General features: G+C 58.3%; 25 protein-coding genes and 2 long non-coding RNA genes across 84 annotated transcripts; 16 read left to right on the top strand and 11 right to left on the bottom strand.

Moving 5' to 3' along the window:
* On the top strand, positions 5,360-13,974 carry LOC110261079. The gene is made up of 3 exons (XM_021095200.1): positions 5,360-10,378; positions 13,164-13,564; positions 13,678-13,974. The coding sequence occupies exon 1, from the start codon at positions 8,317-8,319 to the stop codon at positions 9,568-9,570; it is 1,254 nt and encodes a 417-aa protein (XP_020950859.1). The 5' UTR covers positions 5,360-8,316; the 3' UTR covers positions 9,571-10,378; positions 13,164-13,564; positions 13,678-13,974.
* FAAP20 (Fanconi anemia core complex associated protein 20) lies at positions 15,840-24,743 on the top strand. Its single transcript, XM_021097589.1, is given in 10 exon segments — positions 15,840-15,992; positions 16,618-16,738; positions 17,061-17,373; positions 17,375-17,427; positions 17,430-17,638; positions 18,357-18,512; positions 20,119-20,495; positions 20,799-20,934; positions 21,025-21,341; positions 23,643-24,743. Coding segments are annotated over 10 exon segments (1,905 nt in total). The 3' UTR covers positions 23,713-24,743.
* PRKCZ (protein kinase C zeta) lies at positions 26,316-112,160 on the bottom strand (the record flags this gene model as incomplete). Its single annotated transcript, NM_001204374.1, is given in 18 exon segments — positions 26,316-27,076; positions 27,449-27,564; positions 33,798-33,887; positions 34,237-34,316; positions 35,123-35,242; positions 36,133-36,220; positions 36,332-36,467; positions 37,681-37,767; positions 45,503-45,600; positions 47,855-48,043; positions 50,399-50,451; positions 51,470-51,551; positions 52,354-52,485; positions 56,192-56,277; positions 105,732-105,782; positions 107,127-107,216; positions 107,960-108,081; positions 111,926-112,160. Coding segments are annotated over 18 exon segments (1,779 nt in total). The 3' UTR covers positions 26,316-26,988.
* On the bottom strand, positions 125,859-135,838 carry GABRD (gamma-aminobutyric acid type A receptor delta subunit). The gene is made up of 9 exons (XM_021095199.1): positions 135,648-135,838; positions 130,301-130,413; positions 129,955-130,022; positions 129,647-129,867; positions 128,481-128,563; positions 127,925-128,062; positions 127,225-127,380; positions 126,791-127,002; positions 125,859-126,543 (listed from the first exon to the last, which is right to left on the bottom strand). Exons 1-9 carry the CDS (start codon positions 135,713-135,715, stop codon positions 126,256-126,258), a joined length of 1,347 nt encoding a protein of 448 aa, XP_020950858.1. The 5' UTR covers positions 135,716-135,838; the 3' UTR covers positions 125,859-126,255.
* Positions 146,604-209,492, top strand: CFAP74 (cilia and flagella associated protein 74). 4 transcript variants are annotated; one of them, XR_002344845.1, is made up of 40 exons: positions 146,604-146,714; positions 148,541-148,638; positions 158,821-158,906; positions 160,918-161,002; positions 161,108-161,248; positions 161,594-161,692; positions 162,359-162,463; positions 165,719-165,892; positions 166,120-166,233; positions 166,551-166,653; positions 167,106-167,263; positions 168,380-168,578; positions 169,756-169,911; positions 170,210-170,383; positions 170,738-170,856; positions 172,158-172,224; positions 172,570-172,659; positions 180,700-180,864; positions 181,934-182,096; positions 183,645-183,703; positions 184,039-184,161; positions 189,383-189,504; positions 191,143-191,271; positions 191,749-191,836; positions 192,346-192,519; positions 193,267-193,400; positions 203,099-203,375; positions 204,373-204,567; positions 205,123-205,262; positions 205,835-205,969; positions 206,127-206,236; positions 206,346-206,401; positions 206,506-206,625; positions 206,881-207,036; positions 207,447-207,523; positions 207,636-207,790; positions 208,001-208,133; positions 208,381-208,511; positions 208,724-208,858; positions 209,056-209,492. XR_002344845.1 is itself a non-coding variant. In XM_021095193.1 (40 exons), exons 3-40 carry the CDS (start codon positions 158,840-158,842, stop codon positions 209,155-209,157), a joined length of 4,977 nt encoding a protein of 1,658 aa, XP_020950852.1. In that variant the 5' UTR covers positions 146,604-146,714; positions 148,541-148,638; positions 158,821-158,839; the 3' UTR covers positions 209,158-209,492. The 4 variants fall into 4 exon arrangements, 3 of the variants coding, with proteins under 3 accessions (XP_020950852.1, XP_020950853.1, XP_020950851.1); XM_021095193.1 differs by having other exon boundaries at positions 166,123-166,233; positions 207,397-207,523; XM_021095194.1 differs by having other exon boundaries at positions 204,373-204,474; positions 207,397-207,523.
* TMEM52 (transmembrane protein 52) lies at positions 211,191-216,065 on the top strand. Of its 3 annotated transcripts, none has more exons than XM_021095198.1 (5): positions 211,191-211,298; positions 211,385-211,428; positions 211,558-211,599; positions 212,295-212,422; positions 212,525-216,065. In XM_021095198.1, exons 1-5 carry the CDS (start codon positions 211,233-211,235, stop codon positions 212,713-212,715), a joined length of 471 nt encoding a protein of 156 aa, XP_020950857.1. In that variant the 5' UTR covers positions 211,191-211,232; the 3' UTR covers positions 212,716-216,065. The 3 variants fall into 3 exon arrangements, with proteins under 3 accessions (XP_020950857.1, XP_020950855.1, XP_020950856.1); XM_021095196.1 differs by having other exon boundaries at positions 211,192-211,298; positions 212,244-212,422; XM_021095197.1 differs by lacking the exon at positions 211,558-211,599 and having other exon boundaries at positions 211,192-211,298; positions 212,244-212,422.
* On the bottom strand, positions 213,530-215,144 carry CALML6 (calmodulin like 6). Its single transcript, XM_021097588.1, is given in 5 exon segments — positions 213,530-213,638; positions 213,712-213,740; positions 213,742-214,416; positions 214,560-214,687; positions 215,063-215,144. Coding segments are annotated over 5 exon segments (1,023 nt in total).
* Positions 227,989-318,348, top strand: GNB1 (G protein subunit beta 1). Of its 6 annotated transcripts, none has more exons than XM_021097493.1 (11): positions 227,989-228,010; positions 292,039-292,139; positions 298,233-298,271; positions 299,628-299,734; positions 304,828-304,891; positions 305,708-305,870; positions 312,533-312,599; positions 314,263-314,464; positions 315,104-315,320; positions 316,315-316,430; positions 316,635-318,348. In XM_021097493.1, exons 2-10 carry the CDS (start codon positions 292,083-292,085, stop codon positions 316,419-316,421), a joined length of 1,023 nt encoding a protein of 340 aa, XP_020953152.1. In that variant the 5' UTR covers positions 227,989-228,010; positions 292,039-292,082; the 3' UTR covers positions 316,422-316,430; positions 316,635-318,348. The 6 variants fall into 6 exon arrangements, with proteins under 6 accessions (XP_020953152.1, XP_020953150.1, XP_020953154.1 ...); XM_021097491.1 differs by lacking the exon at positions 227,989-228,010 and adding an exon at positions 228,052-228,073; XM_021097495.1 differs by lacking the exon at positions 227,989-228,010 and adding an exon at positions 232,907-233,167 and having other exon boundaries at positions 316,632-318,348.
* Positions 317,400-322,305, bottom strand: LOC110261347. 3 transcript variants are annotated; one of them, XR_002345412.1, is made up of 3 exons: positions 322,109-322,305; positions 321,402-321,600; positions 317,400-318,673 (listed from the first exon to the last, which is right to left on the bottom strand). XR_002345412.1 is itself a non-coding variant. In XM_021097496.1 (3 exons), exons 1-3 carry the CDS (start codon positions 321,996-321,998, stop codon positions 318,316-318,318), a joined length of 732 nt encoding a protein of 243 aa, XP_020953155.1. In that variant the 5' UTR covers positions 321,999-322,305; the 3' UTR covers positions 317,400-318,315. The 3 variants fall into 3 exon arrangements, 2 of the variants coding, with proteins under 2 accessions (XP_020953155.1, XP_020953156.1); XM_021097496.1 differs by having other exon boundaries at positions 321,824-322,305; XM_021097497.1 differs by lacking the exon at positions 317,400-318,673 and having other exon boundaries at positions 321,366-321,600; positions 321,824-322,305.
* Positions 321,366-338,853, top strand: NADK (NAD kinase). 10 transcript variants are annotated; one of them, XM_021097484.1, is made up of 12 exons: positions 321,366-321,507; positions 321,700-321,755; positions 328,717-328,938; positions 330,533-330,616; positions 333,700-333,829; positions 334,114-334,219; positions 334,323-334,408; positions 335,166-335,268; positions 335,629-335,783; positions 335,904-336,242; positions 336,745-336,827; positions 337,127-338,853. In XM_021097484.1, the coding sequence occupies exons 3-12, from the start codon at positions 328,766-328,768 to the stop codon at positions 337,311-337,313; spliced, it is 1,446 nt and encodes a 481-aa protein (XP_020953143.1). In that variant the 5' UTR covers positions 321,366-321,507; positions 321,700-321,755; positions 328,717-328,765; the 3' UTR covers positions 337,314-338,853. The 10 variants fall into 10 exon arrangements, with proteins under 10 accessions (XP_020953143.1, XP_020953142.1, XP_020953141.1 ...); XM_021097483.1 differs by having other exon boundaries at positions 334,111-334,219; XM_021097487.1 differs by lacking the exon at positions 321,700-321,755 and having other exon boundaries at positions 321,373-321,507; positions 335,904-336,003; positions 336,085-336,242.
* SLC35E2B (solute carrier family 35 member E2B) lies at positions 343,103-364,699 on the top strand. 6 transcript variants are annotated; one of them, XM_021097476.1, is made up of 11 exons: positions 349,942-350,675; positions 350,810-350,948; positions 351,745-351,903; positions 353,693-354,108; positions 354,179-354,314; positions 354,506-354,633; positions 356,416-356,536; positions 357,502-357,555; positions 357,757-357,829; positions 359,669-359,814; positions 360,766-364,694. In XM_021097476.1, exons 4-11 carry the CDS (start codon positions 353,790-353,792, stop codon positions 361,001-361,003), a joined length of 1,215 nt encoding a protein of 404 aa, XP_020953135.1. In that variant the 5' UTR covers positions 349,942-350,675; positions 350,810-350,948; positions 351,745-351,903; positions 353,693-353,789; the 3' UTR covers positions 361,004-364,694. The 6 variants fall into 6 exon arrangements, with proteins under 6 accessions (XP_020953133.1, XP_020953132.1, XP_020953137.1 ...); XM_021097474.1 differs by lacking the exons at positions 349,942-350,675; positions 350,810-350,948 and adding an exon at positions 343,103-343,953 and having other exon boundaries at positions 360,766-364,699; XM_021097475.1 differs by having other exon boundaries at positions 348,767-350,948; positions 360,766-364,692.
* On the top strand, positions 365,543-380,589 carry CDK11B (cyclin-dependent kinase 11B). 3 transcript variants are annotated; one of them, XM_021097472.1, is made up of 20 exons: positions 365,543-365,662; positions 367,350-367,473; positions 368,547-368,662; positions 370,145-370,272; positions 371,439-371,577; positions 375,617-375,753; positions 375,932-376,054; positions 376,469-376,564; positions 376,645-376,797; positions 376,974-377,039; positions 377,443-377,618; positions 378,199-378,289; positions 378,712-378,833; positions 378,905-379,010; positions 379,102-379,223; positions 379,303-379,410; positions 379,487-379,603; positions 379,707-379,855; positions 379,935-380,124; positions 380,216-380,500. In XM_021097472.1, the coding sequence occupies exons 2-20, from the start codon at positions 367,363-367,365 to the stop codon at positions 380,306-380,308; spliced, it is 2,343 nt and encodes a 780-aa protein (XP_020953131.1). In that variant the 5' UTR covers positions 365,543-365,662; positions 367,350-367,362; the 3' UTR covers positions 380,309-380,500. The 3 variants fall into 3 exon arrangements, with proteins under 3 accessions (XP_020953131.1, XP_020953129.1, XP_020953130.1); XM_021097470.1 differs by having other exon boundaries at positions 379,707-380,124; positions 380,216-380,589; XM_021097471.1 differs by lacking the exon at positions 365,543-365,662 and having other exon boundaries at positions 367,452-367,590; positions 379,707-380,124; positions 380,216-380,589.
* Positions 373,276-375,610, bottom strand: LOC110261344. Its single transcript, XR_002345411.1, has 2 exons — positions 375,056-375,610; positions 373,276-373,967 (listed from the first exon to the last, which is right to left on the bottom strand). It is a non-coding gene; the product is annotated as an uncharacterized LOC110261344 (long non-coding RNA).
* Positions 381,228-383,835, bottom strand: MMP23B (matrix metallopeptidase 23B). Of its 2 annotated transcripts, none has more exons than XM_021097479.1 (8): positions 383,380-383,835; positions 382,907-383,043; positions 382,688-382,827; positions 382,403-382,610; positions 381,911-382,075; positions 381,723-381,739; positions 381,518-381,644; positions 381,228-381,439 (listed from the first exon to the last, which is right to left on the bottom strand). In XM_021097479.1, exons 1-8 carry the CDS (start codon positions 383,566-383,568, stop codon positions 381,265-381,267), a joined length of 1,158 nt encoding a protein of 385 aa, XP_020953138.1. In that variant the 5' UTR covers positions 383,569-383,835; the 3' UTR covers positions 381,228-381,264. The 2 variants fall into 2 exon arrangements, with proteins under 2 accessions (XP_020953138.1, XP_003127551.2); XM_003127503.4 differs by having other exon boundaries at positions 381,723-381,833; positions 382,443-382,610; positions 383,380-383,736.
* On the bottom strand, positions 385,078-398,303 carry MIB2 (mindbomb E3 ubiquitin protein ligase 2). 14 transcript variants are annotated; one of them, XM_021097467.1, is made up of 20 exons: positions 397,700-398,303; positions 395,692-395,847; positions 391,183-391,456; positions 390,932-391,103; positions 390,033-390,139; positions 389,736-389,930; positions 389,450-389,592; positions 389,236-389,331; positions 388,252-388,356; positions 388,018-388,180; positions 387,806-387,939; positions 387,571-387,719; positions 387,327-387,483; positions 387,066-387,226; positions 386,836-386,962; positions 386,515-386,748; positions 385,982-386,160; positions 385,727-385,908; positions 385,582-385,647; positions 385,078-385,430 (listed from the first exon to the last, which is right to left on the bottom strand). In XM_021097467.1, exons 3-20 carry the CDS (start codon positions 391,427-391,429, stop codon positions 385,192-385,194), a joined length of 2,856 nt encoding a protein of 951 aa, XP_020953126.1. In that variant the 5' UTR covers positions 391,430-391,456; positions 395,692-395,847; positions 397,700-398,303; the 3' UTR covers positions 385,078-385,191. The 14 variants fall into 14 exon arrangements, with proteins under 14 accessions (XP_020953126.1, XP_013851032.1, XP_013851030.1 ...); XM_013995578.2 differs by having other exon boundaries at positions 389,236-389,343; positions 397,700-398,302; XM_013995576.2 differs by having other exon boundaries at positions 389,236-389,343; positions 391,183-391,474; positions 397,700-397,951.
* LOC102160306 (translation initiation factor IF-2-like) lies at positions 392,824-403,105 on the top strand. Its single transcript, XM_021097587.1, has 5 exons — positions 392,824-392,927; positions 395,174-395,308; positions 397,683-398,408; positions 399,302-399,479; positions 402,191-403,105. The coding sequence occupies exons 1-4, from the start codon at positions 392,824-392,826 to the stop codon at positions 399,477-399,479; spliced, it is 1,143 nt and encodes a 380-aa protein (XP_020953246.1). The 3' UTR covers positions 402,191-403,105.
* Positions 420,020-423,444, top strand: FNDC10 (fibronectin type III domain containing 10). Of its 2 annotated transcripts, none has more exons than XM_021097460.1 (2): positions 420,020-421,393; positions 421,713-423,444. In XM_021097460.1, the coding sequence occupies exon 1, from the start codon at positions 420,020-420,022 to the stop codon at positions 420,686-420,688; it is 669 nt and encodes a 222-aa protein (XP_020953119.1). In that variant the 3' UTR covers positions 420,689-421,393; positions 421,713-423,444. The 2 variants fall into 2 exon arrangements, with proteins under 2 accessions (XP_020953119.1, XP_020953118.1); XM_021097459.1 differs by having other exon boundaries at positions 421,529-423,444.
* On the top strand, positions 428,043-457,185 carry SSU72 (SSU72 homolog, RNA polymerase II CTD phosphatase). Its single transcript, XM_003127502.5, has 5 exons — positions 428,043-430,757; positions 441,195-441,338; positions 455,009-455,148; positions 455,529-455,647; positions 456,718-457,185. Exons 1-5 carry the CDS (start codon positions 430,579-430,581, stop codon positions 456,817-456,819), a joined length of 684 nt encoding a protein of 227 aa, XP_003127550.1. The 5' UTR covers positions 428,043-430,578; the 3' UTR covers positions 456,820-457,185.
* TMEM240 (transmembrane protein 240) lies at positions 458,046-463,848 on the top strand. 2 transcript variants are annotated; one of them, XM_021097457.1, is made up of 4 exons: positions 458,046-458,298; positions 458,514-458,620; positions 462,749-462,957; positions 463,142-463,813. In XM_021097457.1, exons 1-4 carry the CDS (start codon positions 458,242-458,244, stop codon positions 463,288-463,290), a joined length of 522 nt encoding a protein of 173 aa, XP_020953116.1. In that variant the 5' UTR covers positions 458,046-458,241; the 3' UTR covers positions 463,291-463,813. The 2 variants fall into 2 exon arrangements, with proteins under 2 accessions (XP_020953116.1, XP_020953115.1); XM_021097456.1 differs by lacking the exons at positions 458,046-458,298; positions 458,514-458,620 and adding an exon at positions 458,629-458,842 and having other exon boundaries at positions 463,142-463,848.
* LOC100525876 (ATPase family AAA domain-containing protein 3) lies at positions 463,929-479,348 on the bottom strand. The gene is given in 17 exon segments (XM_003127504.5): positions 463,929-464,708; positions 470,195-470,303; positions 471,344-471,511; positions 472,071-472,141; positions 472,376-472,427; positions 472,678-472,802; positions 472,936-473,061; positions 473,161-473,217; positions 473,707-473,862; positions 474,386-474,455; positions 474,565-474,730; positions 474,913-474,982; positions 475,502-475,561; positions 475,791-475,892; positions 476,324-476,400; positions 479,038-479,148; positions 479,151-479,348. Coding segments are annotated over 17 exon segments (1,755 nt in total). The 5' UTR covers positions 479,239-479,348; the 3' UTR covers positions 463,929-464,561.
* VWA1 (von Willebrand factor A domain containing 1) lies at positions 485,207-490,308 on the bottom strand. 3 transcript variants are annotated; one of them, XM_005653353.3, is made up of 4 exons: positions 490,142-490,306; positions 488,525-489,082; positions 486,651-486,929; positions 485,207-486,566 (listed from the first exon to the last, which is right to left on the bottom strand). In XM_005653353.3, exons 1-4 carry the CDS (start codon positions 490,206-490,208, stop codon positions 486,229-486,231), a joined length of 1,242 nt encoding a protein of 413 aa, XP_005653410.1. In that variant the 5' UTR covers positions 490,209-490,306; the 3' UTR covers positions 485,207-486,228. The 3 variants fall into 3 exon arrangements, with proteins under 3 accessions (XP_005653410.1, XP_003127549.1, XP_013851065.1); XM_003127501.4 differs by having other exon boundaries at positions 485,207-486,929; positions 490,142-490,308; XM_013995611.2 differs by lacking the exon at positions 485,207-486,566 and having other exon boundaries at positions 486,795-486,929; positions 488,525-488,687; positions 490,142-490,302.
* TMEM88B (transmembrane protein 88B) lies at positions 496,205-498,961 on the bottom strand. Its single transcript, XM_003127505.3, has 2 exons — positions 498,384-498,961; positions 496,205-497,307 (listed from the first exon to the last, which is right to left on the bottom strand). The coding sequence occupies exons 1-2, from the start codon at positions 498,648-498,650 to the stop codon at positions 497,047-497,049; spliced, it is 528 nt and encodes a 175-aa protein (XP_003127553.1). The 5' UTR covers positions 498,651-498,961; the 3' UTR covers positions 496,205-497,046.
* On the top strand, positions 499,094-506,746 carry ANKRD65 (ankyrin repeat domain 65). The gene is made up of 6 exons (XM_005653352.3): positions 499,094-499,309; positions 499,385-499,530; positions 499,878-502,627; positions 502,769-502,962; positions 503,175-503,709; positions 504,103-506,746. Exons 3-6 carry the CDS (start codon positions 502,574-502,576, stop codon positions 504,508-504,510), a joined length of 1,191 nt encoding a protein of 396 aa, XP_005653409.1. The 5' UTR covers positions 499,094-499,309; positions 499,385-499,530; positions 499,878-502,573; the 3' UTR covers positions 504,511-506,746.
* Positions 509,669-514,753, top strand: MRPL20 (mitochondrial ribosomal protein L20). Its single transcript, XM_003127507.6, has 4 exons — positions 509,669-509,877; positions 509,963-510,073; positions 511,650-511,727; positions 514,389-514,753. Exons 1-4 carry the CDS (start codon positions 509,791-509,793, stop codon positions 514,560-514,562), a joined length of 450 nt encoding a protein of 149 aa, XP_003127555.3. The 5' UTR covers positions 509,669-509,790; the 3' UTR covers positions 514,563-514,753.
* CCNL2 (cyclin L2) lies at positions 517,426-526,450 on the top strand. Of its 8 annotated transcripts, none has more exons than XR_002345409.1 (12): positions 517,450-517,796; positions 518,095-518,169; positions 518,431-518,540; positions 519,718-519,838; positions 521,155-521,219; positions 521,784-523,716; positions 523,831-523,969; positions 524,110-524,214; positions 524,298-524,454; positions 524,914-525,025; positions 525,137-525,229; positions 525,341-526,450. XR_002345409.1 is itself a non-coding variant. In XM_021097449.1 (12 exons), the coding sequence occupies exons 7-12, from the start codon at positions 523,624-523,626 to the stop codon at positions 525,693-525,695; spliced, it is 915 nt and encodes a 304-aa protein (XP_020953108.1). In that variant the 5' UTR covers positions 517,481-517,796; positions 518,095-518,169; positions 518,431-518,540; positions 519,718-519,838; positions 521,155-521,219; positions 521,784-521,797; positions 522,973-523,623; the 3' UTR covers positions 525,696-526,450. The 8 variants fall into 7 exon arrangements, 5 of the variants coding, with proteins under 5 accessions (XP_020953107.1, XP_020953104.1, XP_020953103.1 ...); XM_021097449.1 differs by lacking the exon at positions 523,831-523,969 and having other exon boundaries at positions 517,481-517,796; positions 521,784-521,797; positions 522,973-523,716; XR_002345407.1 differs by lacking the exon at positions 523,831-523,969 and having other exon boundaries at positions 517,426-517,796.
* Positions 524,621-527,828, bottom strand: LOC110261342. Its single transcript, XR_002345410.1, has 2 exons — positions 527,319-527,828; positions 524,621-525,570 (listed from the first exon to the last, which is right to left on the bottom strand). It is a non-coding gene; the product is annotated as an uncharacterized LOC110261342 (long non-coding RNA).
* AURKAIP1 (aurora kinase A interacting protein 1) lies at positions 527,935-529,383 on the top strand. 5 transcript variants are annotated; one of them, XM_021097450.1, is made up of 3 exons: positions 527,935-528,125; positions 528,379-528,468; positions 528,736-529,383. In XM_021097450.1, exons 2-3 carry the CDS (start codon positions 528,417-528,419, stop codon positions 529,281-529,283), a joined length of 600 nt encoding a protein of 199 aa, XP_020953109.1. In that variant the 5' UTR covers positions 527,935-528,125; positions 528,379-528,416; the 3' UTR covers positions 529,284-529,383. The 5 variants fall into 5 exon arrangements, with proteins under 5 accessions (XP_020953109.1, XP_020953112.1, XP_020953113.1 ...); XM_021097453.1 differs by having other exon boundaries at positions 527,974-528,170; XM_021097454.1 differs by having other exon boundaries at positions 527,974-528,184.

Genomic DNA, 546,979 nt, shown 5'->3' with positions numbered 1-546,979 from the left:
GGGTGAAGGGCCTTGAGAAGCAGGGAGCACCCAAACTCATCTCTACGACTTCTCTGTCTCCGTAGACTCTGAGGTCTTCTTCCCCCAAAGATGCTGGAGTTTCCAGAGCAACAGAGCCCACCCCTTCCAGCAAGGGCCAGCCGTGCACAGAGTCAGCCAGGCCCTGTCTTCCCCGTGAGCGCAGCTGGAGGGGCTCCCACCTGCTCGCCCTCCTCCCTCCCATCCATCCCAGCAGCTGTCCTACCCCTCCCTCTGTCTCCTGCCACACCGGCAGGTTGGGGGTCCAGGCCACAGGTACAGCCGGTTGGGTGCCAGAGGCAGGAACCCGTGGCACCAGGCCCTCCCTCTCCAGCACTTGCCACGCTGATGGGTGTGGGCAGCTGGTCATGTCTGGGTTTGCTCGCAAGATAAGCACATGCTGTGGAGCTCGTCCCCTGCAGGCACAAGCCAGGTGCTGGGACCAGAGGGGAAAGAGACCAGGCTCTGCCCCACATGGCTTCCGTCTCCTACAGCAAAGGAGCCCAAGGGTTGCCCACCCAGCTGCAAGGGAGTGAGGTCATCCAGGTCCTGCAGAGGCCGCCAAGGGCTGGGCGCTGGCTTTGGAGCCAGCAGCACTCCAGGACCAGAGTGATGGGTGCCCCTTGCCTTGGGGGCAGCTCAGAGACCCAGCTGGAGAAATGGGCTGGGAAGCTCGGATCAGCGGGCCCTACTCAAGACCCCCAACAGACGGCTTCCCGGAGAAACAGCCCTGCCCTCCCTGGCTCCCACCTGCCCCCTGCGCCTACTTCTTGGGAAGAAAACCCCTGCTCTCAGACAAGCACAAACTGCCATTGTCAGGAAAGTGCCAGGATTCTGTTCTAAAACTTTAAATTTGAAAATAAAATTATTCGAGTAACATGAGCTTGATAAAATGCTAGAGAAGACTTTTGTCTTAGTTTGGGTTCTGCCAAAAGCAGACCTGAGACAAAGGCTTGAGGGCAAAGAGTTCGTTGGAGGGGTGTTTCCAGGACACAAAGTTGGGGTTGGAGGGAGGAAGGAAGGGGGGGCAGGACGCCCGGGTGTGTTACGACCCTGACATCCCGGGCTCCTGGGACTGGGTCCTGGGGCTTAGAGCCAACCCAGGGGGTGGGCCTGACGGAGGTCAGAGCCCAAGGAGGAGAGGAGAGGAGAAGAGACGTCCCGTCCTTGGGGCAGGAGATGGATCACGAGTGGGATGGCGCCGATAAGGAATCACTCTGCTGGTGGCAGTTCACGTCTCTTGCTGTTAGAGGTGGAAATTCAAAATATGAGGAGGGGTGAAAAAGCGATTAGAGTTGGCAATACCCGTGCGAACCCGGGAATTTTAAAGTTTATAAGCAAATAGCAAAACTACAGAAGTAGGTGCGGGTTTGTACAGACAGCCGTGTACTCCCTGGCTTTGCCCACTGAGACAGTGGGGGAGCGACACCCCAACAGCAGCAAGCACCCTGAGAACTTGCGTCTTGGCTTCTAAGTTCCACCTTCTACTGAAAGGAGCCAGAGTGCCCTGGAGAAGTGGCTGGTCGCGGGGCTGGGGAAAAGGGTGCAGGATGAGTTTCAAACATCTTACTGCGTCGGGACGTATGGAGAGCAGGGAAGGGATATGCAGGCGGCTTAAGGCAGAAGGGCCCCCAGCAAGTCAGAGATCATAATAGGTGCTGTGGGTTATAGCCACGGAATAAAGTAGAAAACTGCAGGCCCACGTGCATTTAACCATTTATTAAAATAAGCCTATCTGTGGAGTTCCTGCTGTGGTGCCATGGGTTAATGGTGCGAATGTAGCAGCTTGGGTCACTGTGGAGATGGGAGTTCAGTCCCCAGCCTGACACACTGGGTTTAGGATCCAGTGTTGCACAGCTGTGCAGTAGGTCATAGCTGCGGCTCAGGTTTGATCCCCGGCCTGGGAACTTACTGCAGGTGCGGCCGAAAAGAAAAAAAGTATTTGTAAGATGAAAGTTTGATGGGAAATGGGCTCTTTGCACAGTTCTACTGTTCCCCACGAGGCTTCTGTCAGCTGCTCAGGGAAAAGGAGTCCCCAGGGGAGACGCTGGCTGGTGCCACCAAAACCAGACCATCAAAGTGGACAACCCTGGAGTTCCCTGGTGGCTCGGTGGCATAAGGGTCTGCTGTCACTGCTATGGCTCACGTCACTGCTGTGGCCTGGGTTCAGTCCCTGGCCCAAGAACTTCTGTATGCCACGGACACTGCCAAAAAAGAAAAGTGGACCCCGTGGGGCATGGAACCTGCACAACGCTGCACCACCTGACAGGTGGGCTGGGCACTTCTGTGAGCCTCCTGCCACAGAGGACAACTGGCATCTGTCCCTGATGGCACCTCTGACAGCCACACAGAAGGACAGGCCGGGAGACTCCCAAGGCATCAGGGAAGGAATATTCCAGAACAATGGAGAGAAAGAGGCGCCAGCTCAGTGCAATGTGTGGTCCCGGCTGCATCTCGTGACTGCAAAGGATGTCATCAGAGCAACCGGAAAGCCTCGACGTGGTCTGGGGGCCAAGCAGCCGCCCTGCCCGGGTCGGGGTGTCATGGGCGTGTTAGGGCACCAGGTTACCAAGTCGCCATCGAGGGGTTTGCAGGGCATGTGTGGGGTGGCTCCTGCGCTATTCTTGCAACTTCTAAATTCTCTGTAGGCTTGAGATTGTTAGAAAACATGCAAAATTATTTGTGAGAAAGCTATGGGGAGGAGGTGGGAGTTCTCCAAGCTGCCCAGCAGAGTGGGCTCCAGCTGGAAGGCCTACCACAGGGCACGGCAGGGTGAGGCCTCGGGGCAGGGGCAGCAGCACGAACTGGGCTGGCAGAGGAGCTGGACCCCATCTCCAGCACAAACACCTGCCGCAGAATATAGGCCTGTGCTTTAAATGTTCTGTGGAAATGCAGAAGGAAGGGAGCTCCACAGAGCTGGAAACGAGGCCAGAAGGCAAGCCACTGTGGAGGGCAGGGTGGAGGTCGAGCAGCCTCTGTGGGGCTCGGAGCTGGCCTCACGCCCACTGAAGACCAGGAGTTAGGGCCAGAGTGGGACAGAGTGGAGGCCACAGGCCACTGTTAAATTGGAGCGTCCACCATAACACAAGCTGAGAAGGGGCTGGCCAGCCCAAGAAGGGGACTTCGGGATTCTGCCCAGCGGCCTGAGGGAGGAGCCCCGAGACCAGGCAGCCCAGAGCAGGCCAGGTGGGCAGAGGGTGCCCATGGAACATGGGAAGCCCTGGATGAGATCAGAGTCTGCCGGATGATGGGGGAGGTGTCAGCTACAGGCAGTGAGAAAACACCACACATGAAAAATAAAGCAAGGCAAACATAAACTCCAGGAAAAACAAAGAGGAGCTCCAAGCAGAGCTCACTGCTCGGCTCAGTGGTGGGCGGTTTTCACAGAGTTTTAGCAGCGTAACAGCAACCTGGCTCAACTGGGAAGAAGTGAGAGGAGAGAGTCTAAGGGGGAAGGGGGTGTGGGGCAGAGCCACCCCTGCGATGTCTCGCAACGTCTGAAATTTGTAAATGAAGAAAGAAGCAAGAGCACATAATTTAGAAAAGTGGAAGCGCTCCTGTTGTTGCTCAGTGGCCTAGAAACCCAACTAGTATCCACGAGGATGCGGGTTTTCTTTTTTTTTCTAACATTTTTGGGGTTGTACCCGCTGGCACGCAGAGGTCCCCAGGCTAGGGGTCGAATTGGAGCTGCGGCTGCCACCCTACGCCACAGCCACAGCAACACCGGATCCCAGCCGCGTCTGCGATCTACGCCACAGCTCATGGCAACGCCGGATCCTTAACCCACTGAGCGAGGCCAACTTCACGGGTGCTAGTCAGATGCTTTTCTGCTGGGCCACGACGGGAACTCCAAGGATGCAGGTTCGATCCCCAGCCTCACTCAGTGGGTTAAGGATCCTGTGTTGCCATGAGCTGTGGTGTAGGTCAGCAGATGAGGCTCGGATCTGGCGTTGCTGTGGCTGTGGTGTAGGCCGGTGGCTGCAGCTCCAATTCTACCCCTAGCCTGGGGACCTCCGTGTGCCACCAGTGTGGCTGTAAAAAGAAACAAAGAAAAAGAAAAAGAAGCAGCCAGAGCACATAATTTAGAAAAATGGAGAAAAACCAGACAAGAAAGAGCTCAGAGCATCAAGAGCGTGGGAGACCAGGCCCCGGGGCCCAGGCTCTGGTGCGGCACCGGCTCACTGCAGACCCGTCAAAAGAGTCCCAACCTTTTGGGTTCTCTTTGTTCTTTTCACCTACATATCTGACGTTCTCTGGTAAGAATTAAATCAAACACAACTCTAAACTAAAAATAAATACCAACAAAAAGATGAACTCACATTCCCACAAAAAAATGCCACTGATTGGGACCCTGAAGAACACACGTGGAGTTCCCATCGTGGCGCAGTGGTTAACGCATCGGACTGGGAACCATGAGGTTGCAGGTTTGGTCCCTGGCCTCGCTCAGTGGGTTAAGGATCCAGTGTTGCCGTGAGCTATGGTGTAGGTTGCAGACAAGGCTTGGATCCCACGTGGCTGTGGCTGTGGCTGTGGTGTCGGCCGGACGCTACAGCTCTGATTAGACCCCTAGCCTGGGAAACTCCATGCGCTGTGGGTGCGGCCCTAAAAGGGACAAAAAGACAAAAAAGAAAAAAAAAAGAACACACTTTGGGCGTTCCCATGTGACTCGGTGGTTAATGAATCTGACTAGCGTCCATGAGGACGGAGGCCCAATCCCTGGCCTCCCTCAGTGGGTTAAGGAGTAAGTGTTGCCATGAGCTGGGGTGTAGGTCACAGATGCAGCTTGGCTCTTACATGGCTGTGGCTGTGGCGTAGGCCAGCGGCTGCAGCTCCAATTCAACCCCTAGCCTGGGAACTTCTGTATGACACAGATGTGGCCCTAAAAAGGAAAACAAAAACAAAAACAAAAACAAAAAAACCCAAAAAAACACACTTTGAGGAGATTCTTCTGCGGTGCAGCAGATTAAGGATCTGGTGTTGTCACGGTAGTGGCTTGGGTTGTTCCAGGTTCAATCCCTAGCCCAGGAACTTCCAACCCCCCCCACCCCCGAAAACAATAAGAACACCCTTTGAAAAAGTCATCAATGAGGGGAGGAATCAAGATAGGAATCACAAGAAGTTGGGTTTTTTGCTTTTTTTTCAGGGCTGCACCCATGGCATATGGAGGTTCTCAGGCTAGGGGTCGAATCGGAGCTGCAGCCACCAGCCTACACCACAGTCACAGCAACGCAGGATCCGAGCCACGTCTGCGACCTACACCACAGCTCAGGGCAACGCTGGATCCTTAAGCCACTGAGCGAGGCCAGGGATCGAACCCGCAACCCCATGGTTCCTAGGCAGATGTGTTTCCGCTGCGCCACGACGGGAACTCCTGTTTTCAACTGAATGATGATGCACCCCTGCCGAGGTTTCGGGACACACCTATGTGGTACTTCGGTGTTTCTGGTCTTCAGTTTCTACGTCAGAGACGAGAAAGTGGCTTTTGCAAAGCGAGGGAGCTACGTGGCTTTCCAGAGAAGCTGCTTCACTCGGGCTGCCGACCTTCCCTGGGGCTTCTCCTGGGCCTCTGTCTCGCAGGGAGCCACCTTCCCCCACAGAACCTTCTGTGGGGCCAGCCTCGTGGTCCATGTGTAAGGACAGCTCATCGGGGGCCAAGGGTGTGTGCGCCTCACACTCAGGACGGGCCTGCAGGGGCGGGGGGGCTGGCAGTGCCTCGGGCCCTGGGCTGGGCTTTGGGTGGCCCTGCCTGGCACGGGAAAGGGGCCCACCCCTCACCTCCAGGGGGAGAGGGCCGCTCCTGCATGGCAGCAGGGCCTGGGCCGGAGCACACGTGGGTCCAGCATCCAGCACTCAGCCAGGACCTGCCTCACCAGTCAGCTGCGCAGAGGGGTGCTCCAGGGCCTGGGAGTCGCCATCGGCAGTGAGGGTGTGTCAGGCCCACCACTGCCAAGGGGGCTGCTCAGGTGGTGGCCTCACCCGGTGCCCCCAAGCTCTGCCCACCTCCCCCCACAGGTGGCACCTCCAAAGCCCTTGCCCCTGCCCAGAAGGCCTCTTGGACGTGAGGGGAGGGAAGAGTGGGCCCCTTTCCCGTCGTGCCAAGCAGATACACCCAAATGCCCACCTCGGAGCCCTAGGCACTGCCAGCCTCCTGCCTCCACAGCAGGCCTGGCCTCAGCTGCTGGACCAAAACAGATGTGGCGACCTCGAGGCCGCCCGGCCTCCGGGGGCCTGGCAGGGCGGGTGGGCAGTCAGGGAGCCAGATGGCTGCTCAGCCCCACGTCAAGGCCACACCCAGGGTGAGAGTGAGCCCAGCCCTGGCCCCAGGCCTTGGGCTGGGGAGGCCAGGCGGCTCTGGAAGCCTGTCCACTGGGGGAGGCCATACCGGCCTTGGGGGAATGGGCAGGAGTGAGGCGAGGAGCCCCAGGTCCGCCTGCCCAGGGGCCCGCGTACTGGGCTGGCTCTGGGGACGCGTCCTCAGCCTGGAGGGCACTCTGCGGAGAAGGCCCCGTCCCCACCCGCAGGACCCTGTCCCCTGAAGCGTCCTGTGCTGCTGCGGAGCAGGACGTGGCCAGGACACGCCCGGCCGATCACAGGGTTGCCGCCTCGCTCCCATGCCCTGCAGCCCTGAGGAGAGAGGGGAGCTGGGCCCTTTGAGGATCCCTGTGCTGTCCATTTGCCCCACAGACATGAGAGAGCCACTGGGTGGCATGAGGGACCCGATGGGGCGCAAAGGCTGGTCCTTGCCCGCAGGAAGTTTCCCACCAACACCTTCCAGAGGCCGCCCTCCGTGGGACTGCTGCTCACTGCAGGTGACGAGAGCAGGGCCTGGGCCCATGCTTGCGGTCACGTGTGGCACTGGGGGGCGGTGTCACCATCCCAGGTCTCAGCAAGGCACACCAAGCCTCGGGTGGCACAGGACCTGCCCAGGGCACCTAGTGGTCGGAGGGTGGGAGCTCAAATGAGACCCAACTACTAAAGGCAGGGTGTGGACAGGTGGCTTTGATGAGGCCGGGGTGCTCTGTGGGTCAGACCACAGGGGACCCCCCTGGGGGCGGGGCAACAAGGAGCGCCGCCTCCCGGACACACCCGCCTAGCCTCCCAGCCATCAGGGGAAGCCTGAGGTCCAGACACCCAGCCGGAGGGAGCCCCTCTTCCAGTCCCGTCCAGGGATGTCCGTCTCTCCCCACAGCCCGAGGACACGGCCCGGCCGGCCTCCCTTGGGTTCCCGGCCCCTCCAGCTGCCACACTCCCTGGGAGCAGAGTCTGGGCCCCTCCATGCCCCAACCTGGGCCCTGGGGCCAGCCTTCTGACCGTGACCTGCCCCTCCCTGGCAGGGCCCCGTGGCATCGGGCGGTGAGTGGACTCAGTAACTCTTGGTGATGGGCTGGTCTGATGAGGCCCAGCTGCCTGGGGGTCGTCCCTGGGCTGGCACTTTGGGAGATGGCCCCACCGGCTGGGGGCTCCGTGCGGCCGCTTCCTGAGCCCCTTCCTCTCTCTGGGACTGAGGCTGCTTCTTCAGGAAACAGAGGGGGGCTGGATGGCTCAGGGAGTTGGGCCTGTTGCACTGGGGTGGGGGGACTGACACCCAGAGGGAGGGTGCAAAGGCAGGAACCAGGGCCTGGGCAGGGAGAAGGAAGGGGAGGCAACCCTCAGAGCAGTGTCCCCCTGGCTGCTCGTCCCGCGGTGGGGGGAGGGGCAGGAGGCCAGAGGGCAGCTGGTGCCCGCCCTGCAGGTCTCCCAAAGCGCTCCCCACGTTCTCTTAGGCGGCCCTTGCGCTGACCGTGCTCCTGCAGGCACCTGGCGGGGAAGCAGGGCAGACCCTGGTCCAAAGCCTGCTGGCCCTGCCAGGCACCGGGCCCACCCCCGCCCCCGCCCCGGCCCTGCAGCGCCGAGGACCCAGGCCTCTGTCACCCCGCACCGAGGGCGGCAGTAGCCCCTCCTGCTGCACAGGCCCGGGCCCCCTCTCCTCGTAAATCGGAGCCACACTTGGTTCCCCGCGCGGCCCCTCCCGGCCCCCTCCCACCTCCTGCCGTCATTCCTGGCAGAGGCCGCAGTGAGCTCACTCATTACATAAGGCATCCGAGCTATTTCTTGGGGGAACGAGCTCCCCCACACGGGGCCCATTTCCCCTCTCCTCCTCCAACCAGCAACCACCACGCACCCAGGGCGTCTGGGCACGAGGGGCGAGCCTCCTTGCTGCAGGGGGCCCCAGAACGAGGGTGAAGAGAAGGGCTGCAGCTCTTTGCAGCTTCCCTGGGGCTGTGGGCAGAGCCCCCACCCGCCCCCGCCCCAGGCACCATGGGAGGGAAGGAGGCCCTCCCAGGGCACCATCCTGTCCCCAGGGGGGCGGGGGGGAGATGGACTTTCTCCCCAGGACCCGTGGGCTACCCCCCCCACCAGTGCTCTTGTGCTCCGAGCGCAAGAATGGTCCGGCCAGGACTCTTGTTCTTGGGGGAGTGGCAATCAGACTTCACTTTGGTCAGGACAGAGGAGTCTGGCAAAGCCTCCGATGGGAGGTGGATGCCAGCCCGGAAGCCCATCGAGGCGGCAGGCGTCCTCCCAGGACTCGGTCTGGCCTCAGCTGTCGGGGGAGAAGGGCCCGGGGGACCTTGGCCATGCTGCCTCATTTCTGCGGCCTGGGACCAAAGGCCGTCTGAACGGACACGGGGGCCCCGGCGGGACGCAGCTGGGGGGTGGGCTGGGCTTTTTGGGGGCCAAGTGCGCTCCCTGGCCTGGAGAGGAGCAAAGCAGGTCCCCTTGTCACCTGCACGGACACTCCCGGAGGGGCAGTCGCGGGCCGGGAAGGGCTGGGCCCAGCCGCGACGCCCCCAGGCCTGGGCCGCCAAGCCCGAGAGGGGCCGCCTTCCTCTGAGCTCCGTGTTCGGGAGGAAGAGGGGAGGAAAGCGGCCCCAGCGCTGCCGCCCGCCCCGCCCGGACTCCCAGACGCTCCCGCCGGGAGCCTGGCGCGCCACACCCTGCCTGGGGACAAAGCTCCCGGGCGGGCGGGCGGCAGGGACCCCGGGGACCGCGTGCCAGCGGGTGGCACGGAGCCGGAAGCCCCGCGGCCCCTCCCGCCGGCTCCCAGCCCGGGGCCTCCGTCCTCCTGGAGACACGCGGAATGAGACCGTGTTTTCCTTTCTTTGCAGAGACTCGCGGTCTTGGAACTTGCAGCCTCTTGGGTTTGCTATTTTTACCCACCCTGAGCCTTCCGGTCTCCATGGCGACGCCTCCAAACAGCAGATTCCAGGCGGCAATGACGTCACCTTTCCCTTTCCTGCCGCCCAGGCCTCCAGTCACCGCCGCGGGGCCAGGGCTGCAGCCGCTCTGGACACCTCCCGCCTCCCCGGCCCCTCAGCAGCGGGGCCAGGAGCAGCCGTGCCTCTGCCCGGGCTCCCTGCCACGCGGCCGAGCTCCCTGCGGGGGCTGCTGGGTCCTGGCGGCTGGACCTCGCATCAGAAGCAGGGGACCGCCGGGGCCACGCAGGCCGGCGCACCAGGAGGCCCTGTGGCCCGTTGTGTGACAGCGGCCCGGGACGTCTGGTCCCCTCCGTGAGGCTGCCTCACTCCAGGCCAGGGGCCGCTGCCCGGCTGAGGGTCCCGAGGCCTCAGGCCCCACACCCTGGACCTGGTCTGGCAGCAGCACTGGGGGTGGCGGCCCCTCCTCCTGGGCCAGGTTGCCTGCAGTGGGTCACCCGGCTACGTGTCACCCAGCTGTCCTGTCAACGCCCAGCCTGGGGGCCGCCCTCTGCCCAGGCCAAGGATGGGGACCCTTGGGCCAGAGGGCCACCTTGGGCCAGGACTGGGTGGGAGGGTGGGTCCCCTTCGTGGAGAAGCACCCTCGTCCTGGGTACACGCTCTGCCGTGGACTCAGATGTTTGCCAAGATGGCCTCAGTGATGCCTCGCAGGATGACAAGTGCAGCTGGGAGAGCCTCGTCCCCTCATCCCCTCATCCTTTCACCCCCTCGTTCCTGCCATGGTCAGTTTTTCCTTCCGTGTGGGAGCCTACAGAGCCAGCGCACCCAGACACCGAGCCTGCAGAGGCCACTTGCTTGGTGGGCTGCTGGGGCTGCATCTCTAAGCAGGCCCTGCTCCTTCTGTCACCCAGTCACCCACAGGGCCCAGGACACCAACCTCCAGCCCACCCCCACCAGCCTCAACTGGACCTCATACGCTGGGCCTGGGGCGGGGAGCAGGCGGGGCCAGGCCAGGCCGAGAGGCAGGGCCACACGGGGTCCTGGCAGCCCCTAGAAGGACAAAGAAGGCACTTAGCAGATCCCGTAGCCAACACCTCTGCTCCCAGAGAGATACCGAAGGGAGTTGCTTTCAAGGCCCACATTCCTGCTCTCCTGCTGGATTCCAGGTACGAAGTCTCGACTCGTCTCCTTCTGACTCAGGCAGGCGGCTCACAGGTCTGGGCAGGAGGCAGACAGGTGGGCGGCCTGTCTCCGGAGCCCCACACAGACACGTTCACAGAAAGGTGTGCAGAGAGCCATAGGGGGAGTGGTGCCTTTCAACCGGCCACACTCCAAGAGCCCCCTGTCCTAGGGCCGCGTCCCTGGGCTCAGGCCGGGAGGAGCCCATGCCGGCTGGGATGCTGCTCCCTGAAGGGAAGTGGCTCCAGCAGGGAGGGACACGTGGCCTGCGCCATTAAGTACCCACCAACCCTCTCTACCTGGACAGGAGACACGGGGTCTGGGGGCTGTGGGACCAAGCGGGGAAGCCCTCATCCTGCAGCTGTGAAGTCGAGGGCAAACGGCCTCTGGCCCTGGAACGTTCAGGTGGCGGCACCCGCCGTCACTGCAGGACTCTGTGCCTCTGCCTCCTGCCTCCTCCCCCAGGGCTTTTATGTAACGGCTTGGACTCCTGGGATGGTCCCTGTGCTCTGGTTGGCCAGGCACGTCCCACCCAGGTTGGGGTCCAGGCGGGGCCAGGGGTCTCTGGCCCTGAGGGCAGGGAGCACCAATGAGTGAGCCCCACGCCAGGTGCAAATGTGGGACTGGTTTCTTCCACTGGGTTTATTGAGGGCCTACCTGGGACGAACAGGAAGGAATTCCCCCTCTCGAGTGTCCCTTAAAAATTACATGTCCAGGGAGTTCCTGCTGTGACACAGCGGAAACAAATCTGACTAGTCTCCATGAGGATGCGGGTTCGATCCCTGGCCTCACTCAGTGGGTCGGGGATCCAGCGTTGCTGTGAGCTGCGGTGTAGGTCACAGACTCGGCTCGGACCAGGAGCTGCTGTGGCTGTAGTGTAGGCCAGTGGCTACAGCTTGGATTTGACCCCTCGCCTGGGAACTTCCATATGCTGCGGGTGCGGCCCTAGAAAAGCAAAAAAAAAAAAAAAAATTAGATTTCCGTAGGTTCTAATTAGACGGGAGTGTGTACAGTGAGGTGGGTGGGGCGCTGGTGGAGGGGCTGCCCTCGCGGGGCTCCAGCGGCCTGACAGGTAAGAGGGAGCATTGTAGGCACAGTAGGGGCAAAGGCCCCGAGGCCAAGGCGCTCAGGCCCAGAGGGTCCATGCAGAGTGCGGGGCTGGTAGCCAGAGGGCGTGGGTCTGCAGGACACCCCCAGCTTTGCTGCCCTGGGGGACGGGGCTCCGGGGGCGCTGCTCCCAGCCAGGGTGGTCCCCAGAGCTGAGAGGTGGCTGGAGCAGCGGCCGGGTGAGCTTCCCTGGGGAGGTTCAGCAGCCAGCACCCCGTGCCTCCACCGTGCTGCCAGAAACCTGAGGGCGAGGCAAAGGGGAATCGATTCAAAGCAGATGGGTGTTTTTCTGAACATCGTGTCCCCGTGCCGTCCCCAGCCTGGCACAGGGCAGGAGAGCCCGCTGAAGGCAGGCACAGGGCAGGAGAGCCCGCTGAGGGCAGGGCCCTCACCCACCCGCCTCAGCCCCATTTCTGCCCCAGGCAGCCCGTCCCCACCCGGCCCAGGGGCATTGCCCGCTCCCCCCCCCCCCGCCCCATCCTGCTGCTGCGTGGGCCTTAAGGCAATTTCCAAGGACAGGGCAGAGCTGGTGGCCTCGGCCTGCCACCCCCAGCCCCACACCCGGGGCCCACAGACGCCACAGGGAGGGTCCCAGAGGCCACAGGCCTGGCATTGGCCTCCACCCAGCACCTTCCCCAGGCCAGTCCACCTTCGGGCCAGCGCTGCCCAGCGGGCTCCCCTCTCCATGAGTAATATTTAACTTGGACGGGCGGGCGGACAACTGCAGGGAGACTTAACAACAAGTCTGGTTGCGATCTGCTCGCCAGGAAGCAGGGGGAGGGGGCAGCGGCGGGAGGAGGGGCGGGGGCGGGAGGGGAGGGGAGGGGGCGGCGGCGGGAGGGGAGGGGAGGGGGCGGCGGCGGCGGGCGGGCAAAGCTGAGGGGGAAAAAGGAGGCCGGAGGCGGGCGGGAGCCCAACGCCTGGCCGGCAGGGCAGCGGGAGGCCTGCCGCCCGAGGCAGAGCCTGAGCCCCCGCCGCGGTCCCCGTCCCCGCGGGACACTCCCTGGGCCGGAGGCGCCTGGGCTTCCGCCGGGCGGCAGGAGCACAGACACGTGCACACGCGCACACACGGACCCCCGCACAGACCGCGAGCACAGGGACGCGCGCGGAACTGGTGGCTCCGTCTCCGGCCGAGGATGGAAAACGCCTGAGGGCAGGAGCGGGCCAAGGCCCCGCGTGGGGGCGGGAGGGCGACCGCGGGCACGCGGGGCGCTTCCCGGGGCTCTGTGCCTGCCGGGGTGACCACCCAGTACCCGGCCAGGGCGCCCTCGTCCTCCGGGAGAAGCAGGGCCATTTCCGGGCGGCGATCGCTCCAGAGCGCTTGGCAGCACCAGGCCTTCTTGCCGCGGCCCCGGCGCCCCCGGCCGCAGGCTTCCCTGGCCCCCGGCTTCTCCCAGATCCGGGCGTCCACCAGCCCACACCTAGGGTCGGGGGTGGGGGGGCCCGGGCAGACCCCTCTCCGCAGGCCGGAGAGGAAGGGCCTCGGCTCCCCCTGTGTCCGGGACAGGGCGTCCTGGGTCTCCGTGGCAGGTGGGCCGCCCCCCTCTACCAGGACCCGGCCCTGCCGGCTGCCCCCGAGCCTGGGGCCCAGCTCCCTGGAGTCCGGTAGACTTGCCTCTATTCTGGAATGTGGAGTCTAAGTGGGCAAACCATCTCTCCCACCAGCCCACGTCTTCCCAGGGAGACACACCCCTCTTCACCTGGCCGCTGGTCCCGATGTGCTCTCTGGCAAAACATCTACCCGGAGCAGGGGGGCCTGTATTGCCCACTGCGAGGAAGGGCCACCAAAGCTGGTGGGAACCCCGCACCAGCCGAGCAGGGCGCCTCACCGGGGAGAGGACCGTCCCCCGGTCACATGGCCTGGTGTGGGACAATCTGAGCGAACCCCTTCCCGCCTCTGGTGTCAAAGCTTCGCTTGGCAGCTGTTCTTCCACCAGAGAAACTGTCTCCTGTGAGGCTTCTTAAGCATCAGCATCCCCGCCCTGATGGCGGCCTGGACAGCGACGTCTGTCAGAGCCTCTGCATTCACAGCCCCTCTCGTGGGCTCGGCAAAGAGCCTGGACAGAGTAAGGACTCTCTCTCCAAAGTGTGCTCTTGGCTGTGCTGGGAGGGGTGGCAGGGGGACCCCATCTCCAGGAGGAGGCCTCCCACCGTACTGTGCTTCTCTCCCACCTTACAGACAGGCCGGCGAGCAGGGTCAGGGACGTGACGCCATGGGGGCCTCCATTCCTCCCCCACCTGGAGAGAGGGGGCCAGCGATGAAGGTACCTGGACCGGGGGGTGGCCCCCACCCGGAGCAGAGGCTGCAGAGCCCCTGGGAGCCGATGCCCCTGGGATCTCCAGATGGTGTGTTGAGACCTCATCCCAGTTAAGGGGGGGGCCTTTGGGGAGTGATGGGTTATATGGGTGATGGATCATTTATTAGTGACCTCATAAAAGGGACAGTGTCCTTGGCGCGTGGGGACAGAGAGGGAAACCCTCCGTGGTATTTTGTCATAGCAACCGGAACAGACTGGGGCACAGCCAGCCTCCACCCTCAGGCTGGGCTGAGAAGAAACGGGGCCACCAAGGCCGGTGGTACCCGCAGGAGGGGGGTCTCCAGGGCTGGGGCCCCGGGTGGGAAGGGGCAGCACCCCCGCACGCACACTGATGCGGCATTTGGTGGAGGGTGAGGGGGGCCTCCTGGGAGCCCACAGCCTCCAGGGGGCAGAAGGTGCCCAGAGCATCATCACGCGCTCCAGCGGGCATGTGGCAGGACCTTCGGAGCTTCCAGGCCCTTCCCCTGCCCAGGGTCGCTCACCGCCCACGGCGGCCCAGAGCTCCTGGCACATGGCCGCCGGGCGCGTCCTCTGCGTGCAAAGCGCAGCGAGCAGAGAATGACCCGAGAGGAGGGGCAGGCGGAGGGACCAAGGCCAGGAGGGCGAGGCAGGTCGGAGGTGGGCAAGTCGGGGACCACTGGCCGTGGACGAGGGCAGCACCTGAGGGCGAGAGCGGGGGGGCCGGTGAGGGCCGAGTGCTGCAGGGTGACCTTGGGCAGCTGTGGGCAAGGCCATGGCCCTGGAGACATCAGAGGGACAGTGGCCACACCAGCCACGTGGGCAGACCCTGGGCAGGTAGGGTGGCTGGCCGTGGGTGCAGGGTTGGGGGATGGTCCTCTCTCTGAGTCCCCTGGCGCCTCCACAGCTCAGGAGCAGCCCTGTGGTGAGGGGGCACGTGGGCACCCAGGGTGGGAGGGCTCCCCTTGCACCCCCCTCCCCATGGTGCTCAGAGCGGCAGCACTCCCGTCACTGCCTGACCTCCTCTCAAGGCCACTCAGTGGCAGACATCAGCAAAGCCACCCCTGCAGCAGCACAGGAGACCCAGGTTCAGGTCCCAGCTCAGAGCTCACTGTCCTGCGGCAAAGGACAGAGGGCTGGTTGGCCCGTCTGTACTTGGGGCGGGGCCAGAGCCCCTCCGTCCTGGGGTGGGTGGTGAAGGCGCCTGTGTCCCAGAAGTGACCTGCCCCCACTGCTGTCTCCGGAGCCACCACCTGCCCCTCCCTGATCGGGTGGGCAGAGGGGAGGACCACGCTGGGCTCGGCTGTCCCCAGCGAGGGTGAGCCATGTGCACGGGGTGGCCGGGGCGGGGCCTGACCCACAGTGTATGTTAGGAGGGTTTGGCCACCGAGGAGCCCGTGGTGTCCCCGAGGGAGAAAGGAGGAAGCAGGGGAGGGGTGATGAGCCGCCGAGGGGGGACCAGCTGGTAGGCCCCCCCCACCTCCATCTGCAGGGGTGGGGCTGCTGTCTCAGCGGGTGGGCTTCGCCAGCTCGGAAGGTGCCCACTGCCCATGGTGGGCTGTGCTCCTGAGAAGGACCCCCAAACGAGTCACGTGTCCCTAACTCCCCTTCCCCCCGAGCTCTGTGGGTTTTCTTAAATTCCTGCACACTCTCCAGACCCTTCCTGAGCGGCCAGATGGGCCCGAAGCTGCCTCAGGAGCTGGGAGAGGCCAGCTCCCTCCCTGGACGGCTCCCTCCCTCCTGCCAGGATTGCAGCCCAGGCCTGGCCTGCAGAGTGGCTGAGGAGGGGGTGGGAGGAGGGCAGCCAGGCTCAGAGGCCCGAGGGGGTTCGGCTGCCCGTGGACATCTCCAGCCTGATTCCAACTCGTCCCGGCCCCACCTTGGGCTCAGGCAGGAAGAAGGCCAGTTCAGAGAAGCGGTTCCACAGGGCCGCCAGCCACAGCTCCCGCTGGCCAAGTCCCCTGCAGGCCTCCAAGGGGACACTCAGGGGCTGGGCTGGCCTCTGGCCTGGGGAGGCTCCCGTGGCAGGAGGCTCAGCGCCCAGGGCAACGGGAGTGGGCGGAGCATGCGGGGTCTGGCTGTCCCCGACTCCTGGACAGTGAGGCCCGGGGTCTCGGGCAGAGAGCTGGCCTGGCCCCTTTCGGCCCCCCCGGGCCAGACAACCAACAGCCAGTTATGCCCAGACCAACTGCTGCCCTCAACCTGGCAGCGGAGAAAGGTGACACGGGCCCTTCCGTTGGAGGGGCTGGTGTCCCCGTGGGGTCTCAGGCAGATGACCCGTGTCCTGTGGCTGCCGCTGGCACCTCTGGGCAGCCAAAGACTCAGAGGGCGCGTTAAACACCTCCGGGACTGGCCCCTGGGGGCGGGGTAAGGAGGCAGTTTTCTGCCTGTGCCCGCAAGCCCGTCCCACAAACCCCTACCCTTTACTGCCAGGGAGGTCGAATAGCTGTCTGCTGACCCCTGACCTGGCCTCCGTGTCCACACTGGGACAGGCTAAAGCCTTTGTGCCCTTGTGACGGGAGGAGGAGGGGAGCGGGGGGAGGGGGGGACACGGCTGACGCCAGCAGCTCCTCAGATGGGGACCCCTGCCTCCTGAGGATGGCCCCGCCCGAGGGGACCCCCAGGAAGGGGATCAGAACACTCAGACTCCCTCAGAGCAGGAGGTCGGAAGTCAGGGTGACAGGTGGGCATCTTGGGAAGCTGAGGTTCCGGCCAGGAGATCTGCAGTAAGGAGGTGAGAAGCCTCTAGAGTCCACGGACAGGCTCTCTGGGAGGGGAGGGCGGGGGAGGGCAGAGAGGGAGGGGCCTGCCAGTGTCGCCCATCCCGGTTCTTCCCCGGACAGTGGGAGCTGGGCCACCGTCTCAGCCATGGTGGCAGCAGCGTCCCTGCTCTGGAGGATGGTGACAGGACCCAGGGCAAGAAGCGGGGCCTGAAGATGCCTGGGGGTCTCCCAGCAGCACTTGGTGCCAGGTGACGACCTAGAGAGGCCTGAGTCCCAGGGCCGGCCGGGTCCGTGGCTGCTGCACAAAGGCCCCCCAGGGGGCTTTAAACGTCGGGACCCACTAGCTCCCACTCCGGGTGTCTCTGCCCCGCCCCCCTGCAGCAGGGACGGGTGCGGGTGGGGCGGGGAGCATCCTCCGGCCTCGGGGCTCCAGGTGTCCCTGGGGTTTCGCCGCCTCCCTCCACCCTCCGCCCACACAGCCCTCTCCTTGCAGGGACACAGGCCACACCGGATCAGGGAGCCTGAACCCAGAATGGCTTCATCTTAACATGACTCCAAATAAGCTCACGTTCACAGATTCCCAAGGGACACAAACTTGGGGGGACACTGTTTGGCCACCCAATATCCTCAAAGCTTGGTCTCTGCCTTGCATTGCCACTCATCCTCAGGCTCCCCGTGGCTCCAGGTCCTTGGTGACACAGGCGCCGGCCATGGCCGTGAGGAGGGGCCTCGAGAAGGGGACCGAGGGCACCCTGGCCCTCACCCCGGTGGGCAGCCCGCACCCTGCTCTGCTGCCCAACGGATCGCCCGATGTTTCCTGGGTAACTGTTTCAACCCAGCCTGTCTGCCTGGCACTCTGCACACCCATGAATGCCACTGCCTGGCTCCAGGCGGGCTTGCCTGTTTGGCCCCCACAGGCCAGCAGGTGAGGCCGGCACAGCCCGCTGCATGGCTGCGTCTGAAGGCCGGGGTCCGGAGAGGGGGTGCCCAGCCCTCGAGGCCGTCCTCACGGCTGGCGGGCACTGCCAGTGGGGCAGTTGCACAGAGCATGTGCCCCAACCCACGGTTTCACTTGGAAATTGGAGGCTGTGCGGCCAGTGGGCTGGGCGTGCCTGCAGGCCTTTGCCCACCTGTGCTGTCTTGACGGCACTTGCCCAGTGCCCTGATAGCAGAACCAGCCCCCTCAAAATCAAAGGATGGGGTGGGGAAGCCGATGGGGGTGGGGCTCAGACCCTGAGCCTGCCAGTGGCTCTCGGCCGAGACCACTGACGTGTAGTCGGGCGGGCCTTGGAGTCGAGGCCTCAGTGCCATCAGCGGCAAACTTCGCTCCCAGGAGGGAGGGCTCGAGGATGCCAGGGGCCTGGACACCTGTCACCCTGGGGACTGGAAGGTGTCGGGGAGGGTCAGGCCCCTGAGCAACTGGCTGCGGATGTCCCCCTGAGTCTGGGGCAGGTGCCTTGGACGGGAGGGGTACCCGCTTCCCCAGCCAGGGAGAGCGTGAGGGAGGGGACCTCACAGCTGGGTCTTGCCCGCGGCTGCAGGGTGGGGCCTGACACCCCCGCCCACTGGAGCCCTTTCTGCTTCGCTGCTGCAGGGGCGCCTCCTCCAAAACGCTGAAATCTTCTCTGTAAACACGAATTCGGCTTGTGAAAAATTCGTTTCCTCGTCGCCAGCATCCGTCCCCATCAGAAATTATTTTCCAGTAAAGCCCGCTGCCTGTACTGGAGCAGATGGCTCAGAAAACGGGAGCCTTTCAATCAAGTTCAACTTTTAAACTTCCTCCAGCCCCACCACCCACATGGCGTCTTGCTGGTGATGCCGGGACAGCTGGTACAAGGTGGGTCCCTGTTCATCTCCAGAAGGACCCCGTGCAGGCCCGGCAGGCGGGTGGGCAGCTGTCGGGAGAGCGGCGGCCCAGGGGACCAGGAGCAGGGCTCCTGACAGGCGCCGGCACCTGCCACGGGCTTGGCACAGGGGTCACCCCAGGCCTGTTTTCTGTGGAAGCGCCCCGGGCTGTAGGTCCAGTGGTGATGGGGAGTTAATCCCCAGCAGCTGGATGAAACCAGAGAGGAGAAGCCCCAGGAGACAGCTTTACATGTGGCTCTGCCTCCCCCCACCCCCACCCCCACCAAGCATGGCTCTGAGGCCTGGCACTTAGCACAGGCCTGGCCTGAGTCCTGGCCCCCCCACCCTGGCCCACAGCGGGTGGCTGAGACCAAAAGAGAGTGGGTGCTGAAGGCCAGAGCCAGGCACAGCCCCGCCCAAGAGCCCCTGGGGCCTGCACCTCTGAGGCACAAGCGCTCTCCCGGCCCCTGTCTTGGGTCCACCAGGACCCTCCCTGCTCCCACTTCGCCGCCTGTCTAGGGCCGGGGAAACAGCTGTGTGGTCTGTAGTGGAGGCTGGGATGCTGAAGCCCCCAGGGCTGGGTTCCTGGGGCCCTGTGGGGAGAAGCAGTAGCTTCCTAGCACTGCCCAAGGCCAGGCACACACGCTGGCCATCCGAGGCAGGGTATCACTCCTGGACGTCCCCACGGCTGGTGCTCAGAAGTACGGTGACATTGCCAGGAAGCGCTGAAGCAGCAGAAGCCAAAGCCAGGGCAGGTGGGGCTGTGTCTGGGAACTGCAGACACAAGCCTTTTGGCGTCCTCGGTCTGCTGGCACCCGTGAGCCCTCACACCTGGGAGCCGACAGGTTACCCCCTCCGGGCCCTGAGCCCACCCGTGACAGCAGCTCCCTTTGTTCGTGCACGTGCACCTGGCAGACTCCAGGAACGAGACCCCCAGGGCTCGCTGGCACTGGGAACCGTCCTGGCTAGGATTTGGCAGCCCCAGGGGACACGACTGGTCTCCTGGGTGGTCTCGACGTGGGGACATGTGCCCCAGATGGGGCACCCCGACACGGGGTTGGAGAAGGGGCTGTGCCTTGAGGAGGGCGGCATTGTGGGAGCCCCTGCAGGAGGGGGCGCAGAGCAGAGCCCCAAAGCTGTGGGGTTGGGGGAGCCGGGAGTCCCCGTGGCATCTGCTTGCGGTCTGGAGAGGAGCTGCCTGCCCTTCCGTCCCCTCGCATCCCAACCCCGTGATCGCGGGGCGCAGGCCACCAGCTCGGCACCAGCGGGAACACTGAGGGTGCCTGGGCGTCTGCTGCCACCAAGCGGCGCGTTGCAAGGTGGCTCGGTGAGAGTGCTGGCGGGCACCAGGAAGCCCCCTCCAGGCCCCGCCCGCTGCCGAGGACCCCAGCCCGGACTTGGTCCTTGCACTCTATTTCTTAATTAAGGAAACTCAGCTCCTGCTCTTGTAAGGAAACGACCTGGTCTGAGCTGCAAACGGAGGCTCAGAGCTGCCATGTGCAGGAAGGCGGCAGCACCAGGACACGCCTGGAAGCCGGCGGTGGGGACGCCGGGCCCCAGCTGTCTTCCTGCCCGGTTTCTCCTCCTCGGAGGCCTCTGCAGACCTAGGCCTGAGGGGTGACGGGGGGAGTGCCCGGCTCAGCTGGAAAACGGCTCCCCCAAGGCCAGGCCGCCTCCCCACCTCAGTGCCACCTCCGCGGTGGAGGGACGAAGCCTGGCCTCCGTCACCCCAAAGTTTGCGGTCGGGACACGTTCTGATACTGTCACAAAGGGTAGGGCATCGCATGGCCTGAGGAGCAGATCGTGGGGGCCCCCCGCGGACGCCCTCAGCGCCCAGGCGGGCAGGGGTCCGAAGCAGGCGGGGTAGGAGCCACGGCGCAGGGCGCACGTCGGGAGTGGGGAGGGGCCCGGTGCTTCCTGGGCGGGGTCGCGTGCGGGCGGGGGGTGGGGAGGCGGTGGGGAAGTTCCGGGCGGGGTGCGTCGGGGCCTCGGGGCGGGGCCTGTGCCGGGGGCCGGACCTGCCGGGGGCGGGGCCTGCCGGGGGTGCGGTCGCGCGCTCACTTCCGCAAGGCGCGCGGGCTGCGGGCGCATATGGAGGCGGCGCGGAGGACGAGGCTGAGCCTGAGCCGCCGGAGGCCGCCCTCGAGGGTCGGGTGAGGCTGGGGAGGCTGGAGGCTGGGGCGGCGGGACCGGGGAGCGACCTGGGTGGGGCCTCGTGTTCCCCGGCAGAGCAGTGGCCGGGTGTCGAGCCCCCCCACGTGCTTCCTGGGACCCGCCTCGGTCCCGCCCGCCCTGCTCTTCCCTACCGATCCCTCCCGCGGGTGCATCCCCAACCCGGGCCAAGCCGCTCTGTCCGCGTTCCTCCCCCGCTGAGCGCGCCCTCCAGGGCCGCCCCCAGCCCCGCTCCCGGGTCCTCTGGGTTCCCTCGCCGAGTTCTCCGCCTCTCGCCGCCCCAGGCCCCGCAGCGACCCCCCCGGGTCTCCCCCGGACGGCGGCGAGTGTGCGCGGCTGTGGGCTGAGCTGCTGCGCGTGGCGAGCGCGGATCTGAGCGTGGACGGCGAGCTGCCGCCGCTGCCTGCGTTTCCCGGCCAGGTGCGTGTGCGGTGACCCCCGCGTGGCCCCGGGTCTCCGGCTGGGGAGGGGCGGCCGCGGCCGGCGCGGTCCGACGACCCGGTCTTGCAGGAGCCGAGGCGCAGCCCCGAGCGCGCGCCCATGGAAAGCTTCACCGTGGGAACGGAGACCTTCTCCTGGACGCCCTTCCCGCCGCCCCCAGCGCGAGGCAGGGACCCAGGCCGCTCGTACCGGGTGTTCCGCGGGGCCGGGGGGCGCCCTGGGTCCCCCGCGCGGTCCCCCCGACGACCCCTCGTGCCCGAGCCCCTCAGGACCCCCAGGGCCGAGGAGCAGCTGCCGGACGAGCTGCCCTCCGAGGGGAAGAGGTCCGTGGAGGGGCCGTCCAGCCTGCAGAGCTGTCCCATGTGCCAGGCTGACTTCACCCGCGGGTGAGTGGCCGTCCTGGGCCTCCCCTCCCCTCTGCTGCCCCGTTTGGAAGCCACGGCCAGTTTTGGAAGGCCGGGGTCCCCCAGCTCCAGTTTGGCATTTCAAACAAAGTGCAGAGACCTTGCAGATCAGTGGGAGGTCACAGGACTCAGGGGCGGAGGCCCACCTGCTGGTCCCCTGACAACCCCTGGGCCAGCAGCGCAGGAAGGCAGGGAGGCCCCTAATTGGCTCTGCCTGGGTCCACCTGACATCTGGGAACTTGGTGGCAATGGTGTCCCCTGGCTGCAGCTGCGTTCAGGGCCCAGCCAGGCCAGAGGGTGGGTTACTGAGTGGTTCTGTTATACGCCCACGGCACCTTCCTGGGGTGGGGTGTCTCAGTGTCCAGAGATGCTTTTTTCTTTTTAAAAACCCGGCATAGGACGTTCCCGTCGTGGCGCAGTGGTTAACGAATCCGACTAGGAACCATGAGGTTGTGGGTTCGGTCCCTGCCCTTGCTCAGTGGGTTAACGATCCAGCGTTGCCCTGAGCTGTGGTATAGGTCGCAGACGCGGCTCGGATCCCGCGTTGCTGTGGCTCTGGCATAGGCCAATGGCTACAGCTCCGATTTAACCCCTAGCCTGAGAACCTCCATGTGCCGCGGGAGCGGCCCAAAGAAATAGCAAAAAGACGAAAACAACAACAACAAAAAAAACTCGGCATATATTTTTATACCTTTTGAAAGTAAGGGTGACATGGGAGTTCCCACGGTGGCGCGGCAGAATCGAATTCAACGAGTATCCATGAGGATGTGGGTTCAGTCCCTGGCCTTGCTCAGTGGGTTGGGGAGGGGACATTGCCATGAGCTGTGGTGTAGGTCGAAGATGTGGCTTGGATCCCACATTGCTGTGGCTGTGGTGTAGACCGGCAGTTGTAGCTTTGATTGGACCCCTCACCTGAGAACTTCCACATGCTGCGGTTGCAGCCCTAAAAAACAAACAAACAAACAAGTTAAGTTCCAACTGTCCAGCATCTGGGCCACGTGTCCCATAGCTGAAGACACAGCTATAGGATTACAGGGGTGAGGATGGCAGCAAGAAGCTCGGTCACGTGAAGCAGGTGGATGGCAGGTTTCGTCTGTATCCCGTGGCCTGGAGACTGTTGAGTTACACCCCTCGTCTTCCAGAAGCAAAACCAGCCCTGGAGGGTGAAGGGAGTGGCCTCTAGAACTAGCTGCTGATGACAGACAAAAAGTCATCAAACCAGGTATCAAAACATGTAGCACAAAACCACGCAGGAGAGAAGAAACCGGCTGGAGTCAAACATCCAGGCTCCTCCAGGGGTGACGTCTCCCTGCACCCAGCCCTTGGGAGTCTGGTGTGGTGGGTGAGGCGGAAGGGCACCCCTTCCACACAGCCCCCTGACGGCTCAGGGTGGGGGCAAGGGGAGCAGCAGGCTGTGGGCGTGGGCGAAGCACCGCCTCCCCCGGCCCGCACGCAGGGTCAGGCTTGGCCGGAGGGGCAAGATGCCTGCACAGCTAGTAGCACCGAGAATTTGCAAACCATTTCCAGACGCAGCATCTCACCGCACACGCCTCTCGCCTGCACCGGTGCTTCGGCTGGTTGTGGGCTGCAAACACCAGCCCCCTGGCCCTCCCCAGGAAGCGGCGAATGCTCTTTAAAACTCCAAGTCCTCTTGATTCACAGCCTCAGAAGAAACCCGGGGATGGAGATACTGCTGGGAGTGCTGAGGGTCGTTGGTTTTCTTGGCAGAGGAAGCCCTTAGGCTTCCTGATGCTGTCAGGGCGCCCCAGCCCCTCCTCCCCCTCGTAGGGGCGGCTTCGTTCTTGGGCCGCCTGCTTTCCTCCGTGGCCTGGAAGAGCCCCCTGGGGATGGGGGTTCCAGCCGGACGCCTAGGATCTCAGTAGTCAGTGCGGGGGGGGGGGGGGGGGGGGCTGGATCTCCATGTGTCTGGAATGCTTCTAGCAGCTTCTTCCCTTTGATTAAAAAGGAGGGCGTGTGCCCTTGTCAGGCCACGGCCTAAGACTGCAGGTGACAGGGAGACACTGTTGAGGGACCAGGTCTGGGGCGGGGGGGCAGGGAGACACACAGAGCCACGGGAGGGTCCCAGTTAGGGCTGGATGCAGAAACAGGACTGTCCCTAGAAAACTGTGCTTCCAATGATTCTGGGGGATGCTTTTGAGCAGAGATGGAGGCCGGGGCCCCTGGGCCCAGGGAGCAGGATCTGGAAAGGCCTTTTCTGGTTTGGTGGCTCCTCCCCGCGGTTTCTCTGAGAGCGTGGCCAGCGTGTCCCTCTCTCCTCCGCAGGCTGGCCCCACTGGACATCGACGGCCACCTGGCCCGGTGCCTGGCGGAGAACGCGGGAGACGGGTGGTAGCGGCACCCCAGCTGCTAGGCCTCCGCTCCGCGTGCTGAAGTCCTGCTGCAAAAGCGTGTCGGTGCGGGAGCCACGTCTTTTCTCTGGGTCCAGAGCGAAACAGCGGGTCCTTTTTTCTCTTTGGCTGATGCTGCGCAGGGCGCTGGCTGAGGTGGACAGGCCACTCGGCAGACGACCAGCCCCAGGCAGGCGGCAGGGATCCTGTCCCGAGCAGTGTGGGTATCTGTGCCGGAGCTGGCGCAAGGGCACACGTCCTGCTGGCTGCATGGGCTCAGCTCACATCTCATGACCGTGTTCTGATCCCCTGGGTGAATCTGTTCCTTTTGCAGCCGCAGGTGCCTGTCAGTGCCTGCAGCAGCTTCCCCGTGAGTTGGGACCTTAAGGGTGGGACCTGGCCAGCCGGTGACACCTCCTGCTTGGCCGTGTTTTGTGCAGACTCTGTGCGGCTGGGAAATGGGGCCAGAGCGGGTGGAGGTGGTTTTCCTTCGCGGGCTGTCAGCCCACGGGTTCTGGAAGTGCCTTGTCTCCACCTCCGCCACGTGGCCGCGGCCCTGGCAGCAGGACGGGCAGGAAGGGAAGGCCAGGCTTCTTCCAGAAGCTGTATTTTCCTTTCAAAGACACCTTCTGAGGGGCCGCGAGAAGACATGGGGGAAGCGGAAGGGCAGTTACTCAGCCAGAGACGTGGCCTAAAGAGGCTGCCTGCTGTGTGAGTCCCAGTGCAGGACGTTCTAGAAAAGGCAAAACTGCGGAGATGCTACCAAGCTCAGTCGCTGCCAGGGCTTAGGGAGGAGTGGGCGGTCTGCAGGCAGAGCGCAGGGTTTGGGGGCAGTGAAAATACCCTGGGTTACAGGGGTGTTTCCACGACACGCGTGTCAAACATGGGTCCAAACCACAGACCCTGTGACCCAGATGTCAGTGCCCCTTCTGCGGGCTGGGGACGAGGACAGGGGCCCCGAGGACTCTGTACCCTCCCCTCACTTTTGCTGTGAACCTAAAACTGCTCTAAAGAATAAAATCTTTCTTAAAAAACAGCTTCAGGAGTTCCCGTCGTGGCACAGTGGTTAACGAATCCGACTAGGAACCATGAGATTGTGGGTTCGGTCCCTGCCCTTGCTCAGTGGGTTAACGATCCGGTGTTGCCCTGAGCTGTGGTGTAGGTTGCAGACGCGGCTCGGATCCCATGTTGCTGTGGCTCTGGCGTAGGCCGGTGGCTACAGCTCGGATTCGACCCCTCGCCTGGGAACCTCCATATGCCGCAGGAGCGGCCCAAGAAATAGCTAAAAAGACAAAAAAAAAAAAAAAAACAGCTTCAAAACCCTTTGCTTCCTGGAGACACAACTTTTCATGGAAATAACAGTGAGTCTGTTGCCGAGGTCTTCAGGGCCATGCGTGACATGAGTGGCCGTGGCCTTGGTGGGAATTTCCACCTCGCTGCTGGTCACGGTACAAGACTATAAAACCGCGGGGAGTGTCCCTGCCTTGCGGTGCTGCTGTCACCACTTTGCAGGAACTGCAGAAAGGACACCTTTGTGGAGACGGAGCCGCTCGAAAACACGAGGATTTGTGTCCAGGCCCCACCCCGACACCTCCTTCATCTTTAACTTATAAAAACAAGGGACAGCACAGTCTCCTCCTCGGGAGCACAGGTTACGCATGCGTTTTGCACACGAGCAACCACAGTGGGAACCGGGAAGCTACTTGGTGACACCTTGACACTGAAAGAAATGCCTTCGATCAGAACAAACTCAGAGCCCCCCGCTGGGAGAAAGGGGAGCTCCCGAGGCCATTTGTGGCCCCTTCCTGGGCGCAGCAGGATCTCTGCCCACTGCAGGCGATGTCAGCAGGTCCCACGCTCACTGGTCTTAAGTGACCGTGTAGCCCTCATGGCGGGTCTGTGACCGGATGGCCTCACCAGGCTGCACACCTGCGAGGCCCACGGCGGCTCTGGCTCTGCTCCCTGGTCCATGTGTCAGTCTCTGCAGGCAGGTCCTCTGGGTCCCCACTGGGGGATGGTTGCCACACATCTCCACGCTCCACAGATGCTGCTCTGCAGCTGGGACCCCACTCAGGGCCGGAGGGTCCAGTGACCTTGGGTGGCCAGGGGCCCAGGGTCTAGGGGCCCTGACCCCAAGGAGACCGAGGGAGAGCCCAGGCAGCAGAGGGTCACAGCCGGGCAGCAGTTTCTCTCTTGTCACTTTTCTCACCATGATCTGCCCGGAGCCGCCAGCCGCACGGGGGCCACGTGGTGCAGGGAGATGGACCGGCAGGTGGGGGGAGCCCTGCTCACACTCTGTCCATCCCCGCACCACATGCGATGGCCCAGGGACTTAAAAAACCCACATGATTTAGCTCTTTCTAGAAAATCTTGGGTTGGGCTTTTCCCCTAAGAAAGAGGGTGACTGGGTGCTCTTTGCAGGTGATCAGAGTGAGAGGTGAGCTGGGCCAGGAGGGTGCAGCCCGTGGGCGTATTCTGACTGTTTAACTGTAAGGCTAGGGCCCTTCATACATACATCTTTCTAAAATTTCTAATTCTGAGCATTGTTCCTCATAAAAATATTTTCCAAAAATCTGATACATAACACAAGACATCAGGTAGGCACTGCTTAGTGTTTTCAGAAATATATTTTGTGCAGATTTAGTTTCCAATTTTCTTTTTTTCTCTTTTGGTCTCCGGGGCTTTGGCGAGCAGTGTTTTAGAGCCTCCAGACTCCAAGTTTCCTCCTGAGTCTAAGGCTCTGGTGGGGACCAGCAGTGCCCACGTGGGTGAGCTGGGCGTTAGACCACAGCGGCTCCTGCCAGGATCGGCGGGAAAACATGTGTTCAGTGTTAACAACAGGAACTTACCGGCATTTAGAAAATGTTCTGGATGTGTAAAAACTCTTCGCGGCAGCGCGTCCCTGCAGGCACTTCGCTCCCGTCCCCAGCCCACACCGCTGGGCCGGTGCCACCCGCGGAAAAAAGGCATCAAAGGGAAGCCTCGTCAGCATCGGGACACTTTATTCCTCAGGACATTACAGGCTACCTCTCCCGGCGGAGCAGGTCCGTTCTGGTTCTGCGGAAAGTGTGCACCTTCGAAATCGGGGGACAGTTTCTCCCTGGACACGGTCACCGCGGGGTCTCCGCGGCGCAGGCACGAGAAGCAAATTCCTCCAGCGCGCGGCGGCCGCGCAGCCGGACGAGAGGGCGACCGGCTCGGGCCCAGCCTGGCATGCATGCGCTGTGGTCACGGGCAGAGTCAGGGGCGCCGGCGGCGGTGCCCCGGGGCCCAGGGCCGCCTCACACGGACTCCTCAGTGGACAGCAGCAGCGGGTTGATGTACTCAAACCCTTCGAACTCTGACTGGTCGATCCTCTTGATGACGTCCCTGCAGGCGCGGAGAGCGCAGGCGCGCTGGGACCCTGCGCCCCGGGGGGAGGGGCCCACCTCCGGCCCCCACACGAGACTCCGCCTCCCGGCAGCTCAGGATCCGCAGCCCCGCCCCAGACCCCATGGGAGGCTCCGCCCCCGCCCCCGCAGCTCATCCCCACCCCCGCCTTCATGGGAGGCTCCGCCCCCGCCCCGCCCCGCAGCTCAGGACCCCATCCCCAACTCCTCCCCCCCAACCCCGCGAGAGACTCCACCCCCACAGCTCAGGATCCCCCCCCCCCAGATCCCGCAGGAGCCCCGCCGACGCCGTGCCCTCTGCGGCTCAGGGTCGGTCCCCGCGGCTCCGGACCACCCCCCGGGCGGGTCTTACTCGTCATCCGGGGTCAGCTGCACCGGCTCGCTGGTGAACTGCGTGTCGAAGTTGTCCAGGCCGTAGTCGTCGGTGATCTGCGGCTGGAAGGGCGGGAGGGCCTGCTTCTTCCCCAGCTGGAAGGACAGCGGCCAGTCAGACCAGCGGCGCCCAGCTCTATTTTGGGCACAATACCCTTTTTCTCATGGCTTTTGACAGCGACTCTGAGGCATAATGAAGTTCCTGGCCCAGAAGTTGAATCAGAGCTGCCCCTGAGGCCAGCACCACAGGCACCGCACCACCAGATCCAAGCCGCATCGCGACCTGTAGCAACGCCAGATCCTTCACCTGCTGAGGAAGCCAGAACCCACATCCCACAGACGGACACTGTCTGCTTCTTAACCCCCTGAGCCACTGCAGGAACTCCACATAGGCCTCATGTTTGATGCCAATTGTTTTTTCTTAAAGTCAAAGAGAAATTTTTCTCAAGTCAGAAAAAGCCTCCTTGTGCTGAAAGGTGCCGGCAGCAGGCCCCACGGTCCCTGGATGGGGCCGTGGCAGGAAGCCCTGGTCATCAGGGCCTGTGCCCCCAGCAGCCTCTCCACTTAAACCATAGGAGGTGGGAGTGTTTTCCTTTCTTAATCTTGGAACCCTCAGAAAGGAGCCGGGATGAGGCAGGGATGTCCCTCTGCCCACCCTGGTGCTTCAGGAGGGACCCTTCCTCCCGGCCAAGCCATCAGCAGTCATTTCTGCCCACACGTTTCTCTTCCCAAAGGAATGCAAACCCCCAAAACGCTCTGTCCGCAGGAGACGGGGCTTCTCAGGATCTAGACTCTGGCTGCCCAGCAGCCACTCAGGAGGCTGAGATGCGGTGCTGCCTTGCAGAGGGCGGGGTGGCTGCTGGGGCAGAGCCGCTCAGTGCCATGCCGCCCACAAGGAAGCACCACACCCTCTCTCCCGACCCCACCTGGCATGTGCTGTGCTCCCAAGAACTCAGATAGAGCCATAAGTGACAGACATGGTCCATGCCTTGTGCGGCCGTCCTGTCAGATCTGTTCCCACCAACAGCAGCCACTGTGAGGCTGGGAGCAAGACAAAACACCAGAGCCAGCTCCCCGGACCCCCAGACCCCTCAGCTCTCAGGGCTCGGAGCAGCTCGATGCAGGAGACGCGACCCAGGCCTCTTGGGGCTGGCTGCCGCCTTCCCCCGGAAGGTCTGAGTGAGCTCAGAGCCTGGAACCCAAGTGGGACCTCCCTGTGTCTCCATCCAAGACAGAACTGTCCCAGATCCAACAACACATAAAAAAGATCACACACCACAGCCAAGTGGGATTCATCCCAAGTTCACAAGGATGGTTCAACACACGCAAGTCAATCAACGTCATGCACCACATTAACAAAAGGCAAAAACCACATGCTCATCTCAATAGATGCAGAAAATGCATCTGACAAAATCCAACATCCATTCGTGATTAAATACCGTTACCAAAGTGGGTATAAAGGGAACATGACATAATAAAAGCCACGTATCACAAACCGACAGCCAAGACAACACTCAATGGAGAAAGGCTGAGCAGCTCCTTCCCGCTCAAACCTGGAACAAGACAAGGATACCCACTCTCATCACTTTTACTCAACATGGTACTGGAAGGCCCAGCCACAGCAATCAGACAAGAAAAAGAAAGCTATCCACATGGGAAGAGAAGACGTAAAATCGTCACTGTATGCAGACGACATGATGTAGAAAACTCCAAGACTCCACATAAAACTACTCAAACTCAGGAGTTCCCACTGTGGCTCAGCAGTAACAAACCCGACTAGTCTCCATGAAGACATGGGTACAATCCCTGGCCTCACTCAGTGGGTGAAGGATCTGGCTTTGCTGTGAGCTGCAGTGTAGGTCACGGATGTGGCTTGGATCCCAAGTTGCCGTGGCTGTGGTGTAGGCTGGCAGCTACGGCTCCCAATTGACCCCTAGCCTGGGAACTTCCACACGCCATGAGTACCACCCTAAAAAGACAAACAAAAAACCGCAAGCTACTCAAATGGATCAACGAACTCAGCAAACTAGCAGGATCCAAGATTAACGTTCAGGAATCAGCTGAATTTCTATATACTAACAATGAGATATTAGAAAAGGAATATAAAAAGAACAATACCTTTTAAAATAGCACCCCAAAATATTAAGTACCTAGGAATATACCGGATCAAGGAGGCGAAAGACGTACACACTGTGAACTATAAAACGTTAGTCAAGGACATTAAAGAGGGTTCAAGGAAACGGAAAGCTATCCTGTGCTTCTGGACTGGAAGAATTAATATCGTGAAAATGACCATGCTTCTCAAAGCAATCTACAGACTTATTGTGATCCTACCAACTTAGCCAGGACATTTGTTTCTTTTTTTGCTTTTTAGGGCTGGACCCTTGCATATGGAGGTTCCCAGGCTAGGGTCGAATGAGAGCTGCAGCTGCCAGCCTACACCACAGCTCACAGCAACACTGCATCCTTAACCCACTGAGTGAGGCCGGGGATCGAACCTGCATCCTCATGGATGGTAGTCAGATACATTTCTGCTGCGCCACAACGGGAACTCCCACCCAGGACATTTTTCACAGAACTAGAACAAATAATCCAAAAAGTTATATGGACCCATGAAAGACCCAGAACTGCCAAAGCAATCCTGAGGAAAAAAATAAAGCAGGAGGCATCACTCTCCCAGACTTCAGACAAAATTACAAAGCTATAGTAATCAAGACAGTGTGGTACTAGTACAAAAACAGACACACAGACCAACGGAGCAGAAGAGAGGGCCCAGAAATAAACCCAGACACCTACAGTCAATTGATCTCGGACAAAGGAGGCAAGACCATGAGACGGTAAAAAGACAGTCTCTTCGGCAAGCGGTGCTTGGGAAACGGGACAGCTGCGTGTAAATGAGTGAAACTAGAACACACCCTCACACCACGCACAGAACAGACACAAAACACCACCTCCAAATGGCTTAAAGACAAACATGAGACAAGACGCCATAAAAGGCCTGGAAGAGAACACAGGCCAAACTCGGTCTGATGTCAACGGTACTAATCGTTTCTCCCGTTGGTCTCCCAGGCAACAGAAATAAAACCAGAAATAAACAAACAGGGAGTTCCTGCTGCAGCACAATGGGACTGGCAGCATCTTGGGAGCACTCGGAAGCAGGTTCGATTCCCTGCCTGGCTAAGGATCTGGCATTGCCACAGCTGCGGCTTCTGTTGCAACTGCAGCTCGGATCTGATCCTGGACCAGGAACGCCGTAAGGGGGGGCCGAAAAAGGAAAAAGAAAACGACCTTAATCAAACTCGTAAGCTTTTGCACAGACAAGGAAACTGGGGGCGGGGGGGGGGTTAAACAATGAAAAGACAGCCTACGGACTGGGAGAAAATAGTTGCAAACAATGCGACTGACAAGGGCTTAGTCCCCAAAATATACAAACAACCTGTACATCTCAACAGCAACAAAACAGATGACCCAATGGAAAAATGGGCAGAAGACCTAAACAGACATTTCTCCAAAGAGGACATACGGATGGCCAACAGGCACGTGAAAAAAGCCTCAATATTGCTAATCACTAGAGAAATGCAAATAAAACCACAATGAGGTGCCACCTCACACTAGTCAAGTGGCCATCACTAACATGTCTACGAATAATACATGCTTCCCTCTTGGTGGGAACATGAACTGGTACAACCAGTATAGAAGACTGCTATGGAGGTTCCTCAGAAAACTAAATATAAAACTACCATACGATCCTGGAGTTCCCTTCATGGATCAGTGGTTAACGAACCTGACTACGATCCATGAGGTTGCGGGTTTGATTCCTGGCCTCGCTCAGGGGGTTAAGGATCTGGTGTTGCTGTGAGCTGTGGTGTAGATCAAAGACATGGCTTGGATCCCGTGTGGCTGTGGCTATGGTGTAGGCCGGCAGCTGTAGCTATGATTCAACCCCTAGCCTGGGAACCTCCATATGCTGCGGGTGTGGCCCTAAAAAGCAAAAAATAAATAAATAAAAAAATTTAAAAAACCGCAAAGTACCACGTGATCCAGCAATCCCACTCCTGGGCATATATCTGGACAAAACTACAATTCAAAAAAATATATACACACGCCTGTATGTTTACAGCCACACTATTCACAGCAGTCAAGACCTGGCAACAACCTAACTGTCCATCGACAGATGAATGAATGAAGAAGCCATGGTACATATACACAATGGAATGCTACTCAGCCATCAAAAGAACAAAATCATGCCATTTGCAGCAACATGGATGCATTAGAGAATCTCACCCTAAGTGATGTGAGTCAGAGAAAGACAAAGACCACACAGAATCATTTACATGTGGAATCTAAAACACGGCACACGTGAACCTAGGCACAAAATAGAAATACAGACACAGAGAACAGACTTGGGGTTACCCAGGGGGAGGGGCGAGGGGGTGGGAGGAACGGGGAGTTTGGGGTTAGCAGATGGAAACTATCGCATTTAGAAGGGTTAGCAGCGAGGCCCTGCTTGCCATACAGCCCATCTCCTGGCATGGACCATGAGGGAAGACAACGGAAGGAAGAGAATGTAGGCGCGGCTGAGTCACTTTGCTGTGCAGCAGAAGATGGCACAACTCCGTAAACCAACTAGACTCTAATTACAAGAAGAAATACCTGTCCCAAGGCCCCGGATGCACGGGGAGCAACAGCCAGGGGCCAAGGCGTGGGGGCCCGGGCTGCCTCCACCCACAGCGGGAGGAGGGACCCCAGCCCCATTTTGTCAAAGTGCTTCTTCCCCTCCCTGCCCCCATGTCCCCCCACGTGCCCCCACCCCCGACACTGTGCCCTGGCCCCGTGTGCTCCTCACAAAAGCTCGCGCTTCCAGGCCACTGGGCAGGTCTACATCTGCGAACACCCACGGCGCCCATGGCCAAGAGCACCCGAGCCGCCGCCGACCCCTCGGGACCCACCCGCGTTCCCTCCGCCATTTGGGGTCTGGATGTGGCCTCATTGTAAACCCTGTTTATGACACGAAGAACCACGTAGGAATAAGCCCGCCGTTTCATGCCCAGGCCGTGGATCTGCTCATGGGAAAATGTTTAGAGACAGCTAAGGGGGCAAGGCAGCACCCAGGTCACACCTGAGAACCGGCTTTACTACAAGCGACCAAGTACCAGCTTCAATGGACACAGCACCACAGGCCACCAAGGTCTCTCACTGAGGCCCAAGATCTGTTGGGAGCCCCGCGGCCACAGGCGAGCTTCCTGGGCAGGCCCTTCCCGGCTTAGTGGGGTACACCTGCCTGGCCAGTGCCGGAGCTGAACTGGGCAGAGCCGTCAACCTGCGGGGGCGGGGCTCTGCCTTGGGCTCCCCCAGGTCCGGGGTTGGACCCCTGGGAGTCAGTGTGGACCTTGAGGAGTCCCATGGGCGCCAGGCAGGGGACACCAAGTGTGCCAAGCTGCATAATTAACCATTCGAAAGCAATCAGTATTCCAATTTCTCCTTTGTGCTAGTGGAACAATAAAATTAAATGAAAAAAAAGTCAAGCTGGTCTCTTTAAAAATGCCAATGCGCTGAAAGTTGTTTCTGTGTATTTGCACCTGATCAGATTCTGTTTCAAAATAACCCCGTTGGGCTGGGGACAGGGCGGGGGCTGGGCTGGGGATGGGGGGGTGGGCATGGGGTGGCGGCAGGGGGACAGGAGCACATTCTAGCCCTGTCCCTCAGCGGCCACCAGGTCCTAGGAACCAGGGGGTTGCTGGGCCTGGCTTCCCCCCACCCAGGACCCCCAGACACACACAGGAAAGTCCTGTGGCTGGAAAGCGACAGTAACAGGTGCGGCCAGGTGCCTGGGGGCCTGGAGGGAGGGCTGCGGGAGGGAGGCGCCCAGGGGTCCCAGAGCTTCTGATTCGGTTCCAGCCAGAGCTCAACACTTCCGTAATTAGCTACCTAACTTTGTTTCTCAAGAAAACATATTTTAAAGGTTTTATTTCAGTAACTGCAACGATTTATATATTTTGAAACAAATCAGGTTCCATTTTCCTTAAACGCCAGGAGCCTCGGCCCTAAGACTGGAGGGCCCGCGCGCCGACCGTGGCCCGAGCCAGGGTCCGGGACCGAGCACGGCGGATTTCGGGAAACTGAGCTTGAAACCAGAGCGAACACACTTGTCTGGGCGCTGGTTCTGCACAGGGCCACAGGCCACGCTCGCTCCCCGGGGCCCCTCTCAGGACCTCCCCCCAGGGGCCTGTCACAGCCTCGCCCTCCCTGTTCTGAATGCGGATGAGGATGCCCCCCCCCGCCCCGCGCCCCCAGGCCCTGCCCCCCGCGCGGCCGGGGATGCGCTTTACCAGGTCCCAGTCTATGCTGCGGAAGAAGGCGTGAGACTTGATGTCGGAAAACCCGGTCTGTGGCCGGCAGCCCAGCCTCTCCTTGGGGTCCTGGGGTCAGAGTTCAAGCGGTCAAGTCAGCACCAAGCCAAGCAGCCCCGCCCCCCTGCGACAGCGCGCCCCCCCTCCCCCCACCGCGTGACTTGAAGCGGAAGCTTCATGAAAAGCCTTCCTCCCAACACATGAAGCTTCCTCAGTAAATCCCTCATTGGCGTAACTTCTCATTTATTTTGTCAAGTAGAAATAAGTACCCACAGGCCACTGGAGGAAGGGAGCAGGTCCCACCCACCACCGCGTGTCCCGGAGCCCACCCTGAGAGGGGCCCGCCAGGTGGGGAGCCTCGGCCCCAGGGACGCTGAGAAAGGGACGCCGCCCGGCCGCCACGGGGGCCACGGAGTACCTTGTTTAAGAACCCTTTCAGGACGTGGGAGGCCTTGACCGAGAGGAACCGGGGGATCCGGATGGGCTTCTCCAGGATGACTGCGGGTGGGTCAGGGCGTGAGAGCCAGCTCCTTGCCCGAGACCCCCCAACACCAATCACGGGGCGACGTGAGAGGCCAGCTGTGACCCCCCCACAACCCCCGCCACGGGGCGACGTGAGAGGCAGCTCCTTCCCTGAGACCCCCACCCTGCCCCCCACGGGGTGACGTGAGAGGCCAGCTTCTTCCCTGGGACAGCCCCCTACACCCCTCTTCCTGCAGGGAGCTGGAGCCTCTCTGAGCAGGAGGGTGGGGGCTTGGTGGTCCAGGCCCCCTCCCCCCAGCAGATCTCTAGGCCTCAGAGGCCCCGGTGCACATGGTCACATGAGCTTATGACACGGATGAACCAACAGAGGCTTGGCTGGCACCACGACCCCAAGTCCCCACGTCCACAGAGCCAGAGGGCACTGTGGGGACAGCCTCGCCCCCAGCCCCAGCATCCCAGGGGCAGTCAATTCCAGCCCTACAGCTTAGACGGCAAGGCGTGCGGCTGGAAAGGGCAGTGGCCTGGCCGAGCCCAGCCCCAACCCGGACTCAGGGATCGAACTTGCATCCTCATGGACACTAGTCGGGTTCTTAATGCACTGAGCCACGGTGGGGACTCCAGGTTCTTTTCTGTGGACGTGAGGGAGCAGTAGCCTCTATCCACGGCTGCTCCCACGGCCCGGTCTTTGCTTCTGGAGAGCTGGCCTCGGATGGGGCCCCTCGGGGCGGGCGGCAAGGGGACCAGCCTGAGGGCCTGAGCGGGGCGCCCTGCGGGGCTCGGAGGGCCCGCAGCACGGCCTGAGCCGCGACCCGGGCGTGCACCTTGGAAAAGGTAGTCCTCGGTGTTCATGTCCGGGTTGTCAGTGATGATGTCGAAGGGGGAGCGGCCGGCCATCATCTCAAACATCAGGACGCCCAGCGCCCACCAGTCCACGCTGAACCCTGGAGGAGCAAGCGGGCCCGTCAGGCTGGCGGCCACAGCGGCCGCAGGAGGAGCCCCCCGGCGGTGCCGTCCAGTCCTGGGGAGGCCTGGCCTCCCCTCTGTGCACTGTCCTGGGGTGCCTTCCCTCATTAGCTGCAAAGCGGTTCCCACACCAAGAGCAGCACGGTGGCCCGCGGCCCCCTGAAAGCCTGGAGCTGTCCGCCTCCACCACACACGCCATCCCTGGCCCAGGCGGGGCTCTAGACTCCGCTCTGGCCCACGGGCTGTCGAGCGGCCACCAAGCGACCTCAATCGTATCCGCCTCCCTGGAGGCCTAGTTATCTGAGGGGCAGGATACCTGTCACCCTGCCCCCCCATTTTAATGGCCAAGAAAATGTTTGCAAGTATCTGCCAGTGTATATGTTACGTGTGTCATTGAAAACAGCAACACCTAAAAGAGCATGGGGGGTGTGCGCACATACACACCCACACCCGCACACGCATGTGCGCACACACGGCCTTGTCCCACCCGGGCCCCTGGGCAGCACCCATGACGCGGGACTTCCTCTTTCCGAGCCCTTGGGCTGGTGGATCGGAGAGGCCAGGCCCAGGGCTCTCAGTCGGGGACACTCAGGCCAACACAGGGACCACAGGGGGGGACTGTGGCAGATGGTGATGGGGGGCTGGGAGCCAAGTCAGGGTGTGTGTTTAGCGCCATCTGGTCAATAACCTCCCCAGCTCTGGACCAGCCCCAGGGCCCCTGGCTAGACCATAGGCAGGGTCACCCAGGCAGGTCCACCGCTCCCCTCTGCTGGGGGTCGAGCCCCCCCCAGGGGAGGCAGCTTCCAAGCTCCGGAGTCATCCCTGGGCATCCCCGCCCGGGCCCTGCTGCCCGCAGCCCCGCGCTCACCGTACTCCTCCCCGCGCAGGATCTCGGGGGCGATGTAGTTCGGGGTCCCGCAGAACGTGCTGGTCGTGTCACCGGGGCCCAGGCCCTCCTGTGGGGACAGAGCGTTACCAGGAGGGAGGCCCGCAGACACCCCAGGCGGCGGCGGCGGCGGGCGGGGGCGCGGGGCGGGGCAACGCGGGGCGGCGGGGCAGGCGCTCGCCTTGCACATGCCGTAGTCCGTCAGCTTGATGTGGCCGTCGGCGTCCAGGAGCACGTTGTCCAGCTTCAGGTCGCGGTAGATGATCCCTCTCTCGTGCAAGAAGTTGAGTGCGATGCAAATCTCAGCAGCGTAGAATCTGGGGGGAGGAGACGACGACACGCGGTCATCAGCAGAGACCCCCAGCGAGGACCTGGGCAGCCGGGCGTGAATGGGGAGGGTGTGGCGGGCGCTGAGCCCGCGGGCCAGCAAGACCCGCGTCTGGTGGTTGGGACAACGCGAACCCCAACCACAAGGAGACCCCACCTTAGGCCACCAGCCAACTCCCCCCAAACTGAAAACAAGCGCCGGCGAGGAGGCGGAAGGGCTGGGCCCCTCCAGCGCCGCTCCTGCGGAAACAGTTTGGAATTTTGGAAGGTCCTCAAAAAATTCAACATCCAATTATCATGTGACCCAGCAATCCTACTTCTGCATAAACACCCCAGAGAACTGAATCCGGCCTGGAGTGGGCATGGGTAGAGCCACGCCAGAGCAGCACGGCTCCCGGCAGCTAAAATGGGGAAAGAGGCCAAGGGTCCATCCCAAGCCGAGGATGAGAACACGCGGTCTGTCCCCGGGCAGCGACACTCAGCCTTGGGAAGAGAGGACACGGACGCCCGCGGCCGCGGGGACGAGCCCTGAGGATGTCACGCCGAGTGGCATCAGCGACACAGAGGCCCGAGGCCTGTGTAATGCACTCCCGACGCCCCTGGAGGAGCCGGAGTCCAGATGGAACGTCGGAGGGTGGGGCCGGGCCGGGGAGGGGACGGGACATCCGTTTGGGAAGAAGAGAACGGTCTGGAGATGGCGGGGGTGACGGTTGCAGGACAGGAACGCGCCTTCATGCCACTGAGCTAGGCGCTCAGAAGTGGGTGAGATGGTGAATTTCAGGTTGTGTGTGTTTCACACGATTTTGGGAAAGGGAATGGGGTGTGGGGGCGCCTTCCCTGGTTAGGACGCGCCTCCCCCCCCGCCCCGGGAGGGTCTAGGGCAACTCTCAGGCCACATGGAAGGCTCTCTAAGGATGAGGCAAGGAAGGGGAAAGCCTGGACGGCAGGAAAGAGCTACACGGGGCGTGGAGATGAGCGCCCGCCCACCTTGAGGCCAGAAGGCCCGGGCTGCGCTGCTGCTGTGTCCCTGTGTCCCTGGCGGTGATCACCGCAGTGCAGCCCACGAACAGTCACTCCCCCAGGGCAACTTTACCGTCGGGCCCCCCACCCCCAGTCCCACTTTGGAAGCAGAGAAAGGGCCGAGGTGAGGTCAGCGCTGCTCCCAGGCCCCCGCCCGGCCTGCACTCCCGGTCCCGTGCCCACCTGGCATGCTCCTCCGGCAGCTTCCTCTGCCTCTGCATGTGGAACATGAGGTCGCCCCCGTTGACGTACTCAATGACCAGGAACAACCTGCCGGGAGAGGCGCGCAGAGGCCGGATTGCACGCGGCCGGCACTGCCCCCTCGCTGGCCGTGGGGACGGGCGCCCGCCCATGCGGGCTCAGTCCTGCCCCCAACGCAGCAAAACTCCAGAGAGAGACGTCACTCCCCCTCGTCCCAGGAGCACAGTTACTGCTTCCCCCAAGGGGGCCAGGCTGCCTCCCGGGGAAAAAGGCAGAAACAGGGTGGGGAGGGCTGTGTGGCCCAGCAGCCCTGGAAGGCCTCCCGGGGAGCAGGGCCCGCACGGTGGGTGGGGGCCAAAGTGCTCAGGACCACCCTGGGGGCCAAGGGGACTGGCTCTTGGAAAAGCCAGAAGGTGACCACCTCCCAGAGGACTTCCCTGGCCCCTGTCTGGGGGGCCCAGGGCAGGGGGCCCAGGTGAGAGCACAGGGCGGCCCGAGGGCCGGAGGCAGAGCACGCAGGCCTCCAGCGGCCTGCACCGGTTGGGGTGGGGGTCTGCGTGGCCAGCAGACCTTTGGGGGCGGGGAGGGGCAGAGGAGTGCGGTCCTCCAGGTCTCCAGACAATTGGCCACATGGTTTCTTTCCTGAGAAGATCCTTCTCGCATTTAATAAGGTTCCATTTTCAAAACCAGACTCACACACATTTTCCAAAAATACATGGCTGAGGGCGGCTGCTGGATTTGGGGGTCGGTGGCTCACCTGGGGCACTTCTGGAGTGGGGAGCACGGGGGAGGGGGTGAGCCTGCCGGCACCCAGCCCCGGAGGAGAAGGAGCCGCCCACCTGCCAAGCTCTGACCACACGCTGAGCACCTGCCAAGCTCTGATCACACGCTGCGGCCAGAACAGGACGTGCCAGGGGCAGAGATGGAGGTGGCGGCCTGCGTCCCGGACAGAGCCGGAGCCTTCCCTGGGCCCTGGGGCGGGGTGGCCTGCAGGGGCCAGGAACCCTGACCTTGACACCGGGCCGCCTGCTTCTGCTCGTTCGCTTATCAAATATTTATTAGCACTGACATGGCGCCAGCAGCAGGCCAGCTGCACGAGGACGGCGGACGTGTCCGTGGCAACGCACGCGTCTCGCCCACCGGGCTGTGAGGGCCACGGAGCAGGGACCCGGCTGATCTTGGCCGCCCGGCGGGGTCCTGCCGGTGCCCAGCATGGGGTAGCTCAGTCGGTCCCTCCCAAGTGGATGCGTAAAAGGCGGAAGCGTTTCTGCTGCCGATGGGGGAAGCCTGGGACCTGGGCTGGACCCGACTCTGAGCGGCAGCCTGCCAGTGTCTTAGAAAACCGGCCCTGCCTGCTTCGCTGGCAAACTCCACGCGCTCGGGTTGTGCCTGTGGCTCCTCTTGAGCCCCGACGGAGGGAGGATGCAAGGGTTTGCCGCCGGGTGTGAGGAGTGAGGGCGGGGCCCCTGCCCAGCCCCCGCCGACCGTCAGCACTGCTGTGACACACGGTGACACACGCACGCGGCCCATCCCAGCCGCCCTGTGAGAGTCCTTGACCCCCGGGAAGTGGCCTCGGGTCCCACAGTTTAAACCCCCCCACCGGTACCAAACCCTGTGACTCCAAAGCACAGGGGGGCATCTCCCACAGTTTCCAGGGATCGCGCCGCCCCAGGAGGAGACATGCCGACCCCGACGCGGTCTCCGCGGGGGACGGACGGGGACAGAAAGCAGCACTGCCCCAGGGAGAACACGGTGCAGCCCCGCGAGAGAAAAACGCCAGCACGAACGAAGCCCTGGGAAGCAGGGACATGGAAACCCCCTGCCACTTCCTCTCCGCACCCGGCCTGGCCGGAAACACGCAGCTGCCTGGGGCCCTGGGACGCGGCAGCTCGCCGAGCAGGGCCTTTCTCCGCGGGGCAGCTGTGTCCCCGAGGGTCTCCCCTCCTTCCGCAGGTAAAGCTCGACCCTGCTTTAGACACTCCTTAGGGCAAGAGCCCACCGGGGCCATCGGGTGTCACTCTGAGGATGACGTGTTGTGACTCAGACGAGCTGAGTCCAGCCGAAGGCCACGTCCCTGCACCCGAGCCCCTGGGCTGCAGCACGGTCGGCAGGCGTGTGACACCAGGGAGGGAAAGGAGCCGACGTGGCAGGTGACGCTTCCTCAGTAATGTACCAAGTCCACTCACAGGGCCGGGAACCGGCGAAGGCGGCCCACCCCACCTGCCTGCCCCCGAGCAGAGGCGTCAACTGGGCAGGACGGGTGGCGGCCTCCTCTGCAGGTATGTGGCTGCTCATCCGGAACCCAAGAGGCCACTGAGAATTCGGGAGGAAGAACCCTGGGCACGGAATCCACAGGCAGAAACCACGTCACGCTGCTGTCCCGACAGCGGAAGAGAAGACCTCACTTAGAGCGGAAACCAAAGAACCGGGATGGGCTCCCTGGTGGCCCAGTGGTTAAGGATCTGGCACTGTCACTGCTGTGGTGCGGGTTCGATCCCTGGCCTGGGAACTTCCATGTGCTGCAGGTGCAGCCAAAAAAATAAAAATGATACACACACACAAAGAGAGAAACACCTAGAGCAAAAATTAAGCAAGAAAAAAAAAAAGAAACCCTTTTTTTTTTTGGTTTTTTAGGGCCGCACCCATGGCACATGGAGGTTCCCAGGCCAGGGGTCGAATCAGAGTTGTAGTCGCCAGTCTATACCACAGTCTCAGCAACACTAGTCCAAGCCGCATCTGCGACCTACGCCACAGCTCAAGGCAATGCCAGATCCTTAATTCACTGAGCGAGGCCAGGGATTGAACCTGCAGCCTCATGGTTCCTAATCGGATTCGTTTCTGCTGCGCCATGACGGGAACGCCAAGAAACTTTTTTTTGTCACCCCACGGCATATGGAGCTCCCAGGCCAGGGATCAGATCTGAGCCACAGTCGAGACCTAGGCCACAGCTGCAATGCCAGATCCTTAAGCCACTGTGCCGGACTGGGGATCGAACCTGCATCCCAGCGCTCCCAAGACGCCGCTCATCCTATTCTGCCACAGAGGGAATTCCTGCATGCAGAAAACTTTAAATCTCCTGATAGAGCAGATGAAAAGGGAAACTGGGGGACCGCGTACGGGGTATCCATGTCACAAGGGTGCCCCATTTTCCTTTCTGGAGCGAGGTGGGTTGACTCTAAAGTCCACATGGAGACAGAACCAGCAAAGAAGAAAGACACTCAGCAAAACTCGCAAGGAGTGTGCACAAGAGTTACTTCCTTCTTTCACTTTCAAGCTGTTTTAAAATTGTGTCAAAAAGAGTTCCCTGGTGAATTTGGTTGTGAGGATCGTGGTACAACTATAGATGTAATAAAATTCACCGAGGAATTAAAAAAAGTTATACAGAAATAACCCGATATTGAACTCTCACAGAGAATTTGGCGCACACACAAAAAACCAAAAAGAAGAAGAAGAAAAAAAAGAGTTCCCTGGTGGCCTAGTGGTTAAGGGTCCGGTGTTGTCACTGCAGCAGTTTGGGTGGCTGCTATGACGTGGATTCGACCCCTGGCCTGGGAACTTGTGCATGCCACACGTGCAGCCAAAAAATAAGTAAAATAAAATTGTGTCAAGTTTTCAAAAAGAAGCGATCCTTCTGATGTCGGTTCACAGGCACTCAGCGGCACAACTTCAGGTCTGGTCCTGACACTTGTGGAGCAGCAGCCCCACATCCGGCCTGAGCCAGGCCCTGTCCTGGGGAGTCTCAGGCGGCGGATGTGGGGGGCAGTGAGGTCACCGCGTCCCAACGGGATGGCCCAAGGACGCCGGCTGCGGATGGCTCGTGCCGCTCCCGGGCCTCCGTCCCCAGCGCAAGGCGATGACACCCCGCCACCCACCCGCCCTGGCCCAGAGCCGGCAGCTGCCCTCAGATCAGGAGGAAACAAGGGGCTGCCCCCACTGAGGGCTGCGTGGTGACGGCAGGGGGACGTGGCTCCAGGGGCTGGGTGGACCGAGGCCGCATCCCGAGGGGCCCTCCCTGTCCGGAGCTCTGGGGGGAGCCTGGCCGTCCAGGGTTGGCAGACAGTGCAGTCCACCCACATGACGTAAAAATAAAGCGAAGCCTGGAAACCTCGTACGGGCTCCCGAGTCTGGACTCTGGTCCCCGGAAGGGTCCCTTCTCCATGCGTGCCCTCGCACCAGGGGGCCCCAGCCAGGCCCAAGGGCAGAGGCCACCTCTGACTATTTTAGGTGGTCCGGGTGGGGTGCGAGCTCGAGGCCTCTGCGTCACATCAGCAGAGGTGACGTGGCCCCACCCATGCCCGCTGTCACTTAGCGTCGCTCCTTCTATTCTGGGTTAAACCATGGCTGGCACAGATTCTCTGCATTGTGAGAGCACAGTGACTCATGGTCCCCGGGGAGGGGCACCTGCCCGCTCAAGGTCACAATGATCCTGCCAAGTGCACAGCCCTTTGTGCCCACGCCTGCACGCCCAGGTCACAGGGGTATCCTGTCCGTGCCCCCTCCACTGCCAAGGCCCCCGGGAACCGGTTCTCCCCCCACCCCACCTCCCACCCACATCAGGCAGACCATCCAGGGTCAGACCCGGGCCCTGGCTCTGCCCGCCCCACACACCCACCTGCTTCTCACCACGTCCACCCCCCTGCTCGAGGCCTGACCCGTCCCTGGGCTCCTGCGCCCGTCCCCACACCCTCTGACCCCAGCGTCCCCATTCTCCAGGTCCAGACCTTCCCTTCTGCCCCAGCAGCTCCTGTTTTGCTCAGTCCGTCCACGCTCCCCTGGCGTCAGAGGACACGCGCGTCCCCATCTTCCCCAGGCTCCCCCGCCCCTGGGGGGGAGGGTGGCATTTGAACCCCGGTCACTGGCGCTGAGCCTCTGCTGGTGCCCCTGCCAGGAAACCATGAAAGGCTTTGCAGAAACAGAACTGAGGACGGGGGTCTCGGGGGCAGTGGGCTCTGCTTCCGAGTCGTCCATGTGGTGACTTTGATGCGAATGCTGCCATCCACAGATGCGCAAAGGAAGTCTGCCTGGCGGCCCCTCCCCACCCAGTGGCTCTGCCCTGTGTGTTAGCCTGTCCCAGTGTCCTTGTTGCCCACCCGCATGCAGGATTTTGAACTGGCCTTTGAGCTGGTTGTAACCGCTTCCTGGCCCCTTAAACAGCACGAACTCTGCCATGTGCCCACTTGGTGCCTGTACCAAACCCCTGACTGTCCCTAAACAGCTACCCGTCCACGGCGCGATGGCCCGCGAGGCGCCAGGTACCAACCACATGCTCCAGCACGGACCCTGCCTGCCCGCCGAGCCCCTGGGGTCCTATCCATGGGGCAGACGGGCGTGGGCGCAAACTCCAGGTGAAAGTGGCATCTGGAAACCTGGGAAAAACACGCATCTCCACCAACCAGGTTTCAGGGGCTCCTGGAGGAGGTGGCTGATGGAGTCCAGGGGTAAGAGCCAGAGGAACGAGGAGTTCCCGTTGTGGCACAGCGGAAACGAATCCGACTGGGAACCGTGAGGCTGTGGGTTCAATCCCTGGCCTCGCACAGTGGGTTAAGGATCTGGCATTGCCGTGAACTGTGGTGTAGGTGGCAGACATGGCTCGGATCCCGCGTTGCTGGGGCTGTGGTATAGGCTGGCGGCTACAGCTCTGATTGGACCCCTAGCCTGGGAACCCCCATATGCCGCGGGTGCAGCCCTAAAAAGACAAAAAGACCAAAAAAAAAAAAAAAAAAAAAAAGAGCCAGAGGGAGGAGACGTGGGTGTGCCGTGGCCACCTCCGCGCTGTGATGCTGAACGTGCTGCAAACACATCTTCTCAGCAGCAGAGGGGGCGGCTGCCTGGGCGCCACACACACTGAGGGACCCTTTTCCCCGGTTCTAATTTGATCACACCCGGGACCCTGGGACCCTGTGACGGGAGATGCCCGGGCCTGGGTGCCAAAGAGGCTGGGCTCCCGCAGCAGAGGTGGAAGTGAGGCCAAACAGCTGAGCTTGTGCCCACGTCCTGTTCGTTCCCACAGCAGAGCGAACCCACCCATAGCGGAGCTGCTTCGGCATTCGCCTGGGAAGGTGGGGTTGGGGAGGCCTCTGTAGGCGCGGCTGTGGTCCCAGGAGACCGGGTAGTGCCTCTGACCGCTGGGCCCTCGGCGGCTCCGGGCCGGGGGGAGCCAGCGAGGAAAGGAGGCAACGGGGGTGGAGTCAGGCCGGAGCCTGGGGCAGGGGCCTCGTCCACACGCCTCAGCCGGGACTGGACCTCAGCATGACTGGGGCAGCGTCCCAGGGGCTCTGAGGCAGGAGATGGACACTTCAGATCTGCGTTGGCTTCGCTCTGACGTGGGGGTCCCGGGGGCCTGGGGAGCCCGGGACCAGCCCCCTGAGGAGGCTGTGTCTGTGGCTCAGGTGGGGGGTGGCGGTAGGAGGGGGAGGAGCCTAAGACCCCCCGGGGAGAATCACTGAGAGCCAGGACGGGCAAAGGCGCAGACCATGGGGGTGGGGGCGGCCTGACGATGGATGGACCGGGGGAGAGGCGAGCTGAGAAGCTCTGAGCACAGGAGCGTGGACGCAGTCGCCCCCTCTGGGTCCCCGGCTCAGTCTGTTCCCATGTAAAGGGTTCACGCCGACACCTGCAGCGTGCTGAGTCCCGGCTTCTGGGGCGTTAGTAAGGTGCCCACGTGACCCGCCCGCATCAAACCATTCCCCATTCCTTCCGGAGGGGCTCAGGGTATCCTGTGTGACACAGGGGAGGGGACTTGGGTGGCTCAGGATCCCCGAATCCACCCCATGCCTCCTGCCCTTTGCCTGTTTTGCTCCCCAGCCTCTCACAGCAGGAAGTCTGAGCCTGGAGTGGGTCAGTAGCAGAGCCCCGTGAGCTCTCCTCAGTGCTCAGGGCCTGGGGGTGGCCTTGAGGACCCGACCCACAACACAGTGGATAATTTTCCAAGTAACCAAACTGCATGAGCACAGCTCTTTGGCAAAAAAAAAAAAAAAAAAAATCCAAGCCGCATATAAATTCAATATCCTAGACTAGCAGTTCTCAAACCTTTTTAAAGCAGAATTCTATTAAGTATAAAGCTCATAAGTCAAACAGTGAGTATTTTTTGTTTTTTTTTCTTTTTGGCCACAGGTGTGATATACGGAAGTTCCTAGGCCAGGGATGGAACCTGTGCCACAGAGTGACAACCCCAGATCCTTAACCTGCTGAGCCACCAGGGAACTCCAAGCTGTGAGTACTTATTAGTCGGTATGCTCCATAAGCACCAAGACCCACCTCCTGTTCACAGGGGCACCCCCCCACCTCGCCCCATGCCTGTGTCAGTGGGACACCTTTAATAAATATTTTTTTTTTTTGTCTTTTTGCTATTTCTTTGGGCCGCTCCTGTGGCATATGGAGGTTCCCAGGCTAGGGGTCCAATCGGAGCTGTAGCCACTGGCCAACGCCAGAGCCACAGCAACACGGGATCTGAGCCGTGTCTGCAACTTACACCACAGCTCACGGCAACGCCGGATCATTAACTCACTGAGCAAGGGCAGGGACCGAACCCGCAACCTCATGGTTCCTAGTCGGATTCGTTAACCACTGCACCACGACGGGAACTCCCTAATAAATATTTTGTAAACAGAATAAAAGAATTTAGCTTCAGATGTATGAAATTTACTTAATATGACACCAGCGAATGAGAACAAAGCTAGTGTGATGAACCAAAAAACCCCCATACTTGCAAAGGGGGAGCCTTACAGACGCCTCAGCCAACTCAGCTTCCACACGGTTCCGATCCAAAATCAGCAGAACCCCAGAAACACCGCTTTGCTCTTACCGACTCGTCGTCTGGAAGCAGGAGTGTAAGCCGACCAGGAAAGGGTTGCTGGACGCCTGCTCAAACACGTGCTTCTCTGTCTGTACCCAGTCAATATCCTGCAAGAGAAGCCAGGAGTGTGAACCCCTCACAGGTGTCCTGGAGAAGGGGCGCCGAGAGAGGAATGCCTCTCAACTCTGCCTGAGGCGACAGTGCAGAGAGGAGAAGGTGACGCCACCAAAAAATCCGGCTCCGCCACCGTCATTGCCCCACCCCCACCCCCCAGCAGCCTCGCCGACACCCTCGCACATCATCCCCACACCACCTTCACCTCCATCACCTCCACCACCAGTTCCACCAGCATCGCCAGCTGCGTGCTGGCCTCCGGGCCGCAGGCGCTCAGGCCCGCGGCCCAGCCTCATGTGTTGCCACGGCAGCCTTGCAAGGTGTGTGTCGTCGCCTCCAGGGAAGACGGGAGGCAGTGACTGCAGCGGGCTCCCCAGCCTCCCGTGTACCAGCTCCCACGACAGGCTGTCCCCACACAGCCCGAGCCGGACTGGGGAGAAGTCAGCTTGAGTCACAGTGAGGCCACGGCTTTGGTTCCCTTTCAACTCGAGAAAGCAGAGCTGGACGAGAGGTTAAACCTCTTATCTTAGGGCTGGGAAAGGGAGAGGGAACCGGGCCCAGAGCAGCCTGCCTCCCCTAAGGTTTTCCAAAGCGTGGCCAACTCCCAAGGGGCCTCCTCCCGGGCTGGTCCTGAGCCCCTCCCGCCCCCCAGAGTGGCCTCGGGCAGGGTGGTTCCACCTGCTCCTGCAGTGGCCGCCGGGCCTCTGCACTCGGGTGTCCCCTGGGCGAGGCCGGCCTTAAGCCGATCTCTTGACCGGTCCCTGCCTCTGTCCTCCAAAGCCACGGGTCGGTCAGGTGCTCAGGAAGAAAGCCCTCCCCCAGGTGATCCTCAAGCCCCCGGGGCTCCTGCTGGATGGCAGCTGCCTCTGTCCTGCCTGCTGGACCCCGAGGGAGGCTGTTTTAAGAAAGCACCGCAGCCCCAAGGCTGACACCACCAAACACAGCGCTCAGGCGGAGGCCTGGGCTCAAGGCGCGGGCAGAGCACCCCCAAGGCCCAGGAGGGTCCTTCCTGCTCCTCAGGTCTGATCTGCTCACCTGTCTGCCTCCCGCTTCGCACCAGCTTTTCTGTGTGTCTGTGTTTTCTTCTTCCTTCTCAAATCTTTCCCTGACTTTTCCTGAAAGGACGCTTGTCCCCGGGTTTCGGGCCCCCAGATAGTCCAGGATGACCTCCCGAAATCCTTAATTACATCCCCCCATCAGTCCTTATTCTCAGGTCCCAGGGGCCAGGACGTGGGGGCCACCCTCCAGGCCACTGGCCCCGCCCAGCTGGGGTGGCAGTCTCCCGCTCTTCCGAGACCACCTCCAGGTCCGGCCTAGTCACCGCCAGACGCATGCAGTCCCCCCCCCCCCCCCCCCCGCTCTCAGCCTTCCACAAGCTGCCCACGCCCACTAAGCCTCCAGCCAGCGGCTGCGGCGGGGTCTGGAACCATCTGGCAGCGCTGCCACCGTCAGTGAAGACGCAGGCGGGCACCACACTTCTTGGAGCCTCAGCTTTCTGAGTCGTCCAGCCTGGACACCCACACCCACCCGTGAGTGCCACGCAGGGCGGAGGGGCCGCTGGGTGGCACAGATGCACCAGGACGGCCAGGGAAGATTTGGTTCAGCGCCGCCCTGTGTGCCAAACCACAAGCCTGGCCCACGGAGCCCTGGCACAAGTGGCCTCGTATAAGCAGTGGCCTAGGGTGACAGCCCTTGGCCTCTGAGAGAGGGAGCCCCTGCTCAGGTGTCATCAAAGCACAGGCCACGACGGCACGACAAGTGCACAGCTGTCAGCACAGGAACGGCAATCCCGCCACACCATGCCCCCCGGGTCCGTGGTCGCCAAAACCCAGGGAAGCGCAGGTAGCGGCCAGAAAGCACAGCCCTGGGGCCCTGCGCGCTGCTGGCGGGGATGTGTCCACGACGCGGGGCGTGACCGCGGCAGGAAAGCGGCCGAGGCAGTGCGGGCGCTCACTGCAACGAGGACGGATGGCAGGACATGCTGCTCCGGGCGCCAAGCAGACGCCGTCGCGCGATGCACGGTCCCTGGTCCCTGGTCCCTGTGCGGGCACCCAGAACAGGAAGCCCAGGCAGGGAGCCAGTGGCGGCGGGGCGGGGAGGACGCGCCCGGGCCAGGGAGCAAACCCGCGCCAGACCCTCAACCCGCTGAGCCACCGGGGAGCCCCTGGGCCGTCCCCCCCACGTGGCAAAGCGGCAGTTCCGTGGCGGGCGCCTGCCACGGCGGGAGCGAGCGGGCGCGGCGCTGACCTCGTCGTCGTGGACCAGCTCCTTCTTCACCACCTTCATGGCGTACACCTGGTCGCTCTTCTTCAGCCGCACCAGCAGAACCTTGGCGTAGCTGCCGCGCCCGATGACCCTGATCAGGTCGAAGTCCTGCAGCCCGAGCCCCTGCGAGATCTTGATTCCGTCCATCCCGTCGATGACCGGCTTGAGGTCCTGCGGGAGGACAAGACCGGGGCGGGGACGGGACACGCGTGGGACAGGGGGACTCGTAGTGTCCGTGTCCCAGAGTCCTGGGCCCTGGGCCCCCTGAGACCCCCGGCGTGGACCCCAGGCCTGCGGCCTCTGACGACCAGGCTAGAGACCGGAAAACCGTCACAGCCTCAGCGAGGGGCCAGCGCCCCCTGGACGGCCAAGGAGGTGACCACAGGCTCACACCCCCAGGGCCACCTGGCCCTCCCGGGGAGGTCTGCAGAGGGTCGCTGGCTAACGTCTGGAAAGGCCAGCCAAAGCAACTGTCCTAGAAACAGCACGCAGTGAACAGAAGGCTGCGTGACCAGGAACACAAGCTTCTGCCCTGAATGGCTTCCTGTGGTGCAGGGAGGCGTTCGAGACTCACTCCAGACGCAGTGGCCAGACAGGAAGGACCTAGGCGTCCAGGGGGGACATGACTTTGGGAAAGGGGTAGCCTGCCCTGCCTCTCTCCAAGGTTCCGCGGATGGAGGCTGAGCGCTGGCTGGGAAGCAGAACCCCCTGGGCCTCAGTTATTATCCTGAGTCCAGCTGTGATGCTGTGATTTATAACACGAAATTCAAATTTGTTCTGGGGCCCCTTCCCTGCACCCGGGGGAGAACCAGCAAGGTGTCTTTTGTTATGTTAATGAGGCGACTTTAGGGGAGCCTCTAGGTCACCGGGGGATGCAGCTGGTTGCCAGGGAAACAACCCAGTGATTCCGGGGGAGGGGGAGGGGCTGGCTGGAGGTTGACTCCCTCGCGGCTGTGGTCGTGCCTGTGCAATGAAGCTCCCTGAACCCCCACAGGACAGCGTGCAGAGCTTGTGGGCCGGAGGGCACATGGACCGGGGAGGGCGCGGAAGCCCCCCATCCTGCCCCTTCCCCACACCCTGGGCTTCTCTTCCAGCTGCTCCTGAGTCACATCCTTTTATCAGGAACTGATGATCTGGTAAGTGAACCGTTCTGAGTCCTGTGAGCGTTAACGGAAGCCGGAGGCGGGGCTGTGGGACCCTCTGAGCTATAGCCTGTCAGTCAGAGGTGACAGCCTGGACCCACGATGGGCCATCTCAAGCGGGAGGAGGGGTCGGTCGGGTGGGATGCAGTCTTGCAGGTGCAGGCTCGGGTGCCCCCCCCCCGGGGGGGGGTGGACGGTGTCAGACCTAGGTTGATGCAGGAGACTTGGTGCAGGGCCCGACTGCGTCGTGCTGCAAAGGCACCCACGGAAATGTACCGAAGGCTTGAATGAAAGAATTGCTGCTCAGGAGCCAGCCCTGGGCCTGCCCTGCCGCTGGGGTGGAGGGGGAGCTGGGAGCTGGGGGCCAGGATCTGGGCCCCAAAGAGCCCTTGGCACAGAAGCCTCGGGGGGATTCATAAAGGGTGTGTCCCAAGTGAGACCCTGCCTCGAAGGAGGCAGGCCTGGGTCCAGAGCACTTCCCCCCCCCCCCGCCCCCGCGTTTCCCCCTCCTTACCGCCCCCTCACCTCTCCCTCCCCACCCCATCTCCCCTCCTCATCCCCCCTCCCTTCTTCATCCCCCCCCCCGTCCCCCCTCCTCACTCCCCTTGCCTCCCCCTCCTCACCCTGTCTCTCCCTCCTCACTCCCCCCCATCTCCCCCCCAACAGACTGACTTGGGCACACTGGACACTCATCCCCCCAAACCAGAGGGCCCAGCCCCGAGAGAGGTGCCAACATCTCTGCCACAAGAGGCATGGACGCCCCAGGGACAGGAACATCTGTCACAGGGGACGGGAGGCGACTGCGGGGCGGGTGAGCGCAGGTGTTTGCTTTGTGGAGGTTGCGGGCGCCCGGTGAGCCAGCCGCTCGGAGGCGGTGGCCCCGCCAGCGGTCAGTGCGTGCACAGCTCCCCGTGCGGGCGGGCGGGTGCTAAGAGCTCATGCGACAGCTCTCAGTTCACCCTCGCGGAAGGTGCAAAGGTCATCCCAACTTGACGGAAGAGGATCCTGAGGGCAGAGAGGCCCCCTGACCCGGGCTCAGGCCAGGCCGCTCGGGCTCACAGATGCGGCCAAGGAAGGACACTGGCCCCCGGTTTGCATCAGTGAAGGAGTCGCGTCTAAGAAGCGCCAGGTCCTCACCTCTGAGGCACAGCACTGGCTCTCTGCCCATTCAGCTGTCCCGGTGACCTCTGAGCTAAATGTCTGGACGACCTCAGAGCCCTCCGCCCTGCACGGGACTGCCGTGTGCCGGAGGCCATGGCCCCGCTCAGCAGGAGCAGCCCTGCCCAAAGGTGCCCAGCTCACCTTGGAGTTTCCATAACTGCCCAGCAAAGAGGCAACAAACTTCTAAAAACCCCTGGAGAGAGAAGCCATTTCCCACACTCACCTCGGAATCATCTTTGATGCCGTCGTGTTTCCGGGTTGAAGAAATATAAGCAACTATTGGAGAGAGAGGAAGGCCAGGTGTCAGGAGCACTGCTGGGACCGCGGCCCGAGACTCGGGGCCCCCGCCCCGGCCCTGCCGACGCATGGCGGCCCAGGCCAAGCCAGCGGCGCTCAGGGCGAAGGCCAGGAGCAGCCACCTCTGACTCAGCTAGAGTCTTAAGAAAATGCAGCTTCCTGGGCCCACCTGGACCTGCTGACTTGGAACTCTGGGGAGGGCCCCAAACCGGCACGGTGGCAAGTTTGCCGCGTGCCTAGGACTGAGGTTGTGGGGCCTAACCTTTCAGTCTGTTCTTACAGGATGCAGATGGAAAGCTGGATGCATGGCTGGTTGAATGGGTCCTGGGTGGCAGGTGGGGGAGGGGGTGGATGGCACGAGGGTCGGGTGGGTGGTGGGTGGGTGGTGGATGGTGAGCAGGTGGGTGGGCAGGTGTCAGGAGTGTCCTTTTCAGGAGGTGCTGGGCTATGGGCTTTATGTTCCGAGGCATCATTTCACCTGGGGGCGGGGCCCATATGTATCAAGGGAGGGGCCAGGCCTTTCACACCCATGTAACAGTGCACAGAATTGCAGGAGCTCAGAGCTGGGCCGTCAGTCCAGCTGGTGTTCAAAACCACTCTCTGGACACCTTTTAGCCTTAGAAAGTCTCCCCAACCAAAAAAACCCCCCAAAACCCCACGAAACCCTGAGAGGTACACAAGAGCGTGTGGTGTGAACAGCAGGCCTTTCCACGGCGATGGGCACCCAGTGTGTGGGAGGGGCCATGGTGGCTGCTGCACTCCTGCCTTCTAGAACCTCCACAGTCAGCAGAGGGAAGACCCTCCCCCTGCCACCGGGCCCCTAGGGCAGCCGCTCACAGACAGCTGGGCGCCCAGGAAGGCCACCCCCCATCTCCGCCTGGAGAGCCCACCCCAAGCCCCCAGGAGCCGCTGAGCTCACGGACACTGGCCCTCGGGGAGAATGGGATGTGGGGGAACCGGCTGGAGGCAGAGGCGGGCGGGCATCCTGGGGCCCTACTTCCATCGGTGTCCTCGGACGGAAGGTCCACGCGGTCACTGCTGTCGTCTACTGCAGGCTCCTGGGAAGGCATGACAGAATCCTGCAGAGAGACGGCGTGAAGAGTGACCCGCATGCTGCCACGTCACGGTTCTCACCACTCAAGCGTCCGTTCCCGCACTGGCCTGGAGGAAACCCTGCGAGTCGCAGGCAGAGGGGACCGCCCGGTGCCTCGGGCCGTGGCCTTTGCAGTGGGCGCGCTCTGATACGCGTGCATCCACGCAGAGTCCCCTCCCAGCCCGCGTCGTGTGCCGCCAGCCATCAGACACCACCTGGCTCCGGGTTTCAGGGCGGATGTCACAATGGAGGCAGGTCCCTCCTGGTGAATACCGCAGCCCCGGGCATCCCTCAGCCTCTGGCCGTGGCCTCGGGGCTGGTCTCATTTCTCAGGCTAATGTGGACCTAGAGGATCGAAGGGCGCGGGCACCTTTCTAGGTTTTGGCAGCTGCGGCTGAGCCAGCGCCTCCCGCATCTGCGGGACCCGTGTCCCAGCACTCCGGCAACACCGTGTGACACCTCTGCCCTTGCTCCAACCCCAGACGTGCCTTTCCGGCTCACTCTGTGATGGGACCTGTGCTCGCGGAGCCCGGGGGGCTGATGGTCACTCCAGCTCCGCTCCCGGGCCATCGCACGTGGCCGGCCAGGTGGAGCGCCAGCAGAGGCTGGACACCTAAGTGGGCCTTCCCTGCGGGGTGGGGCACTGGGGCTGGGCCCGGGGCCTTGAGGGTCAGGGCAGCCGGCTTCGCCCCCAGCTCCTAAGCGCTGCTTCCTGCCTGGGCACAGACCCGGACCACCAGCCGGGCTGTGGCCCTGCAGTCCCAGGCCCCGGGCCTGGCTCCACTCACCATATGCCTCTTGCAGGTCAGCGGGACGAGGCCGTGGCAGCGCTTATGGACCAGCAGTCTGCAGCTGATGCACCTGTAGCCTTGCCTCGCGAGGCCCCATATCCTTTCGCTGCACTGGCCGCAGTACGCTCCCTGTGCGGGCGACAACAGCGCCGTCAAGCGGGGCCGGTGCCCCCGCAGCCCCAGTGGCCCGAGGGGACGTGCTGCGCGGCCACATGGAGCTGGGGCACCAGGCCCAGCCGCCCCCACCTGGGTCCTTCCCCGGGGAGGGGGGAAGCAGGGGCCCCAAGGAGGGGGCTGGGCTGCTCGTGAGGAGACAGGCGAGGCCCAGGGTGGGGGTGATGGGACCCCTCCCCGCAAGGCCCCCGGCTCACAGGGCCTGGAGGTGGGAACAGCCAAGGGCCCCGGGTGGGCAGAGCGTGGGCCGCCTGGCCACCCAGGAGTCGCGGCCGCGGGCATCCAGCCGCAGCGGGACTGCGAGCTGACTGGGGCTCTGTGCAGTGGTCTGGGGCTTTTTTCCAGCTTTTAAAAGACTTTAAACGGCCAATTTTTGTTCTTCTCAGCTCTGAGCACGTGAATTTCATGACTACTATGTGCTGGCTCGGGGCAGCTTTCCCACTTTGGAATGTCACAACACGCAGGGACGTGAGCGTGTCCAGAAGTCTGGCCGCACGCCCGCCACCCAGAGCCCAAGCTGTCCTCACAGGCGCATGGCGTTTGCACACCTACGGGCTCCCTGTTGAGTTTTTCCACATTCTAGCCTCTTCAGAGAGTCTCAAGTCTCTCCTGGAGACCAGAACAGAACCCCCCCGCCCGCCAGCCGTGGACTGAGCTGAGCTAGGAAATGGAGCCACCCCTCCGCAGGTGTGGACCTGGGGTGCCACCCAGCCCCACGGGACGGCTGCTCACGGCCAACGGCCACCAAGAGCCCAGGCCCCTCCCCACATGCAGGGCTCGTGTCTGTTAGTCACAGCCACACAGCCGCACCCAGTGGGCGCCCACTACGTGCTGAAGACACACACATGCCCACAGCTTTCAACTTCCATAACAGGAAAAGGGAGAGTGTCTTCCAAAGTCCCCGTGTGGCTGAATCCACCCCCCAATTGTGGGGCGCCCCCGGGACCCACCGGAAATGCAGTGGACGGCAGTGAGGGCCAACGGGGGCCACAGGGCCAACCCTCTTGAGACCTCAGCCCTGGCCAATCACCTGAATGACGGCACCTCCACCCCAGGAGGGCAACTGCTGGGGAGAATTCAGGATCCGAGGAAGGAGCATCCGAGAGCCAAGGCAAAGGCCTTTTTTTTGGCTTCTGCTTTTAAGGGCCACACCCATGGCATGTGCAGGTTCCCAGGCGAAGGGGTTGAACTGGAGCTGCAGATGCCGGCCTGCACCACAGCCACAGCAATGCCAGATCTGAGTTGCATCTGTGACCTACACCATAGTTCACGGCAACACGGGATCCTGAACCCACCGAGAGGCCAGGGCTCAAACTCACATCCTCATGGATACTAGCTGGGTTCTTAACCTGCCTGAGCCATGACAGGAACCCCTCAAAGTTCGTTCTTTTAGTATAACGTGCTGTGTGCTCAGCTCTCTCCAAGTCACCACTTAACAATCGGCTCTGCAATGTTTGCATCTTATTTACGGGCAAAGGCACAACCACCTGGTGTCTCTGCAGACGAACAAAGATCCCTTTTCCTACAAAGCCACTCTTACCAGGGGCTGGGACAACGGGTGACAAAGGGCGGCGTGGCTCTGACAGGTGCCAGTGCCCACGACATCGAGGCCTCGCACCCGTGGGAGAGGCTACCACAACATTGCCCAAGACTCCTTGCTTCAAATCTAGATTCAAATTATTGACGTTTTAAGAAATGTGCTCCTAGAAGACAAAATCCAGCTTCAAACCCGAGCCTCTCGTCTCAGAGAGGAACAAGAGTAGCTCAATGGGAGGAAAATATTTTTCCGTCTGTCTCACACGCTGCCAAAGCGGTTCCCTGCTCGTGCTTTCAGTCATGGATGCCAGTTTTTTAATCCCCAGGGAACACTCTCCTCTTCCGTCGGGGTGAGAGTTCAGTCTGGCCTCCTGCTCCTTCTTGCTCAGGACCCCGGTTCCCACTGAGCTGTGTGGTGCTGGGCTGTGAGCTCGGGGTTCTGTGCATTGATCTGTGGGGATTCTGAGGCTCGGCTGCAGAGACGCTGGCCCTCTGCCAGCCACCTGGGGGCGCTGCTGGGCCGCGTGGACGGTGGGGCAGAGGGGGCAGTGGTGTGGGGTCCAGCTTGAGGCTGCAAATTCTCAGGGAGCACGTCCTTCCTGCTCACACAGGAGCGGGGTTCTTCTGTCCGGGGAGGGGGAGGGCACCTCCATTCTCCTCTGTCCTGAGCCCTCGGGGGATGGGGAGCGGGTCTCAGCCCAGGCCCCAGACTTGCTCCTCCCACGGTCTTGATCATTTGGCAAGTGGCCACTCCAGGCTCCTAGAGCAGCCTGGGCCATGGACGGCCACCTCCTGCTTTGATAAATAAAGCTTTATTGGGACGTGGCTGTGCTCACTCCCCGACCTCTTGTCCGGGGGTGGGTCACACTCCGACGGCAGAGCGGCGCCGTGGTGACCGACGCCTCGTGGCCCCCAAACACTTAGAGACTTAAATCCTGGCTCTTTATGGGGAAGATGCCTGTTCATCCCTGTTCCCGCTGCTCTGACCAGCACTGCCACCTCTGGTGGCGCCTTCAGAGCTGGTCTCCCCACCCCAGCCTGCCCCCTTCCTCCCAGGGACCCTCTGCTTCCCGACCACCCAGCCGCACGCAGCCAGCCCTGCAGCAGGAGGGGGCGGGGCATATAAAGTGCTGAGGTTCAAGCCCCCGTGGGGGGTCAGGTGTCACACAGCACAGGGAGCTCAGGTCCTACCCCACATGCCAAGGGGACACATGCAAACCTCGGCGAGGCGGCTGCTCCTCCTGAGTGGAGGCGCTGCTGGGGACAGCCACTCAGAGCCACCAGGCATCTCCCCAACCGCTTTCCAGAGGAGGGGTCCGGGTGTGCCCCCGGGCGTGCGGGCACCCGGTCACTGTGCACAGCAGCCTGAGTGCTGGTGACTTTGATCGTCCTGCGTGTCCCTGACTGGCTACCGATGAGGACAATCACGGCTCTTGTTTTAACTGGCCGTTCGGATCCCGGCTGGGCATTTACCAAAGAGCCAGTGCCCTCAGTGCAGCCCGCACCCAGGCTGGGCCTCCAGGTGCCAGAGCTGCTAGAGGGTGCGCTTCTGGTTGAAGCACCCAGTCTGTCTGTGGCGCTTGGTTCTGGCAGCCCCGGGGCACACAGTTCTGGGCGCCGGGCGCCTGCGGGCACCTCCTCTTCCGCTGGGACATGGAGTGACTACAGAGCCACACGAAGCACGTCATTTCACGGAAGAGAAGGGTGGCACGAGGAGGGCCAGCCCAGCCAAAGCACCCTGGGAGGTGGCTGGCAGTGGGCAGGCGGGCAGGGGACAGGGGGCTGTCTCGGGCCTCTGGGCCCCACGGGAGACCCTCGTGACCATCAGCGTTGCAGCAAGTGTATCCCGGTTGTGGGTCAAAGTCACAGGCCCTCCCGCACACGGGCAGGCAGGTCCCCGAGTCGTGGCCCCTACGAAGGGCTCAGGTGACAGAGACACAGACCACAGCCAGCAAGCAGCCACCCACTCAAGATCCGAGCGGGCTCAGGAAGAGGAAGAGGCTGGCCATCATCTGGGGCAAGTGGCCGGGAAAGCGGCCGGGGCCTGGCGCTGGGCAGAGCGCAGGGCTGGAGGCCGGGAGCCAGGCCCGGGGCCCGCGGGCGGGCGGGGGGGGCCGCCACTCACCCTGTTAAAGCGCTTGGCCTGGAAGAGGTGGCCGTTGGCGCGGTACAGCTTCCTCCATCTTCTGGCCCCACGGCGGTAGATGGATTCTGGGGAGAACGGGAGGAAGGGGTGAAGACAGCGCAGTGGCCACGAGCCTCCCCCCCCCACAGGGCACAGCGGGCACAGGCGCCCGGCCGGGGAGCCAGACACCCGCCACACCCTCCACCTCGTCTCACAGGCTCCGGGGTCCCTGTGGCGGCTGAGACAGCCACCCAGGGGGACAGACGACGGGAACGCCCCCAGGATCCCCCATGGGGACAGCTGCTGGTGGGGGCCAGGCGGTGGCGTCCTCTGGCTGGGTGCCCTCCCACGCTCTCCTTCCCGCCCTCCTGCCCAGCCCTTCTCCACACAGGGACAGGCTCGGGGGTGAGGGGGGCCGGGAGCTCCTGGACGCGGAGAGGCCCTGGCTGGCTGCGAATCCGCAGACAGTCCAGGAGGCACTTGGGCAGCACTGGCCCAGTGCCCCCCGGTGCCCCTCATCCAGCAAATCTGAGGGCAGAAGAAAAGCAAAACCAACAGAACCCTCATGCTGAGCTGCAAGTTCCACAAAGCATCACGTTCACAGCCTGGATTCAGTCATTCAAACTCTGTGCAAGGACACTGCTAACAAACAAAGCGGAGCTAAACCTACAGCCAGGACCGCTGGTTTTATTCTTCCTCAAAACGTCTCCAACTTTGCTCCTTCCAAACCCTTTGGAAATACGTGAAAACAAAATACTCAGGGTACAACGGGAAGCTTTGTGCTCTTACAAAGTTCTGGAGTAAAGGCGCGTTTCAGGAGAGTCAGAGACGTGCCAGGAACATACGCACGTGGAAACAGCACGGAATGTTTTTAAAACAAGCAAAGGACCAGGTCTGGCTGGAACCCACTGAAATCAGGTCACGGGGATGGCAAGGCGGCTTCTCTCCTTTCAAACGGGAGATTAAGGGGGACCGAGGCGCAGACGCCCGGACAGAACTGGGCGGGGCTGGAGGCAGGGCCCTGGGCCCCTGCGCCCCGGGCACTGAGTCCCCAGGGCCCCTGCCCGCCTGGCTCCGTGTGGGGAAGGCTGGCCCTCGCAGGTCCCCACTGAGGAGGGAGAAGGCGCCAACGTCGGGCAGACCCGGAGACCCAGACGGCCCCGAGCTGCAGATCGGGACACGTGCCCCAGGAAGGTCCCCTTTGAATTAGACTGAGGCTGCCCGAAATGAGAAACTCAAAGACAGTGCGCAGAGGCCAAGAGGTGTTAGGGACCCACGGAGGCTGGAAAGCTCGCGGAGGGGACAGACTCTGCATGACCCCCGGGCATGGGGCATGAGCGGGGAGACCGCTGATGCCCCTCCCGTGACATGTCCCCCTCACCCCCATGCGGCTGCATTTGGAGGTGGGGTCCCTAAGGAAGGAGTTAGAATTAGACCCCAAACACCGCCAAGGGCCAGAGCCGCCGGAAGTCACCTGTTCTCCCAGACAGGCTGCACTGGGGCCCAAACTAGCCACGGCGAGGAAGGCGCCTCCCCGACCCAGCAATCGCACTGCTCCCAGACCAGGGTCTGAGAGAGGGTCACAGTGGGCTTGGGGCAGCACAGCGTCCGCGGACGCCCAGGCCGATGGGCAGAAGGCAGTGTGTGCGTGGCTGCCCAGCAGGAGCCATCAGCTGCAACCCGTCACCCACACTCGGCAGCACAGATGCTTTGAAAATCAAGTCAAATAAAAAGTCGACCTAAGACGATCTGGTGACGCCCAGAAGAGGGTCTCTGACACGAGGCCCTGTGGCCAAACAGACGACGTGCTGCTCAGGACACAGAGTCATGAGATGAAACTGCTCTGGGAAGCGGGAGGCCAGCGACCGTGGGGACAGGGCTGGGCAGGCGGGGGCTGAGCTCTACCCCCGGCTCAGCCGCTAAGGGCACGGGTGTCCACCAGCCGTGCGGCTAGTCCTGGGGTTCAACGGTCCCGGAGGCCCCCTGGGTGGGCTGCCCGGGCCTCCACGGGAGTGAGCGCCCCAGCGGGCGGCTCTGGCTGAGCCCAGGCTGCTCCGCCTGGCGGCCTTCACCCGGCGGTTCCATCTCAGGCCCTGAGTCAGGGCCAAGCTCAGAGTTGGAGCTGCTGGGGCCTGGAGCGCAGCTGGTCGCCTTCCTGCGCCCGAGCTCTGGTCGCGGTGCGGGAAGGACCGCGGGTCCTCGTGGCTGTGTGCTCAGCGCCCCCGCACCTCCGCTCAGCCTCCGTGAACAAGCTCCCTGCTTGTCTCTGGAATTCTATAATTAGGCGGCTGCAGGGCACGGGAACGGGCTGTTTCTATGGCAATCGAGCATCTTGAAGGCGCTGGCAGGCGAAGAAACACTTTCAAAAGGGAGCTTAGAGCAACGGCCGTGAGGCAAACCAGGCCCCTCCAGAGATGGGGACAAGAGTGGGGTGCAGGGCAGGTCATGGTGGTGCAGGGGGCCTCTCTGGCTGTTTGCTGGACATGGACCCACGGCCAAGGTGACCAGCTCGGCCCAGCACAACCGCAGGACAGCCCTGTGGCGCCTGGGAACAGTAGCGGGAGTGCTCCTGGGATGGGTGCCAGGGCCAGCCAAGTGCTCCTGTGGGGGTTCCAGGCTGTGACCCACAGGGTTGTGGCGGGTCCTTGGCAGAGCGGGCATGGCTGCCCCCAGGCACAGCTTCCTCCAGGGACAGTGCGTCCACTCGGGCCCGTGCCCAGGACAGCAGGGCCTGTGTCTGGATCCTTGGTGTTCTTGCCTCGGTGGCCCTGTTCTCACCAAACACACGTTCCACCAAGAGGCTCCTGCAAGAGCAGCAAGTGACCATCCAGACACAGGTCTTTGGGTCTCGAGGGGGTGCTGGCCTGGGTATCTCCTGCTGGTGGCCTCAGGGACAGTGAGGCGTGTGGACACACACAGTTCCAGGAAGCCCAGGAGCCACACACTCATCTGCATTTTCCCCGTGACTGGTGTCACTGTGGGCACGCGGGGCTGGCCACCCATTTCTGGACAACACCAGGCATCTCTGTGTCTCAGGAGGGGCTGGGCGCTGCCCCCAGGGCTGTGCAGCAGGACCCACATCGTCCTGGAGCTCTGCAGGTCACGTGGGGGGTGAGGGTGGCTGCAGGCAGGACGCAGCTGGGCCAGGGCAGCAGGGTGCCCTCCCATGGCCCGCAGGCCCCCTCACCCAAGGTCCTTAACCATGCTGCTGCCTGCTCCTCACCCCTCTGCTGCCCTGTGTCACCAAACACCACCGGTTAAGAAACCCAACCCTCGGAGGTAGGTGTTTTCAGGGGGAGCAGGTAGGACAGTTCGCCTTTCTACTAATTTTTATCACAAAGATACAAATTGGTCACGATATGAATTGAGTTTCGATGAACAGCTGACCAATGTTTTCAGAAAGAGTCCATGGAAAAATGTACAGCGGATTCCAGGCACCAGGTCGCGAGTCAGTTCACGCTGAGCCGGCTGCTCTCCACGCAGAGGTTCTCCTGCACAATTCCCGTCCCGGAGCCGTGCACGCCCCCTGCACCACAAGGGACCCACGTCCCCGGCCGCAGGCCCAGCTGCACCTGTGGCTCGAGCGCCGGGGCCAGGAATGCACACCCCGAAAGTGAGAGGGGGCCGGGAACGCGGGAGGGGATGGTGCGGCCGCCCCCCAAGGAGCGCGAGGACTGGAGCAAGCGTGGCCCAGGCGCCACGGGCTCCAAGGGAGACGACGCTGCTTCCCGGGAGCAGAAAGCGAGGCCCGGGGCTCGGGCTCCCGTGGCGGACGAAACTGAGCTCTGCGCAGAGCAGCCAGCCCGAGGGACTGCCCGGTCCCCGTGGTCACCGCGACACACCCACAGGTGGGCTCCGACGGAGTCAGGGGGCTGGCGCCCGGGACAGGCAGCTCCGATGGCCTCACCGTGGCACAGGGGCAGCGGGATGCGCTCCCTGAGTCTCCTCTCCATCTACCTCCTCCTCTTGTGAGGACTTCCACACAAGAACTGGGGAGACACATTCACCCCATCCCGTAGCCCCAAAGTCTCACTCCGACGTCCAAAGTCTCATCGAAACATCCCCAAGGCAGGGAGGGGTCACACCCAGGGGGCGATTTGTCCTACAGAAAACGCCCCCCAGCTTGGACCCGGGAAACCAGGTCAGCTGTGTGTCTCCAAAACACAGTGTTGGGACAGGCAAAACTGGCCAGTCCCACGCCGAAGGGGAAAGAGGAAAGTGGGGCGTGACAGGCTCCCCGAGCCCCAAGCTTGGCCAGGTGAATCCGTGAGACCTTCTAGGCTGGAGAATAATCCACGTGCGGTGATGCTCTGCCCTCTGGCCCCACTGGTGGGTGCTCGCCTGCCTCTACCTGTCTCAGGATCCCGGAGGAAACGGGCCTTAGAAGAATGAACCTACAATCCAGCTTCCGTGGGAGGCATTTCTAAGGTCCCGTGCTGCACAGGCTCGGGGCAACAGGGCAAGAAAAGGCGCAGACGGCAGCTACTAAAAGGTTAAAGCAGACACCAAGCCAGCCGGTGGAGACTTCTGGCTGACTCATGGTGCCGGGGAGGCAAAGGCTGGACACCAGGGTCCCGGGGACCCCCAGCCAGTTCCAGCCGCAGTTACTGAAAGACAGTCCAGGATCAACCTCCACGGAATCAGTGATTCACCCAGGCTCCACCTGCCGGGATAAAGGCGCATCCTTTCATGGGGAAAACGCCGTCTCTGAGAGTGCTTTGACAGTTTCCCAAACACAGTGTCTGACAGTCAGGAACAAACGACCAGACAGGCCATGAAAGAGCAGCATTTGACCAAAGAGTCAAGAGGGGAGTTCCCGTTGTGGCGCAGTGGTTAACGAATCCGACTAGGAACCATGAGGTTGCGGGTTCGGTCCCTGCCCTTGCTCAGTGGGTTAAGGATCCGGCGTTGCCGTGAGCTGTGGTGTAGGTTGCAGACGCGGCTCGGATCCCGCGTTGCTGTGGCTCTGGTCTAGGCCGGTGGCTACAGCTCCGATTCGACCCCTGGCCTGGGAACCTCCATATGCCACGGGAGCGGCCCAAGAAATAGCAAAAATACAAAAAAAAAAAAAAAAAAAAAAAGAGTCAACAGAAACGGACTTACAGGGAATTCAGAGATTCAAAATCTCCTGAGCAAGACAGGTGAAATGAGGGCATTTCTCCAGTGACCTGGGTCCATTAAAAAAGGCATCGAATTCTTTTTTTTTTTTTTTTTTTTTGTCTTTTGCCATTTCTTGGGCCGCTCCAGAGGCATATGGAGGCTCCCAGGCCAGGGGTCGAATCGGAGCTGTAGCCGCCAGCCTACGCCAGAGCCACAGCAACACGGGATCCGAGCCGCGTCTGCGACCTACACCACAGCTCACGGCAATGCCGGATCCTTAACCCACTGAGCAAGGGCAGGGATCGAACCCGAAACCTCATGGTTCCTAGTTGGATTTGTTAACCACTGTGCCACAACGGGAACTCTGGAATTGAATTCTAAAAACCCTGGGATTTTAGAAATCCTAAAAGCGGACATGCAGTAACTGAAAGCAATAATAAAGAGATTGAAGAGCAGGTTAGACAAAACGAGAGACAGCAGAGGACAGGAGCCAGGCTGAAACACGGAGGGGGGGCCAGGATGGCAGGAAGCACGGAAAAGAGCAGGGGGACAGACTGGACATGGCCGAAGGACACGGACCCGAGCCCAGGGGACGAAGGCAGAGGCGACCCTGGACTCCACGCCCAGAGAGAACGGCCTCAAAAGCACAGGCAAGAGACAGATGTGGACCCGGAAACAAAAGCCAGGTGGGCCTCAGCAAAGCGGTGCTAGAAGAGCTGCTGGAGGGAGTGTTTCGGGAAGGACCGCGGCCTCGGACCCCACAGGGAGTAACGGGCATGTGTCAGGAAGGAGGTCGAGTGAGCTCCAGGCGAAGCATTACCTCTCCCGGGTCGCAACGGCCACCACGCACACGCCACCAAACGACAGATGCCGGGGAGGGTGCAGAGGGAGAGGGCATGCTCCTCCACTGTCGGTGGCAAGTAAACTGGCACAACCGCTGCGGAGGAGAGTCCGGAGGTTCCGCAGAACAGTAACTACAGAACAAGAACACGACGCGGCAATCCCACTCCTGGGCATCGACCCGGACAAACCTGTCCCCCGACACTCACTGCAGCACCGTTCACCACAGCCAGACGTGGAAACAACCTACACGTCCGTCGACGGACGGAGGGGCTAAGGAGACGTGGTGCGTGCATACAATGGAAGACTCCTCGGCATAAAAAGACAAACTAATGCCCTTTGCAGCAACACGGAGGCAACGAGAGTCTCACACTAAGGGATGTAAGTCGGAAAGAGGAAGACAAGTGCCACACGACAGCCCTTATTTGCAGAATCTGAAATATGAAACATGACCCTATGTAAAAAACCAGAAACAGATCATGGCCAAGGAGCGCAGACTTGGGGTTCCCAGGAGGGAAGGGGGAGGGAGTGGGCACTTGGGGGATTTTTTGGATGCAAACTGCTATACTTGGAATGGATGGGCAATGGGGCCCTACTGTACGGTGCAGGGAAATGCGTGTGATCAGGTCACTCTGCTGTCAACAGAGCTTGAAGAAGCATCGTCAACCAACGATACCTTAATAAAAACTCAATAATGATGAATTGTGGGGTTTAAAACATAAGGAGAATTGGAGTTCCCATCGTGGCGCAGTGGTAAACGAATCCGACTAGGAACCCTGAGGTTGCAGGTTCGGTCCCCGGCCTTGCTCAGTGGGTTAAGGATCCGGCGTTGCCGTGAGCTGTGGTGTGGGTGGCAGACACGGCTCAGATGCCACGTGGCTGTGGCTGTGGTGTAGGCCGGCGGGTACGGCTCCGATTGGACCCCTAGCCTGGGAACCTCCATATGCCGCGGGAGCGGCCCAAGAAATGGCAAAAAAGACAAAAAAAACAAAAAATAAAAATTAAAATTAAAAAATAAATAAAATAAACTCTAAGTAGAATTCACGCACACGCTAACAAGAGCGTGAGAGATACCAGAATGAGAGGATAAAGAGGACTGAAGTGCTGTAAGGGTCTTACTTTCCCGGAAAAGAGTAAAAGTAGTAACTTGTGCTATGATTTCTAAGGTAGCCAGCATATTAAAAATAAAAAAATAAACCTTTAAAAAATGTAACTTAAGAAAGCTAATGGGGGGGTGGTGGAAAACTAACACTTGATTAAACCAAAAGAAGGCAAGAAAATAAGGCCAAAGAAAGAACAGGTGGGTCAATTATAAAACAAACAACGGAGGAAGTTCCCATTTGACGCAGTGGGTTAAGGACCCAGGGCTGTCACTGCTGTGGTATGGATCTGATCCCTGGCCTGGGCACTTCCACATGCCATCGGTGTGGCCAGTAAATGAACAAATAGTAAGAGCACAGATGGAAACTGTAACTTATCAGCATTATATTAAATGCAAATGAACTAAATACTTCAATTAAGAAAGGGGTTGCTGGAGTTCCCACTGTGGCTCAGCAGTAATGAACCCAACCAATATCTATGAGGATGTTGGTTCAATCCTTGGCTCCCGCTCAATGGGTTAAGCATCCGACATTGCCTTGAGCTGTGGTATAGGATGCAGACGCAGCTTGGGTCTGGTGTTGCTGTGGCTGTGAGGTGGGCCAGCAGCGTCACCCCGATTAGACCCTTAGCCTAGGAACCTCCATGTGCCGCAGGTGTAGGCAGCCCTAAGAAGAAGAAGAAAAAAAAAAGACAGGGATTGTCAGACTAGGTCCAAAACAACAACTAACTTCTGCTGGTAAGAGCCCTTCCCAAAATATGATACAGAAAAGTTGAAAGTAAAAGGATGAAAATATAGAAGTTAACTAAGTCCCCTGCCCCCTGCCTGCCACACACACACACACACACACACACACACACACACACACACACACACACACACACACACACACACACACACAGAGGCATAGTTATACTGAGGCCAGACCAAGGAGACTTAAATGCTGATAAATTTTTCGTCTTAAAGAAAAACATTTCATGAAGATAAAAGTGTCCATTCAAAAGGAAGATATGATTGATGACCCTGAATTTCTATGCACCACATATAGCACAAAAAACATGAAGGAAAACAAAATTAAAAGAAAAGAGACAAATCTCCAAATATTTAATAGCCATTGAAGAGATTTTGTTTATTTTATCTTTTTTTGGGGGGGGAGGCCTGCACAGGCAGCATATGGAAGTTCCTGGGCTAGGGGTTAAACTGCAGCTGCAGCTGCCAGCCTACACCAGAGTCACGGCAACACCAGCTCTGAGCCGTGTCTGTGACCTACACAACAGCTCACAGCAACACTGGATCCTTGACCCACTGAGTGAGGCCAGAGATCGAACCTACAGCCTCATGGATACTAGTCAGGTTCTTAACCTGCTGAGCCACAATAGGAACTCCCCAAAATATTTTAAAACACAATAAAGATCTATACTATGTCGATAATTTAGACTTAAAATGACCTTAAAAACACAGCTTACTAAATAAAGGTGACAGAAAAAAAAGAACACGAAGTTTGAACAGCTGACCGTCCTTTGCACATTAAGCCCAGGAGTTCCCGTTGTAGCGCGGTGGGTCTGTCACCTGCCTTGTTTCTGTGGTCAGATCCCCAGCCCCGTGCAGTGGTTTAGGGATCCGCAGCTGCCACAGGGAGGTGGCAGCTGGGGCTCAGAATCAATCCCTGGCCTGGGAACATCCACCTGCTGTGGGTGCGGCTGAAAAAGGAAAAATAAAAAATGAAAATGAAAATGAAACCTAGAATCTAAAGTAGTCCCACAAAGAAATTAACTGGTGAATTCTTCCAAATAATTAATTTAGAAATAATATCAGTCTTACGCAAATCTTCCCAAGAATTTTAAAAAGCTCCATTAATTTTATAGAGGCCACCAGACCTCCAGGTTTAACTCTGAAAACTTTAAAAAAAAAAGAAAATGACAGGCCACAATCTCTCTCATAAGCATAGCTGCAAAAGTACCAGACAAATATGAGCAACCTGGATCCAGCAAAATAGAGAAAGAATAGCCCGTTGCAGCCCAAAAAGGTGAACTTAGGGAGTGCAGGGCCCGTTTAACATGCAAAGTCAATCAGCGCCATTCAACTTATTAATAGAACAAAAGAGAAGAAGCAGGTGAAAAGGTGGGGGGAAGAAAGTGACAAAATTCTATGATGTTCAGAACAAAAGTCTCTCACCAGGAATAAGACACAGCCTCCTCAACTTGATGGCGGGGATTACAAACCAAAGAAAAATCAGTCACAAACAACATGCTTGATGGTGAAAGTCTGGAAACTTTCCTCCGACACGGAGAGAACGAGAGGACGCCTGCTGTCAGGACCTCTGTCCCGCAATCTCCTGGCAAGAGAACTGGCGCCAGGGCCACGCGGCGCCAGCTAAGGGTTTGGAAAGGGAGAGGTGACACTGGTGTGTTGGTGAGACGGCTCCGTCTACAGGGAGAAACCCGAAGGGCTGTGCGGGTCCAGCACTAGGGTCCATACGATGCGATTCGCAGCATTACCAGGGTTGCTGGACCAGAGTGCAGGACCCACATTAGCTGCATTTCTCCAAACAGTTCTACAAGCGAACAGACAGCAAAAACGTGAGAGCAGCCTGGCCACGTAAATACCAGCAAAGTGCGCTACAAACCCCACACAGAACCGCTACGAAGCCCGCAGATGTTACGGAAAGAATGTGAAGAAGGAAAGGCGTGTGCTGGATGGGAAGCTTCAACACCAGGCACATCTCAGGTTCCCCGTCGAGCTGCGCTCTCAAGTGTCATCCAGGGAAAACCCTCACTGGCTTGGTTCTGGGAAGCCGAGAGCCAATCATGAAAAATGTGCCTCGAAATGGAAGAGGGAAAAGCACCAAGCTGCTCGGAGAAGACAACGGGAGATGCTGTGACACACGGCGCTAACCGTCAGCACACAGCCGGTGAAGACAGGGCAACGCTGGTGCCAAAGGCCAACGGGACCCAAGTTCAGAAAGAGGCCCCCCCCATCCAGGACAAAGATGTCACTGGCCAGACAAGGATGGATTTCCCAGTACGGGGCCCTGGATCCACCGGCCTCTAACACGGGGGGGCAGGCGGGGGGCAGGTGACCTCAGCCCCAACCTCACACCTGACACAAAACTCACCCGGCTGTGGCAGCCTGAGGCGAGCCTGGGTGTGGGCAGAGAGAAAATCCCCAGGACCTGGGGCTAAGGGGAAACCTCCCCAACGGGATGCAAAAAGCATTCCTGCAAAGCAAAGGTGGTATTCTGTCTGGCAGGACGCAAAGGTGAGCTGCCGAGTGAGGGCAGACGCTGGCAGTGCCCACCCACAGCACAGGAAGAGCGCCTGCCACCCAGTAAAACAGATGAGCAGCCTGTTAGGCTGCTTTAAAAAAATTTTTTTTCTTTGCTTTTTAGGGCCGCACCCACAGCACATGGAGGTTCCCAGGCTAGGGGTCGAATCCGAGCTGTGTCTGTAACCTACACCACAGCCACAGCAACACCAGATCCTTAACCCCCGAAGCAAGGCCAGGGATCGAACCTGCAACCTCATGGATACTAGTTGGGTTTGTTACCGCTGAGCCACAACAGGGGCTCCAAAGGTTTTATTTTTATTTATTTACTTATTTAGTCTAAGCTGCTTTTAAACAACTTGGTTTTGAAACCGGGCAAACGACACGGACAGGCACCCAGCACAGGCAGGGCCTAAGCAGCCTGCAAGAGAGAGGACTCCCACCCCAGGGCTAATGAGGAATCACAGACCAAGGTCACAGCGTGCGGCCCGCTGACTCCTGCTCCATGTGCTGGGAGGGTGAGAGCGCCCCCAGCCCGGGGACGGGTGCGGAAGCTCACATTTATCCCAGGTGTGTCCCTGGCACACCCCCGCCCTGCCAACCCTTGGAGTCTGAGGGGCTTTTGTAAGCTGCTGAGGTTGGCTTCGGGCGGGGGGCTGGTCGTCAGAACGTCCAGGGCCCTGGACGATTTGAGGGTTGGAACCATGGCAACATGCCTGCTCCTAGGGAGGCCGGAGGGGCTGGAAATTGCGTTCGTCACCGTGGATCAGTGACTTCATCAATCACTCCATGAAACCGCCTGGAAAACCCAGGGCCTGCAAGTTCTGGGGCTGCAAGTTCTGCCCCCCTCGCCCTCTGCATCGCTTCCTTCAGGCTGTTCTGGGGGTGGGGGGGGATTCGCTTCCTTTGGGCTATTCTGGGGGGCTCTTTATAATGTGACGGCGCAGGTAAGCAAACTGCGTCTGAGTTTTGTGAGCGGTTTTAGCCAATGACTGAACCTGAGGGGACTGGGAACCAGTTACCGCTGGTGGTCGCTACGTGGGACTCCAGACGGGAAGCTGCTTGTGGCCGCACCTGCAGCATGAGGCAGTTCCTGGGCCAGTGGTGGAACCAGACCCACGGCAGGGAACTCCCAGAACCCTTGACCCCCGGGGTCTGCGCTGACCCCGGGCAGGAGGTGTCAAAACCTCATTACACTGCAGGACAGCCCGCTGGTGTCCAGACTGTTTCTGGCACAGAAAACCCCACATGACTGGTGTCAAAAAACTGCAAAGTAAAAAACTGATGAAGCCGCTTGGGGAAACATTTGGCGGAATCAAATAGAGCCGGAGTTCCCACTGTGGCGCAACGGGATCGGGGGCATCTTGGGAGCACTGGGACACAGGCTCGATGCCCGGCCCAGCACAGGGGGTTAAGGATCCGGCGGTGCCGCAGCTGTGGCGTAGGTCGAAATTGCAGCTGAGATCTGATCCCTGGCCCAGAAGCTCCGGATGTCACAGGGTGGCCAAAAAAGGAAAGAAAGGAAAAAAGAACCAAATAAAGCTGAGCGGACACCCCCCCACCAGCAGGGGCCCCACCCCGCCCGCCTGCACCCCCTGCCAAGCCACTTAGGCGACAGGGCGACCACCCTCTTGGCCCAAAGTGGGACCCCCGTCTGACAGCGCCCCACTTCCGGGGTTGCAGGTGGTCAATGGGCACCTCCAGCCCCTTCCCCTCCCTCCTCTCCACCCTCCAACGCTGTCTCCCTCCACCTCAGAGTCACGGGCACCAGGTCCCACCTCTCTGCCCAACACCAGTGACTTGGCCTTCCTGGGCCTGGTCTACACAGCCCTCCATCCTCAGAACCACCCGACCCTCAAAGACAGGGCCCCAGCCACACCCGTGCCATGCCCGCGCCTTCCCTATGCCCGGACGCCAGTGACCTCGGCACGAGCTTCCCCCAGCGCCACAGCCCCCTGGGGGGCCGCCGAGAAAGGAACCAACGTTGCCAACTAAACTGGGACACCCGGGGTAGAGGGCTGCTCCTGGCTCTTCCAAGAGGAAAGCGTGCAGTCCTTGGCCCCACGCTGATTCTTCCACTTGGGTGGAAACCTGGGGACCTCGATGGGCAGATGGCTGGACAGAAGGCTGGACACACACATGCCAAATTTTTGTAAATCCTGAGTTTGAGGGTCAAATCATGAGAAGCGAGATCTGGGGAAAGGATCCGGACCCCCTGGTGCCGGTGCGAGCAGGTCCGACAAGGGTGGCTTTGCCCCAGGCAGGGAGGGGTGGGGGCAGGGCTGAAGGGGGAGTGTTCCCCAGACCCCCTGCCCCCCGTTGCCACCCCTCCCTGTCCTTGCTCCCTGGCTCTCCTCCCCGGCCCCAGCTTCTTGACTGATATGGGTCCTTTCATGCCACCCCCGGGGGTCCCCAAACACCTTCCTGATCTTCCTTTCCCACCCTGCCCCCTGTGGGACTGCCTGTGTGTCTCCCACACTCCTGTGCTGAGGGCCTGACGCCCCAGCAGGATAGCGACAGGAGGTGACAGGTTTAGATGAGATCGGGAGGGTGGGGCCTGCGCTCCCCTCAACGCCGAGTCAGTGACCAAGTCCGCTGGTCCTGCCTCTGGATGTCTCTGGGCTCACGCCTTCCTCCTCCCGCCCCCGGCCCAGGCCCCGGGCTGGCGGCACTGTCCCCGTGCTGCTTCAACAGCATGAAAGCCCGGTGACACACAGGACCTCCAGGGCCATGACCCAGGCCCCCCGCCTCCCCTCTGGGATCCTGCCCCCCTGCCGGGGCAGGTCTGGGCTGCTGGGGGGCAGACCCGGGCCCGGCACTGAGTGGGTGCCCGCAGTGGCCCCTCTCCTCATCCCACCCCCAGCCCTACCGTCCTTAGGAAGCTCAGCCTGGCCGGGGGCCGTAATCAGCGCGTGTAACGCCTGTCAGGACCCAGTGGAGAGAAAGGCCAGGTGCCGTGGACTCCAGTTTACAGACGGGCAAACTGCGGCCATCCAAGGCCAGGTCCCCAGAGACACACGAGGTGGCTCCCAGCCTCTGTCCCCAGAGCCCCGGCCAGGGTCCCGGCTGGGTCCTGCTCTCACTCTGCGGGGCCTGGAGGCACCTGGGGCTGAATGTCCCCCCCGAGATGTCCTGTCCTAATCCCGGAGCCCATGTGGTGTCACCTGTGTGATTAAGGTAGGGACCCTGTGAGAGGATCGTCCTGGATTATCTGGGTGGCCTGATGTCACCACAAGGTCCTTGTTAGGGGGCAGGAGGGTCAGCGTCCAGGGACGACGTGGCGACAGAAGCTCACAGGTTGGCCCCTCAGGCACCATGGCGCCCATATCCAGTCAGCCGGGGGCCTGATCTGTGGACACCCCCAGTCACCATGGTTGGCAAAGCCACAGCCATTTCCTCACTTCCTCCCGCCTCCTCCCAGGAAGAGTGTCCGCTGGTCAAGCTGTCACACCGCCAGCAGGTGCCCGGCCAGGACCAGGGCCCAGAGGCGACGTGAAGACGAGGCAGAGCGGCAGGGAGGGCCGAGGAGCTGCACAGTGGAGCGTCTCGGGAACCTCTGCGGGGTGGGGGGTGGGGGGACACCCGCCCCCAGGGTCGCACAGCCAGCGGCGCTTGGGCCCGAGGGCGTCCTGGTCCCCACACGCCGTGGCTGAGCCTCCAGGCGCTTGCTGTGCTGGGGGGAGCGGCAGAGACTCCCCCCCCAAGATTCCACTCATAGGAGAGGGAGGGGGCGTGGCGGTGGGCGGGGTCGAAATGCAGGTACGTCCTAGACCTCGTGGGTTCGTCCACACGACACAGCCAGTGTCACAACGAAGCGAATCACACAGACATACACTTTGGTTTCTCCATGCGTATAAAAGTTACGATTACACTCCACGCAGTCTGTCACGTGTGTAATAGCTTCACGTCCAAGAAAATGCGCTTACCTTAATTAAAAAGTACTTGATTGCTAAAAATGCTGTGACCATCGTCTGACAACGCACGGTTGCCGCAAACCTTCAGTGTGTCAGTAGCAGAGCCGCTGCAGACCGCACACAGCAAGCGGTGCCTGTGACACAGCGACATGCTGCTCTGATGTGGCACCACAGCTACACAGAGGTCACCGCTGCTCCCGCCAGTCCCCACAGCACAGTACAGGCCTCATTCTAATCGACTGAAAAACAAACCTTTAACAAAATTTGAGGCCATTGAGGAAACAGACACGCACCCGTGTTTGGAGATGTTACAAATGACTGGAGTTCCCGTCATGGTTCTGTGGGGTAAGGGTCTGGCGATGCCGTGAGCTGTGGTGTAGGTCGCAGATGCAGCTCGGATCGGGCGCGGCTGTGGCTGTGGTGTAGGCGGCCCGGCAGCTGAAGCTCCGATTGGACCCCCGGCCTGGGAACTTCCCTATGCCGCAGGTGCAGCCCTAAAAAGAAAAAACAAAAAAGCAACCAAAAAAAGGGGAACAGTACATGCGTTCTTTTGTGTTCCGATGGGACAGTGCCGCTGTGGGGTGCTTGTTCTTCGGAGATCTTTGCTAAAGTGTCCGTGGACCTTATGCAGCCTGGGGCTCGGGGCTGGGGAAGTGGGTGCAGGCTGGGTGAGGCCTATCACATCATTCTTTGTAAATATTTCATAGTAAAATTTCTTTAAAAACCCCACAAGACAGGAGTTCCTGCTGTGGCGCAATGGTGGCACCAAGGCGCAGGTTCGATCCCCGGCCCCACAGAGTGGGTTACAGGATCCGGCGTTGCCACAGCTTCGGCTTGGGTCACCCCTGTGGCTCGGATCGGATCCCTGGCCCAGGAACTCCACATGCCGCTTGGCGGCCAAAACAAACCAACCACACAAAAAACAAACAAACAAAACCCACAAGAGACCCATCTCCTCCTTCTGGCCTTCACCTCCTCCCCCGGTTGGAGCCCGGTCTCCGCAAGGCAGCTCTGCCCACGTGAGCCAGGCAGTCGGGGGAGGGGGTGCTCAGTCAGCTGGGGGCACCACCCATTTCTGCCCATGGTCGGGGCCCCACCTCCTCACAGACCTGCACACGGGGAGGGACAGGCCAGGCCTCCCCCCCCACCGGCAAGCCAAATGCAGAGGAGACCAAGGAGGAACAAGAGGGAGACAGACAGACTCAGAGAGACAAGAGGGAGACATACAGACTCAGAGAGACAGAGAGCCGGAGGGAGGGAGAGACGGAGGGAAGGGAGAGAGGGAGAGAGACGGGGGAGGGAGACAGAGAGGGAGAGGGAGAGAGGGAGAGCTCGATGACTGGGGCGGGGCCTCCCTTCCCTCCTCCGAGGTCGTCCTGGGACTGGGACTCACCCCAGTCCTCGAGGACAGCCCTGTCCACCGCCCCCACTTGGCGTTTCAAAGCGGCTCTCAGCCCCGCGACTAGCTCGCCCCAAACCCATTTTCCTCAGACGGCTGTCTATCCAGAGCCCCGTCCACCAGGACGGCGGACTGCGGCACGCAGCTCCCCCGAGGCCACCAGCCCCGAAGAGAGGCACGAGCCAGGGAGTTCAGGGCTGCCCCCTCCACAGCCAGCCTGCAGATCGCCTATGGGCCCTGCCCCCCTGCCAGGGATAAGCCAGCCCCACTCAGTGGCTCAGTGGCTGTCTGGGGGCACGGGAGCAGAGCGCAGCCTCCTTTCCGATGTAAAGGCAGCACCAGGCCAGGCAGGAGGGCCTGTGTGGCCACAACACACAACTGTAAGCGTCTCTGAGGTCGGTGACAGGAAACCGCCTTGGTGCTTGAGAGGCTGGCACCGTGTCTCAGTGTCCTTTGCTGAGACGCTGCTGCGAGGCCCAAAGGCACACAGAGGCTGCCATCGGTGGACAGGCCTAACCAGGGCCCAGCAGGTGGCCAGGGGCCAAGGTGGGTCACCCTGGCTGAAGAGGTAACCGGACACGCCTGACCTGGAATGGGGACCGCGTGTGGCGATTAAACTCTTCCAGTCCCCGAGGCTGCCCCTCACCCGGGAGGCGGTGTCTGTGCACCTGTCCTTGCCCACCTGCCTGGCTGACCTCTTCACTGGGGACCCGTCCTCTGCTTCTCCCTTTTCTGGTCCCGCCAGTCGTCTCCCAGAGCTGGGCCCCTGCCCCCTCTTCTCCCTGACCCTCCGCTGCCCTTGTCTTTGGCCCCACGGGGCCCAAAGGCCGCTGGCCCCGACCCACCCACCCGCGTGCTCCCCAATCCAGCCACATGGTTCCACCTCACGAGGGTTCCAGGACAGGCTCCAGCCACACCAGGTCCTCCACATCGGCATCCCAACCACACCTCACCCCCCAGTGGGGACGGCCCCCCAGGCAGAGCAGCTCCCTCCCCTCTTATCTGGGCTCAAACCTCCTGGTGGAGGGAGCAGCCCGGGCTCACCTGGCCACCCCTCTCTTCACCTAGAGCGCAAACTCCACGCAGACAGGTGGCACCACCCCGTCCCTGAACCAGACACGGTCACCGCAGGGCCTTGCGCACAGAAGGCCCCGAGGGGCGGGCACCTTGGGTCAATGAAGCCCAGCATCCTCTCCCTGCTCCGGGGTAAGCGCCCAGCAGCCACCTGGTCACCGGGGCCCCCTTGCAGCTCCACCAGCCCCAGGTCTAGGTTTTAGCCAAAGAGAACATAGCCATGTGACTCCAGTTTCGAGGTTCAGGGGCTGGCAGCCTTCGAGCCCCCCTTTCCCTGATGGAAAGGCTCCAGGAAGCTCACACTTCAAAGGCCCGGCCCTGCTCACCCCCCAAACCCAAGCTTCTCCCTGGAGTCACTGGGACCCCCTCGGGAGCACAGCCGGCTCCTGGGAGCCTCATGACATGGACAAGAAAGGGACCCCACACGGCCCCCCGCCTCCTGCTGCAGCCCAAACGCAGACTCTAGGCAGCACTGTCACGCCCACCAGGAGCGGGCAGTGTCACCACGTCCATGCCCCCCACGGCCCTGCCACACACTCTCCTCCTGGGCCGTGGCCTCCTCCAGGGCAGGGCTGGCCTCGGTCCCCGCTCGGCAGCTGACCAAGCTGCATGGCCCGCGTGCTGAGGGGACCTTCCCGGAGAAAACGACTGACTCAACTGCCACCCATAAAGGCCTGTCCCTTGTGTGGGTCACTGTGCAAGGCAGTTAGGAGGCGCCAGGCCCCGTGTCCGCAAAGCCCTGGCACGTGTGTGTGGGCCCCCTGGGGCCGAGGAGCACAAAGGCCAGGGCCATACCTGCTTCTCTCCGCATCTCAGCAGCGCTCCCCTGCCCCAGGGGAGCAGGGAAAAACTGTCAAAGAAATGGGGGGGGGGGGCGCTGTTTCTGCCACTCATCCCAGAGCTGGCTGCCTTGGGACGCTTTGGTGAAGTGGGGAGGGGCTGGATTTTTAGACATCGTTTCTGAAAAGTTATAATAAAGAAGAGAAAAAAGACATGAAGCTTCTAGGAATCTAAAAATACACCAGCAAAAACCTGTAAGCAGATCTTAAAAAGCCCACACCAGACTCTAAAGAAAAAATGTAAGTTCAAAACATCCTGGGGCAGAGCAAAGTTGGGGGGGGCGGCTGGCTCCAGGACCAGCCCCAGCCCCGCTGGCCCTTCGCCCTCCCAATCTGGTGGACGCCCAACCAGAGGGGCCCTCCCCCCGCCAGAGCGGAAAGTGGCTCCGGCTGGGCTGTGCCTGGGAAGGGGCGGGAGAGCAAACGACGCTGTCTCCCCAAACCCCCGTCACAGTGCAGGGTCCCACAGATGCAGGGAAGCAGGATCCCCGTCAGCACGTGCGGGTCCTAGGGCAGCCGGTGTCTGTTCCGGGCCCTCCGCACCTCCTCCGTTCCACTCTGTATCCTCGACTCCATTCCACTCCGTATCGGTTCTGAATTACTCTGTATCTCCTGTATCCATTCCCGAAGGGCGATGGGTCTATTTGTATCTGTTACACACGCCTTCTGTCTCCCAGCGGCACCCAACCCACCGTCTGCCCAGCATCCACTCTACCTGCCGTGGGCCGACGCGGGGCCCAGCTGAGGCGTCGCTGAACCCTCTCCCCTCCAGGGCCTCCTGGGAGTCAGGCCTGTGGCACCGTCTGGGCTCCAGGTCCGCTCAGTGTTTCCAAAGCCTGTCGGATCCTTTGCCTCCAAGTAACAGAGCAACAGACGAGAGCACAACACCGCAGGCATGAAAACAGGCTCACAGGAGGTGTCCCGCGAGCCAAGGGGCCTGTGTTCCTTCGCAACCACCAGGGATTGGGGGGAGGCGCAGGGGAGGGAAGGGGGCTCATGACCTGCCCCAGCCCCGCAAGGCAGGCGCCCCCACCATCTGTTTGAGGGAAACCGAAGCGCGGGGAGCCTGGTCCTGGTCCTGCAGCCAGTGATGACACAGGCCAGGCCCAGCCCGAGTCGCCTGGCTCGGGCTCTCAACAGCTGAGCCCAAAAGAATGAATGATGAATGAGCGAATGAAACACTAACTGGACAGAGAACAGGAATTCAGCCTCAGAAACCCCACACACTGGACGTTGTCCCTGGGATTTCGTGACCAGGTCAAAGGAAAGAACGCGGGACACAGAGCCGGAAGGGCTCCGAGGGTCCAGGGCCACCAGGGAAGGTGGGGGAGGGAGGTGCCCCAGGTCCCCTCCAGTTAGAGGTCGTCTACATTTCTTAAATCATGTTTGAGATTCAAAACAGCTTTGGTAACTGAACACACAAAAGGGCCTGCTTCTCCCTGAGATTAAGCCCTTTGAAAGGCTTTAAGGATTTGAGTTCCCTGGTGGCTCAGCAGGTTCGGACCCAATGTTGTCACTGCAGCAGCTCTGGTCACTGCTGTGGTCTGGGTTCCATCCCTGGCCTGGGAACTTCTGCAGGCGGCGGGCGTAGCCAAAAAAAAATTAAAAATAATTTTTAAAGAAAGAATTTATTGGAGGGAAAGCCCCAAGCTGCCACAAGTAAATTCTGACACAGGGTTTCCATATCGCTAGAGGGACCCCAAAGTCAGGAAAGAGGGGCCAGGGCCAGAGGAGCCCGCTCGGGGTCCTCCAACAACACAGAATCTTTTATTCTTGTTAATTTCCATTTTTTTCTTTTTAGGGCTGCACCTGCAGCACAAGAAATTCCCAGGCCATGGGCAGAATCAGAGCTGCAGCCCCTGGCCTACAGCACAGCCACGGCCACACTGAATCCGAGTCACATCTGTGACCTACACCCCAGATCACAGCAACGCCTGATCCTTAACCCATTGAACGAGGCCAGGGATCGAACCCGCATCCTCATGGATACCAGTCGTGTTTTTAACCTGCTGAGCCGCAATGGAACTCCTACAATGGAGAATCTTTTAATATCTTTTAATAAATGAAGTTATTTCCTCATTGACCTGCTCAGTTTAGAAAGTCAGACATAAGGGAGACAGGCGAATTGCCAGGAGCCCTCAGCATCCCGGAGGCAGGACAGGGTCCCGGGGACAGCCTCTCACATCCCGGGGAAGCGTGTAGTAGAGTGTGCATCAACACAGGCACACCTCGGGGATACGGTGGGTTTCCCAGGGCGCATGAGAGTTTTGTTTACACTACACTGTAGACCGTAAGCTGTGCAGCAACATCATGTCTGAAAAACCAATGTACATGCCTTAAGCGAAAAACACTTCCTTGCTAAGAACTGCTAGAACCATCACCAGGGTCTTCGGTGAGCTGTAGCCTTCCTGCAGGTGGAGGGTCCTGCCTTGGCGTCGATGCTGCCGACTGATCAGGGGGCGGCTGCTGACGGGGCGGCTGGGGCTGGCTCTAAAATAATCAGCAAGAAAGTTTTCTGCCTCAACGGACCCTTCCTTTCGTGGATGATTTCTCTGCAGCCATCCTATTTCACAGCCTTTACCCAGCGCAGAACTTCTTTCGAAATTGGAGTCGGTCCGCTCAGATGCTGCTGCTGCTTCATCAGCTACGTCTGTACGATATTCTAAATCCTTCACGGTCACGTCAGCAATCTTCACGGTGTCTCCGCCAGGAGATTCCATCTCGATCGAGAAGCCACTCTCTTTGCTCAGCCCCGAGCAGCCGCTCGCCGCTCGGGTTGTATTGTGAGACTGCAGCTATGCAGCCGATCCTAGTTCCCTTGCATTTCCTCCACATGCGCAGTTACCGCCTTCGCTGAGGTCCCAAAACCGCAGTCTTCCAGGAGGGGTGGAATCAACTTCTCCCCATCTCTCGTAACCCTGATATTTTGACCTCTTTCCATGAGTTATGAATGGTCTGAATGGCATCTATAGGAACAAACCCTTTCCAGAATGTTTTCTTCTTCTTACAGCCACACCTGTGGCATATGGAGGTTCCCAGCCTAAGGGTCGAATCGGAGCTGCAGCTACAGCCTACACCACAGCCACAGCCACACACGATCCGAGCTGCACCTGAGACCTATGCCACAGCCTGCAGCAATGCCAGATCTTTAACTCACTGAGTGAGGCCAGGGATCGAACCCGCATCCTCACAGAGACAACATCGGGTCCTTGACCCACTGAACCACAACGGGAACTCCCAGGAGGTTTTGGTTGACTTTGCCCAGATCCATCAGAGAAACCATTATCTATGGCAGCTAGAGCCTTACACAGTGTGTTTCTTAAAGAATAAGACCTGAAAGTCACAACGACCCCTCCATCCCTGGGCTTGCAGAGTGGACGTCGTGTTGGCATGAAAACGACTTTGGCATCGTGTCCCTCTCCAGCAGAGCCCTTGGGTGACCAGGTGCCTTGCCAAGGAGCAGTGATGTTTCGAAAGGAATATTTATTTTTTTTCTGAGCACCAGGTCTACACAGAGAGCTTCAAAGGGTCAGTAGAGCGTGTTGTAGACACATGCCGTCACCCAGGCTTCGTTGTTGGTTTACAGAGCACGAGTGGAGAGTTAGCATCTTTCTTCAGGGCCCTAGGATTTCCAGGCGGTAGCTGAGCACTGGCTTCAGCTTCAAGTCCCCGGCCGCACCAGCCCCTAACAGGAGAGGCAGCCTGTCCGTTGCCGCCTCGAAGGCAGGCGCTGACTCCTCTCTCGCTGCCAAAGTCCTAGACCGTCTCGCAGATGAGCTGTTGTTCCGTGCAGGCCCTTCATGAGCGACCCGAGCCGGATCTTCTGGGAGCTGTGGTTCTCCATCAGCACCTGCCCCTCCCCCTGCCGTAGGACGTTACGGAGACAGCGTCTTCCCTTAAACCTCAGGAACCCCTCTGCCCACTTCTAATCCTTCTTGTGCAGCTTCCTCACCCCTGGGCCTCCTTCAGGATTCAAGAGAGTGAAGGGCTTGCTCTGGGTGAGGCTTTGGCTCAAAGGATGCTCTGGCCGCTGCGGGCCTCCACCCAGACCGTGCAGTCTCTGCGTACCCGCAATAAGGCTGTTTCAGCTTCTTACTAGTTACGTGTTCACCAGAGCAGCACTTTCATTCCCTTCAAGAGCTTTCCCTCTGCAACCACGGCTTGGCTGCTGGGCACAAGAGGCCTAGCCTCCATCCAGCCTGTCTCAGCCTCTGACGCGCCTGGCCCTCGGAGCTTAACTACATCCAGCTTTGGATGAAAGTGACAGATACACGGCTTTTCCCTTCACCTGAACACCAGGGGCTACTGCAGGGTTATTCATTGGCTGGATTTCAGTATTTCCGTCTGGCGTGGAGAGGTGGGGGGGGCGGGGGGGGCAGTCAGAACAGGTTTACCGATCAAGTTCACTGTCTTCTTATGTGGGTGTGCTTCAGGGCTCCCCAAAAACTGCAACGATAACATCACAGATACCACAGCTCCTCCAAAAAAGACGAAGCCTGAAAGACGGTGAGAATCACCAAAACGTGCCGGAGACACCCTCGTCTCTGGAGCAGACCCGTGCCGGTGTCCAGACGACACTGTCCACAGAGGGACGGCAGGGAGGGTGGCAGCATGTCCAGCTCCACAGGCCGAGCCCCTGGGATGGAGCCCCACGCAGGAGGCGCCCAGCAGCAAAGGGCGGCTCGTGGCGCGGGGGCGGAGCGGAGTCCCGGCCCGCAGCTGGTGACCTGCGGCGACCAGGGTGACAAGGCGAGATGCCAGCGCACAGGCTGCTGCCTCCGGGGGCTCCTCGTACCGCAGATGGTCTCCCGACACACATGTTTTTCCGTGTGGCAGATTTTGAAATAATTTTGGCAAAACAGCCTCTAATCACTGCAGAATAAAACCAAGCCAAGGGAAAGGCGGCAGCCTGCAGGTGTGAGACTGTGACTTTGCCCTTGGGCCGCAGTCACTGTGTGAGGAAGGCCTGGGGACACTGGGGGACCAGAGGCGCTCAGAGGCGGCTTTTAAAGGCTTTTAATCTGTGGGTGTAGCGCAGGGCGCAGGGCGCAAGCAGCTCACGGCCCCCAGGGTGCAGGATCCAGGGCTGTTTTTTCCAAAGAAAGCATCCTTATCTCACTGCGTTACTTTGAAAATGCATTTCCCGGCTCCTTGCGTGTAATCCGATTTAGCCGGATGGCTGGAACAGCAAACAGGTCACACCCCGGATTTACGCTCACAAAGGCACAGCTCATGGGTGACCTGGCACATGGCCCCACCCCAGGAACCCCGCCCCTCCTTCCAGAGCAGGTCCAGGACCAGGCCGTGGGTTCTCTGGGCTTCGCTTCCCATCCCCCGTATTTCTGTCCTGGCACCACTTCCACTAATCATAGCTCAGAACTTTAGATGATCTGTTTCTGCTCCTCTGCTCATTAACGAGCCCAGATTGGGAGGCTCCAGGTCAAGGGTTCTTCCAGCAACTGCCCAGCGGGGCATCCAGGTCCAGGATGGAGGGCGAGGGAGGGAGAGAAGGAGGGGGAGGGGGGAGGGATAACGGAGGGGGGAGGGGAGGAGGAGGGAGAAGGGGGAGGGAAGGGGGAGGGGGGGAGACTCTGGAGGCCACACAGAGGACCTTCTCGGAGGAACAACAGCCCCTTCCCGGCTGCCCTGAGCTACGGCTTCACACCATTTCCTGCCAGGACCCCAGCTCCTGGGGCGGGGGTGTCACACGGAGCTTTGTGGCTCCAGGAAGGGCCAACCCGACGAACCCCAACCCACAGCACAGACAGGAGGCACAGAATTGGGCTCAAAGCCTATGACTTGGTAAGTGAGGGAGGCCACGCGGCCAGTGGGCACAGCGGTGGCTCCGTCACCAGCTCAGTGCAGGCTGCCCAGGGTTTGCGCTGATGGTTTGCGCTGATGCTGCGGGGTAAAACAAACGGACTCAGCAGGAAGTAAGCAGCTCCAAGGGTAAGCGTGGGGGGTCCTTCCGAAGCTTCTGGGGGAACCAGCTTCTGACAGCCCCTCCACTCCCCACAGCAAACGGACCCAAACCCACCCTGCTCCTCCTAGGGAAGCGGGGACCAGTGCACTGGCCGGGCCACAGGGCCCCTTGTTTCTGCCAATGCTGCACCCAGGGAGCAGGTGGGGTGCCCCCTATGTGGTTGGACTTACCAGTGGGTCCAAGGGCACCAGGTTCCACCTGCCAGGAGGGAGGCTGGGGCTAAACAAGTGCCTGGGGTGCCAAGGAGGGCGGGGGAGGCCAGGAGGCACTGTCATCACACTGTCCACGCCATCCACATCTGTCTGCCCCATCCACATGGCGTCCACACCTGCCCACCGCTGTCTACACAGCATGCACGCCGACCACACCATGTTCACATGCACACACACACACACACACACACACACACAGGAGATAAGTGCATCTGCAGCCTGTTTGGTTTAAGATATTGGAGCTGAGTTTTAACATTATGGTTGACACCCAGAGTCACCCCCAAACTCCCACCCACCCAGCCCAGCTTCCGGCCCTTCAGCGCACAGGTGCCTGCGCCTCGCCGGTCCTCCCACAGCTCTCACCTCCTCTCACCTTGAAAACCGCCTCCGGCTTCCTTGGCTAAACCATCCTTTAATGCTCAAATATAATTCAATTTAAAGGCTCCCTTTGTACGAAAACAGATCAGCTAAACCCATGAATGATTTATGTTTGGTTCACTTCCAAGAGCATCACCATGAGACTCAGGGAACTTTCGGTCTTAAATGAACCCACAGCCTTCAGGTCCACCAGACCCCAGCATTTCTTCAAAGCCCCGAAGCTAAGAAAGGGAAGGCGGTTTTCACTGACCAGCAGGTGTTCCCAGGAGGGGCTGTTCAGAGCCCGCCCTCTGTGCTCTGCCCCTGTGGGGCGGCCCCGAGGAGGGGACCCCGCCACCCCACTTCTCCAAGCTGAGCGGGTCTCCCTGTGGCTGGGTTTCTGGGGCCTGTCACCTTCCGATGGGCCTGAGTCCCCAGCTTTTGCCACCTCACTGTATTCTCCTGGGGTCACCTCGCGCACACTGCGGGGGGGGGCGGTGTTGCTGAACCGACCAAGCATCTGGGGAGGGGCAGAGCGGAAGTCCCCAGGCAACCGTTCCCACCAGGTCCTGCAGGAAGATGAGCTTTGGGAGAAGCAGGAAAAGTCCCACTTTCTCTGCAGCCCCACTTCCTCGCCTCAGAGCAGGCGCCTCTGAGACAGGAGTGCCTGCTCCGCTCTTCTCCTTCCTTCTTTCTGTCTTTTTAGGGCCATGCCCTCGGCATATGGGGCTCCCAGGCTTGGGGTCAAATCAGAGCTACAGCCACTGGCCCATGCCACAGCCACAGCCACGGGGGATCCGTAACCCACTGAGCGAGGCCAGGGATCGAACCTTTGTCCTCATGGATGCTTAACCCGCTGAGCCACGACGGGAATGCTGCCTTCTTCCATCTTAATGAATGTTTATAGTATAAAAAAGACCTGACAAAAGGCTTGGAAAATATCAAAAGAAGGAAAAGAAGGCAAAGGACGGTCGGCCTGTCGTGCTGATGTCGCAGACGCTCGTCTGCTCTCCACCCCGAAGCCGGCGCTTTTGACGGCCCTGCTCTGAGGTGGCAACAGTGGGTCCAGGGGAGTCGCTGTGCTCAGCGCGCGGGCTGTCACTGAAAACCCCCCAGGACAAGCCAACAGCACAGCAGCCAACCACCAGATTCTAAAACTAGCCAAGGACCTGAACAGACGTTTCTCCAGCAAAGACAGATGGCCGGCCGATGACTGTCAATATCACTGGGGGGACGCACGGAACCAACGAGACACCCCGGCACCCCCAAAAGGGTGGCCACGACCCGGCAACCAGAGGACAACACGCATGGGAGCGGTCGGGAGGGAAGTGGCCCTGTGCGCTGCGGGCGGGGATGCGAAACACACAGCTCCTGCGGAAGACAGTCTGGTGGTTCCTCAAACAATGAAAAACAGGATCTCCGCACCCCAGAAAGCCCGCCCGACGTGCACTCCCAGGAGGCGGGGCAGGGCCCGCGCAGCCACGTCGGATGAGCGGCAGTGGAGACGGCCCAGCGTGATGCGGCCCGGCCACACGGGACAGTGATCCAGCCTCAGGCCAGGAGGACTGGCACCTGCCGCCACGTGGCTGAACCTGAGGACACCGGGCATGGCCCCTGCTCTCTGGGGACCCAGGACTCAGACTCCTGGGGCGGCTGCAGGAGGGCAGGGGTGGGGTAGGGGACAGGTGGAGAGTGAGCACACCCCGGGGACAGAGCTCCAATCTAGGAAGACGAGAAGTTTCTGGAGCGGACAGAGGTGGTGGTCACATGACCGCGTGACTGGGCCTTAACCACTGGGCTGTGCACACACTGGGACTGGTTGAGAGGGAAGTTCTAGATGAAGCGTGTTTCACCGCACCGTTCAAAACAACAGAAGCAACGGTGGGCTGGCTTCGGCCCACGGCCCCCGCTCCCCGAACCTTTTATCCAAGTGTCTCCCTGTGACGGTACACTTGGCAGCCTTCAAAGACGGCTTTTGCGAGGCGTGTTCAATAATCCGCTGGGATCATAACATCAAGAAAGACAAGCTTCAGGGCTCCCATGGCGGCTCAGTGGGTCACGAACCCGGCTAGGAACCACGAGGATGCGGGTTCGATCCCCGGCCTCGCTCGGTGGGCTAGGGGATCCAGCATTGCCGTGAGCTGCAGTGCAGGTCGCAGACGTGGTTCGGTTCCCCAGCACCCCGGAACGTGCCCTCACTTGAAAACAGGGTGGCCGCTGATGTCTTATGATGGGCGAGGCCGGTGAGGCAGCACCCCCGAACCCGTGCCCGGGTGCCACCGGTTCACAGATGTTGATGAGAAACTGCGTCTCCTCCTGCGTCTCCACTCCTGGAGGAGAGTCGCTCTCCTGCGATTCTGCACCGGGACACGAGCCGTGGACCAGAACTGCAGGCAGGGGGGCAGGGCGGCCGCTCGGGGTCCTGGGCTGGCAGCTACAATGGGAGGGGCTTCCTAGCTTGGGGCCCCCGGACGTCCTTCGCCCCGCCCGACCGGCACAGACGGCCAGGAGAAAGTTTACAGGCATGCTCACCAGGGAGCACCCGAAGGGGCGATTTAGACTTTCCCTTACATTTTATTGCACGGTTCAAATTTTCCGTAGTCAACATGTGTTGCTTTTTAGCCAGAAACACTTTTATTTTTTATTTTATTTTTTGCCATTTCTAGGGCCACTGCCCAGGCACATGGAGGTTCCCAGGCCAGGGGTCAAATCGGAGCTGTAGCCACTGGTCTACGCCAGAGCCCTAGCATCTCGGGAACCGAGCCGTGTCTGCGACCCACACTGCAGCTCACGGCAACACCAGATCCTTAACCCATCAAGCAAGGCCAGGGATCGAACCTGTGTCCTTATGCGTATTCATCGGGTTCTTAACCTGCAGAGCCACGACAGGAATGCACAGAAACACTGTCTTTCATGCAAAGTAGAAAGTCCTTCCTTTGCGGTGTCCTTCATGGCCCCTCACGGTCACCACTTTCCTCCCGAGATGCTGCAGATGCTGCAGCCCTGAGGCCTCAGGGTGCGAGTGGCCCACGTGACAGGCCCTGGGCACCCGCAGCCGGACCCGCAGCAGAGTGACGTCACACCCAGGCAGCAGGCAGAGCTGCGGTGGCCCTTCGCTGACTGGTCCCTGGGTCCAGGGCCCTTGGGTGTCCGGAGGGGACTCTCCAGGGAAGCAGGCCAGCAGGCACTTGCGTGTGTCCAGGGAGGACACACCTGAGATGAAGCCGGCGCCCCTCCCCCTCCACAGAGGCCACACAGGGGAGGGGGGCACAAAAGCCAAAGAGGACGAACTGGGGGGGGGCTTTTAAACAGAGCACAGTGTGGGCGCAGCTGGGGAGGGACACGTGGGGTTGGCCTCGGCCTGGCAGAGGGAGGCAGGCCTTGGGCAGAGAGGGGCCAGGTAGGTGGGGAAAGGCCAAGTGACCTTCCCGACGTCACTCAGGAGGGAAGTGACAGGATCACGTTTGAACCACAGCACCTAAGGCCCCCTTCCCGCCCCCGGGCCGGCAGAGAAAGCCGCTATTGAGTGCTGGCTCTGCACCCCGAGAACAAAGGCTCCTTCAGCCATGAGTCCAGGGCCAACACGTGCCAGTCACCAGGCAGCTGTCGCGGCAGCCCCACCTCGAAGCCAGACCTCCCGCCGCTGCGGGCGCCCAGACGCTGCTCCTGCTGCCTCACCGTGGCAGCAGCTCCTCGGAGGCTGGACAGGATGGGGTCCCCCAAGTTTTTGAGTTGGATATGCTCTCCTTTAGTTGGTCACTTCCTGCAACCACGTCCTCGCCACACACAGGAGAATGGAGAGGCCCCCTGGCCCCTGCCCCAAATGCTGGCTTCAGACGGAAACCACCTTGGGGTTATTCACTTGTTCTTTCCACACTGACTTCTCCTTCTTTTTCTTTTTGGCTGCGCTTGAGGCATGCAAAATTCCTGGGCCAGGGATCAAACCCGCACCACGGCAGCAACCCAAGCCCCTACGGTGACAATGCTGGATCCTTAACCTGCTGAGCCGCCAGAGAACTCCCCGCAATATATCGTCTTGGTGACATAATTCACATACTGCTCACGTATCTCACTATAGTCCTTTGGGAACGACACCAAAATTTTCTAGATGATGAGGTAAGACCGAAAAAAAGAAAAAAAAACTACAAAAATAAGAGAATTATCAAGGCAATAGAAATAAAAGCAAAGATCAACAAACAGGACCTAATCACACTCACAAGCGCTTGCACAGCAAAGAGACCATCAACAAAATGAAAAGACAACCGAGAGACTGGGAGAAAGTCTTTGCAGACGAGGGGCAACCGGGGCTCAGTCGCCCAGACACACACATGGCTCATTCAGCCCAAGAGCAGCAGCAACGACCAGAATGACGCAACTGAAAAGTGGGCAGGAGACCCAAAAAGACGTTTCTCCGAAGAAGACACACAGGTGGGCGGCGGGCACGTGACTGTGATGGAAAGGCAAAGCCCAACGACAGTGAGGCCCCACTTCACGCCAGACAGAACGGCCACCCACAGGCCCACAAAGAGCAAATGCTGGGGCGGGGGTGGGGGGGGCACGGAGAAAAGACAACCTCCCCACGCTGCTGCCGGGGGCATAAACTGCTGCAGCCACTGCGGAAAACAGCACGGACATTCTGCAGAAGACTAGAAATAGAGCCCCCACGTGACCCAGCACTAACGCTCCTGGGCGTGTGTCTGGAGAAAAGGCGTATCCACTTCAATGCACCCCGATGGTCGCAGCAGCACTACTCACAACAGCCAAGACACGGCAACAACCTAAATGTCCGGTGACAGATGACTGGATTAAGAAGATGTGGCACAGGAACTCCCACTGTGGCTCGGTGGTAACCAACCCAACCAGGAACCACGAGGTTGCAGGTTCGATCCGTGGCCTTGCACAGGGGGTTAAGGATCCGGCGTTGCCGTGAGCTGTGGTGTAGGTCGCAGACGCGGCTCGGACCCTGCGTGGTTGTGGCTGTGGTGGAGGCCAGCAGCTGTAGCTCTGATTCGACCCCTAGCCTGGGCTCCTCCATACGCTGCCCGTACAGCCCCGAAAAGAAAAAAAAAAAAAAAAATGCAAGGAGGTTCCTGTTGTGGCTCAGCAGTAATGAGCCTGACTAGTATCCAAGAGCATATGGATTTGATCCCTGGCCCCACTCAGTGGGTTAAGGATCCGACGATGCCGTGAGCTGTGGTGTAGATCGCAGGTGCAGCTCGGATCCTGTGTGGCTGTGGCCGTGGTCTAGGCCGGCGGCTGTAGCTCTGATTTGACCCCCAGCCTGGGAACCTCCATATGCTGCAGGTGCAGCCCTAGAAAAGACAGAATAAACGAATAAATAAAATAGAAAAATAAGGGACTTGTTAACATAACTTCGAGCAAAGGTCTCATCAGTGGCACGTCGCTGCGTACACCACCCCGTGTCTCAGGCCACCGTCCAAACGGAGTGACATCATGGCTATCGGTGTGACGGGGCCCCTTCCCAGCCAGGAACACAGTCAGCCCACAGCAGAGCCTTAAACTCTATCCGCTCCACACTTAAAACTTTATTTCCAGATTCTCAGACCTCTCCTTTGTTTAAAAGTAGGTGAGAAGATGAAAGCGTTCTCGAGGTCTGGTGCCTGACATGGGAACACCATTAACCCTTCTGAGCTGCTAAAGACAGTTCAGCTACACCTGTTAGAACGACCCCACTCCAGAGCCTGGGCGGCACCCAGTGCTGGCGAGGACTAGGGCAATGGGGAAGCTCGCTGCGGGGGATGGGACCTGGTGCAGCCGCGCGGGAAGACCCTTGAGAGTCTTCCCACAAATCAAACGCAGTCTTACCAGACAGTCCAGCAGCCGCAAGCAAGCCTTTACACACAGGGCCGGAAAGCTCTCGTCCACACAAGAGCCTCCGGGAAGACGTTTCCGACGGCCTGGTTCACAACTGCCAAAACTTGGGTGCAGCCAAGCTCCCCGTGGGTAGGTGATCGGATTGGCTGCGGTTCGTCCAGACAACAGCGAAGCAGCTCTCAGGCCACAGGAACGTGCAGAGGAGCCGTAACCGCGCATTGCCACGCTAAGGGAGACGGCTGGGAAGGCCTCTTACTGCCTGGCCCCAGCGATATTCGTTCATTTAATTTTATTCTTGGGGCACATCCATGGCAGGAGTAAGTTCCCAGGTCAGGGATGGACCCCGCGCTGAAGCAGCAGCCTGAGCCACAGCAGTGACAATGGGAGAGCCTCAACCCCCTGCGCCACCGGGGAACTCCTCCACGGCGTTCTGAAAGAGGCAAAACCACGGAGACAGCAAAAAGACCAGCATCTCGCCAGGGGCTGGAGGGCGGAGGGTGCGGGGCTCTCGGAGGGCTGTAGGGCAGTGGGCCTGTCCTGACGACTCTGAGACGGTGGAACCATCACTCCACATCTGTCCAGACACACAGAACGCAGCCCACCGAGTGTGAAGCCGAGGTCGAGGGGCTTCCACAGGCTCAGGGCGGAAACGACGTGTTGCTGCAGGCTCAGGAACCGCAATGGGTGTTCCCTCCCTCCGGGGGGGGGGGGGGGGCGGCGCTGAGCACGGGCGCGCTGCCTGGGGCGCGCAGAGGGGACCTCTCGGGGCCATCTTCTCAGGGCGGCTGTGAATTAAAACGGCTCTAGGAGAGACGATTTTAATAAAGAGAAGCACAAGGAGGCTGAGAGGGCAGTTTCTACAGTGTGTGTTCCTTGGCCGCAGGTGGACGTGGGATGTGACACATGTTCCGCAGGACGGCCGGTGGCCAGCGCCCCCTCCCAGCTGTAAAGCAGCACCAGTCGGGGGCACAGACGCTTAGCGGGACGAGGGGCTGCAGGCGCTCCCACGTGCTGTGTTGTGTTCCACGCATTTGCCAGAATACTAAGTCACATGCTTCAAGCATCTCTCAAAAACTACAACATGAATGACGATAACACAAAATTCACACAGCGAGGACCTCGACAGCAAAACCATCGCTGCGTGATTATCGCACGAAGAATATTCAAGATGAGTCAGTGCACGAGAAAAGGTGAAACGTCCTGGGGTCTTACCGATCTTAAACGAAAGACACGCAGATATTCCCAAATCGGAAAACAATTCTAAAGACTGACGTGGTATTACCGATAATCATTTGTGAGGCTGAAAAAAAAAAAAAGATTTCCCAAAAGATCAACGAGTGAAATTTTGTCAACCACATTACAGCAAAGACTGTAATACAGTTGACAAAATTATAATTATGTTTGAGGGTTCTCTGTAGAAAATACTCCATATTGTCATTTGAGAAGGCAATCAAAATGTTTGCAGCCAGAAAATACTGGGGGAGACACGTGCTAAGCGGCTATTTAACAATGAAGCTAATAAACGTGATTTTTTCCTGGGTTTTGTGATGCTGTCAGTATTTTAACCTTTACCACTATTTCCATCTCCATTCTCCTTCGAAACACACACACACACACACACACACACACACACACAAGCAGACAAGTGCGTGAAAGCAACACGGAGAAAGCAACCGATACCAGGCTACGCTTGTGGTTAAAAAAAGAATAAATACACACCTATTTTTACAAAAAAGAAACGCAGGAAAAATAAGCCGAAAAAATGAATGAAATTGGGTGTACACGGGTCACGGAAGGGGTCTTTGCAGACAGTTTTTATTTCTGAATCTTGTCAATGTGCCACAGCCCGTCCAGAAGCAGGCAAGGGAAACACCCTACAACCGGGAGCAGACAGATGTCGACCCCGCCTGCTGCACGCTGACGACACAGCCAGGCGCACGGGGACATCGTTGTCCCAGAGGCCCCCTGGGGAGCTGCCTCGAATGACCCAGTGTGTCGGGGGGAGATGGACAGAGTCCAGAGGCCAAGGGTCCAGGAGCATGGGTCCCTGTCCTCCCAGCAGAGCCGGCCAGGCGCACCCAGAAACAGGCTTGCAGCCGCCTGCGGGCGGGAGGCGTCTATGCCAGCGCAAGGGTAGAAGACACTCTGCCAGGAGCCTCAGGAGGGGTAACAGGTAGGAAGTATAACAAACTCAAGTTCTAGAAAATCCCAGTCCACGTTGATATGACATCGTTTTTATTTTTATTTTTTATTTTTGTTCTTTTTAGGGCTGCACCTGCGGCATCTGAAGTTCCCGGGCTAGGATTTGAACCGGAGCTGCAGTGGACGGCCGACACCACAGCCACGGCAACACCGGATCCTTAGCCCCCTGAGCGAGACCAGGGGTCAAATGCGCATCCTCATGGATTCCAGTCTGATTCTCAGCCAGCTGAGCCACAACAGGACCTCCAGACACGACATCGTTTTTAAACGGGGTGGGGGGGGGGAGGCAGCTCTTCCTCACAACAAAAAACGCCCACTCGCGTTGGCAAAGGAGATGACGGAGCGAAAACCGCCAGGTGGGCGCCACCGAGGTTACGAAACCCTCCCCGGAGGCCGACACCACGTGGGGGGACGCGCGGTCGCCGCCCCCGAGGGCCTCCCCGGGGCCGTGGATCTGCAAGGCGCCGTGACTGCGACCCCGGGGCGGCACTGGCTGGGAGGCGTCTTCAGCTAACAGGGACCTGGAAAGACAGGATCAACAGAGCCTGGTTTGGCGAGAGGGGCGGGTGCGCGCCGAGGACCCGCGCCAGGGTTCTGGCGGCCGCTGGCCGCCTGGGGCCACAGGGAAGACCCACTCGGCCGCCCCAAGGCCCCGGCTCTGAAGTCTGAGCACACGCCCTGCAACATGCAGGCCTCCAGTCCTGCCACTGGCTCCTCTTGTGTGACCAGCCCTGCCCGAGTCTCGTCCTCCCAGCAGATATGCAGACAGGTTACTGAAAATGCTACTGACACGTCTTTGCGAGAACAAAGCCCCATCCAGGGAAGTGTAAGCATGACCCAGAGGCGAGGGGTGAGGTGGACCAGCCGCAGACCCCTGGGGCCTCTCCTACTCCTCCCCGCTTTGTGCTTCTCCAATGACTCTGAGCTCACTGCTCCCTGAGTCTGTTCCTGCCCTTCTGCCACACTGTTCCCCTCAGTGGCCACCCTGAGCTGGTCCAGACTCACCAAGAGGAAGCGCTGCACACTTGGCTCCCTCCCTGCACCCCCTGCCCAGCAACAGAGGACCCTTCCCCTCCCTCGGGATCAGCCAGCAGCCCACTCATGTGGGCATGAACGGCCCCCCTGAAATCCATCCACCCCACATCCGACCTCCACCTGGTCGGAGTCCTGGAGACGCTCCCTGGGGAACCACGAGTGTAAACCGGCTCCACAGCAGTGAGAGCACGTGCCGTCTCGACCCTCACGGCACTTCGGAAGGTCCGGTAACTCGGGGACCTGGCACTTCCTCGAGGACCAGAGTGTCACACACAACAGCATCGTGCGTGGGTCATGGACCTGCCCACTCGCGAGACAAACCAAGGCATTTCCACCAAAAAGGAAGAAGACCTCACCGACGTGGTTTCAAATCCGCACGGTATCTAACCTTTTTTTTTTTTGCTTTCTAGGGCTGCACTCATGCCCTATGGAGGGTCCCAGGCTAGGGGTCCAATCGGAGCCATACCCGCCGGCCTACACCACAGCCACAGCCACGCAGGATCCGAGCCGTGTCTGCGACCTGCACCACAGCTCACGGCAACGCCGGATCCTTAACCCATGGAGCAAGGCCAGGGATCGAAACCGCCACCTCATGGTTCCTGGTCAGATTCGTCTCCGCTGCGCCGCGACAGGCACGCCCTGTAACTAACCTTTGCGAAACAACCAGTTTCGAGGCTTTAGAGAAACGGCAGAGCAAAGCATTCACGCCGGCCTGAGAAGGCTCCCGAGAGGACACGTCGACCGAGCACACCTGGTTCGACAGGCTGACGCGGAGGCGGGGAGCCGGGCTGTCGTCCCCGCGCTGGACACGGAAGGGCCCCGCCACTCCCTCACGCCAGGTATTTTGTTTTGTTCTGGAGGAGAGCCATTTTCGCTAAAAGGCGTTGTTTACATTAACGTGAAGGGGTTTGAATTTTTAAATGATGAACACATACGTCTCTTGTCAAATGTCAACTACAGGAAGGGTGGGTCACGTCTTCGAAGCTCTGTGGTTCTTCAGGAGCTGCCGCGAGCCTAGGACGCGGCCTAAGCCACCCCCCGGGGCCAGAACCAGAGGTCGGAGGGATGCGGGTCTGCAGGTGGAGATGGGCATCCCGCACCTGGGTCTGCACCGTCCACGCAGCTGCCCCCTGTGCCAACACCGTCTCCCGACGCCTCGACGTCCCAGCAGCCCAGCGGGTCTGTTCCAGGACCCACATGCTGGATGCCAGCCCGGGGAAGGAGGTATTTAAAACCCATCTCTGTAGCGTGACCCCTTGGTGCACGTCACAGTCACCCCACACCACGGTGGGCACACCACCCTCCCCACCGGCTCCCGGAAGCTGCCTGCTGCCTGGCTCACCCGCTGACCGCCAAGCGCCCAAGTGCCTCTGGAGGGGCGGCCCGGAGCCCATGGGGCGGGAGGCACTTCCTGAGCTGCGGCAAGCAACCAAACAGGGCCCCGTGGGGCGTCACCTCCAGCCGTCGCTGGCAAGGAGACCGGGGGAGGGCATGCCAGCCAAGTGCGTGGCCTCTCCAGGTGCCACCTGGAGATGGGTGATGGGGACAGCAGGGGGGGAGCACTGAGAAACAGGCACAACTTATATCACAAATGGCCACGCAGATGCCAAGCCATGAACCCCACACTCACGGACGGTCAGTTTCCACACGACTCATCTTACTCGCCGACCAAGGCAGAGGAAGCCCCAGCAGACTCACTCCTGGAAGATGCAGCCGGTCCGTCCAAGCCCCTTACTGCTCAGCCTCTCCCCAGATGCCGCCCGGGACAGAGAACGGACCAAGGCTGGATAGACTGAGGCCACCAGAGTGGACAGAGCCACTTCCAGAGCTCTGGGGTCAGGCCGCCTGCCCTGCAGCCAGAAGCACCATCACCACTGCACAGACGAGGTTCTGAGCGGAGCTGACCCCTCAGCTGAGAGCCTGGACATGGGCCCAGCCACGGCGAATGGGCCCCACCTCCGAGCTGTGTGATGTGGGCAAATGACCCAACCTCTCTGTGCCCGGGGTGCCGTTCTCTCCACAGGACAGAGATGTCGAGAGTGGGCTCCCACGCGGCATCGTGACGATGAAAGCGCCAAAGCCGTAAGCGTGCTCAGGAACCCGCGTAACCACGGCATGTGACGGGCCGTCATTAACCCCGTCAAAGAAATGGTGTGATTTCCCCGGGACACGGGGGCAGGACACTCCTCTCTGAAAAGGCAGCTTCCGAGAACAACATCAAAAGAGAGCTCTTGGAAGTTAAAAAGTAATAATAAGGCCAAGACAACACACCTGGTAATGGTTTGTACAAGAAAATAGCACCTGTTTAACAAAATAAAAGAAGCGGAAGCGAGGAAAGCAGAGGACCAGCTCAGGGGCCCCAGCAAGTCATCACTGGGCTCCAGAAAAAGGCAACGGGAGGGAGCGGAGCCGGCAAAGAAGTGACTGAACCAAACCCCCACCACGAACGCCTGCCGCGTCCGTGCTGAAAGCTCCGGCACAGAAGCCAACAGCCCCATGTCAAGCCCATCATCATGAAACTTGAGAACACAGAAGACGAAAGATCCTAAAATCTTTTTTTTTTTTTTTCCTTTCCTTTTTTGGCTGCCCTACGGCATATGAAGTTCCCGGGCCTGCGATCAGATCCAAGCTGCAGGTGTGACCTACGCCACAGCTACAGCAATGCCAGATCCCTACCCCGCTGCACCGGGCTGGGGACCGAACCCACGTTCCTGCCACGGCAGAGACACCATCGATCCCGCTGTTCCACTTCAGGAACTCCTAAGACCCTAAAAATCTTTTAGGAGAAAACCTACACAAACGCAAAACCACCTCTGACGTTGCAATCACATCGGAAATTAGGAGGCTGCGGTCAGGGCCATCAAAGTGCGGAGGAGGAGGTGAGACCAGCAAAGGGTTCCGTACCCAGCTCAGCTCTCACCAGCAGTCCCCAGAGGAAAAGCACTTTCACCCCAGCTCTCGAAAAACGCGCCCCCTCTCTCGACCCGCCTCTGGAGATTAAGCCAGAAAAGGGGGGAGGCAAGTACAGAGGAAGCAAGCAGGCAGGGTGGTGGGGGGTCCCGGGATGATGGGGCATGTCGTGTGGAGCCTGGGGCACCGGGAGGACAGCCCCCGAGCTGGGATGATGAGGGCAAACGAGACAGGGCTTCTAGCAAAATCTAAGGAAGGAAAAAATCAAGAGAAACGAAAAGCTGTATAAGACAGGGAAGGGAACGCCAGTGACTCGTGCGCACTGGTGTGGGGGCCACAAGATATGGTCAGTGCGTAAACAACCCTCCCGGAAAAGGCATGCCCCAGACAGCAAGGAGTGCCAGGAAGAACCCACCAGGAGGTGAAGACAAGCCCCTCGGGCGGCGGCACCTGCTCTCTCTCTAAAACACGTGGACCAGTCAACGCTTTAAAACAAATTAAATTCAAGATGTGAAAATAATTAACATAAATGCAAACTTTACCCCAAGCATTTCCTGGCCGGGATGCCGCCCAGCCCCCGGTTCCCGCAACCTTGCTCGGTCCATCCTACAACCTCGGTTCCCGCAACCTTGCTCGGTCCATCCTACAACCTCGTTTCAAAGGTACGCAAACGGAGACCCCCGGCGGGGGCCGGGGGGGGCGCGTGACCGGGGTAGCTGGGCACCTGGCCCCCAGCTCCCGCTCCCGCTCTTCACACCCACATACAGAGATGCTCCATTTTGCTGCATATCAAATCTTTCCAAAACTCCCCAGAGAAGAGACATTAGAGGAAAGCAAACTTTAAAAAGACTGGACACATTCACATCAGCGCATCAAACAATAAAACACCAATTCGGGTTCCTCCTGCCCCCACCCGCCGTCACGCATGCGAGCTGTTGTTCACCCAATAAATTATCACTAAAATGAAGCTGAAACAGGCTCCACAGCTGTCAGACCACAGCTCAGCACCTTGAAAATAACCACCGACCAAGGATCGCAGGCGTCGGCTGGCGCCCTTACCGCTCTGACCTGGAACCTCCCTTGGTGGACACGGGGACCCACGGGCTCCGCTTCAGCCCCCCAGGGAGGAGGGGGGAGGGATTGGCATCCAGCGGGGTCCTTAGAGCCCCGAGGAGGAGAGGCCAGCAGTGACGCCGAGGCCTGCTCCACGTTTTAGGATGAGCCTAAAAATAAACCGCCACCTCCAAATACACCGGCCGGGATTTTTCCAGGCCGCCTCCTGCATGAATGACAACTGCTGTAATGCCACCACCCAGACCACGGGAACGCTGGGCGAGCGCCCGGTCCAGGGGGCTGATCTGGGACAAAGCTTCTCCTGCCCCCCCAAAGCAACAAGCTTCTGCGACAGGGAGCCTGCCCGGTGCCCACCCTGGGCTGGGGGCCCACAGGAGCATGAGATGCCCGTCCAACCCTCATGGAGCAGAGCCCCGAGTGCCACTCACCGACTGGCAGGAGCGGCGGGGACGGCACGAGCAAAGGGCCAGTGGCGGCAGGGAGTAACCACGACGCGACCGGACCCAGGCCCCCCTGAATCCCGAGGGAGGCCGGCAAACAGAAACGTCTCTGCTCTGCAGTCGTAAACAGACACGAAGCCTGGAGAGGGTCTGTTCTCAGAGGGACTGGGTGTCCCCGGCCTAGGGTGTCCTGACGACACCCTGGGTGGCAAAGAAATGGCAGCTCCTCATGCCTCTGGGTCCCCAGCGGGGTCTGGAGCCTGACCCCAGGCACCGGCCGACTAGAGCTCCGAGAACAGGCCTCTCGCCAGTTAAATAGCGGGGCTCGGCTCGTCCTGGGTGGTAGACGGGACGCGGCCCCCTCCCCAACATCAAAGGAACAAGACAGGAACACGAGGATCAAGGGAGGGTCCCCGAGGGAACCAGACGCCCCGACGGGGGCCGGCAGCACCCAAGCAAAGGGAGGCCGAGGCTCCAGCCTCTCCGTGTGACCAGCTGGTGCCAGGGAGCCCTGGAGGTAGTGTCTGGAAGGTGCAGCACACACACTCCTTACATAACTGCCAGCGGCCCTGAACTTTGTGACGGGGTCCCGCCGGTGGCTGACGCAGTAAGACAGGCAAGTGGTGAAGCCACCAGATGTGACCCGGATGCAGGTACAGGTGGACACACCTCAGCGGCCCCCCCGCCCCGGCGGCATCGACACAGGATGGATGTGGTTCTGGGGTTCACTCCTCCCCCAGCCATGGCTTCAACCAAGCCCAGCAGAGGCCCCGGGGCCCGGAGCTGTGTCCTGGGTCTGCAGGCAGCGTGTCTGCACTGAGGGTCCCACCAGCCCTGCACCAGCAGCGCGTGATCTCGGGGAAGGAAACAGGCCAAGACGTCCCGAAGAAACTATGACACAGCTAATTCCTGCTCCTTGGCCACACGTGGGAGCCGACTGTGCGTCTCCCTTCCCGCGGGCGCTTCAGTGCTCCCCAATTTTTCCATTCTGGATCCCAAACCAACAAGTCACCCCCAGCACGGGCCAGCTGCAGAACACGGTATTTCAAGGGTCCCTCTGCTCCTGGGGGAGGGGCACACTCCTCATCCCCCACCATCCGCGAGAGGGGACCTGCGCCCAGCAGCCCACCTGCCCAGGCCACCCTGCCCCCCTAGCCTGCGGGGGGTGGGGGGGGCTGCACGCTGTTGTTTTGTTTTTTGCAAAAGCACCTTTTGCAAAATGGACGTCAGAGGAGCTCCCACATGCCCACCTCCCGCCAGACGTGCAGCCGCCGCACGGGGTCTACCTCCGACCATCTCAGTGGGAACAGCCGGCCGCGACCTCCGAGGCCCTGCGGGAGGGGCCGGCACGCTGATGCTGGCCGTGCCAGCCAGGCTCCCACAGACCCGCTGTCCACACAGGGATGCAGCCAGGACCGCCGGGCCGCGGGGCTCAGGCAGGGCAGGCAGGTGCCAGTCGCCAGCCAGGGTGGGGGGCGCAGGGCTGCCCCATCACGGTGCTGCCCACGCACGCGGCAGCAGCGCAGAGGCACGTCCGCCCGGCCGTGGGCTCAGACCCTCCACTGCGGAGTCACCAGCGAGCCGACTCCCCAGGAGCCGGCAGGGCCCGAGCCTGGGGGTCGGAGGAAAAGGAGGCTACTTCCCGGGCCGACCGGTCGCGAGGCCCGGCCCCGGTCACACACTGACCGACCTCCCGCCCCGCCAGCCACGTCCCACGCTGGGCGCTCCCCTGGGGCTTGTTTTTCTGAAACCTGTCACCCCTCGGCGCTGCTCCCCCCATGGCTCGGAGCTGCGGCAGCCGCATCCCTGCCGGCGGCGCCCCGCGCCTGTGTTCCGAGCATCCGTGCCGCAGGGGGGCTGCGGGCCAGGCCTGCCCCCACGCCCGGGCCCAGCACGTTACTCACCCGCTTTCTTCTCCTGCCTCCTCGGCTCCGGCTCTTTATGCACTGCGAGCGGTGGGCGTGAAAGGGGGCATCCTCCTCCCCCAGCGCCGCCCCGCCCCCCTGGACCCCGACAATAGGCAGGGTGGGCTCAGGCTCCAGGGGCAGAGATTTAAAGGGAGGCTGGCCGGCCGGTCCCCCGCCTCTCACATCCCTGCCTCCTCATGTCTCCAGGCCCGGGTGGTACCCGCTCCCCTGGGAAGCTGCAGCCGGCGGCCGAGGCACCAGCTAAAACACGGCCTGGATATCAAGGAGCTGACGTCACAGGACAACGAGCATCCCTGCGCAGAGGCTGGCGGCAGGGGCAGCGCGGGGCAGCCGCTCAGCCTTGCCAGCATCTCAAACACAGCGTCCTGGGGACAGAGCCCGGAGGGGCCCACTCAGGCTCGTGGCCGGGACGTGGGGACGCAGCAGCCACGGAGTGCGGGTGACCTCTGACCTGCGTCTGCAGGGGCCAAGATGGGTCCGAGGCAGATGCTCAAGGGTCCCTGGCCGGAGGGGAGGGAAGGAGCAGCCGTGTGGCTCTGGCCAACAAGGTGGCCGAACCGGGTCGGGGGCGTCTGGGTGTTGCTGTGGCTCTGGGGGCAGGGGGGCAGTGGGAAGGGCAGAAACCAGGGAACCGAGCTCCGGGGGTGGGGCCTCGGGGCGACTGGTCTGGTATCACACCCGCTTCAGCCTAAGGCTCGTGTGCCACCTGCGCTGTTCCCAGCTGTGGCTAAAGCAGGCCCTTGACCACCGACACCCACCCTGGACCCCACCTGGCATCCAGCCCTGCCAGCTGAAGGGCGACCCTAAGCCTGTTTCCCTCCAATCCCAAAATCACGAGGGCAAAGACGGTACCAGCCTCAGCCAAACTCCCCAGAACCCTGGTGTTGTGCGGAGCCTACGTGGCCAGATCCACGCTGGGGCCCCAGGAAGGTTCAAGAAACTTCTATGGGCCACATTCTGGACGGCGCACAGGCCAGGGGAGGCACGTGTCTTGGCTCCAACCTCCCCCCCAGTCGCTCAGAGCAGGTGTCAGGCTGAGGCACCTGCTTATTTGTGTTCACGGCAGAGAATCCGGGCCAAAGCTGTGGGTGCGAATTTTGGTTCCTTCCCTCGCTCTGGGCTGAAGTCACTTTGGAGCTTCTCTGACCCGGTGGTTGACCGGCCGTTGCAAGGGCATTTGAAACTCCAAGATACAACACCAGACACACCCCTGGGGTAGAAGGTCCCCAGGAGACCCGGGAGCGAGTCTGTCAAGAAAGCTTCACGGTAGCACAGCGCTGCTCCTCCGTGTCCGAGCTGCAGCCACTTGCGCACCGCAGCGGCAGAGACCAGACGGCCCAGCGAGCCCCAGGTACTGTTTGCCCTTCTGGGGAAAAGCCTGCATGACCCCAAGAGCGTGAGATCACGAAGCGACGGGACCCCCAATCTGCCAGCAGCCTCAGTGGGACGCGCAAACGCACTCCGAGCCCCCTGGAAACGTCGCATACAATTAGCTCTGTCACAGCCCCCAGGCCGGGTCTCTGTGTCGCCGAGATGTCCAGCTGTGGGGAACTCTAGGACAGCCGGGCTGAGCTGAGAGCTTATTAATTTTACAGGAAGCCTATTTTAGGTGGAAAAGCCACTTCTCCAGGTTGTTGCAAGTAATTTGAGACAAAGCGGAATCAAACTGGACTTTTATGAAACAACACGCATACCTACAAAAACGAGGGGATACCAGGCGCTGGTAATTTCAGAAGGATTCCATGGTAACTGGTTACCAGATAACCACTGGTAACTGGCCCTCCTGCCCCCCCCGACAGGTGAGCCTGGTTTGTTCCCTCTGACCTGAGGACACAGGGTGGCCTCAGGCACATGATGGGGACAACTGCCCCCATCAGCCAGCTGGGGCGCCGGGTGGGGGAGACGGCGCGCTGGCCTCGCCGGGCACTCAGCTCCCTCATGGAGACCTTCTAAGCCGCTGGTACTCACACGACCCTCAGAACAGGGGGAACCGAGGCAGACACACGCCCCCCGCCCCCACCCCGGGACCAGGGCTCGGACCCAGCAGCACAGCGGCACCGCCTCAGAGACACACACTTCCCAGGGCTGCCACTCCCCGGGGTTCGGGGCCACCCAGACACACCCCATCCAAGGCCCCTCCCTGCCCGGCTCTGCTTCTGGGCCATCGAGCAGCCTGTGTCCAGGAAGCTTCAGGCCAGAGAGAAGGCCGGACAGCAGCTTCAGGCCCAGCAGGTGGGGGTGTCAGCGAGACAGGCGGGCGAGGGGGCCCAACGGGCCTGGGGATCCTGCTACAGCCCAGCGAGGGCGCCCTCCCCTCGCAGCCCCTCCCCTCAGCCCACTGTGGCCCCCACCAGGCCCAACGTGGCCCCACTCCGTGGTACCAGCTCTCTGAGCTTCTGGACGTACGAGCCAGGGGAGCCCAGGGGAGCCCAGGCTCCCTGCAGCAGTGCCCTCTGCCCCCCGTAGGTTGCCGGGCACCTGCCCTTAACATCTCAGACTGCGAAAACTCTTTCCCCAGAAGGGGAAACGGCCTGGGAACAGGGCCGTTGGGGGAGCTGTAACCCCCTCCACTGCCACCTACAAGAGGGCTTGATAGCCCTCAGAGGCCGGGGCTCCCGACAGGCGAGGAAGCCCACCCGGGCCCGTGGGGGGCTGTGCCGGGGACTCGGCCGCCAGGGGTCAAGCCCCTCCAGAGCGGAGCGGTGAGGCTGGAGAGGGGCCCAGCTTCCCAGAGTCCCGACCCAGACACAGTCTCCCCAACACTGAGCATCCTGCCCCGAGCACCGGGCTTGGCCCCAGAGCCACACGCGCGCCGCCCAGGGGACAAGCAGGGTGCTCGGCGGTGCCGCCTGTGGTGGGACACTTCCCCCAGGGAAGAGGCAGGAGGGGGACATCCACCCAACAGCCCGGGGACGGCTGAGCCTGTGGACAGGCCGGGACAAATGACACGAAGCACACAGGCTGCCAGCGCCAGTCCCGTGGCCTTGCAGGACACCACTGGCTTTGAGGTAGGATCCGCTGGCCCCAAACTCCCGGCTGTACTTTCTCTGTGGCCTTTGAGACCCGAGGGTCCCGGCTGAGTCAGGACCATCGGCCCTGCTCCCACTGGGTCCTGGTGCAGACACCGCAGCCCCCTTCCCGGGAGGTCACCCAAGGCCTGCAGCATCCATGTCTAACTCCAGGCCACAGGGCCTCCAGTGAGACTCCTCCTCCAGGGAGCCCCCTGGGATCCACACTCACCGCCCACTGGAACACCCCCCCCATGGGTGACAGAAAGGACTTTGTTTATGCTGCCCTATAAGTGCCCCCGGCAGTCCTTCAAGACACAGTGAAAGAGCACTTGCTCCACGGGGCTCTCAGCACTGCTACAAACAAGCCCTCTGTCCCCTACTTTGCAGGTGAGGAAGGGGGTCGAAGAGCCGGCCCAGGCCCATACGCCGTGCACCCCCCGCATCCTGCCGCCACACGTGTGACACCCGTGGCATCTCCCAGGCCAGACAGAGGACAGATCCTCTCAGGGGACCTGCCGGCACAGGACGGACAATGCACAGAGGGGGCGACACGGGTGGCCACGAGGCCACAAAGCCCCTCTGCGCTGCTGCTGCCCGCACCCCTGCCCCGCAGGTGGGCCTCCCTCAGACCCCTCGCTCACTCCTGTGCTCCAACAAGTCACCCAGAGCCACTGCCGGCCACCACCTGGAGGTCCTCCCTGGCCAGCCCCCGTCTCCCCACAGCACCCTGCAGCCAGGCTACCAGGATTCCTCATGGTGCCAGGTGCCCAGCCCCAGAGGAGCCTGGAAACGTGTGCCCAGCTGGTGGGAGGGAGCCTCCCAGGCCCTCAGCCTGGCCCTTGGCGCCAGGCCCTTGGTGCCAATGGACCGTGGGGAGCGTGGCCCCCGGCTGAGCCGCCAGGCTGTCACCCCGAGCCACCATGGGCGACGGAGCACTGCTGGCGCAGGAGCCGGACTCGCACAGACGCCAGACCCTTCAGGGAGGGCGCCTGGGGTCCTGGCACCTGCCGTGACTGCTCGCGGACGTGAGTCAGAAGGCAGAAACCACCCCTGCGCCCGCCCGCGGGCCAGTGGGCACGGCTCAGCCAGGAGATGCGGTGAGGGAGCAGCCAGATGGAGGAAGCAGCACACGCGTCCTTCTCAGCTGTGCTCGGGACATTTTCAGGAAGAGACCACGGTCAGGCCACACGTCAGGCTCAGAGATTTTAAAGGACAGACAGCAGACAAAGCATCTTCTTGACCGCAGCAGGATCAGGGTGGGAATTAACAAGGAAAACTGGAAGATGCACAGATTGTGTGGAAATTAACTCCTTTTCCTTCTCTTCTTAAATGGCCGTACAGCTCGACATGGAAGTTCCTGGGCCAGAGACTGAATCTGAGCAGCAGCCGCAGCAATGCCAAGCTCTTTAACCCACTGAGCCAGGTCAGGGATTAAACCCGTGCCTCCACAGCAACCCTGAACCACTGCAGTTGGATTCCTAACCCACTGAGCCATAGCAGGAACTCCTAAACAATACACTTTTTTTTTTTTTTTTTTCTTAAGGGCCACATCCACAGTATATGGAGGTTCCCAGGCTAGGGATCAAACCTGTGTCCTCAAGGATACTAGTCAGATTAGTTTCCGCTGAGCCATGATGGGAACTCCTAAACAACATACTTTGGATAACTAATGGATCAGAGAAATCATGGGAAATTAGAAAATACTTAGAGACGTGGAGTCCCCTTGTGGGACAGCAGGTTAAGAATCCACCATTGTCACTACAGTGGCTCAGGTGGCTGCAAAAGCTCAGGTTCGATCCCTGGCCTGGGAACTTCCACATGCTGCAGACATGGCCAAAAAAGTGAAAAGAAAATACTTAGAGGAGTTCACACTGTGGCTCAGTGGAATAAGAACCTGACAAGTATATCCATGAGGACACAGGTTCAATCCCGGCCCTTGCTCAGTGGGTTAAGGATCTGATGTTGCCGTGAGCTGTGGTGTGGGTCGCAGACGCGGCTGGGATCTGACTTTGCTGTGGCTGGCGTAGGCCGGTGGCTACAGCTCCAATTCGACCCCTAGCCTGGGAACCTCCATATGCCGTGGGAGCGGCCCTAGAAAAGACAAAGGGATGAAAAAAAAAAGAGGAGAACAAGGGACAACACATGGGCATGTCGACGGATGCAGAAAAGGCATCTGACAAAACTGAAAAGTCCTTCCATGATTAAAAAAACAAAAAAGGGAGTTCCCGTCGTGGCGCAGTGGTTAACGAATCCGACTAGGAACCATGAGGTTGCGGGTTCGGTCCCTGCCCTTGCTCGGTGGGTTAACGATCCGGCGTTGCCGTGAGCTGTGGTGTAGGTTGCAGATGCGGCTCGGATCCCACGTTGCTGTGGCTCTGGTGTAGGCCGGAGACTACAGCTCTGATTAGACCCCTAGCCTGGGAACCTCCATATGCCGCGGGAGCGGCCCAAGAAATAGCAAAAAGACAAAAAATAAAAAAATAAAAAAATAAAAAAACAAAAAAGCCGAACACTCCACCACCGAGTCTGTTTCCTGCCCCTGCTACCGACCAGTCAACTCATCTCTGACCCCGTCTCCCCGGAGGTGGCGTCAGACCCCGCAGGTTGAGGCTCAGCCGGCAGGGCTGACCGCCCGCCCCCGCCCCCCAGACGCCAAGGCCAGTCCAGGGCCCCCGCGTGGCCGATGAACCCGCCTCAAGGGCATGAACTTGCCCGAGCAGCTCTCAGAGCTCAGAGAAACGCTTCGCCCGCTGCGTGAATTCAGGGGTCTCTGCAGACCCCCACCAGCAGCTCTCGGCAGCCTCCCAGGCCCGCGGCCCAGGGGGCCTTCCCCAGGCGCGGGTTGCTGGAATCGCCGCCCACTGGGGACTGGCCATCAGGCCTGGGAGCCAGAGGTGCTGCCCTCGCGTCACTAGATCATCCCCTGACCCGCCTGCTCCCGATGCTGGGGGGGGACCCTGATAGCAAAAGCTCGGGTGTGCCAGGACAAGACACTCCTCCCACGCAGGAAACTCCGGGGGCTTCCTAACCAGGGACAAGGACCGCCACAGAAGGGAACCACAGAAAACGAAGGTGGAAAACCCACCGCAAGCGTCACCGAGACGGTGAAAGACCCACCGCAAAGACCAAAGGCTTTTCCTCCCCCCTCAGGAGCAAGACGAGGTTCCACTCTCACCACCTCTACTTAACCAAGGCTGGAAGTTCTAACCAGAGCAATTAGGCAAGAAAAAGAAACGAAAAGCACATAAATCGAAAAGGAGTCAGAAAAGGCATCTCTGTTCACAGACGATACACGGGACACTAAAGATTCCACAAAGAAGGTGTTGGAATAAACAAATTCCGCCAAATGGCAGGTACAAAGTCAGCACAGAAAAATCAGTCACATTTCTAGACACGCCCAGGGACCAAGAAGGGATGCAGGAGAACAGTTGCGCTCGCACCAGCGTCAGGAATGAAATTCTTAAGCAGTTCCCGGTGGCATAGCAGGGTAAGGACCCGTCGTGACCACTGCAGTAGAGGTCGCAGCTGCAGTGCAGGTTCGATCCCTCGCCCGAGAACGTCTACAGGCCACAGGTGCAGCCGAGAACAACAGCAAAAGAACAATAAGATACTTATGAATACAGCTAACAAGGAGATGATGACTTTGACCGTGACGACTACAGCCCAGCCATGAAAGGAATTAAACAAGACATAAATTAGCAAGAAGGCATCCCGTGTCTACAGATTAGAAGACTCACTAAGATATCATTAAAACCTCAATCCTTCCCAGAATGATCTAAAGAGTCAGTGCAACCCCTACCAAAATCCCGATGATGTGCTTTGCAGAAATTTTTTTTAAAACCCATTCTAGGAGTTCCCTTGTGGTCTAGTGGTTAGGGTTCAGTGCTTTCACCACTGTGGCTGGGGTTCGATCCCGGGTCTGGGAACTGAGATCTCACATCAAGCCACTGAATGCCATGGCGCAGACAAAAAACAAAAAACCCACCCTAAAATCATACGGTATCTCCAGGGACACACAACAGCCAGAACAGTATTGAAAAAGAACAAAACTGGAGGACTGATATTGAAACTTGCTGCAAAGCTACAGTGGTCTGTAACGTGCTAGCACAGAGACGTGCAGAGCAATGGGCCAGAACAGAGAGCCCGTGATTTCCAACACGGGAGCCACAACCCTCAACGGGGCAGGGACAGGTCTTGTCCACAAAGGGTGCTGGGAAACTGCGCATCCACAAGCCTTGAACAAAGCTGGACCCTTTCCTAACATCACATGCAAAAGCTACCTCACCATGCAAAGTCCCTAAATGTAAGATCTGAAGCTGTACACCTCTTAGAAGAAAACAGAGGACAAAAACTTCCCCACGTGGCATCTGGAGTGACCTCTTGGCTACGACACCACAACAGGCAACAGGACGAAATAAACAAACTGGACTTCATGAAAATTTTACAATTTTGTGCATCAAGACGCACCGTAAACAAATAAAAAGAAACTCCCGGAATAGGAGAAAATACGTGCAAATCATCTATCTGATGGGAGTTCACATCCAGAAGATGCAGAGAACACCTAAGCTCAGCAACAAAATCAACAACCCAATGCAAAACAGGCAAAGAGCTTGAAGAGACCTTGCTCCAAAGAAGACAGAGCCGGGCCAGCGAGCACGACATCGCTAATCATCAGGGAAGCGCAGATCCAAACGGCGAGGAGGCACCTCCTCACGCACAGAAGGGCAACCGCCAAAACCACAGAAAAGAACATGCGTGGCGAGGCTGCGGGAAACGAGACCCGCTGGGCATGGCACCACCGCCGGAGGAAAGAGAACCGAGGCTCCTCCGAAGAGTAAAGCTGGACTGCCACAGCCCCCACCCGGGCGTACAGGCCCAGAGCTGCAAGGAGGGACCCAGTGAGCCTGCTCTGCACCCAGGGTCACGCTGCACCCCGCACCGGGGCTAAAACACGGAAGCAGCCCAAGCCTCCATCTCCGGCTGAACAGATAAACGGATGTGGTCCATCCCCGCGCTGGAATGTCACTCAGACGTAAAAGGAAGGCTGTTCTGACGCCTGCTGCGACAGGGATAGACCCTGAGACCCGACGTGGAGGGAAGTGGGCTGGTCATAGAGGACAGATCCTGCGTGACCCCTCCTGGGAGGTCCCCGGAGGAGTCAAAACCGGGAACGGAAAGCGCAGCGGGGGCGGGGGCTGGGGGAGGGCAGGGAGCCAGGGCTTCGGGGACCGAGTTTCGGTGGGGCAGGGGACGAGCGTCCTGGGAGGACGGGGCAGCAGCAGCAGCACCACAAGCGCAGCTAACACGACCGCCTGCACCCGCACGGCTGAGACGCTGCGCTGGTTTTACGTGATTCGCCGCAGTGAAAAATAGGCAGAAAATCTGCGACGTGCCACACGGATGATCATGACGGCATCACGCGAAGTGAGCGAGGCAGACACATGAGGCCACACGTCGCATATCCCATGTATGCAAAGCAGACGCACGGCCCAGCCTGGGGCGGTCGCCGTCAGGTGCTGAGCGGCCAGCGGGTGCGAAGCTTCCTCCTGAACACGGTTCAGAAGCGGGTGGAGGCAGGGCTTGAACAAGGCGACCGCAGCACATGACATCAAACCCTCAAGGCGTTGAAACAGGCCACTTCATGTGACACGCGTGTCCCACAATTTCTTAAAAAACCCTTTAGAGCCCATTAGATTCAGATGAAACCTGCACAGGAGGTTCTGGAAGGGGCTTTGCTGCCATGAAATCGGGCCCAGGCGCCACGGTGCGGCCACACCCGCCAGCCCTGCCAGCCCTGAGCACAGGCCCTGACCTGGGTCACGGGGGCCGTTTACCCTGCCGGGTGCAGACAGTGCTTCTGGAGACCAAGAGACATGGGGGCCAGCATCACCTGGGCATCGGGTGACCAGAGGGGCATCGGGTGACCGTCCTAGCTGTCCACGAGCAGCGTCACCATTGAGCAGGAACACTCACCCTCTGCCACCCCCTCCCCTGGTACTGCCAAGACGCTACTGGAATGTTCCCACAAAACCAAGTGGCCCAGAGCCTCGGGGCCGCCCCGGTGAGCACCTCAAGGACCTGCCCTTGTGCAGAGACGGCCACATTCTCTGCATTCCCCGAGGTGTCGTGGCCCCTGAGCCTCAGCCTCGGGCAGAGCCCCAGAGCCCCACACTGCAGCCCTGGTCACCAGCCCCTACACGAGGCCCACACGGGACAGCGTCCACATGGGCACAGAGCAGGGGCACCGGGCGTGGGCAGAAAGGCACGAAGACATGTACATTGTCACGGAAACACTGCCCCTCAGGGTGTGTGCCCTTTCCAAGAGAGGTGGGCACCCAGGGGCAGCTCCTGGGCAGGGACGCCCCGGGGGCAAGGACCCCAAAACCCCTGTGCAGCCCGCCCACCTCCCAGCCCCACCACGGCTGCTCTCTGGGCACCGGGGGCTCCCGCTCCCACCAGCCCCACCCCTCTTCCCCAGGCGCCCACTGCATGCCCACCTCCTAACACCTGCCCTCAGCCACATCCTCCCAGGTCCCAAGTGCCACTCAAGTGCCTGCCGTCCTGGGCCAGGCGGGCCAGCCTCCCCCCGCCGCCCCAGCTGACCATCAGTGTGGGTCCCCAGGGTCCCCCCTCCACTCCCACCTCTAGCTTTACTTATTACCGACAGCCACCAGCTTGTCACCTGCCCCCAGACATACTGGGCTCCACACACGCCCCCCTGCTTCCCAGAGCTGCCCCCCTCATCCATGCCGCCCTGCCCACCGGGCAGCACCTCCAGCCGGCCCCGGACTTTTCCTTACGGCACCACCCGACCGAGCCAGTGCTCTCTCTGGGCGGGACTCCCTGGCCCGAGCATGCCCGCTCAGCCACGCGCAGTGAGAGGGCCGCACGAGGCCACAGCAGCTGCCCACCGGCCTTCCAACCCTCTGCCAGGAGCATCCAAGCCACACAAAGCAGCCTCCCTGCCCTCGGCACACCGGCCGCCTGAGCTGCACTGGCGCGGGTGAGAAGAGCTGGTACTCACTGTCTTCTCCGGGGCAGGGCAGGCCGGGCTCCTCAGGGATGCTGGGGAACACTGCGGAGAGGAGGAAGCCGTTAGCGCCCCGCGCCGCCCCCGCAGGAGCCCGCCCTGGGGAGATGCTCATTCAGGCAAAGCCCTGGGGACCTGGCACATGGATGGGAGCCCAGCTCCCCGGGGGGACTGGGAGATGCAGGGAAAAATCGGGGAGGAGCAGCCAGAGGGACCGCGACAGCAGAGCCGTCCAAGGAGGCCCTCTACGTCAGCGTGGAAATGGGAAAGAACGGAAACGCCCAGAAAAGTGGCCTCCAAAGGTCCGGCTCGGCCCGTTTCCTTCCACTCAAGACAGAGCTCAAAATTATGCTAAAACCTACGCTGGGCTTCCACAAGAAATCACTAAAACGCAAGCTCCACCATCGTTACAACTTACCTAAAACAACCCTTCTCTTATTCTAAAAAATAAAGTGAAATTTTAAAGGGCCAGACTCTCCCCTTTAAACAGGGCCTTGTTACCCTGCAGCGCAGCAGGCCGGGGCATCCATCACAGCTCAGCCACACTCAGATAAAGGGCTACAAAATGGGCATTTTAACCACAAGCCCAGCGCTAGGGAGGACAATGCCCAACTGTGGGCAGAAAACCGCGGCTGGTGCCAGCGCTGGTCCTTCTCCTTGGGCACAGCTGTCCCTGGGCAGCCCCCCTCCCGCCTCTGCACCAGCAATGGATCCAGGGAGCTCCCCTATGTGGTGGGTTCAGGATCTGGCGTCACTGTGTGGTTCGGGTGGCTGCTGTGGCATGGGTTTGATTCCTGGCCTGAGATTTTTCATGTGCCACGGGTGCAGCCAAAAAAAAAAACAAACCAAAACAGAAGAAGAAAAGAAAGAAGTGGATGCAGACGTGGCGGGGTGCAGGCCCTGGGAACCCCAAGTGCTGGGGCACACACTCTGCAAACCCACATTTAAAGTCCACATGGACAGGACATCTTACACCCCAGCGCCGAGCCTGCTGAGCTGAGGGCTGTGAGCCTGGGGGGTCCTGTCCGCCTCGGAGCAAGGCTGCGCACCGGGCCTGCTCTGCCCCCGGGTACGTGGGCCCCGGACCCTCTGAGCTCCGGGAAAGGCGGCGGCAAGGGAGTGACTGTGCCCCCACCAGGAAACGGGTAGCACGGGCTGGCGGCCGGAACCCGGGCGTCTGTGTCCAGGGAAGGACACGTCGGCCTCTCACAAGAAGAGCCATTTCCATCCGGGTCGGGGACCCACGGAGCTGCGTCACATTCCACATCCTTAATGTGCCGGCACCGCCCCGTCTTAAACCGAGGCCCATCCTCTCCGTGCGGCTGCCAGTCTGACGGCAGCACCCCCACCTCCTCCCCACCCCTGCTGGTCCCCGTGGCTGGTACTGACCGTGAATGATGAGCCCTTCGTCCCTGCGCTGACTGGACAGCCGGAAGGCCTCCTCCAGCTCCATCTGGGAGGACACGGTGCAGGGGTCACCTGGGCAGGCAAGGGACACCGCTGAGGCCGCCGCGGGCCCAAGGCAAGGGCTGGCAGAGGCAGGCCCTCGCCATCAGACGGGTGTGCCAGGGCGACAGCTCGCTGCCTGTAACCAGGCCCTGCGCAGGCGGCCCCCAGACCAGCGGGGCCCCGCATCACAACCAACCACCCCAGGAGGGGAATAACTTCGCCCCCTGCCGGAGGAGGCCTGAAGCCGGGTGGCCTTCCTGGCCCGGGCAGGAGCGAGCAGACGCTTCATGGTCCGTGCTGCAGATGGAGCCCGGCAGGAGCGGACACGCAGGGAGCTGGCGCCCAGGGCCAGCGGGACGGGGCCCGGCTAGAGGGCCCGCCGTGGCCCCTGTGCCCAGGCTGACCACTGCCTGGCACAGCTGCGGGGGAACAAGGCTGCCTGTGTCTGGCTGGGGGGGCGGGGGATGGTGGGGGGGGGGGACACCAGCCCCGCCGCCCCTCCCTCCCCACTTTCCTGAGGAAGTGAAGAACCACTGGAAGACCCAGGACCCAAGGAAGGAAGGTCGTGTGAGCAGGGAGCTGGGGAGACCCTGCAGCCTCCGCTGGAGCCCAGGGCCAGAGCCGGCCTCGCAGCTGGGGCCCTCCTCCCAAGGGGCCGCTGGCCCGCCGCCCCTGCCCGGGAGACGGTTCCAAGGCCCCACTGGGGAAGCCAGTCCAGGTGAAGCCGCTGAACACAGGGAAGGGCCTGGAGAGTCACATCCCCCCGGAGCTACCTTCGCTGTCCACCCACTTGAGGGTGAGCGGGTGGTCCCGGCTGAGACAGCACATTTCCCGCACCTCCTCGCAGAGCTCCTCGAAGGTGGTGGCGGAGTCCAGGCTGGTGATCAGGATGTCCCTGGGGCAGAGAGATGGACAGGTCACCACAGGGTACATCGGAGTCCCGTGAAGCCCTGCTGACTGATGCACCGAGCCAGCGCCTCGATAAATGGAGCGGTGTTTTCCCCAAAGAAAAGGTTATGACGCCCCCGCACGCCGCCAACCACTGACTGCAGCGGGTAAATCACCCCCGCAAGGGCCCTACCCGGGCACCCGTGGGAGTGGCAGAAAGCGCCTCCCTGAGCCCTGCAGGGAGGGGCGCCCCGAGCGGTGGCCGGTGGACACAGCCCGTTTGGTCAGGCTCAGGGGCCTCATTACCCAGTCCCCCAACCTGGATGGGGCCAACGGGGGCAGGACCCACCCACAGACTGGGACGTGGGGGTGGGGAGGGGCCCCTGGGCTGAGCCTCCGGTGCAGCCCCACCAAGCCAGGCAAGGGGGTTTTGAAAAGCAAGTCCCCGCCTCTTCTCTCTCCGTCCAAACTGGGCTGTAGAAGCTGGACTGGTGGCGGCTCAGGGACTCGTGGTCAGCCTCTGAGGGCTGGCCCTTCGGGGGAGAGCGCTCCCCCCAGCCGCAGGCGGGGGGAGACGCCCCCCACAAAGAAGGGGTGGCACTCTCTCAGGTGGACGGCGGGGCAGCAACCACACAGAAGACACTGGATTTGGGGGGAAATCTATCCACCCACGTTTGCCACCACAAGCGCGAGCAGCCAGAGAAGGTCTGAAACACGCCAACAGCAGACGTCTAGGGTTGGCTTGGTGAGAACACCTCTAGCTTCTAAACTCCGACAAGTGTGTTTATAAAGAGTCTCTGCCCACCAGGTAACAAATCCAGGGCCACCAGGATCCAGCATCTGTCAGCCCAGCACCCACTGCAGCCCAGGCCCGGCCCACGGCCCATACTCCCCGAAGGGGTGGGGGACGTAGCCCCAGTTGCTCGCATCTGCTCAAAAACCTCAGCACCTGCCCGGTGCCCCGAGCGCGCTTCGGGGAACAGCACGGCCGTCTTCACCACAGCTGGCAGCATGGCAGCATCGGGGCAAACGGAAACCGTGGCACAGAGGGGGACACAGCTCACCTGGGGTGGCCCCAGAGACCAAGGTCCCGCCGCAGCCACCCCATGCCCTGGAGTACCCGGCTTGGTACCCACACGGATCAGCAGACTCACCACCAAGAACTCTGGAGGTCAGAGTTCACCATCCCTTCACCTTTGACCCCTCCCTGTCCCGTGACCCTCTCCCGCACCTCCTCCCCCAAGGGGCAGCTAGTTTCCCCCTCCCCCAGTGCTTCAGGGCCTAGAGGCCAGGTGGGGGCTCCCCAGCAGTTTGGAAGCACCGGACACCAGGCTGGACCCCCCGGACGCCAAGCTCATGACCCAGTCATAGCAGTTCGGCTCTTCTCCAAGGCACGACCTCAGCAGGCACCGGGAGAGGCCACCCCCCCCCAAGGCCGGACTCCTGACCACCACCTCTAGGGTCACCCCAAACCTGAATCAGGCAGCCTCTCTGAGCCACCAGGTGCTCCAAAACAGAGCCCCATCCGCACCCAACAGCCTGCTGAGAGGCCCTCCCCGGACTCCTGGGTGTGCCCAGGCCGCAGTACCCAGCCCTGGGCTTTGCACAGAGCAGGTGCCTGGCAAGGGTTCTGGAAGGCAAGCTAGAGCAGGAGAGAGGGAAGATCCAGCCGAGCTGTTCATGTGCTCTTAGAAAAGCAGCACTTGGACTCAGGCTGGCACAGCAGGGTCTCCAAACGCTGCACACATCACCTGGAAACCCCGGAGACCCTCCAAAGGCCCCGCTGGCAGAGGAGACTGATCTCAAGCTTTCGGAGGGCCTGGGGCATGGAGGGGACAGACAGGGAGACCGGGAGGAGCCACCACCAGTGGGAGCAGCTGAAGGCCCTTTATCCTTAAAAACAGTGTCTTGAATGTTCCTGACCCTCGGCTCCGAGCCCTGCTGCTTAGAAATAACCTCCTTTCTGGTGGCGGCAGCAGCAGAGACAAAATGTCACTTGGACCTGCAGGGTTTGGCTGTGTGAGCCGGAGCCAGGGGGCACTTTTCTGCCGCACCGGGGACTAGGCCTCCCTCCGCAGGGAGAGGCACCCTCGAGAGCACTTTAGGAAAAGCACCGCCCGAGGAGCCGGGTCAGGAGGGGAGTGAGAGGGCGGAGGGAAGGAGGGGAGGGGACTGGAGGGGGGCGGAGAGGAGAGGGGGCAGAAGGCCAGCAGGGAGAGGAAGGGAGGAGGGGCAGAGAAGAGGGAAAGAGGGCGGAGGGGAAGGAAGAGGAGTGCTGGGTGTGGCCGCATCAGCCCAGGACTGGACTCAACAGGTCACGTTTCTCCGGTAACCACAGCACTCTCCAGGGGCCCAAGGGGGGGGGGGTTGTGCATGCAGCCAGAACTCCCAAGGGCTCAGTGCCAGGGAGGGGCCTCCCGGGAGGCTGGGGGTCTGCTTCCCACTTCTGGCCTCTTCCTCTCACTAAGGACCATCTCTGATTTTCACCAAGTCACCTGTTGCTCAGTGCCACGGTTCCAGGTAGGCAGAGGACTGTCTGATGAGTTGACAGCCACTCCTGTTCCTCACCGCTGGCAAGCCAGGATGCTCTGGCCCTTGGACCAGTCCCGGCCACGACCTAGCCGATGTCTCACCGGTGTTAGTTTGCAGCCCACCCTTCCAGGCCAGAAGACAAGCCTCCGCAGCCTCTAAGGGTGGGCTGGCCAGTCCTCCTCCAGAAATCCTTCCTTCTCCCCTAGGGCTCTGCCACCATCCCCCACCCCCTGCGCTCCCAGGTGGTCAGGCTGAGGACAGCAGAGAGGGCAGGAGATGCCCACCGGACACCCCAAACAAGGTGCGCTCACCAGGTCAGAGCCTGAATCCCCTCCTCCGGTGCTACTACAGCGGAGACCACCAAGTTCAACCTCGGGCGTTCAGCCCCCCTTCCCCCTCCTCCCTGCCCGGCAGAGGCGGCCCTGGGAGCAGACCGGGGCTCCTGGAGACCAAGTGGGAAACGGCAGCAGCAAAGGCGCCCAGGGTTCCCTCCATCGCTGCCTGCTCTGCGCAGGAAGCTGCGGCGCGGTCCCTCTGAGGGCAGTTCCCTCCCCCACCAGGGCTGTCCCGCGGCGGCCAAGAATCCAGTGATTGCTCCCAGGCCAGGCGCTCGGTCACTGACTCCCATCTCACCGCTGGAATCGAATCCAGGGCGCGGGGCGCGGACGCAGGGCCCGAGGCTGTCGGAAAGGCCGGGCGCCCGAAGGAAGGGCTCCCGAGCCTTTCCAGGCGCGCTCCACTCGCGCAGCCACCGCGGCGCACCTTCAGCCGGGACTGCAACGCTCTCAGACTGGGAAAAGCTGAGGACGCCACGACTTTTAAACCTCTGCCAGCAGGCTTCACAATGTGACAAAAACTTTCGTCCTTTCACGTTGTGATCTTAAGCTTTCGGCCAGCTTTCCGGGCCGATGTCAACACAAGGATGTGGAGGGTTCCCGACGCCCGCTCCCCGCACCGCCCAGTGCCCCGGGCAAGTCCGAGCCCAGGAAAATGTCGTCGGGGCTGGGAGGGACCCGTGTGGCCGCCGCGCTCGGAGCTGGGCCTGCGACCCCGAGCTAGGGCGCCGGGGGCCAGGCCCACCGCGCCCTGGCCGCGAGCTTTCCCGCCCGTGACGTTCAAGAGCGCCCGCCTCGCCTGGGCCACCGCAGGACCTCCGGGGACGCCCCAGCGCCCGGAGGGGCCTCGCTGTCCCCTCCCTCCCACGCCTCGTCCGGCTGCCCCCAGCTCTCGGTCTCCCCAGGCTGCGGCGACACGGTCCCCGACGGCGGTGCTTGGCCCTCCGCCCCGGCCGGGCCCTCCCGTCGGGCGCTGGCGCTCACCCGCTGTAGTGCGCCTTCAGGCGGACGCGGTCGCCGTTCCCGTCCATCTTGGGGCCCGTCCTGCTGGGCATGGCGCGCTCCGCTGGCCGCCGTCAGCGCCGCGCCCCGGACGCTCGGGCCATGGCGCTGGCCCCAGTTGCCGGGCCGGGGCGCAGGTGGGGTCGACGGCGGAACGCGGAAGGGAGCGTGCGGCGCGGGGACCGAGGGGCGCCGGTCGGGTCAACTCCGTGGAACTTGGGAGCGGGCGGGGCGGGGCGGGGCGGGGGCGCGGCCGGCGGGAGCGCGCAGGGGAGCGGGGGGGGCGCGCACGGAGTCCGGCGTCAGGACCGGAGGGGGCGGGGCGGGGGGGGTCCGAACATGGCCGACCCGAGGCCCAGCCGGCGGCCAATCGGCGGGGCGGGCGGTCCCGGGGCGGGGGGGGCGGTGGCACCTGCGGCCAATGAGGGTGAGGCGGGGCCTCCACCTGGGCCAATCCCTGGGGGACTCCGCGGCCGCGACCCAATGGCGCGGCGCGGGGCGGACTACCTGTCGGGCGGGGCGCGGCCGCACCTGGGGCCAATGGGCGCGCGCGCGGCCCGGCTCTGCCCGGCAACGGGCGCCCCAAACCAGCCCTGCGCGCTGGCCCCTTGGCGAAGTGGGCTCCAGGGGCCGCGGCTCCCAGGTGCGGCCCCTGCGCTGCGCGCCCTGGGATCTTGTTTGAAATTCAGGCCTTCGGCCCAGCCCAGACTCGCGGAATGGAAACTCCAGCAATCTGTGCTAAGAAGACCTGGTAATTCGAGGTGAGCGCGAGTCTGAGAGCCGCTAGAGCGGGGAGGAGTCGCCCGTGACGCGTGCGATCAGCCGCTCAGACCCTCGATTCCGAGCAGCACTCGGACCGTGTGACCCGCGTCCGTACAGCTTGCAGATGCGGAGACTGAGGGCGAGGAGCGAGAACCCGGAGAAATGCAGGGCCCGCAGGTCTGGGCTCCGCGGGTTCTCCTGGCCCCAGCCGCCTTCCTCCCCCTGCGGAAGGTTTGTCTGTGCTCCCAGCCCGCTCCCTCTCCTCCAGTCCACTCCCCGGTCCAGGACAAGGAAACTGAGTGTGTCCGGTTCGCCCGTGGCCTTCATTTTTGAACAACCTCCTTGGGGTCTTCCCAGCATTGTGCGTTTGTTCCGCACTGCCGCGTCGGAACTTTCACGGCCCCACCCCCCAGGTGCCTGTGTCCTGGGCCCATCTGTTCCCCTTACACTTGGGTTCGCTTCCCTGAAGAACCCATCTCTCAGTGGTTGCATCCACAGGGGGCCCACATCTGCAGTTTTTGGGACCTCAGCTACTTGTCAGGTCTGCAGACCCCGCATCTCTGCCGCCCCTGCGAAGACCCATCCATGCTCGCCGACTCCCCTCCTGCCGCCCTCCCACTCCCTACCCCAAATGTTGGCAGCCTCTGACCCCAGTCCTGGCTTAGCATTCACCATGCCTCACTTGAACAATTGTAAGCATTCTTCCTTTGGTCTCTCATTCCACAGAGTTACCAGGTGCTGGGGTCCCTGGACGTAGTGCCTGTGGTCATAGGACCAACATTCTCCCTGAAGGTGGACACAGAGAAACCTGTTGACAGCCCACTTGTCACCTACTTAGGGTGCTGTAAACTCTCTCTCTCTTTTTTTTTAAATAAGTCCTCTGCTCCCCACACCCCTCCACCCCCTGGCCATTTCTCTCTCTGCTTTACAACAAAACTTCTGCTGCGAGCTGTCTGCAGCCCTTCTCTGAGCCCCTCCATCCCCCACTGTCACCACCAGCTCCTGGGTTTTAAACACTGCGTCCAGTTTGCAGGTGTTTTCTTAGCTGAGCCTTGGCCTCTCTCCCACCTCTCCTTCATCTCCCTCTGCCACCCCCACCTCAGTCTTCAGTGCTTCTCAGGCCCTCGAGCTGCGGAGCTGCTCGCATCCACATTGGGCTCCTGGTACCCTCCCAACCCCAGACCGCTCTGCTGGGCTGATGCCCCTCCCATCCACCAACCTCCCCCAGATGCCCCTCCCCATCTCCTGGAGTTTGCTCGGCCACCTCCCCCTCATGCACCCCACGCTAGGCTACCTGCAGACCCTGGCGGCTCCAGATGGGCCCCTCTGCTGCCAGCTTCCTTAAAACAGAAGTCCGTCAGTGTCCATCTCTGGCATTCAAAACCTGCAGCGTGTCCACTGTCCTCTGGGACCCCACGCCTTCCCTGCCCTGTCTCCCTCCACCCTCCTGGCTCACTCCACATGGGCCCCTGGTTGCCTCCTGCCTCAGAGCCTTTGCACATGCTGTCCCATCTCCAGGGAGCACCTGTGCCCAGACCCACACTTCCTTTGAGTCTCCTCAACATCCTCAGCACCGTATTGTCTGCTCCCGACCCCCGTGGGATGGCTCCTCCATGCCCAGCACTGCTGTCAGGTGCCCATGAAGGGGAATGGGGTCCGATGGTTTGCCCTGTGAGGCGAGCAGCGTGGCACAGGAATGAGCAGAACCTGCTGTCCAGAGGCCAGAGAGTGGACTGCAGCCCCCAGATCCGGCCCCTCAGCTGGCCCCATGGCCAGCGCTGTGGCTGTGTCCGCTGGGCCATTAGGAGCCCAGCCTGGCACACAGCCTTGGGCACATCCCGAGAAGAACGAGAATGCCCCAGAGCACCCCCTCGCCCCAAGTTCTGGTTCCTCAGAGCGGGGCAGGGTGGGACGGAGGAGGAGGGGTCAGTGAGTTCAGTTCTTGATGCCCACTTCCCACTGTGGGCAGGATTCCACTGGGCACCGTTTCCTGCACATGCCCCATGCAAGGCACCACTGACGCAACAGCCCAAAGGCTTGCAGAAATGCCCAGGCCAGGGATCGAGTGGCAGTAACCAGAGCCACAGCAATGACCACGCCAGATCTTTGACCTGCGGAGCCACCAGGGAGCTCCCCCAAATCCCTTGCTAACCAGGGAAGCCCTTGCTGGAGTAGGAGCCCCTGGCAGTCCGGTGTCCCTGCGGGCACTGGCCCCTAACCGCAGACCTGAGTGCCATGTGGGAAGTGGAGGGGGCTAGAGCTGCCTGCTTGGGGTCAGGCGGCTTTGGAGGGCGGGACCTCTGTTCTCCCCAGGGGCGGGGGTGGGGAGGCCTGTTCCAGGAGGGGGTCTCCCGACCACACCCAGCCCCAGACCCCGGGTGAGGCACATGGGTTGCCTGATTTTCTTGAAGCCCACAGAAGGTGGAGCCCCCCCCCCTTTGGGTTCTCCCACTAACAAGCTCTGCAGAACAACCCCCCGGCCTGGGTGGAGCCACTGAGCCACCCTTCTTAGGGCCTCATGGGCAGAGGGCTTGGCCCTGAGCAACAGGTAGGTGTGCCCGGCCAGTGTCCACCTCTCGCCCAGAGCCCTGGAGACAGGCAAAGGGTGTTGGTGTGCTTGGCATGGGTTGGGACCCGGTCAGCCTGAGTCACCGCTTTTTCCCCGGCGTGTCACGCACAAAGCACACCTGGCATGAATGAACGAGTGAGTGAAAATCCCTCAGAAATGCTGGGACCAGGGGGTCCTCCTAGGACCCTGGGCCTGCTCTGGGGGCACCTTGTTGGCCGTCTGCAGCCTAATGACGCCATTCAACGCTTCACGGGCACCGGGGGGCGGAGCCTTGGATGGCCGCACAGGCCCGAAGTCCCCTTCCCTCCCCACCCCCCCAGCTGAGGGCTGGTCTTTTTCACCTCTGGGCAGGTTCTGTATTTCCCATTTTTCCACAAAGACCTCATATAGTTTGAGATCACAAACACCTATGGAAAGTACAGAGGTGTGTTGTTTTTAGCTGATTGTAAACATGCAAGAGGCTTGTTGTAGAACTCGGACGGCTCGGCAGGTGCCGAGAGGGGCCCTCCCCCTGTTCTGCCTCCCCAAGCGCAGCAGGGCCCCCGCCCCTCTCCTGTCACCTGTCACCGGGACCCAGGGTGGGGCTGCAGGGTGCTTCCACCCTCTGGGCTCTGGGGTGGAGAGGGCCAGGACCGCCGAGGGAGGACCAAGTGGAGCCCTGGTCCTCTCCTGGGGCCCAGGTCCCTCCCCCAGGTGGCGAGACGTGCCCCCTGCTTTTCTTTGATTAATGTTCTGTAAGCGAGACCCACAACAACGCAGGGAGCCTTTGGGGAGAGAAAAGTCAGGTGGAGCTATGCCAGAGGAGACTGATCAGGGCCTCCCGTGGGGGTCAGTGGCCCCTCCTGAGGGGACCCTTCCTCGCCAATGTCCGCAGGCTGCATTTGTGCCAACCCAGTACTTGGGACCGCCCCGGAAGGTGTGGCCTGCAGGAAGGAGCACTCACTGAGCAGCAGGGCACGTGGGGGGGGGAGGGGGACAGGGCCTCAGGCCAGGTGTGACACTGACTCACCCAGGAGCGGCCTGGCGAGGACCACACAGGTCACAGGAGTCTGGGATGCTGGCTGACAGGTGGGTCAAGTGACAATATTCATTTCCCTGCTTCCTCATTCAAGGGATGTTGCCCACGGGGGACTGGGAACCTGAACGGTGGCAGGGGACGGGTCACACACCTGGCAGCTTTATCAAAAGTGGGGCTTGGGGCTGTGGGGCGGGGGAGGCTGGCTGTGGACCGGAGGCTGTGAAGAGAGGGTTGGGGAGCAGGTAAGAGGGAGGGGAGCTGGAGAGCAGAGCGGCGGGTGCGCTGGGAGAGGCCTCGGACTCCAGACGCCCGGGAGCAGGGGGTTGGGGGCACAGAGCAGCCCGAGGGGCCTCTGTCCGCATGCGTCTGTGCAGACGTGTGCCTCCCAGCCCCAGAGGCACCATTTCCTACCTCTGATTGTGGACGGACTTCCCTCGAGGTGAGGGTTTGGCTTTCTCCCCCGGGAGAGCCTTGCGGGCTGTGCGGAGGCGCATCCCCGCAGCCCTGCCCACGCCTTCCCATGGGCGCAGTGCTGCGCGTTCCCGGTAGAGGGCGCCTCGGGGACGAAGGAACTGCCCCGGGGTTCGGCGCATCCGTAGGGCGCTCCTCCCAACCACACGCCCGGAAGGAGGGCCCGGAGGCCAGCCCCGCTTCCAGGTTCATCGCTCCGTGGGCGACGGGCAGTGGCACATTTACAGCTTAACCGCCAGTTACAGAAATCGTCCCTCTTAAGCGCCCTGAGGCTTGTCTGCACGTTGGACCCAGACACAGCCTGCGTGCTGTGTGTGCATTTGTGTACCTGTGTGTGTGTTTCCGTGTGCATGCCCTGAAGGAGGTGCAGGACAGCCGGGGGTGGGGGCATTGGCGTGTCCAGGGACTGGAGAGAGGCTGGCAGGACACTGCTGCTTGGCTGGGAAGGGCTGGACCCTGCAGTGGCACTTCCTAGACGTGGCTGAGTCTTGGCATGGTGCCATTGCACAGGTGAGGACCGTTTGGTAAGGTGCCCCAGGCTCACCCCCATGTGAGCATCACCCTCAGCCCCTCTCAGGGATGTGGGTGACAAGGTCCCATTCTCTCTGTCCTCTGAATGAGGACACCGAGGGTCAGGGTGGCCCAGGGCTTTGTCCCAGGGTCACAGGGCTGCCAAGGTCAGTGGGGACACACTGCACATCTCTCTCTTCAGGCTAGACGAGCCTGCAGAATGGGACCTAAGACAGGGGGTGGGGGCACTGTGGAGGAAGGGGGCACTTCCTGTCCGGTGGCTGCTGGGAAACAGAGTCTGTCCTGCTCTCCCATTCCGGGGCTGCCTGGGATTGTATTTAAAACCCAAAATAAGCCTGGAGAGGCAGCACCCAGAGCACGGTCGCCATGGTGACGCTGTGCCAGTGCTATTTTAGCTGCAAGGAGCATCCCAGGGAGCCTCGGTGGCAGAGACGGGACAGGTCTCCAACGCTCTGCCCCAAGACCCACCTTGTCTGTCCACACCCGCCACATGCATCAGGATCCACTACCCTGGGTGCCAGCACCTCACCGAGCCTGCCCATCGGAGCCTGGCTGGGGCCCCAGGCGGGCATGGCCCAAAGCATGGCACTGGATCTAAACTGCTCATTCCAAGCCCATCCTGGGGAAGGGATGCAGAAGGCCCCCTCCACCTCACAAGGGGGCCCCCAGGCAGGCATTCAGGACCTGAGCTGGTGCCTACCCAGAGCAGGCAGGAGAGGCTCTGCCAGGGACCCCTGCAGAGTGGCCCCAGCAAACCAGCAGATGGACCAAACCGCAGGGCCTGTCCAGAAGGAGGCACTGGGCCGCCAGCCGCACTGTGTGCAGGCCTCTCTGTCTAAGGCGAGGTCCGTGCTTCGGCCGCAAGGAGCAGACCCCTGAGGCAGCCCCCAGCCCTCGTGGACCATCCTGGCAGAGTGGCTGCTTGACAACTGCAGCTGCCTGGGGCATGGGGCAGGCTCTGTGGCTTTGAGAGGTGGGCACCTTCTGGGGCCCAGTGCAGGTACCCAGGCAGGCCTCTCAGTGCCCTGCTGCCTCCCTGCCTGGTGCGTCGGGGGCATCCCAAGGGCTGTGCCTTCAGTGTCCACTTGAGGGGGAATCGGTTCCTGGGGCCTCGGTTGTGGCTACAGCTGCCCAAAGGCTGTACCTAGGGTGTGGGGCCCTTGGTCCCCGGGGGAAGGGGGCTGCGGGCATCCCAGACTGAGGACACGGAACCCACGGCCACACTATCCAGGTGCTTGTGCCCCGGGCCCACCTGGGCGGGGCCCATCCCGAGGGAGGCAGCCCAGGGGGGCTGCTGCACACACACATTCCCTTACAAGAGACGAGCCTGAGCTCAGGGCCCCCAGTGCTTTTTACCAGGAAGAAAAGACTCCACCCCTTCTGGGGGGCGCTCCCAGGCTGTGCACCCCCAGTCCTCCTCAGCCAGACCGTGCAGAGCAGCAGGCAGTCAGCATCCTGCTCACGAGATTTGCAGAAACAAACCTGAGGGGACCGGTCTCAGCGCTGCTTCCTGATGCGGCCCAGCAGCCAACCCAGGAGGGGTGTCCTCCCTCAGTGTCCCGGTTGGTGATGCGCCAGCCTCTGAGTGGCGACCTCCGGCTCTCTGGCCCCAGTGGAGCCCCAGCCTCTCTCAAGCGTCCTCTCGCTCGGCCTCAGTGGACCAGGGTGGCACCCTAGAAGCTCGGGAGGCAGGCTGGGCCACCCGCCCCACCTCTGAATCATGTCCAGAATGGGAGCAGCGTGCCCTGGCTGTGACCTGGGTGGCAGGTCACCCGCCACCTGCTGTGCCACTAAACCAGCCCTCCAGGTGCAGCGTTTGCTGAACCCCCATGGCATGTCATCGCTGAACTTGGAGTCGGGGAGACATCTCTCTCGGGCCTGTTGGAGCCCCTTCCTCTCCCCCTTTGCTCGCCCTTCCTGCAGCCCCTGGGCTGGGAGAGGTGGGCTGTCCCGTTTCTCGAGACCAGGCCTCCTCCTGGGCCGCAGCCAAGGAGCTAAGCCAGCGTTTCCTAGAAAGTGCCCTGGCCCTGCCGGGCGGGGCTGGAAGACCGCAAGCCTACCTTCCTGCTGCACATGCTACTTCCAGCACCGGAACCCGAACGCCAACCAAGCTCTGCTTTCACGTGCCTCCTCCACCAGGCTGATCGCCTTCCCCGAGGCAGTTGGGTGCCCTGGGCACCTCCTGAATGGCACAAGGTACCAGGCACTGCAGTAGATGCTTTTTATTAACTGTATCCATTAAAGCTCATGACAACCAAGGGCCATCCTTACCCCATTAGCAGGCGAAGAGCCCCAGGGAGGTTGAGTCACTCACCCAGGGTTACAAGGCTGGCATCCAGCTCCGAGCCCAACTCCCGGCCACCACATCACAGGACTTCATTTTCTTTGGTCCCACCCATAGCATGTGGGAGTTTCCGAGCCAGGGATTGAACCTGCACCACCGGCGACAATGGCGGATCCCTAACCTACTGAGCCATGAGGGAACTCTGTCATGGGACTTCCTAACCCAGACGTCACGCTCCGGAGGTAAAAGGGAAAAACACGTTGATTTCCTCCAAATGGCCGCCCCACCACGCAGGAAATCCAGGACCTCTGGTTGGAGGGTCCCTTGACCCCCTGTGTCCGTCCCCTCGGCTCCCCTCCAATTTCAGGGCAGCAGGTGCACAGTCCCCAAGCACAGGCAGGCCCCCGTCTCTACCTGTCCCACCCCAGGACTTTCTCTGACCTGCCCGGCCCAGGGTGGGAGGGCAGCCTGCAAGGGGGACGTCAGCATCCCAGGGCAGCCCTCAGCCAGTGGGCCCTGGACCCAGCTGGCCATCCTCAGAACACTGCTGGGGGCTGTAGGTATGGCTCCCCAGAGGGTCTCTGGGCTGGAGACCACACCCCCACAGCAACAGCCCAGGGACGGGCTCCGTGGGCTTCTCCTCCCCTCCCCATTGCTCATTCCTGCCTCCCAGGGTCACCTGCCAAGTTCGCTCTGTGCCCTGAAGTCCTTGCGGTGGATGCTACTCTGGGGGCCTGGAAGCACCGTGGAGCTGGGTCACTCTGCCTGATGACGACCAGGGCCCAGCCCCCTGGCAGAAAACGTGGGGTGGTGCCCACGGGCCCGCAGACCCTGCCACTACTGGGTCGGGAGCGCCTTGGCCTCAGGGCGTCGGGGAGCAGGGGGAGCCGGAAAGGTCACCTCCAGGTCACCTCGTCTCCTTCAGCCAGAAGGCAGGGGTGCTGAGAGTCAGGCCCAAGGTCTAACCTTCATGAGGCAACAGGGCCCAGGAGGACTGACCGCAGCCTCGGCAGGCCTCTCGGGCTAAGAGCAGGACCCTATCAGGGGCGTGGGCCTGAGCCTGGCCTGGGGTCATTATGAGTGAACACAGGATCTGGTGCCCAGATCCCATCCCACACAACAGTGGAAAGAGGAGGCCCTGGAGATACATCTGTAATGGCACACTTGCCAAAGAGTGCTCCTCGCACGCTTCCTGTGGCTTCTGTGACAAAGGGCCACAACTGGGAGCCTTGCAACAACCAAAATCTATGCCCAGGGCCTGGAGGCCAGGAGCCCAGGTGTGGGCAGCCCGGTCCCTCCTGGAGGCTCTCCCTAGATTCTGGGCTTTCCTGGCATCCCTTGGGGTCCTTGCAAATACACGCATCTCTGCCGTCTCTGCCTCTGTTGTCACACAGCTGTCTGCCCTGACTCACTGTCTGTCCTCTCCTCAAAGGGGGCAGCGGGGGTTAGACCTAGAGCCCACCTCACCCCAACAGGACTTCATCCTAACCTACATCTTTTTTTTTTTTTTTTTTTTGCATTTTAGGACCACACCCGCAGCATATGGAGGTTTCCAGGCCAGGGGTCGAATCAGAGCTGCAGCTGCCAGCTACACCACAGCCACAGCAATGCAGGGTCCAAGCTGTGTCTGTGACCTACACCACAGCTCGTGGCAATGCCGGATCCCTAACCCGCTGAGTGAGGCCAGGGATCGAACCCGTGACCTCATGGTTCCTAGTCGGGTTCTTTAACCACTCAGTCACGACGGGAACTCCCATCTTAACCTACGTCTTAATTACATCTTCCAAGACCCGATTTCCAATGTCACAGTCACAGGCACCAGGAATGAGGACCTTACCTTCTTGGGGATGCAATTCAACCCTCACTCTTGTCCCTTCAGAATCCACCCCTCCCCTCACTGGGTCCAGACCACAGCAGGGCCGGTTCAGCCCGGCCCAAGCAGGATACCAAGCACCTGCTTCAGGAGAGCCTGGCTCGCTCCCAAGGGAGCCACAAGGCCGGCTCAGGAGCGCTCCATCATGTGTGGGGTGGGCGGGGGGGTTGGATCAGGGGCTGGGCTGGGATCTAGGACTGACTGTTGACTGTCCTAGCAGGGGGGCACCAGCCCTGGCCCAGCTGGGGTGGCTCCCTGAGGCCGGGGCACAGCGGTGGAGACACAGGAACAGCGTTGGAAGAGTTTGAAGAGGGGCTTGGAGGCTGGGGGGTGGGGGAGCACCGTCAGGGAGAAGGCACAGGTGCCACCCCCCGCCAGGTCCCCAGAACTAGAAGGCAGGCCTGTCACCAAAACAATGAGAAAGGCGCAGGTGAGGGGCTCCGGTGTTACCAGGAAGCTCAAGGCTGGCTGACCCGCGTGGCCACGTGAACTGGAGGCACGGCCGCCGCGGGTCCTGAAACAGCAGGACCCCTTTCCGCAAGGGCTCCAGGGGCGGGAGGCACGGTGGGGCCACAGCAGAGGTGGGGGCGCCGGCTCGTGTGGACTAGTGGGCCAAGTGGTTTGTCTCCCGATCCACTTGGAGGAGGATGGTGAATGCACTGGGCCCGGCGGACGGGAAGTGAGTCCCAGTGAGAGCCACTGGCCGGGGACGCAGATCCCACGGGGTCAGGGTCCAGCCTCGGGGAGGGTCACCACGCTGCAGCACCGCAACCTGCCCAGCTCGGGCCGGGCTTCTCCACGCGGTGGAGGCCGCCGACCCACACTTGGTGCAGGTTTGCAGCAGCACCCAGAGCAGAGCGCCTGCTGCAGGTCTGGAGGCCCCTGGGGACTGCAGAAGCCCCAGCTAGAGGCATGGAGGGAGACCCCCTAGGCCCCTGGGGCGAGGCAGAGAGGCCTGCGTGGGGAGCTACTCGCTGTGTGACAGCAGTGCCCTAAACATGTCTGGGGGCCCGACCTTGGCACGGGGAACACAGGGCACCAGGCCCCATGTGGCCAGAGCTGCCCGCCAGCTGGGATTTCTAAGCAGGTGTGCAGCTGTCTGGCGACAGTGGAAATGGTCCCTTCGGCTTAGGACCCAGTGAGTCTCCAGGGTACAGAATTACCTAAAAGGGGCCCAGAGACCAGGCCGCCTATCCCAGAGATCCATGCGTCCCCTCAGCTCAAACCTGTGGCTTCATGTCCGGCTGGGGCCCCTAAAACCAAGTGACAGAGAAGCCACTCCAGCCTGGTTCCCGGAAGTGCCAGCTTGGCATCAGTCCAAGATAACAATGGGCTGAGCTGACGTACAGCAGCAATGGTGACAGTGGCAGAGGGGAGGGTCCCCAAGGCTCTGAGCAGCACACTTGACTTTCAACTTTGTAGGATTCCCGGGAGTTCCTGTTGTGGTTCAGCAGGTTAAGAATCCGATTAGTTTCCATGAGGACACAGGTTCAATCCCTGGCCTCACTGAGTGGGTTAAGGATCTGGCATTGCCGTGAGCTGTGGGGTAGCTCACAGATGTGGCTCAGATCCCTCGTTGCTGTGGCTGTGGTGCAGGACAGCAGCTATAGCTCCGATGCGACCCCTAGCCCGGGAACTTCCCTATGCCACGAATGTGGCCCTAAAAAGAAAAAAAAAAAAAAATCGTAGGCGTCCCTTCTCGGGCTCCCACACGCCATGGGCACAGAGTGGTCACAGAGCCGCAGGCACCCGTAAGGGCAAGGTGACTGAGGGTTGCCCCTTGGGACCAGGGTCTGGTCACTGTACCAGGAGGTGGCCTAAGTGAGCAGAAGTGCTGGCCAGGGGCTCTGGGAGAGGGGGGTTCCCGACGACAGCTTGGACTGGCTGCCGCGTGGCTCCAAGTGGCTTGTTCCACGGAACCTCCGTGTCTTTTGTTACTGCTGCTATGACAGCCAGCACCTTAAAGAACCAGGGCCGCCCTGAGCCATCGCAGCTGCCACCTCCAGGCCCTCCGGAGTGAAGCAGGGGTGCCGCTCATCTTGAAGGTGGGCAGCCTGGGGGAAGGAGCTTGTGGTAAAGCCTCGGCTCCCATTCTTCTGAAGGACGACTCAGGCCCCCCTCCCCAGGGCTCCCCCGTGGGCTGGGGACCTGGTTACCCCAGGCCAGTCAAGGCCCTTGCAGGTCCCCTCCCTCTGTTCTCCCCACCCCGCCCTCCTGAGTCTGGGGAGTCACCCTCTGTCCTGGGCTGCATTTTGTCCACCCAGAACATCAGAATGTGACCCGTTTGCAGCTGTAATGAGTTAAGATGAAGTCGCACTGGATAATGGGGTCCCCGACCCAACAGTAGGTGCCTCTGCAAGAAGAGGGGGACACAGCCATGTGGTGATGGGGACAGAGACCGGGTGACATGTCTGCAAGCCGAGGGACACCAGGGATCGCCAGAAGCGCCAGGAGTGGGGAGAGGCCTGGAGCAGACCCATTCACACCTGACCTCGGACCCTGGCCTCCAGAACTGGGACCATAACCCCCCCAGTCCGTGGCACCAGGTCCTTGTCTCAGGCTCTGCTTTTGAGGGAACTCAAGGCCCCCGGTGTGGGCTCCGTGTGCGGTGGGCTGACCGCCTCATAGTGGGGTGATCAGTGCCCACCCTGCCCCGCAGACGAGGGAGGGCAGCTGGGCTTTGTGCCCTGCCACTCCGGCCCCTCCAGCCTTGGGGACGGGCTGTCCCAGCTCTCAGGGAGGCACTTTGGGACCCAGAGATCAGCGCACCCATCCCAGTCTCCGCAGGAGACAGCAAACAGGGAAGCCACCAGGCTCCACTCTGTCCCTGCCAGGGTAAGATGTGTACAGAGCCCAGGCCACCTCCCACCCATCGACCCGCCTGGATGCCCCTGCAGGAAGCGCTGACACCCCTGTCCGCACCGCTCCTCTCAGCTGCAAACCTCTGCCCGGCCCTGGCCTTCCATCCGCTCCTGTCACCACCCCGGACCAGAGAGAACCAGCCCTGCCCCTGCGCGGGCAGAAATAGCAGCCTGCGGGCGAGAGGGCGGGACTGCTGGTTGCAGAATCAGGAGAAGGCTCCTGCCCGGCGGGCCGCGCTGCGTGGGTGCCCGAGGCGGTCACAAAGCCCGGCTTTAAATAGCTCCTGTGGGTTCGCGCAGTGGGAGGAGGGCGGGAAGAGGCGGGCGATGGGTGCTGGGGTCCTGGCAGAAGAGGGGAGTGGCTCACTGGCTTCTGGACCCAGGTGAGCACAGCAGTTCTGTGAGCGTCCTCCAGGTGGGTGGGAGGCAAGCCTTTGGGTGGGACCCTGGGTGCCCGGGCAGGAGTACCGGGGTGGGGGTGGGGGCTTCAGAGCACCAGCTGGGGCCTGGACACACTTCAGGTACCTGAGGTGGGGGTGGGGGTGGGGGGGAAAGCAGTGATCCTGCTGGGGACACACAGGCCAGAGGGTGCCGATCTGGGACAAAGAGGTATCACTGCCCTCATTCTTGGAGCTGGCGTGCATGGCCAGCCGAGCCCTGCTGCCCCGAGCTGCCCCGGGCCCTGGCCGACCCAGATCCAGGCTCTGCTGCTGCCCAGCTGCCCGCTCTCCTGCATGGTTTGCGGTGCTCCCAGGGCAGTCATGCTGGGGCCCCGTGGCCCTGCCCCCTGGCCCGTCCCAGTCCCCGAGATGACCGTGTCCAGACCTGCAGCCTGGCCTTTCAGAGCAAGAGTCTCTTTGGCGGGGGGGTGAGGGGCCTCCGAGCTGGAGGCATGGGCCTGAGTGAGGTGCACCTCCGCCCTCGGCCATGGCCGGTCTTGTGGGAGGGAGTGGGTTCTGCATCCCTGGCTGGACCGCCTGGCCTCAGGGGCCACTCTGCCAGCACCTGCCCTCATGGCCTGGGGACACTGCAGACCCTGGACAGGTGTGCTGGCTGAGGGCAGGGCGCAGCGGGGCCGCCTTTCTGATTCACACACTCCCCTCAAGGTGGTTTGGCTGTGGTCCTGGAGGGACCCCGCAGGGCCAGCGGGGTCATTGCCTGGCTGCCGCCTGACCGTCAGGACACTGAGTGGGGCGTTCCCCGCGCTGCGCAGACAGCTGGGTGACAAGGCCGCCCCTCGGTCTCGGCTTCTGTTCCTTCCGAGCGTGGCGACCTCCCTTCTCTCTGTGGGGCTGCCTGTCAACTCCCAAGGCCGAGGGTCGTCCAGGGTGACTTTGTCACCCTGGGCCCGTGGTGGCGGCAGAGGTGGGGAGGGGCTGGGGTGTCTGTGAGGACCCAGAGTGCTCTGTTCTCGGCCAAGGGACCGGGGGTGGGGGTGACTCCTCACGCCGCCTCGGCCTCCCGCACCCCCAGCTCCCGCTGGAAGAGACGGCTCCAAGCTCTGGGGGCTGGAAGAGGAGGCCGCAGCAGCAGCAGCAGCAGCGAATGTGAGCAGCGGCCAAAGGCCTCATTTTATTTCATGCTGGGACCGAAGGCCCACAAGCGCCTTTGCCACCGTCTCCCCACAACGTCGAGCGCCATCCACTCCCGGCCCCCGCCCCTCCTGGTCCACACCCCAGAGCCCAGGCTCGGGACCACGTTCTTAGTCAAACGCGCAGCTCCCCAGGCACAGCGCCTGCCTGGCTGGGCCCAGGTCAGGCGGCTCTACTGCGGGAAAGGAGGCCATGGGCCGGTGTCCGCAGCGCCCGCGTCCCTGTGAGGGCGGGGACGGAGCCGGGGCCTTCCTCTTGCCATCTGTGGCCTGCAGGCTCCGAAACACGCAGCGTGCGTCCCTCCCCCAGGAGGTTCTGGGCAGCAGGAGGTGCGAAGGCCCACCCGCGGTCTCACATGGTGTAGGCTGCCCAGTAGATGACATTGACAGCGGCAAAGGCGGCTGGGAACACGGCGCGGGCGTAGACGTCGATGGTGTCTGCGTCGATGGGCTTGAAAAGGGCCCGGAGGCCCCCCCGGCCACCCCCCTGCTTCTTTGTCTCCCCCGTCTCCACCTCCATGGACCTGTAGGAGCCCATGAGGTTCCCGGGCACGCGGCATTGCCGGCGGGACACAGCCAGCTCCTGGGTGACGCCGGCGGCCGAGAGGGAGAAGAGCACGATGGCGCTCCTCACGTCCATCTGCACGGGGGCGGGGGGGGGGGATGAGCAGCCCCTCTGTGGGACCCCCAGCCTGGCCAGTGGCTCCACCCCCCAGCAGGCACCGCGGCAGGTCCAGGAGTCCCGGCCTGTCCCCCCGACCCAGGAGCGGCAATGGCAGAGGGTCCCAGGCCGAGCGCAGGAAAAGGTGCACCTGCCGGCCCGTACTGGGTGGGCAGGGGGGAGCCTCGGTCCTGAACACTGGAGACCTGGCCCGGCCCAGCCTCACCTCAGCCCTCTGCTCCTTGACCTTGGCCTTGGCCTTTTGCTTCTTCCGGTAGTCGGCATTGAAGTGGGCGAAGGCGTACTCTACCAGGGCAGCAAACACGAAGACATAGCAGATCCAGAAGTACACGTCCAGCGCCTTGATGGCGGATGCCCGTGGGAGGGAGGAGCGGGCACTGACCATCAGGGTGGTCATGGTCAGCACAGTGGTGATGCCTGGCGGGAACAGGTGGTGCCGTCCCTGGGCCGCTGCCACCCCCACCCCAACCTGGGAGCCGGTCATCCTCTTATCGGGCCCGGCCTGGCCGGCCAGTGCCCAGGACAGTGCCTGAGGGGCCACCAGGCCAGGCCTGTGCTCGTGACCGGTGCACTCAGGGCCCGGCCCCAGGCTCCCACCCTTGCACCAGCTCCCTGGGGGCGGAGGCCAGGGCCCCGTACCTAGAGAAACCCTGGCGGGCACCGCGGCCTGGCTAATCCAGAAGGAGACCCAGGACATGGCGACCAGCAGGATGGAGGGCATGTAGGACTGGATGATGTGGACGCCGCGGTTCCTCCGCAGGTGGAAGGCCAGGCTGAGCCGGGGGAACTGGCCGGCTGCCGGAGGGCCACCCGTCAGGGCCAGACCTGCCACACGGCTGGCAGTGCGCAGGAGGGGAGGGCTGGGGCGGGCAGGCGGGCCACGGCCAGCCTCAGGGAGACACCCTACCCTCACCGCGTGAGGGCCAGGAGCCGCCCGTGCCCCAGGCCTGGGCTCAGCGGAGGGGCCAGCCCTGTGGTGGGGCCTCCACGGGAAGGAGGGACCGTCCCCCCCAACCCCCTCCCCTGAGCGCCACGCTCCCTCCCTCCTGCCCTCCTCGGGCACAGCCAAGCTCCCACGATGGACACCAGGATCAGGAGGGGCCCCACCCCTCAGGGGCCCCACCCCTCAGGGACCCCCCCCCCGCCCCCGCCAAGCCCTGGACGCCATGAGGGACCGAGGAGTGAGCCCGAGGAAACCCGACCCGGCCACTCGGCTGGCACCGCTCATGCGGAGCGGCAGTTTGCCAGCCGCAGCCTCGGGCCCTCGAAGCCGGCCAGGGGCTCTGTTAGCAGCACTCGAAAGCCCCAGGCCAGGCTCGCGGGCGAGAGGCCCCGTTACCTGACTTGAAGTTCATCAGCTCCGTGCTGAAGCGGTAGCTGGTAATGGTGAACTGCGCCAGCTGCAGCTGGTCCAGCCCGTGGATCTGCTCCTGGTTTTCCGACCAGTAGTAGACAATGTCCTCGGACGAGTAGCCGTCTGCAGGGAGCCCACAGACAGGCAGCAGAGCCCGGCGCCCCCCAGCCCCGCGGCCCCGCACACAGGCGGGGACAGCACGGGAAGACCCGGCCAGGAGCGAGGGGGCCTGGGGCCACGCTGGCACTTTGGCAGGTGCAAAGGCCAGAAAAGCTGGAAGAAGCGCAAGCCACCCTTGCTGGTGGCCCCCGGGAGCTGCCTTGCGGGCCCAGTGACGCAGATGGGTGTCTTGTGGGATCCGGGGCCAGCCGGCCGGGCGGTGACCGCGGGAGGAGGGCTGGCCTGCTCAGGGTCGCAGCCCCCTCTGCCTTCAGTTTCAGCCCCTGCGGCTCGCACCCACCCCAGGTGCCGCCCTGACCCCGGGCCGGGCTGGCTGCAGGGGCCCCGCCGCCCTCCCTCCCCACGCTGGCTGGGCACTCACAGCTTTCCAGATGCAGCATGCACTCCTGCTCGTCCAGGGGGTACTTGGCCAGGTCCATGTCGCAGGCCACCGTGGAGGTGATTCTGTCCAGACAACAGGCCGCTGAGCACCCCAGGGTGAGGCCTGGCCCCGGAAGCCAGCAGCCCCCCTGCCGCCCCGCAGACAGAGACACCCTAACCCCAGCCAATGGGGCCTCTTCAGTGGGGGGTTGGGATGCGGGGTGGAGGCCAAGCTGCCTCTCTGGGTGGAAACTGGAAACCGTGGCCATGTCCCAGATATACGTGCGTTTTCATTCTGGGATCAAGAACTGGATTTCATTCACTTTCCTCACCCTTGAAAACACCTGACTATCTAAGCCGGGGGCCAGGGCGGCAGGTTCAGCCTGAGCACCCCGCCCGCCCCCGGGCATGGCCTCTGGGCACCCCTGCTGACCAGGCAGCCTGCTAAAGGCTCGGGTTGCCAAGAGTTCTGGGTTTCCAAGAGAATTTCGATTCTTATGTAAACCTTCTGAATTTTAGAATGTTGGCAATGAGGTCCACAAAGCCTGTGTCAGAAAACACACATTCAAACGAACACACGTACACGTCTGTTCACGACAGTCACAACACGGCTCACGACCGTCAGCGTGGAACCAGCACAGTGTCCAGCGAGCGAGGAGCTGACACACAAGCTGATGCGTTCGTGCAATGGAGTGTTTGTCCCTCAGAAGGCAGGAGCTTCTGATGAGTGTCACAACACAACGAACCTCGAACACACCGAATGAAGTGAGACCAGTCGGACACACTGACTCACAGAGGGCATGAGGACTTGTGCATGAAATGGGCAGAGCAGACACATCCATGGAGACAGAAGGCAGACGGGCCGCTGCCGGAGCCAACGGGCACTGGGCCTCCTTCCGGGGGTGAAGCGTATGGGAACCGAGACGAGGGGACGTTTGCACAACGTTCGGAGGGCACCAGGCATCACGGAACTGTTCGCTTTTAAATGATTGATGTCACGTTACGTGAACTTCCCCCCGGTTTAAAAGCAGGAGGACACGTGTGTGTCCCAAAGCAGCCTTGGCTGGCTGTCCGCCAGCAGCCTCTGCGGTCCCCTTCCTGAGCAGCTGCTGGCAGCGGGGGATATAAATACCGCCGGCCGCCGCCAAGCTCCGCGGGCCGGCTCACCGGATGCTGTACAGGATCACGCCGTCGGGCTGCAGCCTGATGAGCTTGTTCTCCACGGTCACGTCGTGGAACCAAGCGGACTTGGCGTTCACGATGAAGGTGTCTGGGAGCCACAGCTTGTCCACGAAGCGGCTGTCCAGGCCCAGGGTCTCGTTGGTGTGGTTGTAGGAGAGCCGGCTGTCCCGCCAGCTCTGGTGCAGGAACACGGTCATGGTGTATTCCTGGGGGGCAGGGTCTGGCCATCAGCCCCGCTGCTCCGGGGCGCGCTGGCCCGGGGGCGGCAGCGGGCAGAGCTGGCCGGGACCTACCATGTTCACCTCTGAGATGTGGTCGATGCTGGCCACCTCGATGGCGAGTGCCACGTTCACAGGGGGCCCTGCGAGGAAGGAGCCGGCCCGAGGTGGCGGGGGGCTGAGGCTAGGCCCCGGCACCCCACGCCCCCCACCACAGGCAGGCAGGACAGGGAGCAGCCAGGGTTTTTGCAGGGGCGGCAGTCTTGGTGCCTGAAGCCTGAGAAGATCCACCTGGCAGCCGTCTCGCTGGGGGGCTGACACACCCCTCGGGGGAGCCAACTTCCACCAGCCCAGAGCCAGGCGGGGCTCACCCCACAGCTGGCCCCAGTGGCCTGCCCGCGCCCTGGACGGCCACCCTCACCTCCGATGCCGGGCCGGAAGTTGCGGGCGTAGCCCTCCATCAGGCCGTCCAGGTTGGGTAGCCAGGATATCTCCAGGTTGGAGCCGACGTAGTCGCCAATGTCATTCATTGCCCTGGAGATGCAAGGCCCGCTGGTCACGGGCAGGGTGCCAGGGGCCGAGCCTGTCCTGGGCACCCAGGCCAGGTGGGCAGGAAGGACCCAGCAGGCCCTGGGAACTCACACCAGACACAGGGAGCCCCCAGGAGGGGCAGGGCCAGGATGCTCGATGTCTCCCCTGGCCTCTGCGCTCGGTTTGCACCCCGCCCACCCGGCCAAGCCCCCACGCCCCCTCTAAACCAGCCAGCACACCCACCCCTGGGGTCCTCAACAAATAGGCCCTGGGGGACCCCAACAAGAGCACATGGCCTCCTCTCAGCTTCTGAGAACCGGGGGCCCTATAAAAGGCGACTTGGGAGCAAAGACCCGTGACCAGGAGGCTGAGGGCAGGGACAGGAGGAGCAGGGGACGTCCAAACCTGGGACTCTGGGCCAGGCTGAGGGCCCCTGGGGAGCCTGCAGTCAGCCTCCTGCTCTCTGTCCCTTCCCAGGCAGGCCCCATAGGTCCTCTAGTTGCCCTGTGCTTCTAGGGCTCAGCCTGACCCTGGAGCAGCTGGGGGCAGTGCCCCTGGTTCCAGCCTAGGCTGGTCCTGTTTGTCCATGGCAAGGACACACAGGGTGACCGGCACAGGCCAGCTGCCAGAAGCTCCCCAATAGCCGCCCCTGCCCACCATCATCTGGTGAACAGTGACCCCCAAACGCGTGTCCACCTGGAGCCCAGAATGGGACCTCATTAGGAAGAAGGGGCTTTGCAGATGCAGTTGGCTAAGATGAGGCCATATGCTAGAGTAGGTTGGGCCCTAAACCACGGCTGCGACCAGTGTCCTTACAGGAAGAGACAGTGGACAGACAAGGCGAAGCCACGTGACCACAGAGGCAGAGTCGGAGCAATGGGGTCACAGGCCGAGGAAGCCGAACTCCGGCAGCCCGGAGGCCAGGGAGAGGCCTAGACATGTCCCCGCCCTGCCCGCACCCCCGGCTTCAGACCTCTGGCCTCCAGAATCTCGAGAGAACTATTCCCATGGTCTCAGGCCCTCCAGGTTGCGGTCCCTTGTGACAGTGGCCCGGGACCCACACACTTCCTCCTCTGGCCCCCTGTCGGGGAGGGGCCTTCCTCCTCCACCGCCCCCCGGGGACAAGGGGACTTTTCAGGAGGAACCCGCTTGTTTCTCCCTGAATCACGGCTGTTCCCAGTGGGAAAAGGCCACCAGGTCACCCTGGGCCCAAGCCCCTGGGGGATTCATGACAGGCCCGGGTCTGGACAAAGGGGCTGCTGGGAACCCTGAGACAGAGCAACCTGAAGTCAGGTGTGGCTGCACCCAGGCACCCCCTCCCAGCTTTCACCGCGCTGCTGGCCCGCCCTCCCCTCTGGGGTTCCTGCTGTGCAGCTTCCAGCCCCCTCCTGGGCCACTGCAGCCCCCCTCCCCCGACTCTCAGTCTCCATCCTCCTCTTAGGCGTCGGCCACGCCTCCGCCTCCGGACCCTCTGCCGTCAGGCCCCACTTCTTTCTCCAGCGCTACCTGACACCCACGTCCGTCGTCGAGCTGATCCCCCCCCACCCAGCCTGGGGCAGGATGCTGTCCCATCATTATTCACCCACCCATTGAGGGCAAATGGGACCCCCCAGGGATGTGACTGAGCGGGGACAGGATGGTTGCAGCCTAGGCCCAAATGGCGTCTGTGAGTGGTGCCAAAGCAAGTAGCTTTAAGGGTGACGAGGGTGACAGGAAAGGGAGGTCAGGAGCTCCCGGCTGGGATGGGAGAGCCTCCCCCAGAAAGTGACATCAGAGCCCAAGGAGAGAGAACCGGCGCCTGTCTGGGGGCAGGCAGAAGTGGCTGCAGCGACAGCTCCACGAGGTGGGGCCCAGGGAGGGGCCTGGAGGGTGGCAGCGGGGGGCACCGGGGCCACGAGTGGAGAGGGGTGGACAACAGAGCTCATCCGGGGTTGGGGGGAGGGGGGAGGCGTGTCTTGGGGGACAGAAGACTGTGCTCTAAGGGCACCGTGGAGGCTGGGGTGATGCCAGGCTGGGCCGTGAGGGGAGGGAGGCAGAAACACAGAGACAGGAGGGGGCCTGGTCCAGACCCGGGGTTGGGGAGGGGGCAGTGTGAGGCGGGGGCTGGGCATCCAGCTGGACTCGGCCCTGGACCCTGCCCTCTCAGGTGGCGTAGAGAAGCACCAGCAAGGCGCCCAGGCCCCTCATCTGCTTCTCCTGCGGGCTTTGAGGAGGGCTGAACTGGACGCCGGAGATGCTCAGCTAGTGCCACCCACAAAGGCTGCTGTATCCCGCAGACCCCCGGGGCCCCTCCAGGCCAAGGCTAGGCGGGGGGGTGTGGCCAGGGAGAGGCTTTGGTAACCAAGGAAAAGGAGGAATTAAAGGAGGCCCCAGCCCCAAGAAGGCGCCATTCCAAACGCAGATGGAGGTCACGCTCAAGGTCAATGGGAAGGGATTCCGTGAGGCTTTATTTTTGGACCGGCCCAGCTGCCACCTTGCAGCAGCGGCCAGCCAGCCTGGAGCGAGGCCGTCGGGAGACACTGTCCTTCTGGCCTTAGGCTGGAGGCACAGGCGAGCACACCCGCCCTCGGCCAAAGCCCCGTGCTAGCTCAGGGCACAAAGGCAAGGCCAAGGGCAGCCCTCACTGAGAAGCCGGCCCCAAACGGTCAGGGCCCCAGCAGACTCTAAGCCTCTGCCCTCTGTGGGGTGAGAAGGAACAGGACCCTCACCCCCGCCCTGCGTCCCTGCTCCACTAGGACGAGGCTGGTGGTTGATGCAGCTCTGAAGGGGCACGGGGGCCCAAGCGCCCAGGAAGCTGTGCTCCATGCAGCTCTGGGTCCTGGAGGGCCCTGCCCTCCTCTACTGCTGCAGGCGGAGTCCGGGTGGGGGTCGGGCAGGGTACCTGGTGGGGGGAGCTCGGCACGGGGTAAGAATGTGGGGACTCTGATCAGTCTTGGGATAGAGCATCTGACTCATCCGACGGCCCAGGAAGTCGGCGGTGGCTGAGGGCTGGGGTTTCCTTAGAGGATCAGAGGCTCAGAGACACCGGCTCCAGGCTCCGGCCAGGGGGACGCCACAGGCTCGGTGAAATCTCCTGCCCGGGCTGCTCCTGGTGTCCTCTGGCCTCCCCCCACCCCCGCCTCCCGGCCCCACCGGAGACACCCACTCCTGTCACTTGCCTGTGGCCCTGGGGACAGAAAAGGGAAGGTGGGTGTAGCTGAAGGTGCCCCCTCCCCGATCCTCGCCCACAGATCCCTGCCAGCTCTGCTTTTAGAGCAGCCACCACACTGGCACCTCAGTTACCAAGGCGAAGAGAAACACCACGATCGGAGGTGAGCGCGAGGCAGGAGCGGCGAGGCACCTTCTCCAGGGAGACGGAGGGCCACCCGCTTGGGTAGGCAGCTGGCAGATGGGGTGGTTGCTGCGTGAGTGGGTCTTCCAACTCAGGGAAGTGTGGCCGTGACCCAGTCCCTCTTAACCCACGAGGACCCCTGGGATCCGGGCTGAGCAGTGGCAGCCGGATATCCACCTCCCATTAGCCCCGCTGTCCCCTCACACCACCCCAGGGGGAGAGGGGCGGGAGGGCGCATCCTCCTGGCTTCCGAGGGGAGGGGTATAGGAGCAGATGGGCAAAGAGGCCCCAAATGGATGAAGGCCCCCACAGCTCAGAGGCCCTTGTCCCGACCGGGCCCTCAGCCCTGCAGCCTTCCTGCACAGGCAGACAGGCTCACCCCTCCCCCGGTACCCCAGGAGCCGGATGCGGGTCGGAGTTCAGACACTTCAGAGTTTAGAAAAGCCATATGATGTGCTTATGGACTCGAGGGGGAGTCTGGAGAATTCTCCAGCAGAAAGTGTTATCATGAACAAAGACGAAAGCAGGGCAGGCTTTGCCGCCAAGACTTTTGGCATCAAACTTGGACTAAGATTTTGGGGTTCAGAGAGACTTGGATTTCAAAACTGAGGCTACATGGCTGTGGGACTGAGCTAGTAACCGACGCCAGGCCTCTGTCCGCGGCCAGACCTCAGTGCTTTGCCCTTCCTGGTACCGTGAGGCAGGAAAAGGAGAAAGGAGATGGGCCCGTCGGGCTCCATACAGGACAAGCCCTGGGACAGGGGCCACACGCGCCACCTGCGACCTTGGCGTAAACGGTGGCCTTCCTGACTCTGCCCCCGGCCCCACCAAGGAAACTGTGACTGCACATACACAGACATGTTCCACGTTGCCTGAGTGCCCACAGCCAAAGTAAGGGCTAGTGTTCAACCATTTCTGGCTTTGAAAGTCCTGGACGTCAGCTGGTTGGCCACGAAGACCATAATGCTTGGGGGGGGGGGCAGGGAGCCGCTTTTGCTCTGTCTGTTTGTTTGTTTGTTTGTTTGTTTCTGCAGCCCTTGTACCAAGACAGTTTTCAAAAAGACCCCTCACACCTCTATGGTAGGTGGCCAGGCTCAGTGCTCAGCGTGCTGGGGGATCCAAGGCCCACATCAGGTCCACAGAGAGACCTGGACGGTGCCAGGGAGGGAGGTTGTGCCAGGGAGGGAGCCTCAGCCCAGGGGCTGTTCCTTCTTAGCCCCTTCCTCTGCAGGCAAGAAAGGGCATCTTCTCTCGGCTCCTGCCTGGGGCTCCTGGCTCCCTCCGTTGCATACTCTGGAGTCAGAGGGCACGGAAACGGCCCTGTGGGGTCCCCTTAACAAGCACACACTGCCATGAGGTGGTGCCCACCGCAGACCTGCCAGCTTCGGCGGAAGCAGGTCCTGGTAGCTCTGTTCTGGTGGGAAGGGGAGAAGCCTCTTCCCGGGTCCCCAGGTCCCTCCTTTCTTCCTGCCTGAAGCTCGGGCCATCTGAGCGCTCTGTCAGCGCCTGCAAGGACACCAGCCGGCCGGGGACCGGCCAAGGGACAGCTGGGGCCGAGGGACGCGAGCTCAGCAGCCGAGCCCAGCCCGGGCACAGGGAGCCCTGAGAGCGGCTCCGACGCCCTCCCCAAGCCCCGCGCCGCCGGTTCAGCACCGGGAGGCGGACAGCACCGAGGCGGCCAGAACCAGGAACAGCGCCGCTGCCGGCGCCCCAAGCGCATGGTCCCCAGAGGGGGCCCGCGGGGGCGAGCGGGTCCGGGGAGTCACGGGGGCGAGGTGGGGCACCGACGCGGTGGGACCCGGCGGCGCGGGAGGCAGACGCGAGGACCCGAAGACCAGGGGTTCCTGCCGGGCGCTACCCCAGCAGCCGGGGCTCCCCATCGAGGGCGACCCCGGCGCTCGCTCACCTGGTGCCGCGGTGCTGCTGCGCGCAGAGCAGCAGGAGCGGGGGCAGCAGCCACGCCAGCGCGCCCATGGCCTCGGCCGGCTCGGCGCCGGACCGGGGGCGGCGTCGGGGTCCGGCCGGTCGCAGGCGCTCGCGAAGTTGCTTCGCCCGCGGCCGCGGCGGCGGCGCAGGCGGGCGGGAGCGGGAGGCGCGCGGCGCGAGCGCGAGGGCGGACGGAGCGCGGAGCCGGAGCCGGAGCCTGAGCCGGAGCCGCCCCGCCCCAATCCGGGCCGCTCCCCCGCTGGCCGCCCCGCCCCGTGCCGCGCCGTCCCAGCGCCTCTGCCCTTGCCGGCCGCGAACGCTCCTTCGCGCCTCTGCCCGGTGGCCACCCAGGCGCACGACCCGCGCGGACGCGGCCTCCGGCTGCCGGCCCGGCGCCTGGACACCGACGGGGGCGGCAGAGCCTCGTCCCTGAAGCAGAGTGTGCCATGGGCCGTAGGCGGGGGTCACGGATCCCGGGAACTGGTGGGGCCGCGGAGGGTGCCAGCATCCCTGCGGCAGGCACCTTTAACTGGGAGAGACACCTCCCCCAACACCGGCAGGCGCTTCCAGAACCCTCACGCTTGGGCCCCCGCGGTGAGAGGAGCGGGGCCCACACTGGCCGCAGTTCTGTGGTCAGAATCCCTCTCCGGGCCGGGGATGCGGTGACCCTCTGCCTACCGGGTCGGGCCCCATCTCCTGTTCACACGCCCTCAGAGGGCATGGGCGACTCTGGGCTCTGACAGGATGGCACCCACCGTGCCCGCCCAACTGCTGAGAAAGTCAAGGCCCCTTGTGTTCCTTCTCTGTTGTGACTCGAACATAAAAGCTCTGTGCAGTTTCCCCCCAAAAGCTGACCACGAACTTGAATCGTTTGGTCTCACTCACTGACTTGGAGACGCCACATCAGCTGATGACCCAACGTGAACATCTTAGGAAAACACCTGAACAGGAGAGCCGGTCCTGGAGTGGGGGTGGGTCCCGGCTGACCACGGACCCTGGAGGAGCAGGTGCAGGAGGAACGGCTGGAAAGGGCTTTGCTCCTGTGACTTTCTAGCCCAGTCCTGGGGCCCAAATATCAGGGCACTGCTTCCCAGCTGCCTCCTGAAGCCAGGTACGAGCTCTAGGAAAGTCAGGCAGGTCCCAGCATGCGTGTCTCCCAGGAGGGGCCTCTGGGTACGTGGAGGCACTGCCTGCAGAGGTCCATGGGCTGCGTGTGTGCGTGTGTGCTCTGGGCCTCGAGGCCACATCCCGCATTTGCCCTCCCACACAGGACTCGAGAGTTAAAGAGTTAACCCTCAAGAAGGGCAGAGAGCACGGCCTGGTAGGGGTACGTGCCCTGGGTGGCCTCGAGGGTCATTTTTATTGTTTCTCGGCTAGAACAGAACCTTGACTGTCGGCTTCTTCATAGGGTCCCTCGTGTCTAACGGGTTCTGGCCTATGGTGGGTGTTTCATAAACGTAGGCAAATACAGGGGCTCAGAGCCAGCAAAAGCCAGCCAACAGGCAGAGTCAGAACCCCTCCCCCGCCCCAGCCCCGCACTGCCTCTCCTGCCCTTCAGGCCTGAGCTTCGGTCTCTGCGCTGGTCCAAGTGCTGGCTCTTTGGCTGAGTTCACTGTCACGCTCTGTCCTTGGATCTGGGAAGATCAGGTGCTGATAGCCTCCGAGAAATGCTGCTGACCTTGAATCACTTGATGCAATCAGCTCAGGATGAACCAGATTATTGCTATGTTCTTCCCTCTCCTCTATTGTCTGAGGCATAAAATTAGCACCGAGCTTTCACCGGAGAGCCGAGCTGTGCGGGCGGCTCAGCCGTGGCTGTGGTTGCTGGGTGGCACTGAATCGCCTCTTCCTCCTCGAATCCTGCAGGCAAGCATGGCTTGACACCAGGAACAGGACAAGGTAGAGCAGCGACCTGCACCCTCATGCCCAGGATGCCGGGATATTCGATGACCTTAAATCCAAAGGCTGACGTTCTTCCCCAGAGTCTGCCAGCTTTATTTCAGGTCTGTACTGTCTCTAATCGGCTGCAGGTTGGATCCCAGGAGTGGAACTTTTCATCCGTCCAAGTTTGCTGAGAATGAGTTTGTCACACTCCTGAGCCTCGGTCACATCCCACTGTACCCACTGGGTCTCTGTGCTCATCTTCCGCTCCACCCGGAAGCTCCAGCTGCCCCAGGATGGGGCAGGCCTGCTCGGGGCAGGGCCACCAGGGCTCAGGGGACCAGGACTTGTGGGGTTGTTCGGCCTCGGGCTGGGGCAGGCCCCCAGAAGCGGCAGCGTCACAGCGGGCAGGTGCCCGCAGTCCTTGCCCCCTCCCCCGCGTTGATAATTCAGGAAATGGGAGGTCTGGGTGCTGGGTCCAGCCCTGCTCCTGACTGGCTCTGTGGCCTCAGGGAAGTCATTTCTCCTGGCTTTGTTCTGCTCTGTTTACAAAAGGAGGGGCTGCGCGTACACACACTTTCCCAGGCACCAGAAGTCCTGGATGATGCCGAGCTCACTGGTGATAATGGGCTGTTTTCCTTGAAAACTTTCTCACTTGCAGGTGCTCAGGAAAACAGTGTGGGTTGCTCCCCACGTTTATTCCCGTCCTGCTATTGTCTCGTTGTTGTTGCTGTTGTTCGAGAAGGGGGCAGAACCTCATCCTCCAAGGGTCACTCTGGTGACACTTTCCAAATCAGTCAGACGAAGAATCTCTATTTCAGGCGAGGTCTGTGCTATTCACCTCCTTGTCCCCTACTGAAAGCCCAGGACAGGGGACCCGCTGCCAGAGCATTGGGACAGGGATGCCCGATCCTCCCCCCTGAGGCGTCTGGTCCCCATATGTCCACGCGCTCGCCGTTCTCTTACTGCACGTGTGACCTGCGGCTGCTTCATCAGGGTGCCCCCGCCGAGCCCTGGGGTTAGGGGCTCGGGGCAGTGGCTGCTGCATCTTCCTCCTGTTTGGTGCGGGGAGGCAGCATGCCCTCTCCATATGGCGCTTGGCAGAACCGTCACCATGTGGCCCTGGGAGCTATGGAAACCCTGCGTCTACAGCCGCCCTGGGAGTCACCAAGCCAACCCGCCCCTGGAGAGCCAGGCCCTCGGTGCACCTGGGAGCTGCAAAGTGTGGTCTGTGGGTCCACCTGACCCTTTTCCACCGTCTTTCCTCGGGCGACGCCTTCGCTATGCGCTCGCAGCGGATGGGGAGAGATGTGCCAAGTGCAAAGCCTGGGCGGAGAGCTGGCCTGAAGCCAGGGCAGCAGCAGGATGGCCCCAGGAGGCTGAGGTGAGTCACCGGGATCCGGGAGGACTGCACCGGCCACGCTGAAAATCCCTGCCTGGTACATTTGTGAGGTTTCATTGTTTTCCTGGGAAAACACACCAAAGAGAGAAAATGGCAGCGGCACAGAGAGAAATTTTCTTGAGCTTAGAGTGTAATTATTAATCCTCTGAGTTCCAGATGGAATCCACTCATTTGGGGAAGTGGAGGACGCTTGGCAGAAAGGATTGAATGCCAAGTACTTAGAGCAGCCTGAGGTCACCCGTCCGCTTAAACAAAGGATGCAGGATGTGAGGAAACGGGGCGGTTCTGGGGCTGTTTTTAGTCACCAAGCCCCCGAGAGCCAATAAGTGATCGGCCTGGGCCACTTAGAGAATTTTTTCCACGTGAGAGAAAGAGGCATCCACATACAATAGCTCATGTGTGACACGGAGAAGTCAGAACCCTGTTTGCAGATTTTCTGTGGTTTAAAGTGGCAATTCGAATTCTTTCAAGCGATGGAAAATGCGAAACAGAGGTGAACATTCCTGACAAGAGGGCTGCCTATCGAGTGAGAAAGACTCGGCTTTAGCCGCCAGCGTGGCCCAACTGACGCAAGGCCTGGAGAGGCGGCCGGCTGGAGGGCCCGGCTGGCGTTGGCTCCACGCCCCGGACACCGCGAGGATGCCTCTGCTCCCCAGGCCTCTCTCTGGTCCTAGACCCTGGTCCCCTGGGCAGGATGGTGCAGAAATTAAAGCAGGAAATTTGCTATAATCTTTGGATAGTTTGATTAAACTTCCTCAAGAAAGGCCCCCACACAGGCGATATTCATGCAACCCGATGAATTGTTCATCCTCCTCTGTGCCCAGGCCTGGGCCGGGCGCGGGGTGTGAATACATGTACAAGGTCCCCTTGGAGCCCCCCTGTGGCTTCGTGGGTTAAGAACCCAACATAGTGTTCATGACGACGCAGGTTCGATCCCTGGCCTCGCTCAGTGGGTTAAGGATCCGGCATTGCCATGAGCTGTGGTGTAGGTGGCAGACACGGCTCGGATCTGGCGTTGCTGTGGCTGTGGTGTCAGCCGGCAGCTGCAGCTCCGATTCGACCCCTGGCCCAGGAACTTCGTATGCTGCAGGTGCAGCCTGAAAAAGACCAAAAGACAAAAAAACAAAGCCCACCCCCCACCCCCACCCCTCGCCTTCTGGGAAGAACATGGACCATCAGTGAGTAAACAAAAAAGATCACCTGAAATGCAAAGTGTCTTGTGAAGGACCCCCAGCAAGATAAGAAGATGGGGGGGCCCGTGGGACAGGTGACCAGCAAGACCTGCCTGGGAGCCTGCATCCGGGCTGAGATTTGGATTCTCGTCTATCCTTTCTGGAGGAAGAGCCAGCCCCACGGAGAGCAGGACAGCGTTCCCAGCAGAGGAAAGGGTGCAGAGACCCTGAGGCAGGAGTGAGCTGGCAGGTCCCGACAGGAGCAAGGCCAGTCCACGCGGTGCCGAGGGAGGGAGGCGGGCCGTTAAGCTGTGGGCTCACGTCCAGGCTTACTTTATTTTTAATCAGCTTTACTGAAATACTTACAATAAAATTCCCTGATTTTAAGAGAAAAGCTTGATGGCTTCGATGTATACGTAGGCTTTGTTATATACGAGGGGCCTGACGCACACGCGGGGTTGTGTCACCTCCGCCCTAATCACAACGCTGTGCGTTTCCACCGCCTGAAAAACCCCCTCCTCCCCCGCCCAGGTTCCAAGTCCCAGGGGTGTCTCCTCTCCGTCAGCACAGTTTTGCCTTTTGCAGAGTGTCCTGCACACGGAGTCCCGCGATGTGACCCCGGGGCTGACCCTCCCCCCGCTCTCATCCACCCCCCAACCCCACCCCCGCCGTGACTTGTTCCAACAAGTTCAGGTCCACGGCGTTTGGTTTGGGTGCGTTTTCTCTTTTCTCCCTTATTTTCAGGTTCCTTTGTCTCTGGTCCACGTGGTTTCTCACAACGCGTTTGTCGACCCTCTTCGTGGCTCTGTGTGGGATGTGTCCTCTCCCAGCGGCTGAGTTTCTGTTCCTCATTTTCATCGATTTGCTTATCAGGTGTCTCAGTGCCATTTTCTTACCTTTTCTCTGCTGGAGGTTTGCTGAGCATCTAGCATCTGTGGGCTTCTGGTCAAGTTTGGAAGATCCGCAGCCACGTTGGCGACTTTCACTGTCCTGGGGGGTCCTTAGGGATCGCTCAAGAGAAAGCCCCTTGGGAAGGGCTCTCCCTTTCAGAGCGGTCACCCTCCACCCCCCGTCCCCTCCCCATGGCCTGCCTCGGTGGGGGCAGGTCTGCCTTGCTGGGAGACCTCGGTGTCTTCCAGATGAGGGGAGGGCCAGCTCTGCTGGGGGGTGGGGGGCAGGGGGGCGGAGAGCCACCTCATCAGGCTCCGGAGGTTCAGACCGGTCTGGGGGGGCCAAAACCTCTGGGGGAGTCCACCCAGATATTCCCATCCTGTGGGTCAGGGTCTTCCCAACCAGGACCCTGACCTTGGCCTCAGGACCCTGACCTTGGCTCTGGCAAAGCTACCTGGACTGGGACTCCGCCGCCTCTGAAGCTCAGCGTCTCCAATCAGTCCTCGTCCGGCCTCCGTGGCTCTTCCTTTTTGCCAGGGGACAGGTGCCCAGGAAGCCGAGTCCTTGTAAACTACCAAGCAGTGCTGGCCTTCACGCTTACTTTCTTTTTTCTTTCCTTTTTTTTTTTAAATTATTCTTAGTTTGAGAAGTTCCCTTCTGTCCAATAGTACTATTATGTAATATGATCCTTATGGCTTAGATACGGTTTTGCTTTTTCACTTTTAAACCTTTTTTAATTGAGGAATAATTGTGAGACATACAAGAAGTGGACTTACTGGATCATACAGCAGTTCTATTTTTAATATTTTTTTTCTTTTGGCTTTTTTAGGGCCACACCCACGACATATGGAAGTTCCCAGGCTAGGGGTCAAATCAGAGCTGTAGCCGCCGGCCTATGCCACAGCCACAGCAATGCGTTAGCCGAGCGGGGTCTGTGACCTGCACTGTTGCTCACAGCAACTCCAGATCCTTAGCCCACTGAGCGAGGCCAGGGATCAAACATGCATCCTCACGGATGCTAGCCAGGTTCCTAATCTGCTGAGCCACAGTGGGAACTCTTTGACCTGCACAGACTGAAGCTCTGTCCCCACTAAACACTCCCCATTTTGCCACCCCAAGCTCAGCCCCTCGCAGCCTCCGTGGTCCCCTTGCTCTCTCAATTCGACTGCTCTCTTTTCATCCGTGTCGAAGTACCTGTCAGCCTTTCATTTCTTTCAAAGCCTGAATAATTGTCCAGTTTACGTATCTGTCCTATTTCGTTTATCTGTTCACCCATTGATGGGCATGTGGGTTTTTCCACCTTTTGGCTCTTATGAATAACGCTGCTGTGAACACAGATGTACAAATATTTGTTCAAGTGTTCAATTTTAATCGCTGCATGTCCAGGGGCTACCATGTAGGACAGTTCTAGACCTTTTCAGTGAGCAGGGCTAAGACATACATTTTCAAAGGAAAAAAATGGGGCGTTCCCTAGGGGCCTAGTAGTTAAAGGACCCAGCGCTGTCATGGCCATGGCTCAGGTCACTGTTGTGGCAAGGGTTCCATCCCTGGCCCAGGCACTTCCTCATGCCATGGGCATGGGCATAAAAAAAGAAAAAAAAAATTGGAGTTCCCCCTGTGGCCCAGTGGGTTAAGAATCCAACGGCAGTGGCTCAGATTGCAGCTGTGGCATGGGTTTGAGCCAGCCAAGGAGCCTCCATATGCCACAGGCATGGCCGTAAAAACAATTATATTAACTCCTCCTAAAGTTTCCGGGTCAAATCCAGCAGTGCAGGTTTTTCCATTTCTTCTTTTCTTTCTATCTTGTCCCTCAAGCCGCAAAGATGGGCTCCTGATACTAGTGTCTGAACTTACTCGCTTCAGCCCCTTTATCTAATCCCGCAGTAGCTGATCCATCTCCTCACAAAGACCAGAATCACTGCAAATACCTAGGATTCCTTTTCAACTCCTTTGGCCCTGAGGATACTCTCTTGTAGGGACGTGCCATCCGCTCAGAGAGTTTTAACATCCCTGAAATTATCCTGTTTCATTTGATTAGGCTGCCAACCTGCCCTACAGTTAGGGGCTTTTTCCTTTCCTTTTTTTTTTTTTTTTTTTTTTTCCATTTTGTTTCCAATTTTAGGACATTTTTTTTCTGTGCTGGTTTATTTTTGGTTTTATAAAGACGCAGTTCCATAGCCAAATGTACAAGCACATTTAGAGAAATCTAGTTTCTACTTCTGACCCTCCTGCCGTGGCTAGTAACCATTTTTTTGTTTGTTTGGTTGGGTTTTTTTTTTGTCTTTTGGTCTTTTTAGGGCCGCACCCCTGGCATATGGAGGTTCTCAGGCTAGGGGTTGAATCGGAGCTATTGCTGCTGGCCTACATCACAACCACAGCAATGCAGGATCCGAGCCTTGTCTGCAACCTACACCACAGCTACGGCAACACTGAATCCTCAACCCACTGAGCGAGGCCAGGGATCGAACCCACAACTTCATGGTTCCTAGTCGGATTCGTTAACCTCTGCGCCCTGACGGGTATTCCAGCCCACATAGTCTTATTGCCACTGCCCCTTCCTAGATAAAACACCACACCCACTGTTCTGCATCTTTCTTTTTATTTCCCTTAACAATATGTTCCAGAGATGAGGCCAGGGAAGAACACAGACACGGTCCTTGTGCCTGTCACAGCTGTCCCGTTGACCTCAGCTGGTTCCTATTGGTGGACAGCGGGCTGTTTTCAGTCTTTGGCTGCCCTTCGTTTGTGGCCATGCATGCGGCATGCAGAAGTTCCCGGGCCAGCGATCTAACCCGAGCCGTGGCAGTGACAACGCTGAATCCCCAGCCCACTGCACCGCAAGGGAACTCATGCCCTTCTTTTCTTTAGAGAAAGTGCATTAGTCATTAGTATGGAAGCGTCCAGGAGTTCCCGTCATGGCTCAAGGGTCAACGAACCTGACCAGTATCCATGAGGACATGGGTTTGATCCCTGGCCTCACGCAGTGGGTTAAGGATCCAGCGTTGCCGGGAGCTGTGGTGTGGGTCGCAGACACAGCTCCAATCCCATATCGCTGTGGCTGTGGTGTAGGTCAGCAGCTACAGCTCCGGTTTAACCCCTAGCCTGGGGATTTTCACACGCCGCAGGTGCAGTCCTAAAAAAGCAAAAAATAAATAAAAAATAGAAAGTAAATAAAACTGCCACTTACTTATCCTCCTCCGGAATAGACCCTATTAAAAAAAGAAGAAGAAGAAGAGAGAGAGCACCACGAGCTTGGGGGTGGCTTAAATGACTTGTATGGGGCAGGCCTTCCAGGCTTCCTCTGGCCAATCATCTTGCTTCGCCTAGCCTTGAGTCGTATTTGGCCTGACCCGGGCCCTCCCCTGTGTGTGTGAGCATCTTTCAGCCAAGGTGGAGTCCAGCTGGGGCCCTCTGGGAAGCTGGTGGGATGGACTGCGCTCTGGGGCCCATTCCTTCTCCGACCCCTGAGGAAACTTTCTGCACGTGGGTAGTTCCAGAGGTCTCCTTGACCCAAGAATGAGAAATATGTGGTCTCTTTATCTTTTACCCAAGCAGGAAGCAGCTCCTCCTTGCTCCTGCCGTCATCTTTATCTTGAAGTATCTGTCCAGAGGGGACAGATTCCAGCTGCTCAGCCTGGGGCCCATTTATCTCCTGCCTCAGAAGAAGGCCCATAATTTGGGGGGGGCAGGGCAGAGATGAATAACCTCTCTTGGAGAACCTGTCACAGCTGATGTGATGACTCACTTCTGTCCAAGTCCAGAAGGGAAGAGGCCCGGGCGTCACTGCAGGGCTGCAGGTAGAGGTGATATGCCGTTACTTGGATAAAGCCCACAGTTCTCACAGATGCTGTGCTTTTTGCAAGCTCGATGGCTCTGATGGATTGCCATCCCAGGACAAAACCGAAGGGCTTCCTGGGTTTCACCTTGGCATCAGCAGCCACTGGTGAAAGCCAATGAGTGGCCAGCAGGGCCAGGGGCCTTGCAAGGCTCCTGCAGGCGTTGGGCTCTGTGAGGGCAGTGGATGAGCCGATCCACCTGTGTTCTGGGCCCAGCATTGAGTGCACTTGTGCAACTGACACTTATGACCCGAACCCAGCCAAGGCCCGGATTGGGACCTGAACCCAAGTTTTTTCATTAGAATCACTCACCTGGTTCTGGACTTACTGAAGTCCAGGTTCTTTGTGTCTCAGTGCAGAAGGAATTCAACAAGAGACAAAGAAATAGGCAAGACATAGATTTATTAAGATAGGACGCTTGTGAGAGATACACACGGATAGGCAAAGAGGCACTGCCCTGAGGATTTGGTGGACTACATTTTTTTCATGTGCACATTCTTTATTTTTTTTAAATTGTTATTTCCCTGATACAATTTTTTTTTCTGCTGTACAGCATGGTGACCCAGTCACACATACATGTACACATTCTATTTTCTCACATGATCAGGCTCCACAGTAAGTGACTAGACATAGTTCCCAGGGCTACACAGCAGGATCTCATTGCTCATCCATTCCAAAGGCAATAGTTTGCATCTATTAACCCCAAGCTCCCCATCCAACCCACTCCCATTTTTATACTCCAAGGATAGTGAGGAAGGGGTTACGTCACTGGCTCCTCCTTCGAGTCCAGTAAGGGAGTATTGGACCCTAAAAGATCCAACCAGAACTGTCATGATGCTTATTCAAGTCAGCGGAAGGTGGTAACGGATGCTAATGTGTTGAATCGCCTCAGGTTTCGGTCTAATGAAGGACTCCTACTCTGCAATGTCATCTTTCCTTTCAATTCTGTTCTTACTCCTAGGGATCATTATCCTGCTGAACTTGAATGCGGGCCTCATCTCGTCTTTCACTTAGAGCCCTGAGGCATAGCTCACGTTTTTATTTATGGTTTTATAAAGCAAGCCTGCTGCCTTCTTGAGTGATTATTAACCACCAGCGACCTCCCAAAGTTCCCTAGGTTTTCCTCTCTGTCTGTGGTCCCCTACTGGGACTTCTACAGCCACCTGTGTAACTCTCCCACTCCATCCCTCTCACTTGCAGGGGGACCTTTCCTCCCACCCCTGCATCTCCATCTCTGCTGCAAACTCGCGCACCCGCGGAGCCAGGCGGGTCACAGCGAGAACGGGCCCTGCCGGGCTTTGGGCAGGATGCTGGGGACTGGAGAACGCGTGGGGAAAGCTCAGTTCAGCTCCAGCCCAGCTGAATACTGTGTCCGGTCTCCATCTTAAAGAGAAGCGAGAAGCCCCTATCTCCTGTGAACGCTCCTGTATTTAAAACTGGCAGCTAATCTTAACTTCAGCCTGCCTGGGCCAAACCAGGGCAGGCTGCCGGGCGCGGCGGCGGGGCTGCGGAGCAGCGCTGGGGTCCTCCTCCACTGCCTGGCGACCGTCGGCTCATAGCCTTGGCCTCGGTCAGCGCGAAGGTCCGCAGCGCGGACCCCGCGGCGCTGGGGTCGCAGGTGGCCGCCTCGGTCGCACGGCCACACTGCGCCTGCGCAGGGCCGCGCCGCAGGACCGAGCCATCGGCCGAGCGGGGAAGCGCGCAGCGCGCGGCACCCCCACCCCGCGATGGAGCCGCCCGTTGCCATGGAGCTGGCGGCTCCCAACCTCGCGGCGGGCAGCCGCGGAGTGGCTCCCCGCCCAGAGAGCGGCCTCTCCGCCCGGAGCCTGACTGCGACGCTGGGGCCCAGGTGGGCCCGCTGACAGGTGGGTCGGTTGGCCTCGGAGCCTGAGGCTGGCATGGGGGCTTTGGCCGCCCCCCAGGCACCTACCCTCGCCTTCCCCACGCAAGTTCTGTCCGAGAAATAACCGCTAGGGCCGGGGTCGCCGGCTGGTTTCAGGGACCCCTCCCTGGCTGGGGTGCAGCTTCCGGGCTCTGCGCGGACCTTGTGGGGTTGTCTTAGCACCTTTAGGAAAGCACAGCTCAAGAGTGAGCCCGGCTGGTGAGAAGAGGAGACCCCAGAGGGAAAAGGGCGCTGGTCCTAATCCCGAGGCCCTCTGAGCTTGGGTTTTAATGGTCACCTTGTTTCTGGAAGCCTCTATAATTGTGTTTCCGTAAACAAATCCTCCTTTATGTGCTCATGTTTATGTATCTAGCAAACAGTGCTTGAACAAGCCGAGTGCGCAACTGGGAGATAAGCGGGCCTGCTGGGGTCCCCAGAGTTCAAAGCATTGCCTAGTAGGTAGCCTGTGCAGACAGATGGTGCATAATTCACAGGTACGCTTTAAGGACTGGTTAGGAAGCCCGCACCAGTAATCTCTTCAGAAATAGAACCTTGTCGGCACCCCAGAATTCAACCCACCCCTGCCTTGCTCCATGCAGATCCCTCCCCCATGACCACAGGCTGACTTTTTAATTCTAATTTTCTTGATTTTCTTTAGCTTTTACCTTTTTTGTTTGTTTGTTTGTTTAGGGCCACACCTGAGGCATATGGAGGTTCCCAGGCTAGGGGTCCAATCGGAGCCATAGTCACTGGCCTGTACCAGAGCCATAGCAACACGGGATCCAAGCCGTGTCTGCGACCTACACCACAGCTCAGGGACCGCCTGATCCTTAACCCACTGAGAGAGATCAGGGATGGAACCTGTGTCCTCATGGATGCTAGTCGGGTTCGTTAACCACTGAGCCACGATGGGAACTCCAGCTTTTACCATTTATAAACAATATAATTGTTCACCTGCTTTTTAAACCTTACATAAGTGGAATAATACTGTATAGATTCTTTTTTAACGTTTGCAACAATCCCAAATTTACATAAAAATTGCAAGTTCAGGAGTTCCCGTTGTGGTGCAGTGGTTAAGGAATCCAACTAGGAACCATGAGGTTGCGGGTTCGATCCCTGGCCTGGCTCAGTGGGTTAAGGATCCGGTGTTGCCGTGAGCTGTGGTGTAGGTCACAGATGCAGCGCAGATCCCGAATTGCTGTGGCTTTGGTGTAGGCCGGTTGCAACCGCTCCGATTCAACCCCTAGCCTGGGAACCTCCATATGCCACGGGAGCAGCCCTAGAAAAGGCAAAAAGACCAAAAAAAAAAAAAAAAAAAAAAAAAAATTTCACGTTCAGCATGAACAACTTCTTTTCCTGGAGCATTTGAGAACGAGTTGCCTCCGTAATGCTCTGCCAGCTCCAGACACCTCGGAGTGTGTTTCCCACACGCGGGGACCCTCCCCGGCATCACCACGGCCGGATCCTCACAGTCGGCAGCGTGACATGGACGGGTCACGCCGTGGCGTCCTCAGTCCCAGGCAAGCGTGTTTTTCCAGTTGATCCCATAAAGTCACAAAACCAGAAGGATCTGGTCTGGGACCTTCCGTTGTACTGACTTGTCATCACGTTTCTTTCGTCCCCTTCCGTCCAGAACCTTCCTTGGGCTTTCCCTGACGTCATGACCTGGACACCTTTGAAGGTTACAGGCAGTTACCTTAGGTTTCTCAGCTGTTTCCTCCCGATCAGATACCCATTCTGCGTCTCTGGCAGGAAAGTCCCAGAATCGGCGCCATGTGTCACCCGCCTGCCTTCCTTCCTTCCTCTCAGGTGGCTCGCTGTGGCCCGTTGGTCAGAGTTCTGACGTTTGCTCTGACCGCTTGGTTGAGGTGGCATCTGCCAGGATCTTCACTGGGACGTCGCTTTTGGTGAGTGACGCGTCTTCTGTTGGGAGGTGCTTTGAGTTCACCCCTCCCAGGCTTGAGCTGTGTCCCCCTGGCCCCGACCCCCACAGGGGCTCTCGTAGCTGACGCTGGACTGCCTTGAACTCAGGCTCTGACACCAGCCGGGGCCACTTTGGAGCCTGCTCCGCCGCTCGCCCGGGGCGGACCGGGGCGGAAGGACAAGTTGCTGTTTCCTCTGTCATCCACGCCGTTGCCCAGAGCTGCAGGCCTCCATCCGCATCCCTGCACGGCCCCCCACAGCCCCAGTCCTGCTGATCCGCTGCTGACCGTTCCCAGGCTCACTGCGGTGGGAGCTCTGCTCCGCGAGGCCTTATGGTGGCTCCTGATTTGTGTGTGTTAAGAACTGAGTTGTGTCTCCTCAAAAAAAAAAAAAAAAAAAAAAAAAAAAAAAAAAAGATACATTGAAGTCCTCACCCCCAATATGTCAGAATATGACCTCATTTGGGAGTTGGGTCCCCGGGGATGGAATTAGTTGGGATGACGTCCTGCTGGAGGAAGGTGGCCCTGCTCCTGCGACAGGGGCCTTTATCAAAGGGCATTGGAGGTAGACACGCAGAGAACATCAGAGGGGCTGGGCTGGTGCTGCTACAAAGCCCAGGGACCAGAAGCTTGGAGGGAGGCCCAGAATAGCCGCTTCCCTAGCACTTCAGACGAGCTGGCACCTGGACCGCAGGCCTCCGGCCTCCAGAACCTCGAGAGGAACTTTGGTTGTGTCCTCAGACACCCTGTTTGTGAGACTTTGCAGCCCCAGTTGCTATGCGGGGTGAACGCCTAGGGTAGGAATTGCTGAGTCTGAGGCGCGGGAGACGCCATGTCCTGATCCTCGGAGCCCAGGCGGGGGTTCAGGCTGCTCTCTGATCGTGAGCGGGGGAGGTCCTGCTCGGTCACCCAGGCGGGCCCCATGCAACCCCAAGGGTCCTTCTCCGGGGAGAGGGGCGGAGGAGGGAGCCAGAGAGTGCCTGAGCTGACATCATGACTTTGAAGCCGGTCAGATGGGGCCTTGGCCAGGGCATGTGGGCGCCTCCAGAAACTGGAAAAGGCAAGAAAGTGGACCATCCTGTCCCGGAGCCCCTGGGAAGGGAGGGAGGCCGCCCACCGGGCCGGCCTGGACCGGAGCCCGTGCACTCAGCTCGGGCTTTGGACCTCCTGTGAGACAGACATTGAGCGAAGTCCCAGCGTCTGGGGCTGTGTCTTCCCGCAGCCCGGGAATGTACTGGCTCAGAGGGCATGTGTTGAGCCTTCCCAGATGACGCCAGACTCTGCCGAGCACGGGTCCCAGCGCCGGAACCTTCCCGCTGCTTCACACCCAGCCGTGCTGGCTCCTGGGGTCAGGCTGTGTGTCAGCCTGTCTGATGCCGACGTAATAATAGCTCAGTGCGGCTCGAATTCGCCTTTCCCTCGTGACAAGTGAGGCTGAGTGACATTTTTGGTTTAGTATCCAAGACAGATCTTCATCCAACCAGGAGCGTTAAGAGTTAGAGGGAGCGCTGTCAGTCGAGCCGGGAGGACAGACTGGACCAGGACACGCCGATAGGCCGGGTGCCCGGCTGCCCGAGCTGTCAGCCGTGCGTTTGTCCCGCATCGTGAGGTGCCCATCAGAGTCACGCCGTTTTGCTGTTGGGCCGCCTTCTCATTTTTCGTCCTGAGGAACACAGTTGATTGGTGAAGCCGTGTTCCTTTCTGCCGCACAGCTGCGATTCGGCCACACGCGTGTGCCTTCTTCTTCGCGGACTTTCCCGTTTTGGTTTATCACAGGGTGGGGAAGGGAGTTCCCTGTGCCGCACAGCAGGACTTGTTGCTGACCTGCCGGGTATCTGGTGGTTTGTATCTGCTCGTCCCAGACTCCTGCTGTGTCTCACCCTCCCCCACCCTTCCCATCAGCTGGTTTTCTGCGTCTGGGAGGCTGTTTCTGTTCCGTCATAAAGCAGCTTGTTTGCATCACGTTTTCAGTTACACCTGTAAGTGATACCGTGTGATATTTGTCTTCCTCTTTCTGACTTAGCTGCTCAGTGTGGGCATCCTAGTTGCATCATGTTACTGCGAATGGCAGTCTGTCTGTCTTACTGCTGAGTACTGTTCCGCTGTATCTGTGGGCCCCCTCTTCGTCCTCCATGCATCTGCTGATGGACACTTAGGTTGCTTCCATGTCTTGGCTGTTGTGAGTGGTGCTGCAGGGAACACTGGGGCACATGGGTCTTTTGGAGTTAGGCGTCTCCGGATATATGCCAAGGAGTGGGATTGCTGCGTCATATGGAAACTCTGGTTTTAGTTTTTTAAAGAACCTCCCTACTGTTTTCCATAGTGGCTGCACCAATTTACATTCCCATCAACAGTGGAGGAGAGTTCGCGTCTCTCCTCACCCTCTCCAGCGTTTGTCATTTGGAGACTTGTTAGCGATGGCCACTCTGACTGGTGAGAGATGGTACCTCATCGTGGTTTAGATTTGCGTTTCTCTAATAATTAATGATGTTGAGCATCTTTTCATGTGCCTCCTGCCATCTTTATATCTTCTTTGGAGAAGTGTCTATTTAGGTCTTTTGCCTGGTTTTTTTATTACTATTTCTTCATTGATTTCTCTCTTTTAAAATGTTTGTCTTTCGTTTTTTTAGGGCCGCACCCACAGAATATGGAGGTTCCTGGTCTAGGGGTCAAATTGGAGCTACAGCTGCCAGCCTATGCCAGAGCCATAGCAACACGGGATCCAAGCTGTGTCTGCGACCTACACCACAGCTCACAGCAACGCCAGATCCTGAACCCACTGAGGGAGGCCAGGGATCGAACCCACATCCTCATGGATACTCATCAGGTTCGTTACTCAGTGAGCCATGACAGGAACTCCCTGGATCAATGATTTCTTCAGGGATCCATTGGTTGTTTAGTAGCATATTATTAAGCCTCCATGTATTTGTTTCTTGCAGGGTTTTTTTCCGTATAGATTTCTAGTCCCATAACATGGTCAGAACAGATGCCAGATATGATTTCAGTTTCCTTAAATCTGTCGAGACTTGTCATCACTATTCGCAACAGCCAAGACACGGAAGCAGCCTAAATGTCCATCAATAGATGAATGGATAAAGATGTGTGTGTGTGTGTGTGTGTGTGTGTGTGTGTACAATACTACTCAGCTGTACAAATAAAATAATGCCATTTGCAGCAACATGGATGGACCTGGAGATTATTTTTTAAGTGAAGTGAGTCAGAAAGAGAAAGGTAAATACCATATGATATCCCTTATGTGTGGAATCTAAAATATGTCACAAATGAACTTATCTACAAAACAGAAACAGATTCACGGACATAAAGAACAGACCTGTGGTTGACAAGGGGGGGATTGGAGAGGGATGGACTGGGAGACTGGGATTAACGCATGCAGACTAGTGTCTACAGGATGGAGAAACAACAAGGTCCTACCATGCAGCACAGGGGACTCTCTTCACTGTCCTGTGATGAACCATCATGGGAAGGAAATATGTGAAAGAATGTATGTGTGTGTAACTGAATCACTTTGCTTCATAGCAGAAATTCACACAACATTGTCAATCAACTCCAACAAAATAAAGAGTAGTTCATTATTTTAAAAAATCGAAATTTGTTTTGTGGCCTAGCACATGATCTATCCTGGAGACTGTTCCATGCACAGTTGAAAAGAATGTGTATTTTGCTCTTTTGGGGATGGAGTGTTCTACATAGATCTGTTCAGTTCATCAGGTCAAATTGTCATGTAGGGCCAGTGTTTCCTCACAGATTTTCTGTCTTGATGACCTGGATGTCTGAACGATCTGACACTGATGTGTGGTTTTGAAGTCCCTACTATTACTGTGTTGCTGTCAGTCTCTCCTTTAGTAATTCGTTAACACTTGCCTTATGGATTTAGGTGCGCCGTGCTCCTATGCAGAGTACATATGTAATTGCAATGGGTATATCTTTTTCTTGGATCAATCCCTTGATCAGCATGTAAAGTCCTTCTTTGTCTCTTATAATAGTCTCTGTTTTAAAGTCTATCTTGTCTGATAGAAATATTGCTAACTCAGCTTTTTTTCATTTCCATTTTTTTGTTTGTTTGTTTTTGCTACACCCTATGGCATGCGGAAGTTCCTGGATCAGGGATCAAACCCAAGCCACAGCAGTGACAATGCCAGCTCCTTACCTGCTGAGCCAGGGAACCCCTTCATTTTCATTTGTGTGGAATGCCTTTTTCCATCCCCTTTCAGTCAGCGTGTGTCTCTAGATCCGAAATAAATCTCTTATGGGTATCATAGGTATGGGTCATGTTTTTTGTCCATTTGGCCACTCCGTGTCTTTTGATTGGAGCATTTACTGCATTTACATTTAAAGTAACTATTGATAGCTATGTACCTTTTGTCATTTTTAATGTTTTGGGGCTGTTATTTTAGTTTCTTTTTGTTCTGCTCTTCTTTTGCTCTCTTCCCTTGTGATTTGATGACTAGGTTATGTTTGGATTCCTTTCTCTCTCTCTCTCTTTTTTTTTTTTAATCTTTTTGCTTTTTAGGGCTGCACCCACAGCATGTGGAGGTTCCCAGGCTAGGGGTCGAATCAGAGCTGTAGCCGCCAGCCTACACCACAGCCACAGCAACGCAGGATCTGAGCCATGTCTGTGACCTACACCAGAGCTCACGGCAACGCCAGATCCTTAACCCACTGAGTGAGGCCAGGGATCGAACCCGCAACCTCATGGTTCCTCGTCGGATTCACTTCTACTGAGCCGCAACGGGAACTCCTCCATATTCCCTCTTTACGTTTGTTTGATCCTTACTGTTTAATTACACCGTGCTGGGGCCTGGTTCTCTTTGGGTTGATTCTGTTTGGGACTCTGTGCTTCATGGACCTGGACGTCTATTTCCTTTCCCAGGTTAGGGAAGTTTTCAGCTCTTATGTCTTCAAATTTGTTCTCTGTCCCTTTCTCTCTCTCTCTCTTCTCCTTCTCAACCCCTATAATGTGAATGTTAGTTCACTTGATGCTGTCCCAGAGGTCTCTTAAATTGTTCTCATTTCCTTCTTTTTTTTTTTTTTTTTTTTTTAGGGCCACACCCATGGCGTATAGAGGTTCTCAGGCTAGGGGTCAAATTGGAGCTACAGCTGCCAGCCTACACCACAGCCATAGCAATGCAGGATCTGAGCTGTGTCTGCAACCTGCACCATAGCTCACGGCACCAGATCCTTAACCCACTGAGCAAGGCCAGGGATCGAACCTGCAACCTCATGGTTCCTAGTCGGATTCGTTAACCACTGCGCCACGATGGGAACTCCTCATTTCTTTTTATTCTTGTTTCTGTTCAGCTTCAGTGATTTCCACTGTCATCTATTTTTCCACTCTGTTCTTCTGTGTCACCTAACCTGCCGAGTCCTTCCCGTGTACTTTGTATTTCAGTTATTTAGTCTCCATCTCTGGGTCTTTGTTTTTCTAACTCTTGGTTAACAGCGTCTCGCCTCTCCCTCGGCCCCTTTTTCTCCCAGCTTCTCTGAGCACCCTCACAGCCATTCCCTGGACTCTCTCCTGGGTTGCTTACCCCACTCACTTCGCTCTTCCTCTGAGGTGTGATCCTTTGTTTGGAGCGTGTCCCTCTGTCGCCTCATTTCACCTCATTTCCTGCTTTTATTGGTATGTATCTGGCAGGCTGGTTGCACTTCCAAACCTTGAAGACATGGCCTTTTTAGAGGCGTCCCACATGCCCACACGGGCCCCACGTGGGCCTTGTGCTTCTTCCGCTGTGGTGGGCTGACTCCTGTGCGTGGGTCTCGCACGTGTGGTTGGCTGCTGGTCTGCTCGCTTGCCAGGCCTGCCTTGTGAGGAGGTTGCTGGGCACTGGTTGGCTGGCGGGGTCACTGGGTGGCTGGCTGCAGAGCCCCAGGTGGTCCCAGGGCTAGTGCTGGCCCACCGGTGAGTGGGGCCAGGTTCCAGGGTGGATGGCTGCAGGGCTCTGGGGGTCCTAGAGCTGGCATAAGCTCACTGGTGAGTGGCACTGCTTCCTGACATGGCTGGCTCTGGGGCCTGGGGTGTCCCAAAACAGGGCTGACCTCTTGGTAAGTGAAGCCAGATGCCAGGGCAGGTGGCTGAGGGGCCCCACGTGTCTTGGAACTGATGTTGGCCTGCTGGCGGGTGGGCTGGGTCCTGACATGGCAGGGGCTCTGGTGGTCCTGGGCTGGTGTCAGCCCACTGGTGAGTGGAGTCGAGGCCCAGGCAGTCCTAGGACTAGTGCCAGCCCACTGGCGGGTGAAGCCAGATCCCTGGCATGGGTGTGCCGGCCCACTGGTGGGCAGGGCTGGTGCCAGGGAGTCTGGTGGCTGATGCCTGCCCACCGGTGGGTGAAGCTGGTCCTGGCCCTGGTGTGGGACGCTGGGTCCGGCGCTAACGGGCTCCAGGGAAGATTCCACGGTGGCCCTGCCAGCACCAGTGTCCAGGTGGTGGAACGAGCTCCCAGAACGAGTGTCCCCAGGGTACGCGCCCCGGGAGGCTGTTCGAGGTCAGCAGGTGCATCTGGCCCAGCCCCTGCCGGATGCCCGCTGCTGCCCTGGGTCCTGGAGTGTGAGAGTCCGTGTGCCTAACAGTGGCGTCTCCACTTGCCCCAGCCCGCTGGCCCGCCCAAGTGAGCCCTGCTGGCCTCAAAGCTGTGTGTTCTAGGGGCTCGTCTAGGGGCGAGCTGGACCCCAGGCTGGAGCCTGATGTGGGCTTCGGACCCCTCGCTCCCTGGGGAGACCCTCTGCCGCTGTGACGACCCTCCCAGGGCGAGTCGCCCACTTGGGGCTGGGGTCTTGGCTACACCCCTCCCTCCCTCCCCTGCCTCATCGTGGGCATTCTTTACATCGTCTGCTGGTCTTTTCTGCCAGGCTCTGTCTCGCTCATCAGTTGCTCTGTACTTGGTAGTGATTCTGGCGGGGGGAGGGGGCCCGGGTCATCCTGCCCCGCTGTCTTGGCCACATTGTCACTGTTTGTTACTGATTTGGGCTGATCCGTTTGGTCAGAGAACAAGCTTTGCAAGATTTTAGTTCTTTGAAATGTATCAGGAGTTCCTCTCATGGATCAGCAGAAACGAATCTGAGTAGCATCCACGAGGAGGCAGATTCGATCCCTGGCCTCACTCCGTGGGTTAAGGATCCAGTGTTGCCATGAGCTGCGGAGTAGGTCGCAGAGGAAGCTCGGATTTGGCGTGGCTGTGGCTGTGGTGCAGGCCGGCATCTGTCGCTCCGATTTGACTCCTCGTCTGGGAACCTCCATATGCCACAGATGCAGCCCTAAAAAGACAAAAGACAGAAGGAAAAAGAAAGAAATGAAATGTGTTGAGTCCTGCTTTGGGGCCAGTAGATGGGTTTTGTAAATATTCTGCGAGGGGTTTAAAGGTTTACAGCTGCTGTTTATGTTCCAGGTACAGACGGGTTTTCGGGGTTCCGTCTGTGCTGGGCTGCTTACACGAATGTGGCACCAGGGTCTGACTCTGTCTGCTTCGCCCTCAGTCCCCGAGGGGCGTGCGCAAGACTTTCCCACCAGGCGCTGTGCTTTCAGCTCCTCCTCCCCACTCTGTTCATCTTCGCTTTGTCTGTTCCGTGGATTTAATCCTGGTGGACCTTCCTGGGGAGCTGAACCTCTGGTTGTGACACGACCCGCTTCCTGCTGGTACTGCTGTTTGCCCGGAGAACTTTCATCGTTTCTAGATACCTCCAGCGGCTTCCTATCTAGGGTTTCTCTACAGTGCATCCTTTTCTGACTTTTAAAATGCAAGGCTTCTGTACGATGTTGTTTCAGAATTCGTTTTTAAATGTATACGGTTAGATGTTCGTTGTTATTGGTGGTGGTATTTTGATCTACTTTGATCAGATTCTTTATCACCTAGACCGTGACCTGATTCTTTCTTCCTGTCAATTCTCTAAGGTGCTGAAGACAATGAAAATCCAGTTTTTCTAACTTTTTTGGATAGCCGATTGATTCCCAGCACAGGACTGCCGCCTGCTTCTTGACCAAGTGTCAGCACATCTCTCACCCTGCCTCGCACGCATGTTGGAGGGGGCTCCTGACCGCAGGCCGTGCGGTGCGTGCGGGGCCGGGGCCAGTCACCACTCCCCCTCCTCCCCGCCCGCTTCTGTCCCCTTCACACTGTCGCTTGTCCTACGTGCCTCGTCCTTGCAGACTCCTGTATTTAAAAACCTGAACCCGGAGCTCCTGTCATGGCTCCATGGTAACAAACCCGACCAGGATCCATGAGGACGTGGGTTTGATCCCTGGCCTCGCTCAGTGGGTTAAGGATCCGGTGTTGCGGTGAGCTGTGGGGTTGGTCACAGACACGGCTTGGATCCCAAGTTGCTGTGGCTGTGGTGTAGGCCGGCAGTTGCAGCCCGGATGAGACTCCTAACCTTCGAACCTCCATATTCCAAGGGTGTGGCCCCAAAAAGACAAAACAAAACAGAAACCCTGAACCCTTGCGATGTCGTTTGAGGATTTGATTTAAAGGGGGTCAGGGGCCACCTGTCTGGAACTGCCAGCTTTCACTGAACAGTCAAAGCGTCTGTGGTTTGATGGAATTGTCTTAGGTGGAGCTGCGTCTGTGATGTTGGGCCTCTTACCAGTGTCACCCCCAGGGCATCAATTAAACGTTTGATATGTGATGTGATGAGCACGGGGCAGAACAGCCTGGACCACTTTGCAGGTGTCTTCTGAAGGCCTTTTGCGGGCCGGGGGACAAGTAGCTGTTCTGAAGGGGGAGGAATGCCGTCGGTATTTTAAAAGATGCCTTCGAAGCCAGCCTCTCGGGACTCGAGTGCACAGCTCCTTGCAGCATTAAAAAAATAAATGACTCACATCGACTTATTTACCACTTACTGAGGAAACATTATTAGGCTTTGAAACTATTTCCCAGTGAATCACCCTGGTGCAATCACTCAGTTAAACAATGAAAAACACAGTCTACAGTTTCAGCGTCTCGTCCGCCATCGCAACACCAAGACCATGAGCCCCGGTGCCGAGGTCCACACGTCAAGCTCCCGGCATCCTCCCAGAACGCATCGAGGCGCAGTGAGCCTTCTGAAGGGCCTCGGGAACCGTGGCCCTGCATGTTCGTGAGGTGGCAGGTGACGCAAGCCGCTGTAACTGACGCGCTGCAACAAATCAGACGCTCCCTGCATGAGTGTGACAGCCGAGCACACCTGCAGAAGCACCCCCGCGAGCAAGACCCGGAGCGGCCCCGCCACCCCTGCCTCCAGCCCGAAGCGCCCCCCGGCCTCCACCTCGGTCGCCATGCGCGCCGCTCCCTGAGCCCGTGTTTCAGGGCGTCACCTTGTGCTCTTTACGGCGCTGGCCTGTCACCTGCTGTCACCATGGGGACTGTCGGGGGCTTCCGGGCGGGCTGTTCCGTGCGGTGCTGTGAACGGTCCTGTGCGTGTCTTCTCGGGACAGGGGCCTCGGAGGCTTCCGGGCCGCGGCGGGTACGCAGTGGGCACGTGGTGGGCACGCGGTGGCCTCGGGCTTTGGGCTCTTTCAAGAGAAGACGCGTGTGTCTTCTGAGCTGCTGCCGGCGGGGGAGCCTGCATGAGTCTGAGGGTCCGGCGAGCGGACTAAGGCCCGGGCACCCTGCGACACGATGACCAGCAGGATCGGGTCGCATAATTAAGCATCGTGCTGTCGTCTGGTGGGAATTTTACAACCGGTGTTCCTGGCAGCTCTGAGGTCCGTGACCCCGTGATGCTGCCGCTCTCCCTGGGGGCGCCGGCACCCCAGCCCAGAGTCGGCTGGGCCATCGGTGGTAGGACTTAGGGTTTGGCGGCTTCGTTTGGGGGCGTCCTGCGAGGCGTGCAGCGGTGCCACCTCGTGACCGTGACCTGGTTTCCGAGGCACCGGTGCTGCGGCCCCATGTCGCGCTCGGCAGCCGTTTGTCCGTGGCCTTTTGTCGTGTCTGTCCTAAAGTGTTTGTCCCTTTCCAGCCAGGGTTTGGACTTCCTGCCAATACTTAGATTTTCTTTTTGTTCCCCGGGGACAGGGCCTCGGTCCAATAAACGTGCTGCAAGTATTTTTGTGTAGTCTGCGGCTTATCTCTTCGTTTTCTTAATGTCCTTTTATGAGAGAAATTGTTAATTCTGATGAAATCCAATGTTCCAGTTCTTTGAAAAACTGTCACTTAGGTGTTATAACTCTTTCTGTAGCTGGTTTCCGCCTCCCGGGATGGAGGAAGCCGCCGGCCTGGTCCCTGAGGAGACACTTGTGGACGAAGCCCCCCCCGTGGACGATGGTAACTGATAGAGGCCTTGTCACCAATCACACGTTTCATTCAACAGCAGAGAAGGCAAATGATGTGCTTCCTAGTTGCCCTTTAGTCGCCTTTTGTCAGAGAGGCTGCATCTTGGAAACCCCTGTTTTTTCTCAGGAAGGTAGCGTCTCTTATCCTGCCTTTAGTGGGACGAGACGTTGCAGCCGAGACGTCTGAGAGTGACAAGTCTGAGGCCACTTTTGTTTTCTGTTCCTGGAAGCTTTTATTTTATTTTATTTAATTTATTTATTTATTTATTTATTTGCCTTTTCTAGGGCCGCTCCCGTGGCACATGGAGGTTCCCAGGCTAGGGGTCGAATCGGAGCTGTAGCTGCCGTCCTACACCACAGCCACAGTCACAGCAACACAGGATCCGAGCCATGTCTGTGACCTACAGCACAGCGCACGGCAACACCGGATCCTTAACCCACTGAGCAAGGGGCAGAGACCGAACCTGCAACCTCATGGTTCCTAGTTGGATTCGTTAACCACTGAGGCACGACAGGAACTCCAATCTTTTCCTGGAAGCTTTTAGATGTTAAAAAAAAAAAAAACAACAACAACAGATGATCTGCCATTTCTGAGATCTGCCCTGATTTGGGCCGGAGCTGGACGCCAGGCAGGACACCAGGCAGGACACCAGGCTGGACACCAGGCGGGACCCCAGGCAGGATAGTCTGACCTGGAAACGCCTCCTCGCCCCCCGCCCCACCCCAGGTGTTCTGCTGAGTCAGCCCCACGTGTCTTCTGATGGTGGGTTGACTCCTAGAATTTTGCTTCAGTCATCCCACTGAGGTTTAATGACGGAGCGAGCAGCCCAAGCCGTGGTGTTTGCCGTGTTTTCCTGCATGTCTGCAGTGAGTTCTAGGACAGTAATTCCCCGACTGTTTTGCCAGGGAACACCTCCTTTTTTTTTTTTTTTTTTTTTTTTTTTTTTTTGGCCATTCCTGTGACATGCAAAAGTTCCCCGGCCAGCCATCAAGCCCACATCATAGCAGTGACCTGAGCTACAGCAGTGACGGCACCAGACCCTTCACCTGCTGGGACACCAGGGAGCTCCCCCCTTACATGCCCAAAAAGTACTGACCCAAAGGGCTTTGGTGCTTATATCTTTCAGTGTTGACCATATTAAAGCGAAAGCTGGATCTCTCGTCGTGGTGCAGTGGAACAGAATCCAACTAGTTTCCATGAGGATGCAGGTTCAATCTCTGCCCTCACTCAGTGGGTTAAGGATCCGGCGTTGCCATGAGCTGTGGTGTAGGTTGCAGATGCAGCTCAGATCCCATGTTGCTGTGGCTGTGGGGTAGATCGGCGGCTACAGCCCAGATTTGACCCCTAGCCTGGGAACTTCCATATGCCAAGGGTGTAGCCCCAAAAAGCAAAAAATAAAAAAATAAAACTAAAGCTAAGGAGTTCCCACTGTGGCACAGCAGGTTAGGGATCTGGTATTGTCTCTGCAGGGGCTCAGGTTCAATCCCTGGCCCAGCACAGTGGGTTAAGGATCCAGAATGGCTGCAAACTGTGGCTCAGATTCAATCCCTGGCCAAAAAAAAAAGAAAAAAAAAAAACAAGTAAACTTGAAAAAAAGTTCGTGTTTGTTTACTCACGACAGCAGTCATGAACCCATATGTGACATAAAGAGCCCGGGCTGAGAGAAGACAGCCGGGCTTCACATTTGCACCTGTTGGTCTGTGTCAGTAACAGCTGCCAGGTGCCTCTGGGAGGTGCTATGCACTCGTGAGACAAAGAAGGAAGACGTGCAGTGCTTCACTGTTGTCATGGAGATAGCTTTGTCCTTCCGACCCTGTGAAGAGCTTTAGGAGCCCCGCCGGGTGCCCTGGGCCAGGCGCTGAGGGCCACTGCTCCGAGACGCCGGCGCTGCCCGGCCAGCTTGAGCTGGTCAGGGCTTATCCGAGAACTTCAGACTCGAATGTCTAGATCCGCTTTTAACTTTTAACTCTTTTTTAAATTTTAACTCTTGCTCAATTTCTAGAAAGAGATGAACTGGAGGATCCAGAGTTGGTGGTTGAGTCTCTCCGCGAGGAGGCGGAGACCAGGCCGGGCCCGGGAAGCACCTGGTAATTAACTTGGAGGGGGCTGAGGGGCGGGGGGGCAGAGCCTCAGCATCCTTGTCCTCGGGGGTGACCGGGATGAGGCGCCAGCCGGGGCCCTTTCTCCTTCAGTCCAGGGCGGGAGCAGAACGCTGAGAAGAGGAAGCAGAAACCAGCCACCCAAGACAGGATTCAGGCGTCAAGGCTGCGCAAGAACCTGCACCTCCTGGACAAGCTGCACGAGGAGAAAGACCTTTTCATTCAAAAAACTCGGTGAGCCAGTGGCCAATGGGAGGCAGCCGAGGGCCCCAGGGGCTGGGTGGCCCCGACGGCCGGGCCTGCTCACGCCTTCTGGGCCTTCGTGGGCGCCCGGCCCTGCAGGGTTTCATCAGCAGTAACACCAGTGGAGCCAGTTCCCAGGCCACTGCCGAGGAGAATTTCAAACAGAAAAGTTGAACCTTGAGAGGAAAATTGCAGACATCGGGAAACTTTACCCTAAAACCTCGGGCTCCCCAGAGGAGCGGCGGCACTGGGGAGCAGGCAGAGGTGCCAGAGAGGGAGGTGGAGGGGGCCTGGCTTCAGGGAGCCCCTCACCCCCGTTCTGGCTCCGGCTTTCAGGGAGGAGCTGCGAGCTTGCCGCCGGAGGATGGACCTCCTCGCCGAGCAGCGGAAGATCGTGGCCGCCGAGCTGGCCACCGAGAGGGAGGCCGGCAATGTGTAGGCCGGGGCCGGGGCACTGGGCGGCCGGGGTGTGTGGCCGGCATGGGAACGGGGGGCGCTGCCCACCAAATGCTGCCCTGGGCGGGCAAGGAAGAGACCGGCCTCCCTCCGGTGTGGGAGACAGACAGGCGAACGGGCACTGAGACCAGGGCCTGAGTCGGGGCGGGCACTTTGAAGCGGGTAGCAGGGGAGGCCTCCCTGAGGAAGTGACCGGCAGGCTGGGGCCTGAGTGACAGGCACGGCTGCCACATGGTCATGGGGAAAGGGCAGAGGGAGATGCTCAGGAGGCCTCAGCGTGGGCTCAGCCACGAGGGTCTCTTGGTGGCTTTTCAGTCTCCTGGTGCTTCTATGCACCAGGCGTGTGTGCCGGGTCCTTCCTGGGCCAAAAGCCCCCTGCCTGCTGTTCTGAGGGGCTGGGAACAGGGGACCAGCTCCCCGTCCCTCCAAGACTGACTGAGAGGCTGTCAGAGAGCAGGCGGGAGGGTGCGTGTGGGGTCAGCATGGGGTGGCCCATCCCAGGCGCCGGTTTAGACGGACCCTCTCTTGATGGAAAGTCAGGCGTGGGCATCGCTGACCCAAGTGGGCTGTGGGGCGCCTTGGCCTGGAGGCGCGTAGGGCTTTGTCCCTGTGCCCCCGAAGCCCTGACCGCCCCTCCCTCTCCAGGGCAGCCGTGGGTCGCCTGGAGGCAGCGTCCCGACGCCTGTGCCTGGAGCTGGAGAGGGAGAGGGACCTGCTGCCGAAGATCTCGGCTGTGCTGCGGGAGAACGAGTAGGTCTGGGCGGCCGAGCAGGGACGGGTTTGCAGATGCAGGGTTACCTCTGCAAAGGTGGGGAGTTTCCGCTGCAGCACACCGGGCTCAGCAGCCTGGCACGGTGGAGCACAGTGGGTTGAAGGATCCGGAGTTGCGGCAGCTGCAGCATAGGCCACAGACCTGATCCCGGGCCCGGGAGCCCCCTGGTGGTGCAGCCAGTGAAGGACTTGGCGTTGTCACTGCTCTGGTCCCGGCCTGGGAGCTTCCGCGTGCCCAGGGCGCAGCCAGGGAAAAGAGAAACAACGGTAGCTGAGCTTGCCCTTTTGTAAGTGTTTTTCTCTTCCTCCGTGTTCGGGTTCTTAGGCGTCAGCGTCCTTGGCCTTTCTTCCTGCTCCTCGGTCCCTGTCGAGGGACCAGCAGGATTTCGAAGTGCTCTGTACCTTTTCTAGGCCGCCCTCCCCGGGCAGAGGTGGCTGCACGCTGTCCAGTGCTTGACACCGTGCTTGTGCCGGCAGCTCTGTCCACCGCCGACCAGCTCCTGCCCGGGCGGCCGCCCTGCCTCTGGCAGATCATTGCATCCACCACTGACTTTAAAAAAAGTCTGGACAAAAAAAAAAAAAAAAAAAGGAGTTCCCGTCGTGGCGCAGTGGTTAACGAATCCGACTAGGAACCATGAGGTTGCTGGTTCGGTCCCTGCCCCTTGCTCAGTGGGTTAACGATCCGGCGTTGCCGTGAGCTGTGGTATAGGTTGCAGACGCGACTCGAATCCCGCGTTGCTGTGGCTCTGGCGTAGGCCGGTGGCTACAGCTCCGATTCAACCCCTAGCCTGGGAACCTCCATATGCCGCGGGAGCGGCCCAAGAAATAGCAACAACAACAACAAAAAGACAAAAGACAAAAAAAAAAAAAAAAAAGTCTGAATTTTTAAACAATTTCTAGTTCATGGAAGAGTTGCAAAAACAGCGCAAGGAACCCTCGTGTCCCCACGTCCCCATGTCCCCGTCACCCTGGAGCCACCTCACTCCCCGTGGAGTTGTCCAGCCTCGGGTTAGGACGCCCTCAGCCCTCCGTGGCTCTCGTGACCCTGTCTCTGGGGCCAGGAAAGGCCCCTCCCGTGTTGTTTGTGCGCTGCTTCCTCGGGACCATGGCCTGGACACCCCCACATGGTGCCCCCCAGCGAGGCACTCGGTGGCTGCCAGTCCCCTTTCCAGGGGCGGGGGCTTTGCTGACCCAACTGCGGTGGGGACCGCGGGTGTCTCTCACGCACCCGCATCCCTCTCACACCCTGGCCCCGAATGACTGATGCTCCCGCCCGAATCCGCCGTGGCAACGGCGGCCCAAGGGCGCTCTTCGAATCCGTCGCTCCTAAAACGTCCCGCAGGACAGCGCTGTCTTCTGCGCGATTGTTTAGGTACTGCGTGGACGCTCCGACTTCCGTCTCGCTCAGTGGGTTGTAACCGACTCCATCGCTGTTTTTCTGATGCTCCTGTCACCCCCAGTTTGGCCAGTGGGACCTCCTTCAGGCTGGGTCCTGCGTGCTTTTGCCACGTCCCTGTCATTGAGCCCATGGGCACAGCAACGTGGTCTGAGCCCGTTTCTTGTCCACCCCGGTCCTGGACCCAGCCGGCTGTCTGGAGCCTTGGTTTCTTTGGGGGAGGAATGCTGGTTAGGAACATGGGCCGGATGCTCTGTGCACCCGTGGCTACTAGGGCCTTGCTGCTCCAGGCATCACCCAGACAGAGCTGGGACCGGGGGTGCACCCGTCTGTCCTGAAGCCAGCAGTTCACACCTTCTCCTTCCGGCAAAACCTCTCACTTGTCTGGTTAGGACCTCACCTCTCGGACCGTCAGAAACCTGCCTCTCCTCATCCTCGATGTTTTCACTCATTTCTCCGTCCCTCCACGTACCAGTCTGCTGACGCTGCCAGGCTGCCCACAGCCCGGACCCCTCCCCTCGTGGCCCTGGCCCCACGAGCCCACCCGCCCACCCCTCCTCCTGCAGGCGTGGCTGCTGCCAGACTGCCCATTTCCTTTTTTGCTCGCTTGGCGCTCTCTCTCGCTCTCTGTTTTGGTTTTGGTTTTGGTTTTTTTGTTTTCTTTTTAGGGCCGCATATGCAGCATATGGAGGTTCCTAGGCTAGGGGTCAAATCAGAGCTGCAGCTGCCGGCCTACACCACAGCCACAGCAATGCGGGATCTGAGCCCCGTCTGCGACCTACACCACAGCTCACGGCAACACCGGATCCTTAACCCACTGAGCCAGGCCAAGGATCAAACCCGCGTCATCACAGATATTAGTCGGATTCTTAACCCACTGAGCCATAAGGGGAACTTCCCATTTCCTGTTTAACGTGCATTTACATGCAAGAGAATGCACGTCACGTGGTCCCCGTGCATCTCCTCCGCCAGCAGCCCTGCGCAGAGCGGAGCCTGTTACCCTGTGGGCCCAGCTTCTCCACTCACACAAGCTTTCTGGCCCCTGGCCGACACTTTCCCCTCCACCCCTGTGGGCTCCCCAGTCCATTTGCTTCACTGCTGGGCAGGGCAGGGTCTCCGCCTGACCTCCCTTCCGAATCGTCCCCCCCGCCCCATTGGGCGCGGTGGCCTCTCTTTTCTCTGGGTCCAGCCATCAGCTTCAGCTCCCAGCTCAGAGGGCCCCTGCCGGGCAGAAAAGGGCCTTCTGCCCCTGCTCCCTTAGGAACAGGGCATCCCCAACAGCAGAGAAGCCACCCCTCCAGGCCTGCTGGTGTCCGCAGAGCTGCCCCTGCCAGCCCTCCCTCGGCCATGCCCACCGGAAGCCTGCCCTTGAAACAGATCCCAGCGGGGACTTGCTGCTCAAGGGCACCCCAGTCCGCAGCGACGTCGGCGGGGACCCCCAAGTGTGGGCTGAGCAGGGCAGGCCGCGCTGCTGGCGCCCACTGTCCCCAAGGGGCGCCTGGTACTGTTCCCACTGGAGGGCTGCTGGCAAGGCACCTGTGCTGGGGGCTCGGTCATCAGCCAAACAGAAGAAAACCGCCTTGGGAGCCGCTGTCCCGGCGGAAACGAGAGGCTGATGGAAGCAGAGCATGAAGCGTGTGGCGGCCGTCAGGGCGGTCACCGCGTCCCAGGGCCAGGGCTTCCATGTCACCGGGAGGCAGCCCGGGCCCAGCAGGACAGTAGGGACAGAGCCGGGGGGGGGTGCAGGTACTGGATCCCGGGGTGAACGCGGTGGGGAGGGTGTGCCCCAGCCGCCAAGCCCTTTGCCGACTGAAGCAGAAGCGCCTCCTGTTTGCAAGGAGCACCATGTGGCACCTCGAGACCCAGGAGAGACAGCTGCAGGACGTTTGGAAGTCAGTGCGAGAGGAGGCCGCGGCCACTGGGAGGTGCCTCCGGGAGCGGACGGCCAAGCAGCTGCGCCAGGAGACAGAGGCCGCGGGGAAGGCAGAGAGGAACCAGCTGCTGCGGATCCGGTGGGTGCCAGCCCCGCCGTCCCCCAGCCTCGCCACGTCCTCCCCTTGCCCGCCTGCTCCCCAGCTAAACCCGCTCTCACTGACCTTACTCCCCTGCCCCGGCCGCTCCCTTGGGGCCCGGCCGCGCCCTCGGGGCCGTCCCCACCTGCCGTGGCCTGGGGCAGCCCTCCCGAGCACCGACGCTGAGGGTGCTCTCCCTGCTTCGCTCCCACCGCCCCGCGTCCCAGCAGGAAATCCATGCACCTGCAGAGGGAGCTCGGGCTGAGGCACCAGAAGCTGGTGGCGGACGCCCAGCAGAACCACCGCGTGGCCATGAAGTTCCTCAAGGCCTCCCTGGGAAGGTGCGTCGACTCTCTCTCCTCCTGCCATCTGTGGGGGGCAGACCCGCCAGAGTGGGTCACTTGCCTTGTATGGAAACCCTCTGGTATTTATCGCCGTGTCGTCCACCAAGGCCAGACGGGCGTCTCTGGTTTTGAGCCACTGCTGCTGCGTTCAGAAGGCGCCTCCAGTCTAGAGAACAGGTTTCGCGGGGTTCTGGCGCCTTCGGGGCCGCGCAGCTCCCTCCCACGCTAACGGCCACGGCTTAGCCGTGTCCTTAGCAGGCCGGGCTCCTCCAGCCCCGTGGCTGCCCGTCCTCGTGACCAGGCCACCCCTCCAGGGTCCATGAGCGAGAGAGAAAGGCGGAGCTGGCGTCCCGCGAGCACGTGCAGAGGCGCATGGACGCGGTGCTGGCCTTGAAGAACAGCATCGCCGCCAGCCGGGTAGGCGCCCCGCTCGGAAGCCGCCCCGGGCCCCTCCTGGCTCCCCACAGCCTCGGGAGCCGGTCCAGGCAGGATATCCATCCAGGCAGGACCCTCAGGCCACTGGCCTGCCCTGCCCCGCCCTCCGGAGCCCCCGCCCCTGGGCCAGCACCGGGAAGGGAGGGTGAGGCCCCAGGACCCGGGCGTGGCGAGGCCGCACGCCTGCACCCTGGGCCTTCCCGGGCAAGGGACACCAGCTCCCGGCCCCAGGCCCCGGGGGGCAGTTAGGCCAGGACTGGACTGGAGACGGCAGGGCTCTGGCCACAGGCACTTGGGGGCATTAGGGCGGGGCAGGGGGCTCCTGCAGGTGCACCGAAGGCCTCTCCGGTGTGATCCCCCCCCCACCCCGCCCCGCAGGCTACAGTGTGCGTGCATCCGCTGACGCTGCAGCCTCCGTGTTCTCTGTGCCCAAGGAAACCCTCCGCCAGTTTCACGCCTGGGGCCGGGCCAAGGCGGAACTGGCTGAACAGAAGGCCCAGGCCGAGAGGGAGGCCATTCTGGCCCATGGCGGGGACGCTTTCAAGCACCTTTGCCATCAGCGCCGGCGCCAGGAGCTGGAGGCGCAGAACCGGTGAGGGCGGGGCGGCAGCCGGGCAGTGGGAGTGTATCTGTCACGATCGGCAAGGCTGCCTCTCCCCAGGCCCCCCCATTCCCACCAAGCGGCCCCTTCACGCCTGCTGTCCAGCCCCGGCCCGCGGGGACCTTTCCCGGCCTCAGCGCCGGCCCTTGGCTCAGCCCCTGTGGGTGTGTGAGCCATGCCGGTCCCTCCTGACACGCTCCTCCCGCCCGGCGGCTGCAGGGGCCTGCGCTCATCCAACACAGCGCCTCGCCGTCTGGTCTCCCCCAAGCTGGAGCTCAGGGCTCAGCCCACAGCACACCCCGTCTTCCCTCAAGGCCCCCGGGCCTGCGAGGTCCCCCACACTGCTTCCCAGGTCCCCCACCGGAGGGGGCTCCCCAAGATGCAGGAGTCAGTTGACGCCTCTCCCGCCTCCCAGCCCCACACACAAGGGGCTTTGTCATCCTGGACCTGTCCCTGCCCAGGTCCCCTGTCATCATTGTTGGGATCTGCCCAGTGTGGCCTCCTGGTCCTGTCGCTGGGGCAGCACACCCATCAGGGGCCACAGTGCCCCAAGAGCACCAGCCCCCTGTGCCATCCCTCACCCTGTGCCATCCCTCACCCTGTGCCATCCCACCCCGTGCCATCCCCCAGCCCCCTGTGCCATCCCCTCACCCTGGCCCCCCACCCTGGGCTGGGGATGGCTCTACCCACCTCAGGTCCCTTCCTCAGGCCCGGCACACAGGGGCCACCAGCACAGAGCAGCAGGAACGAATGAGAGAATGGAGGATGAATGAGTGACCAGCCCTGAGGTCACCTTGGTCTGTGCCCTGGCTGAGGTGCCCCCACCGGCCAGTCTGGAACACCCAGCAGGAGACTGACAGCTCATGGGGTCAAGGCTTACTGTAGGCACTGGGCTGGGCTGGGGATTTAAGTCCCTGGGTCTCTGGTCCGGCTGCCCTCCTGGGCCCCCTCTGTCTGCACCCACGGGAGCCCAGGCTCTCCGAGGACCAGCCTGCCCCACAGGAGCCCGGCTGACAGAGAGCCTTGTGCTCCTAGGACAGGGCTGGTGGGCCCAGCCCCGGGGTCCTGGGGGAAGCTGGCTCTCAGCGAGACGGCGTTTTCCCACAGTGCCTTCGAGCAGGAGCAGAAGCTCAGAAAGCAGGAGATCGTGAGCCGGATCTTGAAAGAGGAGGCTGGGGAGCACGCAAGAAAGAAGCAGGCGCCCCCCAAAACCACAGGCCGGCCAAGCCTGCGGGACAAGACCTGGAGCCACCTGGCTGAGGTCTGCGACGGAAAGAGCACCGCGCCCCCCTCCTGCCCACCGCTGGTGAGTGAGCTGCTGCTCTAAACACGAGGCCAGGGGGCGGGCATCCCAGCTGGGGCACAGAATCACCGCAGGCACCCGCCCGCTCCCAGGATGCCCCCTGCCCTGTGCCACGCGTTCCTCACGAGTCTAGGAAGTGTGCACAGCCTCCCAGCGCTGTCTTGCCCTGGCCAGGCAGCCCCAGCCCTGGTGTGCGTGTTCGAGGCTCGGGGGAAGTTCCCTGAGGGACTCTCCCAGTGACGGTGACGGCTCAGGTGCAAGCAGACAGGGGGTGTCTGGCGCCTCACCCTCCTTGGGAGGCAGCCCCTGGGGTTGCCAGCAGGTGGGGAAGCCCACAGCCACACGTCCCCTGGAGCAGGATTGGCTCAGGCCCCCTGACCTGTCCCCAGATATCAGAGCCAGGCGGTCTAGCTGGTCCCCCCTCTTGCCTCTTCACCCAGGAAACAGGCCTCTGTCCTCCTTCACTCACTCATCTCGCCAATGGCCAGCTCTGTACCCATCGCCCACGCAGGTGACCTGCTCACCTGTCCCTGAGGGTGTGGGGTAGGGACGTCGGGGCCTTGTCCCGAGCCCAGGACGCACCCCTTTCTGCCCCTGTGCGCCGGAACCTGAAAGCCCAGGTACTGGCTCTAGCCAAGCCCCCAGGCTCCTTCATTGGGGGCGCCTGCAGGGGCTCCACTCTGCCCAGGGTGCCTCGACCCCTGCTGTGCTGCGCAGATCCTCCGCGCTGAGCCTCCGGGCAGCCCGCTTCTGCCACTTCGCCCCTTCCTCCCACTCCCACCTCTGGTCCCCTGACCGGGGCCTCCCCGCCTCCCCAGGGCACCTGCCTTCTTCTCTCCGTGGGGCCTGCAGCATCGGATGCTCCATCCACGGCCTTCTTCCAGCCTGACCACCCACAGGGAGGCCCCGTCTGGCCTGAGAGCAGCTCAGGGTCGGCGAAGGGGTGGGGGCCATCCATGAACTTGAGTAGTTCGTGCACTCCTGGTTTGGAGAGGTCTCATGGTGTGTTAAGATGCTTGTTTAAAACAGTGACAAACCATGCACTCTGGTCCCTGAGGGAAGAGCTGGAAGCCTCGGACGGGCTGTCCGCCGGGCGGGGCCCCAGGCCTGGGCTCTCCTCTTCCCCTCGTGTGTGCCCCGTTTTCTGCATAAGCTATCATTCTCCCATCCTGGCCCCCAGGAGGACAGTCTTCCGTCCCCGCGAGCCACTGTGCTGGCGCCGGCCATCTCCAGCGAGTCCGTGCAGGTGGACCCCAGCAGCCCGGGCTGGCAGGAAGAGCCGCTGGTGAGGCCGGAGATCCCGGGGCTCTGGAGCCAAGAGGCCTCGCCACACCAGGTACCCGCCCGAAGCCTCCGCCTGCCCCCGCCCTGCCCCCCGCTCTCCAGGTCACCGAGCTGATCAGGAAGCAGCTTCTTGTCCACTTGAGAAAGTGTTGCTTCCTGTAGAACTTTCCAAACATGTTCTCTTGGCGTGATTTAAAAATCTGGAACGCTCCCTCGGCCGTTCCGTCCCGGGCATCGGCTGGGGCCTGGCCGGCTCCGCCCGGGCCCGCGTTCCTCTTCCGCCAGCCTCGCGGAACTCCACGGCCCCCGCACGTCCCCCATGTGGCGCGTCTGTCCCGGTGCCATCCCAGGTGCCCCAGGCGGACGCGGGCCGGAAGCCTGTGGGCGGGACGAAGACGGACCAGGACCTGCTGGCGCGCACGATCCGGTGCCTGCGCAGCGGGGCGCCCCGCAGGCAGGTGGCGTCCAGGCGCAAGTTCAGAGGGAGGCCCTTCAACAGCAAGCCCCAGCTCATCCACTTCAAGGTGGGCCTGGGGTGCAGCCGCCACTCGGGCCTCTGCTGGCTGGGTCTCTCGGGAGGGGCCTTTCAGCAGCCCCGGGGGCCGCTGGGGCGAGAGACGGGTGGCATCTCAGGCGCGTTAACCAGACGGGGTGGGGGCGGCTGGAATGTCGCACCTTCCCCGGCCCTTCAGAGGACCAGCCCCCGGACCTGCGCTGCTGGGGCCTCCCGCCTGCTGGTGCCCGGAGGCTGCTTCCTGCCCCGGGCGCAGCAAGGACATGACTAGAGCGTCACATCCAGCCATCTCCCAGGCGGGACTGTCAGAGCCGCAAAGCCGCCGCCGGGAACGAAGCAGTAACTTTTCCTCCGGTTTGCGCAGGACTTTGACGTGGGCAGAGAGTACGAGAAGAAAGTCATCTTGACCAATGCCACCTACACCATCAACTACTGCAGGCTGGCGGGCGTGGAGGAGAGCCTGCGGGACTCCGTCCGCGTCGAGTAGGCTGGGCCGGGTCAGCCGAGCCCCCTCCTCGGCCTTTTAACTTGAGCCTCACTTTGGGCCTGAAGCCCTCAGCTGGGGTCCTTGGGGAGGGGGGCCTCCCCTTTCCTGAGCTGAGCTTGTTCTGTCTCCCCAGCAAATGGTTTTCCCCACCGGTGTTTGGAGCTTGGCCGCTCTGGGCCTGTTCGGGGTGGAGGTTAGCGCCGTCTCTGATCTCGGGCCTGAGGACTTGAACTCTGACTTCATGGTTTGACTCTGCTCCTGCTTCCAGTTTCCTTCTCGGAGACACGCTGACGCCTGAGTTGGATCCTCTCGTTCTGTGGCTTCCTCTCTGGTCGCTGTCACCCTTTCTTCTTCCCTATTTTCTGTCTCCCTCGCTGTCTCACAACAACCTTCACAGCGTCTTCTGCAGGGTCCCTCGCTCCTTCTGCTCCTGGGCATTTGCCTTTGCTGTTAAGACTGTCTTTTCTGGAGCTCCCTGGTGGTGCAGCGGGTTAGGGATCCGGCATTGCCACTGCAGCAGCTCTGGCCGCTGCCATGGTGCAGGTTCCATCCCTGGCCCTGGAACTTCCACCCCAGGGACGCAGCCCAAAAAAAAAAGTCTTTTCTCCTCTGCTGCTTCCTGGTTTCGGTCATCAGTTTGGAGGCCCACGGGAGCTCTGAGTTTCCAGCTCTGGGTGCTGGAGCTGTGTGGGGGCTGCAGCCCCAGGGCCCTGCCCCGTGTGCACAGGGGGACCTCCCTCAGGTGCCACAGCCCGGGCTCGGCCAGTCTCGGGGAGGTCGTGCCGTCCCCTTCTCTCTTGCCTCAGAGGCTTGCGTTTTCACGGCCGATTTGTCCCGTCTTCCGGGCCCACAGGCAGCGTGCGGTTTCCTGGTGCTTTGCTAGTTCTTCTGCTGACCTGTCGGCAGAGGCCGGATTCGGGTGGTCCCGTTGCCTCCGGCACCTGAAGCCAGCTCCCCGAGCCGGAACAAAAGTGTCCTGTTGGCAGCATTTCCGCTCGACTCTTGAGGCTGTCACCCTCTGTGCTCTGCTTTCCCCCGCCGGGGCGGATGGGCGGGTGGGCACTTCTCTGTCCACCCGCGCTCTGCAGGCCGTCCAGCCCTCCTCGCCCCACTCTTGGGCCCTGCGTCTCCTCCTCAAGGTGTCTGGTGCGGCCTGACCTTCCTTAGACCTGCTCGGAGGTCACTGTGGTTCCCGAGCTGAGGGCTCAGTTTTATGAGCGACGGTGGACATTTATCGGCCTTGTCTCCTCAAATGCTGCCTCCCTGCTGGGCGCTCACCTCCTGTGTTGTCCTGCAGCTTCGATCCACCTGGTCCCATGTCTGCCGGCATGTCCTGCGAGGTGCTTGTCACCTTCAAGCCCGTGGTGAGTGTCGGTCCCCAAACCAAACCGTGGAAGAGGGGTTTGCCTCACTGTCCTGAGAGGGCGGTGGTGGAATTCAGGTCTCTGCTGCCCCCGCAGGGCACCTCAGAAGGGGCCACACCCAGCCCCTGTTTGGCTGTTTTATTTCCAAAATGTATTTGAACCCCACTCAGCGCTGGGCCGAGCTACCCACTAGGAGCCCGCAGCCTGAATGGGGCTCGTGGAGCCTCCTGAGGCGGGCACGACACCCCCCGCAGTGGCAGGGGTTCAGGCGTGGCCCATGTCACTGTGTCAGGTGTCACCGCGTCAAGTTGCAAACAGGCTGGGGGGTTGCTTTTTATTTTTTAGGTCAACAAAGATCTGGAGGGAAACATCTCATTTCTGACTCAGACGGGCGGGTTCTCTGTGCCCCTGAAATGCTCCACCAGGAAGTGCTCGGTGAGTCAGGAATGAGCAGGCCCCGGGGGTGGGTGGCCCGCGCTGAGAGCAGCCCCGATTGTGGGGCCCTCGGTGGGAGGAGACCCAGGGCTCACCTCAGAGGCGCTGGGTCTCCCTGATGCACTCATGGCGTATGAAGTTTCCCAGGCTAGGGGTCTAATGGCCCTGACGACGCCAGATCCGAACCACGTCTACGACCCGCACCACAGCTCATGGCAACGCCGGATCCTTAACCCACTGAGGGAGGCCAGGGATCGAACCTGCAACCTCATGGTTCCTAGTCAGAATTGTTTCTGCTGTGCCACAACAGGAACTCCCCCTCTGTTCTTTAATTTTTCAACCCCCTTCACCCATTTGCCCACCCCCACTTCTGGCATCCACAAATCTGGTTTTTGAATCTGTGAGTTGTAGGGTTTTTAGGCTCCATGTATAAAGGTGACCATACAGTGTCTATCTTTTCTCTGCCTTATTCCACTTAGCATAACGTCCTCCACGTTATGGAGGCCAGGTTTCCTTTTCATGGCTGAGTAATATTCCATTCTATATGCACCACATCTTCTTTATCCATTCGTCCGTCAACAGGCACTTAAGCCGCTTCGTGTCTCGGCTGCAGTGAACAGGGGTGTGCGGACAGCTCTTCGGGAGACAGATTTCACGCCTTTGGGAAAATGCCCAGAAGGGGGCGTGCTGGGTCGTGTTGTAATTCGGCTTCTGGTTTTTACAGGACTCGCCGTCCTGCTTTCCTTGGTGGCTGTGACAGCAGCATTCCCACCAACGCGGCACAAGAGTTCCCTCTCCTCCACGTCCTACCTGCCAACACCTATTACTTGTTACTTCTTTTTCCCTCTTTCTTTCTTTCTTTCTTTCTTTCTTTCTTTCTTTCTTTCTTTCTTTCTTTTTTTTTTGGCTGGGCCATGGCAAGTAGAAGTTCCTGGGCCAGGGATGGAACCTGAGTCACAGTGATGACAACACCAGATCCTTACCGCTAGGCCACCAGGGCCTCCAGCGCTTGTAACTTCTGTCTTCCTGCCCATAGCCATTCCAGCGGTGACAGGGGATCCCTCACGGTAGGTTCGACTTGCGTCGCCCTGATGACCCATGGTGTTGAGCATCTTTTCACAAACCTCTTGGACACCTGGGCATCTTCTTTGGAAAAACGTCTCTTCAATTCCTCTGCCCATTTTTTTTTTTTTCCTACTGTAAGGGTTTTTTGTTGTTGTTGTTGTTGTTGCTATTTCTTGGGCCGCTCCCGCGGCATATGGAGGTTCCCAGGCTAGGGGTCGAATCGGAGCTGTAGCCACCGGCCTACGCCAGAGCCACAGCAATGTGGGATCTGAGCCGCGTCTGCAACCTACACCACAGCTCACAGCAACGCCGGATCGTTAACCCACTGAGCAAGGTCAGGGATCGAACCCGAAACCTCATGGTTCCTAGTCGGATTCGTTAACCACTGCGCCACGACGGGAACTCCTCCTCTGCGCATCTTAAAATCAGATTGTTTACTTTTTATTCGGTTGTATGAATTCTTTATATGTTTTGGATATTAACTCCTCATCAAATAGATGATTTGCAAATATTTCCTCCTATTCCATAGGTTGCCTTTTCATTTTGTTGGTAATTTCCTTGGCTGCACAGAATTGATTTTTTTTTTTAACTTAAGAAAAATTGCAGGAGTTCCCGTTGTGGCTTAGTGGGTTAAGAACCTGACAGCTAGTATCCATGAGGACATGGACTCGATCCCTGTCCTTGCTCAGTGGGTTAAGGAGCCAGCATTACTAGAATCTGCAGTGTAGGTCACAGATGAGGCTGCTGCAGCTCTGATTTGACCCCTGGCCCAGAAACTTCCACATGCTGCAGGTGCAGCCCTAAAAAAAAAAAAAAAGGAAAATTTCAAACTCCTGAAAAGCAGGAAGAATAGGACACGTGTGCCTGTGCAGCCCTCATGGATGTGGTTGTCACCTGCATTTGCACACCTGCTCATCTAGCGTCTGTTTCCACTGGCTGCTTCCAAGTGAAGGAGCAATACCGTGACACCCCACACCCATCCTTATAAAACTGCACATGTGTCCCAAAGAAATAAGGAAATTCTCCTACGGAAGCCACCCCAGCATCGTCTCTCCTGTCCGTGGTCACCACATGATGCCGTGTAACAAATGGTTCCTAGATTCAGCCGCGACCGCAGCTACACTCGTTTTGTCTCTCGGTCACGCGTGTGCAGCTGAGTGGTGGTTTGGCTGATCCAAGCTGGGCTCCAGCCTCCCCTGGAATCCCTTGGCACGTGTCGGGCCTTCTCTCGTGTCACGTCTGACAGGCCACGGGCAGAGCCCTCCGTCAGTGGGGCAGGGAGAGAGGCTCCCCCGTCTAGTGCAGCACGGACGGCCCGGCCAAAGAGGGGTACAGCCTCGGGAACCGCTGGTAACCCCATGCTAGTCGTTGAGCACACTCTCCCTTGTCGCCTGTCACGTGGTCCACACGCCAGTGTCCCCACCACCTTCTCGAGCGGGGATTTCTTGAGCTGGGATGCCGTGGAGCCTCGCGTCGCGTTTGATGGTGTTATTATAAGTCTCTTTTCAGGCCGTAACTGTGGGGAAAACACCCACAGCAGCAAATGAACCAGATGAACCACTTTGAGGTGCACAGCTCGGGGCGTTAAATGCAGTCAGGTGGCTGTGCAACCACCACTGCATCCATCTCAGGGCTCGTCCTTTTGCAAAACTGAAACGCTGTCCCCATTAAACACGAATTCCCTGCCTCCCCCAGCCCCTGGCAACCCCCTTCTGCTTTCTGTCTCTGCAAATTGGATGACTCTAAGTACCTTATGTAAGTGGGATCACCCGGATTTTTCCTTTTGTGTCTGGCTCATTTCCCTGAGCACAGCGCCCTCGAGGTCCCCCCGCCTGTGGCCTGTGTCAGAACGTCCTTCCTTTTAAGGCTGATCCACGCGGAGGCGTTGTCTTCATTGCCCTGCAGCGCTTTCGTCTCTTATTTCCTGCACTGACGTCTAATTTTAGTGAGAGGTTTAGCCTCTCCTCTCCTTTTATATGTGTGTTCTTGACATTCCTTGTGGTTTTACCATGGGGCTGCATTTAACATCCTAAGTTGTAACAGGCTGGTTCGGATTCTATCAGCGTAACTTCAGTAGCTTATGAAAACTCTGCTCCTTTATAGCTTCGCCCCCACTTGGCTTAATTGTTGGTGTCACAGAATTACATTTGTTTAACTTCTGTGTCCAATAATAGAAACTAAAAATTTTGAACACATTAGTCTTTTATGTTACATAAAAAACAAAATGTGGAGTTAAAAACCAAAATTACAATAATGCTAGCTTTTAGACTAATAATTGCTTTCTTAAAAAATATATGAGTGTCTCAGAGTTTCCGTCATGGCTCAGCGGTAACGAATCTGACTGGTATTCATGAAGACGTGGGTTTGATCGCTGGCCTCGCTCAGTGAGTTAAGGATCCGGCATTGCTGTGAGCTGTCGTGTAGGTCGCAGACACGGCTTAGATCCCACGTTGCTGAGGCTGTGGTGTAGGCCGACAGCTGCAGCTCCAATTCAGCCCCTGGTCTGGGCACCTCCATATGCTGCAGGTGCGGCCCTAAAAAGACACACAAAAAAGGTATGGGTGTCTTAAATCCAGCGGGAGGCACAGGATGCTAAAAGTACAATTGTAACCACCGCTCCTGATAGCCGCTCTCATAACTGCCCGTGTTTCCCTCTGCTGAGACCTTCGTGTCCCCCTGAAGCTTCCAGTTACCGTCTGTCTGCTGCCCTTCATCTCACCTGCAGGACTCACCTGAGTGTGGCCTGCAGGCACCTCCAGTGCAGATGAAGTCTCGTGGCTCTTATTTATCTGGGAACGTCTTGATGTCTTTCTCACTTTTGAGAAGTGCAGGTTTCCTTGTTTTGGGTTTTTTCTTTTCTGCATCGTGCAGCGGCTTGACGTGGCAGCAGCTTGATGCGGGAGCTCAGTTCCCAGACCAGGAGTTGAATATTCTCTCTGCCCTTGGCTCTCCTCCTCCCAGGGTGCCCAGGATGCGTGTATTGGTTCGCAGGGGCTGCGCCGCGGGCCCCAGGTGCTGATCCTGTTTCGTCAGGGCTTTTCCTTGGTTCCTCGGCCTCGATGATTCCCATCGTTTTGTCGTCAGGCTCGCTGACTGTCCCCTGTCCCCTGTCCTCGTGTCAGTTGCTGTACTTTTCTGTCCGGGATATTTTTGGTTTCTTTTCAGGTTTTCTGTCTCTTTGAGGATATTTCCATTTTGTTCACGTGTCATTGTCTGGACTTTCTTTACGTCCTCGTTTAGTTCTTGTGTTAAAGTCTTTGTCAAGTAGACCTGCAGTCAAGTCTCTTTGAGGGACTGTTTCTAGTGGTTTATTTTTTCCCTTCAATGAACGATGCTTTCTGGTTCTTTGTATGACCGTGGAACGCTGGATATTTGAATCTAATAATGTGGTAGCTCTGGAAATCAGATTTTCCCCTTCCCCAGGATTTGCTGTGTTTTGGTATTGTTTCTGTCTGGTTTTGGTTTTGGTTTTTCTTTTTCTTTTTAAAGGGTTGCACCTGTGGCATAGAAAGTTCCCAAGCTAGGGGCTGAATCAGAGCTGCATCTGTGACCTGCGCCACAGCTTTCAGCAACACCGGATCCTTAACCCACTGAGAGAGACCAGGAATCAAACCTGCATCCTTGTGAACACTCGCTGGGCTCTTGACCTGCTGAGCCGCGTCGGGAGCTCCCTGTTTGTGTTCATTGTTGCCGTCAGCTCCCTGTGCTGAGCTGCGGCCTCAGATGTGCCCTCACCGCCTTCCCTGGTCTTTTCCGAGCCTTCCCCTGGGCCTGCGTGGTCACTTTCTAGTTTTTCTGTATGTTCCTAGCCTTTATGTCTGGCTTATAAATAAGAAAAAGAGAAAGATGAAGGAGGGGAGGAAAAAAGCGTTCTGCTCCCTTCGGTCCCCCGGGGAAGGGGAAGGGGATGTGACAGCGGGGGAGGAGCCCCGATTACGGTAGTTCCGGCTTTAATTTCTTGAGGGACCACCCTGGTGTCTTGCACAGCCGCTGCACCCTTTTACATTCCCACCGACGGGACGTGCCCCAGCTTCTCCGCATCTTCACCCACTTGTCGCTTTCTGTTTTTTGACGGAAGTCGTCCTGATGGGTATGAGGTGATGTCTCATTGTAGTTTTGTGTTTCCCTAGTGCCTAGTGAGGGGGAGCATCTTTTCATGTGCTTGCTGGCCCTGTGTATGTCTTCTTTAGAGAAATGCCTATTAAGTTCTTTGCCCATCTTGAATTTGGTTGTTGGTCTGGGGGGGAGTGGCTGTTGTTGAATTTTAGTAGTTCTCTATGTATTCCGGATATTAACCCTTTATCAGATATATGATTTACAAATATTTTCTCCCATTTTGAGGGTTGTCATTTTGTTCTATAGAAAATGTCTTTTTTTTTTTTTCTTTTTTGACTCCACCCGCAGTGCAGAAGTTCCAGGCCAGGGATTGAACCTGTGGCACAGCCATCACCAGAGCCACAGCAGTGACAACACCAGACCCTTAACCCACTGCTTCAAAGGAGAATTCCCTCCATGATGTCCTTTGATGTAAAACCCTTTTCAGTTTCCGTGAGGTCCACTTTGTCCATTTTTCTTTTGTTGTCTGCGCCTTTGGTGTCGTATCTCAGAAATCACTGCCAAATCCAGTGCCATGAAGATTTTGTCCTTTGTTTTCTTCTAAGGATTTTATTGTTTCAGGTCTTCCATTTAGGTCCTTGACCCATTTTGTGTTAACTTTTGTATATGGTGTGAGGTAAGGGTCCAACTTCATTCTTTTGCATGTGGGTTTCCCAGCACCATTTGTTGAAAAGACTGTCTTTCCCCACATTGAATGGTCTTGTCCCCATTTTCAAAAATTATTTGACCATATATGCGAGGGTTTATTCTGGGCTGTCTACTCTACCCTATTGGTCCATTTGTCTGTTTTTATGCCAACACTACCCTCTTTTAATTACTGTAGCTTTGCAGTAAGTTTTGAAATCACAAAGAGAAATTTCTCCAGTTTTATTCTTCCCTTTCAAAATTGTTTTGGCTATTCTGGGTCCCTTGAGATTCTATATGGATATTAGAATGGATTTTTCTACTTTTGTAAAAAAAAAAAAAAAGTCATTTGAATTGTGATGGCGATTGCATTGAATCTGTAAATTACTCTGAGTAATTTGATTTCTTAACAATATTAAGTCTTCTAATCCATGAATATGGGATATGTTTCCATTATTTTATATCATCTTTCAACAATGTTTTGTAGTTTTTAATTGTGCAAGTCTTTTCTCTCCTTGACTGAGATAACTCCAAAGAATTTAATTCTTTTGACGCCATCGTATATGGAACTGTTTTTGTCATTTCCTTTTAGATCCTTCATTGTTCATATACAGAAGTGCAACTGATTTTTATGTGTTGACTTTGTATCTTGCTGCTTCGTGGAACTCCTTTGTCAGGTCTCACAGCTTTTTTGTGGCATTCTGAGAATTTTCTACTTGTAAGATTACATCATCTGCAAACAGTGATGATTTTACTTCTTCCTTTCCAATTTGGATGCTTTTTTTTCTTGGCTAGTTGCTCTGGCTAGAATTTCTAGTGCTGTGTTGTCTATAAGTGGTGAAAGCAAGCATCCTTGCCTTTTTCATAATGAGAAAAGCTTTCGGTATTTTACTGCTGAGTACTGTTTGCTGTGGGGTTTTCATATGTGGCTTTTATGATGAAGTGGTAGCGTCCTTCTAGTCCTATTTTGTTGATTGTTTTCATCATAAAAGTGTATTGAATTTTGTCAGATGCTTTTTCTGCATCAATTGAAATAATCATGTGGGTTTTTTCCCCTTTATTTGGCTGATGTGATATATTGCATTGATTGATGTTTCTGCATTCAACCATCCTTGCATTCCAGGAAGAAATCTCAGTTGGTCATCACATATGATCCTTTTAATATGCTGCTAAATTCTGTTTGCTAATATTTTTGCATCAATATTTATAAAGGATATTTGTCTGTAGTTTTCTTTTTCATTTTCTTTTTCTTTAATGCTTGCACCCACAGCATATGGAATTTCCCAGGCTAGGGATGAATCTGAGCCTCAGCTTTGACCCATGCCACAGCTGCAGCAATACCAGACCCTTTAACCCACTGCACTGGGCCACAGCGCAGTCAGATGCTTAACCCACTTCCCCATGGCAGAAACTCCCTGTAATTTCCTTCTCTCTCTCTCTCTCTTTTTTTTCTCTTTTTTGGCCACCCCGAGGCCTGTGGAGTTCCTAGGCCAGGGATCAGATCCTGTACCAACACTTAACCTGTGGCCTAACATGTGGTCTATCCTGGAAGGTGTCCTGGGTGCACTTGAGAGTAATGCGGGTGCTGCCGATGGGCGGGGGCTCTGTGGACTTTAGGGCGCAGGGGTTAAGTGCACTGCGTCGGTGCCCCGCTTCCTTCTCTTCTGTCTGGTTGGTCTGTGGGTTATCGCCAGAGGAAGGGTGTAGAATCGTCTTTCTCCCTTCAATTCCATCTGTTTTTGCTTCACGGGTGTTGGGGATCTGCCACTGGGTTTATGATTGTTCTACCTTCCGGCTGTGTTGAGTCTTTTGTTAATACATAACCATGGATCTTTCACTTATCCCTGAGCTGTGCCCTTTCCAGTCAATGAATAGCTCATGGAGTTGGAGTCCTGCAGTTCGCAGCCTTTTCAGACTGGCTCCTTCCCCTTGGCCTTCCGCATCTAAGGTTCCTGCATGTCCTTTGATGGCTTGATAGCTCATTTCTCTTTAGTGGACCTGACTTTTTAAAAACTGGACGCAGCTGCTCCCGAATGGTCGCGATCGATTCACGAACCTCTGATTCCTGGGATGTGATCCTGGTTGCACAGAGGCCCTGCCTCTCCCCCCGCGGAGCCGCACCCTCAGCGCAGGGATGGGGCCAGAGCTCCCGGGCCCCCTCAGGGCTGCAGGGCCGGGGGGGTACCTTCGTGCAAGCCTGGCGTGGTCACCCCGTCTCCTCGGGTCTTCCGGCAGCTGTCCCTTGACAAGCAGCTCATCGACTTCGGCAGCTACGTGGTGGGCGAGACTGCGTCCCGGACCATCACACTGACCAACACCGGGGGGTTGGGCACCAGGTTCAAGTTTCTTCTGGCCTCAGAGTCCTGCGAGATGGACGCCTCCCATTCGGTCCTGAAAAGAGTGAGTTGCGGGCTCTGCTCGCGGCAGCGTCCGGGTGTCTCCCATCCAAGACGCCATCCCGCGCGTGGAAATCGGCCACGACTCAGAGAAGCCTGTTGGCAGGGGCAGGGCGTCCTCCGGTCAGTCCCCGGAGAAGAGATGGGTCCCCATGAGGCACACCCAGAGGCCACAGGACCCTGTCCCTGTCACACATGCGTTGGCCAGGTGCCCAGGCCCTGAACCCCAGCATGGGGATAGCAAACCTGCCCGCCCTGCTCCGTGCCCAGGGCGCGCGTTGGGTCTTCGCAGGAAGTTTGTGCTCCTGTGCGGCCAAGCAAATGGGGGCAGCCTCAGAGCGACCTGGGTGGGGCCCATCCTTGGAGACAACCTCCCACACACCCAGGAGACCCTGGCTGGGGGTCACTTGGGGGTGAGGGCAGGAGTCAGAAACTTTGGCTTTTTGTCCAATTAGTTGAATCTTTCCCACGAGGAACCCGAGTCTATCTGTCTGCTGCATTAAGGAGTCTCGGCAAAGCCCTGGACAGGTCTCCCTGAGGAGCCTGGGCCGGCTGCTGCCACAGAACTGGGGGTGGGCCGAGAACCGGCAGCAGAGCCACGAGGACGGCGGGTGAGGAGGGGGCGAGGGGGCTGGCCGTGGGCGGAGGACACGTCCCTCAGGACTGTCCACAGGCACTGGCCCTGTCTCCTGCTGGACGTCTGGCTGGCTGGACGGGCGCTCCATCGGGGCAGTGCCCTGTGTGGCCCCCTATGGCCCCTGCCTTGCACATGGCAGGCACCTGGTTGGTCTGCTGTGAGCTCCGGGAGAGGACGGGGGTCAGAGGCCTCCAGAAAGGGAGCCAGACCCGCAGGGGTCTGGGCTGGGCAAGGAGGGGGCCCGGGCACCCTGGAGGAGCCCCCAGCCCCTGGGGGAGTGGCTGCTGTGGCCTGGCGGCCCCACACAAAGAGATGGGAAGCCCCCAGCCCAAGTCAGGCCAGGCTTTCGAGGTGACCCTGCCGGGATGGGGTCTGGACAGTTGGCGGGAAAGGCAGATGGAAACTTCCAATAAACGTGTCACCTTTTGTTTTTCAGAGCAGTCTCTTCACTTGCGAAGAGAAAAGTTTTTGTGATAAAGTTGCCACCAGTGTTTCTGAGCAGCGGATGGAAGGCAATGAGTCCTCCCTGCCCGAGGCGCCGAGCCAGAGGGAGTCCCAGGGGCTGGATGCCCGGGAGCAGGTGGAGGGCCGGCCCCCAGGTGAGCTGGGCCCGCCCGGCCCTGTGCCAGTGCCCGGCTGTGTGCCCGACTGTGTGCCTGTGCTGGGCCGGGCTGGGGGCAGGAGGGGGGCCCCCAGGGCCCAGCGATCCAGAGCCTCTCCAGGGCCCGCTGCCTATGGCGCTGCTCTGATGCCCACGTGGTGCCAGAGGGCTGGGCAGAGCAGAAGTTGCCAGGGCTCTGGTTTAAGTAAATAAGAAAGTCGTCATACACCCTCGTACGTTCAGACACGTCCTGGTTGTGGAGCGACTGACGTTGGCGTTCAGTTAAGCTAACGGAAGACTTAAGGGACCGCCCCAGCTGCGGACCATCGGGCTGGCCACGGGGAGTTTGCCCTGGCACTGCCCTCGCTGGCCCTTGCTGAGACGTTGAAGGAGCCTGCCCTCCGGATGCAGCTGCCACTGAGGGAGGGAGAGAGGGAGGGAGAAAGGGAGGGAGGGAGAGAGGGAGGGAGGGGCCAGGGGCTCCCCCGACGGGGAGGATGGAGGCGACACCCCCAGGTGGCTCATCCTCCGCCTCTCCTTGCCTCCGTGACTGTCCCATCCCCTGCGTCCCTGGAAACGGCTGGAGTCCCCCCCCCTTTCTGTATAAGGTGCATCCCGCAAGGCATTTAGTTGCTCAGCCTCGCGGTCCGAGCCCGTGGACGGTGGGCGTTCTCCCTTTGTTCCATTCTGAGCACGGCCAGTCACAGGGTTTCATGGCAGCCCTGCAAGATGGTGGTGGTTTAAATCTACGGGACTTTGGAGTTCCCGTCATGGTGCAGTGGTTAATGAATCCGACTAGGAACCATGAGGTCACGGGTTTGATCCCTGGCCTTGCTCAGTGGGTTAAGGATCCGGCATTGCTGTGGCTGTGGTGTAGGCCGGCAGCTACAGCTCCGTTTCGACCCCTAGCCTGGGAATCTCCATGTGCCACAGGAGCGGCCCTAGAAAAGGCAAAAAGACAAATAATAAAATAAAATAAATCTACAGGACTTAGCAGCCCTCTGGCCATGGCGGGTCCCTAGGAGATGCCTTCCCCCACCCCGTGTTAGGCTCCCGAGGCCTCATGCCAGGAGGTGGCCACAGGGGTGGGGTGGTGGCAACAGGGCGAGGCACATCCATGGGAACCCAGGCTGCAGTCCCAGCCTCCTGTGCAGGAGCCGGGCTGTTCGTGCGTCAGGCCCACCCCCACCCAGGCCTGGGGCGAGTCCACGCTCTGCTCTGTCCGTCTCGTGCCTCTGGGAGCCTCTCCTTGCAGACCCAGGCCAGAGGCAGGGTGTAGGCCCTGGGGTGCCCTCCGGGGAAGGCCTTCACTGACCAGGAAGGGGTGAGCTGACAGGAGGAGGCGTCATCGGGGTGAGCCGCACGTGCAGGGGTGCTGCGGTTGGGACCCCGAACAGCACAGGGTCTGGAAGGGAGGGACCCAGATGGCACCCTGGCCTCACGGCTCCTGGAGGACAGGTTGGGGTGTCCGAACCTCCCAGGATCCTGGGCCTGGCAGAGCTGCCCTGCCTGGCAGCCCTCACATCTGGAGCCCCTTCTCTTCCAGAATCGGAGACCGTGACCACACCTCCCAGCAAGGAACAGACGGAGTTCTGTCTGGGAGAGGTCAGCAGGGGCCCACCTTCCCCCGCAGCCTACCTGCCATCTGCCCAGAGCCAGACCACGCTAGCTGAGCTGTCAGCTGGCTCGGCCAGCCCCGTACCAAGCTGAGGCCGACGGGGGGGCCTCCTGAGCCGGGCTGGGGGGCCAAGGGGATGTGCACCTGTGCGCATGTGCTCCTGCAAAGGCCAGGTCATGGAGGAGAGCCAGTGCACACGCCGGCCTCGGGCTGGGCCCCGGGTCCCACCACCACTCACCCTCGCAGCCACCCAGCTGTGCCCCTGGGAGTCACCTTGACAGGAACTCGAGGCTGCCGGGCCCTGCCCGTCTCTCCCGTGCAGATGACAGAGGGGGAGATCGCCCCCTTCGGCTCCATCAGAGTGCCGGTCATCTTCACCCCCCTGGTCCCGGGGACGGCCCACAGCAGGGTCAAGGTCGTGTTTCAGAATCAGCAGTGCCCAACGGTGAGTATCCTGCTCCCTGGGCCCCGAGCCCCCACCCTCCACCTATCCCGCCCATGACGACCACGTGAGGCCACTGCCCCTGCTGCCCATGCATGCATGCCTAGTTGGTGGCACACACAACAGGCACCATAGCCAACACATGTGTATATGCACACACGTGTGCGCATACATGGGCACACACGTGCACACGATACACGCATGCATATACATACATGCTGTGTGTACGTGCTGTACACATATGTGCCCGTGTATGCTCCGAGAACGCATACATGCACGTGCATGTCTGCACACATGCATGCACACTCATATACACACATGCATGAATGGGCACACACATGTATACACGCACACATGTACAAAGATACACTGTGTGCATGCTGTACATGTGCACACGTGCTCACGTAACAGATACACGCAGTACAGTCCGCACACATGCACACATTCATGCACATGTATGCACAGGGGCATGCGCACACACATGTATACACAGTGTACATGCTGTACGTGTGCTCACATGTGCACACACGTGTACACACTGCACCCACATGCATGCACACCCACATACACATACGTGCGCACATGGGCACCACGCGCACACAGCCTTTGCCTTTAATCACTAGAAATGTCTTAATTTCCCAGTGGTTAAATTTATCGTTCCTTTTGGCATCTTTATTTGTCAGTTTGTTGGTTGAATTACGCTCAGAGAAGAGGATCTGCAAACTCCTCTTAATCTTTAAAGGTGCTTTTGTGACCACAGGCTAGACGAGTTTTATAATGTGACTGAGTATTTCAGCCAGCCTGCTTACAGCCCTTCAGTACGCTTGCTCCACGTGCCCACATCACGTGATTCATGCCCCCCGTGGTTTTTCCAAGTCACTTGCCAGTTCCTATCACACATCCTTTCTTTTGTTGTTGTTGTTGTTGTTGTTGTTGCTATTTCTTGGGCCGCTCCCGCGGCATATGGAGGTTCCCAGGCTAGGGGTTGAATCAGAGCTGTGGCCACCGGCCTACGCCAGAGCCACAGCAACGCGGGATCCGAGCCGCGTCTGCAACCTACACCACAGCTCACGGCAACGCCGGATCGTTAACCCACTGAGCAAGGGCAGGGACCTCATGGTTCCTAGTCGGATTCGTTAACCACTGCGCCACGACGGGAACTCCACACATCCCTTCTTACTGGGATGCTGTTTTCTTTTTTTTTTTTTCAGTTTCGGGTGTTCACCATAATGACTTCAAAATTTCTATAGGTTATACTCCGTTTAAAGTTATTATAAATTAATGGCAGTATCTCCCTGTGCTGTACAGTATCTCCCTGTCACTTATCTATTTTTTTTTTTTTTTTTTGTCTTTTTGCCATTTCTTGGGCCACTCCCGCGGCATATGGAGGTTCCCAGGCTAGGGGTCAAATCGGAGCTGTAGCCACCGGCCTACGCCAGAGCCACAGCAGCGCGGGATCCGAGCCGCATCTGCAACCTACACCACAGCTCACGGCAACGCCAGATCCTTAACCCACTGAGCGAGGCCAGGGATCGAACCCATGACCTCATGGTTCCTAGTTGGATTCGTTTCCACTGCGCCGCGACGGGAACTCCTCACTTATCTATTTCTTACGTGAGAGTTTGTACCTCTCCATCCCCTCCCCCATCTGCCCCCCCTTCTCCCCACCAGTAACCACTAGTGTGGTCTATCTGTGAGTCTGCCTCTGTTTCCTTATATACATGTAGTTGTCTTATTTTCTCGATTCTCCATACAAATGATGACATACAGTATTTGTCTTTGTCTGACTTATTTCACTAAGCATGGTACCCTCCGAGTCCATCCATGCTGCTTCGAATGGCAAAATTCCATTCTTTTGGGGTTCCCATCGTGGCTCAGTGGTCATGAACCTGACTAACAACACAAGATCCGAGCCACATCTGCCACCTACACCACAGCTCACGGCCACGCCGGATCCTTAACCCACCAAGCGAGGCCAGGGATTGAACCTGCGTCCTCATGGGTGCTAGTCAGGTGGCACTGCGTTTGCACTGAGCCACGACAGGAACTCAAAAACTCCCTATTTATGAGTTTATTAATTATTTAATAACACAAAACAGATTAGTGTCTTTATTTTCTTTGGATATATACCCAGAAGTAGAATTGCTGGACCGTCTGCTAGCTCTGTTTTTAGTTTTTACGGCGTCTCCATACTGTCCCACAGCAGTTGCACCAGTTTGCGGTCCCACAGGCCACACCTGCTTTCCTCTGCTTCGCCTTCGCCTCAGGCCCCATCCCCCATGCACACCCTTCCTCTGCGGTGACTGTGTCTTTTAAGGGGTGAGGTTCTGTCCACCCAGACTGACGCCGTCCGCCCCCAGTGGCGAATCTGCTCCGATCCCATGGCTCAGCATTGGCATACTTCATTTTACCATTTCCGTTAGTTTTGTCTAGCGTTAGTTTTATGATACTGTTTCCTTTATTTCCTTTTTTATTAATATTATGACCACACCCACAGCATGTGGAAAATCCCAGGCCAGGGATTGGATCCAAGCCACAGCTGGAACCTACACCACAGCTGCGGCAATGGCAGCTCCTGTGACTCACTGTGCCAGGCTGGGGATTGAACCTACACCTCCGCAGCCACCCGAGCTGCTGCAATCAGATTCTTGACCCCCTGGCCCATAGCAGGAGCTCTGGTTCGTGGGTTTGATCAAGCTGCTCTTGTTCCTTTGCTCTCTGCTGTTTGGAAAATCTACTTTCCAGTCCATGAACAGTGCCCTCCTTCCCACCCCTCGAACCCCACGGGAGTCTCATGTGCAGAGGAGGTACCCCCAGCAGGAGGCCTCGCCACCGACCCTTCCTCACGGCGGAGCAGAAAGCTGTTGGGCCCTTTAACATACCCCCTTCTTGGCCCTAACAGCTCAGTTTTCCTCAACTGCCAGTAGCATCACTAGGGCCGCCCGCCCTGCCCCACTTGCTAGGAGGTCTGACCTGACGCTGGGCTGGCGGCTGTCTCTGTCCAGGGGTGACCGTGGCGTGCATTTGTGCTCCCCACAGCTCCCTCTCGTTGGGACTCTGCTCTGTTGCCCACATAGGAGTGGGTCTGCCAGGGCCGGGGATTCCAGAGGAATCGTCCTCTTTTTTTTTTTTTTTTTTTTTTTTTTTTTGGCTTTTTAGGGCCGCACCTGCAGCACATGGAGGTTCCCAGGCTAGGGGTCGAATTGGAGCTGTAGCCGCCGGTCTACACCACAGCCACAGAAATGCCGGATCCTTAACCCACTGAGCAAGGCCAGGGATCAAACCCGCAACCTCAAGGTTCCTAGTCAGATTCGTTTCCGCTGCACCACGATGGGAACTCCTTGTGGACATATTCATGATGGCTATTCTGACTGGTGTGAGGTGGTATCTCATGGTAGTTTTGACTGCATTTCTCTCATAATCAGTGATGTTGAGCATTTTTTCATGTGCTTGTTGGCCATCTGTGTATCTTCCTTGGAGAAATGTCTATTCAGGTCTTTTGCCCATTTTTCAATTGGTTTGTTGCCTTTTTTGCTGTTGAGTTGTATAAGTTGTTTGTATATTTTAGAGATTAAGTCCTTGTCTGTTGCATCATTTGAAACTATTTTCTCCCATTCTGTAAGTTGTCTTTTTGGTTTTTTCATGGTTTCCTTTGCCGTGCAAAAGCTTGTCCGTTTGATGAGGTCCCATTGGCCGTCATTTCTTTACAGCAGAATTCTTAAGGGACAGGCAAGATCCTGTGGTACCCCAGTGTAGTATAACACTCAGAGTGCCCACAACACCTGCGGCATCCCCCAGAGCCCCATGGGATCTCCTACTGCCCGCAGTGACCCTGCAGCTGACAGACAGAGGGCCAGGACTGGGTGACCAAGAGCCCCTGGAGAGGACGGCCTGGCAGGGGCCGACTCAGGTCAAGGACATGCCAGCCTGGCAGCCCTGTCAGTGAGTGGGGGCAGGGAGCACCCTTGACGGCCGCCCCTCCCTCTGACCTCCCCCGACCGGGAGTGGGGGCACAGAGCCCCCTTTACGGCTCTCGGCCTCCTGGGGTGCGAGGGCTCAGGACTCCCTGCCCTGCCTGCTCTCCTGAGACCCCCCCATCCCCCAGTCCAGGGTCTGAGGTGCTGCCCGCTGTCTCCTGGGAGGACACCCTTGGTGTCTGTGCCCTTCTTTCCTGTCCTGGCCGCACCCCCTGCAGAGGGGCCTTCCTTTGCCACCACCCCGTCCACGGCACGGCGGTCCGCCCGCAAGCCCAGGTCTGTCTGCCACCGGCTGAGTCGCGCGGCATCCCGTCCGCGCCTTGCCTGGCCGGACAGTGGGGCTGCTGGCCCCGGCCTCCGTGCCCCTCTCGGCAGTGGCGCAGCCTCTGAGTAGGTGGCCGTGCTTCTCAGAGCCTCTCCTGACTTGCCAGCAGCTCCATTTTGCTGGACAGACTTCCTGGTTTTTCTGTCTTGTCTCCGGCCCCGGAAGTGGGTTGTATGTTTCGGCAACCCCGTGGCCGAGCATCCGGCGGCCAGTGTGCTGTACGGTCACCGTAAGGGAAGCCCCGGCCCTGTCGTGTGGACCGGCGGTCACTAGTCCCGCCTGAGGGGCTGCTGCGCACAAACTCCCCTGCAGGATACCCATGAATCTCAGGGCCCCGGGACCCAGGCCTCAGAGTTTGACTGCAGGAAGCCAATGCCAGCGTCAGAGGTGGGGAGAAGCACCTCTCTCCTGGGCCTTCAAGAGCCCTGGCCTTATTTGGATCAGCCATGAAGATTTATGCCATGTGCACTTTCTGTGTGACGCATGATTCTATAGTAAAAGGATTTTCTTAAACTGCTAAAAAAATGTTGCTACTTATGACACTGCACGTTGGGTACCTGACAGTCCATTACACCATCCTATCTTTTTATGTTTAAAAATTGTTGGAGTTCCCTAGTGGCTCATGGGGTTAAGGACCTTACATTTCACTGCTTTGGCTTGGGTTCCATCCCTAGCCCAGGAGCTTCTGCATGCTCTGGGCATGCCCCCCCACCTCAATTTTCTGAAAGTCAAAAGGATTGTTTATTATCATATGATGTGAGAACGGCCATGGATCCCCAAAACATGGCTAGTTTAATTATTAACCTTCTAGTACTTTTGAGCGTTATAGAGACCCTGCTACCAAGTTCTGCGTTTGCACTCAGCAGCGTCACCCGCTTCAGCTGGTGGAAGCGTGCTGTCGCATTTACTTGTTCAAGTTCAGTTGCATTTCAGAGTCGTCGGCGTTGCCGTTGACGTGCCCGTCTGGGTGCCAAAGCCCGACGTGGACCTGAAGATCTGCATGTATGACCGGCTGTACCAGGACTCCGTGCTCGTCCACACGCGGTGCGCCCGCTGGGGCCCCGGGGCCGCTGCAGCTGGGGCCGGAGGGTCAGGGTCTGGCAGAGGTGGGCCAACACCAGGCCGCTGGCTCTGAAGATGGAGGTGGGACCACGGGCGGGCCAGGGGACAGACGCCTCTAAAGGCAGATGCTCCACGGAGCCCCCAGTCCCCAGCCCTGCCCAGAGCAGGGCTTTAGCCAGGAGACCGGGCCAGTTCTGCCCTCCGGAGCCCTGCATCCGGTCGTCGCCCCTGCGCCCTCGGGGAGCTGTCCTGCAGCCCCGGGAGCCCCACCTGTGGCTGGCCCTCCCCCACTGCCCTGCACACCCAGGGCTCCCCCACCCCACCCCTCACACGCCCAGGCACACGTGTGCACACGCACACACACGCACGCACATGCCCAGAGCAGAGACTGCAGGCGTGTCCGCTGAGGGACCATGGCCGGAGCCCTGAGCAGCGTGTCTGTTCAGAGCTGCGCAGGGGCGTCTGGCACCACAGCGGTCATTTCTTTTTCACTCTTGTTAATTTTTCCCCAAGTTCAATTTGACGCAGAAAAGGAGGCAAATCGCAGGGTTGGAGCCTAATGGGTTTTCATTAACCAAACGCAGCCGGGCAGTGCAGGCTGCGACACCCAGGCCCGCTTCCAGCCCGTAGCGGGGGGCACGGCGGCCTGGGTGGGAGCTGGAGGGGCTCCGGCCACTCTACCTCAGGATGGGGGGTGGGGGGGCCTTTCTCAGACCCTCCCCCAGCCACAGACTTGACGCCACCATCAGTCCCTTGTTTAATTTGCCAGTCTCATGGACACGGCCTAGCAAAGGAGTTAATTCCCAAAGACCTGGCGTAGGTGCTAGGGAGGAGCCCAGCTGGCACGGGAACAACACCGGGGCCTGAGGGGCCATCTGAGACCTGCTGGGTGACAGCGGGAGCAGAGGGCAAGTTGAGAGAGGGGAGAGCCCTTCCCGTGAGCCCCTTTCACTCCTCCCCGCCCCCACCAAGGCCACCGGGTCCTTAGCAGCTGTGGGTCTCCTTACAGAGGGGCTCAGACTTCAGGGTCAGGCCCCACCGGCCATGAGACAGGCCAGGATCATCCAAGGCAGTTCAGGGGCGTCAGGAGACCCTGGAAGTTCTGGACCAGGGTCCTATGGTCCCCCCATCAGGGGCTGGGGAGGGGAGCGCCCAGGTGCTTGGCTTGGGGGCTCCCTGGGGTCAGGGCTGCCTGGGGGGCACTCTGGCCTCTGGCTGGGCCTGAGTTGAAAGCAGGGTCAAAGGGTTGGAAGCTGCCATCAGTGACCAAGGCCAGGCTGTCCGGGCACCGCGCCTTCCACCCCAGGCCAGCGTCCTGCAGGGCTAGTGCGTGAGGTCCTGCCTCTCCTGGGGGGGAGGGGGGAGGAGGGCGGGACTCCGGGAGGGCCAGGGCCCACCCCAGGCCCCTGCACCCACGCCTACCCGGCAAGGGTCTTCCTGGAAAACACGTGGGTTTCTGAGAACCAACCGGAGCACGTTCTGCTTGCAGCGGTCTTGTCCGTGAGGGACCCCGTCCAGACCACATCACAGGGCAGGGCTCCGAGGACCCGGCAGTGGAGGCGAGGGGGGCTCGGTGTGCCCCCAGTCCGCAGGGACTAAATGCATCCCTTGGTGCTGCAGGTCCAAAGTCGCCCTGCGCCTGAAGTTCGAGGTCTGCAAGGAGCTGAGGGGCCACGTGGAGCTCCTGCCCGAGACCGGCTACATCCAGGCCATGTCCTCCTTCTCGGTGCAGCTCAAGTTCCTGCCCAGGTGCGGGCAGGCGGGGCTGCTCCACGGGGTCCTGGGGCTCCTGGTGAGAACTGGGTGTCGGTTCCCGCTTGTCATGGCGCCTGTATTTCTTACACTGTGTGTAACTCGTAGCTCTTGGTGGACTTTTTTTTTTTTTTTTTTTTTGCTTTTTGGGGCCACACCCACGGCATATGGAGTTTCCCAGGCTAGGGGTCCAATCAGAGCTTCAGCTGCCGGCCTACACCACAGCCACAGCCATGCGGGATCCAAGCCTCGTCTGCGACCCACACCACAGCTCACAGCAACGCCAGATCCCTAACCCGCTGAGCGAGGCCAGGGATGGAACCCGCAACCTCATAGTTCCTAGTCGGATTCATTTCCACTGCACCACAACGGGCACTCCCTTGCAGGATTTAAAGTCACCCTCGCAGTTTGGCTTTTTGTCATTTCACAAATATCGAGAAGAAGAGGCCTTCAGATGTCTCCGGTCTCTTCCAGACACTCCCTCCCAGAGGACGCAGGGAAGTACTTTGACAAGGAAAGCCGCGTTCTGGAGGCCCCGATGACCATACAGGTGGCCGACCAGGTCTGTGTGGGCACTTCCGGGAACCCCGGGCACCCGGGCACAGGGCAGTGCCGGCGGAGGGCGGAGGGCAGGGCCCAGCCCTTGGAGCTGTCCTGGCTCCCAGTGCAGCAGGTCTGTCCCCTGCCTGAACAACCGCTGCACAGGGGAGATGCGGAGAGGGTGTTTGGGGGTCAGAGAGAGGCCACTGGGGGCTGTCCCCAGGCACCCAGACCACATGCGTGCAGGGTCTGCCCCCACCCTCAGGCCAGGGCACCTGTGTGCGTGCCCATCCTCAGTGCACACGGCCCCCCCGGGCATGTAGTGCGACCCCCACCCCCGGCCCCCTCCTGCACCCTGCCCTCGCTGCCCCCTCCAGCAGGGGCTGCAGGGCCGTGGATGTGCTATGACCAGAGGCTCAAGCCCGTGAAAGGTGCCCTGTCAGCCACATGGTCGCCGCAGGGCTGGGGCCTTTCTGGTTTGGGGAATGTTTGCATAAACTGGCAAGTGACCGTGTGCCTTCTGCGCTTCAGATCAGACCCGTGGGCTTTACCCTCCACGCCGTGGTCACCACCTCGGACCTGGAGCTCAGCCCCTCGGTGGTGGACTTTGGCTACTGCACCATCTCGGAGGCCGTCAGGACCCACGTCGGCCTCTGCAACCACTCCCTCCTGCCCCAGGGGTTCGGGTTCGTCAGGCTCCCCAAGGTGCCTCGTGTGGTCAAGCGGGAGGCGCTGGGCACAGGGCTCACCCACCCCCGGACTCCACCCTCACCTTCAGGCACCTTGACCAGGTCTCCCTCCACTGCCCCGACCACCTCACCCCACCCCTCTCGCCCTCTCTGCCCGCTGCACCCACAGGGTCCCTTCCTCCCAGAACCCCACCCGCCTGGCCGCCCCTCCCTCCCCCGCCAAAGACCCCACCGAGCACTCGCAGGCACGCAGGCACACTCCCAACGCACACGTGCCCACATGCAGACAAACACTTACACACATGCTTACACACCCGGACATGCCCCACACACACCCCAAGGCACACTCCCACACACAGGCTTGCATGCATGCGACATGTGCTCACACACCCAGACACACTCCCATACACACATGCTCACATGCAGGCAGACACACGCTCACACACCCAGACATGCCCACAAACCAATACCCAACTCACAGACATAGAGACCTACACTTTCACACCCAGACATACGTGTGCGCTCACATACACCCAGGCACACATGCACCCACCCCTCCCTCCCAAAAGCACACTCAGCTGCTCGCATGATCGCATATGCAGAGACACGGGTTCACACGTCACACACGACATGCCAGCAGCCACACGCGTTTGTGCTTGCTCACGCGCTCTGCCGCACCCCAGCCACACGAACATCCACACCGTCCCCGGGCCCCTCAGCAGGTCAGTGGTTTCACGCCAGCCTCTTCCTCTCCGCCGGCCAGTGTGTGGACGTCCAGCCCAACGATGGGTTTGGGACGATCCTGCCGCTGGAAACCCTGCAGCTCGACGTGATCTTCCAGCCCACCAAGGCCAAGGAGTACAGCTTCGAGCTCGTCTGCAAGTCCGAGATCAACCGGTGAGCCCAGCAGGGCGTGGAGGGCGGCCAGCCGCGGGGCAGCCTCTGCGGCCAGGCTGACCTCGGGGCTGGGCAGCACCACCGGCCTCAGAAGCTCAGGCCGGTAGAGCTGCCGGGGGTGGGGGGGGAATCTGGCCGCCCTGCAGGCTGGGGCAGCGCACCCCCATGTGTGCACACGTGCCAGTGCACATGGGACAGCACGTGTGTAGTGTGTATGCGAGCGTGTGCGTGCAGACCTTGTGTGTGTGAGTACATCGTGCACGTGTCTGTGTGCATGAGTGTGTGTATTACCCAGTATGAGTGTGTGTGTGCGTGCAGCGTGCATGTGTGTCTGAGTGTGTGAGCATGCATGTGAGTGCATGTATGACCATGTATAAGAGTGCATGTGTGAGTGCATTGTGCACGTATGTCTGCATGCATGAGGGAGTGTGTGAGCATGTATGTAAGTGCATGTGTGAGCATGTGCACCTGTGTGTGTGTCAGTGCAGCATGCATGTGTGTCTGAGTGTGTGAGTGTGTGTGTGACCGTGTGTATGTGTGTGTGTGAGTGCATTGTGCACGCGTGCCTGTGGGCATGTGGGTGAGCATGTCCCTGGGGGGTGAGTATGCAGAGTCTTCTGCTCTCGGGGGAGGGGGCACAAGCCCCACTCAGCCTAACGTGCTGGAGTGGCCAGTCTCTCCCCCACAGCCACCTGAGATCAGGAGACGGGCTGGTGCGAGGCCACCCCTGCTGCCTGGGCTGATCAGCCTCCAGTGACAAGGAGCCCCGGCACTGCCCTCCCCCACCCCGTGGAGCCAACCCAGCAGCCCCGCCCCATGCTTCCCTTCCTCTCCTGTCCTGGCCCCCACCCCGCTTCCAGCCAAATTGCCACTGGGTGCAGGCTTGGGGTCGGGCTGGCGGAGCCCTGGGGGACAGCCCCTTCTCATGGTGACCAAGCCTTCCTCTGGCCTGGGCAGTGGCCGAGGCAGGACCAGCAGGCCTGGGAGGGGCGTTGGCGGGGATGGGGGCAGGAGTGAGGTCATGAATGGTGATTTGGGGGCTGGGGCAGAGTTAGGGGCCAGGGGGCGCCCCAGGGCACCAGACCCCACCGACCTGCGCAGCCCACCGCCCACACAGCCCGCCCCTCTCTCTGGTTGCTCATGACCCCCCAGTGGGCCAGGGGCCTTTCTGTGCCTTGTTCACAGCTCTCAGCCGCTAGAAATCAAGCCCCACAAGAGGAGGGTTCATATCTGCTAATTTAATCACTGAAGCAACCTCACCGCCCACACAGGCTCTGGCCTGTGATGGAAGCTCCTTAGATGTTCATTAGTTGTGTGTTTAGCCTTTTTCAAAAACTACCTACATATGAATTGAATGCCGTCTTGGAGGAGCAGAAGCAGCTCCAGCCATAAGGCCACGGAGTTAGAGCAGCTGGAGCAGAGCCCAGGGAGCCAGCTCCGCTGGACCCCAGCCCTGTCTCCAGATCTCCAGCCTGAACCTTGGCCTCATCCTGACGCCTCAGCTCCCATCACACAGCTAAGCTGGCTCCACCCTGAAAACAGGCCACCTGGGAGCCAGGGCGCCCACTCCCCACTCCCGCCCTGGCTCACGCTCTGCCCACTGCAGGGACGCCTGCCCTGCAGCCCACCTGCTGGAGGACAGGTCTCGGCATCCTCGAGCAAAGCCGCTCCAACCATTCACGTGCAGGTCTTCATGTGGCCCGAGGTGACATGGCCTCGGGGTGGATATCCGGGAGAGGGACTGCCGGGCAACTCGGAGAGTTTGCTTTGAACTCCCCGTCTCGCCGTCCTGTGTGTGCGTTCCCGCTGCTGCACCCTCACGGGCGCCGGGCGCTATCAGATTTGTTTCTTCGGGGGATGGAGAGACACCCTGAGGGATAGGAACAGCCCTGGCTGCGGCGCGATGTGTGTCCCTGACACTGCTTCTCATGAGCCTACTTGCATCCACATTTTTTTTTTTTTTTTGATGAAAAAAGGTGTGTTCAGGTCTTTGCCCCCTTTTAAAATTGGACTTCCTGTTGAGGTTTGAGAGCTTTTTCTTTTTTTTTTTAATGATTTTTATTTTTTCCATCATAGCTGGTTTACCTTTTTATTTTTTTTCTTTTTTTTTGGCCACCCCACAGCCTCTGGAGCTTCCGGGCCAGGGATCAGATCCAAGCCACAGTTGCGACCTACACTGCAGCTGCAGCAACACTGGATCCCCTAATCCACGGTGCGGGGCCAGGGATTGAACCTTCGTCCTGGTGCTGCAGCCATGTCGCCGATCCCATTGTGCCGTAGCAGGAACGATCTTGAAGCTTTCGTATACTCTGATACATCTTTTTCTTGAACGTTTTCGCTAAGGCGTAGCTGATTTACAGTGTCGTGCTAATTCCTTCTGTACAGCAAAGTGGCTTAGACATACACACGCAGATGTTCTTTTTTTGACTCTTCCATCACGGTCTTTCCCAGGAGCCGGGCTTTGCAGTTGCCCGGGGTGGACCCCAGGCGCTGCTGCTCATTCACTCTGCCTCCGGAAGTTTGCGGTTACTCCCCCGACTCCCCCCCCCCGGCGACCACACGTCTGTCCTCCTCGTCCGTGGGTCAGTTTCTGTTTTGAAGGTTCCATTTGGCCATATTTTAGACTCCGGCTATGAATGATACCCTGGGATACCCTGGGGCGTTTGTCTCTCTCTGTCCGACTGCTCTCCGTGTGGGAGTCTCTGGTCGCATCCACGTGGCTGGCAGGTTGGCCTCCGCGCTGCCGCCCAGAATGAGTGTGTCTGTCCAAGTCCCTCCGGCTGCCGGATGCTCACGAATCTCGTTCACTTATTTAAAACCCAGTACTTTCGCAAGAACGCGCTTCGTGTCGGCCGTTGTGGGTTGATTTGCCCGGTGCCTGGTGCCTTTCTCACCTTTTTGTATTTCGGGAACGTTTCCTTGAATTCTCGTCCCTAATTTTTGCTTTCTTCGCGTCCTTGTGTTTTCCTCCTTGGAACCTCCTGTCATAAACGTGATGGTTCCTCTCTGCTTCCGCATATGCCTCTTTCTCTTGAACACTTTCCCTCACGATTTTTAGGCATTTCCACTTTATCCCTCTTCCTCAGTAGGACTTGTCTGCCGTGCTCCTTCCTCCGTGGCTCCTCCTGAGTCTTCGTTTCTGCATCTCTTGTATCTGTAATTCTTTCCTGAGTTTTGATACCGCACTTCTAACTCTGTGGGAATCCAGCTTGTGTTGTTTTTTTGTATCTTGTACGACTTTCTGCCCTTTTCAGGTGTCTCATGGGCACGTCTCTGGCTCCTTCCGTTGTCTGTACAAATGTGGTGCTGCTCCTTATTTTCTCTTGTCTTTTCACAGCTCTGTTTGTGGTTGGTCTTGGTCCTTTCCCACCGAGCTTTGGGGCCCAGTGCACCTTCTCCCCTAACTTTGCGGCTCTGGAGCGCCCTCCTCAGGGCGGACGAGCTAAAAACAGGGTCGCCGGCTTCGGAAGGTCCACACTTGCCCAGAACTCAAAGACGCAGCATCCTGTCCCCTCCCCACGGATTAGCGGCTCTTACATTCTCACCGCGTCTGCCTCGGTCTCCCATAGGTGCAGGGATAGGCCGTCTGTTGGCAGCAGTAGATGTCATGGTCACCGCCTCCCCAGAGCCATCCCCCGAATCGGCCTGGGTCCCTCCAAGTTGTGAGTGTCTTAGTTTCCCTCCCGCCTGTTGTATCCGTCACGGGTACACCCCTAACTCTACGTAAATGCAGGCGATCGGCCCTGTCGGCGCCCCGGCCTGGCCACTTCTGGGCTGTGGGATTTCAGTGGTAAAACCAGGGGAGCCCCAGGCGGACTGGGGAGCGTGGAAGCCCCACATCAGTGGGTCAGACTCCACACTTTTATCTACATTGTGCTTCTGCTTTCCACCCCCAACTCCATGGTGATCCGCGCGGACACGGCTGTGGATGTGATTGTGGATTTGTTCAGTGCGAGGGCTTGTCAACCACCAAAAGCGTCGCTGAGTGGGATGTTTCTAGTTCCCATGCATGTAAAGAAGAAAAGAGGAGTTCCCATTGCGCTCAGCAGGTTGAGAACCTGCAGATGCTGCTCAGATCCCACACTTCTGTGGCCGTGGTAGAGGCCGGCTGCTGCAGCTCCGATCTGACCCCTAATCCAGGAAAGTCATTACGCAGCAGGTGTGGCCCTAAAAAAAGAAGAGAAGAGACTGTAGATTACCCATCATCTAAGTTTCCATCTCAAGAACTGGGAGGAGAGCACAGTACACTAAACCCAAAGAAAGTAGAAGGAAAGAACATTTAAAAATCAGTGGAAATCGGTGAGACAGAAATCTAATATTCAGTGGAGAAAAACAACAAAACTTGAAGTCTTTTTTCTGGAAATTAGTAAATTAATTACTTCTGGCAAGACAAATGAAGATTGAAAAAGAGATAAAACACAAATTGCCAGAGTTCCGGTCGTGGCGCGTTGGTTAACGAATCTGACTAGGAACCATGAGGTTGCGGGTTCGAGCCCTGGCCTTGCTCAGGGAGTGGGTTAAGGATCTGGTGTTGCCATGAGCTGTGGTGTAGGTGGCAGATGCGGCTCGGATCCCAAGTTGCTGTAGCTCTGGCGTAGGCCCGTGGCTACAGCTCCGATTGGACCCCTAGCCTGGGAACCTCCATATGCTGCGAGAGTGGCCCAAGAAATGCCAAAAAGACAAAAAAAAAAAACCCACAAATTGCCAAAAAAAATCTCGGAGGGGAGAGGGGGCCACCCCTCCAGACCCCCCCACCGTCAGAAAGAGAAGAAAACGTTGTGAACAATTTCACGCCCGTCAGCGTGACGGTTTGCATGAAACGGACACATTCCTCAGAAAACCACAACTTTTGCCACAACAGATACAGAGAAAAACAGGTCAGAATAGTCAAATGACTACTAAGGAAATCAAATCAAAGCTTAAACCTTCCAGTTGTAAGATAAACCAGTGCTAGAGGTGCAATGTACAACATGAATATAACTAACCCCACTGTGTCACACATGAAAGCTACTAAGAGAGTCCAAGAGGTCTCAGCACAAAGAAAAATTTTTTTCTATTCCTTTAACTTTGTGTCCATGTGAGATGATGGATGTTCACTAAACTTAGCATCTTTTCATGATGCGTGCGCATCAAATCGTTACACTATACACCTTGAACTCATAGGTGCTGTCTGCCAATTGTATCTCAATAAAACTGGAAGGGAATAAATTAATTAAAATTTAAGCAAAAAAAATGTTTAAAATATGACCGAAGAAGAAATTAAAATGGGCACTATATATATATATAATATATTATATAATATATAATATATATATATATATTTGTGTGTGTGTGTGTGTGTGTGTGTGTGTGTGTCTGCCTTTTCTAGGACCGCTTCCATGGCATATGGAGGTTCCCAGGCTAGGGGTCGAATCAGAGCTACAGCTGCCAGCCTACACCACAGCCACAGCAATGCCAGATCTGAGCCGCATCTACAACCTACACCACAGCTCACGGCAACGCCAGATCCTTAACCCACTGAGCAAAGGCAGAGATTGAACCCACAACCTCATGATTCCTAGTCGGATTCGTCAACCACTGCGCCACGACCGGAACTTCAGGCACTAGATATATTTTAAAAAGCAAAAATAGGAGTTCTTGCTGTGGCTCAGTGGGTTAAGAATCCAACTGCAGCAGCCTGGCTTGCTGCAGAAGTGTGGGTTCAATCCTCCGCCCACCGCAGCGGGTTACAGGATCTGGCACCACTGCAACTGCAGCTTGGATTCACTCCCTGGCCCGGGAACTGCCACATGCCGTGGGTGCAGCCATAAAAAAATAAAAAATTAAAAAATACACCAATGTTTAACAGCATATCCCACAACAAAAGATGCAGCCATGCAGCAGCTCTGGCCCTGAGGCCAGCGGAAGGCATCCCCAGGCGCTGAGCCTCAGGGTTTGGGAGGGAGAAATTTTTCCTTTTTTTGCTTTTTTACTTTTTAGGACACATACGGAAGTTCCCAGGCTAGGGGTCGAATCAGAGCTGTAACAGCTGCTGGGCCACAGCAACACCACAGCAAGGCGGGATCCAAGCCGCATGACCTACACCACAGCCACAGCAACGCCGGATCCTTAACCCACTGAGCAAGGCCAGGAATCAAACCTGCGTCCTCATGGATGCCAGTCAAGTTCCTTTCCACCGTGCTACAATGGGAACTCCCGGAAGAAACATTTAAAGCCACACAGAGAGAAAAGCATTTTCTCAGCAAATGTGGCGCTGGGTGGCAGGGAGCAGGAGGCCCAGCGCTTTCCGTGTCCTGGCTGAACCCACTGCTGTGAGATCCCCGGGTGACAGAGTCTGGCGAGTCTGGGATGTGGCGATGGGGACCCCTTTCCTCGTGGCACAATGGAGCAGGACCTGGTGAGCTGCAGGGGGGGTTCTTCAGAGCAACGTCAGAAGGCACACCGCCACAGGAGTGTTAGGAAGGGATTGGGGGTGCAAGGCGCCCACCCCAACCCCCGTCCCTGGTTCCTGGGTCAGCAGAGCAAGGCCACAGGCCACACAGGGATACCTGAACCTGCTGGAAAACAACAGCTCCATCCCAGAGGGACTACCTCTGATCAGGTCTTGCTTTGGGGTGGTTTTTGTTTTGTTTTGCTTGGGTTTTTTTTTTTTTGCTTTTATGTCTTTTCAGGGCCACACCCGAGGCATATGGAGGTTCCCAGGCTAAGGGTCTAATCAGAGCTGTAGCCACCGGCCTACACCAGAGCCACAGCAACTTGAGATCCGAGCCCTGTCTGCGACCTACTACTCCACAGCTCACGGCAACGCGAGTGAGGTCAGGGATCGAACCCGCAACCTCATGGTTCCTAGTCGGATTCGTTTCTGCTGCGCTACGATGGGAACTCCCTTGCTTTGTTTTTAATTTTTTTGGAATGTGGTTGATTTTCAATGTTGTGTGAGTTTCAGGCGGACAGCGCAGAGAATCGGCCAGGCCCGGGTGCGGATCCGCTCCTTCTCGGGTCCTTTTCCCGCCAGTAGCACCTTGCTGATTATCGGTCTTATGTGTAGTCGTGTGTTTGCGTCAATCCCAAACTTCCAACTTATTGCTTCCCCCGCATTTCCCCTCCGGCACTTGGAAGTGTGACTTTGAGACCTGCCCGTCTGTTTCTGTTCTATGAATACGTTCGTTGGAGTCGTTTTCATCAGACTCCACATATGTGCTGCTGTATGGTGTTGGGCTTTGTCTGACTCACTTCACTCAGTGGGATCATCTCCAGGTCCATCTGCGTTGCTGCACATGGCATGATTTCGTTCTTTTTATGGTTGAGTAATATTTCCCTCCCCCCCCCCACGGCTTCTTTAGCCAGCCCTCTGTGGTGGCTTCCGAGTCTTAGCTCTTGTAAAGAGAGTTGCAGGGAGCACTGGGGTGCATGTATCTTTTTGAATGATGTTTTTCTCTGGATAGATGCCCAGGAGTGGGATTGCTGGGTCATCCTGCACCTCTGTTCTTAGTTTTTTAAGGAGCTTCCCTATTGTTTCCATGGTGGCCACCCCAGTTTACGTCCCCACCAGCAGCGAAGGAGGGTCCCTTTTCTCCACACCCTCTGCAGCACAGGCTTTTGATGATGGCCACTCTGACTGGTGGGAGAAGATACCTCCTTGGAGTTTTGATTTGCATTTTCTCTAATGATGAGCGATGTTGGGGTCTTACTTTTTCTGTGTAACTGTCGACTGAGAAGAAACACACACAGTGTGAGGGCTGTGGGTTAAGTTTTATTTGGGACAAAATGAGGACTCCAGCTTGGGAGGCAGCATTTCACTCTGAAAAACCGCTCCAAAGAGGTGTCGGGAGGAGGTCCCGTTGTGGAGGAGCAGGAGCAAATCTGACTAGTATCCATGAGGACGCAGGTTCGATCCCTGGCCTCGCTCAGGGGGTTAAGGATCCGGCGTTGCTGTGGCTGTGGTGTAGGCCGGCAGCTGCAGCTCGGATTCGACCCCCAGCCTGGGCACTCCCACAAGCCACGGGTGCAGCCCTAAAAGCAAAAAAAAAAAAACCAAAAAACAAAAAAGAGGCGGTGGGGGGGTCAGTTTATATTGGATTTCGGTGAAGGGGGAGGTACTTGCCACCAGGCACTCAGACAGACTATGTCTGCCAGTCACGAGGAGCAGACGTCGCCGGGAAGGATTTTAGTGCTTTTCTAGATAAGAGGAGATACAAGAATCGGACTCATAAAATCTCCTGAAAATATCTAACCCTCTGAAGGCCTGTTCTTCAGTTTTCCCAGAGCCCAGAGCGCCCCACTCCTGATCTCCGCCCTGAGCACCCGTCAGGGAGAGGGGTTGAGGGTTGGCAGCCGCAGCAGCTCCTGCTTCAGCCCCTGTGGAGGCAGGTGGCCATGGGCGCTTCCACGGGCACCATGATCATCACATTTCGTGCATTTATGCCTTTTCAACACCAATGACGTCTTCTCCCAGAAGGAATTTTTTTAGCACTCAGAGCCTCTGGTCACAAGACACAAAAGTATACAGGGAAATGTTTCAACATAAGAACAGATTTTTGTTCCAGACAGGTCAGGACAGGGTACAGACTCACCTGGTGCAGGGTGGACGTGCGTGTGATTAGATGGCGGGAGGGCAGTGGATGGAGCGGCCAAAGAAGTGCGGTCGGTGACCTGCCGGCGTCTAAATACCAAAGCTCTTCTTTCTTTTTAAAGGGATGGTGGCAGGGATCAATGCACTATAATGTCCCGTGTTTATATTTAAAGGGTAACTTTTTCGTTTTATTTATTTTATTTTGCTTTTTAGGGCCGCACCTGTGGCATATGGAGGTTCCCAGGCTAGGGGTCCAATCGGAGCTGCAGCTGCCCGCCTACACCACAGCCACAGCCACAGCAATATCAGATCTGAGCCATGTCTGCAACCTACACCACAGCTCGAGGCAGCGCCAGATCCTTAACCCACTGAGCGAGGCCAGGGATCGAACCAGCATCCTCATGGTTACTAGATGGGTTCATTTCCACTAAGCCACAATGGGAACTCCTAGTTCTATTTTTTGAAACATCAATAAATATTTAAGGAAATAAGCCAGAAATTACCTCCTTTGCAACTGTTTATGCTTGTGATTAAAATTGTTAACCATTGGAAGTTCCCGTCGTGGCACAGTGGTTAACGAATCCAACTAGGAACCATGAGGTTGCGGGTTTGATCCCTGGCCTCGCTCAGTGGATTAAGGATCCAGCGCTGCCATGAGCTGTGGTGTAGGTCGCAGATGCGGCTCAGATCCCACGTTGCTGTGGCTATGGTGTAGGCCGGTGGCTACAGCTCCGATTCGACCCCTAGCCTGGGAACCTCCATGTGCCGCAGGTGTGGCCCTAAAAAGACCAAAAAAAAAAAAAAAATTGTTAACCATCCACTGAAAATGCGCACAGGGGTGCAAGGTAGTTTCAAAATTTATTAAACCTCATTAATGAGGGAGTTCCCCCATGGTGCAATGGGTTAAGGATCTGGCATTGTCAGTGCAGTGGCTCAGGTTGCTGCTGGGACGCAGGTTCAAGCCCTGGCGCAGGAACTTCCGCACGCTATGGGCACGGCCAAAAAAAAAATTCATCAGTGGAGTTGTAAGCAAAACCTGGGACGACTGCTGTCAAGGTCCTGGGCACTCTGCACACGGGGCCCCCGCCTCCACCCAGGCTGAGCCGTCCACTCGGGTCACTTCCAGGTGCTTCAAGCTGACATGCCGGGCCGTGGGTGTCCGCCCACCCCTGGAGCTGTCCCACCACCAGATCAAGTTCGCCGCCACCTCCTTGTACGACACGTCTGTGGCCTCCCTGTATGTCATCAATTCCCACGTGAGCCTGAACTCCCTGACCCACTCGGTGCCACGCATCGGCTCAGAGGACGCCTCCCCGGTGGGGCCCACGTCTTTCGAGTTCCTGCTGCCCCCAGATTTGCCCATCACCATCTCTCCCTTGGTGGGGACCGTGTGGCCAGGAAAGGTGGGTGTTGGCCCCTCGGGGGGGCTGGTTTGGGGCTTGGCCCCAGAGGCAAGGGGCCCGTGGGCAGCTGACGCCCAGGAAGCTGGCTGGGGGCTCAGGCTGTGTCGCGGGAGAGGGCCGTCCAGCCTAGGACCTCACAGCAAAGGGACACAGGGTGCTCACTGCTGGTTAGGGGGTGAAGCATCCCCCACCTCGGCTTTTCCTGAGAGAGCAGAAGGAGCCTGGGGCTGGTGGCAGAGAGTGGTTTCAGTGTCCCCAGGGCACCACAGCCCCTCGGGGCCTTTAAGAGTTGGCGGTGACGGCCACGGTGAGGCCCGTTGAGGGCACTGAGTGAGAATGGACACGAGAGTCCTGGGCCCTGGCGAGGTTTCAGGAAGTGTGATTATTTAAAACACTTCGTGCTAAACTGAGCCAGTGTGGCTGAGTAAGTTTATCTGCAAGGGGGTTACTGCTGCCGTTCCCCCCTTCTCCCCGCTCCCCGCCTCCATGCTCCCCGACCCATCCTCTGTCCCCCCACCCCCGCGCCCTAAGCACAGGGGAGACCTTGATGAGGGAGCCCTCTGTGGGACCTGGGTGGCCCCGTGGGATGGACCGTGATATGCAGGTGCTTTGCAGAGGCCGCTGCACCCTCGGTGAGCACAGGTTAGGGTGCAGGAGCTCACCCCGGACCTGAGGGGCTAAAAACCAACTTCTTTCCTCACTGGAGCCTCCTGGGCAGTGGGCTGGGTCCCGGCCCATCCGGCGTCTCTGTCCCAGGCCGCTACCCCGCGTGGGCTCGGTGATCACCCTGCAGCCCCCGCTTCCCGGGGAGTGGTTGGGAAGGGCCTTCCCGGAGCTCTCACTGAGCCGAAATCCCAAAGAATGAAGGGACGTGTCACGCGGGGGGTGTCAGAGGGCAGGCCCTGAAGGAGATCGGGGGTGAGGGCAGCAGGGTGCCCACGAGCGGAGGGCCCCAGCAGGGTGGGTCCCCACTGTGCTCTGGCTTCTCTCGTCACAGCAGTGCCTGCTCCAGGTGGCCTTCCGGCCCGTGCTGCCCAGTGAGCTGATCCACCAGGAAGCCTTCCAGGCCCTGATCAAAGAAGCCGAAAGCAAATCCTCCGTACGCGGCGGGGAGCAGGGCCACGGGGCTGCCTGCTGCTTACACAAAGGCTTGGCAACAAACACCACCCGCCTCGAGACTCGGAGGCCAGGGGTGGGCAGCCCACCGCCCGGAGCCCTGGGCAGACTTTACTGGAGCGCTCTATGCGTCATGCTGTTTCAGGAGCTTAAAACTTGCTCTTGGCAGAGCTCCTCCGTCTTCTCTCTAGGCCAGTGGACCCCCCTCTGCACACTGCTTGGGGGCGGGGCTTGCACTTACAGGGGCGTGGGGGGTGCTGCGAATCTTAGCAAGTACAGGCTGGACAGGGAGTGTGAACAGAGGTGGGCGGCCCAGGGCCCTGAGCACTGCCCGCCCACGGCTGCCCCCGGGGCCGTCAGGATCCCAGATCACCTCCCCAGTGCCCGGGTGTCTATCTTGAGCACCCGCTGTGGCAGCCCCCGCAGGAGGGAGAGGCACCTGGGGCACGAGGCACCGGGGAAGAGGCCCCAGCTCTGACCAGCTCCTCATGCCGGGGTTTCCCCACGGGCGAAAGCAGACACCGGAGTGGCCACCAGGCTCCCTGACCCCCGAAACCCACACCCCAGGGATCCTGACCTGGGCGGCGCAGAGCCCCAGGTGAGCCCCCCAGCCAGCCTCTCCCCCGTGCAGTTCCGCAGGGACATGGCCACCCAGAAGAAGGACCAGCGGAGGCAGTCTGTCTCCATCCTGCAGCTGCAGAACCGAGATCGGTCGTTCCGTTCCTCCTCCTCCCAGCCCCCCGAGCTGCAGAAGCAGGACCTCACATCCAGGTGGGCCCGAGAGAAGGCCGCCCACGGCTTCTAGCCCCGCACAGAGACTTCCCCGACCGGAGCAAAGTTGTTCTGAGCCTGTGCCCAGAAGTCCAGGGCTGGTCTGGCTTCAGGCATAGCTGAAACCAGGAGCTACCTAGAGGCCCCTCAGGCTCTGCCTTCCAGGGCATCTGCTCACCTCCTTCCCCCGGACCCAGTGTCCCTGTGAGCAACCTCATTCTAAGGGCCGGGCAGACACTGAGCCCTGACCCCCATGTTCCCCGCTCGGCAGCCCCAGCCTCCCCCTTGCAGAACGAGCTCTGATGGGCTCCAGTCACTTGCCAGCCCTGGACCCTCGCCTGTGGCCCCAGGAAAAAGGCTCTCTAGTTCAATGCCTGACCAGGACCCCGGGGTCAGGGGAGGCCCCACGGGAACCCAGGCAGCTGAGAGAAAGCCAGCTGGCAGTGGAAACTGGGACAGCCACAGCCTGGCCCGCGGCGCGGCCCCCAGGCCCCCACCCCTGAGCCCTGGCCCTGGGGCTCCCAGGCTGGGCAGGGCAGGCGGGTAAGTGCACTTGGGCCGCTCCTTTGCAGCTCCCAGGAGTACCAGGCTGCGCAGGCCGCCCTGACCAGGTCTTTCCCAGGGAAGTTTGACAAGTTTGTGATCCCCTGTGTTGTTGCCAGTGGTGACACCAAGGACAGGAAGGGGACAGAACCCCTGAGCTTCAGGTGCGGCGCTCTGGGCAGGGTGGGCACGGCCAGCCAAGAAGTCCCGGTCCCTACTCTGTGCCATCCCAGATCTGGGCGGAGCCCCCAAGGGTCCGGCCGGGAGGACAGGGCCACCCAGCCACCCACTCTGCCCTCAGCAGCCCCTCCCCGCCCCCAGTCCCCATAACACCCTGTACCTGGAGCTGTGGTGTCCGGCGGTGGCGCCATCCATCGTGGTGACGTCCGACAAAGGCAAGACCATCTCCAACTTCGGTGACGTCGCTGTAGGTGTGTCCCCATCGAGCGGGCCCAGCCCGCCACGTGAAACCCCCACCGGCACCAGGTGGGCTCCCATACCCCACCCCCAGGCCTGGGGCCATGACCCGACCCCTTTCAGGACACCACGGCCTAAAGAAGGTCTCCATCCAGAACATCTGCCCCGAGGATCTCCACGTATCCTTGTCCGTAGCTGGCGTGGGCGGCTCGCGGGGACCGCAGGGGTCTGGTAATGGGCTGCGGCCCGCCCTCGCCAACTCTCCTTGACGCCGGGCCCTCAGCTGGAGTACTCCGTGCTGAACCCCAGTGGCCCCTTCGTCCTGCTAAACCCCATCAGCAGGCTGCCCTCTGGCGAGACCCAGGTCCTGGAGCTGTCTTTCTCTCCCCGTGAGAGCTGCGTGGTGAGTGTCCCGCAGCTGTGGGGCTCCCCCAGCCCCCCACCCTGTACACCTGCCGGGCGCTCAGGCCCGTAGCCCAGCCAGCCAGACCCGGGAGCAGCTGGTCCTCCGGGCCCTCGCCTGCTGCTGGAAGGAGGGACCAAGATGCCCAGGCCGTCCCAGCCCCAGCACAGCCCGACCCAGCGGTTCCCAAGACCGAGCTCCCCCACATGGGCCTGACAGATGCCTGCCCCGAGCTCAGGGACGTGGTCTCCACAGGCCCAGGAAACCCTGGACATCGTCACCAAGAGAGGCTCGCTGCACCTGACCCTCACGGGGACGGGCGTGGCGTCCACGGTCACGTGCTCCATTGAAGGGGACGTGCTGCACATGGGTTACGTGATTGCCGGGGAATCTGTCTCCTCAGGCTTCAAGGTAGAGCACCCGCCAGGCTCAGGGTGCAGGCCGCTCCCCGCGCCTCGGCCCCTTCCTGGTCCCCTCGTCGACTCCCTGGCCAGGTGGCCCTGCCCTTCCCTCCACGCCCAGCAGGAAGGCCGGCCTGGCCCTGGGTGCTGCTCTCCCGACAGCCAAGCCCAGGCGGGGACTCCAGGAATGCCTTGTCCAGGGCAAGGGGTGCTCTCAGGGGGCGAGGGTGAGGGCGGGGTCCCAGTTTGGCTGGAGGCCAGCCTGAGCCTGACCACCAAGATGTGGCCCACAGGCACAGCCCGCGTGCCCCCCGCCGGCCTGCCCGGCTGGCCTGCCCGGCTGGCCCCGTGACAGCCCTGACCCTTGCAGCTGCAGAACAGCTCCTCGCTGCCCATCAAGTTCTCAGTGCAGCTGGACAGTCTCTCCACCAGGACCAGGAACCAGCACCAGCTGCCGCAGTTCCTGGCTGCCCCGGCCCAGAGGACAGAGGTTGTGGGTGAGTCGGCAGGCAGGTGTGGCACCACTGCGGGGAGGAGCAGGACGAGGTGGGCAGACTGCGCGGGGCACTGCGGGGGCAACTGGACCTGCCAGGCCCGCCCGGCCCCCAGGCACCCAGAACCTCAGTGGCCAGAGCGTGTTCAGCGTGGTCCCAGTCGAGGGCGTCATGGACCCCGGCAGGGCCCAGGACTTCACCGTGACCTTCAGCCCGGACCACGAGAGCCTGTACTTCTCTGACCGGCTGCAGGTCGTGCTCTTCGAAAAGGTGCGGCCCCGGGAGCCCAGCCTGGACCCCCCAGCCCCACGCCCGCCCCCACTCGAGGCCTGGGGTGCCTGGGGGCTCCTCGTCGAGTTGGGGGTCACCGGCTAGAGACACCAGCGTCCCGGGTCCCACAGGCCCGCCCCCCCAACCCTGCCCCCGGCCAGACCCCACTGGCGGGGTCACAGTCGGAGGCCGCTGTGCTCCCATCCCCAGAAAATCTCCCACCAGATCATCCTGAAGGGCGCGGCCCGCGAGCACATGATGTTCGTGGAGGGCGGAGACCCCGTGGACGTGCCTGTGGAGTCCCTGGCTGTGATCCCTGCCTTCGACCCGGAGCGCAGAGAGGGTGAGCCCTCGGAGGGGCTGGGAGACCCAACGGGGCAGGGCCGGCGGTAAGAGGGGCGCCCTTAGCCCCTGTGGGCCTGCAGGTAGGGCGGCATTCCCAGCCCATCTCCCACAGCCGGGTGGGGTGGGGGGAAGGCTGGAGGACGGGCCAGGGGACCAGCTCCACCCACGGTGCCTGCCTGACTCCCTGGGCCGTCCTCCCGCCCACCGCTGGCGCCCCAGCCCCCAACCAGGCCCTCCCTCTTCAGAAGCTGAGGAGCTGAAGCCCATCCTGGTGACCCTGGCCTATGTCCAGCAGGACACAGACACACCCGCCCCCCCTGCCACCCGAGAACTGCAGGTGGGCTGCATCCGGACCACCCAGCTGTCCCCAAAGAAGGTGGGGACCTCCCTGGCCGGCCTGGCACCTCCGTATCCACCACTGCCTGGGCAGTCGGAACCCCTCCTGGTCCTGCCCTCAAGAGGTGGGGAGTGGGCAGCCTGCCGGGCAGAGCTGAGAGGGCAGGTGGCGGGGTGCGCTCGTCCCCAGACCACTGCCTTCTGGGAGCCGTACCCGGCCCACCAGCCTGCCGACAGCCCCAATGTCCACAGACGGCGGAGTTCAGCCTGGACGGCGTCGCGTCCCTGCAGCACAAGGGCTTCACTATCGAGCCCTCGAAGGGCTTCGTGGAGCGCGGCCAGACCAAGACCATCAGCATCTCCTGGGTGCCCCCCATCGACTTTGACGTAGGTGCCTGGGCTGGTGGCCAGGGAGCTGTGCGAAGCCAGAGGCCTGGCGGGATGGGCGCCCCCCCCCGCCCCAGGGAGGGGTCGCCGGGAGGGCCTGGGGCGGGTGAAGCGGGCCGTGTAATGGCCAGAAAACGGATCTGCCTGCTGTGCCAGCTGCAGCTGCCTAGGGCGCCCCTTCCCTCGTCTCCCTCCAGCCGGACCACCCACTTGTGGCGTCAGCACTGCTGCAGCTCAGGGGAGACGTGAAGGAGACGCGCAAGATCCTCTTTCTCGCCCACGTGCTGACCGGTCCCTGAGGCCACAGGAGCCCCTCTACAAAGCCCCCCAAGTCCTCCTGCCCCCACCAAGCCTCCCCTGGCCTGTGGGCCCTATGACCCCATGGCCAGGGCACCCCAGCCCCACAAGTCTGGCCGCTTCTTGCTGCCCTGGGGCCAGGGGGCCAGGGGCCAAGAGCTCCCCCTTCCTGAGTGTGTATTTGGAACAAGCAACGCGGCCAGTCCTGAGCACGACCTACCCCTCGCCTGAGCCCCTCGGCACCCCCGCCCCTCCCACACCCACCCAGCCTTTAGAGGCTGTGCTGGGGGCGAGGGATCTGCCCCCACAGACCTGTCAATAAAGCCTCTGAATCCAGGCCTGCAGTGTGGGCTGTGGGGAGCCACGGGAGAGCACAGAGGGAGAGCTGGATGGAGCCCTGTCCCACCAAACAGTGACTTCGGCCTGGAAGATGAGGAGGCACCTCCTGAGCCCTGGGGGGGACAGCTGGCAGGGCCGAGTGCTGGGGGTGCGGGCTGGAGTTGAGACTGGCCCACACTGGGAGAGGCCCAGCGAGCAGGGGGAAGGGGGCGGCAAAGCCCCTTAGGCCTCCCTGTAAGTTCCAGGATCCCTGAGAACCCCAAGCCCGCCCAGGTTGGCACCTTTGCACCGCCCAGCACACCCACTTGCCAGCCCCAACCCCATGCCAGCCACCAGCAGAGCACTTTGAGCCTTCCCTGGCAGGAGAGGACAAGGTGTGTCTGGGCCTTTCCTGGGCTCGGGCTTCAGGGGCTTCAGGACATCGGCCTGGAGCCGCCTGCCATCATCCCCCTTCCTCAGGGCCCTCGGTGCCAGGAGGTCTATCACCCTCCTAACCTTGAGTCATGGACAGTGGCCACACAGAGCATTTTGCAGGGCTTGGCTAGTCCTTTCCTAACCCTCACCGGGGGCTCTCTCACCAGAGGAGAAGAGAGGGCAGGGTCCTGCAGCCCGGGCTGGGCCCCAGGAGGAAGTCCTGCCTGTGGCCCATGGCCCCTGCCTCCTCGGCAGGCAGGCCCGCAGGAGGGGCAGGCCGCTCTCCTCTAAACCCCAGCCTGGCAGTCCCTGGCGGTCTCAGAGTTTTCATCACTGTGGCCCAGGGGGGCAACCCCTGGTCTGGGAACTGAGATCTCACATCAAGCGACTGCACGTACATAGCCCCAAATAAATAAATAAAAATAACCCTGGCCTGGCTCTCCTGCTAGCGCACCCTGGTACTCCCTGGCCAAGGCCCTGCCATGCTGGCTGGACTTCTGCCCATCCTCCTCCGTCCCGCTCCTGAGCTGGGCTCCAAGGCAGGAGGAGGACGAAGGATGGCCAGGAGCCAAGCTCAGCTGGCCTAGCTGGAGCAGGGTGGGCAGAAGGGGCCCTGGGGGCCCTGGCACAGCCCAGAGGTGCAGGACAGCTTCAGGCAGAGACAGGAGCAGGTACCTGGCAGATCCAGGCATGAGAGTAGATCCAGGCATCTCCACTGGGGAGATGCAGGTAGAGACCCCTGAGAGCGCCAAGCAGACAGACACGCCGGGGTAGCTTCTCCCACGCCCCCAGAACAGGCAGACCACTCTGCACTTCCCTCAGCCCGACCACCAGGTGATGGAGAAAAGGGCAGAGGGCGGCGAGTGCCCCAGCGTCTTGACCTCTGTTAGCCTTCACCTGGAACCCTGGGGTGTGGGCCACGTGTGTTCTGTCCCCCAGCCCCCCCCAGCCCCACACCCCGTACAGACCCGGCCACAAATGTCCGAGGGGCGCCCCGGCCCACCTGGAACCCGATTACCGGATGCCAGGACAAAACTGCCCTCCTCCGCGTGGACCCAGGCTCCAGGGTAGGGCCGAGGCGCGGGGGATTTGGGGGCGGGGGAATCGGGCGTGTCCAGGAGGTAGAGCCCGAGTGGGAGGGGCCTCTAGGGGGCGCGGCTAACCTTGGGCAGAGGATTGGGGCGGGGCATCTGGGCAAAGCGACGCGGCCAGCCCTCCAATGGACGGGTCTCCCGAGGGCGGTGTCTTGCGCTGGGCGTGGCCTGGGGCGGGGCTCCTATAAAGCAGCGAGGCCGCCCGGTTCGCGTTCCCGTCGGCGCCGAGCATGTTCGCTGGGCCGCCGGCTTCCCGAGGGGTCCTGCTGCTGCCGCCGCTCCTGCCGCTGCCGCAGGTGGGTCGCCGGGCGCTCGACTAGGGCACCATGGGGCGGGTCTGCGCTTGGCGCGCCCCGGCCCGGACGCATCCCTGTCCCCACAGGTGGCGCTGAGCTTCGCGGAAGGCAGCTGCGACCCCTCGGACCAGTAAGTTGGGGGATTGGGGTGGAAGGAGGGAGCAGCGTTCCGGCCCCTCCCCGGGCGGGGGTGGGGAGGTTCGGGCCGGGCGGTCGGCCGGGCCCCGCCCCGCCTGCTCCAGGTGCTGCTGTCCCGCAGGTGCCCGCCCCAGGCCCGCTGGAGCAGCCTGTGGCACGTGGGGTAAGTGGAGGTCGCGGCGCACACCCAGGTGCGCGGGTTCACCCCGGGCCAAGCCCACCAGACCCCCACCCTGCCTGTCTCTGTCCCCATCCTGGGCCGCTGACGGGAAGGCAGTGGGGCCCTCGGCAGCCTCGCAGGTCCACCCCCCCACCCCCCGCCTTCCTCCCCCAGCATCAGGGGTGACCTCCGCTGTGGGTCCTCAGGACTGAAGACAACTCCCGCCTCCCCCACCCCCCATCCCCCACCCAGGGCCCTGGGCGAGCTTCCCTTCCTAACCTGCTGCCCAGCTCCCACTCCCTCATTCCCGGCCCCTGTGGGAGGCCCCTGTGAACACGGTCGTTAGTCTGGGCACAGTATTGTGCAGTCAGCCTGGGACAGGGTGTCCTGGGAGTGAGCCCAAGGCCACTTGTGGCCAGCCTGGAGAGACAGCCAGGGCCAGCCCAGCAGCAGGAGGCCAGGATGGGCCGGCTCCTCAGGCCCAGCTCTGGCCAGGAAGGAGGTCTCTGGCCTGCAGAGACAGTCCCTGGCTTTCTTTTATCCTGCGCATTGCCTTCTCTTGAGCGCCTGGGCTGTGACCCCCTGCCCCGGCCCCAGGAGTGGCCAGGGGTCAGTCCAGTGGTAGGGCCTTGCTCCTCCCTGCCCAGGCTCATCCTGCTCACTGTCCTTCTGCTGCTGCTGTGCGGGGTCACGGCCAGCTGCGTCCGGTTCTGCTGTCTCCGGAAGCGGGCGCACACCCAGCCACACCTGCCACCAGCCCCTCAGCCTTGCGACCTGACGGCCATCCGCTTGGACAGTGACAGCCCTGTGCACAGCACTGTGACTTGTGAGTGCCTGCAGACCTCCCCTGGTGGCCCTCCTGCCTGCAGGGGTGCTAGGGGGCTGGCGAGGGCCAGACCCAGCCACACACCGTTCTGGTTCCCTGCAGCCTACAGCTCCGTGCAGTACCCGCTGAGCACACGGCTGCCCCTGCCCTTTGGGGAGTCGGACCTCGACTTCTTGACCCCTCCTGCCTACAGCCCGCACGCCCCCGACCTGCCACCCTCCTACGATGAGGCCATCAGGATGGCCAAGACCAGACAGGAAGAGCCAGCCCCCTCCCTGGGGCCTCATGCCTAGAGACTCCTGCAGGCCCCAGGAACTGGACCATGGTGCCTGGCAACCCTGGCTGTAGCCCTGGTGCCCCCCGGAGGGGACGGGAAAGCCCCCTGAGCCTCCCCCTGCCACCAGCCTCTGTGCTCACAGGGGACTGTGCCAGGGCTCTTGGAGCTGGGGACCCCCAACCCACCCCCACCATCCTTCCCCCAGGAAGGCCACCATCCAGCACAGTGCTGCAGCCCTGGCCTCGTTGCTGTGTGACGCTGGGCAGCCGAGCCAGCCAGCCCTGTGTTGGCCACACGCGCGCGCGCACAGGCTGCTACGCTCAGCCCTGGCCCCCGGCCCAGCCTCAGCCCAGAGAAGGCCCCACAGGGCTAAGGGTCTGCTGTGACGTCCGCTGCTTTTTGGGGAGAGAATAAAGTTGGTACCTAAGTGGTCTCCACACAGAGGAAGGGGCTCGGGGAGGGGCCCTCGGGCAGCCTCCTCCGGCGGCAGGGAGGCGGGCGGGTGCATGGTCCTCAGCCTGCACCCAGCCTGGCCCTCCCGCTGCTGTCTGCTGTCCCACAGAAGGGACGGGCTGGCCCTGGGAGACCCTCTCCCACCTCCAGCCCCACATCTTTGCCGTCCCGACGAGGACACCGAGGCACATGTTATGGCTGGAGCATTTATTCACCCTGGAGTGGGCTGGGGGCGGATGCGAGCAGCAAGCAGCCTTCCTCCAGGCAGGCCTCCCCCGGACGCGGCGGCTGCTCCTACTGGACCAGCTTGAAGGACTCCCCCGTCATCATCGCCTCGAACTCTGAGAGCAGAGGGACCGGCTCCTGGGGCCCGGCCGTCACTCACCCTCGTAGTTGATGGTCCCGTCCCCACCCTTGTCCGCCTCCTTCGTCATCTGCTCGGCCTCCACCTCCTTGAGGGGCTCCCCGGCGTTCATGAGCACGGACCTGCCGCAGCCCCGCGCTGAGTGGCCGCCGGGGGGGCGCCCGCCCCCGACCCACCCCGACGGCCCGGCCCTACTTGAGCATGTCCCAGTCGATGCAGGATGCAGCCCTTGCCTTCCTTGTCGAAAACGCGGAAGGCCACCCTGAGCTCATGCTCCTGGTTCTGCGCCTTCTCCCGGGACACGCCCATCAGGGCCAGGAAGCTGTCGTAGCTGAAGAAGCCTTTCTCTGCAGGGAGCAGGCAGCAAGGCCTGGGTGAGGGTGGCACAGCACCCCCCCCCCGCCCAGGGCTGCCCCGGCCGGCCTCACTGTCCCGGTCCACGTCCTTGGCCATGGAGGCCAGCTCGCTCTTGGTGGGGTTGATGCCCAGTAGGCCCATGAGCCACACCAGCTCTCCCGTCTTCACCTGCCCGTTGCCCTCCTCATCAAACATCTCAAAGACGCCCCTGTAGTCCTTGATCTGCTCCGCCGTCAGGCGCTCTGTCTGTGGGGACACGGGCCCAGGCTCACCAGGGGCCCCTCTGCCCTCTGGCCAGGGGAGGCGGGAGGCCCCGGGACAAGGGGCATGTGCACCCTGCCCCAGCCCACAGCAGGCTTCAGACCGGGCAGCCCAAGTGGTGGCTCTTGAGCATGGAAGGGGCCCGAGATGGGGCCAGGCCAGCAGGAGGGCTGCAGTGGACAGCGAGCCCAGGTGAGGGGCGGCACGGGCTTCCAGGGCCCCAGCATCCCCGAGGGGCGACCCAGCACCTGGCCACCCCTGCCCGGCCACTTCCAAGGCAGCCTAGGAAAGGGCTCTTCTGCCCTGGCCCCCAGAGCAGGCCCGGCATCTGTGCTGGCAGGGCTGGGCCATGGGCCCCCCTACCCCGTGCTCTCTGTCCAGCTCCGCTCGGCATCTTCCTTAGGTTCCCAGAGGGACCCTCAGACCATCAGGCGCAGCCCCAGCTCCTGCTCGACCCCCCGGCCAGCTCCCTGGGGGCTCTGCGGGGCACCAGGAGCAGCCTTACCATGTCTGCGGCCAGCTGAGAGGACACTGCACGGGGCCCCCGGAGGTGCTGTGGGCAGACTACAGGGGCAGCGGGGGCAGCCGAGTTTCAGCCGAGCCGGGGGCCTGGGGTCCCTGGGGTCCAGATTCCAGGAGCCTTGTATGGGCAGGAGCTCCTGTCGGCTCTATTTTGGGAGCTGGCCCTTCCTGCCTTCCTTGGCCTGAGCGGCCCCTCACCCCAGGGCTCCCTCTCCCACCCCGGGTCCCAGCCAAGGCCCTCCTGGGCGGCAGCGAGGAGGGACACCGGGGCCCAGGGTGGGGAAGGGGCTGTTCCCTTTTCGCCACATCAGCCTTCTCCCACCATCCTGCAGTGGGAGCCCCACAGTCTGTAGCCACCTCTGTGAGAGTTCCCGTCAAATGGCCCCATGGCCTGGCGACCCCTCACCCCCCAGGGCCCGGCAGGGGGCTGGCACTCTGCAGGCACCCTCTAAAGCCGGTTCATCCAGGCCCCCTCTGCGGCCCCCCATCCCCACCCCCGTACGGTCCAAGGAGAAGCCAGCCGGCCGTGAGCTGGGGCCGGAGCAGACAGGACCAGAGGGCCATGCTGACCACAGGGAGGCCATGCCAGGTTCCCCGTGGGCGGTCAGGGGCTATTCTGGTGTTTCTCAGGGAAACCTGGCCTCCTTCCACTCAGAACAGCAAAGCTGGCTCCTCAGGGAGCCCCCTGGGCGGGCTCTTTAGCAACAAGACACCGCAGCAGCACACGCACCCCTGCACACGTGTGCTCAAACACACACGCGCATGCACACACACACACACTTGCCCTGTGACCGCCTGATGAGTCTGAGCAGGTGAGGTGGCCCCCGCCCGGCCAGCCCAGCTGCCAGAATATGGAGACGGCGAGGATGCCTCCCCCCCAGGCCTAGGACAGCTGCTGAGGCCGCAGGATTTGTGCTGACGGGGACAGAACGGCTCCAGCGGGCACCAGGCCAGCGCCTGGGACAGAGAAGCAGCTCTGGGAGCCCTGCCTTCATCCTGGCTGCTCCCAGCCTCAGCTTCAGGCTTGTGATGGTGACAAGAGACCGTCCCACCCTTTCCCTCAAAAATCCTCAAACCATTTCAACGGTGCTAGTCACGCCTCTGCACCCAGAGCATGCGGGAAGAGGAGAGCTGGCGGGGGGCCGCCCGGAGGCGTGGGGGCCCGGGGGCCACCTTTACCTGGCATCAGCCAGGCTGCGAGCCAGGCGTGGGCTCAAACGCTCGGCCAGGTGCTGCTATGAACATGAACTTTTCCAAACGTGCACGACTGCGGCACTGAAATTAGCATAAAACTCCTCAGAGAAGGGCACGAACATACGCTGACCATCTATCGTGAACCACACTCTTTGTTCTGTTCTGACTATTTCTGGGACAGAGCACATCACATAAAATTAGTCATCTTAACTGTTTTAAAGTGCAGCAGAACCTCTATGTGCCTTGTTATTGGGCGGATGTCCAGAACTTTCTCACCTTCCCAGACTGAAACTCTCCCCACTAAACACTCACCCCAGCCTGACACCCGCCCCTCTCCCTTCTGTCCATGGATCTGAGGCTTCCAGGGACTTTTTGCAAGTGTCATCAGACAATATTTGTCCGTTTGTGCCCAGCCTGTTTCCCTCAGCCCAAGTCCTCTAGGTCCATCCCGCGGAGCAGGCAGCAGGCGCGGACACTCTTTCTTCAGTTGAAAGCGTTTCATTGCGTGGCTAGACCGCATTTTGCGTCCCCATTAATCCGTAGACGTGCGGGCTGCTTCCAGCTCTTGGCTGCCGTGAATGACGCATGGGCAGGTGTGAAGGGTCTTCTAGATGTGATTGGCCTTTAAATCCAGACTCTCGGGAAAACAGGTGACCCTTGTCATATGGGTGGGTCCCATCCAGGGTGGGGACGGTCCCCAGGAAGACGGGTCCTGCCGGCGAGCCACCCCTGGACCCAAGCTCTTCCTCACGTCCCCAGCTGGCTGGACAGCCCTGCCATCCCACAACCTTGAGAGACAATTCCTGAAAATAAATCAGTCTCTCTCTCCCTCCCCGCTCCTTCCCTCCCTTCTCCCTCCCCCACCCCCAGTAGGTCTCTCTCCAGAGACCCAGGAAGGTGAGACATCCTCCAGGCACCTGGGCGGCTGTGCACTGGCCCCAGGGCCGCCGTCCCCACTACAGGGCAGGCGATGTGTTCTCTGGATGGGGCTGTGGGCGCAGAGGATGGCTGAACTTGCAGACTGAAAACCTGGCCAGGGCGAGGTGAGAGGCTGCGTGTATATTGGATTACCACCAAAGAATAAAACATCACTGTGTGTTAAAGCACAGCATCGACAGAGTGGAGAGGCAACCCACTGGAAGGGAAAAGATGCTTGCCAATTATATATCTGATAAGGCATCGATACCCAGAAAATGTGAAGAAATCCTTCAACTCAACAAAAATAACCTAATTCAAAAATGGCAAAGGAGGAGTTCCCTTGGTGGCACAATGGGTTAAGGATCTGGCGTTGTCACTGCTGTGGCTCTGTTTTCAGCTTTGTCCCGGGACTTTCGCTGGCTGCAGGTGTGGCAAAAAAAAAAACAGTGGGTGAAGGAGTTGACGAGACGTTTCTCCAAGGAAGCCCGACAGGTGGCCAGTAAGCACACGACAAGATGCTCAGCACTGCTAACCATGGGGACAGCACAGCAAGACCACCTCACGCCCATCAGGAGCCGCCACCAAGAACGGAAGACAAGGAGTTCCCTGGTGGCCAGCGGGTTGAGGATTCCACGATGTCACTGCTGTGGTGTGGGTTCCATGATCAGCCCAGGAATTTCCACATGCCGCAAGTACAGCCAAAAAAAAACCCCCAAAACAAACCAAAAATCAGAAATAAGAAGTGCTGGAGTTCCTACTGTAGCACAACAGGATAGGCGGCATCTTGGGAGTACTGGGAGGCAGGTTTGATCCCCGGCCTGGCACAGAGGGTGAAGGATCCGGCATTGCCACAGCTGTGGCTTGGGTCCTGACTGGGGCTCAGATCTGATCCCTGGCCCAGGAGTTCCATATGCCCCAGAGTAGCCAAAAAAGAAAAAAACAAGAGGTGTTGGTGAGGATGTGGAGAAATTGGAACCTGTGCGCGGCTGCTGGGCACGTCAAATGCAGAAGCTGCTGTGGAAGACAGCGTGGCGCTTCCTCACCTCAAAGGAGTAGACCTGGGAGCTCCTGCTGTGGCGCAACGGGATCGGCAGCATCATGGGAGCGCTGGGTCGCAGGCTTGATTCCCAGCCTGGCACAGCAGGTTAAGGAACAGGTGTTACCGCAGTGGCGTGGCTCAGATCTGAGACCTGGCCTGGGAGCTCCACATGCCAGGGGGCGGCCAAAAAAAAGCAGACCTAGAATTACTATATGACCCAGCCATTCCAATTCCATGCATGTTCCCCAAAGGCTTGAAAGCAGGGACTCAGCAGGTACTGCCCACCGTGTTCACAGGAGCTAAAAGGTCAAAAAAACCAAAAGTCCACTGGTGGGTAGATGGACAAACAAAACATGGGGTGTGTGTGTGTGTGTGTACATGCGTGTGTACATGCATGTGGGGGGGATATACATTGATATGTATGCATATATGATGGTTAATATTTCATGCCCACTGGGCTGGCCTCAGAGCACCCAGCAGCTGGGAGTGTGACTGGGATGGCCTCTCTGGAAGAGGATGGGATGGAGTCTGCGGATGAGCGTGCGTGAAAACCACGGCCCTTCTCAACACAGGCGGGCACCACCCAGTCTGGGCAGGGCCCAGATGGAACAAAAAGCAGGAGAGGGCGGATCTCCTCTTCACCGGCTCTGGGACACCCACCTGCCCTGCCCTCGGACATGGAGTCCTGACATCAGCCTCCGACTCAGACGGAATCATGTCACCTGCTTCTCTGGGCCTCCAGCTGGCAGTTGGCGGGTCTTCTCTGCCCCCATAATCACATGAACCAACGCCTGTAGTAAATCTCCCCATCTTATACGTCAGGACACAAATAAAAATTCTTTGGCCACACCCATGGCATATGTAAGTTGCCAGGCCAGGGATAGAATCCACACCATGGCAGCCACCCAAGCCTCTACAGTGACAATAAGTGAATTTTTAAAAGCTCATCGCTATATATTTTACACCTCTCTTTAGATATAGAATCGGTTATTATGTGTACAAAGTTACTCTTTTCTCTGGAGAACCCTAATATAATATACAATGGAATTATCACTATCCAGCCTTAAAAGAAAGGAAACTCTGACCTCCATGACAACATGGATGAAACTTGAGGACATTGTGCTCAGTAAAATAAGCCAGTTATAAAAAGGCAAATACTCAATTTCCATTTAGATGACATCCCTGAAGTCATGACATTAATAAAGACAGAAGGTAGAATGGTTGTTGCCATGGGCTGGCGGAGGGAGGAATGAGGACTTCGTGCTAAGAGGGGACGGAGTTTCAGTTTTACATGCCGAGAAAGTTCTGGAGATGGTGGCGATGGTTGTGCAGCAATATGAATGTGCTTAATGCCTCTGAGCTGCGCACTCAGAATGATTAAAATGGGAGAGGCTCAGAGGCAAGGAATCGGACCAGCATCCACGAGGCTGTAGGTTCTGTCCCTGGCCTCGCTCAGTGAGTTAGGCATCCAGCACTGCCGTGGACCTTCAGTGTAGGTCACAGACGTGGCTCGGATCTGGCGTTGCTGTGGCTGTGGTGTAGGCCGGTGGCTACAGCTCCGATTGGACCCCTAGCCTGGGAACCTCCGGATGCTGCGGGTGCAGCCCTAAAAAAGACAAAAAATGGGGGGGGGCCAGTTCCCTTATGGCTTAGGGGTTAAAGATCTGGTGGTGTCATTGGTGTTGCACGGGTTCAAGCCCTGGCCCAGGAACGTCCGCATGCTCTTCGCACAGCTAAGAACAGAAGAAAAGAAGGTTAAAACGTTAAAATTTTTTTTTTCTTTTTGCCATTTTTTGGGCCACTCCCGCAGCACATGGAGGTTCCCAGGCTAGGGGTCGAATCAGAATTGTAGACGCCAGCCCACGCCAGCGCCACAGCAACGTGGGATGCAAGCCTCATCTGCAACCTACACCACAGCTCACGGCAACGCCGGATCCTTAACCCACTGAGCAAGGCCAGGGATCGAACCCTCAACCTCACGGTTCCTAGTCGGATTCGTCAACCACTGAGCTACGATGGGAACTCCTAAACTCTTAACATTTTTGTTGTGTGTATTTTGACACCACAATGAAAATAAGTAAATATCCATGAGTTCATTTTGATACAAATGACTGAATAAATCATGTGGAGGAGAAGCGTTAGAGCACCTGCAGAAGAATTCCAAATCATTCATGCAGATGTTCCCCCTCAAAAAAGGGCGCACGGACCCCACTTCTTCATTGCGATTTCCTTCCAAAGAGGATGGAAAGGCCCAGGGAGCGGGGTCAAGGTCACAGCGGTGGGTCCTGTTGAGGGGATGCACCCTCACCACGATGCCATGAGAAGGACACTGTACCTCTCTGGTCTTCCTTCCAAAACCAACAGCCCTACCAGACAGATGCCCCGACCCGCACTCAAAACCAACTGACTAAGTCATTAAAGGCACGGGAGTCTGAGAACCTGCCGCAGCCAATTTAATGCCACCCAGGGCAGAGGAAGAACCGGATGTGGGGTCCTGGAACAGAGAGAGTCCGCTAGGTAAAAACCAAGGAAATCCCAACCGAGTGTGGACTTCAGTTAATAATGTGCCTTTCTGGCCTATTAATCATGAATGTGAACTGCGCTAATCTAGAGGAAACCTAGGTGACGAGGGTGGCGCTGTCTGTAGTCTCAGCAAGGTCTAAATCTAAAACGAGAAATCCAAGATACACCAATCGGTAACATGCTGCCGTTTAAAACAATCGCCACTTAGGGAGTTCCTGCTGCGGTACGGTGGGCTAAAGATCCGGCTCGTCTCTGCGGCAACACCAGTTCGCTCCCCAGCGTTAAGGACCCCGCGTTGCTGCAGCTGCCCCACGGATTCTGTCCCCCGGCCAGGAACTTCCATGAGCCGCACTGGGGTGGGGGGAAGAGACGCCCCTCAAAAGGCGTTAAATGGACTAACTGGATAAAAACAAATTTCAGATGCTCTCTGTCCACAGACACAACCTACAGAGAGAGGCTGGACATGGGATGCGCTGAGCCGGAGAGGCTGACTGTCCCCGCCCTCCAGGGCCCAGCATCCCACCCGCCCCTCTGCACCCTGCACGTGGCGCGCTTGCTCACGCTCTTGCTGAGTCTGGGGGCGCAGCCTCAGAACATCCTTTTCAAGCAACACAGCATTGCCCTAAAAAACGAATCTCAACGTTAAACATAGGCCTCAAACTGACCACCTTCTTCGACTCCGGAGATTTCGATTAATGTCGAAATCAAGAGCAGGAGAAACAGCTGAGTTGAAAGGAGTTGTTTTCGGAGTTCCCGTCGCGGCTCAGTGGTTAACGAATCTGACTAGGAACCATGAGGTCGCGGGTTGGATCCCTGGCCTCGCTCTGAGGGTTAAGGATCCGGCGTTGCCGTGAGCTGTGGTGTAGGTCGAAGATGCGGCTTGGATCTGGCGTTGCTGTGGCTCTGGCGAAGGCCGGCGGCTTACAGCTCAGATTAGACCTCTAGCCTGGGAACCTCCATATGCCTCGGGTGCGGCCCTAAAAAGGCGAAAGACAGAAAAAACGAAAAAAGAAAAGAAAGGAGTTGATTTCGCGAAGAGCGGGAAGGGGGCGCTGCTAGTTACCAGCCCCGAAAACTGTGGACGGTTTTAGGAAACTCAAGCCTGTTTCGGAACTGGGCACCGTGGCCTTCCGGGATCTTTCTGAGGAAGGCCAGACCCCCAGCCCACCCAAGAGGACGCGGTCGGGAGGGCAGCCTCGGCACCCCCGGCCCCGCCCCAGTCCGGCCCTGCCCTGCGCCCCGCCCCGCCCCTCCACCTCGCCCCGCCCAGCGCCCGCCCCGCCCCGCCCCGATAGGCCCCGCCCCCAGCCCTCCGCTAGGCCCCGCCCCATCCCCGGCCCGGAAGCGGCGCGCCGGGCGTCCACTCCTTGCGGCTGCACCAGGCGGCGCCCGCGGGCCGCGCGCAGCCAAGGCCGGGTGTGCGGCGCGGCGGGCCCTGGCGTTTGCGGTCGGCCCTCCAGAGTTTGGAGCAGGGCGGGGTCGCCTTTCCAGGCCTCCTGCTCGGCCATTTTCCAGCCCTCTTTCCAAAAGGCCGCCCTCCGAGCCTCACTAGTAAGCACAAAAATAGGCGCAAGTATTCTTTTCTTTCACCTGTGCGGTGGCTTGTGGGTGGTGGGGCAGGGTGCCCACTGCCGCTCACCTCGGGCTGAAGCCTGAGTGTTCAGACCCCTGGAGAAGCACCCCTGTCCCCAGACGGTCCTTCGCACCAGGCAGACCCCCCACGGCCCCACTTTACACTAGGACAGGAGCAGGCCCTGGACTGGTGGGCACAGCCTTGTCATCCTGAGACCCTGGCCGGCCTGCTCGGGAGCTGGGGCCCACTGCTCTGCCCAGCTGCCGTGTGACCCAGGGTGGCCCCTGCTCTGCCCAGGCCCCGGGGGCGCACAGCCGACCCTGGCGGCCCTCTGCTCTCTGCCCCCTGCTCCCCTGCAGGGCTCAGGGGTCTCACTGTTCTGAGGGCTCTTCCTTCCTTGTCCCCCTTGGTCCTGCTTGCATGTGACAACAGCAAGGTCATTTTGTCCAAAGGAGAAAAGAGGTTGTGAATGCAGCAAGAGCCTCTGCCTTCTCTGGACCCACTGGGCCCAGCGGCCAGAGGGCAGCAGGAACCTTGAGGTCTGTCCTGCACAGAAGGGACTGGGGCTGGAGGAGGGGAGCCCCCTTGCTGCCTCTCCACAGAGCCTGGCCTTGAGGGCTGCACCTGCAGACCTCGGCACGCAGGGCCAGCCAGGAGGGGTGGGGCACCCGTGTCCCTGGCCTCAAGAGTGCCCCAGGTGGCGCCCGGTGGGGTTGACCACAGCCCCTCACAAGCATTCTCTGTGGAGACTTCCTCCCCAGGGTCTGTCTCAGAGACCTGGACACCTCAGTGTCCACCCAAGCAAGACCTGACCCCCGCAGCCACCAGGGGCTGCTGTAGGGCCAATGGGACAGGATAGACAGGTCTTAGAAGTCTAATGCCACAGGCTGAGCCACCCCCAGAGACCCCAGAGCAGGCCTGGGAGGAGCCCTGGGCATCTGCCCAGGGGAATGTGGCGGGGGCCAGCAGGCCCCAGATGGACGTCACAGCGAGAGCTCCAGGGCCCCAGCTCCTGGCAGCACCCCCCTTGCGTGCCCAGCCATGCCTGCCGGTTTCCAAAACACCCAGTGCCTGCCCCAGGAGGGGTAGCCTGGGGTCCTGCTGGTGCTCTGTGCTCTGCCTGGCACTCTGCTGCTTGGGGTCCTGGCCCCCCAATTCCTCTTCCCCCTCCTCGGGCCACACACATCCGGGGCTTCAAGACCACTGCCCTGCAACTCTGCCTGGCTCAGCTCACGGCCTGGGGCCTGCCTCCCATGGCCCCTTGGAAGCACATCTTGCATCACCTCCCAGGTGGCAGGTGGGCTGGGCCTTGGGGACAGGACTCTTGACAAACAGCCCTCAAGCCCTGGAGGCAGTCCCAAGGGAAGGAGAGCTGCGCCCTCAAGACCGAGGTCCCCCAGTGAGGACTGCCAGGCTGAGGCTCTGGGGCTGGGGTTTGGGGGTGCTGCAGGGGGGGCTGGGGCTGGATATCCCTGCAGAAGGGAGATTGCTGTCCCCCCACTACCAGGCCTGCCTCAGGGCGGACACTGGTGCCTGGTCTGAATGTAAAGTGCCCATGTGACTTGGAGCAGAGACTGGGGCAGAGGGCAGGTGGTGGTAGCAGAGCACAGGACCCAGTGACCCCCCTCTTGCTCTTCCTGCTGGTCCAGCCCACACTGACCTGCAGATACCCCCAAAACTACCCAGATACCACCTCGTTTCAGAAGGCATCTTGGGGATGTCCCTGGCTCCTAGTCCACTGTCCTTCCACTCACTCCCCAGCTGTTGGGACATACACCCTGGTGCCACCCCTGACTCCTCTGTGCCCCTGCCCCTGAGCCACCACACGCCCCGTCACCCTGGGTACCTAGCCCTGCTCATGCCATTGTGCTGCCCTACATAGGCTTACCTGCCCCAAAGCGGCCAGAGGGGTCACAGTCCTGCTCAGACCCCCCCAATAGTCCCTGTCACCTCACAGCAGGACCTGCCCTCCTCATTGCCACAGGACCTAAGTAAAGTGACCACTGACTAGGGCGGAAGGACTGAGCCACCAACACAGCCTCTTCCTGGAACTTACATTTTTCTTAAGAAGTAGCTGATAAATATGCCATTGCTCTTTGTTGTGGGGTTTTTTTTTTTGTTTGTTTGTTTTTTTGGTTTGTTTTCAGAGAAATTTTAGCCATTCCTCAAACTCATACAGAATTATAAGGAACCCTGGGTAGCTGAAATAAGCTTTAAAAAGACTAGAGTTGAAGGACTCAAACTTCCCAATTTAAAACCTATTACAAAGCTACAAAGATCAAAAGAGTAGTGCTGATATAAAGACAAACTCAGGCCAATGGAATAGAATAGAGATCCCCGAAATAAACTGTAATGCATATGGTCAAATTATTTTTGACAAGGGTGTCAAGACCATTCAATGGGGAAAGGACAGCTTTTTCCATAAATGGTGTTGGGAAAACTGGATATCCACTTTCAAAAGAATAAATATGAACCCCTACCTCACACCATGTCATACTAAAGTCAACTCAAAATGGAGGGACCTTAATTTAAAGCTTAAAACCATAAAATAAATTCTTAGAAAAAAACACAGGAGTAAATCTTCATCAACTTAGATTTGGCAATGGCTTCTTGTCTCCAACACCAAAAACAAAGCAACAAAAAAAAACAAAAGAGGAAAAAGATAAATTGGACTTTATCAAAATTAAGAACTTCTGGAGTTTCCTGGTGGCTTAGCAGGTTAAGGCTCTGACATCGTCCCTACTGTGGCTCACTGCTATATTGTTCCCTGCTATGGCTCCAGTACAGCCTTGGCCTGGGAACTTCCTCGTTCTGTGGACACGGCCAAAAATAAAAAAATAACTTTGTGCATCAAAGGACATTATCGATAGAGTGAAAAAATGATAGAACGGGAAAATATATTTGCAAAATTACGTATCTGATAAAGGTCTCAGTTTCAGAATTTGCAAAGAACTCTTATGTCTCAACAACAATCACCACATCAGAAAACAAATTCAAGAAAGGACAAAGGAGGAGTTCCCGTCGTGGCTCAGTGGTTAACCAATCTGACTAGGAACCATGAGGCTGCAGGTTCCATCCCTGGCCCTGCTCAGTGGGTTAAGGATCCACGTTGCCATGAGCTGTGGTGTGGGTCGCAGATGTGGCTTGGATCCTGCATTGCTGTGGCTGTGGTGTAGGCCGGCGGCTGCAGCTTCTATTGGACCCCTAGCCTGGGAACCTCCATATGCCGCGGGAGCAGCCCAAGAAATGGCAAAAAGCCAAAAAGCCAAAAAAAAAAAAAAAAAAAAAAGGGAAGGACAAAGGAGACGTTCCCACCATGGCAAACTGGGTAAAAGATCCACTGCTACCACAGCTATGGCGTGAGTTATAGCTGTGGCTCAGATTCTCTCCCCGTCCTGCCCTGGGAACTTCCGTGCGCTGCGGGTGTGGCCTATAAAGAAAAAAGGCGGGGATGGGCAACAGACTTGAGCAGACGTTTCTCCAAAGAAGCCATACACGTGGCCAATCAGCAGATGAAGAGGTGCTCTGGTCCCTAGTCACTAACCAGAGCAGGCAAAGCAAATGAGAGGCCACTTCCCACTTGCTGGAGTGGCTAGAATCAGAAAGACAGACGGGGTGTTCCCGTTATGGCTCAGTGGTAACAACCCAACTAGGATTTGTGAGGACGTGGGTTCGATCCCTGGCCTCGCTCGGTGGGTTAAGGATCCGGCATTGCTGTGAGCTATGGTGTAGGTTGCAGACGCAGCTCAGATCTGGCCTGGCTATGGCATAGGCCGGCAGTTGCAGCTCCGATTCAACCCGATTCAACCCGTAGCCTGGGAACTTCCCTATGCCTCAGGTGTATTCTCTTTATGTGGCCCCAAAACGGGAAAAGAAAGGAAGGAAGATGGTAACTAGTCTCCATGTGGCTGTGGAGCATTGATGGTGGGAAGGTTAGATGGTTCAGCTGCTGGAGGAAACAGCTTGGCAGGTCTTCAGATTAAACACAGAGTCACCATGTGCCCTAGCAATCCCGCTCCTCGGTAAACATCCAACAGCGTGGAAAACAGATGTTCAAACAAACCCTGTACACTCATGTTCACAGCGGTGCTGTTCACAGCAGCCACGAGGGAGAGCAGCCCGCAAGCCCCTCTGTGGATGAATGATAAACACCCACGTACGGGCGCGCCGTGGATCATGCCGACCGAGGCGCTGACACTCACTCCAACACGGTTGATCCTTGAGAACAAGATGCTCAGTGAGAGAAGCAGCCTCAGAGGGACACAGGTCGTGTGATTCTGCTTGTGTGAAGTACCTGGAACAGCAAATCCATGGGGACAGAGAGCCGCCTGGGGGTGGCGGCAGGGAAGAGACTCCTCCACGGAGGTGGGGGGGGGAATTGCCTTTCCAGGTGACAAGAGATTCCAAGCTGGATGCAGGCGGTGGCTGCACAAAAGTGTGAACACAGCAAATGCCACTGAACTGTATCCTTCCGGAGGGTTAGTGGTAAACTGCACGAGACATGTATTTTCTCAGGAGGTAACGCCAAAGTGGGTGATGAGGCAGCAGCTTGTCTGGGGAAGCTCCGAGTCAGCAGGACTGTTCGAGGAGGCCCCCCGTCTGATGAGGGCGGTGGGCTGCCCTATGGGCAAGGATTTCCTGAGAGAGATTCAGGCCCTGAGATGAACTGGGGCTGAGTCCTTGCCCCCTCCCGGGTGGGCCAGCATGGTGGGGTCTTTCTGTTGGAACGGACAGTCCCTCCAGGTAGGTCCCTAAAAGGGACCTCGGGGTCATCAGGACAATGACCAGGATGCAGACCCAGAGGAAAGAGCCCTTCCTGCCAAGCACTCTGGGGGCTGGGCTATGCCCCCGTGTCAACACCTGGGTGGCCTGGGGGGGCAGGTGTCCTGCGGCGGTTCACGACACGGTATGGCATGTAATGTGGCCTGGCAGTGGTCCCGAAGCGGGAGGGCAGCTCTGGGCCTGGCGGCCTTGCGGACCCACATCCCTTCCCGTCTGCTCAGTGGCTGCCTGCCTGCAGGAAATGGCCCTGGGAGGCGACTTCGTATCAGGTGACCCCAGGCCAGCTTCCTGGCCTGAGCACCAGTCAGGCTCTGGGGCCTCCCCAGGCGGCCCCTGCTGTCTGGACAGGGCAGTGCGCCACAGGCAGCCCCTGCGCCGTCGCCCGGCTCCCTCCCCGCCGCTGAGGTCACAGGTGCAAGCTCTTTATCTGGCAGGTGCTGGCGGAGCCGAGTCCCACGGCTCCACCTGCGGGGAGAGGCATCCCTAGAACAGCAGGAGCAGCCTCCCCTAAGCAGTGGGAGGTGGGGCTGGGTCCAGCGGCCTGCCAGCAGCGCCCTCCCCTCCCAATGGTTCCTGTAGCTACCCGCCCCAGCCCCCAGCCCCTGCCCCTGTCTGCAGCGGCCCGGGCCTCCCCTACTCTGCCGCTGCAGGTGCAGGCAGAACCCTCTGTCAAGCCAGCCTGCTGCCCGGGTACGCTGGGCCAGCGAGGGTTGGGTCCCAGCTTCCTGGCAACAGGGACTCCTCCCTGAGTCTGTGCCCAGGCCTCTAGGTGGCACCTGAGGCCGGGCTGGGGAGAAGGGGGTGGGGGGCCCCAGGGCCCGCCCTCCCCGCGGCCCCGCCCCCGCCCTCCCCGCGGCCCCGCCCCCGCCCCCCGCCCCCCCATCGTCCCCCCCGCTGCGCTGGCGCGGGGGTCTCTGCCTCCCGCCCTCCGTCCTGGTCTCCGCGCTCCCGCCCGGCCCGGGATGTGCGAGGGCGTTTCTGGCGGCTGCACTCCGGACTGGGCGGGCGGCGGCGGCCTGGCCTTGTGCAGGCAGCTGGGGGAAGCGCCGGCGCCGAACAATTGCGGCCTCCCTGCCAAGGGCGCCGCCCAGCCCGGGAGAGGAAATGGGGCTGGGGGCTGGGCGGGCGGCCGCGCTGGCTGCCCCTCGGGGCGCCCTCGGTGCCCGCCTGAGAGGCCCTGGAGCCGCTGCGGGGGCGGGCGGAGCAGACCTGCCGCCCTCCGCCCTGCGTGCCGGCTCTGCCCCCAGCATCCGGTTTCAGGCGGAGCTGCCCAGCCTCGGCGGGGGAGCCAGAACCCGGCCCTGAGGGCCTTGGACCGGCGGCAGGTCGGCCTGGGGGCCGCCCCACTGCCTTTTCCCTGTCCCGAAGCCTCCCCTCCTGACGGCCAGGTGACAGCCCTTCCTCTGCTCGGGTCGTGCCAGCAGGGCCCGTGGGCCCCCAGAGCCTGCCTCCAGGGCTGCGGGAAAGCCGAGCCCAGGCCTCTCAGAACCATGCTGGGGTCTCGGGTGCACGTGGCTGCGAAGCTGGGGGCAGGAGGCTGGCCCAGCAGGAGCCCCAGCGGCCTGGCTGCATCCGGCTGAGCCTGAGGCCCAGGGTCTGCTCATTCCCTGAGCCTGTCATCACCCCTTTACAGATGAGCTGGTTAAGCTGCTACCCTGAGTGCTGGCTGCTCCAACTTGTGTGTGTGTGTGTGTGTGTGGTGTATGGCATGTGGTGTGCAGTGTGGGGTGTGTGTGGTATGGTATGTGGTGTATGTGGGGTGTGTGTATGTGGGTTTTGATGTGTGTGTTGTGTGTGGGGGGGTATGTGGCATGTGTGGTATGTGGCGTATGTGGTGTGTGTGTGTTGTGGGGGGGGTGTGGTATGTGGGGGGTGTGGTATGGGGGGGTGGCGTGTGGTAGGTGGTGTGTGTCCAGGCAGGACACTGAAAAGCCCCCGTGGAGGTTTGCTGGAGGCGGGCTTTCCAACCCCGCAGTCAGGGTTCTGCAGCAGAGGGGCTGCTGCTCCTCAGGGACCCCCAGAGCAGAGTGGCCCCCTGTCGGGCCCCCACTGAGGCCACCTGGTCCCGGGTTCTAGCCCACCTAGGACTGCCCCTCTGGGAGTGGCCCGGAGGCTGCTTGGACCTCCCTAGGGTGTCGGCCCCAAATCTGGGGGGGGGGGACAAGCTGCCCACCCCGGGGCAGCCCCTCCTCCAACCCCACGTGGCACTCCCAAAGCCCCATGGCCATGGCCCCCCCACGTTTTGGTGTCCCCCACGAGGGATGACTGGTTCAGGACCAAAGGTGGGTACAGGCTTGAAGGTCAGCATGATGGGGGGCTTGGGGACAAGGGACATGTCATGCCCTTGGAGAGAGAGGGGCTGCTGCTTCCACTGCCCAGGGGAAGGTGTGCAGAGGTCCTTCTAGGTCGGCTGGCGGCCAGGGGGCCCAGGCCATCCCCCTTCCCAAGGCGGATGCAGTGCCCTCTGCCTGCCACACCAGTCCTGGGCTCTGGGGCCCTGACTACCCTGGCCACGTCCACCTCGGCCTGGCCCCTTCCTGGGCTCTGAGGCTGCCTGCCCTGGGGTCTGCTTGACTGTCACCTCCCTGGGCACCCCCCATCGAACTGTGCCCCTGCTCTCCCGTGCCCCCAACAGGCCTGCCCCTGCCAGGGAGCCATGGGTGGGTGCGCCACCCAGGGAGTTGTGCTGAGAGAAGGACCGGGAGCCTCCTGGCTGTGTGGCCCGTTCTACTGGCCAAGCCTGCCTCTGGAGGCCCACGGGAACTCGGGCTCTGATCACCTACCTTCCGCCCAGCCCCCTTCCTCGTCCTCGCCCTCGTACTCCAGGGCCTGGAGGCGCACTTACTGGAAGCAAGGTTAGGATGGCCCTGGGTGGAGAAGCAGACGCTGCTCAGTGGGACAAGACAGATGCTGTGGGCACCGCCCCCTGCAGCTCTGAGACCCTAAAAGCCTGGCTTGGAGCGTGGCCCCCGGGAGGGGGTCCTGGCCTTGTGCACAGATTGTTTGAATAATTCAGATTTAAGAGACCTACTTTCCCGTCAGAGCTCTTCCTGCTGCAGAGCAGATGGGGCAGGGGCATCTGAATTATGCATTCTGCTCCCCAGGTTTTTAGTGAGGGCTGGGCACCAAGCCAGGCACTGTCCCCTCAGGCCCAGCTGGCCGGGCCCTTGCTGAGTAGGCTGAACGGACCACAGGCTGGTCTCAGAGCCATTTGTCTAGAGAGCCAGGGTTCTCTGCGGGGGTCAGGAGAAGCCTGGGCTCCTGGCTGGGCGCAAGCTCTGCCTGAAAGCACCCTGACTGACACCCCACCGAGGAGCGTGCTGGGTCGCAGGTAGGGGCCAAGAACAGCCAGAGGCCTGGAGGGTGGGGCAGGGAGAGCCGGGGCCCCAGAGCCTCCTCCAGACCCTTGAGGTCATGGGGCCCCAGCCAGCCAGAAACCAGAAGCTGTCATGGGCTCCTGAGAGCGGACCAAGGCCCCAGGCAGGTGTCTAGGGCTCTGACACCTGGGGACCCTGACACCTGGGGGCCAGATGCGGATGAGGCCTCAGGCTGCTAGGGAACTGGGAATAAAGGCCCAGGGTCCCCTGTTCCTTCCTGGCTTCCCCTCAACTTTGCCCCTCACACCCAGTCCATAAACACATAAACAGGATTCCAGGCCCTGGCCACAGGGCAAGGCCCTGCCACGCCCTGCAGATTAGCTAGGGGCCACAAGGCTGCACCCCAAGGTCTTAGAGAGCTGGGCAGGCTCCGGCCTGGGGTCCTCGTGCTTGGCCTTGCCCTGCAGCCCTGCTGGAACGGGGAATGGGCCTGGCCAGGCCAGTGGTAGCCTGAGGCATGGGGAGCCCTGGGCCTACCCTGCCAGGCCTCCTGCTGCCAAGTCAGGCCAGCTCTCAGGTGGGCATGCAGGGACCCAGAATGGCAGAAGGGTCCTGAGGGCCCCTCAGGTCTCCTGCCACCCCCACAACCGCAGAGCTGCCCCATAGAGACCGCTTGCCCAGGGCCCTCCTCTGCTCTGCTGCTGGGCCTGCCCCTCCACCTTCACATCTCTCCTCCTCTTCCCTCTTCTCCCTCCTTCCCCCTTTCTCCTCACTTTCCCTCCCCCCCTTCATCTCTACTTTCTCAAGTTCTGGGCTTAGGTGGGCATGGCCAAAGACCTGCTGGATTCTGAGGAATGTCTCTGACCCTCTGACCCTGGAACATTGGGACCACTGTTTCTGGGACCCAACTGCCCATGCCCAGGACACCCGTCCTTCAGACTTTGCATCATCTTGAGCAAAGAACTCCACCTCCTCTTGAGCACTGGGCAGTGCTTCGGTCCCTACCCCAGCCCTTGTCCTGGACAGTGACCACTCCCCGCTTCCCACAAACGGTCCATGCTCTAGAACACAGAGTCGTACCCACACCCCTTCGACCCACTCCAAGAACATTCCCTGAGGACCCACTGTGTGGCCTATGCCCTCCTTGGTGGGTGGAGCAGCAGGCAAGGGAGTCAAATCCAGTCTTCAGCAGGGGAGCTGGGCAAGGTGCCAACAACCTGTGTGTGAATCCCATGGGGTCACAGGAGCCAGAGCAGCTCTTCGGGGCAAGGGCAGGTTGGGGAGATGCCCTGTGGAGGCGACTGGAGGTTATGAGAGAGACCCTCCCAGGCAGATGGAGCCACAAAGACCAAAGGCCAGAGTGTGAAACGTGGTGACTGTGTGTTTAAGGACAGAGAGAAACCAGACGAATGACAGTGAGGAGGACAGAGCACAGGGACCTGGGGCCACGAGAGTTGTCAATGGTTTTAATCAGAAGAATGGTAAGGCTGACATTCAGTCCTCACTCAGGTGAGCAAGGTGGACCTCTCTCTGAGGTCAGCGCCCAGGCGGGGTGGCAGTGAACATAGTAGGTCTATGTACATATACATGTATGCCTGTCCATGCATGTGCTCCTTCTCTGCCCACTCACTGGCACTAGAAGCAACGACACTCCAGTAGCAGCAAGCACACCCAGACCCTAGATTTTGGCTTCTAACCACCATTCCCCACTGAAAGGAAACAGGGTTCCTTGGAGAAATGGTTGACTTTAGGGCTGGGGCAGGAAGGTCTGAAACAAACCTGGAGCTTCCTGTGCCAGGAATTGAGGAAAGGCTCCAAGGACGCGGGGACATGTTTCTTTGCTGGTAGGAAGGACCAGGGGAGGGGGAGGGATAGGGAGGACAGCTCTTGAGTGGGTGGGAAGTTATGGGCTCCATGCTGGAGTGGAGGGCTACCCTAGACAGAGAAGCAGACAGGCGCGCGCACGCGCGCACACACACACACACACACACACATCCATCAGCTTCAGCCTGGAGACAGGCTAGGGAGGGAGAGGGCGACAGGGCCCTTTGAGGTTGTGGCCAGTTTAAGAGCACCACCGCATTGCTAGGGGTGTCCCCGCCTCCTTTTAGCGCAGTGGTACAGGCTTGGAAGAGGAGTGATCCTGGATTTGGTCTGGAAAGGGCAGCACTGGGAGCTGAGGTGGTCGGAAGGGAGTCATGAGGGTTGGGGGCTGCAGGCTCTTGCAGTGAAGTCGTCTGTTAATGGGGTGGGAAACTTAGAATTTGAGAGCCAGAAGTCAGGAGGAAAGGTGGGAGTTTGTGGGCGCCACGAATGGACATTCAGGTTTCTAAGAACGCTGGAAACTTCTTCTGGTTGAAGCCACACTGCTTGCAGGTGCCCAGATCACATGAGCCCCACCGGCTCCTGGGAGGATGGGCCCTGTCCCTGGGCTGCAGGGCGTCCACTCTGTGCGGGCAGAAGCGGGGCGTCCCAGAGGCCGACCTGGTCCAGTGCGGTGTGGGTCAGCCTGGGCTGGGGGTATGCATGCCCGGGGGCCGGTGGTGGGTGTGTGCGGGGTGGAGAGTGCAGATGCAGGGCACGGGGTAGGGTGGCAGGCTCCTGCCCTGCGGCCTACACCCACCTCTACCTGCCTGGGAACCAAGCGGGTCCGTAGCGGGCACGCCCACGCCAGCGCGGAACCCCGCAGCCGGCCCCTGGGACGGGCCAGGCCTCGCGGCTCCGGGAGGTGGCCGTGGTGGTGGTGGTGTGGGGTCCACGACGGCCTGGCGCGGCCCCTTTAAGCGGTTCGCGCACGCGCGCGGGGTCGGCGCCGGGGCGAAGCGCGCGGGCGTGCGCGCGCCGGGGCCTTGGCCGAGCCGTGCGTGCGCGCGCGACGTGCGCGGTGACGCGGCCGTGGGGTTTCCCGAGGCTGCGGGCAGGGGCCGCCGCGCCCATCCCGATGGCTGGAGGCGTCTGAGGGGCGGACGGAGGCGGCGGCGGGAGCGGGCGCGGGCGCGGGAGTGGGAGTGGAGCAGCCGCCGCGGGACCGACCGGACCAAGCCTCGCCGGCGCACCTGCCCGCAGCGCCCGCGGAGCGGCCCGAGCGCGACCACCTCCCGGAGCGGCGGCCGAGGCGGCTGAGGCGGCGGGGTGCGGGTGCGGCAGGCGGGACGCGGCGTCGAGGTGAGCGCGGCGGCCCCGGCCCAGACCCCGGACCCCAACCCAGACCCCCGCCCCCGCCCCCGCGTCCGAACCCTCCCCGCCGCCCCCCGGTCGCCCGCCCCGCCCCCACCCTGCCGGCTCCCACCCTCCCCGCCCCCACTCGGCGGCCGCGCCAAGTCTTCCTGCCGCGCCCGGGTGGGGTCCGTGAGGCGGGGGCGGCGGGGACCCCGCGGGCATGGGCCGGGTTCCGTGCCTGGGGGCCTGGATTCAGGCCTGGGGGCCCGGGCGGGGGTCGGAGGGTCCGGGGGTGTCGGGGCCGGCGTGCGGGCTGGGGAACAAAGGCGGCGGCGGCCCTGCGTCTGCGGCGGGCGGTGGGCGCCGTCCTTGGCCGCGGGAGGACATGGGGCTGGAGGAGCGGCTTCTGGGCGACTCGGGAGGGAGGCCGGCGTCGCCGCGGCCGGGAAGGAGGAAGCGGCGCCGAGGGCGGCGCGAGGCGGACAAAGCGCCCGCGGTGGCGGCCAGGCCCGAGCGGAGGCCGCCCGCCGTCGCCGCGGTGCGTGGCCTGCGGGCGGCGGCCGGGGTCCCCGCGCCCCGCACGGAATGAATGGCTCCGAGGCGGGCCCCCAAGATGGCGCGCCCGCCGCCGGCCTTTGTCAGCCGCCGCCCGCCGCCGCGGGGCTCCGGTGCGCTTGCCGGGGCCGGGGGCGGGGGGCGGTAGCTCGAGGCTTGGGGTCCCCTCCGGCCCGGGTGGGGTGCGGGGGCGCTGAAGATTGTACCCGGGGCAGGCGGGGCCGCTGGCCTTTGGAAATGCTTTATTTTTCCCGGGCGGTTGGCGTTTGATTCCGATGGTGCCGAAGCGTTTCTGATGTCCTCTGAATTACTTGGTTAGCTCGTGGCAGTGGTGGTGGCTTTACGTGCCCAGATGCTCTTCTGCGGGGTTGTGAGACACGGTGGCTGAAGGAAAACAGCGACGTGGGGGGTTTTATTTGGGGAAGGGAAGTTGGTGGGCGCTTAGAGTTAAAAGAGTACATTCCTCAGTTTATGCACAGAGGCCGCATCTGACTTCGTTTTGGTTTGGGGACTGTTAGAGGCCTGTCTATGTCTTCATTTCGCTGTCGGGTAACGGTGATCTCAAGTAACAGGTAATGATTGAGCAGTTGCTTTTGAGATTAATAGCTAAGAAAACGTTTAGATTATTTTTCTTGATGACGAGCAAATGGAAGGAAGTATTAGTTTTGTGAAAAGTTCCCATCAACCCCAGATACTGGAGAAGGTCTGAAGACCATTGTCATGGGTGAGATTTCTACCTGAGTTCTTTGTTTTCTAATTTGAATCTGTAGTCTTTTTTTGAGGTGGAGGGGTTCTTTATTTCAAAGAAAGATTTTAGTTTGCATTCTCTTAAGATAGATAGGGCCTGTTCTGGATTCTTCCGGAAGGTACATATTGCAAAAAGAAAGTGAACGGGCAGTTCCTTTTTTGCTTCCACTAACACTGGGTGTGTGGCTGAGGACAGGGCTGGTGCCCCCAACATGGAAAGGGGTCTGAGAACCTCCAGACGGCAGAACTGGGTGGCAGCTTTTGGCTTGATGTAATTTTCTGACAGTTAGAGCGGTCCAGAAATGGGGCGATCCTGTAGGGAAGACTTCCTGCTGCCGAGAGTCTGGACTCAAGGGCGCTCTCCTCCAAGACTCCCTCCATTTACCTGCTGCTGGTTTCACAGGCATTGGAAGTGCTACGAGTTTTTCTTAGAAGGTGAGAGCTGCGGAAAGCAAAGTTAGGTTTCCTGCTTGTGCCCGGAGCTCACTCACGGTTCTTCCTCCTCAGGGGCCAGCGTCAGGGCTACCTCTCCTCTGCTGAAATGGTTGGAGAGGATGCTTATAGAGGAAATTTGTTCAGCCGTGCACTTTTGACTCAGCATTGGCACTTTGTTAAATGAACACACCCACCAGACAAAAATTATTCCTCTTGTATGGTGTCTGAGTTTACAACAGAGCTGTATTTATATCATCAGGCAGGCACCAAGCAGAATGCCCTTTAATGACACCTTAATAAAATTTCCTCTGCTTGCTATCTTAAGTTCTGTTTTGGAGGAAGTTGAAATAAATTTCCTCAGATTTCATTTTAATCTTGGAAAAGATTTGAAAGACTTTCTTCAAAAGGCTGTCCAGTCTTTTTCATGCTTAATAACTGATTTCAGAGCTTGAATCACCTAGGTCTTGTAAAGACCACATGAGAAGTCCACACATTTTATAAAGGGTTAATTTATTTCTCAGGTTTTGTTCTCTTACCTTGTGTTTTGCTAAAAATCTTTTGTTGTCCCTAAGTTTGACTCGAAAAGTTGTTTTTCTGTAAATAGCTTTGAGAAGGGTCCTAAGGTAGCTGTAGACTTATTTACCTTCAGTTGCCTTTTTAGCAAATGCTCGAATGAATAACACTGGTTTTTATATATATATATATTTTTTCTGATTTTGTCTTAGACGTGCAGCATTGGCATTGTAGTTTGTCTTCATTGGATTGTTTTTTTCTGTGCCCAAAAGATTTGGCTCATGTTGGTCTCTAAATTGGATTAAGTTCTTACTGACTACAGACTTTAGCTTTTAGCATTAGCGGATTGGTAATAGATAGTCTCAGTTTTATTATCTGGGCCTGACCATATGGCATCCCATATTTTTTTGAAACCCCTATTGAGTGTAAATCTAGTAAAACATTGAACAGAAAGTTTTAGAACTTTTTAACCGTGGTATAAATTTTGATTTCAGGTTTGCCTCTGTAGGTAAGAGTGGTTAGAGAATTTGTGAGGCAGGCAGTCCAGTTAAATGGTTTAGCAAACATAGAACGAGGAGTTAAAAACAAGTTTAGGGGTTCCCGTTGCGGCGCAGCGGAAATGAGTCCAACTGGTATCCATGAGGATGTGGGTTTGAGTCCCTGACCTTGCTCAGTGCCTTAAGGACCCGGCGTTCCCATGAGCTGTGGTGTACGTTGTAGATGTGCCTGGGCTCCTGTGTTGGCTGTGGCTGTGGTGTAGGCCAGCGGCTGCAGCTCCGAGTCGACCCCTAGCCAGGGAACCTCCATATGCCACAGGTGCAGCCCTAAAAAGCAAAAAAATAAAAAATAAAATGAAAACAAGTTTAACTTGAAACTAAGGTCAGAGAAATAATTGTAAAATTGAATGTGTAACTTTACTGGAAAAAGGAAATAGCCCACGTGTGTGTGGAGAGTGTGGCCATGTGTTGAATAATGCAGCATTGTATTGACTGTTCTGGAAAAAGAATGGCGTGCCACTTCTTTCTAGAGCTGTGAGATTTGTTCTAGAACTCTCCTTTAAGAAGTACAGGCAGTCTGTATAGATTGACGAATTGGTCAGTGGGTTACTGGAGTGCTAAAAGCTTTTAAAACCTCTCAGTGCGCTTGTTCCTGTGGCAGCACCTGCCATTAGGTGGCACAGTAATCAGTGGAAATTATTGCCGACTTCCGAAGATAGAAAAGCTTCCTATTTTATAGAGCAGTGTTGCTTTTCTTTCTTTTTAGAGGAGATTTAAGCAAGTATTCTTTTATTTGACTCGAGTTAAAGTTCTGGGAAAAGAGCTTTTTCTAAAAACTTACTGATTAAAAGATCAAGTCAAGATTAAAGTAATAATTCTGGAGACATTGTTCAGTTGACTGTATTTTTTTTTGGGTTTTTTTTTTTTTTTTTGTCTTTTTGCCATTTCTTGGGCCGCTTCCATAGCACATGGAGGTTCCCAGGCTAGGGGTTGAATCGGAGCTGTACTTGCCGGCCTACAGCACAGCTCACGGCAACGCCGGATCCTTAACCCACTGAGCAAGGCCAGGGATTGAGCCTGCAATCTCAGAGTTCCTAGTTGGAGTCGTTGACCACTGCGCCACCCCACCACGGGAACTCCGACTATATTGTTGATAAAAGATTATGATTTCATGAGCCGCTCCTTATTTTATGCAGGGGGGGGAGACTCCTTATTCTTTATCCTGTCAGGACCAAGGGGCATTGGTTGAATATATTCTTAGTGACTTCTGGGTAATTGTGTCTTTTTACATGTCTCTATGTCTCCTGACTCAGTCCTGTGGCAATTGTAAAATGCGTTCCCTGTGAGGATTACAGATTCTTTTGACTATCTACCTGAGTGTTGTGGTTGATAAAGCTTTTTTTTTTTTTTCCTCCCTTTTTGGGTCACACCCATGGCATATGGAAGTTCCTGGGCCAGGGATCAAATCAGGGCTGCAGCTGGGGCAACAGTGCCTCCCTTAACCCACTGTGCTGGGCTGGGAATCAAACCCTTGCCACCACAGAGACAAGACTGGATCTTTAACTGTGGCCCAGTGGGAACTGCTGTAGTTGATAAAGCTTTAAAAAATTCTGGGCTCTTTCTCTTTAGACGAGAGAGTGTAAAGCTTCTACAGTAGGTTTCCCCCCAGGTGATCTCAAGAACTTTAAGATAATTCCTGAATTTCAGGGAGGGAAAGAAATTCACTCATTTCTTAAAGGACTGAGGCTGAGTTGGAACCCAGTTCGGTAGCTTCACGTGCTGCTTGTAACTGGATGTGGTTTTTGATTTCTCGGTGTGTGTTTCCTCCAGAGTGGAACGGGCCTCCCAGCACCTCCTTCCTAGGCCAGTTGTGAGGGTCGGTGAGTTAGCATTGGTGGAAGCACATGGAGCAGTGCTGGTTTTTAACAGCAGTCTTCTATTTTGTTTTTTTTAATTTGTTTTTTTGTTTGTTTGTTTTTCCTTTTTTGGCTGTCCTGCAGCACGTGGAGTTCTTGGGCCAGGAATCAGATCCAAGCCGCAGTCGCAACCTAACGCTGTATTCTTAACCCACTGTGCCAGGCTGGGGATCAAACCCATGTCCCAGCACTCCCAAGACACTCCCGATCCTGTTGTGCCACAGCAGGAGCTCCTGTAATATCTTTTTAACTCTCTCCCACATCATCTCTGACTTTCTGATTTTGAAAATCAGTTTTTTTAAAAAAGTTAAACTATGGCTGATGTACATCATGTTAGTTTCAGGTGTGCTGCTTAGTGCTTGACGGTGGCGTGCGTGATGGAATGAGGAGTCTAGTAAACCTCTGTCGCCTTGCCTCGCAGTGTCGCGACAGCATTATTGACTGTAGTTCTTGGGCTGTGTTACATCCTGTGACTTGTGTGTTATGTAACTGAAGGTTGTACCTCCTCATCTCCTTCGCCTGTTTTGCCTCCCTTCCCCTTTCTGGCTACCACCCGTTCTCTGTGAGTGTCTCATGAGTAGCTATGAGTCTGTTTTCTTTTTCGTCTTTGCCCATGGCATGTGGAAGTTCCCAGACCAGGGGTCAAATCTGCGGTGACAATGCTGGATCCTTAACTTGCTTCTCCACAAGAGAACTCCTGTTTTCATTTTGTTTGAAAGCCTTTTTTTTTTTTTTTTTTCTACCTTTATAGGATAATTTTCATCCTATAATTCATTTTTCTTTTTGTAATTCATTTTGAAACTGATAAAATTATTTTTTAAAAATCTCATTCTCTTACATTAATGATGCTGAGTCATTTTTTTTTTTCCCTTGGTCTTTTTAAGGCCACACCTGCAGCATATGGAGATTCCCAGAATAGGGGTCAAATTGGAGCTACAGCTGCTGGCCTACTCCATAGCTCACGGCAACGCCAGATTGTTAACCCCAAGCGAGGCCAGGGATCGAACCTGCAACCTCGTGCTTACTAGTTGGATTCGTTTCCACTATGCCACAACGGGAACTCCGATGCTGAGTAATTTTGGATTTCACAAAATTTTTTTGGTCTTTCCTCAATTTGCCAACCAGTGAAATGAGATATTTTTCATGTATTCTCAAAAATACTGTAACTGGAAATGTGTGTAACAAATGCTTATTTAGCACCTTTTCTGCTAGCTGCTGAGTCTGTAAGTTGCAGAATGGGTCTAGGGCCTTATGTTGCAGTTTAATAGGAGTCCGATAGGCACGTTGCGTACAAAGGTGAAAAAGCAGGGGTCAAGGGGGCAGCCGGCCTTTGGAGAGCAGTGATGGCTTCCTAGGGAAAGTGCTGTTTTGATAGCCAGCGTTCCCTTGTGGCACAGCAGGTTAAGGATCCGGTGTCGTCACTGCAGTGGCCCAGGTTGCGGCTGTGGTGTGGGTTCATTTCCTGGCCCGGGAATTTCCACGTGCTGTGGGTGCGGCCGACAGAAGAAAAGTTGAGACGGGAAGGATCCTCCCGATGGAGTCCGCCTGGCACACAGGTGGCCTGTGGAAGGGGAGGAGGGTGTGTGTGTGTGTGTGTTCTTCGTGCAGCCAATTGGCCTCCGTCACCCACTCCCTCCAGCACCGAGAGCAGTGTGGTGCACGATAGGTGCTCATTAATTATTTATCGAGTGAATGAGAGCATGGGTCATCCAGGGACAGAAGTTCCAAAGGGCTGGGGAGTGGGGAGAAATGGACACTGAAAAGTCAGGGCCTTGATAGAAAATTTGCACTCTGACCTCAAGGGCTGTAGGAGCCTTCAGAGGGTTTGAGGAGAAGCACCACTTGGTGCCTGAACTTGGAGATGCTCAGAGGAAGAGGACCTAGGTCATCAGTTCCAGATGGGATGCTTCAGAGAGGAAGGGAGTCTAGACAGGGGGCGGGGCAGGGGGGGGGGCTGGGAGCTGGTGACTGAGACGCCTCGACGACTGCACGGAAGGTAAGAAAGGAGTAACTGGGCACAGGTTTCTGTCCTGGACATCCTCTGGCTGTTTCGTATTAACTAAAATGAGCAAACAGTGCGTTTGTCTTTGCACCCTGGGTTTGAGGCCCCCAGAAGGCGTTCCCACCTTCTGCATCCAAACACACCAGCCCTTACGCTTTCTTTTTTTCTGTAGTGATCTTTATTTTGTCCGCTATAGCTGGTTTACTGTGTTGTGTCAGTTTTCTCCTGTACAGCAAGGTGACCCAGATACACGTACATGTGTCCATTCTTTTTTCTCACATTATCCGGCTCCATCACAAGTGGCCCTTACACCTTCCACTTCTTGTTCTTGCAGAGCTCTTCGCTGGGAGGTTTGTCAGTTCACTCAGGCCTTTGTTCTGATAGCCCTCTCAGAGGACAAGCTCCACTCCCACTCACTTCCATCTTCCCTTGCTCTGTCTCCCTGGCCTTTATGTCGATCGCCCACTGGTTCTACGCTCCCTTGAGCTTTGGAGTTCCTGTTGTGACTCAGCGGGTGAAGAACCTGAACTGATCTCTGTGAGGATGCGGGTTCGATCCCTGGCCTTGCTCAGTGGGTTTAGGATTTGGCGTTGCTGCAAGCAGTGGCGTGGTTACAGATGCCGCTTGGATCTGACCTGGCTGTGGCTGTTGCCGGCAGCTGTAGCTCCTATTCGACCCCTAGCCTGGAAACTTCCACAGGCTGCGGTTGTGGCCCTAAGAAGGAAAAAAAAAAGATGGGCACTTGGGTTCACTGTGCCGTCACCAGTTGTGAAATAGCGTGTGTTGAAAAACTGACTTTTGTGTAGGTGAGGATGGCGCTCTGGAGCAGTGGTGGGGATGAGTTAACTGTATTTACCTTTTTTCGGCCGTGCGCACAGCATGTGGGAATTCCTGGACCAGGGATCGAACCTGTGTCAAAGAAGTGACCCAAGCCCGAGTAGTGACAGCAACAGATCCTTAATCCATTGTGCCACAAGGGAACTCTGAGTTACCCGTATTTAGTGGTTGACGTCTCTGGTGTCACTGTCACTTACAGCGAGGGTCTCAAGAGTATGGTCTGTGGGCCAGTCAGGTCTGAGCTGCTGTCATGATGCCATTTACGTCCCTGGACTTTATGTGGACGTTCCACCTGATGGTGCAGAAGCAGTGACGGGTGACACTGCTGGCTCTGGGGCACAAAGCAAGGCCGTGGCACCAAGTCAGTTAAGCAGTTATTGCAGGCATAGGATTCTTCACTCCATGAACTTGTGGTTTAAACTGAAGATCTAGTTTAATATCCTTCATGAAGCAATACAAACTAATTTTTTTTTTTTTGTCTTTTTGCTATTTCTTTGGGCCGCTCCAGCGGCATATGGAGGTTCCCAGGCTAGGGGTCGAATCGGTGCTGTAGCCACTAGCCTACGCCAGAGCCACAGCAACGCGGGATCCGAGCCGCGTCTGCAACCTACACCACAGCTCACGGCAACGCCGGATCGTTAACCCACTGAGCAAGGGCAGGGACCGAACCCGCAACCTCATGGTTCCTAGTCGGATTCGTTAACCACTGCGCCACGACGGGAACTCCACAAACTAATTTTATTACACTTCGGCCTGGAGCACCCGTCTTTCTACTGGTCTGTGCCACAAGACGGGGAGCAGGCGGGGAGCGCTGATGTGTCCTCATGTGTCAGAGCCGTTGTCTGATGGACGGGCAGCCGTAGTGCGATTGTTGAAAGAACAGCTGACAGAAAATGATGGCTCTTTAGACAAGGGTGTTTGGCAGATATTTTCTTAAAACAAAGGCAGTGAAACAGATACTTCAAGAAAAATAACTGACAGTGTTGTTGGCAGTGATAAAATTTGAGCTTTCAAATGAAAATTAGAATTTTGGAAAGCTTGATTTTGCTACCATGAGCTTGACAGCTTTCAAGTACTTAAAGATTTTTCTTACAAGATGGGTGGTGATGCTAAAGAAATGTTTCTCTCTTTTTTTAATATTACGTAAGAAAGTGTGTCAGCATTTGGAAGGTCTGCATAAACTCAGTTCAGTATTTTTGGCCTGAACTGTCCTGTGCCTGACGCCGCTAACTTGCAGATGGGTAGATGACACACCCAGCACTCAAGAGTGGAGTAAAAGCTCCTGGCGTTGGATGTAACTAACGAAAAGCTCATTGATACAGTTTGAGATTCCACATCAGAACTACGCTTTAAGAAACTTATCACTTGTCACGGTTTGATGTTCTGTCAAAGAAGGCTGTCCACATTTATTCCAGAATGCTGTTAAAATACTCCCCCTTTCCAACTGCATGTCTCTGTGAGGCTGAATTTTCTTCATCTTCAACCCAAACAAGATGCTGCACCAGATTGAGTGCGGAAGCAGCTGCGAGAATCCAGCTCTGTCCGGTTGAGGCAGACTCTTAAAGAGATGTGCTGAAACGCTTACCAGTGGCCCTCTTCACGCCACAGAATTCTTCTAGGTTTTTTCTGTAGTTGTGTTTTTTGGTCTTTTCAGGGCCACATGCAAGGCATATGGAGGTTCCCAGGCTAGGGGTCGAATTGGAGCTGTGGCCGCTGGCCTACACCACAACCATAGCAACATGGGATCTGAGCCATGTCTGGGACCTACACCTCAGCTCACTGCAATGCCGGAGCCCCAACCCACTGAGCAAGGCCAGGGATCGAACCTGTGTCCTCATGGATATTAGTCAGGTTTGTTACTGCTGACCATGACAGGAACTGCTGTAGTTATTTTTTGTAAAAATATTTATGGTGGCATTGTAACGGCCTTATGAAATATTTTTTAAAGTCTCTTAATTTCTAGCATAGCAAATATCCATTGATAGACTCTGGGATCCTCAGTAATTAAGAATGTAAAGGCAGGGAGTTCTCACGGTGGTGCAGTGGAAACAATCCAACTAGTATTCCTGAGGATGCGGGTTTGGTCCCTGGCCTCGCTCAGTAGGTTGGGGATCTGGCATTGCCGTGACCTGTGGTGTAGGTTGCAGACGTGGCTCAAATCCTGAGTTGCTGTAGCTGTGGTGTAGGCCAGCAGCTGCAGCTTCAGTTTGACCCCTAGCCTGGGAACCTCCATATGCCACGGGTGGAGCCCTAAAAAAAGGGGGGGGGCAAAGAAAAGAATGTAAAGGCAGCCTGAGACTAAGCCTTCGAGCAGCAGTGCAGTGGTTAAACCAGAGGGGCCACATGAGAGGCCCCCGCTGAGGACAGGTACCCTGTCCTGGTGTGTCCTTATAGATACAGCGACATTGTAAGTGTGGGCTTGTGCCTTTTCCTGGGGTGTAGAACCACCCAGAGCGTCGCTGAAGGTTGAAGACCCATTGGCATAGCTTGGGTGTTGAGGGCTGGGCGGAGGGAAAAAGCTCGTAAAGGCGTGGTCAGAAGTGGGAAGGACATTGGAGCAGTGTCCGTGTCTAAGAGTCTGTGAGGGGAGAGAGAGTGGTCAGAGCAAATTTGGCTGAGTTTGAGACAGAGACTGGGGGGTCAGTGGTCACCATTCCCCAGGGCTGATGAGTGGCAGGGAGTTTGGGGGAGGCTCTGAAGGAAAGGGGTGGAGAGGCACATGGGGTTGAGGGGCAGCTCTGTGCTGCCTTCATTTAATTTAATTCGTTAATTTTTTTGGCTGTGCCTGAGGCATGTGGAATTTCCCCGGCCAGGGGTTGAACCCATGCCACAACAGCGACCCAAACAGCTGCAGTGACAATGCTGGATCTTTAACCTGCTGTGCCACGCAAAAACTCCTGCTCTGCCTTGGTTTTAGATGGAGTAGCTGGAGCCTTGTCAGGTGTTGAGAGCAAGGAGCTCCCGTGGAGGGGAGGGGGAGTGTCAGTAAAACGCTTGTTCCAGGCTGAGTAGTGCCAGAGAGCAGCTGGTGGTGGGGCAGTGACGGGAGACAGCAGCCCTCCCCTGGTGAGAGGACTGTCATCGGTCACGTGGTGGGTGGGAAAGCCTGTGCTAAAAAGGAAGTCGGGGCAGGGCCCTGAGGAGTGCAAGGATTTCATTTTTTTTTTTTAATTGTTATTTCCCCAATACAGTTTTTTTTTTCCTACTGTACAGCATGGTGACCCAGTTACACATACATGTATACATTCTTTTTTCTCACGTTGTCATGCTCCGTAATAAGTGACTGGACATAGTTCCCAGTGCTACACAGCCGGAGGGATTTCATTTTAAAAAGGCGGTAGAAACATGGGATGAACTAACCAGGTAGATATCTGGGCAAGAGGAGAAGCCCTAATACAGGATGGTGCTTGGAACTGCAACGGAGGGCTCAGGGCTCGGGCTCTTGATGAGCACATCCACGTGGCGTAGACACATACGTGTGTAAAGAGCGTGGGGAGAAGTGCTCCAAGATTGCCCTGCTGAAACACATTCTCCAGGCCATAGCCCTCCTGTCCTCCACTGACAGTTCCCTCGGCAGTTCTTAAACTTGCATTTTGCAAGTTGATGATCGCAAGGGTGCTAGCTCACGTTTGTGGGGTGCCTCCTAGTCTGGGCACCGTGCTGAGAACTTTGTTGTTACTGCTGCACCTCACATCAGCTCTGAGCCAGGAACGGTGCATAGCCCCCTTCACAGATGGCTCAGCCCACAGGGAGATGAGGGAATTGGCCATAGTCACGGCCAGGAATCCTTGGAACCCGTGTTCAACCCTGAACCCACGTTCAGACGTCAGTTTGCCACCAGAGCCCTGTCCTACCTGCTAGCAGGAGCTCTGCTCCCTTAGTCTTCCATCCGGGGAGACGTCTCTGCCTGTGTCTGCCTCTTTCGTATGTTACTGAAGGGGGAGAGTCTTTCACTTGAAAGCATGCTCACCAAGAGTTTTATCTTTAGTTTCTTCCCCAGGTGCTCCTTCTATCCCACCTTCTAACATGACTGACGAGTCTTATATGACTTAGTCCCTCAGTTAACCTTTATATCTTTTTTTTTTTTTTTTGACCACACCCGTGGCTTGCAAAAGTTGCTGGGCCAGGGATCAAACTGAGCCACAGAAATAACCTGAGCCCATAGCGGTATAGTGCTGAGTCCTTAACCTGCTGAGCCACCAGGGAACTCCAATCTTGGTCTCTTTTTCAGGCACTATTTTAAATTTTCTCCGTTTAAAATTAAACTCCCTGGGAGTTTCCATCATGACTCAGTGGTTAAGGAACCCAACTATATCCATGAGGACTTGGGTTCCATCCCTGGCTTCGCTCAGTGAGTTAAGAATCCAGCATTGCCATGAGCTGTGGCGTAGGTCCTTTTTATGAAGATGTCTTTTTCAGTAAGTCCATTTTATAATTTCAGTTTTTTAACTTTTGTATTTTAATAGCAAAAATGTCTAGTTGTAGAAAATTAGGAATATAAGAATGAAGAGGGATTGAGTTCCCGTTGTGATGTAGCGGAAACGAATCTGACCAGGAATCATGAGGTTGCGGGTTCGATCCCTGACCCTGCTCAGTGGTTAAGGATCTGGCATTACCATAAGCTGTGGTGTAGCTTGCAGACGTGACTCGGATCTGCTGTGGCTGTGGCTGTCAGCTGCAGCTCTGATTAGACCCCTAGCATGGGGACCTCCATATACCACGAATGTGGCCCTAAAAAGCAAAAAAAAAAAAAAAAAAGGTGGGGGGAGATGTGTAATTCCCCTCTCTGTAAGTAACCACAAAGTACTATTATATTTTCCTTTGTCTTTTGTAGTGCCCATGTGCAGGGACTGGAGAACACCGTGTATGTAGGTTTTTTGGCCACGCCCCCACATTTGGAAGGTCCCAGGCCACAGTGCTGGAGCCTTAACCGCTAGGCCACTAGAGAACTTTGCGTAGATTCTTAAATTCTACTTTTTCTACTTTGTTACTGTCACTATGTGTATTTCCCAGAGGGTCACCTTTGAAATAATTGGGTTCCTTCTCCCTGTGGTTTTTCCGTGCCCACGTGCCAGGCATCCCGGCTCTGCAGAGTCAGAGCTCAGGAGCTGTGAACAAGTTATTTACCTCCTCCCAGTTTTCCCATCTCCTAGGGTAGTGCCCAGGATGAAACAAGACGGTACAAATAGAATGCGTACTGCGGGGCTTAGCAAGGTGCGGGCGCTGACGTGCCCACTTCCATCACCGCCACTGCCTGTCGCCTCTGCCCTCCTCGCCTGCCTTCTTCTGTGCCTCACGGCTTCTCTGTGCAAACCCCGCTCTTTATTCCTATCTCACTGAGGGTTTTCAGGGGTTCTTCTCTTTGGCTCTGAAATGAGACGCTCCGTTTCCTGGGGCTGCCGTTAACTCCCACCGCAAACTGAGTGGCTTCCAATGGCAGAAGTTTATTCTCTCGCCCTTCTTGGAGGCTGAGTCTGAAAGCAAGGTGTTGGCAGGGCAGCTCCCTCTGATGCCTCTTTCTGGCTTCTGGTGGTTGCTGGCAATCCAGTTTCTGGGTCTGTCTTTAAGTGGCCTTCTTTATGTGTCTGTCTCTGCTCTTAAAAGGATGCCAGTCATTGGATGGGGGCCTAATCCAGTGTAACCTCATTGTGAGTTAGAACTAATTATACCTGGAAAGATCTTTTTTCCAAATAAAGTCACATTTACAGATAGATTTCCAGGTGGACAAGAATATTTGGGGGACACTTTTCAGCCCACTGCAGTTACCTGGAGCTTCTTCCTTGGCCCAGTCCTTGCGTTCCTGATTTCGTATCTCATGTCTTTACCATCCCGCCATGGACAGGTTTGTAAAAAGAAGTCTCAGTTGGAGTTCTCCTGTGGCTCAGTGGGTTGGGGATCCGGTATTGTCACTGCTGTGATTGGTGACAGCTATGGCGTGGGTGTGGCCAAAAAAGAAAACCAGTCGCATGTTGGAGAAACCAGTAGAAAGAACTTGGGTAGAAAAGGTAAATGTTCCTTCCGGACTCTGGATGTCTCACAGAGCTGAAGTTCAGGAGCAGAGCAGCTTCTTGGTCAGCGTGGAGTCAGAGGAGGGAGGAGCCGTTAGAGGGTCTCTGTCCCTCTTATTTCCATTTTCCTTGGCTGTGAGCTTACAGGGTGGGAAAGCTCCCTGAAGTGGTCATTTTTCTTTGTCTTCAACATAGTGTGCCTCTCGGCATTGAACTCAAACTCGATCACCACCTTTTTGAAAGGCACTCTTAGTTCCTGGTTCGCCTTCTGCCGTTTTGTCTGTCCTTGGTTTCCTTCCAGGGTCCTCCTCTGCCTGCCCTGCACGCCCTCGGTTGTCTGGTGTCTTGAGTCCAGGATTCATCTCTTCTTGGGCTCTCTTTGGGCTCTCCTTGGGTGGTCATGTCTACTTCCATCTGTGTTGTGTTTTTTTTTTTCTTTTTTCTGCATCTTGCAGCAGCTTAATGAAGGATCTCAGTTCCCAGACCAGGGCTTGAACCCCAGCCACAGTTGTGAAAGTGCTATTTCCTAACCACTAGACCACCGGGGAACTCCCTGTTCTTGCCTGTTTTAAATGCTGTTTACGGATTGTTTTGATACCTCACAAGTTTCTGTCTCTGCCTCAGCCTTTCTGACCTCTGGACCCTCCTCCTTGTCCACCTGCCATCTCCTTCCTTTTGCTGTTTTTACTCCTGAGTCTTTGATCCTCTAGGGCTCAGCTTAAATGTCACCTTCTCAAGAGGCTTTTTCTGGTCACACTGTTGCTCTTCAGGTCGACTGACCTCAGTCGTTGCCTTCATGGCGGCCACCTCCAGTTGTGGTTACAGAGTTGTGAGGACCTGTCTCTTCCTCGCCCTCACCACCAGGGTTGGAAGGAGGGGCCACGCCAGTTGGGTTGTTTATGTCGGCAGGGCTAGTTCTTAAACTTGACTGAGTCGGACCCCTTGACAGTGTCCATCAGTCCGTCTGGGCTCCGGACTGGGAGTTGAAAGGAACACCCCAGGTGAGCCTGATGCATAGGCAGGTCTGGGGATGGTTGCCTGTGACACCACTTAATGAGGACCTTAACGTTGCGGTGGTTTTCCTGAGAATGGGCAGAAGGGTCATTGGAAGGGCTTGAGATGGCTTCCCCACTGGTGACACGTGGGTTTGGGCGTGGCTGCTGTGACCCACAGAGATGAGAAGTGAAGGGGGCAGGGAGCTTTTCCTGGGCATGGATGGAATCGGGGAGCAGGGAAGCGTCTTGGTGCCTAGCCCTGAAGGGATGGCATTTAAAAGGTGCTGCTCAAATCAGTGAGGGACCTTCGTGTCCTCCGATCCTATTCTTAAATATAGGAGCTGACTGCGCACGTTGCCCATAATTTAAAACTTGACATATTCAGGAAAATGCTACGCTGCTGAGCAGCTTTCTGCACTTCAGCTGTGAAAGAAGAGCTTTACAACGGCAGCCTTTCTAGTCTCAACATTTGTTCACAGATTTAGATAATGCTAGCTTAAAAAAAGTAAAAGCTGCTAAAATTGTTGGGAGTGATGTTATAAGTCAGTGGGTAAATGATTCGTTTTAACAGCGGAGCAGCTTTTTAGGAACGCATCTTCTGTTGTTCCTGTGCTGATTGGAACATCTTGGCAATCTGTAGTTATTTAGAGAATAAATACACCTTTGGACTTTTTTTTTTATTGTCCCCCCCCCCACGGCATATGGAAGTAACCAGACTAGGGGTCGAATCAGAGCTGCAGCTACACCACAGCCACAGCAGTGCTAGATCCAAGCCGCATCTGTGACCTACACCATAGCTTGTGGCAACACCAAATCCTTAACCCACTAATTGAGGCCAGGAATTGACCTCACATCCTCATGGACACAGTGTCAGATTCTTAACCCACTGAGCCACAGTGGGAGTTCCTGGATACTTTTCAAAAATTTATTTTTTGGCCATGCCCATGGCATGTAGAAGTTCCCAGGCCAGGGATCAAACCTGTGGTACAGCAGTGACGACATCAGATCCTTAACCTCTAGACTACCGGGGAGCTCCTGGACTGATATTTTTGTTATTTATTTATTTTTTTTGCTGCACTTTTGGCCTGTGTAAGTTCCTGGGCCAGGGATTGAATCCAAGCTGCAGCTGCACCAACAGCAGATCCTTTAACCCCCTGTACCTGGTCAGGGATCGAATCTGCACCTCTGCAGCAACCTGAGCCACTGCATTTGGATTCTTAACACACTGCGCCACAGTGGGAACTCCCTTTTTAGTTTTTAAAAATATTTTATTAAAGTATAGTTGATTTACAGTGTTGTGTCCTTTTTGGCTTTAATACAATTAGGTTTTTTGTCTTTTGGGTGTTTTGCCTTTTTAGGACCACACCCTTGGTATATGGAAGTTCCCAGGCTAGGGGTCATCAGAGCTACAGCTGCTGGCCTGCACCACAGCTCAGCGCAAGGCCAGATCCTTAATCCACTGATCGAGGCCAGGGATTGAACCTGTATCCTCATGGATACTAATTGGGTTCATTACTGCTGAGCCAGGATGGGACACATTTTTAAAATGTCTCTTTTAAAAAAAAATGGACGTAGCTAAGAGCAGCCCTGTTGGGTAGCATGGTCCTATAGAGATTTGGGAGGTGTGGAGAAAAGACTTCAGGGAGTTCCCGTTGTGGGTCAGTGGATTAAGGAGCCAACTAGTATCCATGAGGATGTGGGTTTGATCCCCGGCCGTGCTCAGTGGGGTAAAGGATCTGGTGTCACCATGGGCAACGCAGGTTACAGGTGCGGCTGGGATCTGGCATTGCTGTGACTGTGGTGTAGGCAGGTTGTTACAGCTCTGATTTGACCCCCTAGCCCAGGAACCTCCATATGCCACCAGTATGGCCCTAAAAAGACAAAAAAGAAGAAAAACCAGAAGAAAAGTCTTCATATAAGGGAAGTAAGAATTCAGAAAATTTAAGTCTTTTCAGGAGTTCTCTGGTGGCTCATCAGGCTAAAGGTCTGATGTTGTCACTGCCGTGACTTAGGTTTGATTCCCTGGCCTGGGGACTTCCACATGTCATGGGGGCGGCCAAAACAAAATAAGCAAAAATAAAAAAACAAAAAAACAAAATCGGTTCAGAACTTTTAGTGGCCTTTGTATATCTGAGGTTAGGAACCTTTTTGGGGGGGTGGGGGTGGGGTTAGGGCGGCACCTGTGACATATGGAGGTTCCCAGGCTAGTGGTAGAATCGGAGCTGCAGTTGCTGGCCTACACCACAGCCACAGCAACACAGGATCCGAGGCTCATCTGCACCCTACACGTGGTTTACAGCAGTGCCGGATCCTTAACCCACTGAGCAAGGGATCGAACCCATGTCCTCATGGATACTAGTTGGTTTCGTTACTGCTGAACCACAATGGAAGCTCCAGGAACCTATGTGATATTATGTAAATCTTGGGAGTGTTTGTCAAGCATGATCGAGAAATGTATATTTTAAAGGATAGTTTTTGTATGTAATTGGAATTTTTCTAGTCAAATTTATTTTTAAATATTTTACTTCTTTGAAAAAAACATATACATGCTTCCTAAAATTGCTGGACTTAAAGAATCTCAGTTTTGGTTATTTTTAGCCCTCTCTGTCTTTCTGTGGTCTTTGGCACCCACTTAGACGCTGGGGTGTGAGTGTCTGGGGAGCAGGATAGGGCTTGTACTGGAAGGGTCCTCAAGGCAGTTTCTCTTCTTTGCAGCTGTCTGGTTTCTTTTGTGGCAACAGGACCGTGACATCCTTGAGGGTTATTTTCATGGGACTAGGGAGAGACTCCTGCCAGTCCATCCCACTAACCGTGCCTTGGGGCCTGAGGAGGAGGCAGAGGACATGCGTATCAACCCAGATCTTGAGAAGACGACAGAAAGTGCCCCCAAAGCAGTGACTCCTTCCTTCCCTTATGGAAGCACCAACCTCCTAGAGGCGCAGCCACGTGCTTTCGCTTTTGCTCTCGCTGTTGCTCTCCACGGTTGCTTGTCCAGAGATAACTGTAGTTAGTTGTCGAATCGGAACTCCAGCTGCTGGCCTATGGCACAGCCACAGCAATACCAGATCCGAGCCACCTCTGTGACCTACACCACAGCTTGTGGCACTGCTGGATCCTTAACCCACTGAGTGAGGCCAGGGATGGAACCTGCATCCTCATGGATACTAGTCAGATTCATTTCCACTGAGCCACGATGGGAACTCGCCCTTTGAGCAGTTTTAAGCAGGATGTGACAGGATGTGAGGTTTTCAAGATTATTCAGCTTGCTGAATGAAGAACGGGTTGTTGGGCAAATAGAGACAAACATCATTCATAGGAGATCGTTGATGAGCAGTAAAGTGGCTTGGCCAAGGGTGGGGGCCGAGAACATGGAAGGACACGGCTAGGCTAGGCTCACGAGGCTCACATCTGCTCCGGGGGCAGAGCCAGCCACGGCGCCAATGGACACAGCAAAGGAAGGTGTCTTGGGTGATTTTTCAGGGCTTGCTTTGCAGACTTAGGGCTGGTGACCTCAGGCACTGTGATGAAACCTCATGGGTGGTGCAGGTTGCTGGCTGTCCAGTGGGGACAAGAACTACGCTTGGAGTGTTTGAGGTTCAGAGTGGATGTGGAAAACCATGAGCACGTCGGCCTGGGGTTGGGTCAGAAAGCTGTAGGTGGAGTTTGAGTTCTTGTGAGTGGATGCCGTCCCCTGCACGCGGAGGATGCTGGGGTATTGCCGTGCAGAGTGCTTTGGAGGTTAGATGAAAGGGGTCCTTTGGATGTGGGAACTCGGGACTAGGTGGTTGGCAGGGAAGGCCAGATTGCAGTGAGTTGGAAGCTGGGAGCTGAGGAGGGGAGACTGGGGGGATGTGGCTTCGAGAAGGTGTGCTCTGCAGGGCGAGGCAGGGAAGGGGCTTCGTAGTTGGTGGGTGACATGGGAACAGCAGAGAGTTCTGTTTTTAAATAGGTAGAGCCTAAGCCATGTGTTATTTTGGGTGCATCTCAGAACTTGACTCTGTGATGGGTCCCCTGGGATCTTGTTAGCTACAGCTCCTAATTCAGTCAGTGGGGCTGAGTGAGCTTTCCTAACAAGCTCCCAGGCGCCTCTGGTGTTGCTGGTCCCTGGACCCCACACAGAGAAGCGAGCACAATTGATGTTGATAGAAATGGTGGGAGCTGGTAGGGGAAATTGAGGCAGGAACAGAAGGCTAAACCCCTTAAGAAAGGCTGGTAGGCAGGCTCCTGTCTGACTCTGTACCCCCAGGCCTGTCTCACAGCTGGTGCCAGCTCTTTGGAGGGGCCTTCGCCTTGGCTGGGCTCAGGATTTCACAGCATGTCCTGGTCAGTGTGCTTCTTCCTCCAGTTGAGAGGCTGGGGCGTGGCACCTGTGACCAATCTGCAGTAAGCCTCGTGAGGTTAAATAGCGTTTGAATTAACGTCAAATTTAATGTGTTTTCTATTTGAAAAATGGGTTGAAGGAGTTAGCTGTCAGCCAACGATCCCTCCTGTCGTTTGAGCTACCCTTCCATGCTTGACAGTTTGCGTAAAGTGCCTGCTAAGCTCAGAATTTCAAGATGTGAAAGAGACAAGGTGAGATTAGCTGATTTGATTGGGAGGGGGAGGAATTACATTTCAAACAAAAAAGATTTTAATCTAAGACATAATGACATAGCATTACAAGTCGGTGCAGGCTCAGGTACACATTCCCTTTTAAACTGAATGTAAGCCCTGAAGCTGTGTACATCCTGGCCTGTTGCAGAATTGACATGTCCTTGGGGAGAGTGCCAGAGGGACCCGGGTCCCCTGCAGGAAGAGGCAGGAAGGAGGAGCCAGGCACTTGATGAGTAGCTGCAGTTAGACAAACAGGTTCCTTTCACTGCCATCCCTTTGTCTTTCTCACTTATTATTCCTGTGACTGAGATGCTGTGATTCCCGGGGGAGCGAGCAGGGGCGTGGGAAGGCTCCAGCTCCAGGTGCACCTGTGTGGCTGCTCCTGCCTCTCCTGCGGCCTCATCCTCTCAGAGGTGCCCCGAGGGAGAGAGGCCAGGGACATACAATCCATCCTGCAGTTAAGCTCTTTGTCCTGAACGGTTAGCTGAAGTAGACTTTAGGGTGCTTTACAGTGAAATTCTGTCTTTAGTGGTATTATTGAAGTCACTGCTTTGAGGCACGAGAGTTAAATAATGAATGGTCAGAAAAGGCGAAGGAAAGTGGTTCATCCTGAGAGCCGCGGGTCTGGCAACAGGCTTTCTTTTTTGGTAAATAACCTACTGCTTCATAGAAACTAACTTTAGAAATAACTTTTTTGAGTTCTTGGGCAAATTGACCCATTCCATTTTAAAAAATGAATGGTAAACCTAAAACTTTCCCTTTTTTTAAAAAGGGGAAAACATGTTTATACGAAGGGAGTTCCCTGGTGGCTCAGCAGTCTAAGGATCTGGTGGTGTTACTGCTGTGGTTTGGACCACTGCTGCTGTGGCCAGGGTTCAGTCTCTGGCCCGGGAACTTCAGCCTGCTGTGGGCACGGCCAGTTTTCTGTATGCAAGTGCTGTCCCCCCCCCAGCCTGTGCCCAGGGGGTGTGGAAGTTCTTTGGGCCAGGGATTGAACCCACGCCACAGCAGCAAGCCACAACAGTGGCAAAGCCAGATCCTTAACCCATAGGACCGCAGAAGAACTCCTAGTGTGATATTTTACATGGGTTGGGAATGGATGATTTATAATGTACGAAGATGTTACATCAACTGGCAGTGTGTGTCTTTTGGGAAAAATAAAGTAGAAAATTGTACGTTCCACAGCGCATAGAGATTCTGGGTGGATTAAAGATTTAACTGTAAAAATCAAACGCAGAAGCACTAGAAAATTATTACAAGAAATATTTTATAACCTTTGGGTGGGTTGTTTGCAGGAAGGGCTTCTTGATGTGACACTAGGGCTATAAGCCATAGGAAGATTATTTGCTTGAATACTCAGAACACGCCTATAGCAAAAATACCTCGTAGCGCCAATTTGAGCTATAGTTCAGAGACAGGCAAATGGGAGAAAATATTGGAAATACATGTTTGGTGAGGGTTAGTGTCTTAGTGCAAAGGAACATTTCCAAACTAAATGGCTTAGCAAGTTTATTGTTTGGAAATTTATTCATGGGAGAATCTTTATTATAGTATTATAAAAACAAAATAGTAACAGTTAGAAACCCTCACCTAGAATTTTGGTAAAAAAGCAAAAAATTGGAGTTCCTGTCATGGCTCAGCAGAAACGAATCTGACTAGTATCCATGAACACAGGTTCAATCCCCGGCCTCGCCCAGTGAATTTAAGGATCCAGCATTGCCAGGAGCTGTGATGTAGGTCCCAGATGCAGCTTGGGTCCCGCATTACTGTGGCTGTAGTGTAGTCAGTGGCTACAGCTCCGATTCGACCCCTACTCTGGTAACCTCCATATGACGTGGGTGCGGCCCCAAAAAGACCAAACAAAAAAAAAAAAAAAAAGAAAAAAAGAAAAAATATTTGTGGAACGAGTGAATGGATAAATCTGAATGCCCACCTGTAGGGATTGGTTAAACTAAGGCACACTCGGAATACTACACAGCTGTAAAAAAGTTTTTTAAGGTGGTCCTTCTTCATCGTTGTGAGGGGTGACCACAGTGCAGTGGATAAGGTTGGGGAGAAGTACATTCTCTTGTTCGTCCCTGGAAAGTGGAGATGTTATTTCTTGGTGGTAAACAGGGACAGAGAGTGTGCTGTACAGAAAGTTAATGCTTATCTGGTTTTTTTAGAAAATTTAGCAAGATCATGAAAATTAGGGGAAAGATGTTTTTCATTTTAGAGGAGGAAATACAAAAGCAAATTAGTTATGTTGGAAAATATTAGAAGCTCTCTCAAAGTTAGCATGATTGAAATGAGTGTATTATAGAAATTTCATAGTTTTAGCTTGCTTGCCTTTATTTATTTATTTTTATTTATTTATTTATTTTTTTTTTGTCTTTTGTTGTTGTTGTTGTTGCTATCTCTTGGGCCGCTCCCACGGCATATGGAGGGTCCCAGGCTAGGGGTTGAATCGGAGCTGTAGCCACCAGCCTACGCCAGAGCCACAGCAACGCGGGATCCGAGCCGCGTCTGCAACCTACACCACAGCTCACGGCAACGCCGGATCGTTAACCCACTGAGCAAGGGCAAGGACCGAACCCGCAACCTCATGGTTCCTAGTCGGATTCGTTAACCACTGCGCCACGACGGGAACTCCTATTTTTATTTTTTTGCCACCCTGTGGCATTTGGAGTTCCTGGGCCAGAGATCAGATCCAAGCCGTAGTTGCAGCCTACACCACAGCTGCTGCAGTACTGGATTCTTTAACTCACTATCCTGGGCTGGGGATGAATCTACATCCTGGTACTGCAGAGACACTGCCAGTCCTGTTGCACCATAGCGGGAGCTCCAGACCTTTATTATTTCTTTAATTGAGATGTAATTGGCTAAGTTTGCCTTTGAGGTAAAATATTTTATTTATTTGTTTATTTTCATTAAAGTATAGTTGGTCCACAGTGTTGTGCCAGTTTTTCCTGTACAGCAAAGTGACCCAGTCATACATATGTATATTCTTTTTCTGCTGTTATTTTCCATCATACCTGAGAGGGTGGATATAGTTCCCTGTGCTATACAGTAGAGGATCTCATTGCTCATCCATTATAAATGTAAGAGTTTGGATCTACTAACCCCGAACTCCCAGTTTACCCCACTTTGAGGTAAAAGGTTTTTTTTTTTTTAATTTGTTTTTTGTCTTTTTAGAGCTGCATCCGTGGCATACAGAAGTTCCCAGGCTAGGGGTCGAATTGGAGCTGTAACCGCCGGCCAGCGCCACAGCCACAGCAACACCAGATCCTTAACCCACTGAGTGAGGCCAGGGATTGAACCTGCAACCTCATGGTTCCTAGTCACATTTGTTTCCAATGAGCCACGATGGGAACTCCTGAGGTAAAAGATTTTTATTGATGTTGTAGTCTGCTCCTTCATAGCATCTTTTTTTTTTTTTTTTAATCATCTTTTTGGCTGCATCCTTGGCATATGGAAGTTCCTGGACCAGGGGTTGAACCCTTACTGCTGCAGCGACAATGCCAGATCCTTAACCTGTTTGGCCAGAGTGGGAACGCCTCATAGCATGTTTTATTTATCTATTTATTTATTTATTTATTTTTGTCTTTTTTGTCTTTTCTATGGCCTCACCTGTGGCACATGGAGGTTCCCAGGCTAGGGGTCGAATCAGAGCTGTAGCCGCCGTCCTACTCCAGAGCCACAGCAACGCCAGATCCCAGCCACGTCTGTGACCTACACCACAGCTCATGGCAACACCAGATCCTTAACCCACTGAGCAAGGCCAGGGATCGAACCCACAACCTCATGGTTCCTAGTCAGGAGTCGTTAACCACTGAGCCATGACGGGAACGCCTTAAAATTATTTTTAATTAAAGTATAGTTGATTTATATCCTCATAGCATCTTATAGTAGTGGGTTTTTTCCCCCTGCATCTTCCTACTCGTTTTTGTGTAAGTCTGGATGCTGTGGATGCTGTTACCTCTGACATGCTCTGGGTTTCAGTGACGGGACTCGTCAGTAGCGTTGGTGTCACTCTTCGGAAAGTCAGCCCCGGGCGGCCCGGCGGAACTGGCCAGGTGCAGTTGAGTTGGTCGGGCTCCTTGCAGCTGGGAAGGCTTAGAGCCGTGTGGAAGAGGAGAGGTGCCCGGCGTCCGTCAGTGAGCCTCCAGGACGCGGGGAGACCTCCAGCCAGAGCGGAACCTCTTGGCCAAGAACGTGAATCGTTAAGAGGTAGCATTCTCCTGAAGGCACGCATTTGTGGGGGGAACATCTTTTGTATAATGAATTTTGCACAATGGATTGGCAAGATTACGTAGTGTGATTCATCAATTCAAAAGCTCGCTTCCTGGAGAGCAGGGTGCCAGGTACCTCTGAAGTGTACATACCCTCTTGAGGGCAACAGGCCGCTGCACAGCAGAGTCAGGAACAGCCTTGGTGGGCAAGAGAAAGCAGCTCTTGATCCTGGTGGTGTCAGCTGTTGGGTCCAAGACAGAGATTGACACGCTCTTTTCAAGGTAATAGTTGCAGCTATTCATTGACTGCCTACTGGGTGCCAGGCCCTGTGCTGTGAGCCGGAGGTTGGCAGATGTCGGCTCGCCCTCCCTTTTTGTGTGTGGCCCATGAGCTAAGCCTGGTTTTTATATTTTCATGGTTGAAAAATCAGAAGCATTTTGTGGCCTGAGAGAGAGAGAAGACATGCAGGTTTGTGTCTGTAGACAGTTTTACTGACATGTCCACATCAGTTCCTCTGCAGCGACAAAATCAGTTCCTCTGCCACAAAATCAGCCCCGGGATGGAGAGTGTTGCTGTTGGGCCTCTGTGGGGAAGCTTTGCCCCCCGCCCCCGCCTCACTGAGCTCTCGAGCAGCAGCGTAGCTGGCCTGTGTAGTTTACCTGAGGTCACAGAACTGGGACCCAAACCCATCTTTCATTCTTTTTTTTTTTTTTTTTTTGTCTTTTTGCCTTTTCTAGGGCCATTCCCACAGCGTATGGAGGAGGGTCCCAGGCTAGGGGCTAATTGGAGCTGTAGCCGCCAGCCTACACCAGAGCCACAGCAACAGGAACTCCAGAACCCATCTTTCTAATCCCAAATCCTTTGGTTTAATCATGGCCTCTGAAGAAAAAATGTTCTTTGTCTTGTTTTCCTTTAAGATTTTTCTATTATCCGTGAGGAGCTCCTTTCCGTCATGGCGCAGTGGTTAACGAATCCGACTAGGAACTATGAGGTTGCGGGTTTGGTCTCTGGCCTCGCTCAGTGGGTTAAGGATCCAGCGTTGCCATGAGCTGCGGTGTAGGTCGCAGACGTGGCTCGGATCCTGAGTTGCTGTGGCTGTGGTGTGGGCCGGGGCTTACGGCTCCAATTAGACCCCTCGCCTGGGAACCTCCATATGCCGCGGGTGCAGCCCTAAAAAGACAAAAAAAAAAAAACCCACCAAAAAAAGGATTTTTCTGTTACCAATTATGTGCTGACATATACCGATAAGCTAATGGGACATTCTATTAGAGAATGGTTTTCTCCTTTTTCCAAATTGAATTCCCTTTGGAATCTTACTGTGACACTGGAAGTTCGCGTGTTCATATTCTGGAGGCGGAGGGAGACTTCCTCTGTGGGATTGCTGGGGGAGGTCTAAGCTTGAGCTCTTTGAGGCGAAAGGAGGGCGTTCTTTGGGTTGGTGAGGCCACAGGATCGCAGTGTGTGGGAGACACTGAGGCTCGGGCTCTGGGATTTGGTCGTAAAAAGGCATTCTGGTCTCGGCAGTAGGCACTGCAGTGAAGGTTTTGGTTCAGTCTGTCAAGGGTCCATAGTGTGTTTGCTCCAGGTGGTCAGCGTCCCCTCACCTTCATGGTGGGGCAGCAGCCGCTCGGCGGCACTGAGTGGTTTAGTAGAGTCGGCCCCTGTGCTTTCATGGGGCTGTGGCTGTAACGCCAGTCACATGACCTCGAAGGTGGCTCCTGGCCCCGGGGCCCTGCTTCCAGGCTGCCCACAGCTGCGCCAGGGGCTGCATTCCCAGAGGGACATTTGGGCTTGTTACAGCTTGGAGAAGCGCCCCACGTTGTGTCCGGGGCCTGGCACCAGGCTCGTGGGGGCAGGACTGAGTGGGCTCAGGTTTGCGCTTGGTGGTGGGAGGCTCTTTGCATGGCCTTGGTTGGGCCTTCCCTCCCTGTGGCGTTTCCACGAATCTTTGAGCGGTGATTCCTCTTCCTCCACTGAGCTTTCCTTTCCTCCTTCAGCTTTCTGCTGGGCTTTGCGGTCTACTTCCAGAAAAACGAAGTGCTTTGCTCAGAGCGTGGGGAGCCGCCTTCCGCCCAGGCTGCTCCTGGGCTCCTTATTGCCGCCTGGCCCCCCAAGCTTCTGGCGGCTCCTGGGGGGAGCCCTGCGCCCAAACCGCAGAGCCAGCCCCCAGCCGAGGTCACCCTCCCTGCTGCAGAGGAGCCTCCAAAGGTGGGGTGAGGGATCCCTTCAGTCAGGGAGAACGCACTCACCCTGCCAGTCTGGCCTGGGTGAGCACAGGCCGCTTTCCCAGGCTCACGCCGCCTGTGTCTAACAGATGTGAGGGTATCAGGAGGCAGAGCACGTGTGGAATTGACCCCAGTTTTCCCTCAGCACCACTAAATACTTAAGTGTGGGTATTTTGAGAACATAGACATATTTTTATTTTTAAATTTTTATTTCATTGGAATTTTTTTGGCCATTCCCTGAGGCATGTCTGAGTTCCCAGGCCTAGGTTCTAAACCATGCCACAGCAGTGACCCGGGTCGCTGCCTTGACAATGCTGGGTCCTTCACCGGCTGCCCCACAGCAGAAGCTGCGTGGACATGTTTTTATGTGACCACAGTTCGGTCAGTACCATCAGTGAACGTAACGCCGATGCCCGTCCACTTCGTGTTTCCGTCCTCATCCGGTCTCTTACAGCTGTCGCCTCCCGTGGTTGGGATCTGGGCAGTCCAGCAGCACGTGTTGCATTTTGAGGTCGAGTCTGTCCTTTCGTGTGGAACAGCCCATCGTCGTTGTTCTTGCCCTTGACAGTTTAAAGAGTGCAGGCTGGTTGTCCTAGAGAATGAATGGCCCTCGCTTGGGGTCTCTCTGGGCTGCCTTGTGGGGAGATTCAGGTTTTGCGTTTTGGGCAGAATACCACAGAAATGTTCTGTCCAGAGCCTTCTGCACCGTTTGGAGGGTCCGGCCTGAGTGCCTCAAGGCTTTGGCCTCGTCCCCTGGGCCCCCAGCACCAGCTGCCGCCTTGGGCTGGCCTGCCTCCCCCTCCAGGGATGGAAGGTCTCCGCGAACACCTGGCCCCAAGGCCCCATTGCATATCCCACCTTTGGTTACTGAGTTCTGGGAGCACAAAGGTTAGGAAGTCAATTCTTGATGAATTCCCGTCTTTGATGAACTTATACTTGTTGTTCAGCTTTACAGCCCACACCTAAAGCGGGGGGTGGGGTGGGGGGGCAGAGAGATGGGTGAGGCCCTGGTGGAGCTGGAGCCCAGTGAGGTGGTGGGCTGTGAGGCACCGCTTGGCTGCCTCTCTTCCTCCTCTTCCCTTCTCTCCCTCTACCCCCTCTGACGCCGGGATTCGAGTCTTCATGCACACATCCCCGAATTCATGGCACCTTCAGTGTCCCTAGGGTTTTCCCAGTGACCCAGGCCTTATTTTGGTGTTTATTTTACACCTGAAGTTTCCCTTTATTGAATCCTTACATCCAAACAGTTTAAGTATTTATGTCCTAAGATCTTGGTAGCCATTGGAAAAAGTAATACTCATAAATTAAAGGGAATGTTTCTATTTTATTAACAAACCACTGTTGTTAACTAATGGGCAGTACAGCTTCTCACACTTGAGAATCACACTAGACACGGCCGTCTTCATTTCCTGTTCCCTGTTGATTTTTGAGCAGCAGCGCTTGCTTGCATTTTTATTGAAGCAGCCACTGAAGACCCAGCTCTCAAGGATGTGACGTCATTGGAAAGGGTGCAGCGCCACCTGCTGTTGGAACTGTGAACCATCTTGAGCTCGTGGCTCCCATGGTGTCTGTCCTCTGCTTGTCTCAACATTATCGTGTCACCTGCAGGTTTGCTGCATCTTGCCATGGAGTTTTAATGGCTCAGCACCTGCCTGAACTCGTCCCTGCGGCCTTGGGGCTGGAGGTGCCTGGGTGAGGGTGGAAGGTGGGATCTTTCCCCCTCCAGGAATCAGAGCCAAGTCTTTCTGGTCTGTCAGCACCAAAGGGCTGTCTGTTGGAGGACACGCAAGAAAACCAATGGTGTTGATTAAAGGGGTCTTGCATTCATAATGTGCCTTTTATGGAAAAATAAAATTTATCATCTGGGGAACTACTTAAAAACGGACTTTTGGAAGGTAGCCTGCAGTTTTTCTGGACAGTTGTGACAGATCAACTGAAAAAATGATTGATTTATCAAAATAAGAAGTGACTGTCTTTGTTAGGTACCTCCGATTCTGGCCCTTTTTTTTTTTTTTTTTTCTCCTTGTCTTTTTGGGGCCGCTCCCGCGGCATATGGAGGTTCCCAGGCTAGGGGTCCAATCGGAGCTGTAGCCGCTGGCCTACACCACAGCCACAGCAATGCGGGATCTGAGCCGCATCTGCCACCTACACCACAGCTCATGGCAACGCCAGATCCTTAACCCACTGAGCCAGGCCAGGGATCGAACCCGCAAACTCATGGTTCCTAGTCAGATTCGTTAACCACTGAGCCACGACAGGAACTCCAACCGTGAGTACTTTTTAAAGAAAAAAAAAATTAAAGAGATTTTTTTCAGGGGTGTTTTTTGTCTTGTAGGCCACATGTATGTTTTTGGAAAGTGAATTACTACTTGCTGCATGTCTTTGGGTTCTTGTAGGAGACTTCACGACTCCTGTTTGCCAACAGTTAAGTGGTGCCGGCCAAAGAGAGCGAGCAATGCTTATTCAACTTAAAGGAAGGCATTTGTTACTGTATTAACAGCTGTCCTGGGCCGTGTGGAAATGAAGAGAGAGGGTGCAGGATAGAGAGAGTGCACCCAGCAAAACCCAAGGCTCACCAAGAGCCGGCCCAGACCGAGCTCTGGTTCCCGTTTCTGCTTTCTCGTTTCCAGCTCCGTTCTCCAGGGCCTGCTCTGCCTCCTGGCCTTGTGACCGTCGCGTCTCTCTCCACTTCCCAGGGGGAGTTTTCTCTTCTCGGCAAATAGAAGATCTGTGACTCGACCAGTCAGACTTTCTTGAGGGTTGATGGTAGGGGAATTGACCCATTTTTAACTTTTCATTTCCAGAATTAACCATTTCCCAAAAAAATGTAGTTCTCAATATTAAATTTTTTTCCTTTAAGGCTTTTTGTTTGCAAATGGGATAGGTAACTGGACAATGAACTTAAGTATCCAGTGAAAACATGCAAGTGATTAAAAGTCAGAAAATGCAGTCCCGGAGTTCCTGTCGTGGCGCAGTGGTTAACGAATCCGACTAGGAACCATGAGGTCGCGGGTGCGATCCCTGCCCTTGCTCAGTGGGTTAACAATCCGGCATTGCCGTGAGCTGTGGTGTAGGTCGCAGACGCGGCTCGGATCCCGCGTTGCTGTGGCTCTGGCGTAGGCTGGCGGCTACAGCTCCGATTCAACCCCTAGCCTGGGAACCTCCATATGCCGTGGGAGCGGCCCAAAGAAATAGCAAAAAAAAAAAAAAAAGAAAATGCAGTCCCTGTGAGCTGCTTTTCTTAAGCGTCTTCACTGTGTCACTGTTTCCTGGGATACTTGCCTAAGGAGACTCAACAGCATGTAAACCTCTCCTGTTCTTTCTGAATTAATAATTTTGGCTTTAAAAGGAGAGTCAACTGTTGTCATAATTTATATTCTCGATGGTCCCATGCATCTCACCACATGACAATTCCTGTGTCGCGTGTGATCGGGAAGAGGTGATTCCGCTAGAACAGCTAGGACAATGAGCCAGCAGTCAAAGGACAGTCAAGGGACGTGTAGGAGGCCCCTTGACGCCAGACTCTGGGCACTGGGGAGGGGGAAGCGGCAGGCGCCGTGTCCGTCTGAGCTCCGCCTTGAGACGCTGCCCTGTCTCTGCAGTCCCCTGTTCTCGCTTAACGCCTGCTAGGAAGCCCTAGAAGCCTGCTCGGCCGCTTCTGTGCAGACACCGCCGCTCCCGCCCTTGCCTCCCTTGCCTCATGGCACGGAAACAGCGGCTGACCTCCCGGGGTGCTTTCCTTACCCGGGACTTGAGCAGAATGAACGAGTGTTTATTATTCCTAAGGGGGGTGTGTGTCTGTTTACATCATTGAGTTTTTAATCTTTCCAAATTATTGAATAACTTGGGTGAAGCTTTGGTTCTTTTTTTTTTTTTTTTTTTTTTTTTTTTTGTTGCTGTTGTTGTTGCTATTTCTTGGGCTGCTCCTGCGGCATATGGAGGTTCCCAGGCTAGGGGTTGAATCGGAGCTGTAGCCACCGGCCTACGCCAGAGCCACAGCAACGCGGGATCCGAGCCGCGTCTGCGACCTACACCACAGCTCATGACAACACTGGATCTGATCCTTAACCCACTGAGCAAGGCCAGGGATCGAACCTGCAACCTCATGGTTCCTAGTCGGACTCGTTAACCAGTGCGCCATAATGGGAACTCCGGCTGAGCTTTTTTTTTATACTAACGAGTTTTCATTTAAGGGAAGGGTAGTAATTGGAGTAAATATCCAGGAGTGGAGGCAATAAAGTTAATTTGTCAACTTCCTGTCACATCCAGAGGTGAGAAGGGGCAGGGTTTGTCAGTGCTTATTTATTTATGTATTTTTTTGTCTTTCGAGAGCCACACCCATGGCATATGGAGGTTCCCAGGCTTGGGGTTGAATCAGAGCTATAGCCACTGGCCTACACCACAGCCACAGCAACGCCGAATCCTCAACCCACTGAGCGAGGCCAGGGATCGAACCCTCATCCTCATGGATACTAGTCAGGTTTGTTAACCACTGAGCCATGACAGGCGCTCCCTATCAGTGTTTATTGTAAGCAGGTGAGACTTGAGTAGGAAAAGCAAGTCAGTGGGGGACTCTGTGCCTTGGTCCCTGGCACAGGATAGCGTTGTGGTGAACACCTGCGCAGTGGGTGCCCAGAGGCTCACAGCTAAGCCATGTGTCAAGGCCACTTTATTGTTAAATGTTCTGTCAGCAGTTTAAAATTCGTCCTGCTTTGGTGCCGTTGCGCGTGTGGCTGCGTGTTCTCCAGCTGGGAGCATAGGCGTGTTTGGAGACACGCGGGGGCGCTCTGGACCCCCCGAGTCAAGCGAGTATTACGGTAAAACAAGGCCCACAGTTTTTTGGTTGTTGCCGGTGCGTACGGAAGCACAATGTCTGAAAACTGTCTGTGCCTTACATGCGGACAACTTCCTTGCTAGAGAATGCCAGCCGGCGACTGAGCCTCCATTGAGTCACATGGAAACATCAGAGATCACTGGGAGTTTCCACTGTGGCAGATCTGACCACAGCAGCTCAGGTCCCTGCGGAGACACGGGTTCAATTCCCAGCCTGGCACAGAGGGTTAAGGGATCTGGCCTTGCTGCATCTGCAACGTAGGTTCCACCTTTTTGGATTCACTCCCTGGTCCAGGAACTTCCATATGCTGTGGGTACGACCATTAGAGAAAGAAACAAGTCACTGATCCCAGGTCATCATAACAAGTATAATAACGAAGATGTTTGAGATGCTGCGAGACTTAGCCAAGTGGGACTCCGAGCCGTGAAGTAGCAGATGCTGTTGAACCGTGGCCCTGATGGGCTTGTCTAACACAGGGATGCTAGAGATGGACAGTTTTTAAAAACTCGGTATCTGCAAAGTGTGCTCAAACGAAGTGTGCCCATCAGTAGCCCTGCGTGCTTTAATCTGGCCTGAACTGTGCATACGGCACAAGAATGGGGTCACGAAATGCTTCCCTAATGAGGACCGCAGACATCAACTGAGCTTTCCAGCCCGGAGCAGGGCCAGATGCTAGAGAGTCTGCAGGCGTAGACTCTGCTATCCTTGTTCCGAACCAGTCCCCCTCCTAAGGCACAAGTGGTTTAGGCCGTGAGTTACAGAAGCACCTCAGTTCGCCGTGCCGTCCGTCTGCCTGGCGGTTTCTGTGGGAGATACGATGCTCATGTGCTGCGCCTGTAAAAAGCTTTGGAAGCCTTATTCAGATTGCCTCTGAATCTTCAAGGTGAGAATGCTCTCACGCCTCAAGGGTTGTGGGTAAGAGACTAGTGACCTGGCTGCTGTCCGGGTCTGGCTGAGCGCACGCTGTGCACGTCTGGGGCTTTCCTCAGACTCAGTGAGTCAGAGCCCTGGAGGAGGGTGCCTGGAAGGACGGCGGCGAGGCTCGAGGGCTCTGAACGAGGCCAGGCTGAGAAGCTTGCCTTTGTTCCACAGGAGGAGTTGGAAGACTTGAGCGGGGGAGTCAGATGTCAGAGCTGTCCCTGAGAAGCCGTGTCAGGCGGGGACGGGGAAATGAGGTGGTTGGAGAGGAGAAGTGATGGCTGGGGGAGCAGGTTCACAGCAGGCTGGGCAAGGGGAGGAGCCTGAAGGAGGCCCGGGCTGGGGGAGGGCGGTGAAGCCGGTTTGGAAAAGAAAGCCTGCTGCTACTGTAGGGGATCGAGCCCTCAAACCCCTGCACTGTTAGATTCTAGGAATTGGGGTGTTGTCAGGGAAAGGGAATAGCAAGGAGATGGGGGACTGCCCAAGAATGGGGGCCCTAAACCAGGATGTCTTCCAGGAGGAGGAAGCCATGGGTGTGTCAGATGGTCTGATGCAGGTCAGGCAGGAGGAAGGCTGGGTGCTGCTGTCACCATGGTTCAGGTGGGAGGTGCGCCATTCAGGCTTGCAGGGGGAGAGGTGGCAGTTGGAGAGTCCCCTTGCAGAGGCTGTTGGTCAAGCCATGAAATGCGGCGGTCATGTACTTATTTGCTGGTGCTTAGGGAATGGATGTAGGAAACAAACCAGCTGAGGCTCCAGATTATGAAAAAACAAGAATGATAAGACTGTGCTGCACAGAAGAAAATTGACAGAACACTGTAAACCAGCTATAATGAAAAAAAATTAAACATTATATAAGACTGGAATGCAGAGACCCTGGAAGGGGCAGAAATAGCAGGCATTGTGCCCCTGTTGTGCGCTTCTGTTGCTCTTCTTTCTGCTGCTCAGTCTGAATTGTGGAGGGTAGCCTGCCTCAGCTTCCAAGTTCACATCCCACCTCCAGACCTAGAGAGTCCGCCCTGCGCACCAGCCGCAGTCCCACAGTATTGAGGGATAGAGCGTGCTTGGTCTGATCTGAGCTGGGGACCTGTCCTTGGTGTGGTCAGCTGTGATTGTGGTGAGTGGGAGACTGGTGTGTTCTATCAATACGCCGCCAGGAGCCAGGGGACCAAGACCAGAGTTTGCAGAGCAGCCATGGGGGCTGCTCTTGGAAAAGGTGGTCTCTAAGCTGACAGACCCCTCCCCGCCAAAACGAAGCGTCCAAAGCAGCGACGAAGGAAGTTCCTGTGCCAGGGTCGACCCCACACCATAGCAGCGCTCCAAACCACTGTGTGACAACGCCAGGTCCTTAACCCACTGAGCCCCAAGGGAACTCTTAAAGGCACAAGTTTAATTTATGTGTCTGGGATTTCTTTAAAATATATATATATATATATATATATATATATTTTCATAGGAGTTCCAGCTGTGGTGCAGGATTGGTGGTGTTTCTGGAGTCTTGGGACCCAGGTTTGATCCTCAGCCCGGTGCAGTGGGTTAAGGATCTGGTGTTACTGCAGCTGGGGTGTAGGTCACAACTGCGGCTCTGATCTGATCCCTTATCTGGGACACCCTGGTCTGGCAGGGTGGCCAAAAGGGGGAAAAAAAAAAATATATATATATATATATATGTGTGTGTGTGTGCGTGTCTTTGTTATAAAATGACAGTGTCCTATCAGTGTAAGCCCCTGGGCTCGAGTCCACTTGTTAGATGTACTACAAACTCGGCCCCTCGCCCTTTGTGCCGCTTGGAGCCAGTTAGTGACCTTTCTTTGCCTCAAGTATTTGATGTAATTTTATGGAATGGAACTGATAATAACAGTACATGTTCATGGGGTCTCTGAGGGCTTAATCAGGTGATGTGCGCACAGTTCTTAGCAGCATAACATCGGGGAGGTGGTAAGTACTTGCTGAGTTTTATGCTGAAGAAAAGTAACTTGACCTGTATCTTTTTTTTCAGCTGTACTTTATTTATTTTGAAATGATTTTTGTTCTTTCCGTTATAGCTGTCTTAAAAAGTGTTGTGTCACATTTTCTACTGTACAGCAAAGTGACCCAGTCACACATATGTATACATTTTTCTTCTCACATTATCCTCCATCATTCTCCACCCTAAGTGGCCAGATACGGTTCCCAGGGCTGCACAGTTTGTTCCAGATATAGTTTGAAAATCCAGTTCAGGGCCTTAGAATGTCTGTTTCGTTATCCGTAACAGAGCGGGTGTGCTCACAAGGCTTGTTTGCTCAGTTGTGAGACTTCGAAGGACAGTAGGCGCAGAGCCCGATCGCCGTGCAGGTGTGAGTCGGGCCTGCCTGGCGGGGCCGCTGCGTCAGGATATTACTGTATCGGGGCTCATGGACCACCAGGCTGAGGTCTGGAAAAAAGGAGAGCCTGGATCCTGGATCCTGACTTCCAGATGTGATGTTTCTTTCCTTTTCCCCTCTTGGGGGAGAATACCCTCTGGTAGCTTCCTAGACTTTATCCGTCTGTATTCGGACCTTAGACTTGATAATTTCAAGTATGCAATTCTAGTTTGGAGTTAGTTCAATCAAGGCATCGCTCTGTTTTCTTCCAGTTTCCAGTGTTGCTGTTGAAAAATCAGATTCCGTTGACTCTTGATCCTTTGTGTATCACCAGGTTTTTTCATCAGGAAATTCAGGATTTGACCTTTGCCTCTGGTGCTCTGAAGTACAGTGCATCTTCACACAAGTCTCTGCATTTGTCATGCCAGGGCCTTGGTGCATCCTTTCAGTCTGGGAACTTAGCTGCTTCTAGGAGGAAATTACCAATGCTATAAGGAGGCGGTGTTTTAGCTGTGCCTCCTTATTGCTGTGTTGAATTTTAACGGGCTCTGAGCATAGTACTGTTTTTATTCATTTTTCCGTGTTGATGTATACCTGGCTTTATTTCCCTAGTTCTTCCTCCAAAAACCATATGAAATGTTCACTAGTTACCACTGTGCTTGATGGTGGTGTTTTTTTTACAAAATTTGAGCTACTCACCTAGCCAAACCTAAGTTGGGAGAAAATTGGAGATCTTTTCAAGTCCTCTTGCGTAGTTAACCTCACTTCTGCGAAAAATAAGGAATTTCCCCCAACAGTGAAGTTTTTTTTTTTTTTTTTTTTTTTTTTAAAACCTTTTAATAAACCCAAGAAAATACAGGATAATTAAGAAATACAGGAGTTCCTGCTGTGGTGCGGTGGGTTAAAGATTCGGCATTGCTGCAGCCGTGGCTCAAATTTTTTTTTTATTTTTTTAATTTAAAAAAATTTTTTTTTAGGGCCATGCCTGTGGCGTGTGGAAGTTCCCAGGCTAGGGGTTGAATCGGAGTTGTGGCTGCTGCCCTGTGCCACAGCCACAACAACACAGGACCTGAGCCACATCTGTGACCTACAGCACAGCTCACAGCAATGCTGGATCTTTAACCCACTGAGTGAGGCTAGGGATTGAACCCGTGTTCTTATGGATACTAGTCAGGTTCATTACTGCTAAGTCACGTCGGGAACTCCATGTGGCTCAGGTTTGATCCCTGACTCAGGAACCTCCATATGCCTCGAGTGTGGCCATTGAAAAAAAGAAAAAAAGAAAAGCAACTGAACGTAGTTAGAAATGTACTCTTCAGCGCCCGGGGTTAGCCCAGACTGTCCAGTGTGGGAGCTGTCACGAGAGCTCACCTGTGCCTCTCCTATCCCTGGCAGACCTTGCTGTGGAGCTGGGCTCAGCCCATACTTGGATGGTCAAAACTGCAACCCCAGAATGTTCTTTGTTTTTTCTTTTCTTTTGTGGCCATATCTGCGGCATGCAGAACTTCTGGGGCCAGGGCTCGAACCCACGCCACTGCAATGACACTGAGCCACAGCAGTGACAATGCCGTATCCTTAATCTGCTGAACCACCAGGGAGCTCTGCCATTTTAATGTACTTGAGAAAGAAATGGTGCAAATGTGAGATTTTTGATGCATCCGTGTGAGGTCATTGCGTGGTGTGACGCTGGAAGTCTGGCTGGCAGTGTTCCACAGCAAATGCAAGTTTTGTACAGAACATCCAGTGTAGCACCTGCAGATATTCCTTGAGGAACCTCTGGACACAGTGGAAGTGAGGCCTTCTGGGAAATGGGTGCGGAGCCTCTGCGGCTCTGGGGCAAGGTGTGCCTTCGGGTCAAGATCCGTGCGCACACGTGCGGCAGAACATCCTCTCTGGGGGAGTCCTTTGTGTGTCCTGTTGCAGTAGGTTGGCTCTTTTCAGTTTAACAAACATCTCCCTTTCTGCCCAAATAAAGTAAAGGCTCATCCTCAAGCTGAGGCAGCCTGCAAATTTGTTTTCATCTTCCTGAGTCTGAATTTTGAGCAGAAGTGGGATGGCTTGCTTTTCTGCTTTGATTCTGGCTTGCAGCAGGTTTGAGGGGAGTACACTTCTTTGGCCAGTAATTTTTGAGCAAAGTATTTTGGTATTGTGAAGGTTACAGGGGTTTACCATTAAAAATATTCGGAGCCTGTGGCTGAAGATTACAAAACCCACGTGGAATTCGACTAAAGATTGGCTTAACTTTGCATACTTTCTCTAGCCAGAGATACTGTTTCTGTTGTCCTTGTCTGGTCAACAGTGAAAAATCATGAGATACACAAAAAGTGGTCTGTTGTTAATAGATAAGGAATTAGGAGTTCTCTTGTGGTGCAGCGGGTTAAGAATCTGATGTCGGCACTTCTGTGGTTTAGATCACTGCTCTGGCCAGGGTTTGATCCCTGGCCCGAGAAGTCACACATGCAGGTGCAGGGGAACAAAAACAAGGAAGGAATCAGTGGAAGCCGACTCGAAGATGACCCAGAAGTTGGAACGGTTAGGGCGTCACTGTAGCTGTGATTGCAGCCGAGGTAAATTGGAAGAGAACACTCTCTGGAAAGCCCCCAAATACTTGAAAATTAAACAAAGATGATAACATAAAGGAAAAGAAAACAAGGTTTTGTTTTGTTTTTGCCATAGCAGTGACCCAAGCTGATGCAGTGACAGGGCTGCCAGATCCTTAGGCACTAGGCCCACCAGGGAACTCTGAAAATATTTTAACTTGAAAGTGAAAGCAAAGCATATCAACATTTGTGGGGCATAATCAAAGTCGTGCTTATAATAGAGAAGTTAATAGAATTAAATGCTTGCTACAGAAAACAAAAGAGATCTCAACAATCTAAGCTTCTGCCTTAAGAAACTTTTAAAAGAAGATTGATTTCGAAACAAGCAGAAAGAAGAAAATAATGAAAATAAGGGCAGAATTTCACAGAATTGAAAACAAACACAGTAAAGAAAATCAGTGAAACTGAAAGTTGGTCTTTTGAAAAAATCAAATTGATAAACCTCTAACCAGCCTGAGAAAAATGAAACACTTAAAATGAATAAAAATTAATTAAATATGAAAGTTAAAAATTCATCAGTTTTGGAGTTCCCGTCGTGGCTCAGCGGAAACGAACCTGACTCATATCCATGAGGACACGGTTCAGTCACTCACTGGCCTCGCTCCGTGTGTTAAGGATCCAGTGTTGCTATGAGCTGTGGTGTAACCCGCAGACACGGCTGGTGTCCCAAGTTGCTGTGGCTGGGGTGTAGGCTGGCAGCTACAGCTCAGATTTGACCCCTAGCTTGGGAACTTCCATATGCTGTGGGTGTGGCCCTAAAAAAATTTAAAAATTCACCTGTTTTTAAAAGTACACTCTTAAAAAGCAGGGGTTCCAGGAGTTTCTGTCGTGGCTCCACAGTAACGAACTCGACTCGTTTCCTTGAGGGCACGGATGGGATCCCTGGCCTGGTCTTGCTCAGGGGGTTAAGGATCCGGTGTTGCCGTGAGCTCCTGTGTAGGTTTGCAGATATGGCTTGGATCCCGAATTGCTGTGGCTGTGGTGGAGGCGGCTGCTCCAATTCGACTCCTAGCTGGAAACTTCCATGGCCGTGGGTGTGGCCTTAAAAAGAAAAAGCAGGAGTTCCTGTCGTGGCGCAGTGGTTAACGAATCCAACTAGGAACCATGAGGTTGCGGGTTCGATCCCTGCCCTTGCTCAGTGGGTTAAGGATCCGGCGTTGCCGTGAGCTGTGGTGTAGGTCACAGATTCGGCTCAGCTCCTGTGTTGCTGTGGCTCTGGCGTAGGCCAGTGGCTACAGCTCCGATTGGACCCCTGGCCTGGGAACCTCCATATGCCGCGGGAGCGGCCCAAGAAAATGGCAAAAAGACCAAAAAAAAAAAAAGCAAATCCTTCCATATGTAATAACTTTCGAAGCCACAGGCGGCTGAGAGTATATCGGGGAACGTTCTGTGCCTTCCACCAGGGTCAGCCCTTTGCAGCCTCCTGGGGCCACGCTCTCCCTCTGCGTGTGCTTCTGGGTCCATCCCTGGGTTGTGGTAGGTCTCCTGACACGTTGCTCCTGCAGCGCCAGCATGCGCTTGGGAACCAGGACCTTCCGGACCCGCACAGGCACAGGCGCCTCATTGTCCCTGGACCTTAGCAGTGATTCCGTGGGGCCTGAGCCAAGTCCTTATTTGTATTCCTTCAGTTTTCTTCAGAATGTCCTCATGCCCTTTTTTTTTTTTTTTTTTTTTTTTTTTGCCTTTTGTCTTTTTGTCTTTTGTTGTTGTTGTTGTTGTTGTTGCTATTTCTTGGGCCGCTCCCGCGGCATATGGAGGTTCCCAGGCTAGGGGTTGAATCGGAGCTGTAGCCACCGGCCTACGCCAGAGGCACAGCAACGCAGGATCCGAGCCACGTCTGCAACCTACACCACAGCTCACGGCAATGCCGGATTGTTAACCCACTGAGCAAGGGCAGGGACGGAACCCGCAACCTCATGGTTCCTAGTTGGATTCGTTAACCACTGCGCCACGACGGGAACTCCCTCATGCCCTTTTCTTGTTTTTATTGCCTACTTTTTTCTTTAAGAGTTTTATTTTGAAATGATTTTATTTTTTTCTATTTTTAAAGTTTCATTGAAGTATAGGTGATTTACACGTTGATTAGTTTCTGCTGTATAACGTGCCCCTTGTTCAGAGCCAGGGTGTGCATTTTGTTGTCGTGTCTCCAGAGGGTCCCCGTGTCTTGAGCAGTCTTCCCGCCTTCGTTGTCCTCACGTTGCCATCTCACACTGTCCCACGTTGTGCACTTTGAAAGATTTCCTCGTGATTGGATGCAGGCAATACTCGAGGGTGACCTGTACTGCCCATTTCATCATATCATGAGGTACCCAGCACTGGTTTGTTCCTTGTTTTTTGTCTTTTTAGGGCCGCTCCCACAGCATATGGAGGTTGCCGGGCTAGGGGTCTAATTAGAGCTGTAGCCGCCAGCCTACACCAGAGCCACAGCAACACGGGATCTGAGCTGCGTCTGCGACCTACACCACAGCTCATGACAACGCTGGATCCTTAACCCACTGAGCCAGGCCAGGGATCGAACCCGCAACCTCATGGTTCTTAGTCGGATTCGTTTCTGCTGCACTGTGACAGGAACTCCAGTTTGTTCCATTATTGATAATACTACATTTCATCACTTGATTTAAGTGGTGTCCACCGGATCTTTCTTTTTCTTTTTGACCATGCCCCTTGCATCTGGAAGTTGCCAGGCTGGGAATCAAACCTACATAGCCACATTAGTGACAGCACCAGACCCTTCACTCACTGTGCTGCCAGGAAACTCCCAGATCTCTTCATTGTAATACATTTTCCTTTTTTGGCCACACCTGCGCCCTATGGAAGTTCCCTGGCCAGGGATTGAAGCCGAACTGCAGCTGCGACATCCACCAGGTCCTTAACCCACTACACCACAGCAGGCACGCCCAAATTTTCCTTTTTATAAATAAGTGATCTGTGTGTGATGCTTTCGGCCTCTCGCCACATCACACACTTGCTCCCGTTGACTTCGGCACTGGTGGGTGGGCTTTGCCTGGTCTGTGACTCCTCTAGAGGCCCCCACACAGCGGTTTTCGGAGGTGGCCATTCCTTCTACGTTTGCTCGTGTTCCTCTTGGTTTCTGCCGTCTGTATTTATTACTTGAATGCTACTGTATACTTGTGTGTTCCTTTTTTTTTTTTTTTACCAATAAGATATATTCTAGTTATCATTCCTTTTTTTTCTTTTTGGGGGCCACACCTACGTCATGCGGAAGTCCTCCAGCTAGGGGTCAGAACGGCGCCACAGCGGTGACCCGAGCTGCTTCAGTGACCCTAACCTGCTCAGGCAATCATTACTCCTTTTACCCTCAGATTTACTAACCTTGGTGAGGGGACCCCCCCCATTGCCATTCCACACGCCACCTCTTCGGCACCTGCCCGCACTGGCGAGTTGCTCGGAAGCGAGTTTCCTTTGTCTCTTAGAAGCCCCCCGTCTTCTTGCACGACTCTTAGGATGGGATGTGCTCTGGAATTCAGCCCTTTTCAGGGTGTTGAAAGATAAAGTGGTGCCTGTGTCACACACGTGTAGCACCCCCAGGAGGACTTGTCATCACACGGCTTCAAGCTTGTGACACAAAGTGTGACTCGTTACACTGAGCAGGGTCTTGGGTTATGTGGCTGTAGGGATCCTTCCTGATAGTGAACCTTTGCTCGATGTGAAATTTTAATGCCACCAGGAAAGGAATTCTCTAGGGATTTCTCCAGAGGATTCACTTTTTATTTCATTTTTATTTTTTATCATTTTTATTTTATTTTTTGTCTTTTTGTCGTTTCTAGGGCCGCTCCCGTGGCATGTGGAGGTTCCCAGGCTAGGGGTCTAATTGGAGCTGTAGCCGCCGGCCTACACCACAGCCCTAGCACCGCGGGATCTGAGCCGCGCCTGTGACCCACAGCACAGCTCATGGCAATGCTGGATCCTTAACCCACTCACTGAGCAAGGCCAGGGATTGAACCCGCAACCTCATGGTTCCTAGTCGGATTCATTGACCACTGCGCCACGATGGGAACTCCAGATGATTCACTTTTTAGATTTTGAAAAATACTGGAGAGACACTGTTCATAGAAATACTAGTATTTGATCCTTGAAGCTGCGTGACGTGCTAGGATGTGCCTGTGGACAAAGCAGCTCATCGCCGCCATCTGGACTGCTGCTAAGTTAACAACTGTGCGGCGTCCCAACAGGCTCACTTCTTCGCACAGGAGCCTCAAGTGCCTGATCTTGGACAGGATGGTAGCAGTCGCATCTTTGGAAATCTGCTCGAAGGATTTTAGCCTCACGGAACCATGGGCGTGGAACCACCTGGCTCTTGGGCACCTTGGCAGGGGATGCGTGGTGCCCACAGGCACCAAGAAAGGCTTCGTTGCACCACAGCGTGGCCTCTGTGCTCTGGACTGGGAGGTGGGGCGTGAGGCTGGTGGGGGTCCTCGCCTTTCCCTCTCAGGCCCTGCCTCAGCCTCTCCTCCCTGAGCCCCAGAGTCCCGTCCTGCATGTGTTTCCGGGACCTGGCCTGTATCCCGCAGGCCTCTGCGAAGCCCGCCCTCTTTTTTAAGTGCCGTGGGGTGGGCGGCCACTGTTGCTAGTTTCGGGTGTTGGTGTTGTGAGGCCGCTTGTGTCATTTGTTAGGAACTGATCCTGGTGACTGAGGTGCTCAGGGCCACATTCCTTGTGCTGGGTGTTACCTCCCCACGCCTTACTCAGTTTGTAACTGGAGGGTTAGAGAAACTAGCCCTTCTTTTCTTTTTTCTTTTTCTTTTCTTGTCTTTTTTTTTTTTTTTTTTTTTTTTTTTTTTTTTTTTTTTTTTTTTTTGGCCATACCTGTGGCATGTAGAAGTTCCGGGACCAGTGATCAGATTCGAGCCATAGTGGTGACAGTGCTGCTAGAGCTTTAACCTGCTGAGCCACCAGGGAACTCCTTTTTTTTTTTTTTTTTTTTTTTTGAAACCAGCTCTCCTTTTATTTATTTATTTATTTATTTGACCTCACTCCTGGCATGTGGAAGTTTCTGGGCCAGGGATCGAACCTGCGCCACAACAGCGACCCAGGCCACTGCAGTGACAGTGCCTCATCCTTAACTCACTGTGCCACAAGGGAACTCCTGAAACCAGCCCTTCTCAATTTTCACTGTTAGTTTGTATTAGTGCAGCCCTTTCTCTTTCTCTCTGTACCTCGCAGAATAATCTTTCATGCTTTCTCCGCAGTACTGTAAGACCCATGCGGGCAACTCGCCGTACCTGCCTGTGTTGACTTGCGTTTTAGCATCCAGCAGACGGTCTCATTACAGGCAGGAAGTGTACGTGTTGAGGGAATGGATGTTGAGGGGTTCGACCCCACATGACTTCAGATCAGCCGGGGTTATCGGGTGGCCTTGGAAGACCTGTGCAGTGTGGCCAGAGGCAGCCTGAGGCAGTGCTGGGGACGGCGGGCCGCGCTGTGGGGGAATGGTCTGGAAGCTTTGCGTACACCTGGGTAGCGCCGTCCACGGAGGATGAGGGGCGGGAGCAGGGCTCACACCCTCCCTCCCGGGGCTGCCCCGGCCAAGGAAGGTGTTCGGGGTGGGTAAGGTGGTGTTTATGTGGAATGTTAGAAATGTTTGCTTTGCTCATTAATTGGTGATACAGTTGTATTTACTCTGACAAATCTATGATTTGAATTTCATTTTACATATTTTAATTTGACTAAAAATTGGTCTATAAACGGTGGAACCTTTTTCTTGAATTTCACGTCCGTGTCCTTCTCCAACTTCTCCTTCTAAATGGGTGGCTTTCTAAGAAGGATAAACGAGGAGGAACTCGGGGTGTACTCGTGCCCCCCGCGCTCCTGCCCGCTCGCTCCCAGCAGCACCCTCGCGGCTGGGCTTCTGGTAACCTGGGAGCATCCCCCCGCCCCGGGCCTGCTGCCAGGACGGCTTTCCTCCTGATGCCGTGGCCAGGTGCTGCCCCTCCCCACGGCTCCGCCGCCTGGAGGCTGAGCACGCGACGGCCCTTTCCACACTGCCTTTTGACTGTGGTTGGTGCGTAGCTCTGTAAAATGTAGGCTTTGTTTCTTGGGTTTGGTTTGGTTTTGTTTTTTAGATTTATTTCTTTACTTTTTTTTGTGGGCCACACCCATGGCACGCGCAAAGTTCCCAGGCCAGGGATCGAACCCATGCCACATCAGTGACAAGGCCGGATCCTTAAGCACTAGGCAACCAGGGAACTCTCTCCCAAGCTATTTTCTTTTTTCCTTTTTTTTTTTTCTTTTTTAGAGCTGCACCCGAGGCATATGGTGCTTTCCAGGATAGGGGTTGAACCAGAGCTGCAGCTGCCAGCCTACACCACAGCCACAGCAATGCGGGATCCGAGCTGTGTCTGCCACCTACACACAGGTCACGGCAACGCCAGCTCCTTAACCCACTGAGCGAGGCCAGGGATCAAACCTGCATCCTCAGCTAACCTCTGAGCCACGAAGGGAACTCCGTCCCCAAGCCATTTTAAAGTGAATAATTCAGTGGCATTTTAGTACATTCCCAGTGTTGTGCAGTCACCACCTCTACCTCATTCTAGAACATTCTCATCACCTGAGAAGGACCATGTACCCACTGAGCAGCTGTTCATTGCATACAGAGCCCCTGACAACCACTGCGTTCTGTCTCTGGATTTGCCTGTTCTGGATATTTCACGTAAATAAAATCGTATGACACGTGGCCTTGCCATCCGGCGTCTTCACGTTGTATATGATGTTTTCAGTGTGTCAGGACTTCGTTCTCTTTTGTGGATGGATAATATTCCCTCGTGTGGAAGTGCCACTTTTTGTCCATTCGTCTGTTGATGGACTTTTGGGCTGTTGTGCGTAGCGCTGCTGTGAACGTGCCTGTATTGAGGACCTGGTTTTGCTTCCTGTGGGTGTATATACCTATGAGGGGAATTGCAGGATCATATGGTGCTTCTGCGTGATAGCTTTTTGAGGAACCACCAAACCATTGTCCTTCCACACGCAGTTTTACTGCCAGAAAGGTATGTGCTTGCTTATAACCTGAGCAGCATAATTCCCAAGTGAAACTATTTTTTTGTTGTTGTTGTTGTTGTTGTTGTTGTTGTTGTTGTTGCTATTTCTTGGGCCGCTCCCGCGGCATATGGAGGTTCCCAGGCTAGGGGTCCAATCGGAGCTGTAGCCACCGGCCTACGCCAGAGCCACAGCAACGCGGGATCCGAGCCGCGTCTGCAACCTACACCACAGCTCACGACAACGCCAGATCGTTAACTCACTGAGCAAGGGCAAGGACCGAACCCGCAACCTCATGGTTCCTAGTCGGATTCGTTAACCACTGCGCCACGACGGGAACTCCCCAAGTGAAACTATTTTTAAAAAAATGCCTTAAGAGTTCACAGTTCAATTGGGGGGCATTTCAGCTTGTTAATGCCTCTCTTGACCCCAAGATCCAGGTGCGTGCACATGAGTTTGTAAACAGAACAGATAGTGAATTAATCACTAGACAGGTGGGCACCTGTGAAACATCCAGAAGTGGTGTAATTTGGAGAGGTTACCAACACATCTTTAAATGCATTGAAACTTAGTTTTTGGGAAAGAACAAGCAGGTATTTCGGAAGAAATTCAGAATTGAGTCTGTCTCTGTGCTGGCTGCAGTGTGACGAGAGGCAGGCACAGAGGCTTGGTTGTGGCGTCTGCTGCTCTGGCTTTCTGGACACAAGGGGGCTTTGGGCGGCCCCGTGGCACCTGGAGTGGGCCAGAGGGATGTGTGGGAAGTGTGCCCAGGTGGGCTTGCCTGCACTTCAGAAACAGCCAGTGGCTTTTTTGAGATTCAGATGAGATCCTCTTGGAGCCAAGTGGGAAAGTCTGGGTGAAGTTACTCTTAGCAATGTCTTGAATTGGCAGTGGTTTTTCTGTTGCTGCTGTAATTTTTCTCATAACAGCTTTCTAAATACCCCTTCCCCTGGAAACTTTACGTTTTAATTCAAGGTATTTTCCCTGCGGCACCTCAAAGGATTTTTTGAAAAGGAACTGCGATCAGACTCCTTCTTTTCCACACTGAAAAATTTAATACTAGGTTAACACGTAGGGTATGAAAGTGATTTGGGGGCAAGAAGTAGAGATGGGGGAGTGGGGGGCGTTTACGCACTTTGAAAACATGGAACGATGTGCCCCACGACCTGAGTCGACACAAACACAGCCTTTTCTCTGTCGCAGACAGTTGTGCATGTTTTGGAGACCAGACCAGAAGCGCTTCTGAATTAAGGTAATTTTGACATCATTGACTCATCGGTTTTTAAAGTACAGTGTTTAGATTTCTTCAGGGTTTCTTTTTTTAATCACCTGGTTTTTGTTGAAGTTTTGCCCATCTGTCTCTTTTAAGCCCAGAGGTGGTTTTCAGAACAGATTGAGCCAGAGAAGGCTTCATCTAGCGTTGGGCCTGAAGGGCGAGAGGCCCAGAGAAGGCTTCATCTAGTGTTGGGCCTGAAGGGCGAGAGGCCCAGAGTCGCTGTCCACACTCTGAGCAGAAGCAGTGTTTCTCTGGCCTCCTGTAGCAGAAGGCAGGGGAGCCCTTGCACATCAGGTCTTAGTTGGATACCAGCAGACGGCACAGGTACAGGTTGAGACCACACAATTCAGAGAAAATTCTGGTGTGTTTGTATGGCGTGGGGGCAGTGAAGTCCGTGTGTCCCAGTGCTAGTGGTGCGTCTGGGGAAGGTATAGTTCCTCGTTTATTCTGCAACTCTTTCTAGGTTGAAATAATTTTAAATGAAAAAGCAAAACTAAACTGAAGGAATGAGGGACTTGAACGCTTGATGCAAAAGGTGAACTGGACTCCGTAGGCAGAAAGTAATTTAAAAGGAACCATGGACCTACATAGATAGCCTCACACTAGAAAACCTCTAAGAGAAAACAGAAAACCGTTGTGGCCCGGCGTTGGGTAAGGCTTTCCTAATGACGTCAAAGACACAGTCCGTTAAGGAGAACTTGTGAGTTGGACTCCATCACATTTAAAACTGTCTGCTTTTCAGACCGCTGCTCGGGTCCCGTGTTGCTGCGGCCGTGGTGTAGGCCGGCGGCTACAGCTCCCATTTGACCCCTAGCCTGGGAACCTCCATATGCCATGGGAATGGCCCTAGAAAAGGCAAAAAGACAAAGAAAAAAAAAAAAGATACTTAAGAGAATGACAAGACGGGCCACAGACTAGAAGAAAATATTAGCAGATCACATGTCTTTTAGATAACTTATGTCCAGAATAAGTAAAGAACTCTCAAAATTAGATATTAAGAAAACAAACCTAATAAAGAAGCAAATGATTTGAGCAGGCACGTCACCAGGAAATATATAGAGGAGAGCAGACGAGCACATGAGAAGGTGGTCAGAATCATTAGCCATCAGGAAAATGCACATTAAAACCACGAGACACCACGAAATACCTGTCATGGTGGCTGAAATGAAAAGGGCTGACCTTACCAAGTGCAGACAGGAGTGCGAGGGGCTGGGCTCTCGGGCGCTGAAGGGCTTGGGGAAAGTGGTGCGGCAGTGTCCAAATGGTTGGGCAGTTTCTTAACATGTTAAGCATGTGCTTATCATGTATGATGCGACCAGTCCACTCCCAGGTGTTTACCCAAGAGAAAGAGAAAACTGTTCATTCAGTTTTAAAAATACTTTACAGGGAGTTCCCTTGTGGCACAGCAGTTAAGGGTCCGTCATTGTCACTGCAGCAGCTTGGGTCACCGCCATGGTGCAGGTTTGATCCTGGCCCGGGAACTTCCGCATGTCGCAGGAATGGCCTAAAAACAGACAGACATAGAAACCTGAATGAGCAGTTCTCCTGTGAGTGGGTCCCACCGCTGCCTGAAGCGCGCCTGCAACACACTGGTTGCCACTGTTGCTTGTGTCCTTGGTTTGTGCAAGGGGCTTGGTTAGGAGATGTGGCAGGTGAAGGAGGAGGTTTTCTGTAACTTAAATCATTTTAGGTTGAAAATCCTTTTAATGCTTTTATAACAATTTCTCTTTAGTGGGCACTTGCTGTGGTTTAGTCATGATTTAAGGACCTGCTGTGGGTTCTCATTGAGTCCTCCTGCGCTTGAGGTCGGTATGGTCACTCTCTCCACATCCAAACCAAAAATGGGAGGCAGAGAGAGCTTTGCAGTTCAGTGGAAGCCACCGGTGATGAGAGTCAGGACCGGCAGCCCGGCTGTGCTCCCCGAGCCGCGTGCAGCCACACTGCCTCCACCAGCAGGTCCTGCTCTGGCTGCTGGACTCGCAGAGGCACCTGGGAAACCCAGGAGTGTTCATCATAGTTTGCAGGAAGCGAGTGTATAGAGATTGTCTCTGCATAATGGAGAGCAAGGGGTACAGCAGAGGGCAGGATCCCCCCCAGACCTGAGGGGACGTAGCCTCCCAGGTGCCTGGCGGTTGCCACCTCCTTCGCGTGTGGGTGATTCCAGTAGCTGCCACCTTTCCCGTTGAGACCTTTCTCCTGGGTGTGTGCCACCGGCTTCTAGACAGCGTCATTATATGTGTCGTTTGGTTGCGAAATGATTAAAGTGGAACTTGTGTTTGGCCTCAGCAAGTTTGAAAGGTCAGCTAATATGCACTAGGTTCTGTGCTCAACCTGGAGCAAGAGGAGGCTACAGGCTAGACTGGAAGGTGAGCTGGAGAGAGAGCAGAACAGAGGAGCCGGTAGCTCTTCACGGTGCACCGGGCAGAAGGACTCGGGAGGAGCGGTCACTGGCCATTTCCTGGGGTTCGGAGCGAAAGGCGACCAGGGACCTGCTCTCCGGCCCCGGGTCAGCCCCGTCTTCCCCTCCATTCCCTGAGCCGCCGCTTTGCAGGTCCCTCCTGACCTCCCACTGTAATGACTGCCAGCCTCTGGTGGGAAAGTGGCGGGGGTGGGGACTAGGGTCAGTTTGGGGCGGGGAGAGCCTCGCTCCTGTTCAAGGCAGACGCCGACGTGGATCAGCCTCGCGTTGAGGATCTGCCAAGAGTGAGGAGATGAAGGGGGCTCCGTGCTGTGCTGGCCACTGGCCTGGGGGCTGTTGAGTACCTGAAATCAGGCTTTCGCCCAATCCGAACTATCAGATACACACGCCCTGGATTGCTCAGTGGTTAAGAACCTGACTGGCATCCATGAGGACGCAGGTTTGATCCTTGGCCTTGCTCAGTGCGTTAAGGACCTGGCATTGCCGCGAGCTGTGGTGTAGGTCGCAGACGAGGCTCGAATCCAGTGTTGCTGTGGCTGTGGTGTCGGCCAGCGGCTACAGCTCCTATCGGACCCCTAGCCTGGGAACTTGCATGTGCCTCAGGTGCAGCTCTAAAAAGACAAAAAATAAAAATAAAAAAATGAAGTACACACATCCTGAGGGGGTTAGAAAAATCTAGGATGACGGGTGAATGCGAAATACCTCACTTTCTTCGTGTTGAAAGGACATATTGGCATATTGTATTAAATAAATACATTATAAAAATTAATGTTAACTGTCTTCTTTTTGCCTTTTTAATGTGGCCAATGGAAAATTAACATATGTGGGCGCTCAGATGAGTTAATAAGCATGGGGCCCTGTGTTTGCGAGGCACAGACACTGTGTGTGGGAAGTTCTGGGGCCAGTGACCTGCCCACAGCAGTGATGATGAGGGGTCCTTAACCCGCTGAGCCACCAAGGAGCTCGGTCTCCCGATGCTCGTAACGCTCAATGGCAGGCTCACCTGGGCTGATGGCATTTAGTTGGGTGGCCATTGCAATTGTTTTTCTTTTTGGGCTGCACCCGTGGCATCAGGAGGTTCCTGAGCCAGAGATCAAATCTGAGCTGCAGTTTCGACCTATACCACAGCTGCAGAAGCACCACATCCTTAACTCCCTGTGCCACAGCAGGAACTCCTAATTTCTTTTTCTTAATTGATGTATAATTGATACCGTGTTGTGTTAGTTTATGGTGTATATAAAGCCTCTTTTTCGTGTTCTTTCCTTTATGCTTTTTTACCGGACGTTGGACATGGCGTATAGTTAGCTGTGCCGTACAGTAGGGCCTTACTCTTCCTCCGTTTGTACCTGCTAGTATGTATCTGCTCACCCCAAACACCTGCTTTATCCCTCCCACCCTTTCTCCCTTTGGTTCGTTCTCTACATCTGTGAGTTTCTTTCTGCTTGGTAAAGAAGTTCATTTGTGTTGTGTTTCAGACTCCGCCTGTAAGTGACATCATATGGTATTTGTCTGACTGACTTCACTTAGTGTGATCATTCTGAGTCCATCCGTGTTGCTACAAATGGCATGATTTTGCTCTTTTTTAAGGCTGAGTAATATTCCATTGGAAACATGCACCACGTCTCCATTCATCTGTCGGTGGACACGTAGTGGTTTCCACCTCGTGGCAATTGTAAACCCTGCTGCAGTGAAAACAGGGGTCCACGTATCTTTTCGAATTAGAGTTTTCTCTGGATAGATGCCCAGGAGTTAGATTGCTGGGTCTTGTGGTAGTTCAATTTTTAGTTTTGTAAGGGACCTCCTTACTTACTGTTTTCCTTAGTGGTTGTACCAATATATATTTTTATTTCTGGAAGCAGTTTTAAGATGCTCCTTCTAGAAGTGGAGAAAGAAACTAGATCTCTTGCCTCTGATGGAACAGCTGCAATAGGCGGAGAAACATCCTCCCCTCGGGCCAGGTCAGAGGCTGTGTACAGGTGGCGTCTTCCGTGGCACGGCTGTGAGAAGGCTATCCTGATGGCGTGACCTGTGAGAGCAATTGGTTAAGGAAGTGAAGTTTCTTTTTGTGGAGTTAGGGATTGCTCAGGAAGCCTGCTTGCTTCACTCTGCCGGAGGCCTGAACCAGAACCATGGCCTTGGCATTCGTGACTCCATTTCCTCATGTTTCTTACTGCGTAGACAATTGGTTGGATTTCCTCCTGGGGTGGTGAGGACACCTGTGACTTCATACAGCAAGTGGTCCTCATTAGCTACAACCCAGGGGTAAATTGAGAGTCACCTTCTATATAATTTTGAGGCACTTAGGGATCCAAGGGGTGAAATCCTAGGGATTTTTGAGCCGGCTCTTGAGACCAACACCATGCGTCCTCCGTGAGACTCTGGTCTCTGAGCACGGGGACCCCAGCACCTTCTGCCCGTAGCAGATGCTCAGTAAACAGCTGTGAGTGAAACGAATAAAGCGCTTCCCGTCGTGGCGCAGTGGTCAACGAATCCAACTGGGAACCATGAGGTTGCGCCCTGCCCTTGCTCAGTGGGTTAAGGACCCAGCATTGCAGTGAGCTGTGGTGTAGGTCACAGATGCAGCTCAGATCTGACGTGGCTGTGGCTGTGGTGTAGGCCAGCAGCTACAGCTCTGATTTGACCCCCTAGCCTGGGAACCTCCATATGCCGCGGGAAGCAGCCCTAAAAAGACCAAAAAGACCAAAAAAAAAAAAAAAAGAAAACCGTTATGGTTACTGGGCTCAACCTGGATTCCAGGCCTGGTCGGAACACAGCCAGGCTGCCCTCTTTGCCACCACAGACCGCTTGGGGGTATGTTGGGTCTAGAAGAATCACAGGGCTGTTTGTGAAAGTCAGGGAATTTAGCATATGTTGATGAGCACGAGTGATGCTCAATTTTCTGTAGCTTTGGGGAGACGCAAGCGGCAGGCTGTCTGTAGTTAGTCAGTTTTCAGAGAAACAGCTTGGGACAGCTATGCTCACCGGGTGTCAGGCCTTGGCCCCTGGGACCTCTTTCCCCACTGTCCCCAAGGGTGTGTGTACCTATGGGTCTCTGCTCTTGGGCCCACTTTTCAAATCACAGACCTTGGCCTTTACCTTGCTGGGGGTAGGGCACCTGCACAGGGCGGCGTTTCCCCTGCTCACCAGGGAGGGCCAGGTCCAGGGTGCCACATATTCAGAGTAGGAGGGGCTGGTGGAAGGCGTGGGCCTTTGACCAGGAGGAGGGGAGACTGAAGAGGCAGATCCAGGGCCCGTAGGTGGGGCGCTGTGTAGCATAGGCCCTGGTTTTCACTCCCTGTTGGGGAGCAGCCGCCTGGAGCTGGGCAGCAGGCTCTGCTTCCTCCCTGAACCATCCCCCGGTCCCCAGCCCCGCCTGCCTTGGGCTTCCTTTGCCCTCGAGGTCCAGTGCTGAGAGCCCCGGCAGCTCTCCTAGGTCTGCCTTGGTGCTCTGTTTGCTAGAAATGTGAGGTGGACTGAATTTCAGGTTCCCTTCTAGTTCAAGTGTCTTTCTTAATAGGTGCAAGACGTACTCGTATCCTCATATCGTTAAGGTGTTCCAAAATGTAAATTTTTTTTTTTTTCTTAGCTTTTAGGGCTGCACCTGCAGCACCTGGAGATTCCCAGGTTAGGGGCTGAATGGGAGCTGCAGCTGCCGGCCCACACTTGCAGCTTGTGACGACGCTGGATCCTTAACCCATGGATGAGGCCAGGGGTCGAACCTGCATCCTCATGGATATTGGTTGGGTTCATTACTGCTGAACCACAACGGGAACTCCTAAAATGTAAATTCTTTATAGTAACTTTCCAACGTGACATTGGATAGCAGCCATTAATACCTTACATACGAGGGTAAAACCAAACTGCGCCTTTGGAGGGATGGGTTTAAGTAGATCAGGTCTGGAACGTGCCTGTGGCTGTGGCTGGCTGCTTGGTCAGCTGCGTCTCCGTGTAGGGAGCACAGAGCAGTCGTCGTCTCTCTTGGGCGCCCCGCAGTCCAGGAGGTGGAGTGCTCTCTGCGCACACCTGACTCTTCTCAGACAGTGCAGCCCTTGAGGTGCATGTGCGGTAGGGCTAGCAGGGCAGTTCACTTGGTGCATCAGTTGTATCTTGTATCCCCCCCTTTTTTTCTATTTGCAGAACTAACGTGATCGTTGTATAAAATTACTTCTGGTGTGGATGATTAAAGGTTTTAGTTGTCCTAATGCCTGAGGGGATGTGTTTAAATTGGGGCTAAACAGTAAATTGAGAAGATTGCACTGCCTGCTGACGGAGGTAAACTGTGAGGCGTCCGTCTCCTGTGTGCGTCGTCTAACAGTGAACTGCTAAATTGAGGGCCCTGCATGTTCTTCTCAAATGCGCTTCCAGTCGTGGTGCAGCGGAAACGAATCCGACTGGGAACCATGTGGTTGCGGGTGTAGGCCGCAGACATGGCTTAGATCTGGCGTTGCTGTGGCTGTGGCGTAAGCCAGCGGCTACAGCTCTGATTTGACCCCTAGCCAGGGAACCTCCATATGCTGAGGGTGTAGCCCTAAAAAAGACAGAAAGACAAAAAAATTTTTTAAAAATGAGAAACAGGAAAATCTCATGAGATGTCTTAGATGTTGGGGGCAGACTATTTTAAATCACTGCATCCTAGGAATTCCCTGGTGGCTCAGTGGGTTAAGGATCCAGTGTTGTCTCTGCTGTGGCACAGGTTCAGTCCCTGGCACGGAACTTCTGCGTGCCACAGGCCTGACCAAAAAAAAAAAAAGAAAAAAAAAACTTACTGCGTCCTAGTAAAATGTAATACATATGTCGTTTTTCAAATAATGTGCAAAAATGTGCTGGCTACTTTAACCAGAGCCACCTGAGAGTTGTGTTCGTATCTAGTTTCCTATCTTAGTTTCCATTACCATCTGGTTGCATGTACAAAAACTAGTTAGAGGAGTTCCCACTGTGGTCCAGCAGGTTAAGGATCTGGCTTGTCTCTGGTGGTATGGGTTCGATCCCTGGCCCAACAGAGTAGGTTAAGGATCTGGCGATGCTGCAGGTGTCACATCGGTTGTAGCCGTGCCTGGGATTTGATACCTGGTCTGGGAACTTCCATATGCCATAGGTGTGGCCAAAAACCCAAAAATACCCCAAAACTAGTTATATTCGATTTCCCTGGTGGCTCAGTGGGGTAAGAATCTGGTGTTGTCACTGCTGTGGCTTGGTCACTGCTGTAGCATGGGTTCGATCCCTGGCCCAGGAACTTCCGCGTGCTGCAGGTGTGACCAGCACCCCCACCCCAACACTAGTTACATTTCATTGAATATTCCGAAAGCTGCTGCTTCTTAGAAGCTGATGTAATGTTTCATCAAAACTTAATGTCGATTTTTTTTTTTTTTTTTGCTTTTTAGGGCTGCACCTGCAGCATATGGAGGTTCCCAGGCTAGGTGTTGAATCAGAGCTACAGCTGCTGGCCTAGACCACAGCAGTGCAGGATCTGAGCCACATCTTCGACCTACACCACAGCTCACGGCAATGCCAGATCCTTAACCCACTGAGTCGGACCAGGGGTCGAACTTCAGCCTCATGGTTCCTAGTCGGGTTCGTTTCCCTTTCGCCACCACGGGAACTCCTGATTTTTATCACTTTTTTTTCATGTAAGCCTCTAAGGTTAACCATTCCAGTAGTTCAGACAGATTTGGGAGTTTTCTTACAGACAGCCGGCTGAGGGGGTGGCGTGCTCCGTGTCAGAACACAGCCTGATCTGCTGTGGGGTGCAGACCTGTGCTCCCAAGTCTGGAAACCAAGGGATAGGACAGGGTATCTATCTATGTACTGGTAATGTGGTCGAGCCAGACCAAGAAATAATGACTTCCAGAAACATTTATGAGGAGAATGTTGAAACATAAAGCAGAGTGTTATGTAATCATCAGCCCGAATAACATTTATAGGATTCTGCTAGGTTTGTGTAATCTCCTTCCTTCCTATCAGATTGTTTATTTATTTACTTATTTTTTGTCTTTGTAGGGCGGCACCCATGGCCTATGGAGGTTCCTAGGTTAGGGGTAGAATCAGAGCTGCAGTTGCCGGCCTATGCCACAGCCACAGCCACGCTGGATCCTTAACTCACTGAGCGAGGCCAGGAATCGAACCTGCGTCCTCATGGACACTAGTCGGGTTCCTAACCCACTGAGCCACAGTGGGAACTCCCTCAGATACTTCCTTTTATTAAATGTGTCCGCCTGTGCCTTTAAGCCGCGGGGCCCGTGGGGACATGTTGGGTGTAGGGCCCTGTGCTGCCCCTCGTGCTGCTGAAGTGGTGAGTTGTGGGGCAAGGGCTAGACTGCTTTACTTCGCCCTTTGGATTTTCGAGGTTAACGTGGGCTTGGGAGCAAGAGAAAAAAATAGAAATGCTGGTGAAATTGGTTTAAATTCGTTAGGCAGCCTCTCTTCTCTAACTGCTGCCTCCTCCTGGAGGGGAGGTGGTGGGTGTTGGTGTGGCTGAGCAGGTGGGCAGATCTCCTCCCCACCCCGCAGTGTGGTGCCAGGTGCTCCATGGGGCCGCTTGTGACCTTGGGCACTCTGGCAGCTGGCGCTCCAGGGCTGCCTCCTGTGGCATTGTGTGCACGTGTGTGTGGCCGATGCTCTGTGGAGGGTGCACTTCATGCAGTCTGTGCCCTGAGAGGCTTCCAGCACCCTTCCCGCTGTCTCCTTCGTGTTGTAGCCCCGCGGCGTAGCCAGCACCAGGCCCTCGTGCAGGAAGCAGACCAGAGTAACGGTGATGATAGCCACGTTCCTTGCCTGCGGCAGAACCGGAGCCTGAAATGCCGTTTTGCTGCAATCACTCCACTCTTGACACTGAGACTTGAGCCTGTGTGGGTGGTGGTGGCTGGGTGATAACTGGGGTGCTGGGGGGCCTAGACTCTCCAGGGGTCCTGATTACAGGGCCCTGCGTGGTGCCAAGTTCATCAGGAAGTGAAAGGAGAGTGCCTTCTATTGCAGATGGGAACTTTGCAAGTGAAAAGGTGGTGGTAACATCAGGGTGTAATTAGAGTAGGAGCAGGTCACATTCTTGCTTTAAAAAGTTCCTGTTCCGAGACAGAAGTTCTAAATACACGCTGGTGGCAGATGTGGGTCATAAAGCAGAGAAGTGAGACTCTCAGCAGGCCCTGTCTTAGCGGCTTAGTCTGGCCGGTGCGCTGAGTCAGCATGGCCAGAGCTTAGCCCTGGCTTTGGCCCCGGAGGAGAGAAGGCGCCCAGGCCACACAAGCCTGATGGTGGGCTTCCTCCAGGCTCTGGGGACTGAGGATAGCGAAGAGTGAACGTAAGTAAGACCTTTAAAATGCACACGCCGTTTCTATTATCCAGCACTGGAAACTACATGTCCATTCTTTCGAAAATGAAGAGAAATGTTTGACCAGCAGTTCTTGCAAAAATTCTGGTAGGCTTATTAATGTCTTTTTTAGACTAGGTATGTTTTTGTTTTTCTAAAATAGCAAAATCCTGTACACAAATTTGTGTTTCATTTAATATATGAGGACCATTTTTCTAGGATTTTATACTATCTCCATCAATTGTCCTTATTTATCCAGTAATAGGTTTTTATTGTCGTTAACTGAAAAATGTGGGAGAATTGTGATTGCTTCTTGATTCAGGCACCCAGGTAACTGGTTAACTTTTCTAAAATAGAAAAATTATATACATATATAATAATTATATATGATAATGTGAAAAATCTTAACTGTCCCACTATTCCTGTGTGTTTCTCCAAAAATAATCGTTAACATTGTCTCGTGCATGTAGAAGAAAGATCGCAGGAAGTTCCCCAGTGGCACAGCGGGTTAAGGATAGGGTGTGGCCGTTGCAGTTGTGGTGCAGGCTGCAGCTGCAGTGCGGGTTCCATCCCTGGCCCTGAACATCCACATGCCGCAGGTGTGGCCAAAGGAAAAAAAAGGATTGCGTATATTAGCATAGGTGTTCATTCTCTTTATATTCACAAGAGTGTCATCTTTTTATTACTCAATAAATTGTACTACATTTATAGTTGTAGAGTGATCATCATGACCCAATTTTATAGCATTTGAGTGTCATTATTTACATGTGTCTCTGTACCTTGTTTATTTCATTCACAGAAGAATATTTGGGGTGAACTCTCAGTTTGTGGGAATTAGGGATTTTTTTGCCTCCCCAGGCCCATTCTGCATCCGGAGGTGCAGGCTGCGTGCTGTCTGCGGGATGCTGGTTTCGCTTTGGGGCAGGGGAGGGGGCTGACCGCCAGGTCTCCTGGGTGTGCCGGCTCCTCCACACTCATCCTGGGAGGCCAGTTTGGGGTCCGCTGGCTCAGGGCAAAGGAGCCTGTCCTTCGTGGATGTGTACAGCCACATCAGTGTGAGCCACAGTGCCCGCTGGGTGCAGAGGGGGTGTCTGGACCCTGCGCATCCCTTTTGTCAGTGAAAGTCCATCTACAGACACAGCTTCATCTCCAGATTGGAATTTGTTTATATTTCTTTTTTGGCCACACCACAGCATATGGAAGTTCCCAGACCAGAGATTGCATCCAAACCACCAGATCCTTAATCCACTGTGCCAGGCAGGGATTGAACTGGCACTGCCACAGAGAAAATGCCATGTTGTTAGCCCAGTGGAAACTCCAAATAGGGGCTTTCAGGACAGTTTTTTTTTGGTAGCAGAGATAGAAATACCCTTTTTCTTAAAAATCAACAAATACGAATTTTGAGTCTCCTAATTGAGACTTTAATGCAGGCACTGGTTATAGAGTTATAATCCAAAAATAGTTATGCTAGGAGTTCCCGCTGTGCACAGCAGGTTAAGGATCCTGTGTTGTCTCTGCAGTGGTGCGGCTTCAATCACCAGCCTGGAGCAGTGGGCTAAAGATCTGGTGTTGCCGCAGCTGTGGTATAGATTGCAGCTGTGGTTCGGATTTGATCCCTGGTCCAGGAACTTCTGTATGCCATGGGTGCAGCCAAAAAAAGAAAAAAACTTGGAGTTCCTGTTGTGGCACAGTGGTTTAACGAATCCGACTAGGAACCATGAGGTCGCGGGTTCGACCCCTGGCCTTGCTCAGTGGGTTAAGGATCCGGCGTTGCCGTGAGCTGTGGTGTAGGTCGCAGATGCGGCTCGGATCCCGTGTTGCTGTGGCTCTGGTGTAGGCCGGAGGCTACAACTCCGATTCGACCCCTAGCCTGGGAACCTCCATGTGCCATGGGAAGCAGCCCTAGAAAAGGAAAAAAGACAAAAAAGAAAAAAAAATGTATGCTTTTTAATGATGAAAGAAATAGATCTGGCTGAAAAAGGTAAAAGTCAGGAGTTCCTGTGGTGGCCCAGCAGAAACAAATCCCACTAGGATCCATGAAGGATGTGGGTTTGATCCCTGGCCTCGCTCAGTGAATTAGAATCCAGTGTTGCCCTGAGCTGTGGTGTAGGTCACAGACACAGCCCTGATACTGTGGTGGCTGTGGCTGTGGCATAGGCCAACAGCTGTATCTCCAATTTGACATCTAGTCTGGGAACCTCCATATGCTGCAGGTACGGCCCTAAAAAAGCAAAAAAAAAAAAAAAAAAAAAAAAAAAAGAAAGAAAGAAAGAAAAGAAAAAATAAATATTTAAGATCTCAAAAGCTATTCCATCAAATATTAGAATTTGAGTCTTTACCTAAAGACTCCCCCCCAACATCTCACAAAGTATTTCCTATTTATCTAGATGCTAGGAGTTTTTTTATTTTTGTCCTTACTTTTAAAAACCAGCTGAGTTTTTTTAGTGTTTAAATCAGAATCAGTGTATGTTGGTTGATCAGACTTAGCCACCTAATTCAGTATGCCTCCTGAAGACACTGTTATTTTTCTTCACATTGATTTTTGGAAGGATTGAATAAAGTAGCTTCTTGACAGACAAAGGACTGGTCTTTGGCGTGGGAACAGGGAGTACACCTGCCCCTAGCTCTGCAGAATTGTCCACTGTCTAATTGGTCACATGCGAAAGGCACCTGAGTGGTAGTAGGATGCCTGGGCTGACAGAAAAAATGCAAGGCCATCCATAAGCTCAGGGAACACATAGCCTCAGCTTTCTGGGTTTTTTTGTCTTTTTGCCTTTTCTAGGGCCGCTCCCACAGCATATGGAGATTCCCAGGCCAGGGGTCTAATCGGAGCTGTAGTCGCCGGCCTACGCCAGAGGCACAGGATCCGCATCTGCGACCTACACCACAGCTCAGGGCAATGCTGGATCCTTAACCCACTGAGCAAGGCCAGGGATCGAACCCGCAACCTCATGGTTCCTAGTTGGATTCATTGACCACTGCGCCACGACGGGAACTCCTCAGCTTTCTGTTTAAAGTTGTTTTGTGTTCTCTTGGCACTGTTGCTATTTCATACATTACTATTCATCAGCTGTAGTCCTTAGAGTTTATATGTGAAAACACAAGAGGATGAGCCCATGGTACCACATAGGGTAGCTGGCAATGCTGCATTTGCCCAGGGAGGCCTGAGGGGCTCTGTGTTAGCAAAGCTCTCCTCTGCTCAGGGGGCCCCTCCTCTGCTCAGGGGGCCCTTTGTCAGAAGTGTCTCTAAAATGATGCCGTTGCGATTGCCTTCCCAGAGAGCCGGGGCAGCAGACCCCGCCCCAGCTGTCCCCCCACCCCTGTTAGGCCTTTTCTGGCAGTTCTGCAAACTTAGATTTAGGGTCAGTGCTGGAGACTTGAGGTGACTCTAGAAGCCCAGCACTTCCACTCTCGCCCCCTTCTGCTTCCTGCCTGGCGCAGGTGAGAGTCAGAACCAGGAACTTAAGCTTGAAAGGTGCTTTTTATTGGGAAGGGTATTTTTGTTTTCTCATAGACATCAAGCTTCTGTAATTAATATAGACCATATAACAATTATTTTGGATGCTTTAGTGCAGAAAAGGAAAGTTTATCTAACTAGGCACTCCAACAACTTTGTTTTCTCGGGTCATCCCGATGATTTTCCCCAGAAGTGTTTTGATCTCAAGAAGATAACAACTACAATTAATAAAATATCCGAGGTATATTATAAAAAATCCTTTGACACTCAAAGTCTGTGATGGAAAATTCCCCCCCTCTCTTTGCATAGGAAATCGAGGCCCTTGCACAAGCTGTATTTGCATGTGGGAGCTAATTGCATTCTTAAATGATTAAAAGATGTTGATAATTATATCTTCAGCTTTGTGATTCGTTGGTCATATGTGTGACTGACTGAATAGCTGTGTTCTTGGTCAGAAATGCAACCCCTGGTTCTGAGATTTCCCTCGAGAAAGTAAGTCTCCTGGTAATGGGATAGTTTGGTTTTGGCCCTGATTTCAGGAGTGCTGTCTAATGAGTTTGGAGCTGGGCCAGGTCCAGAGTGGGCAGCAGGGCTGCTTGTCCTCACCCTAACTTGGCCTGTACTCCAAGGATGGAGGTTTGTCTGCGGCTTCTGGGGCCCCATGGCCCATTTTAGTGGGAGAGTGAGTTGTCCCTGAATCAGACGCTTGCTGGACCCCAGACCTGGGTCCCTCCAGGATGGTCGTGTGAACATTCTGGCATCTTCTGGGCAGTCATGGTTCACAGTCAGTGACCTGGCTTTGAGGTCCTTGGATGGCAGGTTGTCAACCCCGTTTCCTGAACTAACTACCCCTGGTTTTCACGTGAGAACTAGGCTCAGTGTCCGTCTTAGATTCTCGAGTCTGTAGTGAGACCCAGATCCTACGTGAAAACCGCTTCGAAACAGATTTGTCCCCTTCACCCCACCATGCTCTGAGTGGTCGATGAGACGTTGTCATCGTACGAAGCTGGCGTGTGATAGTAATTTTGTTTTGTTAACCCAGCCCTGGGACGCATTTTGTGTGTTCTGATGAACGGTGAAGGGAAGTGCTGTGATTTCTTATGAAACCATGGTTCTTACAGTTTCAGTTTCCTTTCCTCATCTGCTTCATTCAGTTACTCAGTCATTGTGTATTAATTTTTTTTTTCTGTGTTTCTCTTTCAGATCTGTTTCTTTGAGGTGGCATTGAAGAGCGCTAAGATCAGAAGATGAGTGAACTTGACCAGTTACGGCAGGAGGCCGAACAACTTAAAAACCAAATTAGAGTATGTAGCCACCCGTGTGTTTGGTTTTGTTAGCCATTTTGATCTCAGTGATGAGGTGACCAGATTAGGAAAGATGGGTTACAGAATGACTCTTCGTTGTTTTGGATTGAAATTGGGTCTTTTTTTTTTTTTTTCTTTTTTTTTGTCTTTTATCTTTTATCTTTTTAGGGCCACACCCAAGGCATATGGAGGTTCCCAGGCTTGGGGTCCAATTGGAGCTACAGCTGTCAGCCTACACCACAGCCATAGCAGTGCCAGATCTGAGCCGCGTCTGCGACCTCCACCATAGCTCACGGCAACGCCGGATCCTTAACCCACTGAGCGAGGGCCAGGGATCAAACCCGCAACCTAGTCGGATGTGTTTCCACTGCGCCACGACGGGTACTCCTGAAATTGAGTCTTAATTGGCCCGAGATAAAAAATAACAGATCCAGGTATTTGGCCTTGTACATTATTTCCGGGATTTCAGTTTCTGTATTGTTATTTGGATATACTTTAAGTGTCTCCGTAGAATTTGTAGAACTCTTTCTTCTTTGTTTAACCTTGGGCCTTAGCTTGGTGACCTTCTTTTGGTCACTGTAGAGAATGTGATGTCCCCCCACCCCCCGGGACTGTGGGGTCGAGGGCAGGAAACCTCTTTAAAAGAGGAGTGTTGGAGTTCCCATCGTGGCTCAGCAGAATCGAATCTGATTGGCATCCATGAAGATGCGGGTTCGGTCCCTGGCCTCGCTCAGTGGGCGAAGAATCCGGCGTTGCCGTGAGCTGTGGCATAGGTCGCAGACGCGGCTCGGATCCCGCGTTTGCTGTGGCTCTGGCGTAGGCCAGCAGCTGCAGCTCCGATTAGACCCCTAGCCTGGGAACCTCCATGTGCTGAGGGGCAGCCCTAAAAAGACAAAAAAATAAAAATAAGAGTATAAATAACAGCAATAAAAACTATTTTAGGTGTGCCTGATTCATTCCTAGTTTTGAAAAGAATTTTCTTCGGGATGGATACGGCTGCTATGAATGGAGCATGTCTGTCTGATCGAAGGTTGGAACAGCTGTGGGTCATTATTTGGTTGCCCTGTAGAAGGGCAGGCATTTGCAGAGCTCACAAGCGTCCCTCCTGGTCTGTCACTGATGTTTGTAACGGTGCCTTGCAGAGCCCCTGAAGTTTTAAAATGGATGCGGAGTCGGTCTGGAAGGCATTAATTCTACTCTACTTCAGTTTCGTGAGGCAGCGCTTTTAATGAATTTCTCTAGGGAAACCTTTAGTACAAGTAGAGGTTTCTGTTGCCAAACCATTGGTATGAAGAATGAGAGAAAAAAAGGTGGACTTACGAGGGGAGAAAAAATGCCCTCTGTTTATTTAGAGGACATTTTTATTTATTTTTATTTATGTATTTATTTTATGGCTGCACCTGCAGCATACAGAAGTTCCCCAGCTGGGGGTTGAATTGGAGCTGCAGCTGTTGGCCTGCACTGCAGCTTGCGGCCCCGCCGGATCCTTAACCCACTGAGAGAGGCCAGGGTTCAAACCTGCATCCTCAGGGAACAAGGTCGGGTTCTTAACCTGCCGAGCCACAATGGGAACTCCCTCAGTATATTTAGGTAAATTTGTGTCTGTTGGATGGAGGAGGTTTTTCCCTGACTTTTTTGTTTTGTCCATAAAGCTTTCGCCACCCTTCAGAGCATCACTTTTCAGTAGCACGTGTCTGAACAATGTCTGTTTTTCTGAGTTCACTGTAAGGGTGGAGCCTAATTATGTCCTTTTAAGTGACCAGTTTTATGTTCAGAAAGCCCATTGGCAGGCGGAGAAATTTTTATTGAACTCAAGAAGAGAAAATGGAATTGAGATCTATGGCCAAAAGGGAAAAAGAAAATATCCTTTTACTGTAAGAATTTCAAAGCTTAACGTTCGAAAGATACAATACAGGATTTCCCCTCGTGGCTCAGCAGGTCAAGAACCTGACTAGTATCCGTGAGGACACAAGCTCCATCCCTGGCCTAACTCAGTGGGCTGAAGGGTCTGGTGTTGCCGTGAGCTGTGGTGTAGGTCGCAGGCGTGGCTCAGATCAGGTGTTGCTGTGGGTGTGGGGTAGGCCGGCATCTGCAGCTCCAATTTAGCCCTTAGCCTGGGAACTTTCATATGTTGCAGGAGTGGCCCTCAAAAAAATTTTTTTTAATTTAAAAAGTAAAAGGTATGATAGAGCTCAATAAAAATAAGACATAGTAGTGTATTTAATGTTTTTTTGTTCTGATCAGATTTAATATGTCCAGAATACAGAGATTAGAATGTTCTCTAACAACAATAAATTATTGTTTATGAGTTGTTCATAAATAGTAGATTCAGATCTATTCGTAGGAAATAGTGTGTGTGGCATGAGTAAAAAAGTCCAAATTTGGAAAAGACTGAAAACTGAAGGTCAGTGCTGCACCTCCTCCCCTTTTTTAGACCCTTTTCTGGGGGGCCGTGCCTCTGGCATGCAAAAATTGCCGGGAATCGAACCCCTGCCACAACTGTAACCAGAGCCACAGCAGTGCTAGGCCCTGCCAGGCTCTTAATCTGCTGTGCCACAGGGGAACTCCTAGACGACCCCCCCCCCCTTTTTTTTTGGCCGCCCTGTGGCTGTAGTGACACTGGGCCCTTAACCCACTGTGCAGTGTGTGGGGAGTCAAACTTGCATCCCAGTGCTCCCAAGATGCTGCTGTTCCTGTGGTGCCACAGTGGGAACTCCCTTAGACCCATTTTTTGTAAAGCACATACAGTCCCCTTCCTTGGGGATGGGCCTGGACTGTAGGGTGAGCCAGGTGTGGAAGTTAAAAATGTGAAAAGAGGAAAAAAAATGTAAAAAGAAACAGAATAAATTTATTTATTTATTTATTTTTAAGGGTCACACCTGTGGCATATGGAAGTTCCCAGGCCATGAGTCGAATCAGAGCTATAGCTGCCGGCCTGCGCCATAGCCGCAGCAATGCGGGATCTGAGCCTGCGACCTACACCACGGCTCTTGGCAACACCAGGTCCTTAACCCACTGAGTGAGGTCAGGGATCAAACCGGTGTCCTCATGGATGCTAGTCAGATTCATTTCCTCTGACCCACAATGGGAACTCTAGAATTAATTTTTTAGCAACCATATCTAAACCAGCACATCTAAAACATCATCATTACAGTGTGTAGTAATAAGTATAGTTATTATTTTATACCTCCTTTGGTACGAAGCCTTACACCGGGGTCACACCAGATCCTTAACCAGCAAGGCCAGCAGGGAATTCTCTTAGCTTAGTTTTTAACCTGCAAGCCCCCGAAGGACTGTGTCCTGCTGCTTCTATCGTGTTTGTCAGGGGACTTGGGCTCGCAGAGGGGTGCCCACTGAAATGCGACAAGACCTAAACACGCAGGCTGTGACAGATAAAGTAAAACTCCACAGCCTGTGCAGGCGCAGTGTCTCGGCGTGCCTGCCAGCCCTGCAATTAGCAAGACAAGCCAGGCGACGCTGGCCAGCAACCGCCGAGCCAGGGCTGCCACCGCAGTGTCCAGACTCCAGACGGGAGAAGGAGCGGACTGACTGCAGGTCGATTCAGGCTCCTCTGGGTCAAAGGACCCAAAGGGGACCTGTGGTCTTCAGTGACTTTTCTCAGCACAGAAGCACAGAAGCCTGGGCACTAAATAAGAAGCCATCATGGCGGCCTCACCCGTCCGTCATGTTGGAAATGCGTCTAAGAGGTGTTGACGACTCAGTCTTCATTAAGCAGCTACAGGGACTGTTTTTTCTTCCTGCAGTGCTGGAAGTGGACCGCGCTCATTTGCATGAGCAGCGGGTGGCTGAAATCCGACTGGATTAGGGTTCCCTGTGTTTTTCAGTGTTTCACGGTGGTTTCCTCTCCGTTGTCTGTCAGGTCTCACCACCATCTGCTGTGGACACCATGAAATCTGTTTTAATTTCTAGACTCTAACTAGGGTGAAGCTGCTTAGTACCCGTGGTTTACTTTTCCCATTTAAAAAATTCTTGAGTTCCTGTCGTGGCGCAGCGGAAACGCATCCGACTAGGAACCATGAGGTTGCAGGTTCCATCCCTGGCCTCGCTCAGTGGGTTAAGGATCCGGCATTGCCATGAGCTGTGGTGTAGGTGGCAGATGTGGCTCGGATCCCACGTTGCTGTGGCTCTGGTGTAGGCCGGCGGCTACAGCTCCGATTTGACCCCTGGCCTGGGAACCTCCACATGCTGCAGGTGCGGCCCTAAAAAGACAAAGAGACAAATAGATAAATAAATAAACAAATAAAAAATTCTTGAGATTCTTTGTTACAGTGAAGAGCCATCTATAATATCCATAAGAACAGTGTTCAGACACAAATGTTGACCAGATAGGATCTCTGGTGGGAAACCTGCTCTTCTGGGATCCCCTTCACCTGGCCTTGACCCAGGTTTAGGTGCTGGCATGGAAATAGTGATTATATAATTTTTCACGTTTTAATTATATAATAAGTAGAATGCTTCTAATAGGACAATGAAAGTTGAAGTCTAGATTTTTGGTACATATGATAACAGTTTCTTTGATATGTTTCCATGTGCTCTGTTGGTAACTGTTCCCACCAGCTTCATGAAATAAAATAATTGGCAGGAGTTCCTGTCGTGGCTCAGTGGTAACGAACCCAGGAATTATCCATGACGCAGGATCGATCCCTGGCACTGCTCAGTGGGTTAAGGATCCTGCTTTGCCGTGAGCTGTGGTGCAGGCCGGCAGCTGCAGCTCCAAGTCAGCCTCTAGTCTGGGAACTTGCACTTGCCGCAGGCGCAGTATTAGCAGTGTTAACAATGATGATGATAATTAGCAGGGAGGCGGGTCTGCCCTAGAGATCGGTCTCTCGCCCACCTCCCACATGCACCTTCAGGAGTGCGGGAGTGCCCTGTGCGGCCACTTGCCGTTTTGAAAGCAGGGGTCAGATGGCTGCTTTATGGCAACAGCGGGTTAAGGATCCTCGGTTATCACTGCATTGGGTGGGGTTTCATCCTTGGCCAGGGAGCTTCCACCTGCCTCAGGCACAGCCAATAAAAAAAAGACAAAGAAAAAGAGAAAGTGTCATAATTCCTTTGAGTTTATTCCTCCACTCAAAATTGACCCTTTTTTTTCGTAATGTATGGCTTTCTATTTGTAAAAACATACATGCTAATTTGAAGTTTCAAGATTCATTTTCTAGTAACTTGGATCACTTAGGAGCAATGTGGCCTGTTATCACTGAGCTACAGTTGGTACTCCCAACAGCGAGACCATTTTAATTAGCTTTAGTATGTCCCTTTATTGTTCTTACCTGCTTCACAGGTCATTTTATAGGTTAGAAAACAGGAGTTCCCGTCGTGGTGCAGCAGAAACAAATCCAACTAGGAACCACGAGGTTGCGGGTTCAACCCTGACCTCACTCAGTGGGTTAAGCATCTGGTGTTGCCATGAGCTGTGGTGCAGGTCGAAGGCGTGGCTCGGATCTGGCATTGCTGTGGCTGTGGTGTAGGCTGGCAGCTGTAGCTCCAGTTGGACCCCTAGCCTGGGAACCTCCCTATGCTGCGGGTGCGGCCCCCCAAAAAAAAAAAATGAATTTGGTTGTCCTGATTCCGGTCCTGGAGGTTAGCACTAGGAATTGTTTGGCTTGAAAACAGAGTATATGTTTAGCACTCTCTAGAAGAAAAATTTGCTGGGCTAACCATTTGGTGCTTTCTAGACATTTCTTTCTGCTGGCCCTGCCCCTCCTAGGCTATTAGAAAGACAGAGCAAGCTGCATGTGCCGGTGTGGGAAGATGCCAGAGCCTGGCTGCGCCTGGTTCTGGGGGTCTTGGGGCGCTGTGCTGGGATGGTTAGGTAGGGCCGTCTGCAGGTCTGGGGCATGTGTGGGTTTGGGCTCTCTGTTCCGTGTGCCCTGGGCCACAGAGTGGAAGGTTGCCTGGACAGTCCACATGGCCCTGGACTCGGGAGGCGGGGGGGGGGAACGAGAGCTCCATCCTCTCACTGTCTACTTTTGCCTCTGCCGGCCGAGCGAGGCTCCTGAAGCTGTGACCTGCGGGACTGGGAGGGGGTGTACCTGCTGCACACTGACTGCCCTCTCTCCCCCTCTCTGCTAGGATGCTCGGAAAGCATGTGCGGATGCAACTCTCTCTCAGGTAAGCCCCATTGGCGCCATCGCCTGCCTGGCATAGAGCGTGGGGGCCCAAGCTGCCTACCCAGGGCAGCTCTAGAATGACCTGTGCAAAACCTCCCCTCGAAGGGTCCCCTTCACGAGGCCTTAGCACACTAGGCAGAGCAAGCCGTGGCCTGTTAGGCGCCAGTCTCTCTCAAGCCTTAGTTGATGACGCACCATCACAGAAGACAGGGTTGAAAGTACCGTTGCAGTCGGTACAGGTATCTTGAAGTTTCTCTTAACACGGTCGGCCTCAGAACCTGAGTTTCTCACGTCCAGTCTGGCAGATCCTCAAAAAGGTAAACGTGAGTGAAGAGCCGGCCGTGCCACTCCTGGATTCACGCCCAAAGGCGTCGATGGCGGAAGCACACGTAGGCACTCGCTCCACCAGCGCAGGCAGGTGGGTGCGTGGCCGCGGTGAGTCCGCTCAGCCGTAGGGGGGACCAGCCTGGATGTGGCGCCCCGTAAAGGGCAGTTCCTCGTGTGATGCCGTGCGGGGGTGGGGGTGGGGGGCTGAGCATCCAGAGACACAAAGCGGATGCCTGGGGAGGGGACCAGGGAGTGCCCGCCCAGCGGGTGTGGGGTCTTCTCTTGGGGTGACGGCAGGGTGTTGCAACTGGATACAGGTGACAGTTGCACAGCATTGCTGACCTGTGTACTTTAAAATGGTGATTTTCACCCCATTGGAGAAACATTTTTTGTCCGAAGAAATGAACAGAAATGGGAAAAAAAAGTTCTACTCCGACTTCTATTGGGGATGATTATGCTCTTTATGTTGTCTTAATACCTCAGGAGATATGATTTAATTAGGGTTAAACACTAAGTTAAAGAGAAATTACACTGCATCGAACCACCTCAGTTCGAATTCTCAAATGTGCTTTGGACTGTACCTTTTAAAAAACCATTATTGGGATACACCTATTCTGCTTGTCAGCCCAGGAGGGAACAGCAGGTTCGCCTATAGTTTTGTGTCACAGGCAGCACAGAGCGGAGGCCGCCGTCCTCCATCTCGGCACACAGCCTGTGCCAGGGGATGTGGGCCCATGCGGCTCTAACTTAGAGGCAGAGCAGCCCTGCCAGGACTGACTGAGGTGGGAGCAGCGGTTAGGGAGGCGGAGGATGGAGCCCCTGTGGGCTGCCCCGGGGCCTGCTGCTCTCAGGCTGGGGGTCCTGGGGGCCCGGCAAGGCAGCAGGCTTCACGGGGACCTTGAGAGGAAGGCAAAATGGAGCAGAGCGGGCACAGCCAGGCCAGGGCAGTGGTGCCACCCAGTGGGGAGAGGAGGCCTCAGGGAGGGTGTGGCATCACGGAATGTTAACTTGCAGTCACTTTCACTTTAAGATCACAAACAACATTGACCCAGTGGGAAGAATCCAGATGCGCACCAGGAGAACGCTGCGGGGGCACCTGGCCAAGATCTATGCCATGCACTGGGGCACGGATTCCAGGTGCGTGGGCCGGGGCAGAGCGCCTGACACGCTCAAGGATTGTTCTGTTTTCCTAGGGGGATGCTTACCTGAACCCACTTGCCGTGATTTGTAAAGAAAAGCTTGGGCTGGAGTTCCCATTGTGGCGCAGTGGTTAACGAATCCGACTAGGAACCCTGAGGTTTCGGGTTCGATTCCTGGCCTTGCTCAGTGGGTTAAGGATCCGGCGTGGCCGTGAGCTGTGGTGTAGGTCGCAGATGCGGCTCGTATCCTGCGTTGCTGTGGCTCTGGTGTAGGCCGGCAGCTACAGCGCCGATTAGACCCCTAGCCTGGGAACCTACATATGCCCCGGCAAGTGACCCTAGAAAGAAAAAGAACAAGAAAAGAAAAGCTTGGGCAGACGGTCAGGTGTCTGCGCGGGCCAAGCACAGCATTCTCTGCCGGACTTGCACTTACCTGTCTCGCTGGGACTCCCTATCCGCCGTCCATCTACAGGCCTCTCAAGCTCCTGTCAGCTCTGCTCCCTCCCCCACATGGTCCTGCCAGCTCCACTGCTCAGGCCCTTGTCACCCTGACCTCTCTCTGCCACGGCTCCTCCTCCTTCCAGCCTGTTCCTGTGGTTCTTGGTCCACAACCCATGTCTCCTGGTTTCGGGCCCTGGTGCAGGGATCAGCAACCCTGCTCCATGCCTTGGGGAGGCGTAGAGCAGTGTACCAGGGCGGGCCCAGTCTGCCAGCTGCTGTCCCCAGCTCTCCCCCAGCTGCCTGCCCCAGCCCGGCGCCTTTCTTGCCTTTCTCGCCTCCCTTCTCTCCCCTCCCTCCCTTCTTCTCCCCTCCACTCCCCTCCCTCCTCTCCCCTCCCCTCCCTCTTCTCCCTTCCACTCCCCTCCCTCCTCTCCCCTCCCTCCCTTCTTCTCCCCTCACCTCCCTTCTTCTCCCCTCACCTCCCTTCCTCTCCCCTCCCCTCCCTCCTCTCCCCTCCACTCCCCTCCCTCCTCTCCCCTCCCTCCCTTCTTCTCCCCTCCCTCCCTTCTTCTCCCCTCACCTCCCTTCTTCTCCCCTCACCTCCCTTCTTCTCCTCTCACCTCCCCTCCATTCCCCTCCCTTCCCTCACCTCCCCTCCCCTCCCCTCCTTTCCCTCACCTCCCCTCCCCTTCCCTCCTCTCCCCTCCCCTCCTCTCCCCCCCTCCCCTCCCCTCCCTCCTCTCCCTTCCCCTCCCTCCTCTCCCCTTCTCTCCCTTCCTCTCCCCTCCCCTCCCTCCTCTCCCCTCTCCTCCCCTCCCTCCTCTGGGTGGCCGTCTCCATCTCTCGCTCACTCACCCCATTGCTCATCAGTCTCCCCTTCTCTGCCCTCCCCATTCTGCACCCATTCCCCTAACCTGCGGCATCACTGAGATGAAATCCATTCAGCTGTGTTCTGTTTCTTTCAGGGACTCCTCCGAAGTCTTTTTCTTCTACTTTCCCACCCAAATAAGTAAAATGCTGTGTGACTTTGTGACTGTAACATGTTCTTTCAAATACATGATTCTTCAGATGCTTTTCTTTTTTTTTATTTCTTTTGTATTTTTTGGTCATGCCTGCAGCATGTGTAAGTTCTTGGGCCAGGGATTGAACCCGTGCCATAGCAGCGACCCAGGCTGCTGCGTGGCGAAGCCAGATCTTAACCTGCTGTGCGCCACAGGAGAACCCCTCGGGTTCCTGCCTTTGAATAGCATTGCTTTCCTGTTTAATTGTCAGAGAGGAATTTTCTGCTTGGTTTTTTGTCTTTGTTCATGAAATTAAATTGCCTGCTTTAGAGTGTAAACAGCCAGAGAACAAAAGATTCTATCTTTAGATTGTTCTATACAGTATCCCTTGTAATTCCAAATGCAAATGAGTGCGAACAGAGATCATTCCAACGATGGCAGTCAGCAGAACAAAAGAGGGAAAAAGAAAAATGCCTTTTCGCCTCAGTCCACTGGTGAGCAGATAGAGCCTTACCTCTGGGGTTTTTCTCCCTCTGTGGGAACACGGGTATCCTGGTTAGACAGGGTGGCAGGCAGACAGGGCTGCAGCCAGGTCACCCACGGAGCCCTGTGGCTTTCCTGGCCCCTAAGCAGTGTGCTCTCCTGCAATAGCTCTAGCCTGGGGAGCAGGGAAGGCTTTCCACGGAGGTGACACACCACCGGTGCCCTGAAAGGGGACCGAAAGCTGCACCCAGGGAACTGAGGCAGGTGTCTGGTCAGAGCTGGCAGAAGGGCTGGCGGCCCCAGGCCACCCAAGTGGCCTGGCCACCACTGCAGGCTGTCTGTTCCATGTGGTTCAGACATGAATTGTGCCTTGAAAGCCCCCTGGTCAGAGGAGCAAACGAAAGGGCACAAACAAGCAGCACCAAGTTCAGGGTGGTGGTCACCCTGTGCTGAGGGTAGTGGGTGTCTGGTTACTTGATTGCTGCTCTCCAAACACGGCAGTTGTGCCGCCCTCATAGGAGGGCTCTATTTGAGAATCCCCAACAAGGAACACACAGACCTATACCGGGAAGCACTTCTGTTATCCAGAGGCCATCAGAGACTTGTTTTGTCTAAATAGCCGTGGCTTTCCAGAGAGGTAAATTTTTGCCTCCTTAAAGCCCCAAAAAAGCTTTACAATTTTTGGATGTCCCTTTGCTTAAGGCATCTTCATAAACAACCTCTTTTTCATGACTGAAGGGTGTAATGTATGAATGCCAGTTATTTTATCACATGGTGTAATTCGTGGACACTTCAGACTGTTGCGCTGATGAGCAGTCTGTCTCTCAGGACCCTCGGAGACACCGCAGCGGGTCTGTGTCTGCGCCTCGTCAGTGTGTACTGTGTGCACACTTCGTTACCTCCACCGATATGCTGCTGTAACACTCTCGTAGTCTTTTTTTTTGTCTTTTTGCCTTTTCTAGGGCTGCTCCCATGGCATAGGCATATGGAGGCTCCCAGGCTAGGGGTCAAGTCGGAGCTGTAGCCGCCGGCCTTCACCAGAGCCACAGCAGTGCAGGACCTGAGCCGTGTCTGCCACCTACACCGCAGCTCATGGCAACGCCTGGATCCTTAAGCCACTGAGCAAGGGCAGGGATCGAACCCACAACCTCATGGTTCCTAGTTGGATTCGTTAACCACTGTGCCACGACGGGAACTCCCACACTCTCGTACTCTTAAAGCCTCCTTTGTATGGCATTCGAGAGCCTCTCTCGGGTATGTGAGTTCATGTTAAACTTTGTCTCCCCTGTTAATTTTTTTTAAATTTTAATTCTTCTTTTTTGGCTGCTCCACAGCATATGGAGCTCCCAGGCCAGGGATCAGATCCTGGCCTCAGTTGCAACCTAAGCCACAGCTGTGGCAACACCAGATCCTTCACCCACTCACTATACCAGGCTGGGGATGGAGCCGGCATCCCAGCACTCCCAAGGGGAACTCCATGTCTCCCCCTTTTAAAGTCTTACTGGAGTGTTATAATCGAGAGCAAATCACAGCTAACCCAGGAGCTTGAAAGCCTCTGTCCTCTGGGCGAGTGAGGGACTTGAGGCCTTCGCGCCTGGACCTCTGCTCAAGGCTCCCGGGAGCCCAAGGCTTCGTTCCTGGCTCTCAGCACTGGGTTCGGATGGTGGTAGGTGCTTCGGGATAGCCGAAGGCTCTGGGAGGCAGAAGGAACCCAGTTCTCCCAACGTCGCCCTGCCTGGGATTAAGCGGCGTGTCTTCTCTCACCTTCTGAAGGATCAAGGGGGGCTGCTTAACACCCTCTAGCCCCTGGTCGAGTCAGCAGATATTAAGCTTTCTGCCCAGGCGATCCCGCAGAGGTGACCCTCCCAAGGATGAGCTTCTCCACGGGGCTCTGACGTGCCGCTGCAGCCACGCCGAGCAGTGCAGAGCCGCAGAGTGAGCCCGATGCGAGGCCGCAGGCACCTTCGACGTGCCGGATGTGTTTACAACCGAACCTCGACGCGAGAATCCGCGTCCAAAAGCAGCAGGATTGGAGCCTTCCTTTAGTTCTGTGACGAGTTTCAGAATAGGCCACGCTAAAGCATTTTCAGCCCTAAGCAGCCTCCGTGCTGCAAGCGGCAGAACCAAGTGGAGGAAAAGTGGGGGTTGCCAGAGAGTCAGGTGATTTTCCTCCAGGTCTCCATCGGTTCGGGACGCCAGATGTGCTCGTGGCCGAGAGGGCTGACCCTGGTGTGTGGGTGGGTGAGCTCTCCGAAGCCAGCGCTGTCTTTCTTGTTTACTGTGCTGACCCCTCTGCCTGGGGTCACGGGGAGCCTTCCTGCGGGTGCTCGCCAACCGCGGTCTGGAGAACAGAGGTTCTTGGGCTGTCCTGAGTAGCTGTGCTCTTCAGGATGTACTCCCACTTGAAATTCCTTTGCCCGTTTGTCAGGCTTTCCTTTGGCGGTTTCCTGCTTAATCCTGTAAATACGGATGGCACCTTTTCAACACACAGATCTCAAACGTAGGACCATTGACCAGAGCAAGAAAATGGCATGAGAAACACAATAGTTCCTGGTCTCTCTGGACCCGGCACAGTCGCGCTTCACTTTGTCGTCTCTGGAAAGCTTTAGGTGGAGAGGGTGCCTCCTTGCTGTTTCTAGCGGGCCTGGGTCCCAGGTTCACTTCAGTTTGGGACACTGTCCTGGGGTTGTTGTTTTGTGCATGTGTGTGAGGATTGTCGCAAGGTTTGAGTATCTGAAAACATATTAGTCCTTTTTCTTAGGCTTTCTGTGTGTCAGAATGGGACAGAAAGCTATAGACTAAGTCTTTTATACTACCATTGGCTCATGAAAGACCTCTGGGGCTCAGACCTGATTGATGGTGAAGAGAAACGGAACGGAAGCAGGTGCGGGAAGTCAGCTTGTCTTTTCTGAGCAAGCGGCCTGGGTGCTGCCAGCAGAGAAGCAGGCTTTGAATCTCACTAGGGTCAGTGGGCACATTTACTTCTAAATGCTTTCGACATTGGCCTGACAACTGTACCTTCTTTCCCTTACAACTAAGCGTGCTCTGTCTCGAGCAGCTGTCCAGGTGATGCGCGTGTCAGTCACCCCACGTTCAGTCTCCCCTTGGCTCTGCGTGGCTTCCGTGCTGCGGTGCTGACACGCGTGCTCTCGTCTCTCTCCCGCAGGCTTCTCGTCAGTGCCTCACAGGACGGGAAGCTGATCATCTGGGACAGCTACACCACCAACAAGGTAGGCCGGCCGCACCCCTGCCTGCAGAGGCAGCCCCGGGCTCGCTGCACAGGACGCGGCGGGCCCGCCAGCGCCGCTGTGGTGTCGAGTCCCAAAGGTCCTGTGGCAGCCGCACGGGGCAGGTGGAGGGAGCCTGGATTCCAGTTTTAGCTCAAGCCGGGAAGGTCTGCGTTTTAGTTGGACATACAAAACGGAGCTTTGTCTCTGGTTACCAGTGTTTCAGGAAGTAACCTGAAAGACATTTCGACGTGTAAATTAAATTCTTTAAAAGATTTAGCCCAAGATTGTATCACACTGAGTGAAAAAAGGACCGCCGTTGGTCTAAACATGTGTAACAGATACAATGCGGTGGTATCTTACTGGAGAATACCCGAGGAGATTCCAGCACTTGCAGCACCTGTCTCAAGCACAGGATCAATTACAATAACATCTAGCTCGATTACTTCAATACAAAAGACTTCATTTTGTAAGTGAATTTTGCGACAGTTTGACAGGCCCGTGAAATGTTTTCCGTTTACTCTCGAGTTTTGATTTGGAGGCTGTGCCACTCTTACTTAAGAGCCTGCCGAATTGTATGCTGTGACTTTCACAAAACGGTAGACGGAAGTGGTGCTCACTGCATTTCTGCTTCAGTTACTACGTTATCTGACTGGCCACACGTATAAATTAGTCTCAGAATAATTTTGGCCAGTTTTGCTGGGTCACCTGCTATGCGATGACAGTTGAAGACCAGCAGCAGAGTCCTAGTGTCAGCTGTGAATGACTGGGGGTGTGTGACCTTGCGCGTGCCCGCATCGTGTGTCTTCTGTCATCTAGGTCCACGCCATCCCTCTGCGCTCCTCGTGGGTCATGACGTGCGCGTATGCGCCTTCTGGGAACTACGTGGCCTGCGGTGGCCTGGATAACATCTGCTCCATTTACAATCTGAAAACTCGCGAAGGGAACGTGCGTGTGAGTCGGGAGCTGGCCGGACACACAGGTGCGTGTGCTCGTCCCCGGCCTCCAGGCTGTGGACACGGGGTGCGCGGGCATGGTCAGGCGCCTCGGGCACTCGCCTCTTCTCGCCAAGCGTTCAGTGAGATTGGTCCCAGTAACAGCCAGAAACAGTGTGAAAGAGGGAGTCCAAGGCAGGCCTCGGTGCACCTTGACCTGTGAGAAGCCTTTGAATTGAAGTGGCCGTAGCATGTGCTTTCCAAGGATCCCGGGGACTTAGGGCACCCTCGGGCGCTGGGAGCCCCGTGTCTCCCTGCTCACAAAGTGTAGTTCCCTCTGTCCTCTCGTCCTAAACCGGCTCGCATCTTGAGTCCCGTTCCACGAGAATTTCCTAACCTAAACACACGTGTACACACATGCACACATCTATCCACAAACATCCTTACTGATTTTTTTTTTTGGTCTTTTTGCCTTTTCTAGGGCCGCTCCCGCGGCATATGGAGGTTCCCAGGCTAGGGGTCGAATCGGAGCTGTAGCCGCTGGCCTTCACCAGAGCCTCAGCAGTGCAGGATCCGAGCCGCATCTGTGACCTACACCACGGCTCATGGCAGTACCGGATCCTTAACCCACTGAGCAAGGCCAGGGACCGAACCCGAAACCTCATGGTTCCTAGTCGGATTTGTTAACCACTGCACCACGACGGGAACTCGTGGTCTTTTTTTTGAAGGGCCACACCCTCAGCATATGGAGGTTCCCAGGCTAGGGGTCTCCGCCACAGCTACAGCCACAGCCATGCAGGATCCCAGCCACATCTGCGACCTACCTCACAGCTCACGGCAGTGGGGACGGGGATCTCACTGAGCGGGGACAGGGATGGAACCTGCGTCCTCATGGAGACCAGTCGGGTTCTTCCTGCTGAGCCGCGACGGAGCCTCCGTCCTTGTGATCATGTGAGACCTCCTCCCCCCAAGGACTCGGGAGAGAGCCCGGGACTGACGCCTGTGGACAGCGTCAGCTCGGCCCGGGGCTGTCATTCCACCGGGCGTCCCTGTTTAGTTACTGTCAGTCACAAAAGATGTAGGCTTTCTGAAAAAAGCAGGTCTCTGATACTTTGCTTCTGTGGCTGTGCTCTCAGTTCAGATTATTACCCCTGCTGGGCTCCTGCGCGCCGCACGCTCCCGAGGGTCATCTCGTTAGCAGTGCTTTTGGCCCCGACAGGTGGTCTCTTCAGCTCGTCTTCACCAGTGAAAGAGTCTGCCCTGGAGGTCCTGCTGCGGTGCGGCGGGATCGCTGGGACGCGGCCTTGACCACTGGCCAGCGTGGCTGCAGCTGCAGCTGCAGTGTGGGTCACGGCTGTGGCTCGGATCTGATCCCTGGCCCAGGAACTCCACGTGCTGCAAGTGTGGCCAAAAAAAGGAGGGGAAGAAAAGTCTAGGCGTTCCCGTCGCAGCTCAACGGTAACAAACCTGAGTAGTGTCCATGAGGACGTGAGTTCAGTCCCTGGCCTCGCTCAGACGGTTAAGGATCTGGCATTGCCGGGAGCTGTGGTGCAGCTCACAGATGCAGCTTGGATCCCTCGTTGCTGTGGCTCTGGTGTAGGCTGGCAGCTACAGGGCCAATTCAACCCCCAGCCCGGGAACCTCCGTATGCTGCAGGTGTGGCCCCTAAAAAAAAAATCTGTCCTTTGTCCTTTTAAAGGTAGACTGTATTTCATGACTTCTGTCTCACATTATTTCCTGCCTTCTGCTTACTCTACGGTCACTTCTTTGTAATTTTCTAGGTTTTTAGAAGGCCTTGGGCCGTCCTTCTTTTTCAGATGCATGTGCTCAAAGCTATAAATTGTCCTCCAAGTGTGGCTTTAGCCATGTTATTATCACTCAGTGTGAAACATTCCTAATCCCTTTTGGTCATTTAAGTGTTGCTTAATTTTCAGGTAGCTGAAGTTTTCATAGGTAACTTGCTACTGATTTCTAACTAAGTGCCTCCTGTTTGGAGCACGTGTCTTTAACCTACCTGGGGACTTCCTTTCGGGGGAGCAAGTGGTCCGACAGCCACAGGCCGCATGCAGGAGCCAGGCTGCCGGGCAGGTTCTCAGCGTGGTCGTCAGGATTTGCCGCTGGGGTCTTCTCTGGCTTCGTTTTATTTCTGTCAGTTGCTAAGGCGGGGCGGTTAAGGTCCCTGAGGATATGGCGTTCTCCCTTTCTCCCTCAGTTCTGGGAATCCGTGCCTCGTGTGTTTTGAGCTCTGTGAGTGCACGCGTGTGTGCGCGTTGGCTGTCGTGTCTTCCGGAGGCGCTGACCCTTTCTCCGCAGTGTGGAACCTCTGCTGGAAGCTGGCTTTACCTGATGTTCTTGTGGCCGCTGCAGCCTTCTTATGCTTAGTGCCTGCACAGTTTCCTCTTTCCCGTCTGTTTCCTTTCAGCTTAACTGTAGTTAGAAGTAGCGTCCCTTAGAGACAGCATACAGTTGGCTCCTGCTGTTTATCCATTCTCAGTGCCTCTGCCCTGCAAGTGTGTGGGTTCGTTTCTGCTCCCCACCGTGTGGGGACAGTGGGTTTAGCTCCCTCACCTGTGACGTGCTCTCCTTTCCTGCCGCCTCTCGGGTTGCCTGATGGTGTCGAAATTTAGTTTTCTCTCTTGGATTGTTTGGGTTACCTTCTGGCAGTGGTTTTTCGTGGCTTATGTGGGGATTGCCCTGTACATCCGTACCCTTCTCACGGTGCACTTGGAGGTAACATAGTATCTATTTACATAAGATGCAACCCCTGTGCTGCCGTAAATGCCCATTTTCTGCCCTTCCTCATTCTTGACGAGGTTTTCATAGCTCTTGCATCTATGTGTGTTTAAAGCTCTCACAACATACTGTTATTTTCTGAAAGCGTCTCAGCTCCTGAAGAAATGTGCCCAGGCTTTTGCACTTCCTCGGACCTCGAGCACTCCTCGTGTGCACCCTTCTCCTCCCGAAGGCACGAGCTTTCCTTTGGGGGCCCCCAGTCCTCATCGTGGCTGCACATCTGCTTGCAGTGGGCCCTCTGTCCCCTTTATCTGGAAACGTCGATTCTTCTTCTTCCTTTTTTTTTTGTCTTTTCCAGGGCCGCTCCCGTGGCCAGGCTAGGGGTGGAATCGGAGCTGTAGCCACCGGCAACGCAGGATCCGAGCGCATCTGCAACCTACAGCACAGCTCACGGCAACGCCGGATCCTTAACCCACTGAATGAGGCCAGGGATTGAACCCGCAACCTCATGGTTCCTAGTCGGATTCGTTAACCACTGTGCCACGACGGGAACTCCAACATCTAGGACTTTGGAATGGGAATCCCGGACTTGGTGAGCCGGGTGCCGGGCAGGCTCCTGAAGAAGCGGCGCTTTGTCCCGCCAGGCGGCAGCCAGGCCAGTGGCCCTGCTGTCTTGACCGAGTGCTTTAGACAGATATGTGGGCAGTCAGCTGTGTGGTTTTTAGGGCCTCCTGTGGCTTTTGCCTTTCGAGGTTTCTTCTTTCACTTTCTCGCTGTGCTTGCCCAGAGGCCTCTTTCCTGGCTCTTCAAGAAGCTGGGGCCACAGGCCTGACTTGTGAGTGTGGCCCTGTGGTGGCCGGTTGCCACAGGTGGGCCCTGCCCCAGAAAAAGACCCCCCCAGTGCCTTTCTTGGCTTCCGCGTACAGGCTTCTTTCAGGCTGTCTGCTTCCAGCGCTTTGGCACTTGGCCTCCCGTTGGTGCCCAGCTCGTGGTTGTTGCTGTGAGAAGGTTGCTTCCCGGGGCAGGACGTGCTGCCCCCTGTGGGAACCCAGCCAGGAGCCGACCTCATGACCCCGGGGGCTTCAGGAACCACCGAATGTAGCATCAGCGAATTATTTACCACCAGAGACTGTGTATGGGCTTCCTTTTTTTTTTTTTTTTTTTTTTTTTTTTGTCTTTCTGCCTTTTCTAGGGCCCCTTCCGCAGCATATGAAAGTTCCCAGGCTAGGGGTCTAATTGGAGCTGTGGCCGCCGGCTTACACCACAGCCCTAGCAACGAGGGATCCGAGCCGCATTTGCAACCCAAACCACAGCTCACGGCAACGCCCGATCCTTAACCCACTGAGTGAAGCCAGGGACCGAACCCGCAACCTTATAGTTCCTAGTTGGATCCGTTAACCGCTGAGCCACGACGGGAACTCTTGGGCTTCCATTTTTAATTGAAATTTTTAAAATTTTACTTCCTTCACATATCAGGAGATTTAACTTCTTGGGAGTTGAGAGGTGGTGTTTTTGTTAAACATGTGGCCTAGCAGAACTATTTGTGCCTTTCTTTGGATATGGCACGTGATTTTTAGCTTCAGGTCAGCAAGAGGTCAAATATGATCTGCTCGCAGTAGCCTCACGATAGTTAGGAATAAAGGCGTGAACGCGGAGTGGGTCCCACAGACCTGAGGAGCCGCCGTCTGCCGCTTGTCGCAGGCCTCACAGGCGTCGCCGTGAGCTGTGGTGTGGGTCGCAGACACGGCTCAGGTCTGGCGTTGCTGTGACTATGGTGTAGGCAGGTGGCTGCAGCTCTGATTGGACCCCTAGCCTGGGAACCTCCACATGCCGCGGGTGTGGCCCCAGTAAGAAGAATAAAAAAGTAGTGTAGGAGTTCCCGACGTGGCGCAGTGGTTAACGAATCTGACTAGGAACCATGAGGTTGCGGGTTCGGTCCCTGCCCTTGCTCAGTGGGTTAACGATCCAGCATTGCCATGAGCTGTGGTGTAGGTTGCTGACGCGGCTCAGATCCTGCGTTGCTGTGGCTCTGGCGTAGGCAAGGGGCTACAGCTCCAATTCGACCCCTAACCTGGGAACCTCCATATGCCGTGGGAGCAGCCCAAAGAAATAGCAAAAAAAAAAAAAGTAGTGTAGTGTTTGGGGAGTTCCTGTGGCGGCACAGCGGAAGTGAGTCCGACTAGTATCCGTGGGGATGCGATTTCCATCCCTGGCCTCACCCAGGGGGTTAAGGATCTGGCGTCGCCGTGAGCTGTGGCGTAGGTCGCAGGCGTGGCTCAGATCTGGCGTTGCTGCAGCAGCTATGGCTCTGGTTGAACCCCTGGCCTGGGAACCTCCATATGCCTCAGGCGCGGCCCTAAAAAAAAAGTAGTGTTTGGATACAGTTGCCCCCTCAACCGTCAGGGATTTGACCGGATCGACGCACTTCCGTGTGGATTTTTGTCAATAAATGTAATAGTCCAGGAACCGTGCTTGTGGGGCATCAGCACCTCTGCCCACCCCCAGCATTGCTGGTTTTGAATGCGCCTGGCTCGGGTTCCCGGGAGGCAGCCTTGAGCAAGGCTGAGAGCCGGCGCATGGGGCACAGGCTCGCCCACATGTCCCTTGAGTCCTGTGGCCTCGACATGGCCTCCGGGAAGCGCTTGGCCCCATGTCCTCTTCTAGGCACGAGTGGGTGTTTAGAAACAGTCATCTCTCCGTGTTTTCTGTGGGAGACACAGTGGAGTGACAAGCGTGACAGATGCCTTTTTCTCCTGTGTCCTTACGTTTTCCACGTCAGCACCCTTTCCCGGGTGTCCTCTGTGTGTGCGTTTTATTTGGATTCACACAGTGTCGCACGCGGCTCAGGTGTGGCCTGGAAAGAGAGGTTTCTGAGCAGACCTGGCAGGTGTGCCTTTCCCTGGCAGGAGCCCGGCCAGCAGAGGTCAGGGGCTGCTTTGCCACTGTCACCCACCTCCTGGGGACAAGTTTGCTTGCCTTGCATTTGGAGCTGTCAGGGTCCCTCAGACTGGGGCAGAAGCTGCCGGCTGATTAAGTAGCAGTCACGTGTAGGCAGTGCAGAGTGTGGCCCTTCCTGATTCCAGAGGCTGACCAGGCTGGGCATCCTGTCCTCAGGGCCTCCCTCGTGCTCAGTGGGCTGGGTGGGGGCGCTCAGGCCACCAGCCTATGTCCTCGCTGACTCCTTCGCCACAGTGCTGCCCATGGAAAACAACCCAGCGGGTCTCTGGCTCTGGCCGTGCCTTCCCGGAGGTTGAGGCCCCTGCAGCCCCGTCTCTGTGCCTCCCGGACGCAGACGGGCTTGCTCCCCATTCTCACCCTCCCCCATTGGAGGGGTCCAGGAGGCGGAGATGCCCCTTTCACCCACATGTCCAAGGGCTCAGAGTGCTGCCCCATGGAGGCGCGAGGGTGGAGGACAGGAGGGCGGGGCTTCCTGCCCGCACCTGTGCGCTGCGCTGTGCAGTGCTGTGCCAGGGCTGTGCTCACGGCCTCCCCCTCTGGCTGGAGGTCCAGTCCTCAGATGGGGGTGCACCTGCTTCTCCAGGCTCTGACTCTTACCTCGCGTTGTGTGTTGACTCTGCTCCTCTGTTACTCTTCTCTGTGCAGGGCCAGGGCCAGGCAGCGGCTGACCAGGCATTTGTCATCCGCTGGCCGTGAGGCTTCTAGCACATGCACTCTACCAACTTATTTCCTTTTTTCTTTTTATTTTTCAGGGGCGCACCCGTAGCATATGGAGGTTCACTGGCTAGGGGTCGAATCAGAGCTACAGCTGTCGGCCTACACCACAGCCACAGCCACATGGAATCCGAGCCGCTTCTGTGACCTACACCACAGCTCACAGCACCACTGGATCCTTAACGCACTGAGCGAGGCCAGGGATTAAATCTGTGTCTTCACGGATCCTAGTCGGGTTCCTTACCCCTGAGCCACAAGCGTCGCGGGCTGGCAAGCTGGGCCGTCACGTGGATCTCTTTTCCAGGTTACCTGTCCTGTTGCCGTTTCCTGGATGACAATCAGATCGTCACCAGCTCTGGAGACACCACCTGGTGAGTACATGGGCACCTTCCCTGCCTCCCCCGTAGCTCCAGGAGACTCAGACACGGGTGGCAGTGAATGTCGGGTGAGTTTCTGATGCTCTGTGTAGATCCTCAAGCTCGAAGGTCCGTTCTCAAGAGCAGAGGACTGATTTGTGGTGGATGTGGCGCCGTGAGCTTTGTTTCCTCCCGCATGTTTTACTGTGGAGGCAAAACGCTCAGGAGCCCACCTGGAGTGGGGGTGCTGTCCTCCTCGCTGGGGACTCAGCGCACAGCTTAAAAATAACAGGTGTGGAATGCCTGGCATGGTGCAGTGGTTGGCGAACCCGACTAGGAACCATGGGGTTGCAGGTTCCATCTCTGGCCTCGCTCAGTGGGTGAAGGATCTGGCGTTGCCGTGAGCTGTGGTGTAGGGCAAAGATGCAGCTTGGATCCCACTTTTCTGTGGCTGTAGTGTAGGCCGGCAGCTGGGGCTCCGATTCGATCCCCAGCCTGGGAACCTCCATGTGCCATGCGTGCGGCCCTAAAAAGACCAAAAAAATAGGAACAGGTGTCACAATTTCTAGTGAATTCTATCAGACTTCTTACGTTTTAGTGTTTCACCTTTGTTGATAAAAGACCACTAAATAAACTCAGTACTGGAGTTCCCTTGTGTCACAGCAGGTTAAGGATCTGGTAGTGTCACTGCAGTGGCTCGGGTCACTGCTGTGGCATGTGTTGGATCCCTGGTCCAGGAACCTCTAACACGCCAAGGGCGTGGCCAAAAATAAATAAATTCAGTACTGTTTTCACTTGTGGCACCACAGTATCTCATTTTAAATGATCATATGGTTGAGCCACTTTAGGCTTACTGTCCTTGTGGGGTTTTCTGGTCTTGAGGCCTGATGTGGTGGCCAGGAGCCAGGAGGCCACATGGGGAGGGACAGTCCCCAGCCCAGGCCCTGTCGCCCTTCTCCAGGTGGTCCTGTCTTGTAAGGTGTCCTCTCTCTGTGTGTGTGCTTCAGTTCACAGAAGATTTATAATCTACCTGGACTGTCAGTTGGGGAAGGATTTCTTTATTAGCAGATATTTCTAAAAGCCTTTTCCTTCATGAGTGATGGTTTCCAGGCCCTGGGGAGAGGACCCTGGCACCTTACATCTGGATTGCCAGGCTGCGGCTCGCGTTCTGCCTCTGCTCCCGGCAGTGCCGCTCTTTGCAAGTCGAAGCGCAGTGTCAGCGCACCGCCCCCCGCTGCTGCCTCCTGTCACCTCTCACGCCCCAGTGGCTGCACATGCTGAGGCCACAGGCTACCAGCCTTGCTCTGAACTCTTGTTTACTGGGCACGTCTGCATGTCCTAGCCTGTGGGACCCAGAGGGCACAGAGCTGGCAGCAGCACACAGAACCCGTTTTCTGCCCAGCCTGGGGCGCTAGCTCCTCGCGGCCCCTTGCCAGCCCCTCCTTTGTTGGTGGTGCAGCGGGCGTAGACCTCACCGCGACGGTAAAGCTGTGGCTATGCCCTGGTTGGTGCTATGTGTGCTTGCGTTGCAATAACCCTGCCAAACAAAGTCCAGTTACCGAATGTCCCTCTCCCTGAAGGAAATTGCAGAGGCCGGCTGGGGTCCTGGGAGTTGGAGGGCAGTGTGCGGGCGGCCGGGGTGAGGAAGTGGGGTGACTGCTGTCATTGCTATCCCCAGCGCTCTGTGGGATATCGAGACTGGCCAGCAGACGACCACGTTCACTGGACACACCGGGGATGTCATGAGCCTTTCTCTCGCTCCGGACACCAGGCTGTTTGTCTCTGGTGCTTGTGACGCTTCAGCCAAACTCTGGGACGTGCGAGAAGGAATGTGCCGGCAGACCTTCACCGGCCACGAGTCCGACATCAACGCCATCTGCGTGAGTCCGGGTCCGCGGTGAAGGCTGGGGCCCCCGCCAGCCCGTAGCAAGTTCAAGGGCTCCTTGTGAGCCGCAGGACACGCCGCCAGACTGTCAGGTGCTTCTGGGGTTAGAGGGGCTCCTTTTCTCAGCAAACACATCTACTTTCCAAAAACTCCCTGTGGCCAACTTAGACGTGACCGGATCTGTCCTGCCACGCTGTGCCCGTGCACGGACGGCTCCCCTCCCCGGCCTGGACAGTGCGTCTGCTGCGCGGCCTCTCCTGGCCTTGAGGGGAGCCAGGCCTGTGGGCACAGCGCTGTCAGCAGCCCTCGCTGTGTGGTGGCGGTTGGGGCGTCGCCGTCAAAGGAGCCTCCCTCCTGGCCCCTGACCGAGGGGCCTGGTGGTCGGCCTTCCTTCCTGAGGTCAGCCAGCCAGCCTGTGGTGCCCGCGGAGGCCCGGCCTCGGGGACAAGTGCAGTCTTCCTGTGCCCTCGGAGAAAACGAGGGGTGGTGGACGGTGGGCTTGGGGAGGAAGGCACACCTGCCCACCGCTCTGTGCAGGTCCCTGCCCTGGGCCTGCCTGCCCGCGGGACCCAGCCCTGCCTCCAGGCTCGCCTGGCGTGCGCATGCCCACTTTCCGTGTGTGCGTTCTCCGCAGTTCTTTCCCAACGGCAACGCCTTTGCCACTGGCTCGGACGACGCCACCTGCAGGCTGTTCGACCTCCGCGCGGATCAGGAGCTCATGACCTACTCCCACGACAACATCATCTGCGGGATCACCTCCGTCTCCTTCTCCAAGAGCGGGCGCCTCCTCCTCGCTGGGTACGACGACTTCAACTGCAACGTCTGGGACGCCCTCAAGGCCGACAGGGCAGGTAGGTGGCTGCCGGGGCCTCCCCGGCCTCCGGGGCACTCAGGCGGGGTCTCCCAGAGGCACAGGATCTCCTGACACGTGGCCAGCAGAGGGGTGGTGGCAGGGCCAGCCTTGCTCCCTCCTTCCCGTCGTTCGTGTTGGGGCACGAATCCAGGCAGGCATCCCCCGCCGTGCCCGCCAAAGCAGAGCCCAGTAGAGGCAGGCGGGGGGCCGTTGACGCGTGTATTCGGGGGCAGGTTGTGCGGAAGGTGGTCCCAGGGCTGAGGAGGGACCCTGGGGCCAGAAGTTGAACGGCGGCTCTTAGCCGGCAGTGCTTGCAAGGGTGGAGGGCCAGAGCGGGGCTCCCGCCTGTGGCTGCCCCTCTGTGTCGAGCCCCCACCGGTCCCCCAGCCCCTGCACCAACACTGGTGAGCGTGCAAGGTGGGCAGGGCCCCCTGAGGTTCCAGGCCTCAGATTCCCCCTGCCCAGGTGATTACCCACCAGGCTGCCGCGCGCAACTGCGGACCCGTCTCACGTTGGGGTTGCCGCGGGCATCACTCTGGCCTGATGCTCCCCCGAGATGGGGTGGTGTGGATTTTTTCTCTTGTGCTTCTGCTGTTTTTATTGAAGCTGTTGACTGCTGTGAGTGCTCAGGAGTCCGCGCAGGAGGCCCTGGGCTCTGGGACTGTCTGTGCCTTTCAGTCGTGTGGTCACACACACACTCCCAGCCGCTCTGCCCTGTCTCCCTTCTGTCTGAGGGCTTCCCCGGCCCTGGGCGCGTCCCCGTCCCCCCGTCCCCCCCCCCCGTTCCCCCCCCCGCCCCCGTGCGAGAGGAGCACAGCGGCCTCGCTGGCCTTGGCGGGAGTTGCAGGAGGCACCCCGTCCCTCCCCACCCGCCTCACCAGGCTTTCTCCGTCCTCATGTCCTTGCCCGGCCACTGCGCACTGCAGACTGGCCCCGGGGGCTCTGGGGCTGCCACCCCGGGCCCTCGGGCGACTGCTAGGGTTTGCTCTCAGGTGTCTTGGCTGGGCATGACAACCGCGTCAGCTGCCTGGGGGTGACGGACGATGGGATGGCCGTGGCGACGGGATCCTGGGACAGCTTCCTTAAGATCTGGAACTAACGCCAGCAGGTACCGCGCGGCCAGGCGCCCTCTGCATGCGGCTCTGTGTTTCTCGTGAGCCGGTGCAGTCGGGGTTCAGGGTTCCTCGATGAGCTCTGATGCGGGGGTTTTGGAATCCGATGCGGGGTGAGGGCAGCATTCGGAGCCGTGGTGAGGACGGAGCTGCACGTGGGGGTCTGTTTCTTTTCACATCTCTAACTCTGTTTAAAGCAGCAGGTGGACGCCGCGGGGACTGGGAGGCCCTTCCAGCCTGGGAGCGTCACGGTGATAGCATTTCCCACCCACCCACTAACGCGGACGCCCTGCACCCCCTCCGGACTTCCAAAGGGCAAGATCTTCTCCCTTCACTATTGCCGAAACCAAGAGCACAATTCCCACTGAGAGCAGAGCCTCCGTGCTGTAAACTAAGCAAATCGTGTGCATTCCTGCGGGACCACTGTTCTTGTTTCTTCCTGTTCCTTTGTGTTTTTTTTTGTCCTGAATGAATTGAAAAGGAAATACAATAATAAAAACATTAACCAGAAGGTAAACTTGAGTGTAATTGTGAGACAGACACACCTTTTCACTCATTTCTTTGGAGTCAAGATGAGTGACCCTGTTTTGTGATGTTTAGGCAGAACCGGCTGGGGCCGCATCTTGTAATGGACTCTGAACTGCAGATGGTGTTTGTAACAGGATTTTGCAAACCTTCGCATTTCTTTCTTAACATATATTCCTTTCTGTTCCGTAGTTAAACAGAGAAAGAGGGTCTAGCGCAGCCTCTCTGCCATTGTTAACGATGTACATTTAGTCCCTAGATTTTTTACTTGGCGTCTAGTGTCACGTGATGATTGCGCACGAACACGGCCGAGGAGGAGGAGGAGGAGGAGGATGCTGAGAAGCCGAGGCTCTCACGCTCTGCGGACGCCCGTCAGGCACCTCTTCGTCCCGCCCGGCCGGCCCGGCCCTCTCTGCCCTCTAGCTCAGCTTTTAGTCTCACCTGGGGTCTCCTGGCGACAGTGGGGGCATCGAACAGGAGCGCATCATGACCCCGAGTCCCACCGCAGCCGTCAGGAGTCTGTTTGCCAGAGAGGTGCCCGTCTGTGCTTGGATAGTCGGTCCGTTATCTGTGTATGAAGCAGTGTACAAATTAATGTTTTGAAAATAATGATCTCAAACTTTCTAAGTTAAATTTTAAAAAAGTTGATTGTTTGCCATATTGGGTGGGTTTACTCTTAGAATCGCATGCTGTAGAAATGCTCAAAAGTGCATACAGGACTCAGTCCTTAGATGTTCCTTTTCTTTTAAGAAATAACCTCTTGAAAATTGTAACCGTTGCAGCTCTGTCCACTTAGCGCTGCTCCTCTGTGCACACGCATCGCATCGGAAGCCGCGCAGTTAGCGGTTCCACACGCTCAAGCAGCGGGATAAGTCACTGTTTTCTTTCTTTCTTTAAAAATCAAGTCCTGTTCCAAGCGATTGCTGTCGGATTGGGGCGGGGAGTGCGGGGATCGAGACCTCAGCCTCACGCTGTGAGTTCTGCACGGCCTGGCCCTCCCTGGGAACCAGCCTCTGGCATCTGAGGCCAACCCTTTCTAACAAGCGGACCTCCCTGGTTTGGGGTCGGGCCCAGGATTGAGCAGCAGCGTCTGGACAGCGGCCGGCCTCCCCCTGCACCCAAGCGCTCCCGCAGCAGCAGCAGCAGCTTCTCCATCCTGTGTTTGCAACATCCTGTGCAAACTGCTGGCGCGGTTGGCCTGGGCCTGCAGCGGGTGGGACGCGCCCCTCCCCTGTCGGCGCCTCCTCCGTAGAGCTCTCTGCACCCTGCCCTTCTCCTTTTGTATTTAATTTTTAAGTCCGTGTACTGCCAGGAAGCTGGATGCGAGATAGATCCTATATCCAACTGTACTGTTATTTAAGATGTAATAAAGCAGTTTGACATGAGGGACTTTGCTGTGGCTGCTCGTTTGTGGGGCCGCTTCAGTTCCTGGAGGTTGTCGCCCTCCCCCGGTGGCCCCGTCCAATCGCGCGGCAGTGCCTCGGCCAGCCCTCCTCTCATCCCGCCTCCCTGGCCGTGCCCAGGGCAGTGGAGTCTCCCCCGTGTCCCACCTACCTTCCCCTCCCTGAGCCTGCGCCCCCACTGGTGGTGTGTCCTTCCTCTTCCGCCCTGAGACGCTGTGGCCGTTCCTCCAGGGACAGGCATCCCACCCTGTGCCAGGGCCACGTCTTGGTCTCCAGAGAAGAACTGTACAGCCTTGTAAGAGGAAGAGCATCTGCCAGCACGCGTGAGAAACAGAAACTTCAGTGTGTGTGACGAGGGCCCTGTGCCCCCTCTTCGTGACCCCAGGGAGTGGGGGAAGCGAGGGTCCTCCTGGCTCTGTCCGCAGGGGAGGGCCGGCGGGGTCAGCACGTCTGCAGGGGTCTCCTGGGTGCTCCTGCCAGGACTCACAGCCTGAACAGTGGGCTCGCCTGGCTTCAGCCTCTTCCCCCACTTGCCTCTGGAACCATCCCGTTCCTTGCAAGTTTTGGCACTGCCAGCTGTCTTACAAAATGCCAGAGGCCGTGCAAGGTGCTCCCTGGGCCGGAGCCTTGGTCCTTGGGAGGGAGGGTCTCCTGGGGTTGGGAAGCAAGCAGTTATCCTGCCGCTGGCCGCCCACGGCAGAGCCCAGGCTGCACAGCCTCGGCAAGGGCTGGCTACCCTCGAGTGGCCCCTGTTCGCTTTGGTGCCCCAGCCTGACACCCTGCATGTCCCCTGCTCCCCGAGCCTGGGACAGGAAGGCTCTGGGGCCTCAAGGCTGCTGCCCACTTTCTCATGAGCATCACAGAAAGCAGGCATGGTTGTGGGGCACCTGGAGGCCGGCCAGCCAGTGGCGCCAGGTAGCAGGACCCTCCAGCGGCGGCCTCCACGGCCTGGACACGCCTGGCAAGGGGCCCCTCCTAGGTCCCCTCCGCTCCCTCCTCCAGCACGGCCTCTAGCCTCTGCTGCCTCCCGAGTCCCCCACTGGCCCCGGTGGGCACAGCTGTTGCAGATGTGATGTTCACGCAGCACCCTGAGCCCTCGGCAGCTGGACAAGAACCAGGGCCCAGCAGTGACCTCTGGGAGCTCGGACCTGGCGCCTGCACTGGCTCTGACACCAGTCCCACCACCACGCCCAGCACCCAGCGTTCAGTTCCTCACCACGTCCACCTCACCCAGGCTCCTGAGACGCCTGGCCAGTCAGAGGAAGCACACAGCGGGCTCCTCGCCCCCCACACTGCTCCCGCCACTCTTGCTACCAGACCTCTTGGCCCCACCACCCAGCCCTGGCTCCCCCACCGTTCCCCACTCCTGGGTCCAGCCCAGTCCTGCCCCTTCATCCCTGCTATGTGATCTCCAGCAAGTTACTTGGCTGCTCTGTGCCTTGGGCTCTCTGTGTGAAAATTTCGACAGCAAAAGCGCCTGCGCCCAGAGGCCTTGTTAAGAGTTCAGCGAGTGGCACATACTGGAGCAGGGGCTGCTCGTTGGCTTCACCACCAAAGACCCCCACCCACCCCAGGCCTGTGCCGCCTCCTGGGTCCCATGCCCAGGTCCCCTCCACCAGCACTCTTCCCGGCTCTCGTGCCCCTCCCCCCTACCTGGGGACAACTAGCGGCCACATCAAGTACTGTGTGCCTGGCACTTAGCGGGCTGGCAGGAAGAGGGGCTGCCCCCTCCCCACCCCAAAGCCAGCCCAACCAGGAGCGCTGGCCCCAGGGGAGAGCTAGGTAAGGCCGGACAGAAGGGACCAGGCTCGTCTAAGACATGCTGGCTGCAGGCCAGAAGCTGGGTGATGGAGGCAGTGGCCTCTGGACAGCCCGCGTCACTCACCTCCCCAGGGAGCCTCGGTGCCTCCCGGCCAGGCCTGTCACCCAGGCTCCTAGCCGCTTCCCCGTCTGGGTTCTGGGCAGCCTCCTTTCACCCCATTCCCGAGAGCTGGCAGGAGGAGCCCCTCCATACCCTGCCGCTCCCAATTCAGGACCATCCCCCTGCCTGCCTAAGTCCAGCTCTGGGCAGGCAGCCCTACCCACTGCACCCTCTATGGCCCTGCACCACGACCCCCGCTCGCCCCAATCTTTTGACCCTCAGAAGAGGATGGGTTCAGGTTTTGGGGGGCTAAAGCTCAAGCAGCAGGGGAGCCGTGTTTAGGAAAAAGCACAAAGAAACAAACACCAACTTAAGAGCGTCTACAGCTCTGGCACTGGGAGAGGTGGCACCCATGGCCTTTCCCAAACCCCGAGTCCCTCTGTGGCAGATCCCCTATCCTCTGCCCCGCCTGCACTGGCCTAACCACATGCAGCCCTACCCTCAAGCCGGCCGCTGGCCCCGCTGCTGGCCTTTCCCTCTCCCCACTCAGCCCGGCTCTTTCCAGCCCTGCCCTGGCGTCACCCCAAGCAAAACCTACTCTAGGAAGCTTCTGGAGGCCCTAAAGCGCCCCTCCCAGCACTGGCCTTCCTGATTGCAGGGTGTGAGCTGGCAGCTTGGAATCCCTGGGTGGGACCCAGGGCCTGCTGGGAGAAATTGCACAATTACACTCAGCTGAAGGAAGCCCGCACGCAGCCCCTGTTTTCTTACTTCTGAAATGGGGAAGCACTGTGGCCTGAAGCCTATGGCCAAGGCCCAGGCGGCACATTTCCGTGAGTAAGACGAGTAAGACGCACCTGTACAAGCTCCCTTTAGGGAGGGGTACACAGGATGCATGCCTGCTGTGTGCCGTGGCTGGCGACAAGGCTGGAACTCCTGCCTTGCAGCCTTCTGTGCAAAGTGCCCCCCCTGCTCTAGAAGGTTCCCAGGAGGCCTAGCCTAGCATTAGTATTGTTGACAATCATACTCCAACCCACAGCTCAAAAGGCTTTGCTTTTCTCAGGGTGTGGCTAATGGTCACTTTGGGGAAGTGGTTGAGTTTACAAAAGAGCCCGATGGGGAAGTTACAGAACTTGAGAAACCCCCTCCAGTTCCCGCCATCTGCCTCCCTCTCCACTCACCCTCGGTGACCCCACTGACCAGGGGTCCTAGGACAGCAGTGAGAGGTGTGTTCCAGGTCTCCAGACACAGGCCCAGGAGTCCTGGCTAGAGAAGACTCGCCCTCAGGTATGGGGGCGGGAAGGTAGAAGCCAGGCTGCTCAGAGGACTCTAGTCCACACATGGCCTCGGTCAGGTGCTTCTTGTCCCGGGAGCAGGGCTCTAGGAAGGAATAACGGCAGGCCCTGAGAGCCAGGCGATTACAAAGCCTGGTGCCTGGCCAGCCTCATCTACAGTGACCCTGCATCTGCTTGTTCCCAGACACGTCCCCGGAGAGAGGCACACAGCTGGGATCCCTGACGTCCGGCACCCAGGTGGTGGGTAACCAGTCAGTTTGGCGAGCCTTGGGGGAAAGGGCTTGGGGGCGAGGGGTGTGCAACGTCACCTTGGTCCCCCTCCTCTCTAGGTCCTCCAGTACGGGGCTCGCGGGTTAGGGAGAACAGTGTCAGCAGGTCCCTTGAGACCCCAGGCCCAGGTCTAGGTGTGCAGGGACCCGCCAAGCCGCTCAGGGTGGGCAAGCGCGGGCGGCCCAGGGGCACAGCTCTGTTGCTGCTGCGCATACCGACTTCTGCTTCCCAAAACACACTCCTGTTAAGCAGAGCCACGCCCTGGCAGTTACAGGGTCTGTGGCGGGTGGTGTCGCCACTCGCGGGGCCTGCAGTCAGCTCACCAGGCCCGCGGGGCAGAGAAGCGGGGGGCCGAATGGGGGGCGGGGCATGAGGCCCGAGAACGCGCTTCCGACGCGGCGCGGGGAGTGGGCACCAGGGTCCTCCCGGGGCTGCTGCGGAGGTGTTGGCAGCCGGGGTCCCGCCCCCAGGCCCGGGCGGACGCCCGTGCGGGCGGCCGCGGCGCGCGCGGGGCGGGGCGGGGCGCGTGCGTAGACGCGGGGGGCGGGGCGGTCTCCTACGCAGGCGCGCGGGTCCGCGCGGGGGTCAGCCGGGGCGCGCGTGCGCACTGGCGGCGCGGCGGCATCGCTACTCCGCGGGCCGGCGCCGCGGGCCGGGCGGCCGTGGGGCGGGGGGCGGCCATGGGGCGGGAGTCGGCCGCGGCGCCGGGAGCCGGCTAGCGACGGCGAGCGGCGGCGGGGCTGCGGAACCCGCGGGCGCGTCCCAGCGAGACGACGGCCCCGCAGGCGCCCGGGGAAGCGAACGGTGAGCGCGCGTCCCCTCGGCCCAGCCCGCCGCCCAGGGTCATGGGAGCGGGTGCTGGGGTCGCAGGGCCAAGGCGTCCCTGCCCACCGCACGGGTGTGGAGCTGGGAGGCGCTGGCCGGCCGCCCCTGCCTCAGGCTCGGCGCAGGTGTCGGGGCGGCCGGACGGAGTCCGCGCTGTGGGGACAGCTTGGAGGGTCCGGTCCTCAGGCGAGGCGGTCACTTAGGGGGTCACGTCGCGGTATGACTCCTGGGAAGGCGCGTCTGAGCTCGCTGCCCAGCGCCTCCCCGACGACCCGGCGGCTGGCCCGCTGGGTCCTGGCTGAGACCCTGTTCCCTTTGCCTTCCTGTCCGGCGCGCCGCGGTCCACGTGCGGGAGCGCCTCGCCCTGCTGGGTGCGCCCCACTCCGGCCTCCCCCCCCGAGCCTCCCGGCCGTGACCTCTGCTCTTGCCGCAGGGACTTGAGGGCAGGGACATGGGGGCGGGCAGCTCCGGGCGGCACGGACACGAGCTCCCCAGAAGAGGCCCCGGTGCTCTGGTCTCCGCTGAACTTGTGAGTGGGCTTGGTCCCGGTGCTTAACTCGCTCACCGCCTCGAGGGTTTTCGGGGAGGTGCCAGGAGCAAGCGGTGCCCCAGTAAGAAAGACGGGAACCCCGCGAAGGTCTGTTTAAGCTGCAGAATCAAGAGGCAGGTGGTTCTTCCCGCGGGTTGGTGCCCTCGCACCTTCTTGGCCTCAAGTCGGGGCTTCTCTCTGGACGCGGATGTTCCAGCGTCGGAGGGGGCATTGGCGGGGTTGGGGGGCGCTCTTCTGCCTGCAGGGTCTCCCTGAAGGCTTGCCCTCCCCTGCTGACCGGCACTGGCCCTCAAGGGGGTCGGGGGTGACTCCGGGATTCCTTTCTCTGGCTCACGCTCTGCTGTGTCTCCCAGACCCGCAGTTTCCCGGCCCGGGTACAGGCAGATAGGTGTTCAGACAGTTGGAGAGAAGCTGGGTGAGGGCGGCCTGGAGGGATGCGAAGCTCTGCCGCAGGTGGCATGGTACCCGCTTCCTTCCGAGCTAAGCAGCCACCCCTGTCCACCCGCCCCAGGTCTCTTATTTTGCTCCTTTGTGTGGCCCCCGTAGGCTGGCTCTTCGGTCACCTTTTGTGCCGAGCTTTCCAAAAGGCCTTTCTGGGTTCAGACCCCCTGGGTGACTGCCCAGTTTGATCAAGTCCTTGCCAGCACTTTGCTTTTTAGGGCTGCACCCACAGCATATGGAGGTTCCCAGGCGAGGGGCCCAATCCGAGCTGCAGCTGCTGGCCTTCACCACAGCCACAGCAATGCCAGAGCCGAGCCATGTCTTCGACCTATGGTAACACCGAATCCTTAACCCACTGAGTGAGGCCAGGGATCAAATCCACAACCTCATGTTTCCTCGTCGGATTCCTTTCCACTGCGCCACGATGGGAACTCCTCTGATGGAGAAGTTTTTAAATACTAGATTTGTGCTGTTAGGAACTTAATGAAACTTGGATGGAGTTAAAATTTCATCCTTTTAAAATAGTTAAGGCGTTCCCGTCATAGCTCAGTGGTTAACGAATCCAACCAGGAACCATGAGGTTTCGGGTTCTATCCCTAGCCTTGCTCAGTGGGTTAAGGATCCGGCGTTGCCGTGAGCTGTGGTGTGGGTCGCAGATGTGCCTCGGATCCCAAGTTGCTGTGGCTGTGGTGTAGGCCAGTGGCTACAGCTCCGATTAGACCCCTAGCCTGAGAACTTCCATATGCCGCGGGAGCAGCCCTAGAAAAGGCAAAAAGACCCCCCCCCCAAAAAAAAAAAACACAGTTAAAATAGGAAGTTCATGTTGTGGCAGAGCAGAAACAAATCCGTCTAGTATTCTTGAGGATGTGGGTTCAATCCCTGGCCTTGCTCAGTGGGTTGGGATCTGGTGTTACCGTGAGCTGTGGAGTAGGTTGCAGAAGCAGCTCAGGTCCAGTGTCCACTCGCTCTCAGTGCAGTTCGGCTCCTGCAGAGAGAGCTGCAGTGAGTGTCCATGGGCAGGTTGTTGTGTGGACATCAGGTGTGTTGCTGGGACGAATGCCCAGGTGCAGTTGCTGGGCTGTGGGTTTAGTTTTGACACTGTCAGACTTTTCCAGAGTCTGTCCCTTTTCTGTTCCCATAGCAGCCTGGGAGGGGCATTTCTCTGTTGCCTTTCCAGCTTTCCTCCTTTGAGCCTTTCAGAGGGATGTGGAGTGGCAGACAGACTTCCTAATAGCTGGCAAGGAGTGGCTTGTCACCTGCTGGGGGCCATAGGCACACCCTCTTGTGGTTTTTCTTCGCTTGCCCATTTTCTGGTTGGTTTGTTTGGTTTTGTGGGCTTGTGTCTTGAGAGTTCTTTATGTGTTATAGATACAAATCCTCTCTTGGGTATGCAGTTTGCAGTCCCTCCCAATCCGTCGCTTTTTTTTTTTTAACTTTCTTAACAGGCTCTGCCACACAGCAAGTTTTTAATTTTAATGAAGCCCAGTTTATTGACTTTTTTTTTTAACCTTTTATGAACTATGCTTTTTATGTCACGTATAAGAAATTCACTTTATTCCCTAGGTCCCCAAAACTTTGTTCTCTCTTTTTTTTTTTCTTTCATTTGGGTTACACCCACAGTGTGTGGAAGTTCCTGGGCTAGGGGTCGAACCCGAGCCACTACAGTGACAATGCTGGATTCTTAACCCCTGAGCCACCAAGGAACTCCTGCTCTGAGAGATTTATTCCTTTTTGCTTTTTAGGGCCACACCTGAGGCATACAGAGGTTCCCAGGCTAGGGGTCAAATGGGAGCTACAGCTACCGGCCTACGCCACAGCCACAGCAACACAGGATCCTTAACCCACTGAGCGAGGCCAGGGATGGAACCCACAACCTCCTGGTTCCTAGTCAGATTTGTTTCCACTGCACCACGACGGTAACTCCGAGAGATTCATTCCTTTGGATGTTACCCATGATATAGAATATGTAAAAATCCAGCGGTTATAAAATTAATTATAAGCCTTCTGAAAACTTGAGCATCATAGGATGTAATTAATTCCTTTTCTTTGTATTCTCAGGGTTATGGTACTCCTACTAGAGAGTTATTTCTGTACCCCGCGCCCCGTGGAATGACGGCGTTTCCGCACCTTCTAGGGGTCCAGCCTCCCCTGCCCAGCTCAGTGTGCTGTCTAGACAGGCCTTCCTTGCTGGCCGTCCAGCTTCTTCCAGCCTGTGCAGCGCCTGGCGAGGGGTCTTCAGGTTTTGTTTGGCCAGAGTGTTGGCATCCCTTTCTATAATTGTTATTATTGTCGTTAACTTGGGGGTTATTTTCGGCCCTCTGCTTGCTACCGCCCCTTGGTCTCTAGTAATGGTGCGTGTTCCGTGGGGCTCCTCTCAAGCGCTGACCTCTCTGAGCCGCGCAGTTTCGGACCAAAAGAGACACAAGTGAGAAGAGAGGGTCACTTCAGGGCAGGCAGAGGTCGCGCCCTGGGGAAGAGGAGCCCCTGCCTGCGGGAATAAGGAGTGGAGGCAAAGGGTTGTCCTCCAGGAGGTGAATTTTGAGCAAAGAGTTGAATGAATCACAGATTTTAGTGGCCGGGTGTCTCGGTGTGGATACATGCTTTCTTTTCTGTTGGGTAAACATCTGAGATGGAAACACACGGAGGATGAACCTGGGTTTAACGTTTTAAGAAAACACTGCCAAACTATTTTCCAAACTGGTTATACCATTTTCATTTCCACCAGTGGTGCATGAGGGTTCCAATGCCTTCCTGGCCTGGGGACACTTGGTGTGGTCAGTTTTCTAACCTTTTTGGTATTCTCCATGCATGGGAGCCGTATCTCATTGTGGTTTTAATTCACTTCTGATGACTAAAGACGCCGGGCATCTTTTCATGTGCTTGTTCGCAGTCAGTATATCTTTGGGGAAGTTGCCCAAAGTTGGGATCTTTTGCCCAGTGGTTTTTTTTGGGGGGAGGGCAGGGTGTGCCTGTGGTCACCAGCAAATTCCTGGGTTTTTTCCACTGCTGCATCACCAGAGAGTTTCTGGAGTTCTTCTAGAAGTATTTGGAAAGAAGATTTTGTCTCCCTGTGGAATCCCCTCTGTTGAAAATCCATTTGTTTGTTGACTGTCTTTTTGGTCCCTTGAGCTCTGTGTTCTAACCCATCCCACATTATCAGGTCCTTAAGCTGCAGAGCCACCAGAGAACTCCTAGAATTACCTCGGGAGCTTTTAAAGCTGCTGATGCCCTTGGTCTGGCTCAGGTGCGGGAGACTCCTTAGTGGATTGTGAAGTGCCAGGTGGCTGAGAGCTCAGGGGACTTGCTACCTTTGACCTTATCCTAGAGGCCCCAGGCTGTTCTGTGGCTCCAGCACGTTCCTTCTGCCTCCTTGCGGGAACCCCACGTTGTCCCTTCCAGGGCTGGCATCTGTGTCGTGTGCATTGTGGGCTCTTCTGGGCTTGTCTTTGTGCTTGTTCACGACTGGAGTGAGCTCAGGCCCGGCTGGGCCTTCCAGGAGGAGGGTCTGGGCCCCCGTGAGGTCCTCCGTGGTTTGTGGCACTGCCACGCCTCTCTTGGGAACTGGCAGCTTTCTGAGAAAATGACCACCTTTTGGTCCAGGATTTTCGGTGAGTGTAGTTCTTTCCATCCCTCAGTCTAAACTGGTTGATGTCCTTTATCTCCAAGCTCTGCTGCTTTTCTCCTTGTCCTTGTAATGCTTTCTGCCTGTGTTTTGTCCCCTTTTCTGCCTTCCTTAGGTTTGTTTTATTCATCTTCTGGCTTTGTTGACTTTAGCTCATTGCTCTTAATTCTCGAGGATCCCAGCACAGCTTGATGGTGGGGGGTGGTCCTGGGCTTGGGGTCCCAGCTCGTCTGGTCCGAGTGCTGTCTCGTCGGTTGGGTGCCAGTTTTGAGCTCGGGTCGGCTGGGACAGAGTTCAGACGCTCCCAGGTGCCCTTGGTTCCTCAGAACTGTTCTGTTTCGGCTTCTGTCGTTTCCTGCTTTGCCGTGTTCTAGTTGGAAGATGAGAGTCTCCACTAACTTTCGGAAGTTGAAGTTTTCTTTGATGACCAAATAGATCGCTTTAAAAGTGTAAGCTCAGGAGTTCTCAGGTGGTGCAGCAGGTTAAGATCTGGCATTGTCGCTGCAGAGGCTTTGGTCCCTGGCCCAGGTTCTTCCAGGTGCCACGAGTGCATCAAAAAATACATACAATAGGAGTTCCCGTCGTGGCGCAGTGGTTAACGAATCCGACTAGGAACCATGAGGTTGCGGGTTCGGTCCCTGCCCTTGCTCAGTGGGTTAACGATCCGGCGTTGCCGTGAGCTGTGGTGTAGGTTGCAGACGCGGCTCGGATCCCGCATTGCTGTGGCTCTGGCGTAGGCCGGTGGCTACAGCTCCGATTCAACCCCTAGCCTGGGAACCTCCATATGCCGGGGGAGCGGCCCAAGAAATAGCAACAACAACAACAAAAAAAAAAAGACAAAAAAAAAAAAATACATACAATAGGGGTTCCCATCGTGGCTCAGCAGGAAACCTGACTAGAATCCGTGAGGACGCAGGTTGGACCCCTGGCCCTGCTCAGTGGGTTGAGGATCCAGCGTTGCCCTGAGCTGCGGCGTAGGTCACAGACGCGGCTCGGATCCCTTGTCGCTGTGGCTGTGGCACAGGCCAACAGCTGTACCTCCAATTCGACCCCTGGCCTGGGAACCTCCATATGCCGTGGGTGTGGCCCTAAAAAGACAAAAAATAAATGAACGAGTGAAATAAATGACATAAAACTGCAGCCTCTGTTTGCAGGACTTGGCCTCCTTGGTCTTGTCAGTGATAATCACCCACGTGTTCTGGCTGAGAGGCGTTTACAACTGCGCCGCAAGTGGGATTTGCCTCTCGTCAAAGGGCCACGCATCCCCTGGTGTGTGGCTGCGTTCTCACTTGGTAATTTTTTCTTACTCGTGGACTTAGCTCTTCCAGATTAATTAAAAAACAGAGGTAGATTTCTGAGCTGGAAGTATCTTTGTGTTGGAAGCAGCCCGGGTGAAGTCCTTTGATAACTGGATTTCCGTGCTTTTCCCCCTGCTAGGTACGTGTGTGTTCGCTGTTTTTACGTAGGTCTTTCCTTTATTTTATGACACCAAGGCGTCCGGCGTTTCCAGGCCCACCTGCTCCTCGGGCAACAGCTGTGGAAATGGAGCAGGAAAAAGTCAATGGGAGTAAGGAGCTGAGCGCAGACGCCGCCTCCTACCGCTGCTCCGCCTGCCATGGGGACGAGGACTGGGCGCTCGGCCACCCCATCCGGGGGCGGGCCAAGTCCCGCAGCCTGTCAGCCTCCCCCGCCCTGGCGAGCACCAGGGAGTTCAGGTACAAGGCCTCCTCTGGGCCCCGGCGGCGCTCGCTCAGACACCCGGGAGGTGGGCACAGCCTCCCAGAGGGCTCATCCCTAAAGGCCACCTCCCGCCCCCCAGAGGGCACCCCACCTTGTTCCCTTCCTTCCTCCCTCACCCTGGTGCCCACACTCACTTTGGGGGTGAGGAGTGGGGGTGGCACCTGCAGTGCCGTCAGCTGGTTTGCCCAGTGAGAGGCTGGCCTTGGGCTGAGCATGGCCCCTGGGTGTTGGGCAAGGGGCCCCTACTCTTGCACAAGAATGGGAGCAGCTGTGCAGAGCCGGCAGGGAGGGCCTGCCCAGCAGAGCCTGTAATGGCCCCGGTGGAGGGTGCTCCGGCCCTGGGAGCCATGCGGGCTGGGAGTTTGGGGGGAGCTGCCAGCGCCAACATGGCCTCGGGCGCAGGAGCCTCGTGTGACGGGCAAGGGTCTTGGGGAGCAGCACATAGAGGTCTGTGCCCGGGCTTGCCGGGCACTGGGCGGATGAGGTGCCAGCAGAAGCTTCCAGGTGGACAGCTGTGACCCACGTGCGTGGCTGCAGCTGCCTTTGGGGTCATTGGTCCCTGTGGGCCACTGCGCTGCCGTGAGGTGAGTGCCTGTCCTGGCGGGCAGCCTTGGCTGCAGCTCCATGGGGCTTGGCAGTCACGCCCTTTGATTTCAGGGGACTTTGAGCCTGTGCAATGGCAGCAGGTCAAAGGCAGCCTCTGGGTCGGGGTGCCTCCCAGGTTGGGGGGCACACCCACAGCCGGCTCGGGTCAGAAATCCTCTCTAAACAGTTCATCCAGTCCCTGAAGGCCCCAGGGCCATGGCCCGTGGCTGCTCTTTACAAGACAATAGAAAATCTCTTTTGTCTGCATTGGGATTTGAAGATTCTGTTGACCCATGCATGAGGTGGGCAGTTAAAGACTTGGAAGTTTGCCAGCCGTGTTTGGCATCTCTGTGCCAGTGTTTTTGGTGCAGAAAGAGACCATGAGGCCATTGGTGCTGGCATTCTGGGCGAGGTGAACACGGTCCCCCGGCTGTCACTGTGGGGTGTCCAGGTGGCTCCCACCACCCCTGGCACCCCAAGGAGAGGACAGGGAGGGCCGCCAAGTGGTGTGCTGCCCAGGATGTGGGCCAGCCACAGTGCCCTGTGGTTCTGTTGGGGCGGAGTCGCTGTCCTGCTGTCGGATGCGGCTGCCCTCTGGAGCAGATCTTTCTGGATGGTGCAGCTCAGAGTGGGCCTTTCTGTTGGAATTTCCGTCTGGATGACTTGGGGTGGTTCCCAGCTGCGCACCCAGGGACCGTCCTCGGAGACACTAGCTGAGATGAGAATTCAGATTCCAAGGCCCGGCCCCAAGGGCCTACGCCCTTGTCCTGGGGTGGGGCTCAGGGCCTTGTTCCAAGGAGCACCTCCAGACGTGCTGCCCTGAGTGCTGCACGGACAGCGTTGGCGCTCCAGGGCGGCTCTGGGGTCAGCGGAATCTGTGGGTCCTCTCCTGGGTACTGGGCAGGTGGCGGGGTTCGTGTCACTCTTGGCCACATGTGTCTTTCAGCTGACGGCAGCTCACTGCCCTGTGCCCTCTCCCCGCAGGAGGACCCGCTCTCTGCACGGGCCCTGCCCGGTGACCACTTTTGGACCAAAGGCCTGCGTGCTGCAGAACCCGCAGAGCATCATGTGAGTCTCTGGGGGAGGGGGCGCCGCCCTGGGGTGGCCGAGCTGGGGAAGCGCCCCCCCCGCCCCCGGGGAGGAGCGTGCGTGTCAGGGTGCTTCCAGGCCCACAAGGCACCTTCTGTGACACCGCTGCCTTTGGGGCAGTGGATGGGGGCCTGGGCCAGAGAAGCTCCAACTCGGATCTAGCGTGACCTTTGCTCTTCACGGTGAGAACACTGGGAAGATAGTGCCCTTCTCAAGCTGACGCCGCTGCCGACACGGTTCCCTGATTATTACAGGGAGGCCCAAGTGTTAATTGGCATTTCTGAAAATCTGGGTTAATTTGGTTGAGCGAATCCCCCACCTCGTGGTAACAAGCTCCACATTTTGGCCATAGCGCGAGGGCAGCACAGCCTGGGGGTCCCTGGGCCTGCGATGACAGATGGGAAGCTCTTTAGAAATGAAGCAGGTGGGGTTATTTCACTGAATGCTTGAACACAGACCCCTTCTCTGCCATCCCGGGTCTCCTGTTGAGAACAGACGCTTCCAAAGAGATTAGTTTGCTGTGTGGGCTGGCCATGCTGGGTCTCTTGGGGACAGCACAGCACCCGAGTGGCTTCGCTGCCCCCGTGCTTGATGCTGAAACAGCACAGTCCCAGCACAGCCTTGGGCCCAGCGGAGCCCCGGTGGGGGTCCTTGTTCCCTGCAGCCCCTCAGGTGTGCTGTGTGGGCAGCCCGTGGACGTTCCTGTGAACATGGGCGGGGCCTGTCCTTCTGTGGATCCTGCCTCAGGCCCTCTGGCGCCAGGCGCTGGCTGCTGCCCTGTGCCCCACTGTGCGCTCTGGCCCAGCCTGGCCCTGCCCTGGCCTTTCACCAGCTGCCTGGGGCCCCTCCCACGTTCCCTGATCCTGGCGGTGCTGCTCCCTCCTTGTCACTCACATCTCAGCTTAAGGGCCGCCCTGGGTGGCCTCCCGCCGTCTGGCCTTAATTAGCTGTCGCCCAGCCCAGGTCTGGGGCGGGGGGTGGCCTTGTGAGCTCTGGGTGGGGTCTCGTCGCCTGCTCCCCATCTGGCTTTAATTAGCTGTCGCCTGCTCCCGGCCCAGGTCTCGGGGGTGGGGGGGCTTGGCCTCGTGAGCTCCGGGTGGGGTCTCAGGGCGGCATTGGGCTACTCCTCAGGGTCCCCTGGGGCCATGTGGGTGGAGGGCTCTGAGCAGAGGCTCGCGAGTCTCCAGGGCCAGGAGCCAGCAGCTCCCTCCATGGCCTCCCCTGGGCACTGTCTGGGGACTGTGGTGCCGTCCTGGCCCTGCCTGCTCCCCAGCGCCAGGCCAGCGGGGCAGGGCTTACCCGCATGAAGCGAACTTTCCCCTGAGATTGGAAAGGGAGAGACTGCAGAGGAGTCGACAGAGGAGGTGATGAACCAGCGTCGTCTTTCCGCGCCCCCCACACGCGTCTTTTCTGTTGCATGGGAGCAGCGGGCACCTCTTGACATTGGAGACTGTGGCTCAGTGGTTCCCCAGCTGCGCTATCGGCTGACCCTGCCCCGAGGCCTGGAGAGGGGTTGGCACCTCTCTTTGCAGCGACCCCTTGGCACTCAGGACCAAGCGGTGGCTCTGGCGGGTGAGGCTGGGTCTCGGGCTGGAGGGGCCCAGAGCCCTAGCCACCTGCTCAGTGGGGGGGGGGGGGGGGGGGGCGCCAGACTCACACAGACCCAGGCGGAGGGCCACGCGTGCGCGCCAAGCAGATGACCAGTGCCCACCCCTCTACCTGCCCGCGGACTCCTGCCATGGGCCTGGCCGGTTCCACAGCCCAACTCCGCCCTGCGCAGCCCGATGGGATGGACCATCCGGGAATGGACCACCCGGGGCGGCAGAGCTCGGGCGTGGCGTTTGTTTTCAGTGGCGATTCGCCAGGAGGGTCCCCCCGAGGTAGGAGGAGAGAAGGCAGTTTGATTGGTGTGCATTTAGGTCAGGAGGCGCCCGACGCTGCTCTGGACACGGCCTCTCGCAAGGCGCTGTGTTAGCAGGTCAGAAAGGAGGTGTTTGGAGCCAGGGTGCAGGTGGGGAGTTGGGGCGCTGCTTTGCCTTCCTCTCCTGCCGTTCACCAAGCATGGCCGAGATGCTGTGCACAGAGCCCCAGCCCCCGCAGGGCCCCGCTTGAGACCAGGCAGAGGAGGTAACGGGTGACCTTCCCCTGGCAGAAATGCCTGGAAAGGGTGAGTGATGGGTGGTCGGAGCACAGGGCCAGGGACCCGCCCCTCCCTTTAGGGGTTCGCATCACGATTTTGAAAGTTGCTGGCGAGGCCATCAGGTGCTGAGGGAGGCGCTGTCCCTCGAAGTACGGTTTGGAGCAGGTCTTGGGGACTTGGCGTCAGAGGGCAGGTCTTTTGCTGCCACGCACATCTCAGGGCTGTTTCCCAACAGTCTGGCGGGCATTTCTGGGGTACACACGGCAGTCATAGCCCCCGCTAGGGGGCTCAGCCTCAGGACACCCCTGCCCCCAAGGGGACTTGCTGCCCAGGGATCTCGCCGGTGCAGGGACCAAGGTGCAGGGACTTATTTTTTAACTATTTGAGCAGTTTTAGGTTTGTGCAAAAGCGAGGGGAAGGGAGCGGTCCCGCATCCCCGCCCCCTGAGCCTGAGCCTCCCCCACCTTCAGCATCCCCGCAGAGGGGGCGCTGGTTACAAGCGGTGAGCCTGCGCGGACCTCGGCCCACCCCGAGTCCCTAGTTCCTTCCGGGACCTCGTGCTGCGCGTCCTGAGCTGTGGACAAACGTGCGATGACTCGTAGCCGTTGGGATGGCGCAGAGCCGCCTCCCTGCCCCAAATCCTGCCTTTGACTTTGAAACAGAGTGGGTTTTGACTGTGAAGGTTAAGGGTCAGCCGAGCGGCTCACCCCCACCTCTGAGTCCTGCCCCCGCCGATCCTTGTTGGGCCGGTTCGGGCGCCTGCGCCGTGTCTCGGGGGCAGGTCCCGCTGCACCTTGCGGAGGAGCCGAGGGTAGGGGTGCTGGGGGGGGCGACGCTGCCCGGGATTCAGCAGCCTCGTGGTCGTGTCAGGACAGCCCTCAGTGCGGCCGTGGCGGGTGTGAATGCTCCCCTCCCCTCCCAGGCACATCCAGGACCCTGCCAGCCAGCGGTTGACGTGGAACAAGTCCCCCAAGAGTGTCCTCGTCATCAAGAAGGTCCGGGATGCCAGCCTGCTCCAGCCCTTCAGGGAGCTCTGCACGTACCTGATGGAGGTGAGCGCCGAGCGGCCAGCTCCCCGCACCCCCGTGCTCGCACCGGCCTTGCCTCGGACCCACGGCTCCTTGGGACCACGGTGCCCTGACCCCCGCTCCGACCACAGCTGCAGGAACAGGAGCGTTCCCGCCTCCTGCCGGTGCAGTGGGGCTGTGCGGGGGCAGGCGGTTTGGGGAGCGGCCTCCCCTTGCCGGCAGGGCCAAGGCGCCGAGCGGGCTTCTCGAGGACAGCCCAGGCCGCGCCGCGTCTTACCGGCGGGCTGACGGGTGGCGCCTTCCAGCAGAACAACATGATCGTGTACGTGGAGAAGAAAGTCCTGGAGGACCCCGCCCTCGTGAGCGACGACCACTTCGGGCCGATGAAGAGGAGGTTCTGCACCTTCCGAGAAGGCGAGTTGCCCCCGGGCCCCGCCCCACCGGGCAGCCGCCCCGCCGCCGCCACCGCCGCCAGGCCGCTTGAAGGCTGCTCTGGCGTCTGCTGTTCTGCTTATAGATTACGACGACATCTCGAACCAGATCGACCTCATCATCTGCCTGGGCGGCGACGGGACGCTGCTCTACGCCTCCTCGCTCTTCCAGGTGGGGTGCTGGCGCCGTGCGGGCCGGGTCCTGCTCCAGCGGGGCTGTGGTGTCTCTTCAGTTCATTATTTGGCGATGGGGTCTGCAGGCGTGGGCAGCTGTGCTAGGCCCCTGACGGTCCCCTGGGCTGGGCTGGGAGGAGGCCCCAGGCCTGGCCCCTTGCTGGGCGATGGGCCAGCGCTGGGGAGGAGCTGCAGGCCGACCGTCAGAGCCCAGCGGGGTGCCGGCGGGCTGGGCACCACGTGCTGCGAGCCACCGGGCTGGACCGCGCACGGCTCCCACTGGGCAGAGGAGGAGAGCGAGGGTCCTGGCAGGTATCCCACCCCCTCAGAGCTGCCCAGCCGTCGTTTCTCAGCTCCCACCACGGGTGCCCTCCCCATCTCCCCACTCCCCGCCCCCCCGCCCCCGCCCCACCTGCTCCTCCCTCCTTTGCGGGAGCAGCTCTCAAGGGGCTGCGGAACTGCCTTTGGGGCAGCCCTTCCACCCCTGGCCCCTCTGCTCCTCCCCGTTGTCTCTTGCGGTCTCTCCACGCTCCCGGAACCTGCCCCAGGGTCCCCGCTCTCCGCCACTGTTCCCCTGGCCTCCCTGACCCTTGGCTGACCTCGTTCATGCACCACCCCCTCTGAGTCCGCCCCCTCCCCGCAGCGGGCACCGACGTGCACCTAGCGCACGTCCCTCCCGGGCTTAGGCGGGCGAGGGTCCGTCAGGGCTGGGGTGGCTCCGGGGCTTCTGAGTGACCTGCCTCCTCGGCTCACAGGGCAGCGTGCCTCCAGTCATGGCGTTCCACTTGGGCTCCCTGGGCTTCCTGACTCCCTTCAACTTTGAGAACTTTCAGTCCCAAGTTACTCAGGTGATACAGGGTGAGTTGGAATGTTCCAGAACCCTCGAGCAGTCCCCGAGGCGGGATTGTCTTCTTACCTGGCGTGGGTTTTTTCTAATGATGCGTAGGACCACATTTGAGTGTTTCAGGACTCAGAGACTTCTGAGTTTGGGGTGGTTCAAGCGTTTTTCCCTGACGTGAGACGTTGGAGCTCTCACAGGATCAGGCCTCTGTACGTGCCCGGGGGCAGTGAGCTGAGCTCCACAGGAGGCAGGGCGGTGCTCGTTTGGGAGCAGAAAGGGCAGGGGGGCGGTCTCTGGCTAGGGGGGCTCTCTTCCTGTGGGCGCCACAGCCCCCTTCCCTGCTGACCGGCCTGGGCGTGACCCCTGCTGGCCCCCAGGCAACGCGGCTATTGTTCTGCGGAGCCGCCTGAAGGTCAGGGTCGTGAAGGAACTCTGCGGGAAGAAGCTGGCCGTCCCCAACGGGGTCAGCGAGCACGGAATGCTGGCCACAGCCCTGGACGCGGAGCTCGGGAAGCAGGTCATGCAGTACCAGGTCTGTCCGGGTCCCTCCCCCCCCGCCCCCCGGGCTGTGCCCCCCCCCGCCCTCGGGACCTTGCCAGCGCCCAGGGCCGCCCGGCACTGCAGCCCCTGAGTGCACCGGCCTCGCCCCCAGGTGCTGAACGAGGTGGTGATCGACAGAGGCCCCTCCTCGTACCTGTCCAACGTGGATGTCTACCTGGACGGGCACCTCATCACCACGGTGCAGGGCGATGGTAGGTGGGCGCCCGGCCTGCCTGGGGCTCCACGCGGGCGGGGGCCGTGCGCACCAGTGCCACCCTGCGCCTCTTCTCCAGGCGTCATCGTCTCCACCCCGACGGGCAGCACGGCGTATGCGGCCGCCGCCGGGGCCTCCATGATTCACCCCAACGTGCCAGCCATCATGGTCACACCCATCTGCCCCCACTCGCTGTCCTTCCGGCCTATTGTGGTCCCTGCAGGGGTCGAGCTGAAGGTCAGAGCCTCCCACCCTCTTTGGTTGGGGCCCTGGTAGGGCCTGGTCCCTGGGGTCTGGTTGGCGGGGGCAGCGCCGAGAGCTGGGCCAGCCCCACAGGCAGGATCTCCGCCTGAGTGGTGGGGGTGGAGTGAGGGCGGCAGGTGAGGAAGGACCCTGCCCTCTTGTCCCCCAGGGCCTCTGTCCTTCCATGTCCACCCCTTCTCTGTGCTCTGCTCCCCACTGCAGGCCACCCCGGACCAGCCTGTCCTGGTCTGGGCCCTGACATGCGGGCTGGGTCTGCAGGGCAGAGAGGAGGGGCCGGAGCCAGGCACCTGGCCCTGATGGACACCTGCCTTCCGTTCCCGGGGTCGTGTCCACAGGACACAAGTTACCTCACCCGGGCACGTAGTGGGCACTGTGTGGGTGCCTGTGAATCCCCTGGGCGGTGCCACCCCCGGCGGGGTTCACGCTCCTGGCCTCACTCTCATAGGGTACCCCTGTCCTGCTTTTGATTCTTTAGATCATGCTGTCACCAGAAGCAAGGAATACCGCGTGGGTGTCCTTCGATGGACGAAAGAGACAGGAGATCCGCCACGGAGACAGGTGTGTGGCCGCGGGCCGGAACAGGACAGGTGGAGCTGGTGGGCTGAGAGCCCTGCGGGCCTGTCCCCGGTTCTGACATGATCACGTCGCAGACCTGTGCCTGGGTGACAGCGCCCTGCCAGCTGCACCTGCCCCTGGGGGTCCAGGAGCACCCCTCTGCCTCCAGGGCACCAGAGGCCCTGGGGCCAGGCCTCAGGCAGGGGGCGTGGGCAGAGCTGAGCCGGCCCAGCCCGTGGGGAGGGTGGCGTCTCCCCGGGAAGGTCTCACGGGAGGGTGACGCTGCCTCTCTCCCGCTGCAGCATCAGCATCACCACCTCCTGCTACCCGCTCCCCTCCGTCTGCGTCCGAGACCCCGTGAGCGACTGGTTTGAGAGCCTGGCACAGTGTCTGCACTGGAACCTGCGGAAGAGGCAGGCCCACTTCCCGGAGGACGAGGGGGGCGACGAGGCGGGGGACGGGGACGAGGAGGGCGGCTCGGGGAGCTAGGCCTGTTGGCCCAAACGCACACTGTGAGTCTCACAGGCCCAGCGCAGGTGGCAGGCGCCGCGTCAGTCTGTGGCCAGAGGGAGGGCCTGAAATTGGCTTTTTTGTCGACCAGATCAGCTCTTTTTAACGTTTCAAATCTGAGTTTTTTCTGCATTTCTAAACAAGCGAGCGTGATGGCTGGGAGCTTGGAGGCCAACTCGGGCACAGCCACCCAGCATCTCCGGAGCCCAGGCCCGGCAGGGTCCCCAGCTTAATGAGCTCTTTAATTCCCCATCTGGAAACCTCCGTGAATCAGTTGATTGACGCTGGGAGGGGGGAGCAGCGTGGACAGAGCTATCCTTTGCTATTGAAAAATAAACATCTCACCGCAAAAATCTTCCTTCAGCCACCACCACCTTCCCCTGATGCCACTTGGGACACTTCTGCCAAGAGCAGGCGGCATTTGGTTGGCAGGCAGACGGGTCCCCTCCCGCTCCGGCTCAGGGTCGGCCTGAGTTGCCTGGTTGCTCCTGCCTTGGTTCCAAAGCCCTGGTCCCCTCACCCCCCGCCCCCTGCCGTCGGAGCACCAGCCCGGCCACGGCGGGGTCGGGGGGTCGATTCTACACATTCCTCGTGGAGCAGGTGTTTCAATCCCGAGTCTCCTTTGTAGAGATTGTCGCACTTCCTCAAAGTGCTGCCTGCAGACCGCGGCGCACACTGTGAGCTTTCGGGGCGGGGCCGGGTCGCGTCCCACTCAGAGCCTCATTCCAGTGTTCGCCCCATGTCCTGTGCTCCGGGACCACTCTGCAGCCCCCGCGGCTGACGGACCCGTGCACCGGGGGGCCCCACGGTTGTGACGGGGTGGGGGTGTCGCATGTCAACACGGCTCTGCTCCCTGTGGGCTCGGGAGGGACCCTCACATTCAGCCCTCGTGCGCCATCACCAGCTGCCGGATGCCAGAGCTGTGTGGCACCTGGTGGGAGCCTGGCCCCGATCCGCTGGGCATCTTGAACGTGGCGTCTGTGTCTGAGAACTGCTTTCTCTCAATCGCGTTTCTTGCGGAAGCAGAACGGACGGGTGCCTGTCCTTTCTTGGACCTGCTTCTGGAATGACGGGCCGGGGGGCTGTGCTTTGCCCACCTGGGGGTTCGCAGGCTGAGAAAAAGGCACCTGGGGCACACGTGTGGCCACTGTGGCCGGAGGTCTCCGGAGCTGGCTCTGCAGCCTGGGCGCCGTGGCCGCTGTCTGCCTCCATTGCACCTGCCTGGGCGCCCGGCCACGCTGGGAGGGGATCGCTTCGCGCCACCTGCCTGCAAGCCCCCGGCACAGCCAGTGGCCTGAGGGAGCCCCACTGGCAGCGTTAGGCTCGGCACTCAGGTCACTCATTCAGACAGCCCGTGTTGACCAAGTCCTAAAGCATGACGCACAGTGACCTGCGGAACTTTGGGTTTTTTGAAGTAAATTCTTAATGTTTCATATTGTTAATAACTGGGAAATTTGTTAAATGTTGAAAGCCTTATTACTATTTTCGGATCCTTTCAATAAACAGACTTGTTTTAAAAGTTGGGTTGAATGATAACTTTATTTGGTTCTTCGTAACCAACCCCAGGATGCTGAGGCGAATGGGCCAGGGCCTCAGGTCCCAGCTGGCGGAGCCTGCCCTGGGCACGTGTCCTGGGGCATGGGTCCTGCTCCACCAGGGACATGGCCCAGCCTGGAGCTCCTGCCTCCCCCTCCTGGTTCCCGGGACTCCTTGCTCAGGCCTGGGTGGACGTGACGAAGGCTCTGCTGGGAGCCAGACCAGATGCTGTGGACACAGCCCTTTGGGCAGGAGCCCGGGAGAAATGGCGACCAGCCCGTGCGCACTGCTGAGAGGCCACCCGTAGCTCAGACATAAGTGGCCGTCTGGGGCTGGCGGGGGCTGAGTGCAGGCCCTGCCCCTGCGGGAGACAGCCATGCCTGATAAGCCCTTCCCATCCAGGCATCTGGGGGGGACTTCCTGCCAGGCGTCTCAGTGGCCATGAGTGCTGTCCCCTCCACTGTGGGCCTTGGCGGCCGGCAGGTCTGCTAGGAAGCAGGGTGTCTGCGGTCATTGCCCGGGCAGGTGGCAGAAGGCACTTGGGCCTGAGGCTCTCCGCACATAAGCCGGCTGTGTGCCATCCCAGGCTGGCTGGGCCTCCTTGCGTCCGGGAACAGCGCCTACTTAAGGGCTGGATCCGGCCGGCCAGCTAATCTCCGGGCCAGAGGGAAAAGGCATTGCCCAACCTCGCCCCTCCAGGCTTTGGGAGTGCGTCAGAGGGGACAGAGAGCTGGGGCACAGAGGCCATAGCACAGGCCCCAAGATGTCGCCCGACCAGGCCAGCAGGGCATTTCTGTGGGCTGCAGCTGCAGGCCCCTCGAAGCTTCCAGTCTTCAGGGCAGTGGCCTTAGAAGCCTCTTCTGGCCTTGCCTGGCTGCGCGTGAGCAGCCCCAGGGCCAGAGCACATCCTGGGCCTTCCCCTGCTGGCCTCCCTTCTCTCAGGCCAGGCTCCACATCCAGCAGTTCGTGCCCTGAAGTTCCTGCACCAGGAGCCACTGGGTGCCAGGAACCGGACAGTCTGCCTCAGGTGGGGAGGGAAACTGCCCTAATTAGGGGAGGCAGCAAAGCCACCAGAGCCCTTGGGGCGCGAGGCATGGCGACTGTTCAAAAGAAGGAAGCCGGGAGTTCCCATCGTGGCTCAGTGGTTAACGAGTCCAACGAGGAACCATGAGGTTGCAGGTTCGATCCCTGGCCTTGCTCAGTGGTTTAAAGATCCAGCGTTGCCATGAGCTGTGGTGTAGGTTGCAGATGTGGCTCGGATCCTGCGTTGCTGTGGCTCTGGTGTAGGCCAGCGGCTACAGCTCCGATTCGACCCCTAGCCTGGGAACTTCCATATGCGGCAGAAGCGGCCCAAGAAATGGCAAAAAGACAAAAAAATAAAAGGAAGCCCAAAGGCTTGGCGCAGAGCAAGCTGAACGTGGCTGGGCTCACGGAGGGGCTGCGTCTGGAGGCTGGGACCAGGCACCCAGGCCCAGGAGGCGACAGCAGGCTGCTCAGTGCCTCCTGGCCATGTTGGTGGGGGTACAGAAGTATCAGGCAGCGCAACTCCACCCTTCTCCCCACCCTCAGGGTCACAACCTGTTCCTGGGCTGCGTGGGCTCCCGGGCCCATGTCCACACATCCCTGCCGTCTTTGCTGTCCCCTGGGCCCCGCAGGTCCCACCATCTGTCCCGGCTGCAGCTTTCAGACCAAGGCCGAGGCATAGATGGAGCCTGTGCGAGGAGGGTAGGGTGGCCTGGGGGCCCCAGAAGGGGGCAGAGCAGAACCCGCCATGGATTCTCTGCCTTCCTGCCTTGTGGAAAGTCACCCATTGTCATACAAACACTGAAGGAGAGAGCTTTTGGGAAGGGGGCCTGGCACCAGTCAGGCCGTGGAGGTCAGAGGATGCCAGGGCTGTGGAGAGAGACACACTGAGAGGATGCCGTGCTGGAGGCTTCAGAGGTCCTGGGGCGGGGGGGCTTCCTTCCCAAGAACTGCTTCCTATAGGATTTGTGTCTAATGTGCAAATTAGCAAAGAAGCTTAAACAGCACGTGTGAAGCTGATGAGGGTGTAAGGAACCCTGGCCAGACTAGTCTTTGACTCCCAAGTTCTGCTTCTTGGAATCCAGTGAAAAGAAGCTAAAACTACAGCAAATTTGCATAAAACTGCACCGATGCTTTGTTGTGGCTTCCCTGAGACCCAGGGTGAAATTACTCCTGCTGCCTTCATAGGCAACAAAGCCGTGTCTCCTGCAAGAACTTAGACAAGAACTGTGTGGAAACTAATAGAGGGAAGCCTCAATTCTAGTAGTGTCAGGGGGTAGCTCTCAGGCTCACACCCCTCAACCTTGATATGGAACCAATAGCAGCAGAGTCCCTTCCATCTGTGATGAGAAGCAAGCTACTTTTTTTTTTTGCCTTTTTTAGGGCCACATCCGTGCCACATGGAGGTTCCCAGGCTAGGGTCAAATGGAGCTGTAGCCGCTGGCCTACACAACAGCCACAGCAAGACCAGATCTAAGCCACATCTGGGACCTTCATCACAGCTCATGGCAACACCGGATCCTTAACCCATTAGGTGAGGCAGGGATGGAACCCGCAACCTTGTGGATACTAGATGGATTCGCTTCCACAGTGCCATGACGGGACCTCCTGGACTTTTTGTTTATAACAACTTCCCCTTTCTCCTCTTTATAAGTTTCCTCTCCTCTGTTTTACCAGACTTGTGAGAGGGTCACCACAGTTGGGTGTCCAAAGTCACAACGCATTGCTGCTGCCAAACTCATTTCACAGTAAAATAACTGGCTGTTTTGTTGTTTTAGGTGACCAGCCATTAGCGGGACAAAGAGAAAGGGGCAGGACCCAAACTCTGGAAATGTGACCACAGAGCAGGGGCTTCCTTGGCAGTGGCTGGAGGCCTGGGCAGCGCTGCCCAAGGGCTAGCTGGAAGCCCAGGAGGCAGGGAGCACTGTCCTGTGTGCCGGGAGCCCAGCCCAGGACAGGAGGGGCCCAGGCTCCTCTGACATCATTTCAAAATTATTAAATGGCACTGTCCCAGATAAAATGTAAGAAAGATCTCAAAACAAATTTTTTTTTTGTCTTTTTGTCTTTTTCCAGGGCCACACCCACAGCATATGGAGCTTCCCAGGCTAGGGGTTGAGTCGGAGCTGTAGCCGACAGCCTACGCCAGAGCCACAGCAACGCAGGATCCAAGCTGTGTCTGCGATCTACAGCACAGCTCACAGCGACACTGGATCCTTAGCTCTTTAACCCACTGAGCAAGGCCAGGGATCCAACCTGCAACCTCATGGTTCCTAGTCAGAGTCGTTAACCACTGAGTCATGACGGGAACTCTGCAAAAAATTTTTGATACTTTCTGTAAGTTTGCTTTTGAAACTATTTGTTTCCAAGTAACTCACTGACCATCAACAATCCAGCACAGCTGGGCAGTCATCAAGCATCTCAGTTGGAGTTCCCTGGCACTGTCACCGCTGTGGTGCTGGTCACCATTGTGGTGTGGGGTTGGCCTGGGAACTTCGGAATGTCACAGGTGTGGCCCCTCAGAAAATCCCGTCATCTCAGGGTTTTGTGCAAAGTAGGAAAAGCCACCCCATAAACTTGTTGAGGGTCCTGCACACTCAATTTAGAGATGATGAAAATGGCACCATATAATGTTCAGAGGTAAGTACACATGAATTTCATTTTTTTGCTGTTTTTGTTTTTGTTTTGTCTTTTTCTAGGGCTGCATCCGTGGCATATGGAGGTTCCCAGGTTCACAGAAATGCCAGATCTGAGGCGCATCTGCAACCTACACCAGGGCTCATGGCAATGCCAGATCCTTAACCCACTGAGCGGGGCCAGGGATCGAACCCCCAACCTCATGGTTCCTAGTCAGATTCGTTGACCATTGAGCCACGACGGGAACTCCGATGCTTTCTTTTATTTTGCATTTTCAGGGCCAGGCCCTTGACCAGCCCCTGGGGCTCCCCTGATGCTCCTCCAGTTACAGTCTCTAAAGAATCTCACGGAAAGCCCTGCCTGTGGGTGCCTAGGGATGGGCAGATACCACCCTCCATTAACTGACCCTCTGGCCAGGACCTAAAGGAGAAATTTTATTCATTTGTTTTTGTGCGTGCCCACAGCATTTGGAAGTTCCCAGGCTAGGGATCGAAACCGCTCCAAAGCAGTGACCAGAGCCACTGCAGTGACAACCACAGGATCCTTAACCCGCTGTGCCACAGGGAATTCTGAAACTTTATTAATTTTAAAACAATATGGAAAAAATGCAAAAGTTTGGCCAAAAAGCAGTCGTTAAGAAGAGCCCATTAGCTGTACCCTTGCTCCTAAAACTTAAGTTAAAAAGTAAGCAGGGGAGGAAAACCGGACAAGAGAGACTAGGCCAGCAGCAGGAGCAACCGGCCAGGCGGAGCCTGGCACCCAAGCGGGCCTAGGCCACGCCCCTGGGCGGGGCTACCCACCGCTCCTCCAATCACCGCAGCGCCAGGGGGCGTGGCCTCGGGATCCAGCAGCTCCCAGAGCTCCTGCGCTGGTCGCCTCAGCCCATCTCTCCTTCCCTAAAGTAGGTGTGTTGCGGCTGGAGTTTCGTCCCTTGAAACCCAAACCCGGAGAGCGGCCCCTAGGGGCTTGTAGGTCTTCGCCTCCACGGACTGGCCGCCTCTCCAGGGCCGCGGTGGTCCGGCCCCGAGGGGGCCAAGGGGGCAAATGCCGAGCGCGCTGTTGCCCAGCAGCACCTTCCCCTCCTGAGCCCCGGTCGTACAGCCTGGAGGGTGACAAGGGAAGTACAGAGCGGGGAACTGCCCAGCAGCGCGTCTCCGGCCCCGGCTACACAGCAGCGGCGACGAAGGCGGGACACTCGCAGCGAGCGGCAGCGAGTCCCTCCGGACTGCGAGGAGCGGCCGCGGGCTTCCGATACGTCACTTCCGGATCCCGGCTTCCGTGTCGACAGCCTCACTTCCGTTCCGGCTCGCCCCGCCCCCGGCCCCGCCCCGCCGCCCGGAGGGACCCGCGGGTCCGCTCGGGGCCCGCCCACCTCACCTGGGCCGGGTCTGCTGCCGTTCGCTCCCGGAGCCACCGTCGCCGGGAGGTGGGCGGGGCCCTGTGTGTGGGCGGGGCGGCGGGGCGGCGGGGCGGCGGGGCGGCGGGGCGGCGGGGCGGCGGGGCGGCGGGGCGGCGGGGCGGCGGGGCGGCGGGGCGGCGGGGCGGCGGGGCGGCGGGGCGGCGGGGCGGCGGGGCGGCGGGGCGGCGGGGCGGCGTCCCGAGGCTACGTGGTCCGCGCGCCGTCTGGCCGCGGGCTTCCTTGGTGGGTGACGTCCTGAATAAAGCTGGCCGGGCGGGTTGCCTCCGGGGGTCGCCCCTCTCTCCGGCCTCCTCCCTCCCCCGGCCTGCGGACCCCCTTGCGGGCGCGGCCATTGGGCACCCCAGAGCCTCGGCCCGCGCGTGGCCCAGTCGTCCGGGGCCGTCCATCCTCCCGAGGCCCGGCAACCGCAGGGTGACTGTCCCTCGCGTCCACCACGTGAAGCCCCCAGGCCGCCTCTCAGGGTGGATGGCGCGGCCGCGGGGCGCTGTCTCGCTCGACACAAGGCCCCCGGGGCGGGCCCCGCGTTCCTGCCCCGCGTCCGCTCAGCTCCTGAAGCGGAGCTGGGGCTGGGGGTCTCCGGGTCCGGTGGAGGCCCAGGAGGGGCGGGGGCTGGGCGTCCTCGGGCAGGGCTGGGGGCTCGGCGCCCTGCACGCTGGGAGGGATCAGAGGCCGGGCAGGGACACTGCGTCCGGGGTCTTTGCGTTTTCTACCGTCGACCGTGGCGCCCCCCGAGGTGGGATAAACCGTCCCCTCCAGAGCTAAAGGGGGCGATCGCCTTCCAATTCGTTGCAGTTGGTATTTTTCTGCCCCAAATCATAGAAGATTGGAAATTATATGTATAATGGCAGACTCCTGCAGGGCGCTGATTCTAGCTAGCTGTCATTTGCAAATTGGCTTGGGAAACCAGAGCTATGCCTTCATTCTAGTCCTCAGGTGATTTTTCTGTACCCGGTTTTGGAGGCCTGTGGAGGTCCAGGCAGTTCCCCCTGTGTTCATGTTCCGAAGCCTTGCTTACCCACCACTGCTGTAAAAGAAAGAAAACAACTCTCTTTAGAGGCAGATTTTGTGTTCAGTGGCTTAAAGTTTTTTTTGTGTTTTAATATGTCCTTTAACAAAAACCTTTCAACTTGCAAGTAGCGTTTTAAAGTAGAATGAAACTGTATTAATCAGCATGAAAAGGAGCATTAAGAAAGGGAATTGGAAAGTTTTTACATCAAAGAAATCTGTTTTTTTTGAAAAAATTTTTCTTCATTGAAGTATAGTGATTTACAGGTCGTGTTAGTTTCAGGTGGACAGCAAAGTGATGCAGTCATACAGAGATACCTACTCTTTTTAGACTATTTTCCCCGATAGCTTATTGCAAGATATTGAATGCAGTTCCCTGTGCCTTACAGTTGGTCCTTGTTAAGAAATCTATTTTCAATGAGCAGACCAGTGAGAAAATAGAGAGAAGCCAAAACACAAGAAAAATCAGGACAGTCTGATATTGTGCCTCCCAGAGCTGACCATGCTTGGCGACCGGACCTGTGTTCTTCTGAACCATTCGTACTTTTTAAACCAGAATGTGTTGTACAGAGGTCTTGTAACTCTGCTCTCACATAGTCTATGACAAATACATTTTGGTCAAAACTTGTTGGGCTGCACTGTGTCCTCTTCATGCACAGTGTGCCATTATGTGACAGAGTGTCTTACACATTCCTTATTTGACACTTGGCTTGTGTTAGTTTCTCAGTTTTAAAAACAAAGCTTTTGACCATCTTTGTATGTACAATATGGGCCTTTGTTGGATTGTTTCTTTTTTCTTTTTTTTTGTCTTTGCCATTTCTTGGGCCACTTCCACAGCATATGGAGGAGGTTCCTAGGCTCAGGGTCTAATTGGAGCTGTAGCCGCTGGCCTACACCAGAGCCACAGCAATGTGGGATCCAAGCTGAGTCTGCAACCTACAGCACAGCTCATGGCAACGCCGGATCCTTAATCCACTGAGCAAGGCCAGGGATCGAACCTGCAACCTTATGGTTCCTAGTCGGATTCGTTAACCACTGAGCCACGACGGGAACTCCTGGATTGTTTCTTTATTATTATTATTTTTTCTTTTTGTCTGTACCTGGGGCCTGCAGAAGTTCCCAGCCAGGGCCTGTTCCCCAGCAGCAGAGACACTTCAGTGACAATGCCAGGTCCTTAATCCGCTGAGCCACAAGCCAACTCCTGTTGGATTGCTTCTTTAGGGTCAATCTCCGGAGGTGGAATTTCTGAAGTAGTGTATAAAATTTGGAGACCTTCAGTACTTCTTTCTTCTTTGTCTTTTTTTTTTTTTTTTAATTGTTTTTTGGCCGCCCTGAGATATATCGAGTTCCTGGACTAGGGATCAGATCCGAGCTGCAGTAGCAGCCTATGCCACACCTGCAGCAGCACTGGATCCTTTGACCCACTGTGCCAGGCCGGGTATGAAACTGCCTCCTGGTGCTGCAGAGATGCCACCAACCCTGGTGTACCGCATTTTATCCAAAAGGCCCTGCTGACCATTTAAACCAACCTAGATCTGCTCCTCCTCGGGTATTTGAACCTCTGAGTTGTTTGTTCCAGAACTGGACGGGCTGCAGAACTGGACAGGGGCAGTTGGCATCTTTATTTTCACTAACCTCCACCCGAACTTCCCTTCAGTGGTGAATCTGCTCCAGTGGTCCTGGCAGCCCGCATCTCAGAACCAGGTACCCTCCCAGCTGGTCTTGAGCCCTCACTGCAGCCGCGGACAAGGCTGGGCCTGTCTGGGTCCCTGGCTCTAGCACACCACTGACACCTGGTAACGGCATCACAGATATGTTTTTTGGTTTTGTTTTGTTTTGTTTTGTTTTTGTATTTTTGGGGCCGCACCTGCAGCATGGGGAAGTTCCCAGACTAGGGGATGAATTGGAGCTACAGCTGCTGGCCTACGCCACAGCCACAGCAATGCAGGATCCGAGCCACATCTGAGACCTACACCACAGCTCATGGAAGTGCTGGATCCTTAACCCACTGAGTGAGGCCAGGGATCGAACCCACAATCTCATGGTTCCTCATCAGATTGATTTCCTCTGCACCATGACGGGAACTCCACAGATGCATTTCTTGAGCATGTCACTGACCTGGCTTCTGATTAGCCCTGCATGTGCTGCACCCTCTGCTGAGGACAGCTTGGAGCAGGAGGCGAAGGTCCATGCTGGCTTCGTGAGCTGCCTCCTTTGCTGGGCAGGAAAGGCTGCATTTCAGTTCTTGTTATTTGTGCTGTGATCTGAGAGGGGATCTCACTCAGACCTTGTCCTCAGTCATCTGGGGGGAGCAGTGCCCCCCAGGCCCTGCATTCAGCCTGTTCTGCCCCATTGCAGGCGAACATAGAAAGGTTAGAGCTACTGCCCATCAGTCTCTCTTGGTTTTGTTTTCTTTTCTGATTTGGCCTGAAGCATGCAGAAGTCCCCAGGCCAGGAATCAAACCCATGCCTTAGCAGTGACAACACCAAATCCTCAACCTGCTGAGCCACCAAGGAACTCCCTGATCCCCAGTCTTTTGCAGGAGAATCATTGCTGCTCTTGAGATCAGCTTGAGTCAGGGGGCTAAGAAAGACCAGGCAGTGGGAACCCCAGAGCCGGAGTCGGGGGGGGGGCAGGGGCAGGGGCGGCTGTAATCTTGGCAGGGCCCGGCTGAGCAGGATGTCCTGAGCTCTGGACCGCTTAGCCCCAGCTCCTCCTGGCCTGGGTGGTGCCCAGCAGAGCCTCTAAGGGTCTTCACTGCACCTTCTCTTTAGACCTGAGGGAGCTGATGGCCGGTGGGAAGTGCCCTTTCCACGGAGTGGCCTGTCACTCTTGTGGAGGACTGGGCCGGCAGAGCCGCGGGCGTCGCTGGATGTCTCTCATTCCCGCTGCTGCCCCACACTGCATCCTGGGCAACGCCCACAGCTTACGTTCGTCCGCTGACCATGGACGGTGCCGAGCCCAGCGGTGGTGGTGAGCACTCTGGACGCTCTAGCCTGCGTCTTGTGCGTCCTGCAGGACTTCTCTGGGCAGCTCGAGGATTGACGTGCTGGTCTGTAGGGTGTGCAGGGTGTTTGCCTCTCAAGATAGGGCCGCATTACTTCCCCAAGTGCTTGTGCCAGCTTACACTCTGCTCCACTGGGAAGGTCTGAGTCCCTCTGGAGCCACCTGTCTGCTGCCCTGGGTATCACCACACCTGTGCGTCTTTGCCAGTGCGGCTGGCATGTCCACCTCCCTGGTTGCTGATGAAGTTCAGTGCCTGTGGTCCTGCAGCCTGGTATCCATACCCTCTGTGCCATCCCCTGGATGGCAGGTGTCTGCTGGATGCTGAGCAGCAAACTGGACGGTGATGGGGTTGCGTAGAAATCCAGTCACCTCCTTGGGTGCCTTTCTCTCACCCCAGTGGACGGTTCCCCTGAAAGCCACTGCCAGGTGTGGGCCCCCTGCTGGAGCCAAGCAAGGCGCTAGGCTTAGAAGCAGGTGCTCCAGTCCCCACGTGACACCACAGCCACTCGGCCACGCCTGTGATGGCAAACTGCCTGGCACAGTTGCTCCCAGAGTCTGTGGGGTTTTTTGTTTTTAGTTTTTGTCTTTTTAGGGCCGCATCCGTGCCATATGCAAGTTGCCAGGCTAGGGGTGCAATCAGAACTGCAGCTGCCGGCCTATACCACAACCACGGCCACACCAGATCCTTAACCCACTGAGCGAGGCCAGGGATCGAACCCTCATCCTCACAGGTACTAGTTGGGTTCATTACCGTTGAACCACAACGGGAACTCCATTTTTTGTTTGTTTGTCTGTTTTTGGCCGCACCCATGGCATATGGAAATTCCCAGGCCAGGGATGGATCGAATCAGAGCCACCCCTGTGGCAACACCAGATCCTTAATGCGTCACAGCGGGAACCTCACACGTGTGTGTTTACTTCCTAAGTGGCCAATGTGGAGGGTTTGCTACCCGGCTTGGTGCTGACCTGGCTTCTCGGACCCACTGGCCACTTGGACAACCTCTTCTGCACTCGTGTTTCTCTCCATGCTTCCTGTTGGCTTGGAGGAACTCCATGTTTCCTGCTTGTTTGCCCTTTGTCATGTTTTAACCGTCTTCCCTCAGGTTGTCCCTTGTCATTTCACTCCAGAGTATATTTTGATGACATAGAAGCTCTTAATTTAGCCAATTTAGTCTGTTTTATTTAAAAGTTCTTTTTTGGGTAATGCTATTTGGGATCTTTTTTTTTTTTCCTTTGTTGGCCAGGGGCAGCACATGGGGCTCCTGGGACAGGAATCAGATCCGAGCTGCAATTGCCACCTGGGCGGAAGCGATGGCAATGCTGGATCCTTACCCTGCTGTGCTGGGCCAAGGATCGAACCTGAGTCCCAGCACCACTGATCTCATGCCACTGAGGGAACTCCCTGGGATTGGCTTTAAGACATTTTGTTCCCACCCCAGGATCAGAAAGAGATTCTTACATTTTCCTCTAAACATGAAGTTTCACACGACTGTTTCACAGCCCTGCTGCCCAGGTTCAAACCCTGGAGCCTGTTGCCAGAGGCTGTTCCCCCACCGCTGGCATCTCACCGTCACCAACAGACCCGCGTCTCACCAGACCTCCCCAGGGGCATGTGCAGTGCCAGGCAAACCCTGCCTGGCTCCTGGCTCCTGGATCCAAACGAGTGCCCTCTGGCTGTTGGGCATTATTTTTTGTCTGGACTTTCAAGATGAGGGCTGGCTGCCTTTTTCTGGGGTGGAGAGTGTCTGTCCCGGGGCCAGAGGACAGCCAGGCCTCCCTTCTCGGATGGCCCACCCCTCCGCTGGGTCAGAGCCCCGCCTGTGCTGTCTCGGGGCCGTGGCTTCCCTCCTTTGCTATCTGGCTGGCCTCCCATCCCCATGTTCGCCTTCCAGGAAGTGACCTGGTCTCTTGCTGTTTGTGCTCAGGGATGTGCTTTGAGACTGAGTGTCCTGGTGTTTCTGACCTTCGACCCGTGCTTCAGCTCCGCTGGCACGTCTCTCCTGGGTGCGGTGTTGGTGGCCAGGTGGTTCCTGTCTCATCCCATCCTTCCCGACATCTGGCCGTTGCCTGAACGGCAGGAAGAGCTCTCTCTTTTCCCGTGTTGCTCTGCCGCGGTGGGTGCATGGGTTCTAACCCTTCGCTCCCATGACTCACTTTCTCTCTCAAAGCGCCTGGACGGCGCTGCAGGGGGTTCCATCCCGCTGGCTCCTGGGTCACTTGGACCTGGAACCTCCCTCTTTCTGGCCCAGCTAATGCCCGGCCCCAGATTCAGCCATTTGTCCAAGGAGGGTGGTGAGGGTCAGTGGAGAATGAGGCTCAGAAACCAGAGGAGACCCCCTCTGCCTCCAGGACTGGGTGGAGCTGCACGGAAGCAAGGGCCGTGTCCTATGTCCCCTGGGCTTCCAGCCCTCCGCAGTCTCGGCTCCCGCTCAAAGCGAGAGCTCGGCATCTGCTTTATGTCAGCAGCTGTACGTCTCATCGTTCCGTTTTTTCATCCTGGATCATTTCTTTGGCTGTTTGTCTGCACGACTTCGTCCTGTCTGAGAGCCACCCAGCCCCCTCTGGCCTCCTCCCCGCCCGGTGACCTTTGATCCCCACCTGCTAAGGTCCCAGGCCCAGTCCCGGAAGCTTTTCTCTGCCTCTCCTTTGGGTGGGCAGGGCCTGCGGCTGGGACCACATCGAGCACTGTGGGCTGTGTCCAGAAGCAGGACCCCAGGTCAGTTGGTGGCAGCGGTCCTGCCACCCGGGCTGCTCAGGGTGCTGTTGGGACCTTGGAGCCCCTGGGAGCCCGCCTGCCTACACCTGCTGCCCTGCTCCCGACCGCCTGGGCCCTTTTCTGGTGCTTTTCAGAGCAGGCCCTGCTGCTCCGTGGTGGGTGCTCGGCACCCTGTCCTGCCTCCTGCCTCCTGCCTCGTCTCAGGTCTGCGGGCCCCAAAGCGTGCCCGGAAGCTCGGGGCTGCTCCGCTGCTCTCTCTGTTGAGGCCTCAAGGTCTGTCCTTTTGAATTCCCCGGAGAAGGCGCTCTGGCCTCCTGCCTGGTCTCTGTGCCCCTACCAGCCTCGGCCCATGCCCGGGTCTCCGCATTTCCCTGCAGCCCCACCCCACCCCCTCCAGGCCTCAGACGCCCCACTGCCTGACACAGCCAAACGCGGGGGCCCATGTGGCTAAGGGAGGCCTGTCGGGGCGAGCAAAGCAGGGCCGTCCTGCCCGAGTCCATTTCGCTTGTAAGACTTTCCAAGCCCTCGTCTGACGTCAGAGGCCTTTGGACTCACACAGAAACACGCGCACCTAGAGGGCACGACCCTCCTGCCCCCAGGGGAGGGCAGTGGCCTTGGCTGGACCTGGAGGGAGGGGGTGTGCCCCATCCCTCAGCTGTCACACCTCTGGTCTCGGGCGGGTGGACTTTTGTGGAGAGGGCGAAGGTCGGGGAAGGTGGTGCCCTGGGGGAGCCAAGCGTCCCTGGGCTCCGGGGCCTGTTCCGGCCGCAGGTGGACCGTTGAGTTGGGCTGTGACGAGCCCCTGCTGCCGTCCCGCCTGGAGCCAGCCCACACTTCGGTCACCGAGGGCGGACGGTCAGGGAGGCTCGGGTCTGACAGGCGTCGTGTCCCCTGGCGCTGGCGTGTTTCCGGCGCCGGCAGCCCTGGTGGCGGCCGGGTTCCTGCGCTGCGCGTCAGTCCTGGGCTGGTGGCCGGCGTGGAACACGCGATGCCTGCGCCGCATCCGCCTGCGGCCTGCGTGCCCCGTTCTTCGCTCCGTGTCAGCGCCTTTTATGCTTTCGTTTCTAAGGACGGGTAGTTCATCTACCTCTTCTGGTGGCACCGTGTCGCGTCTCCTCCCGTGACCCGCCCGTGATGCACTGGCTGTGAGCCCAGCCTGTCGTCCCGGGCAGCTGCGCTCCGCCCGCCGTGGACGTCGCCGTGGTGGACGTCGCGTCCCAGTCGACAGGCACGTGGGGTCTGTTTGCTGCTCGGAGCAAGGGTGCCACGATAGGCCTCTTCTGGCCGAGGCATTTTGCGAGAACTCGAAGGTGGCTCCATCCCGGCCGGTGTCCTGTTGACCCTTTCTGTCTTTGTTCCCTGTCACTTGAGGGGACTCTTGAGAGGTCCCGTTTTGGGTCTGAGTCTATTTGCACTTGTGCCTCCGCCGTGTGCTTTCAACTTGGGATAGTGGGTGGTGCCAGGAGAATCGTGGGCCCCTTGGGGGGGTGGACAGCCCAGGCGGGGGCCCCTGGAGGATCAGCCAAGGAGCTAAAACAGCCTGACACCATGGCTTCGCCTGCCATCCCTGTCCTCCCGGGTCTGGGCTCCAGTTCGCAGTTGGCGGGGTTCCGCCTGCCCTGCGGCCCTGCCTGTGGTGAGGACAGGTCACAACAGGGACACCCTCCAGGAGCTCCGGGTCCACCCTCATGAAGAGGAACAGTGTGGAGCCAGCCCGGGCCAGTGATGAGTCCTGAGGTTGCGCGGGTAGCCCAGGCCCAGTAGAATTGCAGGAAAAGACAGGACAGGATGGCCATAGCAGACGGGGGCTGGATGAGTTCGTGAATTCGTGGTGGTTCCCTTACCGAGGGCAGCGTGAGCCAGTCAGATGGGACTTCTGGGGCCTGGTCTCTGAGCAAGTGCCCGGGTCACCAGGTTTCTTGAAGGGGGGGCATGACGGCGCCGATGGTACTCCTGGGTTTTGAAGAGGAGGCAGAGACGCCGTGGCCGCAGCAGGTTTGCTGGGAAAGCCGGGCACGGCCCCGGTGGAAGCCGGGTGGAGCTGAGCATGCAGGCAGCTGGGTGGGGACAGCGGGCTGGCCACCAGAGAGGAGCCACCCCTGGTCTGGCTGCAGCACAACCAGATGGACCCCAGTGCCTCCTGCTATGCACGCTGGATGTTGGGTGTCCCCAGAGTGTCAGCACGCAGGGAGCGGCACATGGGGCCGGTAGCTCAGGCTGCCAAGTCGGGTGAGCAGCCTGGGGACTCCTGCTTGAGGCCACTGGGATCCTCGGGCCCACCCTCCTGAGCTGCTCAAAGCCAGAACTTGAAGCTCTCACCCACCAGCACATAGGAGAACCCGGTCTGACTTGGTCTGTGACCTTAGCGGAGGAGAGGGGTCTGGCCCAAGAAGTTGAGGCCACAGGCCTGGGGACCGAGCAGGGGTGGGTCCGTCTGGAGACAGCACACTTCGCTGGACACCTGGCAGAGCTGCCCCAGGGTCTGCCCAAGGGGTGCCCAAGTGGAAGAAAGGGTACAGAGAGTGGGGTGAGGGCATGAAGCAGGCCGCTTTGCAGTGGGAACAAATAGAAGTGTGATCAGAGCCCAATGAGGGACAGAACTGCGTCTGACAGGGAGGCCAGCCCTCCCTCGGAGGGCCCTCCGAGCACCAGCTGAAATGCCAGGAAGTCCGCAAGGGCCATGGAGAGCCAGCCCGTGGGGAGCACGGAGCCGCCGGCTTTCCCGCCGCCAGGGTGGGTGGGCAGGTGCTCGTGACAGCTTCAGCTTCGGGGCGGGGGAGGGAAGGCAGCCCGTGGGGTGGGGCTCGGCCTGTGGCGTCTGCTGGGGGGCGGGGGGCGCGGTAAGGACTTGGGTCCTGTGGCCTCCGTGGAAGAGAAAGCAGGGTTGTCGTTGTGGCGCCTGTGCCTTCAGGGCACGAACGGGACACAAGGCCTGCGCTTTAAAGTTACTTAAATGGGTGATTCAACCTTTGAAGGACGTCAGGTGCTCATGGTCTGCCCTTTCCCTCCCACGCCAGCCTGCGCCCGCCCACCTGCATGGCCGCCTCCTCTGTCCCCCGCTCCTTGCCGCGAGGTGCCAGCCGTCCCTGAGACAACGCCTCCTGGCCTGGCCTCATGTCGGCGTCCGCAAAACCTGCGGCCCCAGCAGAGCCGGCCCCCGGCCCCCGAGAGAAGCCTGGGGGGCAGCCGCTCCTGGCCTGGGGCCCTGTGTTTGGCTCCCGGGGTGAGAAGGTTGCGCTGGGCCAGAGCGACGGCGCTGCCGAGCGGGTGCTCACGGTCACCGTGACGGAGACCACCGTCCTCGAGTCGGACCTGGGCGCGTGGGGCGCCCGGGCCCTGCTCTACCTCTCGCTCTGGTTCTTCTTCAGCTTCTGCACCCTGTTTCTCAACAAGCACATCCTCTCCCTGCTGGAGGGGGAGCCCAGCACACTAGGTAACCCCCCTCCCGGGGCGGGGGAGGGCTGGTCCCTCTGCTCAGCTGACGCCCGTCTCCCGCCACCCAGGGGCTGTGCAGATGTTGTCAACCACGCTTATCGGGTGTGTTAAAATAGTTGTTCCCTGCTGTTTATATCAGCACAAAACGCGGCTTTCTTACCCACCCAACTTCATCGTGACCATGCTGTTCGTGGGTCTGATGAGGTAAGCGCCTGGCGTCTTTGGTGAGTGTCTCTTTTTCATCTGCCTTTCCCCTTGGGAAGGGGGCTCATCGGGGGCCCCCCGAAAGGGAGCCAGGAGGAGGGCGGGGTCAGAGGTGCCTGCCCTCTGCGCCCACCCCTTGGAGGGCACAAGTGCTCTGACTCATCTGCATCATGGTCTTGCCTCATGTTCAGGTTTGCGACTGTGGTTTTGGGTCTGGTCAGCTTAAAAAACGTGGCGGTTTCGTTTGCTGAGACAGTGAAGAGCTCGGCCCCCATTTTCACTGTGATCCTGTCCCGGATGGTCCTGGGGGAGCACACAGGTGAGCAGCCCCCCAGTCTCCCAACCCTGTGCAAGCCACCTCCTGGGGGGCGGGGCCCACCAGCCGCAGCCGCTTCCCTGAGATGGGGGCGGTAGGAGCTGGATGAAGAGGGGACAGGCAGGTGGTTCTGCGCACTCCTCCCCTGTGTGCCCCTCCTCTGGGCCCCCCTCTCCCGTATGTACTCTACCCCTTGTGCCCCCCCTGTGCACCCCTCCTCTGTGTGCCCCTCCCCCATGCTCCTTCCTCATGCACCCCCGCCCCCGTGTATCCCCCCCTTGCACCTCCTCCCTGTGCACCCCCTCCTCTGGACCCCCCTCCCCCATGTCCCCCTCCCCTCTCCACCCCTCCCCCATGTCCCCTCCCTTCCTGTGCACTCCCTCCTCTAGGAGCCCCCCCATGTCACCCCTCCATCTATCCCTTCCTCTGGGCGCCCCCTCCATCTCCCCCCACCGCTGTGCATCCCCTCCTCTGGACACTCCCTCCCCCATGCAACCCCCCACTCTGGGCACCCCCTCCTCCATGTCCCCGCCCCCCACCCTGTGCCCCTCTCCTCTGGGCATCCCCTCCCTCATGCCACCCCTCCTCTGGGCCTGCCCTTTCCTGCTCTCAGCAAATGGGAGTTAGTTACAGATCTCCAGCCTGGGATGGGGGGCAGGGGGCAGGCCTTCCAGCCACGCACACATCCCTGTTTCCCGCCAGCCTTTTCGAAAGTGTCACTGGAGACTATCCAAGTGCTCACTGTGTCCCACGTCTTTCCCAGAGCAGGGCTCCCAGACGTGAGCACGCATCTGCTTCCTGCAGAAAAGGATGCCAACAAGGCAGCGCCACCTTGGGCGGGCAGGGCTCAGGCGGGCACCCCGGCAGCGGCTGGAATCTGGGCAGAGCAGCCTCGCGGGGGTCGCAGGGGTCGTGGGGTGGGGGGGAAAGGCCCCAGCAGAGCCTGGACTTTGATTCAGGACCCCGAACCCACCAGCGCCCTGGGCGAAGGCGTCTCCACAAGCCCTGAATGGTGCACGTCCAGCCGCAATCTCCAGGCAGACCCAGGACTGGCCTCCTTTTGTAGCTGAGCTCCTGGCCTTGAGGCCACCCCAGCGGGTTTGCTGTGTGGACCGCACTGGCCTGGGCGGGGCAGTGGCCGCGGGCGCCTGGGGTCACCGGGCTCTCCCGAGGGCTGTGCTCCGTTTCGCTCAACACCAGAGCTTGGTCCCTGGTCTGCTTCAAATTTCAAAAGGAACGGGTGTTTCCATTGCGGCTCAGCGGGCTGAGGACCCAACCTAGTGTGAGGATGCGGGTTCAATCCCAGCCTCCCTCAGTGAGGGAAGGATCTGTGTTGCCACAGGCTGCTGCGTGGGCCACAGAGGCGGCTCCCATCAGTGTTACTGTGGCTGTGGCTGGCAGCTGCAGCTCCCTAGCCTGGGAACTTGCCTGTGCAGCCATAAAAAGAAAAGAAGAAAAACAAAAGAAGCGAGATGCTGTGTCTGAAACCAAAGCAGAGGCAGAGCAGGGTCTGGACGCCCTGCGTGAAAGCAGATATGCTCTCTGCAGCCCTGCGCGCAGTGGCCGCGGATTAGACTTGAGAAGGCAGGCAGGCGGGCCAGACCTGGGGTGGCGGGGGTGCTGCCTTCCCAGCGAGCTGCCCGGAGCCCGACCTCCCCTCCTGGCCTCGCAGGTGAAGGCGGCAGCTGCAGGGCTGCGGGGCCCCAGGGCCGGCCGGCCTGGTGGCCCTGGGGGCGGGCAGGGGGGGACATCTCGGCCGGTTTCCTAAGCGCCCCTCCCCTGCAGGGCTGCTGGTCAACCTGTCGCTCCTCCCGGTCATGGGCGGGCTGGCGCTGTGCACGGCCACCGAGATGAGCTTCAACTTCCTGGGGTTTTCGGCCGCCTTGTCCACCAACGTCATGGATTGGTGAGTCCTGAGGCACAGGGACTTGCTGGGCCGGTCTGGGTCTCCCCTGTCTGGGTCACGGCGGCGTCTGAGAGCTCATCCCTCACCGCTGTCCCTTCCAGAGACAGGCCCTCCGGGGTTGGCTGATACAGCTCAGAAGGAGCAAAAGTCATCTTTCGTTTCACCACTGACGTGGCTGTATTGCCCTCAGCCCGAACCCCCTGGTCCACACTTCCCAGAAACAGCCAGCTTGCCGGCCGCTGCCCCCCGCCACCCCCGCCTCCAGGAGCACCCCCTGCAGCCCTCCAGGCCCTGACCCCTCGTTGCGTCAGCACCGCACCAGCCTCCCTGGGAATTTCTGGCTGGCCTCGGACACCCCCGGGAGGGCTGAGGCCTGTGGACTCGCTCCCCCGTCTGGTGCTTGCCAGGCCCCCAGGGTGCAGGGAGCAGTATCGTCCAAGGGCCCACCACTCTGGCCCCGGGGAGCCGGATGCTGCCCGGTCTGCCCTTGGCCACTGCGGATCTTCCCGCCCAGCGGCTCTGACCCCGCACTCCCTGGGCACACATCTGTCCTGTGGCTGCTGCTGCTGCTGTGCAGAGCTGGTAACTTCAGCTGTTCTCAGCCTCCGAGACTGTGCCCAGGAGTGGCCGTGCTTCCCTGCAGGAAGGACTCGGCATGCGGCACGTGCGAGGTGCCACCCGACTCCTCCTGAGCTCATCTTTTTCTTTCTTTTTTTTAGGGCTGCACCACGGCACGTGGCGGTTCCCAGGCTAGGGGTGCAATCGGAGCTGTATTTGCCAGCCTACACCACAGCCACAGCCACGCGGGATCCAAGCCGTGTCTGCGACCTACACCACGACTCACAGCAGTGCCAGATCCTGAGCCCGCTGAGCGAGGCCAAGGATCGAACCTGTGTCCTCATGGATATGAGTCAGGTTCGTCTCCACTGAGCCATGACAGGACCTCCGTCTTTTCTTTACTCCAGTTTGCAGAACGTTTTCTCCAAAAAGCTTCTCAGCGGGGACAAATACAGGTTCTCGTAAGTGTCGACGACATGGGTACCCCCCGTCCCCAGGCACCTTCCCTTCCGAGCCCTCCCGGTCCCTGGGTGCCCTGTTGAGACCCACCTGGTCCCCACCGGCCCTGGGGTCTGTGGCCACTTGTCCTGGTCCAGGGGGTGGGCTGGGCTGCGTGGGGAGTAACAGGTGCAAGGGAGGGACAGGAGGCCTGTCGCCTGCAGGGCGGCGGAGCTCCAGTTCTACACCAGCGCGGCAGCCGTGGCCATGCTTGTCCCAGCCTGGGCCTTCTTCATGGTGAGTCCTCCAGGCCTGAGAGCCTGGCCGCCCGCATGTGGGGGTTGCCGCTTGCTTGGCGTTTGGTGCTGCTCCTCTTTCAGGATATCACGGGCCCCGCGCAGCACAGTTAACCGGGCAGAACTCTGTGAACAAGCAAGAGAAGTCTCTTGCAGACCCCGGCCCCGCTCTCCCCGACGGGCCTGCGAGGCCCGGACCTGTGCACACACTCACGCAGTGGAGGCCCCGCGGGCCTGGGAAGGCATGCTGTGCGTCCGCGTGGACCGATTTTATCCACAAGTGCAACTGGGCTGTCCTGTCCCACAGCCCAGCTCCGGCTCGTGCCTCCACCCTGGCCCATCGAGGCCCTGTGACCAACGCTCTTGCCTGGCGCTGCCACTGCTGTGTATACACAAGTGACAGGGAGCTGCGCGTGTTGTGTTCCAGGCAGCTGAGGGTGGCCCTCTGCTTCACATGGGTTTGTTTTTGTATTTTTAGGGCCACACTCGCGGCACATGGAGGTTCCCAGGCTAGGGGTCCAATCGGAGCTGTAGCCGCTGGCCTGCGCCACAGCCACAGCAACGCGGGATCCGAGCCAGGTCTGCCACCTACACCATGGATGTGGCAATGCCAGATCCGCAACCCACTGAGTGAGGCCAGGGATCGAACCCACAGCCTCTTGGATTTTAGTCGGGTTCGTTACCGCTGAGCCACAACAGGAACTCCTGGGTTACGATCTTGGAGGAGAAGCGGTTGGTGGAAAGAATACGCTCATCCGAGGGTATTTTTATTGTGATAAATTATGCATAAAACGGGACTTCCCGTTGTGGCTCAGCACGTTACGAATCCGACTAGCATCCATGAGGATGCGGGTTCAATCTCTGGCCTCGCTCTGTGGATTAAGGATCCCGCATGGCTGTGGCTGTGCTGTAGGCCGGCAGCTGCAGCTCCGCTTCAACCCCAAGCCCGGGAACCTCCATACGCCGCAGGCGCGGCCCTAAAAAGACCAAAGACAGGCGTAAAATGCGCCGCTCTGAGCGTCTTGACGTGTCCATCGCATGCCTTCAGGTTGGGCAACCACAACTTTTCTGTCGTCATCTCAAACCGAAGTGGGGTCACACAGGCCTGGTCCCTCCTTGCCTGCCAACCACCCCCCGCCGCGTGACGTCCTCAGGGTTCGTCCCCAGGCGACGTCTCTGCTGGGTGCCCCCCTTGTGGCTCTCGGGAGCGATGCCGCTGTGAAGCCAGGTGTGCGCGTGCTCCTTCAGTCTCTGCTCTTGGGCCTTCAGGGTACCAACCCGGACGTGGGGTTGCTGATCACGCGGGGATTCTCGGGGTACCCTTCCGAGGAGCAGCTGGCCCGGCTTCCACGGCAGCGCCCGTTTCCCTCCCGCCCACAGCACACAGGGCTCCCAGTCCCCACACGCTCCCCAACAGTGGTTATTTTCTGGTGCGTTGTCTGGGTTTGGTTTGGGGTTTTTGTTTTGGCCTCACAGCTTGATGTGGGATCTCAGTTTCCGACCAGGGCTTGAACCCGGGCCACAGCCATGAAAGCACCAAGTCCTAACCGCTGACCAGCAAGGAGCCCCCTGGGTTTTTTGACACTGGCCGTTCCGATGGGTGCGAGCTGGTACCTCGTAGCTTTGATGGGCGTTTCCCTGACATTAGTGATGGTGGGCGCCCTGTCACGTGCTTGTTGGCCCTGGCTTTTGTCTGCGTGAAGCTTTGACCAGCGCGGTTCAGAAGCGCCCCGGGAGGCTGTCTGCAGAGCTCTCGGCAGAGTCAGCTCCTTCCCTGGGCTGGTCCAGGGGGGGGTCTGAGGAAGCGGGCACAGCAGCACGTGGCTCTCACCCCGGACAGGACCTGCCAGTAATCGGGAGGAGCGGGAGGAGCTTCCGCTACAGCCAGGACGTGGTGCTGCTGCTGCTGGCAGACGGCCTCCTTTTCCACCTGCAGAGTGTCACGGCCTACGCCCTCATGGGCAGGATCTCCCCCGTGACCTTCAGGTATGGATGGAACCTTCCAGGAGACGAGCATCCAGGTTATTGCAAAGGGGGCGCTCGGATCCTAGACACTTTCAGGGACGTTACTCCGCAGAGTCATGGGTGCAGCGATAGTGTAGCTTCCAGGTCCTTTTTGTGTGTGAGTGTGTGTCTTTTTGCCATTTCTTGGGCTGCTCCCGTGGCATATGGAGGTTCCTAGGCTAAGGGTCGAATCAGAGCTGTAGCCACCGGCCTACAACACAGCCACAGCAACGCAGGATCCGAACCAGGTCTGCCACTTACACCACGGATTGTGGCAATGCCAGATCCGCAACCCACTGAGTGAGGCCAGGGATCGAACCCACAACCTCATGGTTCCTAGTCAGATTCGTTAACCACTGAGCCATGACGGGAACTCCAGCTTCCAGGTCCTTTTGTGTCAGTGCCATTTAAAACACACAGTAACGCAGGTGCAACAGTTTGCGGGGAAAGCCCACGGAGTCTGTGCACAGAAGAGAGATGTGCGGAGTCCCCTTTGCGGCACAGCGGTAACAACCCAACCAGCATCCGTGAGGACTCGGGTTCAATCCCTGGCCTTGCTCAGTGGGTTAAGGATCCAGCATTGCCATGAGCTGTGGCGTAGGCTGGTGGCCACAGCTCCGATTCGACCCCTAGCCTGGGAACCTCCATGTGCCGCGGGAGCAGCCCAAGAAATGGCAAAAAGACAAACAACAACAACAACAACAACAAAAAAGCCAAAAACAAACAAAGAAAAAAAGGATGGAGCAAAATAGGGCCAAGTGACAAGCCTGAAGCCTGGATGTGGGACTGGGCCGTTGGCTGCGAGGCCCCGGTTTCCCTGCCACCCTTCTCCTGGTGGAAGGCACCGACCCCGGAGGGGAGTCAACGGAGGAGCCTGTAGACTGGCCGCCTGGCTCCCAAGCCACCCAACCCGCCCTCTCTCCTCCCTTGCAGTGTCGCCAGCACCGTCAAGCACGCCTTGTCCATCTGGCTCAGTGTCATAGTTTTCGGCAACAGAGTCACCAGCCTGTCAGCTGTTGGTACCGTCCTGGTGACAGCTGGTGTCCTGCTTTACAACAAGGCCAAGCAGCAGCAGCACGAGGCCATGCAGTCTTTGGCCATGGCCGCCGGCCGGATGCCAGACAACAGCTCCGAGCCACTGCTGCCCGTGGACCCCAGGCCGCACCACTGAGCCCCACCCACCGCCTGTGGGGACCCCTCACCTCTCTTGCTCCCTAGGTAGAGGCAGGCGTGGGCACCCAGCCTCCACAGCCACAGGAGGCCACGGGTGTGCAGCCTTTCCTGCTCTTTTCTGGGATTTTTGGTCAGGAGCAGCAGGAACTCGAACCGGGGTCCCCAGTGTCAGCCACTGAGCCATCGCCGAGTCGTGTGAAAACCTCCCGCCAGCCTCTGCACACCTGCTGCCGGGCACCTGGGTCCAGCTGCAGCCAGGCCAGCCTGATTCCTCTGGCTGACAATCACCCAGGACTGTGAAGCCAGAGCTGTGTCCAGGTGCTACTGTGCCCTACCCCACGCGGGGCACCAGCCATCAGAGGCCATTGGAGGTACCCCTGCTCCTCAGCTCCTCTGCCTACTGTGCTAGGACAGAAGGCGACGCCCACACTGCCTGGGCACAGAGGCCACAGCAACAGGGCAGGGAAGGGGGGGACAGATGGCGGCAGAAGCCAGGTTTCCGCTCCTGAGGATGGGGTGGCGGGCCCTGGCCTCCCTGAGCTCCAGCTCCTGATGCGGGGAAGGTCACTCCGGACGGAGGGGGCCCCACCCCTTCAGAGTCTGCGTGCGTGGAGCTCCTGCTCCAAGTACCTGTGCTGGGGTCCTGGAGACCCGGACGTGATCTCTGGCCTGGGGGTCAGGACAGATGCCTGAGGCATTTAACACGCGTCAGGGAGGCGCTGACACTCCCCTGGACTCCGCATGACGCGGCTGTTCTGAAGGCCCCTGGGGCACCTGTCTTCACTCGCTGGGGGGAGCAGTGCCTGGCTTCGTCTCGTCGACAGGGGTGTTAGGATCCTCCCTCCTGAATGGTCCGTTTACAGTTTCTGTTATGCTGCCTTTCAATGACAGGATAGTTTTTAAAAGGAAAGACAGGCCCAGGTGGCTCCCAGAATGTATGACACTCGCCAGGTAAGCCAGGTAGAACCCCCGGCCGGACCTCCTGCCCCTGGGGCCGGCGGAGAGCCTGACAGGTGTCCCTCCGCCTGACAGGTGTCCGAGGCGGGTGCCAGGCTGAGCCATCCCTTCTCCGAAGCCCTGGCCTCACGCCCTGGGGCATTTCTGAGGGGGCACCCCCCCCCCGCCAGCTCCTGCGCTGGGGCTTGTCAGGTGCAGCCACGGGGCACCTAAAGCCTGCGAGGAAGCTGAGGCTCTAACCCTTCCTGAGGCTCACTTCCCTCCCTGCTGTTCAGGGCAGGCTTCCCCAACTTCTCTGGCCTGTCACCTGGGGGATAGGAACAAGCCCCTCCCAGAGAGCAGATCTCTTGGGGACAAAGAGCAATAACCACGCCTTCTCAAGTTCCGCCTGCTTCTAACAGTTTTCTGGCGATGGATTAAAAGGAGGCCTTTGACACCACGGACAGCACTGGACGAGGCTGACTGCCGGGCAGGTACAGGGCGAGCTCACCTCGGCAGCGCGGGCGTCCCTCGTGACCTTCCCGGGCTCTAGCCCTTCTTCTTTTCCTGCTTCCCCCAAGACAGATCTAAAGAGGATTCTTTGGAGGTGGCTGGGGATGGGGGGCAATTGGTGGGCAGATCTGTGAGGACCAGAGTGGAAGCCCCGCTTCCCTGGGGCTCCTGCCCTGCCCCCACTGCAGAAGGTGGGCGCTACGCCAGCTGCTGCTGGTGCGATGTGAACAGAGCAGGGGCCCATCTGGGGTCGCCCGCTGCAGCCTTGGTCATCTGGTGGCGTCAGATGTGCAGCCCCTGCATCCAGGGTCCCCACCTCCTGTGGACCTGCCCCTCCTCCATTCTCACAAGTGGCATTCAGCCTGTTTGCATTTTCTAAATTTTTGGACCAGAAACAAAATGAAGATTTTCCTAAATTATTTGTGAGGCAGTTTCTAGCAAAGCTGCTTTTGAGCCTTCTCTGCGGCTGTGTTCCGTCCGCCTCCCCTTCCCCGGGTCGTCCAAGTGTTGGGTGTTTCCGGGACAGCCCTGCACCGAGTCAAAGCCTGTGGCCTGGCTTGGCCTTTTGTCTAATGACTGTACAGACATGCCGTGTTTTTCAGTTAGCTTTGACTGGTAGTTTTATAAGATGTTCTTTTCACTGAACCATTGCATACACGCATGTACCAGCACTAACGCTGGGTGTCACCTGCTGTGTTGGGTCCGTTCCTCCTGTGTCTGTGGTCATTGTCTGTGCCTTTGTGAATGAGCTCTGATCCAGGCTTCCACGTCTGGTTACCTGCTTACTTATATGAGTACAGAGACGTAGAGAGGTCTAGCTTTCAAGGAAATTTCCACTACTGAGTGGCATAAAAAGCTTTTTTGAAAAAAATTTCAATAGTCATAATTTCCTGCACATCAGCATTAATATAATCCGCCTTGGAAAGCTGATCATACTCTTGCAAAATCCAAAATGTGTCTTTAATTTGGGACAAATAAACATGACGAATCAAACAAAAAGTGCTGCACAAAGACCATCAGCTGAATGCAGCTGTGCGGGAAGTACTCTTCCCCAACCTAGTGAGTGGGCTTTGCTTCCCGGCGTGGCACCGGGTTAGTGACGGCCAGTGGCTGTCACAGAAACACAACACATCTCTTGAGGCCCATCCGAGTGATGTGCCTGAAATATCTTTGCTCTTTCCCTGGGTCGGGAAAGTGAAGGTCCCGTCACAGTTGGAAGTCCTCTTCCATTTGCTTTTGACCAGTGTCGTCACTAAAGGCTCCGTTCTTTTCCAAAATGTGTATGTGCCCCGGTCGGGACCTCCGCCTCCTCCTCCTCCTGCTTCTCTTCTTCCTCGTCCCCTTCTTATTCTTTTTGGCCACACCCAACAGCATGGGGAAATTCCTGGGTCGGGAATTGAACCCGTGCCACAGCAGGGACCCAAGCTGCTGCAGTGACAACGCCGGATCCTTCACCCTCTGCACCACAAGGGAGCTCTGGGACCTCTTCCTTTTCCGAGTTTATCCTCACAGCAACCCTGGTGGATCTACCTGTTTTTCTGCCTCTGCTGAGGAGCCAAGAGCAGTCGGGAGGTTGTGCTGACCAAGGGTTGGCTATTCCCCGGGCAGTTTGGGGTGTAAAACCCTCCAGCTTGCTGCCTCTGAAGTACTTCTTCCTGTTCTGCCGAGGGCTCCAATTTGGAGTTTGATGGCCATTGAATCCATACCTAGATGTCCAAACTGAGGCGGAAACTGTTCTTATTAGCGAAGTCTTTGTGTGTTTTTCAGTTTCTATTTGAGGAAAACTGGCATTCCAACCCATGTGCTGTTTCTAGACTGCAGATGTACGAGTTGAGTCTGGACCTGCCAGGGTGTGTTGTGGGCGCCCTGCTGTGGAGGCCACAGTGAGGGTGACTCCCACACTGAGAAACTTGAAAATTGTACCAGTAATTGTCTGTATCAGAACCAAATTATATTTGCTTTATACCAAACAAAACTGTGGAGAACTAAAAGTACATTGTACAGGATGTCTGTGGTTTATATTTCACCTGTTTCAGTATTTATGTGATTAAATCAATTCTTTCCAGAAAGTAGTTGTTAAGTAACTCAAGTCACTGCAAATTCTGCCATAGTAATACCTCGATGCTCTGTAATTAATCCTGTGGATGCCTCCCGGCTATTTTTGTCTGAAGTAAGCCACTAAATTAAGCAACTATCTAAGGCTCTTGGTCTGCAAAAGTAAAATAAATGTTAAATGTGTACTTCTTTTCTTTGTGTAGTTCTCAAATGCTTGCCCTACTGAAATGAACAAGGGGGCTTCCTTACTGCCCTCACCCCTTTTCAGCATGAAAGGAGTGAAAAAAGTGAAGGTTTGTTCCCCTGTCTGCAGAAACTCAGGAAACCAAGCAAACACCCCCTCCCAGAGGGGAGAGAATTCAAGCCCACGAGCCCTTTTTGGGCCTGAATCCCTCGTCACAGTCTACATTGCCCGCGCCGAGACAGTGAATGTGAATGTTTGTTTTTCATTCCCTTTCTTGAGATCTGAGATCCAAAATGTCGAGCTACCATTTCTCCGTGACCACAAAAGTCTGCAGAGTAATGAGCTGGGCAAGAGGACGGCATTCTACGAGCTTCAGCTGGTCACAGGAGGAGCCTTGGGATCTCAGGGCTTTAAAAACCTTCTCAAGCCGATCTGAGTAAGAGGTCTGAGGACCCCCAGCCGCAGCCCAGCTTTAAAACACGTCCTTGCTCCGGCAGGCCTGCGGCACGTGGACGTTCCCCGCGGGGGTCCAACCGGCAGCCACACCGGCGACAACGCCGGGTCCTTAACCCGCTGCGTCACAGGGAAACTCCTCGCCCCGGTTTTGCGCGAGGTCGAGCAAGACTTCTGTCTCCATATCGGAAAACTCGGAGTCCGCTACAGCAGCACTCAGGGTCCTTCCCGAGCGCCGCGCTCGCCCAGGATCAGGGAGGGACGAGCCGCCGCAGCCGCGCCGGGCCGGGCCAGGGCCCGGGTGTCGTCACCGGTGGGCGTCGACGCGGGCCGTGACGCGCAGGCGCGCGCTGGGCACCCCGCTGGGTACCCCGCTGGGTCCTGAGCCGGCGGCGGGGGCCTGCCCTCCTACGTCATCATCCCCGCGCCGAAACAGGAAGTGACGACCATTCTGGCGCGCGCCGGGCGCTGTTTCTTCTCAGGCTCCGGGATCGGCGGCGGCGGCGGCGGCGGCGGGTGAGTGGCGGGGCGGGGCGGGCAGGGGGACTTGGCGCGACCAGCTCACCCGAGCTCTCGGGTCCCGGTGGGCCTGGGGCGCGTGACCGGGGCGGTCTACATGCCGCGCTTCCTCGTCCCATCGGGCCGCGGGCGGAACTCGGGGTTGAGGAGGCGGCGGGCCAAGACTCTCCCTGAGCCCACCCCTGCCGTGTCGAACCCCGGGTTAACGCGACTGAACCCCAGAAGCCAGGACCCCGCCGCCCGGTCTGCGAGCGCGCCTTTGGAGCCCCCCATCCCCAGCCTCCCCGTGTCCTGTAATGGGGCAGCAGCCGTCGAGTCGGCCAGAGGCTCGCGCAGCCCAGGTGGCCTGTTTTTGTTTTTGTTTTTGTTTTCACAATGAGTATAAAGCCACTTATTTTTAAATTAGCAATGAAAGTATCAAGTTTACTTTAAAAAAATACAAACGATAAAAAACCCTTCACTGGTTGTATTCCAAACTGTAAGCCCGGGGCCTCAATCTCAGGAGAGCAGAGGTCTGTGAGTAGAGCTTGTCTGCATTTTTCCTGGAGCCAGGCCCCTGTCGGACATCATAGCCATGTGCCAGAGGGGGATCCCCCTTGGCTCTTTCTGAATGCTGGGCAATGACTGGGGGCCAGGAGCTTTTGCAAAGGAAGCCCAGGGCCCCATTCTAGGAAGTGTTAAAGTCAAAGCTGAGATGCAAATCAGGGAGGTTGGCTGAGACTGGGAATCTAAGGGGCTCACCACTGGCTTAGCACAGTCACTACCCTAGAAAGTGCCCTGGCTGTTGTTTCTTCTGTGACAAGGGGGTGTGGGATGGGGATGGTGACAAAGAGTCTGCCAAACTCCTCATCCTGGGAGCAGGCAGAGCTGCTGAGTCCTTGGCCTTCCCCAGGTGACTCAGTCCTGGAGACAGGATACTCTAAAGGTCACAGGAATGATAGCAAATTGCTGTGGAATGTTCTCAGGACAAGCCGAGCCTGTGGGGAGACTATCAAGCTGGTCACACCTTCTGTCGGCTAAGCAGAAAAACCTAATAGGGGTTAGCTGAGTCCTCACCCCAACCCAGGTGGTCTAACAACAGTCTCCTGAGGGCAAAAACAGTGCATGGGGAAGGCCATGTGCTGAGCTGTAAGCTTCACCTGGATGGTCCTATTTCATCCCCAGATGATGCTGTCTTGCAGGTGGTTTTCTTACCATTTATCAAATGATAAACTGATGTGAAGTAACTGGCCCTAGACATACAGCTATGTGGCTATGAGAGAAAAATGACTGGAATCCAGGCAGTCATCCTCCACGGCCAATCACTTTTTTTTTTTTGCTTTTTATGGCCAAACCCGCTGCATATGGAAGTTCCCAGGCTAGGGGTCAACTGAAGCCGCAGCTGCCGGCCTACACCACAGCCACAGCAACGCAGGATCCGAGCCACGTCTGCGACCTACACCACAGTTCCTGGCGACACCAGATCCTTAACCCAGTGAGCAAGGCCAGGGCTCGAACCCGCTTCCTCATGGATACTAGTTGGATTCTTAACCCGCTGAGCCACAGCGGGAACTCTGTAGGGCCCATCACTCTTAGCGAACATGTGTACTGAGGGCTCAGAAGGCACGGGCACAAGTGTTCCGCTTCTCGTTGAACCACAGCTGGCTGTGTCCTGACACCAATTGAGTTCTTTTTCTTCCTGCAGTGTTTTAAGTCAAATGGGTGATGAAAAGGACTCTTGGAAAGTGAAAACTTTAGATGAAATTCTTCAGGAAAAGAAACGACGGAAAGAACAAGAGGAAAAAGCAGAGATAAAACGCTTAAAAAATGTAAGCTATGTTTTTTAAGTTAAGTTTTTTAAAAGAAGATTTAATTTCTTTGCCCTCATTTTTCCATTAGAACAACGCTTCTTCGGTGAAGTTCTTTTGTACTTCCAAATGTCACAGGTGAGCCCAAAGTCTCTTCTAAAAATTAACGAAACATTCAAATGCTCAGTTTACCTTGAAGACAGATTGATAACATACTAAAAATGTGTGTAGACGACCATATCTCCGCGGAGAATAAAGAAAGTATTTTGACTCTAAAATCATTAGTGCATTTGGACTAATTTTTCACATTTCATTACTCTGTTCATGATATTATTTCCAAGTGTTTTTAGTATAGTAGGAAATTGCCTTGAAATTACTATTAATGTTTTACACCTTTCTTGGTTTTTCCAGTGACATGAGAAAACTTTTTTTTTTGGGGGGGGGTGTCTTTTTGCCTTTTTCTAGGGCTGTTCCCACGGCATATGGAGGTTCCCAGGCTAGGGGTTGAATAGGAGCCATAGCCACTGGCCTACGCCAGAGCCACAGCAACTCGGGATCCAAGCCGCATCTGTGACCTACACCACAGCTCACAGTAACGCCAGATCCTTAACCCACTGAGCAAGGCCAGGGAACTAACCCGCAACCTCATGGTTCCTAGTCGGATTCGTTAACCACTGCATCATGACAGGAACTCCAAGAAAACTTTTTGTAATTCAATAAGGGGCATTCAAAGAAATACCTCTTCTGATGAGATTACCAGTGGACCTATCTTAAGTATTTATGAGTATTTTTTGAGACACTCTAAAATGCTTTATGTATAAAATATGCTTTAAGGCTCAGTTTTGGCTCATATAAACAACTGACATATCTTGCATAGAGTCTGAAGTCCCCTGTCACATGCTGGCTTCAAATTTTTCAGGTTCTGGGTTAGAGTTATACATGATTCTAATGTCATGGAATTTGAATGGAAAAATTTTATAACATTAGTCCATTCGATGTGAACATGAACGTTTGTTCTGGGATGTTGGCCAGGCCTCCGTCTTACTGAAAGTATGCTTATTGGGGAGGAAAATTACTCTCTCCTTGCTTCGTAGTCTGATGACCGGGATTCCAAGCGGGATTCCCTTGAGGAGGGGGAGCTGAGGGACCACCGCATGGAGATAACAATCAGGAACTCGCCATACAGAAGAGAGGACTCCATGGAAGACAGGTGAGGACAGCTGTGGCCCTGGGGAGCTGGAGGCTGAGCCACACGCACCTAAGAGATGGATGGGGCCCTGCTGCAGGGCCGTGGTCCCAGCTGGCCCTTCTCAGTGCTCCCGACCCGAGGTTTTGGTCACCACTGAAATGGCACACGTGGTGTCAGTTGTCAGCCTCCCCCTTTATGTGAGAAGACCGTGTGTGTGTTGCTTATTCGTGCTTTGGCTCTTCATCAAAGGCAGCACCGTTTCCGCGGGCATTTAAGTAAACTGCTTTGTGTCTGTGCTGCCTGGCGTGATCGCTTCCTACAGCTGCGTACAGACACATCCAAGCGGCTGCAGAAAGGTCCCTGAGCAAGGCCTTGGAGCGGAAATGGTCGTGCCTGGGTCTGGGTTCTGATGTTTCTTCCTGTGCCAGGGCTTCTCCTCACTTGCATCCTTTTTTTCTGTCTTTTTGGGACCGCGCCTGCGGCATATGGAAGTTCCCAAGCTAAGAGTCCAGTTGGAACCGCAGCTGCCAGCCTACTCCACAGCCACATCTGCAGCCCACACCACAGCCCACGGCAGTGCTGAATCCTTAACCCACTGAGCAAGGCCAGGGATGGATACCAATCAATTTGTTACTGCTGAGCCACAAGGGGAATCCTCTCGTTTCCTTTTTGTGTCCGTCATCAAACAGTTAAACGCGATGTAACCAGAGCTTAAGACCCAAAGGCATGGGGGGTGAATTCTCTCAGGCTTTTGGTTATGTAATTAGTTGAAAATATTGTTAAATGGTCTTTCGAGATCATTAAGTTTGATTAAAATTGTGGGACCTTCTTTTTTCACAGTTTCATTGCATTGTTTTTATTTTTATTGTTTTGGACTGCAGCTGCACCATAGGAAAGTTACCAGGCTAGGGGTCGAATCGGAGCTACAGTTGCTGGCACACGCCACAGTGATGTAGGATCCAAGCCGTGTCTGCAGCCATGACCACAGCTCACAGAAGTACCAGATCCCTGACCCACTGAGTGAGGCTGGGGATTGAACCTGCATCCTCATGGATACTAGTCAGATTCGTTTCCACTGCGCCACAACAGGAACTCCCAAACCACTGAGGCAGTTCCCATTGTGGCTCAGCAGTTAAGAACCCAGCTAGTATTCATGCGGATGCAGGTTCGATTCCTGGCCTTGTTCGGTGGGTTAAGGATTCCGTGTTGTCGTTGCTGTGAGCTGAGGTGTAAGCCACAAACTCAGCTCGGCTCTGCTGTTGTGGCTGTGGTGTAGACCAGCAACTGCAGCTCCAATTCGACCTCTAGCCTGGGAACCTCCCTGGGTTGCAGGTGTGGCCCCGGAAATAAGTAAAGTGTGGGAGTTCCCGTCGTGCCTGTTGAGGTTCCCCTTTCTTCGTGTCCTGAACCCTTCACTTCCCCGGTTTGGAGAAACTCTGGGCTACCCTGAGGCTCCTCGCCGTTCTCTCAAGCGGGATGTAACGCTGCCGTGTCTTCTTTCAGAGGAGAGGAAGACGATTCCTTGGCCATCAAACCGCCCCAGCAAATGTCTCGGAAAGAAAAGGCTCATCACAGGAAAGATGAAAAGAGAAAAGAGAAGCGTAGGCATCGCAGTCATTCAGCCGAAGGGGGTATAGCACGTTTGTTTTCTTCTGTGTTGTGCTGAGATTCCGCCTGTTTCCTCTTCCGTGGTCTTCCGCCTTCCGCAGCGCCCAGCAGAAAGACAGGCGGCCAGGGTTTAGCTAAAAGCTCCAGTTTATTGTAGATCGTTCTGAATAGATGCTTCTTTTTCCTTCTGCTGTGTTTTCTCTTCATTGCATTGTTTTGAGGCAGTTTGTCTCCCTATAAAATTGTCTTAATTCACCAAGGGAGGAGGTTCCCTGGTGGTTAATGATGAATGGTTAGGACTTGGCGCTTGCACCGCTGCCTCCTGGGTTCAGTCCCAGGTCTGGGAACCTCGGTCCTGTATCAAGCCACTGCATGCTGCAGCTAAAAATAAATGAAATAAAGTAACTTTAAAAGGGGCGAAAACGTGGCTTTCATTGCTTTAACGAAGCGACAGATCCTTAAAGATGACCAATTGATGGGTTAGATTTCGTACTAGTACCAAGAGCTGCTCAGGGTGGTGGTGAAACTGGCCCGAGGCCTGATGTAATCTCACCATTAAACGCACTTGCTTGAGGGGGTTTGTGACACGATGCAGAAACCTGCAGAAACCGGCTAGAGAGCTAAGCTTCGACCTGTATTTTTAACAAATGCTGATCTTTTAAAATCGTGAAACGTATATAATCTGATCACAGTTTATTCAGTACAGAAAATTTTAAAAAGATAAAAACGGTGGTTCTACGGGGTTCCCGTCGTGGCACAGTGGAAATGAATCCGACTAGGAACCTTGAGGTTGCAGGTTCGATCCCTGGTCTCGCTCAGTGGGTTAGGGATCCGGCGTTGCCGTGAGCTGTGGTGTAGGTTGCAGACCCGGCTTGAATCTGCCGTGGCTGTGGCTGTGGTGCAGGCCGGCAGCTACAGCTCCGATTAGCCCCCTAGCCTGGGAACCTCCATGTGCCTCGGGTGCAGCCCTAAAACAAAGACAAAAAAAGGAAAAAGGAAAAAAAGTTTGGTTTGGTGAGGATTATTTTGTATTTTCTTACCTGAAGGCTGACTGCGTAGTTGTAGGTCTTCGTCCTTCTTCTTCCCCGAAAGTCATGACTGTTTCTCCAAGCCATGGACTTGATGTTTTCTTGTTCAGTCTCTGGGCACTTTCAAGTTTCTTCATGTGACGGACCCCGTCTTTCCGCAGGGAAGCACGCCCGAGTGAAGGAGAAGGAGCGGGAGCACGAGCGGCGGAAGCGCCACCGGGAGGAGCAGGACAAAGCCCGCCGGGAGTGGGAGAGACAGAAGCGCAGGGAGATGGCCCGGGAGCACTCCCGGCGGGAGAGGTGGGCCTCCCCAGCCTCGGGACCCAGCGCCGTGGGCGGGGGCCTGGGAGAGCGGGGCACGGTGCCCCGCAGGCAGGGACTTGGCGGGGCGCGGCCTGAACCCGAGTCCTGGTCCTGGTGCAGCCGTGGCTGAGTGGCCCGTCCCTTGGAGCCGAGGCTCCGCTGTGCCTGGAACAGACGTCACGCCGTGAGGTGAACTGCCAGAGAGGAGTGAATGGCTTCCCCTGGAGGCCAGTCGGGGTGGCGTCCCGTTGCTGGATGCAGCAGGGTCCTGGCTCAGGGCAGAGCCGCTGTGTCTGTGGGGAGGGAGCTGGCGTCCAAAAGGAGCAGAGGTGTGAGCATGAAGGCTTGGGCAGGAGAGCACAGGGTGAGGAATGACGCCCACGCTGCGAGCGGGTGACGGGAGGGGCAGGGATGTAGTCTCGGCCAGGGGCGTGCTGTTCTCCAGCGCAGTGAGGTGGGGCTGTCTTGGCACAGTCAGTCCGCGAGTGTAAACTCCGCAGAATCAGTGCTCCAGGGTCGGTGGTGTGCGTGCCGCGTGCTCTGTTCACCCAGTAGGTGTGGGCTGAGCACCGCACAGACTGTTCTAGAAGGTCTGACAAGGTGTGTTGTTTAGGGTCTTCTGGGGTCAGAGCAGAAATGTTCAAACAAACGAAGGAAAAGGTAGCAGGAAATCCCAAAGAACTGAAAGGGCCTAGGAGCTGGGAGACCACTCTCGGGCCTCAGGGTCCCACCAGATGGCACCTGTTTAGCTTAGGGTCTGTCCTCCACGGCGCAGGTGTGAATCCTGGGCCACCTCTGCGTCCTGAGGTCCCTTCCAGAGAAAGCTTGGAGCCAGGCGGCTATGAGGAAGGGACGTAGAACAGAAGCTGTTGGCACTCCTAGCAGCCGACCTCACAGAAGGCAGGTCACGAAGGTGTCAGAAGAGCCTTCGCTCCAGACACGGGGCTGTGCGCCCCGAGGCTGTGGGTGGGGGGGGTCCGAGAGCTTCCCCCGTGTCTAGGATACAGGTGCTGTGGGCGTGTTCGCCAGCCCCCATGCTGTCCTCCGTCCAGTTTGCTCTGATCCGACACCTGTGCAGACACGGTGGGGACCCAAAGCAGCCAAGCTTGGGAATAAAAAGAAGCACGTGGAGGGAGTTCCCGTCATGGCCCAGTGGAAACGAACCCAACTAGGAACCATGAGGCTGCCTGTTCGATCCTTGGCCTCACTCAGGGGGTTAAGGATCTGGTGTTGCCATGAGCTGTGGTGAGGTCTCAGATGCAGCATGGATCCTGCACTGCTGTGGCTGTGGTGTAGACCGGGGCAACAGCTCCGACTGGACCCCTAGCCTGGGAACCTCCACATGCCGCGGGTGTGGCCCTAAAAAGACAAAAAGACCCTCCAAAAATAACTAGAACGTCTAGTTTTCTGCCGAAGGTTTTGAGGTGCAGAAAAAAATGAGGTTTCACCTCGAATTGAGGAGGAAGAGCTTCAGCAGAAACCGTGTGCTCCAGGTTTGGCCAAGACTTGGAAGCACGACCTTGCGGACGGAGCCGCGGACACCAGGCCTTCTGAGGAGCAGGAAGCAGAAGCTCGGGGGAGACGGACAGAGCCTCGGAGGCCCGTGGGACAGTGTCCACTGTGCCGGCAGATGGTCAGTGGCAGGCCCAGGACGGGGAGGGCACAGAGACGTGTTTATAAAAAAATTGCCCCAAACTTCCTCGATTTTTTATTTGACCACAGCCATGGCCTGCAGAAATTCCCGGGCTGGGGATCAAACCCAAGCCACAGCAGTGACCTGAGCCTTAGCAGTGACAGCTCTGGATCCTTAACTGCTAGACCACCAGGGAACTCTAAAAACTCCCCAAATTTGATGAAAAACATTTATCTGTACATCTGAGAAGCTCAGTGAAGCCCAAGTCGGATAAGTAGAGAGACACGTTCCAGTCACACGGGCGAAGCAATGAGAAGTTCGTGAAGGGCAGCAGCGAGGGGCCTGCGAGGGGCTCCGTGCTGTCCATAGGGGCTTCTCCTCAGAAGCAGCGGGGCCAGGAATGCCCACTGTGGCACAGCGGGTTAAGGTCTGGTGTTTTCTCTGCTGCCGCTCGGGTTCAGTCTCTGGCCCAGGAACTTTCACATGCCGTGGGTATGGCGAAAAAGAAACAGGGGCCAGGAGGCAGGAAACCCTCCAGCCAGGAATTCTGTATCCAGCAAAACCAGAAATCAGAAGTGAGGGGCAGATGCAGTTCCAGCTGAGCTCCGATGGACTTCTTCACGGCCAGCAGAGCCAGCCTGACGGCGACCTTCGGGCTGAACGGCAGTGCCCCGATGCAAAGGCAGGTGCTGCAGGAGGTGCCGCGCAACGGAAAAGCATCTGGAAACGTGTTTCTTCTCCCCTCTTGCCTTAACTGCTGCGAAAGACACGGTCATGTAAAACAACAGTGACGAAACACGGTTTGATCACCTAACACACAGCACGGATAAACTGTGCACAGGGAGGGGCTGTGTCAGAGCTAGTCCCGCATTTTCTCACAGTCTCTAGAGCAGCCGCTAGCAAAATAATGTCTTAAAAATTACTAACCCAGGGGAGTTCCTGTTGTGGTGCAGCGGAAATGAATCTGACTAGTATCCATGAGGATGTGGGTTCAATCCCTGGCCTCTCTCAGTGGGTTAAGGATCAGGCGTTGCTGTGAGTTGTGGTGTAGGCCGGTGGCTACAGCTCCGATTGGACCCCTAGCCTGGGAACCTCTATATGCTGCACGTGTGGCCCTAAAAATAAAAAAGAAAGAATTGAGGCCGAACAAAGTCTGCCTCTGACCACAAAAGAAGTAAATTAGAAGTCAGCAGCAGAAAGAAACTCAGGGGAACCTTCAAATGTTTGGAATCTAACAAATGTCTGAATAACCCATGGCCCAAAAAATAAGTTATCAGGAAAAATAGAAAATATTTTGAACTAGGGAGTTTCCGTCATGGCTCCGTGGAAACGATTCCGACTAGCATCCGGGAGGACGCAGGTTTGATCCCTGGCCTCGCTCAGTGGGTTAAGGATCCGGCGTTGCCGTGAGCTGTGGTGAGCGTCCCAGGCGCAACTCAGATCCTGCGTGGCTGTGGCTGTGGCTGTGGTGTAGGCCAGCAGCTACAGCTCCGATTCGACCTCTAGCCTGGGAACCTTGTATGCCGCAGGGTGCGGCCCTAAAAAGGCAAAAACAGTATTTTGAACTAAATGGACAGTGTATGTCAGAACCACGGGCTGTGACCACGGCTGCGCTGGGAGTGAAACACTTGGCTTTAAGCACCTAAATCACAGAAGGATGTCGTCAGACCCCGAACCTCCCTTTCTACCCAGAGAAAGCAGAGCGGGGCTGGGGGTGGGCGCGGTGGCTGCGGGAGGCCCGGGTGGGCGCGTGCGGGCCGCCGGGCGGCAGGGACGCGGGAGAACCGAGCGCACAGGTTGCACGTTCTGTGGAAGGTGAACACGAGGCCAGGTCTGACTCACCCCTCAGGGAGACCAAGCGAGGGTCCCTGAGCCTGGGCTCACCCCCCTGAGGTGACAGCTGCATGGTCCCCTCACGGTGTTTTGTTTGCTTCCATCTGAAGACGCCTCCATTTTAATAGGTCAGCATCTCCAGTTGCGCTTGGACTTAACTCAGCAGAGAGGAGAGTTCAGGATGACGGGTCCCTTTTCGGCCCTTGGCCACCTTACAGTGCCACCAACCATGTGTACTTTGCACTGTTATTGCCCACGGGACCTCTGTGAGGGCGTGGGCCAGGCTCTGGCCCGAGGCTGTGCTCCCCCCGCCCTGGGCTCGAACCCGCTCTGTGGCCCAGGGAGCCCCATGGCCGGGGGACGGGGACCTGAGCTGAGCTGTCGGCCTGTCGCATCTTGGTCGGCCCACCCTGCGAAGCGTTCCGGCTGGCGGGCTCTTGTCGTCTCCGTGCACAGCGGTTCCCTTCCTCGGGGGATTCTGAGGACCGGGGTTCCTGGGCGGGAGCAAGAGGCATCAGGGGTGGGAAAGAGCTGGGCTGTTTCTGGAAAAGCGTTGTGTGCTCGTTCCAGGGACCGCCTGGAGCAGCTGGAAAGGAAGCGGGAGCGCGAACGCAAGATGCGCGAGCAGCAGAAGGAGCAGCGGGAGCAGAAGGAGCGCGAGCGGCGGGCCGAGGAGCGGCGCAAGGAGCGGGAGGCGCGGCGGGAAGGTGCGGGCGTGGCTGGGCAGCCCCGGAGCAGGGACAGTCCAGCCTGGCACCACAGGCTGTGCCTGGCGTCCCCGCGGGCGAGCCAGCCTCCCGGAGGTGGCCTCCTGGCCTCTGTCCAGAGCTGCGGCTCGTGTGTCAGGGGCTGCGGGTGACACCGCCTGTCCTGCCCTGCGCGCAGTATCTACACATCACCGGACCGTGAGGGAGGACTACGGCGACAAGGTCAAAGCCAGCCACTGGAGTCGGAGCCCGCTTCGGCCACCTCGAGAGCGGTTCGAGCTGGGAGATGGCCGGAAGCCAGGTGAGGTTGCGGGGCTCGGGGGGTGGGGGGTCCTTGGGGTCCGAGCACAGACACCAGCTGCTTTTCACACCATCAGCACGTGCTGAAGCCCTCCCGCCTCGTGCGGCCAGGGCCGTTGGCAGGAAGTAAGTTGTCGGCGAACCCTTTGCTCCTGGTCCTGGGAGGGCTCCCCCCCCCGGCACCCTGGGATGCGGAGGAGCAGCCACTTCCCTGCGGCCAGGCTTCGTCTCTCTGGGAGGAGCACCGTCCCGTCCTGTTACCCCAGAGCATCCGGGACTTCCTGCTGGTCCGCGGGTTGAGGGTCCGGTGCTGTCACCGCCGTGGCTCGGCTTCGGTTCTGGCCCAGGATGTTCCGCGTGCCCTGGGAGAGAGAACGAAACGTCTCCTCCCGTTGACCTCGGGTGTTGTCTTCAGTAAAAGAGGAGAAGGTGGAGGAGAGAGACCTGCTCTCTGACCTGCAGGACGTCAGCGACAGTGAGCGGAAGACCAGCTCGGCCGAGTCCTCCTCGGGTAGGCGGCGCGGCGTGGCCTGGCCCTGCCCCTCGGCCGGAGGGGCCCCGCGCTCACGGCTGGCGCTTGCCTTCCTGCAGCGGAGTCTGGGTCCGGCTCAGAGGAGGAGGAGGAGGAGGAGGAGGAGGAGGAGGAGGAGGGGAGCAGCAGTGAAGAGTCCGAGGAGGAGGAGGAGGAGGAGGAGGAGGAGGAGACGGGCAGCAACTCGGAGGACGCGTCCGGACAGTCAGCGGGTGAGCCGCCGGCGGTCTGGTTTGACGGGAGCCTGGACTCTACAGCAAAGCACGTCCGGCTCAGAGGAGGACGCAGCCGAGCGGAGACCCCCCGTCTCTGGGGCTTCGAAGACCCGCTGGGTCTGTGATGAGGCTTCCGGCCCGGGGCGCCTGAGCCGAGCCTGTTTCTCTTGCAGAAGAAGTGAGCGAGGAGGACGTGAGCGAAGAGGAGGAGCGAGAGGACGACAACCACGTCCTGGTCGGTAAGAGGCCCCCGAGCGCCGCCGCCGCTGCCCCTGCCCTCCGGCCGAGCGCCGCCACCGCGTGAGGGGGGCTAGCCGCCGGGGTCGGGGCCGGGCGCCCCTGTCGCTGACCCATTGCCATCCTGGGGCAGCAGCGGGGCTTGGACAAGGAAGCCTGGGGGTTGCCAGACTTGCTCCGACCGCAAGGCCGGGGCCGGCCCAGGGCTACTCGGCGTCTCGTCTCTGCCTCTCGGGGGTCCCAGCCCAGCCAGTGGTGGCCTCTGTGCCAGGCAGAGGTGTGGCCTGTGCAGGGCCCCAGGGCTGCTCCTGCTGTTTTCATCGTGTGTCTGCTTAGCCCTCAGGGTGGGCCGGGCTTGTCGCGCGTGCTTGCTCCCAGCTCTGTAACTGGGCCCAACTTCTGAAGTTCCAGAGTCACGGTTTGACCGGGATTCCGGAGAGAGTGAAGAGGGGGAGGAGGAGGCAGGCGAGGGCACCCCCCAGAGCAGCGCTCTCACCGAAGGAGACTTCGTGCCCGACTCCCCGGCCCTGTCGCCCATCGAGCTCAAGCAGGAGCTGCCCAAGTACCTGCCCGCCCTGCAGGTCAGGCGCCCTCCCGGCCGTGGGCCTGGCTTCACGCTCCTGCTCCTGGATGGGGCCTGGGGCTGCAGCCGGGTTCCCGCTGTGCTGTGAGCGTCATTGGCCAGGCCCCCTGGTGTCCCTTGTGTCCGCAGCCACAATCTGGCCTCTTGTCCAGCAGCTCCCGTCAGAGAACAGCCCCTGCGGGCCCCTCCTCCCTCGCCCTATCGCCGTGCAGGGGTGGTAGGGCAGTGGTACGTGTCAGCCCACGTTTTCTGGTGGGAAAGTCAGTAACAAGAAGACCACGGGGAGGACTTGGGAAAGGGCAGGTCCCCAGGGGGTGAGCGGCCTGAGGTGTGCCTCGCCAGCTGGGGGTGCAGTGCAACAGGCCGTCTTGGCTGGGCAGGGACAGGGAGCCTGGGGGCGGCGGTGGCGGGGCAGTGCGTGCACAGGCACCTGACCCCACTGGGTCTAGTTCGGGTTCAAGGGCACGTTCTCACGCAAGAGGCCAGGGGAGCCGCTCCCCGGGCCCTCCTGGGATCTCTCAGCGCGGTTCCCGTGGGCTGTGGCCCCAGGCGCCCACCCTCACGGCGCTGCCTCCCAGGGCTGCCGGAGCGTGGAGGAGTTCCAGTGCCTGAACAGGATCGAGGAGGGTACCTACGGGGTGGTGTACAGAGCGAAGGACAAGAAGACAGGTAGGCTGCGTCCTGGGGTGGCCTCCTAAGGCAAGGGGGAGGCGTGGGGCCTGGACCGGGCGCCTCAGCCCCCACCCTGGCCCGCATAGTGTCCAGGGGTGAGGCTGAGACCTCGGCCGTCTTGAGGGCCGCCCTCCCCTGGCGCCCAGGCTCAGCCTGGCCTTACCTGGCCGGGGCACACCTGAGCAACGGGCCCCCTTGGCCCCCTGCTCCCAGAGGCAGAGGTCAGCCTGACCATGAGGCCGGGAGCCGCTGGCATCCAAGCAGGTGCGAGCTGCGCACTTGCGGCTCCCGAGCACTGGCGAGTGCCCGCCGGGGAGGCAGGAAGGCGCGGGGTGGTCCAGAGACGCAGATCACCGAGGGACACGCGGTGGTGGCGGAGGGTGCGGGAGGGGGCTGCTCAGCCTCGGCTCCCCCCCCAGATGAGATCGTGGCTCTGAAGCGGCTGAAGATGGAGAAGGAGAAGGAGGGCTTCCCCATCACATCGCTGAGGGAGATCAACACCATCCTCAAGGCGCAGCACCCCAACATCGTCACCGTCAGGGTGAGGCGCCACCCCGAGGGCGGGGGCCAGGCGGGCGGGGCGCCCAGGTGCCGACCCGCCGCGTCTCGCAGGAGATCGTGGTGGGCAGCAACATGGACAAGATCTACATCGTGATGAACTACGTGGAGCACGACCTCAAGAGCCTCATGGAGACCATGAAGCAGCCCTTCTTGCCAGGTAGTGACCCCATGGCCCGCAGCCCTGGCCCTGCCGCGGCGCCGGGCCGGGCGCACGCGAGACCAGCCCTGTGCCCGCCTGTCGCGTCCAGGGGAGGTGAAGACCTTGATGATCCAGCTGCTGCGCGGCGTGAAGCACCTGCACGACAACTGGATCCTGCACCGCGACCTCAAGACGTCCAACCTGCTGCTGAGCCACGCGGGCATCCTCAAGGTGCGCCCTGCGGCCGTCCTCACGGGGAGCCCCGTGTGCTGCCGCGGAGGCGCCCACAGCCCAGCCTCTGTCCTTACAGGTGGGGGACTTCGGGCTGGCACGGGAGTACGGGTCCCCCCTGAAGGCCTACACCCCGGTCGTGGTGACCCTGTGGTACCGTGCCCCGGAACTGCTGCTCGGGGCCAAGGTGAGTGTGGGTGTGCGGGAGCCCGCCCCTGGGCTCAGCGGCCCGCCAGCCCCCTGAGCGCCCCCTGGCCCCCCAGGAGTACTCCACGGCCGTGGACATGTGGTCGGTGGGCTGCATCTTCGGGGAGCTGCTCACCCAGAAGCCTCTGTTCCCGGGCAAGTCGGACATCGACCAGATCAACAAAGTGTTCAAGGTGGGGTGGGGCGGGGCGGGGCGAGCCCTCCCCTCCCGGCGCCGTGCAGCCGGGGCCGCTCTCCCTGGCAGGGCCTGGCTGTTGGCAACCTCCCCTCCCTTAGGACCTGGGCACCCCCAGCGAGAAGATCTGGCCGGGGTACAATGATCTCCCCGCGGTCAAGAAGATGACCTTCACCGAGTACCCATACAACAACCTCCGCAAGCGCTTCGGCGCTCTGCTCTCGGACCAGGGCTTCGACCTCATGAACAAGTGCGTCCGCATCCGCCCCCGCCCCGCCCACGCCCCGGGTCCCGCCCCGCCCCCGCGCTCCAGTGCCCTGTTCTCCCAGGTTCCTGACCTACTTCCCCGGGCGGAGGGTCAGTGCCGAGGACGGCCTGAAGCACGAGTATTTCCGCGAGACACCCCTCCCCATCGACCCCTCCATGTTCCCCACGTGGCCCGCCAAGAGCGAGCAGCAGAGAGTGAAGCGAGGCACCAGCCCGCGACCCCCCGAGGGAGGCCTGGGCTACAGCCAGCTGGTGAGCCGAGGGCGGGGCCGCGGCGGGCGGGCGGGGGTCCCTGAGTTGGGGCTGGCCTGGAGGGGGCCCCACGCTGCCGCTGTGTCCGCAGGGCGACGACGACCTGAAGGAGACGGGTTTCCACCTCACCACCACCAACCAGGGTGCCTCGGCCGCAGGCCCGGGCTTCAGCCTCAAGTTCTGAGGTTCGGCCCGCCTGGAGCTGTTGACCTTGGGGGCTTGGGGGCGCCTGGGTCCGGACCCAGGTCCCACTCTGGAGAGGCGCGGCAGCCGGGGACCCACCTCCAGTCTCGGACTGCTAGTCTTGGGGAGTTTTCCACGTTTTGGTTTTATTTTATCTTGTATATTTGTAGAATTAAATCACATTTTCCTTGTCGGGGGAGGTCAGCTGTATGTTTTCGAGCGTATCAGCCTTGCTCTGCTCTCTGTCCACACCCCACACCCCTTTCACCGCCGTGACCACGCGGGCCGGGCCTGTGGGGCACTGGCGATGATGGGGCGCAGAGCTGTGGGGTGGGTTTATTTTGCAACCTTCAGGCCGATGCTTCAGCGCCTTCCTGCCCCGGCCTCAGGGCGCTCCACCCCCAGACCCCCAGAGCCGGCAGCAAGCCGGGCCCCAGGCCGTTTTTGTACCAGGAGGCTGGGTGGTTTAAGACCTGGTGAAACATTCTTGGAGGGAAGGTCTGGTCAGTCCTTCCTGCAGCTGGCCCTGAGCTGGGTCCTGGGCTGCCTATGGGGGCAGCCTCGGCCCCCACACTCTGGGAGGAGCGGGGGTGCAGGGTGGCCTCCGAGCCCACAGGGGCCTAGGCCTGCCTGGCCCGTGGGGCCTCAGCTCCTGGTCTGGCTGGACGGCGTTGCTCAGGCGGAGGGGTGCTTGCCGCTGCTGCGCACCCCCCACCCCCGCACCCAGCCAGCCCCGTGCCGGCCCCCTCGGGGAGGCCTTGCAGCCGCGGCGGCCCCGCCCCCAGCACAGGAGACCCCCTTCCAGCCGAAGAGGCCCTGGCCTGTCCCTGCGCAGCCGGCCGCCGCAAGGGCTGGGCGCAGGCTCCCCGCCCGCTGGGTGCCAGGCTGCCGCCCGCCCTCCCAAGAACGGGCAAGGAGACTTGAGAGAGAAAGTGCTTTATCAGCGCCTCAGCCCGCTCAGCTCCGCACGCGGACTCGCCAGGAGTAGGTGCTGAGCACGCGCTGCCGCCGGCGCACCACGCAGGTGTAGGTGCCCTCGTTGATGGCGTTGGCGATGATGCTCAGGTGCGCCTCGCCCAGCGCCAGGTAGCCGGGGTAGGAGAACTCCAGGGGCTCCTGGTCCTTGTACCAGCTGCGGGGAGGGCGGAGGGCTGGCCAGGGTCCCGAGGCCGCCGCCCCCGCCCCGAGGCGCCCGGGTGGGGTCACTCACTACACTTTGCCCTTCTTGTGGAGGATCTTCTGGCCGCAGCGGAAGGTCACGTTCCGGCCCTCGGGCACCAGCCTGGTTTTGGTCCTGGGGGGCGGCGCCGTGGCGGCCACCGTGGGGAAGGGGAACTCTGCTCGGGGCGGGGAGGCAGCGTCAGCGCCGGCCCCGCGCCCACACCCGGCCCCGCGCCAGCACCCGACGACCTCACCGTAGCAGAAGTCGCAGCTGCTGGGGCACAGCCTCTTCATGAGCCTCCGGCGGGCGTCACAGAAGCCCCTCCGCGCCCAGGACGCGCACACGAACAGCCGGTCCAGGCAGCCTGCGGGAGGGCAGCCCGGCCCTAAGGCCCCGGCCCGGCGCCCGCCCCGCCCCCGCCCCCGCCCCGCCCCCACTCACCGTAGAGCCGGTGCAGCCCCCACAGCTCGTCCTGCGACAGCGCCTTCCAGCCGCGCAGTGTGGCGTTGAGGTGCATGAGCGCCCGGCCGTGCTGGGAGTGCATCAGGCCCAGCGCGTGGCCGATCTCGTGGGCCGCCACGTGCACCAGGTCGGTGAGCCACACGCCTGCGGGCCCCTGCAGGTCAGCGCCTCGGACCCCGGCCCAGCCCTCCACCCCCCGCCGGCCGCGCAGCTCCCTGCAGCCCACACAGCTGCGGCAGTGCAGGGAGCCTCCCTCCGCGCAGCCATGGGCAGATAAGAATGTTCCGAGCCAGCGAGGCGGTGAGCTGGCCCCCAGGAATGCGGCTCCGGCTCCGGCTCCAGTGGCGTGGGGTGGGGGGGAGGGTCGGGGCTCCCAGAACCCAGGCCTACGGCCTTTCGAAGCCTCCCCTCCCGGCCTGCTTGACCCCAGACCCCAGCCACGACCCCCCAAAGCCCTCCCGCTGTGCCCACCGTGGTGCGAGGGCCCCACTGAGGCCAGGCCGGCCGTCACCTTTCTTCCAGCTGTAGCGTGTGGGGCCCAGGACCCAGTACTCGCTGTCGTCAAAGTGGATGCCGCCGTGCGGGGGGAAGAAGGCGTGGGCCAGCTCGCCCGTGGGGCCGTCGAAGCAGTGGTGCAGCGGGGAGACCAGGCAGTCGGTGTGGTTGACGGGGTAGAAGCCTAGGGGAGCACAGGGCTGAGAGGCGGCCCCGGGGCGGGGCAGGGGCGCAGTGCCCATCTCTGCGGAGGTCGCCCACCTATGCGGAGGTCGCTGGGCTGCTCGGGGGCCACCTCGCGGAAGCTGAAGGGGGACACGTCGCTCCACATGCGAAAGGCGGCGGCCAGGCCCCGCCGGGTTTCGCTGGGGCTCAGCAGGTTCCTCGGGAAGGAGAGGATCCTGGGGAGCGGGGTGGCTGGTCAAGGTCAGGGCTGGCGGCCAGGCGGCCCCGCACTGCTCCCCAGGGCCAGGGTCGCACCTGTACGTGAGGTTAAAGTGGTCCCAACGCAGCCTGGCGGGGGTCAGCGTGTAGCGGCGTCTTCGAGGCGCCTGGGGGTGCAGGGGGCCGAGGCTCGGGGTGGTCGGGGCGCCCATGGGGTGGGGCGCGGCGTCTCCCTTCAAGGGAAGCAAGTGGTCCGTGGGGAGGCAGCAGGAGCTGTCTCTAAGCCCAGGACGCGGAGGAAAAGGGCCTGGAAGGAAACGGAGGCACCGCCTCCGGCGAGCGCTTTCGGTGCCGCTCTTTGCCTTTCTGCGTCCGAAGGTTCTCCACCCCGGGCGAGGGTTAACAGCCAAAAAGAGAAAGGTTACCAAAACCCAGCTAGGTCGGAGGCGGAGCTGGCGACAGATGCTCCCCCCCACCCCCACCGGCGGACGCACGGACTCGCGGACACAAGGACTCACACCCGGACCGCGGGCGGCCCCGACCCGCCCGCTTCCCGCTCCCCCTCTCACTTGCGCTGCGCTCGCCGCGAGCCGGGCCGCCGGGGCCCCGAGCCGGGCCAAGAGCAGGAGCGCGGGTAGCAGGCACAGCGCGCCCAGCACAGCTCCGAGCCGGCGGGCCTGGTCGCGGGCCCCCGACGCCGCCGAGGGGACGCAGGCGCGGCGGCCCATGGCGCCTGCGGACTCGCTGTCGGGGCTCATCGGGGCGGTGGGGAGGCGCGGCGGCGGCTCGGGTTACAGCCCTGCGGGGAGGGGGGCGCGGCCGCCCCTGAAGGGAACCAGCTGGCCGCCCGCTGTCGGGAGCAACCCCGCCGCCTCCAGCCTGGGACGCGGGGACCTGGGCTTGTGGGTTGGTGGCAGTGGCCTGGGCAGGGCCCGCTGGGCGGGGTCATGGAGGGGGAGTAAGACAAGAAGGGCCCCCGGACGCCAGAGAAGGGACAGCTCAGGCTTAGGCAGGGCTGGTCGCCTGGGGTCCCCAACTCGCTGGGGGGTTGAGTGACTTGGCAGCTTTTTTCCTAAACCGAGCCCCCGCCCCAGCCCGCTGGACACTGAATGAGACCCGGGAGCGTGGCCAGCTCTGGACACGTCTCCCCACTCCATCCCCGCAGACGCAGGCCTCACAGGGACCCCACGAGAGGGGAGGGACGCAACGGGAGGGGACGTGGCAAGTGGGTACGGTGCTGAGGAGAAAGAGGGAGAGGGGCAGCGCCCGCAGAGCGAGGCTTGGGGAACCAGGCAGGAAGGGGACCTTCCTGGGGGCGAGAGGGGACGCGCACAAGGGGCGGGGGTGGGGGCGCAGGAGCCGGGAATCCCCACTAGGCGCCCTCAGGGGGCGGCTGCACGGCCCAGGTCTCCAAGGTCCCGGGTAGGGGCTGGGCGACTGGCTGTCCTGGGGGCAGGAGACTCGACAGGGCTCCTTCAGGCAGCGCCTGGCAGAGGAGCCGTGCCAGACGGGATGCTGGCGAGGGCGCTCTGGGCTGGGGGAACCGGGATCCAGGGCAGGGAGGCCCGCGGGGCGGAGCCGACTGAGGGGAGGGGAGATGAGGTGGGGGCGGGGGCTGGGGCTGGGGCTGGGGGCGGAATCGGGCGAGTGGCAAGGCGCCGAGCCGGACGAAGCCGGGGGTGCTGGCCCTCCCCGTTCTCCATCCAGGCCTGGAGCCCAGAGTGACAGTGGCGCGCCGGGCCAGCGGGGTCAGCGCCAAGTGGCTGGCGAGCAGCCGTGAGGCTCCGGGGGAGCTTTTCGGGTGGTTCTTGGAAAGCGCCCGGCCGCTGGGCCCAGACGGGCCCAGACGAGGGCAGCGCCCCCCTCCGTGGCTAAACATCTGTGCCAATAAACCAACACCCCGCCCTGTGCCGTGCCCTCTCCCCAGGTCCGTGTTCCGCCCCCCAGGCTCAGAGGTCCTGAGACAGACGCCTGGCCCTCTCCCGTCTAGCCAAGACCCCACAGGCCCGTCGTGAGATCGGGTCTGGCCAGAGCCTGTGTCCACGGCCGCTCCAGGCGCAGGGAGGCGGCGCTGCGGGGGCTTCGGCCCACCCACTGCTCCTGGACGACACTGCGGGCCTGTGCCCCATCCCTTCTGGCCGAGGCCGGGCGGGACCTCCGGCCAAAGCGCAGAGCCCCAGAGCTGGATCAGCGGCATAAATGGAGCGGGGGCGGGGGCAGGGGGGGGCCGCGCGGCCCCGCCGCAGGCAGGCAACCAGATGCGAAGAGTCCGTACATCTTTTTATAAAACAGAGGGTAGGGGCCTGCGAAGGAGGTCGCGGGGCGTGGCGCCGGAACCAGGCGGGCGCGGCCGGGACGCGGGGTCGAGGGGGAGGCGCGAGCTAGACGAAGATCTGGATGCGGTCGCGGATGGGCTGGCGGCAGATGGGGCAGGCGCTGAGCGCGGCTCCGCAGGGCGCGCACGCGCCGTGGCCGCACTGGAACACGAGGCGGATGTGGCTGTCGATGCAGATGGGGCAGGTGATGCGCTCCTCCATCTGCCGGTAGCGGCTCTGCAGCTCCTCCACCAGCTGCCGCGGCGGACCAGGTGCGGGGCCCGCGCTGAGCACCTCCGTGCCGTCTGCGGGAAGGGGTCTCCGTCAGGGCCGGGGGGCCGTGGGGAGCAGGGCCCTGGGGGAGAACCTCCGGGAGGGCGAGCGTTGGAGTGCGCCCCCACCCGGGGGCGGGGCCGTGGGGAGCGGGCGGGGCCGGGGGCGGGGCCGAGCCCCCACCTGGCCGCAGCTTCTTGCCGATGACCACCTGGCATCTGATGCACTTCTTCATCCTGCGCGCACACTCTGCAGGGGGGCGCATGAGCGTAAGCGGGCAGTGCCGCCCGGCCCCGCCCCCTCCTCCCCGCCCCCGCCCCGCACTCACCCTCGCACACGGTGCGGTGCTGGCACGGCGAGAACAGCACCAGTAGCGCCAGCTCAGAGCACACCAGGCACTCCGCGGCCTCGGGCCCCGACGGCGCGGCCACGTGCACGTTGGTCACCGCGTTGGGGGCGCTGAGCACCAGCCTCGGGCCCTGGGCCGTGCCGCCGCCAGCCTGGCGCTCCCTGCGGTGGGAGGAGAAGGCTTGAAGGGGCCCGGGGTATTGGGTCGACCCCCACCCTGCCCCGCTGGGCTCACCGGAAGCGCTGGGCACAGCACTGCAGGGCTTTGAGCAAGCGGCCCTCAGTGGCCAGGTCCAGCGGGCTCCGGCCCCGGTGGTTGGCATAGCTCAGGTCGGCGCCCTCCAGCGCCAAGAAGCAGGCCACCGCTGCGCCTGCGGTCAGCTCTGCGCTGCCCGGAAGGCCCGAAGCCTGTAGCTGGGTGGCAGGACAGACACTGGTGAGCGGGGGTTGGGGGGGAAGCCGAGCTGCCAAGACCTGGGCACCTGCTCCCTGCCTGAGGCGGGGCGGGGGAGGGGCCGAGTTCTGACACCAGCCCCACACACGCCACACTCTGTACCCATCTGGCCCCGCCCTCTCTTCCAGGAACACTGGCCACAGGGTGGTGGCTGAGGTCACAGAAGATGCCTCCTGCAGACCACCGTGGCCAGAGCCACCCCACCCTGAGAAGGCCTGCCAGCCCCAAAGGTGGAGGTGGGCAGAGGTCAGGCCAGTCCTGGAGCCCTCGGCCAGGTGCCCACCTCTCTGGCACCCAGAGTCACACTTCCTCACCCGCGACAGCAGCTGCAAGGGCCCCGGGTCCCCCCCGGCCCCATCGGCTGCCATGGGAAGCAGTTGGTGACGCTGCAGTGCCACATGCAGGGCCGTGTCCCCCTCCTCATCCTCGGCGTTGACGCTGCAGCCAGAGTCCACCAGCAGCGGCACCAGCCCCACGTGGGCCTGCTGCACAGCCAGGTGCAGTGGGGACTGGAGCTTACGGTTGCGGACGTTTACGTCACAGCGGCCCTGGGGAGGGGGTGGCACAGGCTCAGCCCAGGACCTGAAGGGACCGGACTCCCCAGCCCCTGGGCCGGCCCAGGCCCCTGTCCACACCTCTCGGATGAGAACCTGGGCCACTTCCCAGTGGTTGTTGAGAGCAGCCAGGTGCAAGGCCGTGAATCCGTCCTCCTTCTGGGCATCCACCAGCTGCCGGGCCCGGGCTAGAATCCTCCTGACGGCCCTGGGGGAGCAGGGTGACTCGGCTGGGGTCGGGGGCGGCCCCAGGGTGGCCCAGGAGTGTAGCCAGAGCCTGGCCACTGGCCATGGGCCCAGCCCAAACTCACAGTGTGTGGCCCTTCAGGGACGCGTGGTGCAGCAGGGTGAAGCCTTGGCTGTTGGTGGCAGTGACGTCAATGCCGGGCACCTCAGTGAGGACCTCCACAATGCCAGTGGCACCAGTGCCCGCCGAGATGGCGCAGTGCAGGGGTGTGTCAGCGTGAGCATCCTGCCAGTGGGGAACCGGCAGTTACTTGGCAGGGAGGTCAAGGGCCTTAACCCTTAACCTCCTTAACCCCAGGGTCAGGGCCAGGAGACCCAGCACTCACGGGGAGGTTGACGTCACAGCCGCGCTCACAGAGAACCCGAACCACCTCCAGGAACCCCCTCTGCACGGCCACATGCAGCGCGGAACTCCGAGCGCTGTTAAGGGCGTTGGCGGCGCAACCCGAGCTCAGAAGCACCCGGGCGGCCTCAGGCTGGTTCCTGGTGGGAGAGGAAGCGGGAGGGGCGCTGTGCTCACCAGCTGGACCTGCAGGCCCAGCGCCCACTGAGCTCCAGCCCGGGCCTCACCCCAGGGCTGCGTAGTGTAGTGCCGTGTTGCCCTCGTCATCCACCAGGTCCACGCCTGCCCGCGCCTGCAGCAACAGTCGCACCAGCTCCACCTGGCCGAGGTAGGCAGCCACCTGCAGGGCGGTCCTGCCCTGGTTCTTGGTGTCCACCTGCCAGGAGAGGCAGCAGCTCAGTCCCTGGCCTTCGCCGTCTCACTGGCGCTGGCTGGGGTGGGGGGCATGAGTCTCGGGCTCGCCTGCTCCGGGTGCCGCCGCAGCAGGTCCAGGGCCCGGGCCATGTTGCCCAGGGCCACCTCCACCACCAGCCTCCCTGGGTGCTCCAGGTCACACTTCTGGGCTCGAAGCTTGTCCAGGATGATGCTCAGGGAGCCTGGGGCGGGCAGGCCTGAGGTCAAGTGGTGGCCTGGGCAGCCCCACCGCCCGCCAGCCCCCGAAGCGGGTGCCTCACTTTTGTTCTCCCTGGCGCGCTCAGCCACATCCAGGTTGGCATCTTCCTCGGGCCGGTAGGCCACCAGGCAGGAGGGGCTGAAGGTCCACAGGTGCCCACTGACTGCCACACGCAGGTTCCCGTCTCCAAAAACCTTCACCACTTTCCCAACGCGGCCCAGAGCCTGCGCGGGGAGCGGGTGGGGTCACAGGCAGCCTCCCGGCGGGGGGGGGAGGGGGGGGAGGGGGGACTCACCGGGGCCATGTCATCGGTCCACTCGCCGTGCCCAGCCTGCAGCCGCTTCACCGTGTCAAGGTCGTCGATGACCCGCACCACATCCCCCACCCAGAAGGAGTTGTGCTGAGGGACAGAAAGGCACGTGAGGGTCCCCGGGCAGGTGTTGCTGCCCAGCGTCAAAGAGCAGGAGAGGACCCCCTTCCACCTCCCCGCACAGGCTGGCCCAAACGTGCTCCCAGCCCCTGCCTGAGCCATCAAAGGGTCTGGCTGGATGAGGGTGACAGGTGAGCAGGGCCACCCTGGTGGCCTAGCCTCAGAGCCGTGGGGGTCAGCAGAGAAAAACTGACAGAAGCCAATTCAGGGCTGTCCCTGCACACTGATGGGGGAGCGGGCCGCAGGCCAAGACCAGGCCAGCCTGGCCCAGGGAAGGGGTGCCCCCAGAATCATGCGGGCGGGGCCCGATAGCTTTGGGGGGAGTCGGGCACTGCTCCCCTCCACTCTCAAACTTTGCTGGCAACTTCCTCCACACCTGTGCCCTCACCTGTACGGGACTGGCTTTACAAGCCACCTGTCCTGTGACCCCACCACACCCCCTCCCTGAAGGCAGATGCGGCCCAGGCGGCCCGACTGCAGCTCCAGAGCCCAGAGCTGGCCCTGCTCTCTGCCCAGGGGTCCAGCACGGGCTACTCTGCTGCCCGCGTCCCCACTCCTCCACCCCTCATCCCTCGGGGAAAGACACTACCCACCCTAAGGGCCTTCCCACCCTTCTTGCCCCACCCACAGGGAGCCTTCTAGAAGGCAAGGCCAGCCTTGCCAGTTCCCTGCGGCCCTCGGAACAGACGCCAGCACCTCACCCCGCGGGTCCCTTCACACCTGGATCTCCTGCATGGAACTAACCCCTTCTGGAACCCCGGCCTCCCCTCTTCCTTCTGGGCTGGAGGCAGGCAGGTTAAAGGGGGTGCAGAAGTGAGCAGGAGGGGCTCAGCCCAGCACCCCAGGCACCTTGGTGAGAGCCCCCGGGTGGAAGGTCCAGCGGATCTTGTGGCTGAACTGCACACGCACGTCCCCACGGTCTGTGATGCGGTGCACGGTGCCCGGCTGTCCGATAAACTGTGGCGGGTCATGGAGACTGTGGCTGATGGAGCAGGAGGGCAGGGGCGGGGGTCCAGAGGATGTGGGGAGGGAGGGCACGGGCTCAGCGGGGTGGGCAGCTCACCTCTGCCATCCTGGGGTTCCATCCACCGTGACCTTCCTGCATCTCCCTCAAGATGTCCGTGTCCAGCAGGCACTTAACCTTGTCCCCGGGCTGGAAGGGCTGGCCGTCTGCACTCACCCTGCGCTGCAGCTCCGCCGGCTTGCCTGGGGGCAAGGCAGCGAGCCCGGCTCAGGTGGCCTCCCCTGCCCCAGTGACGGCCCAGCCCATCCCATGCCCCGCCCAGCGCCACTGCCTAGGCTCAGCCAGGGCAGAGGGCAGCTGGTTGGGTCTTGGTGGCACCTCGTACCAAGCCTCGGGAGATGCTCCCTGTAGTAGAAGCCGCCAGCTGCCTCGCCCACACACTTGAGGTCCACCTTGCCCTTGTGGCCCACACGGTACACGTTGGTGGTGCCATCGGCCCACGTCACGCTGGCCACGCTCCGGCCCGTCTCCACGTCCCAGCCACGGATGTCCACCACTCGGCCAGGCTTCCCTTCCCCTCCTGGGAGACAGTGGCCCACTAGCCAGCTCAACCTGGGTGTCGAGGCTGACCCAGAGCCGGCAGCAGCCCAGCCCCCACCTCCCCAGCCTGTAGCCCACTCACCGTCCTGCGACCCCCACTCCCAGTCAGGGCCCCGAACCACCTTCGCCCCCTGGAAGATGCCCCTTAATGGGATCCTCGGGAGGCCCTGGCGCGGACTCAGCGTGACCCTACGAGAGAGAGAGCGAGCGCGGGTCCCATGCCCTGAGGCACAGCAGTGCAGGGGAGCGGGCCTACTGCCCTGCTGGCTTCACTCCTCTATTCCCAGCCCTGCTGGACTGGCCCCCGCTCCCAGGCTCAGCTCTGCCCCCCAAAACGGCTGGCCCAGGGGGTGAGCGTCCTCCACACTCTGGTCTGCTGACCTCATCTTTCCAGGGAACACTTCCCAGTGCCAGGTTGGAAGGGCACCCCAGGCCCAGCCCTGCTGCCCCCAGTGAGCTGGGCACCCTCTGTCAGAACCAGGGGAGGGATCAGCACACTGCAAGGAGAGGAGTGAGGCACCCAGCCAGCTGACCTGGGCCCCCAGTCTGGCCAGGGGGCAGCTGAAGGTCAGGCACATCCCTCCCCTCCACCAGCAGGGCAGGTCCAACAGCGCAGGGGACACGGTGTGCCTCGGGGCGCCCACCCCACGGCGGCCGACTCCCGGGCCTGACCCCGCGGCCGCAGCACCTCCACGGGGAATGCAGGCGGCTCTCAGAGCCTGAGCCACGGCGGCACCGGGGGCCACTGGGAGCCAGGGTCTAGAAGGGGCCGAGCCGGAGGAAGCCCCCTCTGCAGACCTGCAGGCTGGACACGGCTGCCTTCTGCAGGGGCTGCGCACTGGAGTCCGTGCCCAGGCCCTGGCCACTCTTCCAGAAAAAGGCTCAGGAAGGACTCGACGTGCACCCTGGGGGGTGGCCAGCAGGAGGCAGCGCCAGCCCCCGGGGTGAGCGGGCAGGGCCGGGGCGGAGGGTGGGACTCACGGGCGCGAGTGGGCCGTCTCGTAGCGCTCGAAGGCGTGCGCCAGGTCGTGTTTGTTGTGCATGTAGCACTGCGTGCACAGGTCATAGTCGAAGCAGACGCGGCACTTCCAGCGCATGCCCCGAAGCCCGTGCTTCCTGCAGCAGTCGCAGATGATGTTGGGGTGGCGGACGCCTGCGGGCGGGGGCGGTGTCAGGGGTGGCCCCGCCCCGGCCCCGCCCCCCGGCGGGCCCCCGCCCCCACGGCCACGCACCGATCTGGGCGTTGTCGTAGAGCAGCAGGTCGTGCGCGCCCTGGTAGCCGGCACGGTAGTTGGTGCGGGTGCCGTGGTCCCACTGCACGACCACCGTGCGGTCGGGGGTGGAGGGGCTGCCGTGGCGGCCGAGCTCCACCACCGTGCCCACGCCGCCCTCGCCGCCGTCCTGCTGGCCCCACTTCCAGTCCACGCCGCGCACCACACGCATGCCCACCTGTACGCCCGCCTGAGGGTCTGGGTCCATGGTGGGCGGCAACGCTCGCTCGGGGACCTGCGGGCAGAGGGCCCCCTGAGGGCACGTCAGGAAGGCCGGCGCGGGTAAATTAGGAGCTGGGATTAACGTGGACGCGCGACTTTATAGAAAACAGATAACCAGCAAGGCTCGAGTGGCTGTGGCACTGGAAACTCTACTCAGTATTTGGAAGTAACTTCAAAGGGAAAAGAACTTGAAAAATAACACATACACGGGGATGTAACTGAATCACTTTGCAGTACACCTGAAATACAAAACTGTAAATCAACTATACTTAAAAAAAAAAAAAAAAAAAACCACCAAGAAAGAAAGGCAGCACAGGGTCTCAGCAGCTCCAGGAGGGCTGCCAGAGAGACAGAGGGGAACTAGCCCAAGAGAGGGTGGCAGGGAGGGGGTACGAGGGCATGTGCCAATGTCTCGGGCCATGGGGTGGGGGAGGGGATGTGCGTGGCCACTGGCCAGCCACTGGGAAGACGGGCTCCCGCAGCAGAGGTGGCCTTGTCCTGGAGAGAGGTGGGGACACCTCTCTGGAAAGGCCCCTCCAGCCACTAGGAGACTCTGCCCTGTGGTGAGCTGGATCAGAAGTGTGGGTGCAGGCCTGGTGACAGTGCTGCACAGTGACAGACAGCAGGTCCCCAGAGCACCAGGGGATAAGACCCGGCCTGAAGGTTACCCTCTGCGAACCACCTGGCACTGGCAGATCAGGCTCTGGGTGGCTGGCACACGATGGGCCACCTGAGTGGCTGTGGAGTGCAGGTGTCAGTATGAAAGGCGAGCCAAGGCCCTATCCTGAGTATGGAGCATGCCTGCAGATCTCATGCGCAGCCCAACAGAAAACAGGAACGTGCTGGAACAGGAGCCCCCAACGGCTCCTACACCAGCCACAGCCCGCAGGTCAGTGGACGGTGCTGTGAGGGCACTCCAGGCCCCACCACCAGGCCTTTGCTGGAGAACCCTGGCCCCTGACGGACAGAGGTGGCACTGTGCGCAGAGCTTCCCCCTGCTCTGGGGGAGCCAGGTTGTGACTTAACCCCCAGAGAGCAGGACCACTGCACTGTACACGGCAAAGCTCACAAACAGATGCTGATGGAAAGGAGCCTATGCTACTCGATCCCGTTTAGAGAACGTCCGCCAACAGGACAAGCAAAGCCAGGGCACCAGACGCAGGGACACAGCAGTGGAGGCGGCCCTGCGCCCGGCGCAGGGACACGCTACCTCCTAACCTGGGCCGGCTGCACCCAGTTCGCGTTCCCGGCTTGGGTCGTTTGTGACCTGCGCCTCTGTGTGAGTGCGATTCCTCAGTAAAGTGTGTTTAACGACAAGAATGGATCTGAAAGACAGCTGGGAGGGAGAGTTGACAGGACTTGGACCTGGAGGTGGGTGGCATGGGGGCTCCAGCAGTGGCAGCCCAGTCTCTGGAGCCTGAACCCGCTGTAGTGGAGCATCAGGAGGAGAAGCTGGCCCCGGGCACTGCCGGAGGCAGGGCTGGGTGTGAACCCGGCAGTCTGGCTGCACAGCTCCTGGGAGGCCAGAGGGAGACCCTGAGAATGGCTGGGGTGCAGCCAGTGCCTGTTCGCCTCAGGGGCCCGGTGCAGCCACAAGACACTAACTAGGCCACAGCGAGGAAGGAAACCCACATCACCCCTCATCAAGGCCCTACTGCAGCCTGACACTCAAGATGCCAGGCCTGCCAGCTCAGGAAACACCTCGGCCCAGCAGAGGCTGCAGGTGGGCTGTAGCCAGGCCCTCCCTCTGGCTCCTGCTCTGGCCAGCGACCACAGGCCATCTGATGGCCACCCTTGCCCAGCCCTACTGAGAGGCTACACTGTGAAGCTCCCCCCTGCCACTGCTCAGGCACCTGGATGGCCACACTGCCCAGAACAGCCACAGGGCCAGGCTCCTGCCCCAGGCCCGGCCTGAGTGTCCAAGTGCATGACCCCCACAGACTCTCGGCGGTAGGACCTTCTGCAGGCCCCTCCCCCGAGACAAGTGCCTGTGACAGCACCTTCCTCACCCGGCCCAGGGCCCCCAGAGCTTCCCGATGAGGTGGACGTCCCAAAAGGGTGAGGGAGTTCCCGCCGTGGCGCAGTGGTTAACGAATCCTACTAGGAACCATGAGGTTGTGGGTTCGGTCCCTGCCCTTGCGCAGTGGGTTAACGATCCGGCGTTGCCGTGAGCTGTGGTATAGGTTGCAGACGCGGCTCGGATCCCGCGTTGCTGTGGCTCTGGCGTAGGCCGGTGGCTACAGCTCCGATTCAACCCCTAGCCTGGGAACCTCCATATGCCGCGGGAGCGGCCCAAGAAATAGCAACAACAACAACAAAAAAGACAAAAAAAAAAAAAAAAGTATAGCCAAGATTCTGGAGTTCCCACCGTGGCGCAGTGGTTAACGAATCCGACTAGGAATCATGAGGTTGCGGGTTCGGTCCCTGCGCTTGCTCAGTGGGTTAACGATCTGGCGTTGCCGTGAGCTGTGGTGTAGGTTGCAGACGCGGCTCAGATCCTGCGTTGCTGTGGCTCTGGCGTAGGCCGGTGGCTACAGCTCCAATTAGACCCCTAGCCTGGGAACCTCCATATGCCACGGAAGTGGCCCAAAGAAATAGCAAAAAAAAAAAAAAAAAAAAAAAAGACCAAAAGGGTGAGGGCCAGTCCCTCCAAGAAACAGCCCCTGTTCAAGCACCTGGATGGCCACACCTGTGGGCCGTGCTGCCTCCCTCTACTGACACTCGAGAGTGCCTGTGGCTCTTCAGTGCCAGCGGCTCTTCAGTGCCAGCGAGCCCCAGACAAGGGCAGTTGGGCACGCTGGGCCATCCACACATGGCCTCGGCCTCCTGTATAGGGCGTCTCTGTCAGCGGCTGCCGCACGTCTGACACAGGGAGCGGCAAGCCTAAGCCTGCAGCCTGGTGGCAGGATAGTGGCATCACACCAGCCCTTGACCTGAGCCAGATACACAGCCCTCCTCCCATGGGAGCCCACGGGAACTGGGCATGGTGCGTGGGCAATACTGGGCTGCCCTCGTCCTTCCCGGGAGCTCACCCCCAGCGGGCCTCTTTCCAGGCAACCACTGAGCCAAACAAGTGTGAGCTGACAGGCCCCACGGGAGTCCACGCCGGCCGGAGCACCCCATCTGCAGAGCCCAGAAACGCCCCAGGCCAGAATAAGGCCCTGGCCCATAAGCTGGCACTATGGTCACTCTGCAGCCAGGGTAGCAGGCACTCCACCTGAGCCCGTTGGCCTAGAGAGCCACTGTCCACAGGCTGCAGGTCCATCTGCAACAAGACATGGTGGGTGGGGGGACCCTAAGCGGGAGTGTGAGCATGGCAGTGCCTGGCTCTGCTCTCGGGGGAATAGACAGGGATTGGCTGGGGGCTGGAGGGCGCCCGGCAGGGCGTGTGGGAAATCCGGACCAAGTCTCAGCCAGCAAGGGCTCCATGTGGGCCAGCCAGGCAAGGTCACCATGGAAGTCCAGCCTGGCATGACAGCGCCTCTGACCAGCACCTGTTGCATTCACATCGCTATTTTTAGCGCGGCCAGCCGGCTCTCCCCCAGCGCTGGACAGCGACCTGCCACCTCCCCTGGGCTGTCCCTCCCAGGAGCACGTTAGTCCACCCTCTAGGGGACAGTGGAGGACAGAGGAACACCCCACCCTGGCAGGACCCACAGCCTGGGGAGCTTCCTTTTCACCTCCCCCCACACCCCATCACTGGGGGCCCTGGGTCTGCCCTCTGCTGCAGCACCTCCATCCAGCAAGGATCACGCAAGCCGGGGCCTGCGCAGGGCCTCCGGCAATGCCGTCCTGTGCGCGGGCCGCAGGACGTGGCTCCCAGCTCCCGGGCCTCCATGCTTGGGCGCAGCATCGTAGGACCCCGGTGAGGCCGGCCAGGCACCTTCCTGGACCTCTCGGCAACCTGCCTCCACCACCCCCGCTGGTCTTTGTCATTGTGGTCAGCAGGGCCCAGGCTGACAGAGCGCCACAGGACCTCGGGGCCCCACCCCCCCTGGGAGGGTGGGGAGGCGATGGCAAAGGGCAGGGGCAGGGAGTCAGGGACGCCACCCTGAGGGGCTAGGGAGGAAGGGGACCCCCGTTTCAGGGTGAAAGTCACCTGGAGAGCTTTTCCTTTTCCTTCTGACTCTAATGTCTTCCTCAGAGCTACCAGGCCAGGCGCCCAGCTGGCACTGAGGCGCCCAGAGGCTGTCACTATGAAGGTTTCAAATGACTGCGGTGCTCAGGGTCTGAGCAGTAGGCACTTACCTTAGAGCACACACTGGCCTCCCTTCAGCATCCCTGACACTTAGCTGCTAAATCCCGGCTCGGAAATCTGCTCAGCCACCAAGACTTCCCATTGGAAACTGGCTGCCATTGCTGACACAGAACCCAGCAAAGGAAACGGGCGGGCAGCCACCAAGTCTGGGGAAAAACGGTTTTATACTTTCAGCATTCACCGTCTCAGCCCAACAGACAGACATCTAGATCTGCTGCTGGTTTTCCAGTTTTTTCCTTATTTTCTTTCTTCCTTTTTTTTTTTTTTTTTTTTTTTTTTTTTGGCTGTGCCCATGGCAGGTGGAAATTCCTGGGCCAGGGAACAAACCCACGCAACAGCAGTGACCTGAGGTGCTACAGTGAGAACACCAGATCCTTAACCTGCTGCACCACAAGGGAACTCCTACTAGTTTTTCTTAAGAAACTTCTAGCTTCTGAAAAGCAGAACTATTTCTCTCTCTTTTTTTGCATCCTTTAGAGCCCCACCCATGGCATATGGAGGTTCCCAGGATAGGGGCTGAATCAGAACTGTAGCTGCCAGCCTACACCACAGCCACAGCAATGCCAGATTCAAGCCACATCTGCGACCTACACCACAACTGCTAGCAACCCCAGATCCTTAACCCACTGAGCGAGGCCAGGAGTCAAACCCATGTCGTCATGGATAGGAGTCGGGTTTGTTACCACCGAGCTATGACGGGAACTCCCCAGAACTATTTCTAAAGCACTTGTTGAGACAGTATAGAAATAAAGGGTTGACCTTATTTTGACTATTTTATCAGAAAAAAAACTTTAAAAAGCTGCAGAGATTACGTCATATTGAGCCAGGAAGTTGGCAATTGCCTTTACTGAGCAAAATAAAGTTGCATGGAACTGAGACTGCTCTCAACAAAAGGCTGCCACTTCTCTCCTTGCACCTCCAGCTGAGCTGATGATGCTGTTTAAATCGACACCATATGTGGCACAGTCAACTGGCAAAACCTGGTGAATCACAGGCTCCTGTCCCATGGCAGCTCTGGCTAAGGCTGGGGAGAAAATCCCAGGTGCCCAGGGAGTCTGGCCCATTAAGAGCGAGTAAAGCCCTGAGACCTTACGTGGACCGTATGAGCACACCGGCTGAGGGAGACCCCCAGGAAGTACAGGGTGGGCATCACCTGAATTCTGGCCACCCAGATGGGAGCCCTCAGGCACCCAAGCACCGCACAGGACCTACCCTGGGCGGGAGCATGGCATTCAGATACTTGTTGCACCTGGAGCAACAGGCCAGAGGGAAATGGCCAGAGGAGGGGACCTGCCAGGAAGGGCCAGGTTTGCCAGGGCTCCCACTACCAGACTGCCTCATCCCCAGCCTGGCGGGTGCCCCCCGGGAGCCTATCTGGTACCTTTGCCTGCTTCAATTGATTCTGAGCTCAGAGAGAGGATTATTTACTTACACACATACACGCTCAAAAACAAGCCCAAGCCCCTCTGACATGGCATCAGAAGGAATCCAAGCTCGTCAACAGCTCACCTGTCTGGCTGTACGGTCGCTCCCCCCCCACCCCCGCCTTGAAACTAGTGCGCTACAGCTCTGATGCCTGGAGACGTGAGGAAGGGCCTCTAGCCCTGCTGAACTTCAGCGAAAGCCCTAAGCCATCTGACCCTGCGGGGCGGGGGGGGGGGAAGAGGCCAAGACGCAATTAGTACCCCGTTATATACGTGCCCATTCCCTGGAGCTGCCCCAGGGGGCTGCCTCCGGCCCTGCAGGGCTCCCTGGGGTCTGGGGCCGCCGGGAGTGGGGCCGAAGATTGACTCGGCTCTGCAGACGTCAGGGCCCCGCGCTGCACCCTGGGGGGCGCGGCCGGACAGGCCAGGCCGGTCGCCCACCCTTAACTGACCCTTCCTCACTCGCTCGGGTGCGCCCCGCCCCTGTCATTCGTCCCCCTTCTTTGAGAAGCCGCCCTCGCCGCTGCCGGACCATGGCCCCAGTCCCAATGCCCCAGTCGACCCCTTCACTTGCCCGGAAGTTTGCGTCCCGCCCGCTCCGCGCAGGGGCTCCGGGGGCCTGAGGAGCGCCGAGTCTGTCAGCCGGCCAGCTTCGACCTCAGTGTGTGTGACGCCTGGCCGGCGGGCTTCGACTGCTCAGAACCCGCCACCAGCCAGGCCGCCGCGCCACGCCGCGCCGAGCCCGAGCCCGAGCCCCCCGGCCGAAGCCACCCGAAGCCCCCGGCGCTTCAGGGTCTAGGGCCGCCGCGAGCCCTGCCGGGACTTGTAGTCCGCAGCTCCGAGACAGCGGCGGGGGGGGCAGGCCTGAACCACAACTCCCAGGAGGCTACGCGGCGCCGTGACGTAGTGCGCGTGTGGGCAGGATCTACGGACCCAGCCCCGCCCCGACAGCCTGAGGGGCCTCCATCCTTGCTTCCGCGGGAAGGATTCGGGTGGGCTCTGCGCCGCCCCAGACAGGGGACGCGACCACGTCCGCCGGCGCGCGCGCACGTCGGAGAGGGGGCGGACTGCGGGCTGCGGCGCCTCTCCGGGCTGTCACCACCGTGGCGCCCGTGCCCGGGAGGGCCTGCGGACACTACGGCCCCAGGCCTCCCCAGCTACCGAAGACGCGCACGCGCGGGCCCGGACGCGCGGACCAGGCGGCCACGACCTCGCCGCGAAGGGGCGTGGCCTGAACTGGGAGTGCGTCGCCCTCGCTGGCCTTACGTGGCGCACGCAGCCAGGTTCGGAAACGCGTTCGGTTGCCGTGGAGACATGATTGGTTCCGAGATGAATCTTAGTCACAGCCGTGGAGACGGAAGGGTTCAGAGATGAGTCGACGTCACAGCCAACACTTTTGATTTGAGTTACTTTAAAATAAGAGTAAGGCCAGTGCATTTTTTTTTTTTTTTTTTCTCGGCCGTACGCGTGGCTTATGGAAGTTCCTGGGCCAGGAATGGAAACCGAGCCTCAGCGGCGACCTACTCCACAGCTGCAGCAGTGGGATCTTTAATCCACTCCTCCTGGCAAGGATCAAACAAACCCCAGTGCATGGTTTTAATTGACGCAGAACTGAAGACTTAGGGAAAAACATTGGTCCTACGCCAGTCTGCCCAGAGGCGAATATTTCCAACCCTAATATCTTTTCCTGGACAGCAACCTCTTTCTAAACCTGAGAGCAGAGAGTGCTGGGGGTGGGGGAGGGAGTGTGGTTTGGCTGCACCTGCAGCATATGGAGGTTCCTGGGCCAAGGAATGAACCCGGGCCACAGCAGTGACCCGAGCCGCTGTAGTGTCAATGCTGGATCCTTAACCCTCTGTGCCACAAGATAACTCCTGGAAGTGCTGGTTTTTTCTTTTTTAGGGCTGCACCCTTCGCATATAGAAGTTCCCAGGCTAGGGGTCCAATCGGCGCTGCCACTGCCTACCTATGCCACAGCCATAGCAACACCAGATCAGAGCAGCATCTGTAACCTATGCCACAGCTTGTGGCAACACTGACTCCTTAACCCACTGAATGAGGCCAGAGGTGGAACCTGCATCCTCATAGATACTAGTTGGGTTTGTTACCAACGAACCACAATGAGAACTCCTGGAAGTGCTAGTTTTTGATGTATTAATTTTAGACATTTTTATAGGCTTCCCAGTGAGCTCAAAGAGAACCAGACTCTTAAAAGAACTCCTCACTCCCAGCCCATCCCGCAAAGGTACATTTTCCTGACTGTGTTTGAAATCATACAGCTCATCTCAGGAGTCACTGAAGCTCAGTTTCCTTATGCCTTGGTGTGGAGGGAATTCAACCAGAGGAAGCGATAGGTAAGAAGCGGGTTTGTTAATATAGGACTCTTGTGAAGGACATAAGCGGGCAGGCAAAAGCACTCTTCCCCAAGAATTAAGTGGGCTAAATTTCTGTAATCCAAGTCCACCACCTTCCTCTTCCCTTTTAAAAAATATTGCAGGGAGTTCCCGTCATGGTGCAGTGGGAACCATGAGGTTGCGGGTCGATCTCTGCCTCGCTGAGTGGGTTAAGGATCCCTCATTGCCCTGAGCTGTGGTGTAGGTTGCAGATGAGGCTCAGATCCAGCTTGCTGTGGTGTAGGCTGGCAGCTGCAGCTCCAATTTGATGCCTACCCTCAGAACTTCCATATGCCACAGGTGCGGCCCTAAAAATAAAAGCAAAAAAAAAAAATTAAAAATACATAAAAATGTTGTGGGGAAATGGGGTGCAAGAGGATGGTCACGCCCCACGACTTGGGGAAGTTCCTGGGACCGACCACTGTTGGGCTGCACACTGCAGGCCTGCAAGGCCCCATGCCTGTCCAGTTTCAAGACTAAAGAAAGAGCCTGGATGGAGTCCCCATCCTGGCACAGCGGAAACAAATCCGACTAGGAGCCATGAAGTTTGGGGTTCAATCCCTGGCCTTGCTCAGTGCATTAAGGATCTGGTGTTGCTGTGAGTTGTGCTGTGGGTCACAGATGTGGCTCTGGATCCCGCATTGTTGTGGCTGTGGTGTAGGCCAGCAGCTATAGCTCAGATTAGACCCCCAGCCTGGGAACCTCCATATGCCACAGGGGCGGCCCTAAAAAAACAAAAGACAAAAAAAAAAGACGACCCTGGAGTCAGCCACAGAGATATGAAGCTGCAGCTGCCGGCCTACGCCACAGCCACAGCCACTCCTGATCTGAGCCATGTCTGTGACCCACACCACAGCTCATAGCAACGCTGGATCCTCAACCCACTGAGCGAGGCCAGGGATTGAAGCTGCAACCTCATGGTTCCCAGTTGGATTCATTTCCCCTGCACCACAATGGGAACTCCGTCATAAGCGTTGCATCTTAATTAATCTGTTTCTTGCCATCACTCTGTCTCTGGCCAAATTCCTCCTGTGGAGGCACAAAGAACCTGGACCTCAGTGAGTCCAGACACCGGGTGATTCTGATTTAAAACCTGTGGGTTCAAGTCCCAATCCGGCTTTAGGCTAGGTTCAAGCCATAAGTGCTATATCATTTTCAGAGCCTTGTCTGCTGCCTACACCACAGCTCCTGGCAGTGCTGGATTCTTGACCCACTGAGCAGGGCCTTGGGATCGAACTGAGTCCTCGTGGATACGTGTTGGATTCGTTCGCATTGCGCCACAACAGGACTCCCTGGAATCCCTTTTTGGTTTACGCTCTTATTTGCTGAAGTCAGTCTACTGGTAGCTTCCTGGAAGGGGTACATGTCTGAGGTGTTTATTGTACTCTCATTTCTGGTGGATACTTTGGTAGCAGAACAGAGCGAGTGCCCTGTGGGGCTCCTGGGCACACAATTGTGCCTTTCTGTGTCCTCCGTGTCTGGTTTTAGGGGCTAAGCCTCAGCTTCCATGACCTTCCCTGAGTTCCAAAGGGCAGATTCACACCCTTGCTGATCAAGGAAGGGAGGGGATGCAGGGACCCTGGAGGAGCAGCCAAGAGGCAATAGCTCAGCCTTGGTTAGTTCCCATCGTTGTCGTCATGGCTCAGCAGTCATGAACCCAGCTAGTATCTATGAGGACACTGGTTCCATCCCAGGCCTTGCTTAGTGGGTTAAGGATCTGGTGTTGCCGTGAGCTGCGGCATAGGTCACAGATCCCGCCTGGGTGTCTGACGTTGCTGTGGCTGTGGTGTAGGCTGGCAGCTACACCTCCAATTCAACCCCATATGCCATGGGTGTGGCCCTAAAAAGACAAAAAAAAAAAAAATAGTGCTGCCTTGGGGCAGAGTCCTCAAGGAATATGCATAATATATTTGAGCTTTTCTGCAGAACTAAAACCCCCAACAAATCCATGAACTACTTGATGAAGCATTCTTCATTCGGGAAAAAGGTGGGGCACAAAAACCATTCCTGGGGACCACTCAATACCAGCTTCGAGAGTCACTGCCAGCTTGCTTCTCCCCAGATCCTTCTCCACAGCCCCATTTTCCGTTCCCCAAACTGTAAGACCACCTCCGAATCCCTTCCAAGAGGGACACAGTCTTTAAGGCACGAGCCTGCTGTGGCCCCCTTTGCAACACATCTCTTTTTCTCCTTCACCCAAAACTCTGTCTCTGCCTTTTTCTTCGGCAGTGGTGGACAGAGGCTGGGTGGCAGCAAGAGGAGGGCATGGCGTTCTAGTCGGGGACCTCCCATTGTGGTTCGGCGGGTTGAGAACCCAACATAGTATCCACGAGGATGTGAATTCAATCCCTGGCCTCACTCAGTTGGTTAAAGATCAGGCATTGCCACAAGCCGTGGGGTAGGTCGCAGACATGGCTGAGACCCAGCGTTGCTGTGGCTGTGGCGAAGGCCGGCAGCTGCAGCTCTGCTTTGACCCCTAGCCTGGGAATTTCCATAGGCTGCTGGTGCGGCCCTGATGAGAAAAAAAAAACAGAAGAAGAAAAAAAAAGAACTCCAGGTTGGAAATACTCTTCTTTGAAGTTTTTTGGAATGCTGGTGTTATTAAAGTGATAGGTTCCCAGGAGGATGGAGACAGACCCCCCCCAACCTTCACATCTGGCTGTTCACCTTAGACACCTGCTGTGGACACCCCCCCGGAATGTGGAGGCTCACGTTGGGCAGAAAAAACAGTGGTCTGAGCAAAACTACTGCCTGCAGAGACGAACGTCCCACAAGGATGGACTGCCCTCTGTCATGGGACTCGAGTCTCAACCCCACCCTTTGCAACTGACAGCACCGACGGCCCCAACCGAGCTGGGACACAGACTGGGACTTGAACCCACCGTTTTGAATTAGAATCACGCACCCGGTGTCTGGACTCACTGAGGTTCAGGTTCTTTATGCCTCCACACAGAAGGAATTCAGCCAGAGACAAAGTGAAGACAAAGGGATAGGCAAGAAACAGATCTGTTAAGAGAGGACACTTGTGAGAGATGCAAGCGGGCAGACCCGGGAGCTCTGCCCCAGGATCCGGTGGGCCACAGTTTTACCCTCCAAGGGGAGTGGGGGTCGGAAAAGCCCGCTTCTTCCTTACTGGAAGTAGCAGCTCCTCCTTGGTATCCGGCAAGGTGCAAGGCGTGTGTTCAGATCCGCAGAAGGGTGGTCCTCAAGCCTTTGCCCTTGGTCTGAACCTGAAGGCAGGCCTCGCCCATCCCCCACCCAAGGGCAGTTCTCACGCCTCCACCAGCCGAGAGCCTGCCTTGTGCTGCCGGCTTTCCCGAGTAGTTTATTAACTTACAGGGATCTCTCAGCGTCCCCTAGTTCCCCCCTCCACCTGTGACCCTCTGCGGGGACTTCCGCAACCTGTCACCCGACGCCAGCCCTGTCACTTTGACCCTTCCCTCCCTCTGTGTTGTTCCCACCATGAGTTCCCGCCACAAACGCCATCCAGCAGCAGATTCCTGCCACAGACCCTCCCCGTCAGGGCTGGCACCATCCTGAGCTCAGCCCGTGCCCCTTGGACGCCTTAGTAAATCTCTTTAGCTTTACCTGCTTGGCCGTGCGTGTTCCTCCCTCAGCCAACCTAACACGAAGTTCTTGTGCCTGCTGCACAGTGAGGCCTAAACCCCCAAAACCTTGGCGTTTGGAGCAGAGAAAGGTTCATTGCAGACCAGACAAGAACAGGTGGCGCATGCTTAAAATCCCAAACTCCCCAGTGGTTAGAGGGGAAAGTTGTTGTTATAAGCAAGATTTGGGATGGGGCGGGGGGTCCCGGTGTGGCTCAGCAGTAATACCCAACTGGTATTCCTGAGGACAGTGGGTTAAGGATCTGGCATTGCCATGAGCTGCAGTGTAGGTCACAGATGCCGCTCGGATCCCGCATTGCTGTGGCACAGCCCAGCAGCTACAGCTCCGATTAGAACTCTAGCCTGGGAAATTCCATATGCTATGGGTGAGGCCTTAAAAAGACCAAAAAAGGGAAAAAAATTGGGGATGAGGGTGCGAGGGTATGTGGCTTTCTTCTGATTGGTTGGTGGTGCGGTCGCAGGGCGGGGCTCCAGCCTTAAGGTAGCATCCTCCACTGGGCCAAGATGAGCTCCCAGACTGCTGTGCGGGCGGAGGAAGGGCGGTGGCCCGGGGCTGCCCCACTGTCCCCTGACCGCTGCGCCCAGTCTTGGCAGCCCCTCCCTTCCCAGATCAGCACCTGTTTGAACTCAGGGACAGTCGTGGAGGCTGAATGAGGCCTGTTTTCTGTAGGAAAGAAAGGGGGATACCTCGAGTTCCCTTGTGGCTCAGCAGGTTAAGGATTTGGTGGTGTCACTGCTGCGGCACGGGTTTGATCCCTGGCCTGGAGACTTCCCCATGCCGAAGTGGAGGGCCCCCCCCGGGCAAAAAAAAGAAAAGAGGAAAGAACAGAAGTGGCCTGAGGGACAGAAAGACCAATGGTGCAGCCGCAGAAGGACTCCCCAAGGGTGCAAACGAGAGCGGGCAGTCCTGTGTGACAAGACCAGCCCTCCCCTTTGAAAGAGTGGTGTGGCCAGAATGCCATGGTGTTTCAAGGGCACTTTGTAACTGTGGAGGTGAAACTCGTTTTTTAAAAATCTGCAGGAGTTCCCGACGTGGCGCAGCGGGAACGAATCTGACTGGTATCCATGAGGTTGCCGGTTTGATCCCTGGCCCCGCTCAGTAGCTTAGGGATCCGGCGTTCTCGTGGCTGTGTTGTAGGTGGCAGAGCCAGCTCGGGCCTGGCGTTGTGGCTGTGGTGTAGGCCGGCCGCTGTAGCTCTGATTTGACCCCTAGCCTAGGAACCTCCCTGTGCTGCAGAGGCAGCCCTAAAAGACAAAACAAAACCAAAAACAAAACACCCGACCAACTTAAGCTGTAGGACGGTTCGGCGTCCAGCGAGCCGGGGGAGCGCTGGGCAGTGTGGAAGCAGCTCAAAAGGTCTCTGCCTCTCGAGGTCACGTTTGTTTCTTCCTCACTCCTTCTGGTTGGTAACGTGCTCTCCAGGCACCTCTGTCTCATTTCAGCTCGGCTGTGATTCTGAAGGTCTCTCTTCTGCTGCCGCTCAGGCGCCTCTGCTCCATCGACCTGGGTCTCTGCACTGCAGTGGGCTCAGCCTTTGGGTTCTGGTCAAGTGCGAGCAGGGGACAGTGTACTGGAGGGGACCCAGCTCCCCGGAGCTGCCGGAAAGTCTCCAGAAAGACAGAGGATGGGCCCCTCTTTCGTGGAGGTGGCTTAGAGCGGAGGCGAGGAGGCCCCAGGACTCAGGGCCCCAGCAGCTGCCAGCGCCGTGGCCAGGACTCCTCCGGCCCACCCGGCCGCCAGGGAGGCCTGTCCCCAGGTAAGCCGGGGGTGGGGTTCCCAAGACGAAAGGAAGACCGGGCGCGCCAGAGAACCAGCACCTCCAGCCTCCACGCCGATCCGGTCGCCCCACCCGGCCCCTCCCAAGCCACCCCCGGCCAGCTGGCGAGGCCCACCGCCTGGGGCTGAATAGCCTTTCTGTTCCTGCGGCCACTGTTCCATTTCTCCCGCTGAGGGCAAGCCTGGCCATCTTCCTTCTGGAAGCAGAGTGGGGTGGGGTGGGGACCGCTGCCTACCAGGGAGGGCGGCTGGGGCGGGAGGCGCCAGATGGCTGCCAGCAGAGGCCGGGTGCCATCCCCAGTCGCTGACCCCACTCTCCCCGGGTTCTCTCTTGGGGCCCTGACCCCTGCGCCCCGGCCCCGCAGAGAGATCCACCCGCCACTCTGATCCTCTGACGCCTGCGCCCAACCTGGAGCGACCAACCCGCAGAGATCCAGTCGGGGGTGGGGGGGGCACAGCCTGGGTGGTTCAGTAGGAGGCACAATACACAGACAACACACTCAGCAAACACCCCCGTAATCAATGATTGCATAATATGTAAAACACAAGTTGTTACTTCACATAAAATATGAAAAACAGGAGTTTGTTCTGTATTGTTTACTTTTCCGTTACATAAATGGTAATTTTTGTCTTTTTGGGCCGCCCTGCAGCAAATGGAGTTCCCAGGCGAGGGGTCAGATCCGCTGTGGTAAAGCAGGAGCCTGAACCCGCTCTGCTGGGCCAGGGTTCAAACCTGCTTCGGCTCCCTTTGCTCCATAGTGGGAAATCCACATAAATACTATTTTAAACAAAACAATGGCTAACTAACATGGCATTAGTAATAATTAATAGTAGGACAAATTAAGCAAACAATATGTATGCTAAACACACAATAGTTTTGTTTTTTGTTTTGTTTTGTTTTTTTTTTGGCCATTCCCACAGCATGTGGAAATTCCTGGGCCAGGGATCAAACCCAAGCCACATCAGTGACAACGCCAGGTCCTTAACCTGCTAAACCACCAGGGAACTCCTAACAATACATACACATTCCTTTTTTTTTTGGCTTTTTAGGGCCGCACACAGGGCATATGGAGGTTCCCAGGCTAGGGGTCTAATTGGAGCTGTAGCCGCCAGCCTAGGCCAGAGCCACAGCGACGAGGGATCCGAGACGCGTCTGCGATCTACACCACAGCTCACGGCAACGCCGGATCATTAACCCACTGAGCAAGGGCAAGGATCGAACCCGAAACCTCATGGTTACTAGTCGGATTCGTCAACCACTGAGCCAGACGGGAACTCCACATACACATTCTTAATGCCCTGGGCCACCATGGGAACTCCCTTCTAAAAATATTTTTATGATATTTCTTTTGTTCTGTGATGCAGTGATTTGTCTTTTATTTTAACTCTTTATAGCTAAAATTTAATGGAGGAATACTCATCCTTTCTTTAATTTTAAAATTGCTGTTGAGTTCCCGTCGTGGCGCAGTAGTTAACGAATCCGACTAGGAACCATGAGGTTTCGGGTTTGATCCCTGCCCTTGCTCAGTGGGTTGACGATCCGGCATTGCCTTGAGCTGTGGTGTAGGTCACAGACGCGGCTCGGATCCCGCATTGCTGTGGCTGTGGTGTAGGCCGGTGGCTACAGCTCCGATTTGGCCCCTGGCCTGGGAACCTCCATATGCCATGGGAGCGGCCCAAGAAATGGCAAAAAGACAAAAAAAATAATAATAATAAAATAAAATAGATCAACAGCCTAAATCAAAGACCGAACACTATAAAATTCTTCCAAGATAATGTAGGGTAAGTCTTCATGATCGTGACTTTAGCAATGGGTTCGTAAATATGATAGCAAAAGAACGATCAGTAAAAGAGAAAAATAGGCAAACTGGACTTGATCAAAATGTAAAGCTTCGTGTATTAAAGGACGTCATCAAAAAAGTGAAGAGGCGGCCCGCAGAGTAGGAGGGATACTTACAAATCATACGTCTGATAAGGGCCCAGTCGTCAGAATGTTCAAAGACCTCTTGCCAAACAACAGAAAGACAAGCAACCCGACTAGAAAAAAAATGGACAAAGGACGACATGCCGTGACTGGACATTGCTCCAAAGAAGACACACAGATGGCCGCAGCAGGTGAAAAACCCTCAACGTCCTTAGTAATTGCAGGAATGCTACGCGAAACTGTGGAAAGGCACCACCTCCCACCAGGAGAACTATAATAACTTTTCTCTTTTTAGGGCCACACCCCTGGCACATGGACGTTGAAATCAGCTAGGGGTTGAAATCAGCTGCAGCTGCCACCCTCGCCTCAGTCACGGCAACACTGGATCCTCACCCCATTGATGGGGGCAAGGGATCGAACCCGCATCCTCACGGACACCATGTCAGGTTCCTAACCCACTGAGCCCCAGCAGGAGCTCCCTAACTCATAAGAACAAGTATTGGCGAGGATCTGCAGAAGCTGGAACCTTTGCACACTGCTGGTGGGAAGGTAAAATCGTGCAGCCGACGTGGTGAACGGTTTGACTCTTGCTCAAATAGAGAATGACCACAGGACCTAACAGTCCCGCTCCTTGGTAAATACTCAAAAGACTTGAAAACAGGGACTCCGTCAAATGCTTGTCCACATGTATTCACAACAGTGCCACGAGCTGGAAGCAACCCAAACGTCCATCACGGGTGAGGGATGACTAAAGTGTCGTGCATCCATGCAGCGGAATATTCTTCAGCCCCAAAGGGAGGCAGAGCGGAGGGGGAGCCTCTAACACATGATTCTCAGTGAAAGCGTCAAGACAAAACAGACTGCATCCATGATTCCATCTATATGAAAGGAAACATCTAGAACAGGAAAATCCGCAGAGACAAAAAGCAGACGGGTGTGGCCAGGGGCCGGAGACCAAGGGAAACGGTAAGGGGTGCGGGGTCTCCTTGTGCGGGTGATGGCATCTGGGGACTAGACAGGGTGTCGCGCCCCTTTGTGAATGTGGACTCGCCACCGAAGTACAGGTGGAAATGGTGGGTCGTAGGCTGTGTGAGTTTCACCTGAATGAAAAATAAATGATGGCAGAATCTGTTGAGCTGATTTAAATACTTCCCGAAGGCCGTAGTTCGGACAGTTTGAGCCACAAAATGAATCGTGATGGTGTAGGACTGACTCCCAGGATAAGTTACATAGCTGAGACCCTCCACTGACGCAAACCACTGAGCCAATCAATACATGGAGGAGAAGGCACAGCTCCGCCTGAACTGAAAAACTGATTCGTAAAGAGGAAGGAAGGCGAGACATAAAAACACCATTGGACAAACACTGCATCAGCAGTGACTGTAGGCAAGACCCAGAGTGGGTGCTGGAAGCGCCGATGAGGCCGCGAGAAGAGAAAGAGAAGGTGTGAGAGTCTGTTTCTCCCCATCGGATACGTACTGACGACAAAGAGAACGGTGACTGTACAGCCCAGAAATGCAGCAGAGGGCACCTCCCGCTAGGAGTCAAGGTCACCGGCCAGGAGGGATGCCATGTGTCCCTGTGAAGATGCCCGGAGGACACATTACTTCTTGCCAAAAAGGGACATATGCCTGCATTCTAATCCAGAGAAACCGTCAGATGCTGGGGGCTTTCCGCAAAAGGCCTGACCCCTCTCAGTGAAGAGGTTGTGGTCACAGGAAACAGGCAAACGCTGAAGATCCAGCACTGACGGGAGGAGCCGGAGGAGCCAGGATGCCCAAAGGCCGCGTGAGTGCCCGAGAGCTGGCCCCAGCCACGGTCACTAGTGTTGCATCTGTCAGCGCCTGTGCTTCAGAGCTGTGCTGAGGCTGCGTTAGTTGTGAACATGTAGACGGATCTGGGTGGAAGGTCTGGGAATGCTCTCTGCTCATTTTTCAACTTTTCTGAAAACATTTTTTTTCTTTTTAGGGCTGCACCTGCGGCATATGGAAGTGCCCAGGCCAGTGGTCCAGTAGGAGCTGCAGCGGCTGGCATGCACCGCAGCCACAGCAACACTAGATCCGAGCGGCATCTGTGACTTACGCCACAGCTTGTGGCAACACTGAATCCTTAACCCACTGAACAAGGCCAGGGATCAAACCCGAATCCTCAGAGACTCAAAAACATGTCCTTAATTCGTGAGCTACAACGGGAACTCCTTGAAAAAATTTTAAATGTAGTCCCCTGTTTATTTTTTATTTATTTGCCACACCCAAGGCACGTGGAAGTTCCCAGGCCAGGGATTGAACCGTGACACGCCTGTGGCAATGCTGGATCCTTAACCCGCTGAACCACAAGGAAACTTCCTGAAATTCTAAATTATGTCAAAATAGAAAGCCACACACCCAGTGAGATATCAGGACATATCCGCTGGCTTTTTTTTTTTTTTTTTTTTTTTTGCCATGCCTGTAGCATGTGGAAGTTCTTGGGCTAGGGGCTGAAACTGTGCCATGGCAGTGACAATTCCAGATCCCTAACCTGCTGAACCACCAGGGAACTCCACACCGCTAGTTTTAAAAAGACCAAGGAATAAAAAGACCAAGGAAGTTCCCACTGTGGCTCAGCAATAACGAGCCCGATTAGTACCCATAAGGATGTGGGTTTGATCCCCAGCCTCGCTCAGTGGGTTAAGGATCTGGTCTTGCCGTGAGCTGTGGTGTAGGTCACAGACACCGCTCAGATCTTGTGTTGCTGTGGCTGTGGCGTAGGCCGGCTACAGTTTCGATTCAACCCTAGGGAATTTCCATATGTCTCAGGTGTGGCCCTAAAACAAGCAAAATTAATTAATTAATTAAATTCAAAACAAAATGCAAAAAAACCCTGGTGTCAGCCGGAATATGGAGCAACTGGAGGTTTCATACCTCGCTGGTAGAAATAGAAAGTGTCAGAGCCATTGAGAAAAATGACCTGGCAGACGGCAACAGTGTCCACATGGTGTGTCCCCTAAACGCCACCGTACCCCAGCATTCACCTAAAATCACTGATGGCAGAGCCACACAAAACCTGCACACAGACGTTCAGAGCAGCTAGTCCATGGCTGCAGCTAACGAACGGTGACCAACCCCCCAGCATCCACTTGCAAGTTGCATTTGCAAGTTGGTGGAATGGGCTTGGCATGAAAGGCCCGGAACTGCAGCTCCGTGGAAGGATCTGGACACCATTACGCTGCGTGAAAGAAGCCAGAGAAGAGAATGGATGGTACCCTTCCATCTGCACGAAGTCCAAGAACAGGCAAGACTCTAGCGAGGAGGCCGCCGCAGGAGGGAGGGAGTGGGGACCGGCTTTGTGGAGAGAGGTGAGGTGTGGGGGTGACTATGCAGATATCCGCATTTGTCACAATTCATTCAGTTGAAATCTAAACGTTCCCACGTGGCTCAGTGGGTGAAAGATCAGCCTTTGCCACAGCTGTGGCACAGGTCCTGACTGCAGCGTGAATTCAATCCCTGGCCCGGGAACTCCCACACACCACGGGGTGAGGCCAAAAAAATTTTCTTAAATAAAAAAAGAGGATGCATTTTCCTTAAAAATTACACCTCGGAGTTCCCGTTGTGGCGCAGTGGTTAACGAATCCGACTAGGAATCATGAGGTTGTGGGTTTGGTCCCTGCCCTTGCTCAGTGGGTTAACGATCCGGCGTTGCCGTGAGCTGTGGTGTAGGTTGCAGACGCGGCTCGGATCCCGCGTTGCTGTGGCTCTGGCGTAGGCCGGTGGCTACAGCTCCGATTCAACCCCTGGCCTGGGAACCTCCATATGCCGCGGGAGCGGCCCAAAGAAATAGCAAAAAGACAAAACAAAAACAAAAACAAAAACAAAACCGCGCAAGTCCTGGGGGAACCGAAGGAGACCCTCTTCTTAACCTCAGGCCTGGGAAGCCTTCTGCAAACATGACCCCGTATCCAGAAGTGATGAATCAAGGGTGCTACATTTTTCCAGGTTCAAATGAAGCATTATCGTCTGGCGAGTCGTCACAAACAAGGCCGAAAGGCCAAAAACTGGGAGAGCTATTTGCCACTTACAGACAAAAGGCTGCGCGACACAAGCTGGTAAGAAGGAGACAGTATGGACCCAGGACCCAAAAGGCACAGAAAAAGAAAAGGTTCCAAAAGGGACAGTCCGCCGAATTTTCAGGGCAAGAACGCCGACACTTCCGCAGTTCACCGCGCAGCCAGCAGGTGGCGATGCCCGCCGAGTCCGCCGAGCCGCAGCCGCGCGCCCCCTGCCGGACACGCCCGCCGGCGCTCAGGGCGCAGCACCGCGGCTCCGGCAGGCGCCTCGTCCTGTCTCTCCGAAGGCGCACGAGGTGCCTTCCTGGGCGACGCTGCGGCGTTGCCGCTGGCCTCAGAAGAGGAAAGCGAGCCTGGTCTTTCGCCTCATGGTGCTGCCTCCCCGCCTCCACGTGCAACCCTCAGGCAAGAGGGGAGAGCATTTACTACGCTGCGACTGTGTACGCAGGGGACCTGCCGGCCACGGCGGGGCCTGGCCCGGGTCACCTAACACACGTATGTGTCATAAGCCAGGTGAGCCCCTCCAAAAAGTAAACCAACGATTAGGAAAGAAGAGTCCCATTTTCAGCAACGAGGTGGTTTTATCACTTGCAAGGCCTTGTAGGTGAAAGGATGGAAAATCTGTATAAAAGAGGGTCATTTAATTTAATTTATTTATTTGTGGGTTTTGGCTGCGCCCATGGGGTGTGGAAGTTCAGGGATCCTACCTGTACCGTGGAAGCAACACGGGGCCACTTTAGAGACGACGCTGGATTCTTAACCTACACCGTCACAAGGGAACTTCAGACAGCATTGTTTTACATGCAGGAGCTGAGAGAAAGGCCAGGGGGTAAACCGCAGCCCCAAAGGCAGTAAAACCGGGACTCTGCAGGGGAGGCGGTGTGAGTGAGGAGAGGGTGGGGTGGGCTGCAAGTCTGGGGGTGGGGGCTGAGGCTTCACATGAGGGTTCTGGGCTCTTTCCAAGTTTTCCCCGCCCAGAAGGGCCAGACCTTTTAAAGTAACTGCCCAGTTCCCCTGGAGGCACAGTGGAAACAAATCCGACTAGGAACTACGAGGTTGCGGGTTCGATCCCTGGCCTCACTCAGTGGGTTAAGGCTCTGGCGTTGCTGTGAGCTGTGGTGTAGGTCGCAGACGCGGCTCGGATCCCGAGTTGCTGTGGCTGTGGTGTAGGCCGGCGGCTACAGCTCCGATTCGACCCCTAGCCTGGGAACTTCCATATGTCTCAGGAGCAGCTCTAGAAAAAGGCAAAAAGACAAAATAATAAATAAATAAATGAAAAACAAAGTAACTGCGTGACAAGTGAGTGGATTCTGCCTGTTTAGCCTGGCGTGGTGTGCGGACTGCAGCTTTGCAGGGAAGGGAGCTGGCTGTAGAGCGTGAAGGGAACAGGCTGCCACCAAGCTGCCACCCAGGGTCTCCTGGGAGAGTAATGCCAATAACATGGCTTTTGAGAAAAAATAGAGCACATGGGTGTGAAAGGAGATCAGACTCTCAACTCCAAGTAAGGAAACCAACAAAATTATGAGATTTAGTGTAACTTTTTTTTTGGCTGCACCTGAGATATTTGGACGTTCATGGGCGAGACAGTGAACCCCCACCACAGCAGTGACAAGGCTGGATCCTTAGCCTGCTGCACGGCCGAAGAACTCCCTCGTGTAACTTTTTGCACAAAGGGAGGAGGAATTCCAGAGCTTTCTTCCAGTTTCACAAAGAAATTGCACAGCTTCCCTTGAGAAAAGAGAGATGTCTATTATTTCATTTTGTTTTTTATCTTTTAAAAAATTATTATGGCCACGCTGGTAGCATACGGATGTTTCCAGGCCAGGGATTGACTCCGAGCCACAGCTGTGGCAACACTGGATCCTTTAACCCACTACATGGGCCAGTACCGACCCCCATGCCTCTGCAGCAACCCCCGGCCACTGCAGTCAGAATCTTTTTTTTTCCTTTTGTTTTGTCTTTTTTGGGGCTGCACCCTTGGCATATGGAAGTTCGCAGCCTGGGGATCGAATCGGAGCTGCAGCTGCTGGCCACAGCCACAGCCACAGCCACAGCCACTTGGGATCTGAGCCTCATCTGCAACCTACAGCACAGCTCGTGGCAACGCCAGATCCTTAACCGACTGAGTGGGGCCAGGGATTGAACGTTCGTCCTCATGGATAAAAGTTGGGTTTGTTTCCGCTGACCCACGATGGGAACTCCTGCAGTCAGATTCGTAACCCACTTTACCACAGTGGGAACTCCCACTTTCCTGCCTTTTAAAAGAATGAAAGCAATCCCACCGCATTAACTGTCACCCGGTAGTGACCTAAGGGTGATGGAAACAATGGGAATAAATGTTTCAAACCCGGAGTTCCCGCTGTGGTGCGATGGGAGGACCTTGGGAGCGCTGGGACGCAGGTTCAATCCCCGGCCTGGGATAGCGGGTTAAGGATCTGGCATTGCTGCAGCTGTGGCTTAGGTCGCAGCTACAGCTTGGATCTGATCCCTGGCCCAGGAATTCCGTATGCTGCTGGGGGGCCAAAAGAAAAAAAAGTTTCCAAACTAAGTCTACTAACGGATGAATATACGAAGGTGTGGTACATATACGGTGGGGCGCCACTCAGCCATAAAAAGACAAATTCTGCCGTTTGCAACAACATGGATGGACCTAGAGATTATCAGCTTAGTGAATGAAATAAGTCAGAGACAAAGAAAAAGACAAGCACTGTATGTTATTACTTACATGTGGAATCTAAAAAATAAAAGAAAATACTGAACATAGGAGCTCCCGTTGCGGTTCAGCGGTTAATGAACCCAGCTAGCACCCGTGAGGATGCAGGTTCTAGCCCTGGACTGGCTCAGTGGGTTAAGGATCCGGCGTTGCCGTGAGCTGTGGTGTCGGTTGCAGACGTGGCTCGGATCCTGTGTTGCTGTGGCTGTGGTGTAGGCCACTGGCTATAGCTCCGATACGATTCAACCCCTAGCCTGGGAGCCTCCATGTGCCACCAGTGTGGCCCTAAAAAGACAAACAAAAAAAAGTGAACATAACCAGCAGAATCAGGAGTTCCAGTTCGGTGCAGCAGGGTTAGGATCTGAGGTCGTCAGCCAGCGCTCAGGTCACTGCTGTGTTTCGGGTTTGATCCCTGGCTGGAGAACTTCCGAGTGCTGCTAGTTCAGCCAAAAAAATAAACAGAGGCAGAATAAAGCAAAACCAGAATCAGAACAAACTCCTGGCTACCGGCGGGGGGGAGGGGAGAGGGAGGGAGGGGCACGATAGCAGGGGAGCGAGAGGAGCAAAGGACAAGGGGTGGGATAGATAAGCAACAGCGACAAAGGACAAAGACCTACTGTACAGCACGGGGAGTGAGAGCCATTATTAGGTGATTTGGGTTTTTGTTTTTGTTTTCTTTGCTTTTGAGGGCCGCACCCTCCGCAAATGGAAGTTCCCAGGCTAGGGGTTGATGCAGAGCTGCAGCTGCTGGCCTACACCACAGCCACAGCAACGTGGGATCTGAGCCACATCTGCAGCCTACACCACAGTGCACAGCAGTGCCAGATCCTTAAACTGCTGAGCGAGGCCAGGGATCCAACCCGAATCCTCATACGAGTTGGGTTTGTTTCCACTGAGCCACCATGGAAGCTCCTACTGGGTGATAACTTTAAATGGAGTCTGATCGATACACATATTGAATCGCGATGTTGTACATCTGAAGCTAACATATAATGTTGTGCAGCAATAAAATGAACAATATGAATAACTGTTTCAGCATCACATCGACAGCAAAGGACACCTATAAAAACAAACTGTTGCCTTCCCAACAATTTCTCACTGCTTTGATGATTTCTAGTTGGAGGTACTCTGGGACAGAATAATATCTCCTAGCATGACTCAACCCACGTGTTTCCCCCCTCCATTTCAGAATGCATCTCTTCCCTGTCACCTAATAGGCTTTTGTTTGTTTCATTTCTTTGTCTTTTGTCTTCTGAGGGCCACATCCGCGGCACATGGAGGTTCCCAGGCCAGGGGGTCGAATCGGAGCTGCACTTGCCAGCCTACGCCAGAGCCACAGCAACACCAGATGCGAGCCGCGTCTGTGACCTACACCACAGCTCACGGCAACGCCGGATCCTTATCCCACTGAGTGAAGCCAGGGATCGAACCAGCAACCTCATGGTTCCTAGTCTGCTTGTTTCTGCTGTGCCATGACGGGAACTCCTAATGCAGGGTTCTTATGCTCATCAAAACCAATGAGACTGCCCTCAGTCTGCCTTTGCTCTGAAAGCCACTCCTGAATCTGAAATCTATCTTGCAAGAGTCTGAAGCCGGGGCAGAGGGCCATGCCGTCAGCTTCTCGGCCTTGGCCATGTAGCACCCAGCAGACACCCAACAAGCCCACACTGACCGGCTGAGAGACGTCGGCGTGGTGTTGTCAGGACAAGACCCAGTCGGGTGCTGGATGTGTGGGGGGCAGGTGGTGGAGGAGGCCCCGGCACGGTTTCCTCCATCTCCTCACTGATGGCAGAGAAGAGGCGCCGACTTCTCAGAGTTTCTGAGGACGCAGCGGAGCAGAGCTCGGCTCCCTCTCCCCGTCCATCCGGCAGCTGGGACTCAGCGGGGATGGGGCCTGGAAGCTTCCAGAAAGACTGGCCTGCAGAGCCCAAACTTCTGGCAGATCAAGGAAGGCAGAGGAGAAACGTCCTAATGGGGGAGCGATGCGTCTTTCTCCACGGTAGGGTTGAGAAAGAACGAGATTACATTTGCCGTGGGAATGAAAACACTGGACGTTTCTACGCGAGCGTCTGAAAACATAAGCGAGATAGACAACTGCCTGCGCATCTGAGCAGGTCGAGGTCAGTTAAGTGGCCTGAGAGGAGGTGGGCAGGGCCAGCTGATCAGGGCCAGCAGAGTTGCCGCTGCCCGGGCCCCGCGCTGACCTGCCGGGCCGGCCCTTGTCAGCCTTCCCGAAGCCTCGGACCGCCGGCTCCACGAAGGTCTTTGCACAGAAGCAGAAACGGGCCAGACGGAACCAGAGGGACCGTGCACACGTCCCGTCTCGCTGGTCCTTGGAAAGCACCACGACGCATCTCACTCCTTTTGCTCCATTTAATGCATTTTTGGCAAAAGCTGCAGTGTGGCCACGCCTCCACTAGTCCACACTGGGAGGAGGGCAGGGAGCCCCCCTCCCCTGGGGGGATCCCGCGCCCTGTCCTGGGGGGACTCACCTGGACGTGAACTCTCCCTGCAGAGGGGTGGGCGCTAAGGGGCCACTGTGGGTGGCCAGCCACCTGGGGGCCCTGGGCAGGCCTGGGAACTCTTGGGCCACAGTCAGGGTGCCGAGGATGAAGGCTTCCGGGAACCCCCTTTTTAGGGTCAGTCTGTCTGACACCCCCAAGCAGGACAAGAAGCCAAGTCAGCCTGACATTTATCTTCCTTCTGCTTGGGGTTGTGATAGGACTTCTCCTGCATGGGGCCTAAGAAAACATCCAGTAAATGAGCATTCGCTGCGAACAGACCCCTGCTTCAGACACGGAGCTGCGTGCGTGGGAAGCATGGTAAAGCTGAATGGGGTCCTCTCCCCGCCTGGCCCCTGCTCCGAGCCAGCCCGGCCGGACCTCCCAAGTGGAGACCTGGAAGCCTTGTGCACCCAACAGGAGGCCTGGGAAACCACGTGTCACCGTGCTCTCGCTCACGGCCACGGGCCGTGGTCTCCAATGCACCTTGCTGGCCCCTCGCAGGGAGCGCAGCCTGGGGGCTCGATCTGTGGCCATGGTCCATAGCTGGAGGGAAGGGACGGGGGCCTTCTGTACCCCATCCAGGGTGTGGGCAGGCGGGGCTGGGGGAAGACGCTCTGCCCTTTGGAAAGCGGCTCTCAGGGGCCGGGGGTTCTAGAGAAGGGAGGGGTCAGGGAGAGGGGAAGGAGGTGAGGTTGGCGGTGTCCACAGGGCCCGAGGGCCACTCATTTGGTGGGACTCTGAGGTGCAATGGTCAGAAAACTGGTGTTCCAGCGTTTACACAAAGGAGCTTTCCTGGCCTCTGTGGTTTTGAAGTCTGGGGGATGTTCTTGCTTCAGGTGAGGCTGGATCCAGATGCAAATGGTCTGGAAGATTTCTTGCTTCTCTCAGAGGATGGCTTCACTCTCAGATAGCTCTTCTTGTGGGCTATCGTTGGTTTAGCAGCTCCAAGTCCACCCAGCTAGTGGAGGAATCACCCTTTCCCGTGAGCCTCAGCAAAGGCCCTGAGGCCAAGGGGACAGGTCTGGCTGGGCAGAGCAGGGTGAACCCCAGCAAAAGCCCCACGGCCTGAGAACAGAGAAGGAGCTCCAAGAGGCACGGAGGTGCCAGCCCTGGGAGCGACAACAACTGTGCCCTGATGGTTGCCACCTGCCCATGGTGCAGTGGGGGAGGGGTCCAATCTGGGTCTGGCTTCAGTCCACTTGCTCTCCCTCCTCTGGCTTTGGCTTCAGTCTGGCTGTGCCCAGCAGATGGGGGGCTGGGGGCTGCATAGCCCAGGCGCCTCCTCTGGTTCCCCTTGGGGATGCCCAGGAAGTGGCTCCAGCCAGAAGTAGGGTCTCTGTGCAGGGAGGGGCTGCCCTGAGGGTGGGCAGCGGCTTAGAGGCGGGCCGTCTGGTTTTTGCAGTCTTGCCCACGTGCTCTCCCAGTGCCCTGCTCAGCTACCTGGGGAAGGTGGGCTCTGACCTCAACTTCCTCCCACTGCCCTTAATAGGGCAGGCGTCTATGGCCCCAGGTGCTCCTGCAAAACCCATTGGCCCTCCCACTTCCGGGCAGGTAGCTGTTGAGGTGGGGAGGGGAGGGGGAGGCTCTGGCTGGGGAATGCAGGATCAGAGGTGGGCTGTCTCTGAGGGGCCTCAGGAGGGGGTGCAGAATCCATCCACTTTCTGAATAGACTGGCTGGGGGCAAAGGATTCCAGCCCCTCTGCAGAGCTAAGGCCTGTGACTGGGCCTTCGTGGGACTAGAGACCACAACGCTGATGGCCCCCGGCAGGGCAGCTGCCCAGAAGGCTCGGGGGGGGGGGGTGATGCGGGGTGAAGGGTGAGGGGGTCCCTCATGGTCTCTGGGGACTGTTCATTTGCTCCTCAGCTGGGAAGCAGACTCTCTTACGTCTGCCCTCCCCAACCCTACTGCAGCTCCGGGCAGCCCTGCACAGCTCCCTGCCATCTGCCTTTTGCGGAGAGACACCCTGGACAGAGTAAGTGCCAGGTGGGGGCACAACAGGGCCTGTAGCCTGGCAGCTGCCTTTCTGCCTGGCCAAGAGCTGCCCGACTGGAGAAAGCTCAGCACTAGTGAGCCTGTAGCCCCAAAGCAGGCTCAGGACACAGGCAGCAGACTCCCAAGGGAGATCTCAGACTGGCCCTTCCTGGATCCCCCACTCCCCACCCACTAGCAGCTACGAAAAGCTCCAAACAGTCCTGCCTCTGCCTGACTCCCCCCTGGAGGGGGCAGGGTGTGGGGAGGCATTGCTCAGCTGCTCTCTGGCCCAGAGGACCTGGCAGTGGAGATCTGGACACCCCCTGCCCGGGGCGTCTCTCCCTACTCCTCAGGCAGAGCAGCTGCAGTGGCTTCAGCTTCTACTGGAAACCAGTGTGAGCAAGCTGGTCGAGGCCCCAGGGAGCTCAGAGGGAGGACACCGGGGTCCCTCTATCACTGTCTGTCCCTCTCTGCCTCCCGGGGGGAACTCCTGAGTCCCCCACCACGCTAGGCAGGAGCTTGAGCCCAGGGCCCTCCTGGCCTGAGGAGCAGGTGAGCCTGGGCCAGGAGCGCAGAGGCCTGGGAGACCGTGCTGTGGAGGGTGGTCTCCAGGAGCTGGAGAGCCTGAGGTTGAGATGCAGGGTTTCCCAGGCCACATGTGCAGGGGAGGGGGCCGCTGACCCTTGGCAGAGGTCTTGAAATCTGGTGCTAACCCAGAGCTTGGGGGGGTCACCGGGAATCAGTGAGGCGGGGTGGGGAAGTGGGTGCCCCATGGGTGGGCGTATGGGAACCATGGGCTCAGGGAGCCCCTGCAGCCTTCCTGGCCCCTCCTCTCGGCCCAGATGAGACAAGCACCTGGAAAGGGCTGCCCGAGACTTGAGACTTGGGTCCACACAACAGCTGCCCACAAGCCCTGCCCCACTCCCGGCCCAGGGTGCCATGGCCTTTCAGCGCAAGGAGGTATGCTCCCTGCTGTGAAGCGAGCCAGCTTCATTGCTGGTCAGGTCAGGCAGGTGTCCCCCGGCCCTGGAAAGGTGTTCTGAGTGCTGGACCGGTGGGCAGGAGGGCCACGGTCTCGGCCTGCCCTGAAGCCAAGAGTGGGGGAGGGGGTTATGCCCACCCACTTCACGGGTGGGTTTGTGGGGGGCTGTGCCCTTCGTCCAGCCCGGGCGCTTCCCTGGCGACCCCAACGGCTACCCTAGGGCTCCCTCCGCGGGGAGGATTAGTCAGAGTAGAGAGTGGTCTACCAGCAGCTACCTCTTTTCTGCGGAGTGAATTAAGTTTCCAGCCAAGGATGCCGCACCTCCCTGGCGCAGCTCCCAGGTCGGCGCTGTCCGCCTGGAAAGAAGCAGAAGTCCTACGGAAGAAGGCCTTTCCATCCTCACCTCCTCCAGCTCAGGGCAGATGGGACTCTTTCCTGGCCGGTCCCTCTCACGGGTCTGGGATGGGGCAGCCGGCGTAGAGCGGCTGCTCGCCCCTATCCGAAAGCACGGCGTCCCCGCCTGGCACGGCCAAGGAGAGGTGCGGGGCTGCCCTGGGGACCACGACTCAAGAGCGCAGCCCGCCTCGGCCCACGGGAAAGCCCAGCCGGGGCAGGGCAGGGGCAGGACTGCGAAGGGCGCTCAAAGGGGGAGGCGCCGAGGGACCCAGCGGCCCCCGTGCGGGGGCGGCGCCCTCGCCTCGGAGATGCGCCGTCAGGGGGCCGCGGCCCGGCGAGGGTTAAGGGGGGCGGGGCGTGGGGCGGCCCCGCCTCCGCGCCGGGTCCGAGCGCGCACGGGGCGCGGGGGCGGGTCGGAGCGGGCGGCGGCGGAGGGCGCGGCGCGCCGGGAAAGTGCGGGGAGCGGCGGTGCGGCCCGCGTGACCCACCGCCCGCGCCCGCGAGCCCGCGCCCCGCCGCCGCCGCCGCCGCCGCCGCCGCCGCCGCCGCCCGGCCCAGCCGCAGGATGCGCGCCCCGCCGCTGCTGCTGTTGCTGGCCGCCTGCGCGCCGCCGCCCTGCGCTGCGGCCGCCCCGACGCCGCCGGGCTGGGAGCCGGCGGCCGACGCGCCCTGGTGCCCTTACAAGGTGCTGCCCGAGGGCCCCGAGGCGGGCGGCGGGCGTCTGTGCTTCCGCAGCCCCGCGCGGGGCTTCCGCTGCCAGGCGCCCGGCTGTGCGGCGCACGCCTCGGCCGGCCGCTCGCTGCGCGCCAGCGTCCTGCGCAACCGCAGCGTCCTGCTGCAGTGGCGCCTGGCGCCGGCCGAGGCGCGCCGCGTGCGCGCTTTCGCGCTCAACTGCTCGTGGCGCGGCGCCTACACGCGCTTCCCGTGCGAGCGCGTGCTGCTCGGCGCCTCCTGCCGCGACTACCTGCTGCCCGACGTGCACGACGGCGTGCGCTACCGCCTGTGCCTGCAGCCGCTGCCGCTGCGCGCCGAAGCCGCCGCCGCCCCGGAGCCCGCCGAGTGCGTGGAGTTCGCCGCCGAGCCGGCCGGCATGCGGGAGATCGTGGTGGCCATGACGGCGGTGGGCGGCTCCATCTGCGTCATGCTCGTGGTCATCTGCCTGCTGGTGGCCTACATCACCGAGAACCTCATGCACCCAGCCTTCGCGCGCCCGGGCCTGCGCAGGCAGCCCTGAAGCGCGAGGCGCCCGACCGCTCGCCCGGGCTCCAGCCGCCCGACTAGTGCGCGGGAGGCCCCTGGCCCTTGGCCCGCTCTCCCCTCCTCGCTCCTGCTCCCTCCTTAGGATCTCCATGCTGGGTCTGCTGGAGTTGGATGGGGCACCGGCCGGCCCTCGCCGGGGCCTCGGAGTCATCGCACGACCTTACCGGCAGAGCATCCTCCTCCCAGGCTCCACCTGGGGGCCGGCCCTGGGGCCTGAGCAGGGTTCTCTCCGCTCTCCGGAGGCCTTTGGGGGAGCCATCAGAACCTGGAGCCCCTTCCAGCAAGAGCCATTGACATCCCGGGCCGTCCCTCTGCACCTGCAGCCTGTGCCGAGTTGGAAGAGTCAGGCCTGTCGTCACGGCTTGGTCACCGTGTGCTTTGCCGAGGGTGTCCTTTGGAGACTGTCCTCTCTCTGCCCCGCCCCCCCCCCCGACCCCCGACGGCGGGCTTAGGTAGCTTCGTGCCTTAGTATCCCGGGCCCACTGCACGAGCCAGCTTTCCATCCAGCGCTGTCCGAGGGGCCGTGGCCCTGATACTGGCGGCGTGTGCAGGCTTCTGGCGGAGCACCCTGGGCCCCTCTCTCCATGCTTTGCGGGAGCGTCTGGTTTGGGTGTCTGACGAGCTGGGAGCCATCATTCAGCTCAGGAGGCGGCCCAGCATCCAGCTGCTGTGTCCAGGGGTGAGTGCTCCCTGACCTTGGGGGAGCTGAGCGGTTCACCAGGACCAGGCTCCCTCCACTTCCTTTTGTGTGTCTGGGGAGGACTTCCCTCGGTGACTCAGGGCACCTGGTCTGAAAAATCAGTGTTGTATCCAGGGGGTGAAGGATAGAGGTGGCCCCCTGCCCAGCTGGACCTTCCACCGGGGCCTGGATCCCAAGCCTCAACCACAGCACGACGGGCAGCGCCACCCCACTCCTCCTCAAGCTGGTGGCCAGGAGCCCAGCATCTGCTCCTCTGCCTACTCTCCGTGGCCTGAAAGTGGCCCTTGCCCCTCTCCAGGCAGACCTTCCTACGTCAGCCTCCTGGTGATGCTGGGCCTCGGGGGAGGGGTGCAGGCCCGGCTCTCTGCGAACCCCTGACTGTGATGGTCCTGGACCTGACACTCCTGGAGTCGCTGTGGCTAACTCCTCCCCACCCCCACTCCAGCAGCGACCAGCAACCTGGCTGGTTGCCCCCGCAGCACCCGCTCCCTACCTCTGTCTTTGCTCTGCCTGCCCCTGGCGTGGTACTGGTCAGGGGTGAGCCTGGCACCAGTGTCTAAATGTCCATTGTTCTTAGACCAAAACCACTGTCTTGTGTACTTATTTGGGAGGGGGAGGGAAGGGAAAGGGGAAGCGTTGAACCCCTTTTTCCCAGGTTCTCAAGCGTCAGCCTGGTGGCTGGCCCTGGGCCCTTTGCTCTGCCACGTGGGATCAGCCCTAGGCCGGGAGCTCAGATGGCTTGCCCTTGCGGCTTGTGGCAGTGATGGGCGGGCGGGCTGTCTCACTGCTGGCCCGTCCACATCCACCCTCAGTTTTGGGGGAAACGTCTTCTCCTGGGTTTGCTCTGTGGGGTGGGGGTGGGGCAGCAGCTGCTGCATTTAGAAATAGCCCAGTCTCAGGGGTGACCCACTTGAGCTGTGACAAGCTGCAATTAGGCGGCTCTAGAAGGGTCCCCTCCCTGGCCAGGGCCTCCCCTTGCAAGGCTAGAGCTGGGGGGTGGTGGCACAGCCCCCCTACCCTCCCTTGCCTCCTCCTCGGAGGCTGACCTTGAGATCCTGGAGCTGGTTGTGACCCTGAGGAGCAAACAGCTGGGGGCGGGCCAGGCTGGGAGGAGTGACTCATCCCCCCCCACCCCAGGGCACGGGGGTGCTGTGAAGTGTCTAGACAGTTGAGGCGTGAGTGAGAGGGGTTCCGCCTCCCGCAGTCTCCAGCCCGGCCCCTGGGCCCACTAACTCGCTCACAGGCCCAGGCCACCTGTGATGGGTGCCAGGGTGGAACTGGCTGCCCGGGTCTGAGGACCCGGGGAGCGTCCTCCAGCTCCTGGTGCGGTTGGGTTCAGAGCTGGAGCTACCAGCCCTGGACCCCTCACTCCCACCTCTGCCCAATTTGATTTGAGGCCTATAGCTGGTTCTCCACACTGTCAGCCCTGCCCTGCAGCTCCCGCTCCACAGAAGCTTGTCTCGGGCTTTGTTCAGGGGCTTCTTGGAGGCCCGGGGTCCTGGGAGGTGGTGGGGCGCCCAGGAAGAGCACTTTCTGAATGTGCTGTCATCCCCACAAACTGCTCCTGCCCCAGGTGGCCCCCATCCTCCCAGGGATGCAGGGGACACTCAGGGCCCCGGAGGACAACCCCCCACCCCCCGCTCTTAGATTCTCTGATCTGTGGCTGGTTCCCGGACCGTGGTCTCCAGGTGCCTCAGTCCTCATCTGTGGACTGGAAATGGCCATAAGCCTGACTCCCAGGCGTGTTTCGAGGCTCCCAGGGGACTGCCAGGCAGAGAGCAGTGAGTGGTGGGTCTTCCTCATTCCTGGCCCTGCTGCGATTTGCCGTGCATCCATCCAAGACTCCCAGTGCCCCCATCCCTGGCCTGAACCTGCTCTGAATCCCGTGGGCCTTGAAATCCCGCCACCAAACCCACTCCCTGCTTGCCCCCAAGCCGTGGTCCACTGTCAGCTGGAGGGCTCCCCCACACTCATTCTGTGATCTTGGAGTCCAGTGCTGGCAGGGGTGGGGGGTTCTGCGGCCCCCGCAGTGATGCTGGGATGCAGGATGGGGGCCCCCAGGCAGCTGCTGCGCCTCCAGAGCAGCCGGCCTCAGGCCTGGGGGGGGGGGGTGTTGGGGTGGGGACCCGCAGTCAGAACTGCTTCTTCCTAGGGGTAGACTTTGGGGCTGGCGTTTCCCGGGTGATCTCAGGACAGGCGTCCAGGCCCGTCTTTAAGGGCAGTGGGGGGAGGGGGCTGCTGGAGACCCGGCCCAGGGGATGAGCAGTGTGGCCACATCAGCCTGCGTCTAGAGAGTCCTGGGTCCCTCCCACCCAGCGCCTGCTCCAGCCTTGCCACGTCTGTTGTGGGAACCGAGAAAAGGGCCTCAGCGAGTGCGGGCTGCTGGCTGAGGGGCGGCAGCCCCCTTCTGGGTTGGGGGGTCGGGCTGCCCTTTCCGAAGGCAGGCATATAAGGGCCACACTCAGCTCCTCTTTCTTTCCTTTTTTCGCCTTTTAGGGCCACACCCAAGACATATGGAAGTTCCCAGACTAGGGGTAGTCGAAGCTCCACTGCACCTGCCAGCCTACACCACAACCACAGCAATGAAGATCTGAGCTGCATCTTTGAACTACACCACAGCTCACAGCAATGCTGGATCCCTGACCCACTGAACAAGGCCAGGGATCGAACCTGAGTCCTCATGGATACTAGTCGGATTTGTTTTCATTGCACCACGATGGGAACTCCCCCCTTTCTTTCAAAGTCCCAGCTTTCCCCTCCGTCAGAAATCTGCCGTTTCATTTCTAAGTTGTATCAACTTTCTTTTCTTTCTTTTTAGGGCCGTACCCGTGGCACATGGAGGTTCCCAGGCTAAGGGTCTAATCAGAGCTGTAGCGCTGGCCTACGCCACAGCTCGTGGAAACACCGGATCCTTAACCCACTGATTGAGGCCAGGGATCAAACCCACAACCTCATGGTTCCTTGTTGGATTCGTTAACAACTGAGCCATGATGGGAACTCCAGATTTTCCCGTTTCTGATGCAGGGCATTCTTCTAATAACTTTTTTTTTTTAAATCATTTTCCAAACTCTGTTTAGCTTATGATGAGGCATTCAGGTAAGAGATGTACCTGCCTGTTTCCTGGGCATGTCTCTACCTGGCGGATGTCAGCATCCATCTTATTTTCTTTCCGTTTTTTCTGGCCTTGCCTGTGGCACATGAAAGTTCCCGGGCCCGGAGATTGAACCCACAGCACAGCAATGACAACACCAGCTCCTAACCTGCTGCCCACAAGGGGCTCCCCATATGCTCTTTTTTTCTTACAGTCTGTGTGGGTGGGATTCAATCGCTGCTCTGTTCTCTTGGTCACATATAATGGAGCCAAGCTTCCCTTGCCCTTCGGCGGGGAGCAGGTAGGCTGGGACACTGTCCCCAACTTGCCAGCTCTGCTGTTAACCTAACCACAGTGTTAATTACGTGGCTCACGTGTCTGGATCTGCCTTCCTTCCCTCCCAACTCCTGAATCTGGACTCTTGTCTTCTCCCCCCCCCCCCCGCCCCGCCCCCGTGTCCAGGCCAGGGATCGAACCTGCACCACAGCGGTAACCTGAGCCACAGCAGTGACAATGCCAGACCCTTAACTGGATGAGCCACCAGGGAGCGCCTGGACTTTCTTTTTCCTTTGCACTGGGGTCTCTTGTCCTGCTCATTTTTTTTTTTTTTTTAAACGTATGAAGTTTTATTCTGTGATTTCAGAGCAGAGTCCTTGTAAAGCATTTTTAAAAATCCAGAAACCATAAAAGAAATGAATTATGATTCACTGACCACAAGTTGATCTTTTTTTTTTGTCTTTTGTCTTCTAGAGCCACACCTGCGGCACATGGAGGTTCCCCGGCTAGGGGTCTAATCAGAGCTATGGCCGCCAGCCCACGCCAGAGCCACAGAAATGCCAGATCCAAGCCGCATCTGCAACCTACACCACAGCTCACGGCAATGCCGGATCCTGCTTAAAGACATGGGTTGTATTCCTGGCCTCACTCAGTGGGTTAAGGATCCGCATTGCCATGGGCTGTGGTGTAGGTCTCAGACATGGCTTGGATCTTGGCTTGCTGTGGCTGTGGTGTAGGCCAGGAGCTATAGCTCCGATTTGATTCCTAGCCTGGGAACCTCCATATGCCATGATCGCAGCCCTAAAAAGATGAAAAAAGAAAAAACACAAAAAATAAAAACTGACTGTGTGAGATTTCTAGTTACTGCTTAACAAGGACTAGAATTATCCTTTCATCTGAAACAATTCAAAAAATTATAGCTGTTACATGAAACAACAGTTCGAAATATATCAGGCGCAATGCGATGGAAGCCAGGACCGCTGAGAGAAAGGAAGTGAACTGAGTTCTGTGACTTTTCCAGCTTGTTGTCTGGAGAGGTTTCAGGATGCAGATGGAGGGTCAGGGAGAGCTCAGGACTCTCCTGAGTTGAGGGTCTGGGACCAAGACAGCTGCAGTTTGCACGGAAGACCACTGACGCAGAGACAGAAAGAAGTGCAGCTTAGGACGGAGCAGCGAGTGTGTGAGGCCATCACCAGGCCAAGAAAAGACCAGGCAAAAAGGATTAGAGGCACCACTAATCCTGAGTTCAAGCCTGGCCAGGAGCAGTGTCTCTAGCCAGAGCGCACACTCACCCTCTGGGACGCGATGACACACGTATCAGTTGCTGGAGGTTGTCCCGCAGCTCACTGGTGCTTTTCACTTTGTTTCGCTTTTACTTTTTTGTCTGCTTTTTCGGCTGCACCCACAGCATAAGGAAGTTCCTGGGCCAGGGGTGGAATCCGAGCTGTTGCTGCAATCTATGCCACAGCTGTGGCAACACTGGATCCTTAGCCCACAGTGCTGTGCTGGGGATTGAACCAGAAACGCCACAGACACAAGCCAGATCATGAACTCACTGCACCACAGCAGGAACTCTGGAGACATGGCCACGTGTAATCATTGTCTTATTTATTTTGTCTTTTGCCTTGTCTACGGCCACTCCTGCGGCATACGGAGATTCCCAGGCTAGGGGTCTAATCGGAGCTGCAAGCCACTGGCCTACGCCAGAGCCACAGCAACGCAGGATCCGAGCCGAGTCTGCAACCTACACCACAGCTCACGGCAACGCCGGATCCTTAACCCACTGAGCAAGGGCAGGGATCAAACCCGAAACCTCATGGTTCCTAGTCGGATTCATTAGCCTCTGAACCATGACAGGAAGTCCCCATTGTCTTATTATAAATGACTTAAGAATAAACTGAAGTTGGAGATAACAAATATTTCATGAAAATTAGCTAAAGGCTGAAATAAAGTACCTGTTTCATAGCTAATGTCTAATAGCTCCTATTTGATAGGACAGTTTTGAGAAATATTTCTTTTTTTCTAGGCTTATTTAAATATTTTATCATAGTCAGATACATAAGTTTCTCTTATTTTAGAATATCTTCATGGAGTTCCCATCTTGGCTCAGCGGAAATGAATCTGACTCGTATCCATGAGGATACAGGTTTGATTCCTGGCCTTGCTTAATGGATTAAGGATCCAGTGTTGCCATGAGCTGTGGTGTAGGTCGTAGACTCGGCTTGGATCCTGCATTGCTGTGGCTGTGGTGTAGGCCAGCAGCTACAGCTCTGATTCGACCCCTAGCCTGGGAACCTCCGTATGCCACAGGTGCAGCCCTAAAAAGACAAACAAAAATATTTTTTAAAATTCTTCAGGAGAAACATTTCAAATTTAAAGGCCACATCTGACTAAAACAATTAGAGTTACCGACTTGCCATGACGGGAACTTCTACCTCTGAATACTTAATGACGCTTTTTACAAATCAGACAAGTTGTTTTTCTCGATGCAAATAAGTGAGGTTTTCTCAATGCTGACATGTGAGCTCTACTTAAATCGTCCTCCACACCGGGCGTTCGGTGGTCCAGGAGCAGGTCGTGTATAGAACGTCTGTGCGGCAACTAAAGCAGTTTCTGTGGTGGCCTTTTCACACTTGCCCAAATTCAGACACTTCTCTTCCATTTTTCATTTTCCTTGCCCACTTATCTTGCCCCACCCCCACCGCCCAGCACCCTGCTTATTTCTTGAGTCCCCCATGGCATTCACTAAATGTTACCTAGGACCGATGAATTACCAATCTTTTCAGATCCTTCCCAGGATACCACGGTTAAGACCCATTTTTAATTTTCTTTTTTCAGGGTCGCACTGTGGCATATGGAACCTCCCAGGCCAGGGTTTGAATCGGAACTACAGCTGCCGGCAATGCCAGATCCTTAACCTACCAGTTGGGGCCTGGGATGAAACTGGAAACCTCAGGGATACTAGTCAGGTTTGTACTGCTGAGCCACACCAGGAACGTCAAAATGCTATTTTTTAATACCTTTTTACTCGTTTCTGCCCCTAAAAGTTGGTGGGTCTATGGTCTATGGGTTTTATTCTGCAAATCACTGATACTCATGTAAACCAATAATTATATTTTTATTATGTTATCAAGTACACATCATGTGAAAGAAAGATCAACTGTTTAATTATGTTCTCAGATCTGTTACCGCATCTCTGTGTGTGATGCAATGGGACGCTTGCCTGTTTTTTTTTGTTTTTTTTTTTTTTTTTTTTGTCTTTTGTCTTTTTAGGGCTGCACCCTCGGCATATGGTTCCCAGGCTAGGGGTCTAATCGGAACTGTTGCTGCTGGCCTACGCCACAGCCACAGCAACACCAGATCTGAGCGGCGTCTGTGACCTACATCACAGCTCAGGGCAACGCCAGATCCTCAACCCACTGAGCGAGGCCAGCGATTGAACCTGCAACCTCGTGGTTCCTAGTCGGATTCATTTCCGCTGCGCCACAACAGGAACTCCCCATACTTACGTGTTTTAAAAAAGCCAAGAGCAAATGTGTGTTTTTGTTAGTGGTGGTGGTGAGCATGTCTACAGATTTGGCAGTAATGCATAAATTTGTCAAACAGCCCTTCCAAAATTATACTTGTGAAATACACACACACACACACACACACACACAAATTGATCTTAAAAAATTTAAAACTAAAAAGACTAATCACATCAAGTGCCATCAAGGATGTAGAGAAAGTGGGACACTGCACACGGGAATGTGAGACAGTACATTTGCTTTGAAAACAATTTGGCAGTTTCTTAGAAAGTTAAAAGTACACCTAAACATATGCTCTAATCACCCTACTCCTGGGCATTAAGCCAAGTGGGTCCTTAACCCACTTAGGAACTCCTGAGACGTTTCTCAATGCACTGGACATAAGGCAACAAAACCATCTCGCCTGGGAATGGGGCCTGAGCCCTTCTGAGCTCAGAGTCTGTGCATGCAGTGGGGCAGAGCAGCACAGAGCGCCAGAGAGAAGGTCCCTAGCCAGGACAGAAAGGCCAGTGCGGGCAGAGGAGGACATGGGTGAGCTTTCTTGAAGTGGGCGGCATCTATCTGATCTCAGTACTTGGACTGAGTTGAGGTCTGGGGGGCACACACAGAGGTAAGGCACCGACAAGCAATTTTCAGTTGGCGGACGTTAAGTTCTACACAGGAGGTAGGGAGAGGTGAGGTAGGACAGCTACTATATTGGTATTGGAATGGTCAGTACTGATCAGTACTGGTGTGGTGAGGCCATAATGTCTTTGAATTCAGGTTATGCCTTCTGAGCACACTGGGGAGGCCATGGAGGCGTCTTGTTTTCCAAATGTAAACACCTCTATTGTTTGTTGTTGTTGTTAGAGAAAATACACGTCCATCATAACATACAAAGTCAAGGAATTCAAAAAGGTATAAAGAGCATTCTTTATAAGTATAAAGCACCCTTAACCCTAGGCCATTAGGGTTGCGGTCCCACTGCCACATTCCAGGGTAGGTCCCTCTGGACGTTGCGTTCTGTGTGTGTTTAAATACAGAGAGTGGGAGGGGAGGACGCCCTCATTGGTCCTCACTCATCCCTCACACCCCCAAGTCCTTCCAAGTAAACACTTCCTTGCTATAATCCTGCACCGGCCTCCCTCACACCAGGCCCAAGGGTCCTGACTTAAACAGTCTGAGTGCCTGGTCCTCAACCTTTCTCTCCATGAAAACATCCGGAGCAATGTTAGGACAACCGACTATCAGTGAAGATGGTCCTTCACTGCCCCGGCTTCAGAGCTTTCCCCTCTCCAACAGCGAGACGGTCTGCTACCATCTGCTACCATCGGTGCCTACGGTTACGCCTAGCCTCCAGGCATTCAGAAGGCAGCTCCCTCTACACCCAGTTTCAAGCATCCCGCTCTACCACCCTCTGGCCCCAGCGACATTTCTTCCACTCCACTGGGATCTCCAGTTCAGCGCACACGGTACCTTTCCACTGCCACCGTCCCTTCGTGTCCTCACTTCTCAGCCAGCCTGGATCCACGTCGGAGCACCGCCATTCCCTCGCCCCCTCCTTTTGCTGCACATACCAGAAGACCAACTCATTGGCCACTCCAAGTGGCTGGAGAACAAAACCGGGTTGCCTAGTTTCTCGGTCAAATTACAACCCCGTATCTCAAACCCGCAGGGCCTCCAAACAAGCCCCAGGATTTCAATCGACTTGCTCTCCTAACCGGGGAGGTCTTCTCAAAGCACCTAACCACCTCTCCAAACACTTCCACGACTTCATTTAAAGGTCAGACTTCGTAGAGTCTTCGGCAGAGCAGAAAAGGGAGACACGGCGGCTCGGGTGGCAGGAGCGAGAACAAGGGGCGTCGCCAGGGGCAGGCGGAAGCGCGCAAAGCCATCCTGGAAGACGCTGCCCGGAACCTGCCACTTCCAACGGCCGTCCCAGCAGGCCAGCGCCTTTTGCGTCATTCCCGGCGACGGCGCTCGTGACATCATCTGAGCTGGGGCGGTGCCTTCGCGTCATTCCCGGCGACTGCGGCGGCTCGTGACGACGTCGGGTCGCCGGTGCGCGGGGCTGGGCCGGACGGCGACTCCTGTGCGGGGCGCTGGCCTCTGTGGTTCATGCACAGAGAAGAGGCGAGCTCGCCAGCCGGCCGGGCGCCCGCGGGGCGGGGCCTCCCTCCGTCCGCTGCCCAGCGCTCCCGGCCGGCGTGGGGAGGCCGCCGGGACGCCTTGCGTACGTCCGTGCCGCACATCCCGACGCGCTACGTCGCCGGCGTCGCCTTTTGCGCGTCATGACTTCCGGGCACCGAGGTCGCCATCTTCCTCGCGCGGAAGCGGCGCCGCTGGGTGGGAGCTCGGAGGCGGGAGTCGCGGACGGTGCGGCTACCGCAATGCCGTCGTCGCCGTTGCGGGTGGCGGTGGTGTGCTCGAGCAACCAGAACCGGAGCATGGAGGCGCACAACATCCTCAGGTAGTTAGGGCCTCCGCCCTGGCCCAGCGCGCCCTACGAACACCGGCCCTACTGGCCGTTCCTCCGGCCGCATCTCTCCGCGACCCATGCTGGGCAGTCCCGTTTCCCGGCCCATGCTGTGTGGCGGCGGCCGCTTTCCTGGCCCGCGCTTCCCCTGCCCTTGCTGGGCAGCCCCGTTCCCAGACGGGCGGTGCGCCCCGGCCCCCAAAGGATGCCCGAGATGCCGCGCAGCGCCCGGGTTCGTGGGCTTAGGGGCCGAGCGCAGCGAGGAATCGACAAGGCTCGGTCTACCTCGCGGTCCCCTCACGTGTGCTTAGCATTACGGAAAGGTCAGAGTCTCAGCCGAAGGGTTTCTGGGTCGTGGAAATCTCAGAGCTGCTAGTAAACACCAAAGGCTGGTGCGGTTTGCGTCTACTCTGTACGCAAGTCTGTGCATCTGAAAACAGTGGCCTAAATGGTCACCAGTGAGGCGGTAAGTTCCAAGACCAAGGTTTGGGTCCACCAGAGGATAGTCCTCCAGTCTGCAGGGTGTGTCGCCTTTTGTCAAATCTGGAAAACTTGCACAACAGAACTCGAGGATAGAACAAGTCGTAAAAACAAAACGAAACCGGGAACGGCCAATTTTGTTGATTTCATGTATTTGTATATTTATGCACATCTCGGTTTTCAAATCTCATGCAAAAACTCCTCCCTCTTCCCTTGGAAAATCTCCAGTCATTTCTGAACTACACGTGAGTTTGGTTTCACGCTTCTAGTTCATATTTCACTGAACTCCACTTTTGTGACCCTGGTGTGGTTTGTGCTTAATAAAAGTTTATTCCCGTTGGATAAAGTTTTTTTTTTTTAATCACTTCACAGAATGTGAAACGGAGCCGTTGCGATACATGTCAACTTTGATAGAAAAACTAAGTTGAAAGTTTTTCTCCTCCCAAGTTTGCTTACGTGGACGTTACAGGACAACCACACCTGCCCTCTCTTATTACCGCAGTTTTGATCCTCCTGAGTAACTTGGGGAAATCAGAATTCTCCCCACCCCCTCATTTGTAATGAAACTGAAAGTGCCAGGTGTCCACCATCTGCTAATTACGAGTTCAGTTCTTCCTAACATCTAGCACAGTTGTCAACAGTATTGCGTTCCTGTCAGTATCTGGTAGAGTGTGAAATGCTTTGAACCTAGCAAACCAATGTGAAATTTGCTTTTAAACTGGAGTTGTGTAAACTGTAACGTTGTTTTAACACTGGAAAGGTGTTAGAGTTATAGTATGCTCGACCTGATCCCCAAACTGCCCCCCCCCTTTTGTAGTCTCTCTTGCAGCTTGGGGAAGTTCCCCTGACCAGGGGTGGAACTTGGCTGCTGCAGTGACAACGCAGGATCCTTAACCCAGGATCCTTAACCCGCTGTCCCACAAGAGAACCCCCCCAACTGCATTTGCAGTCTGTTCAGAATTTTCCTAAAAGTGGGAAATTTAAGGAAAAGAAAGCAAGGTTCACACTCCTGGAAAATTATTAAGGGAAATAAGATTTAATATCTTAAATTAGAATAACAAGAAATCTGGAGGACCACCTCGTTCTGCTGCTTCTGACTGATGATCTTTTTTTTTGGCCGCCTGGAGGCGTATGGAGGCATATGGAGTTCCCCAGCCAGGAATCAGCTCCAAGCCACAGTTGGGGCAACGCTGGATCCTTAGGATCCTTAACGGACTGTGCCAGGTGGGGCTGGGAGTGGGTGGGGGGGCAACCTGCTTCCCAGCGCTCCCAAGACACCTCGGAACTCCTGGCTGGTGATCTTTTGTTTATGCTTTTCTGTATCTGCATAACAAAGTTGGATGTAGTCTTTCAAAAGGAAATGTTTTTAAATTTCCTGTAGCAACTTTGTTAATAAATCAAAGTCTTACCGGGTTGCTCCTCCTGGACATCACTGTAAGATTCAAGCCTCTGCTTAGTTCACAGTGGTTGACAGAGCACTGGGTCTCCTGTGGAAAGGAGGGTGCAGAAGAGCCCCTCGAATAAGCACAAAGCAGGAGTGTTATGTGCTTTTACCATTTTACTTGTTTTCATATTTACACCTGAACAGGGTAGACTCAGAACGAGGCCAAAGGAGGAAGTTGGGGGTAAGATACATCATGTGTGCCATGAAGCCAAGTTGTTTTAGGTGTGAATTTCTAAAATGCCTACATTTGGGGGTGTTTTCCTTGTTAAAAAAGCAGCATTTGCTTGTTGCAAGACATTCTCCCTGTGGGAAGCCAGAAGGTGAAGAAGATGGTGAGCCCTCAGGGTGCCAGTTTGTGCGCATCCTTTCTGGGTGCTGTCTGGACAAACAAACGCACGGAAGGGAGCTCGAAGCGGTGTGCTGGGATCTCTCTCCAGAGAATATGATTGTGGGCGGACGTCATTTCTGCCTTCACCTTGACGTGCTGGGTGGAACATAACTGCTCGTGTGGAGTGACGGCGCGGGGTTGCACCGGAAGGGCCTGGTCATCAGCTCCTGTGCAGCCGTCACTTGCACCGTCCCCCAGGGGCAGACATGGACTTGTTTGCAGTTTTATCGTGTCAACAGCCTTGTGCCGTCCAGGTGGCTTTGCACACTTTTCTAGTTATTTCTTGGCATAAATTGCTAGAGGTGGAATTGTTGAGTCAAAAGGTGGACATAGTTTACATTTTCATACATTTTACCCAACTATCAGAAAAGGACCTGTTTCTGGAATTCCCATTTCCTCACAATATGGTCATTGTTGACATCTTTTCATGCCCCTGGGGCAAAAAAAGATCTCATCCTTCCTTTAGTTTTAAAACTGCCATTGATACTGAACGACTTTTTGTGTAGTTTTCACTTTTGAAAATTACGTATGGCTTTATCTCTATGATGAAAGGGTCGAAAAGCATCTTTAAGAAATTTACACCTCTTAGAGTTCCTGCTGTGGCACAGTGCATTAAGGATCGAGCCCTGCTGTAGCTGTGGCTTGGATTGTATCTCTGGCCTGGGAATTTTGATATGCTGTGGGTTTGGCCAAAAACAAAAAAAATTTAGATGATTTTTGTTACAAATAAGAGAGCTTAAAAAAGATGTAGAGATTTATGCCTTAGGAATGCTGTGAACAGCATTAAAAATGGCATGAGGGGTGTTAGTGGGCTAAAAACATGACAGAGTCTGCGAGCATACTCTGGATCCAGCATCGTAGGATGTGGCATGGGTTGCAGGTGCACCTCGGATTCAGTGTGGCTGTGGATGTGCAGGCTGGCAGCTGCAGCTCGGGTTTGATCCCTGGCCCAGGAACTTCCACGTGCCACAGGTGCAGCCCTCCAAAGAAAAGAAAAAAACAGCATAATAAGCAAAAAGGAAAATTGTGTGTGCAGTTTGGTTACGACTGTGCCTAGGAGATCTTCTGGCACGAGACAGGAAAAGGGGCGGAGTCAACTGAACATGCACAGTAGATAGTTTATCAGTGAAACTCAGTTTTACTTTATTTTTGCCCTGTCGAAAGCCAGCTCGGGCGGTGTCATTCCGACAAGTCGAATACAGATGTTACTAAATGTTGGCGTTTTCTAGAGCCAGTCATAATGTTCCCTTGGGTGGTCAGTCTTGATCTTTTTGTTACTAAATTGTTTGAAATGCCAGTCCTGGGAGACCTTTGGGTTCTTGAGGGTGAAGGGAGACTGTTTCCGCAGAGCCTCCTGTTCTTTGTGGATTAAGATATTCCTCTGGAGCCAATTTATTTTTTGTTCCAAACTATCTCTTAGATGTTAAGGGCCATGTTGAGTTTCAGAAGCTCTACAATTCTGTTTTCAGTTGTGACTTGCTAGGCAGTGTAATTTCCGGGAAGAGGAAGAGAGGGGCTGCAGACTGAGGAAGGGTTGGAATCAGTCTCTTGAGCTCCTCTGGGCCAGGTGCCTTCCAGATGCCATCCGAGTTCCTCCTTGGCTCTTAGGGTGTCCGCACCTACACGGGCGAGGGCATGATACCCAGAGCAAGAAGCCCCAGCTCGCAAGTGACAAGGGCTTGGACACAAGGGGCTCTGGTCCTGATAAATGGATGAGTAGCAGCACTGAGGCTCACGAGGGCATAGCACGTGAGCTGGAGAAGGACCCAGGGTGTGGGGAGTGCAGCAGCCAGCGAGGCCCCATGACTCCCTCATTTGGGGTGGTGGCTCTCAATTCTAATGTGCCTGGAGCGTGGGGCCCCAGCCACGCTGGGGTAGAGGTGCTCAGACTTCCTCTTCCACGGGGACGGAGCCTCAGGGCTGCCGGGATCTCGACAGGGTCTGAACCCAGCACACTCACAGTCCTGGTGCTGGGGAGTTCCCTGGTGCTCCAGCCGTTAACACCTGGCACTTTTCCCGCAGCGGCCCGAGTTCAGTCCCTGTTCTGAGAACTGAGATTTCACATCAGGGTGCTGCTGCCAGAGTTCCCGCCTTGGCGCAGCAGGGTCAGCAGTGTCTTGGGAACACTAGGATGCGGGTTTGATCCCGGGCCCTGCACAGTGGGTTAAGGATCCCACGTTGCTGCAGCCGCAGCCTAGGTGGCAACTGCAGCTCAGATCTGATCCCTAGCCTAACAACTGCATGTGCTGTGGGGTGGCCAAAAAAAGGGAGTTCTCCTGTGGTTCAGCAGGTTCAGGATCTGGTGTTGTCACTGGAGCAGCTCGGGTGGCTGCTCTGGTGTGGGTTCAGTCCCTGGCCCAGGAGCTTCCATGTAGCACAGGCACGGCCAAAAAAATCCAAAAAGCAGTGACAATGCTGAACCTCCCCTTGTCGGGAACACGTTAAACCGGGAAGGGATGGTCAGTTCTGCCTTGTGCTGCCTTTGGCCGCAGTTTCTGGTGTCTCGTTTCTGGGTGCACTTGAAGAAAGTAAACTGGGAACCATGTGGGAAGGTGAAAGTATTTGAAGTCAGATCTTTAAGGATGGCAGAGGAGGTATCTACAGGAGATCACATTTGCCCCCGTAGATTTTAAGGGACTGCACTGGTTTTTGCTTTTTGCGTTCCGGAGGCAGAGCTAAGACCAGAAGGGTGGTTGGAAGAGGGTAGGTTTCTGTGTGAGTGTGACCGTTGAGACAAATCTTGGTGGACCAAGCGTGGTATCAGCTGCAGCAGCTAAAACATTGTCCCTGAAGAAGGACCTTCTTCAAGCTTCTGTAGGTGAGAGCAGGTGGAGCTGAGAGCAGGAGAGCAGGGTTTCCCGTGATGAGTGAGTGGCACTGAGGGCCTCAGTGTTGGTGCTGGAAGCAGCCCCGGATCCCGAGAACCCATCTGTGCTGGCACCGGCAGCGTGGAGACGCTGGGAGGCCGGCGGTGACCAGCAGAGCAGACCGGCCTTTGCGAGGCCCGGGTTGAGGGAGAGCAGGCCTGGAAAGAGGCATTTGAGCAGGAGCAAGCGCCGAGCGCTGGGGTCACAAGCTCTGCACGCAGTGGTCTCCTGCTCAGCAGCCTCTGGGCTCCTCGACCTTGTGGGAGGCTGAGAATAAAATAAACTCCCGAAAACGTTTATCGAAACGCGCTTAAGGCCCATGTTCTGCTCGTGGTGACCTAAGCTTGACTGGCGTGTTAGCACTGCCCGGTCTTCTGGCCGAACCACTGCGAAATTGTAGGCAGGCACCTAAGTGTGATGGCCCGTGTTCCACAAACGTGAGGTCAGCTGGTGGCTGGAAACTGGGCTGAGTGCGCGGGGAGCGATTTTTACCTGTAGGAAGATACGTGTCCCACTTCTGGGTGGTTGTGCTTACAGGAGGTTGGCAGTCCCTGGGAGTCAGTCTTGACCCAAATAATCTTTTGAGTTAGGTTAATAACCACACTACAGAAAATAGAAAAAATACCGTAACCTGTGCTGTCTTCATTTTTTTATTTTCTATTTTTTTTTGTTTTTGTTTTTTTTTTGTCTTGTCTAGGGCTGCACCTATGGCATGTGGAGGTTCCCAGGCTAGGGGTCGAATCGGAGCTGTAGCCGCCGGCCTACTCCACAGCCACAGCAACGCAGGATCCGAGCCACGTCTGCGACCTACACCACAGCTCAAGGCAACGCTGGATCCTTAACCTGAGCGAGGCCAGGGATCGAACCTGCAACCTCATGGTTCCTAGTCGGATTTGTTAACCACTGCGCCACGACCGGAACTCCCTAACTTTGTTATTTTAAAACATCCTTTAGGCAATGGAATAACAATCGAAATAGTTCTATTTCCCTGTGATACCGTAATCTCTTCTGTAATTTAGTGTTTGTATCATAATACATACCATGATTTCCGTACTTTTCTGATAGATTTCTGATAACTCTGATAAATACTTGTCTAGAAGATCTGTTAAGTACAGAACAGTTGGCCCTTGAGACACAGCTGTTTGGTTGTCGGAGACATTTTCATAGTGCTCCATCCTTTTATGTAGGAAACATGTCACCACACACAGTCACCCACGGGATGCACTGTGTTGTCGGGTGCACGAGTTTAGAGGCACCTGCGCTTCTGTTGCTTACTAGCCTTTTTGCCACTCGTGAACATTTTGTTGGGGGAAGAACAAACTTTTTGGTGTGATTTTATATTTAAACTTGCTGAGGAGCATTTCAGGAAGTTGGGGGGCAGTGTGGAGAGGTCAGCGCGCCCCACCAGGTGGCTTCTACCTGGGAGGCCTCCGCCAGCGGGGTTCTGCCACCTTCGCAGACCCGGCGGCCGCGCTCTTAGAAGCCTTGCTAGGGACGCACAAGGGGAGAAGGTCATCTCGGGGTCGACAGACTTCTAGTGACCTGGACAGGGTTTCGTTTGACACTTGACACCGCTCAGGTGACAGGAGATGGCTGAGGGAGGAGCCATCCCGGCTGTTTAGACCCCTGACCCCGCGGGAAGGGGTGGGAGACCCTGTGCCAGGAGCCCCGTGGGCAGGTTTTCCGTGGCGCACCTGCCCTGACCCAACCTGAAACGTCCTGGGGTCCAGTCCCCGGGTGCGAGGGGGCTGAGCACGCTCCGAGCCCCACCTCCTGCCCTGAGGCTTTGCCATCACTGTGCTCCGGCGTCCTGTGTCCAGGGTTTCCTTACTCTGGCCCCACTCTCGGAGTGTTTGAGAAGGATTTGCGTCTGTTTTGATCACTGCTGTACCCCCAGCACATAGTACGCTTGAGAAAATACTGCTGGATCAAGATGGAGTGGTAAACCTGCCGCCAGTGGAAACAGAAGTGGTTTTTCAGTCTTGAAACTTTAGCCACTTGGGATTTAATAGTTTCCTCTGCTGCTGCTTGGCTAAATCAAAGCTTATTCATTGTGTATTTCACTATCGTATTGCAAGAGTAGTTGTGCCTGGGAGTCCCTGTCGTGGCTCAGCAGTTAACGAACCCGATTAACATCCGTGAAGACGTGGGTTTGATCCCTGGCCTCGCTCAGTGGGTTAAGGATCCGGCGTTGCTGTGAGCTGTGGTGTAGGTCACAGACTCAGCTTGGATCCCACGTTGCTGTGGCTGTGGTGTAGGCCGGCGGCTACAACACCATTTGGAGCCCTAGCCTGGGAACCTCCATGTGCTTCGGGTGCGGCAGCCGTAAAAAGAGGAAAAAAAAGGGTAGTTGTGCTCACTGTAATAAATTTTGATGTAGTTGTAAGAGGCGGGCTCCTTAATTTTTTTTCCTTTGGCTGCGGCATTCAGAAGTTCCTAGGCCAGGGATCAAACCAACACCACAGCTGTAACCAGAACCACAACAGTGACTACACCAGATCCTTAACTTCTTGAGCCACACAGGAACTCCAAGGGTTGGGTTTCTTTAAATAAATTCTTGGGAGTTCCCGTTGTGGCACAGCAGAAGTGAATCTGACTAGTAACCATGAGGATGTGGGTTCGATCCCCTGCCTTGTTCAGTGGGTTGGGGACCTGGCAGCTGTAGTTCTGATTTGACCCCTAGCTTGGAAACTTCCATATGTTGCTGGCGCAGCCCTAAAAAAAGCAAAAGCAAAACAAAACAAAACAAAAAAACCCCCGCTTTAATTATGGCCGAGTACCTCAAAGGAATGACCAGAAAGAAGTGACTAAGATGTAGAAATAGCGATTAAAAAAAAGAAAGTGCTGGGAGTTCCTGCTGTGACTCAGTGGGTTAAGAATCTGACTGTAGGAGTTCCTGTCGTGGCGCAGTGGTTAACAAATCCGACCAGGAACCGTGAGGTTGCGGGTTGGATCCCTGGCCTTGCTCAGTGGGTTAAGGGTCAGGCGTTGCCGTGAGCTGTGGTGTAGGTCGCAGACACAGTTCAGATCCCGCGTTGCTGTGGCTCTGGCGTAGGCTGGTGACTACAGCTCCGATTCGACCCCCACCCTGGGAACTTCCATATGCCGCGGAAGTGTCCCAAGAAAATGGCAAAAAGACAAAAACAAAACAAAACAAAAAACAACAACAACAAAAAGAATCTGACTGCAGTTCGGTTTGCGGTGGAGGCTCCAGTTCAGTCCATGGCCTGGTGCAGTGGGTTAACGAATCCAGTGTTGGTGCATCTGCTGCTCGGATTCGATCCTCAGCCCGGGAAGTTCCATATGCTGTGGGTATGGCCCTAAAAAAAAAAACAACTAAACATCAAATTTTTAAAAAAGTGATGAAGGAGTTGCCCCTGTGGCACAGTGAGTTAAGGACCTGCGAGCCCGCTGGAGACCTCTGGAGATAGGCCTTTGGTTGCAGGTGAGCAGAGCTGGCAGCTGCTGAGGACTGGCCTCAGTCCGGATGGAGGCCTGGTCGCCCTCCCTTCCCGGGCTGCCGTGCTGCTTGCCTGGACCGGTGTGCTCCTCACTCGTCTGCTGCCACCTGCTCTCCATCACGGGCGTCTTCGGGTGCCTGGTTGGTTGCACAGCTCGGGGCTGCTGGGGACCAAGGGACAAGCCTTGGCTCTTTCCATCTTCAGAGGATGTGGGCCAGGGATATCTGAGCTGGGTCTCTCCAGATGGCTGCCCAGGACACCCTAGTCCACGTGCAGTGGCTGCGCTCTTCCGAGAGCCATGCCTCATTCTCGTGGCGGCAACAGGTGACCTGCCAGTCTAAGGACTAGCACGGAGGACTCAGGCTGGGCTTCCAGAAGTGACGTGTCAGGTGGAGGCTTGCATGTCTCACCTGGTGGGTGTTGGCTCTGCGTCCCCCACAGGCTCTCCCTGGTCGCCACCCAGCTGCAGGGGAGGGCCCTGGCCTGGGGACCTTGGGAGCTGCTGCTTCTTTGTTTCTAGAGGTTTCTTTATTGGGAGTTCTGTGATTTTTTTTTTTTTATTTTAATGATTTTTATTTTTTCCATTACAGCTGGCTTACAGTGTTCTGTCAGTTTTCCACTGTACAGCAGCGTGACCCAGTCTCTCTCTCTCTCTCTCACACACACACACACACACACACATTCTTTTTCTCCCACGGGATGCGCTTCTTACCTGTGACTTAGGTGTGTGGGTGGTTGGGGCCTCTGGAGGCTCATGGCACCGCCCAGTTGTGAAGCCAGCACTGTCTCCAGACCGGCCAGATAGCCCCTGAATTGCAGTAGAAACAAAAAAGCTTGAGACAGTTACCCTGCAGCCTCAGAGCCAAGGCCCTTGTAACACTCAACATGTAGGCTTCCCGCTGCGAGTGTGAAAGCACTTGAGGTCCCTGGCAGGTTGACCGAGACCTGGGTGAGGCCCCTGTGTGTTGAGATGACGCTTGGTTCTTGGCGTGCGATTGGTCTCGCGTGGGCGCCGCATGTCCTGCCCGCTCCCCTTTTATTGGTTGGCTTCCTTCTCTTGGGCTGTCAGTTCCAGGGCAGGGTCCATAGCTGTGGGAGTGCTCCCAGCATGGGTTCTCCTCTCCTGGCAAGCCAGCAGCACAGGTAGTTGGGGACCTGTTGGGAAGGGGACCCCTTCTTAGCTAGCATCAGAAAGTAGGGATTCTATGGCCCCACATCCTGCACAGAAGCCAGGACATGGGCAGGTGACAGGCTGCTCTCATGGAACCTTCCTTGGTCTGTGTGTCTGCCCTGTGGCCATCACAGTGGAGAGAGACTCATTCCCTCTGTTAAAGGATCCTTCGTCTTCCGTTTAGATTAACTTTATGTAGCTTTTGTGTGACATGCTACAGGATTTTAAAAAAATGGGTGAATAAAATACTGATAGTTAAGAACTGAAAAGCACGTTGTGATAGCAGCAGAATTGCTCAAGGGTTCCCCATGATGGCAACTGGTGTCCACGAGGATGCAGTGTCCATCCCTGGGTTGATCCTGGGGTCGGGCACCCGGCATTGCCGTGAGCTGTGGTGTCCGTCTCAGATGCGGCTCAGATCTGGCGTGGCTGTGGCGTAGCCCTGCAGCTGTAGCTGCGATTCAGCCCCAGCCTCGGAGCATCCACTGGGTGCGGGGATGGCCTAAAATGCCAAAAACAAGCAAACCCAGACGTGCTCATTCGGTCCACTTCCCAGTTCGTGTTCCTCCGTCAGCTCTCGTGTCGGTCTTAATCCAGCTGCGGTCCTCTGTGTCTTTCAGCAAACGAGGGTTCAGCGTACGGTCCTTCGGGACAGGGACTCACGTGAAGCTCCCGGGACCAGCGCCCGACAAGCCGAACGTCTACGATTTCAGAACCACGTACGACCAGATGTACAACGACCTCCTCAGGAAGGACAAAGAACTGCATCCCAGGGGTCGCCCTTTAGCCCCGCGCTCCTCTCTGGCAGGTGTCACCGTGCGCACCACTCAGGGGCGTCTGCGAGGCAGGGTGGCGGGTGTGCGGGTCCTGGGTTTCTCATCTGGTGCTCGGGGGACAGTCCATGGGCTGGAGCCCCTTGGGGCCCTGGGCGTGCAGGACACGCAGGTGTGTACGTGAAGACACAGTTGGGCGGCTCAGGCAAGAAAGGTGCAACCATGGCATCCCGTGGCTTTGCACACTGCTGGCCTCCCTCCTCTGTGCTCCTCAGGTAGGTGTGTGTGCGGGCGTGCAGTGCTGCACACCCTGGTGGTGGTTCCGGAGGGTCAGGTCACAAGAGGCCAGGCTGGCTGCCGGAGGATGCGTGTTAGGAGCCGGCAGCTAGAGCGGACTTGACTTCGGCAGAGCGAAAACAGACCGGGTCTGTTCCCTAAGACTCCCACGAAGGCAGGGCTTCCTAAACAGACCTCTGACTGACACCGGGCTGTCGCATGGCTGAGCTCATCCTGTTTTGTTTCGTTTGTAAATTTTTCTTTTTAGGGCCGCACCCGCGACACACGGAAATTCCCAGGCTAGGGGTCGAATCTGAGCTGTAGCCGCCGGCCTACACCACAGCCACAGCAAACCAGATCTGAGCCGCATCTGCAACCTACACCACAGCTAACGGCAGGGCCAGAGCCTTAACCCACTGAGTGAGGCCAGGAATCGAACCTGCCTCCTCATGGATGCTAGTCAGATTCGATTCCATAGTGCCATGACGGGAACTCCCGTCCTGGTGTTGATGGGAGGGCTGCTTCACCCCGAGCTGCTCCCTCTGTTCCCTGAGTGGTGGTCCTTCCCAGGATGGAGCCCGGACGCATGCCAAGCCAAAGGGGCATAGACACCACGTGGGAAATGCGGCCCGTTGACACTCTTGCAGTCTTCAATAAACTGTAAACTGCTTCCGCACAACTGTAGATCAGTCTGTTAGCTCCGAGGGGCCCCAGAGGTCATTCCGGCAGAGTGTTGCGGATGCCAGCGGCTTCTGTGCCCTCTGCTCTTTGGCTGCAGGTAAACGTCACTGGGGGTGTTTGGCCAGAGTCCCCCGCATTTCCTGGCAGTGCCGCAGCCAGGCGGAGGGAGCGGCTGGGTCATGTGGCTGTGGGACCTCTGTGACGCACTGATCTTGGGGTCCAGGACCCACATGCACCAGAGCCACCCTGCAGTCCCAAGGCCCGACCTGGGGCTGGAAGCCCTGCTGAGAATTTGCAGTGCCCCCCCCCCCCCGTATGTTTTATTCTTGGCCACGCCTTTGGCACATGGAAATTCCTAGGCTGGGGATCAGACCCATTCACAGCAGTGACCCGAGCCACTCTGGTGTCAACTCTGGATCTCTCACCTGCTGCACCACTGGGAAACTGCACGCCCCCTTTCTCAGGAGCCCTGAACCTGCGTTAGGAAAAGCTCCACGTATTTCCGGGGAGCTTCCAGCTGTGTCCTGGTCTCAGTGGTGCAGTGATAGGCCCTGCTTGCGTCCTGGGTCTGAGCCCCAGCAGGGGAGGCCCCACCCCCAGATCTGTGTGGCAGGAGTGCCCTAGTCTTGCCCAAAGGGTTAGTCCCGGTCCTGTTCACCTGGACAAAGCCTGGTCTCAAGGCCAGGCTTTCACGGCGCGGACTCTCCATGTCCATAGCCTCATCCTCAGGCGCCGTCTGTCTGGAGGTTAGTGCTCAGAACCATTCTTTCTTTAAGACTCTTGTGCAGAAAACAGATAGTAGTGAACTTGCTGACACTCCCTTAACTATCACCACCTCGGAGCCATTTCTGGGCGTAGGCAGTGTTTACGCGTTTTAGACCAAATTCCGAGGAACGAGGAACGTGGAGAAGGAGGGATTTTGTGTGTGTCCCTGGGAACTGGGCGGAAGGGCATCGGCCAGCATCTCCGGATTGAGATCCTCTATGGGTGACCTCAGACCATGGCCTCAGAAGCATCCGGCCCAGGAGTCGGGCGACCGGGGTGGCTGTGCTCACCCTCTGGGGGGTGTGGGGATGTGGCCCCCACAGGCTCCTGTCGGTTCCTCTCAGAGGCTCTGGGTGGGGGGACACACGTCGGTTTACTGGCTTCACTTGGGTGGGATTTCTGGCTTCTGGGTGGGGGAGGAAGGGGCAGAAGGAGGCCAGGCCTGGTGCTCTGCTTAGCTTTGCCCATTAGCCTGAGGCCAGTCAGGGAGGGGTTTCTGTGCCAGGGGTTCACTGGGACACTGCCAAGACACCAGAGGTGGGTCCTGCCAGTTCGGGAGGGGTTGGCAGTCAGTGGTGACGTGAGCCCCACGCCGCGCTGTCTCCCCAGTTGCTGAAAACCCGTCTGGAGCCCATCGAATCCCTGGGCTTTTGCGGAGGTGCCAGCTTTTACAGGTGGCAGCGCACAACTGGAAGAGCATCGTGCGCTGTAACCTGCGGATCAGACGCTCAGGAAAGGCTGGCATTTGGGGACAGTGATGTGAGCGGAGGCCGGGGCGGGGAGGGGCGGGGGACGGGACTGGGCCCGGAGACCTGCTGGCGGCCGGGCAGGCTCCTGAGGACGAGCAGTACCGCCGGGACCTTGTGCTTACCAGGCCTTTGGTGAGTTTGGGCCTGGAGCTCTGTTGTTAACTGTTGCCTGTGAATGTGTGGTTTGAGTTCTCTCCACAAGCAGGAGTGGAGTTGAGGGCCTCCTACCTCGGTCCCACGTGACTGCTGTGGCCTCGGAGCACCTGCCCCGGGTGTGTTCCAGCCCCTGAGTAAAGCTAGACTGGGTTGGTTGGGGTCTGCTTTCCCTTCCCATCCCGGGGTTGGCAAACCCGGGTTCAACTCCCTCTCTGCGGGCAGGTTGCAGGCATCTTCTCTCTGGGCTCCTGATGCAGCAGCTGCCTCTCTGACCTGAGCGCTTTGTCGCTGAAACAGCTCCAGGTGTACCATTCCACAGGGCGTGCATGGGGTGGGACGTTCTCCCGCCCCCCTGTCCCATTCCCCTCCTATGGCTCTGCCGCCTCTGCACAGCCAGCCTCTGCCTGGCCTGTAGGGGTCATGCAGCTTGTGGCAAGTATTGAGCTTCCATTTTACTTATAAGGCCCCCGCCCGCAATTGATTCCTTTCCCCTGAGGCGTCCTTTCGAATACAGCAGCTTCATGCTTGTTTCATGGGGCTTTAAGTGTGGCTCCTGGGTCAAGCTGATGGAGGCTCCGAGGGTTTTTTCATCTGCCAGAGCCGGCGTCCACTCCTGCAGCCGAGCATCAGCTGACTTGGAGCACCTTTGGGGAAAGATCAGTCGTTCTCTTCTGCTAGAAGAATGGCCAGCCTGGACCTGATCACCGGGTCCTGGGCCCAGTGGAGGTTGCAGAGGAGGGGCCGCCGGGAAGACAGAGGCATTTTGTAAGTTTCAGTAGTTGCTTCGTGAGTCATAAAACCACTTGTCTTAAAGAGCAAGTCAACGCGAGGCTGTAGATGGAGGTCCTGGGATTCATTTCGGAGGCCCCGGTGTGCAGCGGCTTCATGTGGGCTCTCGGTTCCCAGACCTGGGATTGGACCACGGCTGCAGCCGTGAACGCGCTGAGTCCTCATGACCAGACCACCAGGCCTCCCCAGTCGCGGTGCTTGTTAAGGCACGTGACCAGTTGCTCCCCACGCGGGCGGGTGAAAGCGCAGCCAGGACTGACACGGCCCAGATCCTGTCTCGGTCCGCGTGGTTGGAGACTCGCCTTGAGCCTGCGTCCGCCATGCCTTCCCAGTGATTAACTACCGCTGGCTTTAGATGGTTTTTTCACTGTTTGTTTATTCCTCTTCCATCCTCTCAGTTTCATTGTCGCTTAGGCCTTGGGTTCATTTCTCTGCATGCTTACTCCTCTGTGTACTTTGTACCGTCCTGGGGTAGAAGGTAAAAATAAACACGATTTCTGAGACTCTTGAGTCCCACGGCCTCCCACCCTCCATCCTGGGTTCATGGTCAGTGGCGGACACAGCAGCCCCTTCCTGAGGCCCCTGGGCTCTTCCAGCGCCTTGTGCTCCGCCCCCGTCCTGGGGCTGCTTCCTGCGCTTGAGGCCCCAGCCCCTCTCCTCACACTTGGGCTCCGCCCTCTGTCATCTCCCACCACTGGCCTGTCCTCTGTGCTTACCTCACTCCTGGCCCCTGGTCCCCCGCCCTGGCCCCTGGCCCACCTGGGCATCAGGCCTGCCTGTTGACCTGTCTCGTTTCACCCTGGTTGGCAGCTGTGGTTTCAGATTTTTGGAAAGCAGCATCTGTTTAACAGGAAAGTGTGTCCCTAAAAACCAGATGCTGACTCAGGGGAGCACCCGTCTCGCTTTGCTGAGCTTGAGCTGGGGGTTCAGAAGGGCGCTCATGCTTGAAGTAAACCTGTGGCCTTGAGAGCTCGCAAACGAGTTCCCGTCGTGGTGCAGCAGAAACGCATACAACTAGGAACCATGAGGTTGCCGGTCCGACTCCTGACCTCCCTCAGTGGGTCAGTGATCCAGCTTGGCCGTGAGCTGTGGTGTAGGTTACAGACATGGCTTGGATCCCACGTGGCTGTGGCTGTGGCGTAGGCCGGCAGCTGCAGCTCCGATTCAACTCCCTAGCCTGGGAACCTCCATATGCTGCAGGTGCAGCCCTAAAAAGACCAAAAAAAAAAAAAAAAGATTTCAGATAAGCTATAGAACATCCCGTGTCTGACAGGTGTTGCCCCATCTTCTGCAGCCAGTTGCCTGAGGTGGCCGCTGGGGTCCCTCCTGAGTTGACAGTGGCCACACTGAGCCCCAGGGCCTCGAGGGCACACCTGGGGCGGGGGCTGAGTCTGGTCCCCACAGCCTGCGGCAGGTGACAGGCAGACTCAGGGTGTGGAGAGAATAGTGACACTGGAACCTGCTGGTGGATTTACTTTGCCTGAAGACTAGTGAGGCGGTGGCAGACCCCCCGCCAGAGCCTGGGCCACCAAGCCCCGAGTTGGGCAGCAGCGAGCCTGGCGACAGTGGCTCTGTGCTGACTTGGGAGCCTCCCTGAGGAGTGCTGAGTTCGTGTTTGTCTCTGCGCTTTGCAGAAGCTGCTGCTTTGATACCAAAACAAATGGGTATATATATTTTGTAATTTAATTTTTGTGTTTTTAGGGCCACACCAGTGGCATATGGAGGTTCCCAGATTAGGGGTGTAATCAGAGCTACAGCTGCCAGCCTACACCACAGCCATAGCCACGTCAGATCTGAGCTGCATCTGCGACCTACAGCACAGCTCACGGCAACGCCGTATCCTTAACCCACTGAGCGAGGCCAGGGATCGAACCTGCGTCCTCATGGATGCCAGTCAGCATCGTTTTCCTCTGAGCCACAACGAGGCATCCCCAAAACAAATATATTTCCTAGCACTAGCAAGTCAGCCTGACAGCTGCTGGCCAAGCAGTTCTCACACTGTGTCCAGAGTCCGACTGTTGCTTTCAGGGCATCTGGAGCTTAAAGCTCCACTCCCCGCCAGTGGCTGGGGCCTCGCTCACCCCCCCACACACACTGGTGCTGATGGCCTGTGTTCTCGGGACAGCGCACAGCAGCTGCAGGACAGTCCCTCGAACCTGCCCTCCCTGCCCGAAGCTGCCAGGGCCAGCCTTGTGGCTCCTGGCGTCCTCCTTCCAGCAGCTCCCAGAGAAGTGGCCGGGAACCTCTTGCGTCCGTGTGGCTTTAGCGCTTTGCAGTGAAAACAGCCTGGGTGCCTTTGGGGAGGGGGGAGTGTCTGCTGTACCCATAACGGGTTGTGAGGGGTTGTTGGGGTTCCCTCGCTGGGGCAGCAGTCAGCCGCTGGCATCTAAACTCTGGGGTGGCCGTGGCGTGCAGGGCTAGATGGTAGGGCTCTGGGGGAGCTGTGGTGGCTCCTCTGGTGGTGCTGGGCAGGCTGGCACCCCCCCGGGGGCAGGGCCTGCCAGGAGGAAGTGTCGGGAGTGGGCTGGCCTGGCCTGGCCTGGGCGGGCGAGGGGCCGGGATCCTAGCACCCCGTGGATACAGTAGGCACAGCGTCCCCCTGGCCTCCGTTGGGGCTGAGCGCCCACTGAGGGAGCCCTGGGAAGGGACACTGGTCCAGCCACGTCCGCCTTAACACTGAGCGCTCCGCTTGTGAGTGGACTAGGAGGGCGTCTCCAGCCCGGCCTCCGATGCCCAGGGCCTTGTGCCTGAGCTGCCCTGCTGTGCCATCCCAGTGTGAACCTGCACCTTCACGGTGCTGTCCTCCAAAGCCAGGGATGTCACTGGGGCATCTTTGGAGCTTGTTGGGAGGTTCTAGCGGGAGTGCAGCTGCTCGTATACCCTTAACCGAAGAACAGTCCTTCTCCATCATGGATGCTCGGCCTCTGCGACCGAGCGCGCAGCTTCGGGAGGGGCGCCCGTGGAGCTGCGAGGGAGGAGGGGGACACCCGCCTAGACAGCCAGATCAGCCGAGTCCACGCTGGCGATCAGTGGGGGGACAGATGGCGCAGCCAGATCGCCCTCATATCCACTGGGGCGCCTTTGGGAACGCGCATCCTGGAAACGAAACATGCTGCAGGGAGGGCCTGGCTCCCACCCCGCAGGCCTGTAACCCCGAGTAAAAGCGGAAAGTCCGTGAGGACAAGGGCCCTCACAGTGGCCTGGCCCTGCTGTGCCCTGCTCTGTAGGGACCCTCCCTCCCGCTGTTGGTGTGTTTCTGAGAGGCCTCTGGACCTCGGCTGCCCCCGAGGGTCCTCTCGCTGTGCCACTGGCAGTGGGTGGGATGGTCTGCGGTGACCACTGGCTTCTCAGATGCACCCCCATCCCCCCTTGTGGCCAGACTGCTCAGTGTCTTGTGCAAACTGCATTGTTTCAAGGGTGCCAGGCCGAGTGCTCAGCCTTGGTCCAGCAGGGAGCACCGGGAGGTCAGGGCTGTGTGGTCAGTGCCTGCCCTGGGCTGTGTCCTTTGACTGCTTCTGGCTCTGACCTAAATTGCTCCAGTGGAAGCTCAGTGCAGGAGGGGGTATTGTATTTTCCCTTGGGCTCCAGGTCTTTGGGGTGGGTCTCAGCCAGCGCTGGGCGGGCAGGGTGATGCGTTCTCACCGCCTGGAGGCCGGAATGGAACCCAGAGCGTCACCACGTCCTCCGTGTGTGATGTTTGGGATTTGGTCTGTTTTTGAACCTCTTTGGAGAAGTGATTTGGTATTTGCAGATTAATTCATGATTTGAGGACTTTTTCTCTCTTTTTTTTTTTTCCTCGTTTTTTGTCTTGAGGGCCCTACCCATGGCATGTGGAGGTTCCCAGGCGAGGGGTTGAATCAGAGCTGTAGCCACCGGCCTACACCACAACCACAGCAATGCCAGATCCGAGCCACACCTGCGACCTACACCACAGCTCACGGCAACGCCGGATCCTTAGCCCCCAGAGCGAGGCCAGGGATCGAACCTGCATCCTCATGTTTACCAGTGGGGTTCGTTAATCACTAAGCCACAGTAGGAACTTTTTCTGAAAAAGTTTTAAAAAATAGTTTTCACTAAAACGCTCCAGCCTAAGGCTCGGCTTTGTCTTTTTGTGTCAAGGTTGGTTTGACAGTGTCACACAGCAGGTAGGAGGCAGGGGTATGTCCATTTGGAATAAAATACTAAGACTACCGATCTCCCCACGGCATTTTTATTTTATCAGCCGGTTGATTAAACAGTTTTTTGAACTTTCTCTCAAATTTAAAGAAATACATGTCATGTTTTACTCTATTTGGACAGGTGGTCTACCGTTTTTACTCCACTGAATTCTGTAAAACTAGCTGGTTAGTCAGTCGTCATCCTCCCTGTCACTGGTTCACGTTGGGCTGACTAAGAGCAGCCAGGAAGGCGGCCCTGCCCTCGCTGCCTGAGGAGCCCAGCCCAGGCACCTGTCCTTGGTGTTTTTTCTGTTTTGGGGTCTTGGGGTGTTTTTTTTTTTTTTTTTTTTTGGCTTCTTAGAGCCACACCTGTGGCATATGGAAGTTCCCAGGCTCGGGGAGCTACAGCTGCCGGCCTACACCAGAGCCACAGCCATGCAGGATCCAAGCCACATCTGCAACCTGCACCACAGCTCTTGGCAACACCAGATCCTTAACCCACTAAGCGAGGCCAGGGATCGAACCCACGTCCTCATGGATACTAGTCAGGTTTGTTACCGCTGAGCCACAACAGGAACTCCAGGGGTCCTGACCTTGGCCCTCGCTCCCCAAACCTCAGCTGTCTGAGGCAGCGCCTTGGGCTGGAGGGTCGCATCCGCCTTCTGCGGGTCCTCTGTGGCTTTTACACCGTTTGGGGGTGCAGCTGCTGAAGAAGAGGGGTGTTAGCAGTCTCCCCCCGGTTCCTCGGACCCTTGTGCAGATGCGGGCCAGGGGAGCAGAGCTGCATTCCGAGGCGGGGGTGGGGGCGGGAGCGGTGCGGCCTCTGGGGGTGCATCGGGGCCGCTGGTCACACAGACGTGCTTCCCAGGAACGCTGATCTGCATTCCAGTTCATTTTTCGCTGATTGTGACCCAGCGTTGGCGACTTTGCTGCTGCTTTGCCATCTGGAGAGCTGTCGTCAGGCCTCTGCTGGCTTGAGCTGCCCTGTCCCTCTGCCTCTCGGGACGCCCCTCCAGGTTCGGGTCCGAGAGCAGAGCACTCGCTTGAGGGCGGTTCTGGGAGCGGCCGCTGGTTCCCGAGAGTGCCCGGCGTTGGGAGCGCACGCTCTGAACGAGCTACTCAAGATGTTTGTTTTTCTAGTTTTCCTCATTCTTTTTTTTTTTACGTTTTAAAAAATAGCTTATTACACTTTGTCAGTTGAATATCAGAGTTGCTTTTCAGTGGATTGGTGTCAGGGGAGCTGCTTTTCTCCGCTCTTTCCCCACGGGGTCCCCGTTCCTTCTGCCTCCCTGCCCTGTTCTCTGGGGCCTCCTGCGTGCCCACTCGATGGGTCCCTTTGGTCGTGCGCGTTCTTAAGATTTCTGTTCGGGGTCGTGGCCGTGGCCGGAACTCGTGCTTGTCTCAGAAGGTCCCGCTGCCACAGGGCTGAGCCCACCTTGTCTCCCCCTGGACAGTGCGTGTGGGCCTTAGGAGGCCGAAGGCACTGGCTCTAACCTAGTGAGTGACCACAGATGACCCATGGCGCGGGGAGTCGCGTGGCACCTGACCGCTGGTGCAGGTGGTACGCAGCGTGGCCTCTGTCAGTGCAGATCTGGAGTGAAGGCCGGGCCACCACCGCGTGATGAGGCTGCAGTGTGACCAAGGTGCTCGGACTGCTCTGGGGGCGCAGGTGGGGGCTGCCCGGGGGCGGTGCCCGGGAGGCCTCGTGCGTGGACAGGGGCTCCTGCTACCTCCCCTCCCCCAGGACAGGCACCCTGAGGGGAGCCCCGCAGGTGGGCAGGGGTCTGAGTGGATTCTTGAGTCCAGCAGAGAAGAGAGGCCGTCTCGTCGCTGGACCTGGGAGTGGGAGATCCCCTCGGGCGTCCAGGTTCGTGAGGTCCTGCCCACCCTGGCCTGTGCTCAGCTCTGGTTCGGGCCTGGGGCGTGGCCAGCTGTCCAGGGGAGCAAGTCTGAGCATAGCCAGCCGCAGGCCTGTCCTGGCCCGCTTGCCCCGGACCCGTTCTGGCCATCTGCAGTGGCCCTGGCACCCAGCAAGCCTGCCAAGGGCACGCGGTCCCTGCCTTTGAGGGCACTTGGGTCTCTCCGGAGGGCTTTGCACCTTGTGGTTCAGTGGGATCGAGCTCAAAACTCAAGGCAAAGTTCATGCGGAGGATCCAGAGCTGAGGGCATTCTGGGGGTGCAGCCGATGCGGGGAGCCCCAGTGCCTAGGGTTTGGGGTTCGCACCCCAGCCTGGGCCCCAGGATGGGAAAATTCAGATTTGGCCTGGGGATGTGGGGGGCAGAGGGGCTGATCTGGATGGATCAGGACATCCTTGGGCTCCGTTCGGATGCAGCTATCCCCCACTGGTGAAGCACCTGCCCACCTGAGCAATCTGGCCCCTGACCGAGCCACCCGGAGCCCTCTTCCTTGCAGCCCTGGGAGGGGGCTGGGCTGGCACGGCCCTGGCCTCCCCCTCCCATCTGCCCTCTCGGGGTTCTGTCTCCACCCGGAGACCCTGCTCTGTCCTCAGTGTTCCATTGCGTCTCCATGACATGTGCTGGGGCGACATTCATGGGAAAGCCAGGCTGTCTCTCCTCCAAGCCAGGAAGCACCCTGTCCCCACCACTGCAGAGGCCCTGGGGACATGGGGGCCCAGTGGGTCCTGGGCGCAGGGCCTCATGCAGGCTCAGCAAGATCGTGGGCTGGGCTCTGCTGTTAACCCATTGCCTTTGGGAGAGCGTCGGCCCAGTTTCGGGTCTGTGGGCGCCTCCGCGTGCTTGGGAAGCGGCATCTGCTCACCGGTTTGGCTCCAGCTCTGCCCTTGGCCGCCTTCCTTCGTGGAAACGTCTCTGCTTGACCCAGGCTGCCACCCGTGGACTCCGTGTGCCCGGGCCCTGCTTGGTGTCGCCCCCACCCTGCTGTGCACCGTGCCGGGCCCTCCTTGTCCAACAGAAGCCAGGGAGCGGCTCCAGACCACTTCCTTCCACCCCTTGGCCCTACTTGCTCCGGGAAGGCGGTCACTCATGCTTCTGAAAGGCCTTGCCCTGGATGCCCGCCCATCCATCGTCACCAACCAGCAGGGCACAAACACCTGACAGAGCCTTTCGTGTGCTTAGGACACGTGTGGAGATGAATGTGTGACTGGGGTTAAACCTCACGCTGGAGAAGGTGCCTGCAATTAGAGGGGCCGGCACCAGGGCAGGCACTCAAGGGGCAGACGCTGCAGCCCGGGGTGCAGGCCTGGGGCCCAGGGGGCCTCTCCGACTCTCTGGGGTTTGTGCCTTCTGCCCTTGACTTTGGAGGTGAATCCCCACTCCTTTTCTCTTTTGTTCGGAACACTCCCTGAGGACACCCCCTGCCCCCCACCCCCGAACCCAAGCACTTCCTCGGGGGCTGCCGGGCCAGCTCCCTCCACCACTGGGGTCTGTGTCCTTTGATGCTTGAGACCCCAGAGCGTCTCCGAGTGTTCCTTTATCTTTGTCCTTCCTGTGTCGGGTTCCAGAACCTCTGCATCTTTTCCGGGGCTCCACTCAAGATGCCCGCCTGTCTGTGCAGTGGGGGAGGCGCCCACATTGCCCTTCACCCACCCCGGTGAGCAGGGTGGACACGCATGGGGCCAGGAATTAGGTGCGGGCAGGAGTCGCACGTGAGGGTCTGGGCCGCCGCTGGGGCCCCAGGGCACAACATGGCTCCATCCTAGGCTTCTAGAGCCCTTGGCTTTGCAGGAAGGCTGAGCTCTCCTCCGAATCGCCCTGTCTCTGCGGCCAGGGCCTCCTGGTCACCCAGCTGCTAGGCAGGGAGCCCGAAGGCTGCACCCCCCCAGGCCTCTCCCTCTGAGTTGGGCTTTTAGGCTGGTCCTGCCCCTCCTGGGGGTCGTTGCTGACAAGCATGTGAGGTACCTTGAGATGGCACCTGCCTTGGCAGGTCCACTGGCCCCTCACTGAATGAGCTCACCCAGGCTGGTCCCTGCGTCTGGGCCTGAGGTCGCTTTTGGCCACAGGGGGCTTTGGGGGGTGAGGGTGGTTCTGGGGCCTGATGCCTGCTTCCTGCCTTCCCCGTTCCCTCGAGGCTCTGGTCCACGGGCTGGGCCCTGATGGGTCTGGGGCGCCCCGGCCCTTGCTCAACCGGGAACCGTCATGGGAACATGCTGCCCGCGCCTGGGTCTGCAGCCTCGCACCAGCACACCTGCCTGCCTGCCTCCGAGCAGAGTGAGGCTTCCCTCAGAAGCCAGACCTCAGTAAAGGCGTTGTCTTGGTGGCAGGCGGCTCTCCCATCCGGATCCCTTTCTCCATCCCCATATGGGTCGAAGAGGGAGCTCGGGCGGTTTGGGGTTTCATCCTCAAGGGCCTGAGCACCCGCTGTCCTTCCTTGGTCTTGCCTGGCACGGCCTGGGTCTCCCCTCTTCTGTAGTTGTCAGAAAAGGGCCACAAAGGCCACCGATGCACCTGCTCTGTTAGCTGATGCGGGGCAGGGTCTGATCTCCAAACTGGTCCTTTTCTTCTCCCCGGGACCTTCCTTCTGTGACAGCATCTGAGCGAATGATTGAAGGTCGGGTGAAGCAGGGGCCAGCTCTGAGGGCTGTCGGGACCTTGTCAGCAGTGCCCCAAGCACCTGCTGGCCTCCTCTTGGGAACCGTCCCTGTGAGCCTCAGTGTCACCTGAAGCCTTTGCACATTTTGCTGTCTGGGAGGTGGGTCTCGGAGGACACCATGAGGGGCAGGGTGCCTGCATCCCGGCACTGCCCACGTGGGGCCTCCCTAGCCTTTGTTTTTCTGCTGGACGTGGATGCCCGGCGTCCGGAGGATGGGCTTGGGGGAGGCGGACTTAGACGTAACAGCAGCACTGGCACCGTGGGCAGCTGGGAGGGGCAGTGCCAGGCAGGGCTGCAGGCCAGCGTGAGGTGGCCGTGGCTAGAACGCTTGTTTGAAAAGTGGCAAGAACCAAAATGCCCTACAGCGAGCAGTCAGGTATCTTCATGTGGCTCTTGAATATCTTTCCAAAGCTGTGTTCACCGTCTAGGAGGGTAGGAAATACATTCTGAGCAACGTGAACTTGTTTCGATGGTCCTAACTTCAATCTGGGCAAGACAGGAAGCGTCGCTTGGGGTTCCTGATCAGCTGATGTGTCTCTGAGTGACATGCTTGTCCCCAAACACCTGCATGACCCTTAGAGACCGTGGGCCTCGCCTTTGGGTCAGCGAACCCTCTCCTGGGTCCCAAGTCCCAGCCCTTGGATAGGGCAGGGGTGTGGCCCTGTCTGGAGGGTCCCAGAGGGACTCCGCCCTTTGAGGCTCTGGGCCTGGGCCCCCTTCACTCGCTTGCACTTAGCCCACGCCTCTCGCTCCTCGACACCCTTCTTGCCACTGAAGTGTCCTTTCTTTTTTGGTTTTCTTTCTTGTGTGTGTGTTTGTCTTTTTGCCATTTCTTGGGCCGCTCCTGAGGCATATGGAGGATCCCAGGCTAGGGGTCGAATCGGAGCTGTAGCTGCCGGCCTACGCCAGAGCAACGCCAGATCCGAGCCGCATCTGCGACCTACACCACAGCTCACGGCAACGCTGGAGCCTTAACCCACTGAGCGAGGCCGGGGATCGAACCCGCAACCTCATGGTTCCTAGTCGGATTCATTAACTACTGAGCCACGACGGGAACTCCTGAAGTGTCCTTTCTTGGGTGGGTTTCCGCATTTCCTTCCTGCTGTGGCTGAGCTGGACCTGGGATTGGGCTTCCAGGTTGGCGCTGTCTCTGCCAAAGGGCTTGGGTTCAGTGTGAGCATTTGCAGAGATGCCGCAGGACACAGAAAGGCAGGCAGAGGTTCAAACACGGCTGGGAGAGGAGGCTGAAGACACTAAGTTGGCCTTCTGGAAAGGCATCTGTCTGAGGCAGCCTGGGATGCGGAGGTCCAGACACTGGGCTGGGACCCAGCACCGGCTGGTCTGCGAGACAGGGGACAGTAGTACAGCGTGCTCCCCCAAACTGCCCCAGTGGCCCGATGCTCCCGCTGGGGAGGGGACCCAGTGGCCCTGCCTGCGCAGGTGGCAGGCACTGAGCTCGCCGAGGCTGCCACGCGTGACGAAGCTCTGTATCCAAAGTTCCTTAACTCAAGCACCCAGCTACACGCAGAATGGCATTTTGCACATGTTGGACAGAAACAAGAGAATCAAGCCCCGGCCAGAAAGGTTCCAGAACTGCAAAGACCTGTTTGACCTGATCCTTACCTGTGAAGAGCGGGTGTACGACCAGGTGGTGGAAGGTCAGCGTGGGCGCGGGGCTGGCAAGGCCACTGCGCCAGGCCAGGCTGCAGGGAGGTGGGCAGGGTGGGGGCAGGAGATTGTGGCCTCCGGTCCACCCGGGTCCTCAGGGCAAGGCCTGCTGTGCTGACTGACAGCCTGGCGCGGGCTTTGCGGCACAGAGGGGGCACATGGAGCCGGGGGCCGGGGTCTGTGTTTCAAGGGTGCTGCTGACTGCTCTCCTGCAGGACAGGCTGGTGTTGGCAGCCAAGACTGGGTGGCCTGGGGTTGAGCCCGAGGGGCACAAGCTTTGCTCTGGTTGTGACCCTTAACCGTGCGTCGCCAGGGGCAGGGCAGGCGGCCAGGGCAGGGCCTCTGACGCCTGTCCTTTTGTCCCGGTCAGATCTGAATTCCAGGGAGCAGGAGACCTGCCAGCCCGTGCACGTGATCAACGTGGACATCCAGGACAACCACGAGGAGGCCACGCTGGGGGCCTTCCTCATCTGTGAGCTCTGCCAGTGCGTGAGTATCAGCCCCGCCCCTGCCACGCTGTCACCGTGAGAGTGGCGCTCCCACCGTGCGGCTCCTCTGCAAGTGTTAGACCCCCCTGCGCAGAGGCGCCCACAGGTTTGAGGGTCCACCTTCGAGCTTCTGGACTTGATGGCAGTGGGAGCGACCCACTCGGCATGCGGCCTCAGGACCTGTTGTCCTGGACGTCTGGCCCTCCCCGAGTGGCCCTGGGTGTCCTCCCTAGATGCTTTTAGGCAGCTGTGCTCAGAGCCACACTTTTTCTCTCAAAGGTCACAAAGGGACCTTCTCCAGGAGAGATGCACTGTCTTGTCTTCAGCCCCTGGTTTCTGCATTTAGGTTGGTGGGCTGTGGGTGACAGGAAAGTGAAAGAAGCAGGGGGCTTCACTGAGAAGTCTGGGGTCAGGCAGGCCCAGATGGCTTTGCTGTGTGAGTCCAGGCCCTGTGCTCCTGTTGCTGAGCCAGCGCAGCTTCTGCCTCCGAGGTGCCTCGTGGTCCAGGGTGGCTGCCGAAGCTCCAGCATTTGTGCCCGTGATCGGGTCATCATGCAAGAGAAAAAGCAGAAGGGGACAACGTGTCCCAGAAATTGCACACACCCCCACCCCTTTCTCACTGGCAAGAATTTGCAGAGGAGCCAGCCCCCAGCAGGGCGCGCGTGCTGTCAAGCCGCCGGGGGCTGACCCCTGGCAGCCCCTGCTCCTCCCAGGGCAGTGCTTCTCCACCGAGAGGTCCAGGCACATTCGCACACGCGGAGGGCCGCTTGGGGGGGTGGGGGGTGGCGACATCCTAGCGTGGGTAGGTCCCTGGGGCTTCCTCACTGGGTGACTGCAGCAAGAGGCCCCCTCCCCGTGGGGTCCGCTCCTTTACAAAGTAGGGCCAGTACAGGCGCCAGGCGTCTGTGGTGCGTGTCCCCATGACCTTGGAGCCAGGCCTACGGAGCTGCAGCAGCCCCATGCCCATCCCCACGCTGCAGCCCCCGCCCCCCGCCCCCGCTGCCCTCTCGTGGGCCAAGCACCCCCAGGAGACACGGGGCCGGCAGCTGAGTGCCCTTGTGCGCTTTGCAGATTCAGCACACGGAGGACATGGAGAACGAGATCGACGAGCTGCTGCAGGAGTTCGAGGAGAAGAGCGGCCGGGCCTTCCTCCACACAGTCTGCTTCTACTGAGCCCGCGCCTGCCGCCCCCACCGCCCGGAGCCGCCCCTGGACTGCCCTCCGCTCCTCCGCTGTCCTCTGGCCTTGTCTCTCCCTCGAGTGCCGCTGGCGGACGGGGGCGGTTCCCTCACAAACTGTGCCCGTGAAACGAGAGGATAGACACAAATGCCAGATGCAAAACAATCAGGTTTCTTCTGTCCTGCTCTTACTCCTAAGTGGGATGTTGATTATCGAGTTTTTGTCTTTAACCAAAAAAGAGAAAAACGGTTCATCGCACATCCCCCCGAATGCCTGCCGCTCACGGACCGTCCCTCACTGGCTGGAATGTGCAAATCCATGAATAAAGCAACAGGCTGGACTTGGGGGAGAGACCCCGCAGTGCTCCGCTCACTGTTGCCCGTCTCTCGGCCCTCGGGCAGCGTCCGAGGCCTGGGGGTCCGGCCGAGCTTCCTAGCCGGCCCCGAGGGCCTGCTGTCCACTGGGATCCTGGAAGAAAGTGGGACCTGCCCCAGGGCTGGGGTGGGCCGCGCGTCCCTGGTCACCCTCCTGGTTTCCGCTGCCCTGGAAAACCTCGGGACCGCCGTGGGGAAGACGGGAGGCTCCTGTGTGGGGGTCGGGGGTCGTGCTGAGGATGAGGGGTGGGCTCGGGGACCCCAACCCCCCAGCATCATGGGGCAGCCGGATCAGGGCCACCGCCTGGGCCTCTGACCTCCCAGGCCGACACCCTAGGAGAGCCGGCCTGGGCTGGCCCTGCCCGCAGAGGGTCTCCTTCGAGTCACGTGGCCTGGCTCCAGAGTGACCTCCCTGGCAGCTTGCCGGCCACCCTACAGCCCACTCCCTCTGCGGGCGGCCCTTCACCCGCCCGCCCGCAGCCCCGCGACCCCGGGCCTGGAGGAGGGGCCTCCAGCCGAGAAGTGGGGAGGAGGAGTGCGGGAGGAAGCGCGGGCCTCTTCGGGATCGCCCCAGCTGCTCGGGCCGCGGCCCCGCGCGGTCCAGGGGCGCTGGGCAGGCAGCCAGGGCCGGGGCGGGCCGGATGGGGGCGAGCGGGCCCTGCGGTCCCCCCGGGGGGGGGGTCCGGCCGGCGTCGCGCGGGCGGGCGGCCGCGGGCGGCGAGGGCCCTCCCGGGAGGCGGGCGCGGGGGAGGCCGCGGGGGGAGGGGGCCGGAGCCGCGCCGCGCGCAGGGCGGGAGGCAGGGCCGAGGGCGGAGCGGAGCGCGGCGGGCGCGGCGAGCGCGCGGGCCGGGCGGCCGAGGACCCCGGGAGCGCCGCGTCCCCTGCCCCGCGCCGGCCCCGCACCTCCTCCCCGGCCGGCGGCGGCGGCAGTGGGTGCGCGGCGGGCTGACCTCTGCGGAGGCGGCGGGGGCTCCGCATCGGGCCGGGGCCGGGGGGCGCCGGGGCCGGGGGGCGGCGCTCCGGCCCGGCCCGGCCCCGCCCGATGTCCATGAGTGCGAACACCATGATCTTCATGATTCTGGGGGCGTCGATCGTGATGGTGAGCGGAGGGGCTTCCCGCGCGCCCGCTCCCCGCACCTGCTCCCGCCTCCCGCGCCCGGCGCCGCCTCCCCCTCCCGCGCCTTGTTTACTGGCCCGCGCGGCCTGCGTTCCCCCAGCCCCGCGCCCCGGCGCTCCCCCGGCCCCAGCGCGCCGGCCTCCGCCCGGGGGCCCCGGCCCGGCTGCTCAGCGCTGACCGGTCATGGGCTCTTCCAGGCCATCGCGTGCTTGATGGACATGAACGCGCTGCTGGACCGATTCCACAACTACATCCTCCCGCACCTGCGGGGCGAGGACCGCGTCTGCCACTGCGACTGCGGCCGGTGAGTCTGCGCCCGGGGGGCACGCGCGTGACCACGCATGTGGGGCGGAGGTGGGGCCCGCTGGGGCGGCCAGGCCGCAGGCCCCGCTAGGCCGGGCCCGCGGGGGCTGCCCTGCCGGGCGAGGCGGGGGGGGGGGAGCTGGCGCCAAGCCCAGTGGGGGAAGGACCGAGCGGCCTCCAGCCCCCACAGAGGTGCTCCGGAAGGGGGAGCACGCGCCGGGCGGTAAGACCCCCTCGGCAATGGTCTCCGGAGAATGAACCGGCCGCGGGGCGAGGGGCGGAATGGGTCCAGGGCCTCCTGGTCCAGGGCCGGGAGGCCAGGAGAGCAGCAGCCCAGCCTGGTGTCCCGGGAGGGATGCTGCGCTCCGCTGAGCCCACAGAGGACGGCCGTCCTCCTCCCTGGGCCCTGAGCTGTGTCGGTGAACTTTCCTGGGCGCCGGGTAGGGGGAGGCACGGAAGGTCAAGGTGGGCAGGGCCTACCTTGAAGGCATCAGGCCCAACTCCCTCGCCGGACCTGGGAGGAACTGAGGCAGGGGGTGGAGCTTGCTCAAGGTCACACAGAGGGAGGGGAGAGCCCAGGCCCCTACACTCTCCTTGTGACCCCTCCATTCTGTGCACATGTAGTGATGGAGTCTTCCTGGCCATGCATGTTTGTACGTCCATGTATGAAATAAACATCTTCTCATGAGACGCGCATGTGTGTACCGTCTGTGCCTGTACATGTGCGCACATGTGGCCCCCGCTCCCCCCGCAGGTGCGGCGCTCCGGGGCCGTGAGAGCCGACGGGCTGTCTGAGCACGCAGCCAGCGGGAACGTGTGTTCTTGACCCTGCCTCGGACCCTTGCTCCAGGGACATGTGTGCACACGTGGTGGTGTGGGGTGTGTGTGAGCGACGGGACGGTTTCATGCCTCACAAAGCATGCTCCATGCCTGTGTGTGCAGACTGGGGGGTGAAGCAGAACCCAGGCAGCGGGACAGGTGGCAACGGGAGTGTGAGCGACTCGTGTGTGTCGGCCGAGAATCACCAAGAGTTTGCGGGGGGGATCGGAGTTCCCGGCTGGTGTGCATGGCCCGAGGCAAAGGAAGGAAGGCAGGTCAGCTCCTTGCTTTCCTGGGCCCACCTGGACTGGGGCGCAAGTAGGGGGGTCCTGAGACCCCCTGGGAGAGACGGGCGGTGTGCATGGCCTGGGCCCAGGCTCGTACTCCGTAAACGGTAGCAGGGCGCCTTCCACGAACAGGCCTGTGACCTCACACTGAGGGCCTGGCTGGACAGACAGCGTGTGCTGTCAGAGTGTGTTTGCTCAGGGTGTGCGTATGTGTCATGGCAGTGTCCAGAGTACACGTGGCTGGTGTAAAACAAGTGCCCACTGAGCACAAGCAGCAGCGAGACCTGCGTGCCCAGCTCACACAGACATGGACCCAGGACCGAGGCGAGCCACGCCTGCTGTCGGCCTGGAGCCTCCCAGGGTGTGTGTGTCCACGTGCACGTGTCTTGTACACATCAGTGATACAGGATGTGTAAATTCAGTGTTTAGAGGATTCTCGTATACTGCCATGTACGTGTACGCGCGGTACATGGGTGCCGCACAGTATACAGCTCGATGTGCTCCCGGGGCGCCATGACGGTCTGCGGGGTACAGGCTTGCACCCGCGGTGTCTGTGGACAGACCACGCACACGCCTGGCTGCAATGGACTCTACCCGTGTGACAGCCTGTGGGTGGAGGAGGCGCACACATGCACATGCCTCCTCCATGTCCACACGCAATTTCCGAAACGGAGGAGCCGTGTGTGAACGCTGCGGGCTGCAGCGGGCACACGCCCGGGCCTGTGCCGCGGTGCCCACGGAGTTGGCGGCTGTGTGCAGAGCCTCGTGCATGTGCCCCTACATGTGACCATGTGACCCGTGCCGTGCTCGTGTCCCGGCGAGCGTGCACACGCACACATGTGGAGCTCGCGGGCCACGTCCATGGTATACACGCCTCGTCCTGTGCATGTGGCCGGTGTGTATACACAACATGCGTCCGACGTCAGGCAGACACATGCAGCATGCGTGGCCCAGGCAGGACACATGTACACATCACGGAAATACGTGTGCACGTGGGTGACTTGAGCCCCTGCCCCCAGGGGCCTGCCTGACTTGAAGGAGGGCAAGGGGCAGGGAGGAGCAGCTGATGCTGGGCCTGTGATCCGGGCACAGGCTGTGACCTTTGACCCCCTGGAGGGCCCGAGGGGCGCCCCCCCCCCGCCGCCGCCCCTGGCGGTTGGGGCCCTGGCCCCCTACTCTCAAGAGCATTTCTGGCTCCCTCGGCAACTCCGCCCTGTCCCGGGGTAGGAAGAAGTGGTCCTGAGGAGGCCGCTGTCGGCGTCCGGAGGCTGGGGAGGCAGGAGGCAGCTGCGATGCCCATTACCAGCTGCTGCCCAGGGTGACAAAGGGCCTCCTCTCCTGGGCGCTGCCGCGTTCTGGGCCGAGATCAACAGTCCGCCGCCTCTTACTGACGGTTGATAACGACTGTTGGGGGCTGTGACCGGACGAGCTACGGCTGCCTAACCCAGGTCTGGTGGCCCCTGCTCCGGGGGACTGTGGTGGCGCAGGGCCCCACGACCAGGACCGGTCACGCCCCAGACAAGCTGAGAAGGGTGGCCTCTGGGAGTCCCAGGAGCGGGATGGGGTGTGAGAAGAGGCCTTCCTGCCGCCACCCTGGGCTGGCTTCGGAGCCCCTGACCCCCGGGAGGAAGGCACCGTGTCGCCCCTGCTGGCACAAGGACATCGGAAAGGGACAGGCAGCAGGGGCTCGGGGTCAGGGATGACCTGGGGGGTTTGCATTTTTGAAGAGGTCCCTGGGCGGGGGAAGGTGCATGGAGCCTGTCCTGTGGCGAGGTGGGGACAGGGACCCATCTCAGCTGAAGGCCAGGCCGAGTTGACATCTGAGGGGAAGCTGGGGAGAAGCGGCTTGGGGAGGGAGGAGCTATTTTTAGGTGCAAGTTTGAGGTGTCTGTGGATCCCACGTGGAGACGCCATGCAGGCAGCTGGAGCTTGAGCAGACGTGGGGGGTGGTGGGTAGTGGGGACTAGGTGGGGCCGGAGAGTAGGAGAAGTCAGCTGGAGGGGCTCCATAGGAGGGGAGCCCAAAAGGAGGGCCCCAGGGTTGCTCCTGCACTGTGGGGCAGGAGAAGGAGCCACAGCTGATGAGGGGACAGGGGGCTAAGGGTGCCTTGAGCTTCCAGGGCCAGCAGCTCTGTCCCTGCCTCTCCCACTGGGGGGGCGCGGGGCTGGGGCCGGTGGCAAGGAGCCCAGAGTCTGTTGTCCTCGGGCGTGGTCCTGGGCAGGACCCCCCACCCACCCACCCCCAGGATCAGAGGGCCCAGAGGGCTTCCTGAGGCTGGAGGGAGTCTGTGGGGAGGGTTCAGAGGGCAGGTGAGGGCCTCGCGGATTCAGAGGCCTCCGCCCTGGAAGTTGCGGGAGGGGAGGCTGAAGGGCATGGGCCCCAGTAGGTGCTGGGGTGCAGGGGAGGGGCCGGTCCAGGAGGCCCTGGACAGACAGCCTCTATCCCAGGAGCAGCAGATCTGTGCAGGGCACGGTGGAGGGGCCGCCCCAGGTATCCAGCACAGAGAATTGGGGCCGGGGGCTTCCTGCAAGGGATGGAGGAGCAACAGGAGGAGGAAGACCAGAGGCCCAGGGCAGGGCTCATCCCAGGTGGTTTCCCTGGAGGGGAAGGTGAGGAAGGGGCCAGCAGGCAGCCTCCCAGAGCCAGCAGGGCTCTGTGGGCACAGGCCGCAGGGGGCCCTGCCTGGGCCCTCACCCTGGAACACCCCGTCCACCTGCACTGTCTTCCTGTGACCTTGTCAGGGTCGCCTCTGAGCCCCGGGCTGGGCAGAGGAGGGAGGAGGGTGACATGGGAGCAGATCCACCCTGGCCACCGCTGGTCTTCACACTGGCCACTGACCTGGCACACTCCCACCTTCTGGGCAGCCTCCCGCCTGGTGACCTGGGTCCCGGCGAGCCCTTACCCGACCTCGGCTCCCCACGAGGGCTGCTTCAAAGAACCTCAGCAGGCCAGCGGGTGCGGCCTACTGCAGGGGTCCCTGCGCATCCCGCGGGACAGGTGCCAGCCCGCCCTGCCGCCCCCAGGCACCACGTCCACTACGTGATCCCGTACGACGGGGACCAGTCTGTGGTGGACGCCTCGGAGAACTACTTCGTGACAGACAACGTCACCAAGCAGGAGATCGACCTCATGCTGGGGCTGCTGCTGGGCTTCTGCATCAGCTGGTTCCTGGTGTGGATGGATGGCGTCCTGCACTGCGCGGTGCGCGCCTGGAGGGCCGGCCGGCGCTACGGTGAGTGGCGGCCCAGGGACCCCGGGTCCGCGCCGGGTCCGCGCCCCGCCCACACCCCGCCCACTCCCCGACCCCGCCCCCCTGCCCCGGCCTGTCCACTCGCTGCTGAGCGTGGCCTGGCAGGGTCCGCGCCCCGCCCACACCCACTCCCCGCCCCCCCCTAACCGCGCCCCCCGCCCCGCAGACGGCTCGTGGACCTGGCTGCCCAAGCTGTGCAGCCTGCGGGAGCTGGGCCGGCGGCCGCACAGGCCCTTCGAGGAGGCGGCCGGGAACATGGTGCACGTGAAGCAGAAACTCTATCACAACGGCCACCCAAGCCCGCGGCACCTCTGAGCCGCATGCAGGACTCGCGGGGCCGCCTGCCACCGCGCCCACGCTCACGGGACTGGACGGCCGGCCCCGGCCAGCGCGCCCGGCCCATCGGGCGCGTCCGGCGGAAGGTGCTGTCTCCTCTTCTTTTTATAAAGGGGGTCGGGTTGGGGCGGGGCGCGAGGCGGCGGCACTGGGGGCGCGGGCGGGGCCGCGCGCCCCGTCTGGGACAATGTCTGCCGCTTGAAACCGGCGGTGGCCTCCTGCGCGCCCGCGTCTGTCTCTCTGTCCCTCCGTCTGGTTCCGGAAGCCAGTTCTGCCGGAGGGGGAGTGCGGCCGGGAAGGGGGGGGGCCGAGCCCCGGTGCGCCCACGTCTGCACACGGGAGCACGTGCATGAGACGTGTGCTTCCGCGGGCTGCAGTGGGGGCGCGGAGTCGGGCTCTGGGGGAGGCCCCAGCCCAGCAATAAGGCCCCCGAGCCCCGCTGCGGCGAGTGCGGCCACCCTGCCCAGGAAATCCCCGGTCGGGCGCCTCACTGTGACTCCCACCCCTGCTGGTCAGTAAATTCTCCAGAAAGCTCCAGCCTCTGCCTCTTCTTTTTTTCTGACCCCGTGACTCCGCCAAGGGCCACCCCCGCATCAGTCATGAGCTAGACACAGAGAGAACTGCCACTTTTTATTAGATTCTGGATAAAAAGATCCCAACTCCGATAAAGGAGAGCTGCAACTTCTATGGGCTGGGCAGTTCCCTGGACACTCATGTCCCTGGCTGGTGGGTCAGTGGATTGCTTCTCAGCCCCTGGGTTTCCAGGGCCACAGCCCGGGGTGGGCACACTTCTCCCCAGGTGGGTGGTGGCCAGCTCCCACCAGGCTGCAGGGGGGCTTCCGCCCCTTACTGCTGGTCACAGCTGCGGTAGCCAGCACCTGCCCCAGAAACCGTGCTACCAGCCTGGCTGCTGGGCATGGGGGGCACTGCCTTCTCCCTACTTGAGCCTGGCTCAGAGAGACATCTCCCAAGAATGTCCTGGAGTGGCCCCAGCCTGTCTCCGGCACCAGCACAGCCTGGGGGGCTGGAGGAGTTAGGAACCCCCCCAACACACACACCAGCAAGGTGCACAGCACAGCTGGTCCGAGCAGAGGCCTCCAGTGTTGCCCTGGCTCTGGCTGGCGAAGACTGAAAAGTCTGGGAGCAGGGGAGCTGTGCAGTGTCCCCAGGGCCGCTGGTAGACTGGGCACCTGGGTCCTTCCTCTTGGTGATGCTGCCTGGCCAGTGCACCCCAGACGTCCAGGCCCAGCTCACTTGGTCCAGGCGCTCACGGGTGGTTGGCTCCCCTCGGCCTTCAGCCACTGCATCTTCTGCCTGTGCTGCTGGATGGCATCCTGCACCCGGGCATCCATCATGGCCTCGGTGAGGACTCCGTCCTCGGAGGCGTACGCCATGGCCTGGCAGGGGAGAGCACACTGAGGCAGGGCACCTGGCAGGCCCTCTGCCCAGGGGAAGGGTCTCAGCCTCAGTCACTGGAAACCACTCACCATGTAGGCCAAACCCAGACTCTGCTGCCATCCCCCCGCCTTCCTTGGAGATGCCCTTCTGAATCTGAAGGCTAGCAGGGTGTGGGCAGGTGGGGGAAATAGCTGGGGCACCCCTTGGCAGAAGCACGTGCCCCACAGCCTCTTGCACACATGTGCCCGCACGTGAACCTGGAGCCCAGGGTGGCCACCATCCTTGCAACCCTGGGGCCCCACCATCTCCCAGGCTGGCACCAGTACCACCCACCTCTCAATGACTTCCTAAAAATAGAAACCTGGAGGCTGCTGTCAGAGCAGCCCAGCTCCCAGGTGCAGGCTCCGAGGACCCTGCTCTGGGGACAATGGGACTGCCCTCAGGGGGCTGTAGCACTACCCCAGCCACTCAGACATTTGGGAGGAAGACAGGGCCCCGGTCGAGCTCCAGGAGCCCCGCCCTTCCGCCCCACAAACCAAACTTCCCCCAAGTGCCAAGCACCCGTGGTCCAGCAGCACCTGACCCTCAGGACCCCGTGTCTGCAAAGAGTCCTCCCAGAACCGAGGGGGGCTGAGGGTCAGGCCCACAGCTCGGCGCTCCACGGCCTTTCAGCCACCAAGCCGGGTCGCCTCTGGCCCATCTGCCTCCTGTCACCCAGCCTGCGGCTCTGCGTGCACCTGCCCTGCCCTGAGGACAGCATTCAAGTGTCCACCAAACAGGGGGCCAAGCTGGTCCAGCGGTACCTCTCCAACCCCTGGAGGAGCCTTGGCCCACAGGGGGTGGGGGTAAGCTCCCACCGTCCTCGGGGACCACACCGGCCCCACTCTTGGGACCCGCCTGCCCCGCAGCCCCTGGAGAAGAGCTTGTGAGCTCCGCAGAGGTGGGGGTGGGCTGGGTGGGGACCCCAAGGGCCACTTGCGCAAGGCTGGAGGCAGCGGGCGGGCTCCCTGGCGGACGCACTTCCAAACAAGCGGGAAACAGCGGCTTTACCAGGGAGAAGCCAGGCAGGCATCTTTACCAGGCCATCCACGCCAATAGCCTCAAAACTGCCAGAATCATCAAAAACAAGGGCCAACTGAGAAATGCCACAGGAGGACTAAACGACCTGGGGCATCCGGGTAAGAGAGTCCTGAGGTGGACTGAGTAAGGTGGGCAGACATTCACAGCCTGGCAGGGGCTCAGTACTAGCCTTGCCACTTGCCTGGGAACCTGGAATTACTCAAAAGTGAAAGTTCATTAAAGGAGTTCTTCCTGCAGCACAGCAGGTTAAGGATCTGGCGCTGCTGCAGGGCTGGCTGAGTACACCCCGTATACTGTGGGTGTAGCCATTAAAACAAGACAAAAACAAGTAAACAAAAGAACCTCGTAGCAAACATCATCTCGATGAAAGAGTGAAAGCTTTTCCTCTACGATCAAGGCAAGGATGCCCACTTTCACCACAGCATCAGGAGCTGCAGGTAGCAACTGGACTGGGCAAGAAAAAGCAACAAAAGGCATCCAGCTTGGAAAAAAGTAAAATTATCTGTTTGCAGGTGCTATGATCTCACATACAGTAAACCCTAAAGATTCCCCTCATAAAAACCAATACAAGTTGGAGTTCCCATCGTAGCTCAGTGGTAATGAACCCGAGTAGGGTCTGTGGGGGCGCAGGTTTGATCCCTGGCCTCGCTCAGTGGGTTAAGGATCCAGCATTGCCATGAGCTGTGGTGTAGGTCACAGACGCAGCTCAGATGTGGCGTGGCTGTGGCTAGCAGTTGCAGCTCGGATTCCACCCCTATCCTGGGAACCTCCATATGCTGGGGATGCAGCCCTAAAAAGGAAAAAAAGAAATCACTCTAAAATCATATTTAGGAGTTCCCGTCGGACGCCGTGGTTAACAAATCCGACTAGGAACCACGAGGTTGCGGGTTCAGTCCCCGCCCTTGCTCGGTGGGTTAACGATCTGGCGTTGCCATGAGCTGTGGTGTAGGTCGCAGACGTGGCTCGGATTCCACGTCGCTGTGGCTCTGGTGTAGGCCGGCGGCTACAGCTCCGATTAAACCCCTAGCCTGGGAACCTCCATATGCCACAGGAGTGGCCCAAAGAAATAGCAAAAATACAAAAAAAAAAAAAAAAAAAATTCATATTTAATCTCAAGGAAACCCAAATAGCCAAAACAATCTTGAATAAGATAAGAACACGTTAGAGGCCTCCCATTTCCGATTTTAAAACCTACTGCAAACCTCCAGTGACCAGGAGAGCAAGGAACTGGCACTAAGACCGACGTACAGACCAGCAAGCAACAGAGCTGGAGAGAAGCCCTCCAAATGGTCATGTGAGTCCCAGCAGGGAGCCAGGGCCTCAGTGGGGAAAAGACAGTCTTTTCCAGGAAGGGCACTGGGAAACCGGGCATCTGCAAGCCTTGAACAAAGCTGGACCCCTGCCTCACCCCATGTACAAAAATCAACTCTAAGCAAATCAGAGACCTAAACAGAAGACCCTACACTATAAACCTAGTAGGAAAAGAAATACAGGGCAGAAGCTTCTGGACACTGGAGTCAGCTGTAACTTCTTGGCTATGACACGAAAGCAAGTGACACACACACACACACACAAAAGATAAAAACTTGCTTCAGGAGTTCCTGTCGTGGCGCAGTGGTTAACGAATCCGACTAGGAACCATGAGGTTGCGGGGTCGGTCCCTGCCCTTGCTCAGTGGGTTAACGATCCGGCGTTATTGTGAGCTGTGGTGTAGGTTGCAGACGCGGCTCGGATCCTGCGTTGCTGTGGCTCTGGTCTAGGTCGGTGGCTACAGCTCTGATTCATCCCCTAGCCTGGGAACCTCCATATGCCACGGGAGCGGCCCAAGAAATAGCAGAAAAACAAAAACAAAAACAAAAAAACAAAAAAAAAACTTGCTTCAAAGGACACTAACAACAGAGAAAAAGGCAATCCAGGAATTCCTGCTGTGGCTCGGTGGGTTAAGAACCCGACTAGCATCCATGAGGATGCAGATTCGATCCCTGGCCTTGCTTAGTGGGTTAAGGATCCGGCGTTGCCCTGAGCTGTGGTACAAGTCACAGATGTGGCTTGGACCTGGCGTCACTGTGGCTGTGGAGCAGGCTGGGAGCTTCAGCTCCGATTCAAGCCCTAGCCTGGAAACCTCCATATGCTGCAGGTGCCGCCCTAAAAAGAAAAAGGAGAAAAGGGAACCCAGAGAATGGGAGAAAATATTTGCACGTCACACATCTGATAAAAGGTTAACACGCATAACCCCAGGAACTTCTATTGCCACAAGGCAGGCCATAAAAATCAAACAGAAACATATCCTGTGTGACTCCTGGTCCTTGGAGGGATCAGACACAGACAGAAAGCAGGCGGGTGGGGCTGGGGCTCGGGAAGGGGCAGGGAACGCGAAGTCTGGGCTTAGGAAGAGAAGAACATTCTGGAGATGACGGTGGTGACCACTGCACAGCAAGGAAGTGCTTAACGCCACCAAGCTGTGCCCGCAGAAGTGGCTGAGGTGATGAATTTGAGGTTCAAAAGATAAAAAGCATTAAGTCATCACAGGTGACTCCAGGTGGCAAGCAGCAGACGTGCAGGGAGCGAACCATCGCACAGCGGGTTGAGTGCCGTGGGGGGCAGGCAAGGCCAGCATGGTGGCCTTGGGGCAGCGGCCCAACCTGGAGTGAGTGGGCGGAGGGGCTACAGCAACCCACAGCCCAGCCCGTGCACCTGCAGCCACAAGCAAGGAACTCGGGGACAACGGCCGACTCGCTCAGTCTGAGCAGGTGGAATCCCCATGGGGGAGGGACTGCCAGACACACCCCAGGCCCATGAGCAGGCAGTGCCCGGCTACACCCTGCTGTGACCCACTGCGGGCTCCAGGCAGCCACGCTGGCCTCCCTTGCTCCTGCAGGTGTCTCCCCGCACCAGGCACCCCGAAAGCCTCTGGAGGGAGATGTACCAGACGCCATCTGCCCCTGAGATGAAATCTTTGCAAAGCCTTACCGCCCCCAGCATGGCTGCACCTGGACAAGGGGCCTCGGTGGACGAGGTCACGCTGGGTGCAGTCCTAAGGCGGAGCCCTGATGCTGCCAGCCTAGCATCCGTGGAAGGAGACACAGCAGGAAGGAGCGTGCCGAGAGAAGGTGGCTGGCTGCCAGCCAGGGAGTGGGCCCTCATCAGAAGCCCCTCCCCTGGCCTCCAGAACCACGAGAGTAAAGATCCATTTAAGGCCCTGGCTGTGGTGGTGAATTACAGCCGCCCGCACTGAGACACCCCGTTCGCTACTCTGTCGGGGGTGGAAAGAGTGAAGCTCTGGGGCTTGGTTCGGAGTGAGGCCAGCCTGGAACAGAGCCCCCAGCTCACCCACATGGGGACGGAGGCTGAGATCTGGGGCTGTTTGTTACAGCAGCATGACCCAGCTCGTTCTGCCTAAGAGGGTGCCCCGTGGCTGGGCTAAAGCACGCAGACCAAACAGATGTCTACGTAGTTTATAAACACGCATTCGTGCCAAGCTGACAGTGCCCGGGCTTCTGGAGGGCTGCTCCCAGGGCTCCTGGGGTCAGAGGGCTCCACGGGCCTGGGTACCCACAAAGCCTCTGCGGGAAGGTTTCACGTGAAAAGCTGGGTGTCAGCGAAGAGTTCCCATCCTGGCTCAGCAGAAACAAATCTGACTGGCATCCATGAGAACACGGGTTCGACCCCTGGCCTCACTCAGTGGGTTGAGGATCTGGTGTTGCCATGGGTTGTGGTGTAGGTCGTAGATGTGGCTTAGATCTGGCATTGCTGTGGCTGTAGTGTAAGCCTGCGGCTACAGCTTTGATTCCATCCCTAGCCTGGGAACCTCCATCTACCGTGGGTGCAGCCCTAAAAAAGCAAAAAAAAAAAAAAAAGAAAGAAAAGCTGGGTGTCAGGACCAGGTGCCCTGAGCCATGACACAGGGTGGAGTCACCACCCAGGGTCCAGCCACACTCAGCGTTTGGGACCCACGAGCCGTGCTAAGGTCTGATGGGGCGGCACTCACGCCCTGCGGGCCATGCCCACGGCAGAGACCTCCCTCTGAGGCGCTAACCTCTCGTCAGGTGCGTCTTGTCCTGAGCACTCAGAGCCCAGACAGCTCACGGGGCGCCCCACACTCGGCCCAGGCTGAACGCAGGCCAGGTCCCTGGACCCTCCACTTGTCTGCAGTCGCCCTGCCAGCAGTCTGGGCCCCGGTGTCCGACCACTGCACAGCTGATGGGCACGGGACAGGCTCCTGATTTCAGAGCCTGAACCAGGACAACCTGGGGACCCAACCACAGAAGCCACGGATGGCCTCGGCCTGGCCACTGCAGGAAAGTAGGGCAGCGGGTGACATTTGTGCAGAAACCCTTCAGAAGCCCCAGCAAAGGCAGGTGCTCGGGGTTCCCTGGGATGCCGCCAAGGGTCCCCGGGGGCTCACCTGCCACGCCACGGCGAGCTGGGAGATCTCCCGGCCGGACATGCCCTCCGTCAGCTCTGCGATCTCCGAGCACTTCTTCCCATAGTCAAACTGGGCCAGCTTCAAGCGCCTGGTGAGGGGGTCCTGGGTGATGCCTGGGCACCCACAAGGCCTGTGAGGCCCCTGGGCTCCCGCACAGACAGAGCACTGGGGCCCTGCCGAGGCTCGAGCCTGCACCGGGAAACCGGGGCAGGCGTGTCTGGTCGCCCTCCTCTCCATCGTGCTAGACCCTGCCAGGGTCCAGCCGCTCTGCCTCCCTACCCTCTGGCTACGTCCCTGCCTCCGGGGACCCAGGATCAGGCCCAGGCGGGAGCTGTTGAAGGACGTGAGCCTGTGACGTGCGGGGGTGGGGGCACGGCAGGTGCGTGGCCACTTGGGATGCGAAAGAACAGAGGGGCCCCCGGAGCCAGCGACCAGCCCCAGGGCCTGCCCTGCACACAGACAGCACAGCTGCCAGACTGCTCAGCCCGCCCACAGGCAGGGCCTCCTCAGCCAGGCTTGGCTGAAGGCGGGGAGACGTGGACCGAGGACCTCCAGGCGCACGCGAGGCCAGGGATTGGGAGGCTGGGGGACTGGGGCCAGGGGCTACAGGGGAAGCTCTGGGGGCCGGAGGCCAGGGACAGCGAAATCCGCCTTAGAACAGCCGACAGCGACAGGAGGGATTCAGGTCGGCGGGGCTGAAATCTGGACCCAGGTGAAAACAGAGCAGCCCTTGTTTCTGGAGCACTCCATGGCAGGGGCGGGGGCACCCGCGGGAGGGGAGGCTCCCCCACCTGGTGGGCCTTGCTCTGTGCTGGTGAGGAGCCCCAGCTGCCCAGGGGGGTCAGGGTCAGCCATGGCCCAAAGTGGTAAGCACGTCTGGCGACTGGCCACCACTGCCGCTCAAGAGCCAGGGCCTGACCGTGGCCTCAACCCCCATGTTCTGAAGAGCAGCACAGAGGCGTGGAGGCCGGCGGGCCGGGGCAGCGGGGCCGCCAGAGTTGAGCGGTCATGACCCCACAATGAGCCCCCCAGTGAAAGCAGGGAGTCAGGGCTGGGGTTCAGTGCCTGGGCTGGGAGCTGGCGGGAGGGGACAGGGTGTGGGTGGCCGTGGCCGGCAGGGACACTTACTGCTTTCCTTCTGTGGCTGGCTTAAGAACATGCTTGTCAAAATACATTCTCACCAGGCGCTCCCGCTCCTCTCGCCGCGGCAGGTCGAAGCTCACGATCTCGTCGATGCGGTCGTTGATGGCCCAGTCAAACTGCTCAGGCTGGTTGCTGGCCAGGACCAGCATGAACCTGTAGGCGAGGTGCGCGCAGAAGGCTGGCTTCTAGGGGGAGCGACTTGGCCGCCTCCGGGCCCAGAAAACCCCAGGACAACTCAGCCCTCTGCCTGCCAGCCCTCCGGGTCCTGCCCCGATTCCACGCTCCTCCCCGGGATGGCCCAGCCGGACAGGACAGCCATATGAAGCTCCCAGTGCGCAGGACGGATGGGGACCCAGGAACCCAGGGACCCAAGTCCCACCCCCCAGGCCTGGGGCTCAGGAGGCAGAGGCACTGCAGCAGGAGCCCAGACAGCACCGGGGGGGGGGGGGGGGCCTCACTGGGCAGAGGAGCGAGACCAGGGTCTGGAAGGACCGGCCCAATCCCGGGGCAACCTGAGCCCTGGGGCCCTTGGCTGGGGGGCGACCCCCAGCCACCCATCTTGAGGCAGCTGGGCGTGCCCAAGGCCTGAAGCCACAGGCAGCGGCCTGAGGACAAGCACGTGTCACTCGACTCTGCCTCAGAGGCCCCCCCAGCGCCCCTCAGGGGAGCCCCGAGAGCAGAGACAACGCCCCCCCACCCCTGGGCCCCTCACTTGCTGCTGTGCTGGCCCGTCCGGTGCAGGAAGGCATTCAGGGCGGCCCTGAGGTCCTCGCTTATTTTCTCCTGAGGAGCGAAGGCCCCGGCGTCAGGCCCACGCGGCCCCCGCCAGCAGGGAGGCCCAGGCCGCTCCCCCAGGGCTGAGCACAGCGCACCTCGCGAGGCTCGCTGGGAAGGCCAGGGTCCCCCTTTCCAGACAAGACGCACGAGGAACGCCCCGCGAGAGGCAGGGGCCGCCAGCCTCAGCCCCGGGGCCGCACCCGCAACCACTAGGAGGCCCGGGGGCCGCCAGACACTCACAGTGGCTCGCTTCCTGAGAAAGGCGTCCGCTTCATCCACGAAGAGCAGGAGGCTGCAGAGGGGGAGCCGCGTGAGGCGGGCGGGGCTGGAACCCCAACCGCACGCTGCCCGCGCGGCAGGTACCACCCAGAGCGTGGCCAGGCAGGGATGTGGTGAGAGAGGCACTGAAACTGGGCGGCGGCCCATCCTAGACTCTCCAAGTCACAGGAACCACGAGGCTACCGCTCCCGGGGACAAGCTGCAGCCAAGGCACCACCCCTTCCCAGCAGGAGCCCGGGTGGCCCTGGGAGGCACTGTCTCACCCTCGCCGGCTGGTGCTGGCCCAGTCGAAGACCTTGTGCACGGCCGTGACACCGTCCCGCCCCATGGGGGCCACGTCCCCGCCCGTCATGATGGCGTAGTCCATGCCCGAGTGCAGCGCCAGTTTCTGGGCAGCAAGCGGGGGACAGGGGGCGCAGGGTGGGTCTCATCCCCGCTCACGCTCCGTCCACCCTCAGCCCCCGTCTCCCGCCACGGGGGGAGCCCTCGGGAGCGGCCCCCAGCCCCGCCAGGGCTCCCACCTTGGCGAAGAGCGTCTTCCCGGTGCCGGGTGGCCCGTACATCAGGACGTTGCGGTACAGACTCCGGTTCTTCCTGGTGTTCCGGGTGGCGATCGCGAGGTCCCGCACGCGGGCCTCCAGGCTGGGCTGCCAGGGGACACAGCGCTTTAGGGGTCTCCTGCGGCCGGCAGCTTGGCCGGCAACCCTGACTTGGGGAAGGAAGAGCACCCGGGCAGCCCCACTTACACTGAGCACAACGCCCTCCAGCGCGTCCTGAGGCTTACTGAGGAGCCGCCGGCCGACCTGCGGGGGTCAGGGGTGTCAGGGTCAACGGCAGAGCCCCCGGGGCAGGCTGGGCGCAGGGTCACACCTCAGAACACGTGTGGCCAGCCTCCTTTAGAAGGCCCGGCAGCTGCGACCACTGGCGAGGCTGGGCCGCGTGGCGCAGATTCCTCACTGACCGCATCCATCCCGCAGCCTGGGGGTTGACCGTGTCCACACCGGGCAAGATGCCTGACGCCCCTCGAGGAAAGCTGCAACCCCGGGCTGCTTCTAACAACTTCTAGCAGCGGGAAGGCAGCCCGCTGGGGCCCCAGGAGCTTGTAAACAGCCCCAAGGCTGCCCAGGGGACAGTCAGACTGACAGACCCGCAAAGGGAGCACGTGGGCCAGAGACAGGCCCTGAGGGTCGGCAGCAAGGACGCAACGCCACGGGCACGCCCACCTGCAGGTGGGGGACGTGTCTGGGGAAGAGGGAAGAGGACCCAGGGCTCCAGGAGGGGCCCGCCGTCACCTGCACAGGGTGCCGTAGCGCCTCCAGCGCCGTGATCCGAGACGTCTCCCGCACCAGGGAGGGCTTCCCCAGCCGCGCCTCCACGTACCGGCCCGCGACAGACGTGGCGTTTTTGGCAGAATAGACGCCCAGGGCCAGCAGCGTCAGCCCGGCTACCTGGAGTGGGACAGAGGAGACAGGTGGCTCCCACCCCAGCCAGCACCACACCGGTCACAGGAGCTGCAGAAGGAGCTTCCCGGTGGGCGGATGTCAGAGCGCTCGACACCAATGCCCTTTGCTCGTAACAAGGGCCATCGGAAGACTCATCCCAGCAGCACTAGGGACCCTTCAAGCAACAGGAGCTCCGACTGTGGAGCCTGACAAGGGGCAGAGCAAACGCTGCAAGAAAAACCTGGGCAGAAGAGAAGCACCGGCCAACTCCCTGGAGTGTTGGGGCCCCAGGAGCGGCTTTCTAGCTACGCTTCCCAAAGGGCAGACACAGCTGAGGTGCCTGCACGCCCTCTCGCAGCCCTGCCAGGATCACTCAGCACCCAAACCCCAAGGCCGGGGTGCTCTGACTTTGGGGGGCGGGGGTCGCCACAACGCTTCAGCTGCAGGTTGCTGAGCACCGAGTGCAACGCATTCACGGCCAGCGGAGGCCCTGACACCGGCCGCACCGGAGAATGGGAGTGGCATTTACCGTGGCTGTCACTTTGTCCCAGTCTGTCACAAAGGCACGGAATCCTTCCCCAAACAGGGTGCCGGCCGTCCTGCAGGGGAAGCAGCAGCACAATCAGGAAGGAAGCAGGCTGTGTGCACGGCTGGAGGAGCGGGCGCCCGGCCGGAGAAGGGGCTGAGGATCCCGCAGCGCAGTCTCACCTGATGGACTCCAGGATGGTCTGGCGGTGCTCAGCCGCCTTCAGGCGGATCTGCTCTCGGGTGATGTCGGCGTTCTCCCGCTCAGCCTTGGCCCGGGCGCGTGCCTCGGCCTCCACCCGCAGCATCTCGTTCTTGTGCCGAAGCTCCATCTCCCGCTCCACGGTGGCTGCTCATGAAGAGGCGGGTGGGCTCAGCCCACAGCCTCGTGGCCACCCCCCAGCCCCGGCCACATACAAAGAGCCCAGGGGGCCCCTCCTTCCTCCGAGGGACGCTGCAGGACCAGCACCCGCTCGTCGGAGCACCCCAGGCTGGGGCCCCCCAGCCTGGCTGCAGGGCTGGCAACCCTACCTCGCCTCAGGGCCTCCTGCTTCTGCACAGACTCCTCCTGCTTCCGTAGATTCTCCTCGTTGAGGAGTTGCTGAGGGGCCGCAAGGGGAAAGGCTTCAAAATCAGGAAACACCACACCAAGAGGGGAGCGGCTCCGGCCGCTGCCCCAGGATGGGGTGCCCCCTGCGCCGCTCGAGGAGGCGGGTCTGAGCACAGCAGGGACATGGGTGCCCAGGGGTGCCCGGCAGGCCCTGCCCAGCCCAGCCTCAGGACCCCATGGCCCTGACCCACGGCTTTCCTCACAAAACAGGGTTTTGGCCTGTTTAAATTAAGTCAAAATGCTGGAGGCCCCCGGGCCATGGTGAGTTAACCATCCAGCATGGTCACTGCAGCAACCCAGGTTCACTTCCTGGCCTGGGAACTTCCCTACACCACAGATGTGGCCAAAAAAAATAAAAGAGCACAATGCCCCCAAGAAGCCCAAATATTCTAACCCTCACAGGCCTGTCAGGCAGGCCCCGCCAGGCACCCCAGGGCAGCGAGCAGCCTGGACCTGGCCGAAGCCTGCAGGCCAGGGCAGGCGCAGTGCCTACTGTCAGGCAGAGCTCACCTGCTGCTTCAGCTGGTCCTCGTAGCGCTGCCGGGCCAGCTTGTCCTGGTACTGGGCCCTCTGGGGAGGAGAGAGCAGCGTGAACATGGCCCAGCTGGGGAAGCTGGCGGCCAGGCCGAAGCCAACACCGGGACCCCCGTGAGTGGCCACCCCCACCTGCTGTGGAACCAGTCCAGCACTGAGAGACCCGTGGATGTCAGACGGCCACACAAGGTCACCCGGGCCTCAGTGGCTGGGTGAGAGATCCATCTGCACTGGGGACCCCATGCACCCCAAGAGCGCCCCTTACAGCCTGGTGCTGCCGCGTCTCCTCGCTCAGCGTCTTCCTCCTCTCCTCAGCCTGCACACGGATCTGCTCACTCTTCAGCTGCTCCACTGCGGCCTCGTACTCCTGTTGACACACCAGCTCCCGCCACCAGGAAGCCCCAACCAAGTCCCCCTCCCCTGAGCCTGCACACCCATAGGCAGAGAGAAGTGCCAGGAAAACGGACCCCCGCCCCAAAAGAGCCAGAGTCTCCCAGGGCACCTGAATCTCCCTCCACCACGCTCAGTACAATCACCAAAAGGGTGGAGGCAGAGCCCGGGCCTTTTCCTCCGCTGGCCACCTGCCCACCGAGGGCAGAAGTCTCCCTGGGGGACCTCACTCTACTCCCACTGCCCTCCCAGGGGTCTCTCTCTCACCTCTCCCTGTTTCCCTCCTAAGCTCAAGCCAGGCTGATCCTAGGAGGTGCCTGCACGCCTGCCCGGCCCCCACTGCCCAGTTCTCCCCCAGGGGCCCTCGGTTTGGGGACAAGGCTACCTCTGCCAGCACCACCCCCTCACCTTGAGCTTGGCCTGCTGCTCCAGCTGCAGCGTCTGCTCCTGCATCTGTGCCAGACTGAGGGCCTCCTTGGCGTGTCCTGCGGGGACCATCGCATGTGCTGAGGCGTGTTTGGGAACTCCAGCAACCACCCCAACCTCATTCCTGGTCAGACCTGCCCAGCAACCCCTCCCTCCAAGAACCAATGTTCCCAGTTCATCTGCCCCATCCCCAAGGGGAAGCCCCACATGAGGTCTTGTCCCCCAGGGGACCGTCACATCCCAGAGGGTTCCGTCAAAGAGGTGGTCCCACGCGCACTGACAGCAGCAGGGCCAGGACAGGGTTCTGCGTCTCCCAATGAAGCAAAAAGGAAGCCTGTGGCTGAAACGTCCTTCGTTTTTCAAGTGTGTGCATTTCTCTAAATCCTCTGATACCTGTTATTGACCTGCCACGGAGCACACAGGCGAGAACTCGAATAAGAAGCAAACAAGGAGTTCCCATCGTGGCGCAGTGGTTAATGAATCCGACTAGGAACCATGAAGTTGCGGGTTCGGTCCCTGCCCTTGCTCAGTGGGTTAACGATCCGGCGTTGCCGTGAGCTGTGGTGTAGGTTGCAGACGCGGCTCGGATCCTGCGTTGCTGTGGCTCTGGTCTAGGCCGGTGGCTACAGCTCTGATTCATCCCCTAGCCTGGGAACCTCCATATCCACGGGAGCGGCCCAAGAAATAGCAGAAAAACAAAAACAAAAACAAAAACAAAAAAACAAAAAAAAACTTGCTTCAAAGGACACTAACAACAGAGAAAAAGGCAATCCAGGAATTCCTGCTGTGGCTCGGTGGGTTAAGAACCTGACTAGCATCCATGAGGATGCAGATTCGATCCCTGGAAATAGCAAAAAGACAAAAAAAAAAAAAAAAAAAAAAAAAAAAAAAAAAAAAAAAAAAGAAGCAAACAAGGACTAGACGAGAAAGAAGCGGAAGCCGATGGTTCTTCACCGGTGTGAGTTACAAACGTGCATGTCATTAACGTCTCATAGGCATGCTTTCCTCATCGGGGGGAACTCGTGTGTGTCGACACGTGGCAACACACGGGTGTCCTGGAAAGAATCTGAGCCCCGTCCTCTCCCTGCTGGGAAAGCCGAACGTCAGGACGGACCTGCGTGCGGTGCTTCACTGTGGACAGGGTCGAGGCCCCACCAGTGCACTGCCCCGAGGCCACACATTTCCAGGCTGCTTCCCAGAGACCTGGGGAACCAGAGAGCATCCGGCTGGGCCGCAAGGGACAGAGACAGCAGTCAGGCTGTGAGGAGCAGCAAGGACATGTCTGGTTTGCGTGCAGACAGCCACGTGGAGAACAAGAGTGGGCTGGGGCCAACCAGGGGGGGCACTGCTGGTGGTGAGCAGCCCAGAAGACAGGCCTGCTAAGGGGCCAGAGGCACGCTGGGAAGGAGGGCTTGGGGACAGGAAGAGGCAGCTGACCGAGGCGAAACCTCTCCCCCCCGGGCCAGCAGAGAAGCCAGGGGGATGGCAAGAAAAAAAGTGAAGCAGAAGAGTTCCCGCCGTGGGTTAAGAATCTAACTGCGGACCAAGAGTCAGGATTTACCTTCCAAAAGGAGAAACACTTTGAAATTCTGGGCAGGGTGAATGGGCGAAGCTCCCACAGAAACCTAAGAAATTACATCCCGTAACAAAAGTGTCATCATCTGAGGTGTCCTGAAGCCCAGCCACTATCTCTCAATCCAACCTGACTGTTGAAATGACCTTGCAAACTTAACACACGTAGTCTGGGATGGGGCGTTTCCCAGTCAGGCCTAAGGAAATAGGCAGCCCTGGGCCCCAGGCCCGAATATCCAAATGCTCTGAATGTCCCTTCCAGGATCTGAGAGCCAGGCAGGCTGGAGACCTTTGCCCAGGAAATTCTGTGACCCCTGCAGAAGGGCGGGGACTGAGCCACAGAGTGCCAGGCCACATCCTCCTTCGACAGGAAGACTCCGCTTATACCTGCTTGCCACAAACTACTCTCTAAGATCTCCTTTGAGAAAAAGGCACCTCTATTTAAAGGTTTGAGAGCGAAGTATTTACTTGGCGCGTGCTGAGCATGTGTTCCAGACTCTCAAACGCACACGCTGCAATCTGGACACAAGTGGTTTAAAGCCACAGAGGAAGGAAGCTGGGAGGAAAGCACGTGGGCTTAGTGAAGGTGCCATCACCACTGATGCCTCAGGGCCCGGGTTAGGAAGGTCAGTCATCAGCTGGGCCAGGGCTGATCGGTGATCTGCTGCTTTGCAGACCTCACTTGAAAGCTAACGTTTCTCAACAGTAAGTGCAGATCTACTTTATTTTCCTTAAAACCAATTACCCTCAAACGCGCTCCCCTCTTCAGCAAAAAATTGCTAGCATCCACCACAAGAAAATCCCCAACCCAGCCAGCTCTGGCCATTCCACGTGGAGGGAGCAATAGGTGGTACCTAAAAACGAAGGTGCAGCCCCGCCAGCTGCTACCTGTACCCTTAGTCCCCTCGCCACCGGTTTCCCCCCTGAAAGACGTGTGGCAGCTGGGAAGGTGCCAAAGGGTCAGGGGATCCCGAACCTCCCTGCACGCAGAGTGGCTCCATTGGGTTTACCGCTGGAAGCCGATTTCCTCTCCCGACAAGAGCTCCATGGCTCAGACCACCGAGGGCCAGATGCCCCCGAACCCCCCAGGGGCCGCCCTGACCGAGCCCCCCAGCGGCACTCACGCGAGTGCTCCAGCTCGCGCGCCGCTTTGGCCGCGCGCTCCAGGCCCGTGGGGTCGAAGTTGCTCCATTTGTCCTTGGGCGCCGGCCGGTCCCCTGCGCCGCGGTCCCCCCGCCCTCCGCCCCGGGCTGCGCAGGCGGCAGCGGCAGCGGCGGCCCAGCGCCTTCGCCCTTGGGGCCCTTGATGCCGAAGAGCCACGACATGGCCAGTGAGCACCGGGCGCCGCAGGCTCAAGGATCCGAAGCCGAGTAGACACGAGTAGCGAAGTGCAGCCCCCACGCGCCGGGAGCCGGCGGCACTGACTCTGCGCAGGCGCGACAGCGGCCCCGCCTCCCGGGCGACGGGTGCGCGTGAGGGCCACGTCCCGAGCGCGGCACTTGGATTGGTCGCAGGCGAGTGACGTCACGGCGTCGCGGCCGCGATTGCAAGAGCTGGCTTAGGGGGCAGGTCCCCAGAGGGGCGGGGCGAGGTGACAGCGGCCGGTCAGGGACAAAATTGAAGGGCTGGGCGCGTGCGTGCCCTTGGATACGTCAGTTCCTCGTAGCCGTGACACTGATCCCGTTGCCATGGGCACCCATGGAGTTCCAGCCCCGGGTGAAACCGAGAGGCAGGTCTGGGAGCCGGGCGCTCTTGATGCGCGGGGTCCCGACCGAGGAAGCGGCCGCGGGAGGAAGAGCCTGAGGGATCGGTTGGAAAGGTCCCTGCCCGGGGAAGGAAGGCCGGGGGAGCGGGAGGCCAAGAGACCCTGCGGACGGCGGAGCGCGGGCTGGGCGTGTCCCGCGCAGGGCGGGCTGCCCCACAGGCCGGGCGGCGCGGGACAAGTGGAGCCTGGCGCGGTGCGGTGCCAACGCATCCATTCGGCTCTCACTGAGATGATACAAGGGCAGAAGCGCGGCCCTGGCCAGTCTCCTGCTAGGAGGATGAAGGGCCCTCCCAAGCCGCCAGCGTCTCAGCAAAACAGCGGTCCGCTGTTGTATGATCCTTTCTTTACTTAAAGTGGCTCACAAGGGAGCGGACAGGGATCTCCACCCAAAGTATGCGAAGGCAGAGCCCCCAAGGCCCCACAGAGGGCGCCCTCGCCAGAAGAGCGCTCCTCTGGGCGGAGGGGTCTTGGGTCTGGTCACTGATCCCTGAGCGTTTTCCTTGGGAACCTCTGAAGGCCACATGACAGCTTCTGGGACCAAGGTCCAGGCCAGACCGCTGGGGGAGAAGGAACAAGGATGGACAAGGCCAGGGCTGCTCCGGAACCCAGTGTCCAAAGTTAGCAGAATTCACTTCTTGGACCAAAATCCAAATTGCTCCTGAATTCTTTCCCTGATGGAATTTGTTGCGTTCCCAAAATTATACACAGTGAGTTTCTCCACTAGATTTAAATAACAAACAATTTTAAGCCTGAATAAAAAATGGGGGGGGGAGAGTTCCAGCTGTGTTGCAGTGGTCAAGGATTAAACTGCAACGGCTGGGATCATGGATTCTATCCCATGGCCAGTCCCATGGGTTAAAGTATCCGGCGTTGTAGGTCACAGCTGTGACTCAGATTCAATCCCTGGCCCAGGATCTTCCAAATGCTTTGGGTGTGGCCATTAAAAAAAAAAAAAAAAAAAGGAGTTCCCGTCATGGCTCAGGGGTTAACAAATCCGTTTAAGAGCCATGAGGTTTGGGGTTTGATCCCTGGCCTTGCTCAGTGGGTTAGGGATCTGGTGTTGCCGTGACCTGTGGTGTAGGTGGCACACACAACTTGGATCCCACATTGCTGTGGCTCTGGCAGGTGGCTACAGCTCCAATTTGATCCCTAGCCTGGGAACCTCCATATGCCACGGGAGAGGCCGAAGAAATGGCAAAAAGACAAAAAAAAAAAAAAAAAAAAAAAAAAAGGAAAACATGTAAGATAATCCTGTCTGCAGTATGTTGTTTGTTTTGTTTTCCCAAATGAAGAGAAAACCCAAAGGGCTTTTCCAGCCAGCTGCCTCCTGTTGGCTGTCACCAAGGTTTTTAATGTTCCAGCCACAAACCATACCTCCAAGGACACCCCTGGCAGGCTTTGATGGATAAAGCTGGGGAAATGGGTAAGAGAAGTGAAGCCACAGGCCCTCTCGCTCCATCCACAGGCTAGCATTTGAAAAGTTTGTATACATTTATATGACAAGGAATAACTTTGAAAATAAAGCTTTGTGTTTTTTTAATTTAATTGAATCTTTTTTTCCTTTTAGGGCCGCACTCGCGGCATATGGAGGCTCCCAGGCTAGGGGTCCAGTTGGAGCTACAGCTGCTGGCCTACACCACAGCCACAGCCATGCCAGATCTGAGCCGCATCTGTGACCTACACCACAGCTCACGGCAATGCCGGATCCTTAACTCACTGAGCAAAGCCAGGGATCAAACCCGAAACCTCATGGATACTGGTTGGGTTCATTACGGCTGAGCCAGGACGGGAACTCCGCGTTCGTGTATAACTGACACACGCGGGGTCCTCACTGCCCCTGCTGAGCTGTGTTGCTGATGGGATCCCCTCCCCCACAGCATGTTCTTTTTCCTCTGAGGGAATCCTCCCGCGCTGAGGACCCGGGGGGAGACTGCAGAAACTAAAGATGCAGGTGGAGAGCTTGGCCTCCAGCCTGACCTTGAGCCTAGAGATGGGGGGACACAGCTGCCCCCAAGAGCCCGCAGCAGCAGGAGCAGAGTGGGCCCCATCTAAGCCCAGCACAGAGCACTCTGCCCCTAGAGCCTGGCCCACGGGCATGGTTTCTCGGTCCCCTGCGTCTGGCCAGGCCTCTGGGGAGCTGCCCAGCACGCAGGAGGGAGCTGTGGCCATCCCGGCAGGGCCAGGGCTGCCCAGGGCTGGGGCCTCAGGGCAGGCTGCCCTCTTGCCCAGTATCTCCCAGGGACATCACCTGTGCAGAAGTCTGTCCACTTGAACTTGGACTCCTCCAGCATCACCTCAGTCTAGTTACCCAGGACTGTGGGGCCTCCAGGGGCTCGTCTCCCTCTCTCTCCCCCGGTTGGGACCCTCCCTCTCCTGTTCTCTCCCTCCAGCTTCCAAAAGAACCCACTTGTCCCCATCTCTGGAACCCCAGGTCACGTGCACCCCATGCCCGCCCCTCAAAGGAGAAGCCCCAGCCCAGCTGGAAGCCAAGCTGCCCAGCTGGCCCTCCTGGGCCGAAGCCCCCAGAGCAGTGCTTCAGTGCTTCAGGCTCCCTGCTCCCCGCTCTCCGGGGTTCCTGCAGCTTCTCCTCCTCCTGGTTCCAGGGTTATGAGTGTGAGTGAGGAGCAGCCCTCTGACCTGCTGCAGGGGCTCCAGCCTGTCAGGGCCAGGGACTGAGCCACGCTCGCCGCCTCCAGCCCTGTCTTCCGCACCGCTTACTTTCAGTGAGCAGATGCCCAGCCCACTGTCCTCTCCCCATCCAGCAGCAGGTCAGCAGCGTGGAGGTCCTTGGCACAGGTGCTCAGCTCTAAGGACAGGCAACGCGCCTTGAGCACCTGCCAGTGCCCTCTGCCTTCTCAGGACAAGAGCGGCTCCATTGTGCAGTCAGGGCCGCCCACGGCAGCCAGTCTTCAAGGCCCACAGCTACTGCAGGAGCAGCTGTGTGCCCAGGAGGGGTGGGGGTGGCTCTGGGAGGAGGGGTCGCCCAGCCCTGCCTCGAATGCCCTCATGTCCAGTTGGGCCAGCCCTGGAGCAGAGAAGCTGTGGTCAAGGGCTCAGGCGAGTCACTGGCCACCCACGGCTCCCCTCGTGCTACCCACACGTGGGGTGGGAACAGGGGCCTTTCCTTCCTGCCGAGCTCTCATGTCTGTGGCTAGGACGACAGACTTGTCGTGGGCGTGTTCACTGGTACGTGAGCAATTAGTGCAGGGGTCCTGGTTCCTGGGGAGGCCATGTCAGTGAACGGGGTCCCACCCTGCCCAGGAGACCCCAGCGACCCCCTGCCTGAGAATGGTGCTGGCCAGAAGCACACCCCACCCCCAGGACCCTGTTGCAGGGGTGGTCACCACCGCCCACCCAAGGTGGCCTGCCAGGCGGGGCTCCCCTGGGTCCCCACCTCACCACACTCACCTCTAGAGGAGCTCTGACTTCCACTGGCATCTTTTTCTTCTCATTTTTTATTGTGGTTCCAGATAGGCCAGGTTTGGCTTTTTTTTTTTTTTTCCCCCGGGGGTGTGCCTCTCGGCATAGCTCCCCAGCCAGGGGATCTGAGCCACAGTCTCAGCTTAGGCTGCAGCTGCAGCCGCACCGGCTCCATAACCCACTGGGCCAGGCCAGGTCTTGAACCTACGTCCTCATGGATACTAGTTGGGTTCACTACCGCTGAGCCATGATGGGAACTCCCTCGTTGCTGTTTTAAGGAATGTTGGAAGAAAAATTTTCATCCCAGGAGAAAGGTGGCAGACACACATCTGTGGCCCTCAGGCAGGCTTCCGTTTTCCTGACCTGCCCGCCGGGCCTGAAGGAGGCTGTGAGGGCTACACGTCCCCCCCGGGGCTGGCTGTGCTTCCGGACCTGACTGAGGTTATTGCTGTCACCTTGGAAAGAGTGCTGGCTCTTGCGGACCCCCACTTCTTGGACACGAGGCAAGACCTTGCCACGATCCGGGCTTCTCCCAGACAGCTGCTGTCCATCGCGTCGGGCAAGTCCTGGGCTGGAGCGCAGGCCCCACCTGGGACAGTGGAACATGGAACCTGAGCGAAATTCTTGGTTTCTCCTATCGAATGAGGGTCGCAGCAGCCCTTGTGAGCGTGAGAACTCTGCCCGCCCAGAACCTCTGGAGCCGCCTCCCTTGGGGTCCCCAGGAAGCCGCGAGTCTCCCCAGCCTGCCTGCTCCTGCCTTGAGGACCCGGCCTTCCCAGGGGGTCGCGACCTCCTGCATGGGCCCTCCTGACTTCCAGGCGCATTGGGGAGCTCGTCGTTGCAGAGGAAGCAGCAGGTGCAAGTCCCTGGAGGCCTTGGCCTCAGCCCCGGACACAGCACGGACGCTGGAGCCAAGGCCTTGGTGGCGGGGAGGCAAGGGAAGGGGTGGAGACCCGGATGAAGCCGTTTCCTGGAGGCTGCCCGTCTGGGCTGGACTCAGAGACCTTTGAAAACAAGGGGCAGCGCTTCCGGGAAAGGACTTCCAGGAGGAGCGCTCCTCGGGCTGGAGATGGAAGTTGGGGCTCCCCCTCCTGGGCTTCTGCATCCAGCAGAGACGAGGTGAGGCCAGGCTGGAGCCTCTTCTGGGAGGCAGGGGCCTGTGTCCTCCATCTGCCCTGCCCCCTCTTGGGGGTGGAGGCAGGGTCTGGGGGAGGGGCTCATCACGCACTTGTCCTGTGTGACCAACCAAGCGGAGGAAATGACCCTCCAGCCCGGGGCTCAGCACAGACAGGGGCCTCTCCGGCTGGCCAGTGGGCCTGGACCCGAGAGCACCCAGGGGACCCGCGTGGGGGACGCAGGCCTCTGTGAGGGGAATCTGCCCCTGGGACCGAGAGGGTCCCCTCCCTGGTCAGTGCTGTCTGGGACCCTGGGTCCCCGCTGTCCTCACTGCCCAGCCTTGGGACAGGGCCAGGGTGTAAGCAGTGGCCCACAGGCTCCAGTCCTAGGCTTTCCTGGGTCTGCCTCCAGGGAGTCAAGGGACATGGGGGAGAAAGAACACCCCCTGGCAGCGCCCCCCACCAAATCTGGCCTGGCCAGGCGCTTCCATCTGCCCTCAGGGTCTGACTCACCACCTTCCCCCTGTTCCCACTCTGCTCACACAGGCAGGGTGGGCGTCCCGGGCTCACGTACAGCCTGCCCCCACGGAGCCCCAAGGCACACTAAACTAGGGGCGGTGCAGGCCTTGGGTGCCTGGGCAGGGGCCACATGATGCTCAGAGGCGGGTGCTCACTTGAAGCCTGCCCCCAGCCCCACGGAATCAAAGGCCACTGAGGGTGTCCTGTGCCAGCAGACAAGGGACAGCCCTGCAGAGGGCCTGCTGTCCCTGGTCCCAGTAAGGCCCACTGAAACGGGCCTGGGCTCTCTGAAGGGGAGATGCACGGAGTGGCCACGGGGAGGTACAGGGGCCTGAGTGCAAGCGCTGGGAGGCTCCCCCTCCACTTCCCTAGCGCCAGCGGGGTGCCCTAGGTCCCTACCCAAGACCTTTTTTTCTTCCGCTTGCAACCGTTTACGGGTCTGGCGTGTTTTAAACAAGGAGCAACCACTCGGGAGACGGCAGCGCTGTTTACATCCGATTTACTGTGTGGTCAGTGGGTGTTAGTAGGAAGGGGCACGGTGAGCGCTCAGTGCAGGCAGAGGAGGCGCCTGGCGGACCTGAGGGGGAGCAATGCTGCCTGTCCTTGGGCTTGTCTAGTGGCCCCCGGATGGTGACGAGGGACAGGAGCTGGGATCAGGAGACGCTGCAGAGACGCGCCAGGGTGCAGCCCCCAGGGGAACCCTGTTGGTCACTGTCCCCACCACAGAAGCTCTCCACTCAGAAGCGGGGACGGCTCCCTGCGAGTGCTGGCCTTCACGCCTTCCGATCTCCAGAGTCCTCCCCAAAGGTGCCCTCTGTGTCCCAGTGGCCATCTGGGCTAGGAAGGCAGGGCCACTTCCCGGCAAGCACTGCCCCACGCCACCTGCGCGTCCTGGCGAAGACAGCCTCTGCGGCCCACCTGGCTGCTGCCCACTGCCCTCGCTCCTCCCTCCCCTTTCCAGACCCTGTCCCCTCCAAGAGGCCGTGGGGACCTGACCAGAGCCAGCTCCTTCCCTCCCCCATCCACCTATCAACATCCAGGACCTGAGTGGCCCATGGGGACTCAGAGCTGCCACCTAGACCACACTCCCTCAAACGGATGCTAGCCTTTGCCACCAGAGGCTCTGGCCCTTAACACAAGTGGGAGGCCGGGCTGCCCAGAGGCCCTGCAGCCCTGGGCCCAGAGCCCTCCAGGGTCCGAGTGCTCATCGGGCCCCTGACTCCTTGTCCATTTCCCCGCTAAATCCTGCTCAAAGGACGCCACCGAGAGCCCCGCTCCGGGCCAGGCAGGGGATGGGGGTCGCGACGACACGCGCTGCCGCCTGAGCGGCAGCGGACAATCAGGCGAGGGCAGACGCTGGAGCAGGGCGCCCACCTGCCGCGGGGGTCCCGTGGGCCAAAGGCCGGCCAGCATCCCAAGTCTGCGGTTTCGGCGGCGGGCGCCTCCCCCACCGGGCTCGGGAGAAGGGGGCCCTCGGGTGCGCGGGCGCGGCAGGCTCACGGCTCCCGGCCCCCGGCCCCCGGCGGCGGGGGGCGCGGGGCGCGGCTGCGCTCGCCCTCGGGCGTGCAGGCCTTGGCCGACAGCGCCCTCTCGCGGCCCGAGCGGAAGGCGGCCGTCACGGTCACCAGGTAGGCGGTGCCGGGAGCCAGGCCCTGCAGCGTGGTGCTGTTGCGGCCCGCGGGCACCTCCACGCGCTGCGCCGCGCCGCCCAGCAGGGGCCCGACCTGCACGTGGTAGCCAAGCGCGGCGGCCGGACCCAGCGCCGGGGCCCAGCTCACGCGCAGACTGCGTGGCCTGGCGTGCGAGACGACGATGCGCTCCGGCCCGGTCTCCTCTGCGGGGGAAGCGCCCGTGAGCGAGCAGGAGCGGGCAGCGCCCGCCGCCCTCCCGGGCCCACGCCCCCGGCGCCCCGCCTGACCTGGCAGCGTGCGCACCCGCAGGCGCTGGGGCCCCAAGAGCCGCACGTTGGACTCCGGCAGCAGCGCCACGTCGTAGTCCGTGTCAGGGTCGAGGCCGGCCCAGGTCCAGCCCGTGGCGTTCCCTGGCAGCTGCTGGCGGCGCGCGGTCCTCGGCTCGGCGCTGGGGGCCAGCTCCAGCACGTAGTAGCCGGAGTCGGTGGTCAGTAGGGGCGGCCAGGCCAGACGGAAGCCGCTGGACGTGATCTCAGAGGCCCGGAGCTGCTGCGGCCACATCGCGTCTGCGGGCAGGGGTGGGGGGGGGTAGTGCGGAGGGTCAGAGAACGGAGGTCCGCCTCGGGGGACTCCCAGATGCGGGGATCAGGAGCGTGGGGGAGCCTGGCCAGCCTCGGTCGCGTCTGCGCCCACACCAGATGCTAAGGATCCTCAAAACCAACCGTGAGGGGGCAGAAGGAAGGAGGTGAGTGCAGCCAGCCCTCCTCTTTGGCCCCAGCAGGGGCTTCCCTCCCGGCTCCCACCCAGTCCAGCGGCCTGGACAAGGGCCCTTCAAAAGGTGAAAGGGGTCCGGGGTGATGTCTGAGCACAGAGGACCATGCCCAGCCTTAGTGGCCAGCACAGGGTCTGGGGTCCACTCAGCTCTGCAGAGTCAAGGAAAAGGGAGCCCACAGTCCAGCCAGGAGATGGGAGGCCCCTGGAGAGAGGCCTGAGGGCAGCAGAGATGTGACAAACCCAGGAACAGCTGGACCTGGGGAGCTCCCTGCCTCAAGTCCCCAGGAGAGTGGGACAGGGGGACTCCAGGGTGGGACCTCCAAATGTCGGTTACTCCTGAGCCTGGATGCCGAGCCACAGGGGCCCATCTGAGTGATGGGGCAGGTGGGTAAGGCTGAGAGATGTCCGGGCAGGGTTAATGCTGGCAGGACCCAACTTCACCTTCGGGAGCCGCCAGGATGGCACTCACCTCGCCCATCCTCCACACTTGGACCTGCCCCCCCATCCCAGGAGCACCACCACCCCTCGCCTCACTGCCTCGCAGTCTTGGTTTTCCTGTCCGGCTGTTTGCCCTCTCTTCCGCTGCCCCCTCCCGGCTCAGCCATGATGGTTGACTCAGGGGCCAGGTGTCCTGGAGTAAATCTTCAGAAGGACCCTCTACCCACCTCCAACCCACAATCCAATCCCTTCTGGTCTCAGGTGCATGATTACCCCATAGGCAGGGACTCAGGAAGAGTCTCGGGGAGGCTGGAATTTCTCAGTGGCTGCAGCAAACCCTGCCAGTGACCAGGCCCTTCAACTCCAGCCCTTCCTCCCACGGGATTAGCCGGGTCAGGGGGTTCCGGAAGAAAGTCGGTGTGGTGGGGAGCTACTGGCCTCTGCAGCTGGCCTCCTTTCCAGCAATCTGGCTCACAGCCCTCAGTGGCTGTCCTGGCCCTGCCCTGGGGGATGCAGGGCCCTAGCCCTGTGGGAGCCAGCTGGGCCCTCCAGCCCTGGCCCACCCCCGCCAGGCACGGTGGGCCTGGCACACAGAGAGGGGCGTGAGTGGCAGAGTCCTCAGGCCTGGAATCTCCTTCCTCTTTCTCTCCACTTGGCCACATCCCACCAGATGCAGCCCCAAGGCCCACACCCAGCCCCCCACTCCACGGCCTTCCGGTCACAGGCCAGGCCTGTCGGCAGGAGTGTCTGCTCAGACCTGGCCCTCGGTCCCGCCGCAGCCCCGGGAGTGGAGCCACAGGTGAAGCGCTGGAGCCCGTCCCAGAGAAGACCTGTGTGCCACCTCCCCCTGCGCCCCCAGAGAGCGCCAGGCCTGCGAGTGCCTCAGGTCTCGCCCGGCCCTCTTCCTGATGCCAGCTGGGTGCCCCCAGGCCCTGCCCCTCCCACCTACCGAGAATGGAGGCCCTCAGCTTGGGGGTGATAATGTGCAGGTCATCCACGTCCACGAAGTGCAGGTGCTTCTCGGCGGGGGCCGAGGCGGCGGCCGACAGCTCCAGGAGGTTGCCGCGGCCGGTGCTGACGATGAAGACAGTGGCGCCCAGGTCCTTCAGCTCCTGCATGGGGGGCCCCACGGGGTCGCTGGAGCCGCCGTCTGTCACCCACACCAGCACCTTGGGCACCCCTGGCCGGGCCCCCGCCTCCTTGGCAAACAGCTGCTCCTTGGCGTATGCCAGCGCCAGGCCAGTGTTGGTGTCACCCATGCGCTGGACTGCAGCGCGTATGGCATCCTGGACGGCCGAGCCGGAGCTGTGCTGGCCGAAGGGGAACTCGGTGTGTGGCCGGCTGCCCACATGCACCAGGCTGGCACGCAGGGCCCCAGGGCCCAGGGGCAACAGGGCCGCCAGCCGCCCCAAAAACTCCCGAACTCGGGAAAACTCATAATGAGACACGCTGGCCGAGCTGTCCAACAGAAACAGCAGGTCCCCCTGGGGGGCGGATGTCGGGGGGCCTGGGGGAGAGGGGAGGGTTAGCCCCAGGTGGTGGCCCCCAGACAGCCTCACACCCAGGGCACAACCCCCAGGGCCTAAGCTTTCCCGAAGCTGGCACTTGCCTTTACCCAAGGAAGCACTGAAAGCCTCTCAGTCACACCCCAAAGTCGTGGGTCGGCACCTCAGCGGGGTGGGGGGGGTCCTTAGCCAGCAGGGGGCTCACACTCTCAGCAGTTCCAGCTCTGCACCCTGGCCTCATATCTGGGGCACCCTCTGGACTCGCGTCTCCTCTGCGAAGGGGTGCCCCCACACCTGCCCCGTCTTCAGCAGACTCTGCACCGGCTGGAGCCAAGGGTCCTGGCCCAGCCCCCTGGCTTGATGGGTGGATGCTTCTGGGCCACCCACCAAGGCTGCTCCCTCAGGCCCAGCTTCCAGAGAAGCAGCCTACACAACTCAGCCTCAGGTAGGGCGAGCGGTGGGAGGAGGGGGTGGGGGCCCAAAGCCGCTGGGGCGGCTGTGGACAGTGGTGGAGGGATGGGGGCCCGACTGCAGCCCCTCCCACGGCCTGGATGGCCGGGTTAGAGTGTCACCCCACTTACAGATGATGTCACCCCTCCCCTGGCCCCCCTCCTCTCTGGTCCATCTGGTCCCAGGAAGCAAGTTAAGGGCTGGGTCTACCCCTTCCTCGGGCACCGCTGGTGGGCGGGCAGATGGGCCCTCTCAGCACTGCCCCATGGGTAGACGGGGGCCTCGCTTCTGCTCCGGGGCCGTTCGCCTCAGTTTCCCCCAACCCACTAGGGCCACACCAACCTTCCTACCATCCCTCCACCAAGGGTCAATCCAAGGAGAGGGAAACTGAGGCAGAGACAAGCCTCCCGACACACCTCCCCCCAACCCCGTCCGGCCCCGAGAGCCCGCGGAGTTGCTGGGGGCGGGAGGGGGGCGCGTCCCAGGTGGGTGGGGTGCCCTGCCAGCCGTCCCCGCCCCGCAGCCGCGGGAGCAGGACGTGGTTCCAGGGGGACAGTGGGGGCTGGAGGGGCACGGGAGCCGAGCCCGGCCCGGCCGCCCGCCACACTCACCACGCTCCGCTCCGCTCCGCGCCAGCCGCAGGCTTAGGGCCAGGCCGAGCACCGTCCAGGGCAGCATCGCGCGCGACGGGAGGGCTGCACTCTGCCTCCGCTCGCCGCTCGCTCGCTCCTGAGCTGCGGGGCGCGCGGCCGCGCGGGCCGGATCCGAGCCCCGCCCCCGGGAGGCCCCGCCCATCACAGTCCCGAGGCCCCGCCCCGGCGGGGCGCGCACTGTCCCGCGTGCGGAGGCGCACAGGCTCGGGGAGGCGCGCTCACGCAGGGCCCAGGCGCGCAGCCACACGCAGCACTCGCTGGGATGGCACGAAGGCACACACGCGTGGCATGCACCCACACAGACACGAGCGTCTTGTTAATGGCCGTAAGGCCTCGGAATCCAGCTTGCCCCTGGCCCCCAGCCGGAAGCCGAGCTGGGAGCCACCGAGCGGGGTCATCCCCAGGCCCACTGCCCTTGTCTCTGCAGTGCCGGGAGTCCCCGAAGCCCAGGCCCACGAGAGCCCCAGAGGGTATGAGATGCGTCGGTAATGCCATCACCGGACAGGCCCAGGCCCCGGCCGCAGAACTGGGACGTGTTTCTCCAAGGAATGACCAGCGGAGATCAAAAGGGCCGAACTTAGGACGCTTTTCATCGGGAGGGAAAGACGCTTGAGACATTAAAGGGGAGCTTCTTGGAGGACGAGGCCTGGGGGCTGAGGGTGGCTGTTTTAGGCCATGTCCACAGGGACCATACTGGGCCTACCACCGATGAGGGGCCCAGGGCCCAGCTGACGTCAGACTCCAGGACTGACCACAGATCCCCAGCGGCGCCCCGGAGAAGCCCTCTGAGGGACTCGCTGTGAGCCAGGGAGCCTTGCATCTGGGGTTGTGGCTAGACCAGACCCGAGGTGGCTGCCTGCAGGGGACGTCCAGGGAGACACTCAGGCCCCCAGGGCAGATTCCTCTTCCGTAGGTGAGGCGGAGCTGAGGTCCGGGAGAGCCCCGCCCGCCTCGCTCCGGACATGCTCCCCCGCCCCTCGCCCTTTCCCAGCCACTCCTCCCTGCGGAGCTGGGGGGACATGGGTTCCCCACGGTGAGATGGCGGGGCCCTCTGAGCCAGGATGTCCCCTCCCTTCCCTCCTCCGGAGCGGAGGATGCTCAGCGGGGAGGACGGATGGGACTCAGTGGTTTTCCTTCCTCCCCTTCTGGCAGGTGAGACGCCGGCTGTGAGACACGCTAGAGCTCTGACTTTGCCTAAAAAAGGAAGCGGCTCGGCCGCGCTGAGGAGCTGCCGCAGGAACAAGCGAGAACTGTGTCCCCGCTGCCCCCACCCCCTTGCCGGGAATCTTGGCAGTGGCGGTGCTGGCTCAGCTCCACAGACCTCCATTTCTGGGACCAGAAACTGCCTGGTGCTTCTGCGTGGGCCCCAGAAGGTGGCAATGGGCTTGAACCCCCCAAAGTTCGGGGTCCCCCAGAGGGACCACACCTGGCCCCCAGCCCTCCAGTGCACGAGGCTGCTGCGGAGATGAGGCTGTGAGCAAAGGCAGCTGCAGGAGACCTGGGGGCCCAGTCGTGGGGCCCAGTCGTGGGGCCCAGGGAATCGCTGCAGATGCGGCTTGGCTCACCGGCCACCTCTAGCAGGAGGGGGCCGTGCCGGATTGGCCCGGTGGCGTCCCCACACCTGCCCAGCCGTGGGCCCACAGTCACACCTTGGCTGTCCTGCTGGGCTGACGGGGAAGTTTCCGTCCCTTCTGGAAAAACTGAGCGGCTCTTCTTGGCCATGACGCAAGCCCTCGAGGAAGCAGGCGTCCTCCAGCCTCTCCCTCAGAGGGACAAAGGACTGGGGGCCCAGCCTTGGGAATGCTCAGCCAGGGTCTCTGCCCAGCCTGGGCTGAGCTCGGCCACCAGCCTTGACTGAGGCACCCCTGCCCAGAGTCACTCCTGATGTTCGTGCTGAGCTCTGGCCTGACCCCCAGGAGATCAGCCCACCCCCAGCCACTCAGCTCTGCTCCCCCAGGTCTCAGATCTGCCCTGTGGCTCAGCTGGCCACCTCAGCCCTACTGCCAGCATCATGGCGAGTCTCACTCGCCCCCGAGGAAGGACATGGGCAGATAGATGGAGGGTCCCCAGGGAACATGGGGGTCAGCCAGGGGTGTAGTAGTCAGGGCCAGGGCTGGGCTTGAGGCAGACGCCAGAGGAAGCACAAATATAATGGCCCGGAAACCTCCTCTCTGACGGGGGTGGAGTGGGGGATGGGGGAGAAACGTTCAGAGGCCGCCAGGACACAACAGCCCTGGCCCCAGCCCTCTCCCTCCCCTGGGCTCAGCGCCCCCCACTGCCACCCCCACCGCCTGGCCCTGGTGTCCTGGGGTCCAGGAGGAAGGAGCAGCCCGTGTGCTTGAGGCAGCCCTGCCCACGGCCTCAGTCTGGTCCAGGAGTCCGCAGGCATCATTTCTGGAGCTGGCCCACCCTGTCTGTCAGTCCACAGGCCGGGGGACGGGGTTCCCCAAGACCCAGGGACATTGCTCTCCAAGGCACTGCCCCTGGCCCCAGCGGGTTCGCGGGAACGCGCCCTCCTCCGCACCCCCAGGCTTCTGCAGAGAAGAAGGGCCTTTTGTCCCCAGCTTACTGTGGTCATGTTGACCCCAGGGAGAAGGGCAGCTCCCGGGGCCTCCGACCCCACCCCCGACCCCAGCTGAGGGCGCTCTGCCGGGCCTGAGGGGCAGAGCAGCTGGCCCCGAGCCCACCCCGTGGGATGCCTGGGCTCTGTTTTCTCATGTCACTCGTGTCTTACACTTGCACCCACAAACATGCCAAGGGACAGAGAAGCCAAAAGTGGGGTAGCTGCTGTGGGCCTGGAGGGTGTGACCTGAGGCCCCCTGACTAGACCCCACAACAGTAAGTGGGGTGGAGGAAGGCTGTGGTTGTGAGCAGCAGGGCAGAGAGGCCCCGACCCCTCCCACCCAGCTCCCCCACCCCACGTGCCTCTAGACTCCACCTGCCTGGTTGTGGCCGGGGACATGCCAGGGCCTGAGGGCCAATCCTGGGGGGGGGGTCTGAGGGTCCCATCGTCTCACTCCCTTGGAGTCCAGACCTGCCCCTTGTGGCCCCAGATCTGACCCCTCCCCAGTCCTCCTGCTGGCCACAGCCAGGGTGGCAGGGATGCTGGCTGAAGGGGTGGGCAGCCTGGGCACAGGGTGGGCGCCACTTTCTCTGCATTCACTCATCATCTCCGTGCTGGGCCCAGCTACATGACAGATTCTGCCCTGGGGACACGCGGGCACTGGGCAGAGCCCTGGTCCTCCCGGCCCTGCCAAGCCGGACGGGGCCCCGGGGGCCGGGTGGGGGCCAGCTTGCAAAGATGTATGTCTGCTTGTTCTCCCCATGGCCAGGTGGGCAGGAGTCTGGGGTCTGTGAGAGCAGTAAGGAGCCATGGGAGGGAAAAGGGCAAGGGGCAGCAGCGGCTTCCGGGAGGCCAGGGCCCTGGGCAGGATGAGGGGTAGTCACCATCAGAGGTGGGGCTCAGTGGGCAGGGCTGGCAGGAAGAAAGGCAGGCAGGTGTCCAGGTCCTCCTGGGTTTTCAGCCTGTGCCCTTCCCCAGGTGGGACCCTCCCTAGTTTTGTCCTCTGCGCTGGAACCTTCTGTAACAGGGAGGTGAGCACTAGGCCCTGACCCAGCCCCAAGCGGGGAAGAAGACAGCAGGGAGGGACAGCCCTGTGTCCACACCTCTGGGGGGCTCCCCAGGCGCGGGGGCAGGGGGAGCCAGCACCAGGTTCTTCTGGTTCCGACCCAGCCCACCCGTCACAGCTGTTTCTGCCCAGCGCCCCTTGCTGGTCCCCATGCCTGGGTGGGGGCAGGGCTCACTCTGGGGTGTAAGCTGTGGGGACAGAAGGGGCCAACTCTCCTGGCCCCCTCCTAGCTGCTCACCGCTCAGGGTGTGCCTGCAGACACCTGAGCTGCCAGGAAATACTTCGGGAATGAATAGATGGCCTTGGGCAGATCGGGGAAATGTGCGAAGCCCAGACTCTACACCTGTGGGGTCAGGGCCATGCCTGGCAGGGGTGTGAGGGCTGGCTCAGGCATGCATGTGTCTACCCAAACGGAGGCCCCCCAGGCCAGGCACACTCTCACAGGGAGGCGTCTGGGGAGACACTGTGTTGTCTTAAGTGAAGGTTTCCTCCTGGCCCAGCCAGTAGCCCAGGGCCTCTGCTCCCCTGGCCCAGCCTCCCTGACAGCTGGACCCCTCAAAGCAGACCCCAGGGGTCTCTGCAGACCCTCCACAGCTCCCCGCACGTGTTCCTTTTGGGAGTGGGCAGGGCGGGCCTGGGAAGCTGGGACACACCTTAGGAACCAGCAGGCTCCACCACGGAGCTTCCCCCTCGGCCTCCCCACCCCCAGCAGCCCAGCTGTTGTTTTGATGACTCCGGGGCCAGGCCGATCCTCAGGAGAGTCCTCATTCTGGACGCCCGGCCAGAGCTTGCCCAGGCCAAGGCAGGAGGGGAAGGAAGGCGGCCTCGGACCCAGGGAAGCAATCCTTGGGCGCAGGGCAGGCAGCCAGGCTCCCGTCTGACTGGCTACAGGCAGTTGGAAAACCCCAAGGACTCCTGATGGACCCGGGCCAGCCCCAGCCCGGGCCTGCTCCAGCCTGAGCCCTGGGCGCCACACCTTGGGCGCATCTGGGCTCTGACCTATTGGTCACAGGTGGAGCCCGGCCGGCCGAGATGGTGTGCGAGACCCCTTACAAGGCCTTTCAGCTGTGACTAGACTCTGGACGAATTACAACAAACATATGTATATATATTTTTGTCTTTTTCTAGGGCTGCACCCACAGCATTTGAAGGTTCCCAGGCTAAGGGTCGAATCGCAGCTGTAACCACCGGCCTACACCAGAGCCACAGCAACACCGGATCCGAGCCACGTCTGTGACCCACACGGCAGCTCACGGCAACGCCAGATCCTTAACCCACGGAGCGAGGTCAGGGGTCGAATCCGCCACCTCACAGTTCCTAGTTGGATTCCTTAACCACTGAGCCACGACAGGAACTTCTACAAACACATTTTTAATACACTGCTGGGCTTACAGGGAAGAGATATGCCCTCAAAATGAAACACTAAAAATGCGTACACACATGGACAAATGGAAGAGTGAACAGAAACCCAGGATGATGAAGGGAAATGAATGGGAAAGCAGAGAATTCCTCAGCACAGGGATGGGGAGCCACACGGTATCAGGGGCACAAGTGGGTGGCTTGAGCAGTGGGCTACCCACCAGGACCCTACCTGGGTCACCAGGGTACCCTCTTTGGACGAATGTGTTCTCAGAATTTTCATTGGTGTAGGCTGACACTTCACAGGAATAAACATTCAAAGAAACAATATTCTAGGGGTTCCCTTCATGGCTCAGTGGTTAATGAACCCGACTAGGATCCATGAAGATGCAGGTTCGATCCCTGGCCTCGCTCCGTGGGTTAAGGATCCCGCGTTGCCATGAGCTGTAGAGTAGGTTGCAGATGAGGCTCGGATCCTGCGAAGCTGTGGCTGTGGTGTAGGCCGCAGGCTACAGCTCTGATTGGACCCCTAGTCTGGGAACCTCCGTATGCCGCAGGTGCAGCCCTTAAAAAAAAAAAAAAAAAAAAAGGAAAAAAAAAGAAACAATATCCTATTACTGAGTCAGCAGAAACAACAAGTAACATATTTTGACCCCCAAGTAAACTAAGCAATTGGAGTTGTTAGGTATGGACTCTAAAGTAAGTACATGCGGGTGTTCCTGGCGTGGCACAGCGGAAATGAATCCGACTAGCATCCATGAGGATGCGGGTTGGATCCCTGGCCTCACTCAGTGGGTTAAGGATCTGGCGTTACTGTGCCTGTGGTGTAGGCCGGCAGCTGTAGCTCCGATTTGACCCCTAGCCTGGGAACCTTCATGTGCCTCGGGTGCGGCCCTAGAAAACAAAATAAATAAAAATAAAATGAGTACATGTAAACTGTTCCAGAAATCAAAGCTGGAATCTAAAAAATGATCACGTTCCAAGAGACCAATGAAATGATCAGAATGGAATCAGAAGGAAGGACACGTTGAGATATGATAGCGGAATTATTTATTTATTTGGCCACAGCCACACCCATGGCCCCGTGGAAAACACAGAGGAGAAATGAAGTGACAATGACAGGTAAAAGGAAAATGGGAAGCAGTCGTGTAATGGGTGTTCCCCAAGGAAGAGTATGTGCAGTGAATGAGGCAGGATTGAAGAAAAAAATGTTTGAGAATTTTCCAGGACCGAGGAACGATGTGAATCCTCAGAAACGGGAAACAGCGGGTACCAAAGGGAGAAATAAGAGCAGAGCCACAATCAGAACGATGCCTGAAAGCACAAACCGTGAAAGACAGCAAAGATCCTAAACGTGTCCTTTACGCCAAACGCAAGCCCTGAGCCCTGAAAGCCCCGGCGCTGTGGCCGCCGCTGAACTTGGGGAACCACGGGTGTGGAAGCCTCCCGGGCAACTCCGATCACTTCTGGGACTCGCTGGAGGCCCGCTGACGGACTAGACAGCGGGCACGCAAGGACTGCCCTTTGTGCACAGACGGGGGCCCGGGGCAGCCTCAGTGGCAGATGTCAGAAAACCGCCCTTTCAGGAGTCTGGCCACGCGCGCCTTCTCGGAGAGCCAGCTGCCTCCTCCCTGGGGCGTCCCAGCTTCTCTGCAACTGCGGGGACTTCGGGGCCGGGGTGAGGGAGGGGAAAGGCCGACCGGTCAGGGGGAGTCCGGTGCCCTCTCGCGGCCTCTGGGAGCGCTGTGCACGGAAGCTGGGCTGCGCTCCGGCGCCCGGCCAGGACCTGGACCCTAAGTTCGCCAGCCTGGGGCCACGTGATGGGGCACACGGGGACAGTTCGGGGGCCTCCGGGATTTGGAGAGATCTCCGGGATCACACCCAGGCGCAGAGCTGCTCCTCCCCGTTGGGATGGCTTCGCGTGCATCCCCAGTCGCTGGACACCGAATGACCGCGGGGTCTGGGACCCCTAGTTGGGGGTGGCAGCAGCGCGCGGAGGCGTCGGGCCAAGCGGGCGCGGGCGGCAGAGGCGAGCACCAGCAGCGGAGGCAGCGAGAGGAAGCCCAATACGATGAGCGCTGCCGATCCGCGGTCCGAGAGCAGGGCACGGCACGCGGGGCGGGGCGCCGGGTGGACCTGAGGGCGAGGCGGACCGTCAGGCGGGGCTGGTGGGGCCTCCATCCCGGGATGGGGCCTGGGAGCCAGGGGACTGGGAGGGAGCTCAGCCTCCATTCCAGTTGGAGTGCTGGCGGGGGGGGGGGGGGGGGCACACGGAGCCTGGGCGGGGCCTGAGAACACGTGGATCGGGAGAGGGCGGGGCCTGGCGCCCGCGGACCCAGAGCGGGCGGGACCTCAGCTCCGGGGCGGGGCCCGCAGTTGGGCGGATGGATTGGGTGGGTCCTGGAAGCAGGTGGCCCGGGGCGGGGCCTGAGTTCTGGCGGAGTCGGGTGGCTGGGGCCAGCTCGGGGCCGGGCTTTTCTGAGCCTAGAATGGACGATCGGAGACCCAGGTGGTAAGTGGCAGGAGGAGGAGTTCCTGGAGGGGAGGCTCAAAGAACAGTTGTGCGGTTCCCTGACCCGCGCCTTCCTCCCTTCTCTCCTCTCTGACGGCCCTTCCCTCTGTTGGCATCTGACCTCAAGGCCCTTCCCGGGGGTGTTGCCAGCTGGCACCACCTTCTCGTGTGTGGCTCCGCATTTGGTCCCCTCCTCCACCTTCTGCCTACAGAAGGAGGGACCCGGGGACCCATCTGCCTGTGCCCTCCCCATCCCTAAGCCGCAGCCCGTTCCACAGGCGGGAAGCCGGCCCAGGGTAGGAGGCATCTGCCAGGGGCTCTGGGCGTGGGGACTTCAGACTCCTTAAATCTGACGACATCCCTGTCGTCTCTTCCTGGAACCTCCTCCTCTTCGCACCCCGCCCAGCTGTCCAGGCCCTGGCGGCCCCTGGTACAAGGCCGAGCAGCCTCAGGGGAGGGGAGAGAGCTGTTCCCTTGGGGGACAAACAAAAGCCCTTCTTTTGCTGTGGCCGGCGGGGGGGACACTTGGCAGAGGAAGGGGCTCTGCAGGGAGGGGCACACATGCCTCTGGGGACAAGAGGCCATGCTGGAAGGGGGCAAATCCACCTTCACCCCCCAGGCCCTGAACTTCCACAGGACCTGCTCCCCCCAAGGATCCCAGACCGTGCCCACCCCTGCGCCCGTGGAGGGCTCAGCTCACCCTCGAGTGGCACAGGAATCCCAGGTAGACGATGGTGGCTGCTGGCAGCAGCACCAGCAGGAACACAGTTGCAGGAAGCAGAAGGTGGAGCAGGAGCCCTGCCAGGGCCCGGCCTGACAGCAGCAGGGTCCCTAGGCCTTGGGCGGCCCACCCTGGGGACATCCGTGCAGAGGTCTGGCGGTCAGCAAGACTTCCGGGCAGCATGGGTGCTGTGTCTGAAGTGCCCTCTCCCTCATCCTCCTCTGTCTCCCTCTCCTGCTCACTCATGCTCTCTTAGGCAGTGGGCCTGGTGGGCTCACAGCAGTGGTCACGTGGTATGACTGCCCCCTGCCCCTGCCCCCCTGTCAGACTAGCAACCTTTTCACCCTAGGTCCCCAGGTCAGACCTCCACCCAGCAACCAGATAGTGGAAGAGCTGGAGAGCAGGACCTTGGCCCAGGTAGGTCCAGCCCTGACCATCAGTCTCCAGGGCCACACCTGATCCTTAGGTCCCTCCGCTGCCAGGCTGACTCTCTCTGCCAGGTTACTACAGCTCTGGCCCTGGCCAGTCTCCCCAGCCAGCTCCCGCACATTCTGGTCAGCGCCTGCCAGGCTGTCCTGTCCGCACCGCTCAGCGCCAGGCCCTCCTCCCTCCCCATCCCGCCCTCTCACACAATGACTGCGGTTCATCGGCCTTGACTCTGGCAACTGAAGAGGTCAACACCCACCTCACCCGCAGCCCTAGCCCCTGTTGGTCCCTCAAAGAGAATCAGAAAAGAGCCCCAGAAGATGCTGGATGCCTACACTGAGAGGGCGGGTGGGCCATCCTTAGTGTGGGGCTCAGCACACGGTGGGCGCCCAAGACGAGCAGCTGCCATCCCAGGCACCCTTCCTGCCTGAATCCAGTCCATCCTGAAAAGAGTGGGAGCACGTAGTCCACTCTTCCAGGTAAGGGAGGCGCCCTCCCAGCCCCTCCAAAACCCCAACTGACTTCTCCAATATTGACTCAAACCCTCTTCGCAGCTCCTAGGATCCCAGAATTTCAGAGCACGACAAAGGGTGTTTTCAGTACCTCTGATGGGGAGTTCCCTGGTGGCGCAGTGGGTTAAGAATCTGGTGTTGTGGAGTTCCTGTTGTGACAAACCAGACTAGGATCCATGAAGATGCAGGTTTGATTCCTGGCCTCACTCAGTGGGTTAAGGACCCGGTGTTGCTGTGGCTGATTCAACCCTAGCCTGGGAACTTCCATATGCCACAGGTGCAGCCCTAAAGAGACAAAAAAAAAAAAAAAAATCGGGTGGTGTTGTCACTTGGGTTCCATCTCTGGCCTGGAAACATCCATATGCTGTGGGTACGGCCAAAAACCCTGATAAACAAGCCACCGCCGGCGTAACTAGTCGACACTTAAACCCCTGCGTTGGTTGTCTGTGAGCTGGACCAGGGAGGCTGTATGTTTCGCTTCACTCCACCCACAGGCAGCCTCAGCCCTTCCAACTGGGCTTCTAACATTTTCCAGGCCTCTCCAGCTCACCGCCGTGCTTCAGACACATGGGGACGTGGGCGACGACGGCGACAGTGTACACCTGGTTCAGGGGGCACAGGTGCAGACATGCCTACCAGGACGTAGCTGAGGCTCCCTGCAGCTCCTGCCCACCCTGCTGCCCAGCACACATGCCCTTTAACTGTCTTTGCTGGCACACACGTGACCTCACAGTAGCTGTTTATTTGGCATGACTCTCAGAGGTGGATCTGAGAAAATGTTGCTGTGGTTTATGTCAGAGAGGGTTTGGCCTATGTTTTCCTCTAAGAGTTTTATAGTGTCTGGTCTTATATCCAGGTTTTTAATCCAGTTTGAGTTTATTTTTCTGTATGGTGTGAGGGAGTGTTCTAATTTCATTCTTTCCCATGTGGGTGTCCAGTTTTCTCAGCACCACTTATTTAACAAACTATCTTTTCTAATAGCTGTTTATTTGGAAAAAAAACGGTGAAAATGAATAAAGTTTGGATAGAGAGAGTTCAGACGGCAAGGCTAGCTATCTTATTTGCTTTCCTTTCTTTTCTTTTCTTTTTTTTTTTTTTCTTTTTTTTGCCACCCCGCAGCATATGGAGCTCCCAGGCCAGGGATCAAATCCGAGCCATAGCCTCAAATTAAGCCGCAGCTGTAGTAACACCAGATCCTTAACCCACTGTGCCATGCTGGGGATCGAACCTGCATCCCAGCGCTCTCAAAACACTGTCCATCCTGTTGTGCCACAGCGAGAGCTCCTTATTTCCCTTCCAAGCCCATCCTATCCTCAGGTCCCTTCCTCATTCATTCACTCATTCAACACTCTGTTGAGCCCCCACTGTGCACTGGGCACCTTAAGGCCTGTGGATTCAGAGGGGAATGAGGCCAGCAGGTACCTCTGCCTTGTCGCAGGACAGCTCTGTGGGGGGGCCTGACAGTCTGGCCCCAGTCCGCTGAGGTCACCTGAGCAAGCTGCAGTGCCCCCGGCCCCCATGGCCCTGCTGTCTGGCTCCAAGGAGGCCACCAGGAGGTGGGTTCTAGCTCCCCAGCTCTGACGAGGGCTAGGACAGCCCACAGGGCCCCCAGGCACGGCTGCTGCACCTGTGCGTCCTTCGCGCCCCTGTCATCTGGCCATGCTCCTTATTAAAAAGAACAGCAACAGCAACAACAACAAACAGTGGAAACGAATCCGACTAGGAACCATGAGGTTGCAGGTTCGATCCCTGGCCTCGCTCAGTGGGTTAAGAATCTGGTGTCGCTGTGAGCTGTGGTGTGTAGGTCACAGACTTGGCTTGGGTCTGATGTTGTGGGCCAGTGGCTGGAGCGCCGATTGGACCCCTAGCCTGGAAATCTCCATATGTTGTCGGTGCCGCCCTAAAAAGCAAGGAAAAAAACCCAAAAGAAAACAGGATCTGGTGTTGCCGTGAGCTCCGGTGTAGACACAGCTATGTGGATCTGGTGTTGCTGTGGCTGTGGTGTAGGCTGGCAGCTGCAGCTCTGATTCGACCCACAGCCTGGGAACCTCCATGTACTACACCCACAGACCTAAAAAGACAAAACAAAACAAAAGTGCTGTGGCTCTGTCACTGCTGTGGTGGGTTCGATCCCTGTCCTGGGAACTTCTCTATGTAAATAAAATGAAATATGTACTTTTGTGCACTGAGAAGCCCTAAATAGGAACATAAAACGGGGTTGGGGATGAGGTTCAGAGGGCCCGTGCCCCCCCCCCCATAGGGCCCATGTGGCTGCTGAGTGGGAGAGAGTCTCCATTCCCTGCCCGGACACCCACCCTTGGGCCTGGCCCTGGGACGGGCTGCCTCCCTCTGGGGGCAGGGCTCTCAGGAGGCCTCGTCTGGGGGAGCCTGGGGGGGAGCTCTCTGCTCTCGGGGGACAGTCACGAGGCCGTTGGAGGGACAGGGCTATAGGAGCCAGCCACACCTCCTTCTCTCGTCTGGGCTCTGGACAGGTGGGCTTCCCCAGGGGTTGGGGGACGGGAAGATGCTGTCAGGGCCTGCCCGCAAGCCTGGGCCACCCAGCCTCAGGGCCCCAGAAACAGCCTGGGGGCCCTCGCCACTTCCCGGCTTCCTTTGCCTGGCTGCCTCCTCCAACGGCCCGGGCGTCTGCCCCTTTCACAGCCCCAGAGACTTGCCTCAACCTCTCGAGTGGTTTCCGAACCCCACCCCTCATCCAGGTCGCCTGCCTGGTGCAGCGTCTGGGTGGTGAGGGTCCCACCAGACCCTGCCCGCCCCAGCCTGGAATCAGGCAGAGGCCAGGCTCCAGCAGGGACAGCAGTTGGGGTGAGGGGCAGGGCTTTAGGTAGGGACCCAGGAAGGCGGGGGAGTGCCTCCTGGCGGAGAAAGTCTTGGCACAGCAAAGGTTGTGCTCCTTGGAGGAGCTGTGGTCCTTGGGCAAGTTCCTGCCTGCCTGGCCTTTGTCTCCCAGGATGGAGGACAAGCCCAAGGCCCTGGCAGGTGACAGAGGCTGAAGGGGGCTGGGACAGGGGCTGCGGCCTCCCCTGAGTAAGTTGCTGGGTAAACACTGTGGGGACTCGGCTGTTAGTCTGGCCGGGGAGGCACCACTGCCCCTGCCAACCCACACGCAGCTGCCGCTCTGGCCCTGTAGCCCTGTGGGAGCAGACACGCCCACTGCTGCACCTTCAGAGCTTCACGAAAGGGCCCTTCAGGCTGCGGCTGGGCCAGAACCACATGGACGGTACCCCCAGCCAGAGGACGGAGCCCCTGGGCAGGGTTCCTTTGAGGGTAACTGGGAGCCAAGGCCCTCAGAAGCTAAATGGTGGCTGGGTTCCCCTGGGGAGAGAGGGGTCTATGTTGGCCTGGGGACAGTGGGCCGGCTCTGGAGTGTGGCTTCCAGCGTCCATGAAGGATCCCTGTTCTTGCCAGACGGACTCCGAGGTCTCAGAGCCTGGAGAACTGGAACTGCGGTGGTCGGAGCTGGGCTCCGAGCAGGCCCTGGGAGCTGGGACAGAGGGGCCCGGCAGCCCCCCAGCCTGGGGGCGTCTGCTGCAGGCTGTGTGGCAGGGTCATGTGGGCCTGGTGACTCAGCTTCTACGACAAGGGGCCAGCCTGGAGGAGAGGTGAGCCCCCAGATGGGACACAGTACCTTCGTGGGGGTGAGGGTGGGGGTAGGGGTGGGGGTGGCAGCGGGCACCCCTTCACTGGCTGGGGACCAGCTGCCCCTTCGGGGCCGAGAGGGGCCCCTAAGGTGGGCAAAGACGGCAGATCTCTTCGCCCGGCAGGGGCCCCATCCCCGCCCTGCCCGCCCACCACGCACCTGCTCACCTTGCAGGGACAGCGCCGGCAGGACCCCCCTCCACCTGGCCGTGCTGCGTGGCCACGTGCCGCTGGTGCGTCTCCTGCTGCAGCGCGGGGCGCCGGCGGGAGCCTCAGACCGCGCGGGGCGCACGCCGCTGCACGAGGCCGCCTGGCAAGGCCACTCTCAGGTGGCCGAGCTGCTGCTGCGGCGCGGGGCGCGGGCGGACGCGCGCTGCGGGGCGGGCCTCACGCCGCTGCACTGGGCCGCCGCGCTGGGCCGAACGCTGCTGGCCGGGCGTCTGCTGGGCGCGCGGGGCCCGGGCCCCGAGGCAGCGGATGCGCGAGGCTGGACGGCGGCGCAGTGGGCGGCTGCGGGCGGCCGGCTGCCGGTGCTCGAGCTGCTGGCGGCGGGCGGCGGCGCGGGCCTGGACGGCGCCCTGCTCGTGGCGGCAGCGGCCGGGCGCTCGACGGCGCTGCGCCTCCTCCTGGCGCGCGGGGCGCGGGTGGACGCCCGGGACGGCGCAGGGGCCACGGCGCTGGGCTTCGCTGCCGCCCTGGGCCGCCCACAGGTACGTCGGGGCCCAGCTGCCCCCGGCCGACCCCGGCCTGAGTGCCCGGGAGGTGGTGGGCAGGGCTGGCGGGGAGGGGCCGGCCACCGAGGGCCCAAGGGCCGCCCTGACTGTGCTGCCCCCTGGTAACCGATTCTCAGGCCCAGGGAGGGCACACGGCGGGCAGTAAGATAGTCACTGAACACCAGGCCTACGTCCAGTTAGCGCCATCCCCTCCCCCCGCAGCCAGAAGGGGCACCAGGCACCTCGGGACTCTCAGGGGCACAGTGGAAGAATCCCCAAGTCGAGGCCTATAGGTGCGGTGTGGAGAGAGAGGCTGCCAGGGGCTGAGGGCAGAGGTGGTCCGGGCCTGGGCCAGGCCAGAGCCTGCCCTCTCCTCCCCTCCTCTTCTAGGACGTGGAGGTGCTGCTGGAGCACGGTGCAGATCCCAGCCTCAAGGACAGGCACAGCCGCTCAGCCCTCCACAGGGCTGCCGCCGGTGGCCACCTGCTGGCTGTCCAGCTGCTGGCAGCCTGGGGAGCTGAGGTAGACGCCCAGGACTCATTGGGCCTCACACCTCTGCACTATGCTGCTCGGAGAGGCCACAAGGAGGTCGCAGGCCACCTTCTGGACAGGGGCGCGGAGGTCAATGCGGCTGGCTGGCTCCACCAGACCCCCCTGCATCTCGCTGTGGAGCGGGGCCATGGACCCACTGCAGAGCTTTTGCTGAGCCGAGGGGCCAGCCCCACACTGAGGACGAGGTGGGGGCAGGTGGCCCAGGACCTGGGACCTGCCCTCTGTGGACAGCCCGAGAGGCCCTAAGGGTGGCAGGACCAGAGCAGGACAGAAGGTTCCGGGCTCCCTAAGCCTCAGAGCAACCCAGGCTCCACTCTGAAGGCCTGAGGCCACCCACCAGGGTGGAGGCGGGAACTGCCCAGAGGTCCTGGGGGAGAAGCAGGCAGCGGGCCAAGCCCCAGTAACAAGCAGGTGGCCGGAGCTGGGACAGCCTCACTGACTCCCGAGGCTGCATCCCCCCTGCAGCCCCAGCCTTCTCCACGCTCTTTGGTCGAGAGACTGAGTTGTGGCAACAAAAGTGACCACAGCTGATGTGTCCCCTTGGTGGGTCCACCATGGCAGCGTCTGCTTGCAGTGCTCCCTCTGCACATGTCTCCTTACTTGCTGGGTTCCCTTGGATTTGGCATTCGTCCCCTGCCACCCATTCGTTAATGACTGGGCCAAATGAGAGGCCAGTTGTCTTCCTCTGCTGCCGTCCCCAGCCCAGGTGGCCTTCTCTTACCGCCCACCCGATACTCCTCTGCTCGGTACCCCCCCGGGCCAGGAATGCCCCTGTGCACCAGGGCCCCCTGGCTTCTCAAAGGAACCAGTGCTCCGCTGCCAGCCGGCCCTGCCCTCCTTTCCTGCAAGAACCTCGGTAAAGGCCTGAACTTTCCCTGGGCCCCTGCACCCTCTTCCTGGTTGACTGTCTGTGCCCCAGCGGGGCGTGGTGTGCCTCCCGTAGGGAGATCTAAGGACTGCAAGCCTTTTTTCAAAGACATTAGCCTCTCCCTGTCGCCCCTGAGCCATCTCCGTAAGTTCAAAGTCCTGCAGTACAAGTGCAACCAAGGGACAGTGGTCCTGGTGGCCACCTCTGTGTCCTCATAGAAGATCAATGGCATTATTCGGATATTCTGGAAGAACAGCTTTGGAGGACAGATTTCACTTTGCAACAGGGAGAGTTGTCATGCCAGTTTTGTGCCTCTCCCAGGGGACCACGGGAGCCCTTGGATTTTTCTCCCAAGACAGCGGAAGCCTTTGGGGAGTTGGTGCTTCTGTGACTCTGTCCCTTTGGCTCACGGCGTGTGCAAGTGCAGAGCGAACTGAACTTAGGAGAGAGACACCCAGGAGATCAGGGAGATGGTGGTGCCCTTGCAGTGGAGGCAAGAGACGCGGGCAGCATAGGATGATCCTGTGGGTACAGCCCTCTGGGCTCGCTGGTGGCTGGAGGAGAGTGGCCAGGGCCGGGGTCGGGGGACATAACCAAGACTCGTGTGAGGCCGAGGCGGGGGCCTGAGATGGAGGGAGGCTTCACGGGAGATGAGGATGTGGAAGGGGGCGGCTGGAGCGACATCTTCGACATCTTCAGAGTCCTCAGAGTAAAGGTGGTTTTTAAAGCTACAGGACGACCCCATGCCCAACTCCCCGGCAGCCTGAGCTGTGTGAGTTTTAGGTGGGTCCTGCCCTGTGGCCGCCAGGCTGTGGGGAAGCTTGTGATGACCGGGACCTCTAAGACCGTCCTCGACCTCCAGGGCCCACAGGTCCTCAGCAGTCTCGGCCTCTGGCCTCCCGTTTGCTCACTGGTGCTGGGCCCATGCTGACTCCACTCCCACTGTGGCCTTTGCGCCCTTGTGCACACCGGGCCTTGCACTTGCTGCTCCCTCTGCCCGCTCCATCCCGCTTCCTGCATCACTGGACCGCCCCCCCCAACACTGTTCTAATAGCATTTAAAATGGGAAAAAGGAGTTCCCCGTGTGGCTCAGTGGTTAATGAATCCTACTAGGAACGATGAGGCTGCGGGTCGATCCCTGGCCTCGCTCAGTGGGTTTAGGATCCAGCATTGCTGTGAGCTGTGGTGTAGGCCCCTAGCCTGAGAATCTCCATATGCCACAGGTGTGGCCCTAGAAAAGATAAAAAGACAAAAGGGAGGGGGGCTTGAATTTAAAATGGAAAGCTCTTCTTTAAGGAGAATGCTAGTTAGTCAACGTGGAAAGTGTTCCGAAGCCAATGACGGCAGTGACGGACGGAGGGAGTGAATCCTCTCGGGGCAGGGCCACGGAGAGGGCCACTCGCACGTCCTTTCCAGGCCCCAAGAGGGGTCAAGCTTCACGTCGAGGGTGGCATTTCAGCATTTCAGCCCACGGCATACTTTTCCTGGCAGCCCCAGATGCTGGCTGAGGACAGCACAGGTGCTCAGGTCTGGCGTTTCTGCCCAACCCAGGGCTTCCCTTCTAGGCGGTCTTTGGGCTGGCTGAGGTGCTGTCCCATCCGCATCTTCTCTCTTTTGCAGGCATGGCCCAGCACACTCTGGGCCTCCCCCTCCTCTCAGCAGCTACAATAGGAGGGCCTGTAATGACCACAAAGTGTTTGTCTACAAACTATGTATCAGCTACAAATGAGGTGGAGAAGCCTGCTGTGGCAAATGACATAGTGACCAAGGAGCTGACACCACCCATGTCCACGTGGGCTGCCCTCACGGCCTCCTGATACCGTGAACTGAAGACACTGTAATTTCTGCAGCATTCTGCTAAAAACGGGTAACCTGACCCTAATCACGAGGAAACAGCAAACACACTCAGATTGACAGGCCAGCCTGTACTCTTCAAAAATGCCAAGGTTAGCACAAATTGTAAGTCAACTATACTTTTTTGTTTTTTGCTTTTTATTTTTTTAGGGCTGCACCTGTGGCATATGGAAGTTCCCAGGCTAGGGGTCGAATCAGAGCCACAGCAACGTGGGATCCGAGTTGTGTGTGCCACCTACTCCACAGCTCACGGCAACCCCAGATCCTTAACCCACTGAGCGAGGCCAGGGATCAAACCCGTGTCCTCATGCATCCTAATCATGTTTGATGAAGGGAACTCTTTATACTTTAATAAAAAAGAAAAAAAAATGTTAAAGGAGAAATTTAAAGGAAAAGAAAAACGCCAAGGTCAAGAAAGACAGAGAGGGAGTTCCTTTCATGGCACAGCAGAAACAATCCAACTAGGATCCTCGAGGATGCGGGTTCCATCCCTGGCCTTGGTTGGGGGGTCAGGGATCTGGCCTTGCTATGAGCTGTGGTGCAGGCCGCAGATCCTGCAGAGTTCCGTGACTATGGTGTAGGCTGGCAGCCGTAGCTCCAACTGGACCCCTAGCCTGGGAACTTCCGTATGCCATGGGTGGGGGCCAAAAAAAAAAAAAAAAGAAAAAAAACGGCGGAGAAAGGCTGAGGAACTGTTCCAGATTTAGGACTGATAATCAGACAGACATAACAACCACACAAAGTGTACAATTCTGGACACTCGACAGAGCTGGAATAGGCACCGTGGACGAGACAGCAGTGTCGCATTAATGCTGAATTTCCTGATTTGGATCATGGTTAGAGAATGTCCTTTTCTCGGCAAGTACAGTGAAGCGTTTAGCTGCTCCGTGTCCTCGCCCACGGGCCGGAAGAAGCATTGACAGAGACAATGAGTTTAAAATGGAGGAAAGGTAAACAGGTGGTGCATTTGGGTAGAACACGTTGGGGAGTTTATTTTAATATTTTTATTAAGGGCTATAAAAACATCCAGAAAGTTAAGTAAATGTGAGCAGTGATGTGTGTCCTGATAAGAAGAACTTTCGCTGCCTCCTTTCCCTTCACGGTGGCCTTCATATCACAGGAGGCAGCGATTCTGCCCCATTTTCGCTTCTTTTATTACGTGCTGCAGAATTTCTGAATCCGTATCCTGCCCTCAGTCTTCTCCTTTATAAATCAAAATCATTTTCAATCCATTGTTTAGAGGGAGCCTATTTTTCTTTTACTGTTCCACAATGAGGACTTTTTTTCCCACAACTGGTCCGTAATGCGATGGAGTCGGTTTCCCCCCCAGTCTGTTGAAGGAAAAACCTGTTCCAGCTGGGCTTATCGATTTCACCAGAATTGTTCTAAGATTTAAAAGCAAGTTTGACTTGCTCTTGGCAAAGTGGCAAGAGCACCCTGCAGGGTCCGTAACGGCCCGAAGTCCCTCAACAAAACCAGGAGTTTCTTAAACTAGTCTTGCAGCTTTTTTTTTTTTTTTTTACTGCTTTTTAGGGCCGCACCCGCGGCATATGGAGGGTCCCAGGCTAGGGGTCCAAGCGGAAGAGCCGCCGGCCCACACCACAGCCACAGCCATGCCAGATCCAAGCTGTGTCTGCGACCTACACCACAGCTCAAGGCAACACTGGATCCTTAACCTACTGAGTGAGGCCAGGGATCGAACCCGCAACCTCATGATACCTAGTCGAATTAGTTTCCGCAGCACCATGACAGAAACTCTGCAATTTTTATTTTTATTTTTTTATTATTATTATTTTTTTGCTATTTCTTGGGCTGTTCCCGCGGCATATGGAGATTCCCAGGCTAGGGGTCTAATTGGAGCTGTAGCCACCAGCCTACACAAGAGCCACAGCAACGGGGGATTCGAGCTGCGTCTGCGACCTACACCACAGCTCACGGCAACGCCGGATCGTTAACCCACTGAGCAAGGGCAGGGACCGAACCCGCAACCTCATGGTTCCTAGTCGGATTCGTTAACCACTGCGCCAGGACGGGAACTCCCGCAATTTTTAAAATCAGACTTAAATTATAAGCTACAAAGTTACAAAGCTACAAAGAAATCACGCACTCCATTCTGCCACCTTAATTATCTTATGTAATAACGGTGACATAATGGTAAGGTGGTAAGATAGTGACAAAGTACTCGCAATATAAACTGCTCTTCCGGAGTTCCCATCCTGGCTCAGTAGTTAACGAATCCGACTAGGAACCATGAGGTTGCGGATTCGATCCCTGGCCTCGCTCGGTGGGTTAAGGATCCGGCGTTGCGGTGAGCTGTGGTGTAGGTTGCAGACCTGGCTCGGATCCCGCGTTGCTGTGGCTGTGGTGTAGGCTGGCGGCTACAGTTCTGATTAGACCCCCAGCCTAGGAGCCTCCATATGCCGCGGGAGCGGCCCTAGAAAAGACAAAAAAAAGATAAACTGCCGTTCCAACCGTCTTAAAGCGCACAGCTTGCGAGCGAGTCCCCTATGGTAGGCAGTGCGCAGGGGACAGCTCCGCTCCGCCTGGACGTCGGCTCACCTGCTGTGGAACCTGCGCTCGCGCCCCGCCCCGCCCCGCCCCGCCCCGCCCGGCGCTCCCGACGGAGCCGGAGCATGCGCACGGGAAAGGGGCGTTGGCGCGGGCCCGGAGCGCACGCCCGACGCCCCGGAAGTCCCGCGGCGGGAGGAGGGCGGTGAGGGAGGCGCTGACCTGGAAGCGTTCTGGCGACCTGGCGGCGGCGTGGCCCGCGCGCTGGTGAGTGGAGGCGCCGGACGGCGGGCACCATGGTCTTCCTGACTGTGCCCCTCTGGCTGCGGAGCCGCGTCACCGACCGCTACTGGCGGGTCCAGGAGGTGCTGAAACACGCGCGGGTGAGTGTGCCGCGCGGCCCGCGCCCCCGCCCGGCCCTGCGCGCGCGGGCCCCGCCGACCGCGTCCTCTCCCGTTTCTTGACCAGCACTTCCGGGGAAGGAAGAATCGGTGCTACCGGCTGGCCGTCAGGGCTGTGACGAGAGCGTTCGTGAAGTGCACGCGGGCCCGCAGGCTGAAGAAGAGGAGTCTGCGGACGGTAAGCGCCGCCCGTTCCCCTCGCTGGCCGCTGGCGGGCCTGGCCCCGAGAGCGGGCCGACGAGCTGTGCGAAGTACCGGGCGCGCGGGCGTCGCAGCCGTGGATCGTGGAGATGCAGCGGCTCGAGCCCCCCTGCTCCTCCCGAATCGGGAACTTGGGGTGGTGCTCCGTCTGCGTTGCGCGTTGCCTAGACCTCTGGATGGGTTGCGTGCTCGTTCAAACCTGGGAAGCGCTGACGCTCAGGAGGAAAGCGGGCTGAGCAAAGAACGGCTTGGGCGTTCCCGTCGTGGCGGCGCGGCAGCGAGTCCGACTAGTATCCCTGAGGACGCGGGTTCGATCCCTGGCCTCGCTCAGCGGGTGAAGGATCCTTGTTGCCGGGAGCTGTGGTGTAGGTCGCAGACGAGGCTCGGATCCCGCGTGGCTGTGGCTGTGGTGCAGGCCGGCGGCTGAAGCTCCGCTTGGACCCCTAGCCCGGGAGCCTCCATGTGCCGCGGGAGCGGCCCTAACATGCAAAGAAAGTTATACAAATAAAGAGCGGCTTGAAGAGCCCCTACAGATAGCCACGCAGGGCTCCAGCACCACTCTCACTCACCCTGACGTCTGGCCCAGCCCCCTCCGAGACTCCGGCTTTGCTGCCTGAACAGACCCTGCTCTCCCCTGGCAGGCCAGGTCCTTCGTGTGGTCCCTCCGCCCTTCCCTCCAGGCTCTTCACTTCTCTGCAGTTTCCTCCCTGCCTGGGAGCACCTCTCAGTGGTTCTTTTCTACAGAGCATTTGCCTCAGATTCCTCGCTCTTTGTATTCCTGCCCGGTGCCTAAAACCGCATTCGGGATTAAGGCTTTACGGGTATGGTTTTCCTACTAATCTTGTGGAGAGAGGGTGGCATTTGGGTAAAGAGCATCAACTTTTGCTCACTATTGTATTTCAGCCTATTTGACCGAAGAGAACTCTGACTTTTTTTTTTCAGGGCTGCCCTCATGGCATATTCAAGTTTCCAGGCTACCGCTTGAATTGGAGCTGCAGCCACTGGTCAATATTATGCCACAGCAACACCAGATCCGAGCCTGTCTTCGACCTACACCACAGCTCATGGCAACTCTGGATCCTTAACCCACTAAGCAAGGCCAGGGATCAAACCTGTGTCCTCATGGATACTAGTCAGATTCGTTTGCGTTGAGCCACGACGGGAACTCAGGACACTTACTTTTGTAGTTCCTTTAACAAAAAACATTTTTTTCGGTCAGAAATTTTGCTGGGAGCTGGACGTAATATATAACTAGTTCTTTATTTGTGTGTGTGTGTTTTAGGGCTGTACCTGCGGAATATGGAAGTTCCCAGGCCTGGGGTCAAATTGGAGCTACAGCTGCTTGCCTACGCCACAGCCACAGCAACTCGGGATCTGAGCCCTGTCTGTGACCTACACCACAGCTCATGGCACAGCCAGATCCTTAACCCACTGAGCAAAGCGAGGGATGGAACCCACGTCCTCATGGTTCCTAGTTGAGTTCATTAACCACTGCCATGAAGGGAACTCCTAAACAACTAGTTCTTAAATCTCTCAATGTTTTCTCATTTCAGCTCTGGATTAATCGGATTACAGCTGCCTCCCAGGAACACGGCCTGAAGTACCCAGCGTTTATCATCAATTTGATTAAGGTAATGGTTGAGAATGTGGTCCAAGCCTGCATGGTCCCCGTGTCGGCACCCTAACACTGCCTTGATTCGTGGGCTGGAGTTTGGCAGGTTCAGGACTTGCCACCCTTGTCCCGCCCTTGCTCCTCTGGTAGCACAATTGGTAACAGGGCACGTGGTACCAAAGCCATGAGTCTTGGTGTGTACTCATTAAGGAAGAAAGGTAGAAGAACTTGGCTTTAACTTTAGACTTTAGTTTGGGAGTTTTATACTGAGGGAATTCTGATGAGGTAGCAGATCAAGTCGAAACTCATAATCAAAGGAGTGCCCCAGCGGCTTACTGATTAAGGATCTGGCATTGTCACTGCTTTGTCGAGGGTTCAGTCCCTGGCCTGGGAACTTTTGCATGCCACAGGCTTAGCCAAAAAAAAAAAAAAACTTGGAGTTCCCGTCGTGGCGCGGTGGTTAACGAATCCGACTAGGAACCATGAGGTTGCGGGTTCGGTCCCTGCCCTTGCTCAGTGGGTTAACGATCCGGCGTTGCCGTGAGCTGTGGTGTAGGTCGCAGACGCGGCTCGGATCCCGCGTTGCTGTGGCTCTGGCGTAGGCCGGTGGCTACAGCTCCGATTCAACCCCTAGCCTGGGAACCTCCATATGCCGCGGGAGCGGCCCAAGAAATAGCAACAACAACAACAATAACAACAAAAGACAAATAGACAAAAAAAAAAAAAAAACCTTATGATTGAAAAGAAGGTGGAATATCTCGAAGGGAGTGAGTTAAGCATGTGTGACAAAAATCTTGGTAACTTGCATCTGGTGGTCAGGCTACTGTTTCTGCTTTTGTGTAGGAGTTCCCATCGTGGCTCAGCAGTAGCGAACCTGACTAGTATCCATGAGGACTTGGGTTTGAGCCCTAGCCACGCTCAGTGGATTCAGGATTTGAGCATGAGCTGTGGTGTAGGTCACAGAGGTGGCTTGGATCCCGAGTTGCTGTGGCTGTGGTGTAGACCAGCAGCTACAGCTCTGATTCGACCCCTAGCCTGGGAACTTTCATATGCTGTGGGTGTGGCCCTAAAAGGATAGATAAATAAGTAAATAAAACTTCTTAAAGAGCTGGAGGGGGAAGTTTACTGGTGGCTGAGCTGGTTAAAGATCTGGCATCACTGCAGTGGCTTGGGTCGCTGCTCTGGTGTGGGTTTGATCCCCGTCCTGGAACTTCCACATGCCTTGGCCGTGAGAAGGGGTAAAAAAAAAGAGACTGCTGGAGGGAAAGGATGTACTAGGCCCTGCCCCTAGCCCTTTACAAAAACCTTAAGGGTAAGTCTAGGTGTGACACCTCTGCCTTACTGGTGGGGAACTAAGGCTCAGAAAGGAAAGGGACTTGCCCAAGGCATGGGGAGGGGGTCCCAGACGGTAGAATAGGAGCCATTCCTCCCTACGGCTGTGCTGATGCCGCTTTCTCCTGCGCCTCGAGCTCACTGACACTGCCTGTAGACCTTGCTGCCGCTTTACTTGATGGGAGACTTACTTGGCTTTCTTAGGAAATTAGCAACACTTGTCTTTGTTGTTGTTGTTGTTGTTTTTAGGGCTGCACTTGCAGCATATGGAGGTTCCCAGGCTAGGGGTCTAATCAGAGCCGTAGCCGCAGGCCTACACCACAGCCACAGCAATGCGGGATCCAAGCCGAATCTGCCACCTACACCACAGCTTACAGCAACACTGGGTTACCACTGAGTGAGGCCAGGCATCCAACCCGCGTCCTCATGGATGCTAGTCAGGTTCGTTAACAGCTCAGCCACAATGGCAACTCCAAGAACACCTGGCTTTGATCCTGGGTTCCTCTGCTTACGCCTTACATACCTTTTCTGTTTTACTCTTCATCATTTGTAAAATTGGAATTGTGGTTTCCTCTTCCTAGCTGACGTAAAGAGCAGCCCGTGCCAGCAGTCTGGGTGATGGCCTTGGCCTGTGGCTGGACAGTGCCCCTCCTCACCCCATTTACCCTCTGGTGTCCTGCTCGGACAGGTCGCACCGCTCAAGCAATCTGTGCTAAGGTTGCTCAAATCATAGGACACGCAGCTAAAATGCATTTTTAAAAAATTTTTTTTTCTTTTTAGGGCCGCACCCATGGCAGATGGAAGTTTCCAGGCTAGGGGTTGAATCTGAGCTACAACTGCCAACTTGCACCACAGCCACAACAATGCCAGATCCGAGCTGCGTTTGCGACCTACACCACAGTTCATGGCGACACTGGATCTCCCACCACTGAGCGAGGCCAGGGATCAAATCTGCACCCCTCGTGGTTACTAGTTGGATTTGTTTCCATTGCACCATGACTGGAACTCCCGAAATGCATTTCTTTTTTTTTCTTTTTTTTTGTCTTTTGTTGTTGTTGTTGCTATTTCTTGGGCCGCTCCCGAGGCATATGGAGGTTCCCAGGCTAGGGGTTGAATCGGAGCTGTAGCCACCGGCCTACGCCAGAGCCACAGCAACGCGGGATCCGAGCCGCGTCTGCGACCTACACCACAGCTCACGGCAACGCCGGATCGTTAACCCACTGAGCAAGGGCAGGGACCGAACCCGCAACCTCATGGTTCCTAGTCGGATTCGTTAACCACTGTGCCACGACGGGAACTTCCTGAAATGCATTTCTGATGCTCACACAGGCTCTGCTTTTCTTCCCAGTGCCAGGTGGAGCTCAACAGGAAGGTACTTGCAGATCTAGCCATCTATGAACCAAAGACTTTTAAATCTTTGGCTGCTTTAGCCAAAAGGAGGCGAGAAGAAGGATTTGCTGCAGCCTTGGGGGACGGGAAGGAGCCTGACGGCATTTTTTCCAGGGTGGTCCAGCACCGCTGATGGGGAGGCTGACATCGACTGCCCTCTGCAGCGGAGCATCTTGGGAAAAGGCTTCCCCTGTGATGATTGTACTGCTGTTTGTAAGTTTGACTTGCCTTTGTGTTAAATTTATATTTCAGTAACAGGCCTGAGTGGTGCCGGTTCAGAACTGTCTCGTATGCATTGTACAAGTAAAGGTTATGTGGGGTTCAGTGTGGGGTGTTTTTTGGCATCAACAGACACCTCAGGGGCACCGCACGTGGGTGCCCCGCCTCTGGGCCGGGTGGTGTGAAGGGGGAGGCCACCAGGCGAGGGGTCAGCTGTGCGTGCCCTTCCTCTCAGAAGCCTGGCTCTTCCTGTGAGCTGGGGGCCGTTTGTGCCGGCCTCTGAGCGCTGGCCGGCCTGCCTGCTGTGCGCCTTGCCCTCTACCGTAGTCCTCCTAGTTTGTTTCCAGCAGGGATTCCCTGGCTCGGCTCTTCAGCCACGAGCACCAGCTGGTTTCCCTTAGTCCTGAGCCCAGCAGGGGCAGCAGGCAGGGTGGCTCTCATGGTCCCAGTCTCAGGTGAGCTGCCCCTGGTGGGGTGACCAGATCACCTGGAGAGCCTTAGACTCTTGGCTTCATTAATTCCAGGGAAATCACACAGCAGCCCCGCCCACCTCTGCTGACCACAGCCACATGGAGGTGGCGTCACCCTCCCTCAGAGACAGGGCCTCCCCCCTTGCCCTCTTTGGGAGCTCAGCCTGCCTGTGATCCACCCCACCCTGCCCCAACGGTGCTCACCAAAGCGACCTGGTACCAAAATCCAGGGGACACTGTTAGCCCTTGACCTCCAAAGACCATGCAGCTGTCCCTCTCCCCTCTGCTCTAGGAGAGCTCTTCAGGCCCACAGCAGCCCCACCGTCTGCTTGCTGGGGACTCCACTGAGCTGCTCCGACCCGGGACCTCTTCGCTCTGGGTCGTGTCGTGACGTCCTCCACCCTGCGATAGTCCCCCTGGCAGTCACCCCTTCCTGGGACCTCACTGCCCGGCAGCCTGAGCTTTTGAATCTGCCTACATTTCTCCATCCTCACTGTAGGCCCCATTGCTTCTGGCTCCAACCGCTACACTGGGTTCCCAAGAGAACCTTGTCACCAGGTCCAGAGAGGACCAAGAGACTGCAGGTGTGTGGAGGCAGGAGGCCAGTGCTGTTGGGCCACACCTAGTGCAGTACCTGACCACTCACGCACTAGTGTGTCTGTCTTCCTTTTTCGAACCGCACTCCTGGCATTTGGAACTTCCCAGGCTAGGGGTCAAATCGAAGCCACAGCTGCTGGCCCACATTGCAGCCACAGCAATGCAGGATCCGAGCCCTGTCTGCGACCTACACCACAGCTCATGGCAACGCTGGGTCCTTAACCCACTGAGCAAGGCCAGGGGTCGAACCTGCAACCTCATGGTTCCTAGTCGGATTCGTTTCCACTGCACCATGATGGGAGCTCCATAAATGCTGTTGAAGAGACAACAGGGTGGGGGATCCAGAGAGCCCTCTGGTGTCAGGGGCCCAATTCTGTGCTAGATGCACCGCTGTGGAGGAGCTGCCTCCTCTCTCTTCATCTCCATAAAGGAAGGTGGGATGTGGCAGACAGCTGTGTGCTGTTCCTGGCAATTGCGCCCCCTCTGGCTGCAGGACCCGGGTTTCCTTCTGTGCAGACCCAGGTGCCATGGCCCTGTCCCCAGCCCCAGTCTGGCTCTGACTGGCTACAGCCATAAACTTTTCCCTCTGGCTAGTCACTGCAGGAGATGGGAAGCATCCCAGGCAGGGGCAATGGAAAACACTGTTTCCAGGGGGTTTCAGAAGAGGAAATTCTTCCTTTCCTGGACAGTGTGCTATTGTAGCCCACAGAGGAGACATGCTGGCGATGCCGGCTTGGGGGGTAGGAGCAGGGGAGCACGGTTATCATGTGGCCTGTGGGGATGAGAGACAGGTTTAGTTGGCACTGCTTGAGCTGCAGGATTAAGTCTCTTCAGGAGTGAAAGCCAATGGCACCCTCCGGGTTTGGGGTTTCAGTCATGGGCGCAGTCACTGGCAGCTCCTGTTCTCCCGCACCCATCCAGGCGCCTACCCTGCCATCTCCTCTCCACCCTGCCCTCGCCCGGTCTTTTCCACATCCTCCCAGGTTCTTCCACTAATCTCGGTGGAAGTTTGGGAAAACTTTAGTAATAACGATTACCGCATCGGACGCGATTACAACACTGCTGTCCGGTGACGTAAAAATTCATTGATCCTGGGAGCGCCTGGTACAACCGATGAGGAAATGAAGTCAAACCCGTCGATGGCTCCCCGCTGTTTCCAGGAGAAATGGCTGGAAACTACCCTTTCTTTTCTGTATGGACTCGACTTGTAGGCGAGAACTTTGAGAATATGGCATTAACACGTGTGCCCCAAAACCTGGTCTCAGTAAAGGCTAGAGAGTAATGACCGCGCCGGCTGCCTCGAAGACCTCCGACACCGCCACCCAAGCTCTGGACCCCTGCCCTGCAGGACGCAGTCCCGGCGGTAGGAGAGCCGCCCCCACTCCCACTGCCCGGCAAGGGCCCTGCCCTCCCCTGGGCCCCCGCGGGACCCCCCAGAAGCCTGCGGCTGCAGCGGAACCCTCGCGACCTCACGGACCCCGGCACCAGCTGTGCGCCAGGACCGGAACCGGCGTCTACGGCTAGTACTTCCGGGTCGCGGCCGCGGCCTCGCTAGGGCGCCGCGGGGCCTCCTGGGTAACGTGCCCGGCCCCGCCCGCTCCGGTTCCGGCGTCGGGTGAGACGCTGACGGGCAGGCGGTACAGCCAATCGCCACAAGGCGGGTTCGGGCCGCCCACCAGTCGAACGAATGGTACGCGGCGGGGCGGGGCGGTCGCGGCCGTAGAGCGTCGCGAGGAGCCGCCCTACGGGGAAGGAGCCCGAGAAGGAGTCGGCGGCACAAAATGGCGGCGGCGACGGGGACGGCCGGGACCGGGGCCGGGGCTCCGGGCTCGGCGGCCCCCGCGGCAGCGGCCGGCACGCCGGGCTCGGGCAGCGCAGCCCCGGGATCGCAGGGGGTGCTGATCGGGGACCGGCTGTACTCTGGGGTGCTCATCACCCTGGAGAACTGCCTCCTGCCTGACGACAAGCTGCGCTTCACTCCGTCCATGTCGAGTGGCCTCGACACCGACACCGAGACCGACCTCCGCGTGGTGGGCTGCGAGCTCATCCAGGCGGCCGGCATCCTGCTCCGCCTGCCGCAGGTGAGGGAGCGGCCGCGAGCCTCGGGCCGAGGTAACCGCCGTGCCGGCGCCGGGGGAGGCGGCGGGGCCCTTTGTTGGCGGCAGGGCCGGGCGGCTCGGCGCCGACGTCCGACCCCAAGCCCGCTCCTAATTCCCACCCGGGCCCCGGGCCCAGCGCGTCCCGGAGGTAGTGAGGGAGGCAAAGCAGCGGGACACGTTTTAGTTTTTGGTTGTCAGGAGTCTCAGGAAACTCAGTGACTTAAGTATGAAACACTCAGAGTAGGCGTTTGGAAAGGATGGAAACTTTTCTCTTCTGTAGGTGGCCATGGCTACAGGGCAGGTGTTGTTCCAGCGGTTCTTTTATACCAAGTCCTTTGTGAAGCATTCCATGGAGGTAAGACCTCCTCCTCGTCTGTCTGTCCCGCAGAAAGGGGGGAACCGGAAACCTGGGTTTGTTGTTTTGCCGCGTTGCTCAGTGGAGTGAGTCCTTGTCTTCCACCACCTGCAGCGCTGTCCTTAAAGGCTTGGGGAGCCCCCTGTGCGGTAGATAGGTGGCCTTTTTCTCCCGGTACCCCTCTTTGCTCTCAGCTGGTTTTAAGCTGTGGGAGGTGTCGCCGCTGGAGCAGACGTCCGTGTTGCGTTGCTTCCATTTCAGCATGTGTCAATGGCCTGTGTTCACCTGGCCTCCAAGATAGAGGAAGCTCCCAGAAGGATCCGAGACGTCATCAATGTGTTTCACCGGCTTCGACACCTGAGGGAGAAAAGGTGCGTCCGAGTTAGAGCTGTTGCAGGTGTGCGTGTGCTCGTTCTCGCGGCTGTCCAGTTACACGGATGTTTCTGAAACAAGATTCAGGATGTAAGCTTCTACTTGCTCGCTTTTCTTTGTCATGGCCGCACCTGCGGCACATGTAAGTCCCAGGTTAGGGGGCAGATCAGAGCTGCAGCTGCCAGCCGTCGGCACAGCTGCAGAAACATTGGATCCAAGCCACATCGCAACCTACACTGCAGCTCTGGGCATCTCTGGACCCTTAACCCACTGAGTGGGGCCAGGGGTTGAATCTGTGTCCTCATGGACAGTGTCGGGTTCTTAACCAGCTGAGCCCCAGCGGGCATTCTCGGGGTTGTGAGGTTTAAACTTGTGCCCAGAGGAGCCCTGGTGCAGAGGGGGCCGACCCATACTGTTTAGTGAGTGAAGAGTGGTCAGGGAAGTGTGGCAGTCGTCTTTCTGGCATCGGTTTCCTGGTGTGCCCCCGTCAGTCTCTGAATGCTCCAGAGCTGGCTTGTCACCCTCAACACTGTTTCCATTTTTGGGTGGGTGATGCTTTGTGGGGGGCTGTCCTGTGCGTTGTAGGGTGTCTAGAAGCATCCTTGGCCAGGCCTTCCAACCTCCAGCCAATAAAACAGCCTCTGCTATTGAAATGCTGTACTCTGCTGGTCCTTTGCTTTCCCATTCACTTGTGATGCACATGCGTCTTGAGCAGGACGAACCAGGAGCAGTCCTTGGGTGAGGAGCTTGTGAGACCCTCCAATATGTTCAGTGGCATTTCTCAGTCAAACACAGGGAGAGAAGTTCACACTGGCACAGTGGGTTAAGAGTCCGACCGCAGCAGCTCAGCTCACTGCGGAGGCGAGGTTCAAACCCTGGTCCTGGTGCAGCGGGTTAAAGGATCCAGTGTTGCAGCTGCGACTTGGATCCATTCCCCATCCCGGGAATTCACAAGTGCTGTGGGCACGGCCATTAAAACAAAACAAAATGGAAAGAAAACGGGAGAGCCTTCCTGAGAAGGGTAAGCTGGGTGGCGCTGGGGTTCGAGGAAGCCGGTAGTCTCGCTGGTTAAAGGAAGCCGACTCTGTTTCCGGGAGGCTGTCGGCGGCGGCCATCCTGGGTTGGACAGATTCTGTTGTATTTAATTCTCACTAGATGCGTGCTCTGTCTTTGTAGAAAACCTGTGCCTCTCCTGCTGGATCAAGATTACGTTAATTTAAAGAATCAAATCATAAAGGCGGAAAGGCGAGTCCTCAAGGAGCTGGGCTTCTGCGTGCACGTGAAGCACCCTCACAAGGTGGGTACGAGGCCCCGCTGCCGCCCCGTGTCACCCAGATTGGAAACGGAAGAGGAGTAACTGGGCCCCTGACTCCAGTGTCCCGTTTGCACTCTAACCTGGAAATAAGTTTTTCCGTGGTCTTGTGTTACGTTAATTTTAATGGCGTCTTTTTAAGAGCTTTGAGAACTGCATCTTGGGTTTGAGCTTTTCAAGATGGGAATGAACTTGTCAAAATGAGGTGTCACTCTGCATTTTTTTTTCTCAACAGCTGACTTTCTAAGTTGTTTTAGTGACAGTTAAACCAATTTTATCATTGATTTCCACTGCTGTCAGCTTCTGCTGTACAGCGGAGTGACCTAGTCCCGCCTGCACACCTGCATCCCTTTGCTCGTGTTCCTTCGCATCACGGTCCATCACGAGTGATGGAACTAATTCCCCGTGCTGTCCAGCAGGACCCCATTGGCTTTAGTGGTAACCTGATTTCCTGTTACGGGGGAGTCGGGAGAATCCTGAGCCCTTTTCCTCAGGAGCGCAGCACACTCGCGGTCGAGCACGCAGTTCGTGCGCTCCTCCCACGTGACACACCGGCACAGCATGCTGGCTTCATCTTTTTTTTTCTTTTTGTCAACACAAAAGCGCTATTTTCTTTTCTTTCTTTCTTTCTTTTTCTTTTCTTTTTTTTTTTTTTTTTTGCTTTTTAGGGCCACACCCTTGGCATATGGAGGTTTCTAGGCTAGGGGGTCGAATTGGATCTACAGCTGCCGGCCTTCAGCATCGCTGGCTCCTTAACACACCGAGCGAGGCCAGGGATTGAACTCACACAGATTTAGTCAGGTTTGTAACCTGCTGAATCACAACGGGCACTTCCTCCATCCCTGTTTTATTGGGAGTTTCCCCGTGTTCTCTCTCGCTCGTCTGACTGTCCAGCATTTGTTCCCAGTCTTGGTAGATCACTTACTGTAGGTTGAGAGCTTTTTCCTCATTTGCTGCAAGTGTTGTCACACCACCTTTTGTGTAAGTTGGCAACTGGGAAGCAGGAACGTTCAGGGCAGGCTGATCTCACTGGTGAAAAATGTGTGGAAGATGAGAATGAGCATCAGCCCGGTACCAGCCAAGACAAACCTGGTGCAGCTGGGTCCTCCCGTGCTTTTGCGACCCTGGGCTGCGAGAGCAGGTGGCGGGCATGTCGGCCAGACCTCCCCTCCAGCTGAGCTGTGACCAGGAGCCACCCCTGGGGTCTAGCCTGAGGCTCTTACTTGCTGCATGGACACTCTCGAGAGCTGCATTCGGGGCCTGGAGGTTCTCGGTAATAACTGCCTGCCCGTATCTTCCAGATAATCGTTATGTACCTTCAGGTGTTAGAGTGTGAGCGTAACCAACCCCTGGTCCAGACCGCATGGTGAGTTGACCTTCCTTGTTCTATGCGACCAGCAAGGGCAGTGCAGGAGTTTGTTGGTTTGAGGCGCTCGGGCAGTGGGTAGTCGGTCCCATGACTTGGTTGTGGGCTGGAGTTGTCTAAGTGCCCAGTGTTCCTGGCGTGTAAATGCCAGCCGGCCTCCCCAAATATCGGGCACTGGTGTAACGGTAAGGTGGCCGTGCTGTCCCCAACCCTCGAGAGCAGTCAGCGGGCTTCCCTCTGGGGGCTGTTGAGTTGGCACATCGGGGTCTTTCCCACCCGGGCCACCGTGGCCTTAGGGGTTTCACACCTGCTGTGAAACTGCTTCCAACAGCCTGTATTAAGGAGGAATCGGGGGGAGGGCTCGAAAGCGTTCCTTCCCCTCTGGGGCCGATTTGAACTGTGCGCATGCTGGCGAGGAGGCCTAGTGAGAGGTCAGCGCTGGGAGCTTTCCCCAGAGTTAAGTCAGTGAGGGCATATTTTTGCTGCTGAATTGTCTGGTGCTGTGTGCCGTGTGTCCTGGAGAACCCATTTTGACTTTTCTTTTCTGTACTCTTTCAATCAAAGGGTAGCCTCTGAGGGTAAGTGACTAAGACTTCTCCTCTCCTGCCCAAGCGCTTTGGTGCAGGGACAGCGGCCGTCCTCAGCCAATCCAGTGCAGGCTCCGCGCCGAAGGCTGGCTCTAGAGGTGGTATGCGCACGATAGTCTAGTGCTGGCCGACGCTGCTGTGGTTCTGACGATTGTGCTTCTTGTTAACCCTCTGTCCTGCTTGGTAACTGTATCGATTAGACTTGGTAACTGTTGACTTGAATTTTGTCCTTTAAACTGCTGTACCTGTGCAATAAAGATGCAGTACCTTTCTCGGTGGGAAGCGGTCAAAAGTGGCTGGTGGGAACTCAGACTGGAGCGTGGGAGGTGGTTGGCTCTGGAAGCCCCACAGTTGCTCCGATCGGCCGCTGAGGGGCGCCCCCCTCGAGGTCCACGAAAGGTGTGCATCTTTAGATCACCCGTGGGCCCTTTGGATATTTATACTGTAATGTGTTTCAGACGTAGCAGTCAGTTTAAATGTATGTTTTGAGGACTCTGTTTTTTGGGGGACCTAAAAGTTAATGCATTAAAAATATCACTCTCTGAGGACTGAGATTTTTTTTACTAGAGCCCCCAACGTTACTGGGGGTTACGTTCATAAACGGTATGAACTGTTCACTTGCAACTCTTGGGATGTACGGCCTTGGTCACTCAGGCCTTTGCTTGGTCACTTCTGGGTGCCTGGAGCCAGAGCTTCAGAGGCAGGTGCTGCTCGTGGGCACATGCAGAACTGGTCATTGCGAACTCTCCTGGGTTTGTGTGTCACCTCTCCTGGGAGGTGGGCCGAAGAGACCGGGTTGGGGCACGTCGGTCACATCCCAGCACACCTGGGTCCCCGAGGGGGTGGCCTGATAGAACTGGGATTCGCTAGGTGCTCTGAACATTTGACCTGTTCAACTGTGTTCTCATGGCATTAGTTTTCTGTTTTTGCAATCTTGATAAAGTTGATGTGAGGTCTGCTGTTTCTCTATTAAACCTCAGAGAAATGTGTCTAAACGAAATGTTGACAATGTAGCCATTGTTTAAACTCTTTTTTAAGTTTTTTAAAAATGCAAATGTTTTGTATCTTTATGTCTCTAAAATACGGTAAAGTTTTTAAAATGCACTGATTGTGATGAAACCTGTATTTTGTTGCTTTCATCTGATCTTATGAATGTTCATTTTAAGACTCCTTGTTGAAATGGGACAGTTTGGAAACGGTTCTTGGCTAAGCCCGAGAAGAGGCTGTCCCCGGGCATCGAGCCCTCCTCTGCGTGATGTTCCCCTGCAGCCAAGAGCCTTTCTCCCCTGTCCAAGTGGACGCGTGAGCGGAAGAAGGCCCGGCCTGAGCGCCTCTTCCAGGCGAAGACCCGCCGGAGGACGACTCGTCTCAGAAAGAGCCTCGCAGGCCTTGTGCTCAGCCCGGTCCTTTGCGTTTGCATGTTTCTCTGCACTATGGATCTTGAGCCTTTAGGTTTCTCTAATCAGCTCTGCTGGACCGCCACGTAGACAGCTCTCTGAGGCCCTGTTTTGCATGAGAGCAGCCGAAGGTTGAGAGGGAACAGTAAAGCCGAAGTCGGTTCTCTTTCATGGCAACACACGTTGTCTGACATTCAGCCAGCTTTTTAAGTTTTTTTCCAGTAACTTCCCTGTTCTCCTGGCCTCTATTCAGAAAAAGCAGTTAGAACGTTTCTCCCTGAACTCGTGAGTCCGGGACTGTGTAGCTCGCAGTCTCGGCAGTGGACTTAGACGCGTAGCGACGTGGCCGAGGTGGCGCAGACGGGTGTTGGGGTCCCCCGGGTGTTGCAGTTCTTCCTGCCTTTGCTTTGCAGGAATTACATGAACGACAGCCTTCGCACAGATGTTTTTGTGAGGTTCCAGCCCGAGAGCATCGCCTGTGCCTGCATTTACCTCGCTGCCCGGACGCTGGAGGTCAGTGTTGGGCCGTGACGGGGGCCCCTCCCGATTCTTCGCGAGCCTTCGGTGTGCTTCAGGTTATGCTCCTTGGTGCCACTAAAAAGCCTCCTTGATTTTTGTCTTTTTTAGGGGCGCATCTGCGGCATATGGAGGTTCCCAGGCCAGGGGCTGAATAGGAGCCGCATCTGCGACCTACACCACAGCTCAGGCCAACGCCGGATCCTTAACCCGCTGAGTGAGGCCAGGGATTGAACACGCATCCTCATGGGTACTAGTTGGGCTCTTAACCTGCTGAGCCACGGGCGGGAACTCCAAAAGCCTGCGTGCTGATGAGCAGTGGGCTTGTTCTCTCACTGTTAAGAACCTTGCTGGTGAGGAGTATAACCGGGATTGCTCTCCTGCTCACAGATCCCTCTGCCCAATCGTCCCCACTGGTTTCTTCTGTTTGGAGCAACTGAGGAAGAAATTCAAGAAATCTGCTTAAAAATCCTCCAGCTTTACACTCGGAAAAAGGTTCTGTGTTTTTTTGTGTGACGTGTCTACCTGTGTGTGCCTGTAAGCGTCTGTTTCTGAACTGTGGGCGCCGCCTCTCCTAGGTGGACCTGACGCAGCTGGAGAGTGAGGTGGAGAAGCGTAGGCACGCCCTGGACGAGGCAAAGGCCCAGGCCAAGGGCCTGCTGCCTGGCGGCGGTGGCGGCGGAGGCACCCAGGTGCTGGAGAGCGCGTCGCGGTTCTCACCTGCCCCGAAGCCGGGTGAGCATCAGGGTGCAGCTCGGGGTCCGCCCTCCGGCATCTCCCTTAGGGTCCCGGCTGCAGCCAGCCTGAGTGCTCCCACGGCCCTGGAGTCCCCAGCACACACCAGGTCTTGGAAATAAGGGGGGGTTCGTGCTTATGTCTCTGTCAGGAAGGGACATGGACGGGCCTTCCGAAAGCCTCTTTATTCAGCCCACCCACATAGCGTGTCTTTTGATGCAAATCTCGAACGTCCAGGGCAGGGCAGTAGGTCATGTTGTCAGAGGCTGGAGTGAAGCATGATGCCGTCCCAGTCCCCAAGGCAAGCAAGACAGGTGGCTTTCTGCATCTCGGGGTTCCGAGTCCAGCAAGGAGTCAGGTCGGCCCTGTAGATCCCGCAGGAGGAACCTCATCCTGCTCGGCTGACCCCTTTCTCGCCAGAGTAGCGGTCAGGGTGTGACTTCCTGTGCTTGATTCTAGCAGGCTCCCCCCAGGAGGGCAAAGGAAACAAGCCCTCCCCGCTCTCTGCGAAGAATGCCAGGAGGAGGACGGAGGGCGCGAAGAAGGCCAAGGCCGACAGCCCGGTGAATGGGTGAGTACCCGAACGGCCGGCGGACCCTGGGCTTGGCTGCCGAGGCGGCCGCGGGCCCTGGGCTTGGCTGCCGAGGCGCTGGCTCTGAAACCGCTCCCGCCCTGTTGTCAGCCTGCCCAAGGGCCGAGGGAGCCGGAGTCGGAGCGGGAGCCACGAGCAGAGCTACTCAAGGTCCCCGTCGCGATCCGCTTCCCCTAAAAGGAGGTGCGTGCTGCTCAGGGCTCCCTGGGGCCTGTCCCTGGCCGGGGTGGGGGTGGGGTATCTTTGTGGAGGTGACAGGCCGGGTGGTCCCTCACCTGGTGGTCTCCTTCACAGGAAGAGTGACAGCGGCTCCACGTCTGGCGGGTCCAAGTCACAGAGCCGCTCGCGGAGCCGGAGTGACTCCCCGCCAAGACAGGCCCACCGTGGTGCCACCTACAAGGGCTCCAAGGTGAGGGGCTACCACAAGGCCAAGGACTGCAAGTTCTCCGCACAGAAGCCCCGCAAGTCCCGCAGCCGCAGCTCCTCCCACTCTCGGAGCCGCTCAAGAGAGCGGGCAGATAATTCTGGAAAATACAAGAAAAAAAGTCACTACTACAGAGACCAGCGACGGGAACGTTCTCGATCTTACGAGCGAACAGGTCGTCGCTACGAGCGGGACCACCCTGGGCACAGCCGGCACCGGAGGTGAGGGATGGTCCCTCGGCGTGCACACCTCAGCCCCTGGCCCCGGGGCACGGCTCTTTCTTGGAAACGGCTGTTGACCCTGGGCCTCGAGATGACTTTGGAGACGGAATTGAGAGGAGGGCAAGGTGCCCTCAAGCCTGGCCCGGGCCCGGCCCCCACCTGTCCTGCAGAGCCCCCCACAGCAGCCGGCGGCCGAGGCCCGCGTCCTCGTGGTGTGGCTTGGTGCTAAGGACAAGCGGTCTCCACCCCTGTACCGACCCTCAATTACGTTAAACCAAGAAAATGACTCTTTGAACCTTTGCCTATATTAGGTTGTACTTATGTACGTATCTTGCAGTGTTTGACATGAGAAAATGGCCTTAACAGCCCCTCACTCCCTGCCCATGTTGTAAATAAACGTGTTTCGTACACGTTACAGCCGTATCGGAAAACTCAGAACTTGAATTCTGTCAGCTTAAAACATGTAGAGGATTCTGATTTTTTAAATGTGAAGGTATTTCGATCTGTGTTGAAAGTCCTATATTTTTATCTGCGACGCTGAGTGCAGGCCACCAGCTCCAATACTGAGGCATTTCGTATATATGCATTTTATGTGGTTAAATAAACACAGTTCTCTCTACTCAGGACATTTGGAACTTTAGAGAATTTGTGGTGTGTCCTCCTGCTTGCTGGATACCGGGCTCAGCCCGCAGCATCCGTTCTAGTGCTTTGTCTGCGCTGCCATCTCGAGCTCATTAAAGCGTTGGATTTTGTACTGCATGCCATGCGCCTGCTCTTCTGTGGAGCCTTGTCAGGGCTCCTGTCCTTGGGTAAAGGGAGCGTGTAAAGGACACAATGGTCCTGGGTCCCCTTACACCGGAGGGAGCTCGTTTGCGACCCACCAGGCTGTGTGTCAGGCTGGCGGCAGCTGGGAGCAAGGCTCCTGGTGTGGATCAGGGGCTGTCAGGGGCCTGTCACAGGACCTGGGTGAATTCTCTCCAGGCCACACTAGGGCCAGTGAGCCTGGGGGAAGGTGCCCAGTGTTAAAAAGCCAAGGAGGTGTCAAAGCGACGGGGTCAGCACCCACAATCCAGGTGGCTCACTCTTAAGACCAAACGTAAGTAAAAGACTGGGGAGGCCGGGCGGCTGGAGTGAGAGGGGCATTCCCACAGGTGGGACCCAGAAGCAGCCCCTGCCACTGAAGAGCAGGGTCATCACGTGACTCGGCTATAGCGCTGGGCCTGGAGGCTGCAGCTTCTGCCCTCCCACTGGCCTGCCCTCCACTCCCTGCTTAGCCAGGTTGGAGCCTGGGGGTGGCCAGGCCTGGCCACTTCCTGCTAAGACTCACTGGAAGGCCCTCCTACAGGACAAGCCTCTGAGCAGAGCCAGTGGGGCTCTCCCTACATCCCTTCCCTACCAGGCGTCCCTGCAGGTCATTCTGGGGATCCTGTCCACGCTAGCCAACTTCAGTGAGGACAACAGAGCCTTTCGGGACTAGACAGGTGAAGCCCTTCTGGTCCCCTACTCTTGAGGAGCAACGCTGAGTTCTAGCCGAACCGCAAGCTCCAGGGAGACTGCTTTTGGTTTTCGAACAAAATCTTAGGCACAGGATGGGAGTTTGCTTGCTCTAAAGGAAACAAAAACCCACCTATCCCGCTTTCTATCCTGCGTTAGACGCGGGGCCTCCTTCGCTTATCCAGACCGGCAGAGCGAGGAATCTGAAAGCCAAATGGAGGGGGCGGCGGGTCCCAAGACCCCCGAGATCTTACGGCGCCCCGGCGCCGCACTATTGGCTTTCGGGCTGCAGGAGCCCGGGCGCGCAGGCACCACGTGTCGGCCACCTTCCCTCCCATCCTCGCGAGGAGGGCTCGGGGGTAGGGGCCACGCCCGCAACCTCAGCGGCTCCTGATCCTTAGCCTCCCGCTCCAGCGGGCGCAGTAGCTCCCGCCACTTCTGTCGTCCCGCGAACTCTATTTCCGTGGCCGGGACAACATCCCTGTCGCAGCTCCGAAACGCCACTTCCGGCCGCCTGGACCAACTGGCCCTTGGCCAGTCGTGGAGGGAAGGGAGTTCGGGCCACTCAGGTGCAGACGGCATCGTTTGGGATTGTGGGAAATGTAGTTTTCTAGCCTTTGCTGGACACAGGCGGAACTGGCGATCTGGGAGCGGGGCGCGCGGGGGTGGGGGGGCGGTTCCTCCGGCCGGAAGCCGTCGATTTGGGGGCCCGTCTGGGTCTGCGCAGACAAGGAGCAGGGAGCCGTGATGCGCTAGGGGGCGCTGGGCGTAGGAACTGGCGGGCGGCCGCACGCGGGCTGGGGGTCGGTTTAGGGAAGGACCGGAAGTGCTTGAGCGCGGCGGCGGAATGGTCCGCTGCGTCTCTCGGCGGCGTCTGGGGAGGCTCGGCGTGCGGCCGCAGAGCTCGCGCTCCAGGGACAGCGAAGGCGGCCGTGGCCGGGTAGGGCTCGGGACCTGGAGCCCGAGCGTCGATCCCACTCGTGCGGTGGGCGCTTCGGGGTGAAGCTGAGGCTCAGGGAGGGTCGGTACCTGCCCGGAGTCGCGCAGCTGGGGAACGGCGGAGGCGGAGGTTTTGAGGGAGTCGTACTCGAAGTAACGTTCCCGTTGCGGGAGGGGGTGGTGAGAGCGACGGGAGGGGAGGCGGGGCGTGACCGCAGTCCTCGGAGTGACCTCGGCTCCCACCTGTGTTCCAGCTCTGCTGAGCACCCGGGCCCGCCGCCACACTCAAACCATGTTCCTGGTGCGCTTGACTTCCCAGCTGCTCAGGGCTGTTCCCGGGGCAGGTAAGAGGCCCCACGGGGGCGGACGGGCTGGATACGCACCTGGGGTTGGATGTGGGACTAGCAGCTCCGCTGCGCCCCGCTGCTGTATCTCACCCCCTGGAGCCGGGGGCCTGGCTGCACAAACAGCCCCTTAAGCTTCCAAGTGTCATAGTTTGGGCCTGAGAATGTAGTAGGCAGGGGTTCAGGCCAGTCTGCCGTGGAGGTTCTGCGCCCCAGGCCCGCTGGCCGTGCATAGGAGTGGTAACTGTGTCGGCTTGTTTATTGCAGGCCGCAGTGGGTCCCCGCGCGTCTCAGAGGTACTGGGCAGGCACGCCTGCAGGCCTCGCTACAGCACGCAGCCCCCAGGCCCCAGTGGGATTGCCTCTCTTCCTGGCAAGCACGTCCACCCAGAGCTTGAGGAGATGCTGGTCCCCAGGAAGATGTCCATCAGCCCGCTGGAGAGCTGGCTGACCATTCGCTACCTCCTGCCCAGACTGGGCGCTGGGACCCCAGGGACTGTGTCTCCAGCTCAGCTCTATCAATGTCCGCCTAGCCAGGTGGGGGAAGGGGTCAAGCAGGGGGATAAGGAGGTTCGGGACACACCCCAGATGCAGTGCAAAAACATCCTGAAGATCCGCCGGCGGAAGATGAATCACCACAAGTACCGCAAGCTGGTCAAGAGAACCCGGTTCCTGCGGCGGAAAGTCAGGGAAGGGCGCCTGAGACAGAAGCAGGTCAAGTTTGAGAGAGACTTGAAGCGCATCTGGCAGAAGGCAGGCTTGAAGGAAGCCCCTGCAGGCTGGCAGACCCCCAAGATCTATCTGAAGAACCAATGAGTCTGGAGGTGCGCATGGCGGCCCCCCCCCCCCCCCCCCGTTACTGCCCACCACCCATTGTAATAAAGAACCAGCACACTCTGCTGTCTGCTGGCCTGGACCCCTGTCTGCTTGGGCGAGCTGCTTGGGGTTTGAGGTTGGTGCCAGCCTTTGATATTACAGAAGGAACAAGGACCCTCGGCAGGCAGATTGGCCATCCCTTCCTCAAGCTGGCCCTTGTCCTGGGGCCAGGCATGCACGAGTGGGAACAGCTTTGAAGAGTCCCATTCTGCCCTCAGGGCAGGCCTTTTTTTTTTCTCTCTCTCTCTTTTCTCAGCTGCCCTACATTATATAGAGTCTCTGGATTCTTTAAGCCACCGTGCAGGGTCGGGGATTGAACCTGTGCCCTGGTGCTGCAGAGATGTTGCCGATCCTGTTGCACCGCGCAGGGACTCCAGGGCAGACTCTCAATGAGCACACCAATGGCGAATGTGCCAAGGGACCTGCCTGGGGCCTGGAATGCCCAGGCCGAGGTGTTGACGTGACGAGGGTGTACAGTTAGCCTTCCAGCAGTTGAAGACCTGAGTATGATTTACAGTTGGCCTTTCACGTCCGTGGGTCTGGCTTCAACCAGCTGCAGATTGCGTGGTATCATAGGCCCTGTTCAGTGAAAAACCCTCATGTATGTGGACCCCGTGCGGTCAGGGGGGGTCTCGCTGGGCAGGCAGGAAGGGCGGCCTTGTCCTCGGCGGTGGCGATGGACGGTGTCCTGTGGGCTCCTGGCTTCTGCCGCTTGTTGGGCCCTGCGTGGGGCCGGCGAGGGGCTCCTTGGGCAGGGAGGGCCTGCTCTGGCCGGGGCAGGGGTGGACCGGCTGAGGAGGGGCTGCCGCTCTCGGAGCTGGAGAAGCCTGGCCCTTCCAGGGTGTGGGTGCCCCGTGGTTCCGCCAGGCCCTGCCAGGCTCTGTTTCCTTGGTCCCTGTCCCCTGCCCTGTGGGCCTGGCCCTGGCACCCTCTCCTGGCCCTGGCTCATGTGTGCAGCCCTCATCCTGCCTGTGGTTTGGATGCCTTGACCCTGCCGGCGACCTCAGGAGGCAGTTCGAGGTTTTATGTGGACTCTGCAGCCCTCCCCTCTTCCCCACGGGGCCGCCGCCCTCCCCAGCCCCTCCTCCCCGTTGTCTGCGTGCCAGCCCTGCCCCCCGCCCCATGTGGCTCTGGCCTGGGATCCCCGCTGACCCCAGCCTCCTCTAGCAGGGCTTAGGGCTTGGGTTCAGCCAGGGGCGGCCCAGCCGGGGCCGCAGCTGATGGGGTGGTCTCAGCACTTGCTGGGGATCTGCCTTTCGGAGCCAGTGTGGGGGCACCTCGGTGAGTTCAGGCTCTACGCCTTGTCCCTGCTGCTCCCTGTCTGGGCATGGCTAGGTCTTCGGGGCATTCCTGCCAACACAGTGGGCCGAGGAAAGAGCCAGGCGGGCTCAGACCTGGCAGGAGGACATGAGGCTGGACGGTGGGCTCATCAGATACACAGAGGAGGGCACAGCACACCCGTGTGCCCCCCCCCCCAAACCCTGTGCAGCCAATAGCAGACCGGCGAGGGCCTCGGCAGGGAGCAGAGGCTGGAGGAGCCTCCCTCAGCCTGCTAGACCAGAAGGCGGGGCCCTTCCTCCGCAGGGCGGAGGGCCAAAAAGAGTGTTGGAGAAAGGCCCTGGTGGGCTCTTGAGATGCAGCCCCTGGGGGGCCAAAGAGTCCAGCCCCAGGGTCTGCAGGTGGGGGGGACATGACACCTCCAGACTCCTTAGCATCAGACTCTGCCCAGCACCACCCTCGGCCTCAGGCGCTCCGGCCACTTGGAAGAGGAGGGCGAGCCCCCCGCCCCAGCCCTGGTCCCTGGGTCCCACATCAGCCAAGTGGCTGGGCTGGGGCTCGAGTCCACACCTGCTGAGACTCTGCCACTTGGGACGTCCGGGGAGAGCAGGAGTGAAACATTCAGACCGAGGTGCTGCAGCACCAGGCTCGCAGCTCCCTGGCCTCAGCTGTGGCAGCAGCAAGGCTGCCAGGGCCCCTTGTGGGCACGTGGAGGGAGGCCTCAGCCCTCAGGCTGGAGCGAGTTGTGCCATCTCCTTGGGAGTCTCTGAGCTGTGGCCAAGATCAAGGTCGAGGTGAGCTGGGTCACCTGGTGGCATTAACTGTGCATGTGCCTGTGGAGTGAATTGGGGCGACTGCCCTGTGACCTGGCACCCCACACTCTGGCCTCTGGGCCAGCCTCACCATCGTGCAGGTGGCCTACGGCGTGGGAAAGAGACAGAGTCAGCCCTGGGTCTGGAGGAAGCCCCAGAGGCCACCAAGACCAGGGGACACCAAAACCCACCAAAGCCCTCACGTGAATGGGGGATCATTCCTGGGTCCCCTGGGATGCAGACCCTGGCTTCCCCCTGAATCCAACAAGGGTCCCCTGGCCCTCCAAAAAGAGCCTGTTCACCGTGCTTGTGTTACTTTGGTTTGCTTGCTTTGGTCATGCCTGGGGCATGTGGAAGTTCCCAGGCCCGGGATCAAGGTGCTGCGGTGACCATGCTGGGTCCTTAACCTTCTGAGCCGCAAGAGAACTCTGAATTCTTATGTTTGCGATTTGTGGGCCAGGTAGGATTGTCCGTGGCTCAGGGCTGCGTTGTCAGCTTCCCCCCTGCCGCCGCACCTCCCCGCAGCTCCGTTGCTGCTGGCCTCGGCCACCTCCTCCCTGTGTCGCCCGGTCACCTGCAAACTGCATCCACACAGGCCTCGAGCCCAGCAGGCTTCTATTTCCTCTCCTATAACTACCTGTTCTCAGTCTTGTTCGGCTTTTCACATGTTTTTCTGTGTGACTCTGACTCAGTCCCAGACTTGCTGACTTGCTGTGAAGACTCTCAGTGTGGGCCAGTGGCTCCTGTTTGGTGCAGCTCCCCCGGCCCTCGCCGGGTGGAGCCTGTTTGTGGAATGCCACGCTTTCCTGTTTGGTGGCTAACATGTTTCTTTTCACGGAGCACGTCCCATAGAAGCTTTCTGAGAGAAGGTGCATAGGAGATGGATCATGGAATAAGAATTAGGTTTTTAAGAAATGAATAATTGACACGTTTGAGCAGTTCCCTCGCTGCCGGCATCGTGTGGGGTCCTCCACAGGCATTAACCTGGGGTCGTAACAAGTCTACAGCTGGCCTTGCTGGACCACCGAAGGCCACTGAGTGCCGAGATTAACCTGCCATCTCTTGTGGCTGCAAAGCCACCATTCAGCTTGAAGTCTGACTCTAAAACTTAGATTTTATTTCTTGATTTATTTTTCATGATCTGTGATTTTGTTTTTAATTCTTAGGCTTTAAGACCAGATAATTTACACATCTGTGCTGATGGTACTTTTGTTTGTGTTTTTTTGCCTTTTCTAGGGCCGCTCTGGTGGCATATGGAGGTTCCCAGGCTAGGGGTCCAATCGGAGCTGTAGCCTCCGGCCTACACCAGAGCCACAGCCACATGGGATCCGAGCCGCGTCTGCAACCCACACAGCTCGCAGCAACGCCGGATCGTTAACCCACTGAGCAAGGCCAGGGATCGAACCCGCAACCTCATGGTTCCTAGTCGGATTCGTTAACCACTGCGCCACGATGGGAACTCCGCAGCTCCCCTACTTTAAGCCATCCATGAGTTGGCAAAAGCGCCAGCATCAATCGCACACATCCAGTAGTTCTTCAGTCGGGTTTCTGAATGCCTCCTTAAAAGACAATCCCGAATCCTAACAGCCTGGCCTTGTAAGGATTCACACGCGAAGTTTGCTAACATGTCTTGTCACACTGAATTTTAAAAGCATCTGATCTTAAAGATCATCTATAAAATGTGAGAAATGCTGAATATTCTTTACTTGATGCTGTACATAAACCTCGTTAAAATGCCTTTTCCAATAAGTAAAAGGCGGTGTTTTAGATCCAGATAATTTTAATGAAATTGGCATAGTTAAGACCAAAAAGATAAAGGGGACATTGTCAGTTTGTCTGTGGCACATGCCTTAACAGGCTAGTGAACACAAGTTGAAACCCAAGTGAATCTTGCTCTGTTCTATGAGACAGGGATGGGATCTTCTCAGTGTTTAAATGTATTAATATAACCAGTTGTGGAAATCTAAATAAAATCCGGTCGCCCATAGGTTCCGAGAAGGTGTTCACCCTCTTCCTGAAAAATTAACACGTCACGTTCACGTTTAATCTTCTCTGTACAAGGGGAAAGACAGTGATAGTACTTGTGGACCTGGAATTACTACTAAAATTCAAGAAGCTGACCCACATTCTTCTAGCCTCCGACCCATCTTAGTTAAACCAGGACCGTCCGACAGAAATACTCCGTCAGCCACACATGATCTGCAGTCTGGTGTGTGAGATCAGTTTAAATACACACACACGTAAAAGTCATGAGCCGTTCCGGTTTTTATGAATAAGGCGGGGGCCGGCTTTCACCCTTTCGCAGCTTTTTTGAGACGAGCTACCAAGCTTTCCCTGCCCCTTCTTCATGCCCGCGAGTATCACGGCCCTTCCAGGGATGTACTGCTCGGGATTCTCCAGGTGCCCCGCCAGCGTCTCCTCTCCCCAGGGGATCCCTTTGGTCTTGTGGGCATCTGTGTAAGTGCATCCTGACCTGTCTTCTGCCCACACAGACCGTGGAGGCTTGGACCAGTCCCGGGCTTGCCTCGCTTTGCTGCAGTGTGGCTCTGGGCACCCTCTGAGCGAAAATCTTCCTGCCCTTCTCAACATCACCCATTTTAAAATCGTTCTTTTGCCAAGTGCAGCAGATAAGTGGCCACTTGCAGGCTGGATGTCCTGCTTTCTAGTAAAACCTAATTTTAATTAAGAAAAAATTTTTTTTGGAGTTCCCGTCGTGGCGCAGTCCGATGAGTCCGACTAGGAACCATGAGGTTGCGGGTTCAATCCCTAGCCTTGCTCAGTGGTTAAGGATCCGGCGTTGCCGTGAGCTGTGGTATAGGCCGGCGGCTACAGCTCCGATTGGACCCCTAGCCTGGGACCCTCCATATGCTGCGGGAGCGGCCCAAGAAAATGGCAAAAAGACAAATAAAAATAAATAACTAAATAAATTTTGGGGGGTCTTTTTTAGGGCCACACCCGTGGCATATGGAGGGTCCCAGGCTAGGGGTCTAATTGGAGCCATAGCCGCCAGCCTACACCACAGCCACGCCAGATTGGAGCCGTGTCTGCCACTCACGCCACAGCTCACGGCAATGCTGGACCCTTAACCCACTGAGCGAGGCCAGGAATTGAACCGGCAACCTCACGGTTCCTAGTCGGATTCGTTCCCACTGCAGTACAACGGGAACTTCGGATGTGGAGCTTTTTTAAACGTCTTTAACAAGCTACCTTGGAGCTCAATTACAAAAAACAGGTGGATGTACCAGAACAGATGTTTCTTCACAAATACAGCCATTTGGAAGGATGGTCCTGGATCAGAGGTTTTATTCCTGTCTGGCCTCATCTCGGTTGTCGTCATTTTCCCCGTAATTTCCGCCGCCGTAGGCGCTGGCCCTTCCACGTCCACATCCGTATCCCTGTCCTCCTGGTCGACGTCGTATCTGCCACTTGCATGGCTCTGGTCCCCTCCACCTCTAGAGGAGCCACGACCACAGCCGTGTGCCCCAAAGGCACCCCCTCTTGTTCCCCGGGCCGACTTGCCAGCGAGGTCCACACGGATCCGGCGACCGTCCAGAGACTCTCTGTTCGTGGCTCTCGCTGCATCTGAAGCAGGTCTCCGGACTGGGGAAGAGAATGGAGCCCAAACCCGGCGCCTCTGGGTCCCCCAGTCCTCGACAGCCACCACTGCAGAAATAGGTCCGAGACCGCTCAGGGGGTCCTCCGGCGCCTGCTCCTCGGTGTCGAGGTGGGGTCTCCCACTGAGAGCTTCCCTTCCTCAGAGGACAGGCCAGTAAATTGAGTCCTGGAAAGGAAGAAAAAGGCAGAAGACACGGCCACAGCCAAGGAGCCCAGGACTGGGAAGACCACAGTGCGGGAAGACGCCTGATGAAAAACTGAATTTTTAAAACTTTGATAAAAGGTATGCCTCTTGGAGTTCCCGTCGTGGCGCAGTGGTCAACGAATCCGACTAGGAACCATGAGGTTGCGGGTTCGATCCCTGGCCTTGCTCAGTGGGTTAAGGATCCGGCGTTGCCGTGAGCTGTGGTGTAGGTTGTAGATGCGGCTCGGATCCCATGTTGCTGTAGCTGTGGTGTAGGCCGGCGGGTATGGCTCCGATTTGACCCCTAGCCTGGGAACCTCCACATGCCGCTGGTGCGGCCCTAAAAAGACAGACAAAAAAAAAAAAAAAAAAATGGTATGCCTCTAGTAAACCAACACTAATGGAAAAATTAAAAATCATTAAAAAAAAAAAAGGATGCCCCTGAATGTCTAAATGGTTTACTCCTCCAAGGTGCTTAAGAAAACCCGTAGTTTCTCCCTCCCGCAGCACCCTTCCCAGCCCTTCTAGACCATTCTTCTGGCCTTTACCATCCCTTCTCTAAACTGGTGAGTTTTAGGCTTTTTGGCCCAAAATTCAAAATAAATACATTTTGTATATCACTACCTGGGATACACACCCCCCTACACCTGAAAAGTTTTGAAAACAGTGCTTGGGCCCCCGAGGGCAGCAGTCTCAGATGCTGTCTATTCAAGTCACTTCACTGAGAAATGCTGTTTATTGAGGGAGTTTCTGCTGTGGGGCTGCAGGTTAAGGATCCAGCCGTGCAGGTTCAGTCCTTGGCTTGGGACCGGCCGCACGCTGTGGGCAGGGCCGCAAAGAAAGAAACAGTGTTTTATGATCCACTAAGTCGATTGCGTTCACACTTGCTAAGCGGGCATAACTTTCAGTTTGAGAAACATGCACTAAATGAGATATTTATGTTGCTGCCTTCTTTTTTTGGCCACCTCATGACAAGGTGGGGGCCAGGCCAGGGACCAGATCCAAGCCACAGCTGCAGCAAGTTTGGATCCTTTAACCCACCGTGGGGTCAGGGATCAAACCTGTGTCCTAGCACTGCAGAGACATGGTGGGTCCCATTTTGCCACGGTGGGAACTACTCACGTCACTACATTTTGATTTCGTTGTGGGTGGCGTCCGCTGCCTTGTGCTGTCCCACCTCACCGCCCTCCTCCTCCTGGTGACCCTGAGTTGGGGTTTGGGAATGTCTGTGTTTATGTGACTGTAGCTGTCAAAGGAGACTTGTTGCTTCTTTTCTTTCCCTGTGCGTTTTGTTTCCTCTGGACACAGTCGCTGTCTTCTTCTTTTGTCTTTATGGTTGTTCAAGTTTTTGATGCTCTCATCACAATTTCAACACCACATCCTCAGCCCGACTCCCAGAAGCACCTGAGCTTCGTTCATCTCGGGAGTCCGTCTCGTCCTGGACTCCTGGACTTCGCACCTGCCCGCTGGCCGCTTGCCCCGTGTCTGGACACAGCGTTCACCTTGGGGTTCTCTCTGACTCTCCTTGCCTTTGCTCCCTGCCTTCTGATTTCCATTCCTTGCTTTTAAAGGGCACTTCCTCCATAGTTTCCTGTAGAAAGTAATGAGGGGAAAAAATTGAAAACTTGCACATCTGCAAATATCTTGCTTGGATTCTGTTTCCTGATTGGCAGTTTACCCGGATGTAGACGTCTAGGTTGGAAATGATTGCCTGCAGAAGCCTGCGGGCATGGCTGGCAGTTACATGTTGCAGTTGAGAAACTAAATGCACTTGGTGACTTTCTGTCGGGCAGATGGGCGGTTCTTCACTGCTGTAGCATTCCCAGGGACGGACTTTGGCCTGGACCCACTTTCGCCCACGGAGGCCAACTTTAGTGCTGGGACCTTTTTTTCCTTTCTTTTTCTAGTGCTTGATTTACAGGGTTTTGTCAGTTTCTGCTCTACAGCCAAGTGACCCGTCATACATATGGGTATATACATGCCTTTCTTCTTCTCATGTTATCCTCATAAGTGAGTAGATACATAGTTCCCTGTGCTGCACAGCGGGGTCCCACTGCCCCTCCACTCCAAACTCGACAGTTTTCATCGACCAACCCCAGACTCCCAACCCATCGCTCCCCTCCCCCTGGGACACTTTCTTGAACCATTTTGTTCTAATTGTCTCCCATCTATTTCTTTTCTTTATGAAACTCCCTATTATTTGGATGAATTTCTCTTCCATTTTCCATCTCACTGGCATCTTCAACATTTTCTTCTAATCCACTTTTAACGCGCTTTTTCCATCTCTGTTACTTTTTTTTTTTTCTTTTCTTTTTTTTGGGCCACACCTGTGGCATATGGAAATTCCCAGGCTAGGGGTCGAATTGGAGCTGTAACTGCCAGCCTACACCACAGCCACAGCAACACCAGATCCAAGCCACATCTGTGACCTACACCACAGCTCACAGCAACGCTGGATCCTTAACCCACTGAGCGAGGCTCCAGGGGTCAAACCCATGTCATCATGGATACTAGTCGGGTTCATTACTGCTGAGCCACAAAGGGAACTCTTCCTGCTACTTTCTTAATTTCTAAAAGAGTTTTGGGGTTTTGTTTGTTTGTTTGTTTTTGCCTTTTTTTTTTTTTTTTTTTAGGGCTGCACTGGTGGCATATGGAAGCCCCAAGACTAGGGATCAAATCAGAGCTCCAGCTCCCAGCCTGTACCATAGCTCACCACAACAAGGGATCCCCCACCCACTGAGCTAGGACCGGGTCAGGGGTTGAATCCACATCATCATGGATACCAGTCAGATTTGTTTCCACTGGGCCACAATGGGAATTGCCAAGACTTTTGTTTTTTGGGTGGTTTCAGCGGTGGCTTGTTTACATTTGAATCTCTTCCGTGACTGTTAATGGTCCATCGTTTCTCTGCCCATCCCCCTCCCCACTGCAGGTCTAGTCTCCACTTCTCCCAAGTGCATTTCTCTGCTTGTGGACTTTGGCCTCTGTTTCCCACTTTCTGGGCTTCCTCTGGTGGCACTTGGTTGTCTGCTTATGTTTAAGAGCAGAGTCTACAAGCCAACACGTCCAGAAGTTGATCTCAGCGCCCTCTCCCACTTGTGGTGGGAACAAGACTGTTTGAGACATGGCCGGTTCCAGTACGGTGGCCAACTTTAGCAAACAAAAATATAGGACTTCTAGCTAAATTTGAATTTCAGATAAACAACAAATAATTTCTCAGCATGTCCTGTGTGGTATCTCCTGGCAACCCTACCAGCAGGCCTGTGGCAGGATGCATTCAGGAGCCTGCTGTGTTTTTTTATGTCAGGGGCCATGGCAGGCGTTGGGGGCTGGGGGGGGGGGTGCCCAAGAAGGGGGCTCAGAAGGCTTCACTGGCCAAAGAAGGGACCATGTGAGCCTCAGCTGACAGTGGCCTCACTGGTCTGAAACTCACAAAGTGTGCTGAAATCCCCCAAGTGCCTTGGAGGACCTGCAGACCCGGGTCCCGAGGTCCCGGGCTTGCTGAGGATTTGAGCATTTAGCAGGACTCCCATCTTCCTGGAACCCAAATAATGTATAGGAACATAAAACTCCTACTCTGGAGTTCCCGTCGTGGCGCAGTGGAAATGACTCCGACTGGGAACCATGAGGTTGTGGGTTCGATCCCTGGCCTCGCTCAGTGGGTTAAGGATCTGGTGTTGTCATGAGCTGTGGTGTAGGTCGCAGACGAGGCTCGGATCCCATGTTGCTGTGGCTCTGGAGTAGGCCGGTGGCTACAGCTCCGATTAGACCCCTAGCCTGGGAACCTCCATATGCCAAGGGTGAGGCCCTAAAAAGCAAAAATAAATAGATAAATAAAGCTCTCATTCAGATGGTTTAAATAGATTCTTACACACTTGTTTAGATTTCAAGTAGAGAGCATGAGAATTCCAGAAAGAAAAGGGAAATTTAATTTCTAATGCCTTAGAAGTGTTCACCCTTTAAAAAAAAAAAAATCATTTATTGGAGTTCCAGTCGTGGCTCAGTGGTAACAAACTCAACTAATATCCATGAGGTTGCGGGTTTGATCTCTGGCCTCGCTCAGTGGGTTAAGGATCCAGTGTTGCCATGAGCTGCGCTGTAGGTCACAGATGTGGCTCAGATCCTGCATGGCTGTGGCTGTGGTGTAGGCCAGCAGCTGCAACTCCGATTTGACCCCCAGCCTGGGAACCTCCATATGCCCAAGGGTGTGGCCCTAAAAAGACAGGAAAAAAAGTCCCCCACTTTCTTACAGAATCAACAGCTTAAAAAAAAAAAAAAATGCTGAGACAATGGTTGGTTGTTGGATAAGAAGCAGAGAGCAAGGAGACATCACTTCAAACAAACAAACAAACAAACAAACAAAACTCAGGTAATATTTTTTTTCTTTTTCAGCAGCCCCGTGGCACATGGAGTTCCACGGCCAGGGATCAGATCTGAGCCACAGCTGCAGCCTATGCCAGATCGTTTAACCCACTGTGTGGACCTGGGGATCACACCTGCACCCTGGTGATTCAGAGATCTGCCAATCGTGCTGTGCCACAGTGGGAACTCTAGGTAATATTTTTAGTCTTTTGTTGTTTTTCTTTTTAGGGTCACACCCGTGGCATAAGGACGTTCCCAGCCTCGGGGTCAAATTGGAGCTGCAGCTACCAGCCTACACCACAGCCACAGCAATGCGGGATCTGAGCCGTGTCTGCGACCTACACCACAGCTCACGGCAACACCAGATCCCCGACCCACTGAGCAAGGCCAGGGATCAAACCCGAGTCCTCATGGATTCTATTCAGATTTGTTTCCACTGTGCTACAATGGGAACTCCTCCAGGTTATATTTTTAATCAAGATGAATCTTTGGACAAATTAGTCTGGTTTCATAATTTTGATTTAAAACATCTGTGCGTGTCCCCAACACACAACACATTATAAGATAATGTAACATGATGCTTAGATTCTGGAAGAATTAGGTTTATTTATTTATGCAAAGCTTAACTAAACTTTCCTAAATTTCCTAGTCTGGTGTTATCGGTCAGGTGAGTTATTTTTTTTCCAAAAAATATTTAAGGTCATATAAATGTAAACAATATGTTTAACGATATTTAATTAAAAATACTGGGGGCTCCCCTGTGGGCCAGCAGGGTGAGGATCCGATATTGTCGCTGCTGTGGTGCAGGTTCAATCCCTGGCCCAGGAGCTTACGCAGAGCTCAGGTAAGTTCTGAATTATCTGCATTTTTTTGCATTTCTCTGTGCCACTTGTCTCTTACCTCTTGTAGTTGTCACTTCTCAAGACGTCACAACCCCACCCCTGCACACAGCAAAGCGATTTTGCTGCCGCCCCCACCAAAGCCAAAGCTGGGGTCCGTCTCTTTTTCCCAAGGGTCTGGGCTGTGACCTGCTCTGACAGCGGGAAGTGGCAGACGCTTTCGAGCTCTGGCTGTTAAGGGCCTGGCGGGAAGCCTGGCTTAGACAGCTGAGGGACAAGGGGTCACGTGGACAGACGACACCCTGATGGCCACATGGAGACCCCAGTTGCTGGGGAGAAGGGCCGGCTGTCCCGCCAGCCGCAATGCCTGACGCACAGAGTGGTGGGCAGAAAAGCACGGCCAGCTCCGGGCCCCCCTGTGCTTGCTGAGCCTGGGAGCCACAGTCCCGCTCCAGCTGGTGGATCATTTGGGATTCTTCCGTTTGGAAGGATGCCCGTTCCTTCCGCATCACTCAGTCTCTGAAGTGAACGCGTCGATGCTCGCCCTCTGTTTGGGCTGCGGCCCAGCACCCTGGGTTTTGTTGCTCCACTGGCTCCAGTGTTGACAAGCCTATCGTTTTTTTTTTAAATATCACTTCCTTCCTTTCTGGCACTACAGGTTCTTCAAGCTTATCTTGGCTATTTCCTCCCCAGCCCTAAAATCTGCCGTTTGTCCAGGAAGCCCTGATTCTTTCTGCTGGAAAACGGTTTTAGAAGTCAAGATCCAGTAGTGCCCGTCGTGGCGCAGTGGTTAACGCATCCGACTAGGAACTGTGAGGTTGCGGGTTCGATTCCTGGCCTCGCTCAGTGGGTTAACGATCTGGCGTTGCCGTGAGCTGTGGTGTGGGTCGCAGACACGGCTGGGATCTGGCGTTGCTGTGGCTGTGGTGTAGGCCGGAGGCTACAGCTGGGATTGGACCCCTAGCCTGGAAACCTCCATATGCCGCAGGAGCGGCCCAAGAAATGGCAAAAAGACAAAAAAAAAAAAAAAAAAGAAAAGAAAAGAAACCAAGACCCAGAGGCGGGTGTGCTCGCGGCTGCCGGGCCTTCTCAGAGGGCAGGGCTGACGGCTGGCCCCATGCACCTGAGCCCACTGCCCCCGTGTATGTTCCACTCAGCCTGAGTTCATACCTGCGTCCCCAACTGTGATCCGGGACCTTGAGGGTCATCCCAGCGCCCCCTTGCTGCTCTGTAAGCCTCACCGATGGTTCAGCTCCTTGTTCCTGCACAGCAGCGAAGGCTGATAAACCGCATCCTGCCAGAGGCACCTGTGTCGGCTGGAGCACAGCACGGTGTGGGGCCCTTTGGGGCCCTTCTGCCTTCACCCGCACGGGCTCTGCTTACTCTCGAAGTTTCTCGGGCCGGCACTACACCCCCTTCAGTGGCATTATTTCATTGGTGACACAGCCAAGCTTCGAGGTTACATTCTGATGCCCCCAACTGCCTTCACGAGTTTTTCAGAGTTTTCTCACTCTTTGTGCTGTGCAGTTTGTCAGATTTTGATAAACGCATAGTGTCTTTTTTTTTTTTTTTTTTTTTGTCTTTTTGCCATTTCTTGGGCTGCTCCCGCGGCATATGGAGGTTCCCAGGCTAGGGGTCCAATCGGAGCTGTAGCCGCCAGCCTACGCCAGAGCCACAGCCACGCAGGATCCGAGCCGCGTCTGCAACCTACACCACAGCTCACGGCAACGCCGGATCCTTAACCCACTGAGCAAGGCCAGGGATCGAACCCGCGACCTCATGGTTCCCAGTCGGATTCGTTAACCACTGCACCACGTCGGGAACTCCTACGCATAGTGTCTTGACCCACCTCGTGGTGGGTCCTGCAGGTGGTTTTGTTGCTTTGAAATGCCCTGTGCCCATCTGTGCCCCCCCTCCCCCGGCTGTGTTTTCTGTGCTGCAGAGGCTACAAGGCGTATCTGGACCATTTCTAAATGTACTGAACTTCGCAAAGGTGGCGATTACAGTAATGGTGGGTTACTATAAAAACATCCGTTTTCTGTCCACATTATGCCTAATTTGGGTGGTAAACTTGACATACATGTTATGTGATATACACAGTTAGGTAAACGGAAGCTCTCAGTTTCAATTTGTCAATAATGATACAAATATTTGTGTTCATACAATAAACACTCCAAGAGAGGGGTCTGATATGATTAAGCTGAGAAAGTACGTGTTATGCATGGAAAACAGTTGTGTTGTGCCTGCACAGCGTATTCTAAATAGAAAGGGCAACAGTTGTTGCCTCTGCTGGGTCAGAAAGTGCATTTCTCTTGGGAGTTCCCCTTGGCTCAGCGGTCGTGAGCCCAACTAGTATCCATGAGGACGTGGGTTCGATCCCTGACCCTGCTCAGTGGGTTAAGGATCCGGCGTTGCCGTGAGCTCTGATGTAGGTCACAGATGTGGCTCAGATCTGGCGTGGCTGTGGCTGTGGCGTAGGATGGCAGGTGCAGCTCTGATTCAACCCCTAGTGTGGAACTTCCATGTGCCACAGGCATGGCCCTAAAAAGACAAGATATATATATGTCTTCTCTCCCTGGCTTATTTTGCTTTGGGCCTTGGGCTGATTCTGCTGTGACTCAAATCTGCTTCACACAATGGTCCTTGTTTCTCAGGCGGCAAAGGGACCATTTACTGCCGCGCTCATTTTAGACTCTGTCGCTAGGATTAAACCTCAGGCGGAGGAGTTCCTGTCATGGCTCAGCAGTTAACGAATCCGACTAGGAACCATGAGGTCGAGGGTTCGATCCCTGGCCTTGCTCAGTGGGTTAAGGATCTGGCGTTGCCGTGAGCTGTGGTGTAGGTCGCAGACGTGGCTCAGATCCCGCGTGGCTGTGGCTCTGGTGTAGGCCGGCAGCTACAGCTCCGATTGGACCCCTGGCCTGGGAACCTCCATATGCCACGGGAGCAGCCCAAGAAATGGCAAAAAGACAAAAACAAACCAAAACCAAACCCTCAGGTGGAAACTCCTTTCTCGTGTATGACTGACAGTGACCATGTGCCTTCCCCCAGATTCAGGCCTCAAATCCAGGCTTTGAAAAATGGGTTTTTGGGGCCCCCCTGGCAGCCATTGGCGATGCAAAGCCCTCTCCCCTTTGTGAAATGAAGCCCAGTTCAGGTAACCGAGGACTTCGGGCTCTGCTTACCCACCGCTTCACCAGTCTGAAAGGAAGCCCACCACGTGGGAAGGGCAGACTGTTCTGGGGCTGCACCTGAGGCGTGCGGGCCAGGGATTGAACCCAAGCCACAGCAGCGACAACACTGGATCCTTAACCCACTGCGCCACCAGGAAGCTCCAGTCAGACTGTTCATATATGGAAGCAATGCCGCTCTGACCGTTCGAGCTGCTTTGCAATCCTGTGTTGGACAGATGACGGGAGCCGGGCCGTGTCTGGGCAGCAGCTGCCCAAGGCCGGTTTGGTCTTTGCACTGGAGTTTCCTTGCCACGGTGACCGTCGGCAAGAAGACACAACGAGAGAAATGCACTCTCGGGACAAGTCCTCGGGGAGCACATGACGCGATCTGCCTTCTGGTGCGGGGGCTGTGCCACCATCAGCAGTGGGTTCTGCTGGCCTCGGGCGCCACCGCCCTGCCCAGACTGGCGAAATCTGCCACAGCGTCCCTGGGGCCTGGGGCCCTGTGCCCAGGGACGTTCGGTAAGCCGAGACCCATAGAACAAGCCAAGCAGGTGGACGCTCTAGCTGAGACCAGAGGACACAGAGCAGCAAGACCTTCGCGAAGCGTCTGCATGTGGGTCTCATCTTGAGTGGCCATCGGGGTTCAGGAGAAAATACCATGAGAAACTTATCACAGACGAAAAGCCAACAGAGCCTCAGAAAACCTCAGAATTCTGCAGAAAGTGCTGAACGGAAAGCGTTCAGGACGGTGGGCACTGAGGGGACCGCCACACACAGGCGTCACCGTCCCCGCCCCCTGCACCCTGTGTCCCCGAGCCTGTGGCGAAGAGCACCGCAGCCGAGCTGGGGCCTGGACCAGGGGACAAGGGCCGCGCTAACCCGCTGCCCTCCCGCCAGGGTGAGACGGATAATCCACACGTGTGTGGTGAGACGTCCGGTGTGGGGTAAATTTCCTCGCTTAGACATGAAGCTGCCGCCAAGGGACGGTCGCCCGTCCTCACGGGAGCAGCAGGTGGCCCGGCGGCTGCTCTAAGCTGGTCAGCCCCAGCCTCCGACAGTCGGAAAGACCAGCCCGTCCTGACCTGCGGGGACCGTGGGTGGACCCGGGTCCCACCCCAGGCAGCTGACTCCCACAGTCAGGGGCACCGCAGGTCAAACTGGAGAGAAGAAAATCGATGGTTCTTGACTTGCGGCTGCAATTTTTTTTTTTTCTTTTTAGGGCGGCGCTCGTGGCATATGGATGTTCCCCAGGCTAGGGGTCTAATCGGAGCTGCCGGCCTACGCCAGAGCCACAGCAACGCCAGATCCGAGCCACGTCTGCGACCTACAGCACAGCTCACGGCAACACTGGATCCTTAATCCACAGAGCAAGGCCAGGGATCGAACCCACCTTCTCATGGATACCAGTCAGGTCCATTAACCACTGAGCCACGAAGGAAACTCCCCAGGCTGCAAAGCTGATGACTCGATAAGGACACGAAGGAGTACCTCTGGCAAGTCGGGAGGGATTAAAATGCAGAGGCCAACCTGGAGCCCAAGGTCATGGTCCTAGCTCTCAACCCTGCAATGAGCTGCTTCAGCAGGTTAGCTGGCCCTCTGCACTTTCACAGAACTGGCCAAGCCGAGGGGCAGGGGCAGGCCTCGGAGGAACCACGGGCAGGCTCCAGGCCACGGCAGCCGAGCGAGGCACTCAAACTCTTTGCTTTCCCTGTGCATATTAGAAGTTATGTTTCAGGAGTGCCTGCTGTGGCACAGTGGGTTGAAGACCTGGCATAGGTCACACCTGAGGCTCTGATTTGACCCCGGGCCCAGGAGCTCTATATGCCAACGGTGTAGCACCCCAAAAAACTAAGTTATATTTCTACTGCAGGCAATGAAGCATTCAATAGCGTAAGTCTAAAAAAATGAACATGGAGTTCCCGTCGTGGCGCAGTGGTTAACGAATCCGACTAGGAACCATGAGGTTGCGGGTTCGGTCCCTGCCCTTGCTCAGTGGGTTAAGGATCTGGCATTGCTGTGAGCTGTGGTGTAGGTCGCAGACGCGGCTCGGATCCTGCATTGCTGTGGCTCTGGCGTAGGCCGGTTTTTATAGCTCCGATTGGACTCCTAGCCTGGGAACCTCCATATGCCACAGGAGCGGCCCAAGAAATAGCAAAAAGACAAAAAAATAAAAAAATAAAAAATAAAAAAATAAAAAAATGAACATGCCTTGATTTAAAAATTACTTTTTTTTTTTTTTTTGGTCTTTTTAGGGCCACACCCATAGCATATGGAAGTTCCCAGGCTAGGGGTGGAATCGGAGCTGCCGGCCTACACCACAGCCACAGCAACACCAGATCCGAGCCACGTCTGTGACGTATACCACAGCTCACGACAATACTGGATCCTTAACCCACTGAGCGAGGCCAGGGATTGAACCCGAAACCTCATGGATACCAGTCAGGATTGTGAAACACTGAGCCACGATGGGAACTCCAAAAAAACTTTATTTCTGAAAGATGCTAACCATCCTCTGAGCCTTCAACAAATCATAATTTTTTGCTGGTGGAAGGTTTGAAATGACACGAGGGTTACCAACATGTGACATAAAGCATGACGTGAGCAAGTGGCACCAACAGACTTGCCTGACCCAGGGCTGCTGCCCTCCTCCAGGTGGCGCACAGAGCAGCACCTGCCACTTTCGTGGGAATGAGGTGAGGGCGCATCCCTCAGGGTGCCAGGCAGGAACCCCTGACCCAGCATCTGACCTTGACTGTGAAATTCCTCGGTCTTGGGTCCCTAACATTTTCTCAGGTTAAAAGAGTGAACTAGTCCACGAGATAAGGTTTCCAGATTCCTCATGTTTTCAAATAGCGTCTCCAGGGATCAGCGGTGCTGAACGTGTGGTTTGACCTTCAGGTCTGCAGCAGAAGGGGGGCCTCCATGGACACACAGGGCTCCAGACATGGGACCTGCAGAGTCCCCCACCTGGCAGAGCGAGACCCGTGCCAGGTAGGCCACCAGGACACCAGGAGAAGGACTGCTTCTAGGAAGATGGTCTGAACCAAGAGAAAACAGGGTGATGGGAGAGCGCGGGCCATGGGGGACGAGCCGCAGCCTCATGTAGGTTGCCGGCCTACGTCACAGCCACAGCAACCCGTCTGCCCATAAGCCAGGCCCTGCAGAGACGCCGATCCCTTCCCTTTTGAAGCTCCAGACTTTTGTCCTTTTAGATCCTGCCCTGGTTGTATTTGTCCCCTGTTACTGCATCAAAAATCAACACACACTTAACTGCACAGTGTCCATGGGGCTAGAATTTGGATGTGCATTTGCTGGGCGCTCTGCCCAGGGGCCCAACGGGGGCAGCCCCACCTGCAGTCCTCCTCCAGCC

The sequence above is a fragment of the Sus scrofa genome, chromosome 6 (assembly GCF_000003025.6).
Source record: "Sus scrofa isolate TJ Tabasco breed Duroc chromosome 6, Sscrofa11.1, whole genome shotgun sequence".
Taxonomy (NCBI): domain Eukaryota; kingdom Metazoa; phylum Chordata; class Mammalia; order Artiodactyla; family Suidae; genus Sus; species Sus scrofa.
The sequence above is the reverse complement of the archived record's forward strand: the minus strand, read 5'-3'. Positions and strand labels throughout refer to the sequence as shown.

Excerpts from the sequence above, each read along its gene's own strand:
- LOC110261347 (XM_021097496.1), bottom strand. The coding sequence starts at position 321,998 with ATGCGCAGCAGCAACAGAGCTGTGCCCCTGGGCCGCCCGCGCTTGCCC. Across the intron at positions 321,601-321,823 it reads TAGAGAGGAGGGGGACCAAG|AGCCCTGCTCCCGGGACAAG; the intron begins GTGACGTTGCAC and ends ATTCCTTCCTAG. Across the intron at positions 318,674-321,401 it reads GGTCAGTGGGGTCACCGAGG|ATGCTCTTCCTCTTACAAGG; the intron begins GTGAGTGGAGAG and ends GCGTGCTGGCAG.
- ANKRD65 (XM_005653352.3), top strand. The coding sequence starts at position 502,574 with ATGGACGGTACCCCCAGCCAGAGGACGGAGCCCCTGGGCAGGGTTCCT. Across the intron at positions 502,963-503,174 it reads GGGGCCAGCCTGGAGGAGAG|GGACAGCGCCGGCAGGACCC; the intron begins GTGAGCCCCCAG and ends CTCACCTTGCAG. Across the intron at positions 503,710-504,102 it reads CCGCCCTGGGCCGCCCACAG|GACGTGGAGGTGCTGCTGGA; the intron begins GTACGTCGGGGC and ends CTCCTCTTCTAG.
- MMP23B (XM_003127503.4), bottom strand. The coding sequence starts at position 383,568 with ATGAGCCCCGACAGCGAGTCCGCAGGCGCCATGGGCCGCCGCGCCTGC. Across the intron at positions 383,044-383,379 it reads TCGCGGCGAGCGCAGCGCAA|GGAGACGCCGCGCCCCACCC; the intron begins GTGAGAGGGGGA and ends CTTCCCTTGAAG. Across the intron at positions 382,828-382,906 it reads CACTTTAACCTCACGTACAG|GATCCTCTCCTTCCCGAGGA; the intron begins GTGCGACCCTGG and ends CCCGCTCCCCAG.
- MIB2 (XM_021097461.1), bottom strand. The coding sequence starts at position 391,429 with ATGGACCCAGACCCTCAGGCGGGCGTACAGGTGGGCATGCGTGTGGTG. Across the intron at positions 387,484-387,570 it reads CTACACTACGCAGCCCTGGG|GAACCAGCCTGAGGCCGCCC; the intron begins GTGAGGCCCGGG and ends CTCTCCCACCAG. Across the intron at positions 385,909-385,981 it reads TGCTGTGCCCAGCGCTTCCG|GGAGCGCCAGGCTGGCGGCG; the intron begins GTGAGCCCAGCG and ends CTCCCACCGCAG.
- AURKAIP1 (XM_021097450.1), top strand. The coding sequence starts at position 528,417 with ATGTTCCTGGTGCGCTTGACTTCCCAGCTGCTCAGGGCTGTTCCCGGG. Across the intron at positions 528,469-528,735 it reads CAGGGCTGTTCCCGGGGCAG|GCCGCAGTGGGTCCCCGCGC; the intron begins GTAAGAGGCCCC and ends TGTTTATTGCAG.
- LOC102160306 (XM_021097587.1), top strand. The coding sequence starts at position 392,824 with ATGGGGGCTCCAGCAGTGGCAGCCCAGTCTCTGGAGCCTGAACCCGCT. Across the intron at positions 395,309-397,682 it reads CGCAGCATCGTAGGACCCCG|TCGACCCCTTCACTTGCCCG; the intron begins GTGAGGCCGGCC and ends CCAATGCCCCAG. Across the intron at positions 398,409-399,301 it reads TACGTGGCGCACGCAGCCAG|GCTTCCCAGTGAGCTCAAAG; the intron begins GTTCGGAAACGC and ends ACATTTTTATAG.
- GABRD (XM_021095199.1), bottom strand. The coding sequence starts at position 135,715 with ATGGGCGCGCTGGCGTGGCTGCTGCCCCCGCTCCTGCTGCTCTGCGCG. Across the intron at positions 127,003-127,224 it reads GCCCGCCAGGGTTTCTCTAG|GCATCACCACTGTGCTGACC; the intron begins GTACGGGGCCCT and ends TGTTCCCGCCAG. Across the intron at positions 126,544-126,790 it reads TCAAGGAGCAGAGGGCTGAG|ATGGACGTGAGGAGCGCCAT; the intron begins GTGAGGCTGGGC and ends GCCCCCGTGCAG.
- CDK11B (XM_021097470.1), top strand. The coding sequence starts at position 367,363 with ATGGGTGATGAAAAGGACTCTTGGAAAGTGAAAACTTTAGATGAAATT. Across the intron at positions 379,224-379,302 it reads GCCACGCGGGCATCCTCAAG|GTGGGGGACTTCGGGCTGGC; the intron begins GTGCGCCCTGCG and ends CTGTCCTTACAG. Across the intron at positions 379,411-379,486 it reads AACTGCTGCTCGGGGCCAAG|GAGTACTCCACGGCCGTGGA; the intron begins GTGAGTGTGGGT and ends CTGGCCCCCCAG.
- NADK (XM_021097480.1), top strand. The coding sequence starts at position 328,706 with ATGACACCAAGGCGTCCGGCGTTTCCAGGCCCACCTGCTCCTCGGGCA. Across the intron at positions 330,617-333,699 it reads CAGAACCCGCAGAGCATCAT|GCACATCCAGGACCCTGCCA; the intron begins GTGAGTCTCTGG and ends CTCCCCTCCCAG. Across the intron at positions 336,243-336,744 it reads CTGCAGGGGTCGAGCTGAAG|ATCATGCTGTCACCAGAAGC; the intron begins GTCAGAGCCTCC and ends TTGATTCTTTAG.
- LOC110261079 (XM_021095200.1), top strand. The coding sequence starts at position 8,317 with ATGGGAGGGAAGGAGGCCCTCCCAGGGCACCATCCTGTCCCCAGGGGG.
- SSU72 (XM_003127502.5), top strand. The coding sequence starts at position 430,579 with ATGACTTCCGGGCACCGAGGTCGCCATCTTCCTCGCGCGGAAGCGGCG. Across the intron at positions 430,758-441,194 it reads GAGGCGCACAACATCCTCAG|CAAACGAGGGTTCAGCGTAC; the intron begins GTAGTTAGGGCC and ends TGTGTCTTTCAG. Across the intron at positions 455,648-456,717 it reads TCTGTGAGCTCTGCCAGTGC|ATTCAGCACACGGAGGACAT; the intron begins GTGAGTATCAGC and ends TGCGCTTTGCAG.
- VWA1 (XM_003127501.4), bottom strand. The coding sequence starts at position 490,208 with ATGCTGCCCTGGACGGTGCTCGGCCTGGCCCTAAGCCTGCGGCTGGCG. Across the intron at positions 489,083-490,141 it reads GCGGAGCGGAGCGGAGCGTG|GCCCCCCGACATCCGCCCCC; the intron begins GTGAGTGTGGCG and ends CCTCTCCCCCAG. Across the intron at positions 486,930-488,524 it reads GCTGAGGGCCTCCATTCTCG|ACGCGATGTGGCCGCAGCAG; the intron begins GTAGGTGGGAGG and ends CCCTGCCCGCAG.
- TMEM88B (XM_003127505.3), bottom strand. The coding sequence starts at position 498,650 with ATGAGTGAGCAGGAGAGGGAGACAGAGGAGGATGAGGGAGAGGGCACT. Across the intron at positions 497,308-498,383 it reads GATTCCTGTGCCACTCGAGG|GTCCACCCGGCGCCCCGCCC; the intron begins GTGAGCTGAGCC and ends CCTCGCCCTCAG.
- CFAP74 (XM_021095192.1), top strand. The coding sequence starts at position 158,840 with ATGGAGGAAGCCGCCGGCCTGGTCCCTGAGGAGACACTTGTGGACGAA. Across the intron at positions 191,837-192,345 it reads CCATACAGGTGGCCGACCAG|ATCAGACCCGTGGGCTTTAC; the intron begins GTCTGTGTGGGC and ends TCTGCGCTTCAG. Across the intron at positions 208,859-209,055 it reads TGCCCCCCATCGACTTTGAC|CCGGACCACCCACTTGTGGC; the intron begins GTAGGTGCCTGG and ends GTCTCCCTCCAG.
- TMEM52 (XM_021095196.1), top strand. The coding sequence starts at position 211,233 with ATGTTCGCTGGGCCGCCGGCTTCCCGAGGGGTCCTGCTGCTGCCGCCG. Across the intron at positions 211,429-211,557 it reads AGCTGCGACCCCTCGGACCA|GTGCCCGCCCCAGGCCCGCT; the intron begins GTAAGTTGGGGG and ends GCTGTCCCGCAG. Across the intron at positions 211,600-212,243 it reads AGCAGCCTGTGGCACGTGGG|GCTCATCCTGCTCACTGTCC; the intron begins GTAAGTGGAGGT and ends CTCCCTGCCCAG.
- TMEM240 (XM_021097456.1), top strand. The coding sequence starts at position 458,658 with ATGTGGGGCGGAGGTGGGGCCCGCTGGGGCGGCCAGGCCGCAGGCCCC. Across the intron at positions 458,843-462,748 it reads GGGGGAGCACGCGCCGGGCG|GCACCACGTCCACTACGTGA; the intron begins GTAAGACCCCCT and ends TGCCGCCCCCAG. Across the intron at positions 462,958-463,141 it reads GAGGGCCGGCCGGCGCTACG|ACGGCTCGTGGACCTGGCTG; the intron begins GTGAGTGGCGGC and ends CCCGCCCCGCAG.
- MRPL20 (XM_003127507.6), top strand. The coding sequence starts at position 509,791 with ATGGTCTTCCTGACTGTGCCCCTCTGGCTGCGGAGCCGCGTCACCGAC. Across the intron at positions 509,878-509,962 it reads AGGTGCTGAAACACGCGCGG|CACTTCCGGGGAAGGAAGAA; the intron begins GTGAGTGTGCCG and ends TTTCTTGACCAG. Across the intron at positions 511,728-514,388 it reads TTATCATCAATTTGATTAAG|TGCCAGGTGGAGCTCAACAG; the intron begins GTAATGGTTGAG and ends TTTTCTTCCCAG.
- GNB1 (XM_021097493.1), top strand. The coding sequence starts at position 292,083 with ATGAGTGAACTTGACCAGTTACGGCAGGAGGCCGAACAACTTAAAAAC. Across the intron at positions 305,871-312,532 it reads GGAGCTGGCCGGACACACAG|GTTACCTGTCCTGTTGCCGT; the intron begins GTGCGTGTGCTC and ends TCTCTTTTCCAG. Across the intron at positions 314,465-315,103 it reads CCGACATCAACGCCATCTGC|TTCTTTCCCAACGGCAACGC; the intron begins GTGAGTCCGGGT and ends CGTTCTCCGCAG.
- CCNL2 (XM_021097444.1), top strand. The coding sequence starts at position 517,497 with ATGGCGGCGGCGACGGGGACGGCCGGGACCGGGGCCGGGGCTCCGGGC. Across the intron at positions 517,797-518,094 it reads TCCTGCTCCGCCTGCCGCAG|GTGGCCATGGCTACAGGGCA; the intron begins GTGAGGGAGCGG and ends TCTCTTCTGTAG. Across the intron at positions 524,215-524,297 it reads AGCTTTACACTCGGAAAAAG|GTGGACCTGACGCAGCTGGA; the intron begins GTTCTGTGTTTT and ends CGCCTCTCCTAG.
- FNDC10 (XM_021097460.1), top strand. The coding sequence starts at position 420,020 with ATGCGCGCCCCGCCGCTGCTGCTGTTGCTGGCCGCCTGCGCGCCGCCG.
- SLC35E2B (XM_021097474.1), top strand. The coding sequence starts at position 353,790 with ATGTCGGCGTCCGCAAAACCTGCGGCCCCAGCAGAGCCGGCCCCCGGC. Across the intron at positions 354,634-356,415 it reads GGTCCTGGGGGAGCACACAG|GGCTGCTGGTCAACCTGTCG; the intron begins GTGAGCAGCCCC and ends CCTCCCCTGCAG. Across the intron at positions 359,815-360,765 it reads ATCTCCCCCGTGACCTTCAG|TGTCGCCAGCACCGTCAAGC; the intron begins GTATGGATGGAA and ends CCTCCCTTGCAG.